Source organism: Neolamprologus brichardi, chromosome 16, assembly GCF_056152115.1.
Source record: "Neolamprologus brichardi isolate AB-2024 chromosome 16, ASM5615211v1, whole genome shotgun sequence".
NCBI classification, from domain to species: domain Eukaryota; kingdom Metazoa; phylum Chordata; class Actinopteri; order Cichliformes; family Cichlidae; genus Neolamprologus; species Neolamprologus brichardi.
The window spans coordinates 26,435,006-26,972,500 of NC_142119.1; the positions used below are offsets into that span (position 1 = coordinate 26,435,006).

Below are 537,495 nucleotides of genomic sequence, written 5' to 3' on the forward strand. Positions count from 1 at the left end.
AACATAAATACAAAGAGGAGTCATTAATCAACAAGAAACATGAGCAGAAGACCGATGAAAGTAATTAACACATGAGAACAATCTGGGAATTCAGCAGAAAATGGAGACAGGAAGTAACAATTACAGGACATGAAAGAAAAAAGAATCTTCAAAGTAAAAGCGAAAGTAACCAAAATACAAATGGCAAGGAAACAAGAAAACACAGTAAAAAGGGAACACGAGAGGGCAAAGAAACTAAAGCTAAAACAAGACAAAGAGGAGGTGTAAGACAATAAAATCAAAGCAGGTCTGGAAGATCTAAACTCCATCTATCCATCCATCCATTCGCTTCCGCTTCTCCTTTTCAGGGTCGCGGGGGGCGCTGGAGCCTATCCCAGCTGTCATAGGGCAAGAGGCAGGGTACACCCTGGACAGGTCGCCAGTCTGTCGCAGGGCCAACACACAGGGACAGACAACCATTCGCACTCACATTCATTCGCACATTCACACCTAGTGACAATTTGGATTATCCAATTAACCTATCCCCACAAGCTGCATGTCTTTGGATGGTGGGAGGAAGCCGGAGTACCCGGAGGGAACCCACACAAACACGGGGAGAACATGCAAACTCACACAGAAAGACCCCGGCCTGATGGTGGAATTGAACTCAGGACCTTCTTGCTGTGCGGCAACAGTGCTAACCACCGTGCCACCGTGCTGCCCAGATCTAAACTCAAAAGACTAAAACTCGTAACATTCAAGAATAACAAAGAAATCCAAACAGGAATAACCAAGAAATAAAAACTGTCCAAATACAAAGAATTTCATAATATCATGACAAATATGACATGTGTCTGTGTTATACATATATATATATATATATGTATATAAACACAATTTTTACATCAGAACATGAAAAGAAAAAAGTCCCACGATACCGATTAAGTGGAAGATTACTTCTATATATATGTGTATATATATACACACACACACACACACACACACACACACATATATATATATATATATATATATATATATATATATATATATATATATATATATATATATATATATATACACACACACACACACACATATATATATATACACACACACACACACATACATATATTCTTTCTCCTTGTTTAGAGTTAGATAAGCTTTACTGTGAGGGAGCATCACGACTGTGAAGGTTTTTTTTCTTTACAAAACAGCTTGACAACGATGAGTGAAAATCAAAAATAACAATATTCAAAAAATTCAATAATTAAAAAATCCATAGTTTCAGCCTTTCACACTGTCTTTCAAAGGTTTCTTAATTTTAAAACTTGCCACAGTCATACAAATATGTTATTCATCCAATAAGGACCTTAATTACATCAGTTTTCAAGAAATTCCACCTTAACTTTACACATTAGCCGCAACCAGACTGTTGTGATAATTGTGACCACATGGTGGCATTAGAGGAATATCTGATTGAATCTTCAGAACAAAACATTTCCATAGCATGTTTCTGAAATCTCTGCTTTTAGGCCAACTACTTTTTTAGTTAAGGACTATTTTAATTTCACTCACAGCATACATTACAAACTGACCAATAAGGGCAAATGTTTAAATAATTCAAAAAGGTACTGTACAGTAGTAATTTTTAAGAGAGAGAGAGAGAGAGAGAGAGAGAGAGAGAGAGAGAGAAACATAATTATAGTATTTTTTTCTGTGCATACTTTTATGGAATTGAAACAGCAGTTTGTTGTTACAGGAATCAAACCCAAAGTATTTTATTCTATATAATTAAATTAAACAATCAAATGAGCACATGATTACTTATAGGTTTCCTTAGACTAGAAACTAAGACTAGCAAGGGAACCAAGTGGACCAGGAACACATAACAACATGGGACAACAAGCAGAGGAAGAGACAAAGCACTAAATACACAGAGGTTAACAAGGGGATGGGAAACAGGAGGGAAACACAGCTGGAACTAATCAGACCAACAAGCCAGGGAACACAATGCACACAGGATAGGAGACTATGAAAATAAAGCAGGAAACAAGAGACACACAAGGACACGGACTGACTGAATACAGGGAAGAGAGGAACAGACATTGACTGATGAATAAACATGGAGACAGAACTTAGCATACTTGTTAGACATGACAGACTACACAGGGAGGCACAAAAGAGAACAGACTAAAATAAACAAGACTCTAAGAACTAGGAACTAAACTGAAATTAAATGAGAACATAAGGAACATATAACACTGGGTCATAGACTCAGTACCATGACAGTTTGCCTCGCATCTTGCTGGGATTATGCTTCAACTGAAATCCTAAAAAGGATAAGCTACAGGTAAATAGATGGATAGATGCAGTAAGAGAACTGGATATCTTCATGGCAGTAAGACTGTCAACAAGTAATCAGAAAAAACACGGGATGTTATCCAAACATTTTAAAGATAGTTGGAGAGTCGTTGTCAACATAACTAGAAGCTTTATTAATCATGCAACAGTATTTAAAGCCATGTGCTTTCCAACATGATATTTCACCACAAATGAGGTGATTTGAAAAAATGACAGGCAACACCACCAGCTCATCTACCTTGCCTGAGAGTGAAGTATTGTATCAGACACTAAAAAATAACCTGTGAGGGAGGAAGAGTAGTGTGTGTGACCACATAAATATAAGTCCAAAATAAAACCAAATATAAGAGAATGATGGCCTAGATGGTGACAGACAAGTACCTCATATTGGTTTAGAAAAATGATTAGGAGAAATTACAGGTTGGTCTGTGCTGGGTTGATGTTCTGAGTTGTCAGATTAATATTTTTCCTTAATGTCGAACAAAGTGGAAGGGTTCAGTACAGAAAGTTTTAAATAGTGTCAGTAACACTGCTAATCTGCACACATGAAATCAATATTTCTTAATGTTATCACTTTTGTCTCCTCTCTGTTGCATCTCCTAAAAATATGTCCCAGATTAAAGTTTGTCAATTTTAAAATGGTTGGGGGAAATGGGATTTGGTAGCAGCAGAAAAGCCGCTACACCCACATAATATCCAAATTCAGCTAATAACATAAAGAAAGGAAGGGAATGACAACAACTGAAGAAAGAACTTGCCAACCTTGTCACACTTACAGGAGAGTGCTGTCAAGTTATACTACTGTGCTACCTGTGTGGAATGATGGAGAGGCAAATGATTAACAGCGACATGATTTGAAGCCAACACACACTGCATTCAGTAGATTACACAAGACAGCTTCAACTTTGACGTGAAAGTGGAAATAGACAGGGAGATTCAAGGAGACTCTTCCGTAGGGCTTAAGGGAGCCTCCTGCTGAGGTCACCAGCTAAGGTCTTTGACTGAAAAACCCTCTAGCCCAAAAGACCTAAGATAGAGATCATAGATAAATACTACTGATTACAACAAGAAGCTTCAAAGAATAGTAGGTATCAATGTGTTTTAGTTTAAACTCTTAAATATTTTCCCCATTTTCTTTAAGTGCATTAGATGGCGCCATTGTCCTTTTATTGTGGTTATTTTCAACCCACAGTCATATTCACATATTGTTAATCACCAATAGTGATTAGAGCACTCTGCAAAATTGATAACATTAGGCTGAATAGGGTTTCTATTTTAATTTAAAGCATGTTTCATGACAAGCTTTTGACGTGTTACCACTCTTTTCTATAATCATTAATACTATATGTGAGCAGGAATTGATGTTGGCTTATATAACAACCTCACAGCTGAATAAATATTGTCAACAGATAAAAGAATCAGTAACTACATCACAAATAATGCACCAAAAATTAGCTTAAGGTTATTTAGAAGACTAACATGAATATAAGTATAACTGTATGACAGTACTTATGCTCAATTACACGGCCAAACCATGCAAGAGATAGCTGGATCCTTTTGTGGATGTAAATAATCTTCTCTTGTGACACTTCCTGACTCTGTAAAGGCTGATTTGTTTGTTTCATGTACCCGCACAAGTCCAATGTTGTCATCTTAAATGAAGATCCATGGCACTAACAGGCTTACATCCTGCAGCCGCTTTGCCTTAATGTGTTCTTGGTGCACTGAAGGATCACCGTGCATTCTCTATATGTGTATGTATATATGCTTTATAGCTTTTCCCACTTTTATGAAGGGTATCAGTGGCAAGCACACAGTGTCTTGATTTTGTGTAGGTAAACTATAAAGACTGCCACACTTAAAAAGTATATGGAGTATAAAGCAATAATATAAGTATAGACACAAGTGGAAACATCATCACAGAGAAATTCATTTTTCCCCTTTTGGCTCTGTTGATTTCTTTACTTTTTAACTATTAACCTGCACTGAAAAGAGAGATGGTGCTTAATGTAATAAGTAAAGTTTTTTATCCAAAGCCCTTTGATCCTGAGCACGCCTGTATATGATGTATTCAAAATGACACACGCATACATGTCGTTAATAGCGGCCGTATAAACTGCTGTTTGTGCTGATGTTGAAAGGCGGGATCTCAGACTGCGAGATTTATTTGCATCTGTAGTTCGAATTGTTTCGATATGAATTTAAAACCAGTCCCCAGTGTACAGTACGAGCAGCATGAGGTGTTATGGACGAAAGAGAGAAGCACTTTTTCACAACCCCTGCAGAGCAAGGTGGCCTGCGCTCCATATCAAAACGGAAAATCTTCTACACCTGACAGAGCTCGTCTGACAGGAGAGCAGTGTGTCATTATAGGTGACTCATTATCTGCTCTCCTTGCTGCTTGTGTGTGTATGTGTGTTCTTCCCTGCGCATTAGTTTGTGTGTGTATGCACACGTTTGATATGGCATGTTCCCTTTTTGAGTATACATAGCAATTATGGAGGCATCGTGTTTAATACAAACACTGTGTTACCAACAAAAGGGGAGGCAAGTTTCATAAAGGTAAAATACAGCAGTGAGCAATAAAGTCAGCATTTCACAAAACACAACAATTCTCTGACCTTCACCGCATGTTCAGTAATTATCCTCGTATGCTCTCTAAAAGTGTGACAGCGTCTCTCTTTCTCTTTGCTCTCCCTCTGTATGTTTGCAGGTGTTTAACTCACCTGTAATATGACTAAACCTTCATGTGACTCTGCCTTTACCTGTCCTAATCCCTCGTCTTATTATTTAAAAAGGTGGTGTGGCCTGAAAAACACAGCCTTCTTCACTGGAGTGGCTGTGAGGATGATTTTAATTAGCATAATTGCAATGACCATGTGGACTGAGATTATTGTGTGGCTGCTAGGCTGTCTGTTCTATTGTAGCTCCTCTTAGAGCCTGTGGATTGCTCATTGACTCACCCAGCAGTAGCGTTTCCTAGCAACGCCTCTTGAATGTACTGTACAGTACTTCCCCATCTCATGGGCGCCTTTAATAATCTGCTTTGCCATTTCCATGTAAGCTTTGTTAAAAGATTTACTGTACGAATTTGAAATTTGAAAGCGTGATTTTCTTGCCGCTGTCCACACAGAGTGTGTGCAGCAAATGGTGCTGATTCGTAGGATAAAATGCCGTTTGCAGCAGGGCTTTTCCATGCGTGCAAGCGAATTAACGTGATGCGGGAATCCAAGGACTTCAGCTCATACAGTGAGGGGGGGAAATGCTGATTGCTCATAATGAATTGCCATTAATGATAACGCTGTTCAGCTGAAGAACAGCTTTGACCTGGGCAATTTTATTAACTGTACCACATGCCTGATAGACAGTTTTAATAACTGAGGCCAATTTCACTGAAAGACCTCACAGTCAAGATGAAGCTCCCTGAATGTAAATGTTGTGGTGTTACACAACTTAACCATGCAATGGCCTCAGTTTATGCTGCACAATTTAACAAACAAGTAATTGCGATACTCCACAAAATCAGTGCACAAAGGAGTGCATCTGACAGCCAGGAGCCGAGGGCAGCAGCAAGGTTATCTGTGTGCAGGTGATGAATCCTGGTATCACATGTATTGTTGCTGCCTGAGTTCTCGCTGATGGGCAGCTTATATTCTCCGGGACAGGAGATCATGAGTCTTGCTGCCTTGTAAAATTGTGACTGGGTTGCTCTAAATCACCGCACAGAGAATGTGTCTGCATGTGGGTTGATACGTAGACCTCAAAGCTTTGGTTTTGGCATGGAATTAAAGTGCGTATGCCCTTTTGTTTTATATTTTTATTTTCCATCCCCCTCACTTCTATCTTCTTACCTTTATCCTGGGTGATGTGTTTGTATCTTACCACTGTTATGACGCATCCCTTCATGCACAGCCAGCTTATTCAGGGTTACACACACAATAATCAGCTGTTATTGTGTCTTATTAACTGGACACATAAATATTAGCATCCACAGCACCCGGAAGAACCCTTTGTTTTCCCTACTTCCTTTTCACTTCTCTGCTCGTCCACCCCTTCACATTGTTTTGTTTTATTCATGTCTTTCTCTGAACTTCCGCGATTTCCTGGCTGCCACATCCGACATCCTTGTGTCGCGCACACACAGTTCCTCTAATTCTGCTTCAGTTGCTTTTATATTCTTTCTTTCTCTCTTCACCTGTTTCTGTTCACTGCTTTTCCCTGCGGTGAAGATGTCTCCCATCTGGCTGACTTCACAGCAGACTGACAGTCTCTTGCAGCTCTCTTGTGACTCCTTGCTCCTAGTGCCCACTGCCAGAAGCTCTACAGAAATAACACAGGTAAATTTCTTCTAATATAAGAAAGGCCAGAATTGCAAAACTTGGGTTAAAATCTGCTGATTAAAGAACATAGCCTTAAGTATTCTAACACAGGTAAAACAAAGCACATTACTTTCTGGAGTTGTGTAAATAAGGCATTTTATATCTTTTGTATTATAAAGTTTTGGTCAGAAGGGTTCATACACTTATCATGGGCATGAATGTCATGGTAATTTTGGGCTTTTCTTTGCCCTGTTCATTTTCCAGAGTGGGATTAGTGTACAGCATACATTTTGAATGATTTTTCTAAAGAAAAAAACAAAATCTGCGTGCACAAGTTTAAATTGGTAGCCAAGCTTCTGGCTTAATTCTGGCTCAATATTTGAACAATCCTCTTGGCAGAATTGGTTTAATTGGTTGGTTTCCTGGCATAGACCCAGCTGTTTTAGTCCACAACATTAATAGAGGGTTGAAGTGGGTTATTTGAGAAAGACATGTCCATAAACTTAATGTTACCTTGCTATATCCATTCCAAAAGTAGAAGTTGAGGAATTTGTAAGAATTGCTCCTTCATTACTTTGTGCAATGTACCATTCCCACTGGCAGCAAAGCAGCACCTCAACATGATGCTAGAGGCACCATGCTTGACGGTGGGTACAGTGTTCTTAGGTTTGAAGGGCTCACCATTACTTCTCTAAACATAAGAAAACCCAAATAAATTTAAACTTGTGCTCCCAGCTCTTGTTTTTTTAAGTTATACAGTTCAAGTAAATCATTCAAAACCCAAAATTGACATGACATTTATGCCCACGATTATTGTATATAATCTTCAAACCACTACTATAAATATGTTAGCCACATAGAAAGTGCTTTATTCTATCTTATAATCATTCTTTATTTAGAATATTCAGACAGCTCTAAAAGTAAGATATATATTTTGATAGTAGGTTCGGGTTCTTTCATATAAACAATTTCAGGTCGAAATATTGCAGCACAATACCTGCAACCCCACACTATGTCTTAATTAAGCCATTAGGAAGAGTGTTTCCTAAACTTTCCTAGACATGTCTGGTGTTAATGAGCCACCTCAGCTGTCCACTGTGGTTACTTGCAAGGCTAGGTGGTTCTCTTTGGGCAAGGATAAAATGGAATGAGGAAGCATGAGCCAGCAGTGAGAATTTACAGTGAGGTGATTAAAGGTAGTAGTGAAAGCCCTGTCTGGGAGCAAAAGATTAAGATGATGCTACTCTCTCATCTTCCTCAAAGCCAAAGTCATTTGATGTGGCCCCCACAGGCTAGTTGCCTAGAGCCAACGTTCTTCGGCAGAAGATCACAAATGGAGATACACATATTCAAATATGTTTTGATGAGAGTGGCTGCCATTAGACGATAAATTGAAAGATTGGCTTGGCACATCACAGAGTGCATTTGAAATTCCTCCTGTGGAGGAATTGGCAACACAGAAGATTTTATGTGTCCAGAGCCAAATATTTGCAAATATACAAAGTACCGTAGCTCTCTAGATAGTGATGTATCAGACATTTATGTAACACTTTGAGCAGATCTTTCAAATAGAAGTGGAAGCAGAGGACATAAATTTGTAACAGAGTTAAAAACCTCAGTCTTTACTCAAAGTACTAAAAAAAATATTTTTACACAGGTAGATAGTTAGGTATGGCAAACAAAAGAAGAAGCCAGAGCAGCACATGGAAGTGTGACAAACACTGAGATGTAATCTCTGACATCCGGATGAAGATGAAAGGCATTTTTTAAAGCAGCTACTGCATGGGAAAAAAGAAACAGGTGTTACCAGTGACAATGATGAAGATTAGGTGTCTATTTAGGGGCAGTGCCTTGATTAATGTAATTAGTAACACCTGTGTTTACCTACTAATTTCTGTCAAAATGTCTGCTGTGAAAAAAAAGTGTATCTGGCAGAGGACAAAGGGAACACGTGAAACTTGGATAGCGTGGGAACGAGACGACAGTTGGACACAGGTGCAGCACATTAGGGTGGGGCAAGAGATCACACAGGAAGGGCAGCAGGTGAAGGATGTGCGAGCACATTTAAACCAGAATGTGACAGTGATAGTCCAAGGAAACAAAAACATAACTGAACAAATTAGCTGTATGCAAACAAACAAAGCGCAGGCACATAATGCCTGTGAGGATTTGCTGCTTTTTTGCCTTGTTTTGATTGTATTCACTCTAGCTGGAAGACTCAGAATGACCTTTTATATTTTTTTTTTCTTGTTTGTTTGTTCACAATACTTATAATGCAAAGAAAAAATGCCTGGTGTCATATTGTTGAAAACTTTTTTTTTTTTAAATGAAATGTTGTTTTTCCATACTGCCTCTAATATAAACAGAGTTAGTATTCATGGGTATTATTAGGCATACAGCATGAGTGGGACATGCTGGGTGTAACTAACAGTCTGCTGTGTGTTGCGCAGAGACGGAAATTACCATCAGAAAAACAGATCTTTAGTGGTGTGCTGCTTGACCTCTTGTATGTACAGAAACATTTGTATTCAGTTCAATTCAAGGCAAATTCAAATGCCACAAACTTTGTTGAAAATGCGTGTGTCTTTCCTGTTTCCTGGTTTATCATAGCGTATATACACATCCCTTAAGGATTTAATTTTCTAATCACTGAGTTGGTGAGTGGAATGTTAGTGTTTGGGAAACCTACACATGTCATTTAAGTTGCTTCTGTGTTTAATTCTTAACTGTGTATGTGTACATATATTTAAAGTGCAGCATGTGTGTGGGTGTATTTGTGTATGTGCATGTCTTATACAGTATATGTATAAGCAAATGTGCCTGGAAGGGCCATTAGATATTCCACTTCCATATGTCCCCCATATATTACTCAAGGGAATGATCTTATTAACGTCAGTCAAACTTAACCTTGCAGGCTAAAGATTTAAATAGATCTTAATACTGCTGTAGCGTGGTCATCTTACTGATATATTGCTCTGTGTATTTCATACTTTTCAAGGCAATGTATATTTTAGAATGTCGATTATGTATGGGCATTGTCCGTTTCACTGGCAATGAAGCTGTTTATTCAGATAAAAGGTCGTTTTGAAAGCATTCATGCAGCCAAGGTCTCCCTTTTGATTGCTTTCACTGATTTCCTGATGTAGAGCAGGCCATTGTGCTGTACATGGATGATGCTATTATCACAGATACATTAAACATGAGCCATGAGCCAGGCACTGGAATAAAATGGAACAGATGGTAAGCATATTTTGAGCTGAGCCAGAATGAATAATTCCCCCAACTGATGACACAGCAAAGCCTCAACAGCTTTGAAAACTTCAAAATTGTTGTGGGAAAAGTTTTAGTTTCTATATTGGAGTGATTTGTTGTTGTTGTTTTTGGTTACATGTCAAAAACCTTGGAATAACAGATTTTTTAAGAGATGCTTTGAACAGATTGAAAATGCAAAACTATGAAAGAACACTGTGTACAAATCGTAACAGCAAAAAGCTCATTCTCAAACCGATTCCCTCTAGATTTATTCCTCCTCTCGCTATGATGATCTTTGGTTTACCTTTGTAAACAAGCTGTTGCTGTGTGTGACATTCTCCTTTTACAGCAGCTTAGCTTTCCAGGTCCAGATGCCTGATGTTTGTCCTTGAGGGGACAGTTGCCCTCAGACCTACCTGTCAGTTTAAGTAAGAGGTGGCAGGGCACTTTGCAGTATATTTCCCCAAAGTTCAGAGGTTATAAACCATTTCAAAAAAGTAATAACAGACTTTTGTCTGCAGTAAGAGGTGTGTGTTTTCAAATTGTTATGCATTTATGACTTCTTTCACTAGAAGTCCTAATTTTTGTTGACCTTTTTGCTATCCACAGTTTGCTTTAGCTCACTGCTGTCCATAAATCACAGTTCAGACCTAATGGCCCAGTCATGTTTTCTCTGCACAGGTTACTTCTATCTTTTTTTCTTAGTGATCATTAGTTTAAATGACAAGGCAGTACCACCAAACCATGGTGGTCATTAGTTCTGTAGCATAGGGTTATTTTTCACAGCAAAGTTTTGTTATTGTTTTATTTTTATTATTTTTGACTCCATCGTTCATTACAGTCGGTGAATGATTTATTGTGTCTGAAAAGCAGCCCATAACTGAACGTAACTTGCAATCTTGTGAAAGCTATCAAATTCACCAACTTTCAGCTTCATTGCCTCCAGGTAGTGTCCTCCCCATTATACCCTAATTAAGACTGTTTCTCCATTCTATTACTTTCAGTATGACTTTAAAAATGAAATGCAGGGAAACCGAAAGAAAGGTCAAATGTACGTTTGAGTAAATCAGTTAGGATTTGTTTTTCTACAGCTATTACCCTCCGCAGGAGATTTAGTTTATAATTGACAGGCAAGTCAGTCAATCACTTGTCGGGATGTAAAGAGATGAAAACATCTTGTCCTCTTCTATATCTACTGTGAGCTTTCTATTCCTCTTACTCCATAAGTTATTAATTAATTTATCTGAAGTCAAGCTGAAAGGCATGTTTTCCTTTTCATGGCCCTCACGCATCACTTGAAAAGTGGCCTTACCTTCCTCAGCTCATGTTAATCTTTATTGTCCTTCCTCTTGTCACCTATTGATCTTACCGGTCCTTCAAAATAACAATTGGGCAAGAAAATTAAGCTCTTGTGTGCTTACATGACCCTGACAAAAAGGAAGACAGAGGGGGGGAGAGAAAATAGTTCTTCATTCTGCAACATTTAGTCCAATCAGCTTCCTGAGGCTGAAAGCCGACGGGTGGTTCAGCTCCTGTGGTGAAAGAAAGTGGAGGCTGTAAGCCTGCTCCATTTTTCTATAGCATCAAAAATGCATGGGAGTGAAGTGCATTATGAATTACATCCAGGGCTATGTCTAACAAATTCATATAGCCAATAAACACATGGCTATTCAACGTCTCATAACTGGCATTTTCAACATCTGGCATGGATTAATAATGTATTTTTAAAGGAGAGTCTGCTTTAAATTACCCTGAAGAGACACAAATCTAACATTTATTGTTATATAAGTGCTTAGTTTCTTTACAATGCAGGCTAGATTTCTTTAACAGTGATTTTATTCCTGCATGTTTATTTAAAATGAACACATTTTAGAGTGGAAAATAGGTGAACCAACTCAGTTCAGATGCATAAATCGTACGGTAATAGCATATTAGCAAACAGCCAAGCGTTTGTGTAAAGTGAACAGAGTTTTTTGGCAGCATGTAAACACCATGCTACCTGGGGAGGAGTCCAACACTGTTTACAACCAAAGTAACAAATGGAACATAGTGTAGTCTCCTGAAATATTCATCCCAGAGCCACAGCAGACGCTGCAATGGCAAAGAAAAGACAATGATGAAGTGAATGACCAACAGCAGGGCAGAGACTTTGCTCAGTCAAGTGAAACCACCCTTCAGTCTTCTCCTGGTTTTTACTCCTGCTGCTCAAAATGGAGAGAAATCATCATCAGTCTGCACGTCTTTCCTATAGAAATCACGCGGTGTGCAAAATGAATCTGGGTTTACATTAAAACATGTTAAGTTGTGGGAACATGCAGATGTAATGTATTCCGGTTGCAGTTGCTAGGTAACAAGTGTTTCACGGGGAAACCCTCATTATGAAGTGTTTAAAATGCGTCATTAATTGCCAATGTGCAGATAGAAGTATTTGAACGTTAACCTTCAAAACTAGTACCGTACAGAGCGATTGCTTGTGTGGATTGTGGTTCACGCGCCTTGCATACTTGTCTCAAATGATCCAAGCATTGCTCACAAATTGCTTTTGTGAGTTTAAGTCATATTCAGGACAAATGACCGGATTGTGTGCTGGATCAAAAGCCTTTACGTGCATGCAGTGGAACAGAGGCACACCGTTATGTACACTCTCTTTCTCATAGCCCTACACTTATCAAACAGTTGCCTCCACAGCCACAGAGCAGAGGATGCAGCCGAGAATCTGCCACCCTCGTCTGAACAGGATTATTTTTAGCAGGCATGGATTGTGAGAGAGCACTTGTTTTATTTCAGTCCTACTGGCTGTGCCTGAAGCACCACAATTATTTGGTGCCCTTCGAGTATGCAGTCATTTTCCTCAAGCATACATCCAACACAGGGATGGACAAAAGGTGGCAGGTTTTATGAATCCTGCTATCCTCTATAAGAGCTGTTCACTGCAGCTTTCAAAAGCATTCCTCGTGGCTAGTTTCTTGGATAGCGTCCTTTTTTTCTTTCCTTTTCTTTAACAAGTTAAATGCGAGGTAATGTGTTCGATACTGACTTAAGCGGTTCCCACATTAAAATCTATTTATTCTAGTTTTCTTGCTTAAAGGCCCAAAAAGAAAAAAACAAAACAAAACAAAAAGCATACTCCGAGCATTAGCATTTCAAATGATTCTTTAGTCCCAAATTTCAGCTGTGAATCACATTTGGCTTCTCATAAAAAATTCTTCACTGCCCATCCTCTAAAAGCAATAGTTTTGGCAAAGGAGGGCAACAGTCACTTACTGATCTTAAACCAAACATGAAATGGAAGGGAGCAGATAAAGCGAGCATCAGGCGAACAGGCTCAGTATTCTACAGAGAGAGTGGGCTTGGTGTGATGTGTCCTACTCAGCTCCTTTTCCCCTGTGCTGTTGGCGACTACAGCAAAGATGGATTTTGACTCAGGTGCAAACTGAGCTGTTTTGCAGACGCCCACACCAGCCCGTTATCGTACAAATACAATACACCAGAGACGAGGCATCTGTTGTGGCTTTTTGTGTGCATGTGTGCGTGTGTTTCAGAGTAAGTACGGAGAGATGTGTTTTCATGTCCGTGAGAATGAGCTTGTTTAAAATGATGGAAGACAGATGATACTGATTTTTTTTTAGCATCACTTGTTTTGTTTTGTGTTTGTTTTTTTTAAACAATGCACTTCAGAAAAAAAAGAAAAAGAAATGGTGGGTTATGGACCTTTTATAAATGCACCGCAGTATGCTGCCTCGACAGAACTTGCATTAGGCTGTGGCAGCTGTTTCCACACCGAATTATCAAACCTATTTGTATTGCCAGGAGAGGAGCTGAGGGATAAAGAGGCAAAGTGTAAATGTAAAACAAGTCATGACAGAATCTGACAAGAGACAGAAATATTCTCTATCCCCCTCTGGTGTTCTCTTTTACACTCTCTCAACCATTTTAATCTCCCCCTTAATACCATCCCTTCCAGACTCAACTTTGATCACTGTCATTTTGAAAACTTACAGGATTGGAAGGATTGAGACAAATGTATTATTCATCCCACACACCAATTCGGCTCTCCTCTGTTGTCTGTAATGCACTTCTCTCATCTTCCTGTCAGTTTTGTCTTTTGTTCACTTTGCTCTGTCGAAGCCTCATAGGAAGGTACTGATCTTTGGCGATCTGTAATGGACTACAAGGAGGAAAATGTCACAAAAGTCACAAAAATGTTTTTTCAAATATAAAGATATTGTAAAAAAGTCATAAAATCATAATTTGCAAGTATATACAGACTTAGGGTATTGATTCGCTAACTATGAAGAAAAAATATTTATATATTAGTAAAATATGGACTCAAAATTCACATCACTCCCAGAAGCAGTGGGGTTCTTCAGTAATCTGTCTTGGATTCATGGTCTTTGACCAACGGACAGAAATGCCAACCTCGTATTTGTTTCATGAAGCAGATATCATGATCACCTTCAGCTGGCATAAGCACTAAGCTCCCTAATCCAACCGACACCTCAGAAAATCACACCCAGAGCTCATGAGTCAGGAGCTACGGCAATAAAGATGAATTGGAAATCACTACGAAGGCCTTGAAAAGTTGATTTACTCTGGCCAGAAGGGTTTAAAAGTAATCTGACAATTTGGAGGAAGAGCAGTGCAAAAACGCTTGGCATTTCAAAGTCTGATTGTCAAGCCAACACGTTTACATTTACCCACCGCAGCTAGGCTCATAGTGACAACACTGAATCCTACGGTCATGCTGGATTTTTTTAATGTGTTTAAACACAAGAAACTTTTGCTTTAGGAAGCAGAGCTTTGTAAAAGGAAACACTCATCTACATTTGCTTGCATGTTAGATAAAGTGAGTAAAAATAAATAAATAACAGACATTTCATCAGCTCACTAAGCCTCTTTTTCCCTACTTCAGTATATACTGTGTGCAGTTACCTATGCATGAGAACAAGCAGGGTAGATTTACCACTTGGAGCTTTTCGATAGCAGACATTTTAACTTGCCAGAGCAAAAATAGCACAGGTGAGACTAATTTGGTTTGTGATGGCTCAGTTCCATCAAGTGTCCCATTATGCTATGACTGTGAGCCAGAAAGCACTAATTTTTGCTCCAATGGCTCTGTGGTTTCAGAGAGATAAAGACAGCCTTCAACCTTTGATTTTTGTCAGCAAAAATGGCAACCGTACATAACATGCAGATATTTTTAGCTGTAAGAAATCAAGACTTTAGGCTAAATTGTACTTCTCAAGCAGCAGATGTATTAAAACATGTAACTGCTAATACAATTTAAATATTCTCTTAGTGTAGACAGTCCATAAAAGACTGAGTCAAAGGGATACTATATTTCACTAGAGTGCTTTTTAAATAGTGAATGACTTCACCCTTTATGCATACAACTTTCCAGCATGGAAACCAGCAGCTACTTCCACCACCAATCTTCTGAAACTGACAGGCACTTCGTGCAGTGGCCCAGAGTGTGTAGGTGTGAAAGTGTTTTGAATTCACAACTCAGTTTTTACACATAAAACCAAAACAACAAGTGTGGCTTTTTTAGTTTTCACTGCTTAACAAATTTAACAAATCATCACCCACTGTAAGGTTTATGCTACAGCTGCCCTAAATCAACATTATAGGTGATTACCAAAATTATTTCTTTCATGTTTCTGTACTGGTTAATATCAGGGCAATCCCAAAAGTAAGGTCTCCTATTTTACAAATATAAACAACTGTTTATTTTCTATAATATTTACATCATTTATCATTGAAGAATCCTTTCTTTTTAATGCATTTTTGTTGACACTGTGGCAATTTTAGAATGCCGATGTTATACCAGCTTGCCGTCATGTCTTTCAGGAAGCATTGAACCTCATCTTTCACCTCTTCTTATGGCGGTAAACTCTCTGCACCACTTGGTGCTGAATTTCAACTGGTTTGATGCCTTTTGAGTTCAAAAATTGAATTACTGCGCGAACTTCATATTTGGCGGTAGCATTCAAAGGGAGCTCCATTTTCAAGGGCTGCCAAGCCAGCATTGAGCATCCCAACGAAACCGTGCATGTTCATTTGGGGGTGGAGAAAGCACCAATCGCAACAGTGTGGCCAACAGCCGTACGAACAGTTTCTCTACGTCGCCACAGCTTTGGATACCTTACTTTTGGGATTGCTCTCGTAAATAAAAGTATAATTTTTAGTTTCAAACAAGTTTCTGAAAGAACTCTAAAATATTTGCTCCTCGTTTCTGTTACAGGTGGTCTGATACATTTGTTAAGCACTGCGATACATAGATTGTTGCATGTCGCAGGCAAGAAGTCAACACCTGAGACACCTATTATTAATATGACAAGGAAAAAAGTAAGATAAGCCTGTTTAATTCAAATTAACCTAGGTTGGTTACCTTGGATTTAATCAATACAGAAAAAAGAAGTTCGTTTGACAAGTTTGACAAATTCAGAAAAACAAGTTTTTCTGAATTTACAAAAGAGCTTAAAATCCTGAAAGAGCATCTGTTGAGTTCAAAGCTTGATTTAATGAGCAGTAATGACCTCCCCTTCCAATTAGTTTAATACACCTTTCTTTTGGTTTAGCTTTGCAACATTAGGATATACAAGCGTCTTTGTGTCTTGAGTCACCACAGAGAAGCCAAATTGAATTTTAGGTGTTTCTTCTTGTATCCTGGAGCCATACAGGTTCAGTACCAGCTTTACGACTGAAAAAAACTGTATCCCCCAATCTTTTCAAGTATGTCCGCAGTGGGACCATTATTGCACGTGAAATCTTTCAAGTCCAAAAAGACTCTTTCGGGATTTTAAGTTATATTGTTAATTTAGAAAAACAGAGTACATTTTTGTGTTTCAAATTATCTCTGAATTTCTGAGATAATTAGGATAAATCTTTTTGTTTTCATTTGCTTCCATAGCTTTTTGGCGTCTGAAATGCATATGTCACAGGTTGATGGATTGAAATTTGCTGAAAAAAACAATGAGCTAGAATAGAACCAGCAAAGTAGAAAAAAATGTATATAATATAGTATAATTATATAGTATTAGATAGCAAAGATTATAACTTTTACTAAAATGATGTTTAATATGCTATGATTGAATTATTTTTGTTCGCTTAACAGAGTGATTTGGATGCTGAAACTCTTTTGGCCACACACTTGGCATTGGTGGGATACACTGTGAGGAGATTTGTGTTGCAATATTTTAAGCAGTGCAAAACCACCAACAGTCCAGTCTTATGTCGCACAACTCATCATGTGTGATGTGTCATACTGTATATCATCCCATCTTGATGCTGGCACAGAGTGAGTGTTCAAACAGCTAGTCAGCATACCATATTTAACTTTGAATGTTCAATGAACTTTCACTGTCACTGTATTTTTTTTTTACCAACAAAGTGTTAGATTTGCACATTTCTTGAAGTTTGAAGACATTCTCTTCTCGTGTGTCTTGTTTTTCTTTTCTTCATTTTGGAATAGTTAAGAAATTTTGCGGGCAAGCTGATATTGTTGAAAGTCTGAATGTACAGTTGTGTTTGTCTTGCATTTATGTAAGTAATGCCAGTTGTTTTCTTTGCCACAGGTTGAGTTTGTGACAGATTTTTATTGGTCAAGGATTCTGATGATAATTTAAAAAAAAATCTCTCCAAGACTTTATTTTTTTCTGGAATGCTAACAAGATTTTCAGAGAAACCCTTTTTCTGCTTCCTACTACAGTCCTCCTACATCTTCTGAATCTGCTCGTGTCAATTATTTTAGCATTTAATTACTATGTTGTGGAGAAACATTGGCAAAAGAAAACCCCACCACCATCATCACCACTCAAAAGAAAGGCAACATCTAGATCAAAGATCTCTTAATGGTGATTAAGGGCGATTGTGTGTTTCGGCTGTTTCGAGGTGGCCTAAAAAGATTTGAACCCTGTTTCCAAGATGTTTTGCAATGTTGATATACTGATTCATCCATGGGCTTAAAGACATTTTTGGGGGGAAAGGTTATCTTAGGATAAGGACAGCATTAACCCAACTTCCTGTGATGCCTAGAGTCACACCACTGACTTTATCTCCACAAGTCCTTTAAGGTACCTCTCAAAAACTACTTATTTCCCATAGCATATTTAACGGCAGCAAAGGCTGTACTGTGAAATTCGAACAGCAGCAATGATTACACAGGGTATGATCAAAACAATGAAAGATGTTGAAGAAAAGACTTCTCACAGTGTCACTGGCTCTGTCGATGTGGAATCCTTTATCTGACTCAATTTTTGGCCCGATTTAGAAATACGTTGCATCACTTTGCAGCCCTGATTGTGTCCTCGGCAAAAAAAAGTCAAATGTGCAAAAATACCACAATGCTTGATCTCCTGTTAGTATTGTATCTGTTTTTTAAAGGGCTGAAAAATGTGCCACTCACTGTAAAAAGATCCTCTCAGTTCTCAGTTAACTCCTATGGCGATTGTCATTATCAATCCTGCACAGAAATCTGAAGTGATCATTTAAGTATGTAATTTTTAACAGCGTTCTCTGAATCTGCTGATTAAAAACACACAATATACGTCCCTCTGAGACATTTACAAAGAAATTGCTGTAGAATTTACCTGGAATACAGAGACATCCTTGCTTTTCAGGAAAGATTTGCATGCATTTTGATATCGCAACCCTAAGCATAATACTACATTTTAAACCAGTATTTGAAAGTTTTTACACTTCACGTTAAATTACAAATGGAAATGTAGAGAGCATACAAGAAGTTATGTGTCAAAAATGTTTCTTGTCATGCTGTGGCAAGTGGACCTTTTTTCATCTTGGAGTGGAAAAAGAATGGGGGTCATATCAATAGTCTCATCTTACACTCGGAAAGTAACGTATTTTCCCAAATGTCAAAGCATTCCAAAATTTAAAAAGAAAAGGTTACATTACCAGCCAAACTGAACACTCCCCAGACACTTTATTAGGTACACTTTTCAATGCTCAGAAATGCTTTAATTCTTTTTGGCATGGATTTAGCATTCCTCATAGATTTTGTTCTATAATGGCAGGGTAGCATCACACAGTTACAGCACATCCATTGATGTGAATCTCCTGCTCCACCATATCTCAAAAGCCCTCTATTGGATTGAGACCTGATGACTGTGGATGCCATTTGGGTACAGTGAATTGACTTCAACTTTGTGACATGGCATGTTATCCAGCTGAGAGCAGCCATCAGAAGATGGGTAAATTATGATCATAAAAGGATGGACAGATTAGCAATGCTAAAGTTGTCTGTTTAAAATAATGCACAGTCAGTGCTAAGAAGCCTAAAGTGTGCAAGAACATATTCCCACATCATCACATCTGAACCAATGCTGAAAGGAAGGATAGATCCATGCTTTTATGTTGTTTACATCAAATTATGTCCCTACCATCTGAGTCTTGCTGCTGAATCTTAAAGAAGTCCAGTCGCTTTTCTTTCCTTAGATTACCATGACCTGGATGACTGAGAACCTTCACAGACAATCATCACATCAGTTTTCTATTGTCCAATTTTGGTGTGAATTATAACCTCAGTTTTCTGTTCTTAGCTGACAGGAGTGAGACTTGGTGTGGTCTTCTGCTGCTGTAACCCATCTGCTTCAAGGTTCGTTGGACTATGCATTCAGAAAATGCTCTTCTGCATACTTTGGTTTTAGTGAGTGGTTATTTGAGTTGCTGTTGCTTTCCTTTGAACTTTAACCAGTCTGGCCATTCTCCGTTGACCTCTCGCATCAACATGGTATTTTCACCTGGAAAACTGCCACTCAGTATTTTCTCTTTTATGGGACCATAACCCTAGAGATAGCTGAGTGGGAAAATCCAAGTACAAACATCATGCCACATTCAAAGTCTTGTCAAAGTTTCGTCAAAGTTCGAAGTCACTGCATTCTGATGCAAAGTTAAAATTTCAGCACATTGTTTTGATCATTTCAAAGAACATCTGGGTGCATTTTGCTGCCATGCGATTGGCAGATTAGACATTTGTAGTCGAATAGTTGTACCTAATGAAGTGGCCAGTGAGTGTACACAGCTTTGGGTAATTCACATGGCAGTAGATGCAGCCACACAGGTCAGCTATTAACAGTAACGAAACAATGTTGTTGGTCTTCCATCGTTTTGACCGCCCTTAACACTGTGACATTTTTTCACCACCTCAGTAAAGTATGCATTATATCAAGTCAAAGGAGCAAGATGCTCAACAGTTACTTTAGATCTTTATTCCTGAAGAGATTGGGTATCATACAATGTCTTTGATGCATTTAGAGAAAACCAGATTTCATGGCATGGATTCAGTCAACAGAATGAATATGGGGCTGTGGTAGACCCTGTGGCTATATAAAGATTATAGTCATTATAATATTATTGCTTTCATCACAGAGGAGGAATATTATGGGCCCCTAAAACAAAGGTTATGATTTTCTTATAGGCCCGGTAAATCTAAATAGTAACACCTAAGTTGAAATTCTAAAGGAATGTCTTGTATGACCACACAGGCCTACTATAGATTGCATTCTGTTATATAATGAAAAAAGTGATTGCACAGTACTAGACTACTGCCCTAAGCAGTCAATTTAAAACAGAATGCCCATAAATAGGTTTTAATATCACAGGGTATAATATAATGATTGTTTTGTGCTTATCAGGAACAAATATTCAATCTTTCAACTTAAGTGTTACTTTAATAAATGAAACTCGTATAGCATTGTGCCCAGTTCCGATAGGTCATATGAGGCTGATAATGCACTCCTACGTGAATGTAAAATGCATCATTTAGCAACATATTTTGTATTTGATCATCTAATAAATTCATAAAATCGCACATGGTAAAATAGTCTATATATGAAATGCCAAAAATACGGCTGTGAACAAACATGAAAATGGAAACAAGGTAATATAGTTAAGGCTAAACATCTTTGTCTATTACCTTTGTATAGCTAAGTCAATAAGAGAAGCATGCAGTTAACATAACATTGCCACGATTTTACATTAAACAACAAAAGCAATCAACTCAAAACAAATGTATGTGCCTGTCGTCACCACAAATTAGAACCATGTAATGTAGGTTTTCCATGTTGTAAATCATATGGCTTTGTGCAATTGTTCCACCGTCTGCAAATTCATTAATGAAATTCTTTTTGTAAAATAATATATCAATAAATGTCATGCCAGAAATTATTTAGATTCTGTTCTACATGCGCTGTTTCTTACATGCCAGATTGTGCTAATTGTACATCATCCTTATAAAACAACCCCCCAAAAAAAATCAAAGGTCTTTCATCAGAGCATGTACACTTACATCCAGAGACAAATGTGCTCAATTCCATCCCCACACTTTATATAAGGTTTTTGTGCACATATTCTACATTTCGTTTAATATAAGAATATTGTCCATTAATAAATTAGGAATAGTACAAGGACTTCAGTTAGGGAAATAAAAGTGGATGGCATAATTTAAAATATGTTGCCTGCTTTATGTAAAGCGATCTGAATTCATCTTTCTAAGTTTAGGCGGCAGGTGTCCGTCCATCCTGCCCGCCCCTCCTCCAGCCAGTCGCTGCAACTTTGGAGGTAGGTCCGCCACTGACTTACTGATGGGCTCCGTGCTGATCTTGGAGGCCTTCCCACCCTGCTTGTCGTCAGAAACGCCAGGAACAGAGCTGATTCGCTGCAACTTCATGGGCAGGTCGCCAAAGCTGTAAGTCATCTCTGAGGTGGTGGAGCTCATTCTTAGTAGCTTCTTAGGCAGGCCGTCCCGCCCTGTGATCTTCTGGAGCTTGGTAGGCAGCTTGGTGGTGCTGTCATTGTCCTCCAGGGTCTCCAAGCAGTCCAGAGAGCTGTTCTTCTCCCCGCTGTTGCAAAGGGATGGAGCCATGAGGGGCGAGGAGAGAAGCAGGGCCTCCTCCTGTTCCTTCACGCTGTAAGGAGGGGTGGGCACCTCGAATGTGGCATGAAACTGAGAGTAGTCCACTTTAAAGAAACCTTCTTCCAAAGATATGACCGGGAAAAAGCGATGTCCCCACAGAACCTCGTCCTCGGTGTACGATGTCCTCGCTTGGCAGGTCATTCCTGTGAAGGAAAGACACAAGACCCTTTAAGTTTCACAAATTATGTGTCATTGACTTATAACAGTACAGTTAACCCCAAAAATTTAAATATGAAATATTTCAAGACTCCACTATTATACAGCAGAGCCCTGATTTAATTATGTGCTTGGCACTCTTCCATAAGAGCCAATATGTTATTCACCGGAGCTATTTTTAGATGACAAAGCAAACAATATTGCAAACAAAACTGCCTCAATGATTAAGGATTTACTGTATTACAGAGCCAGCTGCCTAAATAAAAAGCTTAATTGATTTTCCCTTCCTAAATGTGATGTTTATGAGCAATTTCCAGGCTAACATGAACATTAATTAAAAGTATAGTTGAGTAATTGGCCGCACGTGTTTTATAAGAATGAAAAAAAGAATAATTACAAAAGTCCAATTTTAATTAAAAATTATGATTAGTAGGGAACTTCCACTGCACCTGTCATGTATTCAAAGAGTACAGTGTATATTAATATTACATTTACTCTTTGGTTTAGAATAGTCTTCACTTATGGCAGTCGAGTACAAAAATACAGAAAAAAAAAGACCTCAAATCCACTTTTATTCTACTTAACAGCTCTGTCCACACCTTAGCAACTACAACAGATTGAAGTAATATTTCTTTTTAAGACATTAAAGGGGAATCAGATGTTATGCAAAACACACATACACACACACACATACAGACGAAAAAAATGTTCATTATCCCTTTTCATGACATTGTTAAGCCAAAACCAGTGTGACAATTTGGGTAAAAGTGCTCTATTCTGTCCTTTGGAGATTACAAATTAAACCACAATAGCCTTATTAGCATGTGTCTGGCTTGTGTGTGTACTTGTAACCATGCCTTGCAAATTTGGCACATGATAGCAGACTATTATACATTTGGAATAAATGTTCCCTCACTGGGGAATTAAAATCCTGCTTTAAAACTCCCCTCGCATCCTCAGAAACAAATTAATGCAATTAGAAAAATCCCAAGGTTTGAATTAAACAGCATTAAACATTTGTTTTCATCCAAAGTTATTGGATGCTTGTAAGTGATTACTCATCGTCATTATTCAGCAGTAGCTATCAAAGCCGTGTGTGCATTATGTCACACTCCCCTGCTTACAGGAAAGCCTTTTCTATCTCAGCATAGTTAACATTCCGCTGAATAAACAATTTTAATTTCTAACTGAAAGTGAGTGCAGAAAAACTATAATTAGGTTTACATCTTGAACAAAATACTAAATTGGTTATATCGGTGCAAAAAAAACCCCCATTTCACACAGCTGAATGGCTGGGACATTCATGTTAAAACTTGTTGAAATCCATCAGGAAATCAGCAACTGCGGTTCATAATTATCACACATTTTAATTACCAAACTAATATTGTTCTAGCAGCGACATTTGGGTCCAAACTAAGAGAAGCGCTTATTCACAGTGAGACACTGCTGCTGATTGCGAGGATGTCATCATCGAAACTAGCAGCATCTGCGATTCCGCCTGATTCCCAAGGTCATAAAATAATTCACTGATAACAGCTCTGTACACAATCACAGATGTGAACATCAAGTGCGTTTAGGGTATTCAGTGTATTACTTCTGCACTATTGCTTCAAAGTCCCCGAGCCTTTTGGGCATATACAAATGTGCTGCAGTGAATAAAGTGGGCAAAGCTAATGAGAACTGTAGGGCCAGAGCGATAGCGTTAAGCCTGAATGGAAATCTTATTGAATAGTGAACCTGTTAAATTTCCACCAGCCAAAACACAGTCGCCATCAACAGGCGTGCAAACACCGATTGTGAGAAAATTCTGGTGGAAAATGCTTTCAGATTATAGCTTTTGACAGCTACTTAATCACCACCACAAATGAGCTGCACCTTCTTTATCAAACATTTCGCTCAGTGATAATTGGACATTGATACTATATCTAAAAGACTACAACACTCTTTAGAGGTTCATAATTATTATTTTTTAAATCAAAGGAGTGAAAGGGGTTGCTACAGGAAAAACAAAATCCAAATGGCTTCATCTCACATCTATTAATAACACTCTATTGGCCCTGTAGATCATGTAGGAGTTACTGTAAGACCTCTGTCTCTGGAAACCCATGAACCCTGCAGGCCTGGGGCCGAATCCCTGCTCAACCTGTTCCCCTTTCTCTCAACCCACTCAGCCCACTACGGGAGAAACCTCTCTGATGTCAATGATCTAATCCGCTGTATCATCCTTCGAAAACTAACAATAGCACCAGGCTTAATCATGATCATTAATATAGATTTAAATTCCATACATTATTCAAGAACGGATACTTGAGCCATTGCATAATTGTAGACACTGTTGCATCAGATATGTACAATTGTGTTGCTAAAGACCTGCTGTTCTGCAACGCCCACATTCATATGGCCACACCATAACAGACACAGCAGTGATAATGAACTGTGCACCTCGACTTTCAGTAAGGCCAAGACACTGCAAATTTGTATGGAAATTTAAACATTATGCCGTGTATATCGAAGTTTCGTATCAGTTAGAGAGGCACCCCTAGATCGAGTAACAGAGTGCAGTTACACAGCCTAAAATAGCAGCAGCAAGAAACCATAAAACCTCATTTAGATATTTTTTTACAGTTACTATGTATCATTGCTAAAAATAGAAATCTACTCAAATGAGAATGCCCATATCGGATTGTACAATGTATTACTGGTAAAGCCTTATGTAACTCTTAAACACACGCCTGCCCAGAACTCAGCGTTTCTATGGAAACAAAACTGTAGAAATGTGTGCATGTGACAGCCATAAAGCTTTTTCTCTGCTTAGTTTGGTCAAAAGTAACAGTGACACAACACAAAAGTCTCTCAACAGCTGAAAAAAAATGCACAACCCAACTGCTGAGAATGGATTTTCCATTGAGGATGGGCTCAGATCCTCAATATGGCTCCCGAGCCAGACCAAAATAGTTTTATTGTCACTTAAATGTGACCTTTTACAACACAAAACCACACAGCTCAAAAGTGTCTGCCTTTTGGTGAAGTGGGGAAAACATATATTCTGGTGACATCTCATCAGCGAAGCCCAAAACTCATAATACAAATGTCATTTTTAATAAAGCGCAGAGCAATTTTCTCATCCCCTTTCATCCATCACTCGGGCGGAATATTGCACTGTTTCCCTCGGATGATCTTTGCGGCACGCACGTTCTGTATCACACGAACGGGTCATAAACACACGCGAAGCAGGGGTAAAAAAAAAAAAAAAAAGAACACAACAAGCAAACGCACAAAAATAAACATATCTGTTGTGCTCTGTGCTGCTGGGAACAACAGCAGGACGTCACAGCAGAGAGGGGGAGAAAAAACACCTCTGATATGTGGTGTACAGTGTTGTCACTGAAACTTAGGTTTGTTGATGTTACCAACACCTCTATGTCAAAAAAGTGAAAGCTAAAATAATTTTGTAGTCACTGTTTTTATACTGTATGCTTGATATTGTATAGGCTTCCCAGTTATACAGAGTTGGTACCACTGGAACTACGGTACATGGATTTTTAACCACTTCTGGGAAATTCAGATTATTTTTATTCACCCCATTACTTCAAAAAGAACAAGTTGCAGTTAACATCCATGGCTGTCCTGATTAAAATATTATCTTTTCTTATTAAAATATGTACATTGTGAGAGAAATTTATAGGTGGATATCAAATATTATAGCCACCATTTCAGCATCTGCGAAAATGTAAAAATAAATTGTCACAATCTCCCCTTCTGTTTCTGAGTTATAGCATTTAATAATGGTGAAAAAAAGATCATCGCGCCACAATGAAGTTGATAAAATTCACTTATTCACTTCACTATTTCATCCTATCAAACATTTATGTGTTAATTATTTCAGTTTCACATTTACAGCCCAAAAGTGTTTCGTGAAATCGCAGTGAGAATGACATTTGACCTTCACTGCCAATCGGTTGTAATCAATTGTTGCTTAACTCGAAGTAAAAAAAAAAACTTCAGGGGACATTTAAGAATGATCACATATGGACAGATGGGGGATCTAAAACCATAATGCCTCCAGCCATAGCTGATGCTGTCGTTAGCATCGAGGCATAAAAACAACGTGCTGTAACAATAATTTAACCTACCTCTATGAGTCATGACAGAAAAAAAACAGAAAATCAACATAATGTTTGAAATTTATTAATCCAAAAATTACTAAAACAGCGCTTTCCAGCTTTTCCAGTATTTCGATTTTTCTTTCTTTTTTATGATTTTTATGATTTAAAAAAGTACTTTGAATATGTAGAATTTTTTTAACTGTCTTTTGAGGAGACACAATGATTGACAGATTTATTAATTACACTAATAATCATAATAACAATAAATCAACCTGTGGTCAGTTTCATTCATTCTTCAGTTCATGTAAACAGAAAACCGTCAGGTTTCACCAACTCTGTTAAAGAAAAGAGAAGCCAGAAGAAACTAAGTGGGGAAAAAAACATCACTGGAATCAGTAAAGAGGCAATTCCTCATTCAGCCCATTAGGAGAGAAATTTGTAACTGTGTGGATCCATTACACTTCTAATTTCAGTAAATCATTATCTGTTCCCCTCTGTGACTCTATATAAGGCAATACCAGTATATTTCAAATCCTCTGTGGAGTGGCTCTTCTCTAGAAAGTGCTCCACAATAAGAGATTCTGAACACCCCTCTTACAGATTCTCTGGAAGACAAATCAGGGTCTTTTGGCTGTTTTATCAACAATACACAAGTTTCACAGAGGAAGGCCTCTCTGTTATCAACTTACAACATCTTAAAAAATGTATCTCTCCTTTTGTCTGATTTTTTGTGTGTGTGTGTGTGTGTCGATAATGCTGTTGCAAATTACTGAACCACCTCAAAGGCACTTATGCTGGCAGGTAACATATGAGGGAAGAGGGTAGACTCGGATCAAATTATTATCTGCTTTCAGTCCCTCAATTAACCTAAGTGAGTGGTACAAGAAGTGCAAAGTCCTTCAGTAAAAGTAGCCGTTCGACTGAAGACAAATACAACAGTGGAAGCAAAAGTCCTACATTGAACACCGAGCATCAAAACGCAGACAAAGTTAACGTCTGACTGCTGAACATAGTAAACAGAGCTAAAGATGATTTAGATTTTCCATCTCCACAGCTGTGAACTGATATCATTGTTGGTAACATAATGAGTCCATCTGTTACATGCTTTAATTCTTACTTTATTATGTATCGCTGAAACAGGGGTAAAAACTGCGTCTCTCTTCGGTTTTGATTGACAGTCTTTCAGATAAGAATCATTTCCCGTTTTACCTCGACATGCCAGTATATTGGTTTTTGGAAAAAAAAAATCTGAAAGTTAAAGTAAAAGTCACAGATATGACTTAGCGCTGACTTTTATTGCACAGCTTTTTAAGAATTATTATACATTCCCGAATCATTGCAGCATTTAAACCAGTATTATTACCTGTGAACCTTTTAAAAAAACATTTTAAGGATCTCTCTATTCATAAAAGTATGCCTACATTGCACAGTCTGTGTGATATATGATATTTTGGGGCCTAAATTGATCTAAACGCTGCCAAAGTCAGAAGCCCCCCCCCCCCCCCTTCAGAACAGGACTCACATGATATGTAATATTCATGTAACAGCATGAATAACATTTGAATAATCCTCTGCTGAACTCAGGAATATTGCACAGATATAAAAATGCAGCTCATTAAAAGTAGATTTCAGAGAGGAGAGAACATGGAAAACAGAACGAGCATGCAGATCTTCTTTTGTCATCTCAGCAACAACCATGTTTGAAAATCAACTCACAGGTATTTTGCTAAACCCTGAGGAAATTAGTAGAGAGCAGTGAGATGTAGAGGCTGCCTGTGCCCTATCTGCACCATATTTAAAATATTTCACCGACTGGCTCCACAATGGAATGGAAAAAAAGAAGAACAGGAAATTGCGTCAAGAATAAGCTTTGAGATTTAGGTGCCCAGAAAGCCACCTCAGCTTGAGACTCTAAATAAATGCACTTTTGTGATAAGACAGAGCTAGCTTCTTCTCTGGGCTAACAAAGTGAAGCAGAGTGACAGCGAAGATAAAATTCTTTGGTGACTGGAACAGAAAAGCACTGTAAACTCAGAGGCAGCCTGCCAGTGTTTCTTGATAGTAGCTGAAAAAAACAAAACAAGTGGTATTCACAGACACGACGGTCTAAAAGAAGCTTATCCAGGCTGGAAAAGCTGCAGGATCATATCCGTTTGGTACTCGGCTCAGATTCACCGCTGCAAATCTGCACTTGACACACTGAGGACAGAGTAGAGTCAAGGGGCAGACGTGAGAGCAGAGGCCTATTAATTTCAGCTCTGTCAAATTATCTAGGCAGAGTCTCAATCTAGATTTTCAAATAAATAAATCAGAGCTATTGTATGATTAAACAACCCACAGCCACCCGGCAAACGACACTCAAAATTGACGGCTATGTGAAAATGAAGGTTTATTCAAATGACTTCTCATCTGAGTGCTAGTCAGAAGAAGAAAAAAAAAGGAAAGGTGGGTGTCAAAGAGTTCTTCGCAACCTCATATTTAGTGACAAAATCACAAATAACCTCCTTATCCCTCGCTCACTCTCTGTCTGGCTCTCCCTTTCGCTCAGTCACTCAAATGGTTCTACACACACACACACAAACACCAGCGCAGTGCTGTCAGCAAAGTCCCCTGACAGTCTATCACGGCTGTGGAAACAGCTCAAGTGTTATGTATGAGAAAAATGCTAGCAAAAACAAGCATGAGAATCTGGACATTGCACACACACGGTCACACAACATTATTTAAGATTCAGCCTTTTATCTGTGCGCCGTTCCTGTCAAACATTTGCTGCAGCCGAGGCTATCCGCATCATGTCTTTGTCTGCAACACGCGATTACGAGGTATAACAATTAATTCATAATAACTGCTCTGTTCTTCAATTAAATCAGGGAGGAGCATTCCCCTGTCTGTATTAGGTCATGAAAAACTGAAGAATATCAGAGGATGATGACGATGGATGCTATCTGCTTGCTGAAGAAAGAGAAGTGCAGTTCACAGGTCTGAATAACATGTTTTTAGAGTTTGTCACAGCTATTTTTTTTGGTAAAATTTGACTATAGTATTAAATTTTTCCTGCAACACAATAAAATTTCTCATTTGATAGTGATAGTGATAGTGCTATTGCGGCCACAAGTCCTGATCAGCTGTTTCTATGGTGACCACAATCAACTGGTAAACTGTAGAGAAATCCAGAAGCATTCAGTGACCTGTTTTTCACAGTTGGACTTTTCAAGGATGCAAATAAGTCCCCTCCCTTCATTAAATACTGTTTTAGTGCGTAATCCCTTTGTGAAGATGGCTTCAAGTTGCTTGCAGCTCTCAGATTCTATTCCAGCCCCACAGCGCGGGGCTCAGCAATGAGAACAAGAAGGAAGCTGATGGAGGGAAAAGGCAGGGGAAGTGCACTGCTATGGGGGAGGGGAGAGCCTGGATGCTGTGGCAATTGCTTGAGTGTGGAGGCTGTTGGAAAGGGAAGGAAGGAAAAGGAATAGGAGCGGGGCTGCCAAGCATCTCCACGCAAGGTGGGGTGTCGGGCAGGCTACAGGAACATATGGCTGAGGGCCATTAACACAGCCAGAAGAGCGCATATTACCAAATGAAGGCAAAGCTGATACCGTCATAAAGGGATGCAGTTGAGCAAAATGCCAATCAATGGATTTCCTTTAGGCCAAAAAACCTTTATTGTTCATACAGGAGAAATCACACTGAGTAGGTGTCCACACCAGCTGAGAATATGAAAGATTTTCTTCTCATTATAAAGTATATTGAGTTCAGAAACGATCAGAAAGCCAATTTCTTTCCTTAAAACAGACTGAATGAGTGAAAGAAGCTATAATCTCATATTGATCGCCACTATTAAATCTTCTTAAGTCATGAAAAGGAGTTACAGCTAAGAGGGGGGCAGACAAAAGAGGGATTTTCAAGCCTTAAGAGATCTCGCTTAGATGGTATTAAAAGGAGTAAAGAATCTCTATTGTTTTTTTCAAGTTTGTCACTTGAGCTTGAGAGCGCATTATTCCAGTAAACTAAACCACGTCTGAGTGGCAAAAATAGAAAGAGACATCCCAGAGGAGGGCCTTGCAAGAAGTCAGGCCTTCAGAACAACATGTTCATGGGGCTCTGTGTTTAGGCCTCGGGATTGATTCACCTGCACTTCAGGGACGGTCACAGCTCCGCAAATCAATGCTGAGAGTGCATCACAACCTTCTTTGGGGTGATAACCTCTTAAACAAGCAGAGCGCGACATAACAATGTAACACTTGCCCTGAGTGTCTGTCCTCTATTATGGCTGGAGTCATGTCAATGTTGAGGTCTCCAGTTTGTGTTATTAATAAAAAAAAAAAAGAAAGAAAGAAGTGTCCTCACAACAAAGTGGGACACGCATCTTCTCAGAGACAACAGCTACTCAAACCAAGTCAGTTATTTCTCGCACTCGGAGTAGAGGTAAAAATTGAGGTACTGCTATTTCATCGCGCAGGTTCATTCCAGGTCTGCCACCACACCTCTTCTACCAGTGATTTATTGCCATCCAACAGAGACTTGACAAATCCCTAAAGACACAATTACCGTGCTCACTCCTTGGGATGGCAGCATCTGAAAGGGATAATGAATCCGGTATGTCATAGCTAATTCATTGCAATGTCCAATATGAGGGGTTCAGCCCCAGAGCAATTATTGTATGTGCAATAGCCATAAGATGTTAATCTTACACATCTTCCTATAATATCCTTGTTTACCTAAAATTTGCAATGCTAATGTCGCGATACGACATGAAGGAAACGCATTTGTGCCGAGCAGCAGTTTCGCAGCAGTTGCTACAGGTGTTGGACAAGATACGTTGAACACATTTTAAATATAACATAAGCAAATCAGCTTTGAAATAAATCTGTCTGATGCCTATAAAGCTTAGGCTACGAGACGCTCTGACTTGTTTCTATGATGAATATGAAGCTTCAGTTTTTCTTGTTGTTGTAATGGAGTGAAATATATTGCAAATAAAACCCAATTACCCAATCCAGTGCAACTACAGCTTAATCTAGACTCAGACTTTAGCTGAACCAACACCTCTCTGACATTCTCATAAAATGAAACGGTTTGCTTCATAAAGTTAGTTCTTATTGTGGGACTAGTGCGACGCATTGCATTAAATTTATATAGAACTTTGTGATTCTGTGTCATTTCTTTTTTCTTGGGGATGAACTGGATGTATCACAGCTACAGATCTTTGAAGTTATTCATTTTAAGTGAGAAATACATGCAAAACCTGATTTTTTACTCAGGTACAATAAAGCAGTTTACAGTAAAGTGGCTTTTGAAATACAGTACATAAATGAAAACACAATTGAATTCATTAAATATTAATGCAAAGTGAAGCTATACTGTAGGTAAAGTTTATATAGGGAAGTCTCATTGAAAATATTTAAACATACAGCTGAAAGGCATCCAACACGTGGTTTATCTCCTCAGCTGCACAGGTGGATCTCTGCGGGGACAGACACCTCTCTCAGGAGCTCTCACCCCGAGCACGTTAGATTTAATTGGAAAGCCTTGCTCTCACCTGAGCTGCGACTCTCAACTTCTCCACCGAACCCACTTTAACCCTTTGACCCGCAGGCCCGAGACAGGGAGCATGACACTGAAATGAGAGGACATGCTCTCGCTTCGATGACTCAAAATGAATTATGGTCAGCTCCTCTGATCTTTCACAGCCTGCTCATAAACGGGGTTTGCGTCTGTAACTGACATCAGGTGACCCCAGACCTCCGGGGCAATGGCCTCTTGCTCATATGAATGAAACTGTGAGGCCTCTGGCGTAAAAGAAAGGTCTCAGTGTTCATTTCAATTACTGCTGCTGCTGATGATAAAGCACAGATCAAGCCATGACATTGGCTGCTCTGTTAATCAGTGGCAATGAATGTTCCCAATTAATTATGCTGGCTGGCTTTACCACTAGACAGAGTCTACATCAAAGTGATTATTACTCTTAATTTCATTTTCCAAGTATGTGTATTTGTTGCACAACAACTTAATTGATGGTATGACATTCGTATTATATAACTTAATAGTTTTTCCTCCACACAAATCAGTATTCATTGTTGTTTATTTACATAAAACAAGTGCCAAGCCTTTTTAATTCCTTTTTTATTACTGATTCCACAATCTGATGATAAATCTCGAGCATCTGTTTATGTAGACGAATCCAAATGCTAATATTTTCTGCATTGTGTTTGAAAACTTTAACGCATGCCCAAACACAAACTTCCTTTATAACAGACACACTGCTGTTCCAACAAACTGAAGGTAGAAGATTCATCATTCAGGGCTGATCTCTCCAGTCAGTATTTATACAGTATTTATGCATACAAAAGCACATGAATAAACATTAGTAGCCGCTCCAGTCTATAAGCAACCACCCCTGCCACCTACACTCATTTAACAAAAAATGAGCAGATAGCTGGGTTATTCTATTTTTTATTCCATAACAGTAATTCATGACAAATCTTTGTAGCAGCATGAAAAAGAGGGGGCCGAAAGAAACCTTTGCAAACAATCCAAATCAATGCACAACTTAATCGATGAAAAGAGAGTGCTTTTGATATTTTACCCATAATTTCCTTCATTATTGGCCTCAGAACCAAATCAAGAGATGAAGCGTGATTCAGCGTTTCATGTACGACACAGATGAAAATCATTTCGAAACACTGAGATCATTAGTTAGTGCAGTAAGCTGAATGCGTTTGTGCCCGCGGTACAAAAGTGATGCATCACCAGAAGAATGAAGCAAAATCTGAGTGAAAACTAAGAAGAAGAAAAAACATAATCCAACCAACTAAATGACGACTAAGAGCGCCGAGTTCATCATGAAGTATAAATCCTGAAAAACCTTGGCAACTGTGCTTAAAAACATTTCTAAATATGACTTATATGCAGCACTCTATGAATTTTGCAACAAGTATAATGATCACACTCCACACATTTGCATGAAAGTCACATCTCTCTGAAAAGATAAAGGGTTTATGCTGATGATACACTTTATGCTCATGAATCACTGCTTTTCATAGCCGATGAGTGAATTTAGAAACACTTTTCGGAGGTTTGCGAAGATTTCAACACTGTTTTGCCGCCATGTTAGACTGAAAACATAATACAAAATTTCGGGGACAGACTAATGTGCTGACTTTCACTTCTGTAATGAAAATGAGGCCCCACGAAATAAATCATTAGCTTGTTTATCGTTATTTATTACGTCTCTAATCTAAAAAGTGCATGGTCTTAAATTACATAGATGCACATTAGCTCCGTGGGAAAGAAAAAAACACAGCATTCGCACAGGAGTGCTGTGGAAATCGTGAAATACATTTATTCGCAACACACTAATGAGTTTCATGGCTACAGCAACCTAGACGTCTGTTACTGGCAGCTACAGTTTATTTTGAGCTCTCAAGATTCACCTCCACTAACGAACAGATTGCCTCTGGCTCGGTATTTAAGCCTTCGTAGTGCTGAGCCGCATTACTGGTGTTAATGGGACACTTATCTAAACTTCTGATGTATTTTAAGACTGCATGTAGTAGTTCTGATTCATCTGGCAAGTCAAACTCAGGTCACCATCCGCGCTGCAGCAGAACAGTGAAAATGACCTGCAGCGCTATTAATATGTCATTATATCACAATTTGTTTCTATTTTTCTGACATGCAAGATCAACTTTTTTATATATATTTAGAACAATACTTGTCATTTGCTGTGCTGCACAACAGCAGACGTGCGGCATGTCATACCAGGAAAAAAGTGTGACTGCATTGTATTTAGGTGGGCTGGGTTTGGGGCCCTGCTATTGTGTATGCTGGCTGCCTGGTATGAGATAAACTGTTGCCCATGAAGAGTATGATTTCAGTCAATATGGGTGATGCAAGGTATTATATGGTAAAAGATAACGGGAGTCATACTGGAAATCATGTCAAAAAGAAAAATAACAGGGTTAGCCATCAGATTTTTTTAAAAGCAGCTCTGTACATTCATATTCTGTCTGATGCCTATACTTGTTTAGCACAAATAGTAAATGAACTGGTTCTTTTATAGCACATTTCCACTTGCTCTACTTTCCTATCTAGCATTCACACAGACTTCAATGAAAGCACTGGAGAGCAACTTCAGTTCAGTATCTTGCCCAAGGATACTTCAGCGTGCAGACTGGAGCAGTCTGGGATTGAACACCAACCTTCTGAGTTGTAGTTGAGCTGCTCTACCTCCTGAGCTACCGCCATCCAAGTTCCAGCCTGTAGAAACTACATTTATGTAAAACTAATGTGAATTATTTTCTTGAAAAATATGTTCTTTCTGACCTGTGATTATATGTGACACTCATTTTAAAACACATAAACAGATTTTTCAAGAAAGGGCTGGTTCAGTTCTGCACCACATCTTGGAGGTAATTTAAGTGGATGGTTGAGTGGAAGGCTTCAAAGTGAAGGGCTTTGACACTAGAGTTTGCATCCTGCATATCTTGTTGTTCAAGCCACTTTAAAATTATTCTGCATGAAAGCAAAACCACAATCTTTCCTCACATTCAATTACTCTCCATCAGTGGTTGCACGTTCATCAAACTATACAGCCCGTACTGCACACCAGGAGCAGGTATTGCAATCAGATTTTATGCCTTGCAAGTTAACAATTTGCAGATGTTTTAACGAAAGTCTCCAAAATGCATTTATAGAAAACAATCAGAGTATCTTTGTTTATTTATTTTTAACTAATTTCATATTTGAGGTAAGTTCAGTAGAATATTTTCTGTCATTTCATTTCCCCCTTATGCAATTCCTTTTAATTGAGTTTTATGCATATATTGCCTCTTCACAATAACAGTCATGTCAAGGTGTTTAATATCATAAGGTAAGTCCCTGCCCAACTAGAGCTAAACTCTAAGGGATGAGCCTGTATGATCGAGCACTTGGCAACTGTGGGAAGGAAGAACTCCCCTTTAACACAAAAAAACCCTATAACAGAACCAGGCTCAGGGATGGGCACCCATCTACTTCAACTGCTTGGAGGTTGAGAAGAAACAAAAATGAGAGCACAGAGATACAGAGTCAAACATTAATGCCGGGAGAGAGAAGACAACATTAAACGCAAAAGTCCAAAGGTGGTGTAGAAACACATGAGGAGTGAAAAATGGTGACAGAAGAAGGAAGGTTCAGGGCATCATGGGACGTCCCCGACAGAGCCTATTGCAGTGTAATTAAGCCATGATTTAGGGTGACCTGATCCAGCCCTAACTATAATAGTCTAATCTTAAAAGTAGAGAGGCTGTCCATTTCCCAAATTCATACTGAGCCAGTTCTTCACAGAAAATGAGAGGAACTTTGTAGCTGAAGGCCTTACCTCCTATTCTACTTTGAGAATGTCTGAAAACTACAAGCCTGCAATCTGAGAGCAAAGTGCTCTATGGTGGGGTGTTATTGAGAATGATTTCAAATTCAGTTACACAGGTCATACAAAATGCCTGAGTCAGGCATAGGTAGATGATAAATGACAAAGAAAACATTTTTTATGTTTTTGTTTGTTTTTGATTGGATATATAAGAGTAAAACATTCAAATGAATTATAACTCCTTTTAGGTCTTTGTAAGCTAACATGAAAGATTGCTGCCACTCCTCCTCCTGGGCTTATGCTTCAAGACACTTAACAGTTAGTATAATGTGAGGGGTTTGATTCATTTAAACGAATGTTTTATTCCTGCCATTGCCAGGTTTCTCTAAAGCAACATAAATCACAACTGAACAATTATGAAATCATTTACTCATAAGCATTTAGAAGAGAGCAATCTAATGTTTTATAAACCCTATTTCATTGTTTTGCTCTTTGGTGCTGTTTCAAAAGTCATTTTTAATGTAATTTTTTGTGTTGATCTATTGTAGCTGATCTGGGAGCAGTCACGGTCTCTGTGAGGATGAGGTTTTGGAGGGATAACAGTAGAAGGGAAGCTGCAGAGAGGAGCGTAAGATTGCAAGTCTGCTTTACAGTCCAAATTCTGGAATGTCGGGTTTTGGGGAAGTTTAACGTATTCAGCCATTCTTCTAGAAATGGGAGCAGCACCATCCAAAGTGGGATGGAAGTCATCTCTCCTAATAAGACCAGGTTTTCCCCCAGAGAGTTTGTCAGAGTTTGTCTATAAAGCTCACATCATTTTCTGGACATGATCTAGACAGCCAGAGGTTGGGGAGGGGGCCAGAAAAAACCCTCTATCTGACATGACTCTGACATTGTTTTGGCAAAGTTATACAACATCTCTATATTAATTTCAGTGGCCATACTGGGCGTCATTACTGCCAATGTAAATTACCGAACTGTGAATTTTGTGTATCGTTGCACCTCTAATATATATATATATATGTATATATATGTATATACTCGATACTTTGGTGTCACGGTTCGATATTTTTTCGATACAAAAAAAAATTTTCATGCCTTTTTAATTTGTCATTTATTAAAATTATAAATATATATTTTAACTCAAAAGTACAGTTTTTAAATGTAATGTTGCTGAAACAACATAATAATTAAAAAAATAAATCTATCTGATCAAGAAATCACTCATCTTTGGAAAAGAGAGTTTATTACAGAGAAATGGCTCTTTCCAAAATAAAAGCTATACTATACGCTTCTTCTGGGCTATATTCTCAGCAGCATATTAAACATATCAGGTCCCCATAAGGAGAATCATGTGCTAACGGCTGTCTAAATGACTCGGGTAAAGTTTGTAGCATGTGCTTGTTGTTTTTGTCTGCTTCCACTTGTCTTTGCACTAGGATGATGTCGGCGTAAATGTGCAGTCATATTCATTGTGTTCCCACTAGTGCTGTCAGCGTTAATCTCATTAAAATGACATTAACGCCATAACGCCGCAAATCTCCGTTAACGAGTAACCGCGGATCGCCCTGTGCGTGGAGCTGGACAGCGTCAACACGTTAACGAGCTAACTGCGCTAACACACTAGCGTGCCACATCCGACATAATGTTTTACTTTTTTCCATGACACGCTTACCATCAGGGTCATACTTCACATGAAAACCAAAATAGTTCCAAACGCCAGATCTGAATGAGGGTGGGGGAGGTTCAATTTCGGCTAGCGTTGAGGAAGCTGCCATGTTGCAACGAGCTTAACTTCTGTCTCGCTAGCTTGCGCTGCGCTCAGTGGATCTGCACTCGACAGTGCAGCCTAGGCGGAGTAGTCGAACGCAGATCCACTGAGCTCTCAACACAGACAGCATCGTCAGAAGAAAAGTTGATCAAATAAATTAAAAAGTTTGTATTGTTCGATACATATGGGTACCGAACCGAAAGCACTGTATTGAACGGTTCACTACTGATACGAGTATCGTTGCACCCCTAATATATATTTATATATATTTATTTATTTATTTATTTATTTTTAGTATTATTATTATTTTTCTCAGCAGGTGTGTCACCAAGTGGGGAAAATCAATTGTGGTTACATGGGCTATTCTTGCTGCCCTGTTTTCTTCATCGCTTCTGTTTTCACACACTGTCATCCAAATTTTAAACTTACTACTTTTTTCCAATGATTTATCTGCCCACATTGTCCAAATCAATCCGTCCCTGTTCTTTTAATTCTTTGCGATCTGTCAATCTCCCTTTCGAGCTGTCCTGACACCCCTCTCGTCCCTGTTGCCACCTCTTTCAGGTTGTCCAGAGCACCTCATCCAAAGTCTCGTCACTCATCTGCTTACTCTGCCTTCATCTGAGACTCACTGAAAAGGACTTTAATTTTGAATATTCAAAATTTTTAGTGAAAAATCTTTCTTGTTGATTCCATTATAAATAGTATATTGCTAACTAAATCTAGTAGTAAATAAAGAGAAAAAAATAACGTGACCACTAATATCTTCGGTTATGAAAAAAGACAAAAAACGACAATCTGAAGCTTTATGTATATTTATATGTATTATCAGATAAATAAATTGAGACTGTAGGCAGGATGGGTTTGTTGCAGTCTTGCTGTATTAACAGTTTCTATGAGACAAACTCTGAATAATCACAAATGGACAGCAAATGTAAACAGCCACTAGACCACTTGCCAGGATTGTTCTGGGACTCATTAGACCTTACGTCCTCTGAAGGGTGTTCTCTGCTTTCTCTGTATTATTGCAGGGTCTTTACCTTTAAATATAACACACCTTGAGGAAACTGTTGTTGTGATTTGGTGCTATATAAATAAAATTGAATTGAAATGAATAGTGCAAATACTATTGTGTTCTGAGACAGCCTCAAAAAAGACAAAACAATACACGGGATGTATTAGTGCAGGACGTGGTAGCCCTTTTTCTCACTACCCTAAATAGCTGGAATAACCCGTGCATCTTGAGCGATTTAGGGGTTTTTTTTTTTGCTCAACCTTGCTAAATAAATTTTTTGCTTCACTGGCGACAGACAATAAATTTGACCTTCTAGCGGAAGTGATGTAGAAAAAAATCAGAGCGCGATTGGTCAGCGAGACACCTTGGAGACACATAACGACACATGACACAGGTCTGTGGTGACTGAGCCACGCTTTTCACACCTAATTACTCTTCAGTCTGACTGTTCGAAATGCATCTTCACATCCAGTTTAAACAGAGTCCAGCATGCACAGAAAATGCTTAAGCATATAATAATCAGTTTTTCCAGCAGACCCTACCTTATTGAAAGTGAGCAAATATTTCTGCCCTACAGTCTTAGTCTATCACAGACTGTGCATTTGATGTCAAATGTATAATCACATATGTACAAAATGTTATCATTACTCTAAAAGGACAAAATGCATTTGCATTTATTAAGCATTGGAGTTATACCAGAGTCGCAAACATCAGATATTAGCTGGTTTGTAGTCATTACTTGTTATCCACTCCTGCTGCAATAAATTCCTCCTCTTTGATCCAAGCACCTGTCAGGCCTGCAGTGCTCGAATAATGCTGAAATAACTAAGCCGGGTATTATTTTACAGAGATCCAGTAAGTAATAGATGGATGAAGCACACACAGACACAGAGCCTGACGCGTACTGCTCTGTAGCCCATCACACTGCTAAAATTTCTTGCTGGGAAGTAAATTGGTGTGTGTTGCTTCTATTGATTGTTTGACATTATTCCTGTTAGCGCCATTAACTCATCTAAAACTTGTTACTACAAGCCTATGCTGTTTTTTTCTAAAGCTAGTCTGCTCTTCTGGCAGCATGCACAGTACATTAACTGCAATTTATCCTCTGGAGCACAACTGGTATTACTGCGGAAAAGAAAAAAGATAGGATGCCACGAGACAACCTACACGTCTCATCTGGAAGCTGTATCACATTGAGGCAGTGATTAAAAACACCTTAGGCTCTTGTTTAAAAGAGAAGAGGGTAGGCTTGTGCCTTTTTGCACAATGTAGGGGTTTTCTGAGGTTACAGCAAAATGGAATAATTCTGAGTTCCTTCACGCTCTTCTTTTCTTCTTTTGTGCAGAAAAAGAACTGACAAAATATTTTCGTGTGATCTAGAGGAACGAAAGGTTAGTGTGTCAAAAAGGGTACAGTGTTGTGTCTGTTATTATCTAATGGGAACCCCAACAGCCCAGTGATGGCGAGGCTTTAATCTGGAGAGTATTTTAACTCATGTTCCAGACAGTGTTTTTCCACGCATAACAAGAGAGAGAAAGAAAAGAAAATAGTGGGGAGTTGGGCAGCTTCTTCACTAGTAAACACCAAGCCTCATAAATATTTCATCTTATTCTTTCTCTGCTGTATCACCTGTTCTGGAAAGCACTTTATGGAAGAGTAACGCCTCTGTGTGCTTTTCACATTTCAGAGGAGAGTCTCCTTGATGCCAGGTGGTGTCAACAACTGGAAATTAGATTCATGTTTAAAAAACATGTTTACCCAATTTATTACCAAAACGATTATATGATTCCTATACCATAAGAATATAAAAAATATCTAAGTTTAGGTGCAGTGCTGCAATCCTGAATACTTAAGGAGAGGTTGCCATGGAAACAGAGTTACACTGGGCAGAAATGAAAGCGTCTGAGGATTTAGACTTTCACTGTACATCAATTTTTAACTATAGATTGTTTCTACATCACCCTTCTCACCAACTTCACGTAACCGCAAGTCCTCCTCCATACAGACACTTCCGTGGAATGCAAACGTGAGCACAACAATCCCCCCAAAAAACACACGGGTGATGTGATGACACATGCTTCAGCGACAGCGTAACGCTATAAATATCTGCAAATATAACAATGATGATTTTTATCGCATTGCTACACTGCAGATTTGCTGCACTTGCTTAAAACAGCGAGTTTTAGTTGTCTAGCCAAATGTGTGACAGTCACAAAAGATGTACAGTCACAGCAAGATGAAAGATTAAGATTTAGATCATTTTACACCAAATGTTTAGTGATTATTTATTTAATTTATAATGAGACATCCTCAATTTGTCTTTCACAGAATTAAGTCTGTACAGATGCTGCGTACTGGAATATATTAAAACACAATACAAACTACAATATATTAACACAACTCAATAATGTGCAGCGCACTTTCATCTATGCAACATGCCAGTGAAATGACGAATCATAAATACTGCATGCCCTGAGCTGGAGGGTCACAGTGAGCTCAATCTTTGATACAACTGCAATAAATTGCTATCATGATTATCTATCAGGAATTGAATGTCTATGCTAATTACTGTCTGCAGTGTTGGCCTGCAAGCTTTCCTGTCACATCTCCATATGCTGTTTTCTCTGAACCAGCCTATTACAACTGCTCCTGTGTTCACTCTGTAACACTGAGGGAGCTCGCCCCACTCTTACTATAGCAACTGTGTCAAATAAATCGTCGAATTTAAAATGACCACGGTGGAGAATTTTACTCGGGGCATTGCTCATCTTGTGGAAATGGAATTCCCCTAATTCTAAAGGGACCTTAGAAAGCAAATTATCATGCCCTCTGAGAACAGCAGCCAAGAGGTAAGAGCTGTTCAGGCACAAAGACGGAGGAATGGAATTTACTGCAGATGACAAAAAGAAAAGGTGCAAAACCAAAACGGTGACCTGCTAGAGCTTCAAGTGTTCTGCACTTAAGTATGGCTTAAAATTCTGCCTAACATCTCAAAGCACACAAGGTGTTAAAATTCATTTAAAGCCTGCAGACAAAATTAATCATCGGTGATTTATAAATGCCAACCACTTTCATTATTAGCAGCTCTGTGTGTTTGCCAGAGAAAAAAAAAATCAATGAATTGCAATCAAGAGGTCAATACCAAGTCCGTTTGGATGTCAGCCATTAACACCTATGAAGAAGCTCAATATTATCCATTTCTGTTTCAGGAACACATCAAAGTACTTCAGCACCATTAAAAAGACAATCCAACATACTTCTATGCTGAAGATGTAGACTGCAGCTATGACTTGACGTAAAACAGGCTACAGGCTGTCATTTTCACCAGAGCAAGCCAACAAAAATGCATGTTTGCTGTTACTCACCTGTGGTCTCCACTATTCCTTCTAATATAACCACAATTTCAAACTGCTCTGTTTGCATGGACCTCTGGGAGAGGTCGTAGAAGGGGCTTTTGGTGTCAATCACATGGCAGATCGTGAGTGGTGAGACGAGAAAGAGCTGATCTGCTCCGGTGCTGAAACCCACGTCCAACTCCAGCTGATCCAGCGGAAGAAACTCGCCTTCGGGGGTCTGGCGAGACTAAAGAAGCATACAGAAAGTGACAGAGAACTCTTCAGTAGAGAGAAGGAAGGGGTAAGACAGCCATCCACAGCTTATCAAGAGCCTTTGTGTAAGCTTTTCACATTTTATATGCAATCAGATCCAACCAGTCTATCAGGAAAATTACTACAATTTTCTTAAATTAAGGCAAAAGAAGGACACATGCTCTGAGAATATCCATTTTAGCATAGATTGGAGGTGTCACTGACTCTTTACATGTGTAATTAAATAAACTGGATTCAGTTTGATCCACTTGATCAAAGTGGATTCACCTGCATTAAACTCACCTGCCGTGTCAGAATATGAAAACTAGACACAGGAAAAAGGCTTATTTGCCTCTATGGAAAAACAAACAAACAAACAAAGCAAAGCAAAAAAGCAACTGTCATCATTTACTAACATGGATGTTGTTGCAGTGTGGCATATACGTCTTTAATGTGATAGAAGCTGCAGGGGGTTTTTGCAATGTTTCTGTATTGTCAGCATACTCTTGTCTGTTGTTGTGGTAGTGGATGTACATTTATATTATGGAAAGTGTTTATGAAGCAAAGCAGTAAAAGGCATGGGAAGTGACAAATAAGAATATTCTTGTGTAGAGAAATGAACTCATGGACACACAGTGTTATTACTAAGGTGCAGGCCGCTTGGAAAAAGTTGCCAAATTATTTTTACTGTTATTGTTCTTTTTGTAATTGTATTATAATTCCTGGAAACCATATGCCTTTTGTGTTTTGATTTAGGGTAGGTAATGATCTTCCTGGAGTTATGTCACAAATGTGGTGTAACGTGCATCCACTGCAGTCTATGAAATTTGGAAATACAAATGAGGATTTGTCCAACAGATGCCTCGCGGCTCTATGAACAGTTAGGAGTAGGCTTAAATGTCAGTGTGTAGGCCTTTCTGTATCAGTTTTCTAAACAACTCATGAGGTGAACTATGAGAAACACTGGGGACAATCCCAAAAGCATCATCACTCACTTTTAGCAATTTGCAGCGGATCTGTGCAGAGACCATATGGCTGTTACGCAGGTTCCCGACCCTGAACATGAGAGTTAGTTTTCCATCTCGCATAGAAATCGCCGCATGTTCACTGAACATCAAAGTCTCGGCCCTTTTCTTTGGCTGAGACATCTTGATAAACATGCAGCCGATCAAAAATGCATCGACGATCGATCCGAGGATCGACTGGAAAAGGAAGAGAATGATCCCCTCGGGGCATTTGTCTGTAATGTATCTGTAACCATATCCTATCGTGGCCTCGGTCTCTATGAAGAAGAGAAAGGCTGAGGGAAAGTTATAGACATTGGCCACACATGGAGTGTACTTATCATTGTGGGCTTTGTTGAGGTCTCCTCTGATGTACGCGATGAGCCACCACATAGAGGCCATGAAGAGCCAAGCGACTGTGTAGGTGAGGATGAAAATAAATAGATTCCAGCGCCATTTCAAATCTACTAGTGTTGTGAATAAGTCTGAGAGATATCTGCTGGTTTCACCACCCAGGTTCCCATGCTGGACGTTACATCGCCCGTTCTTGTCCACGAACCGCTGCCTCTTCTTCTTTTTCTCTGGGGGAGGCTGATTGAATCCAGACCCGCTAGATGAGGTGGTCACTACCTGATAATCGTCCCCAAATTTCTTTCGAAGTGCAGACATACTACGATGACAGCAGCGAAAGAAATAACAAATGATTCAGTGTTTTTTTTTTCTTCTTTTTTTAAAGTCTGGCTTTTAGTTGCTGCAGTCGTTAGTGCCCGTGCGCAATGTCTCCTTTTTGGGAAATAAGGCGATAAAAGTGCGATGTCTTCTCCCGAGTTAGACTTGCATCGTCCTCTTTCGCCACACACTACTGTTGCTACTCTCTACAGCCATGAAATATCAATAATGGACGACCAGCTTACTAACCCCAAAGATAGAAGCCATATGAAAAAAATAAAATAAAATAAGCGACGCACAGGATAAGGTATCCAAACGCGCCAGTCGCAGTCCAGGTTTTAGAGGTTTATCAGTTGCAGCGTCGTGGATTACTCATCGCCAGTGAAGGTTGGGGGGCTATATCGACTTGTTCAAAACTGTACTCACGAAGTAAGTTTTCATAGGAAAGTTCAAAATCCTTAAGTGGTCTATAAAAGACAATTTTCTCTGCGTAATTAGTCTGTGGAAACGGTTTCCAAGATGAAAACGCTCTTTGCGCACTTGCGGCTGTGTTGGAGATAATTCGGTTTCCAGTCCTTCCTTTGCGATCTCTACACATAGAAGATAAATTGCGCCCAAGTATATGACTGTAAAAAATGACGAGCTGGAGGAAGAAAATCACTGTCCCACTGTCGTCATTTGCTGCTGCGCGCATCGACGCTGTTTGCCTGGTTCTTTTCGGGTACCTTTTCTCCTCTCTTAGAGAAATATCGACTGGATTCTCATAGTTCAGCGGCAGAGATCCACCAGATGCTCTTTTGGCTGCTTAAATCATTCTTTCCCTTCGATTTCCCTGTTCGGCTCCTGCGCACTTCCACGATTTCAGTGATGCACTCACTGTTGCCTAGTGGTACTACAAAGACAGACAATTTGGAGGAGGAGGGAAGAGGATTCGCCTGATTTGACAGGTTTTTTTTTTCCTTTTTTTCAAGTGATCAAATATGGGAAATTGCAGTCGAGATGTCTTGATGACTTTCAAATAATTGCACCGAAAGCAACATTTTAGACTCCAATAATGGAAGAATTAACCCCTGGCTTAGAGATAGATTGCCAATAACAGTTATTAAGGATATTATAAATGCCTTTTGCGTGTTTTAAAAAGCTACATTTTTCTCCTGCAGCTTGTTATCTCTATTTTGCCAAAAAAAAAAAAAAGTTGCCAAACTAATGCTCATTAGTCTTTTTAAGTACATAACCAGTTTAAGGAAAAATTGTCCCAATGCCAGTGAACATTTTGAAATGTTTAGCGGCTATTCTTCTGGGTCACCTGTACTGACAGCCACAGCTGACCCCCACATTCATCGATCTCATGGGTGACTGCACCCGATCTATGCTACACACTAGATCTCTTAACAGAGTAACACCTTCAGCGGGGTAGTTGCTGTCACTCCCAGCAAACTCTTTTAGATCTCAGGAGGACAAAAAAGCTGAAACCAGAATTCACCCATCATATTACCAAGATCAAGGCCACGGAGGAATACACCCACACCATAGTTACCCAGGCTTTCTCTCAAACACATGAAGCAGGGTGAGCAGCCTAAAACAAACAGCTTGTCTATTGTGTCTCCACCCTTTTTCCTCTCTATTATTTTCTATTTTATTTTTGTGATTATGTCTTTTTTTCTTGCTAAAATCACAATTACCCCTATCGAAGTCAATGATGTGTGCCTCTTAGATATTAAAGCATTAAAGCAGGATACACACTGCATCATCAGCGCAACAGCAATGTGGATTGATTCGGCTGTATTCATTTTCACCCCAGAAAGAGTAAATAGATCAAATGAATAAATCACCTTCTGAATCAGCCCTGACAGTCACCTACACATCTTGTTGCATCCGGTGTAGTATCACACACAGTCATCTGTGAATATCAATCATTTGTTTTGTATTTACTGCCATTTCATGCAGTATCTCTTGATTTTGTAGTGTAAATATCTATAATGGCCTGTTGCTCCCTTTTCTCTAACCCTTCCTCAATGCAAAGTCTCTGCTAAGTCAGTCTGGTTCCAGGCAAAATCTACCTCCCCTAATATCTTTTATGTCCCTGTACTTAACCACATGATATTCCTTGTCCAGTCAGAACCCAGCAAGCCCTACTGTACCAATGGTAGCTTCTAAAAACAGCACTAAGGCCTGACATAACTGTTTCCAAATGAATGATTGCATGGCAGCACAGAGCAAAGTTGAGATGCCTCTGAGCACTGTCTGCAAGGCACTGTGATTCAGTCCTCTTGAGGAGAACACACAGGAAAAGATTTCCCCATCAGTCACCAGGCCATCATAATTGCCAGGTGAACATTGGCTTCAGCTTCTGCACGATTCTGTGCTTTTATAATGAGTGCAGGGGGACACAGGTCACCCAATCCCTGCATTCTGGCCCTCATTAAGAGGAAAAGGCTATTCACATATTTGCAGAGCAAAAAATATGGCTATTAGTTTGGATTGGCCATCAGCGAGCCAGCCAGCACCACGAGCTAGAAATTTTTAATTGCTGTATTTCATACATATGCTCACTGAAACAAAAGTCTGTACACTACTTTTGTCAAAGTGTCTCTCCTGCATGTACTTCCAGAAAAAGAGCAATTAACTCCAGGATACAGTGGAGCTTTTTTAATGACAAAGTCCCTTTGGATTATCTTCAGTGTTCATGATTTAAAAATCCCCCGAGGCCTCCAAATCAAGAGAAAATTAAATGTTCCTGATTAAATAGGCGTTGCTTAAAGTAAGAAAAAAAACACTTTTTTTAAGAATTGACTTAATACTAACAGACAAATATAGAAACTGGCTTTAAAAGTTTGAAAATGTAAGTTAGTCCATTTCAAGCAGGGCTTCATTATCAAATTCAACTAGCTGCCTGACAAAAAGACAAGGTTTGAACACTTTGTGAACACATAAAAAAAGCATTCATCAATCAGAGAGTAAGAGTAGGGAGATTTGAATCCTCATCAACTGTTTGTCTGAAATGTGAAATGTGCTCGACACTCCTTTCATAAAATTGTTTGCATAGCTCAAACTGTAACTCAGATCAACCTGGGTTAAAAATCATGAATCTTCTTGCCTTTATTTTGCTTTGTTTTTTATTTGTGTGTGTGAGCATGTGAGTTTAGCCCATGATTTTCATTGAAATGCTGCTAAATTCTAGGAAGTAGAGAAGAGAAATGTTTCATCACTCATCCAAGTGACTTCCTCAGTCTCAGCTGACTGCGGGTTTCCCTAATCTTATAAACAGTACATTTGCATAATGACCAAACCAAGCACCACTGACTAACAGCATTGTGAGAAGGTGAAAGATGTACCTTTAGGCTCCCTCCTCAATTCAGAGATGGTATGCAGGAACCTTTGAAACTGCACAGTCCTGGTTACTGGAACCGTTTGTCATTGTGTACCTTTAATCTTATTCACAACAAAAGCTCCCATTTCCACATGGATTGATTTCAGGTTGACTTACAGCCACATAGACAATTACAAAAAAAATATCATGCAGTGTTAGTAAGTGTTTTTTATCCAAACATGCAGAACTTATCAACTGTAAGGGAGTCTATAGAAACCATTAATTGAAGCATCATTCAAGCATCCCCAACCCTGCAGACACGCTTCTTTAATTCTGCTCAGCACATACAGTAGGCCTTGTCAGTGACAGCTAAATACAAGAAAGAGGTTAAAGTCTGGGCTTGTTCTTGTCACACACCGGGAGGCAGCTGATGTGTAACACTGTGCACTAAATTGGAATATATGCAGATGAGTTCTCATCTAATAATGAGAGAATTTTAAAAAGTAGTGCATTTTGCTTCAACAAAGAAAAAGGGGTTTTCTCCACCAAAAGCACTTCTTCCATTTGCCATCTATAACCAGCGCTTTCCATGCAGATGTTAGTTATGCAACAGCTAGTGTCATGTGTTAGTCAGTGATCAGAAATACTTTGATGATCTTCTGTAACCCATTTCTTAAAAATAGCCTGGGCAAAACCTGATGGGCGGGTGAGGATGGGATTGATTTATTAATCTAATCAGACCAATGTAGGACACTAGATGCATTTGTCCCTCTCCCTAAATCAGCTAGGATAGCACTTGAGGTTATTCTCGGAAGATCAACCATCATGTCAGGCAATCTTCTCTTATTTTCTATCTTCCTTTATAATCTCTACAATCAAAGACAGTGCAGGGAAAACCGCCTCAGCTTTGATGCTGGCTTTGATGGATTTGTTCTTCTACGCCCTCCACAAATTTACGACTTCCTCACAAAAAATTCTCTGTAATCTTATTTAGCTGCTACAGTATTGATTTCTTGAATTTTGAACAAGCAATCCTCTTCTTATAAAAGATGCGTGCTATGTCTTTTCTCCCTGCAAAGATTAGGCTTTAACATGATCTGAAGCATGCTCATTGGATGCTGAAGCATTATCAGACTCTCCTCTATACTTGGCATGTAATGTAAAACCATGTGGTGGATAAGAAGAGCAGCATCTCTAAACAAAAGGGCACCCTGGGAGTGCATTCAATGAGCCCATGGGGCAATGGCCTATTTTGCAATTTAAAAGAAAATGATATATTGCAGACACACACCATACACATAAACTGAACGGCTTCTTCCTTTGCTACACCTCTGCACCAAGTTTCATGACATTCACCTCAGACCCACCTCAGCCCTTGCTTTGGTGGAGAAATGGGAGTAAAGCAAATGGGTCACAATGTGGTGCCTCCAAGGGACATATGAAATTGTCAGCATCTTGTGGTAATCAAATGACATTACAGCTTTTTGTCAGTAATTGAAAGGGATGGCAACATTTAACCGCAAAACAAACCATCATACCTCTTACAGCTACGCAATCGTAGGTTTAAAAAGAGATAAAAATTGTAGGTGCACTGAACAGCAAATGGGAATATTATTCTGCGTCTGTTGGTTTTTCTGTCCCTAGCTGATGCGAGACCTTATTAGTTGTTGCCTGGGTCAAAAATAGCATCTGAACAGGAGTGCTTTGTCGAACAGCTCCTGGAGATTGATGATTGATTACCACACAATTACTGCTGAAAGCAGCGGGGCCCCTTCCTCCTAATCACTGCTTTCGTCGTAAAAAGGAGATTATCACATAGGAGAAGCTTGTTAGAGCCAATTCCTCCCTGAAAATCAATAAAAATTACTCAAGAGATGGCAAGCATACATCAGAAATGTCTCCGTTGAATCCCTAGGCTGGCTCTGCACATCTACAGGCAGGTACTGTACATTATTCTCAGTATGTGTGGGTGTGTGGATGCCTCCTGTGGCAGTGGATGTTACCCCATCTGAGATATTAGCCTCAAACTATGTCTAATTAAAGCTGCTTTCCAACGTAGGCGCTCTGGAACTTTAGGTCCCCTCAACAATTAAGTGCAGGATTTCTCCTTTGGTCTCAAGCGAGGCAAAAAGACACATCCAGAGGTTTGATTATCCCCTCTCTCTCTCTCTTTTACTACCCATTATTGGATTCACTTAGTTGATGGAAACCTATATATAGTGCAGGGGAGAGCCAGGCAGACCGGTATACAATCAAGCAAACTGCAGATACTTGGAGGGATAGGACACAAAATGTACAGCCTTGGATTTGAAGTCAGGGCACGAAAGTGTTGAGTTTCTTGTCATGATGGTTTAATGGAAACGGGTTAGGGAGACTATCAGACTTAAGGAGACAAGAGGTTCAATTGCTCCTGTTGCGTCCTTGGAAATTCCACCAGGATGGGCTCAAGGAAAAAAAAAACAACAAACAAAAATGAGCTTTTCTATAAGCAACAGTAGTCATGATTTAAAGGGAAAAAAACTCAAGTTAATGCTTGGATTTACTTTTAAAAGGATGGCATTTACCAACCTTATTAATAACGCTATTTATAATTACCCACTAAAACACATTTATGCACTTCAACACAATTATTCTATTGTTTATACTGTTACTTTTGTATTAACTATAACTAACTGCAACACACAAGACACAATTTAGTGCACACAAATCACACACCATCTTCTTTTATTGCCACATGTAGCTGAATGCACTGCAGTAAGTCTCACACACCGGTGCTGCAACTTAAATATTTCCTTTGCACTGATTTAATTTTGCTGGTGACACAAATACTACTGTAAACCTAAGGTACTTTTATAGTACGCATCCTTGGGTTCTGAATGAATTCACGTTTTTGAATAAAACATTAAATAATTCCCTTGTGTTTTCTAAACAAACAGTCTCAGGAATAATAGGGACTTTGTTGTGTAAAATGGGGGAATTAGACATGGTGTAATATGGTCTTTGGTCTCTAGATAAAACCACCTATTTATACAGTATTTCCTGAGCATAAAAAAAGACCATGTTTTGAATAGCGGAGAACTGCAGTGTCTTCATCGTGAGGATGTTCTACCTTCAAGAGCGACAGAAAGCTGCAGACAGCCACGGATAAGGCTTCCATTAGGGCTATTATTTTAAAGCATCTCACCCCTTAATGGACCCTCCTGGTGTGCCCACAAACCCGCTATCTTATCCTCACAGGGCCCGTTAACCAGCCTGGGTTTCGCTTCCTACAGGTGTGAGACTGTCTGAAACCACAGTCAGTCCCCTCAGGGCAGCTGCTGGGAGCGCTGTGAGGCACTGATGTTTTGTCAGCCCCACAACAACAACTGTTAATACCTCTGCAGTGGGCACCTTAGAGAGCTTTGAGAAATACTGATCAAAAAGCTACCATAAGTGAGGACAATGAAAATGCACAGTATATCTGCAATGAGTGTTTATTATTTACCCACTATGTCTAATGAGACTTTAGGCACAAATAGTTTGTTTTCTTTTTAATTTTATGCTTAAATGGTTATTCTTTCTTTTATTTGGTGAAAAAATGAAGACTTAAGAGACTCTCATGACTGTACTTTAAATGCAAAGCTGAGCAGAAACAAGGAACATCAGCACACCCAACACAGTCAATATTCATTATTGGTCTATTTTTATATTGTTTGTACAAATAGTTACAAATATTTTTGCATGGACTTTGTTCTGCACTTCGAGCCAACACATCTCTATGAGGCTGTCAGGTTTTATTCAATGCCCCTCCTTGAGCCTGGTTCTGCCAGAGGTTTCTTTCTGTTAAAAGTGAGTTTTTCTTTCTCACTGTTGCCAAAGTGCTTGCTCATAGGGGGTCGCCTGATTGTTGTCTGTACTAGGTCTTTACCTTACAGTGTTAAGTGACTTGTATTGACCATTGTTGGGATTTGGCACTATATTATAATTTATTTAGTTTTTTTGCTGGATTAATGATGCTATACCCAACAAGTTAAAAAGTTAGCTTCAGAGATTCTTTGTTTCATGTAGATGTGAGAAAGGTGTTGAGACTCACATACTTGCTAACATCATATATAATCAGCCAATCACAGCCAGTGAATTTAGGTATGCATGATGACAGGATTATCGGCTGAAGTTCAAATCGAGCATCACCTAGGGGAAGAGATGTCATCTGAACATGGCGTTGTTGTTGGCTCCGGGTTGGCTAAAATTACGAATGCACTGGAATTTTCCCACACAACCATCTCTGGGGTTTAGCGAGAATGGATCGAAAAGGAGAAAACACCAAGTGAGCGCCAATTCTCTGGTCCAAAGTCAAACTGGAACATGACAGTTCATTGTACTTAAACTGCCGTCATAGGAACCTGGTTACAATCTAATATCTCATGTGGTGGAATGAGACAGTTGCATCATTGATGTGCAGAAAAAAAATCTGCAGAAAACAAATTCAATTAGTTCGCAAGGCAAAAGTGGGTACTAGTCAAGCCTAACTTACTGTATAAAGTGGTGAGTGTAAGGATGTTCGTCAGCATGTTCAAATTGTTTTCTAATTCCTACGTTCTGTGCTAACAAAGAGTGGCAGCAGATAATATTGTGCTGGATAAAAATGCAGAATTCAAACACATTTACAGTGAGGAAGGTGTTTTATGCCATTTTTAGTTGTTTTACTAGTTTTTAGTTGGGTGACTACACTGACACCAGCTGTTCTTGAAAGTATTAACATGATTTGCTATGAAGTCTATTATGAAGCCTGATTTGATAGCTATAATAGAAGAAGTTGGAAATGCTACCTTAGTGTTATATCATGGTGGCCACTGGACTGTGGGCAGCACTTTGGAAATCCTGGTTCTAATCAATAAGCCTGATATTTATTGAGTAAGTCATCAAGCCTTTTTTTTTTTTTTCCTGATTCCAGCTTCTGAAATGTGCAGACTTGCTGTTCACACAACTTTGCCTGTAAGAGGTTTGAGTATAGAAAACAAATATTAAAAATATATGCTATCCTTTTCAACAACTTAAGGCTTCAAGGCTAAGCCATTAATTAATCAACTTAACAAAAATCAGAAAAATGAATGAATATTTCAAATAATAATTAGTAAACTTGTATAATTCATGACGTCCAGTGTCTGCTGGGTATTCTGCTAGCTTTATTTTTTCAAAGCTTTGCTCAAAAAGAACAATTTTGTCTCTCAGACTTTTTCAGAGTCACCTGAAAGGTAGAGCCTTCTGTGATTAAAAGCACACAGAATAATGACAAACTTCTTTACACATAAAGCATAAAACCAACAACTAACATTCATTACAACGTAACTCTTATAGTATCCTGTTGTATTGGTGTTTTTTTCTAGCTCATAATAAAAGAGACGGTACAATTTGCTACATTAAAGGACAGAGTAACCATAGGTAATGAGATGTACGTGAGGCCTTAAAAGCTTCTTAATCAACCGTATATCTTGGTGCGACAAGCTGTCAGGTGCTCAACAGTGAAGCTAATCATTATTTTATGTTCAGAAGTTTTATTTTTTTCTACAAAAAAAAAAAAAAAAAAAGCAAAATGTACAAACAGATGACAAATGTGCAACCCACACACTGAAACATTACATTCCTGTTCTAACACCATGCACTTTAAGATAATGAAAAACAATAAATGTGTGTGCGTAATATCAAAGAGGTCACTGATTTTCAATCTGAATGCCAAGCAGGCACCTGGCATCAGTTCAGTATTCAAGCAGCATGGGCAGTATACCCCACCCCTCTTGTACTTAGTCCTTCAGATAGTCTCCGAATTGGTTTTTGTAGGACCAATGAGGATTTCCAAAACACAGCACAATTTTAAAACCCAGTGTCAGCACTGTTTTTATTACTTCCAAATCTATCCAGTGATTTTGTTTAATCATCATTCAGTATGTTTTGCAAGAATATTCCAGTTTTACAGCATCTTAGAAAAATAATTGGTTCTGTATATATAACAACAATGGTGCTAGATACATCTGAACAGCATTATGTACAATACAATTTGTTTGCCGAATGTGGTGAAAGATATCTGTAAAGGTAACGATGAGTACTGATATACTTCATATTCACTTAATGCAATGATCAAGACTTTGTATCATTTATTTATGAGATATGGTAATTATTTAATATCAATAAGCTGCAATATTTTATCTCAAACCATCCTTTTCAAACATAAAACGAATCCACCATCCAAAATCACTAAAAACCAAACATGTAACAACTTTTATAAAGAAAGATTTGCACCCGGATATGTCATGATATCTCCAATGGAAAGAATTTGAAATCATATGGAAACTGACTTAAAAATAATCTTTTTGATGTAATGATAGCTATAATATTACAGTGTGATTTTCTCAAAAGTACCTGTTAAAATCTACATTCATTCAAAATGTATCACTTGTATTTCAAGTCCAACAGCAACATCATATTTCTCATCACCTGTAATAGATTAACTTCCATGATGTAATTCCTGTTGGAGTAATACGAAACATTAACAGCTGCGTTAGTTAACAACAGATCTGGAATTTCAAAGATATGTTTCAGGTATAGTGCTGTGCAAAAGTCTCGAGTTGCCCCTCATTTCCTTTTGCTTTGCTTCCAATTTTTAAAGTGGTCTTGAGCAATAATTATCACTAGGATATCTTTAAAATTTTGTCTTTGGACATTGACTGCTTTTTGTTGTTGTTGTTTTTTTTATTAATTTCAGACAAGTTCTTGTACCTGACCATTTTCAGACTAATGTTTTGGGGGGGATTTTGCATTTTTGCATTTATATCCACTTAATAATAACCTATAACTCATTCAGGCATAAGAACCTAACCCAAGGGATAAACCAGTATTGTGACTAAACATAACAGACAACTTACCACAGAACCAATTTTAAATTGTATCTTTAGGCGCTTTGTTATTAGCATTCTGTTGCAAAAAACATTTTCCCCACAATTTCTTTAAACCATCATGACTATGAACAAAGGCATTCAGGAGAGAGGTTCAATAGTGAGTCTCTATAGCCATCTGTAAAACAAGGTGGCGGCTCTGTCATGGTTGTGACTGCAATTTAGCCACTATTACTGGGGGATCTTCAAAACTCATCAAAATTGATCAGATTTAGATCCACCATCCCCAAACACACCGCCAATGTAGTAAAATCATACCTGGATAGAAAAGCACACAATGAAACACTGTCAATCATGGACTGGCGTCCCCAGAGCCCGGATCTCAACATTAATAAAGCAGTGTGGGATCAACTTGACAGAATGGAAAGAAAGGCAGCCAACATCCAAAGACGACCTTTGAATGTCTTTTAAAAAGCCTGGAGAACTATTCCTGAAGACTTACTTATGGAAGTTACAAGAAAGCTGCCTAAGAGAGTTCAGGCTGTGTTGAAGAATACTAAAAACTGATTTTTTTAAAGCTCCCTAGAATTATACAAACTGTTTTGTCTTATACTGCATCTCCATGTATGTTTGCATGTTTCAATAAAGCACTGCAAATATCAAGAAGTTAAGGGTGGCTCAAGGCTTTCTGCACAGTACTAGAAAGCATAACTTTAAAGAGATTAGTACAACTCTTTAACCAAGTTTAAGGGATCTTCATAAAAATGGTACTCCTCTTAAGTTAAACTGTAACAACTGATATGGGTGTCAGGGCTTCAACTGAAATGTGATTGTTCAGTTTGTTAAGGTTGGGCTTCAGTTTTCTCTCAAGCAGATTTATTACCACACGGTCTCATGAAATGTGATAAAAAGACACGTCCTAAATAGCTAATGCTACAGTGGGCTTGATAAAGAAGAAGGAAAAGCATTTGTAGGTTATACAGGGCTACGACTTTATCCCTTCAGTATATCACCTCAAGAGGGTAACACCTATCAGTGCTGACCTCCATATGTCAGTCAACAGTTGCAGTTAAAATGACCACCATGCTGCTTGAAGCATAGACACAGTAGACACCAACATGAAAAGAGAATGAGCAGCAAACCAGCTGTTTTCTTTTACGACTGTACCTATAGTAGATACATCAATGCCTGTCTGGATACAGTGGTGGTTATAGAATCTCAACCATTGCAAAGATGTGTCTCAGAAAATGACAAATGGTCTCCTGTTTATGTTTTTCCAGAAGCTAATCAGCAGTCAGTGCAGCAGATTCACAGCAAGCAGGTGTCCATCACAGTGTGACTCCTTTGATGTGAGTGTTTTCCATGCACGACCCGATACGTCATTATCCTTGTTCAGATCTGTAAAAGTTCCCAAAGCTACAGCTCATCATATTTTTAGAAATGCAGGTGCCAGTGCAGTTTATCCTTAAACCTGTGTTGAACTGTAATATGATCAAATGGAAGAAAAGCCGCTGCTGCCCAGTTCTCTGCATTTCTTGGCGAGGATGTAAAAGCAAGAGGTGCATGATGTGTGGTAAGAGCCATCTGGTGAGGGTAAGGAAAGCCAGGACTGGTTAGGTGAAGAACGACAGAGGACTGAGGTGAAGAGTCAGACGCTAAGGGTCATGTTACGGAGCAGCCACTGCTGGGAACGGCTGCCATTGCAGTCTCTCAATGTGGGGACCATCTTGTCGTCCTCAGAGGGCATGTCCAAGCACTGGTTGCTATTCACATGCAGCAGAGTAAGTCGCTGGAGAGAAAAGATGAAAAAACAAAACAAAAACAGGCAGTTACAGCTGATGTAAATATATACGCATTACATTAAACAATTACAAGTTGAAGACCAACCTCCCCTGTGTTTTACAGTCATGTACCCTCAAAGATGCAGGTCATCACCGAGGGCATCAGTGCCAGCTGCCAGTGCTTGACTGCTTCAACTGTGGTCTGAAGAAAAGCTGAATCTATGCACATCACTCAAACCAACCCTCACAGATTCATTTTAACTACTAATTTCCCAAATTTCAGCTTTGTTGTACCATTGACCCAGTAAATAAACTTAAGTCTGAGCCTGCACCATTTATTAAAACAATAAAAACAGAATGACAAAATAAGGAACATCAAGAGAAAAAGACTTGAATAAAAAAGGGTTACCCCTCATACAATACACCTCTCACTGTGAAACGCTGTGGAAATCGAGGCTCCTGTCGGGGGAGGAACTTGTCATTGGCACTTTAACAAAAGGATGTTTCTGTGATTGACTGAGCTTCAAAAGCATCAACCTCTCTAGAGCCAACTTCCCCCCCACATTCAGTGGTAATGGGAAAATGAGTTGTTTTAATGTTAAAACCACTGCAACAAACTCGCTACAGTGTTTTCAGTTTTATCACTATGTTTAGGTTTGCAAATGTTCATTGAATAGCAGGTGAAGACACATCATGAACAAGTGGATCGCATACAAAGTAAATGTAGACCTCTGCATACATTTAACCTTAACAAGAAGGTCTACTGAGGCATTTTCTAGTCTCTAAAGCTGATTTTTTTGACCATTAAAAAAAGTGATTATATTCTGATTACAAATGTAAATAACACATTGTTTACACATCCAGAAATTACAAAGCAGCTTTAAAAATCAATGTAGGGTCTGTTTATACTCCGTTTATATCTCTGTTTTGGTCTGTGCCATCAACAAAGGAAAAGATCCGGTCCTGTAGCTCCTAATTTTCACCAACCATTCACTGCAGGCCAGAAAATCAAACCAAAGAGCTGAAATGATAGCGATGTGAGGTGATAATAATGTTTGTTCCTCTGAGTGACCCTTATCACATACATGTGGTGATCTGGTCCATTCTCAGGAACAATAACAAACAGTTGTAAATATTTATTTATTCCAATTATTAAAATAACCTAGGAAAAAGAGTTTATTGTTAACACTGCAGCTCATTATATTTACTTTTTGATCAAAGTGCTACAATAAAATAGGCACCATTAGTACCAGCAGTAATACTGCTGGTGCTTGTTAGCACTGACCACATCACGATTATTTATTCAACACCATGCTTGGGATAAACTGTGTTTTTATTGTTAATGCGACACATTATAGTAGCATCTTTTTTCAGAACAGATAACAAGTAACCAGGGATCACGAGGAGAGGAAAAAGGTTACAATGTGACATTAGTTGCAACAAATATCTCTACCCTAATGATTGTGTGTGCCTTAATCAGTACACCACAATGATCGCCTGATAACAATTTTCCATTTTTGTTACTATGGTTGCTGTAGCTCAGGAGGTAGAGCAGATCATCTACTAATCAGAAGGCTGGTGGTTCGATATCTGGTTCCTCCAGTCTGCATGCCAAATATCCTTGGACAAGATAGTAAATAAAGTTGCTTGTATGGATGGGTGAATTAGGCAAGTTGTATAAAGCACTTTAAGTGCTCAGTTAGAGTTGAAAAAACCTATATAAGAACCAGTCCATGTATTAGCAGTGTGTCACAAAAAACACACAATTTGTTGCCATTTTTCAGCTGATTCAAAGACAACACAGTTTGACAACATTAAATTTTTTTGCACCAAGAAGGTGATTTGTAAAGAGTTATTAGCAGAAAACCTGGCATATTTGAGCAGGGTGCGCAGTGTGTCCTTAAAAATTTTGAGGAAACTAGAGAAGTGAAGGACAAAAGAAGTGGCTACAGCAGATTCACTGTATTTGAAAGTCGTGTCCTTATAAAATAGGGGGGAAAATCCAGCAAAGACCTGACACAGAACCAGAGAGATGTATCTGGCCACTGAACTGATCCATCTCTTGTTCACTGACACCTCATAAGAAATTGTTTCTGTGGAAGGATGAGGCAGAGAAGAAAAAAAGGCCAAGACATGCCAAATTATATTTATAGAGTGATAAATCCAGTTTAGAAAATTTAGATTCAAATCATGATGAACAGAGGAGTTCAGGAGAAAGGTACAACAGGGAGTGTCCACAGTTATGTATTAAACATGGCGGAGGATCGGTCATGGTTGGGGGTTCAATTCAGCCAGTGGTTCTAGGGACTTTGTCAAAATAGATGGAATTATGGACACAGAAGTAAAGTCAGACTCTGACCCACCAACAACTATAAGGCATCTGATTGGCAGCAGCTTCAGTTTTCAGCGTGGTCTCAAACACACTGCAATGCAGTAAAAGCACGGAACAAAAGAAGAGCTTTGACTGTCCTTCAAGAGGCCTTGAGAATTATTCCTAAAGACTACTTTAACACAGGCTGAACTGTCTTAGGCAGCTTCCATGTAATTTTTTAAAGTATAAAGTCAGTAATACCAAATATTGACTTTCAAGCTCGCTGCAATTGCACAAACTCTGTTGTTGCCTTATAAACTGTATTTCTATGCATGTTTGCACATGTTTTGAGAATCACTGCACTTAGTTCCCTGTTTCCTAGCAAAATATAAAGAAATAAGAGGTTGCTCTAGACTTGCACAGCATTGTATACCAGTAAAAACACCTGTACAGAACTAATGAAGGTGTGTAATTGCAAAGCTTATCATTATAGAAGTATTTTAATAACCTTACATTTCTCACAGTGGCTTCATTACACATCACAGGCCAAATATGCCATCATCTACTAACTAAATTGACCGTGGGACAAGTTGGATTGGGCTCTGTCTAACTGGGCTCAGGTGACAATGACTGATTAACTGGCTTTCTTCATGAAAGACATTTTAGTAAAATAATGATGAGTGAAAACCATTTACACTCTCAGGGATCTGGTACTGTGCATACTGGCTCACTGTCACTGCCATAGCTCATCAAGACACTTAAATAGAACAGGGTCCCTGTTAATGTAATTACAGTATTCCTTCTCCTGCTCCACTCCATCGCTCCTGTCTGTCCTATGTGATGCTTTTTCGTGGAAACCAGAAAGGCTAGAAAACAGGACAAACTGGACCAGACTGGAAATAACACACCTGTTGTGATGAGTTCGAACTCAAGCACCACACAAGTGGTATGTACCACAGGAGAGAATCTGTGGCTATCTGCCACACGTCACCAGAGATAACACCCCCCACTAACAACTGTGAGAGAGCCCTCAATGCCATGTAATATATGAAAATGTATAAGCGTATAAATGAAAACCAAAACAGAGATAGCCTCAGGTTTAGCAGTTTTCAGCTTAACCCAATGTTATATTAGCATAAAAAATAAAACGCAGGTGAACAAGTAACCTAAAAATACATCATGGCATAAAAACTGGTCATTAAGCATGATTTTGTTTTTTTTAAATTCTGCAATCGAGGCATAATTCTTCATTAAAACAAGATTGTGTTTTGACTGTTAACAGAGGATATTCAGACTAATGAGCTCACGGAGATGCTCAGGCCATGTTTGATCTCAAGCTATAAAACACAAGGGCCCAACACTATCTGCCTGGATACAAAGAAGTGCATGCAAACACAGCCATATATGCGCACGCACGCACGCACACACACACACACACACACACACACACCCCTTTCCTGAAGTACACATTGCAGACTGCCCTACAGGGCACACTTGTTCAAACAGAGTGAGAACAAAGAGAGCAGGTGGAACACAACCTCACACACCTGTCCAAAAACAAAGGAAAAGAACAATAAGCTTGTGCTACACTATACTTTAATTAAAATAAAAGTAGTTCTTTAATAGTAGTTGTAACTTCATAGCAAAGTTCTCCTTAAACTATTGAGAAGAAGAATAAAAAAGAAGCAAAGATCAACAATTTTTTCCTAATCCAGACTGAATGAATACTACATTTTTGAGCCATGCGCAGGGCATAATCATTTACAAAGCCTTTCTAAACAGCCTTAAATCATAAAGATAATATTTTTCCTTTCATTCAAAATCTAAATTTACTCCAGGAGAACATGTAGCACAAGAAAAGTATGATTTGAAAAAAAAAAAAAAAAGTTCCATGTTCAATGAAATTACTCGAAATATGGAGGTCCTGTCCTTTGCTCATAATTATTTCATGCTTTCTTTGGGGCAGAGGAAACTCCCATCTTCCTCCCAGCAAACCAAGCACAGTCTCCAGAGCAAGAAACCGAGTGTGTGCACAGCTGAGACCAGCTAATTAAATGATGACCGTTTCTAACCATAACCCAGGTTGAGGAATAGCATCCTCTTTATCACCACACAGCACACTGGACTTGCTGAGAGGCAGAGAGGTTCTTGTTTTGACGTGATCTTCTGTGCTTGCTGCTGGGGATCTAGATAGAGGAGTGGCTTTTTTTGTGGGAGATACAAACACAGCAGATACTTTTGTATCTCAGGGCAGATTCAGCAACAGTGTCATTTAATGACTTTAATGGAGCCCTTCTCTTGTGTACGTGCTCCTCTCTGCTTGCTATGCTAGGAGGACGTCTGAGAGTGAACAGCAAATCAGGCCATCTAACAGCAGGTCACTATACTGCCACAACTCTGACACACACCAGCAGTCCCGGGAGCTCCTTACCCAATTTGCCCTGCTTGGACACAGAAACTGTGGCATGCTACAGAGAAATTGCTCTTTAGCGTTTTGAGAGATACAACAGTACAGGATTCTGAGGTGTTCACTCCAAATTACTCAACAGAACAGAATTGGCTACAGAGAGAATGACTGACAGACACAACGCCTGGAAAAGGCAGGAAAATAACAACTCCGAAATGGACAGAAATGCTGAGCTGAAGAACATTCCTCACAAAAGGTATGTAAATAAGAAGGCTTAGTGGTGAAAAAACACTGATAATGGGCGTTTTACAATGTACATGGAACACTGTGTACACAGCTGCTTTTGGCCAATAAGAGAGTGGCCTGAGCAACTACAGCCATGAAAGATAGGTTCACAATGAAGGATCACTTCAAAAGAACTTGTAAACAATGGCGAGCCCATTTGAATAAGCTCCGCATGCAGATAATCAGCTAAAAATAAGCACGTCCTCCATCTCGGCCATCATTCATCATGTGCAGGCAGTCCAGGGGACAGCCAGTGAATTTTCACATCAAAATATATTTATTTTGGAAAATAAATGTCAATTAAGATGTAATTTAGGAAAAAGATTAGCTAAAGGTCTTCCAGATAGCATCTTATACAGAGAAGCATCTTGACAGGACATCTGTCATTGCGTGATGAAGCTCTTCCCATGTCTCTGTGCACTCCCCTTGAAAGGTCACCAATAACAAAAAAGTGTTAATGCTTCCTAAAACACATGCACATTCAGGCATACACCTGGAAGAACCACAAGTCTACTCTCACTGACAAAAATCAGAAAGTCAAACATACTCTCAAAACAGCCAAAATTGCCTATTACAGCCCAAACAGGTCTAGTGAATTCTAACAGTGTGAAACTACGTTGCTACAGAGCAACTATGATGACCACCAACCTCTATTCTACACCTAACTTGTGCTAATCTGCTCACCTCACGCCCCCCGTAGCCCCCGAGAGCAGACTTGAGTTTAGAGAAAATAATCCGTGGGACTGAAGTAGAGGTGTCTAGCGACCTCCAGACGAGTGTAGTTGTGGAGGATCCACGACTGTATTGGACTGTTGTTACAGTACTCCACAGTGGGGCCATAGGTGCCGTCCTCCAGACGGCCGATGGTCAGACATGATTGGGTGATGATGTGGAGGAAGGTGTGCTTCTGCAGTGAGCCAGGAGGGAAAAGGGACAGATGGTTTTCAAGGTAAGTCACAGAGTCATAAAGTAATTCTTAAACTGATGCGCCTGTTCTTCGCAGTAAACTTTCCCAGACACTGACTAAATGTCTGACTTATTTGGTCCATTTCTTATTTTATTTAGTTATTAGATAGACCATATCTTCATAAGCGATATGGGTCATGTTTCAAATTATTCATGTGACTATTGGCTCAGTCACCCACGAAAAAAGGTAACAGGATGGCAACCTCCTTGCAAAAAAATCAGTAGCAACAATCACTTGTAGGCAGATCTCATTGATGCAGACAGATTGGCAACACATTAAAATCTGTCTGCATTTATGAATCTGAGTGTGTTTGCACCAATAAGCGCTTGCCCATTGAAAGTTTTCTGGTTAAATTCCTATATAAAAGCAAGCAGAGTGCCTATGTCATTCTTTAGTTAAACTGCCATCCTGCAGCAATTACATCACAGTTTAATGTTTAATATAAAGGTGCCATATTCTGCTGATTTATCACAGTTAATCCCTCTGTTGTCACAGATTGCATGTAACTGCCAACTTGACCCCATTCAATGGCAGACTGTTGACAGTCTGATAGGAGACCCACTTATTTTTAATAGACATCTTGGTGCACAAAGTGGCTTTGAGGTCAGCAACTGACTGCAAGTAGTTGCAGGCCTGGTTGCTGTCTCCAAAGCAACCACTTGAAAGTCAAGGAGGTTGGTTTCAAACCCCTGAGAAAATGACCACATCAACAATTTGAACATATCCTTACAATGAGGCAGACGGTATTTGCCAAAATTAGCACAATGCAAATAATTTTTGGGGGTAATTTATAAAACGAGATGGACAATTAAAAAAAAAAAAAAAAAGTTAGATATTTAGTACAAACATGTCATCTATGTTCTTATTTGTGGCAGGGCGTGGTCGGCGGTGCCGCGACAGGGAAAGCGGACCCAGCTGCGCGGCATCGCAATCACGCCTCGCCAACTTAAGATCGGTGTAGAGTCCTGTTGTGGTGTTGCTGTTGTTGTTGGTATGTGGCTGGCAGCTGGGAAGCTGAGCCGACTTGTGTGAGCTTCAAGCGTAATAAAGAGAATGTCCAACAGTGGTGAAACGCGGTCATGTCATGCCCCTTACCTGCAGGAATTTGAGTTTATCTATTTGGTTCTCCTATTTTGCTCGCTGATACAGCCTGTGGCTTAGTGTGCCTCACTTGTAAATAGCTATTCAATCAATATGCCAATCCATGCCTCAAACTCTTTATCTCCAATAAACTCATTACTTGCATTTTGCTGCAATAGTTCAAGTGTGAATTAAATAATGATTAGCTCAAATATTTTAAGTCTTACAAAAATAAAGAACATTTTGGGTTTCTTTAGCCAGAAAACTGGCTGAAAAAAAAAAAGTTTAAAAACTACAGTAATTAGACTCTACTAAAGCTAAAACACAACTTGACAAGCACAGCAAAGTTAAAAAGTACAGATAAATTGTAAAAAGTACAGAACTTATTACTGGCTGAAACAGCAGAGTAGGTGAACAGGAAAGTGGAAGTCGGTCACAACTGTAAATGAATACAGGAGGAATATGGAGAAGCCAGGTATTTCTGTGAAAGTGAAACTGATGACCAGATGAAATGTTAATGGTACTGTAGTCATCCAGGATTCAGTCCCTGTCAGTCACACCTGGGCTAAAAATAACACCGGCCACTGACAGCAATGAAACCCCAGAGCTGTTTACAACAGAGACCGGTCCTCTTTGCTATGAATTATTCATTTTATTCCTCTTTTTTTTCCCATTTTAAGAAAAGCACACTGAGAGCAAAGTGTAATGAAAGGATTTCTCCATGGATTTGTTCAATGCTGGATGGAAAGGCCTCTGAGCTTCCTCACTTTGTCATATCGCCATGTCAGTGATAGGACATCTCAATCACTCATAGACAACTCTGCATGCGATGCTGCCTCGTCTAACCATCTCCCAGAGGATTAAAAATGCATAAATTGTTCATATAAAAATGCTTTTTGAGTTGTGTAATCCATAATGTATTTTGATTTTGATGTATTCTGAGGAAACAAGGCTTGAGAAGAATATTTAGTTTTCCTATGAGATTTAAAATGTCTTTGTTTCCTGCCCACAACATCTGTTTCTTCATTTGACTGAATATCAAAAATGCAAGCTTATTACTGCTTGCATATCCAGGAATATTAGGTAAAGTGAAACCCTGGTGTTCAATATGCTTTGTCGATTTTTTATATTTTCTAATTCAGTGCTATAGCAAAAGGAAAAGACTTTGATACATACATATATACACATATAGCAATACCTGTAATGAGCAACACAGCTAAAAAATAGACATAAGGTTATTATTTTTTCACCTCACCATTTTGCACCTAATGCATGCAATCAGTTTTCTTTGATATTTGTAGGACATACTTGTGTTTTGGTTTGTTTGTTTTTTTGTTTGTTTTTTGAGGGGGCTTATAAGTTAGACTTCAGTTTCTCTCTGCGATGTAAATTATTTGGTGACTTGATTGTTCTGCTGCACATACAATATATTTGTCTACAAAATATAAAAGGATAAATTGCAATGCGTGATTCCCAGGTCGCCAATGTAGAAAAAAGCTTCAGTACACATCCAAAAAATATATTTATATAAACAATCTACCGTACTAAACACTAACACTTCAGAGTCCACACACTCATACTCACAATACTAAATCACAATGTGGCACTTCAGGAGGGACAAATTGAACAGCTTACCTCAAAATCATATTCCCACTTGCCAACATACTACATAATGAGACGAGAAAAGAGAAACAGCTGCTGGGTTGAAATAGCAACTCAACTTCCGTGGTGCTTTAAAAAACAACAACAACAACACACAGCACCATCTTGTGGCAGAAAACAGTCATTCTAGTTTCCCACGACCAAAAATCCTTTGTGTCCTATTGCTCATGAAATTACCTTTTGACAGGTAAAGGTACAAACGTTAAATTGAGGAACAGGGGAAAATAATGGCCACTTGCTTTAGAACCCTTATTTTGAATTATTTGGTTCCTACAAGGGCCACAGATCCTACCTCAGCATCGTACTCAAACATCTGATTGCCCTTCATGTGGTGACACTTGAGCATGACAACAGGCCCGTTGAGGCGGGAGACATCCAGGCAGAGGTCATCTGTTCTGATTTCTTTATCCGCAGTGTACGAGAACACCTACAGGAAGAGGTTTTATTTAGCTCTTGAAAAATATCAGTAACATCAACATCACAAAAAATAAAACAACAGTATTGTAAGGGGTTTTATGGATAGATGACTAAACTGTACATATTTATTAAACCTTAATTTTTTTTCTTTTTGTTTTCTTTTTTGTTTACAATCTAGAGCTTTTTAAAAATTGATTGTGTACTTTATTGGGCATTTCCAGGATGTTCTACAAATATTTTTTGTACAAGACTGGACAGATACTCTGTCTTGTGTGCTGCAGAAAAAAAACTATAATGAGACTTGAGTATAAAGAATATTGATTGGACCAAAGTGAATTCTGGGCTAGAAATCTTTGAGTCTAATCAACACTGGGCTTCAGAAATGAGAGACAGAAAGCATTGTATTGAAAATCTGCACATTGACTTAGAAGTTGGAGATTAACACTCCTCGCTTCCAACCTGAAGTCAAGTTTTTGGGCAAGATAATGTACTGCTAGAGGCTGCACTTTAAAATTAAGTACACCCCATGATTTAGTAGCTTGGAGAACCATCTTTAGCAGTAATAATTTGAAATGATGAGCAATAATTTGAAATCATCATTCTCTCGAATCACTGTGGAGAAACTGAAGCATTCGTTTCTGCGCAGCTCTCTTAAGGTCCTGCCATAACATTTCAGTCAAGCTGAGGTCTGATTTGACTGGACCATTGCAACACCGTGATTATTTTATTTTTCAGTCCTTCTGCTGCAGATTTGCTGGAGTCACTGACCTACTGCATGACCCAGGCTTTAGCTGTCAAACAGATGGCCTCACATTTGACTCTAGAATACTTTGATACGGAGAACGGCTCATGGTCGACTGAATGACTACAAGGCGCCCAGGTCCTGTGGCTGCAAAACGGGGTCAAATCATCTACTGTGCCTGACAGCTGGTATGAGGTATCTGTACTAATGTGTTGTGTTTAGGTTTTACTAAACATGGTGCTGTGCACCTCCAATCTGGTGCTATCAGTCCAAAGGAGGGAAGTCTTGTTCAAGAAGTCCCGTGGTTTGTTCAGATACAATTTTGCAAACTAAGCCATGCTGCCATACTCTTTTTAAAGAGAACAGGTTTTCCCAACAAGTCGTCCAATCAAGCTCGATTAGTTCACGCTAATTGTACCATCATGAACTTTAACATGCTAATTGAAGCCTGGATGGTCTGAGATCTAGTTCTTGGGATTGTGCTTTTAATATCTTTAAGTATTACATGTCCTGACCTTGGAGTAAATTTGTTGGCATGTCCTGGGAACATTGTGTTAACACCTAAATGGTCCAGATCAGCAAACTGCAAATTATAGAGGTGCTCACACCTGCTAATGATCAATTAATCAAGTACGTTTAGTTAGCAACACCTGGCTGCTACCCAAGTAGAACACTTAAGGCTGTGCTTAGTTTCATTCAGATTTAAAGTTACATTTGCAAATTCTATTATAATATAGACAATAGTATTTCTTTTCACAATTAAGTATAATGCTCTCAATACAGTATTTCCTGTTATCTCCTCACCTGGTTTCCACCCATGCCGTGGCAGTTGAAAAAGCCAACCTTCTCGTTCTCCTTTCTCCCCATGTTGTCCATACACTGGTTGGTTTCAACATTTCTGATCTATAGACAGGAAGTTCATATTTACAAATAAGAAGTACAAGTTTATTAACTTTGTAACACTAAAGTCTTAAAGTGTTACATCATAGCATTTTATTTATGTTTCTTTTGACAACAGCTAGGCTACAGGAACAGAAAAAAATAAATTACCAGAATAATGACGTCCCATTTAATACATCAATAAAAAATTCCCTTTTCCAAGTCCTTGTTTTTTTTGTCCTCCCTCATTGTTTGAATTCTTCATCCAAGGATCTCTTATGCAAATTGATTATCAATCACTACATCTTAAATATTGTCTTCCAAAGAAATTAATCTGTTAATATATAATTAGCAACAGCATTTTAGTTCACTCAGTAGTACTGAGTATCTTTAGAGTTTGATTCGTTTTTTAATTAACCTTTTAAACCCAAATGTATTATATTTGATCCATGAGTTTTGGAAACATATACCTCAGTGTTTATTTCCCTCCCAAAACAGGAAAATAAATGGCACAATATATTTTTAAGGGTTTTGTTTTTAATTTTTTGTCAGAAGGCTTAATAATCACTTGATTTCCAAAATCTTTAATTTTCTGGCAATTATTTCATGGTTCAGGCTTTAAAGGGTTAAAAAAATTAACCTATTTCTTGGCATTTGACAAAATAATCATATAAGTAAATAACAGAGAATAATGTTAGTTGCCACCCCAGGTTTGCAAATATTGCAGCATTACTAATGCTGAAACCACTTTAAATGCAAGTCACAGATTTAATGATGCTTTCTTTTTGGAAACTGGAAAAAGTTTGTCACCATCTTCCATAAATGTTTTAGCTAAAATCATGTATATACCATGTCATTGAGTTAATTTAGTCCAACCTCTGTTCATTATATCCACTTTTAAAGATGAAACTGAGCTAAGTTGACTGCACACTTCTCAATAAGCAATTATCACAGCTCCTACTGACTTCCAGTCAACTCAGCTATCTAATGAACTCCTACATTCACAGAGCTAAAGCGGAGCTGACTATGTATGTTGCCTAAGCCATTACCATGCCTATCATGCAGGAACGGAATGGCATTCATAATAATTAAGTGATATAAAACCTAATGGTTCCGGCTGTTAAAGAAAGGCTGACTGTGTGTTATGGGGGATGAGAATCAGCCAGAAGTAGTCTGGTTTAGAGGAAAATGGGGAAAAAGGTGCTGCAGTGGCTAAAGGGAGATAGAGAAAACCAGTTTTCACTGCAGTATAGGAGAGCAGTGCAAAGGAGAGAGAAAAGTCCCCTCATCCTCAGCTGTATGAGTGTTAGAGGATTACAACCTCATTTCACCCTCAGTTCTTAGACTGACATTACTTTTACATGACCTCCATCTATGTCCAGATAGCACGGTCCATGTTAGCACTGAGTTGACCCCCGCTTCAATGCTTCCCACACAAAGCTATGTTCATCAAGAAGCTGATTGTGGTCACTTTAAAAAAGCGGAAGGGAAATAACTAAAACATCTCTCGTAAAATAAGCTGCGTCAAAACTGTAAATGAGTAGTTATCAAACCATACTACATGCTTACAATTTCTACCTATTAACAACCCTATGAAAAATCAGATTTCTAAGGTAGATACTCGGAAACAGTCTTTTTTGTTCTTTAAAGAGCAGAATACTATCTAGAATGCATACACGAGCTTTATCTCACTGCCTCAACATGTGGGGGGGGATCAATACAGAGTCCTTGAACAGCCACACGTCTGTTTATTATACACGTTCAATACAAACTTGGTTGTTTGTTTTTCAGCTTTTTTTAAGCCTTTCCTGGATCCTGATATTTTCTGGCTATATCTCAGAGATATTGCCTTTCTGAAAGAAAATGAAAAAAATGAGGCCAGGCGCTAAAAGGATATATCTGACTGAACGCAGAGGGAGCCGGTGTATGCGATACATTATAGAAGATTAGAGTATAAGAGAGCTCATACTTCACCAAGAGAGTAGTATCTTCTTGGGATCTGGGAGTCTGGGTAGATGTTCTCTAGATACCAGGAAAACGGTTTGCACTTTAAGGCCTCACGGAGGGTTTTGCGAGAGGAGACGTCTCCGTACTCCACCCGCATCACGCCTGCAAATGAAATGTCAAGACAGGAAATGCAGCCATATGTATCAGTGAACATCATCCGTCACATTAAGAGCCACATTTTCTGCTCTGAAAAATAGGATGGTTCTGAGTCTGTGCACCACCGAGACCAGACACCAGAGGGAACCTTTATGAAGGGAAACAAAGCGCTTTACCTGAAAATATCCCAATCATAATGTTAGCCTGCAATCCCATTTACAAACAGTGTAATGTGGAAGATGCATCTCCTTCAATAGCGCACAAGTACAAAAGCTGTGCAATAACTGTGGGCCATGATGTAAGTCACTTTAGCCAAATGTGAACTGCCTGATGTATCAGCCTTGATGAAACTAAAGACTAAGAAAGGATTAGACAGCGACTGGGCACAGACACTTACAAACACATTAGACAGATGGTTTCTTCCTAAAGTGCCGCTTGAGGACTCGTAGCTTGAATGCAGATAGACTCAAGGTGGTAATTTAATATGAAAGAGCATGATTGCAATGAGGGAAAATAGAGGACAGCTTTCAAAAACCAGTCAACATGTAAGACGTACAGCACTGTACTGTATGAATCTATCTATCTATCTATCGATCTATCTATCACACAAGACTAAGATATTGCAAACAGCTTACCAATACCAATAGCATCTCAAGCTTTAATGTGGGAAACAGAAATATCAAGTTGGCAGATAAAAGCAGTGAGCTGAAGGCTACTTTTCTCTTCCTCTCTTTTTTTCCTATCTGCGGGGGCTAAGCATCACATGTTATAGATCATGATGAATAGCCTCTTAGATGCAGCGCAGAGGAAGGACAAGGAAAGGGGTACACTTTTAATAGGATCACTAGATGCCACTCCCAAATTCAGCCTGAGCAACATACTGTGCTCTTCTCCACCAATAAGGGAGGTCTGGCAGCAGCACAACCCAGATCATTCTCCCTAATGTCCTGGAGGAACAGACAGTCATCGCGGGGCCACAATATACAGAGAAACTCATCCATCACAGCCCTGGCTCTGTCTGCACACATGCCCGTGGAGAATCCTGCCTGACTGAGAGGAAGAGAAGGTCACATTTTGTGCTGTAAGATCAAAAGATTGTGGATGATCCCTTATAGGTTGGCTGGCATCTAAAACAGTTAACCCGAGATTTCCGGGATACCGCTTCCTGCAAAAGGGTAATCACATTACTAAGTCGACAGATGGAGGGGTACTCATCTCTCAATCTGCACAGTCGTATTGTTCTAGTTTGTCCATATGTGTTTGAGCTCTGTTTGAAAGATGGCCGTACGTGACTAATTTCTGAACCCAAGTTCAAGAGAGAAGGAATTCATTAATCCCACTTTGAAGATGGCAAAGCTGCATTAAATTCAAATATAAAAGTAAAAGAAAATGTACATTTGCATAAGAATAAAAAAAGAACCTTGCAAGAGAATGAAAATGGAAGAGACATGTCTTTCCTTTTACACCAATTTGCTAAATTAACCACACAGGGGTCCAGCAATGAGGTTTGTTCACGTCTTCCTTTGACCAGCAGTGCACACTGAAACTTTTTTATAACATGTAAAACCAGCAGAGCTGATGGTTTTCAGTTTCAGTTTTCTGCATCATTTTAGTGGCTGAGAGTAGTAGTGACATGGTGGCAGTTTCATTGCTCTGTACCTGGTGATATGATATAAAAGAAGTCTTTGAAATCATCCATCCAGACTTCGGCCAGGCGCCTGTTGTTCTTGTTGATGACTTGGCCCGTTCCTCCAGGGAAACTGTATGGGGTGGCCTTCCGGAAAACATGGCCCACATGTGAACATGTTACAATTTCCAAGGAGCCACCGCATTGCCAAATCTGCAAGCGTAGAGACAAGGCAGATTTATGTAGTATGTGACAGGAAAGCAGACAAATAGGCTGGATAAAAACTGATGAAACAGTCAGTGAATGCTTGTTCCCTTTGTTCTACCCCCTTGATGCTTAGGTGACCTACATAAATGATAACGTTTGTTAGCAGTAAAAAGATTTGCTCTTAAATTTTAACAGCGTACCATCGTACCACACACACACTTTCTGTAGATCTGTTTGTGACTAGATACTGCAGCTCACAGGCATGCCTTTAACAGCACTTCATGTTTTCTGATTACTAACGACAAGCTGTGACAGGAAGACAAAAACACCTTCTATAAACTGCCCTTGTCATAGTTTCTGGTACAGTAGGTGTCCCCAGAACTAAATTTTCCATGATAGCAAATTCAGAGAGACTCATGAGGTGAAGTACGAACCACACTATCACTAACTGGTAATAATAACATATACTTTTTACAATAAACTGTACAAACATAAAGCAAAGAGACTAAATATTTTTCCCTTATGTTGGTGCCAGGCACCAACATTTAATATGAGCACACACATCTAAGGCTTTCATGTGATGTCAGTTCCACATCTGCAAGGTTTCATGAGTACATCCTGTACAGTTGTGACATTACAACAATGACAAAATCTGTCCACAGATGTCTGCCAAAGTGCTCAAACCCATCAATGCACAATAGTACATTTGCCAGGATGATGCACAAAAAGAGACTCTCACAAAAAAATCAGCAGCAGCAACCACATGGTTGCAGCAGGAAACAAAAAATGTTTGCAACAGTGTATTTTTTTATATATATTTAGAAAGATCATCCAATTTTATAATATGTGTAAATATCTACAAAAAGGGAACATCACAAGGCAGAAACGTGTGCTGGTATACAGAGAAACCACTCACTCTAAAAGACATTTCCAGGTTTTCTCCTCCCCAGATATCCATCCCTGGATCGTAACTCCCAATTTCTTCAAAATACGTCTTGTCTATAGAGAATAATCCTCCTGCCATGGTGGGAGTCCTGCAAAAAACATAAATTAAGGCAACAACACAAAACCTCTTTGTAATATTTCATTTCCTCATACTGAATTCGTTAGCATCTTTTTGTAACTAAAGGGAACATTGAGGATATAATAACAGGCCAATTTGTTTGACAATTTGAAACAAAGCCTTAGAGGGGCAATTACTTTCATCTTTTAATTCATTCTATACTCAAGTCAGTCCTAAATAAAGGATATTGTTTGCTGCTTGGAGTGATTTGCATACAGATGAGTTTTGTGAAGCCAAAAAAGGCAGCTCTAAGCAGTTTCTATTTTCCTGTTTCAAAAAACATGGATACTTATACTACAAAGAGAAACATCACAACTCTGTGGATGCCATTTAGGCAGAAGCTGGCATCAGTGGGACACAGAGGGAAAGATGATCTATTTCTAGCTCTAGATAAAAATGGAGCTTTTTATAAAAGAATATTTTGTAGAGAAATTTAACTTTCAGCGTTTCCTCTGTAGCCTGCTGTAAAGAAAAAAAGCTGCATTTAATTAAGCTTACAAAATATTTCCAACACAGATGTACCTGACGGGGAGTGTTCTATCCCCTTTGCGTCGATCCATCTCCCGCTGGGGAACAGGATACCATCGAAAATTCAGCTTCCAGTTGAATCCACCGTAAGTCATATCAGAGCCTGCCATGTATTCAAATGTCTCGTCGCTGATGACATCTATGATAGGGCACACCACTGCAGTCCTGAAACACAGAAAGCGCCATAATGTTCACATGTATTATGAAACTGGCTTGACTGAAATGAAGCATGTGGTTCATTATCATATTCAACGCGCCTCAACATCCCACCATCATAAAATCGACCGCATACTGTGAAGAAATCAGGTTCTGGGTTGTAACTGCAAATTCGACGCACACCATGCCAGCAACTAGCTATTATTCACATTATTAAATGTTCTGAAGAAAATGATCATTAATCATAATGCGCTGCAATCAGCTGAACATTCACGTTTTGATTAATCAATTAACTGGTTAGTCTTTAAAAAGTTACAAGAAAATATGAAAATTAAATCAAATGTGTTGTTCTCCTTTTGTCCACTCAGCTGCTGTAATATAAACATTTCTGTAAAAACAGAGATGAATCCCTGTTTCAACTTATGAAATACAAAGTCAAAACAGAAGTCATTTAAACCCTAAACACAAAATACAGACAATATATTGAATATTAGATGGAATATATAGTAGCTTAATATGTTGAATTTATATCCAACAACATTTTTAAGGTGGAGCTGGGGGAACGAGGATTGTGTAACAGTTTGAAGGGCAGAATGACACTGTGTTTTAAAGGACAGGGATCTGAGAGGCTGATTGGCTTTGGAGAAGGAGTCAAGAAGATTATGGGATCAGAGGGGATGACGACAAAATTAAGAATGAGTGGAATTTAAAATAGTGGGAAAGCGGAAGTGACCAAAGAAAAGATCAACAGTGACAACAAAAACACCTAGAAAAGCAGGCAGATGGAATAACACAATAATTTCATTTCTGAAATTATGGAAGCAATATTCAGAGAATCCAGGGAGATCTCGGTACACAGGGGACACGGAGAAAACCAATATTGAATCTTGAATATTTTGAATTTGCCCTCAGGCAACACTGCAGTAGAAAAAAAAACCCAGCTACAATTCTGTAATGGAAATCACTTCACGGGCTCTGAAAATCATTGCAACTGAACGCAATTTTATCGCAGCTAAAAATTTACCATGCAAAGAAAAACACAAGTTCCAGAGCCCGAGCTCATTTAAGAGGGATTGAGAGGAAGTAGGTAAGGTGGTGTGATGGAAATCACAGATCCTGCATCCTGTGAGATAAAGAGGAAAAGGACCACCCAACTTATTACCAGCACAGAGTTGAAAGGCTAAAATCTTATGGGATAAATTTTTAAAAAGATATATTCTATGTTTTATATGCTGCCATCCAGACAATGTCTATGTTTATTTGATCAAGACAATTTTCTTGCATGCATTACAACAGCACAGTAAGACTGTAGCTACCCCACAATAAGAGGTTTTATTTAAACATTTTACATATTATAGATTGAACAAAATCGAACACAAGACCACCAAAATTCTTGGGCAGCTGACAAACAACGATAAACATTCTCAGTTCTGTGTGTTGGAAGACAATGTAAATACAGTTTCTTGGAATCACTGCATTGTTTTTATTGAAGGGTGGTGCAGATGTGTAGGAAGTAGGGTTGCACAGGTATTATTTTGTAAGATAAATGCATGTACTTCCTCTCAGGATAGTCACAGACAAAATTATTTCTTTATCAAAAAAAACAGGTCTGGAAATCTTTGAACATACAGTATCATTTCTGCACCATCTCAACAGTCTGCACTCAGACTTAAAGACATCAATACATGTGCAGCAGCATTCAGTAAAAGTGTAATGGCTCCATAATACAATATTCAGAGTCATATGATACCAATTTCCTCCTGAGGGTAAATTAATGTGTCTGACCTCAGATAAGGTAAGAATCACAAGAGGATCATCATCATTCATTACTGTCACACAGAAACAGTGGATGGCATAATGGTGTCTACAGAGCATGGGTAAATGCCTTAAGTAGTTAATATTAATATTTTGATAAACAGCATAAATTAAATGAATTCTTCATCACTTTAAATCAAAGCTATTTGTTTAATGGTTTTACAGACGCAGCAAACTCAAACCTTTGCCCACAGCATACAGCATAAGTCATATAGTGTTGACATGATGACGGTGTTACTGTAATTGTCATGGTCCCAGGATTCTTATTTGTTGGTGGTTTTGTTTATTATTACAGTTTCTTTTTTGATGCTGTGATTATTTCGCTTTAATGACTTTCTTATATAACTTTACTGAAATGTCCCAGTATTTGCCTTAGTGTAAAACTGCTGTGCGTAGGTGTGTGTCTAATCTCTGCATTTATTAGTTATTTCCCTTTTTTCCCAGTAATGATTCATCTCCGGTGTTTTGGATTTAGTCTTACTTCCCACCTGACTCGCTGTCTTTGATTATCTTCACCTGTGTCTCGTTACAGGGCTGTGTCCACTTTCCCTTAATTATAAATACTCTCATATAAATGTTGTCGTCTTCCCCTCTGTCCCTGTCTGTGATCATCACCCGGGTGGTTTTGTCTTCATGCTCTTACGGCTTAGGTTTTGTTTCTCTTCGTGTTTTGCTCTGTGGACGTCTGCCATCAACCTAATTAAACGGCTTACCTTTTGTTAAACCCTGCTGCCTCCTGTGTCTGTTTTTTGGGTTCTCAACCTTACACTCTACACAGTTTGCATAACCTGCAGATTGACAGAAGCTATCTTTTCCTCTGAGGTTGCAGCATAATTATTATCTCATATCAGCAGTGCCAGGCAGCGTATTAATAACTGAAAGTTTGCTTTCCCATCAGTATTCAGATAGTTTTGGCTCAAGTACCCAGTGATGCAACTAAGGCGAAATATGATAACAACTGCAGTAATAAAGCCTTTTTAGGGCTCAATAGTAACACTAAACTGTCAAAACAATAGGAGGTTTTGCAGCAGTGCACCACACTGCTGCAAAAACATCAAACATATGTGTGATTTCCTATCAGTGCCTTCAAAAAAACAGCATTAAATTCAAAATACTTAGTGATGTCAATTTTAGCTCCTACCTGTCCTCTTTGATGCGAGCCAGCAGGGGCTCTAGCCAGCCATCAGTACACTCGCAGTGAGCATCAAGAAAGGTGATGACCTGACCGGTGGTGGCGGCTGCCCCCCTCAACCTGGCTCTGATTAGACCTGAACGCTGCTCCATCCTCAGGATCCTCACCGGCACCTCCAGAGTACGCACATAGTTCTCCAGTTTCTTCTTTAGGAAATCTGAAAGAAATTATGCAAAAGAAAATTCATAACAAGTTAAATATGGACAATATGATGATGAGATTTCAATCAGGTCATTAAATTATCAATTCGAGCTAGTCAGCTTATGTCCAGCTGAGAACTTATGGATTCCAAAAGAAAATAATAAAATTTGGAAACAAGGTTTTTAGCTACTACTTATTAGGATTATATGTCATTTTTATGGGTTACAGAACTGCAAATTAAAAAAAATAAGGTAAAGATAGTAAGACCATAATTACTTGAGCACATAAATATTGTTTCTTGACTCATCAGAGGTGGATGTGCCACCTAAAATAATAGCATAACCAATAAAGGAAGACATTCTTTACTTAAATATGTCTTTCAATATTTCACGATTCCTTAAACTGTGATATGGCAGAATCAAAACCTGGAAACCCGACCATTATTTCTATAATGCTCAAAAATGTACTTATCAATGTGTTTTTACTTGAGTCTTCAACATCACACTCCTCATTAGTTTTTTCCAGGGTTTAGTGAGGAGTTCTCAGAGTAAAAAAAAAACCCCACAATTATGTAAATTTGAACCACAAACGTTCCATTTGGCTTTTTTATTAATCTAAAAGATCTTAAATGGTTATTTGAAGATTACAAGAACAAATGGGACTCACAGCCTTACATCGAAGGTTAATTGGTGTATTTATTAATCAGGTTCTAAAAATAAATACTAACACCATAATGTTGTAATTTAAAAAAAAAAAAGCTAGATTAGTTTTAATTTATCTTACTACACAGCCAGAAACTTGGGTCTCTTTTATCATAATCATCCTACAGTACTCCATCACATGCATCCTGTATGTATACTTTGTTAACGTACACAGATTACAAACCTCGCTCGCTGGCATCATCAACTAGGATAATTTCCACTAGCAAGTGTTTAGGAGAGCGGTTGATGACACTGTGAACAGTTCGCAGCAGCGTGCTCCATGCCTCGTTGTGAAACACGATGACAATGCTGGTGTTGGGCAGGTCATCTGAGTACACTTTGGTCTTACAGCTGACAGAGTAACACAGAGGGGGGAAAGGCAAATCAGTGACATAAGACTTTACAGAGGAAAGTTCCCTTAGATATGCAGAGTCAACAAACTAGGTGAAAAGTCACACTTATAGTTTTAGAGTTGTACTTTAGAGTTTCAGAGCTTTAATAAACCCTATTAATTTAAATCCATATCTGCTGGCAGTCAATTTAAAGTGTTTTTTGTCCTTTGTTGATAAAATAACATTAAATCTTTTTTTTTAATAGTTCAAATATTTCACAAATATTTTAACTATACTGGATGTTTTTCATACTGATAATTATTAATATGTAATCACCATTTTACAGTATATTAATCTTAGACTGTTTAGATTTTTACACTGACAATTGTTGGAGATTGCAGATTATTGTGTAACAATATGTATTACTGTATAACAAATTTTAAAAATATTATTTCATTTTTTGAAAGAAAAACAATTATACTTTTAGTCTCAAATAAATAATTTAGTCCTGTAAAATTACAAGCAAGTTTCTAAAAGGTTAATATATGGTAAAACTGTAATGTTACGATAGCTGATGATCTGATTATCATTTGTTATAATCTTTGATATTCTGTTTATTAAAGGATTCATACTTTGACAATTTATCCCAAAACTAAAATGGTCATTTACAATGACAAACATAATTTCTAATCTGTTGCTGTACTTCTACTGAGTTAGTTTCAAAATGCAGCCCATTATTTTGTATCAGAGAACATAAAGTTCCCAAGCGTTATCCAGTTTTGCCATCAGTGCAAAAACACTGTCACAATAGGTTTACTGAAAGATATTGAGAAAGAAAGTAGAAAAAGTTAAACCAGTGTTGACAGCTATGTCAGCATGTCCTTGGATTAATGTGATGTCTGTCAAAGCCAAAGGGTGTAAATGTGGGACGGTGCTGCAGTCAGTGCTGTTGAATAAAGAATTAGCTACATTACAGAAGAGGATGTGGACAGTGAAGGCAGCATGTATGGCTAGAGGAGGTGGTGATGTGGGGGGGGTTACCGGAGCAGGCAGCATTGCTAGTTCTGTCCTGTCTATTCAATGTGACAGCACTGACTGACATAACTAGGCCAGGAGGCTGCCTTGAAGACATAATGCTGGTGAAATTTTGCACAGCTCAGCTGTGCGCTGTAATAAAGACGCTTTATTATTTATATGGACCCATATTGGGCAGAAATACAGAGTTCACATCATCTGAATGTTCAACTTTTTCTCTCTAATATAGATCTTCTTTTGCACTGTATAAATTTTTATGTATTGTATTTTATACAGTTTTTCCACATCCCAGACAATCTGGAGTGGTCTTCTTCTTGAAACAGGCAAAAACAGGAGCTAAAACAAAAAGAATGTAGGAGTTTAGAAAGATAATTTTGTGGCTTATTTCTCATTTGACAGGTAGAGACTCTGATAACCACTTAATGAAAAGTGTCGTCCAACTCAACTGGAATAGTTAAACATGAATCAAACATGAATCACTTGGATATTGTCTCCGCACTGGGCAAATGTCTGTGCATATCAGCAGCCTTAAATGAATGTGCCCATGTTTCATACAAGATGCATTTTGAATTTTCATTAGGTGTTCAAGAGGCTCTTGAATGACAGTAAACAAACCCTACTCCCATTCAAATGTCAAGCCTAATGCAAAACGCGAGGGACCTAATAGATCCTGCATGGAAATGATAGTCATTATTAAAGATACCTTTCACAGTGGGTACAGTTGTTATTACTAATAACATGTAATGGACCCAACTGTTTAAATTCTATTTAAATTATCAGAAGACTTTTCTTAGTTTAGCATTTTTTCATTAGTTTCTGCAGTCCTTATGAGACTATATAAGCATATTTCAATCAATCTGATAGCATAATTTCTTGATTTTACTTTCAGATATCATTAAGCTCTCTCTGCAGTCTCCTTTGCACTCAAATAGTCTCCGTACAGCTTCGTTCAGCTCTTGCTCAAAACTGTAAGTGTGTCACATACTTGGCTCTGGTTTTTGTGTAGCAGCTTATCACTATAAAAATTCCTCCAAGAATAAAATGCCAGATATGGTGTTGACCATGGAAGTCACCTCTGTATTCTTACCAGGCTGTTTGCTTTGAGTAGGGTGAGTCAGTCTTGTTCTATTATTCTCTGTTGCTTTCTCAGTAACTCTAAGTTAATTATATGTTAGTAAAAATCTGACAAAAAAAAAAAAAAAAAAAACCTCTTAGCAATGACGGTAAAAACAATATGTGCCATGAAATGTGATGGATATCAAAGATCTGCTGTTAGTGAGGACACACGAGCCTACGCACCCATCCAGCCTCACATCTGGCAGACTCCTGTTGAGTGCAATCATATCACTGGCCATCAGATTGAACTGGTTAATCTTAAAGAGCTCCTTCATTTTCTCCTGGTCATCCTTAGGGATGTTTACCGCTTTGCCCATCTCACCTGGACCCTCGTGGCTCCGTGATATCACTGCTGTAACGTAACAAGGACACCACAGAAAAATATTTGATAAGAAAACATTTTTTTCTCACCAATGAGGCAAAAAATTAACATCAAACTGCATCATAAAACAAATCCTACTGCATAAAAAATGGACTCTGTGGAACAAGGAGAGTGCAGAAAAGCGTGCGTGTTCTATTTCTGTCCACTTTGTAAATTTTCTAAACTCATATAGCACCCAGAGCATGAAAACCTAATTTTCCAGATCAATGTGCATGTGCGTTTGATAACAGAAATAAATGTACTGGCAGCTGGTGTTCACACATGAACAGTACATCATGTTCACATTTATTACATTATTATAATACTGTATATACAAAAAAATGTGAAAGCCTCTAAAAGCCTGTGCTATTAAAAGCAAGGAAAAATGTGTTTCTTCAAACATCAGTGCATGCTCAGCAGAGAAAAACCTTTAACACAGCGACAGTGCATCCACTCCGCTTAAGCTCTCTCCTGGTGGTTCTGGCTTAGGCTGACAGGGTATTAAGCACTGTACACTTTGCCAGCTATATTTAATTTAAAAATTTAATCTATTAGGAGGTTTTGAATTCAGAGATTTAGGCCGATGTATTAATAGGTGAAAAGAAGCAGCTTGACAGCAAAACAATTGCTACAGTTTTTGCTATGAAAGGCCTGGAAAATATCAGAATTGCTACTGGTGCTGCACAGCGCAAGCTTCTTTCACCGAAGGTAAATAACCACCCATTGATTTATGGCTCTGCTCTCTCTCACTCTCTTTCTCTCTAATAATCTCTTAGAACAGAGGCTGTGATTTCCATGAAAGGGGAACACACAGTTCACATTAGCTGCATGGCCTCCAGCTAAGAGGATTTCCTAAGACCCCTTTGTGGAGACGGACTGGGATCGGTCGGATTGTAACCTCAACTGATCCTGGGTTTTCTTTATAATGCTGCTGACACTCTTCATTTGGACACCAGCTGACATCTGATGGACACAGCTCTCGAGCTGCATGACTGAGCATCAAAACATTCTCAGCCTGCTCCAGCCATACTCCAATCCATCATTCTTTGTGTGTGGATAAACGTCTTGCAGAAAGAGAGAGAGCACCAAGCAAACCATCGATAGTAGTTTGGGTTTCTAAAGAAATTGTAGTGAAATTGCCAGCTGCAAAGCTGAGACTGTGCAATATTGCTTGATAGATGGATGGTGGCCAAGCAGCAGTGCAATGACTAAAAGCTGGAAGCTGTACAGTACAGGTTCGTGTTATCTGAAAGCTAATTTGTACTGCCTAATTTATAGCTGCTGACAAAGTATTAGATATGCTAATTGTAAAATAGGGTTAAAAGGGCAAATGAAAGGCAGAGAAAGGTGCTAAAATGAGTTAAATGTGTAATTATGTGTAAATTCTCAAGACCCAACTTAAACTATACAGGTAAGAGTTGTCATGTTTTGATTGTTAGCTAAGAACCATGTGCACTAAACACATGTGTACATCTTGGTTGTGAGCTTTGTGCTAGGTATTGCAATTTTTTTTCCAAAGCCTTCAATGGTCATAAAGCTTGTCCTAGTGGAAAATGCAAGCTGGAAGGGACATCTTTTAATAGTTTTCCCCTACTCTGTAGGCACCAATTAGCTTCACTTCACAGCATCGGTCACTTTCTTAAAGGAGCCCATAACATTTGAAGGGCCTGATAATTTATCAGTCTCTGAATTATCATAAACTGACACTCCCTAATGACACTTCTTGACCTGGTTTCCAAGTCCTTATCAGTTGATTAGGGCCCAACTTCCTAATGACGTTCTGAGCCCGAGTCAGTGTACGCATGGATAAGTGTTGAAGCAGTCTGAACCCAGGATTTTAACAAAAGAGAGAACCTAGAGGCCTAAAGAAACACTTCAACAGACCAGTGCAATTAGCAATCTAATTAAATTGCTTGGTTTTCTAGAATATTTCCAATCTTCTGTAATGCTGTGGTAGCTAAATCAGAAAGAAAGGTTCTGGAAGAGCGAAAGATGTAAAAGTGAAATATCAGAACAGTAGCCAACATGCTATTTAGGCAATGCCAGGTAAGAGAAGAAGCCACAGCTGAGACCAACACACACAATTTTGTGCAGTCATCATCACGTGGCTCCTAAGGTTCCCCTGTTGTTTTCATTCTCGTTTACGTAGAAAAAGATCTGTGTAGTGTTACACAGTTGGAGTCTCCTCCTTAGGCTCAATCCATTCTTTTTCATCCAGAAATTACCTCCTCTTCTTCCCTCGCCTGCTCTGCTCTGCTTCCTGCCTGGCACAGCTGCCATTTCATTAAAGATCAGAGAAGCTCCTCTTGAACACATAACCACAGAAGACCATGAACACACATCACACAGAGTACTACTACACGTCTCTGATATGTACTTTAACTGTAACTCTCTCTGGTGTTGCATGACAGGTAAGGGGCTTTGTTCATAGAAAGATTCCAGCCAATTAGAATTAATGTACCATCTGTGAAATGTAAGTACACAGAACTGGCTTAATTATTCTTGGCATAGATGTAACAAGATGCTACAAACATTCCAGGAAGATTTTGGTCTATATTGATATGACACCATCACACAGTTGTTGCACATCCAAGAAGAGAATTTTCAGTTCCACCACATCCCAACGTTGCTCTATAGTAGTGAGATCTGGTGACAATGAAGACAATTCACAGCTTGAGATGATCTGAGCTTTGTAACAAGGTGCATTGCCCTGCTAGAAAATGCCATCTGAAGATGAGCACATAAAGGAATAGATATGATCAGCAACAATGCAGAATGGAGATCAATCAAGTGAGACCATGCGAATTATAGGAAAACAGGAAACTGAGGCTGACTTGACAAGAGTGGCACCCAGTGTGGTCTTCTGCTTCATGGTTTTACATGTAATAACGCACCCTGATTCTACCAGCCTAAACCAGTGTGGCCATTTTCCTCTGACATCAACAAGGTATTTTCACAAAGACAACTGCAGCTCATTGGAGATTTTCTCTTTTTTGGATCATTTTCTGTAAAGCCAAGTTTATGAAATCTCCCCACCTGCCACCAACAACACCAACAAATTCAAAGTCACATAGTTCACCTTTTTGCTCCCATTCTGATGATCCACTTCAGTGGGTTATCTTGACCATGTCTAAATGTCTAAATGCACTGAGTTGCTACCACTTGATTGGTGTGATTGATTACACATTTTGTTTATCAAGCTGTTGCACTGGTGTACCAAAGCAGCCATACTCCTGCTAACCTAAAACTGCCTTGTAGATATTTTTTAGAAAGGAGAAATTTGTTATGGAGACATATACAAAACGTATTTTTATATTAAACTGCAAGAGATATGAATTTTCTGTCTGAAGTTAAGCATTTTTAAATCATATTCTATAGGGAATACTTAATCAGCCTCAAGCAGTCATTCGTGGAACCCCAAGGGCTTCATTATTCAGCCTCAGAGGTTGTTTTGTCTACTTAACATACTAACACGTGTTTTATTGTGTTTGAGGCAGGTTTGCAGTACTGAGAAAGCAAATTTTTCATGTAAGACTTGTTTTTACTAATGTGAATCCAAGCAAAGAACTGTTTTAAACCCAAAATAAAGCAGTGAATTTGTGCTAGACTAAAAATTATATTTTCATTTGACAGCTGAAAAAACAAAATAAAACAGGGGTACACTAAACAAGATAAAACTTGAAACACCTGCAGAGACATTGCAAAATCCAGTGTTTGACAGCAATCCTAAGATATTGTTCATATACACAGAAAATCCTGCGATCTCAAATGCAAAATAACATCCAATGTAACTGCCGACTTTTGTATGGTAATGAGACAGAGTAACTTGGAGCTCAGCATCATTCTAACCTTAAAAGCAGATTACTAAGCTTCTTAGAAACCTGCTTACTTGAGGACATGTGAGGAAATTAACTCTATTAGAGGAAGTGTGTTAAAGTGATTTGAGCAGCACACCTTTATACAGAAAAGCACAGTTTTACAACAGCAAAAAAACTCAGTTTCATCAGTTTCATTTCATAGTCCGTTTAGCAAAAAAGACAATACATCAGAACTGTCAAATTCATATAAATTTATGAATTTTTTGTAGTTATAAAACCAGAATTCTTACCTTTTCTTACATTACCATCAACTATTAACTGTTTCATATGTCTTATGTGTTTTTCTGCTGTTTCAGGCAAAGCTTTCCCCTCAGTGAACACTGTTTTAATAGGATTTGTCACAGATGATAAATATTTTACACTCAAGTGAAATTTTAGAAGGTATTATTGTCTCCAGCTTACATTCTCATGCATGTTTGATACAAAATAACAGGGAAATTCTGCAACATCAACTTACCTCGAAGCGCAGGGAGCAGCGAGCGGTCCTTCCTATCATCACATTTGTTACACTCGCTGAAGTACAACAGCAAAAACACATCCACCAGCACCCACACTAAAGAGGTGGTCAACACCACCTTGCAGTAGACAAACCGTCGCATCACCTCTCTAGGATGACAGCCAGGCAAGTTGATAGCGAGCCCTTAGGAGCGCTCAGGCTGCCAGTGAAACATCTGAAGTCCAATGACAGGGTGAAGTAACAGGGACGAAACCAAGCAGGTTTGACCACGGGGCATCATCCTTCAGGAGATGGGAGAAAAAAGAGGACAATACTAAATTTAATGTGAAATGACATCATAATAGTTTAAGTATTCCTGCTATGAATCCAACTGATATCAACCCTTACAATAAAATGACATAAAATGCAAAGGAGGAACTACATTAAAGTAGATCAATATTAACCTCTTTTAACCTTTCTCAGGCTTCACTTTATCAGTTCCATTGCTCTGTTAGCATCCTCTGTCAGAGGTTTCCAGTAGCTACTTAAGAGACCTGCAAAAACATGAGTAGTATGAGTATGACCTGCTAAACTTAAGTAAAATTTCTATGATCTTTCTAGGGTATTGATTGATCAGCTATAATCTAGTAATGACTCTGCTTCGTCACTGTTTTAGGAGGAGGACCATTATAAAGCTCAAATATTTCCTTTTGTAATTTATTTTGTAATTGATCTACTTTTTGCTTTGAGTTATTGCCCTAGAAATGTTTAAAAATATCCAGGGGGTCTTATACAAGCTGCGATTTCTTTTTTTGCTAGCAGTGGTTCAGTTTGTGGCAAAACAACAATGAAGTTCATGCATACGTTTAAGTAGTAAGCTCTCTATTTACTCATCTGTGTGTTTGACCTGCTAGTCCATTCTTAAAACACTCGAGTCTGTCTTCATCACTTTTCATCATTCATTTTCCCACCTTCTACAAGCTAGTGACCCACTTTTTCATGTCCTTCTGATCTCAGTGCTCGTCTATCATTCTGCCTTTCAGAGTCTCATTCATGCGACCTGCCTCCTCCCTGCCTCCACCTAACTAAAACATCTTCATTTAACTTTTCATTACTTCTCCACTGTCAACAGCACCAGCATCTGGGTTCCAGGGGATCCTGTCCCACCATTGCTGGTGCTATATTCTGCTATATGGGGTCGCAGTAAAAAAACAAACAAAAAAAAAAACAACAACAGCTCTTTAAGTCCAATGGTTTTCATGTCAGGACATAATAAACATATGGTGAGATCTGCCAAAATCAGCTGTTAGTTCCTGTGGAGCAGTAAGGATGCACTTGCATGTGACACCGTGCAACAGCTGAGAAATGAAAAATGATCTTGCTTGACAGTAGCCTGTTTTGTATTCAACTGTATATCGCACTTAATTTTTCATTTTTTCTAAGCATGACCTCCCTGTACTGATTTTTGCAAATCATATTTTCTTCCGGTGAAGTATAACTGACAGCATATACAGACAAAAATATACTCTTCTTCAATGCAACAAATTCCTTTGTTGGATTATTTTTCTTGTTCAGCTACATGAGTGTGACTTCAGTGTCTGATCAAGTTTTTTGATAGGAACATTTTCGTAGTGGTCCCCTACGCTTTATTTTGGTAAACTTTGGGTCTTCGCTTACAGTGAAGAGCTTTCATGCTAACAGCATGTAAGTGTGTGGCTGTGATTGAACACTCCACGTTTTTTTATCACTATTTTTTACACTGTCCACATGTTATGCAGGAAACCCATGAGCTACATCTCAGACTCAGTTAAATGTTTAAGTTTAAGACAATGTGTTTAGAAAAAGACTAAACAAGAATGGCTTATGTGGAATGGCTTTTTCTCTCAAAAAAACAAAAACATGTCAGCACAGCCTAGCTTTGCAAAATCTGGAACAATTTCCTTTGGACAGATGAGACCAAAGTGGAGATGGTTGCACATAACCACGTTTGGTGAAAACTAAACAGAGCAAATCAGCACAAACATGTCATGCCAGCTGTCAAGTACGGTGATAAATTGGTGATGATTTGGGTTTGTTTTGCAGTCAGAGGATCTGGGCACCTTGCAGTCATCGAGTCAACCACAAACTCCTCTGTATGCCAAAATGTTCTAGAGTCAAATGTGAGGCCATCTGTCCGACAGCTAAAGCTCAGCCAAAATTTGGTCATGCAACGGGAAAATCATCACACGCACAGCAGCAAATCTACAGAATGACTGAAAAAGAAAACAGGCTGTACCTTAAGAAAACTGTGCATGAACAAATATCTGCAAATTGAAGCAACATTGAAAAAAACAGTGGGGCAGAAGTCCTCCACAGCGATGTGAGAAAGTGAACAAATAATACAGAGTTATTGTTGCTAAAAGTTGTTCTATAAGCCACTAAATCATGTGGGTATGTAGCTTTTCACACACCGATCTGCACTTCTGTTCATTTTCTGTTAAAGAAATAATAACACAGCGTACTGCAATTTGTCATGTTTTATAGGTCATCTGAGGTCGTATTTACTTAACTTTATGACCTGGTAACATGGTAACATTTACATGCTATGTAAATGAGTGTAAAACCTTAGGGCATACTTTCCTTTTACCATGACTCTAGGTTCAGCTGAGTCTAATTCACTTTAATTCATATAGCGCCAAATCACAACAACAGTTGCAGAAAGAAGCTTAATATTGTCAGGGAAAAGACCCTATAATAATAGAGAGAAAACAGAGAAAACCCAACAATCAGACAGCCTCCTGTGAGCAAGCACTTTTGCGACAGTGGAAAGGAAAAACTCCCTTTTAACAGGAAGAAACCTCTGACAGACAGACAGGGCAAAGACATGTGGTGGAAGAGAGCCTAGATTAATAATAACTAATGATTAAATGCAGAAACGTGTATAAACACTGAGTAAGAAAGGTGAGTAAAATAATAGCCAAATAGTTTATTACTCAAACTCTGTGCTTCTATAAATCACAGTCAATTCTCAAGCAATCTTTGCCTTCTCTGCAGGTGTTTAACTTTACTGCAAACATTTTCTAATTATAACTAATAATGATGAGCAACATATGAGACAAATAGCACTACACATAGTATATTTTCTTCCTACACGGTTCTTATTTTCTATTTCTCTTCTTTGTTGCTTTTACAAGAATAATAAATAAATAAAAATTAAAAACTGAGGAAGGAAGGTCAAATCCAGCCTCCCACATTGGACTGACCACAGTCCCTTCGCATTCTTCCATTTGAGAGGATGAGTGAATGCTCATTTCCCTTGTACAGTCTTCACCCACTTCATCAGTAGTGCTGCTAAGACCATCTGGGATGCTTAAATACCAGAGGCAATTTGCAGAGGTTAAATATCTCATTGGCATGGAAAGTGCGCCTCACAATATTTCTGATGAAAGACAACATAATTTTCTGTCTAAAAGGATCCTTGACTGAAATTATAGGTTTTTGTTAACTGAAAGACTTACGAAAGTACAATCTGGATGATATTACAGTCATGAATAACACTTTTATTCAAATACGCAAACCGAGCACAGAAATGGTCAGGAATTTTTTTGAACATCTGTAACAAAATACACCACAGTGCTTTTACATTACTCTGGGTAGTAAAACAGATCAAAAAGATTGGATGGTCTACCGATTGTTTCCAGCCTAGGATGATGTGGTACATCCCATGTATTAAAGCCACATGAGCCTCTTGATATTCTCAAAATGTAAAATACATTAAACATAGTTTCCATAAATAACTATGCATTTAATTGCCAATGCATTTAGATATAACTTACCTGAGTAGTTACTTTCATAACTAGCGGAAAAACGCCTGCAGAGTAGTAAGGACAGATTTCCTTATCTTTCACATGCAGCATGGTAATGACTTTGCACTACACACACACACACATGCATCTCTCAGTCCAACTCTGTGCCCCCTGTCTAAATGTCCATCACAGAGGCTGACACGGCTGCCTTAGGCTAACTGTTATCTCATTCAAAAACAAGGCAGCCTCTACCCAGCTGCATCAAGACTGACATCACAGTGCAGTTTTTCAGTCATTCAGACAGAAACTGCACACCACTCAATAAAGTAGATGGATGCAGTCTACACTTAATGACTGTAATGAACAAAATTGTGACATTAAAAGCGAAACAAGTCTGCATCTAGCATATCACCTCCACTCACACTGTAGACAGATCAATGATGATTCTGCCTTTGTGATGTCTGTTTGCATCTCTAACCATCTGCTTTGCTGCATGTGTGTTACAAACATATTTGGGTGACTATGACTGCACCAGCCACACCACCAAGAGTTTGCTGGTTTGAAGAAGTCTGACTCAATTAGTCTCACCATCTGGAGAGATGAATATTTCCTGTCTGCTGTGCACAGCTCTAAAAATACATGTCTACATTCTCGACGTGAAGCGATTTTTTTTTCTTTCAATCTTTTCAATAGGACTGGCCATTATTAACTGCTTCTCAAGTGACACTTAATTGTGTTGTTAGCAACACTCTTTGTTGTGAAATGTCTGGTGCAGTGCTACAAGTTAAATTATGTATTCCTCGCCCATTCAACAGGAGTGCTTCTACTGTATGCAAATGAAAGGCTGTATACTTAAGCTGCCAAACTGCGTTTCACAGTAATATAATTGGACACGGCTCACTTCAGCATCTGACAATGGAACTGTGACAGTAACAGGAGACTAAAAATTTAATAAATTAAAAAAAACATAACATTTTTGAATGAATCTTTTTCTCCTCCACATTTACAGTACAAACCCTGCTGACCATCAAAGCACCCACTGAGGTTTGGGTGCCTTCTTAGGAGTAAGAGAGACCAGGCCAGCTAACAACTGACTTTGATATTTTCCCATCAAGCACCTGCATCTAAAAGGTCACAAGCATCATGTAAAGCTGCAGTACTTTCTTAAGTGTTAAATGAAAACTGTATTTGTTATGTATGGTAAAAAACCTGGCATACAAACAATTAATAATTGGGTTAAACATATTGGTACAAACTGGAAGTCACACTGGCAGTGGCACTGAAAAATAACAATACATACACTGATCTTAGATTGCCCACTATTCATATGCAAGAGATTGTGGCAGCAGAAAATCATAGGCTTACTGGAAGAAAAGACTCCATCAATATATCTGACTGTGGTGGTCTTAAAAGTGTTGATTACCCTCAATCTGTCAATCTTTCATTCATGTTCAGGTACATTAGGCCTTGGCTTCAAAGACTGGTTTAATAATTGTTAGATGTCACATAAACAAGACGGCAAATATTGTAAGAGCAGCCAACAAAAACCTCATTTTATGGTAATACAGATTAAATCTAAACTATAACCAAGCTCTCGACCACATTAAGATCACCGTTTAATGGTGTGATGTGTAACCATAGGAGCCAAATTTTAGTCTTGCTATGCAAGATGTGCACGCAACAGAAAATGGGGACACTCTTTGCTTACCTAAATTATGGATGGAGTGAACCATTGACCTGTTCCTGACTCGCTCACGGGCAACGTGTTGAACGTGGACGACATACCCAAATCTACTGCTAATTACTGGTTTAAAAAAACGGGGCCAAATTTACCGCGCGAGCGCATAACATCTCGTAAAAAGACACCTAAGTTGCAGTCCATCTCAGCGCAGAGTAGTCCAAAATCCAGTCCGTCCAGTAAACCTTCTCATGGTACCTGTGTGGACTCCTTAATGTGATAAGTCTCCGGCTGAGCCGCACTAAACCGGTGGATATGAAGAGTCTCCATTATTTTTCCCCTTTTGCGTTTAAATGGATATGCGGTCACTGCAACAGACGCCTCTCTCCGCGCACCTGTTTTCCGAGTGAATATTGTAACGGTAAGAGGACAGGCTGAGATAATAGTCAGCACAATCTAACCTTAGCTCAGACCGACCTGCATATATACCGAGTCTCCTCTCTGATTGGCTCACAGCGACGTCGCTCACGAAATCCCTTTGAAGTAGGGCTTCACGGGCGTCTGGTAAATGTAGGCGCGTGCATACCACCAAATATAGTGTTTGTTTTTTTTTTAAATCATATATTAACATACATTTATCGAAATACGCTTAATTTGATTTTAGCTACTTGAATTTTTATTTTGTTTTAAATTCGTTTTCACGGAATCTTCTCAGACATATATTAGGAGGTCAACTTGATGACAGTTATTTTCCATATATACTTTTCATTTAGCATAGGTTACCTGCAGCAAGAAATACAGCTATAAAAGCAATCAAAAGAAACGCCCAAATGCCTATGCTCTTTGTGAAATGATCTTTTATTGACATTCTCGGTTTTAACTTTGTCTTGATATTCTGAACTAAGCCTGATTCGTCGTGTGGTTTTGTAGTTTCGTCTTTATAAAGCTTATAAGCAACTATTAGAGCGTTTTCCTGTTTATGTTTCCAGCAGGAACAAGGAGAAATGCACTCTAAGGCAGATTACACCCGGTCAGGGTCTAAAGGTCAATTCACTGAAAATTTCCAAAGGACACAGACACTTGTGTGTACATCACAGGTATTTTGAAGCAGACTTTTGGTGGATCGTGTTGAACAATGCTGCCATCTACTGTTATTGATAAGAAACTCGGTTTTGCCGCTGGGCAATTAGCCAGATAAAATCTAACCGAAGCATTTAATAAACATTCAGGGAATCATAATAACTCTGATGTACTGTCAACGAAGTGCAGCCACAGACTCCAAACTCTCCTTTATTGCTATTTCATTTACCTCAGCGACAATAAAGAAGCTGCAATAAATACTGCAATCTGTTTTCTGTGAAATAAATCTGCCTTCCGTTCATATCTGCAGTGTATGCAGATGAACACTGGCTTCAGATCAGACCCAAATTATCCACTAGATGTCACTACACGCCCTCCTTGAGTTAGAAAGTAATAAAAAAAAAAATTGAAAATAATACGTCTATTATCATTATTATTAGTAGTAGTAGTAGTTTTAAGACTTTGAATAACTAGATGGCTTTGGGGAGTATGTTTTTCTACAACAGCTGATGTATAGTATAAAGTTTTTCTCAAGTTTTAGAGTGAGCTCTATTGGCTGGGTAATTGTGGGGGAAATGTAAAGTAAAACTGGGTGGAAATGACCTGAGTTTTGAACTCAAAACTTTATTTCAAAAAAAAATCAGGAAGGATTCATTTTATTGTTTATGACAGACCAAAGCTGTGAGGTGTGAGGCATAAACCTCCTAAAGGTAAGATAGGAAAACACTGTGCTATAAGCAGACCTTTTTCATGTGGCAGTAGAGAAAACACTGATTCAAATTATTAAATTTGCCTCCAAGCCATTACAGGGTCCTTATATTGTGCATGTTGGTTCACTGTCATGAACAAAGCCATTGTTACAAACATCTGTAACACTTGTGTTCTTCTTATTATCACGGGGAGCTTAAATCAGCCAGCTAAGCATCCAGTCTGGGTGGCTTTGGATCATGTGTAGGAGGGAATATATTTTGGACTTTTAACTTATATTCATAGGTTTCAAGCTTTTCCAACGGATAATCATCGTTGCCATTCATAAAAAGGAATTAAGTAACAGATCAACAATAACAATTAAAACTACATAAATTTCTCTCTCTCTTTCGTTTTATGTTTGCTTTTCAATTCACAGACAAATTCATCAGGACTTTTTCTGTAATTTTACGCATGTATAAACTACAACTTACTACATTTACTACATCATTTACTTTATCATGTAGAAAAACTGAGACGTGCTGTTTCAGCTGCAACACGCATTTGTAAAGCTTATGAAGCTCACTTTGCATTCCTATATTGAACAGTGCTGGTCTTCAGTATGGCTGCAGGAACACGATGCAAGCTGCTCTGGCCTCTCTCTGACACGGGGTCAGGAAAGACCCGTCAAGGTTTTGAATGAACCACCAACTCATTAAACCATGCGTGCATACACACACCAACACACAGATGGCCGCAAACACCCAAACATACGTAACAGACAGTACGTAATGTCCTACATACATGCACATTCGTGGCACGCATGCGGTCCGGTCGTATGGTGGCGCTCTTGCTGTGCCTTCCTGCCACTGGAGAACAGCGACAGTCTGGCTATTTAACGGCGGGGCTGGTGGCTTCATTCCGCTCTGAAACTGGCAGCACACCACATGAAATCCCCAGTAATGCGATGCCAAAGCAGCTTGTTAAACTCAAGAAGAGCGTTGTCTGATCTGAGGGAACTTGTTCAACTCGCCGCCTCCTCATCTTCACTTTTCACTTGATGACAATTTCTGCCGGATCGTGCCCAGCGCGTCTTTCTCTCTCCGCCTTCCGCATCTGTCGCACTGAAAGTTTGGTTTTGCGAAAGTAGACATGAATAACACCGGCTTCAACCAAACAGAGAGCGGCCTATTCAACAAGACAGAGGAGTTTTTTTGCTGCAACTTTTCATCCGTGGTGACTGATAATGGCTTTGTGGCAGCCGCTCCGGATGAGAGGAGCCTCTTCATCATGAGGGTGGTCCAGATAGCCGTCATGTGCGTTTTATCCCTCACGGTGGTGTTCGGCATATTTTTCTTAGGCTGCAACCTCCTCATAAAGTCAGAGGGGATGATTAACTTTTTGGTAACGGACAGAAGACCGTCAAAAGAAGCGGAAGCAGTAATTGTTGGAGCCTACTGACTGATAAAGACATATACAGTGATCACACTCTGATCAGATGGCCACAGATCGGAGACAGTGTGATGATCAGCCGCCAAAACCGGGCCCGTTTTCATAATGGTACTAAGAAAAAGAAACAAGAACTTAGAGGAGCGGTCACCTTGCAAGAGGTAACTAAACTCTGCTGGTGACCGATACTCACGGGGTGGGTCTACCTTATTTCTGGTGGCCTTTAAAGCCAAGAAAGACTCATTCATCTTCAAGAGGTATAGTGCGTTTTAAGCCTATTGTTGTATTAAGTACTGTAGGCTATTTAATCACGCACTGTTGTCATTTCAGTATAGTTTCCCTGTTTGTAAAGCAGCATCCTTTGTCAAAATAGTCTTTGTATTTGCTGCTTAGAAATACCTCCTTGCATCGAAAATGCAAGGGCAAATTACATGAATGTTGTTTGCCTCTGCATGCAACGTGCAGCTCTCTATTTTCTGGTGACAGTTGTTTGCGTGTCTTTGTGGGCGGCGGTGAAAGTCTGTAATGCTGTGTATCATGTTCATTTGAATAAATTCATTCTGTAATTAAAGTTTTCTTCTTAAGATCTGCTTTTCTGTCATATCCTCCGCCACACCCTCTGCCAAAGTAACTGAGATCTCAGAAGCTAAAATTACAGCAGGAGAAAGAGCTCTTTGATTCATACTGTGATAATGACATGATGTTAAAATACAACAGAGGGTACTGATCCTGATGAATATATATATTTAAGCTTTATCTATATCTATGAAGAGTTGTACAGTTACAGGGAACCAAGAAATAGCTGCTTGCTTTTTCCTCTTTTGTTTTTTTAAATTAGAGTTAGATTTAACATCTAAATATGAATTATTTTTACCCAAAAGGATGCCTTAAAAATGCTCTAGAGTCCAAGAAGAAAAAAAAAAAGTCTCGCCTTCCCAAGAGAGCCCTGTCTGGGTCAGATTTTGATCCATGCAGCTTTTTACATCCTTCCTCCTTCTGCCAAAACATCTGTTATGCTCATCCCCTGATTCACCTGGATTCTACCTCCCCTGGAGCCTTAAAAATGACTTGCTTTCTCAGTTCAGAGAGGATGAAGCTATCGGACAATACGCTGCTGTCTGATTGCCCACCTATGCTCCGCTCGCAGTTAAATAGAATCAACTTACTTAATTTAAAATGCCCTTCACCCCAGTTACTCCCTCCATCTGTTTTACCCTTTCTGATCTATGCATCTCCTCTGACACGGCCTTACTCGTCTGATGAATGTTAGTCAAGGTGGAAACTGTCTCAGGCCACATTTGCTGTCCTCATGGTGGCTCTGAAGAACTCAAGCAAGCACTTATTTTACTAGTCATGCTGAGGAAAAATAAATAAGTCAGCAGTAATTAGATTTTATACTCTTATAGGTGGAAGACCTACACATGGGTTATATTAAATTAAAACAACTGCTATCAAATATGGCACAATCCAGTAGAGTGGCAATAAATGCTGCATTTGTGAAGCTTATGATGTTGACTTTACTGGGGCTATATTTTATAGTCTTGAACAGTGGGGGGCAAATATTGCCTAGATTCTTTGGAAGAGAGGAGTTTAATGAAAGACCACCAAAAACAACAGCTTGAGAAATTGCAACAACTGAATCAACACCTCTCGGAGTCAGCCTCCACAGAAACCCAGGGCTGGAAATCTTAAATATACAGCTGAGCTGGGTTTATAGGGTTCATATTCTGTTCTTGTCTTGCCTTCTTCAAATTTCTAATAAGAAATAACTGCAAAAGCACACAATCCTGGGAGGTTATTAATAGCAAGTTAATAGGCTTCTTTACATGTAAAATTCACACCCCATAAATTTACCTCTGAATAATTAAGCCACATTTAGTTTTTCAAACTGAGCAATAGATTTTTTCACATTTTCACCTCAGGTATGACTCTCTGTAGTTAGAGCAACACGTTAACAAAGCAAATGATGCAAAGAGAAACATGTCTTTCTCTGTTAATAACAGCATGAAGTGTTATTAATATAAGTAAACATAAAACATATAAACGCACAAAAAAAAATTTGGCTTAACTGAATATGGAATAGAATAACAGTAAAAATGCAGCAGGTATAATTGTATTTATATATGTGACTCCAAGCGTTTCTCTTTTCTGTGATTGCTTCTGTTAGGTAGTGCTGAGAATAGCTCTCAAATATTAAATATCCAGCAGAGAACAATCTTCTGTCTGCAGCTGAGCTGTAGTTAGTTTATCCCACAGTGCTTCATACACATTTATATAGGCTGAAATCTGGCTAGAGATCCTGAAAGAAGCAGATCTAAAGTTGGAAATTCAAGTTTAAATACTATAATTTTTCTTCTTATTTAGGATTTTACTTTGGATTTACCACTAGAGGCCATCTCAAAGAATACACACACCTGTCACATACCAATGCTGAGGGAGATTTAGGAGATACTAACAGCAAACAGTCATCTATATGTTACCTGGTTTTGTGTTAATCATCATTTATTCACAAAGTGTTTGGGATTTAAAAAAAACAAACAAACATGTTCTTATTTTTCTTAATACACTTGCAGTCTGGTTAGAGTAACTTATATCACAACCGCAGCACAGGTAAAAACAGCATTAACTCACTTTATCCCATGTGGACTGTATGCCAGCTTTGTTCAACTGTGACTGCATCTGCAGGGTGTTGATTGTGGGCTAAAAGAGGCTTCGGGTCCTGACTCGCTCTCATATGATTGGCTGGTAAGCAGAGATTCAGTCGATGAACTGAATAGTGACTAAAAGCTCCAAATAGCAGCAAGGCACCACAGCCACCTCCTCGGTTTACTCCTATTCTCCCACAGCTTTATTCCCATTCAGTTTATTTTATAGCTGTGATGTGGGAGAAATAAATCTGTTAATGTCGCCTTATGTTTATCTCATTGAATTGTGGTTTTATGAAGTTTTTCTCTGCTGTGTCTTTAAACAGTGAGATGTTTCTTCCCAAAACTACTCAGGCTCAATGTAATTCTTTATTACTTTCCCATTTTTAAAGAGTTGGTACACTGAAATAAGAGTAAAAATTAAAATGTGAAACACATTTTAAAAAGGGGGGGGGGGGGGGGGGGGGAGGAAATTTAGCAAATTCTCTAATGCTGAATGTGATTCATTTAATTGTATTTAAAACAAAATATTGTTTGTGCCCATTTCAAAAGAGTTAGGACAGGGGCTTGTTTATATCTACAATTCACTTCTTTGAAAAACCTTGCATAAGCATCACAGGCAAGAGATTTAACTCGTACTATATTTTTTATTACAGATACATGCTGCTGCAGCATGTGCAGAATCTGGTTTGACATTGTCGTTCAGAAATAAGCAAGCCTCATCTGTAGGGTACCATATGACACTCCTAAATCTGTATATAATGCAGTTTACACCCAGAATATGATATTATTTTAATGCAGTGTTATCCAAGGGCCTTAAGATTACAACCCTTCTGTATTGGTTTTCACCCATATCACTTGTATGTGGACAGATTTTTAAAGATTTTACATACCACAGCTGAAATCTACTGAAATCTAGACATTTAGACATTTTATTTTATTTTTTATTTTCCTAAAATCTCAAAGCATTTACCCAGCTTTTTTACAATGTTTGTCTTGCATCCAATTTCAACTGAAAAACATTTTTGCATTTTATCTTTGTTGTGCTATTAATTCAATGTAGGGATTTGCCAGTCATTTGGTTAGGTTTTTTTTTTTTTAGCATTTACCACAGCCTTCTTGCTTCTTTGGAAACATGGCTGGAAAAAAGCTGAATGCAGACTATAAAATGCAGATATTTTCATCAACAGTAAAATGTATTCGGTCTGAACCAGCTGGTGCAGATGTCATGAGATGCCAAAATCTAACGAAAGCAATAGTTGTGGAAGACAAGTTGTGATAAATCCACGAAGACTAGTTCTGAAGACTGATTGCATTACTTCACATCTCGAACAGCAGTTATAGGATGAATCATGGCTCTGTTGTACTGTTGATTGTTTCACACTGAAGCATCACTGGGATTTAACATCTGAGGAATCCTGCCACTAACACTTTAGTGTAATCCAGCGTGTGTGTGCATACATTACTGAATGAGTAGGAGCAAAAGTCTGTTCGCTCACAGTCACTCACTGAGGAGGACTGACCTCAAGTATACAGACAAGTAGCCCCTTTGAAGGTAATAACTTGTGGTTCACTTTTAGATTACTCTCAAGCTGAACAACTCGTTCGCTTTTTGTTTCTTGAAGTGCAGCTGATAATGAGTAATGCAAAATCCCAACTTGGCTGAACATCACAGCTCTGTGGAGCATCATTTTCAGTTTACGGAGTGACTTTAACTGCTTAATGCTGTTGTGTTCATTCACATCAGGTTCCCGTTTTTTGTGAAAAACCTCTGATCAAGTTACCGTTCAAGCAATTTTACCACTCAATGTAAGGTTTATGACACAGCTGCCTGAAATTAACACCATTGTTAATTATTGAAATAATTTTTTTATGTTTCTGTATGCCAAATTACAGCTATTTGCTTGCACTCCTGAACAGGAAGAAGTGGAGGAAATTTGATTAATTTCATAGAAATCCAGTGTGCCTGCTCAAATGTGGGTATAAAAACATGAATTCAGTTGTGTTTTTTTACTAATATATAACAATATGATTTACAGTTTTAAACAAGTTTTTGACAGATTTCTAAAACATTTGTTGCAGAAATTTAACAAATGATGGGTTGTTAAGAACGCTAACTTGGACAAAACAATAACTGACAAGACTTGTAAAGGATTACTATCTCATAGTATAAATGCTAGAATCTATTTATTAATCAACCAACAGGAATACCACATGAGAGGTACCCTGACACTCATGTTGGTGTGAAAAAACAAAGCAAGTCCAAACCCAAAAGCTCATACACTGCATATGCTAAACAAGAAAGAAAATCTCATTTAGTTTGGCCAGCAGACGCCTTGTTCGTAGAATGTGTCTTCCAGCTGTTACCATGGCTGCATCAAGGAGGAGATAATACAGGGATAGAGAAACTGCATCCATGCATGCTAGCCTACAATTTAATAAGTATTATCATCTCTCAGTCTACTTACATAAAACTTGATGTTGTGTACGCAGATTTGTTATCCATGCTGGACAGCGTGGCCTGCAATAAACTTATAAGACTTCTGAAATCTGACAGTCAGTTGGTGCCTTAAAAAGTAGGTTAATATGAGTTTAAGGACAGAGCTGGGATAAAGGTGTGTGTGTGCAGTTGTGTGAGTGTGTATTGAAGAAGTAATCGGGTATATTTACTATTTTCTAAATAGACACTTGTTAAGTTTTGTAACAGGATCTTACACCGGTTGTGATGCTATCGTGTTGGGAAAACTGTCAGCGTACTCAAAACCTCTTTTGTGACAACGGCCATAATAAAACATCAATAAGTGAAAGACATAATAAGATAATTTATCATGTAGATAAATCTTTAAACATTTGATAAAGTTACAAATACAGTCAAAATTTAAAAACAATGTGAAGTGTCCCTTTGTAAAATAAAATGTCCCCTTACTCAAAATTTATGGATGCTGTCAGTGCTCTCTGCCAGCTCATATTCGACCTGTAACGCAACAAATTTTTTTTGAAGACCTTTACTAAAATGGTGAAAGTGAAAACACATTTTTGTTGTTACATCACTGTTAAAAAACCTGCTTCTGAAGATTGACATGAACCCTTGTTTCAAAGAAAAAAAAAAGCAGAGTGCTTTTCACATACCTAAACTTGAAAACAAGTCAAATGTGACCCAAACACAATATAAGCGTTCCTCCCTTGTAGTTTTAGGCTGATCGACCACCTTAATCTTGATTATCCTCACTCCATGAGGCAACATCTTGCATGGACCTACAGGCTGAGGGCGATTGATGGTCATTTTATATTTCTTCCTTTTCCAGATAATCGCACTAACAGTTGTCAACTTCACACCAAGCTTCTCACTGATGGTTTTGCAGCCCATTCCAGCTTTGTGCAGGTCTGCAGTCTTGTCCCTGATGTCTTTTGACAGCTCTTTGGTCTTGCCGGTGGTTGTGGAGAGTTTGGAGTGGAAGAAACTGATTATGTGGACAGGTGTGTTTTATACACATAGCATTTTTTATTTATTTGTTTGTTTGTTTGTTTGTTTGTTTATTGTGATTGATTGATTGTAATCACACAAAAAATCAGCACACAGCTGATATGTGGGATTCTGGATTTGTAGGGGATCAAATTTCACTCAGTGAAATACAAATCAGTTCATAGCTTTTATTTAATGTGATGTTTTTTTCTGAAATTTTTGCTTAATATTCTGTCTCTCACCATTAAAATGAAACTGCTATAAAAACTAGAGACTTTTCATTACTTTGTAAGTCAGTAAACATACAAATTCAGGAGGGGATCAAATAATAATACCCCCCATTCGGAAGACAGACAAAAATGCACCTGCCAAAGTGCTCACAGCCACCTTTGTCATAGATACTGCTGTGGTAGGTGTACCCAACACAGCACAGTCACAAATAGACTCACAAGGTAAAAGCAATACCAGCTTTGCTATGGCAGCTTGTAATTAGAGGATACATCGGATTTTGCTAAACCAAACAATTTTCACACTAAAAACAAGATTCATGACAGACAACAGAGACTTTTAGCAGGAACTCATCATTCATTGCTGTCATGCAAGCACAGTGCAGCACAATATGTAATGAGTCTTTGTTGTTTTAAAATAATAGTGGTGTCGATGTGTTATTGAACCTGCAATCCATTACAGCTGTTGTGTGAGTGTGTTTCAGACTTTACTGACCTTCTAACCATGCCACTCTCTGCCAGCTACAATCTGAACAGTGTTGTCACCGAAAGGGAATTATTACTTGACTTTGGGGGGGAAGTTTCTCTATACACCATTACCACCAGGTAATAACCTTTTCAAGAGACCACTCTGACAGAGTATCAAGGGAGGGAGTTGTTTTTTGCTTTTTTCTTAAATTGCACTTTCAAACTGATTTTTGATGAATGAGAAGACTTTGCTATCTTTCATTCCTGATATACAAACTGTTTTAGTGTAGTAATATTTCTGGCTAATGATTTGAATCTGTAATCTGTTCGTGTGGATGTAGTGTTTTCAGCAGCGAGAAGTAATACTGTAACGTGACAAAATGTGGAAAAAGTGAAATGTCGTGATTATTTTCCACACATCGACAGTCAAGAAGTCGAGCTCACTAACTCAAATCACCAGAATAAGCTACAGCTCCTGTCAATCAAAGCCCTAACTTAATGTCTTATATATAAGACACACACAAGGGATATCAGTGGCTGCAAAAAGACCCTCAGTTCTGTATGAATCCATAAGAAAAACAGTCCACAGCCCTGACCTGAATGAGTAAATGACTTTAGATTATGGTTTCAAAACATCAAGATTGTGATTTCAAAAACACTCATTGTAAAGCTCACAAATCAGTGGATGATCTCACAGTAGGATCCATCTATTATAGACCTTTAACACAATGGACTGAGCAGGAGAGAAACTACAGTTTTTGCCATTTCTGCAATGTCTTCATTTTTACAACTGCTTGATTCTCCAAGAAAACCCATGAATTTTAAAACATTTGGTAATATATGAGGAGCTGGACAAGTTTTAGTCTGTATTTCTACTCTACCTGAAGCATTCATCCAAACTACTTCAAGCTTGGCTCTGCATTATCAGCAATATGCCTAAACCCACCAAGTGTAAAGTAGACTGGATGAATGGTACACAACAAAAGCTAAGACCAGCCCCACACAGACAGATTCTTTCTTTATTAATGAGATTGTTTCAACAGAACAACAAAAGACCTTCTGCGCTCTTCCTGCTTTTACAGTTTGCTGCATCACATTTTTCCTGACCTGTCACCATGACCAAAGTGTATTTTTAATCAAGCGGTCTTTATTTTGAGTCAATTGTGTGTAAAGCTGTTTGTGCACTTTCAGTGGCCAGGAAAACAGCCGAAGACCTCAGTTTGACATCTGGCTCACACTGACATCACACACCCGTCTGTGGGCTTTCATCATCACCACCACCACCTGCTCTCGTGAGACCTGAATGACATAGAGGAGTACTCATTCGACTGCTTTACCGTTTGAAAGGATAGAGAGAAACAGTGATGGGGCAGTACAATAAAAACAAGCAATTATAAGGTCACACAACCTCTAATTAATAGAGTTAATAACTATTCTGTTTTCAAAAGTACAAAGTCTTCTGCAGCGTTTATGTGAAGAGCTAATCTTTTGGCTGAGCAAAGATACACTGATGAGAAGTGTACTCTTCATTCCTGACCGTAGAAATGAGCCGTGACAGTTTTGGCCTCCCTGCCAAGCACCACTGTCCTGTCTGCCTATGCAGTGCACTCCCATGCCCCAGCTGTCAGCTGCACTCAGTCACTGTACCATTAATGAACTACTTTTGGCCAAGCCATACTTTACTATAACATCCAGTATTTCTTAACCTGATCATCTTCATCCAAACTGCCTCATTTCTACGCTTTAGCCACAACAGACTTTATATACAGCTATACAGTTTGCCCCATGCAGTGTACAGATATAGAGTCAAGTCATTTTATTTATATAGGAAATGTAAATACAACAGATGTTGACCGAAGTGCTGCACAATGAATAAAATCATCAAAACACAATGTAAATGATTTAAGGGCAATAAAATGAATAACAATAATAATTCAATATTTAAAAAACATGTAAAAATATAAAATGATCACAGTAAAAACAACAATTAAAATAATAAACGTAAACAAGAAAGCACTAGGGGAAATGACACAGCAAGTTCAAAAGTAGTACGAAGCTCAAAAAGCTATTGAAAAGAAATATGTCTTAAGTTGGGATTTGAAGACTTTTAGCGAGGTAGATGGTCTAATCTGAGGAGGGAGACTATTCCAGAGTGTTGATACTGTGACTGAATGCACAGTCACCTTTACAAGCCAACTGGGAATTCATAATAATAATAATAATAATAATAATAATATATTTTATTTATAGCACCTTTAAAGAGCCTTAAGGTCACCTTACATTAGTGCAGCAAAATAAAAACCTATACAATAAATAGAATCACAATTATAAACCTAATGAAGGTAACAATAGACTAAGACCAAGAGATACAGGATGATGATCCACAACTCTAAGTGAGCAATATGGGACATAGGAATGTAAAAAGAAATCCACTAGATAATCTGGGGCAAGCCCTTTTAAGCACTTGTATAGCACTTTTATATGAGCAAATATATTTTAAAATGGATCGAATATATTATTACAGGACAGATCTGAAAACAGAATTACTACATTTGTAACCTATTCTATGCATCCAGTATGAACAATAGGTCAAATGTGACTTGCCAGCTGGGCAAAGTGTCCTTTCTTTCCGATCTGATGCCGTACCTTGGGAATTCATGCCTAATGGTGCACCTTCTGATTCTGTCACAGCACATGAAAGTAAGCCTGAATGCTGCATGATAAAACCTCTACAGGGTCATGACTTATTGAGCTACCTCAAATTGCTTCTCACGGTGCTGCAAGCTCTTCCTCCCCCAGGCCTGGCTCCATTATCGCCTGACTCTGTCTGCAGGTTACGGTCACATCCCTGACTTCCTCTATTTAAGTTATACTGCAGCTTAACTCTACAGTGCATGCGATTGATTTGAATTTAGAAAACTTTTAAATTATCACAGGAAAAATAATAATGCCACATGGCTCAGTTTGTGTTAATAGGTGAACACATGAAAGTATACTACAGTAATCCTTATGAAAGACAATAATTACTCCCATGTATGACTTTTCTATTAAAAGCATCATATTTTATAAGAAAAAGACAGACTCTTTAAAGGGGAGACTTGGTGAGTAAAGATAAGAAGTTGCGTTGACAGAACAGATCTATCATATAGCAGAGGAGACGTGGCGATAGAGAGAGCGAGCAAGAAGAAAAAGTAAAGATAAGAAAAAGACGGAAGTTGAAGCAAATGAGTCAGAAAAGCAGATGAAGTGCTCTTTCTGTGCAAATGATTTTCATCTGAGCGCAGAAGAAGAGTGCCAATCACTCAGTGTCAAAATTATCCAGCCATTATCCTGACATTCAGAAATGTCACTACTATAACATATAACCGTGCTTCTCCCACATACAGTAAGTGTATGAGCAACAGCCACTGGGAAGCTGTTGTTGTTGTGTTGCCAAAATAGAAGTAAATAATCTGGCAAATTGATTTTGACTACAGCCGTCCTGATAACATCTTCCTTTCAGGTCTCTTTTCTTCAGCTTGAGCTGCAGTCGCTGCGGTGTTATCTCCACCACGTGGCGTGCGTCTTTATGTGTGTGACACCTTTCTCTCCTCTGCTCATACACTATAAGGGTCTGCATCGCAGGTGCTGCTGCGACCACAGAGTGTTGCAGCAGTGCGTGTGCGAAATGACTTCTCGGCCTAGCAGAGCCGCACCTTACCGCACAACAGCTGTCACAAAAGATCAGCACCCAGCCTGCCACACTCCAGGAGCTGCTTTCTGAAAGACCTCTGCTGTTCTGTTGTCCGAGCTGCTTATTCTTACAAATGAAAGGTCAGCTCCATCATATGACAAATAAGCGCCCACCTGTTTGACTGTGTCGGTTTGCATCAGCTCAGGTGTACGGTGCCACAAAGAAGTGTTTGTGGGCTATTAACGGTATAACTTCCAGGTAAAATTAATAAAGAAATGAAGTTTTTCTTCAAAATTATCAAAACATGCTTTGAAGTGTTTAAGAAGCTCTTGCTGGATATTAAATATAATGTGCAATAAACATCTTATCTAAAGCACCAGTCATCCAATCAGCCACCTCAGATGCTCAGATATTATTAGCCTATAAATGACTATGGTGAGTGACGTCGCTGCATTTTAATTGCCATAGAACCACCAATTTAAAAGACAAAGTCTGACTATAATATTGTGAATTAGCTACACATAAAAGGTTTGATCCCAGCTTTGCACCTGGCTAGTGTTAGAGACGCTTTGATCTATTTCTCTGCTTGTTTTCCATTTTTTTGTAACCATTAAACAGCTCTCTGGTTCCTTTGAGGGGAAATTGATTAGCGATTAAAAAAAGAAAAAAAAACAGGAAAGAGGAGGAGAGGCGTCTTTGTGTCTGAACAGACTCCCGGGTCTGTGGGTGGCTTTTACAGTGCAGAGTCACTGTTTGGAGAGGACAGCAAGAAGATGTCCGCAATATAACATCTATCTGAAGCTGCTAAAGCAATTGTTTTATGCATACGGAGGTAGTGAAACATTTCACTGTATGTACTCTTACTTCCTCTGTGTTAGAAAATTGAATAAAAAGAAACTGATGATGTGATCTCGGCTCATGCAGTAGACAGACTGTGACGCTGGCTGCAGATTCTGAAAGTACTCAGACCCCTGCGCATTTTGCACTAGATTTAATTCCAGATGGATGAAGCTTCCTTTTCAGTAGAAGGCTTTACACATTTGATTTTAATAGGAGCGTAGATGACTTTTACTTTAAGGATCCTGTCCAGCACCTTGAGTTTGGGTGGTGTCAGTTGTTACATAAAATCTAAAGGTCTGCGCACAGTTAGGGTTCAGTTTGCTAATATTTCCATACATTACCGATTATGTGGAGGTTTGAAGGAACACTTATAGAACAAAGCAGACAGAAACCAAAAAGAAGCTGTAAGAACTTGAATGAACTATTCAATAAAGTGCATTCCTTAAATCTGTATGAATTATCTGATCTCTGCATTGCACTACAAACAAATGTTTAAAGCTCACATTAAAGTCCGTTCAAACTGTATTAAAAGATTGCTTGAAAGTATGCAAAGTAGGGCTGGGCCATATCGTACCGTTCACGGTAATACCGGTATAATGTTGGGCAACCATATGAAAAATGAAATATCGCGATAGAATACGGGTAAAACGCGCATGCCTTTGTTTTCATACACACGGTGGAAAAAGCATGGGGGCGACGGAGAATGAAAAGGGCGAAAGCGGATCGTTAAATGAAACAGATGAACCAGAACTGGTTTGTAAAAATGCTGCACTATTTTTGGTAGAGCATGCTAGCGGCCGTCATTATTACCGTGTTTTGTGGAAAATACGGCACACTTAAAATCAATCCTTTGATTTTTCTGAAAATCGACAGTGCCCCTTATAATCCCGTGGGCCTTATGTATGAATTCTGGTTGTGTTTACTGACCTTGAAACGATTTTATGTGGTACACGGCGCTGGAAACTCTGTCATGTTTTAGTACGACTTTGCTAAGCTATGAACCCGCACCGCTTGATGGATTGTCGGAGCATTACGGCTATCGTAGGCAGGAGCCTCGGCGGAGTGATACGTACTGTGCTTCAACATAATATTACCGTATTGTGTGTGTATAACATCTTTTTAAGTTCTGTGGATATTATACATGGTTATGCTGAGGATATGTCGGTCAATTTCCACTGGAAATGCCTTTTGGTTAAACTTTCAGCAAGGAATGTGCATTTGCACTGTTACATTTTTATCTAACTTTAATGCACATAAAAAACAGCTGCTTGCTTAAGTGAAAATACATTAATGTTGTTGTTTTGGGGTTTTTTTGCACTAATAAAGTTGTGGAGTTGTAAAGTATTTTGTCCAGTGTCAATTATATCGTTATTGCAAATTTTCAAATGTATATCGTGATAAATATTTTTGGTTATATCGCCCTGCTCTAATGCAAAGTATGAACTTGGAGGAAAAGATGTGTTTAAAAAAGCATGAATCTGGACAATTATTTAAATTATTTTCTTTGGTCTTAGAAAAGCGTTGCCATTTGAAATATGCTGTATGCAAAAAAGGTTGTTGTAATGTAGAGTAAGTTTTTACACTTCCACTTTTACAGTAGTTTATTTTCACTGAAGTTATGTAGGAAACAGTTGGTTTAATAAATATGGTTAATTTGTCTTAATACATTATGACACTACATTACACTTTTCTTCAGTTATCCATCTGCTGCTCCAATCCTTCCTGGTTTAAATAAAAGAGGAGGCTCCTGGTTTTCTTCTTCTTCTGCTATGCTCCTTCTTCTTCTTCTTGTGCAGAAGGTCCCAGCATTGACAACCTCTTGCAACAAAATACCCTAAATTAAGTATATCTTTATTTCTCTATTTCACCTTGAGAACTTCTATAGCTCTTCTATATTCATTACACTTCAGTAACACTGCTACACTTTTCCTTTTCTTATCATTTTTCAGTGTCCTGTATAATGCTTTTCTAATAGCTGCATGGTTGAATTGAACCCCGTATGACCCAATCAAAACCTAGAGAATATGACGTCTTCCTTTCTATTCTTTTCAGTTGCTTTTCATTGCCCCACTTTTTCTTATATATTACATAAGTGTCTTCACTTTAACCTGTTGTCTCACCTGTGCTGCAGCTTCTTTTTCATTGTCAGTGCTGTCAATGCTTTTTGCTTCCATTTAACTAAGTGCCATCTCCACCGTTCCCTGTTTAAGTGCCTGTTTGGCCCCAGTACCTGCCATTTCATTTCCTCTAATACCAACGTGTGCAGGTACCCAAATTAACTTAATTACCTTCCTCTTCTTTACCAGGTGAGAACACTGCAGGAGTGCTTCATGCAGTAAATCTAACCCGCTACTTGAACTAAAGTTATGTAAGCTAGTCATGTCAACATCTGGAGGAGTTTAAGTACAATAGTTACACAGATAATATATAGATTGAGCTGTCTCCCATTTGGACAGGTCAATGTGTTCAGATATATTTTTTTAAGCATTATTTCTTAGTGGAGTTCACTTCAGGTGACTCACTTATTTCTTAAAATAGTTTTTTCATGATAATGTATTTATTTATATTATTTTGCCTTTTTTAAGTGTATAATAAAACCCTTATTTTGAAAATTATACCTGTCCCTGTACATCCTCAGTTGCTTATTCCCTGCCATGTAGAATTGTATCTTTCATCTTTAATTTTAGTTTAATTATTATGATCAAGTATTGATACTTTTGGCTTGTCTGGATGTCCTCACATAACTCATCTCTTTTGTGAATTGTCAGCCGAGCACCGTCTTCAGTTGTTTTTACAGACGTTCTTTGAGATTGAGGGCTGGGCTCGTATCAAGCTCAGAGCACGAGAAAAAAATTGTTTTCGTAAACTGAACTCAGGACGAAGTAATAACAATGAATGTTAAGAGACAAACACTACTTGTCATCAGACTGTTCGGCTCACGTGGCATAGCTCAGGGCCCTGCATTTTCTTACCTGTTTGTCTCTAAACATTCATTGGATTGATAAGTATGAGCAAGAGGAACATGTGTGTTGTGTTGAACAAAAAGTTTTCTTCTAAAATTATTTCCACAAAGTGTCAGTGAGACAATATTAGTATATTTTATCCATTTTCAAGAGCTTTGTTTTTCTGTGTCTAAAGTTAAATCAAAGACAGATGTGTCAAGTGTTTTTAAGAGGCTCTGCTTTGGGGCGAGAACAAAAAGAAAACTAAATGTGTACTAAATGTCTGTAAAAGGGAAGGGCTGTGCTTGGCGACATATTCATAAAGTGTGAAAAGAGGGATCATTAGAGTGCTATCAGCCTCCTACTCTCCTGCTGCTGTCTCCTGATGCAAAGGGGTCATTGCTGCCATTAATCTGTGCCCTGCAGTAATGTCAGAAACTGCAGCTGGTGTCCCTAAGCCAAACTCCGACCCCCTCTGCTCCCCCATTTGCAAAAGTGGTCACATCCCTTGAAAATGTCTCACTTTTACCTGTGAATGCAAATTGTTCTGGTACCTTTTGCAGAGAATATGTCCTGTCTTTGCTCTTTTTAATGTTTTTGTTAGCTTGTGGACACCTTAGGCTCTAATTCGGCATGAAATTCTAATTTCTGGGCACATTATTGCATAATGATTGCATTATTTAGCAATTTATTAAGCTAAAATTCCAGAATGAATGCTGCTTTCTGGATTACAATTTCAGTTCAGATATTCTGCCAAACAAAGCCACATCCCCTGCTGCTGCCACGCCTCCTGTTCATTCGTTCTCATTTACAAGACTGAATTCAAATCAACGTGTATGAATCCATGGGACTTTCCACTGCAGACAACGACAGCCAGCCTGTCACATGTGCTGCACACTTTCAGAGCATCCTGTGACAGTTTCATCAATATCCCAGTCTTCCTCTTACACTGGCAAAGACATATATGGATTACCTCAGTACGCTCACCAGGTTAGACCAGCTCAACACAAAATCCCCAAGCTGACAGCCAGTAAAGGTTGAGCAAGTCCTTGCTGAAGCTGCCCAAGGGCAGAGAGGAAAGTAGTGCTCTACTGCCCCCAGCTTTTATCACGCAACGCACATCAAAGCATCTCAAAACAGGCAGCCCGTGAGGGAGGACCTCTTTGTCATATGTCAGACACGGGCATTACTTTGTCTGGTTGTTTGAAAGATTATCGGAAAGGTAAATTACTTTTCAAAGGTTTGCTCTAAAAATATCTCAGTCCGGGTGGTGCCTTGTCATGTTAGGTTATTTTTACATAGCAGATGTGACACTGGCACAAAATGGATGGAAAAGCCTGGAGATGATCCGATAATATCACTAGCTCCTTTAATCTTTTTCTAACCTGATAAGATACCAGCACAAAACAGGGGCTGTGGAAAGCTAGAAGAAATGCACTGTTCTTCTTAGACTTCACACTGCATTTGTGTTTTTATGATTAATACCCTCTGACAAAGATGAAAGTGACAGCTGTCGTTCTCAAAGCCCTAAAGCACTCACTATATAAGGGTTAGTGAACTCTAAGAGCTTTCAATACCAGCCGCACACAGACACCTGAGAGTGCATGAGAAGCTGTCTCCATTACACAGACTATTTCAGCTGGTCAGCTGCTGATGGATGAAAGCCCTGAAAACTACAGGTGACATTTGGAAAGCTGTTCATTTCATGATGAAAAAGTAATAACAGAACATGGTCAGCTGCCAGATTTCTCAGGTAGACAGTGCTGAAATGGAGCTTCTTTTTTTTTTTTAGGCAACACTATGAAAACTTTGTCAGATATAAAATCACATGTGGCTCTCTCTCTTTCCGTGGATGTTTATCTGTGAATTTATCCCTCCTGTTTTAATGGTCTTCTCTCTACTCCCCCCCCCCCTCCCATCTCTGCTGTGTCACTCTTTCTGAAGTCCTCAGTGGGACCCTGTTTGCTTTCAGCTTGCATTTTGGTGACACTAGTGTCAAAACACATCAGCTGTTTCAGCATAGGTTTCAGTGCCACCAGGCTCCACAGCTCTGGCTCTGTAAATGCAAATCTCTCACAGGGGCTACAGACACCCACATCTCTCCCTGAAACCGCAACATTAAACCTGCTCCTTCATCCTGCAAAATAAATGCATTGTTTTTGCAATCAGAGCCTGCCAGACTGCTCCGAGCTGAAAGGTACATAAATTGAACTCTAATAATGCCTATAAATGGGAGAATGTTTTTTGCCGAAGAATGATAGGACTGTAGACAGCAATGTGCACATTCACAAGATCCAAGGTGTCAAAACAGGGTGCATACATATAAGACTGAAAGTGTTACACGAAACATGTACTGGGATTAACTCTGCCATTAAGAAGCGGCACATTTTTCTAGGCAACTGAGAAATTGTGACACTTATCATTGTTGGCTTTCGAAAAAAACAATCTTAGCTGCAAGGTTTCTGTCTCTAATCAATCATTCTCATTGTGGGTGAACTGAAATACTTACTTCTGGCATCTGGTCAAGAATGAGACAAGCACACGCTGCGAATGACTGTCTCGGTATTGACTAGCCTCATAATCCCCACTTGATTTTGTAGCATCCAATTTCAGAGGCTCTTCTGGAAATACTCCACTGTGGGCAATGCTCTGATGGAGATCTCTAAGAAGAGAGGGGGGACAACTGTGGTATTAAAAATGAAAATGACATCAAGAGGCTGCATCTAGAAACTGCCAGTTGTTGGTCTGCAAAAACATAGCTTGTATTATGGCCACAGTGCATTGGGGTACACACTGAAGCTAGCTGTTTGCATACTAACAAAGCAAAACCTTGAATTTACCCTCATTTGCACAAATCATTATTTTTGTAATAATAACAATTTTTAAATTTATGATTGATTGAATAAATGTGCATGTCAGGAATACAAAACGCTTCACTCTACCAGCAGACTCTGGACCACACCTCCAACACATAAAGGCTTAAGGCAGACCCGACACCATATTCGCACTTTTCAGCACACTTTATTACGGTTGTCGTTCTCTTACACTCAGCTGCAGCTTTTCAGCTGTCAGCCACACACACTACCCTGTTCATTCTTCTTAAGCAGGTGACGCATAATTGCTGATGCAGCTCCGGTGTGTCAGCGGCGCCACAGACCACGCCCCACCACAGCATGCTTTGAAGATTCAAATTATTTTTGTAAAATAATTCAAAATCATTTTGGGAGGGATGCATGTGAGCTAAAACTACAACAAACCCAAAGGCAGACTCTTTACAAATAAAATTTAAAATGTCTTTATTCTCATGGCGTGGTCACATTTATCCTAAAAAGCGCCAACGTGTTTCAGATTACAACCCTGCAGCGATGAGTTGATTTGATTACATGAAAACGCCAGTTGTGAATTTCCACAGTTCCAGGGTGGGAGTGTTATATTCAACCAGTGATGCTCCACTAATAAGAGAAATAAGGTGTCAACACAAAGCCCACAAAACGTAACAACTTTAAATCAAAATTATCCATCATCCACAGATAACATGAAAAAACTGTGAGATCCATGTCATTATTTAAACTGGGATATTTAAAGGTTTTTCATTAAAAATATAAAAAGCTTGCCTTTGGTTACAACTCCTTTGTCACCTTTTCATAAAGGGCTATGACTAAAACTTTTTTTTAAAGTCCTTGTAATATGTTAATATAAATATATGCCATTAAAAAATGTACAAAATAGATTTTCAGCACATGTAAATGTAAAATATCAGTCATTCTAAAAGCTGGTCACAAGACCATGGTCAGAAGCCTCTTTTTCCATGTCCATGCACAACGCTGAACAGATCCAATTTCTACAGCGATGCCACAGATATGTAGCTGTGAGCTGTAAGGCTGTGTCTTCTGGAAAGATGCGGTGGGTGACATGGTGCATTGATTTGACAACTGTCAAGTTGCATTAGCCTTTGAATGCAGGCACTGATTACTGGCAGGTTGAACAGGTTTGACAGAAGGCAACTGACACTTTGAGATTCAGTTTTGAGCAGCCAGGACACTGGAATGTAATCTGAGAGCTGGCTGTTAAACATGTGACTGTTGCCTGTGTGATTCTTAAACCATGTTTATGTCCCTCCACAGCATCACGTGCAGAACAGGGTGAGGATCGGTGGACTTCTTTCCTTTTAAGCCCTTCAAAACTGAATGTTGCCAGCTCCTGACCTTTACTTCCATGTTTAGGTCTAGAGATAATAGGCATCACATCCTTCAAAGATTCCTGTTATGGAAATGAGCGTGTGAGTGGGCCAGCAGAATTAATAAGTGACTCTAATAAGGGGCAGCTGCCACTCAAACAATAACAACACAATCTTCAGTAAATTTCACTCACTAGATTATTTCATGTGGAATTGAACTGCATTGTACACAATTGCCTTTTAGCTAGAGGAAGAGAAAAGTGTTGTATTTAAGATAGATAAGATAACTCTTTATTGTCATTGCACAGTCATACATAGTACAATAGTACAATGAAATTGGAAAACTGTCCTACGTCGGCACTACATATAACACAACACGACACGATATGACACATCACAACGCAACACAAACAACACAACACAGTATAATAACTTAGTAATAAAAAAAGAAGAATAAGTGTATTTTTATTGCACACTGTTATTATTGCACATTAATTATTATTGCACCTTGTTATAAATATAAATATTATTATTGTTATTGTTGTTTTAAACATTGTTACCTCCCCCCTAAAAAAGTCCAGGGAGGTAGCCAATCAGGTCAGCTATTTGCATTGATCAGGGCTATTGCCCTGTTGTAAAAGCTGTCCTTGAGTCTATTTGTCCGGGACCTCAGCAGCCTGAACCTCCTGCCGGACGGCAGCAGCTTAAACACCCGGTGTCCTGGGTGTGTACCGTCCCGTAGGATGCTGTGTGCCCTCTTGAGACAGCGAGTGCTGTACAGGTCCTTCAGGGAGGGAAGAGGATGTCCAATGATTTTTTGGGCCATATTGATGACCCTCTGGAGTGCCTTTCTGTGTGCTGTGGTGCAGCTGGAGAACCACACACCGATGCAATACGTCAGCACACTTTCAATGGAGCAGCGGTAGAAGACGGTCAGCAGCTCCTTCTTCAGGTCCATTTTTCTGAGGATTCTCAGAAAGTGGAGACGCTGTTGGGCCTTCTTTAAGACCGCAGAGGTGTTAGAGCTCCATTGGAGGTCTGAGTCTATGTGCACTCCCAGAAACTTGAAACTGGAGACCCTTTCCACGCACTCCCCGTTGATGCTGACAGGCTGCAGCTCGGACTTCCTCCTTCTGAAGTCAACTACCAGTTCTTTTGTCTTGGTGGTATTAAGGTCCAGGTTGTTATCTACACACCAATCTGACAGCCTCTGAACTTCAGCTCTGTACGCCGTCTCATCTCCCCCAGAGATGAGCCCCACCACGGTGGTATCATCTGCAAACTTGATGACTGTGTTGTCTGGGTGGGAACTAACACAGTCATGTGTGTACAGAGTGTACAGTAGGGGACTCAGTACACAGCCTTGTGGAGAGCCGGTGTTGAGGCTGAGGGCTGAGGAAAGATGAGGCCCCACTCTAACTCTCTGTACACGGTCTGAGAGGAAGTCTCTGATCCAGCGGCAGGTGGTAGAAGGAAGTCCAATTTCCAGCAGTTTAACTATTAGTTTGTCCGGGAGTATTGTGTTGAAAGCAGAGCTAAAGTCAACAAAGAGCAGCCTGGCGTAACGGCCCTGCACTTCCAGGTGAGAGATGGTGGTGTGGAGCGTTGTAGCAATGGCATCTTCAGTTGATCTGTTAGCTCTGTATGCAAACTGGAGCGGGTCGAGTGTGGGTGGCAGCCAGGACATGATGTGACGTCGGACCAGTTTCTCAAAGCACTTCATTATAACAGGTGTTAGAGCAACTGGTCGGTAGTCGTTGAGGCTGCTAATGTTAGTACGCTTTGGCAGTGGGACAATTGTGGCTGACTTTAGGCACGGCGGGATGCAGGACTGGGACAGTGAAGAGTTGAAGATCTTAGTGAAGACCCCAGCCAGCTGGTCTGCACACTCTTTTAGGACCCTTGCGGTTACCCCATCTGGTCCGGCGGCCTTCCTGGGGTTCACTGCCCTCAGTGTGCGCCTCACCTCATATTCCTGCACTATGAGGCTTGGGCTGCTGCTGCTGTCCGATGTTTTTGCTGCTGCTGCCTCTGGTCCCTTCACCTCAAAGCGTGCGAAGAAGTGGTTCAGCTCCTCCGCAAGCTCCGCGTTACCCTCAGTCAACGTGGTATTGCAAGGTTTGTAGTTGGTTAAGTGCTGAACTCCCTGCCATACCTGTCGTGTGTTGTTGGTGCTGAAGTGGTCTTCGATCCTTCTCTTGTACGCTGCCTTGGCCTCTCTGATGCCTCTTTTCAACTCAGATCTGGCTGCACTGTACTGCATACCATCACCGGATCTAAAAGCGGCGTCATGTTGCTTCAGCAGGACCTGGACCTCTTTAGTCATCCAGGGTTTCTGGTTGGAATACACCCGGAGACGTTTGTCCACAGTGACACTGTTGACACAGAAATTAATATATGAGAGCACTGATGTTGTGTGCTCTTCAAGGTCCTGATGTGATTTAGCCATAGAGCCAGTGCCATATGTAAATAAAGTGGCTTTTCTGCTTTTAAAGAAGAAGGACAGCATGATCAAACACCAATACCACAGCAGTACAGTACATTAACCTTTCATGAGGCTGTTAAAATTACTAATCAATCAAAAAAGAAGACAACAATCACATGTAGGAAGTCAGTGAACCAGTTAATTTTACGCATCACACAGCTGTTGCTCGTGTTGATTGATTTCTACAGTTTATCCCTACTTCCATACTTAGTGAAGGTATCTACTGCTTTGTGTGTGCACAGAGGTGGTTGATATGTGTTAGTTGGGTCTGTCTTGGTGTAACACTGAAGATTTATTTATTCTTTCTGAATCCTTCCAACATTGTCTAAAAATAATAAAATGCAATATTTAAAAACAGGCAGATCTTTTTAGGTTCTGTAGTTTCAAGGAAAAGATGCGTTAACTCGATTCGTTATTATTTGTTACTTTTGTAGTAGTGATGTCAAATCAAGGCAGATAGCATACACAATATTGGCAAACGTTTTCACCCACCCAACCAAATCACTGAAGTCAGGTGTTCCAATGACTTCCACAGCCACGGGTGCATAAAATCAAGCACCTGTGCATGCAGAGTGCTTCTACGAACATTTGTGAAAGAATGGATCCCTCTCAGGAGCTCAGCGAATTCCAGTGAGGAACCAGGATAGGATGCCACCTTTCCAGCTGAAATTTCCTTGCTAAATATTCCACAGTCAACTGATAGTGGTATTATAACAAACTGAAAGGGATGGAGAATGCTAGCAACTCGGCCACGAAGTAAAGCAATGTTGCCACTGGACACTATATAGAGTGTAGATTGGTTTATACACTCATCTACCATTTAATTGGGTACATTTTTTGTTGATATTGACATGACAGCATCACAGATGCTACAGGTTTCTCAGCTGCACATCCTTGATGTAAATCATCCTCTCCATCACATCCCAAATATGTAAATAATCCACAGAGTTGCTACCACGTGATCGGCTGGTTGGTTATTTAAATTAATTAGCAGTTGTTAGCAGAACAAGTATATCTAAAAGAAAGTGGCCATGGTAAATGGTTCTTATATAGCGCTTTTCTACTCATCTGAGCACTCAAAGCGCTTTACACAACTTGTGCATTCACCCATTCACACATCTCTCTAAGTGCTTTATAGCTAACATTCACACACATTCATACTCCGATGGATGCATCGGAGAGCAATTTGGGGTTAGTATCTTGCCCAAGGATATTTGGCATGCAGACTAGGCGAAGCCAGGAATCGAACCACCAACCTTCCGATCAGTAGATGACCTGCTCTACCACCTGAGCTACAGCCACGCCATGAGTGTACATACATCATGATGCTGAACAGGCTGAAAACCTTTCTCAGGTTTCAAGTCTATTTTAACTTCTGTTCAACATATACGTCAGCCATGCAATGACTTCAATCCAAGCAATTGAACACTGGGGAAAATGGTGTATCAGCAGGCATTTTATTGTTGTTCTTAATTGGCTGTTTGTGCAGTTCTAGAAATTAATCTGCATAAGTGTTTCTCCTGACACTCTCATTTAATCTACTACATTCACTTCAAGAATCACTTAAATGTGCTTTAAATCTCGTGGCCTTATATTCAATCTGTGATCACAAACAACTTCAGAGTGAGTCGAGGTCTTTTATCTGTGCTCAGTGATTGGAGAAGTGCAATTACGGCAACATCTAGGCATCTGTTATCTAAACAATTAAACATTTTCGTGCTGATAAGTATCACAACTTTGCATCAGAGTACAGACGATTGGGAGCACTGTTTAATAATGGTAATGCTCTCAATTTACATTTGAATGTGATAATCATAGATTCGGTCCAAAAACTGATCCGAATGGGCTGAAAGGTTTATCAATATTAATGAAACTGGAGCTGCATTTAAAAAGATGAAACACCAGACGTTTTTTTCCTTAAATACCACTTAACCAATTAAAGGGAAAGTGATGTGGCTCAATGCAAGACAGTGAAAAACAACTAAGAAGTGGTCTTTTAATTAAATGCCTGTCTCAAGTCTGACAGGACAGACCTGTGGTATCACAGCCTCTAAGAAACGGCACAAGAGGATTGCTCCATGTGTGAAGTCAACAGGACTGCAGCAGCCTAAATGAGAGGCAGTGGAGAGATGGCTTCAGCCCAACTGTTTCCTGGAGATAAGGGGGAACAGAGCACTTGGGATGGAGCAAATTAAATAAGTCAGGCAAACAGGGAATGACAGTTTAACATGATATCTAATTAACAATCGGGGATTGCCAGATGCTGACAGGTTCAAAAGCATCCAATTTGGCTGAAATGCGGCACTGAGGAATTGCGAATTTCCCCACATCGTTAGCAGGTTTGATTTATCACAGAAGAAGAAAGAATTTTTGTCCCTTAGAGAATGAAAGAAGTTTCAGCGAATATAAATGACAGCAGATCCCAACTCTAAGATTTAACAGGAACATGAGTCGAAGCTATAAATAAATTTTACCCTAATGGAACAACAACTAAACCCTGGGTACACGTAATTATACATCTATTACTTTTCATCTGTTTACGTTGAAAGAATCTTTTAGATACTATTCAAATTTTGCCATGTGTTTCCACCCTAATTCACATCAGTGATCACAATCAACCTGAGAGAGAGTTGAGAGCTTTTATCCATACTCTGTGATTGGAGGAGTGCCATTATAGCGTCATTTAAGCATCTCTTATCCAACAAATTAGATGTTTTCATGGTGATAAATAACAACATTTTATCATGGACTAAAAAAGATAGGAGACAGCAGTTAACAGCCTTGCAGTAACATGTACATCATCTAATGTTTAAGCATATTTAGTATACCTTTTTTTAGATACAAATTCAAATGTTGTTTTAAATATCTTATTTCCAGTCTCCTCTAATATTATAATATGGAAACGTATGATTGCCCCCATTATTTTTTTATTTTTTTATTTATTGCTCACAAAATAATAATAATGTTAAACCATGTTTTGAGAATTTGCTTTGTAGGTTGGAATAATCATGAAAACAAACCTCTGCAGAGAGCGTACCACAGAGAACTGCAGTTTCTCACATTACAGATTAAGGCAACGCCTAAATGAAATATCAAATATGTCACTGAGCTAAAGTGGTTAAGGGATTTTTAAATTGAGTCACCACACGAGCATCAGACATGCGGTCATTTTACCTGGGCTCACAGTTTCCATCAGGTTTTTAGTATTTGGTTGATGTGCAGCAAAGCCTGCACATATACACTGCACATTCAGCATGCTCAATATCATAATGCTGTGCCAGCCACAACATATGAGACAGCAGTGTCTGACTCTGCGAGGGTATCATGGGTCCCTGGGAAACTCAGAAATTGAGTTTTTAATATAGGGCAGAAACAGAACCCAAAAGGGAGGGTTGAAAACTGCAGATAAACAACATTTAAAAACTGCATTCATACATATACGTTGCATTAATATTACCATTGTTGACTATCAGTGTTAATGATCAGCTCAGTCGCCTATTTGTCAGCATAGCTTCTTGGGGAGTACTAACAAATTACAGTCATGTGAAAGAGAAAGTTTTCACAGGACTGGATACAGTGCACTGCTTAATTCCGTAGTCTATAGAACTACCTTCAGTAATAAGCATTTCTCAGTCTCTCGTGCAATTGTCGAGGAATTTTGGCCCTCTCTTCTATACAACATTGCTTCAACTCATTGAGTTTGGGGGCTATTTGTTTATACATAGCTCTCTTAAAGTTCTGCCACAGTTTTTCAGCCAGGTTGAGGTCTGAAATTCTTCTGACGCATTGCAACATTGCACCTCGATTCTTCTCTTTTTCAGCCTGTTCTGTTTTGCGTTGTGCTTTGAATTATTGTCCTGCTACCTGACCAAATTTGGGCAAAGCTTTTGCAGAGCACATTTAACTCTAGAATACTTTTGTACACAGAGAAGTTCAGGGTTGACTCAATGACTCAATGACTCCAAGGTTCTCAGGTCCTGTGTCTGCAAAACAAGCTCAAATCAACCACTCCACCTATGCATTGGCTGTTTATTTGAGATGTTTGTGCTATTATGCTGTGTTTAATATTGCCAAACATCATGCTACACTTTAGGCCACTTTTTGTCCCGTCTGACCAAATGACAAGGTTCTAGAAGTCTTGAGGTTTGCAAACCTAACCTTTGCAAATCTAAGTAAAGCCATGTTCTTTCTAGAGAGAAAAGACTTTCTCATGGCTTTGATCAGTGGTTGTTGATCAATGGTCATGAGAATCTGCATATCAATGATCAAGGAACAGACCACCTAGCCCATGCTAGTTTCAGTCATTATGCAAATGTACTGTTTATAAGATTGGGGAAACCTGCAGTCAGCTGAGACTGAAGAAGTCACTTGGATGAGTGACGAAATGTTTCTCCCACAGAAAACGCTACGTCCAGATGAACAGAATCAACTTTTGGGGATTTACTTACCTGGATGATTGAGCATGCATCAAGATGTCCTAATGGCTACCCTTTAAACAAGCCATACATTCCAACTGAGGCCTGTAGCTCTTGTTTTTCTTCCTTTTTTTGCAATTTCTGCACAGTCTGACCTTGGTGTGAATTTGCTAGAACATCCATTGCTGGGAAGAGCGTGCCATTTTCTTAACATACACCTCAAATTGTCAAAACCTCTGCTTTTATAGAGGTGCTCACACTTGCTGATGACCAATTAATCAAATGCTTTTGATTAACAGCATCTGCCTGCTAATTTTTCACAGGACTGTTTTTTTTTTTTACATGGCTGTATGCTTAGAATCTCATGTCAGCATGCTATTTCCTGATTAAATACAAAATACATTTAAGGCTGGCTGAAATATCACCAGTTTCTCAGAATCACTGATATTCTATTTTTAGATAGCTAAATATAAGAAGGTGTGAAATGTAAGGTGAGATGATTTGGTCACACATTCTACTCCTGAGGTCAGCAATGAGATTTTATGCCTAAAATGATTTTTCTGATATGATAAAGTCTTGGTCTTAGTTTAATTTTCTGCTTCTTCTAACACATTTTGCTGTAATAACTCACAAAAACAACATGTTGTAGCGCATGCTCAAAGTGCAATATTTTTTATATTAAAAATCTCTCTACATATATCAAAGTTTAATGCGCAAATGTATATTTAAAAACTAGATTAACATCTGACAACAAAACTACAAAACAAAATGTTCTGCTCTCTTGTGGCCCCAGTGGTCAGTCTTGCGTGTCTAATTGGTATTGCCAGATGTTTAGAAGCATTCCAGTGTGTTACAGAATTAGTGCTGTTGCATAACAGATGTCAAATGTTTCCTCTGAATGAGCATTTTAGGGAGGTATTTATCTCAAGTTTGTCAAGTGCTCTGGGATTTAACAAGGTGTGGTGAACCTGCCATGACGGCCCCATTTTACAGTAGACTACTCACAGCAGCCCCCTTTGGGATGTGTGTGTCTTTCCACACCTGATGTTAGTTACCCACCTGATCTCAGCACTTCTTTTTAAAGCAGCCATGCTTAGTTTCACAAACAGATGTCACGTCAGCTCTATAGATGGGAATCTTTTACTTCTGATTGTATAATTCAGAAAGTTTAGTGAGCATCATTATCTCCATGGAGATACCCTTCCTGTCAATCAGTATTAATAACACACAAATGAGTACTGTAATAGCTAATTGACCGCTCATTCGTGTCCTGAACACAATGTTCCGTGAAGAGAGGAGGGGCTATACTAGCAATTACATTGAGCAGTGTAAGTCAATGTGCTTATCGATTCTGTGTATTTTCCCCTTCCTTTGGAAAAGAAAGACCTGTGCTGTTCCTTGGAGATAGGACGGCTTTAAATGGGCTTTGGTGTTGAAAGAAGCTTAAAATTTGAAGTAATCTTGTGAGAGCAGTACGGAGACTTTGGTAAAAACCATATCTGATCCAGAGATTACACTGTAAACCATTCCCTCTTCATAGAGATAAGCTGAAGATCCTGTGGCAAATATTATCTATATCTATATTCATCTTGGGTTTGAGGATAAGTCCTATGTATGTGACAATGTATGTGATGCTGCACTCCATGGAGATCTCATGTGTTAATTAAAGCTGTGGAGTTTACAGATGTGTAATGTGTGGCTGTATAACTCATAAATTTAAGTAATATGCGTCATAAAAAATGGGAGGGTTGAAATTATTTAAACTGCTGCACAGACAGAATAAGAATCATTGTCATTTATATGACAAACAAGCAATTACAGTGGACACATCTCTATGCACTGTTCATTTCTACCATGTCTGTGATGACATTTTCTTAAGCAAAAAAATTATTTTTCATTAAATATTAATTTGTGATTAGATTTCACAGTGCGTTGAATTCCAAACAAAAGTTGATGAACACACTTTAATTCAATTTACTATAAAGAACTTTTTTCCTTTCTTAAACTTAACTCATAGCTTCATCAGAACGAGTGTTCATAGAAAATAATCTCAGGAAAGAAGCCGTTACAAAACAGACAACAGCAAACTACCGTATGTGCACACGTAGATTTACTGGTTTCATATAAGACAAGCGATTTTCCAGCAGCCCTTCATTCCTGATGAACCCCCCACCACCTCCAATGATGAGAACACATTTCAGCAGCAAAATATTCTGCATGAAATTTGAAATATGGGACATTTCAAAGACTTCTATTACACATAAATCCCCTGGCATCCTCTTTACGCCTCCAACGCTCCCCCCACCCCCCATTTTTTCCAGCAATTTCCCCTTATTATAGGCCACAGACACGGCGGCGAGTGAGTGCCACTGGCAACAGCTGGACATCAGTGCTCAAATGAAAACAACTCGCCACCTTTATTCCTTCCTCAGATGAATCAAATGAGAATATATATTTTATCCTCCCTGTCTTAATGGAAACAGGCAGAAAATACTGGATATAAGGATTGACTGAAGACAAAGTGAATGACATCTTCAGTATCTAAAGGTGAAATTCAAATAGTTTAATTTAAAAGTTTCATTGAGAATGCATATGTATATATATATATATATATATCCATGTGAGATCCATGTGAGATCCATGTGAGATCCATTATCCACAGATGGAGAAAACTGATGATATCCATGGGAGTGTTCCAATGTGAAAACCACTATGACCAAAAAGAACACAATGGCTCCTTTCACATTTGCCCCCCAAAAAACAACTTCTTGATAATCTCCTCTATGTTTTGGGGGAATAATCAAGAAAAAAGCTGATGATCTAGTGTAAAACTAACACAGCATTTCATTAAGAAAAGCATCATACCAACAGTCAAACATGCACACAAATATGCAAATATAGATAGACAGTGGACACATCTCTATGCACCCTTGGCCTGCTGGGAGTAGCCATCAGAAGATCAGCTGAGGAGTAATATTCAGCTGAAAATGAGATCCATTAGAGTAGGCAAGATTTTTTTATTTTTCTTTTGTCAAATTTTGGTGAGCCTATGCGATTTCTAAACTCTGTTTCCAGTTTTAGCAGACAGAAGTGGCACCTGATGTGGCCTTCTGCTGCTTTAGCCTATCTGCTTCAAGGTTCAACACATTCAGATATACATACATTTGTTATAGAACATGGTCATTTCACTAACTGATGCCTTCCTGGCATCTCAAAGCAATTTATGAACTCTCCCAATTCTCACAGAGAACTGCTGCTAGCTGAATACTTTCCCTTTTTTGGGACCATTCTCTTGAAACCCTGGAGATGGTCACCACGAATTGCTTTAGCAGCCCCCCAAAATATCAACACACCAAACTAACATTAGGTCTTCTGGTAGTAACTTAATACCTAAAGTATTCCCAATACTTAAAGTTAATTGATATGTATTAATTACTTAATTACAAGGGAATTGCGATTCAAGTCCAGAAAGTCTGACCATCTACTATAGATACCATTCTGGTGTAGTTTTAGCAAGACCTAACTTCATTCATATTTTTTATGATATCTATATCAGTGTTAGTAAACATATTAAATCACCCATGCAGGGGCTTGCAGATCAGACAGTGTGGATGTGTTGTATGCACACGTTTGCTTTCAAACTAAATTAGAGTCTCTGAATTCATCTGGTATACCAAAACATTCAGTGGAAACTTACAAGTGCTGAACATCTCTTACTTATCAGACAAGAAATAGGCATATTTCAGCAACTCAGAAAGTCAACCTTTTCAAGTTGTCTCTTTACTCTATAGACTAATCTTTCAGAGATTTTCTAAGTGAAGTCTAAAAAGTGTACAAATAACACCAAGTACAGTGTCTGACATTTACCGTGACATTCAATGAGATGCCTGCTTACTTTCCTCTGCTTTGCCCTGATGCCGTGGTCATAGGTTTTCTGTCATTTCTGTCTGAGAAAGCGACGAACGCATGCGTGTGGGTGGCATTGCAAAGGGAAAGAAACAGACCATTTGACCAAAATGATTGATATCTGTGAAATCAGCAACTCTTTCAGAAGCAGAGACTGTGACTAGCTGGTGCTCGGCAATCAACAGATTCGTGTTATGTGAGATAATTGCACCCCAGCCAAGAATCTTGCCAAAAATAGTTTTTCAACTCCTGCAATACATTTTCTCTGCAGAACACGGGGTGAGAAAAATTACATCCCTAATTTGCGATCTCTTGAATTCCTAGAAGCAGTACAATGTAAAGTCAAGTAGAAACCAGGCAGCATATAGCAAGGATGCCATATGTCATGTTTGACCTTTTTTTTTAAGAGCAGGGCTGAGAGGTCATGATTTCATTGATTATGTGGCTCAATAATCACCCACAGGTTAAAAAGGCTTTTAGAAGGAAAAGAAATATTTTCTCAAGAAACATAAAAACACAAGAGCTTTGGTTAAGCAGCGTGCCTTTGCTTGTCAAAGAAATAACTGGAGGCAATGTGAGCATAAAAAAAAAATCTTAACTAAAAAGAGCTAAAAATAAATCGTGAAAAAATCCATTAATATGCGTCTACAACCCAAAATTGTTTTTTCTTTGTAAAATCTGTGCAGCTGAAAGAAGAAAAAACGAATCTTAACAAAGCTTCTTCTGCTCCTTTATTTTATGAGAGGAAATGGAAAAGCAAGCTGGAATTGTAATACTGTGTTTTGTTGATAGTTAATGTGACTGTGGTTGACAGGAAGCCAATTGTCAGATGAGAGAAGAGTGCCTGTAAGGCAGGTCAGCAGCAGGCTGGGCTCAAAGCTCACTGGGTAAAATGGCCAGAAGCAAACATTGACCACATCAAATATTGTGAATCAATCACAAACAAACAGACACACACACACAAACACAAGAATGAGGTTCTGGCAAACAGTGAAACTATGGAACACCAATGCGCATAAATATACCATAAATATACAGCGTATAGGACTGAAGAGTGGAAACTAGTTTGGAAACATCATAGCATTCTCAAGGATTTTAAATATAATATGTCTTTATTCATAAAAAATAAATCAGTTTGTCAAAGCAGCTATATACAAGCGATGCTGACTCATGGCTGTTTTTTTGTTTGTTTGATGCACTGTGGTTGACTGACTCCCGTCATTAGACTGAAGCCTGATCTATCTCTGCCCCTCACTGTCACTTCCTTTTTTTTGTTTTTTAGCTTGTTAAGATAATCGATAGGGATTTCTCCTGCGCTTGTCAGGAAATGCATCAGAGTTTATTGCAGTCTGCCTCAAGTGAGGGCTCATCTGTTTTCCAACTCTTTGTTGCATGCTTCACACCTCAGTGGCACTCTAAATCCCAGGGACAACTCCGGTAAACAACTTCACTCACAGGCATAAAGATAAACCGGACATCGCGTATACCTGTATAATCGATTTTTCGTTTTGAAAAGATCTGAACACACACGCACGGATCTGATTGTTCAAAATCTTTAATATAGAGTCCAGGCCATCTGCAGAGCAAGAACAGCAATAAATGAAAACATGTTCATTAGGCCATCAAACTAATTTTCTACTCCTTAACCTTGATTTGTGTGGAAAATATATGACTGGAATGCAGAAGCAAGAAGGAAAGGAGAAAAAGTGAGTGCTGCAGCCATGTGAAAGGCACTTAAAGCTAAACTGTGTAGACTGACTGCTTTATAATTTCCGCTGTCATGGGGAGTCTTTGCAGCACCACAGAGGTCTAAGAGCTGTGTCACAGAAGCCAATAATTGGAAAATCACAGCCGGTCCTTCAAATGATCCCCAATACACTGAGGTAATTTTGCTGTGTCTGAACACCAGCTACCTCGGCTTCTGAAATAGGTACCTGTTATAACAGCAAAAAAAAAAAAAAAAAAGGGACTCACTCTGTGTTACGGTGTAAAGCGCAACCTGATCGGTATTCATTCACGAACACTAAAAAAGTTAAAAATAAGGATTTAACAGTTCATAAATTAGTGCCATAATGACAATTACCTCTTACCAGGTGTTCCTAATTATTTAAGGCAACAAATAAAAAATAAACTAATTGATTAGTAATATGCATTAAGCTGCTTATCAGATTTGATAAGCTGTTGAATACTATCGATCATGGATTGGCCTCCCCAGAGCCTCGACCTCAACATAATTGAAGCAATGTGGGATCATCCTGACAGATAACAGAACAAAAGGCAGCCAGCATTCAAAGAAGAACTTTGAATGTCCCTCAAGAAGCCTGAATAACTGTTCATGAAGACTACCTTCCTGAAGAAATTACAAGATAGCTTGCCTAAGAGATTTCAGGCTCTGTTGAGGAATAAAGATGGTTAAACAAAATATTGATTTTCAAGTTTGTTAGAATGATTCAGTCTCTGTTTTTGGCTTATATTTTTATTTCCATGTACGTTTATACAGATTTTAATAAATTTGTGCGCCTATTTCCCATTCTACCTTGCAAAATATAAAGAAATGAGGATTGGATCAAGACTGTTGCACAGTACCATATATCGTATTAATAAGACAACTCATAAGTATTTGTCTTTCTAGTATTTGGCTTTCTCTATATTTGCATATATTGTATGGCATAAATTAAATTTCATAATAGAAAATAGAATTTGTTTATTTATTTATTTATTCATTCATTCATTCATGCAGCTGCAGGGCTATTTTTACTTTAAGCTATTTAACATCAAGAAACATATAATTTTATGTTTAAGTTTGACTATAGCGTATTGACTTAAAGTGGACTTTTTTTTCCATCGCTGTTTCTTCCTTGGTTAACACGCCAGTTTCTTTTAGAGGAAACGGTGGTGTTGCGCATTGGTGCGCATTTCCAACGCAGAATGACGCTACAGAATTGTTACCTTTGACCTCTAAGCACTAGGCGGAAGCTCAACCAATCGTTTTGCTTGTTGTTGAGAAGTGCTCAAATTTCTCGGAGGTTCTTCTCTTCAACATGGTGAGTGCAAGCGTTCAAAAAATAGTTTATAGCGGTAACGAAAAAGACGAAAACTGTTAAGACTATGTGTATGAATTTTTAAGGCCTGGTTAACACCCATCTTCTTCTCTAAACTATACCGTAACGATGCCGTGTATCAAAGACCACGGGTTAGCATTTCTCGTTAGCAGTGGGCTAATAAAGCGGTATGTGCCTACCTTCGTGTTATAAGCGGTTTCCTTTAGCTGAAGCTTTTTTGGGTATAGCACGCCCTTTGCTTTGTTAATGTGTAAAAACAGCAAAACGTGTTACGGTATTCGTGAAGTAAAATTACGGTGGTGAAAGTGTATTTGGTTAGTTGAATAATTAAGCAGTTGAACTCTTGCGTTAGCGTTTTACGATTCATTTCCAGAGATTAGACGGAGCCTGCAGTCATTCATCACAAACAGCAGCAGTTATCTCAAGTTCTTACGTTCTTACACATAATTTACATTAGCACAGCCAACGTTACTGGTCAGATTAAGTCAGGAGGTAAATGAACTTTATCGGTTAAAAGTAGTAATTTCGTAGTAGTAAAATAGAATATCCTACTCATGCACCCAAATGAGTGGACTTAAATAGACCATATTTGACATATGATCACCGAAAACAATCAGTACTATGCTATTTCATGATAATATATTGTCTGGTTAAACTACAAGGCTTTCTTTAGGGTTCGTTATTCAGATACAAAAAATGTTAAAGCTTCACGCATGAATTTGTTGTTACCCAGGCTATGGGTACATGTGTTTGCCTGTGCCATATGTAATGTTGGTGTCCGCATTAGAGGACCCTTATTCGTTCTTAATAAACCGGAAGTCTTTTTGAATATTATTTATGTAAAAAGAAAAAGGAAGCTCTTGTTTAAAAGGTGTAGATTAAGGTAGGCACCGTTTCATCCTCAGTTAATGATGCAGATATTACGTTTTTTTAAATAAACCAAATACTTGATAATTTGTCGCAAAACGAGAATTGTATAGTTTTTCTAGTCTTTTGTCTTTAGACATTATAAGCTTTATATATGTCAAATTAAAACTGATTTCATATAATGTTTTGATTACTGACACCCCAATTAGTACTACCTCATTTAAACTAAAAACATAAAAACAAACCAAATATTCACACACTCGTTGTGGTTTCATGTAACTGCACTAATTGAAATGCACAATGTAGCCATTACTTTACTTTTTATGTGCATTTTTTATTTGGAAGCAGACAAATTTATATAGAGTGCTTTATTAGCTGTAAACTACTTAATTTCACAATTCCTTAAACACATATCTGGAAAAATGGTAGTTTTCCTGATTGAAGCACACTGCTAACTGCACAACTGGCTGTTGGGAGTTCACTAACTCTGTGTGGTGTTTCTTACTCCTCACAGTCTTCGTCGGAAGCTAATAATGGGCCGAGCCAAGCACCACCTTATCCAGGTGTACCGCCCGCGGCGATACCTCCCCCATTTGTAAGTCATCAAAATGCAGTTTTGTTTACAGATCCAAAAGAACATAATTTGAATTACTTTGATTTCTGCATTGATTACTTATAAATTTGCTGGGGGTTAAAGTTAGAATTATAGGCAGTTATATGAATAAATTTCTTAGGCAAGAATACCAGTAAACTCTTGCTTCCTATAGCAGCAGCAACATCTTACAAAAACTGTTTCCAGTAGCTGTTTAAATAATGATACAAACTCCCTTTTTTCCCCTCTTTTTTTTTGTTTTAAGGAAAAAAGAAAGGACCTTTCCAGACATTGATTTGCACACATTTCTGCAGGTTTTCAATATTGCATATTGGGCTGATTGGGCTCGTGTCTAGATACATCTAGAAACTGAGAGGATTTTTTCATGCTCAAACATTTTTTTCTGTGCAGGAGAAACCCTGACAGTCTTACTTGTATTTATGTATTTATAGGTGACCCAATCTCAACAAAACTGTACAAACGTCCTCTCTCACACAATAATCATTAACATCTGTATATTTAAAACCATAACTTTACTATAAATCACAATTCTTTTGATTTTCGTATGAATCATCCTCCTGCAAACTTGATCATATATTCTTCACTTGCGTTTGTTTCGTGTGTCATGTTCAACAAGTGTCGCCATATGTAAGTTAAAGGTTGCCAAAATTTGTATCTCTGGTGGAATTTTCACCGCTAAATGTGGGATGAAGACTTTGAAAAAACAATTGCTAGTTCCCCAAATTTTTAGTCAGTTTGTCTTTGATTCAAAGAACTTCCACATCTGTAGATTTGATTTAGTTTTTTGCTCTTTCCAGTTTAGTGCATGTGTAGGTGCTTCTCCTAAGGTCCTGTGAAAGTTAGTGTGACTGAAGCACAGTTCCTCCACCATGTTCATCACACACTGTGGCAGTCAGTGTTCACACACTCCCTATTTTATCTCCTCAGCTAGAACACCTAACTTAAATTAGCCTTTGAAGGAGCAGAGAGTTGCACTTGCTTTCTTTCATTTCCCCCTTTTAGGTCTTACTCATTATGTGTAATTAACTGTGATTCAGTATAATGTTAGATTGCATATTATATGGAACACTGCAGAGATCCAGGTAATTTCAGAGGGTTAAGAAACTATTTCTTCTAACTACAATATAATGTTTTTGTCTTCCTTCTCCTATAAAGATGGGACCACCTGGAATACCACCTCATTTCCCTCCCATTGGAATGCCCCCTATGGGACAGCGACCTCCCAGCATGACACCAATGCCTCCTGGTATAATTCCCCCGGGTATAATGCCACCAATGGGGGCACCGCCAATGGGACAGGTGAGCTTTGTAGTAACCTCATAGATTTGTTTGTGTTGGGTTTTTTTTTCCCTCTTTTCGTCCTTTGTGCCTTATGAAGTCTAGGGACTATGCAGCCTATTTATTTGTCCCTCCACTTTAATAATTTAGGGAGAAGCATAACCTTAAATGAGACACATCTCAAAATGTTTTAAAGTGAAAGAATTAACATTATTTTCTAGTTATTTGCTTGAGTTGTTCTGATCATTGTTTCATGTATCAAGTGGGTATACTTTAATGTTAGTCACACTTAGCCACATCCATCAACATTTACAGACCAGGTATATTTTCATATCTTCTAACGCTCGGAATGCTTGATAGGGGCGCTAATTAACTGAAGGAAAAATGTTGTTCCTCGTAGGGCTGGGCCATATCATACCGTTCACGGTAATAATAATGTTGGGCAACGATAGAAAAATGAAATATCGCGATAGAATATGGGTAAAACGCGCATGCGTAGTGCCTTTGTTTTCATACGCACACGGCAGAAAAAGCATGGCGGCGAAAGCAGATCGTTAAATGAAACAGATGAACCAGAATTGGTTTGTAAAAATGCTGCAACTTCAGTGGTGTGGAACTGGTTTAGCTTTCGTCCGTCAAAAACACAACAAAGCACTATTTTTGGTAGAGCATGCTAGCGGGCCGTCGTTGTTACTGTGTTTTTTGGAAAATACGGCACACTTAAAATCAATCCTTTGATTTTTCTGAAAATCGACAGTGCCCGTTATAATCCCGTGGGCCTTATGTATGAATTCTGGTTGTGTTTACTGACCTCGAAACAATTTTATGTGGTACACGGCGCTCGAAAATCTGTCAAATGTTTTAGTACAACTTTGCTAAGCTACGAACCGGACTGCTTGATGGATTGTCGGAGCATTACGGCTACCATAGTCAGGAGCCTCTCGGAGTGATACGTACTGTGCTTCAACATAATATTACCGTATTGTGTGTGTATAACTTCTTTTTAAGTTCTGTGGATATTATACATGGTTATGCTGAGGATATGTCGGCCTATTTCCACTGGAAATGCCTTTTGGTTAAACTGTCAGCAAGGAATTTGCATTTGCACTGTTAAATTTTTATCTAACTTTAATGCACATAAAACAGCTGCTTGTTTAAGTGAAAATACATTGATGTTGTTGTTTTGGTTTGGTTTTTTGCACTAATAAAGTTGTGGAGTTGTAAAGTATTTTGTCTGGTGTCAATTATATCGTCAGTTATATCGTTATTGCAAATTTTCAAATGTATATCGTGATAAATATTTTTGGACATATCCCTGCTCTAGTTCGTCAGTGTAAATCTCTTTCATTAGCTGACAGTTAATGAATAAATAGGCATGATGTAGCTGTAGTCTTTTTTTTCTTTTCTTTTTTTATCTAGTGATTAAAAAAAGTGGATCATGCATGTAATCCTGTCATGCATAAATAGGCGTGATCATGGGGAGGAGTGTTTGATCAGAGTGCCAGAAACGCAAGTCTGAAGAGGTGGTGAAACACTGTAGTTTGGCATATTGCTGCTTCACAGGTGTCAGGCTGTGGCATCACACTTTCAATAAGCGCAGCATAATCAGTCAAGCAGCCTTCTACACACCAGCAACCTGTTTCACACTGTGTCTAAATACCTCTGCCTGGATTAGGTAGCATGGAAATACCAGATGAATATTTCATGGTGCCTCTTTTATTAGATGCCAGGCATGATGCCACCTATGATGCCAGGAATGATGATGCCCCCTCGCATACCAGCTGCGGCTGTACAGCCAACGGGACCGGTAACTCTTTTCGCTATGTTTCTTGAGTGCTCTGCTTCACACTTCTTAAAATACACTGCAGTCTGTGAAATGCCTAATGAAACGTTTGCACAGCCATGGAACACTACTGTTGGCTATAAATTTATAACTTTCCATAAAAAAATATATTTTCATGTTGAAACAAAACAGCTAAAAAACCTAATTAAACACTAGCTAATGAAAATTTTACACTTGCATGCAATGTGTCTATTATTGTCACATTTTTTTGTGTTTTTGTTTTTTGGCTTTGGCTTTTCTGTGAATCGCTTATCCAAAAAAAGCCAAATACATTAACCCTTCACTGCTGAAGTTCAGTTGATTTTTCTTTTTAAGTAATAGTTAGCAAGTTATGCAAATAAGCAAAATGATTTACTGTATTTATCTCTAACAACATCCAGATGGGTTTAGTGATCATAAGACATATGTAACCAAACACTAGCTATACATCTTGAGGTTGTGGAGTAATGTACTGATTAGTAAAGCTGTGTCTCTTACTGTTTTGTTGTTAATAATGAATCTGTAGATGTGCATTTTAAGACTGGGGAAAAAAATAATCCATCAATAACATTGTTATTTTTTTTCCTGTCAACAGCCTGGTGTTGACTCCACAGGTAGGATTTTTTACTTAATGCAGTAAAATTAATGTTTAGGCGTATTTAGAAGTTTAAAGGCTGACTACTTTTTGTCTTGTTTATCTTCACAGCTGCTGCTCCTGGAACATCTGTAAGTATAACATTTTTTTGATATGTAGTAATTGGAAGTCTACAAGCTTTGACAATTTTGAGCTGCCATCATTAGCTCCAGTATTTTTCCTGCTGTCTCATAACATTTATTTCCGTTCCCCCTACAGAGTACCACAAATGGATCCCCGCAGGAAGAACAGCCAAAGAAGGTTTGTGCACATGAAACATTAAAAGACTAGACACCAATTAACAAGGAACTATTCAAAATGCAACCAAAATAATTATCTGATTTATCTGTCGTGTTTGTTTGCTTCAGAAATCCGTGTGGACTGAACATAAATCACTAGATGGAAAGACCTATTATTATAACACAGAGACTAAGCAATCCACATGGGAGAAACCGGATGAACTCAAATCTCCTGCAGAGGTACAGAGCTTTTAATTTGAACTATTTATATTACTTGCATATTCACATACATTTTATTAATTTGGCACTTAGCAATTGCAGTGCTCACGTATTAAAATTACAGTAATGGTAAATGTACCAGATTAAGCTTAATTGGATTTTGCCCCACTCATTTTGGGGGAATTATTTAAATCCTTTGTGTGCATATATTAAACAATTTTATTTTTAAAATATGTGCGTCATCTATACTTAAAAAAACTGATTTGTTATTGGACTATGGATATTGACTCACACTAATTAAGGCCTTGCTGTTCATTTAAACTATTAAAAAAACCTTTCCCATCATTCTTTGAATTCTTTAGCAAATGCTGTCAAAATGCCCCTGGAAGGAGTACAAGTCAGACACAGGGAAGCCTTATTATTACAACTCTCAGACAAAGGAATCAAGATGGACAAAACCCAAAGAGCTGGAGGACCTGGAAGGTAAAGAGCGGTATCTGATTATATCAAAGCTGTTGTATGAAAGGCAGGGATTTTTATATTGAAAAATGTTGCCTTCTACAGAAAAGCCTTTAATGGCACAATGACTGGAAGAATGCTGACGTTGTCAACAGATCACTCCATACATTAGGGGATGTGGTGTGATTGATGTGCAAACAAAGGACTTACAAAACACAGGACACTTGATGGCTCCTTTAGTACATTTATCCTTGAAAAGGTCTCTTGATCTGCTGCATGATTAAAAATGAAAGCAAGCGCCTTAACTGTTATCTCTTTTGTCAATTGCAGCTATGATCAAAGCAGAGGAGAATGGGTAAGAGCTTGCTGTTACTCTTGATGTCTTCATTTTGTATTATGATTAACAAATACAGCAGTCATCAACAATTATTAATCTTGTATGGCTTTATTGTCATAATCTTACATTAGGACTGCAGAGGCAGCGGCTCCTGGAACCACTGCAGCTCCTGCTGTGCAAGCAGACAATGTAGCTCCTGCAGCGACTGTAGTGGAGGCGGAAACTGCGGTAGTAGTCTCAGAGGAACAACCATCCCAGGCAGCAGTGACTCAAACACCTGAGGTGAAGACGGCTGATGCACCTGTGGCTTCCTCTGAGACTTCAGCAGCTACCGAGGCTGTAGCCAGGTAAACAATTATGAATCTAGGGTTTAACTGCGCAAGCGCAATGACACGTCTTCCTGTGTGGCTATCTCCAAGCATACCTGCTGTTGTGGTTGAAGTGGATTATGAATCAGAAGGTGTAGTGATTAATAAATGGACTCAAAGCCAGCCACATTGCTGCTCTCATTGATCTGGAACAGCTGTGCTGGTCAGAGTGATGCATGACAACAATAGCTCGGCAAATGAAAAGAGGCCTCTCCAGGAAATGACATTATTGTGAGAATGGTTCAGAGCAGTGGAGAGAGACCACATAGCTCCACAAATCTGCAGCAAGATACAGATGGTGGATTTTTTTTTAAAATTTAACTTGTACAATATTGATGTAAATAAATAATAAAAAATGATTAATTCTCACACTGATATAACCACAGCAGTCTGAGCTATTCTAGTTTTATTATTATTAAACAGTCACATCAGAAGATATGACTCAATGGCTGTATCATAATCCATTTCAGAAAATAAATAATGAATGGGCTTTGGCTTAAGAAGAATTTGGAAAGTAGGCTGTAATGCACAGTGATCTGCTGATGTAGCCAGAGATTTTCCTCAGTTTAGCTATTTTGTACCATCTTCTTCTCAATTAGTTAAACACAGTAGATACTATGTGTATGACAGTGTATTCCACCATAGTACTCATAAAATCCTAGGGTTCTGATTGATTGTTGTACACCCTGCTGCCTTTTGGTGGCTACAGGGAGTAAGGAATTGAAGGAAAAGGTCTTCATACAGTTTTATGCAGATGTTAACATGAAATACTCAAAGTATCAGTTACAGTATTTTACATTTTAAACTTGTTGCAATTGAATGGAAGCCTCTGAAGTAATTCATTTTTAAAGTTAGTTTAAGAATTGTTTGAAAATTTTGCTGTTTTTGTTTTCATAAAATCACTATAGTGGTGCCAGAAACCCATGTGATTGTGAGAAGTTAATATAATGCAAGCTTGTAACACATCTACCATCAAAATACCAACAGCTTAGATTGCGCTTCCTCATTTGAATGAACATGATGGTCAAAGCAAATTTTTAAACGGACCTGTTATGCTTTTCCTCATTTCCTGTCACATATTGTTAAACCGGTGCTCTTATTAAATGTGGGTAAAGTTTCAAACAATGACATCAGCAATGTTGGGAAGGTTACTTTTAAAATATATTCCACTACAGATTACAGAGTACATGCCCCAAAATGTATTCTGTAACGTATTCCGTTATGTTACTCAATGAGAGTAATGTATTCTGAATACTTAGGATTACTTAATATGTTATCAAGCTTTTTACAACTACATGACTGTACTATTGCTGTGTGATTTATTACTATTACTGTTACTCGCCACCAATACCAACTGGATTTTTAAATATTAATATAAAATGAGTAACATTAGGTAAGGCTGCACTTTTTGCAGCGATCTTGTAGAAAACTATTCCGTGCATATATATAAAAAAGGTCCGCTGCTCCAAACTGTAGTAAAGGGACCTCTGGCTAATACGTCGGGTTCCATGTCGGGCTTGTAACCAAAAACTAGCTTTAAAGGGTATCCCCATTATGGTCATCTCAGGCCACCACAGCTCTATTGGGTTAGTGTTCACAGAGCACTTTCTACTTATAATATTGGTGTAACAAAGCCGTTTTTTAATCCATCTTTGATTGCAGAGAACTACAAAAGTGCTCAGTGTCAATAATATTTTTCTTTGCTCTTAGTGTCGAGGTTGTAAAAGAAGAAAGGCCAGAACTTCAGAAGAAAACGTACAAATGGAATACAAAAGAAGAAGCCAAGCAGGCCTTCAAAGAGCTGCTGAAGGAGAAGGTGAGTCAGGCTGTTAACAAGCTGTAGGAGAGAAGGCATGCCTTTACTGCAGGGGAGTACTGAGTGGTCACAGACATGCTTGTTTTCAGATTCTAACTCTAAAATGTTTTCTATTTTTCAGTGTATAAAATCATATTAATTATGTGAGATGTTAGGCAGTCAACAAGTGTGCAGCAAAATTAGATTCATGACGTTGCATAAATTTGGTTCTTTAATCAAGCAGAGTGTGTTTTAAATCAGAACGCAAATATCTGATAATTTGATTACTTTTCGTGCCCAAAAAGTCATCCTACAGCTTTTAAACTGTCCCCATTGAGGGTTGTTTTTTTAAATGTGCGTGTTTAAGTATCCATTGACTGTTGCTCTGTTGTTGGCACTGAAATGCAAATCTTGATTTGTTTTTAAGACTACTTTTGCCACCTCAGTGTTCACTAGTGCCTGATGTGTTCATCGTCACATCATTTGCATTCAGATCTGGATCTAATCCCTGTCCCTGCTCTTGAGCCCCTGGGAGGCCTATTAAACCTCACCTCCTGTTGCTGTGGACGTGTTGTGTGTTCGGTTTGCACGGCGGCCCAGCACCACCCACCTTGAATGTTGCTATATTTAGGAGCTTTTTAATTTTGTGCACAAAGCTCTCCTCTGAGATTGCTTGCCATTTCCTGCAAGATCTTAATGGCTGTGTCTTTATGATTAGCTTTATTGGATCAAAGGCACGAGGACTGGCTGGGATTAAGACAGCGAGAGAAAGTGGCATGCCTGAGTGAGTTAGAATAACTGTGACAACTGACAAGACCGAGGCACATAGTGGAATCAGTCATAATGGATGAAGTAGTCACTCCTTGGGAGAGGCCAGTGGCAGAAAGGGCACTTACAAAGGTCCTTAGTCGCACTTCTTGATTTACTGCCACTCCACACCTTTTAACCCACCATCTATTAGTAATTAAGAAAATGTGTTCGGTTCTAGAAAGCAGCAAAGCCCCATTTTCTTATCCAGGTTTATGTACTTTTTTCTAACACAGGACAACAAGGCAATCCATTTGAATATTTTTGAAATATTTCTTGTGTGCAGATTTTATTTGAAACCATCATGAATATTTCTTATCCTTTGTATTTCAGGGCGTATCCTCCAACTCCTCCTGGGAACAGGCCATGAAATTGATTATCAATGATCCTCGCTACAGGTACAATGCTTTCCAGAGATCTGTTTATCCTTCATACAATAGTAAGTTTAAACTGTCACCATCTCTGACTTACAATTTGTTACTTTTCTTATCAACAAAGTGCACTTCCGAAGCTGAGCGAAAAGAAGCAGGCGTTCAATGCATACAAAGTCCAGACAGAGAAGGAAGAAAAGGAGGAGGCCAGAATTAAATACAAAGAGTCAAAAGAGACTTTTCAGAGATTCTTGGAGAACCATGAAAAGATGACATCTACCACTAGATACAAGTAAGTGTTACTGTGATATGGCAATAAAGTATTTTGTTTTTTCCACCCTGCATTGATTTGCAGTTCTCTGAACTGTCAATATGATTATGCAGACTGGTTGAGTGTGAGGACATCTGTGGCGCTTGCACACCATTGTGCAGTTACAGCACTGTTGACTTCCACTTAAGCTACTTTGACCTGTTAGTGCTAGTCACGTTGACATTGCTGAATTTGTTTACACAATAACAAATTGTTACAAGGTCAAAGTTTCGCATGTGTAATGAGTTCATTAGAAAGTTAATGATTGATGAATCTATTCAAAGTCAAGGTGCATGTGACGTAAAGGTTATATCTAATTCAAAATCTCTTAGCTTTTTTGTTGTTGTTGATTTTGTTTGCTAATGTCTACAACATTTTTCCAACAAACACACTTATTGGAAACTTACTCGATCTCAGTGAACAACACATAAAACACTTAAAATATCAAACTTCTTAATAAATTCTTGGAACGTCTTTTTCATCGGCACTCTTTAGTTTTCGGGTGAAAGTCGTGATGATGGACAGAGGAAAAGGGGTAATCAACTGGTGACCTTGACAACAAGCCAGCTTCAGTGTTCTGCTGGCACTTGGTTTGTAGTCTGGGGTGGCACACAACAGGCAGTTGGATGGTGAGAGCAAGGCTTTCTGATGCTGTGTGGGTGTATGCCTTTGCATTTAATACTTTATTTTAGCCCGTAACACCTAGTGACTCTTCTGAGCAACAGGGTTTCAACAGACGTCAAATATATTGAATATTTTGTTATGATAACTTTTTCAGCTTTCATTAACATCTGTGTTGTGCCTAGGATGGCTCGCAAAAAACCATAACAACTGGTGCCTTAAAGCTAAATTTGGCAAGTGAAATGGTGCCCTCACGTGGCTTTGTGGGAAAAATATTCTAAAGTGTGTGTGTGTGTCTGTGTGTCTGTGTGCGTACTCTTGCAATCCAGGAAAGCAGAACAGATGTTTGGTGAGCTTGAAGTGTGGAGCTGCGTGCCAGAGAGAGACAGGCTAGAGATCTATGAAGACGTGTTGTTCTACCTTGCCAAAAAAGAGAAGGTAAGGGCTCCAAAGTGCATTAAGAATCTTTGATTTTAATTTTAGTTAGCATGTTTGGCATAATTATTGGGTATAAGTCCTCTTTCAGTGTCGTATTTGGGAATAGGAGCTTTATGGTCTAGTGCAATTACCATCTGGTTGTATTCTCTACTTTAGGAGCAAGCCAAGCAGCTGAGAAAAAGGAACTGGGAAGCTCTGAAGAACATTTTGGACAACATGGCAAACGTCACATACCGCACCACCTGGTCTGAGGCCCAGCAGTATCTGCTAGATAACCCTACCTTTGCAGAGGATGAGGAGCTGCAAAGTATGAGATAATACAACGGTTTTAGTAGAATTAGAAGAAAAACATTTCTTATCAGGTCATTGTGCTTCTGCATTAATGTGTGTTTGTATATGTTCAGCCTACTGATAGTGCCGTTATCTGCTTACAGATATGGACAAAGAAGATGCCCTTATATGTTTTGAGGAGCATATTCGGGCTCTGGAGAAGGAGGAGGAGGAAGAGAAGCAAAAGACACTTCTCAGGGAAAGAAGACGGCAGCGCAAGAATAGAGAGGCCTTCCAGGTGAGAAGCAAAAACAAAGAATTGATGTCTCAAAAAGAAACAAAAAAAATGCCCTGCATGTAATTTTTCACATTTAATCAGGTTAATAACAATTTTAATGTAAGCCAAAAGAAGAGGCCACATGTACTTTCCCGATCCTCATCTCTTCTTGTTGTTTTCTCAGAAATTTCTGGACGAGCTTCATGATCACGGCCAACTTCACTCCATGTCTGCTTGGATGGAGATGTACCCGACACTGAGCTCAGACATCCGCTTTGCCAACATGTTGGGCCAGCCGGGTAGGACAGCGTGCCACACGCACACATGTCTGCATGAGCTGAATGTGACAGTCGGACTTGAATCATAGCATTAACACAGAAATAAAACATTCACAACTGACAACATAAACGATTTATGAATCACAGTTTAGCTTTTTGAGGTTATAGTTTCTTTTAATTTCCTTATTATTTCCATATTTTTTCCTTTTTATTTTTCATACTTATTCCGATAATACACTAGTCTCTAAATCTTTAATTATTTGGCTTCACTGTTTTGCACCCTTGTTGTGGTCCATCGATGCTGTTCAACCTTGTTTATTTGCTGCAAGGATCAATATTTACACATTTTTAAATTTAATGTTGTTTGTTGCGCAGGTTCCACTCCCCTGGACCTCTTCAAATTTTATGTGGAAGACTTGAAAGCACGCTATCATGATGAAAAGAGAATAATCAAAGACATTCTTAAGGTATTACTCTAACGTCATAAAATGTTATTTATATTTGGTATTTTTAAGGAACAGTCCGCACTCGTGCACCTTCCTTGCGTTGATCCAATTATACATCTAATAATTATCTGATGTGTTCTTTCCCAGGACAAAGGATTCCTGGTTGAAGTCAACACCAGCTTTGATGACTTTGGATCAGTCATCAGCTCGGATAAGAGAGCTACCACGCTGGATGCAGGAAATATAAAGCTAGCCTTCAACAGTGTAAGACTCCAGCTCTGCATCATATGCTTTGAGTTGGCAGCTGTTTGTAAACATTAATGGATACAAATATTGATATTAAAGTAGGGTGAACTGTTAAGTAGCTGACCCTACAGTAGCTGGGTTTAATCTATTAAATCAGCATAATAAATGTAAAACAGGTCACAGTTTAAATAACCAGCACCTCTCCTTCGCTTAGAGAGCTTTACGTTTTATCCTGTTGTTAGGTGTTAAAAGACATTCATCGTATCCATTTGAATTAATAATTATTTTAAAACTCATGTTAGATCTTTCCACAGTTATTTGCAAGTGCTCTCATCAGAGTTCTGTATCCACACGTAATCCACCTATCCCCATCACAAGATATGTCAATGCTGAGCCTACTTGTTTCTACGGCCCCCAAATAAACAAAAACGTGTTATTACAGATTATAAAATTATGGAAAAAGGGGAATAATACACCTTTCAGGATAAACAGGCCCAAATCAATGACATTTTAATGAGTATACATAAGCACAGGCCTTGACCCGCTTGTTTGAGGATGTATGCAGGTCTGAATTGGCTGTAAGTGTGGATGTGGTGACCTTTCCTGGGTGTACCCCACCTTTTGCTCTGTGCCCTGTCCAATCAGAAAGACTTCACTTGGGATGAAAGATGTGTGCGTTGAACCATGGCTGTTTGTTTTATTTCATTATAAGATTAACTCACTTAGAAACCCCTTTTCCTAATTAGTTGCTTGAGAAAGCTGAAGCCAGAGAGAGGGAGCGAGAGAAGGAGGAGGCCAGGAAGATGAAAAGGAAAGAAGCTGCTTTCAAGAACATGCTGAAGCAGGCCACACCGCCACTGGAGCCAGAGACTACGTGGGAGGGAGTATGTACTTTCAATGTGGATCAAATTCGTGTGGTTTTGCAACACCATTTATTTTGTATATTTATCCTCATCCCTTTTTTCCAGTCTTGATTGTATTTAATGTTTCCTGATGACTGACATTTTACCATTTCAGGTCAGAGAGAGGTTCCTAAAAGAGCCTGCCTTTGAAGACGTGACTCTGGAGTCAGAGAGGAAAAGAATATTCAAAGATTTCATGCATGTCTTGGAGGTGAGTCATGACGCTAGCAGGGGCGTGAAGTTTTTAAACTTGACGACGACTATAATGATGTTTAACCTGGTATTTACTTTTTATTTAATTTAACAGCATGAGTGCCAGCATCACCACTCGAGGACCAAGAAACACTCAAAGAAGTCCAAAAAGCACCACAGGAAGCGCTCCCGCTCTCGATCAGTTAGTACCACCACAAGAAAATGAACATTTTATACACTTTAGACCACAGATCAAATGGAAAAAAAAAATTGAACATGTGTTTTAAAAAATGTGTTTTTTAAATACGTTTTTAATCAGATACAGGGTTTAACTGAATACACATCATTCCATTCTGTATTTTATGTAAAGATTTACTGGAAAAATGATGTAGCAAAGCACACTTTACAAAAAGCATTGTTCATATCATGCACTGCTAATCTGTAATGTTTTCATAGGGCTCTGAGTCTGAGGATGAGGAATACCACAAGAAGAAAAAGAGGTCGCAGTCCAAATCCCCCTCAGAACGGTCATCTAGTGGAGAATCTGGTGAGTGTTTTTACAGCTCAGATCAGTTGATTTGTGTATTTAGGAAGGGAAAAAGTGCCACACTGTGTGTGTTCATTGACATGTTCTACCTGAAAACAGAGAGAAGCTATAAAAAATCCAAGAAGCACAAGAAGAAGGGCAAGAAGAGACGCCACAAGTCTGTAAGTGTGCAGGAAGAAACAAATGTGTGCGCTTGATGTCTTAAATACAAATGTACTGGCAACACTGGTGTGTGCACTAACTGTAATTATGACAAACAGGCGTCTCCAGATTCTGACAACGAGAAGAAAGGAAGAGACCGTGATGGGAAGCGAGAAAAGGAGGTAGAGAAGGAGAAAGAGAACGACAAGTCTCGGGGGAAATCTCGCTCAGAGTCCAAACAGAAATCTCCCAAAAGGAAAGCAGCCAAAGAGGAGGTGAATGTTATTATTATTATTATTATTATTATTATTATTATTATTATTATTATTGTTATAAAAAATCACCCCTGTATTGTGAGATTAGCTGGGGGCACGGTCAAAGTTAGTGTGTTTTAAAGAAGTCTCGAGCGTATATGTTAGCTTACAGTTTCTAGCATGAGATAAAGGTCTTGCGGTTAACTAGTTATTTAAAAAGATCTAATTTTCATTATGACTGAATCTTTGTATTTTTTTAATGGTGCGTTTAAGGGTGGCTGGGACACGTCGGGCAGTGAGCTGAGTGAAGGAGAGCTGGAGAAAAGGAGAAGAAACTTGCTGGAACAGCTGGACGCACCTTGATGATAATTCATGCTGCTCTCTCCTCTCCAAACATGCATTCCCCTTCAAGCTCATCTGACCGTGCTGGTCATACGCCCATAATGGACTGATTTGTGGTATTTATGGGAATGCCATATACTGAGCTTTTACATAGACTTTGACTAATTTGATATCAGGAAACTGATCAGCTGTTAAATACTGAGTTGTTTTTTTGTTAGCTTACCTTTCTTCAGTTGGCTGTAGTTATACATGTTTTCCATTGACAATTTTTTTTATATTCACTTAAAAGCATATCTTTATGACACACTGCAAATGTGTAGAACTACAAGAAACTTGTCCACATGTCCAGGAATACTGGGGGTTACTTCTGATTTGAAGTAATTTAACTGCAGCTGGTTTGAATGAATGAAAGGTTTTAATTGGAGGATTTGCTGAAATCGATACTTTAGTTAAATGTAATAAAACAGTTTCACTGGAAGTTGTCTGCAGGTGTTGCTTTGACTTACTTAGACGATAACTTGTTGCCAAACCTTCCAAGATAATAGGATTGTTGCCATGCTGTTACAGATTTACAAATAGCCAACAAAGAAGACTAATGGGTGATGCCATTGGTGGTTTATTAGGAACACCTATGCTGTCTAATGTCGTCTCAGTGATTTGTAGTGTTTTTTAATTCTGGGAAACAAGTGGTCCAATATTGATATTGGGCAAACATTAAGTGGGTGAATATTAACTCCTTGTGTTGCGGAAACACTGTTTCTGGTGAATGGATTAAGAAAATTACATCTATTGCTAGTTATTGGTAACACTTTACTAACACAAATGCAGTCATAACCACTTAATCTTTCTGCTTATTTTAAGGGACAGAGTTTGCATTGTGGTTCAGTTATGGCGTGCTTTACTACTGGTTAATATTCAGTCAATGTCCTAAATATGAATAAGTCAGACAAACACTGTGTATGGACTGTAACTACTTACAGTTTAAACACATAAAATAAGGTTGAAGTGACATTGCTTAAATAGAACAAATGGAGAAACACTGGTTAGCTTTTCAATGCGAGGTTCTGCTCTTAGCAAAAAAACTAAAGCTAAATGAATGCATCTTCACTCACGTCCTTATATTTTCATCGTTTTAACAAGAATCAGACAACAAATCACAGAGAGTAAAGAACTTTATATTTAATGTAAATAGTTTATTTGAACATATTGAAAATCTCATCACCTAATTTAAAAATTGTTATTTTGTTATAAGCACAAACTGCCTAAAATACATTTCTGGTGAATGTCCAAGATAAAAGCATGCTGGTAATATCCAGTTCGAGAAGTTACGCTGCCACAGACAGAGAAGTTCAAAGAAAAGGAGCCGATGGCGTCACATGCTTCAGTGGAGACAATGAACAGAACTACTTTTGATTGTTAGTGTAGCCATTAAGTTGGCGTGTATAAACATCTGCACATCAGAAACTTTTCCAGACTTTCTTTGTTTTTAAATGCACCTCTGACACCCTAACAGGTAAAGTGCGTGACCCCACTGCCTTCTGCATAACAGTAAAAGATGATCAAACACACTACTGTAGATTTCTGGCTGAATTTGGTTTTATTAAATATACAAAAATGGGGGGAAAAACTAAGTTAAAATAACATTCAAGTTGTATAGCACAAGGCAGGGAAAACTTCTGTTTTAACAATATGTACAATATTAACCATCTGGTGATGTGAATTAGGTAAAAAAAAAAAAAAAAAGGAAAAAAACAGTTTGTAGCAAAATATCTGTACATTTAGGAAACTTTTATTTTGTATACTTTTGCTTTGCCCAGTTTTAAAACACACATTAGATGACGACATAAGCTTAAATGAATCTTTTAAGTGGTTAAATACTATACATTAAAATTACAGTAAAGCGAGTAGACTCGGTGACCTGGAATGTTGTTAGCCTGTAAAACGCTCACAGAAGCACGACGCTTAGTTATATCCAGTTCTGACAATGAGATCATCCAGTAAAGTTTTGCATCTTGCGTGCAGTTTTTACCCTCGATAGAAAAGGTATTCGGTTTTCTTGCTCTGCACAATTCCTTCCACAAAACCAGCTGTGCAGCTACAGATATGCACAACTTGAAAATAAGTTGTTTTTTAATGGATTAGAAGCTACAAATTCAGCCCTCACTGATCACTCGTAATAAGACGTGACAGAAGAATCAGTATGGAGATACCTGCTATAAACAGAATTCACATTAAACTGGTCTTTATTTACCTTTATAGTTGCTTTAGTACAAATATAGAGTTCATACCACATTAACAGCCCTTTAATAATTTGAGAAACCCTCATGAGATGTAAAAACATTTTTTTTAAAAAGTGCAGGTTGAGCATGTTCATGTTGTTAGAGGAGCGGACTAAAGGGCCGTAACAATAATATTTGTAACAGCTAAAAAGAGAACCCGTCCTGTACATTCTACATCATCTTTCCCCACGTAACGCCATTTCACGTGGCTCTTAAGGCCACCGCATGTCCAGTTATACACATCTGAAAAATTAAAGCCAGGTCACGTTGTATTGCTCAGAGTGGGATTATTAAGAACAGTCATTAGGCAAACACAGCAACGTGACGTGAAACCACAAAAAAACAACAACAATAAAATTCAGGCACTTGGCTCGTCAAAGGTTTTTAAATCAACCTTTCAGACACTTTAAATTCAGTCCCATACGTGTCCCAGTCCTTCATAGTGAAATGCTGCTAATACTATAGCACAGATGTGGAATATTGAGTATTCTTATGTAATATATATACATAATCATCTCACATGTTGCTACAAACACCTGACTTTCACGCGTCATCCTTCACTCTACTTCGATCTCTTTGTCACTCCTTACTCTCTTTCTCTCTCTCTCTACCCCCCCAATACCTTTCTCCCTTCCCCCTAGCACATGCACTATTCCCTCATCACATGACTACGTCGCCATTGTTGACCGGCCGCAGGTTCTGATCATCAAAGCGTCTCCTGACACTCCTCCGTACAGCGTCCGCTCTCCTGTAAGGCTGATTCCTCAAATCTGAGAGAGAAAAGAAGGGTTGGGGATGGGCATGGAAAAAAAAGATGGTGTCAGGCATCTTCATCGGGGTGTTTTGATGAGCTCACATGTTCACAGTGCTGGCAGCCTGTCTTTCAAAGCAGTGTGATGTCTACACAAACAACAGCCAAACAACCTGTCTTTGGTTTTTAAACATGAGTCAGTCCACTGAATTGTTTTTAAAAACCTCTGCCAAAAATCTAAGAAATCTCTCATGCATATTGTGAATGCATGAAAATGTATATTTTCTCTACAATAAAGCCAAAGCGACAAGTGAGGAGAGTAAGGTTATGTGCTAATCACTACACACAGAAATTTCCTGCTACAAAGGAGCATTAATGACTACATCGATGAACAGAAGTAGGTCAATGATGAGTGGACTTGAAATGAAAGAAGTATGACAGAAACTGAGGTAATAAAGAGATGCTTGCCAGGTTTGGGGCACATCCACTACAGGGGTGCTACTGGAGGAGTTCCTTACCCTCGAGTAGACATTGGGAAATTTAGTAATATTATTCTTCTTTAGGGCTAGATGAAAAGAAGACAAAATGAAGGTTAAAAATGGAGAAGGAGGCTGACCGGTGCACGTCAGCCAAACAATTCACACTGGCTTTGCTAAAAGAGCGCTGCAAGAGCCAAGCGGTGTGGCAGTAGGCTGGATGTAGAAAAGCTAGAGCTGGGTAAGGACACGAGAGAGGACAGAGCTAGAGGTTGTTAACTGTTTCAACTGGCAGAGGAGGGAGGAGGGAGTGGAGAGAAGGATAAAAGCTTTTTCTTTCTCCTTGTTACTAGACCCAGACTGCTTTGCAAAGTGGCTACCAGCAAGATGGAAGAGAGCCCATTTCTACCTTTCTGTGCAGCACAACTGTAAACTGAAACCAATACAATTCATCACCACCAAAAAAACTTAAAAAAACAAAACACTGAAGCATGCATGCAGCCAGGGAAAAACACTGACAACCAGTGACTCAAACACCTCAAAACCTTCAGTGAAGCAACCTGGTTGCATGTTAGTAGCACACACAAACTCCTGAAATGCACCAGATGATCTATATGCACACACCATGCAGAATAGCAACGAGCCTGACCGAGTCACCGAGAAGTGACCCAGAGCGGGCGGCAGAGCGAGCGTGGCACATGGACTAACTGGGAGAGCAGGGGGTGCAGTATGAGCAAGCAGCAGGGATGAAGCAATCAGCATGCACACAACTATGAACATGTGATAAAGACATGTGATAGTGAACAAACATGAGTTTTGAATGAAAACACTCTTTGAAAACACACACAAAAAAAGCAAGGTATAATGCCACAGACACTTCTACATCATACCTGCCGTGAAGTTAATGACCTTAGCTTGTATATTGCAAGATGTAGTGCGACATGTTAATGTCATGGTGACCGAATTAGAGGCTAAGAAGAGAAAAACTTTTTAAGTATGTAATTCCTAGCTCAGTAATTGTTTTTGAGTCTTGGCCACTAGATGGCAGCAGCCAGCTTAACGGTGTTTCTTTACTTCTCAGCACTCTTAATGTCCAGATTGGAAACTGCTCTCTCTGTGACATTATGGTTTGCTGGATTTGATAAAACAATGATGATCAATGTGGGTGTCACACTCCATGCATTTGTGGAAAGAAAACTGTTACCCCAGCACCTTATGATGGTCAGTGAGGGAGAAAATATGAACACACGTGGGGAGAGGGAGAATTGTTTTGAAAAAGACAAAAAACAAAATAAGAAACACAACACCCGCACTCGGGCGTGTCTCCAGGGCTTGTCACAGTGCACATGCACAGGTCCGAGGTGTGAGAGGTGAGCATAACTGTTAAAGGAGAATCGTGGGGGGTGGGGGAAGGCATGCAGAGGAGGAAGGAGAGAAGGACACCAAGAAGAGAACTGTTTGTTTCCAGCAACCTTTGAGAAGATAGAGAGTTCTACAAGCTTAGTAATGGTACTCCTCATTGAGAGCGGACTCGCAGAAGAACCGAGAGCCACGCTTGGCTGTGCGGGCGGTAAAGGGCACGGTCTTCAGCACTGCATTGGAAACGACAGGGACAACAGCCAAGACAAAACAAGACAAATACAATGTAAGAAAAGCAGACTCCTACAGGGGTTTAGCACTGGTTAGCACTAAGCAAATACCCAACAACAGCATCTCGATGCAAAGGCGAAGTCTTTTTTAAAGAAGGTCACAGAGCGAATTCTACAGCCAAATTCTCCCAAAAACAGATGATATCAAGGTTATACTGTTAAGGAAACATCAGTAACATTTTACTGTTATAGCTCTTTGATAATGAGCCAACTGTCACCACTTCATCTTTAAACCCTGGGTTGTTACTGTTACAATCCATTAGATGTTTTGTATTTTTATAAAAGTAGCTACATTCTGTAGAAACTATCTAACATTTCTCTCTAAAATTCAATTAAACATAAACGATAAAACTAAATACTTAAAGTTAATCTTTTATTGTTTCTTCTCAGAACTTCTGTTTGCCAGGAGCAGCCAATCAGTAGAGAGATGGCTTAAAGGGAGGTTGGCGTTAAACTGAACTGAAGAGGTTCAATGAGGCCTCGTTTAAGCGATACAAAGACTATAATAAAAGCTACAGAGTGCCTAAAAAAATACACTGAAGCTTACTTAGGTACTGAACTGAGTTAATACACTCAGTTGCTCAAGTTTACTCAAGTTTTATCTCCCCTCAGTAAACAAAGGGTGAATTTCATCCCTAAGTTTTTAGTGCTGGAGATAGTCATATCCGAGCTTGCCTATGTACAGATGGTGTTACAAAGCAAAGACAAAGCAGATAAGCCACGGTGAGACACATTTGAGTTGAACAGATTGCCGTCAGTGCATGTTTGGACTAGTCAGGTATTACCTTTGGTTCTCAAGCACCTGACCAAAGTCATTGTGTTAGTTTTGAATCCTTCTGTTAATGACTGCTTTTATAGCAGAAAAGGACCTTCATGCAGGGCACCAAGTGTGTGTGTGTGGATGTGTGTAAATATGAGTTTAGCCACAGACTGTAGCCACGTGATCCGGGGGACGTTACCCGTAATGATGTCCTCGATCGCTCCGTCTTTGCCTTCGTAGACGTGGCGACTGTCTTTCACCTGTTTCCTTCTGAGCTCCTGGATCAACTCTTGCTGCTGCCTCTTGCTCTTATGGGATGGAGACTGAGGAAGACACAGGCACATAAAAGTGTTACGGCCAGTAAGTAAAATATCATCGACAAAGGATTCTCCCACTTGTAATTTGTTTCAGCTCAAAAAATGCCTCGGTTCATTCAGGCATGTGTGAGTTAATTGAACCGTTCAAGTCGTATAATCGCAGATTCTGAGTTGATGCGATGTGACTCAGCAGGGCGTAAGAGTTCAGAACTAGATACAAGCGCGCCCAGCAGGCAGTCGGCACTCAACTAATCCTGTGATCAAGAGTCTGGAGGAAATTAGGATGAAGCGGAAGGGGAGGAAGTGGAGCTGTCTTACCTTCTGGTCATTGTGATCCTCTGTAGACTCCTGTCCTAGAAAGTAGGGGGTTGGGGATAAGTAGAAAAGGGTAGTTGGAGAGCTGGGAAAGGAGGGTGGGAGGTGGGGTGCTTACCTTCTGGTCTTCCTCCATCATGGCTTCTTGCTCCATAAGTTTTTCCAGCATAATCTGCTCCTGTCTTTTCCTTTGCTCATTGTCCTCCTCCGCTTGCTGAGAAGATTTCGCATTCATGTTCAAATTCAATTCAATTAAATGAAGTGAAGACTACTATTTATCATGGAGAGAAGCGTGTGTTTTGTCTGTTTCTGTCCAATGTGTGAGGCTAATATCCAACTCACCCTGTAGGCCTTAACAAATCGCACAAACACAGGGAAGAAGACTGATGGCGGTGTGGTTTTGGCGTTCTCGCCGAAGAATTTCACCACCTCATCAAAAGCATCCTTAAAAAAAGCAAAAACAAGAGCAAAAGGCACAGATATCTGTCAAATTAAGTAACACAGACTCATTGCCTGCACTGTATGTGGACCAATCACGTTTGCATGCAAATACATGCTCCAGTGTCTGACAGCGAGCCACGAATCACCCTTTTACCTGTGCGATCTTGGCATCATCCTGCAGCTTCTTTAGCTTGCTCTCATTGTGTGCAATGAACTCTTTGAGCATGGTGTTGTGGCCATGCATGCTGTATTCTCTTTTGGTCAGCTCCATGCCTCTCTGAAGCTCCTTAACATCCAGCAGGACGTTCTCCAGCGACACTGTGAACACAGAGAAGTTTAGCTTACATGACACAAACCTGTACATGTAAAGTGTGTCGCATCTTCTGGATCAAAATCACATTGTTCTCCTGTGCGCTGTAGTGCAGTTTGAGCATCTAGATTGTTGTGGCATGAGTTGTCTAGCTTTCTACATTTCTATTCCCTTACTCTCACAGTCAGATACATGCATGGAGTAGATTAACTTCTTCTTCCAACTGCTCCCTTTAGCGGTCGCCACAGTGGATCATCTCACCCTAATCCTCCCATCCTCCACTGTCACACTAACCCTCTGCATGTCCCTCCTTCACTACATCCATGAATCTGCTCTGCGATCTTCCCCTTTCCCTCCTGCCTGGTAGCTCCATATTCAACATGGTTTGTACTTTATATCCATTCTCCCTCCTCTGCACATGTCCAAACCATCTCAGCCCTGTCCCGTACTCATTTTTAATCTCATCCATCCTGGTGGTCACTCCCACTGAAAATCTTAACATCTTGCGCTCTGCTTTTGTCAGTGCCACCATCTCTAAACCGTACATAACAGCGGGTCTCACTACCATCTTGTAAACTGCTCCTTTTACTCATCCTGCCATCCATCTGACACTCGTTTCCACCTGCTCCACCCTGCCTGCACCCTTCTTCACCTCTCGTGTGCACTGTCTGTTACTTTACATGGTGGACCCCAGATATTTAAACTCATGTACCTTCACTACCTTTACTCCTGTTACACTTGTCTCTATTCTAAATTGTCCATATGTGTGAATCACCCTATCATAGACAGCTGACCTATGCATGGTGCCTTTCACCCTAAAACAGACTACAACTCACATCTGCACAGGTTGGCAACTCACACTGCAATAATCTAGATGGATAAATTGCACCGCCGGCTAGAGAAAGAAATACACAATTAAACTCTGGAGTTTATTCCAAGAGAAACATGATAAAATTCTGTCTCTGTCTCTCACTGACAGACGCAGTCAGATTATGTGCTGTTCACTTCCGCCCAACTTAACTTCACTGTACGACTCACCTGCTGCAGCTTTCTCCACATAGTGCATCTCATTGTAGAAAAGGGAAACTTGTGTGTATTTCTCTTTAACCACATTGGCTATGTAGTGTAATAATGTTTGTTTCCGGTCTGTAGACTTGGTATCAAGTAGCTGCAAAGAAAGAAAAAACAGACATGTTGAAACATTTTCTAAAAGTCTTTAAAGTTTTGCTAAAAGGTAACAAAATCCAACTTACCAAGTCTAAACTCTGCAGCTTGAACCCATACACCGCTCCTCTTTTGCTGCTGTTCATGTAGTTTCCAAGAGCTAAGATAATCTGCAGGACAGGAGCAAACAAGAATGAAAAAGGAAATCACGCATGCATTTGACACGATGCGTCATAAGGGACGCAAATGTTCTGTTACCTCTAAAATCTTCTTCAGTTTCTGTGATGACTTGATGGACACAGATGCTGCAATGACTGCATGCAGTTGCTGTGGGTGAGAATGAGACATCAAATCCAGCACAGCGCTGTTGCTTTCTAAGCTTGCAGCATAAAAACATTAAGAATGACAACGTAGCGTCGTTATTCACCGGTGTAAGCATCTGCACGCTTTCGGCGAAGTTGCCGATGAAGGCCATGATGGTCATCTTCTGCATGAGCCTCTCGATCTTACTGAACTGCATCATGAAGCGGTCCTCATCCGTCAAGCTTTCGAGAGGCTTGCGCTCCTTCTCGAACTGTCGCAGGACTTTAATCTCGTTCTCCGTGGGCTGGAAGCGCATTAGACACTCCACGAAGTCCACCGGCAGAGTCCGTAAATCAAACCTGGACGATGAGGAGTCACAAGGACACGTGTTATGAACCATTAGTCTATTTTATAAGAAAAACAGGCATACAGCCATGTGAGTTGAGGAAAACAGACTGCATGCAGGAACACCAGTTGAAGGCTTACAGTTGAATGGCTTTGCAGATCTCCTCGGGTGTCTTGCCCACTTTCCTCAGCGTGATGGCCAGGTTCTTTGCCCTGTTGGAGTCCAGCAAAGCCACCTTGTTGGGTCCCTTCTGGATGACCTTCTGCTTGCTTGCAGTGAGGTCAATGGGCGGGCCCTGGGCTTTCGTCTTAAACATCTCCTCGAACTCATCAACATTCAGGTCCTAAAAAGCAACAGCAGTCAATTCATGATTCATTTTCCTGGGATATAGGCAGGAAACGGATGCGTAACCTCTGAATCAGCAGAGAGCGTTACCTCCAGTATCCTCTCATCATCAATCTCATTGAAAACAGTCCCGTTGATCTGGTTTGGTTTCAGGGCCACCCAGTTGAAGACGGGCATACGGAACTTGGTCTTTATGGGTTTCTTGATCTTAACAGCTTAAACAGAATACAGACAAGTTAGCACAGGGTGTCTATCTACAATCAACAGTTCACATAAGCATGCAGGTGAAAGGGTAGACAAGTACCTGGGACTGGTAACACACATGGATATGACTCTCTGGGTAGCTAGATGCCATATCTGTCTAATCTCTAAAAACAAAGTCCCACTTTGTGTTATTTACATTAACTAAATGCTTTCTGTAAGCCCTTCAAAATAAAACAGAAACTACGCTGCCTTGTATGTATTTTTTCCCCAAATAGAGCAAAGCTTCTTAGCTTTCTGTACCTGTTAAGTAAACAGTGTATGCAGTAAGCCTGATGACAAACTATTTATTGGACAGATTGTAGCTATTTGTAGCCACCACTGCTGCTTCATTGAAGCTGAACATTGACATGGTGCCCTGATTCCCCACACGGACAAGGTGTCAGCAGGGACAAATAAGATAAGGCTGTCATGGGAAAGGTAAACAGCATTCCAGTATGCACGGCGCCTATCGCTTTAATCATCTGCATGCCACAGCAGGTCACTGTGCCTCAGCATGCACTCAACTCTTTCTGATGTTGCCAGATTTCATTCAAATAAACACTTAAACAAACACTGGAGTAATACTACAGAAATGTAGAGATTGCTGTGTTTTTCAAGGGAAAACTAGTTTGGGGATGTGTTGCTTTATATAGCATGTTGGCAAGCACACGTTAATGAAAATGGTGAAAGAAGACAGAAAGTGTTTGAGAAATGTGGAAATACGGCATGAATACAGCAAACAGATTTGTGTTTTTAACTGGGGAAGTGAAATGTGGGACACTAGAGGGGAGGGGTGGGGACAAAACAGCAAACACGACAAGCATAACCTACAGAAGAGTTTGATGGGTCCCTCTGGTCGGCAAAAAAAGGAAACAATTATAAGACAAATAAAAAGGAGGGTTAGTGAGAATTAATGCACATCTCAAATCACACAGTACAATATAGAAACTGCTCTCCAAGGGGGAAATATTTACCCCCATCTAATTACAGTAAGAGCTGATTAGTGACGGAACTTAGTCATCAAGTCACAAAAGGGTCACTTATCAATACTAATCCACTGAGCAGAGCAATCCTAGTAAAATAAGTCTGAACGTGTATTGTGGTGTGGGAAAACAAATATATAATATATATGTTCCTGTCTTTCTATTTATCTGATTGCCATTTTTTAATATTCTGTTTGAGCCCACCAACTAAAGTGAGGCCAATCAGTGGCTATTGGCTAACTCGGTACATCACAAACTGGCAGCAGCTCTACAGTAAAAAGCCTCCCAGCAGTATCTGGTGGTCCTTTCAGCTGCTTGTTTATCTCCCAAGAGGTCACCACAGCAGACGATTTGGCGTGTTTAGTCTTACGCCAGATGCCCTTCCTGACATAACTCTTGACCACAATGTAAGAGTGACACTGCTGAAAGTAATACTTATTAAGAAAAGGGGTTTTACAGGAGAATCGGTACAAACCCCACAATTTAATGCAAAGGAGACACATCGGTAACAGGATTGTTAAGATCATACGGAGCTGAAGAATTCAGCCAGTCCTAGGAAACACTTGTAAGTGACTGGTAATAAAAAATGTTAAAAAAACTGGCACAAAGTAAGAGGCAAAAGTTCCTTTAGGGCTAAAATACATCTTTAAGCAACCAAAGTTTTCCCACTTGCTAAATTGTTCAAACTTGCTGTGGTTTTTCTTTGCATTTAAAGTAATCACCATACGACTCCATATGCAGTGATTTCTGTGCACTTTATGGATCGCAGGGGGAGGTTTTGATTAAAAAGTAGCTCAGAGCAGCTCATTAAACAAAAAAGAAAAAATGAACCAGCTGATTTTTAGCTAAATCTAAAGCTCAAAACTTTAATGTCACAACCTGAGTCAAGCCTAGTTTGACGAAACCTTGGTTTTATTTTTAAAAAATTCTTAATAATCTCAGCTACAAAGACTTATCTCCCAGAATGCACGAAGGCAAGAAGTGGTGCCGTCTCAAAAGCCAGCCTCAGGCTCGCCTTTACCCAAACTCCCTCACCCATTAATTAGCAATTAAGCCGCAGTGACACCCTGAGACTCCTGCGCCGCCACTGCAAGGCGAGTAGAGGTTGCAGAGGATTGCAAACCGTGAACTGTGAATTGAAGCTAGCTTGTTTGAGTCTGTATGAGAGTGAACACTGAACACAAGGTCTTTACTGTGAAGCAGCGGCATGTATCAGATAGCCTCAAGGTAAACTAGAAGCAGCTGAGTACATTAGCCGCTGTTATGTAATATTCCAGAAGTTTGTGTAGCAAACCTGTACTAAAGCAAATCAAAAGCAGTGCTAAAGCAGAGCCACATAAACATCACCTCTCGTATTATCCTATATGAACAAATTGTGCATAATCCCTATTCTACACGTTTTCACAGTGCATTAAAGAACATTGACTCCGTTGATTTGATGACCTTACCTGCTAACCCAGAGTTCATGATAACGGTGGGAGTCCCACAGCCGGGCAGTGGGGGGGCCACTGGAGGAGGCGGAGGAGGGAGAGGGGCTGACGTCTCTGTAGGCATTCCTGGGGGTGGTGGGGGAGGCGGAGGGGGTGGTGGCGGAGGCGGGGGAGCTGCTGCTGGAATTGTTGACGTTGGTCCGTTTGACACTGGGAGAGGGGTAAGAAAAACAGTTCAGGCTGACCCGCTGTTATCGCCTCGGTTTTCTCCAGCTAATAATTCTGAGCTAATATTAAACTTACGTGTGCCGTTCATCGGAAGCGGCGGGGGCGGAGGAGGCGGTGGAGGTGGAACAGGTGTGCCCGCCATAAGTGCAACATGGTTTGGACTGACAGCTACACCGTTTCCGCCGATCACGGCGCCCGGCGAGCCCTCCGTAGCAGAGGGCGGCGACGTTAGGATTGAGATGTCTCCGTCTCCTTTCTTGTGGATCTTGATGGTGCCCTGCTTCTCCAGCTCGTGGATCTTCTTCTCGAGTTTACTTTGTCGCTGGATGGCCTCGTCCTTCTCCTTCAACATCTGTCGCAGCGAGTGCACCTGCGAGCTGGCATCTTTATAGACTTCCTGTGTGGTACAGGGAAACAGAAAAAAGGAACAAATGAGAAGAACAGAAAAATACGTGTGGCAATATTTTACATTTTTTTCTGCCATTGGCTTAACTAGCTATCACCAAGTTGAAGAACTGATGTCAAGGTAGAGAAAGCGGGTCTGACCCTGATGGATTCCAGCTCCTTGTTCCTTTGCATCAGCTGCTTCTCCAGCTCTACAATTTTGGCCATGGCCTCATTCTCCATGTCCTGCAGCTTCTCTGTCATCTATGGGAACAGTATCAGGGAGAAAAGATTGCAGAGTGTTGTGAACTAACTGAAGAGACACCATTCGAATCAACATGGTAGCACAGAAATATACTGAGGCACTACGAGGGTTTCATATTTTCATGTATCTGGATTAAAAATGATCTGTCAGGGCCTAAAAGTTCTGCATCTTTCAAAAAGAAAACCCTTTGCACCATATCAAGTTGCTATTCCATCAACTTCCTATTGTTAATATTCAGACTGCTGCAAGAGAAATAAGATCAAAACGGCAACTTCGCCTCAAGTCAAAGAGTACAACCAACACTAGAGGGTTCTCACATGTGATATGTTCTCCTCCAGCTCCTCCACCCGCTCCAAGGCAGCATTTTTGGTCTCCGCATCCTCCAGCAGCGCTCCCACGTCAAACACATTATCCAAGTAAGCCTGGATCTGGACCTGCAGCTTATCACTCTCTGTGTGCTTTAGTTTCTGCAGAGCAGATACAACAAGTTAGGGAAGAGGAGCTGTAGTTTGATTGCAGCTCACAGCATTGGGATAACATCGATCTTTCTGCAGAAAGTCAGGAGACAAAGAACTACAAAGCTGACCACTGTTTCTGAAGTAATGGAAAAGCCATTATTGACTGTGGTTGCTGTCTCAGGGGCACTGTAATGACAGCCTATCCTCTGGACTGTGAGTGTTCAGAAGAATGTCTGTCTAGCCATTTTCCTGCAGCATTATGTCTCAACTCACATCTAAGTAGTCGTCCAAACACAGCTTGGTGAAGTCGTACTGTAGATGAACTCTGAAGTTCATGTCCTCCACTGAGTGCACGACGATGTTGATGAACTGCATGCACGCCACCTGGGGAATGGCAGGTAGGAACGGTTAGGGGAAGAGAGTTCACTGCATATACATTTTCTATATTACACTGTTTATAGGACTGTAAAACACGTTTATAGATCAGTGTGCAACAAGTTTGTTTTTATACACCAGTTTGCTACTTCCACAATTTGGTTTTTATGCTCATATATAATATATGTTGCCTTTTATTATGTCTCGGGTATATAAATCCTTATTATTTTGCTCGCTTAGCTGGCAGGGTAGCTTATCTGGCAGATTAAAAGGATCTGAAAAAACAGGTGAACAAAATCTGCCAGTTCAACACTACTGCCTGCTTTATGGGAGCTTGCATAAACAGATCAAGGGGGATCTACTCACGGTTTCTAATGCACACACGTGCGCTTCCCAACGCTAAAATGGGCTTCATGAACATCCTACAACAAGCTCAGCTGCCCCAGTGTGAGAAAGCAGTCTGTTCGCTTCAGAGCTGCTGTCAGGTGACGACTGCCTATCGGGAGGACTGCAAGGGAAACTTGTTCAAAGTGAAGCACTATTCAAGCACAGCCTCTGTTGGTTTTCACTCAGATTAATTAGAATGGATTCACAGAGGTGTGACGTATAAAATCAAGCATAAGGTGGCATGTCCATCGATGTTCTTAAGTCTTTTCTGTCAGATTAATTAACACTGCTGAGCCTTGGAAAAACAGAAGTCTTTGCTTAGGGATCCTCAGGTTTGATCCACTGCAACACACATCTGTAGCTTATGCAGTGACCTTGCACAGAAACTGATAGTACTGCATATCACAAAACTGGAGGAACAGTTTATTAATTTTTTACACTGAACTCCTGCTCTACCTCCTGGTAGAGGCAGGGCAGGTCATCTACCAATCGAAAGGTTGGTGGTTTAATTCCTGGCTGCCCCAGTCTGCATGTCAAAGTAATCTTGAGGAAGATACCAGACACTGATCTGCTCTCGATGTGTTCACTGAGTGCGAATGTGTGTGTGAATGCTAAAAAGAAAAGAATCGGACATAGAAAACAGTTGTATAAAGAGCTCATTTAGGTACAAGTATGTTTACCATTTAAGTTCGATTGGGGTTTAGACAGGTATATGAGGACCTGTTTCTAACCTCTTCTGCCCACACATTACAGTTCACATCATTTTCTCTGAACTTTTGACACTAAAAAAATTATTCGGCTTCACAGAAAGGGTTTTTGGGGATTGCAGCACAATTAACAGTCATCACAACTGTGCGTGGGCTGACCATGAAGTCAATGTTGTTGTCCTCATTCTTGAAGTACTCCATTAGCTTCTCGAATCGCTGCTCCTCCATACACACCTGCAAAGAAAACCACACATTGATTTACTTCATTTGTTTCAGACCAGCTGGAGAAACAAAGCCAGGGATTTAGCCAGGAATTGCACCTCATCATGTGTCAATATGTGGTAAAAACCTTTAAAAAACTACTGATGTAAGCTGCGAAATACTTTACAGCTTCCTATGATCTCAGAGAAAGCTGTTATCAAAGCGATAATTAATAAGATACGTTTTTATGAACTGCTGCAGGATCATTCTTTTATTTTATTTCAGCTACAGTTTGCACCGTGCATCTGTTTTCAATGTTACTCGCAGTATGTTAAAGCGTGTTTAGAGTGGAATTTGGGAGATAAAAAAGAGGGAGTAGAGAGATGCTGTGCAGTTCAGGGAGTTCATGTGGATGTCAATAAGGCAGACAGAGGATGTTAAAGAATTGAGAAGGAAGGGAAGAAGGAAAAAAAAGAGGGATGCAATGCAATGAGCTTTAGCCTGCAGCCCCCATCATTCAGCAACATATCTAAGTTACTCAGAAAAATAGATCTCACATTATGGTCGACAGTGTCACTTTTCATCTAAAAGGAAAAAAAAGAAAAGAACAACTAAACCCTGCCTCCACCAGAATAGAAAAACATGCCGCCGTGCTTCCTGCACTCACATTATCCAAATGCTTTCTCAAACTTCGTCTCATTAGACGGGCAATGTTCTCTCTATGCCTTAATCTCCCATTAATGCCAATGCCGCTGAGAGCAACGCTCAATATTTCATTCAGGGAGTGTAAATATTACATTAACTGCAGTCAGCCCATGTTTGCGGGCCGTATGCTACAAAATGGGGCTGCTGTTAGCGCTCTCTCCATCACAAACCTCCCACTTCTTTCTCCAGAAGCCAGAATTCCTCATCCAGACAGGCAGAGGTCAGGCAGGGCTATCTGTTACAACTAACTCACTGCTTTTCTGAGCTTTGAAGCCACTGCCAAATCCAGTTAACACGCATATAACTGTTATCACTTGCGGCTGTGTGGGTCGTCCTATGCGACGCAGCTAAACTGGTGTCTGTAATCTGTTGACTAACAGAATTAATTCCTAGACGCTATCCCTTTGAAGCAACGAGGAATATGCCGGCCTCACAACTGCCAGACGAGCATTCCTCCAGGGCTGAGTCACTGTTTGAAGCAAAATGGAATGACATATTCGTCTCCTCCGAACCATCTTTGCAGCTCATACCTCCTTAAAGTTGTCGAACGCAGAGAGAATAATTTCGTGGCCTCCTCTCACGAGGCAAACCGCCGCCAGGAGCTCCAAGACCAGAGCTTTGGTTCTGAAAAACAGGGAGAAAATGATGTCAGGAATAATTAATGAATGAACAGAAAAGCAGGAGATAATCGCAGAGGAAACAAAGCGGAAACCTGTGTAATTTCGGATCATCTCGCTACTGAAACGTCTGCATAGGACAGATCATAAACAGCAACCACTGTCACAGCAAAACAAATTTTCATTGTGTATTCATTGGTTTAACCTCTTAAGAGTCAAAAGCCCAGAGTTAAAGGGGGGTTAAAGGGCAGGTATAAAAAAATGAATACTTCTTGGCCTGATTCATGTGAGTTTATTAAAGTGCACAGACACTGAAAGTGCCAGCTCATCCCGTCTCCAGTTCATTCACGCGGGATTTCTATGTCTGGATGAGACGAAATGTGACAGGTGATGCGAAGTGGTTCCACATCCACTTTTGAGAAAATCCTTAAACCCTGGGGCATGAAGTGAAAACACGAACACACACACACACACACACACACGACCACACACACACACACACACACACAGAGTGCTCCTCGTAGCCGTCTCAGTGAGCAGCTGCCAGTGTGGTGGACTGTGCCAGCGGTGCCTTGACCCGTCTGTCAAGATGAATGTCCCCCTGAGCAACAAGGGCTCCCACTCTCAGACTGTGCAGGTGCACAAAATCTAGCGTTTGTGCTTTTATGGATGTGGGTCCAAGTTGGTAAAACATAAAACCCATCTTATTGAATCTTTTATCCAGCAGCTCTTTTTTTATTTGAAAAAAGAAACTTGAGATTTTGTTCTTTATTTACGTACCTTTTCATTTTTGGTTCCTTTTTTGTTTTTGTTTTTCAACCTTTGGTTGAACTTACCTCGGGTTTTTGTTGTTGAGGCTTAGTGCAATTTCATTCACAGCATGCGGGTGTGACATGACCATGTTGAAGCCATACTGGAAGATGAAAGACAGAGACAAAGCAGTTCATTAAAAGAGGGGATGAGACACAGAATAAGCAAGATGGGACTCGGAATAATAAAAACAAGTTAGAAAATTGAATTTAGCTTAACAAAATGTGGCTCAGCTCAGAGAGACGTGCAGTCTGTGTGGACTGGATGGTCCCTGTAGAGGCCTTGGGGGCTGACCTGGTAGTTCATGATAGCACGCAGGCACATGATGCAGACGTGGACATCATCTTTTTTGCAGACCAGTCTGGAGTTTTTCAGCGTTCTCCGGCTGGGCAATGTGTTGAAACTAATATATAAAGATCAGAAGTCAGTATTAAAGGGAATAAAGCTATGGAATAAAATGTTAACCCTATGTGACTGAACAAAAGAGTTCACAAGAACTGGATAAACAAGATAACAGATGCCATTTGTAAACAAGCCCTCATTGCACACCATCTTCTGCACATAATGAGGCTGTTAAACTGCCAGGGCACCTTATATTAACACACACAAAGGCCATAAAATCTACAACTGAGCACAGGGCCACCGGATGCCTTCTTTCAATTGTTTCAACAGACCTTCACGGAGATATCACTTACAGCTAACACCACAGCAGCCAGTCATTTGCATGCAGCACAGTGATTGTGCAGCTTTATCTAGACAAAAACAAGGCCTCTGCTCCTGGTGCAGCTCCCACACTAAAACAGAAATGCTGGAGCAGCAGTCTAACTGAATAATATGCAAAAAGAGTTGGAGAAAAGGAGTTCATTTTCAGACTTTTATCACGAGGTACAATTACCAAACCCAAGTTCTGGGGAAAAATGTGTCTTCGGGCTATTGACAGACATGCCAATTCGTGTCATCACCCGTGCCTGTAGGCGTGACTTCTCTGTGAGTCAAAACACAGTGCGTGAGTGTGCATGTGTGTTTGTCTGAAAAGGAACGAAGCTTTCAAGGGAGAGGCAGCGGTTTGAGGATGAAGACAGCTCTAAATTAGCAGTAAAATGAGCTAGAAAATGAATTTGAGGCATGATTTTTTTCCTGCTTACACAAGTATCCACATTTGCTATGTGAGTATTAAGTAAAGTGCAGCATTAAAATAAATAAATAAACAAATGAAGTAGATAAACAAGGCTTTTCCTGACAGAACAGAAGCACCTGCTTCAAACTGCAGAGATAATCCTCCATCCAGGGTTTTTTCCACTCCTGATTAGGCAACATCCAGGAAATGACTAATCAGTGCTTTCTAATCTCAAACCAGTGAATAGATACATTATTATGTAACACCAGCAACATGAAGGAGAAGTTTGAGAGAAAAAGCACAAAGAAGAAGGGAGACAAGGAAAGAAAAATAGGAAGGTAGGACAATAATGAAAAGAAGGTAGAAGAGATACAGAAGAAACAGAAGAAGACGGAGGAGGAGAAGAACAAGGAGGAAGAAGAAGAATACGAGTATGGTGATCAAGGAGGAAAACATGAAGGAACAAGAAAGAAGATGAAGAAGGAGGGGGAAAGGGAGAAGAAAGACGAGACAAAGAATGAGAAGAAGCAAAAAATAGAGGAGAAGAAGAACAAAGAAGTAGATGAAGCAGAGGTAGAAGAACAAGAAAAAGCAGAAGAATGGGAAGAAGGAAAAGGAGATAAAGAGTGAAGCAAATGTAACACCAAAAAAAACCTAAATGTAATTTAAATAACAGAACATCAATCACTACAACTCTATTTACAAGCTATCAATAACAGCTCTAACACGGCTACATGTGACTAGCTAACGCTTCAGACATACCGTCTTAATTGAGAACACTTTGGACAGCTCAGTGCACTCGGTGTCCTTCAAGTTGGCAGTTTCAAGAAGACATATAGATAAGACTTAATGTGGGATCTAACAGTTTCTCGGTATTTATATTCTACTTCAAAGCCAGTCTAAAAAGCATAAGGGAAAATAATCTGTATAATGGACAAAATCGATATTAGGAATTATAAAACCACTTAGGCCCAAACAAAAGATTCATAATTCATTTGACAGAAAAAAGCAACCAAAATACAGAAGCTTGTTAGAAGCTACTTATTCTACTCATACTGGTTGTAGCCTAGTGCTGAGCTTTTAATGGTTGTTGTAGAAACTAGGCTAACGTCTGCACAGAATGGCATTTAGGGAGCCACACAAGCAGCACACAGACACACAGGCAGGAACAATGAGTGCAGTAAAACCCATTTGCTCCAAGGAAAGGAGAATTTAGTCACAAGCGCAGGGGGGGGTGGGCAAGCAGTACAAATAATTCACATCCCCGACACAGGCAGCGGGACAAATAAACTGGGCAGCTCTAGCAGGGAGGTATAAAGTACAATGAGGCCGGGGGATTGTGCGTGGACGTCCATGTGTGTCTCTGCTCGCAGCATTATAAGTGCATTTGTTTCTCTAGAAGGGACGGGGATGCTGGGGTTACAGCCGAAGAAAGCTCACTCTGAGCCAGCAGAGCGAAACTGAGACCTGCCTGCTGTCGAAGACTGGCAGACAAAAGAGCAGATGACTATAGGAGAGTGGGGGGGGCATTAGGACAGAACAGAAAAGACAGTCAGCCTCACTGAAGATGCGTGCTCAAGAGTGATGTCACATCTGGGGCCAGCAGATGTGTAGGTGAGGTGACATGGCATGGGAGGGTGAAGTTATTTATGGGACAATATTGATATTTGAAAGTCATTTAAATATCAGTAAAGCATGGATGAAATATGTGCAAGTAACAATAAAACGAGACCTCATCATGTATTCTGTCTACAACTTCCACATTTAGCAAATTAGCATCTAAATTCCTGGTGAAAAATGTGCAAAAGCCAAAACACCAAGTCAGTTTGTCTGGTCTGCATTTCTTCCATTACATCTATTTACATATTTATCAAGAAAACACTGCTACTTTGTGACACCACACAACAGAAAAAACAACAAAAAGTGGCTGACTTGATTATCATTTAAGGATCTCGTATTAAAAAGGCATGTGCTTCCATGAATCAATAGTGCTCTTTGTGTGCAGTGTGTTCAAGTTAACCTCTTCAGGCTAAAGGATTAGAGGCCACAGAAGTCAGCAGGAGTGCTGTACCAAAACATTAATGGAATGACGGGCAAGATTAGAGAAATAATGCACAAATGAACAGGATTTATGCACCTATACTGGCATGGGTTTATAAATAAACTGCCCTGAAATCCTCTACACACTGGATTTTGAGTGAAAAGGTCTGTTTGGTGTTTATAAAAACCTAAACAATAAAACCTGACGAAAACCTAGTTCCATAAGAAGATCTGTCACAGAAATTACTGTTACTCATGTAATCACAGGTTATCACAGTCAAAAACTCCAGGCAAATGGTACTTCCCCCCTGCACATATCTTAAGCCATTTAAAGACTTAGAGACCTCATGACTACACAAAGGACGTGGCTGAGGCATCATATGAAATGTGTGAGTTCTCAAAATAATCACGATTCCCTTGGCTAGTCATTTCGTCAGCCAGAGAGGGCAGTTCGTGTGTGTGCTGTACCGTAACGTGGAATGTCGCCCGACTCGGGTGATACCGTTCCCAGTGATTGGAGATGGTAGGGTGCTTCCTCCATGGAGGTCTTCTATAGAGCGGCTCCAGGGCTTAGACTTATCCATCGCAGCCTCTGGGTTGTTCTCCAGGCACTCGCCATCGAAACTGTTGTAACAAGGAACATCTGCATTTACTCGGATTGCTTTACATCTGATGCTGTTTACAGGCTGTGAACAACAGGTCGTCTAATTTATAAGACTGCAATGCCAATGCAATGCAATCAATCTGAATCAGTCTGTGCCGATAAGTGCCACTTCTCTGCAAAGCATCTGTTAGCAATAATGACTCAACTTAACTGGCTGCCAACTAGTTGTATTCTGGTTGTTCCTGTGTCATTTTGTAGTTAAACACCATCCTGTAGCAGCTAAGTCATTTGGGGAGGAATTTTTGCTTCGAAATTACAAGGTTATGGCTGGACTCTGAATGTAAATTTTAATGTGAATTTTTCTGCATGTAGACAGCAACTGATTTGTGACTGAGTTTCAGCAATTACAGCTAATTGCTGCATTATCACAAACATTATGTAATTGTTAGCTTGAACCCATCCAGTCACAAACGGGATGGGTTCAAGTGACTATCAGTCATTTGAAAACTGCGATTTTTTCCTTGATGTGACTGTAGCATGAAGTAGTTATTTCCTACTACTACAACCAAATCAATACATGGTTACATGGTTAAACAAAAGTGCCACAAAAGTGGCACATTAAAATTATGCTCTGTAAAGTGTATGAATTAGCATATTGTTATCATGTTATGAGCAATGTACATGTAGTCATGAGCATATTTCCTAAAACAATTTTTTTTCTAGATATGGGTGTAAATTCACTGAGGACTACAGCAAGGAAAACATGCAGTAAATTTTGAAGCAGTGGCATTAATAGGAAGTGAAAAATGCTAATAATTAGCCAGACTCTTGCTAAGCTAATCGAATGATGCTAGGCTAGCCAGCAGATTTTTTAAAAAGCCACACTGATCACCCGATAACAGATGAGGAATCCATTAGTAAACCACAAACCCTGCTTCTGCCTATATCCAAACATAACATATGCAACCTTATTATCTTATATATTAGGGTTAATTATAATTATATATGAGGCTAATTCTTTTAAAAGTAAAAAAAAGTGTTCAACTCCATGTTTAAAAAAAGTAACAAATGTTTTAAAGGGTTTTGTGTTAGACATGATCCTGTATATTAGAAAAAAGCTCATGTTTTGTTGTAGTTGGCACAAACTATGGAAACTGCTAGTTAAATCCTACCTTTTATGATCTATTTCAGTTTTTAGACTTAGACTTTGACTTTAATTTGCTGCTGCAGTGGTACAGTGTAAACACAATTTTACGGCTAACCATTCATAATTTCGACATACTATAATAACATATGGTGAAGTGGTGAATTAAAAATTTAACTGTGTGGCACTCTGGCCCTGAACAGCGACTCTGTGAGTGACTAATAACCACACTGTCAATCCATGAATAGAAGCATATGGTTAGCATAACACACAGTGCCTATGTGTCAGCACTGGGCGTCGAGTGACTCAGTGTTTCTGACAACCGGGCAGCAGCGACGGTGGTGCTGGCGCTGTGTGGAGATGCATCAGCGGTTGTGCAGAATAGCATCGTTGTGTTGATTATGAGTTCTGCATATAAACCATTGTGGTGCAAAGAGAAAGAGCTGCTAGAGACTTACGTGACAGCATACTGTGCGAAAGAAAGATAGTCCACCAGCACATCCAGGCCTTTGTTCTCTTCATTTAGGAATTCTCGTACCCACCTGAAGAGAAGAGTAAACTATTAAACCAAAAACACTTCAAATGTGTTAAATTAATTGACAATTACAAATTAGGCAAGTTAAAGCAGGACTTTTCAGAAACATGACAGTTGTGAGCCTAAACTCTAAAATAAAAAGATGGAAAGGGAGAGTAATACATTGCTTTTAAGAGTACACAGTATTTTAAGCCGGTTTAGCACAAAAACACAATTTTTGTAGTTGTCCCTCTGCACACAGTGGATTGTAAATCAAAGAATCAGTACGTGATTGAAGTGCAGACTTTGGGCTTTAATTCAAGGGGTTTTACAAATATTACACCCATTTTCATTCACCCAATTTTCAAAGGTTTAAAATTAATGGGAAAGACTAATATAAATGTGAAGACTTTTTAACCATTTAAAGCCTGAACCATTAAATAATTGCCAGAAAATTCAAATATTTTATTGAACCTTATGACAATATTAATTTGCATATATGAGTTTTATTTGTATAATTTTACTACATCTGGCATTTTTTTCCATTTATTGCTTAAAAAATAAAATTTTTGTGCAATTCTTTCAGGTTTCAGTATGAGAAAAAATATATCACACTGATTATGTAATAGTTTAAAAAAATGCAAAAAAAACCCCAAAACCAACCCGGGTACCAAATAAATACTTAAAAAAAAACTTGCCCGAAGTCTAGAACTCACGGACACCATCAAATTCTGCATTTCCTCCCTTGAGATCCTTAATTGAAGTCACCTTCAGTTGATGCTTGTCTGTGGGTCTCTCTGCATTCAGTACTTAGTAATGGAAAAGCATGCTCTGTTCGGTTGAGATCAGCCAACTGACCATTGAAAAATAATCTGTCTGGTACAAAAAAGTCTGAGCTGTTTTGCAGCATTTGGCTGAATCTGAGCAGAGTTTAGTTCTGTGCACTTCAGAGTTCATCCTGCTTCTTCTAGCAGCAGTCATATCATCACGAAGCACTAGTGGCCTGGTTCCACTGGCAGCCATACATGCCCATAATTGCATAACACTGCCTCCACCATATTAGATGTGATATCTGTTCTCTCCTCCTCCACACTTTTCTCTTCCTGTCATTCTGATACAAACTTGTTGGTTAACCTTGTTCTTTCTGTCCAAACAATTATTTTTCTGAACTCTGAAGGCTTTTTTAGATGTTTCTTTGCAAAGTCTAATCTGACCTTCCTCCTCTGGAGTATAATCAGTGGTTTACAACACAAACTATATACTATATTTCCATTCATGAATGGGTCTCTTGATTGCAGGCCTTGACAATGATACGCCTACGTCCCCAAGAGTGTCCTTGACTTGGTTAGATGTTGTAAAGGTTCTTTTTTTAACCATGGAAATAATTCTGTGATCATGCATTTTAGCTGTGATCTTTTAAGTGTTTTGGTGTTGCTCCCTGATAGATTTATTTGGGTTTTTCTGCCTAATTTTGGCTTTACTCATTTGCAACAACATCTCTTTGTGCCTCATATTAGAAATCAAATCTTTGTCCCGAACATTATGTATAACACATTATGTGCAATTAGTTTTTTCTAAACATTCTTCCTGGGCTGTAACCTGGCCTCGGTAGATGTTTTCAGATTATTCACCCTGTCTCCCTTCCTTTGCAGAGAAGAATTGCATTGACCATTTCAAAGCTTCCTGGCTCAGAGAAACAAACGTGTTCACAAACACGCAAATAGAAACTCATTATTAATCTTTTATGTATTTATTTCTCTATCGCTCACACACACTGATAAAGACAAAGCTGAAGAATGATCAAAAGCCCTTTATCGCTTTCCTTACAGGCACTACAGTGGGCCACCCATCCAGCGCTTTGCCTGCTTTCTAGTTTTTCATTCTGCACAGAAAAGCTGAGCTTTTCACAGGAAAGCTCCCACCAACTTTGGTATGTGCTGCTCTCCTTTCGTATTTATAAGCACTGTTAGCTGAATCACAGAGGATCTTTATTTAATCGCGTCTTGTGGAGGTGCCGTTTCGTTTTATTGGTCCCACAACTGCTTCGATGGGGCTGATTGCTCAGCGATTAAATAAATTTGTAGGGCATAAACATAATGACACAGGCAGGCTTCAGAGCTGATGAAATCTAAACTGCTTTAAAAATCCACTAGCTGCTTCTTTATTAGCTCCCCTGTGGTGTAACTACATGGGACTGAAAAAGACTAACAAGATTGTCCAGTGAACTAGTGCCTAGTGGGGTCGGTGGTGGTTTAAGTAGGCTCGGGGGTGTGGTCTCATAGTAATTATTACCAAAGGACCCTAACTAACAATCCTCCATTCACTGCATGTTGGTGACCAAGTCAGAAGCAGGCTCACATCAGCAGTGCTTATAAAAGGACAATCTGTCTATTATACACCTGCATAATTAATATCTGTTAACCTCTGACACTGTGTTCCAACATCATCAGTCGCTTCTACCCTCCCAATCTCCCTTTCCCTGTCCTTTTGCTATTATGGTACCGCCTCATTGTTTAATCTAGATTAGTGAGACTATTTGTGTAATCTAGTTACAACAATAAGGTTTCTAAAATAACTTTATCCTTGTAAACACAGCTTCAGCTCTGAAGGCGGACATCGTCTCTGGCTGCGGTTGGAACGTATTTTTGGTTTGAAGAGCAGAATTTGACTATTGTGTAAACAGCGTGTAGGAGTGTGAGAGACAGCGTTGTCAGACACATGAGATAACTTACGTGAGTGTCGCTGACATGGACACACTGAACTAAAACAATATGTGTGTGGGAGGCAGGAAAAGAGAAAACCAGAGAGACTGAGAGATGTAGTTTAGGATATAGAGTATTGTTGCTGTTACAACAGCCGGTGGGCAGCGGATGTTCTCAGGGTTGCTTCATCCAATCCTCGACAGGGTGTCCATGTTATCCGTGACCATCCAACCCACCATTCTGCTGTGAGCTGCTAACTTTCATTACTCGTACAGTAAATCCAGGTGCCTCATTCATAAGCAGCACAGGTTTTCCACAAGGTTATACTAAAAATATTCACATGTCTTAAGCACAGCCGTGAATCATTCTCCATTGAAGCCCACAATACTAGTTTTGGTCTATATCGCATATTTTACTATGTAATAACATGTAAATGGTGGTGTATTTATAGTGTAACCCATTTAAATTTTATTAAGGCTTAAAGTAGTGCATTATTAGAGACTTAGATACCACTTTTGGGTGACGAGCGGGTGCTGCAAGGCCTCACCTCAACAAACTGGAGTCAAGGAAATGTACTTTTCTTTTTTTTTTCTTTATTATCTTAAAGATTTGTAGTCATTTTTGACTATTAGATAGAAGACAGTACAGTTCGGAGAAGGGAGGGAACACATAGCAAATGACCGAGGCACATATTCAAACCCCGGGTCGCTGCACTGCAGCACGTGGTCGCCTACTCTTTTAAAATGGACTTTTCAAACATGTTTATTGTTCTGATGCTTTTTACTATGTAATTATCTGACAGATAACACGGCTTGCTGTGCAGGTAATGGTACTAACAAACCATCCAAAAAGTCTGCTCTCCAGTGTTTGTGAGTGAAATTCTTGTATTTTCTCTGCAGTCTAATTCAATCAGACACAAAAAACAATCCACAGGTGAACTTCTGTTTTTAATAGGAAACCAAAGCGACTGGGAATCTGTGTCTTTAAAAGAAAAACTTTGAGCTCCATTCAAATTCAGGTCTGTGTGTTCTATTGTGCAGAAGAGTGGGTCCGCTCTAGCTCTGCATATTTTTTACACATTTTTTCCTCTTCAAAAAATTAGGCCATCAGCAATAACCAACTATCATTTACACTCGCTTTATGCTAATATTTTCAAAGAGGAAGCAGTGCTCTTGTACCGCTCCCTTTAAAGTATGAACATTTCAAAGGACAGCTGCTTTCGGCTGCTTCCTTGCCACAAGGGGTCGCCACACCAGGTAGCGCTGCATGTTTGAGTTGACAAGATTTACACCAGATGCCTTTCCTGATGCAACCCCAAAGGGGATTTGTATGATTATACCTAATTACAAGTGTCTCTAACCCTTGTTTTGGTTGCTATTTGTTTCTCTAGTACTGCAGTAATAACCTCTTAATTATTTTAACCAAGCAAAGAATATTTTCTGCTTAGCTGACAAGCAAAGGGAAATTAAACTGTAATTTTTTTATGTCTCTTTCTAAATGTTTGCACCATCTTCATTTATTTAAGTAGTAGTAGAAGTCTCCTGAATCCAACATGTCCCAGAATCCAGTGGGACTCATTAATGTCGAGCAAGCCATCGTTATCCTTATACAGGGTCTCTAGTTAGTGACTCGAGCCCTGTGATCTTCAGCAAGACAAAACACTGAGACCTTGTATGACTCTCACCGAGATATTGATCTTTCCTCAAGGCTAAACATACAGCACTGAATCAATAACAGCTGCAGCCAGTCGAGGCTTGTTACCCTGGAATACCAGAAAATGCAGATGAATGCATCCTTGTTTTATCTGTTACAACATCAGTATCTCTTTAGCAACTGTATCAATACGTCTTCAGAATCGCAGGCTGGCGAGCAACTATTGCAAGAGAAATGTGTTTCCCCTCCAGACGCTGTTCATGTGTCAGCTGCCCGAAACAATCAATTGATTCATCTTTTCGTCGTCGCCACATGGCTTTCGATGTAATATTAGGTCAGAGCACAGATAGGAATGGGGGATGGTGGTGGTTAGTGTCAGTGTCTGCGTCTCCGGGTGTCTGGAATGCCAGACTTTTCCCCTTAAATCTAATATAGGCAGGTCGCGGACATGCAACGCTACACAAGCCTCGCGCACTTTCTGCGGTGACTCACCCTATATGATTGGTCCGTAACGAAATTTCCAGTTCTCTCAGGACTTGGGTGGACTCCTGTACTCGTCGTCTGAATTTCTGAAGGAGGAAAGAAAGTGGGGGAGGTAAAGTTTCATCATACTCCTGTAAATCAACATGTGGTAGCACAGAGATATTTTGGCTGGAGAAAGCTTTGTTTCTGACAGAAAGGTCAGACAAACAGACAGAAGGAACCACATTGACATTTAGATATAAAAGCAGGCCGCCTGTGCACTGATTACAAAATAAAAGAATGAAAGAGGACATGGAGCTGTTCCCATAGGTTTCTAAATGATGCTTTTATTTGCCAGTAACCAATAAAGAGGCTAAACAAGAAGGCCGGCTTAGTCACTGGAAACTGAATGTGCATGAGTTGGATTTTTTTTTTTTTTTTTTTTTATCCACTTATGTTGTTTCTGTTTGCTCATGTTGGTTCTGTAAATAGCAATAATCCCTCCTGGAAGCAGCATGATAAAATCAAGTCACCTAATTGGCTACCTCTCAAGCCTGGCCAGGAGCAGCAGCAGCTACATAAACACAATTGTACACATACAACACACACATTCTCAACCCTGTTACTGTGGCTACAGACAGAAGACAGCACGCATGAAGCTGTGAACTAACTAGTGAGGGAAAGAGAAACGAGAGAACAGAGAAGATGAGCGGGTTCCTCTTTTCTTTCATCCTCTAACGGGAGGTGTTCTGCAAAACCAAAAACAAAAAGGCCCTTCAGGCTGTTATACAATCACAGGAACAAAACAAGAGAAGTGAGTGACCGGTGATGATCAAACAGCCTCACAGTGCAACAGGAGGGCGGGGGGGGATCCCTGATCAGAGAGAGGGAGAGAGAGGGGGAGAGTAAAAGTGTTACATCAGAAGAGCGAGGAGGAGAGGAGGGGAGAAAATTGATTGTATAATAGAGCACTGGCACTGGAGTTTGAAACACAGTGTGTCAAAAGGTGAAAACACCATCTCATATCCCGTTGCCGTCTTGTTAATAAAAACTTCAGAAGAGCGTAATCGGAGCGGTGCTTGAAATCAGGCAATTTCAAGTGTTGCAAAGAGCTCGCGAAATATCACCAAACACAAACGTGTGTCTGCAAGTTAAAGTTTTAGAGGGAGGAATAAATGTTAGCATTTGCTCTAAGAGATGGAGAAAGATATTTAAAAAATAAAGGACAGGAGAGGAAGATAAGAAAATAAGGACTGCACAGCAAGCAATTCAAGTTTGGGTAGATTATAAATGTTGCTTTAAATATCTTTTTTAATCAGTTATTGGATCGATACATTTTGTGACGAACTTACTTAAGTTGTATGACTTAAAAAAACAATTTAAAGTATATAACTTTTGTATTATTTAAACATTGCATGAACATGAGCTGCAGTTTAGTGCAGGTTAAACTAGTTCGTTTCCAGTATTGTGATGAATTTTGCACTAATGCAGCGTATTGGACTGTTATAGGGCAAAATGGGGTGTTTATGGCCGATGTTTGGTTACATCGTTGAATTCAGTCAAATCCACAAAGAGCACACAGCAGCTGCGAAGGGCAGCTGATCACATCCTGTATGCAGAAAAAACAAACCCAGTGCAGCTCACCAGCCAGTTTTTTATATGTCTTATTTCTAAGTGATCGTATTTTCCACTCTGCAATGCTATACTGGATATTACGGTACCCCCACCAGCCAAATCCCACTTTAACCCCTGGTCTTATAACACTCGGGTATATTCATGCTAATAGTTAGCCTTGTAATCGTTTAGGTATTTTTCCTGACAAAGCAGGATACTGTAAATTCTACTGTAGACTTTTCATGCTGTTTTATATTCAAGTTAAATAGAAGATAGATCTGCATTAGTGCTGTCCTGTTTTTCCTGCTGTATATATACAATATACTAAACATTGCCAGTGTTTCAAAGAACGAGGTCAGCGGAAGTGCAGGCAATCCTCATGAGACTAAAGCAAATACAGTTTTTTCTGCTGTTCTCCATATGATGTCACTGAGAGTGGATATCCCTAATATGGTCATCTTGGGCCGATAGCTGTGGTTGAAAAGAGAGGAGAGGAGAGGAGAGGAGAGGAGAGGAGAGGAGAGGAGAGAAGAGAAGAGAAGAGAAGAGAAGAGAAGAGAAGAGAAGAGAAGAGAAGAGAAGAGAAGAGAAGAGAAGAGAAGAGAAGAGAAGAGTCCATCGAGGGTTGGAGGGCCTAGTCACTTTCCATGATGCGTTTGTATCAGGGGGGAAACGAAGCTCAGTCCCACGTTAACCTATTATTAACATTCACAAGAGCTGTTCCCATAGCTAAGGCCTGTGTCTTTGGGCTTAGGCGGCGTGTGTCTGGAACATGAGGAGATGAGAAACAGAGTGTTTTTATTAGGGAGGAGTCGTTTGTGCGCTTGTGTGGAAAGCCGAGCAAATTTCGGGAGAACTGCGCAGGCTCTCGGAGCCCCCACCAAACACCCCGCACTCCACACTTTAAGTGCTACCAGCTGCAACACGGAGAGAGCAGGAAGAGAGAGGAGCAGACAGTGGGGAGGGAGGGTGAAGACGACATGAGGGGAAATGAGAAAAAGGAGGAGACGCGGAGGGAGAAGTGAAAGGGGAAAGCAAACGCATGGAAAGCACTGAAACCATAGAGAAGGGAGAGTAAAAAAAAGGGAGTTTTTAGGGAAGTGTGAGCTCAGGAGGGGTCATCCTGGAAACAAATCAATAGCTGATACATTCTTGGGGACTAGTTGGACTGCAGCTCTTCCTCCTTGGCTGCCTATTGGTTGAGAGCTGCCTCGAGGAATGCACCGGAGCCTGCCTATGGAAAAGCAGAGGCAATGACCTCCAGCTCTCTCACAGTGGCACAAAGTGGCAATTGTTTGAGCTTGAAGAAAAGGGGGATGGAGCAGGAATGTAGAAAGAAGCCCATAACTCTTTCTTTTCCTCCACACTCTCTCGTGCTTCTTTTTTTTGTCTCTCACTCTCTCATTCACTGTCCATCTCTTTCAAATCCCCCCACCTACCCCCTTAACCCGCTCTATTATTCACTATTTCTTGTTCCCTCCCTCGCCATTACCCGACTCACTTTCATTTGATTCCCCTGTGCCTGACCACTTGAGGTTTCCGATCAGGGCAAAGACTTTCCAAAATCCCACATGGCCCACTCAGCCTATGAGACTAATTGGTAAAAATATGATGGTAAATAAATAAGGAGAGCTTTGTTTTATTTAAAGGGGTTTAATATAGATCAGTTAGTCATGTAGACACAGATGACTTTAAGATAAAGAGAAAAGAAGGAGGATGCAACTTGAACCAACAACGAGTGTGCTGAGTGTTTAAACTGCAGGAGCTTTAAACACCAACTCCTTCAAGTATGGCACTGTGGAAAATTTGCTTAGTCAAATTTTACGGGGGATTTGGAGGAGAAAGTTGAGACACCAAATTTAAAGCTGCAACCAGGAGGTGGACAGCTCAGCCTTGCTTACAATTACACCTACTAGCACCACTGAAGCTCAATCAACAACATTGTTTTTGACACCTCAGCTTTAGGCGAATTAAAAAAAAGTTAATTTGAGAGCTTAAAAAGTGCTGGTAGGTGGATTTTGTTACCTTCGGCCAGAACCAGGCTTATGCATTTCCCAGCAACTACAGCTAAACAGATTTATTACACACCTGAAAATATTCTTCCGGTTCTCTTATAAGATAAGAAATGTGAAAATTAAACACAGTGATAGCCAGTAACTACCTCATACTAGGCATTCATGTGTGAAAACTTCAGCAGCATGTGTGAAGGAAGGGAAGAGGAGTACTTCTCCATCTATAGTTTCACAGTCGGTGTCAGTTACCGAGGCAGATTTATACTAACTGTCAACAAACCTGCACCTCTACCACTGACACAGCCTTTCAGTGTTTTGTCTATCATGTCTCCTTTGACATCCGTCACTTTCTTCGTGCTTCCTGCCTTTATCAGATCTTCTATAAGTGCAATCTCTCAGGCATTACAGTAGCCATTAAAGTCAGAGAGGTGTAGCAGTCCCAGTGGCGGTCGATACTCCAGACGACCTATCAGATCAGCCTAATTAGCCTTTATCGTCACCATCTAACATGCTGCAAATGCAGTTCTTTGTGCCAAAAAGCAAACAAAGTCCCAGCCTGGCAAGGCCGAGAACTAGGAGTCAAACTGCTGAACTTATCATTGAAAAGCATATATTTTGCCACCATCACCAGTCAGTCTTAACCTCAGTGGTTGTAAATTAAAGTAGCATTCAAAATGCTCTTAAAATTGGCAATCTGTGAGAGCCTTGATTGCCTCGTATTATTGAACTGTCAGTATTTCAACAATTTAGGTGTACTAGGAGACGCAGTATGTGCAGAGAAAACTTTTATCGCATTCATTTTCTGTTCTTTCTCTTTAAAGATCATTGAAGCTACTCTTTCATTCCTGACTAAGCTGCATAATTTACCATTAGGAATCACTCCTCACTGTACCCATTAATAACGCTGATTTTGGCTACACACAGAGAATGTGCTGTCTGGGGTATTTTCTTGCACCAATAAAACATTGCTGCTCCTCTTTTTACCTTAGTCATCACAGCTTTTGTTTGTGCTGCTCTAGCTAACCAGTTGTGCTTTAACATCTTAACTCCAGTCAATCCAAATTGAATTATTCAGCGATTTGTTGTTATTCTGGCAGAGTCTTCGGGTTAATTTGTTTATCACAGACGCTGGTCTCCCAACCTTCCCCCCACAGCTTGCTCAGCCAGGCCAAAAAGAGTTCATTTTGGCAAACCCCTAAGAGCTGGCTGATACTTGTCTTCGCGAAGCTCCTCCTTTTACTCCCTTCTCCCTTCCAAGCTGCCAGGAAAACAGCCAGAACTGGCTGCTCAGATGACATAAGGCCATCTTTATCATGTTGCTGGGACTCTCAGTTAGTCCCTGCTATGCTACAAGGTGATGTGAGTGCAGCGCTTCATGTGACTGCGTCGCTCTGCATTCAAGTAGCTTGTTTCAAACTTTTATTTCTCCATTGCTCTTTCTGGCAGTGCATGGTGAGTGCAGAGCATGCCCTCAGCCACAGAACAGCACCGCTAAGCATTGGCCAGTGGTTTTCTCAAACCCGGGCGGTTCCAGATAAACAACTGTCTCCTTTCTATCTAAGTCAGTCTGATGCCCGTTTTGCAACTAGTTCCCAGGTTGTCTCCTCCAGAACTCATGTGCACAATTTTTCCTCAGTTGTAGGGATATCCTGGACAAGAGATAGAGGGGTCAGAGGGGAAGGAAAAGCCACAGCACTGGAACGGCCAGTGGAACAGGGAAGCATGTTTTAGCAAGGCCACTCACCTTTCTTGTGACCGCTGGATCTAGATAACTCCTCAGCTTTTGGAGGTACGTGTGAGGCGGGTTTTTCACTTGGAATCGCTCCTGTAAAAAGGAACAAAAAACAAAAATACTGAAATGAGCAGGGGTGGGAGGAAACAAGACGAGAGGAAGAAGGGCAGAAGCTAAACATCTGGACAGTTCTCGTGTAACAATAGTGGAAGTTATATTCACAGTTTCACAGTTTTGTTTGACAGAGCCACTTTGTTCATTCAGATGACTGCACACACACAGACACACACACCACAGCCTCACAAGTCACAACTCATGGCTAGTAAACGGCAACCAGCCTTTATATGCAAAACAAATTTCACTGATGATCTTTTCATTAATTTCAGCGCGCTATAAAGAGCTGCCTGCCTCAGAACTGTGGCCACACCTGGCTACATGAATGAAGTCTCCCAAGTTCAACCAGCAAGACTTTTGAGGCCAGACCGTTGTGCTCTAAATATATACGATACAGCAGATTAGTGCTGGATTTGGATCACTATGTTGAGCAGGAAAGAGCACCAGTCATCAGTTTGAGACTGCAGGCCATATCACAGAAAGGAAAATGTGTTCTTCATGCAGTGTGGTCACATTTCTCCAGTATTCTTCCTAATTTTGAATGCTCTGATCTTGTATAGATTTATAGATCGGGAGGTGATATAGATCGGCGGCTCGTTTCACTTACTAGCAAGAATATTTAACCAGAAAGAAAGAAAGTTACTGTCCAGCGTCAGATTCCCCAAAAAGAGGAGCGAGAATTTAGCAGGCAGTGACAAGAACTTGATCTCCCAGTGGCTTTCCTCTAACGGACAGCCATATCTCTTCAAACAAATGTAACAGGATACAGTGATTCTGATCTCGTTAAAGGTCAGCGACAGTTACAGGTTGGCCGTACACGTGTGCGAATTACTGGAACACATATACTTACAAACCTCCCTCACTGGTAACCAAAAGCCATCCATATCACATGCTTTTATGCAAACAACTTCAAACTGTCAGCTTCATCAGCGCAGTATTTGCTGTGCCGCCTTTGTCATGAATCACATCCTGGAAAGGTGTCCACCCTCCGTACACAGATACAGAGAACGGATCGACAACATCATATTTGTCACTGCCACAGGGTCCGTCGCATAAAAACAGGAAAGACGAGAGAGACGTCAGGAAAAAGAGCCGGCTCTCAGCGGACAGCAACACGCAGGCGGACAGCTCTAAAGCTTGGAAGCTCGAGCTGGAGAGTCTGCAAAATAACGAGCGAACGGTGCGGTGCAAATCATGACGAGTGCAAAGACCTGTAAGGTGTGTAAATACCTCACAAATATAAAAGTGTGAATTTAGAAAGACCGGTGAAATCACAGTGAGCAAATATGTTTGGTATGTAGAGGAATATAAGCAGGTTTCAACAAGCTATGTGGCAATGAAGAGTCCAGAATAGCAGGTTTAAGTTAAGTTTGAGCAGTGATCTTTACTTCCTGCTCTATATCTGAGAAACCTTTTAAAATTAGAGTTGCCAACCAGTTGTTGTACTCTCACAGCGACTCATCTATATGAACTACGCCTCTGTACAACGCTCCGATGGCTAGAAATAGATCACAACCACAGGATTCGATTGGGAAGAGTTGATCGTGCCGATCTCCCTCTTTGTACTCGGGATGTTTTAACCTTGCGTTCACCTCAAGAACAACCTCAACAATTTATCAATATTTCATAAATCCTCATAATTGCTGGAAAGAAAATGTTTAATATTTCATCCGCAAGGGCTGTTTTCCAGAGGGGGTGTGTACCCGTCGTCTCTGCTTCTCTCTGTTGCCATGGTTACATTAAGGGCTTCACTGTAGCTATGACACATAAAGTAACTTAGTCCCACAGCTGCCTGCGGTGTCATGGGTATAGGTTTATTTTGAAAACAAAAAATGAATAAAGAACTGGAAGAACTGGGTTAGCAATATTCTTTGATGTCAACAGTAAAACTGAGGAAGATGCATTATTTCATTCTACAACTTCAACCTAATACCAAACAAAGTGTAGGAAAGAGATGGAGCATACTTTCAAATGACTGATGTCCACCTTTATTGTCTGAGCAGGTTAAGCTTCTAAATTTGGTTTTCCAAAATGTAAAGAGAGAATTATATGACTAGATGTTATCACAGGATTGAAGCATTACCATAGTAAATCTATATTTGGATAAATTTACAGTGGTTTTTTCCTTGCTAATTTCAGTACCACACAAATTCATTGCTGTAACTTCCCTGCGCTGAAAATTAGTTTCCTTTCAGAACCGATTTTCTGGCTGGAAAAATTTCCAGCATAGTTTTCCAGCCCAAAGCGGTCTGTCTCAAGGTTCCCATCCTCACAGAAAGGATAAGAAACTTTAAATTCACAATATAAAACGTTTATTATGAACATGAACTGTGGCGAGCGTGTTCCCTTCTTCTGTGCGTGACCATCGAGAAGCCAAGACTGTCAGTAAAAATCACCGGGCAATGTTTAGCTTCAATGAAAGCGACTATTTTCACTTCAACTGTGACAGTTTGCAGTCAGCCCCATGAAGATCTCTGACTGCTGGTCAGCAGTCTGGTGGTTTCTCTCTGTTACAGTTCCTCTCAGGGTCAGTAACTATCAATACAGTTTTTGGTGGGTGGTGGTCTTGATCTTGTCTCTGCTTTTCTCCTCTGTTCAAGGAGGCAGAAAAACCTTCTGGCACAGAGGTTGCGGACTGAGTGGAGCGCTCAGACCACAGCTCATTGCACAACGTGCACCCTCTGTTATTTCCTACACGCAGCACTGACGCCAATAAGAGGCTAAGTTTTTTCAACTAGCTAAGTGATGTGCGCTCCCTGCTGTGCCACTTAACCCACTTGACCAAGGAAGCCAGGGTGGTGTGTAAAGATGGCAAAAGGCTTACTGGATAAAGGCAGGGCAATGGAGCATGAGTGTTGCGGTCACGACACACAGTAGGGTGGGACCTTCTCCTAGATTACACGCTCAGCTGACAGTCCAGACAGCACATATAACATCATTCTGTGTGAACCTTACCCAGATGTTTTCAGCATTTAAAATGATTTAGTAATTAAGCAGCTACAATCAAGTAAATGTGACTTATGCAGCAGCTACATCGGATCACATCATTTAGATGAGTGGCTGATGCTCACCTGATCACAGATCAGTTCCCACTTCTTCTCATTGTCATACTGCCGCAAGAGCCGCGCTTTGTCTGGAGGAAGATTCATTGAGTTCTGAAAGAGAGAGAAAGGTCCCAGTTAATCAAAACGATGATCAATGTAATGAATAAATAGCATCATTACTCCCAAACATAAAATCAAACTAAGAAACCTATCATCATTGGTAAGATGCAAGCATCTATACACTATACTCTGCATCAACAACATCAGGGTGTCCGTGGCTCCCAAAGAGAGTAATTAAGAAATTGCAAGCTTAATGGACCTCTGACCTTACAGCTGGTTACGCGCTCTCTCGTTGCTAAACATAGCAATGAGCAGGCAACAGAAGAGTTACATTAGCCAAAGTGTGAGTGAGGATCATTGGGGAAAGGTCGGCAAAAGTGTTTACATGTGCTCTTCCCTCCTGTTCATTTGGGATAATCCAGCTGTAAATGAAACTGACCCCTCCCTAAGGCGTCTTAGAGGTTTTATAAAAATGGACCACAATATATAAACAGAAAACAAAAGGAAAGTTTAGAGGGAAACACAAAAAGTTCCACTTTGTTAAGAAGAAAATATTCTGTTCTGTAAACATGATTGGACAAACAGTGCATAGAAAAAGATTTTCTATGATTAAGGAAATCTGACCATGAATTTGTTTACAACTACTTCAGCACTGAGGGACAGTGTGGCCTTCACACTGTATATATATATGTGTGTGTGTGTTAGTTTGAGCCTGTTGCTAAGTAGAATTTTTTTTACATTCCTTACAAGATTTTTGCCATCAGTCTACAAATAAAATAGCAAGTCTTCCACTAACCAAACAGCTGATGGTTTATCTGTCTTGCCGGATACAGAAATCTGCTGAGGCAGGACAGGTAAACATCTAACCCTGCTTTCTAAGTTACTGCTATGACTTTTCAGCCAGTTATCCCAGGGCAAGAAACGAAGGTGTGAGCACAGAAGTGAGTCTGAACTAAAGATGGATGCTCTGAACATCTTTCAGTATTTTGCTTTGAAACTTTTTTTTTAAAGCTGTTCCTCTTTGATGAGGTTAAGCAAGTGATTTCCTGTGAAGAGCCTGTTGTTCAGTCACACCTAATGTGACCCATGTGTTGGCGAACACATTAAGACTGAAAATAAGCTTCGATCGTGCAAAAAAAACACAACTCTTGCACAACTCTTTTTCTTTATCCGGTTTTACTTTGTCGACATCTGCTTCGTGTACGAACACCTCTGCAGCTGTCCAAAATGTTGCACTTTCCAGCATTATTCACCACACCCTCGTGTGGATTTAGAAAGGCTTCAAACAATTATCCAGCGCTCCCAGTATGCTGCGCAAAGAACATGGAAACACAAGTGCGACCCAGCTGGATACTGGTTAACCAGCTATTCTTATAGAAATAAAACAGAAACACATTAAAAGCACAAAAATAGCATAGAGGTGTATAGCTTAACTGAGTGTTTCTGCAGCTTTCAGTCATAGAGAATACACAATAATACAGATGCACAATACAGCTGTGTGAGAGAGAGAGCCATTCAGCAAAGAGCAGGGGAAAAAATTAGAAAACATAACCATTAGAGTTGAGGTTGTTTTTCCCATCCACACTGGTTGGGCTGCATCATCTATCAGAGCGGGTACCGCACTCAGCTTCTACTTTTCCTTCGCTGGAGTTTCCAAAGAGCACGAGGGGGGTTTGAGAGGAAGATGGATAAGAAATATCTCGAAATCAGACCCATTTCCATGAGTGAGTAACACGATAATCGAGTCAGACCTGCTCTTAGAGCTATTGTTTTGTTGTTTTAGAATTTGCTTGAGATTTTTTTGCATAATAACGTGTGGCAAGCCTATTCGTCTTTATCACCATTTTAATTATGAAATAGTCCATTTATAAAAAGAACAATCAATGCGATACCGGGATCGGGCTTAGGCACATCTTTGGATTTTACTAACAGCTATTGAGAGGAAGGCTAATATACATAAAATAAAGCTCATCCTAATAAAAACATAATATCTAAGCCAGTTTTCATGTTTTCCCCCCACATATTTTTGTGCTTCAGAATAGTTAGTGATGAACTGAACTGATCCCAGTAGACCTGTGAAACTAATAGAAATCCAACTGACAGCTCAGTACTGTGGAAGAATCTTGCACCTAGGGCTGTGTGATATGACCAAAATCTCATATCCCGATATCCCGATAACGATATAAATCACAAAAATGTAACATTTTCTGTAAATTCTGTGAATCCTGACTTGCGGGAAGTGTTTCCAGCTGCGCGTCATGTAGCTGGAGTCCAGTGTTTCAACCGATGTATGAAACTATACATTTTTAGACATAAGTTGTAACAGCCGCCGTTTTCTTTCTGAGTATTTATTACACGGCGTGCTGCGGGGAACAGCCTGTTCTAACGTTTGAGTCTAGGGTCTATTTTTTAGCGCCTGGCGGCTCTTTTTTACTTCTCATCCGTAAATAATCTGCTCTTTTACGTGATTCAGTTTATTTTGAAAAATCTCAACAGGATCTTGAGCTTTATTGTGAAAGGTTTATGTGGAACATAAACAAGCGGAAACGCGATGGGTTTTACCGTCGTTGTTGCTAACCACAACGCATAAAAACAGGCGCTTGTCCGTCTGTAGTGTGGTTATATAAAATATAAGAGAAAGTGAGAACTTTAAGAAATTAATATAGCCACTACAGTGACCATCAAAACGATGAAGAAATATTGCCGTAAACAGTTTATTTTGCGACACCACGAAACAAACGATAGCGTAAAAAGAAATGATAGACGTTTTTGTCTGTGAAGGTTCTCAGTCATCCAGGTCATCGTAGTCAAAGGAGCTTGATAAGTTCCCCTTAGAACTGAAGAAGCTTCTCGGATGAGAGGTGAAACGTCTTCAAGCAACTTAAAGAAGTCCAGACGCTTTTCTTTGCAAGCTCCTTTGATAGACGTTTTTATATCGTCATCCGATATATATTGTTATATCGAACAGCCCTACTTGCACCACCTATTTTTTTTTTTTTTTTTTGCCTCCTAGAAGACAGACTTCAGCCAGCATTGTTGAGGATCTTCTGAAAACTGATGGAAATATGAACATAGAAAAGTATCCTCAGAGTCTGATCCACCAAGTATCATCATCTGGAAAGCTTTTGATTTTTCAGCCTAACATTGATCCCAAACAGTGTCAGTGCAGTGAAACCCCACATGGATAGAACAAACACGCAGTCAAACACTATCAGCCATGGATTGGCCTCCCCAAACCATGGACCTCAACATTACTGAAACAACGTGTAATCATCTTGGCTCTGAATGTCTTTTAAGAAGCCTGGAGAACTATTCCTGAAGATGACTTAAATAAATTACAAGAAAGCTTGTGTAAGAGAGTTCAGGCAGTGTTGAAGAATAAATGTGGTCATACTAGATATTGACTTTCAAACTTGCTAGAATTGCACAAACTATTTTCTCTTATATACTGTTATACACTCTTATATAAATTGTTCACCCCTTTCTCATTTTCCTGGCAAAATAGTAAAAAAAATTAGGGGTGGCTAATGGATATGGTAAAAACTCAGGTTGTAGCCTGTAGATATTTAACTAAAGGAAATTGAATTAGTATTCTGCCGAAGCTTTGAGTCGAATGATCGCTGCTGTGCTGACTGCAGGGAATTGGGAGTCATAAGGGTTCTATTGATTCATTCTGGCTGCTGACCAGATGACTAAGCTTTGTATCCATTCGTCTTCCCTAAACACATTAAAATACAATCTGACGCCTGAGCGGACGGTCACATTAAGTGACAGAAAACCACCAGCGGGTTTACTATGTTACACACAGAAGTGGTTTTACATTTTGGAGAGAGAAACCTGAAGGAGGGTAGACTTTTACTTCTAAACGTCTACCTTGTTTTGTTTGGAATTAAGAGTACCTTTGGCCTGGGTGCTTGTGTGGCTTGGGTGGTTTGCTGAGTCGCTGTGGGTGCACTGAACTGCTTGGTGAGGCTCCAACTAAAGCAAAAGACCACTTCTACCAGCCTTCATTTCATCCCACTGCTAATGAGCTGTGACAAGCACTCAGCTCACTGGGTTACCCCATGTCTACAACCACACTGGTATCTGTGCAACTGTGTTATTAATGGGGTGCAGTTGAGGAGGGCTGGGCAGCTTTTAACCAACACCTGATGGCAGACCACCCTGACGAATACGCACCTAAATTTAACTGGTTAGTAAAACAGTAAAGCATAACAGAAATTTGAGACACAGGCGAGCACGCTAAAAGGATGCACTCATTCATGCTGAAAATGAATAATAATTTGATATAAAATGGTGGCAAAGCCATTTTAAGTATTGGTAAAGCAGATGCGTGCAACCAGTGCAGCTGCAAGGACGTTTAAATCCTAAAAAAGCACAATGAAAGGGATTTAGTCAACAAGACAATCCTGTTGGGAGACCCTGACAAAGCATAAGAGACTCCCTCCAGACGGCAACAAAACGCAAACGACAAGAGGGAGAAAAAAAAATAGTGGAATTCACTGTGCTGGACGACCATCCCCTCAGTGAAATGTGGGGTTTCAATGCTCTCCAGCCTCCCTTCATGCTGCCAAAGTCACATTTCATCTCCAAAGCAGCTGTCCCACATCTGTACAGTTACTGAGTGAGTTCCTTTAGAAACAAAAATGACCTGAAAGCCGTAGCCTGAACATGAATCCAGGTCATTAATAACTGTCAGTACTGTGGAGACAACGAGCCAGTATGTCGTGCTAAACTATGCCATATTTACTCAGATACAGGGGGCCAATTTTAGTGTAGCTCAACTTTAACAGTTGCAACTAATAACTTTATGTCAATGTTTAACTCACATCAGGTCTTAAGGTTCTTAAGGTTCATAAATATAGAACTTATTAGAGCCCACGTATCCTATCATTATCCAGCTTAAGTCATAAAAGAAGTAAAAATAGACTGCTGGCTCAAAGCCCACCAACCACCACTACCTACCAGGAGGTCTGCTCAGGCACAGCCTTCACAGCACAGCTGGCTAGAAAAGCAAACACACAGCCCACATGAAGGACCTGCTTCAGTCAGTAATGCTGCTACAAGATCTAAACTATATTGACACAACTGGCTAACTAACTACTTGCTTTGGAACGTGTCTAAAATGTAGTGTTTTGCACCTTTAGGTGTGCAAACACACACGCACACACACACACAAACTAAACACATCTAACCAGGTCAATCATTTTTATTTCCATTTTCTTAAAACACCCTGCAGGTCTTCAAATGTGTCGCAGAACAAACTAGGAGTAAAACATATACTGTAAAGTATACATAAAAAATAGTTATAAACTTCATAACGTCTTTGGTGGTAACTGCAGTTGAAACATAGATCTGGGATTTAGGAGAAGCACTTGAATTTTCTGTGACAGCCAACAAAAAAAAACGATAAAGCACCAATTTTACATCAGATAGAATCCACAACCACATGTTCACATCATCACTCCACATGCTGCCTGCTGTGATCTCACATACCAAGCAATTTTGGCTTGAGCGAATGCAAACAAAAGAGCTCGATCCAACTAGGAAAGTCAAGAAACCCTGGTAGACCGCCTATTAAAGAAAACATCCACTTTCAGAACATGCTCCGCTGCGTTTACTTGTGTTTACTCTTCAACAACATGAGACAACCTGACAAAAGTGTGCAGTACATCACCTCACTGTCACCAGCTCTCCTCTCAGATATCTTTCAGCGCAGTCATTGGTTTCTCCTTGAGGATTTGGGTTGCCATGAGTTGGTAGCACACCCACGCTCCCCTCTTTCTTCCTCTGCGTCTACCTTCTCCCTACTAACGCACCACAATTCAGAAGAACTTAATCTCTGTGTTCAAACCACCAGATGCAGCATAACTGTTTTGTCAGCATTAATTAAACTAATGACCTTAATAGAAAACTTGTCTTTCTGCTGTAAACAACCAATTTGCATCATTCAAAGCCACGTTCCGACCTCTAATCAATTTATTTTTGCTAAAACGTCTCACTTGTCTTTTTAAATGAGCCCCGCTGCGTGCCACAACAAGAAAACCTCACATTGCATCAGTTATTAAAAACTAGTCAGAGCAATAATCCTCAAATTGCTCAACGCTATGGAAATGACTGGATGCTGTACTGGTCTCTCCCAATGCTTGCTTCATCGAATGCTGGGGTGTTTTGTTTCTGAGGCATTTACACATTTATATTGAGGTTAATGCTGCGCTTCAGGCTAGTGTGAGTTGTAAAACACCATCCCTATGAGTATTAATATGTGACGGCAAAACTGCATAATAAATGATTCACTTCACTTCTTGCTTTTCACGTTAACCTTCAGGGGAGCGGAGGAGCCCCGCAGCTCAGGCAGAATCGAAATCTGTCATATTCATAATGGAGTGTCAGAGATAAGAGCCTACTTAAAGGAGAAAGGAGCTGCACAACCCCGAGGCGTGTGCTGTCCAAACCGAGCTGTCCTCCACTCATTAGCACAGCGTGGATCTGTAATCCCTGGCGTTCTTTGGGGGCACAGGTGTCCCCTGTCTGTCCTCAGATTAGCTTTGTAATCCCCAGGCCCCCCCTGACCCGACAGTAGCGTTTGTGTTTGTGAAGCTGTTCACTAGAATGCCTCTTGACCACTCGGTGAGTCAAATGTTTTTGCCTCTCGTTTTACACATTCCAACGACATTTCATCCATTTACCTCACCGCGCTCACCGATAACATGACATACTGGACTTAGCAGACCATCTGTCAGCTTCACACTCTCTAACAAGAGTGGGTACTCGCTATTCTCAATTTATCCACGCTGCTCACAGTGCCATCAAAGTGCCTTCAGCAAGCCTCACCACAAATGCAGCGAAACACAGAAGAAGAAGTCAAATGATCGATGTTGAAATCTGAGCCCAACAGCTTTGTTCAATTTTAAAGCATGACACAGAAAAAAAAAATCTTTAACACTTTGTGGGCAAAATACACAAAATATTGCAAAAATATGTTTAAGTTGTGGATTAAAAAGAAAGGAAAAAAGCTGTGGTTTGAGTGCTGGATGCTATCCAAATTCCGGAAACATCATGGAGGTGGTGTGGAGCAGCAGGAAGCTGTCCAAATAAAACAAGTGATACATGAACACAGAGGCGCTCTGGCCAGACCAGATGTTGTGAGGTTGCGAAAGTGTCTGGACTGAGGTGGAGTCCACGTTCCAGAGCGAATATGAACCCAAAATGTTGTTTGTTCAAAACAGTTAATAAAATAAAATGGCACAGTTGAGTTAAAAATGATGAGAAAAATTAGTTTACATGGGTTATAATATTTAAAAGAACCTTTTAAATCTTCCTCCTGTGGCAGGAAATCTTCAATGAAATGAAAAAGAAGCCAGATGATTTAATACCACTGCTCAATAATAGCATTTAATTTGTCCTTTATTAACACAAGCCTGACAAATACAACCAGCTTAGTGCCTAACTGTAAGCTGTGACAATGATGGCCACATTTGTGTCACTGTGTCGCATTTAGATCTGTAATAAAGTAAAAGTATTCAGCATCCTGTTTTATGTGTGCTTTCCCTACCCCCTCCCAGGGTGGGGGTTGTTTTTTATCCTGTTATACACACTTATTCATTAGTCACAAGAGTGGAATTCAAAGGTTAAATGCAATAACGAAACTGATTACATACAAACTTCACAAGAAAAAGTGATAAAATAAAAAGCCTTTGAAATGGCTTCCATGATGTCACCCACACACACTGATGGCAGGCATGACGTAACCTGAGAGCTGAGTGCTTTCGCTTTATTTTCACTGGAAAACCAGGAAGCTTTACCGTTGCTTCCAGAGAAATACTGTCCCCTAGTTTGCAGTTTCAACGCCTTAGGTGGCACCGCAGCTAAAACATTGGTTTCCTGCTCTGTGACACTTCTGGAAGGCGTGCAAACATTTCTGACAGAATCATGATTACCTCCCCCACAAAAAAACCCCCCCAAAACACACCTGTAAATTTTGACCCTCCAATCCCACCCCATCTGAATCGGCATCCCTCAAACGCTGAAGAGCCGTACACTCACTTTTTCTAACGAGACGATAGAGGCACTCTGAACAGCAGGTGCCCGCCACAAAAGTACACTTTTGCATCATCCAGTGAAGAAAGGCTAAATGGGAGCTTGAAACCACATGATTACTGAGCACACAGCTGCTTTTATGGTATAAAAAAAGGGCTGCAAGTGCCTACAGACTTAACAGTGTGGATCAAACTGTTCAAAGCTGAGACATTTGAACATCAGCGTCAGTGATCAAAGGTATTATGTGTTATTAATAAACCTGTTCAACTGTCCCATGGTGAGCATCTTAATACAAGATTTTCATAGGAGAGGAAAATTGCCTGCTCACCTGAATTTGAAGGATTCAATCTATTATTATATATTATAGATTTATTTTATAGGTGTATAAAATAAAAATTATTTACCATTTGTTGGTAATGTGTTTTGTTTTGTTTTTTACCAAACAGCAATCTGAAGCCTCTACTGTAGGAAAGAAACAAAACTGATGTTTTGCCAATTTCCTATCTCTGTTTTTGAGATTTACTGGAAACGCTTGAGTTGGTACTGAATCCAAATCTTAACCCCGGATAGGCTGGTGCTCCTCTGTGGCTACTTGTAAAGAGTCTAGAGTAAAAGGCAAATCTTCTGTCCAATAAAACCTGAAACAGCAGACTGCCACATTGTCTTCAGGTCTAATGGAGTCCATTCAAATTCAACAGCACCTCCCATTCTGCTCCGCAGATGTTAATTCTGGCAAGTTGCTACCCGACAGAACCTGCCTTTTTGAATGTGGCCATTTCAAAAGCAGCTTATCTCTCACACAGAATAAAATAATAAAAACATACTAAAATAAAAGCCTGAAAAAGAATGTTGAAGTTAACTTTTGAGACAAAGTGTTACATCACATCACAGCTGAGGACAAAAATTAAGCTCAAGGCCCATGAAACAGTGTCAATCCCAGAGGATAAAGTGTATCCTTGTCATAATGACTCTAATAACTGATGAATATGCTGGAAGTTTTAGATAAAACTCAACATCTTTAACATTAACTAATTCTTAAGAGGTCACAACAAAACGCCCACTCTTGTGCAGAACTTTGACAGACCAAGCAGAATGTCTTTCTAGTGCAGCTGCCACCTTGGAGCCTGGACAGATCCTGACCATAATGCACTTCTCAAAAGAGCTGCAACTCTGTTGCTCTTTTGTGTGAATTTTGGACTGATCCTGGCAATGGACTGTTACCCACATGAAAGGATCAGACTGGTCTTTTTAAGACTCCATCATGATACACCTGCAGGAAGAATTACAGCAAATATAACTATGGATGGCCAAGTCTAAACAATGACTCCAGGCTGATGTCAAAACTCCCAGGGACATTTTCCTTTTCCTCTTAACACAGTTGCTAGCTGGCGTTCAACATTTCATTGATGCCAAACAAAGTGTTCGGCTGCTTTATTAGTCCACAACCACGCAACTGAAACTTCATTCAGTGGGTAAACAAAAGCAAAGAACAACTGTACAATCAAAACAAAGTCCAGCTGACAGGTTTAAAGGTTATTCTAGAGTCAACGATTTCCTTTGGGTTCATGTGCCACCCACATGGTGGAGAAGAAAACCAAACCCCCGAATGTGCACATGTCAAAACTGAAGTTAGAGCAACAATACTGATTGGACCCTCAGTAGTTTCAACTGGGTGGTGACTGCACACAGCTGAGAGACTTTTTCTCACATAATCAGCTGAGCCTCTGCCAGCCAGGCAAGATGCCTCCAGGCTATGCTTTGGGATCTTGAGCAGCACATTATCGCTTCACACCGCAGTACCTCACATCCCCTCTGAGATTTCACGGGCCAGAGCGTTGGTTGCAGGATTTCATTGCTCTCTGAGCATAACATCCTCAGTGCTGTTCTGGCTAATTGGTGGGTGAGTATCCTGGGGATCCAGCACAGCAGAAACCGATACAAACACACACACACATAGAAACGGGTATGTGTGGAGGCCTCTCGTGCCCTGCCGGCTCTGGGTCCAGTGCCAGGCTCCGTCTTGGGCTTCACACAGAATAAAGAGCAGCTCTGTCTGGTGGTCCTGACGCACGGGATTCAGCCACTGTTCATCCTCTGCACCACAGACAAAACCCACTGTTCTATTTTATTAATGAAGAAGAGTCAACGTGGAAAAACCTAAGAGGTTTAGCTTAGTCACTTCCTGGGTTTCATGTAGCACTGTGAGAGATGCAGGGCTCAGTGTCTTCGCACATTTGAATGACATTCTAACAAAAAGCCACAATTTGCATATTACCACCAATGCACTTTGGATACACCTTACCCTGGGAAGTACAAGAAAGCATTTTCCAGGTAAAAACCCACTCTGGACCTGCCGATGTGACAGATTAGACTTCATTTAAACATGAGGGCTACTCTTGTGATTAATCTGCTGGAGTAGATTTCAGATGCGGTACCTCACAGCAGAAATAACAGCAGATTGTGGTGCGTCGCAGCCTTTAAACAAAGCAGCTTAGACGTAATCTGGGCAGACTACTGAGAAGAGCAACAACAGCATCCAAGCTACAGTCCCCCCCATATGGCATTTAAACAAGTAATGACTCTGAACTTCTCTGTCTCCATGACAGCAGGCACGATACTCAGAGATTCAACTCGACGGTCTCCTGGATGTGGGTGCAATCTAATTTGCTTGTCAACTCTGTGGTTAGCTGAGGCAGAAGAGCAGACATGAGGCCTTGGCTGCATTCCTGTTACACAGAGTCATTTTCCTTTGGTTCAGTGTGAAGCATATAGACTGACTAATACTGTACATGTGACTCCCAAAGACTGACTGTAATCATTTCACGTGCTTTCAGCTATTGTGCACTTATAAGCCAAGAAATGTGTTAAAAATGCCGTTCAGAAATTTTGTCTGGATCTGGCAAGTGTATGGTTAACTGATCAGCAGCACACTGACATGACAGAACTGTGCCGTGTAGATTAGACATCAAGAGGGCTCACTCATAATCATGTGGAACTTATCTGTGGTTGACTTATGTTACCAATACTACGACAACAAGTGAGCAAAGATGCTTTAAAAGAACCAGCAACAATGAGGAGTCGTAGAAAGCAGAGAGCCTTGGCATACAAACAAATTCCTATTTATGTCTCTATGACAATCTGCGCCGTCTAAACAAAGATTATTTGGGTTTAATCTCCTCCTGACTGAAGGCCAAGGCTGCATGTGAATCAGGCAGTCCTATCACAGCAGAGGCCTCAGATTACTATTAGCTCAAGTCTGTTTCAGAGATCAGTTCTTGGCCTAATGAGCCACTTCACTGGGAGCTTTTCATTTGGTAGAAACTGCAGACTCCACCAGAAGTAAGCCACTTGTATGACAATCACACACAGTGAGAGCAAACAACCATATCTAAGGAAGGTGGGTTGAAATTTAACTTACTACAGCTTTGAAGGAGCTGAGGCCAGTTAAAACTACACCATTATAAGTTAGGGTTAGCTCACTGAGCACAGGCAAAGGTTATAGTTTCTATTATTTCTTTGGGTCTTAAATACAAACTTTGAACTATTTTAATGAGATAAATGCGATAAGTACAAAAAAACAACAACAAGATATTACAACGGCCAAGAAGTGGGGACTTCTAAGTATAATTTAGATTGGCACATATACACAAATCATTAACTACAGACATAATATGGTGATAAACTTTAACAACACTGAATTTTGCATTGATCTTAACAGTTTATTCTTGACCTTGGAAACATTTTTGCTAAAACAATCTCCAGTGAAGGACCATTTAATGACATTGACACATTAACTCATCTTGTGGACTGTGCCAAGATCCTGGACTTCCTGGATCTTCTAGCATTCAGTGGGTAGTTTAACAGAACACCGTGACACCAGTTCCTGTACAACACAAGTCAACATTACTTGTGCAGCTACACAAAATCTTTACTGCAGAAACTAGGTTTATTTTACATGTGTGGTTACGCACAGATGCAGTCTGCTCAGATGATTTGAGTCACGAGTTCATATATGAAAAGCTTTTCACATCACACACCGTGCAAATCTTAATAGAGTGTAGTTCTGTGCAAAACTCTTGTCACCCTTCATTTCTCTTTATATTTTGCTTCCAAGGAGCTAGACTTTCATGTAATTTTTAAGTGCTCTTGAGCAACAGTTCTCCAGGCTTTTCTCTGGACATTAACTGCTATTTCACTCGGTCTGTTGCAAAAGCATATGTCCTCATTTCTTTAATTGAATTCATGAAAAATGCCAAAGATAACACAGTTTGGAGGGTGGATGAAAGGGTGGTTTTCACGCAGATACTCAAAAGGAAGAAAAAACAGAGGAAAGGCTGAGTTATGAAAAATTACACTAGAACTGGACTAAGAATCGGTGGCAAGAGGTCTTATTTAGTGGTGAATCAAAATTTGTAATCTTTGGATCAAAGTGTCATCATGTGTATGGAGGCGCTCAGAACAATGAATAGAAAAAATAAATGATGGAGCAGTATCAGTCATGGATTGACCTCTTCAGAGCCAACACCTCAGCATTATTGAAGCAGTGACAGAGACAATGAGGAAAGGCAACCAGCATCCAAAGAAGAGCTTTGAATGTCCTTCAAGAAGCCTGGAGAACTAATCCTGAAGACTAATACATAAAGAAATTACAACAAGTGATGGTCAACCTCATTAGAATAGTACAAACTCTGTTTTTGCCTTATATGTTTTGTTTTTAATCTTTCATGTTTGCACGTTTTAATAAATCACTGTGTCTATTTCCCATTTTCCTAACAAAATATCAAGAAATGAGGGGCAACTCAAGACTATTGCAAAGAACTATATGTCCTTGATTAAAAAGAAAAAAAACAAATACAAAGCTGTGGACCACTTGAATGTGGTTACATACTGTGCAAGCCTTTAATCCAAATGGTTCCCTGCTGTGATCCAAAGCTTGCCTGTTGATCAAATCTATTAAAAGTGGCAAGTAAACAGTCCTGCAGCTATTATTTGACCAATCTGGTGTCAATATGCAACAAGAAGACTACTATATATATTATCATGTCCAAAAGCAGTCATTTAGTTATAGTTTACATAACTGATAAGGGGAAACCAGCCAATCAGATTGATAAAACTTTATGGGTGACTAACAAGGGGCTAAATGGCCCACTTAAATCTTGATCAGCTCTGAAGGCCTCTGTTATGTCAGGACACAAAGCAGAGCAAGGGGAATCATCCTAATCGTTTGCCACTCAAACTGAAGTGAGGTGATCAGAGTCACGTAGTGCCACTTGATAGTGCCAACTGCCATGAGCCACAGCTGAGACACATTAGGGTTTAAACGGCAGTAACTAACACTAAATGCTGTGATTATAGCACTAAGTTCTTTTAATGCTGGAGGGCTTCCATCCCACCGAGAGCTGAGGCATCATGCTGGCAGCAAGGAAGAGGAGGGGAGTCAGCGGGGGAGTTCCTGACATGGTATGAGGACGGGCGTTTCAGATAGCCATCCTAAGAAAGTTTAGACTTAAACAGTTTGATTAGGGCGGGGTTTGTATCCTGGAAAGCGTAATGATGATGAGTTTTATAATCAACAAACTAAATTTTCTAGATCCCAACTGTTTTGCTATTTCTCATTTGAGAGGGGAATTCCTAATGCTTGTAAAATGTAGGAAGTAGGTGGTTCTAGTAGCAGATGTGATTAAGAAAAGGGCCTAAATCCCTCAGCAGTGTGACGTCAAACCTCTCTCTCCGTGCTGCCTCCAGGATAGAAAGGGATTCACCAGTGTCTGACAAGCAGCAATCACACCCCAACACAGCACAGCAAATTGACTTCCACCTAAACTGCTTTTTTGTGATGTGCTTACAGGCTAAACGATCTGCCCCGTCACCACTGCATAACAAAAATGCTCTGTAGCGAGTTGAAAAAAATAAAAGACAAGCTCGAAATGAAAAACCTTCTCCTCGTCTCCGTGACGAGTGCACGAAGATGCAGTGATAAGAACCGGCTTGCTCAAGTCAAATTCTTTCTCCTAAAGCAGTTAATGTGTATGAGGGCGCGAGGCCAGGCGACAATCACGTTTGACCCACATTTTGCCGGCTCTCAAATTTCACCTCACTGTTCCTCTGTGCAGGTTTTGATTCACTGACTGGGCCACAAAGCTGGAGAGCAGAAAGTCATGTGTTACTCTGTGATGGCTTAAATAAATAAAATTGTCCAGTTTTTCCACACATCTGGCCAATCAAAACCTATTATATACAAACCTTTTTTGAATCCCTGCAACATGGTCAGTATCTTGATCAACTGTTTAGAACTGTTTATGCATGGAGGACTCTTTATGTTGGTGCCCAGGCAAGGTAACTGTTGACAGATCCACTGCCTGCCTATGATGTAACAGATGTTTCAAAGGACCTGACATGCCGGGCACTTAAAGCTTTAATGGGGGGCTTGTGTCTGGACTCATAAAGTTGGGGGAAAATGGCAATAAACTCAATAACTTACCACTGTAGGTGTCTCATGCATATACTTGTGGAAGTGCTACAATATTAACATTTTATCTTTTTTTTAATTTATTTATTTATTTATAGGGCCAAAACGTCTGATCTATTTCAGGACTATGTGGTAAAAAGTGTAAAAGCTGACTCGGATACTTGTTGAATCAAAAAGAAAGAAGGTATCAATAAATTCCCAGTCCTGCTACAACTTCATCGCTACTTTGATTACGGTTAAAGAAAAACACACAACGAAGTTTAAAAGTTTTGCCAAGCTCAAAAAACGTCATATCAGAGGATCAGATGCAGATCTTGTGCAAATAAACAAACTTTTCTGTTTGGAATTACTTTTTTAACTGAGCAACAAAGAGAGGATCGGGGCGTGCAGGACGAGAAACAGAGGGTCCAACCTACACACACAGCTGTCCCGTCCCGGGGCACCGGAGCATGGAGGGAACAAAGAGAAGACAGATGCAAACGACTTTTTTCTTACCAAAACGATTGCAAATCTCTCCTCCAGTTCACCTGCGTCTGGCATGGGGAGTTTCAGGGGCATGTTGTGTCCCCTGAGATCAGTGTGGTGGTCCATGCTCCCTGCGTTCCCCATGATTCCTCTTTTGACCAGAAACCCCAACTTTTTCCCCTCTTAGTCCACTTGAGAAAAAAACTAAACAAAACAAAAAAACTTTGCACGGCGATAAAAAAGGGGCAATATCCGCACGCTCTTCGCTTTGCTCAGTCGCCCTGGCAGGATCCTCGCAGGTTTATCCAGATCACTTCTTCTTCTTCAACATAAAGCACATGTGAGGGAAGTAACATAATGCGACGGGTCCGAACGCCAGCGGCGGCGACGGCAGAGGAGTCCCTGATGAAACATTTTCACGGCAAAGGGAAGAAACCTGGAAACGTGACTCCTCTTACTCACTCGGACCTTTTCTATGCAGTTATCCGTATCTTGCACAATTTCGGCTCCACTCCCAGCCGGTAGTAATGACGACGAGCATGATTCACGATTACTGCAACCCTATCTGTTACTTAGTAGTGACTGAGTGAGTGAATGAGTGAGTGAGCGGGTCTGGCTTTCCTAATCCCTCCACTGCTGACCAGCTAGTTAAGGAGGAGGGGGGTGTCCACACGCTCACACACACTTGGACACACTCGCAGCCTGCGCGCACACTCTCATCCCTCTTTTACAATGAGTCCTTTCAGGGGGGCGAGCCTCCCACTTCTTCTTGGGGCGTAGCTCCCAAAGCCGTAGCTAAGGAGATGCTCGGTGTTGCATTGTGGTACTTTGAGTCCAGAGTCAGGGGCCAGTAATCAAGGGACGCCCTCGTGCAAACGAAGAGCGAGTGCAGGGGTTCTGTGAAGTGAATCCATCCTTCCCACGGTGTGTTTTTCACTTTTTGTGTAGATAAACTTGTTAATTTGTTACAGAATAATATCCTGCCAAACTCTGTCACAATGACTTAGTCAAGCGTTTTCTACACATGTGTGATTATCAGTTTTGAGCTTAACCAGTCATCATATTGAACAATGTTTTCCAAAAACAGCACATGAGTGTAATAAATCAGTAACTCCAGGCAAGTAATCACAATGAGATAAGGCTATTTTAATTTACACCTATTTCTAAATTTTGACCATGACTGTATTTGAGGGAAAAAAAATTGCACACAATGACCTTTTCCCTCAGAACAGTCATCTTATTAGACAATATTTATTGGCTGAAAATGTGCGAACCAATCACTGTGGTCAAAGCAACAAACACAGACAGGTGTTTTTAATTGTGCGTACTTTTCTATAGCAACAGCAAACTTATAACTTATAACTTTTAACAGGAAGTGATCTCCAGCAGAATCAGGCTCCGGGTGGGGCAGATATGTGGTGACTGATTGGTGGAAAAGAGAGACCTCTAAAAAACGGGACAAATGACAGCTAAACAAAGATGCGAGTAAAGTTAATAATGGATGGATGGAGAAGTGCCCAGTGCTTCAGGCAAAGTCCCTCAATGTGACTAAGGGGTGGTTCAGGATCATAACATCCAACCCAAACTATAAGCTTGATCAAAATGGTTTATCAGCTATTTCAAACATTTTCCCCCCAATGAACTTACATTTTAAAAAACTAACTCTTGAACCTCTTGAACATTGGATTCAGTGTAAAATGTGATGATCAACATTCAGTGACAGTAGTAGCAGTCTGCTCAGTTGTGACACCTTAACATTTGTGTAATAAACATATATCTGTATTATACTAAGTACATATTCAGTGGTGAAGGGCAGTCAACATCCACTGGAAAGTTCCTATCAGATCCAGTCTGTTTAAAAAAAAAAACCATATTAGGATCTTCAACATGGCTTAAAATGAAATCTGATGTGGTCAGGGTGTAGACCACATGACGCACAACTGGGTGACATCAGCATGCAACCTTTTGGAGAAAATCCAGAGGTTCTCCAGATGCACAGTGCTTTCATTCAGCCTGCTTGACTGACCGAGTAGGGGAGGGTGTCATATATGAGGTTACTTGGCTGCAAACACCAAGGATGCAAAACACAGCTGACTGACCTCATTCGCTCATTACGTGTTTAAAGTTGAGTATTGTTATTTTGCTCTGTAAGAGCAAAATTTGCTCTGTTATTCAAAAGCCATTTATGCTCGTTTTGATGTCTGAAAATACTAATTTACCAACAAATTTATTTCATACACCAATTCAACTGCTCAATAACACAAATAGCTTGTCATATGGCAGCTCAGTGCATTTAGATATGTTGACACGGTCAAGGTGATCTGCTGAAGTTTAAACTGAGCATCAGAATTAGTGCCAGGCGGCCTAGTGAGCGGCAGTTCTTTAGGTGAAAATGCCTTGTTGATGTTGAGGTCAGAGGAGAACGATTTGACTGCTTTGAGCTAATATTACAACCAAGGTACGCAGAAGAGCATCTCTGTACACACAATACGTAGAACCAGTAGCAGAAGACCACACCGGGTGCTACTCTTGTAAGCTAAGAGGAAAATGATGCTGTATTTTGCATAGACTTACCAAAACTGGACAACAGAAGATTGGAAAAACGTTGCCTGGTCTGATAGGTCTTGATTTCTGCTGCAACTTTTAATGGTTGGATGGTAGAACCAGAATCTGGTGTAAACCTGTGAAAACATGGAGCCATCCTGCCTTGTATCAACGGTTCAAACTGGTGGTGTAATTTTGTTTGAGATATTTTCTTTGTATGCTTTTACAGACTTTTGGGGCTCCATGGTTTTTTTTTTATGGCAATATAAATAACAACGATAATAATGTCAACATAATTTAACTTTGAATCTTGCATTTGTTCTCTGAAAATTGTTTCTTTTTCTCTACATAAATCTAAACGTGCAGCTCACTCGATAATCCACCTATTATCTCAGACAATGAACAGCCCTTACTTTACAATGATCAGCACATGACACGAGCTCAACAATGACTTAACATTAAAACAATGACAACAACACTGTGTGTCGATTAAGTGCAGTGTCAAACAAATGAGGTTGTGTGCTGAAATAACAAGCGTTCCTGACACAGCGGACGGTGACACAGCAGCAATAAAAACAAACAGTGAGGAAGACTGTTTCATTCTTACCCCTTCAAGTAAATAATGGTTTCATTTTTAGTAGATATAGAATGTGCAGAAAGGTGATTAACATAAGCTTAATTAAAATAAACAACTGATCATTTTTCTTTTACTCATTTAATCAACACAAAACAGCACCTCAGTTTTCTACCTAACACAAATTGCTGAATATTCTTCCAAAGACTGTGCATTAGATGCCAGCAGGATGTTGCATGTAAGGGTGGAGGCGGCACCTTGCAGCTGCATTTCTGAAAAGTCTTGGGGGGTGGTATGATGGCCTCAGATATGTCCATGAGGAAATATAAAATGCAAAAGAGGTGCCAAAAATAAAAGCAGCACAATCACGCCAGTGTGTGAGGAATCTCACAGGGAGTTCACTTGGCTGCTCATTTTAGTAACATCTGTGAAATCAAGCTCTCTTAAAAGGAGACTCATGAAGTTCTAGCCTTCATAAGGCTCAAGCAGATAAACAAATGTGTCTTTGTACTTTAACTTACGGCGCTGGAGGGTGCAGTGATTGAATCAAGTACCAACAGATCGTAAGGATAATGGTGCCATCTAGTGTATATTGCTTCCTACTGTGGAGCAGATTAAGACAAAGCTAAATGTCCACAACCCTTTAAAGGAAGACTAAATCAACTACGATGACCTAACGTAACATTTACTTCCCCTGAGTTCCCATCATAACCAGTGTCCAGGATACTTATTTTCACATGTAGTTTGATGAGGAAGAACATAAAAAAACAAAAACAAAAAACAAAACAAAACAAAAAAACATTGTATTTAGAAAATCAGGCACGTTTCTTTGCCCGCTTTTTTAAATGAGTTCCCATTTATGCCAAAGATGTAAATATTTTACACCCGCTCTGCACTGGCAACTAAAGGCTTTACAGTACTCTGACACAAATAAAAGCCAACGGGGTTCAGACAGCTGAGTATCAAACTATATTTATTGTATACAGTATAAGGACAAAAAAAAAATTTAAGAAAAAACATTTGCCAACATCACCATGCAAATCTAAAATGTTTAAATTTGAAACGCAGGTGAAAATGAACAAAAACAAAAAAAGGTTCCATCAACACACAAGCATAAAACAACGTTAATGTTTGGATAGACTTTTTACAAACGTATTCAAATTGGCAACATGTCATGTATGTATGTATACAATGAGTGAAATACTTATTCTTGGATGAGATAAAATGTCTCTGATAAAAGGTGAGGAGTTTTTCCCCTTTTAAAGTCCTGGACAGGCATAAAATCAACTTTACACATGAAAACAACCGGTTTTCTGCTGTGCAATACCACCAACCACTGAGTTACAATAACTTTTACATCTACATTTTTATATTAGTCAAATCCTTTTATAAAAAGAAACCTTTTCATTTAGCATTTTTGGTCCAAGAACCTTACTACTGTACTACCAGTCAGATAAATCCACTTTGAAGGTAACAGTATTGAGGTAAACCATCCATAATGACGCTTTCCAAACACAAGTATTTCTCCTGTTGAAGATAAACTGTGCATGGACAGATTATTTCTAAATGTTCTTTTAAAAACTCGACTAAAATCTACATGAGAATAATGTCACAAAATTTCCCATCTATGAACAGATCACTACTGACTATCCCAGCAGCATTCCTCATAAGTACATGAATATTTAAATAGTCAAGTCCATCCTGAATATGAATTCTTACCATTATCTGGAAAAAAATTAAACAAATATCAAGAAACAGAAAAGAAAACATGTCATTTAGCTTACTCAAACAGCTGAACATCACAAAAACCCCACAATGGTCCCGTCATTACAAGCCATAATATGAGATGTACTCTGTCCTTATGAATTTCAAATCTGTTTTGGTGAATAAAACATTAAGTTACCTAATCTCAAAGTTGGTATTTGGCCCCAAATGATCATTATTATCATTTTTATTTTTTGATGTGTGAAGTCTTTCATTTAGGGAAGCACAGTCGAAAAACCTAATAGAAAAAGAAAACTGAATTGAAAAGGAGAAAAACAAAACAAAAGATTGTTGACTCTTTCCACTTAACAGACTCCTCCCGTCTGTTGCTGAAATACATCAATAGTGTCTTCATCCTCCATCTCCAGCTGCAACAAAGACACGTGCACATTAGTCTCTCAGACCATGTCTGGACAGGAAGTTTTCAGTAATGCTAATAATATCATGTAGGCAGGTTTCCCTGCCTTAATTACCACTTTTAAATTACCATGTTAGGACTGTTTTGTTTGTCTGTCTTTTCCCTGAGGTGTGATATATATTATTAGAGTTAAAATGAACACTGACAATTTGGTGCACAAAAAGAGCTTTCTGAAATAAACAAAATTTACACATATTTTGTACCCTGTATGTGTAAAGCACAACTAATATTGGACAATGTTTCCCCGAAAAAAGGTCACTGCAGACACTGGACTTTTACCATAATTCCACTTTTTTTTTGATAGGTTTGAGGTCGTTGCACTTTGAAATGATTTCTACTGAACAATCCTGAGGTAGATACAACATCCAGGTCTGTTCAATGTACCAGCTCCACTGGTAGCTAAACAGTTCCAGATCAACATGCTACAACCTACATGTGGAACAGCTAGTAACAGTTCCTTTGTTTATGTCTGAAGGATGTCTCCTCCAGACATACTTCAGGTAGTTCTGCTCAGAAACACAGTTTTGTCTAATCTGATTAACATTCGCCTGAAAAACATTTGTGCATGTGGTCAGCAAAAAGCTTTTGTTTAGCTTTGCATGTCCTTTTTGGATGGCGGCCTCAGTCTACAGCAATACAAACTCATGAGTGTCTCCAATGGTCCAGCAGCTTCCAGTTCATGATGGGTCTATGCCTTGATGGATTCACACCATCCAAACCAGCTTCCATTCAGCCAACCTCTTTGGTCTTTTCAGACTTTGGCTAACTTGTTGACCATTTGAACCGATGGTCTTGTAATGTGCAGCTGTTCAGGAATTTGTCACATACACAAATATAGGTTTCCCTTTCTCAAATCTGCACTGAGCGTTTTGGACTTTCATTCTGCTTTTTGTCAGTCCAGTGGCAAAAAGCAAATGGTTTGTGAGAAAGTATGAGCTTTAGTCAACCACAATTATTAACAGAAGGCTGGAAGTTTTTCAGGAAAGAGAATTTAGAACTTACAGCATCGCCAATTTAAAACAAAAATTTTAAAATCTGTTAAAAACGCTCGCTCTGGGTTAGGGAAGACAAGCTGCCTCAAGCAGTTTTGCAAAGTAGCTTGATGCGAACCTCCTGACAAATGTAACTACATGTATGGTTGATGCACCTCGAAGCAGCTGAATGGCTTGGAAGGTTACAGCATACGTCATAAGTAACGATGTAGATTTTCCACAGAAGTCTAAATCACGCTTTAAAGATAAGGCAAGGAACACAGAAATCTGAAAGGATCTCTGGAGTAGAACCCGTCCTCCTCCAAAAGGAGCCAGTCGAGGTGGTTAAGTCCTCTCTTTGCAAGGCATGCCCAACTTGGAAGAGAACCCAGAGTAGAGCCTTCCTTTTCTCTTTCTTTTAAATGTCAAAAAAGTTGCTTAAAAGTAAAAATTATATTTTTATTTATCAGTCAAATAAACTAAATCCACATTTTAGTGGATTTACTATTTCCTAATTTTTTTGCATTCTAAATATTACTGATTAAAAGGGTTTTACATCTTTATCTTTACTTATTTGGCCACGTTTGAGCAACAAACAAAGAATTTATACTTTGTATTCAATACTCAACGATGAATATCTTTTCATTACGCATAAAAATACAAGAGGACAAGTAGATCCTCTGATTTGACTGTTACATGCCATTTTGCATCACTTTAATGACGACATTACGAATATCCAACCAAATACAGCTATAAATCATAAAGTTAATGTAAGTCTTCACTTTGAGGTTGTGATTGAGCATTTTCTGGAGAAGCTGAGATGTACAACTTGGCCTGAGGACTGTACTTGTTGTGCTGGCATAAAAGACTTTCTAGTTAAAGAAAACAAGGGCAATGCTATTTTGTATCTTCAAACCTCCATAATGAACTGGGCCTTTAGTATTTTACCAACCTGTGCAGGTGTGTCTGTTTCATTAATTGGTTGTCCATCAAACCGAAACCTTATCTGCCGAATTGACAATCCCTGGAAAAGACAGAAATGAATTTTCTCTTAGATTCTGCATCTAGTTAATCATTTACAAAGTAATACGCAATAATATGAGCAAAAAAGCTCAAAGGGCCCCATACCTGTCTTTCGCAGTATGCCTTCATTAGCTTGCTTAATGGAGTGTGCCTTTTAATTTTGAACTGTACAACCGAGCCATCCTGACCAGCTACCTTGAGGTTAATGTGGTCGTTCTCCGTCTTCACTCCTTCCTGCAACAAAAGCAAAAAGGTCACCAACAGAAGAATCCGGGAGTAAGCCCCGATTAGTTCAAAGTAGCAGCCAACCTAAGTTAGCCAACTACGTTTACAAGAAAGCGTGAAAGCGGAGGGAGGTAGGTTTCAAATCCAAAACCCGCACACATACACACTTCCTTTCGCCTTCTCCCAGCGTTAGCATAGCAGGCTAGTCCGTGTTCAAACTGGCGCAGAAACCCACAATGGCGCAAACAGTAAGGGGGAAAAAAACAAGCCATTCATTTCACTAGCACTCTCTGTTACCGACATTAGCAAACATAGTTTAACTGAAAGGTATGCCGATAGATAGGAGGCTGGATATGAAAGATACAGAACAGGGTAGGCACAAACTGAGCTTAAAGCCAAAATATCCGCAAACTGAGCAACCTTTGTTTCTCCCGTCTACCCGCTCAAACTAGGAAACTGCAGGCTTTAAGCAGCACTAGCTTAGCAGAACATGCTAACGGCTGCTTACAGCGGGCATAGTGAGCACCTAAAGGTGAACATGGCCCAGATGTGTCTCTGTAGGAGCGCGGCACCGACCTTTGGCTTTTCTTCAGACATTCTGCTATTTCCTCCGGTATTTAAGAGTAACGTGGACTCCGGCTGATAATGGTGAAGCGGTTTATCAGCTCCTCCGGCTCTTTCGTTTGGCGAGGGAGCGCGCAGTGATATTTAAAATGTAATTCGACCAAAAACGTCACGTGATCCATTTTTCGTCGGGGCCGCGGATGCGTGAGCATCCGCTAATTTGCGCACTCCCGTGACATGGGGGACACAAAAGGGCCCTGATCAAAGAAAACGCGGGAGCTCAGGGCAGAAGCTTTCAAATGGCAGCTAATTTACCATAGAAGCTGGCCACACTCATCTCATTGCCATAGTAATTACATAGACTCGTTATTATTTATCCCTTGAATCCAAAAGTTGTAATTTTTATTTTATTAATCTTTAGAGATCTGCCATATACACTTAGGTCTTTGGATAGTCACACCTTTTCTTGTTATTATGTCGTGGATGAGCAGTGATTTTGCAAAGTGTTGCATAAACTGTTTTGTCAGCTTTGAGATTCAAGATTACAAATAAACATATCAGAGAGTTATCAGAGAGTTTGCAAGCCACTGGTTACACTCAAGAACAAGAAATCCAGAGTAGACTTTGCCAGAAAGATTCTAAAACAGCCTACACAGTTCTGGAAAAAAAATATTTGGGCAGATGAAACCAAGATTAATTTGTACAGAAATTTGGGACTGTATAGAAAAATGTCTGTAATCAAAATCCACGACAGTAGCGGTTTTAGATACGGGCGACACGGGCGGTTGCCCGGGGCGGCATCGTGGTGGGGGGCGGCATCACGGGCATCGGCAAAAAAAAAAAAAAGAAGCTTGTACTCATGCTGCCCCGACGTCAGCCAGGGAATGGCATAGGCACCGATCGGTTTTCTATCGCCCATTTGAGGGCGCCCTCCGTTTGCGAGGTGCGCCTGCTGCTTGCGGCACAGGGAGGAGAGGGCGGGGCGGCGGGGGATTCTCTGGCTGGCTGGAGCAGCATCTAATAACCAACTCGCAAAATAAAACAAAATAAAAATAAACCAACAAACACGAAAACACCAGACATTATGATACAGACTTATAATTTGCACAGATGTTTTTTCGAAATTCTGTACACGAAAAGTGAGCGCGAGAGCTCTCGGTGCGCCTGCTCGCTGCTGAAGTCAAAGTAAACTTTATTGTCATCTCCGCTACATACAGTCCAGTATATAGAGAGACGACGAGACTCCAGTTACAGCAGTGCAAGTAAACAAACAATAAATATAAGAAGAGTAAGAAAATAAATATACACTTTAGGACTCGGGGTAAAGGGATCAATAACAATTTAAAATTTACAGTTTGATGATTTAAAGTCTCACACACAACTCGTCGAAAGGAGAGAGAGACCGGCTGCTTCCAAATAGAGCACATTTCATTTATAATGATGTAAATCTAAGCCCATTATGTATTTATGATTTTAACCTTGGGTTGTGTGAAATCCCAGAAATAAACCCTAAACAAAGTGAATCTGTGAACTAAGGTGTAGGTCTATTAGGTTATGTTGTGGTGATCCTCGGGTTGAGGGATGGGTGTTCATACTGGAGTGCAAAATTAAAACCAATGGAAGATGGACAAGAAAAGTTCAAAGCCATCAGGTCCTCAGTTTAGAATAAAGAGAAAAGAAGAGGAAGAGAAACGAGCAAAAGATACAGGTAAGCAGATGTGTCATTGGATAATGGCAGGTCATCCTGAAACAATCAGAATCAGAATAGTTTATTAACCTCTAAGGAAATTATGTGGGTTACAGTTGCTCCAAGAAGAAATGGTAAAAATAGCAACAGTAACAGACTAAACTCCAAACAATACATTATGTTACAGATTTTAATATTAATTAGTCATTGTCAATTGTTGATTTGTCCTGTTCTCATTGTATGACAAATTATGATGGCTGTTTGGTAGCCGTTTGCATACTATGCATACTCTCTCTCTTCACATGTGTGTGTGTGTGTACAACAGTTTTATGTTAATGTACAATCCCTAATATGTTTTGTGTGTGTGGGGGGGCGCCAAACAGGCTAGGACCGCCAGTGTCCACGGAGGTGGTGTATAAGAGGCAAAATTACAAAAATGAGTGATGAATCACCCCAAAACGTATTATCCGTTTTGTTATTGTCATGGTGGGGCTGGACCAGAAGACCAAACAAGTGAGCAGAATATTATTCTCAGGAGTTGAAACATTCTTGGATTGCTTAATTTCCACTGTCAATTGGGATATTTTGGAAAATTAACTTATTAAAAATATTTTGAAATTTGATTTGTTCCTAGGCCAAAACATAAAAGAGCATGTGTGAGACAGACAGAGGGAAAAAATAAAACTAAAAAAATTTATGATTTTTATGATTTTTAATTTTTTTTTATTGGCAGATGATTCAGATGCAGTTCAAAAACACGTATTTTCTTTTGTTCAATAAAAACGAAAATAATTCTGGAATGCAATAAAAATGGAGAAAAGGACAAATATGTTACATGAACTATTTAAAGAAAAAGAAATGTTGAGCTGCAGACATGGATGAGTCAAATTGAGAATACTGTAAATGTAGTATGAAAGTGAAACTGCTTGTTACAGAAGAAGCACCACAGCACTCGTCAGCTTTGGACTTTTACAAACTAAACTGGGGATGCTTGCTTTTTCAAATTAAATTGAAATTAATGCATAAGAAATATTAATCAAGCAAAACAGTGCAGCATCAGGCTAAGAGTATTCTGAAAACACTGTCGCGCTGAAATCAATCAGACAGTCACAGTTTATCATGAGCTCCTTGGAGGCTGTATCTCCGTGTTACTGGCTTCAATAGGATCAACTTAACGAACGGCTGCTTCTCCTTAATGATCATCCATACGGGCATATGGGTTATCCTTCGACAAACCTGAGAAGAATAATTGAAAAGAAGGATGTGTAATCAATAAAACTGAGTCCAGTTGTTTATAAGAATATAAATTATTCAGGGAAGTTTGGTTTACATTTCATTAATGCGATTTAAAATCTAAGTCTAGTTTATCAAATATGTGCAGTACAGTATTTCTCCAGTAGATGGCACTCAATGATAGTTTTTTCCGCCCTCTTTGTGTAAATGGATTTTTTAATTTTCACATTTTGTTTTCTTCTGCTCAGATTCCATTATCTTTATCTGTTCCTTAATCTATCTCATCATAGTGTTGTGGTTTATTTATTTTTTTTCTATTTTGCTGCTGTTTGATCACTGCGCATACAAACTGAGCACTTTCAAAACAAACCTCACTGATAATCAAAATTTACATTTCATAACCCGTTCAAGCCACACAGAAAAAGGAATTAGTCTCACCGTATTTGTTCCTGATTTCATCGTGCCTCATCTGCATTTCTGACCTCCTGAGAGGGAAACAAAGACAAATTGTTAGGCAACAGAGGACGCTGACACTGTCACATGACACTTATTTTAGTTTATGAAGTAGAAAGCAAAATTTTCACAGAAAAAAAAAAACCCTTTCCTGCATGTCAATCTTTTTTGCTCTTTTTTGGCACTGTCCAATTAGTCTAATTCAATTATAACAGTTGTGATGAAACGCAAAGCCAAACAGTAGTGCTGGATTCCCAGAATATACTTTTCCAGCATGGTGTCCAGGAGCAAAATGAACCAGCACCCCGGGAATAAGATCAGCCTGCTGTTTATCTAATGAAGTTAAATTCATTTTCAATCTCAACAATAAACAAGTGACATTATGTTTCTTATTTTTGATGTAACATCAATGATTTGCATGCATGTCTGCTTCTGTGCGAAGCAGACATGCAGAGCTACAAAAGCTTTCGTGGACTAGTGCCTCTCAATCTGATGGCCATAAAAAATGAGCAACATCAACCTGCAGCAACAGATAGAGCGATGGACCGTGGAAGAAGAGAGCCTGAGAAGAAGGTAGAGATGTCCTGGGCATGCCCAACATCACAAGACAGTTGCTGGCCTGGAGCCCATGAAGAAAAAGAAACAGGGGAAGGCTGTGAAGCACCTGGCATGGGTTTTTGATGGGCTTTGCTCCAAAAAAGAGCAAAGAGCCTAACTGGATTTATTTCATTATCATTATCAGGGTGTGGCGTCAGAGGAGGCTGAGCCACACAGTTGATCTCTATTACTTAATCATGCCTCCCCTATATGAGCAGGATGCCAGGAATTGATGAGAGAGCTGTGTGCTGCACTGGAGTGAGGCAGGTGGAAAGCTGCACAAGCAGGAAAATTCAATAACATTGTAAATAAAACCTTTGCGTGCCTTGGGTCCTTTATACTACAGTATATGGATCAACTTACTCAAGAGCTTACACAGAACTTTATTTTTTGCCCATCTGAGTCAGGCACAGTAGTAAGGTTTCAGTTAATCAAACACTCTGAAATTGTGCTATATGCATGAAGATTTAAGTTAAAACACATACTCCACAGACATTCACCTCGCTTTCTGGCGGTCCTTCCTCAGCCGAGTTTGTCGCTCCATCTGCATGTCTTCTCTCTTTCTCCTATTAAAAAGACATTTTTGTTTACATCAATTCACCACCTTTATGTATCTGCACATAGACATTTATATTATATATCAAAGATGAGCATTTGCTTTTAGCTTTATACATTTACAGAGCAACAAAATTGAAGGCAGTTATAAAATCAGAAAGACCAAAGTTACTGCAGCCACAAATTCTGGCAGCCTTCTGGAGATAGCCGTATCAGCCTAGCCTCACAGAATAACAACCCATTGTGTTCCCATCCTCCTCGTCCTCTTCCTCCTGCTTCTGCTTACATTTTGATCCAGATTTAACAGCGAGCACTTCATGTGACTTAGTGCTTACCCAATTTTTTCACACTTGCAGCAGCAGCAGCAGCAAACAAGAATAGCGATGATGATGATACCAGCCAGCACCGACACGGTGATGATCAATATCTGGAAGTTGACTGTAAATCAAACGTGGACACAAGGACAGCGTAAAAAAAAACACCAGCTTGCATGAGCAAATCTTATCATTAAGTAAACATAGCAATGAACTACTAAGTGGAAAAGATGCTAATGTATTTTACTCAGAAGATGATTTTGATTTATGAAAAAGACCTGCACCACAAAAGAGGGGGGAAAAGCACACTTATAAGTTTTTCTTTCTTGGCTGACATGATACATTACAAATTATTTTTCTTACTGGTTAATCTTGCAATCTGGGCTTTTTTTCACTTATTTGTTCAAAGTCTAAAATGTCATAAATGTATTTTACAGACAACTTACAGCTGCAGTAACATCTTCAAACTGGACTCAAAGTCCAAACTCGTATATTCATTTTACAGTCCAGCAAGAAAATGAGAAAGTCATCACAACTGAGAAGCTTTCCTGGACAATGTAAAAAAATATATTTCCTCCATGCAAACATCACGCATTAAATAATAATAGTAACAAGTGTGTTTGCCAGTCTTACGCCAGCATAGCCCCCAACGTGCATCATTCAGTGGACAAACGCTGTTGGAGGGCAGGATGCTCTTCACCGGGTATTCGATGCATTTTTTGGTCGTTATGCACCACAGGCACTGCAACAAACACAGTCATAAAGAGTTACATTTTATCTTATAACTTCCCCTTTTTTATGGCAAACATGTACAGGATATGTTTTTGGCTGAACTGCAGGAAACTTACTGTCACATTCTGCAAGCATTCATCACAAGTGGTGTTGGATTTCAAGGCACAGGGAGCTGAAACAGAGATAAGCTATGACACACACCTACAAGAAGTAAACTAATATAACCCTGAGAGAATTTAACTTTCTGTGACATATTAAGGATCACTGCAACAAAAGAAGTAACATTAGCCTAACTGAGGCAGGCAAAAGAAACTTTTTCTTTTGTGTTTGTGTGTATGTGTGTGAATGCTACAAGAATATGTATAAAGCCACTGAGGATTATCTTTACATTTGCGTCTACGATTGTGTAGATGTCATGTGACTGCCTCCTGACCCGTCTCTGGCACTCCAAGAAAAAAAGCGCTGCACTAACACATACAAGAAGAACAAACTTACTTTCCCCCGGAGCAGGAGTCGGTGTTTGCGCTGTAACTGTAATAATACCGCAGGAAATTAGGACAAAAACAAAGGCGGACGGGCTGTACATGGTGACACGAGCGCTGGACTGCATGGAAAAAACAGAAAGGCTCGAGAGGAGTGAAGCTGAACCCCTGGTTTACTAGCGGTGACGTCACGAACTCCTGACGCTGGTGTCATCAAGCAGCTGCAGGGTGACACATCTCATTGAAAAACATGTTTTATTATTGTGAGGGAGAGCGGAGAGTAAGGACGCACTGTGCTCATTAGCTCACACTCAGCACATATCAGAAAAAAAACACATATTATTTATACTTCGTATTTGACAGACATGGAAAATCTTTACCACCTCACACCACAATGATTGCATTCATTCTAGATTCAAGCTTCTTATCGTATAATATTGACGTTTTAGTGAGATTTATTGGAGTTTTGTTGTGTTTTCTATCTTCTTTAGATGAATTTCGTGCCTTTCCAAGCTATTCTGCTTTGGTAGATGGTATTTTTTTATTGAGCTTAGTTGGTTTTCATCTTTTAGCTATTGTAACACCGTGATTTCGCTGTCATTGGGATAAATAAAGTATTTCCTGTCTTCCCTTATCTTTTAAAACTTTGAAGATTTGAGTTTATAAAACAAAAATACAAGCAGCAAATAATTTATGGTATATAATTACGGATTTTAATACGACTTTACTGACCCCAGCACTACCAACCAGCAGTAGTCCCATCTATCTAAGGATTAGCTGATCACCAGCAAGTGTGAGCACCTCTATAAAAGCATTACTTTTGGCAGTTTGCTGCTCTCAGGTGTGTGGAAGCAGGAAATAAATCAGTATTAATCTTAGAGTAGCAATCTGGGAAAGGTTATTAGACCATTTCCAAGCAATTCATGTTCATCATTCTACAAAATGTTATTCTCAAGTGGAAAATGTTCAAGACAATTGCCAATCGTCCGGTGCCACTAAAGTCACTCCAAGATCAGACTGTGTAATCCTCAAAGAAACTGCAAAAATCCTAAGAGCTACATCTCTCTCTCACATACATATGTGTGCTACAGAGCAGGACAATGTTCCCAAGCACAGCAACAAATCCACAAGAGAACAGCTGAAAGAGAAAAGGATCAGAGTGTTGCAATGGCCCAGAAAAGTCCAGAGCTCAACCTGATTAAAATGCTGTAGCGGGACCTTAAGTGAGATGTGATAGCAATAGTTTTGCAATATTTTCATGTCATAAAGTCTCGTCTTTTCTTTGGTTTGTGTTTTGTTTCATTTCTATGTGCTGTTTTATTCCCCCCCCCACTGGCCATGGCAGTTTGCTGCCCTCCCCAAGCCTGGTTCTGCTGAAGGTTTCCTCCTGTTCATAGGGAGTTTTCCCTCCCACCATCAGGAAAGAGTTTACTCATAGAGAGTGGGTCTTTACCTTACAGTATAAATGTTGTCATGTCAATATGTTGTCAGGTAGATATGATAAAAGACAAGATGGATTCAAACAGCTTTTGAAATACAATAATTTATTAAAGCATCTTTAAATTCTGATATAAAACATTTTCTGATTCTTCTTCAAAACAATCAGAAATCTCAGAAATACAGTCATCATCGATGGCAAGATCAATCTCTGGTTTGGCCGCCGGCAGCTGACCAGAGCGCCTAAGTGAGTATGATTGGAGAGCTATGGAAGACAGTGATGTAATGTGAGGTAAATACTAAGTTTAATATGTTGCGATCACATCATCCTATCATGAACTATACTGTAGGTTGGCATAAGCTTGATTCACTTGTGTTCTTTAACAATTGCATAAGCGCAGCAAACGTCTTCTGGTTAGTGAGACAGTAACAGAAACTCAGCGAGTTGGGTGCTGAGGGCAACACACACAGCAATTACTTAAGCAGTGGCGAAAGCTGAGAAACATGACACAGAGTGGCTAAAAATCAACAGTAAGTTATGAACAGCTCGTCCGCTTCTGAAACACATCAGTTTTTCTGCATCGCTCCATCCACAAATAACAGACACAGAAACTTACAACAAAACTGCGTCACTGCATTTCAAGCACACTATTTGTTTCTCTCAAACAATTTTTACACTTCAATAAATAAATAACCCATCCTCACATGGCTGCTGACATCGCTTAAAAATCCCCAAACAAACAAACAAACAAACAACAACAACAAAAAAATCAGAGAAGGCGTTTTCATGTATGCTTTGTCAAACACGTCCGTGAACATCAGCTTTGGCTTTTACGTACACAGCTCAAACATGACATCAGCTCGACTCCGAGTGCCTGTTTGAGGACAGAAGCACAAATATTACGACCGATTTATTCATCATCGCCTTATGAGACAATACAGTGTTTATAGACACTGTGGTGCAGTTGATATTCACATTTAATTTCTCTTTCTTGTCTTACACGAGGCAAACTGCTGTTAGAACTACAACTCACCATTTTATATTATGATCCTGCAAGGCCACATCTACTCTTAAAACTATTACAATAGCCACAAGGCAAAGTGAAGAGGCTAAACTTTCTGCTTCCTGGGAAAATGACAGTTATTTTACGCAATAACCTGAGGGAAACTCCATTTTAGGGGAACATTCATCACAACGGATCGCAGTATTCAACAGAATAACTGCTTTTAAAGGTGCCAGTTCAGTCAGTGTTGGTTTTCCATTGCAACACATTTACAACCTCTAAATCGGGAAGAAAAGCGCTATAGTGGCAATCAGAGAGTTGAACTGTCGATTTTGCGATAAAATTTGGGAGGAAAGAGCACGCGAGCTCCTGCGAATTAGCCTGTACATTAAAATAAATCCGTGAAAGGATACCTGAATAGCTTTTCAAGTAACGTGAGAAAGGGCCAGTGTAAAGAGAAATGCGATCAGCTGACATTTTTGGAGACTGCACGGAGGGCGGCGGCACACCATCGCTTGAATGGTTCCCACATGTGCTTCAAGCAGTAAAGAATCAACATTGTGTCATGGCAGAAAGAAATCTTTCTGAGTGGAGATTGTCCGTGTTGCTACGTTGCTCAAGTCAAAATCTCTGTTGCCTTTCCTTTGCCAGGTGTCGGTGGCTGAGTGCGTGCTGTGGTCCTGCCCAGCGGAATCACCTGATCCAGCTGGTTCCATAACTGGATACAGACTTCACACTGCAGCGCTTCTTCACGATCATGTTTATGTAAGCTTTCATGATCTTGGTGATCTCTCCAACCTGCCAATATACAGATGAAAGTTATTTTTTTTTAAAAGCTGCACTAAAAAAGTAATGTTTAAATTAAGGGGAACCGACTCCTCTTTGTCTGGAACCGTGGCCCTTTTGTTCTCGCCGCAATGCTTTATCACTCTGGGAAAAGAAGCTCCCGCTAATGAAAACAAAGAGGACAAACATGTGTACCTGCGGGGTTTCAAAGAACATTTCTCTCTCATCCACAGTGATCTTGTAGGTGCAGGGCTGTGGAGCACCAAAGAAGATGATGTGTTCATAAGGAAAGGTCTCCAGAGGCTTTGGCTCCCCTCGTTTGTAGACGGACACATTCTCAGCACTCACACTTAACCACAGATCATGTGGAAATCCTCCTTCTTTGCACTGCCAAGACACGAAAATACAGTATTATCAATTGTCAGTTTAATATTGCAGGCTGATAATTAACTAGGCAGACTGGGTATAGGCCAGATATAATGATAACCCACGTATATACAGTTTCTTTGCTATTATCGTTATAAAGTTTTGGCGTTTCAGCCCTGAGTTACTTTCAAATCACACCAGCTAACCAAAGGCATCAGTATCATCTTTGGAGCTAAGAAATCACACTACTATGATGTTATGGCTTTGAAACTTAAGAAAAAAAACAGCTAAGCACAGCTCCTCCTGTAATGGAAGACAAATCAAACGGAAAAGTCCACTTCAGATGAGGTTGGGGTTGAATGAAAGGTTCAAATGAAGGAATTTCACCCAGAGGTTGAAGGTTTTGCGTCACATGAGTCCAAATATGTGAAATTTGCAATTCTAAATTTACAGGACTTTCACTTCTATTTCTAAATGTACATTCAGGTTTTAGTTGCAGATGTTAAGGCTTTTACGAGCTGAAACAATGTAACAGGTCAATGTCAGTGTTCCTGCTGGAGAAACATTAATTATGATGATGTAGGAAAAGCAGTAGCAGGGCAATTAATCACACTTCAGTTTTCAACTTCAAAGAAATCATTTCACATAGTGAACTGAACAAATTTTAGATTTTAAGAGAAAGAAAGCGCTCGATCAATACTTAGCATCTACAGGGTCCCATTGTTAATGTATCCGAAGTAATAATGCAGGGAATAAAAACTCGGACTGGTCCATTACTGACAGCAATGTGGTTTAAGATTTAAGCTTACCTCAACATCAAACAGTGTGGATCCATATCCAGGCCACTCTTTAATGATAGTCATATATTTGAGCATAGCCTGGTGCTGGTCCAAACCGTTGAGGCGGGACCATTTCTCCATGATGCTCGCCCTGGTTGCAGACATCTCCTCCTTTATCCACATCTCCAGCATCTGCTCTTCCTCCATGCGCTGCTTCTTCATGGAGCCCGTCTTCAGCCCGCGACGCAGCGTCCCATCGAGAAAACTGGTCCTCCGACGCTCCAGAGTTTGGCCCGACCCCGAGGCTCCACCCACCTTGGTAAACTGTAAGATGCGATTGCGCAGGCGACCCACGGGGTAGACGTTTTCCAGGTTCCACGTGACTCTTGTTTTGTCTCCATACAGAAACTGTAGGCGGAGAGCGGCAAGGTGCTGCAGGGTCTCTTCACGGGCAGGGAAGTGACCCCTGGTTAAACTCTCATGGGCCTGAAGGAAGACGAAAAAACAAAATGATGCAAACTATGCATTTGATTTTCTCTTAAATAAACTAGAATATGAATGGTTAAGCATACCTGCTCAAACATGAATGCAAACTCTACTCCTTCCTTTGGCATGCTTTCCACATCCAAGAAACAGTAGAGTTTGAAATATAGTTTCCATTGGCCTTCATCCTGGGCTTCCTCACTGCCAGCCAGTCTGAGGAAGAACGTATAAATCTATCACTTTCACATCTGTTTTTATCTATCACTGCAATATCTTCTTTTCTTCTCATCATGTCCTGGACATAAATGTTTATGTACCTCTTAAAGTGTTTGCATGATAAAACACATTATCTGTTAAAAATGTATCCATGTGGTGTAAAACATACCTTTCAAATTTAGCTAAAACATCAGCGACAAGGACCCTGCTTTCCACTGCTTTGTCAACACTGTTGTTGTGCTCAAAGAGGGCAAACATGTTCCTGCTGTCCTCCATAGCCAGACCTCTGATTAGCTTCTCCACCACCTGAACAATAAAAGGCAAGATTAAAACCACGCCTTTAGGGCACATTAGTATGGCTCTTTCCCCTGCTGTGCATGCTAAGGTAAAAAAAAAATAAAAAATCCCAGCGCCGGCTTGCAGAGAAACCTTTAAAAATTTCTATGTTGCAACTGCAGATCGCTCACCTCTCCAGCAGTGGTGTGGGAGTTAATAGAAATCTTGCAGGAGCCTCCCCCATGGCAGTAGACTGTGGTGGTCATTTCCTGTCTGTTAAGCAGTGCAATAATTTCCTCTTGGGAAGGAACAAATTCTCTGGTCTTAGTCTTCTTCAGAGACTCACCGATGAAATGGGCAAACATTTCAATTTCTGTGCCTGGGAACAGCTCCTTAATCCTGAGGAAACAGAAAAAGAAAGCGAACAATAAGTTTCAGCCAAAGTACATCTTCCCATTGAGGTTAACTGAGCCACATCCATGATGGAAAACTTTACATGTTTAGAAACCACAAAGAGATACTTAATATAGGGAGTATAAAGTCTGCAGGACAGGCAGTCAGCTCCGAAGGCCCTATAACTTTTACGTTTTTTTCTTAAGTCCAACTATGGGCCTAACTGGACCCTTATTTTGATCTCAACTACAGACATATCTCTCCTTACTGTGACACTCATCTCCTTCACAAAATCAGAAGACACATGAACTCAAAACAACCTTCTTGGTGGTTTTTCCCAAGAAAATATGTGTTTCCAGCACCACATTTTAACATGAACACACACACACACATAAGCACTCATAAAATAAAAACAATATCAGTCATGCTGTCACGGCTGGATGGTTTGCAACCAGGTGTTAATTTTTTCCTCCCTGGAACATGCCCGTACCGTTTCAGGTGAAACTTGAGGTAGCGTAGGATGCCTCGGCTGGGCAAGAAGGTGCAGCTCATACAGGTCAAGAGATGCCAGTGGGCGCGATTGGCAGGACTGTTTGGGTGCGGGACATGATTGGTTTGCTTGATCAGCTGACAGTAAACCTCATCCCTTAATGGCCTCAAGTCTTGACAGGTCTGCAGGATTCCCTGGATGATTGGCACAGGGTCAGACACAGCCTCCATCTCCTGCAGCGAGTTGAAAATCTTCAGGGCCTCATCCTGCAGGCTGGTGTAACCCTTTTCTTTTTGCACTGAGGGAGACAGAAATGGGTAAAGTTAACCTTCAGCCTTGATACTGAACTTGCTCAGTTGCCTTAAGTAACCAGTTATTTTACAATTGAGCACATTAGAATAGTATTCAATAATAATAGTAATAATTGCAAGAATTTTTTTATGGTTCTGTGTCTCTAAAAACAGCTTTATATCCTAAAATAGATATTGTGGCAGATTCTGCTACTTACTGAAGAAATATACAACAATTTAAATTTTAAAAATCCATGAATAAAGGTACATTTTTCAACCAAAAACTGCTCAGCACTGAATATTTTAAATTTCCTGATTCTCGACAAGCAAATTCATTGACTGCAATAGTTTGTATGCAGCAGCTACAGGACAGTGCACTTACAGTGGATGCTGACGTCTCCATAAGGCAGAGGTAGAAGAGGGGAGTGCAAAGGATGCTGGGTATATCTCAGGATAGGGTTCCTCCAGTATGTCTGCTCCACTGCCTCCACGTTCAAACTGCTCTCCTGGTAAGACAGAGGAGCAGATTAGTAATCTTACCTCTCAAATTATCGATTTTTCTTACATAAAAGAAAGTTTACGCTTGATAAGAAAAAAACAGAGCAGCAATAACGGTGATGATGCAGACTAAATCGAGTACATGGCCAAGTGTATGTATGAAAAAGAGACTCAAACAAGTACTGAAGCAGGAAAAACTTAGGCCAAGAGAAGATCACAGCACACAGATAGTGAGTACAAGTACCTCACTTTATTACAGTGTGTGTCCTTGCCAGAGGTTTGCATGACTGAAAAAAGTTTGATTTACAAAAATGTCAATGAAATGTGATGTAGTCTGTAGTCAAAAATGGGGAAAACAGTGAATACCTTGATGTCTCTGATGAGTTGCTGTGTTGGAGTTTCAATGGGAACTTTGCTGTCTATGGCAGCCTGTATGGCATTCGCCCACCTCATGGCTTCATTCAGCATTTTGGTGTAAAGCCGATAAGAGTGTTTACGCCCATGGACAATTATATTCCAGTAACCTGGGTGAGAAGGAAAGATAATCATGCACAAGACAACAACATTTCAGGAAATAGACCATAAAGGCTAAATTGTGCACATTGGGGTTTATATATTTTCTTAAATGTTAAAGCTTAGGACCCAAGGATAACTTATGTCTCTATAAGCATTCATTTATTAAGATGACACTGAAGTAAGTTTAACTAACCAGTGTCCTTGAAGACTTTCTCATCTGGCTGCACCACGGAGCAGAGGCTGTTGAGGACCAGTGTTCCCAGTTTGGAAGCACTACGCTCCGACGACTTGTAATAGTCCAGAGAGTTAGTGGTGAGAACAAACCAGCGCTTCTTCAGCTTCAGAGAAGTGCTTTTGGCTCCAGACTTCATCTCTTTATGGAGCCAGCCTGTGGGGGTAAAATAAGAAATGACGGCCGAGTTGTAATACCTTCAATATTCTGTCCACCAGGCAATCACGTAGTGCACAGCTGTTAAACCAGCACTTATAAGAGGACTGTCAGGACTGATCTTCCATCAGTGAAGCACAACACATCATCAGAGCCTGCCATCGTCCAGGTCAGTGGGCAGCTTGATCATACACACAACACACTTCCATAGTCAAACTGATGGCAAATAACAAAGGAGGACCACCTAAAAAAATGTGACCTTTTTACTGGGCCATGTGACTTTAGCTTTGACTCTAAGCTCTGCACATGTGGATGTGTACAAACGGCAAATAAAGAGCTTATCTTGTCTTATGTAGATAGATTAAATCCAATATCAAAATCCTCTTACCTCTGACTATAAATTCCTGTCCATCAACCCTAGAGTCTCCCTTAGATTTTTGCAGCAGGCCTATCCAGTGGTGCATCTCCTCGGGCGTGTCTGTGTTGCAGTGGATCACTCTGTTAGCCGTGATGATCACAAATGAGTTTGGTCTGGGAAAGAAAACATAGCAAAATTGGGTTTTTTTTGTCCTAGTTTTTGTTACTCATGTATCTGCTGTGGGATCACAGGCCAGGGTTTTAATACATATATGCAATCAGGCAGGAGTTGGGGAAAATTGCTCATTTTTTACCTGTCTGGGTTGTCTGACGCACAAACAGAATCAATCAAGCCAACATCTAATGTGCCCTGGACAGGGAAAAATGGTGTTAATGGCAATAATTGTCAAAAAATTATCATTACTATACTATTTAGTATAATTATCTTTATATAAAAGATTATATCATCTTTATATAAAAATATATGTTTTTAAATATAGCAATCTTTTAGGACCAAAGAAATGGATGGTAGTATGTGCACTTTTCTTCTTCAGTTTAGATTACTATATGACCCAGAACTGGACTGCTATGCGATTCAAATTCATGCTTCTTCACTGCTGCAGAAATACAGAGTTGAGGCTGGGGCCCAGGCAGGAGAGAGGTAAAACAGCACTAACCACTGCATTCTTTGGGTTGGCCTGTTCGTGGTGCATCTCCATGAGCTGCTCCGGACTGGCGCTGTGGACCCGACTCAGCACATTAAACCAACCGCTAAATGGGTCAGAGGGAGTTCAAAAAGCAAAAGTCAGCAAAAGTGTAATTGAAAATGACACCGCGAACTTCCACTGGCAACCACAAGGGGGAACTTTATTTCTACACATCAATTTTAGGGTGAAAGGAAAACACTATTTACAAAATAGCTGCAGTTTGTTCTGAGAAATCTGTGGATGTGATGTACCTGGCATCTTCAGGAGACTCTGCGTAGATGTGGTACGTCCTCTCCTCAGTTACGATATTCAGTGCATTTTCCTTCTCGTGATTGTCCACTATTTCCCTGCACAAACAAAAAGAATAAACCATTACTGCATGTGGCTATGTTTGTTTCAAGCTGATAACAATGAGTTCAATCAAAGCTAAAAATAAACAAATCAAAAAACAGAGAACTGAGTCTTACTTGGCTACACGGATGTCGATAGTGCCTTTCAGCTTCTCTTCGCTGTCATTCTCGAAATACATGAGCTTCGACTCGCGCAGAACGAACCAGCGCATCTTCCAGTTGCGCCGAGACAAAGTCGACATTCCTCCTCCTTTCTTGTAAAGCCAGCCAGATTTGAGGGAGTCCTGCTTTGCGCGGAACCACATGAAAGTTTCGTCTTTCAGGACGCACCAGCGACGGCGCCATGGGATCATCAAACCACCTGAGAGGTGAGAAAAGGATGATAATTTATTTGTTTACTGTGAAATCTCTCTACGACAGATGGAGATCGCACAACTTTGTGCACACAGAAAGCTGTATCTCAAAAACACAATGCATAAAAAGCTCCCTCAGTGAGTTAAACTTCACAGCCCTGACATAAACCCGAAAACATCAGTAGAAAACAAATGCGTAAAATACAAAAAGAGCCTTCAAGAAAACTCACAAAATGGACATTAAAGCTGCACAAAGACAATGTGCGTGCCTGCTGGTCAGTGTCTTGTTTTTATTAGCTCTACTCACTCTTCATGTAGAGGTAGCCATGGAAATATGGAGGCCCGGTGCCGTTCAGCAGATTCACTCTGCCATTACAAACTTCTTCATCTGTGTCAACATATCCATCATTGTCCTCATCGCTGTCAATGAACTGCAAAAAAAAGACAGCAGCATTTGAATAGATTAGACAGACTTTTAAACAGAAATTTTAAAGTAATAATTACTTCAAAAAAATCCACAAAAGCAGAAATTTATAGCAACAATTTAAGTTAATTTCGTTTTTTAATTTTGCTGATGGTGAAGTCGAGCTGTTATTTTGCACTTTAAGGGCCTAAAATCTGTCTGACTTTGTAGCCACGGTGCTGCCAATTTCCTTTAAACTTGGCTCACACACATCCACCCACACAAACACACACGTGCCATTACATGCACCCATCCTTCTTCCCCTTTGACATTTTGCTGATCTCACAGTGTTGGGTGGCTGAGTGCAGATTCACCTGCTTGTCAGCAGAGCCAAAACAAACATTTTCAGCATTGCTGCTCAGCGATTCTTAAACAAGCCTTTTGATAAGACGCAGCCTTGCAGAAATGCATTTTCTAACCGACTTTAAGACAATCTCTCTTGAGGCAACACGAGGAAGTATAATAAGCGCTGAGGAAATCTAGGTGGGTTTCGGTGTACCGGAGAACAATGGCTTAAGTTAGACCGAATATGGAAACAGAAAATTCAGTGACCCCATGTTTTTGTGAACTCTGTGAGCAAAAATTTCAAAGATTTTAACAAAACAATCTAATTTCTCCAAAGGGGATTTCCCGTCTTGGGTAGATTTACTGATTTACTTTCTTCTTCCACTGGACCTCAGAGTTCGTGCCAAATGTCTAGCTATTTAAAAGTGAAACTCTGCACATTTTCCAGTTAAAACAACTCCACAGAATTTAACAGCCATGACTTTTTGTTGTTATTTCTCACCGAGTCCGAGCTGCCTCTGAAGGAGTCCAGGCTGTTCTGAGTGCATGAGGATTTTCGCAGCACCTCCTCATCTGTGATATGGCCATCGTTAGTGCTAGCACCTGAACTCCCATGGGCCTCCTCAAACTCTTCCTGGTCATAGTCTGACTCTACGTCTGGCAGGTTCGTGTGAGTTGGCTCTTCATTTACAGGCTCAAAGTCTGAGGCCCTCTGGCGTGGCCGCTTTTCTCCATTAGTAACCAGTGGAGGAGGTGGAGGGATTTGGGAGTCTGTGAGGACAGGGGCATGACTCAGTCCATTGGGGGTATCTTGGCTTAGCTTTCCTGCTGCAGGGGAGGCTGATGAGGAGGAGACCACTAATCCTCCTGCAAAGGCAGGCGGAGGAGGGGGAATACTTTGGAATACTTCCTTATCAAGAGGAACTGCAGCTGGAGGTGGGAAGTCAGGCAAAGCGATGCGCTCATCCTCCGCGTGGAAACCCTCATCTACCTCCTCTTCAGCTAGAGGTGCGGTAGATTCAGCTGGGTCGTGGAGGTTCTCCTCGCTCGAGAGGGATGGCTCCAAACCACCAAAGTCCAGCAGTTCCAAGAATTCAGTAGCCACACGAGAAGCCTCCTTTTCCAGTCTGTAGATCTCGGCATCCCTTATCTGACGCAGCTCCTCACGTGAGACGTCCCCAAGAAGCGACACGCTGTCTTCCTGCTGCTTGTGCAGACGCTCGATCTCCCTCTCGAGCCGCAGGATCTCCTCCATCTGACGGCTCTCCTCCTCAGACGTGTGGCTGTTGGTCTGGGACAGCTCCTTCTATCGACCACACAAGTAAAGAAAGTGCAGAATTGTGTTATTTATGTGAGTGCATTCATGGGCATTCTTTATTTTCGACATTGGAAGAGAAACTGAAATTACCTTTTGACAAGCGCCGTTCATGAGTGAGTTCCTAAAAATAAAATATTAATACGTTAGTCATGAAATGAAGAAAGAAAATGACTTGACAGATGACTTGGCTACCCCTGGAAATTCCTGACAAATCACAAAATTTAGCAGTTTTGTATTCCAGTAACAGTTAAAGCTGTTATTTCAGGCGCTGTTTTGTGTGTTAATGCATACATAGATCTGCACATCTGTTTCTGAGCCACATTATTCTTGTGAGTCTCATGAGTACTACATCGCTTAACATCAGAATCTCTGCGTAGCTCGTGACTATATGTTGCCTCTCAATTCTCCCTGTTTAGCGTGGTGTAGGCGGCATGAGATGTTGACAGGTTAACCTGCACTTGACCCCGCGATGACAGCTTTTTCACAACCACTGGGAAAAAGCCGGAGCTTAAAAAAGCGTCAGTCCAGAGCCAATCGCAATGGTCGCTCTACGCGTGAACCAACCAAACCCATGTGAACTCTCGACCTTAATTGTGATGGCACATCTGTAAAGTTTCGGCAGAGACATAAATGCCTGCTAAAGAGCTCAAAACTGCCTTTGTGGCCGATTCTCCAAAAGATGGTGTCACCTGCACCACCAGCACCAGCTGCCATCACAACATCCACACCCATACACAGACTGTGGCAAACACATAGTACCTGGTCTTTTCCCCGTTTTCTGCTAATTTCTGCTTTTCCTCTTTCTCCTTTATCAGTCTTTGCTCCTCCTTCTTCATCAACTCCTCCTCCTCTGCCCTCCTCTTCAGCTCCTCTTCGGCTAGCTTCCGTTTCTCCTCCTCCTCCTCCTTCTTCCTCCTCTCCTTCTCTTCCTCCTGCTTCCTCCTCTCCTCCATCCTCTTCTTCTCCTCCTCTACTCGCCTCCGCTCCTCTTCCTCTTCTCTCCTCCTCCTCTCCTCCTCCTCTCGCTTCTGCTTCTCCTCCTTGAGCTGTCGATACAGGGCTCGGGCCAGCTGGCCTCTGTGATGTTTCTGCAGGACAATGGCAGCCAAGCGCAGGCGCAGAAAGACGCGTCTCCAAAAGTGAGCGCGGTAGTTCTTCTGGATGGTGACGATGCTGGACAGAGCCCTCTTATACTGTTTCCTGAGGACGAAATCAAAAATTGACATTCATAATCGGCATAAAAATCATATTTAATCCAGCTTCACTGAGGAACTTTGTGCCTCGCCACAAACATATTTGTAAAGCTGGACAGCCCTACATGGCCTCCTCCTAACGCCCGCTGCTATTCTCTGTTCAAACAAACACACTGGTAAAAAAGCCAGTTGTGAACTGTGCAATGTTTAGAGTCTGACGAGCTTGTGCTCTTCCATTGTGGTGGTGTGGGCTGCTCTGTTTAGCCCTCTGACTAAGCCCCATCACCCACACACAATACATGCATTGAAAACACACACATATAAACACGCACAAATACACGTGACTTTCTCAGGACCACACACACTGCTCCGACTCTCTGACCCTTAGTCCGACCTAGCCTCCACGGTAATCACTTCATGGCCTTTATCAGGTCTCAGGATGGACCCTGACTGGAGATAAAGTTACACGTAATAATACAAAGGCTTTACTTGTGTATTTGGGGAACTTTTCAAGGCCCTTCTTTAGTATGAATGTCTCTAAGGGGAAGCAAACCCAGAACCTGAATGCTGTCATCAGTCCCATTATAGTCTCCCAGTGGAGCCTTTCAGAGGACTGCATGTAACGTTATACTATATATGGCAGCACGCAGGTGGAGTACGGTTAGATGCCCCTGGGTGTCTGCGAATGCAGCTTCTTAAACCACCACGGTGATGGATGTTCTGCCAGTCAGGCGGAGTGGACAGGCGAAGAACTTGTTGCTTAGGCTGAAGACAGATTTACATAGATTTGCTTAAGAAGAAGTGCACTTCTGATAGTGTAGGAATAAATGACATCTCTGTTATGCTCAGAAAACTGTCTTTTTCAGAGCAGTCTAATTATCATGAACATCATTAGAGATGTAGTAATTCAGGGATAGCCATTTATAACTTGAAAGATGACAGTTTTGCCTTTTTTTCCTTGAAAGGGTGTTGAAATCATGCAATTCCTCATCTTTGAAGCTACAGGACAGCGGCACAAGTGGGTTAATACTTCATTAGATTGCAGAAAATCATCGGGATGTTGTGTAATTTTAATGAAAGCCAGCGCACTCTTAACCATGTGTCCTCCCTTTGATAGGAATCTTTTCTTTCATTAGACTTTTAAAATAAATGTTCATCTTAAAGAAATAAACGTAAAAAGATCTAAAGATAATACTAAAGTGACCAGAAAAATTCACACTGTTTGGGCTATTCTGCAGTCTCAGTTCATCAGTTTATGAGTTTACCTTCCAATCTACAAGGCTTTCTAAGGTAGAAACTTTAAAACAGTGCACGTACACGGTTCTGCATGCCCGAAAACGGCCTCTTATCTACAATTTCAACACTGTGGTAATCGCTGGCCATCGCCTAGTCAGCAAGGTTTAAGCCCACTTAACACACATCCACACACAGGCGCACATACAGAGGTAAACAAATGTGCAAATGATTCCACAAATGCACTTAATCCCCCCTGCCCTGCGCTCCTATACATGCAGGTTGTACTACAAAACAAACACTGACAACTGTCTCTGCCACTCAATCATCCATCTGCCGCCCCCCCCCCACACCACACACACTCCACCACTCACCTTGCCACATAGCTCAGGATGTGGGCGCGGATCACCATGCCAGCCCTGCGCCGCACCTCTTCCCTCTCCTTCTCCAGCCTTTGCTCCAGGGCCTCCTTCAAGAACACCTGCGGGAAGAGCAGCGCCACGGCCGACAAGGAGTGACACAGACACAGAGAGACACAGAGAAGGAGGTTGAGGGAGAGAGGGGGAAAAAATGGGATGGGTTAGTTCCTCTTCCTCTTGGTAAGGCTGTAAAAGAGGGCCCACAGAGATGTAAAGGGCCCCTGTTGTCTGCTGGCAGAACCCCGTGCCCACTGCAGAGGAAGCTGTGGTGCAGCTGAGGCTAGCAGGCTAGCTGCCCTCCCTGTCTGCAGAACAGAGCAGAAGGGAAAACTGGCACTGAGACTGCAGTGTTGCTGCTACTGCTACTGCTGCTGCAGAGCCTCATTGTGTTCAAGCGTCCTTCCTGAGCATTTCCCTTCTGCTGCTACCGCTGCGTTGGTAGTTCGACTGACGTGCACAGGCAGAAAGGCACAGAGAGGGAGGGGAGAGGTAGGGAGAGAGGAGTGATGAAAGGATGAGGGGGAGGGATGGTGGCTGGTGTCCAGATAGAAAGCCACACCCCTCTTTGCTCATATGAAGGAAAGAGAAAGAGTTTAGTTAACCCTTCCCGCACTACTGGAGTTTTCTCGCAACCTTATCTTTGTATGACTTTTGACAGCTCGAAAGTCACACTCGACTTAAATGAACATGCCTGCATGAAACATAATCAGATTTTCACTGTACGAATATGCTGTGAGGCTGGGAACAGCAGCCAGCTTAGACACGGCAGTATCTGTCGCTCAACTGGGTAGTCAAGGGAAGACCCTTGCTCGCATGCGTATTTGTGTCCCAGATGTTGCGCTAATCAAAGGATCCCACAGCTGCAGCCCTGCCTGCCTGTCTCGATAAAGTCTGTGAGAGGAGGAAACTTCCCCTTCATCCACATCCTTCCCTCGTCTGTAAAACAAATGGCTCACAAACACACATACACAATCCATGCAACATCACCAAAGCCCCTAATTCTGGGTACACGCTTCCTCTGCACACAATCAGCACATACATAATTACACGCAGATTGTTTCTCCAAAGGAAATGTAGCCCCCTTCTCCGTTTCAGTCTCTTTCCCACAGCCCACACTACATTAACCTAAACCCCAAAATATTGCCCTGCCATGCACAAAATGAAACATACTCAGCCGCACTATGTCTTTTTGGGTTTTGCTTTGAGAAACTAGCCTTTTTTTCCTTCGCCCTCGATGTGTAGATAAGCTTTGCAGAGCAAAGAAGTGAGCAGCGGCAGCCAGAGGTCAAAGGGCTGATCACAGAAGGGAAGCTTTACCCGCACGGTGACTTCGGGGATGTATACTGTGTGCATGTGCGAGAAATTTAATATAGATTGGCATGTGCACATTAGTGGTTATGGACCAATTCAAAAGGAACCAAATGTGGCTCGCATCAATTATTTTCTGTCTTGATGTACAGCATGCCATGTGTGCAGCTGACACTATTCATAGTCTGCCAGCCAAATTGGGTATTACAACAAAAGTGTCCTAAAAAGAAACCAACAAATCCGAAATGTCTCAGTGATTTTTACAGCCACGCAGGAACCACAACTTAAAGCAGGAAGTCGAATGTGGATTTAGCCGATTTTGAAAGAGCTCCACAAAAACTGCTTTATTTGTATCCTTTCTTGTCGCAGTACTGACGCGTTCATGCTGAGTATTAACACAGGTTTTACTGTCCAGTTCAAAAAAGTCATTAAAGGTTAATCATTCAGTGATAGCATGGAAAAAAGGGGCAGTCTGTTGGCGGTGGCGGTGGGGGGATTGATGATTGTTGGAAAATGAGAGCAGAAAAGGAAGGACAGCCATTGATAAGCTATGCTGCCAACAATCATATCTGTTATAAGTTTTCTAAGATGAAGCATGATGTGTAACTTTCTACAAAGCTCTGCTTGGCTGCAACATTTCACCAGCACCGTCCGGTGCCTCGAAACCACACGCTTGCAGTTTAGTTTATTAAATCAGCAACTCAGTCAGTGTCGAGGCTAACGCTCTGCTAGCTACAATAAGTTTGCCTCAGGATTACTGTAAGCCCCTCGGTTACAGTTACAGTAACAGTGTCAGGGTTTTTAGGAGCGGCCGAGTAACTCTGCGGTTGTCAACAAGAGAGCCGTAGATTGACCACAACCGGTCAGAAAAATCTTTGTGACATGAGTCACAGCAACTGTGGTACACATTAACAGCTCGGGAAAGACAGCAGCTCGACTTCTTGGGGAAACATTCGCTCCCAGATAATTACTGAGTGAAGCCTTTCAGTGCACTGTTTCATCTTAAGGGAACTGCGTGTTGTTGTTTTTTTTTAAGTATCAAATGGCGATTTATTGTTTTTTGAGCATGCTATCAGAGCATGTAGCTGACAGAGGGGTGTACTGGAGAGTCATTCGTAAAAGAAAAACAGAGTGGCAGTTTATATAATCCGTCAGGCTGCCCAGTTGTGTCTGTGTGCATGCATTTGTACTGTATTTAATACACTGTGGGGCCTGAGGTCGGTTCACACAGATAAGGTGTGGGGGTTCACCTCCTACTTTGGTAACAAAAAGCTCATCTTCACAAGGTAAAACATTAAAATTCTTTCTGCATAATATTAGGTATATCAATTAAAATTTAGATTACTGGCAGGGGCAGGGTTGGCTTAGTGATTCTGGTTACTGAAAGATCTCAGGACATAAGTTAAAGTCAGTGCCATGTACTGCTAAGTGACATAAACGAGTCTGGGCATGTGTATAAGTGAGTCCATGTGTGAACGAATGCTGCACCTTTGTCTTCCCCAGCTGCCACTCTTTCTTGTCTTTGTTGTGAAGTGTGAGAAGCTCTAAGCAACTCTCCTTCTCGTCCTCTGAGCGGATTTTGTTTGTCAGGATCATCTTATACCTGCAGAAAAAAAAAGCATACAGCACAGATCTTCTTTCCTGATTTTTTAAAAATAGTTTTTCGACTACAATATTGAGCCAATTATCTCAGTTTTATTGTGTGCACATAGTTTTCTAACCTGCTGTAGAAGTCCTTAAAGGTTCTCCGGACAGGGAATCCAGCCCTGCGAATCTTTACAGTTTCCAGCATCCCGGAGTACCTCAGCTGGTTCAGGACAACCTCAGGATCAAACTGGTTGGCCTTCTGTATTTGGTAAACAACAAAACATGTTTTTCATGTCAAATAATAACAGTAAGACATCAGTGTTTAGAATACTGATGCCGTTTTTTTCTGTTGTGTGTTCTATATATAACCTTCCTTATTGTAGGTAGTGCAAAATGTGTTGCAGCTAAAACCTGCAGGCACGCCTAGTCAAACAGTTTTACTGCTGAGTCGAGTTAAACTTGAACTAAAAAGTAAATTACCATGGCGAGGACTATCATTTTACATTAACAATCGGGTTACTAAAAGGAAAACGCACACCACCGGCGAGAGAAACCCGAACAGTGTTGAGCAAGACATAACCAGACGGAGTTGCCTTTTCTTTGAGGATAATCAGCCGCATTGTTCACAGTTCTGTGTTACCAGTAATCCTCCGGCCTACTTATCAAAAAGGATCTGTGATGTCTGCCGCCCTTCTACACAAGCTGCCTGATCACTGCTCTCCACACGAAGGCCATTTATCACCCAGAGGGCACAGACTGCTGGATAAGCCCCACACGACCACAGCATTCCTCGATGTGTCAATCTAATTACAGGCTAATGCTACTACGCATGGAAACAGGCATACTTACAAAGGCACAGACACGCTTTGCATGTGCTTGTGCTCATAATCAAACACACACGTGAAAGGGCAGCCCTCCGCGCTTTGAACTCTGCTCTTTAACGGAGGATTTAGGCGGCTTGAAAAAGGTACGAAATGTTGACTTGCTTGAGTGAAAAACAAGCTGACCCTTGTCTGGGTGACATTTATCCTAAGAAAAGCAGGAGCATGGAAATCGCATAAATACATTCTAGGTGTGTGCGTGTCTGGATGCATTTGCATGCATGTAATCATGTCAGAGGATTGTGCATGCCATGCCATCATATTGTAGGATTAGCAGAGGCCCGGCGTGTTCCATCTTGACCAACCAAAGCTAGGTAAAGGAATACAAGACAGCCAATGAGAGCAGGGGACACATGAGACAGAAAGGCAGAAAAAAAAGGAGATGGGTGAGGAAAAACAGACAACAGAGCAGTTTCCATCCAAGCAAGCAAGCAAGAAGCTGTGGAATGACGTATATGGTGTGGGAGGTAAAGAGTAGTGAAGGAAGGACAACCACCGCTCTGTGTACAATAATAACAGTAAGAAGGAGAATGTCCCTGGATTACACCACAGTCATTCACAAGGAAAACAAAGAAGCATGATATAACTGACACTCCAACTATCTAATAATAAACGATAACACAGATTAAGAAGCAGCTTGCAGTTTTGTTGTAAAGAGCAGTAGGGGAGCACAGGAGTAGTAAATAAATACCCCGCTAGCTGGACCGCAAATACAGTTATGTGATCTTATCTTGGCATTCCACTGGTGCAGCCAGATCAGCGGAGCATTAGCCAAGCTGCTGCAGCTGGAGTGGCCAGTACTGACCTCTGACCTCTGGCAAAGAGGCTAAAGTGGTAGGAATGTGCTGGTACACAGCCCTTTTATTTGAGGAAGTACAATGAGAGCCTTTGCACCAACGTTTGTTACTTATGAACGCTTGTACTTGGAAAAAAAGAGAAATAACTTTTCAATACGGATCATTTAAATGACTTTGAGGCAAAGTGCGAACGCTATGTGGGAGGCATAAGAACATAAACACAACAAGACTAAATATTAACCCCAAGCAGTGAATAACACCGAGGAGGTTTGCCTCCACGGGCGTTGACCTTGAGAGGAACTTTTTTTCTTTTCTTTTTTATGCGATGAATAAAAAAGACATGACTTACCTTGTCCATGTTAGGTTTGATGCAGCGTACAAAAAAGGGGTTGGAGGCACTTAGTGTGGCCATCAGGGAATGGAGAGAGTCCTGAAAAGCATCAAGCACAAGAGCATATTACTGCTTGTTTGTTTTTTTTTAAGTCTGCCAAAAAATATAAACACTTGTCTCACTGTTCTGTACTTTGTCTGCTAAGTATAAGTGGGTTGTTATTAAGGTATTGGTGTACGCAGTGTTGGTATAAAAATAAGTAAAAGTACTGAGTAAATGTTCTTTGGTACTTCTCAACTCTTGCAAGATTACTTAGCCCACATTTATCACAAGAGACACAAATGTATATATACAAAGCCACACTCCGAGGACCCCTGAACCTCACAGACTCCTGTAGGTTCATTTTCCTTCCTGCCTCAGACAGACTGTCTCCAGTAAGGCCCGGCCTGGCAGAGCTGAGTGTGATTGGCACCTGGTTGGCCCCTCTCTGCCCAGCCATCAACCCTAATCCTCTGGCTTTGGGAACTGTAGGCCAGGGCAGCCTGCCAAATCCTTCTCCGCTCCTTCCCTCCACACTACAGTTAGAGCATGCTAAGCTGTCCTCCACTCCACCCCCTCCTCCACCCGCAGCCCAGCTCACAACAACATATTTCACACAGCCCATCACCCATCATCCACTGCAGATCAAGTACACATACGGCATTCTCCTCCCCATCTGTGTCTCCAGGATTTCAACCCTCCGTTCTGCATTTACGCCGCTGCACTTGCACTCACCATGCCAATATAAAAAGTGTAGTGTTAAGGGTTAAGTGATCACCACACGCAGCAGTATTTGGGAGACAACTGGCTCATTGTTAGTGTAATGACGCAATCACGGTGTCATGTGCGTAGAACTGAGAGAGATATTTAGGTCTGAGGAGCTTCAGTCTCACCCTGAACTGCGAGCTGACGGTGGGCTTGCGTCGGGCCGTGCCCATTTTTAGGGTCTCATCTCCATTTCTGCTGCCAACACGCTCAAAGAGGTCGTAGATGAAGTCAAGCCTGCGCAGACGAGTGCACGTGAATGTAGACGCATGAGCTCAATCACATAGGTGTGCATTCAGAATAAAAAAAGGAAAAGAGCGTGCCCTACTCACCTGCTGTCTTTGAGAATGAACAAGATGTCATCTCTGAAGGTGTCTCGGTTCTTCTCCAGGATTCCACGCACATCGTAAAGCACCTGAGGAAATGAAAACCAAAAAGACTGACCGTGTTTAGATTGAGGAACAACATAGGAGACATAGGAGTTAGGATACAAAGAAATAAGATGAATACAGCTGTTTAAATGCACTGTGGATGGGAACAAGTTATGAATTTTGCCCCCTAACTTTAAAAATCAAAGTACACTTTTGCACTGCATGTCCTACGCTCACGAATGCGACACAAGTGATTTACAGCGACTATGAATATGCGTTTGAGGCTTGATGTAAATAAAGATAAGGGAGCAGGTGGCGGTGGGGGTGACTCGTCGAGCTCAGTCGAGGGCGTCACCTGTTGTGTCCCGTTCAGCTCAGCAGCATTCCTAAGCTCACCCTGATCCACAGGGATACACTCAGAGTTTATGTTTGTTGCAGACACACTAATTACACTCCAGTGCAGCTTTAATGGAATAATCTCATATAGGACGCTCTCTGCGTCACTCAATTTCAGGTTCATTAACTCAGACAGTAAACCAGGGGTGGTCTCATGATTCTAAAGCAAATTAGATTTGTCTGGAGGAATTACAGTTTAATGCAATATGTTTGCACACAGTAACAAACTGAATACATTTGGACTATCAATAAACACTTAAAGCTTAAATATCAGACAGTAAGTTTTCTTGGACAACTTCTCGTCTGTTTTTCAAATTATCTGTCTTTCTCTGGCACAAAGCAGATTATCTAATCTGTGGGAAGATGCTACGATTTCCTCCAGAAAACTCAGCAACATTTCAAATAACAAACAGGGCTTTCAGAGAGGCGAGTATACTGTCTAGAGAGAGAACAACTGGCTGCCCTGGCAGCGCCTGTCTTCTCTGGACCAGGTCATTACCATAGCCATCCTTGCCAGGCTTGTGACTGAGCCACCCCACTTGCACTAAGGAGACCTTGTCCGAGGCAGGCTTCATAAAGCCATTCTTTATATGAAAGCGAATCTTTCTACTCTTGCTCCACATTACATCCACTGTCCCACTCAATCACTGCAATTGTTCCCCTGCCCTGGTGTCTTTTTGGCCTTTCCTACACTCACATCAGGAGTGACCTCCCTTATCTTGCAAAGCAAAGGGAAGAGAAGACGATCATAAAGCAGTTTCTCCTGACTCAGGGAAAACGACGGCGGAGGAGGCATCAGGTATCAACATCCCGCAGCAGATTTTGGCCAGGAAGATTCCACTGTCCGTCCAACAGCTACCTCACTTCCCCGAAACTAACAATTGAGGGAGCCAAAAAAAAAAAGAAAAAAAAAAGCTGGTGTGATGTGTGTATGTATGTGTAAATGTTGTTAAATACCTCTCCAGCGTAGTGCTTGATGCCAAACTGGTGATCAGTTACTCTTGGTTTGACATAGTACGGGTTTGTCTGGGGAGAAAGGACAAAGATACAGAAATTATCATGACATCCACTCATGTAGTTATAAAGAGATGAAGTAGAAGACACTGTGCGCTGGATTCACAGAGACAATAAAATGCCATTGTAATGTGACAAGTTAAACATCAAACATAACATCAAAGCACATGAAACAAAATAAAACACATAAAATTAATACAAGTTCCAGTTATGAATAGCAGTTAAACAGTTACAGTTTAATCCTTTAAGGCAGGGTTCTCAAAAGCACCTAATTTTCATTAATGTGATTAATGTGACTGTTGAACAGTTAGGGTAATGTGGAGTGCACATGGTACAGCTGAGTTTTATCAGTGCTCAGACTACAGTACTTTGTGAATGCTTTGTGTTACTATGATACACCAAATATCCCCATAAAAGCATTCTCTTCTTCTATAAACCACTGAATTATGTCTCTAGCACAAATGGTAACAGAGTTATAGTCCTTTAAAAGCCATTGTAAAATTGCCCTGCTACCAGAACAGTGGTTAAAAAAAAGATAAAATTACCACCTTCCATTGAAACCATTACCGATGAGTCTTCAGCGAATAGTCGGTGGATAAACGGAAACACCAGATGAATCTCTCAGGTCTTTTTTTTTTTTTTTTTTTTGCTATTTCTTAATTATTTTTCTTAATGATACTGTTCATCTGCTGTTGGTAGTGATTTTTTTCTAGGTCCTCCACCATTAGCACAAGATATGCTAGTAGCTAACAATTAGGGCAACAATGAGCTATTAGCCAAGCGGCTAACAGCTCATCGTTGATCCCAAAATTCTATTTTGGGGCACGAGCCTGTCAAACTGTAGTATTTGTTGTCAATTTTTTGTACCTTCGAATTAAGAATTGGAAACACATGTGCTTTTTATGACAGTTGTGGTACAGTTTTTTAAATTGCTTCCTTGCTAGTTGTCTGTTACGGAGCCCCGCAGGGGACAGGGGAGAAAAAAAATTAAGACGGACTTTTGCGAGATCCGTAGTCTGTTATGTGTAGACAGAACACTTTTTCTTCCCTGAGTTAGGTAGTTTGAGGGGGGGGGGGGGGGGGGGGTTTCTTAAATGATTCATAGGTCAGTTTGGACTGAAAATGAGTAAAAAGCAGCTAGTGTCCAAAGAAAACTTCGAATGACCTTCAGAAAGCCTGGAGAACTATTGCTCAAGACCACTTAAAAAAAACTACACGAAAGTCTGGGTGCGTCGAAGCAAAATACAAAGAAATGAAGGGTAGGTCACGAGACTTTTCACAGTACTGTATATAATAAGTTTCTATCTATTGTGCTGAAGATACTAGAACCCGAGTTTACAAACTAATTAATGAACAAATTTATCAAAAAAAAATACAACGTACACGTTTACATGTGTTGATTCATTTACGCTGTTTGCAACTTCCTTACATGATGTGGTACAAACATCTTCTGCTCTGATCGCGACCTTAAAACGTAACACACGGATCCGCACCCGAGCAAACACCTCAGGGCGAGGTCATGCGGTTCTTAAGTCTCGCTCTGTATCGTTCTTGTTTTTTCCGTCAGCCATAGAAAACTCTTTTCTCCTGCACACAATGCTGGTCAGACCCAGAGAATGGCTGATCACATTTCAGTATTATTGTGTTCATGTGCCGGAGCGCCCGGGGGTGTGTACGAGTGCTGCACAGACATTCAATGCACCAGGCGATTCATCAGCCAGGACAGAGGTTTAACTCTTTGAGGCTGTCTGAGCTGGTGGGCGGTGAAGGCATTTCCCCAGCTGGGGTTAAGAAGCTTTGGTGCACGGATATGGGTCATTTTTATGGCTTTGCTGTCTGTCGGGGAGGGATAGAGTGTGCTGCTGCATGTGTAAAGGAGCCATGTAGGTTTTTACGTGTGCGTGTGGACTCACTGCGTGTCGACTGTGTAGTTTCTCCAGAAGGGTGTAGTCGGTGCCTTTGGGGAAGCGACTCTCCTCATTGATAAGAGCCAACATGCCCAGTTTCTAAAGGGGAGACAGACAGAAAGAGAGAGAGCAAAGAGTTTGAAACACACCAAAGTCATGATGGAACTAGTTCTAATCCCATTGGGGCACATCTGGCAGCTATAACAATACCTACAGGAAACAGCAATGTTATTCATTCAATAAGCTTTTTTTAATTGAGAAAGAGAGAGGAGGCACTGCGCTCAGCAGAGCAGTTTCATGTCCTATAATGAACTAAAATCAGACAGATATGTAGGGATAAAGTGGTTGTAGTGTAGTGTTTCCTCCAAACTTGCCAAGTTTGTGATTTTAAACCAGAAATCTTTCAAACACTTATGTAGAGGCTCAGTTTTAACGTCATTATAAGTATGGTGGTAAAATAACACAAATTCATGCCTTACTCTAACCATACCTTGAACCGCTGACTAGTGTACATTACTGTGCAAACAACATGCAAAATGAGACTATATAATGATAGACTGCGAGATGGGAGTCAGTGTAAGCACAGTGTGGCGTCTGGGTCTGCCCCGCTCTGGCTGGTGGTTAGCGGTCTGTCCTGGTGATGACTTTGTTCTGTCAGGGTCTGACTGTCTGTTACCTTTTCTATGAGATCCAGACACTCAGCGTTATCCATCCAGTCTATGGCTTCCCACTGGATCCCCTCCCTGTGAAGACAAACACCCACACAGACAGACACACCATGTATACATAAACATCAACAACCAGGAAGACACAATGGCAGCATTATCCAGTGTGAGCATGTGATGAAATGAGCCATGTCCAGGCTGCTGGCCTATTGTACCAGAAAACAACTGGCTGCGGGAGAAAGTGAGGCATTTCCAAACGTCTGGCAGTTTGCCGGTATGATCATGAAGAGGCTCAACCCCCATCCCCATCTGTGTCTGCGCTGTCTGTTCTTTCCACTGTATGCATCCATGTATGATGTTAAACTATGTAAAGGTTTCTGACCTGTTGTACTCCAGCTGCTCCAGGGAGAAGATGTGCTTATTGAAGTACTCTTGGAGTTTCTCGTTTGCGTAGTTGATATTGAATTGTTCAAACCGGTTCACCTGCACAATGGAAGAACATGTTTTCAGTATACTCTCCGAGATTTAAAACAAATAAAAGCACACACTCACCAGCCACCTTATTTAGTTAATTTGTTCAACTGCTTATTAGCGCATGTTTCTAATGAGCCAATCACATGACAGTTACTCAGTGCATTTAAGCATGTAGACATGGTCAGGATGACCCCCTGAAGGTCAAACAATTCACTTGAAGGTGATTTAAGTGACTTCAAAAGTGGTATGGTTTTATAGTGTCAGACGGGCTTGTCTAAGTATTTCAGAAACTGCTGATCTACTGGGATTTTCCCACACAACCATCTCTAGGGTTTACAGAGAATGGTCAGAAAAAGAGAAAATATTCAGTGAGTGGTAGTACTCTCAGAAGAGAACGGTCAAACTGCTTCAAGCTGATAGTAAAGCAACTAAAGCAGGGTTAGAGTATCTCTGAACGCAAAACAAGTCAAACAGCAGCAGAAGACTTCACTCTGAGTCACTCCTGTTAGTTAAGAACAGGAAACTGAGGCTACAGTTTGTGTGTGCTCAACAAATTTGGACACAAGATTAGAAAAATGTTGCCTGGTCTGATGAGGCTTGATTTCTACCATGACATTCAGATGGTAAGATCAAAATTTGGCATAAACAAGGTGAAAGCATAGCTCCATCCTGCCTTGTATCAGCTTGCTTCAGGCTGGTGGTGGTGGTGTAATGGTGTGGGGGATATTTCCTTGGCATATTGTTGTTCTAGGAAATTGTTAAAACTCTAATGTTGCAGGTCTCGTTATCAGTATTAAAAAAGGTGTAATACTCTCAGTGTGTGTGTGCAAGTGTGTGCTACTACTGCAGATATGACTCTTGTTTGTCAAATGCACGTGACTAAAAAGAGCACAGATAAGGAAGAAATACAAAATGTAGCAAAATGCTTTGGTAGAACAGTCATTGTGTTGGTATTCTCACAATGCACCAGAGAAGATAAGTTATCTGGAGATTTAAACCAGGATTTGATTCTTTTGGGGCTTTCACCTCAAAGTTCTCAAAGCCAAAGATGTCCAAGATGCCAATGGACTTGAAGTTGTCTTTCCCTTTGATCTTCTGATTGATCCTCATTATGATCCAGGAGAAACACTGGGAATAAAGCGCCATGGCCACTGAGTCCCGTGAGTCCACTGCCTACAGATCAGGGAAAAAGAGATGGAGGGCGTACCAGAAACCACGTCAGGCATAAATAAAAAGGAGGGGGAAAAAAGGAAACTTTGCGAACTGTACCCTGAACACAGCATTTATGACCACACAGTAAACATTTCATCGGTTCTATCAGGTGGCGCCTAAAGAAGTTAAAAGCAAAAGATATGTTTGGACTGCTTGAATGATAGCGTGTGTGAGGCCTCAGTTCCATAAAACAAATAGTGGCTTGAAGACAAAGGTGTGTTATGTCAGCGTCTGTCTGCAGTTGAGAAGACGTCTGTTTTCACAACAGTCAGTGTTTTTTTATCGCCTAAATATCTTCAGAGTGACGCACTGCACTGTAACATTAGAAAAATCCAGTGAAAACAATGGCAAAATGGAATAAAGCGTAAAAGGTTTTTTTTTAAGTATTTTTCTTTTAAAGGAAATGACACCTACAGAAAAATCCCAAAGCCCACCTGGCAGAAAGAGGCTCATGGTGGCAGGCGTCCAAGTTCACTTGGAGATTTATTTCAGCTGCTTAGTAGTTTATATTTCCATTCCACTAAATTTCAGAAAGAGCTGATGTTTTGTTTTCGGTACAACACTTATCTGACATCTATTGTTTAATTTAATTTATGTAAGATTTTACATAGAAAGAATGAACATGTGCCCCTTTTTCTGACTTCAGGTCCATTTCTCTCACATTAGATCTTCACAGCGATCCCTCAGGAGGTAAAGTGGGTCATTTGTTAACTGGAAGCTCCCACAGCCCACATGTTGCAGCATCCTTGGGCAAGATACTGAACTCTAAGGTGCCCCTGATGCATCCACTGGAGCATGAGCGTTACATAAAAAGTGCTTGTGTGTGTGAATAGCTGAATGAGGTTTGTAGTTGAAAGTGCTTTGAGTGCTCAGAGCAGAAAACCGATCTATAATTACTGATACAGTTTAAATGTATTTAGCTTTTTTCTGAATTGTTGGCACTTTTACTTCAGTAAGAGGCTTGATGGAGGCCATGTGCTAAACTCTTGGTGTCAAGCTTTGTGCATTCATGGGCCACATACAGCACATACAGGCCGGACTTGTTGGCCAGACCCCTGAAAATGACAAAGACGTACATTCTAAAAACCAAGTTAAATGAACCATCCATTTACAAAACAGATGACGAACAGTCTCAGATGTCCTAAGAAAAATAAGAATGTCTCAGTGTTTCCACATTAAGCCAGCGTGCTGTCATTTCGAGGAAACTGTCCCAGTTCACAAGAACACATCCACAGGACTCATTGGCCTTTGCATCCTACTTCGGTGTAATGTCTTTGTCATTAGTAAGGCTGTGAAACCGATGAGTCAGCCCTCAGGCTTAGGATGAAATTAGCAGGTCGGACAAAGCCTCTCATGAAGGATTCATTCCTAACGTAAACACAATGCTTCCTTCTAAAATATAGTGAAAAGTTTCAAAATTACACCCTGCTCCTCTGCAATTTTTACACTCTGGATCCAGTCTGCTGGATCCTTCAGCAGCCTGGTTCTGGCCTACAGGCCTTGAGCTTGGCATAAATTCACAAGTAAAAACTAAAAATGAAACTGTCCAAACCATTACTCAAACTAAAACTGATGAGAAGTCCTGTGAGCTACACGCAGTTTCACAGAAGAACATGAAAAGAACATAATTAATAACTTGACACGTTACTTCTCTGTGGTTCGCAGGACAGATGCTACAATGTGAACAGCAACGAAAATCTACTTCCCATCCACATTTGAGTCCAGGGTAATTTTCTCCAGCTGCCATTGAGGGAGCTTTACAGCCTGTGTATGAATATACAAAGCCTGAGCTTGCCAGCTACACTTCCTCAACAGGTATTGTGCTTGATTTAAAAACAAAACAAGAGTGCGGCCGTGTGTACTTTATTCAGAGCCACAATGCTCCTGGGCTTTTCAGTAATCCATCACGCCCGGTCACCTTGTACGACTACTGGGAGCGAACAGAGCGCTGCTGGCTCCAGGATCTCCGTCACGGGGGTGAGAAGAATGGCTGCTTGTCCAGGACAAGGGGTGGGGTGGGGGGATCTACTGCTGGAAGTTGTGAGGGGGAGTGACCCCTGGCTGTTGTGAGAAGAGGTCTTTCTTGCCGACTCTAGGTCTGGAATAATGAACTCTATTAAGAGGCAAGTTGCTTCAAAGGCCAGGCAGAACAAGCAGCAGCAGGGTGACAGCACAAGACTCTTTGTCTGCTGATGAAAAGCGTTCTTGTAGCTTTCGTGTCCCGGTGATGATAATAAAGGTCCTCCCTGCATATTCGCTGACATTTATGAGCGCGAGTGGGCCGACGGGTTGAGCCCAGCCGAGAAGGGATTGTGGCATGTGTGTTCTTGTGGCATATGGTGAAAAGCACAACACATGCAGATGAAAACTTGTGCAATGTTTACAGTATTACAGATGTCAGCGCAGACATTTGAAGCTGAGGGAGACACAAGTGGATTTTTGTGCCAGCGTCTCAGTGCCTGGCTGCACTGCCTCCAGAGGAGAAGACTCTTACTTCACCACCAGTCATTGGTTCTATTGTGCTTTTGACTCAGATCACTATCACGATGGCTTTATTGTGCCTGAAATCTGGCAGACAAAAAGCAGGAAATGGCTGGGAGTCACGCAAGGGGATCTGGAAAGGCATGTGGTGGAGCGCGTCAGAGAAAATTGTGTGTGTGAGTGTGTCACCAGGACAGGAGAAGGAGAGGGGCGAGGACAAATATGGATCCACTGCATGATTAAGATTCTTGACAGAGCAGGGTGCCTGAACATAAAATTATACACTGAATTCTGGGGAGTGAGGTCCAAGTGCTTCTTTTTTGTTTCGGTGTTAACTGTGTGATTCATGTAATGAGCAACAGAGGGGAAAATTAGGCTGGATGTGTTGTTACCTGCTCCACAGTGAGGGGGGAGCAGATTTCCTCTCCTCTGAGGATCATGGAGCGCTGGGTCAACACCTCTGACAACTGGAAGGAGTCGAGGCCGAGCAGCTCGCTGACGTTACTCACCACTGAAACAAACACAAGCACACACAGATGTACACAGGGTATCTATCACTTACGCAAACAGTTCAGGTGACTCCTATTCATGTTAAACAACAGATGTGGCATATACACAGCAATCCTATACCATCTGCAGGAAACTCTACTCTGCAGGCTAGTCTGTAGTGTTGGCAGTCACCGTAGTTCACAGGTTCTTTGGAAAAGAGGTCGGACACAGCAAACAAAGGAGCCTGAAGCTCATGTTACAGCCTGCTTGGCGCTCTGTCTGCTGGTACAATGTCAGTCAAACTCAGGGCCGTAAGGAATACTGCAGAGCGGTCCAAAATCGCTGATAACCCAGTTCTCTACTTCGGAAATTTCACCAGAAACAATTGGACTGAGTTTATTTTGGGGTTTTTTCTAACTGCTTGATAAAGCCTGCATAGCTTGCGTATTTGCTTTCAGTACTAAAACCACTGCTTGGATCTTTTTTTTTTTTTCATACAAAAATTTCCCTTTCACTAAAGTCTAATAAAGGAATCAGCAAAAGAAAAGAAGCAGCACATAAATAAACAAATACAAGTGTAACACGCAGTTACACAGTTTAGCTTATTTAGCTGAGGCACAGTGGTGGGGTGCTTATCACAGTGGCTCCTCCTGCATACCCTGACTCTGAATTAGATAAGCAGAAGAAAGTGGATGGCCTGTTTGGCTGTCCTTTTTTTTTAACTTTGAAAGTTATATAAAAAAGTTTGTTTCAAACCCTTTTTTTTTCTACCATAGAGTTAGAGCATTTCCAGGTTTTTATACTGCTTTTAATCTGTGTAATTCCAAGCTTCGGTAATATGGTTCACATTGAGAATGTGTCATCAAGAGCACACACCCAGGAAGTGACTCTGTGGTGCCCAGAGACTGTCGACTGAAACTCGACACCTTGGATACCAATGACACACAAAGTAACCACTGGCATTACTAAGTGCACCGAGCTCAACTTTGAGGCAAGTAAATGAAGCAACAACAGACCAAATATTCAGTAGTGCGTTCTACACAAATTGATACATGTACATAAAGTTTAACACACCAGATCTTTTAAGATTTTGGTATTAATTTCTTTTTCTACCTCCTTTGGAAGTTATCTGAGCTCCACCGGCAGTCATGAACTCAATGTTGCCCATCTGGAGGACTGCTGAAAGCAGCTTGAACACGTCCCTGATCTCCTCCTCATTGAATTCCATCACTTTCAAAGCTTCCTGCAACACAAAGTTACCCAGACGTGCCACAATAAGGAATCCTAGAAAAAATTAAATTCATTAATTAACATGCAACCACCTACAAACCAGACCCAATGTAAGATTGTCAAATAATAAGTTCACCCAAGGATCATGTTCTATGGAAGCGAGGTCTCTGACTCATGAAAAAGAGTTACAGCGCCCCCTGGAGGGGAAACAAATGATGTACAAGAATCCTTTTCATCCTCACCATCACACTGTTGAAGAGCTGCTTGTCGTCCAGACTGCTGTCCTTCACGCAGCCCGACTGGCTCAGGTAGTGATACGACTCAGGACCTTCAGACAAGAGGTACATATCTGTGACACAGAAACAGACAAAGTAGATGTAATAAAACACTTCAAACAGACAACACAGATGTTATTTCAGAGGTAGCTGTAGAGATGCCCCAAAGTACATATTTTCAAGATAGCAGTCACATAGCAGTCATATGTCTTCACTAAAGAAGTGTTTATATGGGTATCATAGTCAGTCACAGACTAAAAACCAACCTCTGTGGTCCTTGTCTGCCCCTGCTAACAGTGCGTAGAAGATGTGGTAGTTTCTCTCACCGGGATTCTGTCGGACCACGCGGTTCTTGGAAAGACAGCGTGATTAGAAAAACTGCTACAAGTACTTTACAACTGAATGAGTTATTCCGATTACTTATTTAAACACTGGTGTCATCGAAGAAGACTTGCTGAAGATACTGACTGTATCACAAGCACAATATAAGCTTACCTTTTCCAGCAAGTCTGACAGCTCAAAGTTAAGGAAAAAGTTACAGAGACTCGATCATCTGTGCAAAATACAATCTTTATAGTATGTGAGAGTTGATTTACTGTATGAAGGATACAATCAATGATGCAACCTCCCTGGATGTTTCCGTTTTGGGAAAAGTGGAGCTGTATGAACTTCCCGAAGCGACTGGAGTTATTGTTGTACACTGTTTTAGCATTCCCAAAGGCTTCCATGATGGGACTACAGAAAGAATAAAGACAATCAACCAAATCTGTTACTATAAAGAAGCCTTTAAAATGTATCCGGTGAGCACACACTGCAGTGACGGTGATGTAGATCCAGATTATTTAATAATGTCTGAAGCTGAATTAGGTTAACATCACTGCCACTGCCACAAGCTGTTTGGAGAGGTTGAACTGGTATTTGAAGGTAAGCTCATAACAAATTTTTTATCTTACCATGCAAATAATTTTAAAAATCAAATAACCTAAATATTAAAATAATGACTTGCACCTGAGGATATGCATTTACACAGTACCTGCTCTGGACGAGGGCCTGCTCCACCCTGGTTGTCCTCTCTGAAGGAGGAGTACCTGCTGAGTTTTGACTCATCACTGAAAGAAACTTTAGCAGCAGCTTGGTGCTCTCTGTCTTCCCAGCACCGCTTTCCCCACTGAGCATGCAAAAAACAGAGAAGATACATAAACGGATCTGCTTGAATCTCTCCATGCATCCATTTTCTTAACTGCGTATCCAGTTCGGGGATGCGGGAGCTGATCTCAGCTATCACAGGGTGAGAATCAGGACGGGGCTAACCCAGAGAGACAGGTAACCATTCACACTCGCATGTACGTAAACTTTAGAGCCACTGCTTAACCTAACATGACTGCAGGAACCCACGCAGGTTTGGAGAATATGCAAACTCCACCAAAAGATTTGAACCGAGGATATTCTTGCTGTCATTCAACGATGCTGCATTCAGTTGGTCAACTGTATTCTTTACTATGTCTATTTATACAGTATTTTTGGGAAATGCAAGAGAACATTTTTCAGATAGGAGTACCTATTTTGCAAAGGTCAAAGGAAGACTACGATATTCCTTATTTCATATTCTATTCTCAAGATTTATAGTGCAGCCAATAAATTTGCAGGACTCACCTGATGAGAACACACTGGCTGTCGTGTCTCTTCCACAGGCAGCAGTAGCACTCGTTGGCCACAGCGAAGATATGAGGAGGCAGCTCCCCCATGTGATGTTTGCTGTACAAGTCGACAGCAGCGCCATCGTACAGGCCTGCTATCTGCTTATAGGGATTTACTGCTGCCAGAATTGAACCTATGTTGGTCTGAGAGCAGATAGATGAAGGAAGACAAAAGAAGTCAAAGGATAACACAGGTGGTATGAAAGAACACACTAAAATGTATAATTCACTAATCGCTTTGCTATTCATTGAGCTCTGCAGTACAGTTAGTGAATACTCCTATTTCGGTGGATCCACTGAGTACCTGCATTCAGCAATAGTATTAAACTACTGCATATGGCCTAGTTTGCTGTAAGGATGATAATATTTTAGGATCCATTGCTTCTGCTCGGGTAATGCGCTTTGGGAAAAAAGTCCCCCACACACAAAAGTGTGTTTGTGGGTCATCCTTCCACACAGTGATACTATTCTCCAATGCCACGAAGCCAGGCTTGGCGAATGCTCCGAGATGAGCTCAGGAGATAGGATTTCCAAAGGCATAGTTAATGTGTGTCTGTGGGGAGTGATTATTTTAATAATACCTGGATAATATTTCTGTGGAAGCCCAGAGCTTTACGTTGAAAGCAATCCTGGGGGTGAGAGTAGGCGAAACAAGGATAATAGAAATCCTGTTCTGAATACGCGCACATTATTCCAGAGTTTATATGTATTGTAAGTATTATTTAATATTATTAAACATCACCCTGCCCCCAGTCCTCTTGTTTGTCCCTGTATAACTGTCTGACCATTTTCCAGTATATAAATATATCCTCCCCTGTTCGAGACGTGTTCTACTTTTCACCGTTCCTCACATTATTTATTCCCAGAAACCTCAAGTCAGGACTCTACTGGTACACCAATGAACACTTACATAGATGTTATCTTTCTGATAGCGCAGAAACAGATTGTGCATGATTGCCGCTTCGTGCAGCTCTGCCAGTGTGGACATGTCTTCTACTCCATGGATGCTGCTGGGGTGCATCGGGTACACCATCTCCCTGTTCAGCTCCTCTTTTTGTAGGCAGATCACCTGTAACAGCAAAAGGCACACGTACATAGACATATATGTTAATATAAGGTATTGTCAAGGTTTATATGAGCCCATAAGTGGAACTGCACAAGTTGTTGTACATTGAAGCTGCACCATTTTGCCTCTGCACAAGAAAAGGAGCGTAAACCACATCGATACCTTCTGCATTTCACTAAAATTCAACTGGGATCCTTTTTAATTTTTTAGTAACTGATAATTTAATGGAATGAACTTTGTTATTTTATTTCTGAAGTAGAGAGTACCAATAAAGTTTAAAACCACTGTAAAACTTTAGCAACACAATAAATTACCCCATGTTTACTCATGGCATCTCTAATCATGGCTAACAAAGACAGCAAGCAGCCAGTTACATCAGGGTTTGAACAAAACAAGTTATGTCCGGGTCACCTTTAAGATGTTAATCAAACTCCTGACAGAACATCAGTCTTCCGCTGCATGCTTTGGTGACAGGTAGATCAGAAATATCACAAATATATCACTCAGGAATAACTGAAGTAAAATAAGATAGACTGCCCAGATATGTGCCTGTCTGTGCCTGCTGCCAGAGAGCCCCTGTCTTACTCATGCCCAGACGGCTCTTTCACAACCTCTCTCTGGGTGAAAAATTAAGGGATGGATAAGATCTAACGGCATTTATATAATGGAAGTGAAAGAGTGAGAGCGAATAAGGTTCTTGCAGCCTTCTTTGGCTATCAGAACTCTAATGCACGAGATAAGAGAGCAGAGAGACCACAACTATGTCACCTGATGGGAAGCAGTGTCCAGATCAATACTGATGGATAAGAGGCTGTGGCATCCCAATGCACTACTGCTGCTCTCCTGGCATGTTCATGTGTGTCCCAGTTGGGAGGAGACACTGTGTCTCAGAGAAACACTGAGTCAGCAAAGGCTGGCTGATGAGGCTGCTAATAGACTGTAGTCAAACATTTGAGGCTCTGTTGAGTCTTTGAAAGTAGATCTAATGAACATGAAGTAGGACTATATCAAATCTTTCCTTTAATAGAGCATGTATATAGTAGCCTAAGTTTTTGTTCTTGTAGATGGCATCTGGAGTAGCCCCTCTGTTTTAAGGTTTGTGCACTCATAGATGGTCTTGTTCATACATTGATTGTAAAAGTGGTTATTTGAGTTCCTGTTGCCTTCCTGTCAGCTCAAAGCAGACCGAGAACATTCGGTCTGCTAGAGATCGTTGTGTATGAAAATCCCAGCAGCTGTCCTTAATAGATTGGCCAGTGAGTGCACGTTATACCTTTATAAAAATCAGCTGCATGAAGATAAAGTGACCTGCATTTTCAAAGGTGTCTTATTTTGTAAAACCCTTTCCGGGATGGCATACGTTAGGCTCTGAATATCTTAAATAATCTCATGTGCAGTTAGTAAATCTTTAAAGAAAAATGTCGACGAGGCCGTTTATAGTAAGTAACACAACTCTCACCGAGTAGCCTCGTACTTTTCAAAATAATAGAATGGGTGTATGCTGAGAAAAAGTCACAACAACAATGTAGTCATTAATGTTTCTGTGGTATTAACGTTTATAAATGAGTAAAGACCTTTGAGAAAAAGCAGTTTGTGCAATGATGTCATTCAGCGAGCAGAAGTTTGCAGATTTGCAGCCAGATGTCCTTCAACATTTGGCTTTAACCCCACCCTCTCCTTTGGCAAATTGGTGCAGATTCACTATGGGGCCTGAGTGACTAATAAATCAGAAAGGCTTTTCACTTTGAATACATCCACAGTCAGCATTAGCATTTACACCAGTCACTTAAAGGGAATGATGCCATTTTTAAACACCCAGGCTCTGATGGATTTTCTTTGGTTTCTTTTTCTTTTTAAGATAATTACTGAGACCGCCAAACAAAAACATGGTTTAAAAAGCGTTTCTGTTGACACTGATGACAAACAGCAGATATCTACAATAACACTGACTGCTGATGTTAGCATTCACCAAATGCAAGTTCAAAGCAGCTTTAAGGTGGCTGGGAGCAGAGTGTAACACGGGGAGATAATTTACCTGTTTGCATTTTTGTGTATGTCGGGACATAGAGTGGGTGTTTGTCTCCGTGTCACATTATCACCTTGTTTCTGATCTTCTTTAAATAACTTGGAGCTCAGATTTCACAGAGCGAGCCGCAGGGACTTTTTCCTCCCTGAAACATCAGAGATGCCCAGGGGCAAACTGAGCTGAAGTTTTTGGCATCAAAAGGTTTCACATTCCTCTGTTTTGCCCCACTGTGATCTTGGTTTCATTGTTGGTTGCTTTCCTGTGAGAGAAGTTTGAACTTTCTCCTAATAGCCACAGCTCATCAATATTTATCGTTATTAATTTGTTTTCAAATGATTTATCGACTGCACGAGTTCCTCTTGGGGAAGAGATAAAAGACACCTGAGACGCATGGATTTCTATTTTTCCTCCTTTCAACGAAACCAAATGAAATCACAGCTTGAATTTATTGTTAAATTTGTCCATTTAACATTTTTAAGTCATAACCTTTCAGATGAGACATCCCTGAGACAATTATCACAACGCCTGTTCCACAGAGGGGGCAGCGTCACCGCTGTTAATGATTGGAGTGGTGTAATGATGGAAACTATTTCATGCCACTTACAACGACATGATTGATTAGCAAAGCTGTCTGCGGTGCAAATTGATCTTCTACAAATGGAGGCTGTATGCACAAGAGAGCTATGATGCTGGACACACACGCAGCACACAAAGCAGAAAATGCAAAAAGCCCCAGTGTTCATTTATACTATATGCAGGATACACCCTGGTTGGATCGTCAGGCTATCACAGGGCTAACACACAGAGAGATAGAACAGCTATTCACACTCATATCCAGACCTACTTCCAATTTAGAATCACCTATTAACCTAACATGCATGTCTTTGGGATGCAGGAAGAGGCCGAAGTCCTCGGGGAAGGCCCGCAAGGACAAAGGGGAGGCACGCAGGCTTCATGTAGGGCGGGGACTTGAATCCAGGACCTTCTTGCTATGAGACAACAGTGCTAACCACCCCGTGTTTCGCTTAGTTTCTCTCTTAATTTAACCTAATGTCCTATACAACTCAGTGAACAGACATATTTTACATAATTTTCGAAAATTTAACAGATTAGGATTCAGCGCGGACACATAACTCTACAGGTCATGTGTGTTCTGCATATGCAGGTGTTTTGGGTTTCCTTGAACTTAAAGTTGTAACTCTGTTTTATGCAAACTGGAGTAATATCTCCAGTTTGCATAAATCATCATTACTCAGGAGAATTTACTGCAGATATGGGATGGGTATCTCCCCTAATGCATGTGCCAAAAAGATGCAGGGGCCTGGGTTTGAGTCCATCTCTCCCTACTTTCCTGTCTTTGTGACACTGTGCCCACACTAATGAGTAAAAAAAAATCTTTATTTTGTTTGAAAAAAAAGTGTCATTCACTTCCTTGAGCAGGTTACTTTGTGACAAATCGATCTGATACCCCACATATAAGGTTAAACAACCTGTTAATATGTCAAGATAGCGATAAAGACATCAACATACATTATGATTTTATTGCATTACACAGAACAGCTACACTGTTGAGCCTTACATGCATTCAGAAACACTGCCATATGCCTCAGAGAGACAATCAGGCTCATTTTGTTTTGTTTCCCATCATTTGAAGACATGATATTACATAATTGTTGGTAAAATGTCCTCCATTTCTGTTGACTCATAAAAAGTGAGTTGCACTTTTGCAAGAAAACCTTTTTATGGCTGATTTTATTTGGTAGGCTGAGCAGAGAAAGAAGATTATTTTGTTGAAGGCCAAGCTGTAAAATAACAAACATGAAAGAAATTTAATGAAAAGTTTGACCACTGCGGCTGTACTCTTTGTGTCTTGTAAGCCCACAAAAAAATGTTATAATGTGAAATACAAATAAAAGAATATAAATAAAATTAAACTCATTGGGTTGAACAGATGACCCGTGTCCTGAAACGTCTCTCCAAGGGCCCGGACTGAAGTTGGCCCCAGGCCATTTCCTCCATGTCATTCCTCCTGCACTCTATCCCTGCATTCATGATAAAACAATACATTAATCTAAAATAAAAATGATTATATAAAAGGAAAATCAATGGATAGTCATGGTGTCCAGGTGTACCCTGGCTTTCTCTCTGGGGTGGCTGGGATAGGCTACAGCAGATGACTTAATGAAATAAATAACTGGCAGATTGTTTGGAGTTTTTTCATCCTTAGAAAGAAATTTATATAACATAAATTAAAATGATACAAAAATTACACAGACTAAAAGGAAGCAACAGCAAATAACTGAGTTTTAAAGTTGTTTTGCAGCTGTATTGCTCTTCCCTTTTGTTTCCTCTTCCTTGAAACCACACCCTGCTGCTGCGCTTTGTCCAAGCAACTCTACTTAATATTCACATATAGGTGGAGTCAGGCTCTGTGGCTCACAGCACTTATGCTTTAATGTCAGCTGTATTCAGGCCTTTACTGGGGCACATGGACAGACACAAAATCACAAGCTTCTGGATACAAACACAGTCTTGTTTGTTGCTGTTTTGCCTCTCTCTGTTTCCCTTTCTCCTTTTTTTTTAAAAACTCTGAGTCCCTCTGTCTTACAGTGAATCCATCTGCTGCAGGGGGATCCCGCCCAGACCCAAGAGAAGAGAGGCGGTGAAGGGGGTGGGGGTGAGGCTTGGTGAAAATATGAAAAAAAATAACAGAGAGAAATTTTTTACAGCTCAAAAATCAGGCAAAGTATCCATGTAAATCCAAATCCTCAAAAACGATTTTGTTTATCACACAAACAGATGCTAACAATAATGTTTGTGTTATTTCTTCCAGCTTACTTGTGAATGTGCATCACTCACATAAAGGCTCACATAATAGCTCCATTGACTAATTATCCAGAAAAGGCTGAAGGGCCATCAATGACCCATTTAAAACTGCAGACAGCATGTTTACAGGCTCTGGACAACTTCAGGATTCACACTGGATAAGAATAGGTTTTTCGCTCGAGTTAAATTCTTAATGTCATGAAAAAGGCTTTTAGTGTACAATCAACTCGGGACAGAGGCTAGTTTACAGTCACTATTAACTGAGGCCATCAAAAAGCAACTGTTTTCACTTCTTATTAATAAAAATGCCATTGATTTTCTCAGTTAGTCAAGCCACAAGCATTTTGTACTGTATGTGTAAAACGATTCATTGGTGGTCGTAAACTAACGCTGGTCAAGTGGGACAACAATGACAGCCCAGCAGCAGGTATTCGGCTCAGGTGGCCGATCCTCTTTCTGCTTTTCTTTACATGTAGACTCCTCTGGGGATAACTCACACACCGTTAATCCAGCTTGTGCCATCTGGCCACAAACACACACACGGACACACAGATGGATCCATGCACTCAAACACACAAAGACATTCACTCTGCTGTATTTTACCCCTCCGGTCAGGACTATGGCAGTGATGAATGCTGATATGATGGCTAATATGACAGGAGCCAGGCCCAGGCCGTGTGGGTAAAGAAACTCCGGTGGTGCTCTATGGAGATAAGCTGGGCATTCAGGCAGGGAGCAATGGATAATAGTATATCCCAACCCCCGAGTTGAAAATGCTGCCACAATACATTTAACAAACACCCTCTGATATGGTAGGAAACAGACACAGGCAGGCTGGCAGACAACACATATACACAGACACAATACCCTGGGCTTGATAGAGAAGCTTAATTAAATAAGAGACAGAGACTAGATCAGTAAGTGCCCATAAACCTCAGAAGATACTGTACGTCATCCAGGAACTGGGGATGACATCAGGTCAGCTAGGAATCCTGATGGTGGAGACGGTCTGTTTCCCAATCTCACATTCCTGGCATTTCTGTTACAGCTTTGGAAACAGAGGAGAGACACATGTGCCTGGCTCGATAAGCAGCATCCACTGCTCACATGTCGAGATCATATGAGACCAGCTTCAGGCCACCATCAATGCAGTGGTACTACTACCAGTCAAAAAAAAATGGAGCACCACATAAGCCTAGTGCTATTTTTTAACTCCCACTGAGGGTGGTGGAATATTTTGGGAGTAGCACTCCACTTAATTCTCCAGTCATATTCCATTACCCAGAGTTATCCCTGCCCTTTGGACAGCGCAGGGTTGACTGCATCCCTTCCACAGACCACAGAAACACCGCAGAAGATGCTACGATGGCCCGAGGATGACAGGAAATAAACAGGGAAATTTATGTATATATATATATATATATATATATATATATACACAGATTATTGAGTGTGCATTTATGGTTCACTGTCTGAGGTCAACGAACACCAGCACTGAAGAAACTAAAGTGTTTAGTTGCCTCTATTGCTTCCTGAATGGCAGAATGGAAAAAAGTCAGTGGTTGTGGCAGAGTTGTTGGCAATGAACGTTCACTAGGATCTAAGGCGCCAGCACTCTGTGGAAACCACACTGTGTGACATAGGTCTAATAAACCTGAGCAGGATATCAAGTTCAATGCATGTAGATTAAACTAGAACCAACACGCACAGCTGCTAGTCCTCCACTGTTCTTTACTCTTTCTCAACTATATCTTCGATACAGTCATGATGATAACAGACAATAATCCTTCTACAAGTTTCTGCTGTTTCTTGTTTCTTTACAATTTTTTTTTTGTCAACTTCATCACATTACTTCATGGGACATTTCTATTGGTTGGTTAGCAGATGCAGGTGTTAGCAGCAGTCAACTAAAGTCACCTGATTTGTTTGTTCCAGGCTCTCTCTGAGAGTCAATTAAAAGTCCTGAACTCACAGATACAATTTATGGACAAGTACAAGGCCACCTACACACTACACCCATAGGAGCTGCTCAGCCATCGAAACCAATGCCATGAAGCTCCCTGCGCACGTTTTTCATACTGAGGATGTGGTCTCGATCTCTGCAGTTGACTCAGCAGAGCACCTCAGCACTCAGCTCTATAATTTTATGTGGTAACCACCTTGTAGCTGAGGCACTATGGTTCCCAAGCACTTGCTAACAACAACACTTACAGTTGATCGTGGAATATGTATGAAGGAAGAAATTTCACAAACTGACTTGTTGCCACAGTTGAATTCTGCAACAATATCATATTCGAATTCAGAGTCCTGTCGCAATTAGACTACAAACACCAAAAACTGGCCCAGTACTTAATCCCACAATCTTTACTTGAAAGCAATCTGTTCCACCTCCAGACCATTTATATGGATGGGAATGCATTCACAGCTTCTAGCAATAAGCTTCTGTTTTCTTAGATCCACTATTAGCTCATTGCTCTAATTTGTGTTCAAGGTCAGACTGATGTTACTGCACCAAGGTGCCATGCTTTGTCCCTGTGAACTGAGTCATTTTGCACCTGTCTGGGCCAAACACCATTATGTCACCTGCAGACTTGATGATGGTGTTAGAAAGTGAACAGGTAACCTACCAGACTGGGATGAACTGGCCTGAAACTCCCGTCTCCATGTGAAAAGGGAGATGGGGATGCATAAGTCCCAAAGCTATGAATGCAGCTTGGAAGGTAGGATAGAGGATCATGAGAGAGAACTGATGAACAGTGAACTTACATATGTTGTTGCTGTGCTGTGTTGACAGCACCCTTTGTGTAGCTGCTGTTGTGTTATAGACTAGTGTGGCTCTAATGTTGAATGTAATGTAAAATGACCCAGAGCCAGCAGCTCGAAATGTTTTGCAATGATGGTGGATGACATCGAATAAGATGGCTAACTGTCATAAACCCTAAGCAACCAGTACAGGACTGCCAATACTGGTTTTGTGTGGCCACAATATTAATAACAGTGTGAAGGTTAACAACATCAATGTACAAAAGGGCACTCTTTTAGATAAAAACAGTGCATCCAGTGGAAATGGGCGCCTGACAAAAACTACAGAGCTTCACAAAGTTTCAGTGACAATAAAGCAAGTAATGCATGAGCATGAAAGAAAATGCAGCTTCCTTACAATTTAGCAACCTACACTCTACTTTATAAGTCAGTTTTTAGAAGGACTCCACTGAAGGCAAAGTGCATATAAGTACAGATATATAACACAAGATAAAACAGCTTTCTTTTGATCTACAGTTTTTGACTCACAAAGACTTGAATGAGAAATTATTTTTGACCTTCCACCTCTGTGTGTGTGTGTGTGTGTGTGTGTGTGTGTGTGTGTGTGTGTGTCTCTGCTTCCCTGTGTCTGTTTCTCTCTCTGCCTCTGTAACAGGATTTCCTCCAGACACAAAGACCACCAAGCACTGCCAAACAGATAAGCTGAGGCCAGTGAATTGCTGGACTCCATTCCTGTCATTCTTACTTTATTACAAAAGGTGTTGATGCCGCTGCAGAACCCTCAGATGAAACACATATGTGCAAACAATTAGGTCTCCCACATATACACAATGGGAAACAAACCTCCCCCTTTTACTTTATACGACCCTGGACACGTTAAGAGAAACCAAGGTGAGATTTTAAATGGACACAATCAGTTATGGACACTTAAATACTCTCTGAGCGCCTCGGCGCCTTTGCTTTGTTAATTTTTAAAGGGAATAATGTTGGTTTAAGCGCAAACACAGAGTCTGAATCCTTAAACCAACGATAAAAGCTTCATGTTCCAGATATACTGCCAAGGTGACGAATCAGGGACTAGTGAAAAAGAACGTCTTCTTACCTTCCCATAGTCGGTGGTGAGGATGAGGGTTGAATCATCACAAGAGCTGACAGTAGAGGGGCGGAGCTGCTCTTTGTGTCTCAGCCACACACGGGCCCCCTGCAACACAATAGCCAGCACAACAACCTTAACATCTGGACACTGGGCTTGCATTGGAGTCATGCGCTTTACACAAAGGTCTTAAACATTTGCATTACAGATACTAAGTATTCCATTGATGTTCTTATTGTTCATATTACCAGAAACAAAGGAAGACAAAGATCGACCCCCACTCCCCCCACGCGCAGGCTTTTTAGCTATATTATAAAAGAGCTGGGTGAGCAAGAGCAGAGAATTTCTCTAAAAGTAAAAATTATCCTCTCTGCCTTTTTCCATTTTTTCCCCTCAAAATTGCTTACCATTATGTGCCACATACTGTAGCCACTGTTTCACCAAGATTGGATGGGCACAGTTAGTCTCTTATTAAACTATGATTAGAAGCGAAGAAGTTGTTCACCAGGTCTGCATGATGAGGCTGTGCCAGAGAGTCAAAACACCACCAAAAATGCTTTCAGTGTGCCTGGTCTCCTCTATAAAGGAAAAGACTATGACCCCAAATGAGCATTTACCACTTTAGCATATCAATCGATTCAAATGTCCATCATCCTTCCTTTGTTTTCTATATTTCAGTCGGGCAAATAGCAGCACACTTCTAGCCATTATCAGATGCCGCTTCCAGACAGACACTAATATCTGATCCCAGCGGCCCAGTTTCCAGTGTTTGCGTATCCATACGGAGTCCCCCACCTTCCCAGACATGTTTGTTAGCATGTGAGTAACTAGGAGCAATAACAGGAATCTGAGTCTGATTGCTCAGGCAAACTGTCATTTCCTTACAGCATTTGCCGCTTTAGCACCGGCGGATACATTTATAGATTTGGCTTTGTTTGAAAGACTGTACTAAATGAAAACAAACAGTCGCCTGTCTGACCCTGTGGAATAAAAAGTAAAAATCTTTTTGCATGACTAAATACACATTTGTCTGATAGTAAATGGGAGTATGTAGTTTTGCAGAAAGACAGATGGTACCACCTTCATGTCTGATTGCTTACAATAATCCAGCAACTTTCTGTGTAATTAAAATCTTAATTGTTTCATTAGAGCCAAAATCTCAAATTGAATCTTGCAGTTTTGCAAAGGAGAGATGAAAGCAGTACGAAAAACATCCTCGATCTCAAAGAAAATTCCTCATTTGGCATTTTAGTTGATGGAGACGACTAGGATGTGGATTTTAACAAAATTTGACCCAAAAAGTTACAGCCTCTTGTAATAAGCTTGGCTTTAACAGCTGAACACGGTTAATAATCACAAGTGCCACCGGTGGGGGGGCCAGAGAAGCAACGAACATCAGCAAATAAAGTGTGTGACCAACAAAGGATCAAAGTGAAGAGATCAATATGCATGGATTCCACTAAGAAACCTTAGACAAGGTCACCACTTCCAGACATCAATCCTCATTAACTATTAACAACAGGCTGCCACGTGTGTGCACACTTTCATCCACGAAGCACAGATGTGTTTGCCACAAGACCAACATGCTTTTGTTTTATCCACTCTCCATTTACAAGCTGAGACACAGAGATGCTAAAAAAAAATCTAATAAATGAAGTCCCTCAGCAGCTTGTGTGATGACTGATTGCTGATGTTTTCTTTATTTTTTGATTCAGGCCTCTTTCTTAGACAAAGCAAGTCAGTCTAAAATAAAAGAAACACTTCCATCATCGCAGATTTTTTTCTTTCAGTCAGTTAATGGAGCACATCTAAATGTGGCTCTTATACCACGGGGGACAGGAGTGAGTGGGACAAAAGAGGGTCGGGTAATTAAGGAGGAGGAGGCAGAGGGGAAGAGAGAAGGGAAAGAGGAAGGGTGCGAGCAGCTCTTAATGCCCTGCCTCCTATTGTGTTGAATAAAGAGGCAGACAAACAGAAACATCAGGACAGAAATATAGCAGAGGTATCCTGCAACACGTGGCCACCCATTAACAAGAGACGACAAGTGACTTTCACACCAGTTTCTGCCCGGTACCAGCCTGGCATGCCTGGCCTGTTCAAGGAAAAGCTGATTCACGTGAGTTTGCTCAAGTGCAGGGATTACAAGTGTTTGCTCTATAGATTTCAAGAAGATCAGCCTCAGCAGAATATTGCTAGTTTTCGTCATCTTATGGGGATTTTTCCTTTTCTCGTGTCACGACTTGACATCAACAGTAAGGCCGACAAAAGAGCCAAAAGTATTTTGTAACAAACAGATTGCATGAGATGTACAGCAGAATAAGACAGGGGGCAAGCCGTGACAAGGAGAGGACTGTGATGGCTCATAAGATGGCAAATTTCCACACTCATTCCAGTATTGCCTCAAGAAAGAAATTTCAACACTGCAAAAAGTGAAGGTAAGTTTTGAGTGGCTCAGCAGCTGAGTCAGTCTCAGAGGTTTTTCCACTCACATGAACAAAGACCCACTGCATACCGGCTGCATGCCCACCACACGTAGTTTTTTAGATTAAAGTAATTAGGAATTCAAATAAAAAAAATGTGACTGTATATGGTAAACCAAGCATCAGTGACAAAGCGGCCCATAAAGATGCTAATAACAGCTCAGCCTGCTGCACCAGCATCTGTAAAGAGTGACTCGCACTCTGGATAAATCTCTCCCAGACGCTATAATCAAAGGTGGGCAAAAAAACCCCAACGAGATACTGTGCTGTGCTACCGTATAGCTGTTTTGTTTATATACTATAGACAAAAAATAAAACTAATCATAAAGGAAGTTGACTTCATAATAAAGCTAACACCTGCACCATTTATAATAGTTCCAACTTGCAAACTTAACTCTTTCCCCTATAAAGATGACATCTGATGACCAGCTTTGACATCTCGGTTTATATCAGTAAACATGTGGTTTGAAAATCATTTAAATAAGTTCTGGGTTCTTCCAAGGGTAACCCTGGTAAGCTGTATAGGCAGAAATCCCTCTTGCTAACTTCTAATGCACAACCAGAAACAGCTCAGTTCAGAAAGGAGAGACTGGGGTTACCCCTAGTAGACATTAGCTTGTTTTAACTACTTTAGCTTCCAAAAATGTCTTATTATGTGATGTGAGGAGCCAAATATAAGCCACCAGCTGCAGAAAACTGTAGAATTATATTAAATATATGCAAACTTAAATAAATAGGGCTGCTTGTGATATACATTGGCACTATTGGACACTCTTCTGCATTTTGGTATGTGAGTCTCAGGCCGTAGGATACGAAGTCAAGATGAATTGTCTAAGAAGCAGCAACAGATGGTCTAAACAAAACTCCTCCCCCTCGTCCTCTCCATCTTTAGGAGCTCTGTCACTAAGTCAGGACAAAGACAATCACCTCTGACTGAGGCCTCAGCAGTTAGCCAGGCGGAAATATCCCAAACAAAGACCAGCTGGGACACAAAGGAGCACGGGTAGCGGCTCGTGTTAAATCCCACAGACCTGGGTTACCTCCTGCAGCACAGCTTCCCATTCCAAACTAGACAAACAGAGTCATATCTTTATTTGTAATCATGGGAAAGTACAGTGTGCATTTGATGATGAAGCCCAGTTGCAAGTGGGATTAATTGTGAAGAGTTGGTTAGCGGCGCTCCTCTGCTTCTGGTAACCAGATGTTTTATTAGCGCCATTAAAAAGCAAAGCAGAAACACTGCCATGACATCTCCGGCTCAAACTAATTTCAAATTCTTAATGTTGCATGTCACTCAGCATGTGTAGCACTGCTGAGGCAGAACCAGCTGACAATAGTAATCTGACTCCACCAAAACAGGCTGCACGCCAACCTCCCATCATGCCTTTTGACACAGAGACCACTCAGGCTGAATGATGTGATTCTGGAGCTGGAGGCTTAAGTTTCAGCAGCTTGTATAAAGACATCCAGCTCAAGGATTTGCTAATGAATGTCCCTTAAATATTTAAGGTCATACACAGTACAAGGTGCCACGGCTCTTTCTCTGCCGTCTGGCATGTATCAGGTGATCCTATCAGAGAGAACAAGAGAAAGCTAATTAACTCAGCCCGACTTGGACTCGGCTGAACAATTAGTTATGATAAGGTACTTTCTTGGATCATAAAGTGGTTTTGGGGAGTGGTGAACGAACGGCTGCCCTGCAGGTAGGACCGATGCCTGAGAACCTCCAGCTGGAATCCTGACAAGCATATCAGTTGCTGTTGTGCTCACATGTGGAGGAGGATAAAGTTAGCAGTGGAACATGTGCAGCAGCAACATATTCGACTGAAAGGAATATGTTTCCGTTCTCCCTTTTCTACTTCACCTTTCAAAGAATTAATGTGGCGATTAATGCTAATAACAAGCTGGTTTGCAATCATGCTTGTTTAAAATCAACACAAAACTCGAGCTTTCGATTAATCTCATTTAGATTTCTCTCCATCATTTTTATGGATAGAAGTGTAATCCAGTGCTGCATTTACACCTCAGAGATTAAGACTGCATTGGCATAACAAACAGAGTCACAAGGTTGCATCGCTACCACTGTGCAGACAGATGTGCAGTCCAGAGCATTGACGGGATCTGTAGCATTTAATAAGGTCAAGCACCAAATTGGTACTTGCACGCTAACGCTGTGCACTTTCACAGAAACCAGTGCAATAAGTGTTCAACAGAAAATATGTTATTAGCTAAAATATCATCATTATTTCTGTTGGAAGCATTGAAACTAACTATTGTTTTTCCTTTCAGAACTAAAAGTAAATATATTTGGACGAGTGGGTGGTTTGCTAGGATATCAGCTGAAACATAGATGTTTATAACCATTAAAATATATATATTTTTAAAAAACCACCACATCACTTTGTAGCAAAGCACAGCCAAGTTGCAATGTTATCTCCTGAACATCGGGTGAGTGGGATAAGTGGGAGTCTTCCAAGTGGATGGTGAGATTAATAAGTGGGACTAAGGCAGCTGGAGGGGGAAACTGGGCAAAGCTCCTTCTCGGTTTTTGAGCAGAAGACTTTCCAGTAGGTTAAACCGCTGTCTCCTGTATATCCTACAAACAGCAAGGCCCATGCTTAACTGCAGTTTCTTTACCCTCATAAACACGAGACGCTACTTATTACCTTATTACAGTATACCTGAGAATTATTTTAATTCATACAACATGTTTAGTGTGTAAATGTGTGTGAAAATAAATGTATCTACTTGTGAACAGCTTCGCTCAAAGGGAGGTAATTTAATTCAAGGGTTTTTCAGTTGTTGCAGCGCAAAGGAAAAATCCTCCGTTGCACAGATTTTCCAAGGATTCATGTCTCGGCACATGCCTTTTATGTCTTCGTCTTTCTTTGTTACCTCGTTGCAACTACACCGTCTGCCTGACGCACACGTTACAGCCTACGACCCCCAGCCAGCATGTGGTGAGGGCAGGTTGTGTGACCGAGGGGAGAAATCAGAAGATTAAAAGCAACCTCTAGCATCTGTGCTAGAAGACGTATGAATTAATGATGGAGACAGCAGCTGATCAGAAATTAGCTAATGGAGGAGGAGGAGTCCCCTGGGGAACAGGGCTTTCCCTGTTTGTGATGATGTGGGGTGGGGGGCGTTGGGTCGCTGATTGTTCTTGAATCTGAAGAACAGCCTGAACCCTGAACAGAAGAAGCTTTACACCGAGGAAAATGTTTTTGTTAACTGAGAAGGACTGTTTGAGAAGTATCCGTAGCTAATTGGAAATCAAACAGTTTTCTGTTATCACTGTCGTGCAAGCCATTATCATTATCACACTTAATGGACCTGAAGGAGATGAGTTACAATATTAATCTAACAAAATATGCACAAGTCCGTGTGCACAAGCAGGATTAAGTGAGTGTGTCTTTTTTGTGTCCAAGTGTGTTTGGTAGTCCATTTATCTGTCAGTCAGCAGATACACACTATCTGCAAAGGCGGGGTTCGAGGGCACCACCCCGTCATCCATTGACGCTGTTAATCTGTTGTGTTGCTAATGAGTGTATTGAGGAGAATTTGAATAACAAATTGTGTCTTTGGGAGCGAAAGAGAAAGAAGAGAAACACTTGAATCTCTGCCACATACTCCAGGCACAGTGTCGCGTTTTACCTCCTTATCCTGTGCAAACATATTTTCACTCCACTGCTGATCAAAGCGTGCACCCTGATCCTGGGCGCACACAATGGAATAGGTTACAGGACGGGGCAAATAGGCAACAAATGATGTGATTACTGCAGGTTTGATTGGATTTCCAGCAAAGCTTGATGACTTGGAATATCTACCAAGTCACATGCCAGCACCTCTCCCGTCTGGCATCTGCATACCTCTGTTATTCGTCTGATAGTTATGGGGTCACACAGCAGGAAACCCAGAGGTACTCGAGGAATGCTGCTCAGTCAGTGTTGTGTTTGAGAGTGTGAGACGTGTGGGGCACGGTAAGCTAAGTGGTAGCTTACAAAGCAGCCCCGCTACTGTTATGCTGCCATTGACCTTGTAGCTCATGCTGTCCACACTGATTACTAGAAACTCTCCTATCTTCAGCATTTTGTTATTTTGAGTGTTTCATACTGAAGCTATTTATAGTTTGATCAAATCCATCCAATCTGGCAATGATAAGCTGCACATTAGTGATACTGTGGATGTTAAAGTCACTGTTAGGACTCTGTAAGCAAATAAAAAAAATTAAGTTTTAACCTCTGTCACAAGCGAATTTATTTACATGTACTGAGTCTAAAAACCTGCAAGGATATTGTTTCACTTTTAAAAATGGTGCTGATTTAGCGCCTGCAGAAACAGTACCACCTCCGTCATCAGTGTAATGAATTGTGAAAACACTTCATGAAACACTTCCGCAGCATTATCCTTAAAACAAATGTTACCCATCCAGCAGGAGCTGATGATATGATAGCAACAAACATAAAAGACTCAGAATAAAATAATAAGCTGCCTTTAATCTGAGTTTACAACTTGTAACTGCAATTCACCTCCAAATTGTCACTAGTGACGTGCAACCATTCTCTGTACTTTTCTTCTTGGAATATGCCCTTAAACTTTTATTTGAACTGCATCACATGCTTACAATGCACATTTTACTTTTACCAGTACACGCCCATGCTATGGTATTGTCTGGTCTGTGATTTTCGTCAGCTGCTAGATGATTGCTAGGCAGCATGATGACATCACAGCACATAATTCAAGTTTTGTGGCTATAAATTAGATGCTACTGTCATGACATTGAAATGATACGATGCTATTAGGAGGTGCATAAACGCTACAAATGGGTCATTTTAACCTGTTGGTAAGTGGTTGCTAAGCAACATGATGGCATCATAATGTAGATAAGAACCTTCAGGGAGCTGAGATGTACTTGCGTGCCTGTCTTGGTTGCTCAGCTCCTGATGGTGTAGGAGGAATTTGCCGGCAAACAAGCAGACAGGGATTTTGTGTGTTATAGTGAGATGTATCATTTATAACAGGAAAGAGGGAGGACTGGAGGTCAGGATGAAGAAACTTTGGCCAAAACTATTAGATCCACTGGTCGCGCAGCATTTCAACAGCACACAGACTGATTCCAATCAGAAATCCCAGAACAAATATGAGTGAAACTGCTCAAACCTCTCCTTGGATTGTGGCGAGTGTTTCTTATACAAAGCAGGGGGATGAAGTATGTTTAGCAGTGCATTCAAGTGGCAGAGATAAACACACAGAGAGTCCTAAAAACACGGGACATTCCTCCTCATGTTAGTCTCAGCTTCTCAGCGTATCATCCTACAAACAGCCCCGGGCCTCTAACCACACACACACTTATAATAAAACACACTTAGAGTAGATGGGAAAGCTAACATGTCATGACTGTGGATTGTGCCATGCTGTGCTGTTTTCTCCAGGCTCTTCACACCACGGCAAGCTAGTCTCATGCAGAGTGGGATGTGTACTCGAACTGTACAGTGTGCTCACCCCTGTAATTAGTTCTGGAATTACAGCTATAGCATTAATCTCTTCACGAGAATCAACAAATTTTACTGTTTTTAAACATTTTTTTCACCTCAGGCTATATTCACATATGGTAGTTGCAATGTGTTTAACCTAAACTCACAGGATGGTGTAGCTTAGAAACACGCATACTCCATCCCATAATAGGCTGACTCTGTGCAGCGTAATCATAGGGGACTAAAAAAGGAAAGTCAACATCTGGACTGGGAGCAGTAATCACAGGTTGGCTGTTATTAAGCTGCCAGACGAAACCTTGGAACCCAGGGGATTTAAGCGACACTCATTACCATCTCACTATGTCCATCAGGTTGGCCAGTCAAGGTGAAAGACAACAAACACTTTTTTTTTTGCAATCAGGTAAGTGACAATAATATTTCATTTTGTCTGTGTAAAAATCTCAAATCCTGCACACAAATCTGATTTGTCTTTGGATTTGAGTCGTCCACCTTTACCTCACGGAGATGTACTGAAAATCATTTTGAGATATGAATGACAGAAGGGACTGCATGCCTGACACTTTAAACTAAATGCAGATACCACACCAGTAACATGAGCAGCCCAGGCACAGACATCCAGTCAGCCTACAATATCAACAACCCATCATTCAGAAACATCGCTGGTGACAAAAAGACGCCACCGAGATGTGAAAATAACAGTCTGGGACATTTTGTGAAATACATTTACATATATGACATCTTTCTGAAAGCTACACAAGAAAATCAGTGCAACTAATAAACAGTAAGAACCAGGACCTTCTTTTTACCCATGCAAGACACAACTGATAGAGCTATATTTGTGGTCAGTGGAGGTGTTTGTGTGTCCAAGTGATCCCAGGACCGACCCGTGGTAGGGTCTCCCCTTGACAAAATGATCCTGGGTAAGAAGCCAGACAGGGCCTGTCCTGTGTAGGTTAACTGGTCCAACTTGTAGTACAACTTGGTCCCTGCTAAGTGAAAAAAAAAGAATGGATGGATGAGTGTCAGATTTTTTGGGCGGCATTTTTTTGCATTTATTCGACAGGATTATTAGTAAGCAGGCAGGAAAGAAGGGAGAGACCAAGAGGCTCTGACATGCAAGAAAGGGGTCCAGGTCCAAAGTTAAACCCTGCAGCCTTTCAGCCAGTACACTTACTTCCATCAGAGAATGTTTTATCATTGAATAAAGAAAGTACATAGATCAGTATGACTGTATCTTTTCAGCAGATTTGGCATAAAATAGTTTGAGAGTGTTCTCTGTCATCACCGACTTACTTGCCCAAGTGCCCTGATGTGATTAATATTTCAGAGAACAGCACACCCAGAACGGCCCTGATGCGCACACACACAGGGAGGGCGGCAGGAAGGATGGGCGTTGGAGAGAAGATTACAAGTGATTTTTCATGTGCAGTGCCTCAACTGAGTGAGAGGTCTCTAATCATGGAGGATGGATTTGAGTCAAGTGGGTTGAAGGTCAGCTGTTAAAGGAATAGCTTGAAGCTTTGTTTGTTTTTAATTTGGGGGATTTGCTAATTTGCAAAGAGTTAGATGATAAGATTGTCACCAATCACATCTATAGAAGTAGGACTACCCACTGGGGATGTCCTGGGAACCCAACCTTGGGAGGGTTTTTCCATTTGCATCACCAGTACCTAATAATGCACCCTCACCTCCTGTTGCTGTTCTTTACTTTTTTGTAATTCGACTTCATTTTTTTCCCTCCTGTGTGGTGAATGTGCAGCAGTGAGTGGAAGGGAAGTTCTTGCCAAGATTTTTATATTTGTGTCCAGTGGATCAAAATCACTGTGTAGGCAGCATAGTCTCAGTAAAGCCTGAACAGTGTTAAGCGCTGCTGTTTATATGCATGGATGTTTTATCAGTGCTGCATTCAAATGGTGGCTGTATCAACATACACACTGGTTTGGACCAATCGCCTACATCACTAAGAAAATATCTACTCTATAGGACAAAAAAGATCCTCCAAACCAAGTTCTGATGAACCATGATGGAACCTCCAATAGTTACTAAAGCTATGTGGAAGTTCCTGTGGTATTAAAGCAGCTTAAGTTCAGAAACACGAATGCACAGAACATCACATAGAAGAAGCTTCATATAGATTGTAAAGATGTGAGAGTGGTAACTATTTCTTTCAGGTTTACAGGCAACCAAGACCATGACAGACTCCACACAGCAACAGTTAGTCCATCATCAGGAGCTAATAGACAGGAAGAGACGATTCTGTGTCACTGGTAAAGAAACTGTGGAAAGATGGAGATATGTTTCCCTTTTATTTCCACAAATACGGACGGCTTTGTCTGAAGAGCTTGGTGACATAGCGGATAAAACTAAAGTCAACAGCATGGCGTCAGCAGGAGGTTATCACAGCGCTGAGTTCCCTGTGTGACGGTCAGCGCACTGATAGACGGGGGTCGGGTTACTGCTAGACTCACAAGAAATGCAAACACAAGCTAAAGAGTTAGGAAGGGATTGAGTCAGAATATTGCAGAGCACTGACTCCAATTTATGTCACGTTAAAACGGAAAATTCAGGAAATCGTTGAATAAGCTGTGGTCTCGAAATCCTGACGCTGCAAATCTGTAACATGATAAGAACGGATTATCCATGTTTTCTGGTGCATGGTCAGACAATGGCTGCTGGTAATTAGCTTCTGTGCTCTTGTGGTGGATTAAACCACCTCCAGATTGTTCCAAAGCTGCAGGAGTTCTGCTGTCGCACACTCAAACCGCTGCCTTAATAATACCTTCCTCTTTGTGATCATAAACAACCGGCCCCGTTAATTCACCACAGCTCCGAAACTCTAAAGAGCCTTGTTTGAAAATCCCCTAATTTGATGTGATAATGCAGACAATAAGCACTTCAATTTTAATTACAAATGAAAACAACCGCTTAGAAGCAAAAAAAAGGAATGCTGGTCCAATTACATTTCCTTCCTTCCTTCTTCACATCCTAACTGTACTTCCTGGCTCTTTCCTTACTCCATCAGCCAGCTGCATGGGAGCAATGATTCTCGGCTCTTTAAAGTGGCAGCTGGAGGAAGTGACAACTGGGCAGAAAAGTGTCTGTTGCCAAAGGGGGGAAAATAGTCCACCTACTACTACGGCAGGTTGGCCTTTCTCACGTTACCCATTTCACCACAGAATGCAGCCTCGGATACCGATCCACGACCCCAACTTCAGAGATCCAGACATAAGCAACACGTAGAGCTACGAGGGACGTTTTTAGGATGGGAAGAATGTGTCCGAGGGTGAAGGGGTCAGCGGTGACAGTGTGAAACCTAAAGCCTTGCAACCGCAGCTCTACAGGATGGATGACATGCAGCCGTGACCAGGAATTTGGGAGGTCAAGGCTGGGTATTTGGGATTCCCTCTGTCAGAGTATCTTTAAGAGGAAGGAATTTGGTGTGTAATGCAATGAAGGGGTTAATGGGTGTGGAAAGGTCCTCCTTGCTTGGGTTTACAGTGTGTAGCAGCTGCTGCTATAAAGAAACTGATTACCAAGTTTAGAAAATAGCTGGGATTCAGGATGTTCGACAAAGGTATCAAGTATCTAAAGTGTGTGTGAGAGCTCACACATACAAAGGGAGGTCACACAAAGGTATAGATAATGCTCATATTACCTGGCAAATTAATAGCCAGGAAGGAAGAGCCCCAAAGGCACAACAATGTTTCTCATATTCGCTATATGAAATGGATTCTTGCATAAAACTTTTCACTGGAAAAACAGTTATAATTAGCAGATATTGTGGATAAAGCTAAATAAACTAAATTAATTTCATAATGGAAGCTCTGATTCATCCAAATTTGGGTGTGACGCGGGCAGGGAGTTTCTCGTATGTCTGAAAAAACAAAATGTGAATATAAAGTCTGCCAAATCCAGCAGCCTTGCAGTATAAAAAAAACACCCTTCGATACTTGTGTGTTTTTGTTGGGTCACTTCCATTAGAATAACGTATTGGGTGTGGGGTAAAGGACAGTGCTGAAGGTTTTATGGTGGACAGGATGAGGATGAGCACACCCATGTACTGACCACTCCTCTCGGTCCACCATGATTTCTAACCCTTGTCAACGTCTCCACCTTAACAAACAGTGGCCTATGAGGAAAAGCCGATTCTAGATTAGTAACTGGCAAATTGGTAAACGTGCAGATTTCTTTAATGCATGATCTGCAACAGAGTTTTGTGATGCAAAAGGTTAAAAAAGATGTGCTCCTATCTACATAGTTCCAGCTTTATACAACCGCGACATTCACAGCAAAGACACATCCATATGATTTATCCTGGTGCACTTGTTTTTAGAGTTGAGTTTAATCCTTATCTTAATTCACTTCCAGAATTCCTGCTTAATTAAATCCAAGCTGTGGCACTACGGAGTTCAAGACCCTGGCATCTTTCCATGACACCGAAATTCACTTGAAAACCAGGACAGGTCAGTCATTCCCTCTAACACAGCTCAGACTGGAGATGTGAAACAGCAGGTAGAGATAAATATATATTTTTATGCTGTTGCTGTCCATTAGTGGTCTGTTACAGAGACTCAGTTTAATTTTAACAGTAAAAAAGCAGCAGAAAGTACAACAAAGTCAAACCAATATGTATTTTAGCTTAAAAATTTAAAACACTGCAAATGAATGTGGTCAAGTCCAAAGACAACCAAAGAAATCAAGTAGAATGAAATATAAACCACCCCAAAAAACTTACACCTATTTGGAGCAAATACTACAGGATGTCTTGCTCTGTTGGTAAAGGTCAACAGACACAAACCAGATTAAAACTGAGCTGAAATAATAACCTTCCTCTTCGCAGCATATCACTGTAATAAAAGCAGATTATGAGTCAAAATCCATCTCTCCTCCATCTGCTCGCTACACAGTCGGTGTGTGCAGCAAATTATTGAAAACTACGCTCGAGGCTGCTGAATTTATTATTGCATGACTGAAGTCACTGAAAAATAGAAATGCATCCATAATTGTCCAATCAGTTTGCATTAAACCTGCCTTTGCAAAGAAAAGTGTATGGAGCACCTCCTGCATGCTGAAACTTCTGTGAGTCACAGCATCACTGAGGGGCACGGCTGATAGGGAGGTACAGAAGTAGAGGATGGGAGGAGATTCACCTCCCTGTACTCCATCTGTCTTCTCTGTGAGTGCGTGTGCCCTCCTCTGAGTCAGAGGGGCATGACAAATCAGACCTAAAGCCAGCCTGGCTTTCACCTACATCAGAGTGTGAGTGTGCTGCTCTCTGGACTGATTGGCAGATGACACATCCAGCTCAGCAGTCACTGCATTGAGAGTTGCATTGTCTAGACTCTAATTAAAGCTACACACAGGTTTCCCTGAGAAGCTGTAGTAGTTTTATTCAGGGCAGACATTTGTATGACTAAGAGGCTTGTGTGGACAGTGAGGTTGCCACTCTGGAGCCAGAGGATCACAAAGACCGCAGAATACATCATAATAAGGGCTGCTTTTACAGGGGTGTGAAAATCCTGAAGTGGTCTGAACCCATCCCGCATTTATAAAAAGCTCAAAACACAGCGTGGGGAAACAAAACAAAGGATCGCGAAGGTCTCAAAAAACCATGTATGGGTTCCAAATTAAAGCAAAGAGCTACTAAAAAGTATTCATACCACTATGGAGAAAGCAGGCAAACTCACCTCTAAAAAGGAAGTATTCATCTTAACCAGTGCGCGACCTCACGGCTCTTTGTAGTCTGACTTCAGGGTACCACAGCTGAGGAGGAGAGCGGGCTGTATTCCCAAATTATTCCCATCCGCTTCGGTAAGATAATAAAATCTTTTCTCTTTTTTTCCGGATACTTGCTCAGAACTCTTTGCCAGTCATGAAACGAGTCATTCTGCTCTCTGATTTTCGGACACTTTCGGACTTGTTTTCTGAAGTGTCCCGACGAGCCGCTGTGGAGCTGCCTGCGCCGTTTCTGCTGTCTACTCATTTCAATGGACCCGGCATATTATGCAGGGAGGAGGAGCCTGCTGAGCCACAGCCCTCCCCTCAGCATACGCCCTCTTTGTTCATGTTTCTACAGATTTTAAAAGGATGTGCACATGTATGCCCATGGTGTTCAACATACCAGGTTTTTGCTTAAAAAGGTTTATTATAGCGCAGCAGGCCTAATATGAATCTACTTCTATGTATATCTAGGGTGAGACTGAGTCTGAGTCATTATTTTGCTTCCTGGAAAAAATATACAGAGAAGAAAGAAGCAGATCAGAAGGAGTAAGTCAGTTTTATTTTTGCAGATGTCGTAAAAAAAAATCTTTCCGATAAAATGAGCATTTTATGATTATTTGATTTGAGGACCTTCTTATTTGACTCAAATGTTTCCATCAGATGATGTGTCTGCACCAAGTAAAAACTGCAAAGCATATTGAGCACTGCATGCACAACTGGGCTGTCAGTCTTCTATTCTTCAATGCCTTTTTCTTTCTTTCTTTTTCTTTACCTAAGAGTCACTGACAGATGAAGAAGCTATGAGGTCCCCGGGTACAAATGCGTAAAGGCCCCACATTCATCCTATGAAGAACCAAAGCATGCATTCCCTTTCATTTTGGCACATTTTGGTTGTATTTTAGTAATTTTGCATGCCTTTGCAGCCGTTCTTTGTCTCTTGTGAAGTCGGTTTGTGTGGTTTTTGCTGTTTTGCATCTGGTATTGTTGCTGTCTGTCTGATTTGGGTTGTTTTACATTTTGCTGTAGTCGGTTTGTTTCTAATTTAAGCTCTTTTGCATCTCTGTTTCCGTGTGGGGCTTTTCTTTTAATGGTCATCTTATGGTCTCATTTTCTAAACACTAATCAGCTCCCTAATGTGGTGTTTGTTTGTATTTGTTTATTTTTAAGGGTATGCATTTGTTGTAGTTTTTTTTACTGGCACTGAATTTGAAAAATATTCAAATACCTCATCACGCCGGATGATTCGTCATCTCCTTACTCTCACTTTATTTTTTTTTAAGGATTTATATTCAAGCTGTCATGCTATTAAGATAAATAAAAATATATTTATATGTGTCATGGTGCCAAATTTAAAAATGGGTAGCCAGTGTGTCTTTAAGCTCATTCTTTTGGTTCACAAATCAATAATAATAAATAATGAATAGATACATTTTATAAATAAATAATGATATGAAATGATGTATCGGTGATTGACGGGGTCCTCAGCAGCCATTTATAAAATCACAGACAGCTGCTTTACAGTCTCAACACAAAAATCCTTTTCTTCTTTGTATTATTTGTTGAAATCAAACAATGGATGTGCATTTTGCAGCTCATGTACTGCCTGTGCTAACAGGTGTGATAACACCAGATAGACGAATATCTTATTCTATACTGAGCAGTCATGCAACAGACCCAGACTGCAAGCTGTATGCAGTCTGTTATATAATAGATGCTTGCTGTGTGACATGGCAGAATGTTTTGGTCAGTCTCCTGATTTGACAGTGTTGTTCTCACAGCTTAAAATTATTTTATAATTTTACTTTGAAGTACATTCTCTTTTTTTTAAAAAAAACATTTATGATTTTGAGACACCATGTTTTCAGAGATGGAGCTATATTACCACTGGTTAGTGAGTTTACTACACAGTATTTTAAAGTTACATATATGGGATGTTCAAACATTTCTCTTAGCATTTTTGCAATACCCTTCTAAGAAAACCATATCCTTTATTTGTACCCTTAATTCACCTCAATACTAGTGACAAAATCTACTAAATAGAGCAAAGTGCAATCCCCAAATCTTGCAAATCCTTCTCAATTTTGTCTTTCAGTTACTAACTCAACTTTTGAGTCAAATTGGTGAATTCAATCTAAGTACATTATATGTACTGATCAGCCTTTCTGGCTCCTAATATGTCAAAATGCCTATTCAGCATTTCTGTCGCATTAGATTATACAAGCCTGTTGTTGGTAGTCAGTTAGTTAGTTGGTACTTATTAATCAAAAGGTTAAGAGCAGCTTTTATAAGAACAGTGCAGTCACTGTTTTGCGTTCCTGTAAGGATTTTCAGGGAGTAATACTTGAACAATCCCATTGTTGTGCCAAAGCTAGTTTACCGCTCACAGACACTTTGACTGGAGGTGATTATACCCTCTCAGAATCACCTGACTCACACATGGGGGCCACCGGGTGCCCTGACTCTCTGCTGTACAGCCCAGGTGAATCATTATGCACACCAAACAGATTCTCTCTCTGTGACTCAGAGCAATTTTACCTGTTTCTGGATAATTATTACTAACCTTCATCCTTTCCTGATAAAAATGATAAAGCAGTAAATATCACAGCTACAGCACGAGTGTTTGCTAAGACGTAAAGCCTTTATTAGATGTGTTAAACACACATCTAATGTGGGTCAGTACATGTCCCAAAGAGAAAAAAGCAGTTCTGAACTTAACAAAGGGGGCTTGCTGAGGATATGCAGCACTAAACCACAATTAAACTCACTGCTTTTTAAACTACATAACAACAGTGGAAGAACTACTCTTTGAGACAGCCGACTATGCTTACTGTCTGCATGAACAAAGAGAACAAAACATCCATTTGGTTATCAAGATCCCCAAACGGACTGGGGGGAAGGGACAGGTAAGACCTGCTGTTCTTGACCCCATCTATGGACTCAGCCAGCTGATTTGGTCCTTTGGTGTTGGTGCAGATGAGGTCTGAGATTTTGCATTAAAAAATTGACTGTGGTTAGGTAAAAGAGAGTCAAAACACTCCCTTTTAGCTCTTTAAGTTACAAGTTAACAGTAAAAAAAAAAAAAAAAAAGGATTCGTTCTAAAAATCACACTTTTGAAATGGGGATTTGTTTTCTTTAAATCTTCAGGCTTTCAATGTCAGTTTCAGGAAGGCATTTGGATACATTATTTCATCACAGTTTATATCTGCATTTAAAAAAGTTTTATCCTAGAAAAATCCTACATACCAAGTGGAATACCAGGCATACCAGGAAGGGGCCGATGATCAGCTGAGCTATGAAATGTATACTAAACGTTTGCTTTAATGGTGAAATTATGTTTATCTATAGAAGCATGTTTACTCCTCTCTCTGTTTTTTTTTTTTATCATGTAAAATTTATAAAAGGCAGGAAGAATACCCAGTGTTTAAGCATCTGTTTAGTGCTTTATTTTACAAGCTTTAGAGCTCTTCTTTACAAGCTATGCCCCCACATCCTGCTCTTGCAGTGCGTGGTCCACGGAAGTAAAGATCAGTGGACACAAATGACCACATGCAGTAGCACCATCAGAGAGGGCCAGAGCAATATATACTTCATGCATGAAAGCCATGGGCTGCACTTAAAAGGTACCAAGTCATGTGACCATTTCAGATCTGTCGATTGGCCCTGTTATATAAACGTCTGGTTAGTTGTGAAAATAAAGCGTCACACGTGAGGAACTGTGTTTTTGAAAGGTTAATTGGAGATAGAGTCTATGATGAGGCCCCCAACCCCCACTGGTGGGAAAGACCTCAGGCAAAGTCATTCAGGTCAGGTGAAGGATCCTTTTGTAGCCTCGTGTCAAATAATGGACAAGTCGGGATTGAACGCATGTGATGGAGGTCCCAGTGATGGGGGATGACTGATGATCCTCTCTATAGCCACAGGCTGTTAGTCACAACCAGACCATGCTAATCACTTAACTGGAGCTGCTTTGATTATGTAAAAAACCTCCACCCATAAATTGATGAGTAAACAGTGCAGCTAAACAACAAGCGCGATGAACCCTGGGTTATCGTCAGCTGGAAATATCACTGGTGTCTGACCTACAAATACTATGTTGTGTTAACTAAGAGCAGGTTTGAAATCTGTGAAATTAGCACAGTTTATATGATAGTGAAAACTGAATATATTACTAATGATAATACCAAGTCATTCGCTTACCTGGTATGCAAAAGTAATACTATAAAATTAGGCCTAAAGACAAATCAAAAACCAAAATTGACCAAACTTAAGTGAACAAAGACATGAAAGTCCTAAAAGTAAGCTTTTATGATGTTTTCTCTTTTTTCTGTGTGAATGGTCACGGTCATCCAGGGAACAAAGCAACAGGAAGATGGGAGTTAGGTAAAATTAATTGAATCAGAGATAGTTTAGCCAAGATGGATGGCCAAATGAAAGCAAAGACATTGAAGTAAAAATGGATCATCTAACAATATCAAACAAAGGTGATTCGATCTTTATTGTATCACACTCGCAGGCAGCATCACCTAAATGTGTAAATATGGTCGATGACAAATCCTGTTGTAGCTTTTATCGAATTATGGTACTGATCCTTGAACTTCACAGAGTCGGCCGGTCTCCAACACAACGCATTACTCACAGCAATGTCAGCAACTCCTGCTGTTTTATAAAAGAGATGAAGGGACAAAAATATCCTTTAAGCGAAAACGATTTAGTTGATGTTATTATAATTGATTTTGTTACAATAAAATGTCATCACTTTATTCTGGATTTTTTCATAGCAAGCTTTACATAAACAGAAGGTTATTCAAATTTTTAGGAGATCAGCAATTTTCTGTTTCATCAAAAAAAAAAAATGCTATAAAGTTACAGTACTGTTGAAAAAGGTTTAAGTTACCTCTCATTACTTTTTCCAAGGAGCCAGACTGTCTTGACTAAGTAGTCTTGAGCAGGAGTTCTCTGGGCTTTCTGAAAGTTATCCAAAGTTTGTCTTTTGCCATTGGCTGCTTTTTTTTGCACCTGACCATTTTCAGAAGTGTTTTTTTTTTTTTATTTGTTAAGTCATTAAACACTCGCCTATCAAGCATAAAACCAGCACCCAACTCAAGGGAGGAACCAGTGTTGTGTCTACACAGAACTCACAACTTAACGTAAAACAAAGCTTGCCAGGCATAAAATAGTAGTTTTACACCAACAAGGTAATTTCCAAACAGCTGTTAGCTGGAAATTTGGCACATTTCAATATGGTGTCCTTAAAAAAACTCTGAGGAAACTTGACAGGTGAATCGTTTCTGTAAGTCATGTCCTTAAGAAAAAGAAAAGGCAAAAATAAAGAAAGCAGGGAGTAAAGGCTGAGGTATGCTAATTACACAAGACCTGGACTGAAAATCGGTGGCAACAGGTCTGATGGAGAAATGAATCTACATTTGAAAATTTTGGTTCAAAATGTCATCAATATGTGCAAAGGAGCTCAGGTAAGAGAGTTAGAGACAGAAGTTAAATAGTGAGTGTCTCAAACTATTTGTAAAACACGGTGGGGGCTCAGTCGTGGTTTAGGACTGCACTTCAGCCTGCAATGTTGGAGATCTTGTCAAAATTGATGGAATTATGAACACATAAAAATACTTTTTAGCATGACAATGATCCCAAAAACACTGCCAATGCAGTAAAAGCATATCTGGATAGGGAACACTATTGGGACACTTTCCATCATGGATTGACCTCCCCAGTACTCTCACCTCAACATGATTGACCATTTTGGAATCATATTTACAAAGAACAGCATACAAGGCTGAATGTTCTTCAACAGGCTTGGAGAACTATTCCTGAAACTACTTAAACAAGAAAGTTTACCTACAAAGTTCAGACTGTGTTGAAGAATAAAGGCTGCCATACCAAATATTGACTTTCAAATTTGTTTGACTTGTGGAACCACTGTTTTTGCCTTATATACTGTATTTCCATGTATGTTTGCACATCTTTCAATAGATCAGTAAACCTATTACTAATTTTTCTAGCAAAATACAAAGAAATGATAGTGACTCAAAACATTTGCACAATACTGTATAATTGAAATTCATCTGCTCCTGATCTAAACAGTAAAATCAATTATAGAAAAAAAATGCAGGATGTAACATTCATTCCAAGCAAGCAAATGCCTAATGGGGTTATCATTATCTTAGCTTGTGAGCATGTTAATGTTAGCTAATTAGGAAAAAAAAACAGACTTCCCCTGCTCAAGATGAAAGCAATGCCATTCATTTTGCAGATACTCATTTATAAAATCAATCTGATAGCCTGATTTTATCAGGCAAAAACAAATAATCTAATGGACTCAATGGCTGATAGTGGCGCTGGGATAGATCCCTGCTGCTTGTGTAGCTAAAGATAAAGATACAAATGAGTGTTAAAGTTTAAAGCCTGACAGCCAGTAGGCTTTTAGTTAAGGGGGGGGGGGGGGGGGGGGAGAATTTCAGAAAGACATTCCTCGCTGTGATTAATTTGACATAATAAGCCTCACTAACAGCTATTATTGGAGCTAAAGTCCAAGCATCAGGATGTCCCAATATCACCACAAGCATTCCTCAGAGAATACTTGCACCCCAAATGCATACCATACCTTCCCTGAGTTTGAGGAATGAGAGCCAACTCACTCTTCCCATGCTCCCCCCCACACTGTCCATTTCCTGTTTGTTTATAGAGCCTTGTGTTTCAGTACTCCCACAATATGTGACTTAATTGCTTTAAGAATCCTAGAATTTTTTTTCATTGATCCAAAAAGAGAAAAACTACAGGGTTACATCAGTAATGAAATACAAACATAGCAAAGGTATTTTGTCATGGTATTTTTTTTATTGTTCGTTGTTTGTTTCTCAGGACCAGATTCTCTCAGATGCCAGAGTATTATGGTTTGTGCGCCTAACGCTGACTCACTGGTCATTCAGAGCCTGAGAAAACAGGCAAGGTACATTCCTCTGCATAGCCTGACCTCCAGACTGATGCAGAGACTTCTTGGGAATTCATTTTGTTCAGCTGTGCATGAATCACAGGCAGCTCAGCACTTAGATTGCCCCCTCGAAGGGTTGCATCACTAATCAGTGAGAATTACCATATATGTTCAGAACTGGTCATATTAGCAGTTGGTGTGTAACAAGTAAGCAAAATAACCAAACTTTATAACCATAAGCTTGAAGCTGCATTTAATAAAGTATTTAAATCAGCAGTTAAAGATTGAAGAGACTAAGCATGTAAAAGATCAACTAATAAAAGTGAGATCTTCAGGTTAGCTGATAAACTATTGCAGTTAATTCAATCTCAGGGCTGTGATCTCAAAAGACCCGACCCTTACTCATACTCTTCTGTGTATGAGGACCTCAGGTAAAGAAAAGTTCAAAAGTTCAGTTTATCATGGATTACCTCTTTATCTTTAAGAAGAGACAATAAAAACACACTGCGGTTAAACTGTAACAAAACAGAGGAGCTAAACAACCATAGTTTGAAGTTTTGGTCTGCACCCAGAAGTAGTAGATGAAAAGTAGTGGGTCTAAAATTGACCCCTGTTGGACTCCATAGTTAAGAATAAGCTGGTATTTCCTTAAACATCACAAAAGATTAATTTAAACAAAGAGGTCCAACCCAATCTGAGACTATTCAAGAGATTAACATGCCATACTATGTCTAACACTGTTCTCTGGTATTTCAATTCAGTTTTATTTATTTATTTTATCACAACAGTTGCCTCAAGACGCTTTATATTGTAAGGAACAGGTAACCACTAACCTCGACTTCTGGTCAGTGGTTCTTTCTACAATTTTATGTTAAATGTATTTATATTTATTATTAATTTTCTATCATTAAATGTTCAATTTATCTTGTAATTTTATACATTTATATATATGTATGCTGAGGTGTTTCCTCTTGCCTATATGGCACTGTGTTGGAATGTGAGGGGTCCAGGGGATGGGAGGATGTTGATGATCTTAATGTACACAGCTGTATTTTGGTCTTGAGTTGATACAATATATAGGGGGAAAGGATATGAGGAAACACCTGGAAGGCAGGATAAACTTAAACATAAACTACACTACAATCTTGAAACTGAAAACTAAGAATATTCTACTTAGTTGTTTAAACTATTCAGTTTTTATACCAGGTCTCTTTAAGATATGAAATATCACATGTTTAAATCATTGGGAAAGGTGTTTCTGTTTAAGATGTGTACGATATAAAGTTGAGCAGATGATGACTTTAACTGAGAAATGGTTTTTAGTAAATCAGACAGTGGGCACAAGGTCCCACAGAGGAGCTGTGGCAAAGGATTTGACACCTGATGTTGTCAGTCTTACTTCAAATAATAATAGTACTAATTCTTAAGATAAGGCCACGGATGGGCAAACTGTGCATTGATATAACTGACATTTTTGTTTTTGTTGCATTTTGTATGAAAATGATTGATTGATACAAAATACTAATGGCGTTTTATTTTGAAACTTCTCCGCTTCCCATAAATGCAACTCACTGACATGTTTTATGGCCCCATCACATTCATTAATTCCAAGCAAAAGCCAAGATAACCCCAGTTCATGTAAAGCTGATGGAGTTCCTAACATCAACTATTCCAAATAGACTGAAGTGGATTTTTTGGAGGTGTCATTTCAGGGGCGGTGGGGATCTGAAGACACCTGCTTCCACCAGAAACAACAAAGAGGGTTTATTCTGGGGGTAGTGGGTAGTGACAGAGGGGATGGTTCAATCTAATTACAGACTCTGGGGAGATGACTTCATTGAGATGACGCCCAGCCCTAGAGGGAGTGGGGTTTTTTTTCTGTATCTCCCATCACACCAGGGACAGGCCTGCCTAATAATTGTAGGATAGTCTGGACTGCACCTTTAACTTGCACAATAATTAAAAAGTGGACTCCAGTTCACTGCAAGATGATCTTGTGAGTTAAGCAGTTTCTCTAGTGTTTGTGCTATTCTAAATCCCATCTTTTAGGCTTACAATTGTGCTTCAGCACCTCAGTAATTGGTATGGCCCAGAGTGCATTAGTTTGCTGGGAATTTTTTTTATGGTTTGAACATCAATTTTCCACAAGGGAGGGGGGGAGGGTGCAAAGATGGGATGCTGACAGGCTTTCCTCAGGCACTACCATGCTCATAACCAAATTATAAGCCCATGCACGTCATTCTTCCGCTCATTCCCAGGGCAATCGACAGCATCTGACAGTGGGCTAATGAGCCACAGAGTCCTATCTGTAGCTGAGATCAGCTGCCATTAGCAATTGTGATGGCCCCCTTTTCAATTTTCTTAGAATTGACACTAATGAAAGAAGAGGCAGGAAATGACATCCGTGTTTAGGCCGTCATTACTGTAAAGTAGATAGAACTGACAAAAAGAGTAAAAGCATGTGGAGAAGTGAATCTATATAACCATACAAGTGCAGTGATGGGCCTGCAGGCAGATGTAGGATCTATTAACTGAAATTGCCAGGATTAGTGTATACATGTCACATGGAGATAAACTGCTGTTCCCATCACACATCAGTCCATCAGCCACTTAAGAGCTCTTTCTAACCATAATGGAGTGCACACAGACAGAAAAAGTAGCCTGGAAGAAACTTTGACTTTTCTATGAGTGTAACGAAACACTAGGAGGGACACAACAGCCTCATAGGAAAAAATAGTGTATAAAATTTAATTAAATGCATGCAAAACACACCAGAATGGCTACTAATGTGTTACAGTGTATGTAAATGGTACAGGAACGGGGCTTCATGTGTTTTACTACAGTAGTTTGAGTACACAAGGATCAGTACTAATTCTTTTAGTCTGAAGGTAAACTGTAATCATCTGTAATCTACCTTAATATCATTAGTGTTCAGTAATGTCCCTGTGAAACTATGTTAAATAGATAAGACGTCAGTCGCAGCTCTTCATATATTGCAGCGCCATCTAGTGTCCTTAAAGGAACATAAAGTTATAACAGGGGTATATTTCCTATCAGATAGCTCCTGATAAGTTATTATTGTACCACAACATCGTGATTTTAGCTTGCCTGAGAAGTTTTCCAGAGGAAATTATTAAGTTTTTTTTTTTTTCTTTTAAAGAAGAAAAAAAAGATAATTCCACTGATGTAGATGTTAGTACTGGTTGACATGCAGTTATCATTCATACCATGCAGTGAAAAGATACAAGGACTCAGAGCTTATAGCTTTAGGAGCGGGGTCCTAAAGCTATAATAAAGCTACCTGTTCCTGAACTGGCTGCTTTGTTATTTTGCCATGCAAAACACAAAGGGAATTGTTCTCAGCCTACATAATGCATAGTATGACAGCATGTTGTTAAAAGCAAGGCGTCATAGGGTGGCTTTGGTGGCAGGATTCCCACTTAGCCTGCACAGTTACAGACTTACATACTTCTATTTTGTCGTTTTTGTGTTTTTTGTATGTTCACATGTGTAAATAACCCCAGCAATGGACAGATATAAACACAGGAATGCAGTAAAGTTATGTTACTTAGCTACTGACATTTCTTTTTATTTAAAATCCTCTGTTTTCTTATTAACTTCCAAGTGTGCTTGACATATTTGGATCAAGATTTAATCTTGTTTATTTTTATTTCATTTATAATTTAAGCATTGAGATATTTATAGTATATTAAATGTCTCAATTTATGAGAAAAATAATAACTACTAGTGAAATTGAGGTCTCACTGATAACGGTGATGACAAAAAGGGGCCTGCCAGAACAGGTTTTGAGGTGAATCGACAGACTTTAGGACCCAGCTGATGACTAAATAAAAATCACGTGGTAGTGCTACTGAAGCGGGGAGGACGTTGACTCAATGCTTCCCCCTGTTAATAATAGACTTGGACTGAGGTGAAAGAAGACTGTATATGTTTGCATCTATAGCTGTTATAGATGTTTTAGGTTTAACCGTCACAGGTAGGCAGCGGACATGGCTGCTGCTGCTGCCTTACTCCTCGCTGCACTGACTCTTGCCTGTTCAGATGTGAGTGGAAATTTGGTAAGAATGAAACTAAAGTTTTTTTTTTTACAGTAGTTCAGTCAGCTGATCTTTCATCCCCCCTCTCTCTACTTCCTTGAAAGATTCGTGCAAACAAAAAAAAAAACTGTAACCTTTTATATGTGCATACATACATAGTTTACCTAAAGATGTTCTCGCAGCATCATTAATATCTGTCCAAGCTGCTACCCAAGTTCAGTCCTTAGAAATATGCAGTGGAAGTTATAGACAGATTATCAGCACTTTGACTCTAATAGCAGTTACCGTGACTATATTGCAGGCCTCTGGAGAGAGATCTTTCTCTATAGACTACAAAAGAAACTGTTTCCTGAAAGATGGGAAGCCTTTTCAGTACATCTCAGGGAGTATCCACTACTCCAGAATCCCACGGTACTACTGGAAGGACCGACTCGCGAAGATGTACATGACTGGACTGAATGCCATCCAAGTGTAAGCCGAACGCATCGCAAACATTTAAATATAAATGTTTTTCAACTGGATTGTTTGTTGGCCTTTATAAACATTGTACATTTACCATGTCTGTATACACAGATATGTGCCCTGGAACTTCCATGAAACAGTACAGGGAGTTCAAAACTTCACAGGAGACAGAGATCTGGAGCATTTTTTGGATCTGGCCAACCAGACAGGTCTGCTGGTCATCCTGCGTCCTGGACCGTACATCTGTGCTGAATGGGAAATGGTGAGAACAGAGGTCATAACATCCACATCCCAAAGGTGCTTTGTTGGATTGAGATATTGAAGTCTGGTGATTGTGGAGAACATTTGAGTACAGTGAACTCAACGCCACCTTATTAAACCACCAGCAGCATTCTGACCTGTTGATACAAGGCAGCATGGATACAAGCATTTATTGTACTTAAACCAAGTTTAGAGCCTACCACCCAGTGTTGCAGCAGAAATCGGTACTCATTAGACCAGGCGGCATTTATCCAATGTTCTGTTTTCCAGTTTTGAACAATCTGCTTATTGTAGCCTCAGTTTCCTGTTCTTAGCTGACAGGCGTGGCACCCGTGTGGTCTTTACATGCCCAACTGCTTAATCTGTGAATCTGTTTTACATGTTCACAGATGTTCTTTGCATACCTTGGTTGTAACATGTGGTTATTTGAGTTACTATTGTCTTCCTATAAGCTTGAAGCAGTCTGGTCATTCTGATGGGCCAGAGAACTGCGGCTTACAGGTAAACTGTAATCATGATTATGGTGTAAAATCAGAGTACATCAGCCTATCTGGCACCAACAACTACGCCACGTTCAAAATCACTTAAATCACCTTTCTTTCCCATTCTGATGACCAGTCTGATTTTCAGTAAGACATTTTCTACGTGTCTACGGGGCTAAATGCATTGTGTTGCTGCTGTGTGATTGGCTGATTAGATATTTGTGTTAATGAGCAGTTGAGCAGGTTCACCTAATGAAGTGGCTGGTGGTATATATTTCTATAACTGTAGTAGGATGCACACACTTTTGTATATTAAAAATACAAAGTTAAAATGTGTGGAGGTATTTTTTTACACTGCTCTCTAAATCCATGTGGTGAGATGAAAGAGGCTGGCTAACCGCATGATTGCCCACGTTTCTGCCTTCATTCCCTTCTAATTTTCTCTTGCAGGGTGGACTGCCTGCCTGGTTACTTCAAAAGCCAAACATCATACTGCGCTCTGCAGACACAGGTAAAACATGCACCTATGACCCTTTTTAAAATGTATTGCTTTATGCCCATTTTCTGTTTTCTCCCAGATTACCTGCAGGCAGTCAGCAACTGGCTTGCTGTTCTCCTCCCCAAAGTGAAACCTTGGCTCTATGTTAACGGGGGAAACATCATTACTGTCCAGGTAGAGTTCTGAGTGGGCTATAAAGCTTTTTAAGAGTTAGTGTATTATTGTATTTGAAAATATACAATCTTAACTGCAGGTTGAGAATGAATATGGGAGTTACTACAGCTGTGACTACAACTACATGCGTCACCTGCGCACTCTCTTCCGCTTCTTTCTGGGCGAGGACGTCATCCTGTTCACCACTGATGGAAACACAAACAAGGAAATGATATGTGGGACTCTGGAAGGATTATATGCCACAATAGACTTTGGGACAGGTTGGTATTGTGTGTCGGTGTCCAAAGATAAAACATAATCTTTTTGTTCTTTTAGAGATCGTTGTTATTTCTACGTGTTCTTTTCTCAGACACCAACATCACTGAAGCCTTCGCCCGGCAACGACGATTTGAACCTCGAGGACCCCTGGTTTGTTACATATCTATTCACTAAACATAATCCTAACAAGCAGGGGCTGAATATACACAATACACACTCACTGGCCATTTTATTATGTACACCTGTGTATTCTAATGACATTCAATACGATTAAAAAAGCTGCGGAAAAAAATTCTGATGTTCACAGTGGGTGGTGGTGCATTACTAATCAGTTATTTTTTTAAAACGGAAAAGCTGAGCTCTATACCTTTCTTCCTGGATACACTTAGAGTAGCTTTGCATGATTCACAGTTCAAAATAATCCTTATGAATCTTTCAGGGTGTTTCTCCATCACCTTCTAAAACAAATCTTTTTTAGGTGCATCTCGTTCTGGACGACTTCCCCTTTAACAACTTTCTTTTTGGTTTTCTTTGTCTTAAAGGTCGCCTTTCATACAAAGACAAACCTCATAATAGGCTCAGCTAGAACAGCTATCTTACATGACCAGCAGGGGTGGAGTCAAAGCAGTTAGAGAAAAGAAAGGCACAGTGAGGTGGACACAATATTTGAATGCAATGCAATCATGTGCACCACTTCCACCACCTGCTATTATGTCAATAATGTACTATAGTTAAAACCTCTTTCACCAATAAAAATGAATTTGTGGCAGACCGTATGATTTCACAGGTATATGTGATAAAACTGTTTTAAATTACGTTGCAGGTGAACTCAGAGTTTTACACTGGCTGGTTGGATCACTGGGGAGATCAGCATGCTGTGGTTAATGCTCAGAAGGTCAGCAGAGTGCTAGGAGAAATGCTAACCATGGGGGCCAACGTCAACATGTATGTCTCTGTAGAAACACATTCAAATAATAAAACTGTGTTAGTATACCAATGTAAAAGCCTGATCCAACAACCACATCAACTGGTTTATTTTCCCAGCTTATGAGCTTACCTGCAGTAAGTCAGTGGCATTTAACAAAGAGTCATGTTTGAAGATGAGGATTTTCATACATCTCTTTTAAATTACAGCGTAAGGCCACTGTCCATTTACAGCTACTCATTTCCTACTTCATACCTTTGTCCTTATACCATACTAGAGAACCTTTGCATGATCCAGAGTTCAAAATATTCCTTATTTACTTGAATTTACTGAAACAGGAGGTAGGTAGGAAATCTGTGATCACAGCCAGAGCTGTGCCTGATGGAGGGATTCCCACTCATATTATACAAATCCAAGACTAGCCTTTGGCTCAAAAGTGTTACACTGATCACACATTAGAATCTTTAACACGGTGTGGCATGACAGGCCTCCTTTTTTGAAATGTTCGAACTGAATCAAGCTGACAGACAGACATATGAAGAGGTAGATACTTTTACTGCCACCAGTTTTATTCTAAAATGGGCATTGGTGTACCCTTCTTCTTTCCAATGTCAGCTGGAATGGGCTACAACCTGACTGTGACCCTGTGGGGATAAGCAGTTAAGAAAATGGACGGATTATGTTTTCTTATAGTTTTTGGATAAGCTAGGTAAATTTGGCTAAAAGGACATCACAGTGCCACTCTAATCAATGTAATGATCGTTGGGATCCTTTAATTGGATTAAATAAAAGCCAGCAACCTCATCCTTTAAGACACCTCTAATTTCCTCTGATATTACACTCTACCTCTTTCTTCTCAGGTACATGTTTGAAGGAGGAACAAACTTTGGCTACTGGAATGGTAACTTATTGACATAATCTCAGTATTCATTCATTCATTGTCTCAGTGCCAGATTATATCACAGTTTTCATGTTTTAGAGGCAGATAAAAGCGCAGTTTGCAGTTTAGTGGTCTCTAGTAACGCTCTATTGTTCTCACTAAGGTGCTGATCATGACACCAGGTTTCGCTCAGTTGTCACAAGTTATGATTACGACGCCCCGCTGACTGAGGCAGGAGACCCCACAGAGAAGCTCTTGGCTATTAGAGATGTCATAAAGCAGGTAGAACTGATTGAACAGCCACCTGCTAAGGCTGATGTCCTGATTAATGCATCATTAATTCATCACCATTTCTCATCAGTTTAGAGAGATTCCCTCTGGCCCCATGCCACCAGCAACTCCCAAGTTTGTCTATGGCTTTGTGACCCTGCAAAAGGTAGGATCATTTCATTAATCCCAATGTTAAGAAATATTTTTAAAAATGTTCAAAACTCAAAAAAGTGTCACTTTAACAGGTTGGGGACATTAGTGGCCTGTTGAACACCCTTTCACCTCTGGGACCAATCAAATCTCAGTATCCTATTACGTTTGAAGAGGTGAAACAGGTATGGGGTGTCTGAGGGAAACAGTGGGGAGAGCATTATTGTAGAAACAGTGTAACTCTTGAACCATGGAGAACTTCTAGACTGTTGTGTCTGCAACTTGTGTTGTCTATTGTGTTCAGTACTATGGATACGTGCTATATCGGACCACGCTGCCGCAAAACCTCTCAGAGCCCACACCACTTATCTCTCCACTGAATGGGGTTCATGACCGTGCATATGTGTCCGTCAATGGGGTAAGGCCTGACTGTGAACTTTTGTTGAGGTCCTCGTCAGGGGAAAAACATTGTAGGTTAAATCTGAGCTTGTTTGTCTGCGTCAAATTATAAAGTTTCAAATATAAAGGATGTTGTATCCGTTCATGCTTTTGGAAACATACAACTGTTTGAACAGGTTTTCCAGGGCCTGTTAGAGAGAGACACTGTGCTGGTGATGAATGTCACGGGACAGCAGGGGGACACACTGGACATCCTCGTAGAGAACATGGGCAGGGTTAACTTTGGCAGCAAGATCAATGACTACAAGGCAAGGCAATTAATAGAGCAAGCAAGCAGAGGACAAGCATTTAAAAACAAACATTTCCCTGCAGCTGTTTGGAAGTTGCAGCAAGTAAAACCATGGACTACGGGTTTTAACTGGTAAATATTGTGTGAATTTCAGGGCCTGTTGAGCAACTTGATCCTGGGTAAAGATGTTCTGACTGACTGGAAGATTTACCCTTTGGACATTGACGGAGCCGTTACTGGTGGATGGCCTCACGCCAACAGCAGAAAGTCTGACCCTGCTCCTCGGAGAGAACCTACACGCGGACCAACCTTCTACATGGGGACTTTGCAGCCCAACGGCTTAGCATGGGACACTTTCCTCAAGCTCAATGAATGGACTAAGGTAATGCTGACTATATTTTGGGACATTCTGGATCTGGCAGACTTTATTCTTTTGTTCATTTACCCCACGTTTCTAGCAAGGAATAAAATTGTCACGGTTCTGGGTCCGTTGGACCCAGTATTTTGAGTTTATTATGTTTTGGTTTAATTTTGCATCATGGATTGTTTTCTTGTTCTCTTGTTGTGATTGTGATTATTATTATTATTAGAGTTTTATGTTTCTGTTATCCATGTTTTAGGAATTGTGGTTTCATGTATAGTTCAGTTCCATTTGTCATTTTCTGTCTCTGTGTTGAGTCAGTGTCTCTGAGTTGTGATTCATGTTTCCTGTTTTATTGTGAAAGTCTTTGTCTTATGTTAGTGTGTGCAGCTTTGTTCCCCCTGTCTCATTAGCCCTGGTCTCTCCCAGCTGTGTCTCCCTCCTGTTGCCGATTCCCTCGTTACTACCTTGTGTATATAAACCCTGTGTTTTCCCGTGCTCGGTGTTGCGTCGTACCCTCAGAATTATGCCTGTGTGTTCAGTTCAGTTCATGTTTTCGTTTATCACCAGCAATAAAGCTAAGGTTCTCAGTTTCAATTCAGTCTCAGAGTCTCGCATTTGGATCCTCCTCTCCATCCGCCTGCACACAGAGCCCTGACAAAAATAACTGTATTCTTTTGGATGTTTGTTTTTCCTTCATCAGGGTCAGGTTTGGATTAATGGTGTGAACCTGGGACGATACTGGCCAGCCAGAGGGCCTCAGCAGACTGTCTATGTCCCTGGACCCCTGCTTAGCACCACCCTGCCCAACAACATCACAGTGCTGGAGCTGGAAGGAGCTCCAGGACACTCGAGGGTTCTTTTTATGGACCGACCTCAGCTCAACATCACGCCTAAAAAGCTTTGACGGAGCCCACTGAGTTTCGAAGTATAACATTTTCTTCACATTGCAGCTCTAAAAATAATTATCAGTCTGACTGAAGCACAATAGTACTCAGAACAAATGATCTCACCTGAAGGAGCTGCTACACAACAGTATTTCTATGGCATATGAGACACAATCTGATGTCAGCAGTTTTAATTTTTGACACAGAAACACTAAACATTTAATTACTTGCTGTTACAATAATCACCAGGCCTGTGCAAAAGAAATATATGCTGACTGTTGTTTTTAATTATTGCTTTTCTTTTTGCCCGATTACAGATGCTGTAAATAAATTGTACATTGATTTTATTACATACAGTATATGTATCCGAGTGTCTAAAATCACCTGCAACAATAAAATTAAGGCAAGTCAAAGTCTTAAAGAGCCAAATTAACCAGTACTTTTAATGAGGTAGACTCCTCTCCAAGTAAAATAGTTCCTAGATGGACACTAGGTCTTTCCTGGAGGAGCGTTTGCTTTCCGATGCGCTTGAACACAGCGGGGAGTGCAAAATGAATAATCCAGGTACTGAAAAGGGATCTTCCCAAGCAGAGACTCTCCACACAACCAGCACCTCCTGTTGACAAAGACAAACCCACAGCAGAGTCACGCTGTATTTCAGTGCAGCTTTTAAATAACTTGCTATTACATTATGCATTAGCTCAGCGAGAGGATGGCTCTTGAGAGACGTACTTGATATTAGAGATGCTGGCCCCTGTTGCAGCAACTTGCGCTGCAAATCTCTTCTCTGCTGCCAGAGCTCTCTATAATCAATAAGCCAAAGATGAACATTTCCAAAAAACAGCCTTTTACAAGGAATCAGCTGCAGAGCTTTAGCAGTAACCTACCTTTTCACGATCAGTCAGAGATACAAAGTGCTTCTTTTCCTCTGCCTCCAGCTCTTGTTTCTTCTTTTCCTCTTTCTGCTCTTTTTCTCGCTGTTTTTTCTGGGCCTTCTGAGCCTTTTTCTTTTCCATCTTTTTCAGTTCAATCTCTGCCGTCAGCGGCCCGGGGATCTTTAATTGCACAGGAGTAAGACACTTAGTCAAATTACCAGCATGCGTTTAATGCAATACATGTTCAAAGGTGCACAAGTTTAACCTTACCTGGGCCTTGCTGTAGTCGTATTTGTCGGGATTATCCCCCATATATTTCCGAAAGACGTTTCTTGTGTCTTTGTCAGGGGCGACGATGTACGGTGTTTGCCCTTTATTATCCCTATAAAGGAATAATGTAGAGATGGTAATTAAACCTGGGCAAGGTTTCACTGTGTTCACTTCAGCTGCTACACAATCGCACTTTTACAACGCTTGACAATAATATTCTTTATACCTGCAAGAGGGGTCTGCTCCTTCATCTAGGAGGAGGCCGATCACTGCCTTTTGTGCAGCAGCAGTGGCAACATGCAGTAATGTGAACCCTGAAGCATCAATGGGTTTATTGAGGAGAGTATGAGGACTTGAGCCATCAGAAAGTTTGCTCTCCAAATGCTCTTGACCCTCTGACTTTTCCACAGGGAGCTGGAGGAGTGTGCGCAGAGCTTCCACATCCCCAACCTTGCAGGCAGTAAAGAGTGCATCCCTGAGGCTATACTCACACGACTCTTCAACAACATCTACAAAGAAAGAAAGCTTAATGTTGAGTTTTCACACTTGAAAACAATGCATTACACAGCTTTTGCAAGACTGAGAAACAAGTGGAAAAACAGATTTAAACCCCTACTCACCATCCACTTGTTTCTTGCTCTGTAACTTCCTTTTCCTCTTGCTCTTTGACTGCACTTCTTGAGGGAGATCTTCTACTGGTGTAGCCTCTGGCAGTTCCTCTTCTTTACCTTCTGCTTCTATGCTCTTTGGATCTGTCCCAAATGAATCTAGTATTTCATAAATTTTGCAGAACAATTGAGTAATAAACTAGCACGCCTTGGATTCCACCTGTGATGAGATAGTTGATCGGATCTACCTTCAATTGGAATTTTAGCTTCCTCCTTCTTTCGTCTCCTCCTCCTTTTGTGCCTGGAGGGATGGATTTCACACTCCCTGAGGTCCAGTGTTCCTAATGTCATTTCCACCATCTCCAGCTGGATCTCCCCACACTCTTCTTCATCAGTGCTTTCGCGGTTTTCTTCAGCTGATGCAAGCAATAAATTTGCAGTCAAGTTTACTAAGCTTAACATTATTATTTGATGCTATAGTTTATCCACCGAGGTCAACAGAAAGCTTACAGACCATGTTTAAACATCTTAAACCTACCTTTCTCTTGATCTGCGTTTAGTTCTGCTGTGGGTTTAACAGCTTTTTTCCACACCTTTTTAGTTGGACTGAAGACTGCAGAAATGTCTGTGTCTTTCACTGAAAAAAAAGATATTACTGATTGTGCGATAAATACACCTTAGCTGCATAAACATGTGCAGAAGACGTGTTATTATTTCAAGCACTTCATGCTTCTTACCATACACATGAACAGTAGAAAGGACCTCATGTACCCTCTGTACCTCTCGAAATGTTGCCCTGCGTGTTGCAAAGGGGATTGTGCAGATCCTGGGATCTTTTTTATCAAGGGGACCTCCTCGACCACCAAAAAAGATAGTTTTGTTGTAGCTGGGAGCTCGTATGAATATTTTAGAGGCCCCTTTCAAGTGTTCAGCCCAGGTTACAAGAAGGTCCTGAATGTCCTGCAAAAAGTAAAAAAAATAATAATAATAATTTAAATAAAAATCCAGGTTAACAAAATAAATAAATAAAACAGAATACTACGTCATCCTATGAGTGAGGCAGAGAATTTAACCACATAGCCAAAACTAAACTTGGCTCCATGGCTACACTACCACAGACTTAAAAAAGTGCACAATCTATTCTTGGAGGAGAAAAACTAGTGAATCAGCCAAAGGAATCTTGAGCTTTTATAGCCACTGTTTGAAAAACATCAACCAAACTTTATAAAGAAGAACAGATAAGACATGGCTTTCACTCAAAAGGCGATCTGATGGAGCGCAGTATGACCTTGACTAGCGCCGCCTCATTGTGTCGTCGCAGTGCAGCTCCTGCAGATTTTGGTGCGTGACTGCGGTTCTGAGAATCTCGGAGTCCCTGGGCAGTGCCTCGTTTTGCTCGCACTGTGTATCGGTGGAAGGTCTTGTGCAGAAGGACTTGTTGTCTGGAACATAAAATACATTGTGCTGGACGTTTCACATCTCTGTGAATCGGCTGTGTTGTTGTGCTTTAAATTTCAGCCATGATGTGTAATATGAAAGCATACAAAGCAGGGAAATAAAAAATTACCCTTCAAATACAGCACCAGCAAAATGACCTCCACCAGTCATGAGAATGACCCACGCAGTCTTCTTTGTTATAGCTTTCAGAGAGGATCCTGCATCGTGTTCGTCATCCAACTGAAACTTTTCAGGAAAAATGACAAAATATTAAATTATATAAATGTAAAGTGTTTTTTTTTTAAAACAGATTATAGATTTCATTGGACTGATCCTCACCTTTCCCTCAAGTATGCAGCGGTAGACTAACAGATAATCTCCCACTGAGTTCTGGAAAACCAACTTGCTGGAGAGCCGACCAGCTGTTAAAGGAGTTTCACCTGAGCTCTCCATGTCTTTGTCAGAGACCGTTCTGCTTTTAACTCCAGCATTGCTGTCCGAGTCTTCGTCCTCTGAATCGGACTCTGAGCCCGAGATACTTGATAAGTCTCCTGTAAAGTGACAACAATAGGTCAGCTGTTCCAACTGCTTCAGACCTTTTTTTCCTAGTTAAACTCCATCTTAGATGTGTATTACTCCAGTTTCCTCACCTGCACCCGTCTTCCTCTCAAACTCCTCCGCTGTGAGGGGCGGCAACATGGCCATCTTTTGTCTCAAGTTGAACCGATGCCAGTCAAGCTTGTAGTGCTCCCTCTGCAACACAAAGTGTGTGTTCAGGCACCGGTTCTCAATGCATGAACAGATTGTAGAGTACTGCGTGGTTACCTGCTCCTCGCGGTTAATAAAGGGACATCTGCAGGCTGAACAGACCATCTTCTCAGACACCTCTCTAACCAGGCTGGACTCGCCTTCTTGCCTGTCATCTTCTGCACTTCTATTTTCCACACCTGTGTGAAGAAAAGACATTCAACGACTGAATAAACTGGGCATCTTTTTTTCCTACAACAACATATGTGTTCCATACATACAATCTGAGGCGAGGTCAATAATTACACCCTCCTTCAGGACGGGGTTCACCTCTCTCAATCCAAAAGCCTCATCATTCAAGCACAAATCAAAGATGGAGCGACAATCTTTGCGGGTAGTCATCGTTTGCTGGTTGGTTTATCTCATCTGTCATGGAAAGAAAGAGAAACCTGCTATAAGCTGTAGCTGGCGATCCCCTAAAATAGTGTTTGGCTGGGGCAGATCCACGACAGTTAACTGAACCAGATCATTAACACTTACTCTCCTACACGAATCATAAGAGCAGCTGGAAACAACCTCAAGCCGATATTTATAGTGACAGTTTTGATCTACAAGGCTAACCCAATTTTGCTAATGTAAACATAAGTGTGTGCTCTTTGAACGACACGTTAAGCCACAATCTGTTTAAAACACCGACTCTGTCCACTTCCTTAAACGGGACTTTAAGGACATTACAACTACTAAAAGTTACAATGAACTACTGTGAAAATAGTAAACGACTTACCATAAAAGGAACTGACAAAAAGCCGAGCCAACCTTAGTGTAACATATAATTACGCTGACATTTCTACGGAAGCCCAAGAGCGTCATGAATGCTTCAGCGAGTGGCGTTCAAAGACCAAAGGTTGTAAATTAGCCGATCTTTCCTTTCAAACTGCTTTCACCGCGTTTTAGCAACATGCATATATCACTGCTGACATTTCCACGACAGATTACACTATTTATTCAGTTTATACACAAGTTTTCTTTATAATTACTAATAGTTTACAAACGTAGCCCACCAGTACTTAAACAAAAGTACTGATGGAACTTAAAACGCTAGTTTGTGTTTTAAGAATAAACAAACAAAGTTGACTCTAAATTACATAAAACAGTTAGTCGAGTTAATCTGCCCGATTAATGGTAAAATGCGCTTACAGACACTTTATTAAGTACACATTTTGAACCGATCATTGACTAGGTATAATCATAATTAATCGGCCAATCACATGAGACCAACTACATCTAGATACGTTTCAAAAACCATCCAGTGAGCGTCAGTCTTCTGTAAGAAAATGCCTTGCTGATACCTGATGTTAAAGGAGAAACGCCAAATTGATTCAAGCTAATAGCAAAGCAATGATAACTCAAATAATGACTGGTTACAACCAAGGTGTGCTAAGAACAGTAAACTAAAAATAGTTTGTACAGGATAATCAAAATTCTGCTGCAGCATCTGGATATTAGGGACAACCAGAACTTGCTGTAAACAACACAAAGAGCTGTTTGTTAGCCCAAAGTGTCAGCCCTTGTTTCTGAACCAAAAACAAAAATCCTGCTCAGTACAAAAAAAAAGGAAAAGAATTCCTTTCACTGTCTGTTTTTTTTATAGACAGCATTTCCTGAAGAACATATAGTGTGACTGTTGAATGATTTTGCAGCTTGCTCTCAGCTGTGGCAGCCTGGTTGCAGCTGCTGAAGCTGTCATCAGCATGTGCATTTAACCAGCTAAGGAACTTAGGATTGAACATGTGTTTGCTATAAGTGAGAGCATGTGGAGAGTGTGAAAGTTTTTCCAGCATTACAGTTTTGTAACTGCATGGAAGCTGGCTTCTGCCACTGAAAAAGAAATTGGATCCATAAGTCAAAATTTCGGGTTACCAAAGTGAACGTCTGAGAAAATAACTTTAATTTTAAAGTTATTCTCAAATTTTTGATATAATAACTTCAATTTATTACCTATGGATGCAAAAACTTTTTTTTCCAGTCATGGAAACGAGCCTCCAAGATTGCCTTGTTGATTATCTGTGCAACAACATACAGTAATGTATTATATATTAAGAAAAACAGAAAGATATTGTATCTACTATGTAAGTTGCCCGCTGGATTTATGTAAACTACAAAATTCGGGGTTGCAAAACCTTAGTTATGAAGTAGGAAATCCGAGGTTTTTTTTAGATTTTGTTTGCAGTCACAGGTCAGAAAGTTGAGCTGTCAATGCATCCAGGATTACAGCAGTTCAAACTGACCCAACCACACCCTCATCAGTTTGCTAGATGATGGAAGAAAGAAACATGCCATCCAGACATGATATCTTTGGGTTTTAATGAAGACTAGATGAAATGGGAAAAATAGGGAATAAAGGTTTTGTTTTTGCAAAATATTGCAAATGGCTGACAGTGTGTCAATTCTGTCATCACTGAAATCTCATGAGAAATTTTAATCTCCTCCATACTGTAACTGAGATAAGCATAAACATTTTGCAATATTTGTCATCTTATTTAATCACTGCATAGAGAAGGTCGACCATTTGTGACTATGTGAAGCACCCGAGTAATGAGAAGCTTTGGAGATATTCACTGCAGAATCATCCCCTTTACTGTTATTTAAGAAACAATAAAATACATTTAAAAGATAAAAATGATTATTTTATTAGCTGTCAAAAATACTTATATACACTTTATTGTACTTATTAAAATAACAGTGTTTGTAAGTCACTACGTCGTGTGATTTCTCTCCAACTTGTAGGTTGACCCAGGGAGCAAAGCTTGACCTGTTGACAGAGAGAGAGCACGTTTATCTCCATGTCTGTATACAGTAAATTCTGTAGGTATTCTGTGAGTGATCCCCATACCCGCCGAATAACGATCCTCAACCTCTTCTAGCTGCTGTTTCACCTCCAGGATTTCAGCAAGAAGCTGGCTTGCCTTAATGCTGGCACTGTCACTCTGGTCCTGCAAACTGAGCCTTTCACTCCTGAAATATATAAAATATATATTGTAGGTTTGCACATGTCGCGTCTGCTTCGGTTTTGCCCACAGCACTTCGGAATACCTGTCTGGAGAGCTTTGGCTATTTAGTTGTTCAAAGAGATCCATCTCACTTTGGAGCAGATGACCCAGTTGTTGCAGTGCATTAACAATTTCGCTTTTTTCCATCATTAAATCCACTCTCCGTTCAGTTTCTCTCGTACTGCGAAAGACAGCAGAATACATTATGTAAGGGCTACACATTTAGAAACAAAGGCAAACATCACGCCTGGTTATGCATAATTAACTGTTTGACTAAATCTAAATGAACAGTAGGTAATTATATCTTTTTTACGTTAACTTATTATTTTTAAATAATTATTGATTGTTCAGTGTAAGGGCTTTGGGATGAAGACACTGTTAGCAATTAGATGGTCACTGTCTGAACTCTCCCAGAAAGGCTCGATTGCGCAACCAAAACAGAATGAGCATACAGTTGTCCACTGCTTTTGACAACCAGAGCATCTGTGGAAATATTACCCAACCCTAACTAACTGTACCCTAACTAACTGTACCCTAACTAAAGGGCAAAATACTATATCTTTCAGAAGGTGATCAGTTAAGTTAAGAATAGAAATATCCTTTACTGTCCCTCACTGGAAAAACTTATATTCGAATTCAAGTTCAAGGTGTGTTTGTATTTCAAATTAATACAAGAAATTAATCTTTATTCAAGACAAACTAATTAAACTTTTTTTTTTTTCTTTTTTTTTTTTTAAAAACGCCAGCTGGCTCATGAATGCCGTTCACTAATAGACCTACATGAGGGAAATCTTTGTATGTGTCTTCTATGTTCATCAACAATATTCCTGGAGGAAGAAAAGATGTTAAATAGTTTGGATAAGCACTCCAAGTTAAGACTGGGGAAAGCTAAACGTCACTGATTACTATAAAAAAAAAAGTAAACAAACAAAAAAGGAAAAAAAAAACACCCCAAGCAAGTCTGGATAGTATCTACCTGAAAACGTTTTTTTTTTACTGATCGAAGGAAGAATGGATCCATGCTTTTATGTTGTTTACAGCAGCAGAAATGGCGACCCATCAGACCAGGCGACACTTTTCCAATTTTCTGTTGTTCAATTTTGATGAGCCCACATGAACTGTGTTCTCAGTTTCCTGTTCTTAGCTGACAGGAGTGGGATCTAGTGTGGTCTTCTGCTGCTGTAGCCCATTCTACTTCCAGTTCAACATACTGTGCATTCAGAGATGTATTACTGCATACTTTGGCTGTAATCAGTGGTCATTTTAATTACTGCTGTCAGCTTAAAACAGTCTGGCCATTTTCCTTGACAAGACATGTTCACCCAGAAAACTCAGTGGATTTTCTCTTTTCTTAACCATTATCTGCAAACCCTAGAAATGGCTGAGGTACTCACCAACAGCTGTGCCATTTTCAAAATCACCTCTCTTCCCCATTCTGTGGCTCAGCTTGACCTTGTAACTTGAATACATGCTCAAATGCACGGAGTTTGCCGATTAGATTAGATTGCATGAGGGAGCAGTTCAAGACATGAGGTGTACCTAGACTGGTCGATTAATCTACAGTAACAGCCTGTTGTGCACCTCAGTGCACCCACCGACGATAACTGGTATCACATCACAGGAAGCATTATACGGGTTGAGACAATATCAGGTTTTTTGTACACTTTAAGCGTGACAGGCACCCAATTTAATTGGAAACTAAAGTAAATGGGTGGTGTACATTGAGATACCGTTTAACTATCTCTTCTTCAGTATGCAGTCTTCTCTGTTGGACCTTCTCCAGTTCACGATTGGTTTCTTCGATAGCACGCCGCAGCTCATTAACCTGCTCCTGCGTCTCCTGCAAATTGCAAAGTTTGCATGTCGTAATTCACAGCTAGCCTGCTGGCAAAGATTCAAAGCCTGCTCTGTTAACGAACTGGCATCTTAGTTTGTTAATACTTCTGTTGTTTACTTGATAATTAGTAACTTTAGCATCAGTGTACGTAGCTGCCAGGTAGCTAGTCATGTGCAGGAAGGCTAGCTTACAAAACAGCGTCGACTTACCGCAGAAACTTCGTCCTGTTTTAGAAATGTATGGCCAGAAAATGCGGTCATGCTGGTATTTTCACGTGGAAGAATTCCTACTGGGATGGAAACTCGACTTTTCCTCTTTATAAATACTGCTTCCGGCTGACTTAGCAGAGCCCGGATAGCTCAGTCGGTAGAGCATCAGACTTTTAATCTGAGGGTCCAGGGTTCAAGTCCCTGTTCGGGCGTCAGAATTTTTATTTCTTCTACGTTATCAACAAAAATTTTGCACAACTTAGTAATGATTTAAAATTAGCTGCGTTCATGCATTGCACGTGAACTGATGGTAAGCTTAGTTTCAGTAGAAAGAAAACAGCACTCTTGGTTCATGTACACACCTAAAGCCTAAAATTATACCAAATTTCTGCCAGACATTAAAACCATTTCATTTAAAGCTAGTCATTGATTTTAAGCTGTTATTATACACAGTGAGACCTCACATTATGCCACTGTTGCAGATGTTGTTTATGAAAGAATCAAACTAATTTGGAGATTAGGCTCACTCACAAACAGCTAACACCAGCCCTGTTATTTACTTGAGGTAATTATGGGTATTATCTAAGGACAGCAGTGGGAACACATATAAAGCTAGGTGTTAGTGCATGTCAAATGGTAACACTGAAGACATACCTGACTGGTAAAGATGGAGCAGATTATACTCCTCTGCATGGTTTCTATTTGTCTCTCAGCTGTGCAAGCTCAGGTAAATGTGCTTGGGAACGCTGAATTTAATGAATTCATGAATAGAGCTGTAAATAAATTTGTCTGTGCTTTCTGCAGAAATTTTTGTTCAACCAAAAGTGGGGTCCCGCTGGCTACAAAGGTGCACTCAGTTTCGATTTAATTTAAATTATTACTGTGACTGACGTAAAACTGCACACTCCCTCACTAACTTTTTTTTCTTTTTTAAGAATGGAGAGGGGTCAATGAAGAAACGGCAATGGATAAAATCATTAAAACCAACGAGCTCAAAGGTAAGTTGCACACACTTTACTTGAGGGGTTTTCTTTTGCACATTCCCCAACTTGCTGTTAAAAAACTTTAATTTGATTTCTGCATCAGCTACGCAAATCATCGATGGCGCCGCCACCCTCAGAGAGGGAGATATTGCTGTTTCCTCTGGAAGAGCCCCCAAAATCTGCTTTGCACGGAGCTGCCTGTGGTCCAAATCAGTGGATGGACATGTCTACATTGCATATAACCTCTCACCTGAATACAGTATGTTGTTTTAGCGTTTGAGGCATAAGTACATGCAATGGATTACAGTCTTCTTTTTAATGATGTATGAATTACTCGCCCCTGTTAAACAACTGAACAGATGAAATGGATACAATGCTGATAAAGACAGGAATGGCCAACATAGAGCAAGGTACCTGTGTGCGTTTTGTTCCTCGGACTCACCAGAGAGACTACATCGACATCCAGCCAAAGTCAGGGTGAGAGCTGAAGCGTGGAAAGTTTGATTACATAAAATTCCTTTTGTAAAATGTATTCAGGTTTTGTTTCCTCTCCAGCTGTGAATTCACCACTTGAAGTTACTATTCTGTCCTCTTATGTGTTAATCCAGTTGCTGGTCCTACCTTGGTGCGCGTGGTGGAAGGCAGACTGTGTCTCTCCAGATCCCTAACTGCGTCCAGGTTGGAGTGGTTTCCCATGAATTCATGCACACCTTGGGCTTTGTGCACGAGCAGTCCCGCTTAGATCGGGACAACTATGTCACCATCATGTGGCCAAATATTTCAAGAGGTAATTTTAAAGTGTGCAGGGGTTGGCATTGTGGAAAAAGAATGAAAGCTTTAACTGTATTTCTGCACCGATTTTCAAAACAGAAAATTCATTTTTCCAACAGATCGGTTGAGAAACTTTGAGAAGTTCAGGACTGACACTCTGGGTCTGCCCTATGACTATGGCTCAATTCTGCACTTTGGAAAGTAAGTAAAAAAGGATCTGTTAATCACTCAAAATATTATAATTTACCCCCTTTATTTTAAAATATACTTATAAGCTGATACTTATTTATGTATATGTTTAGATATGCCTACTCCCAGCGTGGGGAAGCAACCATCCTTCCAAAGGACAACAACAACATCCAGCTGGGCCAGGCTTTGTCTCTCAGCCACATTGACAGGCTAAAAATCAACAGACTTTATAATTGTGGTTAGTACCAAATGTCCTGAATGAACTCCTAAACACACTGCACATCACTGTCACAAATGTAATTTCTTTCTGTCTTTCTGTTCAGATGACATGGATGATTAGAGACCCGACTGAATGAAAGTGAACCAGGAGTAAAGGCCAATTTAACAAAACTGCAGTTGAATTATATGAACAGTTTCAATAAAGATTGATTCAAACCTTCTATCAGCAAATCCTTGGTGTACATGAAATTTTGTGCGTTTTAAATTGGATATTTCTCTTTATGTAAAAATATGTCTCACAATAGATAGCCTGGTTTGAAATAGACACGTGGTAATGCACTCAACAGTAATATTACGGATCAATAAGAGATAAAGAGTAATAAAGCAGAGGCAGGGTAATAAGGTATGTGAAGAATCTTAGAACAGGTGACTTGATCACATTAAACAGGAGATCTGAATCTGTTTTAATGAGGAAGGTTAAAGAACAAAGTCTCTGGTAATAAATAGACATGTTCTCTATATTTAAAAATGTGCTACCTTAACTCAAGATGCAGTAGTTTCTTCTGTTTGTCCAATCACCACAAGGGAAGTTTTCATAAAGTGCTGACACATGAGAATCTTCGCTTCGTCACTGCCCTTCAAAATTAGCCCCTTGATAAGAATAGAAGCGATATTTGGAAAAGGATAAAGTTTTGTTTTTATATATTTAACTGTGTGACAAAAAATGACCGTTGCCAAGACAGTTATCATCTGATAGCATATCACAAAATCACTAGTTGCCAGCTCAGTCAGACACAAATTGCTGGTCTGTTGGGCTGAACTCGGACAGCAAAAACACCTTTAAGTGCCTTGTTTCTGAAAGTGCTGAATCTTGCACGCAATAAGTACAGGGCATAAGTGAAGGTCAGCATCAGGCCCACCTGTTATGGATCAGCAGTGGATTTAGAGTAAATTACACACACCGCATGATGAGGGATCTTAATCATGCTTCATCATCTGAATTGAGGCCCAATCAGTACAGAGCAGCGGAGGAGAAGTGGGTATATAGATTCAGCAGAGGTGAGGAGTTCATTTAGCTCCTGCATCAGGAGAGCGCTGGATTGAAACTGGTGAACCAGCCTGAAACACAACAATGCATTCTTCCATTATACTTCTGGTTATCTTGTTTGGCTTGTTGACCCAGGCGAACACAATACCTGTTAAAGTAAGTATATAATTAAGAGGAGTATATAGACTCCTTTTTTCTCGTCTTGTCATGCTTTGCAGCTGAAATATGTCAACATTTTTTGTGCGACAGAATTCGACTGGTGTGCACGAGGGGAAAGTGAGGTTGAAAAGGAAATTCTCTGGTGGGTCCCGATTCCTTGCACCTCAACTTGCATTTTCACAGTGATTTTCTGTTTATTCCATATTTATTTTTGTGTTCAGAGGAAAATATAGAGCATGATGAAATGACCACAATGGATCAAATCCTGGAGGTCAATCGCAGTAAGTGAACTGTAAATTACATAGAATTGTACTGATGTCAGTTTTTTCCCTGCATATTGAAAAGAATGCATTTTCTCATCAGAGATACGAGCCCCAAGAGGAATGTCAATAAGGGACGGCGATATTGCTGTTTCTCATGTAAGGAGTGCCATAACCTGCGCCGACAACACCTGTCTGTGGCCTAAATCTGTGGATGGATTTGTCTATGTACCCTACATCATCTCTCCACTGTATGGTATGAAGCTTTAAGACTTAAGGAGATGCTTCCGGTTTCTTATATCCCTTTATTATTTCATATTTTGCCTTTTTTGTGCATTCTTTCAACCTAACTTTAGACGACATGGACAGAATCACCATAGAAACTGGAATGCAAGACATTTCCGCTGGAACATGCGTTAAATTTGTTCCCCGCACTCACGAAGGCAACTTCCTTGACGTTCAGCCTAGATATGGGTGAGCGTGACTCCTGCTTATGGCTTCTTACAGTGTGCTGTGATGATTGTACATACCGTAGAATTTGTGCTCTGCATCCCTCCCTAGCTGCTGGTCATTTCTGGGGCAGACTGGGGGAAGCCAGACCCTGTCACTGCAGACTCCTGGGTGCATGTGGTCGGGAATCGCTGCTCATGAATTCATGCATGCTCTCGGCTTCGTACACGAGCAATCCCGATCAGACCGTGACAACTATGTCACAATTATATGGAAAAACATCATGCCAGGTTCGCACGTTTTATCACTACGTCATTCTAATTGCAGTGGCTAGATTTTTCACAAAATGAGTGTGAATGTGTTTTGGTTTTTTTGGGTTTTTTTGGCAGAGCACATACATAACTTCAGGAAACAGGTGACAAACAATCTCAACAGCCCATATGACTACAGCTCTGTCATGCATTATGGACGGTGAGTTGCTCTCTGATTCAACATAATTATCTGTTATTTAGACTCGGGCATCCCTGTATCATATATGTTTTGCATCTTTGATACAGATATGCCTTCTCTGAAGATGGCGGACCAACAATAATCCCCAAACCAGATCCCTATATCCCCATCGGCCAGCGAGATGGTCCTAGCGTAATGGATCTTCATAAAATAAATATCCTCTATAACTGCGGTTGGTAGATTTATACAGTAAACTGACAGTTGTTAGAAAAAAAGTTGAAAAGGACTGACTGGATTTCCTCTCTGTTTCTCACTATAGCTACCGATGACTAACTGGATCCAGAAACCTCTGCTGTAATGTCCTGCCAGATGTCACAAATAGTTTATTACAACTTCTCAGCTTGAGATGATAATCTGGGCAGTGGTTTAACCTGAGTCTATAGCAATGTATATTTTATTTTCACTGTCTAGTCTGCACTTTGAGCTTTTATTGATTCAAGACCTTCTGCCGTGGGGTGTTATAAATTACCAGATAACAACTAAAGGCTGCATTTCTCTAGTATAAATAAAGTGCCAAAAACAAAACTCACCAGTTTTAAGTGCCCGCTGATGCCAGTAACATCATTGTATCCGATCTCTGATCTATTTTATGGCTCTTGTCTATCTTCTGCTTACTTTAAATTAAAAATGAAAAATAAAAAATAAAAAATGGCTAATGGTTTATTTTTGTTTTCCAGAGACAGACTACAAGTTTTAAAAAATAGACACTGCTTTCAGGTGTAAAAGTAGAATAAATGATTTCGCACTTACATACATGAAAGTATAAACTATGTATAAACTTCACATATGTGAAAAATAAACAGTGGATGTTATTAGGCAGATTTTTTTTTTTTTGTCAAGAGCTGGTAAACAAGATGTTCAACATATTACCATTTTGAAGTAAGCAAAGTCACTGACATTTAATTTCACAGTAAGCTGATATCTCTGATCTCTCAGGGCTGCTGTAGTTTTGGACTTGAGCAAGTCCATTGATGTCCCAGGTGGAAATGGAAAAGACACTGGACATTTGATTTTCACTGAGAGAAGATCTGTGTCTGGATTTGTTGAACTTCATCCCTGAGAAAGAGAACCAATGTCTTCTGAGCATGTGTCCTTATGTGTTAAAATGATCTCCTCTTTGAGATAATAAAAACCAGCAGTGATGCTGACCTGAAGTGCTCAAAACAGAATAAAAAGTGTAACAAACTGTGTGATTCACTGCTCTTGCCCTGGTGAAGTTAACTATGCAAACTGCAATATCAACAGTATGGTTAATTTTTAGCACATCACCTGCCACAGTATAAATCGATGGAAAAATATGAATTTCACTTCTGGGTTAATTTTACTCACTTTCACAATTTCACTGCTGTAAATATCTGACGTGTTTCCCTCTTCTTGATGGATAAATATATTATGATTTTATATATTCCACGGGGACTTCAATAACAATGGTGCCACCCCCTGTAGAAACTAACACATGTCACTCTCTTTTTGTAGCTTTTAAGGGTGCCGATATTACACTGCTGCAGCATTAAACTGTGCATTCTGCCAGGCTACATAATGTCTGGGAGTTTATGCACCACTCACTGTAGAATTAAGCAAAACTTGCCACTTATCTTATTGTAGTGTTAAGCTAACACTTACTTATGTACACTTCTTGGCCACTTCATTATTTACACCTTCCTAGTGATTGAGCCTTCTTTTCCCTTTAAAGCTGTATAAATCTTTTATGCCATACGCTGAACAAGGAGCTGATCTTGTTTTGGTGAGCCCCTGCATTTTAGTTGTAATGAGTGTTTTTTGAGTTACCAGGTGTTTTTACCCAGAAAACTGCCATTCACTTTTTTTAAATTCTCTATAAACCATAGAAATGTGCAAAAATAACAGTAAATTAGTAGTTTCTGAAATACTAAAATCAGCTCATCTGGCACCAACAACCACGTTGCATTCAAAGTCACTTAAATTTGAGGAATTTGAGGAAGTTGTCTTTGCCATGTCTACTTGCCTACATGTTTTGAGTTGCTGTTGTGCCATTTATTGATTACATATTCATTAGAGAGCAGTTGACCAGGTATACCGAATAAAGTGGCCAGGGAATGTGTATACTTGTATTTCCTTAATAAGGATTAGTGCAGAGTTTGCATGTTTCGGTTTCTTTCACTTCCCCAGTTGTTTTGTCACATTACTGTCTCCCTCAATCACTTCCATTGTGAGCTTTTGTTTTAATTTTTATTTTGCTATTTCAGTTGTATGTGTGTTTGTTTTGTTTTTTTATTCACCTTCTGTCACAGAGTTTTTCTATTTGCTGGCATTGTACAAAACAGACTACATTTCTTTCACAGAAGAAATGCAAAAAATAAAAGAACTGAAAAAGTGCTGATGAAGTAACTAAACTACAAGCAAAATAGCAACAGGACATGCTATAAAGTTAAAAGTTTACTGTTGAAAAAAAACGTTGGCATATTTGCTGTGCCTATTTTACATTTCCATTGCCTAACTGTTACATCTACTCCTACCCGTACCAGTTTTAAAAGAAATTTAAAAAAAAATTAACATCGTGCAGAATTGATTTCAGCTTGTTTCACAAAAATTCGAGTTTCTCACGTGGCCCCTTGGGGGAAATTCTACACGTAACCAAATCTCGGGTTTGGCACGTAAAAACGCGATAGCCAGCCCCGAGACTGCTGGATCTTTCTAGACGCAGACCCGGGGGTGGAGCTAGAGTCTCACACTGTGTAGTGTAGATTGTAGAGTATCTGTCAACAATATATTAAATTTCAAAAATGAGCGATAACGACAAAAGCCGGGTACGTATACATTTTATTACCGTTTGTAATGCATTAAACATTTTAAATCCTTGGGTTTGACAGGGTAACTGAAATTGTAACGGTAACAACCTTGTTCATATTTTGTTGGCTAGTAGTACCCAGCTTACCTTGTTGGCACAACTCTTTGGTCGAAAGCTGGGTTTTAGAAAGAAAATAAATTGCACAAATTTAAACAATAAAAGGCGATTTTATGCCCAACGGATACGAGTTTTTAGTTCATCTTTAGCTACCTGGCTAAGACTAGCTTATAGATGAAAGCTAGGCCTGGTGCTTTTTTGTTTACGAGCCGGGGTTTGCACTGAAAACACTGCAATGTCGGCAAACATGTTTATAACGTTTTTAAATTGTTAAAACTCAGTAATTTTCATGTAAATTTTAGCTTCTTCGTCTGATTCGTCCTATGATTGTGCGTAGAAACCAAGTAAAATATTTCATGTCGTTGCGGATTCAGTGGAAGACATTTGCCTAACGAACTGTTATATTTTCGCTGTTTTGTTGTTGTTTTTTGCTCGTTTGTTTGTTTTTGTTTTTGTTTTGTCCCCCCCTTCCCCGGATTGAATTATATCATGTTACGTCTGCTGGTTATTAATCTTTGAATGTCATTGTGGGTTTCCTTAGTTCTTAGGCATTACAGCAATTTAAAACAAAACTAACGACCTCAAGATTTGACCTTTTTTTTTAAAAATTCATTTTTATTAACTCATGCAGCTCTCCCACACCATCTTAAAACGGTTAAAGCTGATACGCCACAAGCACCAGCATTATGGATAAGTTTGATTAATACTTGCTGGGCTGACTGACCTGTGTGCAGTAATATCCTTCCTGTAGTGAACTGTTTAATATCCCCTCACCTTGCACAGCTCCTGAATGCTTCTGTCTGTTTAATGGGTGTGTGATATGCCCTGTGTTCCCATGTTATTAAATATATGTGGGAGGGCAAATGGCAGATTAAGAAAAAAGAAATGAAGAATTTATTTTCTGCATGTAAACCCATATTTTGAACTGGTTTGTATTAGTTCCTGCAAGGTGCTGGGTGCTTGTTGCTTAACTAACAAGTTTTTTTTTGCCTCTTATTGGATTTCTTTTTTTGGTTAATATTTAATCTTTATGGTTTTCAATATATTATGTAATCGTAACAGATAGCAACAGTTTTCTGTCTTTGCATTTCCAGAACAGGTTTTAAGTGCTGCTCAGTACAAATGAGTGGCTGCTACATCTTGAGGTCGTTGGAGCAAATTTAAGACTTTATTTTGGAGTTATCCACAAAAAAATGGAGACAGTGTTGGTAGTTTTAATCTTAATTATAAAATATTCACAGTCAGTGGTTTGATGAACACTATGGTGACTTAAAGGCCATTTGTCAGAAATTATGTAAGAAGGAAATTTGGGAAAATATATTGTTAAAGGAAGGCAAAGGGAATCACAAGAAGTTACCTTCACATCCTTATCCTTCAGTTTTAGTTGTAATTTTTAAAAAATGATCACACCCGGTTTTACCTCTCAATTATTCCAAATTGTTTTTGAGGAAGTTCTTAGGAAAAGTGGCCAGAAAAACACAAAAGTGAAAGCAAAACCACTGAGCGTGAATATTAATAAAAACACTGACAGTATGTATAATGTGGTCTTTAACATTCCCATTAATGTCATTAGCTCGTACTACTACTACTACTACTACTACTAATAATAATAATAATAATACAACATTAAACGTTGAATGAGCGTGCAGTTTTAATTGCAGTCATATATTCTTCATCCTTTTCTTTTTCATAAAGGTTAAGGTTGGACGAAGAAAATACGGAAGAAGTCCACTTTATTTTCAATAATATGAAGCTCAGATGTGTGAAGCTGAATTGTTGAATGCATGCTAAAACATGAGGAGGGAAGAAGTATGGGCAGTGTGTGAGAGATGGGGAAGTAAGAAGAAGTAAGACAATTGAAGAAAGAAGAATAATGTCAAGTAATGAAGTTACAGAAATGAAGTTAAGGAAGTAATCTGGATAAGGTCACTGCGCTAAGTAAATTTCTGGTCTGTTTGTCAAATGCGTGCATGTTCTTCTTATTCAATACACACACATTAGTTTAAATCATTGCAATTTTATCTCACAACTGACAATTTTCTTTTTTTTCCCCACTATTTAACAACATATTAATGTAAACATATTGATGTCATATTATCCATGGCTACACAGCACTCCTATTTCACAATCCTAAATTCAGTTTTCTTCCTGTACTTTTCACAGGATAGTCTTAATTCTTAAATACACAGTAATATTTTTGGCAAATGTATGTGTTGATCACTTTATTGGTGCTGATTTTAAAAAATGTGTGTGGTTCGTTCAGGAGTCTCGCTCTGCATCCAGGAGCGTGACCCCACGGGGCTCTGGGAAGTTGGGGAGCCAGTCCCCAGCTCAATCTCCTGCCCACTCAAAAGGAGGCTCCCACTCCAAATCTCGCTCTCGGTCAAGGTCAAAATCTTGGTGAGTAATACACGCATAAAATTCTCTACTATCAATAAACAGACTCAATATGGCCACTTTCATGTTATACCCACCCTGTTCAGGGCTTCACGGCAAGAGAATCCTGGGTTCAAACCCAGACAGGGGACTTCTCTGTGGAGCTGACTTCTTCCGTTTCTCTGGCCATTGACAAATCTTGCAAAAGTTCAAGAGTTTCACTTCCAAGTTGTTGAAAAAACCCCAAACAAACAAAAAAAAGACATTTACATCTGCATTGCCTGCCAATGTCTGCTTCATGTGTGAGTGAGTGTCCTGGTCACTGTGCTACAAACGCAGTGGCAATGTCAGTAGATCAGACCATGCAAGTAAAATTTACACTTTCAGTGCAAATTTTCAGTGGGGAATTAAATGTTGCAGCTCTTGATGGTTGACAACACAAACACTATTCAGTTAAACTATATGTTCATATTTCATTGAGGCAAAACGCAGCTTAACGGTTCAGTCTCAGATGTTACGTAGTTGTCTCCAGCCCCGGCAGGTGAGAGCCTGTCTCTATCTCTCACTCTCAACCTCTGTGACGGGAAGTTGTTACCAAGCGAAAGAGGCACGAGCCGGCGGGTTTTGCAGTACTTTGATCTTAAAAAACAGAAGGTTTGTGTGTTGGCTACGTCACAGGAAACTGGCATTTAACTAGCATCGCTAAGTTTAGCTACACGCTGCAAATTAATCTGACATTGTGCTTGTTTTACATGATGCAAAGTGGCACACATTTCATCAACATTTAAATATGATGTGGTTATAGAAGACTGTGAGTAATGGTTTTAAATAGCTCTTAAATACACACACAGTATTTCTGTGTGCAGTGTTTCATCCATTAGACTGTGTGCACTTCTACCTGTTTTCTGACTGTTTTATTACTTTTAGGCTATTAAAAAAATATTTCTATCCTTTAAATGACTAGGAAATTAGTTGCCAGGAACATCCCTACTGGATGGTGTCAAATTATTGGATAAGCATGCAAAAAATTGCACCTGTTCATCTCTTTAATATTATTACTCCTAGTGGTGGTCCCAAGCCTGGATAAGTAGGAGGGCTGTGTTAAAGCAAACATGCAGATCAATCCACACTGTGGCAGCCCCTAGGGAAATAAGGGAGCAGCTTAAAGTACCTCCAATAAGACATTTGACTTGTGCATTCTGTTTCCCCATTCACAGGAGAGAGACTTTTTACTCTGTTTGTAAGGTGTAAGGGCAGCGCTGTCATTCAGCAATACAGCACCAGGTGTATTTTTGATAGAAACACTTTAAGTTGCACAGAAATCCAAAGTAAATTGTCGGTTTTCAAAAGTTTGCGACAATGTGAACAAAGCCTTGTCGGAAATTTGACGTCACAGAGGGTTTAGTGTTAGAGATTGTGACAGTGGTAAGTGGGGTTACTTTTCACTAGAGTCTGGGATGTTTTGGCAGTTATTTTAAGTATTTCATGCTCTTTTTTTTTTTTTTTTTTGGTCCATGCTATAATTTTCATAAAGACAAATGTAAATTTGTGGAATTACTTGAAAATTGCCAGAGAACGTATAAATATGGGTTGTTTGTTTCTCTCGCTCTCTATAGGTCACATTCCCACCGCTCACGGAGACACTACAGCCGCTCCCGCTCCCGATCCTATCATCACCGATCTCACAGTAGGTCCTACAGCGGAGAGCGTCGGCGCAGAAGCCACAGCCATTCACCCATGTCCAATCGTCGGAGGCACATTGGCAACCGTGTATGTGCTTAGCAATGTGTGATATCTAAAAACAGAGGATGTATTGGTTTAATGAATCATTTTAATGAGAAAATGATCACATCCAAATCTTGAAACCTTTCAAATTTGCAGGCTAATCCAGATCCGAATTGCTGCCTGGGAGTCTTTGGCCTGAGCTTGTACACCACAGAGAGGGATCTGAGGGACGTCTTCTCCAAATACGGCCCCCTGGACGATGTCTCCATTGTGTATGACCAGCAGTCGAGGCGATCCAGGGGCTTTGCTTTTGTGTATTTCGAGAACACAGATGATGCCAAAGAGGTACAAGAACAATAATAAATAACCCCGCCTGCCACACCTATACTTAAAATATCCTCTAGGACGGCAAGTGTAATTTATGTTCGCTTCCAGGCGAAGGAGCGAGCCAATGGCATGGAGCTGGACGGGCGTACAATCAGGGTGGACTTCTCCATTACAAAAAGACCTCACACCCCAACACCTGGAATTTACATGGGCCGGCCCACATAGTAAGCAATCTCTTTGTGTGGAATAATTAAATAAGTTTTTAAACAAAGACACAGTTAAAATGCTTGTAATATAAGACAGCGCTAACTTATGGACACATCAAAGCATCTGAAATAAAATTCTTAGTGTTACTAAACATGAAAAGTAGTGTTTTTATTCAACATTTATTCAGTCGACAGTAAAGGAAAAAAGAAAATAGAAACAGGCTCTTACAAAATTTGTCCCTGTGTCATAAGTTGTATCCAGTTGAACCTAAAATGAACACAGAGATTTTAATGGTAAAAATGACACAACTAACCTCTTCAAAGGCCTGAGCCACACGGGCTTAGAGACTGGTCAGCAAATCCCTGGCCATCAATGATCACTTGGGAAAATATGCTTTCTCCAACCTCTTGGCGAGTGGTTGCTAAGGTCTCAGTCACACAGCCCTAGAGTCTAGTCAGTGACCCCCTGATAACCACAGGTAACTAGGGAACAGTGTAAGCAAGTAGGTTCTGGCAGTTGCTAGGTGAAATTTGTGAAAAAGAGGTATATATTGCTGCACCAAAAACCTTCTTTTAAATCTTTTTCATTGGAGGTGAGAATGTAACAGTAAAATAAGGCAAAAGTACGCTTTGTGTAGCGTGAAAAATCTTATGTTATTGTTTTTGTGTAGCGGAGGAGGCGGTCCAAGCGGTCCCCGACGCTATTCACGTGACTACGACCGTGGTTACGACCGTGGATATGACCGAGGTGGATACGACCGCTATGATGACAGGGACTACTACAGATCATACAGGTGACTGTTAAAGGATATCAGCGGTTCCTTTGTTCTCATCGTGTCGTATTTGGGTTTGCTGTTCTTTATTTTATCCCCCTCTGACACTGACAAAAATGATAAACGGTCTTTGTTCCTCTAGAAGGCGATCTCCTTCACCGTACTACAGAGGCGCTTACAGGTCTCGATCGAGGTCACGGTCTTATTCTCCCCGTAAGTCATTTCAATAAAGTATCAGATGTTTTTATTGAAGAATCCAGCATGTTGTATTGTGTCATTTAATTACCCTGTTTTGTTCCACAGGTCGATATTGAAGGCTTCTGTCCCCTTATCTTCCCAAATGTGCAGAATTTCTTTTCTTTTTTTTTGGGGGGGGGGTTGTTACGTTTTGTAAAGACAGATATGATTGACTTCAGAGTACATCTTTCTTACTCTAATCATCAAACACCTTTTTGCTTAAAATACATTAAGTATAGTAAATTTATGAAGCGGTCCTTTCATGTTTTGAACGCCTGTTGTAAATGTTATACTCATGTCAGATTTATGTTGTGTAGTGGAGCAGATTAAAAAGGAGATCTGTTTTTCCCACCTTGACTCGTGTCCTTCCTCGCAGTATTTTATGCCTTTTACAACAGACTATTGCATTCGCAAGATATTTGTAATGCTGACATGAATATATTAAAGCCTTGACTTTATCATATTTATGCAGATTCTTTCTACAGAATTTTAAAATATCTAGTGCAAGGCGTTTCTATTGATTTGAGTTAAGTTAAATTTTCTGGAGGGCTTTGTATAGTGTCAAGTGGGTGAGGATAACATCAGGAATAAAACTGCTTTGATGAAATAGTAAAACACAAAAGTATTTTAATCTTCCTGTTAAAAGCTCAATCACTCAGGCCTCGTCCTTTCCTTACTGCAGCTGTTCATGCCGACCACGTTTAGCTGGATGGATTTGTTTGTTTTTTTAACCCCGCTGGAACTTTTTAATTAATTTATTTTCCCCCTAACTTTTCAGACCAGAGTAAACAGATCTGACCAGTTAGACAACTTGTTTGGCAACAAGCATAGCTCAAAACTTGCCTCTGTGCTGAATATACAAATGGTAAAAGGGTTATACTATTTTATATTTATTTTTTTTAAACCTCAAACACAGCTAGATGCTTCTCTAGGTCAGTTGGCTCTCTAAAGTCAAAGTAATGAATCCAGAATTTCAGTTTCTCCCTTTTCTGGTTTAGAAACATCAGGATCGGCTCATCGTTGCTTGGTGTCAACAGTGTGTTTTTTGAGGACAAATGTTCTGCAGAAACGCAACGTGTTTGATGTTTATACGTTACAAGTTCTGACCTCCTCCACCTGGGGTAGTAACTCATCCCTCACCCATAGCTGGCACTATACCGTTTTCTATCTGAGATCTATGGTCTTGGACTTGGATGTGCTAATTCCCGTGCAGGTGGAGGAGGTCAAGTGTCTTGGGGTCTTGTTCAAGAGTAAGGGAAGAGTGGGACATGAGATTGACAGGTGGATTGGGATGATGTCCACAGTGATGCAGATGCTGAACAGATCTGTTGTGGTGAAGAGAGAGCTGAGTATAGAAGCTAAGCTATCGATTAACCAGTCCCCCTACCCTCACCTATGGTCACAAGCTCTGGGAATGTAGTCGCGGATACAAGTGGGAGAGATGAGTTTCCTTTGAAGAGTGGCGGGGCTCGGTCATTCAAGAGGGACTCGGAATAGAGTTGCTCCTTCACGTTGAAAGGAGCCAGTTAAAGTGATTCAGGCATCTGACTAGGATACCTCCTGGATTGACAACAAATGGTGAATGTTTGCAGATAATTCAGCTTCTACCATACAAACTGCAGATAACCACAGCAATCACAAGTAGCCAGGCATGCACCCTGACCCTCCCGGATGAGCTGGAGGAGGTGTCTGGGATGAGGGAAGTCTGGGCTTCTCTGCTCAGACTGCTGCACCCACAAACTGAACCCAGTTAAACGGTAGAGGATGGATGGATGGATTGACCAATTCAGAACTGAAAAATCTGGGCTTTCGTGTCACTTTTTTGCAACATGCTTGCCGTGTAATGGCCTAAAGTTGGACCTTTTGACATCTGTTGGTTGCAGCAGTAATGTACAACTTCTTCTCTGAAAGTGAATAGTCTCTGTTTCTGGTTTCCATTACACAATTTCCAAGTTTCACTACAACTTAGACAGCAAGTGGGGACTGTTTGCAGATAAATCCGCTTCTTCAATGCAAACTTTAGGTTTTAAGTCAACCAGGGGAATGATCTAAAATGAATATGACTTCTTAGGAGAAAAATACACAAAGAGGAGTTTGTTGATGCAATCATGCTGACCCTTATTAACATTAAATTACATATGGATCCTTTTTTTTAATTGTTAATGATTGATAATAAATAAGGGTTTGAGGCATGAACTTTCCGTCAGTTTCCCAATGCCATAAAAAGCTGAAGTACTATCAGGCTAATTGGTGCTTCTAAACTGGCTGTAGACACAGGATTAAAGTGCTGCATGAATAGCCTGAAAACTATGAATGTGGTGGGCAGCGTAAAGTGCTTCAGGTTGTCAGTAAGACTAGAATATCAATATCATTTTCCAGCCTGCTTTGTTGAGCGTCAAAGGTTACCAAATTGTAGTACAGCAGGTTTGTCCACAATAGATTTGCCTTGTATAGCCATAGAAAACGTTTATTTAATGTCAGAAGAAGGTGAGTCGTTGGACTGCTTTATGATTATTTTTTTAACATGGTTTTGAGGAAAACTGATCCGTGACTAAATGCAGCTAAACAGCCACTGTGAAATCAAGTCAGTTACACCAAGCACACTGTTTAAAACTTCACCACAAGGTGAAGCAAGAGCCTCGGAGTAGCACCTAGCTGCAGGAAAGCAAAGTCCAACATCTACCCCTGCTGGTCACAAATCGTCCAAATCTGTATCCATGACATAGAGTACATTACATGGAAAAATTACTTGTTGGATTCTTTGCTTATTGTAGTTTTTCCCTTTTTGCCAGAGAGGAGAGGGGGAGGCGGAGAGGCACAGCTTGTGTCTTGTAAAAACAGGCAGTTTCTTTACTCAAAGGGTCGGTTCACCCAAATTATTAAAAAAAACACAACCCCCCCCCCCTCTTATCTCAAGTGAGATCAAGCCATGCAGATAATTTTTGTTTTATTTGTCCAGGCTTTGCAATATCCGTTCTGAGATTCCTCGCTTCACGCCAAGACCATTGAGGTGAAAGGACTTAATTTGTGGTGCATACAAGCACCTCAAATTATTTTTGGTTTTGTCCAGAATTTGGGTGATTAACTGTTAAAATTAATTAGATTCCCACAGTGGAGATATTGACAATTTTAAAAAATTCTAAATCTTAAAATTAACCATATCTGATGTATTTGATGCCCTCCAGCTGTTTGAGTTTCACTGAGTATAATGGAGCACTGTAACAAAAAAATAATTTCCCCCAGGGATCAATAAAGTATTCTGATTCTGATAAATGGATGCTTTACACTTTGGTTTACTGCACAACCAAGCAAGAAATAGACACACAGAAGATACAACAATACTCTAGATTCACTAAATATATATCAATATCACTAAATTCAACTCTGATTTGAATGGTTATTTACCCCAAACCCTATTCAACAGTTTATTTTGTGGCTTTAGTGTTGAAATTAATAAAACTAAATACTTTGCAAGGGAGCATTGTAACTTCCATAATTTATAAATTAGTACTTTAAACCTTGAATTAAAGTAAAAGATGTTAGAAATGATAAATAAAACAGTGTTGGGCAAGGATACCGTAAAAATTAATGCAAGTTAGAAGCAAGAAAAATTCACAAAGATGTTTTTTTTTCACTACCAAAAAAAGGGGAAGACCAGCAGAAAGACACCAGCAACCAGTGACCACACCTTGGAAAGTGCATAAGCCTATTTATTTCCATATTCTACCACAAGTCTACATGTGCAGTGTGTAGTGAGTTTTGTTCAGCAGTTTTCAGCACGTTCCCAAATGTCACATCCCTTCCACTCTCAGCTCAATTTTCCCCTCAGAGTGGAAATAATTTTTGGGTGGCTGGCGTGATTTGTCAGCACACTGACCTAATTGGGCATAACACATAAAAAGAACACATGTAAACAAACCCTGCTTTTCACGGGGAAATGCAAATGCGGCGCATGGATGTGATTTTATGACTTCTATACTGATGATGGGGAGTGGTAACATTAATCAAGTAGCTATTAATGCGTTTAAAGCGACTTAATGACTTGTTTGAATGGTGATTCTGATCTCTAAGCGTAAAGACCCAAGACAACTGTGTTAGCAGGTCACCAAGGAAAGTAACTAAATAGCTTGTTTTGTAAATAGGCCACAGTTTGGACATTCCTCTGTTCGCATACTGACGTAAACAGGGCAGGGATGGTCAGTACTGCTGCTGTTGGCACTGTCTCCACTACAGTGGGGTGGCAGTAATGTTCCAAGGCACAGGCCAGTCACATGTAGAAACACTCAGCTGCTGTAAGCACGAGGCTCCTCCCCCTTCTTCGGTAGTGTAGGTAGAAGGACTACACATCCATGCACGAGCCCTGCAGCCACAACCTTTCACTGACATTTCAGCCTTTGTTTGAAATTCGCCATACATACTTAGCCGTGCTTCCCTCCCAAACACACCCATCCGTGCGCACACACAAAAGAGACGGGATGCTACATCATGCGTAGGGTAAAATATATATATATATATATATATATATATATATATATATATATATATATATATATATATATATATATATATATATATATATGGCCTGAGTGGCACCGCATGGAGGCGCATGCAGCACAAGGCCTGGGATCCCCTCGCTCCTTCTTATCAGCAGCTTAAAATAAATATTTGCTCCTTTTTTACAATTTGCGCACTGGGGCTGTTGGTACTATTCAAGGCTTAAAAATGGAAACTGTCGCCACCTTTAATTAAAAAGTGTAAAAGCCAATAAGAGATATTGGTGCCAAAACAGATGCCTCTGGTAAGGCTGTATAAGTCATGAATATAAGTAGTAATAAGTAGCTAATTCACCATTATTCCTGCAAGGACCTCGTGTACAGGCAAGCCAAGCTTTCACTTTCTGTATTACTTAAGACAGTTACGTTCATATTCTCTCTTTTTTGTTGTTGGTGTTTGCTTTTTTCATTTTTACAGTTTTATAATTATATTCAGATTTTACAAAATCACAAATATTACCTGAGGTGGTCTTATTGGAGTGTAATATATGCGTAATAACAGGTGTTCATGGTCGAGGATTGGGCCCACATCTTACACGCCGCCATAAATCCATATTTTTATGTGGCTCATAAATAAATAAAAGGCAAACTGTGGGGATCAGTGACACTCTTTGAGTCGACAAGTGCAGTGACAACGACTTGATTTTCCACACAGTAGCTCTTTTTTCCCCCTTTCTTCACTCCCCCAGCCTGGAGGGACCCGTGGCACGGCCCTTATTATGATTTGTTAATATAACCCCTCTGCCTCCTTTAAGCCCATCCCTTTGCTGAATGTACCCACTGCTCATCATGCCACTTTCATACCCTACTGCACTTTCTGTGCTGGGAGAGCAGCAGTGAACCCACATGCACCTCCAAACAATTTTTTTCTTGTGATTTTAAGGGAGATTTTATTTAGAGGCGGTGCTTGTTGGCTCCAGAGTAGCGTCGTAGCGACGACACTTTTCCCTCAGTCCCTGTTAAAAGAGTTTGGCCAGGGCCAGTTGGTGCCGGGGGGTCGCCTATAGCTTAGTACTATCCTGGGGGGTGATTGCTGCGTCTTTTTTTAATCCCAACAGATTTTTTCTATTTTATTTTTTATTTTTTAATTTTTTTTCTACTTCTCTGAATATCGCCATTCTCTCACTCTAAGATCTGATACCCCTTCGAGATTTTTCCTTTCAGATCATGAACAAACTATATGTTGGGAATTTAAGTCCTTCGGTCACTGTCGAGGACTTGAAGCAGCTCTTTGGGGAGAGGAAGCTGCCAGTGGCCGACCAGGTCCTACTGAAATCCGGCTATGCTTTTGTGGACTTCCCCGATCAGAACTCGGCCATAAAGGCTATAGAGACTCTTTCTGGTAAGTGTGGATTTGATAAGTGATGCTGCTGGTGACAGGGAAATTTCACAGCGAGTTTAACTGCAAGACGAGGTTTAAAAAGCACAGTAGGTCAGAGTGTCCGAAATGTGAAATAGGCTGTTAAGCAGCTCTTGTGTTATTTCTTTTACATATATATATATATGTATATGTGTGTGTGTGTGAGAGTGTGTGTGTCTGTGTATGTTGTTCGGGACAGTGTTTGCGATCACATCCGTGTGTGCCATCAGAGTTTAGATGAACGCTCAGTCATGCACGCTCCAGCAAAAATTGGATAAATTATCGATCACAGGACACACTTGGGGCTTCAGTGCCCATTTGCTTAAAGAAAGCACGAGTCGTCGTAACGCAATTAACGCGCACAATACCCTATATTTTGGGGATTCCGATAGTGCGGGGCGCTACTTTGCAATCACCCACTGGAATGTATGGGATGGTCTGATGGTTCGGGTAGGCATAATTATTTTTCACTTATTTTTTATCTTGATTTTATTCAAGAGAGCACGGCGAAGCGAGCGCGGAAAACTTGTCAGATTCGTGTTCCTCTGATGTCTGGCTATGTTTTTACGAGGTGTCTTGGAGGTGGGTCACGGGGGTCCAGAGGAAAGAGCTAATAAACAGGTAGCTGAGGGGGGACGAGGTGAGACGCTAATTCCGTGCTGCGCCAGGCCACTCAATAGTAACGAAAAGCCGTGTTTGAAAGCCTCGCCGAAGAGCGCTTCAAATTCACCCTCCGAGCCGGGTCAGCACGGAGAATTAGGAAAAACACCTACCTAGAATAGAAAGAGTACAAGTCAATTCTTCTTTGCAAACCATCTCCTCTTTTGATGTTGCATTCTTTACTGGGAGCTGAAAAATATCCCTCATTGCACTGTGAGGGTTGTGGGAGTGGAAAGCATGGCTGCCCATTTTCCCCATAGTATATAAGCTTATCATGCTTCATTTTGGCGCCGATACCCCCCCAATTGTCACCCACAGGACCTCACCCCGAGTTGGGATTAATGTAAACGTATACAGTTTGTTCGCCGCCGCGCACACAACGCGCCCGTGTACACTACTTTTTTCAGGGGTTGGCTATTTTGAATGGGGACGCACCTACTTGGTGAAGTGATTCAAAGTGTTGGTGTGTAGGCCTACCCAGCTTGCATTGTTACTTTTATGAACACAACAGCTAACGCTACGCTATCAATTGTTTTTCGTCCCTACAGGTAAAGTTGAATTACACGGAAAGGTGATAGAGGTAGACTACTCTGTTCCCAAAAAACTAAGGTAGGCCTACAATCTGTGACACACACGTTCTCCACAAACACACACGCATTGTATCATACGCCTATACTGTGCCCCATGGCAGACTTGTGTGACCTGTAGGCTTCCGCTGTGAAATATAGCGAGCAGATTTTCCCTCTTTTCTCGGCTGCCGTGTGTGATTTCTGCCACGATGTTGCTGCTTTGTTTCCTGGCGATTAAATTGCGATTGTGTGGTGATTAGACAAAGGGAGTTGAAGGGGTGGGTGGGTGTTGGGGGGAGAGAAAAGGGCGATAAAGAAACAGTTTAGTCCCAACATCCGCACAACACACGGTGGCTGCTGCCATATCGCGTGATCTTGCAGCAAGGCCTATCCCAGTTTAAAACATGGACTCACGCGCACACGCTTGACGTGTAATAATTAATATATCCTAATTAAATCTCACCTAAAGGCTGAAATTAAACTTGGTTCAAGTTTAGGCTGAAATTAACGTGGTCCAAATGCGTTTATGTATTAACCTCCTCTCCTTACGCAAGGTTATTTTTCCATATATGTAGGCGATAAAAGTTGGGTTTCTTTATTGACTGTTGCACTGCAATGCACGACGTGATGCATACCAATCAGCTGCCTCTTTCTCCCCTATATGCATGCGTGTGGATGTATGTGGGAGTCACGCTGTGTGTGTAAGAGAGAGAAGAAGTAGCAGCTAGGGTTGACTGTTTTAGTGCGTAAATCTATAGGTCAGCCCCTCAGCTTCACAACCACGACACCACTGCTGTGTACTTGTGTTTGTGTCAGCTTGCCCACAAACGTAAGAAATCCACGAGCTTTTTAAATTTTTTTAAATGACTGGGTATATTAAAGAAAGAAACTATTTTTTTACCCCTACGCGTAACGCCTGAAAAAGTCACTCGTATGTGGCAGTTTGCACAGCCTAAACACTTCCCCGACATCTATAGATCCATCCATTTTCACAACAATGCCATTGGCTATAGGGAAAAACTACATTGCGTGACAAAAAGGTAAATATTCAAGCCCCTTGTGGAGGAACACGTGACCCATACTTTATGTGCTTCCAGCATAGTCCTCCCCCTCTAGTGCAGGCTTTCTACTTTCCTGCCTAAGCAGCCCCTTCGTGTTTTTTCCTTTCTTTTTTTTGCTTAACAACACTGTAGCAAAAAAATCTGAATGCTTTAAATATACAATGATCGAGCTGCTGTGTCGTTTTCCTTGCTTTATGGCTCGATCTAAAGACGTTTTGTAAGCTGCAAGGCGCAACATGGTGTAAAAGCCTGCGCCACTCCCCACAGTTAATGTGCACGTAGGCCATGGCAATGTTGGAGAGCCTCATAATGGCTGCCATGATGGCCCTGCACACTGCACGGCTATAGGCTGAATCAGATGGAGCAAATGTCCATACATGTGCCCGATGTGTCCAATCGGCAGTGTGTACAGCTGCTGCATGTGCTTGCATGTGCTGAAAAAGGCCTTAAAGCGGAATCCTCGCCATATCAGCGAGATCAATACTAGTGCTGTTTGAATACGTATAGGTGTTCATTTTGTAACGCAGAGCCTGCCTCAACGTGACACGTGGAGGTGCAACTTAATAGTTTGCTGTTGTTGTTGTTGTTGTTGTTCGCTTGGTTTAAATACAGAATGCCTTAAAAAGTAGTGAATTTAAATTTGAAACCCTCCTCCCAGAAGTTCGCCACGATTTGTTTGGAGATTTTGCGACAGAAACGTTCGCCCAGATTTAAATTTTAAAAAGATTAAAATGCGTATTTTTTGTGTTCACTATAAGATTTAATTATCATAATTTACAGGCCTCCAGTTAATGCAAATGTCCCATCTTTTTCGTGTATAATTTTTATTTTTTATTTTTTACATGTATTCAAGCTCTACGAGACATCATTGAAAATGCAATTTAGATGTAATAATATAGGACGATTCTACGCTGTTCGCTTTATTTATGGTATTTTCTAAATCATGCATTTAAATAATTATGTTAACAACTGCCGGAATTCTCGTGGATTTAATTGCAGCTGAGCTCAATGCATATAGTTACACAGGGCTCATCAGTTTTTGTCTTGTTATTTAGGAAGCTGTGTGAGCTTTATGTCTCATCTTCAGGCCTGCTGACACTTCTTGGGTTTTGTGAGGCTGCTGTAGTTTCAGCTGCTGCTTGTTTATATATTTTTAGTTATGTTTTGTTGTGTAACAAGGTCCCTGTGCTGACAGCCATATATGGATTCACAGTTAAATTGTACCCGTTTTAAAGGGTAAAATTAAGATTGATTATGGTGACTTTTTAACTTTCTGTTTGCTAATGAGTGAAAGCCTGGGCCTTTTTAAACCTGTTTTAAATCACCTGAAAAAAACAAAGGTGTGAGTTTATGTGGTTTTGATGTCCTGTTTGCCATTTAAATATTATTTCACCTCTGTGCAGTTTATGTGTTCACATTGCAAATAGCTTTGGAGCTATGAGCTAATTTATAAGAATAAAAGTAGCTTTTGTTTTTATTTGGGGAAGTTTGGAAGCTTCTTGTCAGGGAAATGTTGAATAATTAGTTACAAATTTATAGTCATGCTTTAAAGAGAGTTTTTACAATTATGAGGCTTGTATCTGCTGAAACTGTTTGTTTGTAGCACTTTATTAGTGTTTTAAAATATGGATGAGTTAATATAGATTTCAGTGTTAAGACAATTGTTACTCCAAATTTATATATTTATGTTAATGGACTCATACTTTAAATAATTTCTGTGTTTTACATATATATTTAATTGCCTTGACATGAGCTTGATATATAATTGTAGGTTTTAAAAATAATTGTTTATTGCAGCAATAATCAGTGGAACTCATGAAACAGAAATTCAGTATGCTTAAGAATAATTATTATTAGCCATATTTCTTTTATTATAGTTGCTTAATTTATATGTTCCTAATAAGAGTGCAATTGCAAAGGAAATTAGTTTGATATTATAATTAAGCAAAATATCTTTGTTGCATTTTGCTCATGTGTTTTGTTTTTTAATGGTGGCCTGTTTTTACACAAGAAATCATTAAAAAAAAAAAGGTTTGTCCTCCATATTAAGTTTCTTGCAGTCGTTGCTCGTGCTGCACACGAGGCAGGAGAGTGGGACTTGGTGCTAATTGATATTGGAGCTTCATAAACCGTTTGCAGTGTTGCTTGTCTATCAAACTCGAGCTGGAGTTGCACGCAAAATGACCAATGTGAGCGCTTGCTGTGAGCCTGATCAATAGTCAGTCAGTGATAGTAAGCACATGAAGGTGGTGCTTGCGGAGTAAACACAATTAAAGCTGCCCTCCTGTAATATTATGCAGGTTTGTTTACTTGCTTGTTCAGTGACAAAAACAGACTTTTCCTCCTTCCAATTATCTCCCGGCACCTTCGACATGCCTAAATGAAAATGTGATACATTTGTGACCGAGTGCTAACTCTTGTGCTACACTCCACTGTCTTTCTAATGAGCTGTTTTGTGCTCTTCATCTACGTATTAAGCTAGCTAACAGTTGTTTAATAAAGCCAGGCCGATTACAAGACGTGCATTCTTTTTTTTTTTTTTTAATAATGGGATACTACGGCGTGGTGTAAACATCTGCATTGCACCACATTGGTGCCCGTGCAGATGTGTGTGTTGGGTTGTCTGTGCACACTGAGTCAAAACACAGAAATACGATAGCCATCAGTTGATCCACTCAGAATCCATTAATACTCCCCAGTTGATCCTGGGCGAAGGGGAAGCTCTCCAATTCAGGCTCTGGTTTTGTCTGGAGTGATATCAGGAGGTACTGTATTGCTCTCCTCCAAAGCCACATCCGCTGCACCCTCCTCCTCCTCCTGTCTCCTCTCACCTGTCCATAAGGAGTGATCCCTCAGAGTGATCTGTTTTATTTAGGAGGAGATGCCACACATGTTTAATCTTCCATACAAATGTATCCCCTATTGAGATCTTGTGTTATAAAAGTTATGGCTTATGAAATTGCTCTTCATTAGCAATTACAGGAGAAAAAAATGACAATTTTCTTCTTAGAAATTAGCCTTGGGCTTTTATTTTTTCTATGTTCAGGCTACTGCATTTCAAATTTCAGCGCCTCTACAACTCTGCTAAATTTGTATAGCAATTATTAACTTTTTCATGAAAGTGAAAGAGTATATTTTCTCTCCTGAAGTGATAACAGGCTTGCTAGTGCAACAGAGTACATAGCTTAAGGGAGCAGCGAGATTAGATGTGAGAGAATTGTGAGTTCATTGTGTGTCTATTGTAGCTGTGGGATCGCTGTTTAAGCTCCCTGAGAGTTTGAAACACCTTTTTAAAAAAGATTTACTTCTTTTTTTTTTTATTATAACAGAAGCTTGCGTGTGTATCACAGCAGTGTCCGTAGAAACTCACTTCTCAATGAGCTACCACTCACATTTCACTGCAACCTGTTGCATGACTAACAGTTCCTGTAGCATTACACCCATTACAACCAGGATTTAAATAATCGGCTAGATGACTCTCCAGAGCCATAGTGAGGAGGTGTGGAAGGCGTGGCTGGAATGAGGAGGATTGCTCTGACTTGATGACTTATTCTCTGACTAAGCCGTCCAAATATGCTAGAAATAAGGGAAGTAAAACAGGACTGGTCACTATTTGGAGATGGTTTCACCTGAAGGAGAGTGTGACAGCAGGAGAAAGAACTAGAGAGGTGCTATGTAAGCATCTTCTAAATGGGAGATGAAGGGGACAGCTCTGTGTTTTTGTTTGTGACCTCACAATCGTGGATTGCTGCTGCAATTTTTATCACGATGAAATAAAAAGTGTAATGAAAAAGAAGTCTGTTGTGAAAGGGAAATGAAACCCTCACGATTAAAGACGAGAGGCTTAAAGTTGCCTTGAACTGAGACACCTGAAGACATTTTATTTCAATCTGTAAGTTTGTCCCTGAAGATATGCTGTCATTGGCTTTCTGTAGAAGATGATAGAAAAAGTTGAAGTTCTGAACTTAAAGTTGCATTTTTAATCAACTAGGTGCTCGGTGGCACACCTGTCTATCAGGTATGCCAGATATGTCACCTAGTTTACCGCTTGCTTGGAGATAAGTGTGAGCGCTGCCATGTCAGGCTGTTTGGAGCGGTTGTTTGGGGACGCCGTTATGCTAAACAGGGTTTGATGAAATACTGGAATCTAAAACGTGCTGAACATGAATGCTTAATGGCTTTATAAGTCATGATTATGAGTGCCACAGTTTGTACCCAAGTTCTTTTTTAAGGAAGTCATTTGAAAGTTGTAACAGCTGCTAGGTCTCTCTTTCCTTTTCTACATCATCCCTCTGTTGCTCAGGCTGGTTTCCCTCGTGTGTGTGTGTGTGTGTGTGCGCGCGCCATGTGAATATAATGGTTGAACATGACACAGGATGACACAGGAGAGACAGAGAAGCTGTGGGGAATCCCAGCGAAAAGCAACATGCCGGATGTAAAGTTTAGTGTTTCTGCCCTTCAGTGTGCCAGCACACAAGGGTGTGGTGTCCATGGAGGGGAGGGCAGCTGAGGCGGACAGCAGGTGGCATTTCTCACACAGGCAGATCCTGTCCTTGTCCCATATCATCACCATATAAAACTGCTACCCTGATACTACTTTAGAGCTCTGATGGGTTTTGAACAGGTGAAAACTTCCAAGGAGCCAATCAGAGTCTGACATGGAGCGAGCCCAGAGCCAAAAATGCTTACATGCAGAGGAGGCACTGTGTCACTGGCTTAAAACTGTGAGCTGGGAATACGGTCTGCCTAAAGATTTACCCTGGTCAAATGAGCTTCATAATCCTGTCAGGCTTTCACCCTTTTCTCATTCTCTTACCTTGGTTTTAAAGTAGAGATGTAGCAGTGGAATTAATTTCTCTCATACATGATTGCCTGTTGGTTGACTGGTAGTTGACCTGTCAGTATCAGAGATGATTATTGTACCTACCTGGTTTAATCCAGCCCTGGTACCAGGATGCCTGTAATTGACATTACTTACAGCAATTTTAAAATAAATGAATAAAATGTTGAATGCTCCAAAGAGAGGAAAAACAACCAAATGGGTAGAAAAAAGAAAGAGCAGACAGGCAAAAAATTACCAGGTAGACTCAAATTGATGGCAAAAACATGAACATTTTCCACAAGGAGATGGTGACTGATTGCGGAGACAAAAACAACCACAAACATCCATAAAACAAGATGCTTTGTTGATTTGAAGATGATTTTTTTGTTTGTTTGTTTGTTCATTTTCTTTAATGCAGGCTGTACATATGTGGAGGAAAATAAAAATACACAATTATAGTTGAACGTTGAATGGAAATGGTATTTAAAGACATAGCCACAGCCCAGCAGGCAACTACGGGGAAAATTTCTTTATCGGCTTGTTTTGTAAGGCTACTGTTAACATTGGGTAACATGGCAAGAGATTGCACATGCTGTTGTTCCGATATAAATGCTCTGTAGCTGCAAAACAATGTGGAGACACTGAAGGCAAGGAAGACAGCTTAAATAGAAAGAACCTTAAAAGACACGCGGATTTCACTGGCCGAGGTACAATAACGAGATGCACTGAGTAAATTGTGCAGAATGTGGCGGTGCGAGTATGGTTAATGCATTGTTCGAAACGATCTATCTAACTGCACAATGGCACCATATGACACAAGCTATGCAGGGATTCGTGGCGCCTCTTCTCACAAGCATTTACCAACAGGGTCGCCTGGCAAATAAGACCAAAAAACGCAATAAAAACAAACAAAACAACATAACTTGCATGATCGTATCATGTGAAGATGACTTTTAATATCTTTAAATGAAAACTGTTGTTTTAAAAAAGAAAAGGTTTTGCCCATTTGGTATGTTTTCATGCGCGAGCTTGGAGTTTTGCAGTAAACGACTGTCCGCCGCCCTTATTTGATCTTAAATATACTGGAAAGGAGTCTGAAACGTTTCTGAGCCGATACATATTATTATTCACGTTAGAGCACAAAACAGATGCAATAGCACCAAAATCTGGTGGTGGTGCTACCATTTGTGAGACTTTGGTGGCATTTGGTGAGACGAGAGGGAAAGTTCTCCGGAAGCCTTGCTTTTAGGAGCTAAATAGCAGCTATATGTGTTTATTCAGAAGGCATTTATTGCCCTGAAAAACAATATTATTGCCAACATTAGGGAGTTTTTCTTGCAGAAATCCAACTCATTTGAGTCTGAACACAAAGTGCGCTTTAGGCTGGTCGCCCCACTCAGAAGTTTCTAAACCCAGTTTCATTTCCAGGAACTTCCAGATTTCCAGACAGCTTTTTTTTCCCCCCCCCCCCCATGTAGCGGCAGTAACATCGTTTGATATTTATCTGCGAAGAGAAATGCCACAAGATACAGTCCTCTGACATTTACAGCATCTTGATGTGGGAGCAAAACTGTGTCATTGTGCTGTTGAATGCGCGTGTGTGTCCATGTGTGTTTACAGGTCGCGCTGTATTCAGGTCCAACTGTTCCGCGTTGCCACGGAAACCAGTTTTGAGTGTTTTGCTTTAGTTAAAGAAGCAGAGCTCGAACTTTCAGAAATTAGACCCAAAGCGCTCCGGTGAATAGAAGGACCTCGCAAGCTGCAAAACAATAAGTTTCCTGCTTTTTATTTATTTATTTATTTATTTATTTTATAGATTCACCCTACAGCCGATCACTTTAATAACTCTTGATATCAAAATTGCAAGATTACAGATTGTGTTTGTCACAAACTGCTGTCAGTTTGGGCATCTTGTAATTTCCATCCATTCCCAGGAGAGTGGAGAGTGCAGTCCAGGCGTGTATCCGTGGCTTGGGATATGGGCAGCGCAGTGGTCAGAGTGCTGATTTTATATGACAGTGAATTCACAGCCGAGTAAGGTGCCTCAATAAAAATGCCTGTGCAAAGCTGGCACTTCACTGAAACCTTCAAGTGCTCATTTTCTTTCCACAAGTGCAGCAGGGAAAACTGCTGAATGGGCTGTCCATCTATGTCACAGCCGCAGCCCTTTTGTGACCTTTCTTATTTATGAACCCTCTCGCGGCCATCATTTCCACCCTTTTCCATATGTATGCAGCAGAATCACTACCACTGCCACCGCCATCAGAACAAGTCATCTACAGTAGGGTCATCGAAGAGCTGAGCCTCCGACACAACCTAGAGCACAGTCCGGCTATTGTGCTTTCCCTGTTTCGCACTGTGTCTGATGGAAGAGGAAGCCACAGAGAGGACTTCCGAGTCAAAGATGAGCATGTCCCACATGCATACTTATAGGGAGAAATGAGCACTGCTGATAGAGGGCAGCATTTCTTTCCCCGTCACTGAGGCTCATGGGGAGGCTGTGTGAGGCCGTTTGTGTCCTTTCTCAGCAGGGTGTGTGTGGTCTGCTCGCAATCATTAGGATTTCCAGCTGTTGCAAATCACATTAAACGTTAAAGCACATTGAAATCATGTATATTCTCACATTAACTATGTATGCCCACTTCTTGAAAAAGAAATCAAATTATATGTATCTGAAATCTTAAGATACTTGATCTTCTTCCCCATGCTCGATGCGAGACACCTCCTTCACTTGTATCCAGCCATAACATTAAAATAAAACTTAGCAAAAACATCCCAACCCACACAGAGCTGGACGAATCCCTAAAATCACATTTTAGTTTTAAAGCCGAGTGAGTGAATATCAGACTGCTTTAAATGTTTAGTATGCTGTTTTCAGATACTCTACACAAACGGCTACTTTTACTTTGCATGTTAAACAGGAAGCAGTCACATTAAACTGTCTTCTTTTGAAGACTAAAATGCAATACTGGTTTGGGAAGTAAAAATGAGAGAAACATTTGCAGGGAAGATGCATTGATGGAATCCAAATGTGCAGGAATGGCTCAGCATGAGGAGAAACACAATCATCCAGTGTTTTTGTAGTTATGTATTTAGCATATATGACTTAGTGTCAGCATGAAAACTAATAAGCCGTAGACAAAATGTCAGTCAGTTCTTTGACTGATTTATTCATTTTTATTGAAAAAAAACATGGTCATTCTGTCTTTGTGATTCGGTTTTTGCCACTTTTAAAAATTGTGGTTCTTAGTTACAGTGTCCTTGGGCTATGTCAGTGTTAGCAGTGCTGCTTTGCATTTGTGAATTGTGATATACAGTGAAGCCTGTTGTGTTACACTGGTATGCCTGAGCCTGACTTTGACTTGGTGAGCCCAGTGATGAGTTGGGTGATAAGCAACAGGCAGGAGCTGGAGAGTAGGACAAATCCGTCTGCAGCCCTGCCAAGTGGCCAAGTTCACGCCAATACCCAGTCAGTTGCTTTTGGATGAGAAAAACATGTATGAGAAAACTGGATATGGCGATAAGCAAATGGAATGACAGGAATCTCGCATTTGCATGGAAACACAAGGGACCTTAAGGGAGTCCTTTTGATCGTGTCAGACCAAACGGCAGTTTGCAGGCAGAGCTGGAGAGTATTTTCATATAGACGCAGCAGAGCTGCTCAAAAAGAGCCGTGAGCAGAATGTGAAAGAAACAGTATCAGCTTGTAAATAGTTGTCGTCTTGCTGACCCTTAGCTAATATATTTCAGGAGGAGTTAAGCAATTTATTGTGAAGTGTTCAGTCTGTGTGCATCTAACTAAAAAGTCTATTCTAAGGGATTCCTGTGGGTGCAGGAGCTGCTGCGTAGCATAGCGTACACGAGGAATACAACTGTATGTCCTTCCTGTGAGTTTTAAATTGTTACATTCACATATTTGTAATTATGTTGTGGTGAAACAGCATGCAGGAAACTGCCAAACAGCAATGTGATTTAGCAGCTGACTGATTCATTTGTGTGTGCGTTTATCGTGGTCTCCTTGCATGTATGCTGCCGTTGTTGCCCATCCAGCAACGCAGAGCCTCTGTCTCACACATGCAAACAACATTATGACACTGATTGATGAATGAGCTCTCCCTGTCAGGTTAAATGAAGCACACGCTCACACAAATCCAATTAAACTTGAAGCAAGCGTGCATTGAGGAGCACAATCCGAGAACCTGAAGGCAAGAACGAGGGCATCTTCAGCCCACCAGGTTAATAAATATTTGATACTGAGGCAGCCATGCGTGTCTTCTTGTTCAGAGTGTTGGGAAAGTTAAAGAGGGTCTTTGCCTTTAAGCACGGTGCGACCAGAGCCGCTTCTGTTAACACGCTTCTGCTCAGGTGATTTTTATTTTTAATAATTATAAATTCCAAAAGATCCAGCTGCAGCTCACCTCCTCTCTCCAGGGACTGTCACACACTTCTCGCACTGCAGTATTTGGTGCCTGTCTTCCCTGCATCCTCCTCCTTCCTCTCCTCCTTCTCACATGTGCATGCTTTGCCACCTAGATTGCGTGAACTGTCTCCCAACTGCCTCCCGCTGGCTGTGACGCCACTGCTCCCCTGGCACGGAGTGGTAATGCAGAATGAAGCCTGCTATGTCTTAGCATGAGTTGGTGTAAATAGCTTAGAACTGTATGTTATGTATAGTAAGCTGAATGTGAGCCGCCATATCAGATAGTGCAGCGGAGACAAGCGACTTATTCTTAGTACAGTTGTGGTTGCCGCCATTCAGATCCTTCAACAACAGTAGACGTATGTGTGGCCGTGTCATTGCGTGTGTGTATTATGCCTCTGTGTTCCTGCCAACCTCCCTTCTCCCCCCACCACCGCCCCTCCGGTGGGAAGCAAGAGTTCATTTCAGTGATGGCAACTGAGATGGTTTTGTTTCAAGTGGTGTGAGGAGTGACTCCAGGCTGGGAGGTTTCCGGTCGCTTAACGTTGCGGGACGATAAATTACAGGGAAATAGAGTGACGAGCTTCAGAGGGTAGATTGTTGATGAAGAGACAGTGGTGGTGCAGATGTGGAGCCACTGAAGATGACACAAGTGTAATTAGAAGGGACTCGTGTTTGTTCTTCCTTTTGTCAAGCGCAATTGTCGTACCCTTTGATAGAAGCACACAGACACACACCCCGGGCATTGGTGAAGCATTTACGGTATCACAGTTACAGTTTCCTCCTTTATTATGGTACATTATTAAAGATGGCGTATGCCTATGTAGGATTCATAAGCCAGGTTCTCTCTCTCTCACACAGTCACACACACAGATGGACCTTGATTTGATCAAATCACAGAAATGCCACTGAGGAGGAAAAAATGCAGTTTTATTTGCTTTTGCCGTCTTTTCGCTCGTTGTTGTAAAATACAATCCACCGCTGCAGATGTGAGGTCTGATCATGACGAATGATCCCATTAGCATTATGTGGCTGTCACATGCTCGGATTCGCCAGGGCCTTCACACCGAGATGGTGCTTTTCAGGGCAGTTGTTGTGGTTGTCTTGAAGAACTGGCAACCCGTTTTTCAGAACAGCCTTCACTCCTAATAACCCCTTCAACTTAGACAGGGTGTTTGTTAAAGAGGGGAACCAGGCTCGTTTGTTTTCTGCCAGGAATGATGAAAGCAGCCGGCCTGTAAATACTTGCAGATTTGTTTTGGTGTTTCTGTGGAGGAGTGGCGTAAACTCGAGTGCGACTAGAAACAGTTGTTAAATGAGTGGACTTTGACATCCTGCTTGCCTGTCATTGTTATTAATATTTTGGTTGCAACTCAGGTGGATCTAAGAAATGCAGATCTTTAAAGGGGGTTATTTTCAGCCTGTGATTGTCTTTAAGTAAAACTGCACATTAGATTTGGCAGAAGTCTGACCCTTGTATACAATATATCCTGTTTTTGTGTTGCTGTGTTTGCAAGTTGTAGCAGTTTGTTACATAATCAAACCTGGAAAGCAAACAGTAAAGAAACATAAACTGTTACTCGGGCCGCAACTTCATGCGCGTTGAAGAGTTGCTGCAGCTTGGCAGACGTTTAGACTCCACTGAGCTCCTTCTAGTCCCATATATAAGAGACTAGAACAACAAACCTTTCCCTCAGGCTTTTTCACAATCGCCAATAACTCTCTCTCGCCTTCTCTGTCTCACTTTAAATGCTATCCACGCAAATAGGCATTTCCACCCGCTACCCGCTGTTGTGCAGATCGGCTTCCTAACCCGAGGTATCGATGTCATCCTAGGATATTTACTCAAGTATTTATTGGTTATCGATCAGGGCCGGTATCCCTGTCAGCAGCTTCCATAATTGAATTAGTCTATATACTACATTCCCACACAGTGTGCAGGCATCTGCCAAACTCCTCCTTCCTCACCCAAATCAACTGCTTCTCGCGCTGAAGCACACGTAGCTCTGAATCCTTTCTATTTCCTGTACGCTTCCTGTCGAGCCCCCCACCTCATTTCACAGAGCAGATCAGGATTTGGAGCCATTTTAGCCGCAGGATTAAAGTCTGACAGGGATAATGCCACTTCAGCCACTTGTGAGTCACGTGACACAAGATGATCTAAGGTTTTGGGAGGAGCACTATAATGTAATTAATGTATCGGAGGCTCTAATCCATTTGACTCCACCCCCTCGTGGAGCCGGATGGCCATAAACCTTAAAAGCTGCTCTTTTTTCCCTGTAGAGGACAGTGAGGAAAACAGAGGGGTTGATGAGCGCCTCTGTCTCCTTCACGCTGCTGCCCCTCCACACACTCCTTCTTCTAAATAGAGCGGCCTGTTCACGTTATTTTAACCTTAAACCGGCACGCACTAGCGTCCCCCGGCCTGCACGAGTGCGTCCTATGTACTGTACATAATCCCACCTCCTTCTTAATCTCCTGATGGTTTATCACCGTTACTGCATTTTACCCAGTTATGTAAAATTGCTGCAAGTCAGCAGCTCATTTAATATCCTACTGTTCCTACCTGTCACTGGATCTTTTTCTTATTCTTCACTAGCATTGTTATTTTTAAAAAGGTGTCACATTCGTGGAAAGTTTACTTTAAGTTTGCTCTTGTCAAATGCAAGCAAAGGAATTTACTTTTAATGTGTGCTTGTTATTTTATTATTATTTTTGTTTTTCTTGCATTCCTAACACTGCTGGGACTTTGCATTTATTAAAAGCGCTGAGGTGTTAAAATAAATGTTTCAACAATCAGCTAAATATTTATTGATTAATTAATGTTTAACTGCTTTTATTTCTGTCCAACTCTTAAATGAATTATTATTTCCGATATTTGCGGCTTTTTAAATAAACACTTAAATACTGCAGGATTAAAGGTCAGGTGTTTCTTCTTTAATTTGTCTAAACTGGAATAAAGGTGAGAAGGAAGACTGCAAAAGAATAGGTGTAAACCTGTATAAATATACAAAGTAAGCTTAAAATAAAGTTAACCCACCAAATTTTAAAATAAACATGGCGACCGAGGCATCGTTAACAAATATTTCCCCAAATTTGGCTGTGATTTCCTAACCCCGGTGTTTGAGAACACGCTCTTTCCAAAAGCTGCGTTGTGCCGATGTTTGGAGATTAAGGACTCCACAGTGACGGCAGCTGCGACTGGCAGGGGTGTTTTGAAAGATGTTGCTCATTGACCAGACGTGCAGGGTTTCTGTTTCCCAGAGGATGAATCTTCACTCACCTCCTGCTAGTTACCGTGCGTATTTTCGCTCTCTGTTAGGAACTTCCCTGCAGATGGAGGTGGGGGAGGTGGGGGCAGTGCATTCAAGTGTGTGTGAACAAGTAAAGCTTGCTCTCCAGAGGGAGCTGGAGGGAGAAGTAAGCCGGAGACGTTGAGAGACAGACAGTAGAGAGAGCAGCAGACAGAAAGCAGGAACAGTTTGAGGGCTTGCGTAATGTTGAGTGGTGTGCATGTGTTATTGATCCTGGGACCTACACCTATGGCAGACGCGCTGAGCCTTCCAGCTACGGTATAATACCTTATGGTTGGCAGATTAAAGGATGAGACCTCAGGAACAAGCTGCACAACTCAACATAAAGCAACAGAAGCAGCCATGAGGAGCAGCTAGCAGCGGACCCACACACTGCACCGCCGCAGTATGAGCTGGTATCCACCTGTCAGTAGCTGTAGGCACTGAGGTGTGTGAGAGGCAGACACAGGAAATGCATCAGTGTGTGCATGTAGAGAGGAGTAGACAAACTAGTCCGCTACACTGTACATTAATGTGTTTTGGATGTGCGTGTGTGTCCCCGTGGTCTGGCTGTATGTCTGTCACTGACTGTGCTGACTTTGTGCTTTGTGACGGGGACTCAGAAGGGTCCTCGGTTTCTGGAGGAGCCGGCAGGCATTTGATGTGCACAGGACAGGACAGCACATGAGGAGCACTCTTGAATTATCTTTCTGTTTATTATTCTTCCTCCCCCCCCCCCCCCCCCCCCCCTCCCTTTTTGTTCTGTTGCTTGTGGCTCAGTGGTGAGGGAAGTGGTTTGAGCCCCAACGCATTAAAATGTAAATGCTGTAATTGCAGCTGATTGAATGTTTTCTGCATTTTGCGTGATTACCAGAAATGACTTTTTGAACAGGATTACACATAATGCTCCACGTCCCTCGTGAATTAGCCTATACGCTTAGTTATGAGTGTAACACTCATTCCCGTGAGCGTGATCTGTGAAATCACAGCAAGTTTGGCAGCCATGCAATTTACACAATTAACTTTTTTTTTTAATTAGCACAGAGAAATTACTTTTCAGTGCAGCAGAAGTCTGTGTCCAGTATTTAACTTTAGAAATAAATATAATTCTAGATTCTAGAAGTTTTTGAGGAAAAAAAATGTACATCTTTTTTTACTGATTATCTTATGTTATAATAATTTGGATTTGTAAAATACAGGTAAATAGGTGGCTCCTCGTTTGAGCCATAAACCTTTGTAAGCTCGTAATGCTAATATATAAACACAAAATAGAAGAGATTTTAAGACCTTATTTTACTTCTTTTTTTTTTTTTAATTTCACATGGGAATCCTGCAGTCCCTACCATCACATTCAAGTATAACAACAGTTTGAAAATTAGATTTATATGTATTAATTTGGGAGGACTAATAGAATACTATTCCCTTAAGAGCAGCTGTTTATGTTATGTTTTCTGGATGTTTTCTCCTTTATTACTCATTACAGTAGGAATTTGATACGAAAGTGGGAATAGAGAGTGTGTGTGAAACCGGAAATGATGTGGGACGGACTCAAACATTCCTCATTGGCCAGCGCTTGGTAGCGACCTCGCAGTCGTGTCTAGAAGCTCTTTAGACCCCCAACGTTTGTTGTTGCTAGGTTTCTACGTGGAAAATTGTGAGCACAAACAAGAAATAACAGCTTCTCTCAGCATGAGGAAAAAAAGGTAGCGTAACGCACATTAGCAAGAAAAGAGCGCTAGTCTATATTGTGTTTACCTCGTTAACTATGAATGGTTTAGCTTACAGTAATTAGTGAATGTAAGTCAGCAGATATCGGCTGAACGTTTTATGTAAAGCCTGGTCAGTTAAAACAGGTCTTTTAACTTTTTTGTTTAAATAATTTAAACTTCTTTATTCACCCAGAGACATTACAGAAGAGATACGTGGCACTAATTCCCAGACAAAGGGTGGTCGAGCTTCCGGTTTTTTTAAAAAAAAACAAATAAGCTTTTTAAAACGGTATTTTGAGGCGACGTGGATAAAGAGTTTTAGGCTTTCTTTATCATATTTTTCCTAGTGTTACTAAACATACAGTTTCCATTTCCTGGTGACCATTGAAATGAAAGTTATCTGAGATAAGTATTTAAGGAAAATCAATGGAAGCTAAGATGGCGGCTGCGCGGGAAGTCTTTGTGTTCAAAGCATGGTTCAGAGGCCTTGAGTTCATTTAAATCTGGTAGGCTGTTTTTACATGTGTTTTTTTTTTTTTTCTTTTTAAATGTTAGCACAACATTTGTTTGTGTTATCTTAAAAACAAAAAGGGTTGTATTATTAGTGCACTTAAGGTCAGTGGTTAAAAAAAGTCAGATTAAAGGCACATTTTTTTCTCCAAATGTATATTCATTCAGGGTAAGTTTACCATTTATTTAAAAAAGTTGATACATACGTATTACATTTATTAAATTCAGTAATAACGTCTCCTGGAGTATCACCAGAATGTAGGGGTCCTCCATTGTGCTTGCACATTGCATTGAAGGAAATAAGAATGGAGGCTTTTCCTTAAATTTAGTTACTGCACTTTCTAATAGACATCTACTGTAAATAATTTTTTCCTCCAATTCTGTCTAGTCCCATTATTGTACATTGAAATTTAATAGTTTAAATTTAAAAAAAGGCTTGGAAGCACATTTACACATTGTATGGCAGTACCATCGGCAGGATATCACAAATGTGTAAAATGCTTTTGGTGAGGGGAAAAAACCCCACTGTATGTGAGTGAATTTATACCTGAATGTGTTTGTTTTTAGTGTTGTGCTTTGTAAACAGTCCCTTACACCAGTGCTGTTAATCTTTGTAGTTTGTCTGCTGGCCTCAGTCAGGCAGGCCTGGCAACCTGTGGCCGCTAGGGACGAATGCGTATTCGCAGATTGGTGTGCGAGTGGTTGCTGGCAGCCACTCATCGACTATGCGCTGAGTGGTAGTGAAAGTGTGAAAAGTGTCTCACACACAGGAAATCAGGTATCTACTCTTTCAAAATTTTGCACCCTTTGAAATGTATTACAGAAGGTGACCATTCTCTGTTTCCGGTGTGCAGCGTACGTTTTCAAGTGCTCAGGGAATAAACATTTTTCCTTAGTGATCTGTGGTTGCCAGGATGTTGTTGACTGTTTTCCTGGTGTGTTTCTATGTTGCCGAGGCTCTACAGCAGTATTTTAGGTGGATCTAAGGGGTTAGGGCCCCACCTTTAACAACAAGCAACTGAGAATTTTTTTTCATCAGCTTTTATTTGAAGTAGTTAAAATAAATATGAATTTGTTTTCCTTTCTGAAAGCATAAACGGCCTATGTCACGCTGACAGATACCTATTTGTTTGGAGCATGCATGTCACGATTAAGAGCAGTTGTTGTTCAAGAGACGAAGAAACTTTCTTTGTGTTTTTTTTTTTGTTTTTTTTTTTAAATTTTTTTTTATAAATGCATTGTGTACTGATGTGGATCCCATACCTCCTGACTTGAACTTGATGTTCTAGGGCTTCAGGGGTTTTTAGGTACACTGAGCCTGGATGGTTTTCTCATACTGTTTGAGATTTTTTTTACACCAGAAGCCTCAGTGGAAAAACACAACAAAACATTTTATTTCGAGAGTTGTTAAGAAGTAGGTCACCTGTAATTAATGGATGTGGTTTTTCTTGTATTTATATTTAGACTTTCACGTTATTATTATTTTTAAACAGTAGGGATATTACGTCAGGTTCTGCCTCTGCAGGAAAAAAACATGTAATGGGCTAGAGTGAGGATGAAGTCACTTAGTGCAGCAGATAGCTACCTTTTCTATTGAAAGTAGAAAAACCTCGAACAATAGAAAAGACGGGAGTTAGCTGAAAATTTGTGCCTGTTGTATTTTCTCCTTAAAAGCTTAGGCGGTTTCTCTTGAGAGAAGTTAATGAATTTACAGCGCAGTGCGCTGCTGTCTCTCTCGCTCTCTGTTGATACCAGTTAGTGTAGCTCACCCGACAGCCTCTTTCTTTCTCCCACTCTTCCTCTTTCTTCTATATGACAATAATCATTTGAATAAGAAGGTATTTAATTACACTTTGAATTTCTGTGTTTAAGTGAATGGATGACCTATATTGGTCTTCACCACACACAAAATCACACAGTAACAGTGATAGATTAGTTATGTTTCCATCATTTTAACACAAACATTTGTCTGCGTGTTATCAATAGAAGCTTTAATTATGAAAACTTCTGTAATTACAAGGCCTGGTTCAAGTTACTCTAGCCAATACGTAATCAGAGTCTTGGCAACATGCCTGCTGAAGCCTTAACTTCCTAAGACCCGACCTCTTTCATGGCATGCATTTTTAATTTTTCGTTGCTATTTGGGTTGATTGGGGCCTAAAGAATGTAAAAACAAAGAGTTACCAGATCTTTTTTTTTTTTTTTTTTTTTACTTACGTTTTGTTTTTGTGAAAAATGAGATCCACGTATGAGGACATTTGTTTCAAATTTTGATAGAACAGTGGCAGTATAATGTCCTCGTAAGTGGATATCAGGCTCTTGTAGAGAAAAATTAAGTATTTTGGTCTAGACGTCTCAAAATGTGATGTCCACATATGTGGACACCAGGTTCTAGGAGGTTAATGGTAAGATTAGTTATTACATGTTATTTTATTGACATCATATTTCTCTTTATTGTTATTGAAAGGGTATTCTCCTTGATGGGAAAAATAGACATTTTTTTCCCCTTTTTTTCCTCCTAAATTTGCTACATTAGTCTAAAAAACTTGTAATCTCTTCTTGGATCTTTCCTCTTCCTTGTTGTGCATGCCTGCTTTTTTCACGTTTTTTTTTTCACTTAAAGTGTCCAAAATAGACTCTTTCTTTCCCTTTCAAAATAAATGTGTGACACACATTTATTGGCTCTACACTGCAGGGACATACATACATCTCTACCTGTATTAGAATAAATAAAGATAATTAATCCTGATAATTCACAGTAGAACCTTAAAATAAGTGTAATATATCAGCAATATGACTTAAATTTGAAAAAGTGCTTGTAGGCTAATATAATGAATTTAGTTAAAGTTGTAGCTTATGTGCTAAAGAAATGTCGTAAATATGTCTATTTCCCTAATGCGGAGGGACATTTTAAGTCGAGCCTGTGTGCTGGCCCACACCCTGCACAGTAAATAGTGAAACTCACAGATCAAAGTTTTGTCTGACCAACAGTCACTTTGCTGTGGTTTTTTTTTCCAATTGTGAAATTTAAAAATTTGATTACACTGTTCAATATTTGTACACCAAACTAGTAGTTATGCCTTGTTTAGAATGCATCATTTTTATATTATTTTTTATTTATTAAGCTCTTAAGAGAATAGATTTTAAGGCCTAAAACAACTCTGACATGTTATTGCCATTTGTCAGTTTCCTACCTGCTCAAAAATAAATTTAGCAAAACAAGTGTTTATATAGTAATAATAATAAAAATAAAATAAAAAAAAATGTGTTTGATTTAAGGTGCAAACGGTTGTCATTGTCATAGAAATGGATTATGCTACAGTTATGAGCAAATGAAACATTTTTTTAAAAATACTCATTTCATTGGCTTAGCAGGCATGACGGGAGAAAATGCGTTTTGTGTCAGCTGGGCACCCTGTGGCATTGTAGCTCTGACTAAAAAAAAATAAAATTAATTTGTGATGATTACACCTGAGAGCTGAAAATGATTTTTATATCTGCAACACTGTGCAAATAACTTTTGGCATAACAAGAGGTGAACCGGTGGTATTGTAAACATTCATTTATTTTTTTTCTTTTTTCTTTTATTGTAGTCAAACTGCAGTCTGCTTATCTTCAAGCTTACCTGTATTGTACAGGCAGAAAAGTTATTAATGACTTTAGACTGCCAGCTTTCACTACAATAGGGCCTCAGACATGAACGCTGTGTTTGACCTGAATCACTGAAATCTGTTGAATCATTTGTAATTATCTCATTATATAACCCAGAGTCACTGCTTGGTTCAGCAGTTAATCTTGAAATGTCCCTACGTACATGTAAATGACGAGGAACAACACGCAGTGTTGCCTTATTTACATCTTTCTATTAACCAGCCGAGTGAGCGTCGACAGCAAAGAACAGACAAATGTCAACAGGAAGGCTGTGGCTTCCATCTGAGCCGCATGCGCCTACCTGCATGCCTCTCGGCCTGTGCCTCCCCGCCTCTGTGCCATGGTGAAAACTAATGCGTGAAGAGAAACGGGCAGGCAGGTAAGCCTGCTGCATTCTGATGAGTTCTCGCCCCACGAGGTCTGGGAGGGGAACTGAAGCAGGCACCTGAGTGCTACATACCGAGATGAGGTGGTTAGCACTACCGTGGAGCAGCAGCTTTGTTCACTCTGCAGCATCAGTGTGAAAAATATGTAGTTAGGGAACAATGGAAAAGGGGAGACTAACTGCCTGTTTTCTACCTGATGATCATGGGATATACTGGAGGGATAAACACCATTAAGTGAAGCTGCATGTGCAGAAGACGTTGACTGTAACACCCTTCAATATATTTGATATGTCACTATACGTTAAAAAAAAAAAAAAAAAAATTCACACACTGGCAATGGCAAGCTACGTTGTAGCCACAGCTGCCCTGGGGCGCACTGACAGTTTAGTCAAAAAAACAGCAAGCATTTTATTTCTTTACAATATGACTGTGTTTTTACCCTGTGAAACCTGTCCATGTAGGTGTGGGACATGTGTGTTGTCAAAGAAGTGTCTTGTAGTCATAAACTGATCGAAATCTAACTTGACCCTGCAATTTTCCTCAGGCGTATAGAGCATTTCAGTGCCTTTCAGCTCACTGGTTTGGTCTTCTCATTGCTTACAATGACGTTTTTATCTAGCCAAGCAGTTTTCACTGAACAAGCTCTGACAGTACATTATCTGCCCACCACTGAACAGTCCTCAGTTTTTGCCATAACTGGAAATGATGGATGCTTATATTTAATACGGCCAAAGTTTCAAGCCTGCGTACAAGTAATCCCCATTAGGTTGCAGACTGCTGTAAACGCTTAGTTTTCAAATTTTTTTTCTTCTACTTCTTCTTTTCCTGTTCCCTGTTTTTGGGCTAGGTTGACATCAGCTGCTTATATGGTCGTGTCAGGCACCACTAGATCTGTGACTCTGTGAACAAAATGGCTCACCCAGAAAATGTTTCTTCCGTTATGCTTGAAAATGCTGTGCAGCCTTTTAGGGGTTTATTAGGATGTCTTAAAATGAGCTTTTTCCCATTGTGAAGTTCAGTTGAATTTGCTTGCTTTTTCTAAATTAGAATGCACAAGTACAGCCTTGGTATGTGGTAAATGTATATCTTTTACAGGGTTTTTTGCTGTATTCTCTTCATAGATGGTATCAAAAGTATATGTAGCTACTGTGATATTGCCCATACGTTTTTGAAATTTTAAAAAGAGGATTTCTGCCATTGCCATCTCAGTTGGATTTGACGAGATGGGGCAGGTCTAACTGTTGGTAATGATCTGTGATCGACAGGTTGTTAGGCTCTATATAAGGTCAAAAAAGGATTTATTTTTCAAACTGTAAATAATTTAGAACTACTTTAGTGGAGTCCTGGGATTAAAACATAGAGGTAAAAATGAGCATAATCAGTCCATTTTAAGAGTAAATTACAGTGGCAAGTTATGCCTCATTTTCAGGGCTGCATGTCTCCAAAAACACTTAGATATAAAATGCATCTTTGAACCTATTTTTAACTGTATGAGACTGTAGGGTACTGATTATCTATAACTAATATGGAAAGCAAAAGATAGAGGGCTTTTTGCCCTCCTTTGATTTTTGCAGGCAGTGGTTTAGCTGATTGTCTATTGGTCATGGTTATATTGTGCTTCAGTCCTGACATCTGATAATGGTTTGTAAATTGCAAACTAAAGTCATTGCAGTATCGTTCTTTTCATGGTTAGCTTCAATTCTATGAACAGACTTAAGTGAAATGACACTGAACAAGCAGCAAGCGCCTCCTCTACTAAGAAAGAAGAAAATGAACCACCGCTGCACCAGTGCCCAACCATAAACCATTTCAACTCAGATATTATTAAATAGTCATTAATTCAGAATCATTTCCTAAGAAATTAGGAAATGATTCTGAAATGATTCCAGGAAATTTCTTCCCAAGAAATTTGCTGGATAGAGTTAATAATTACTTGATATGTATCAAAAACATGAATGTCCTTATAGGAGTTTAAAACCCAAGAATAGATATATTCACCATACATTTGTTTGTGCAGTTGTTTTTTGTAGATGTTGATAAATCCCATATTTTGCACTGTCACTGCTTATTCCTTACCTCTCCAATGACTGCAAAATTGCACATTCTTCTCAGAATTTCTGGAAAATAATTGGAAGATTGCTGAGTCAGAAAACTCAATGCCACATTTCTTTTTCAAATTGCCTTGTACAGCCATGATCTCCAATGTATTATATTTGTTCCGTGCTCTTAGATGTGTCCTGACAGAGCTCACACAACCCAATATACAAACTCAAACCAGCGTGCAGAAATGGAAAAATTTTGTCGAACAGCGTCATAGGTTTGTGTGATGTCCTGTTTATGTTTTGCTTTAGAGTCTGTTTGTCCTTGTGGGTGGAAAAGCAGGAACAAATCTTTGTGGCTAGAGGACGGTAACAACGTATAGACACCACTCTCATACAAATCCTGTTATCTCTGCTCCACAACAATTGGATGGGACTTAGAGAAGCGCTTAGGAGCACTAAACAGAAATGGTCTGAGCAGCGTCTTAATCCAGCAGCAGAGAGTGGGCCACTGTGGGAGTGCCAACAGAGTTTGAAAGGAGAAGCGGGGGGACGTCTTCCACTCTGAAGGGTGTCCCAAATATTGTTGACTTGTTGTGCCTTCTCTGAGATTTCAGGGCGTTTAGGAGCTTAAGGGTCAAAACCAGAAAGTGGGTTAATTCAGATTAGATGAATCCGCTGCAGTTGGTGTCTAAGGACCACTGGGCTTTTTGACCAACCCACCCAAACTGAGCCATATACTGTTTCACCACTAGACTCGGCGTAAATGAAAACTGTCAGTGCAGGCTTGCATTTACCGTAAAATCAGTCCAGACTGAAGATGTAAGAGCAACATCCACTCACATACATGCGCTGGCAGCTGTAAATGCAGCTGATTGTTCGCTGATCACATTATGCTGCACTCAGCACTGCACTACCATACATAAAAGAAACTGAGACATTAGTGTTGCCTGCACAGTATATATATCACTGCATTAGTAACATGAGCATGTAATAGGTGCGTAATCACATGCCTCCAGTGTGATTTACGACCGCAGAGTTTTTCATTTCCTATTTTATCTGCATAGTACAGCTGATGTGATGGAGACCAGATCATCTTTCATTTTGTGAAGCCATCACTCGTGTGAAAATATGAAGTCTTCCGTCAAGCTGTTTCTAGATGCTGTGAACTTCCTGTGTGCGTGTGCGTTATATCCTCAAGCATGGCCGTCAGTTGCTAATAGAGCCTTTTGTTAGCAACTGAACTGTTTTGTTAGACAGTTGTTTTCTGTTTTCTGACAGAAAATAGGTTCGGCAATATTGTTTATCTTATCTCAGAGAAGAGATTATCTCCTTAAGCACTAAGCAGTAAATATGTTCCTAAGCTGTTGTGAAACAGTGGTGAGGACTTTGTAATATGACATGTTTGCACTGACAATCAGCCGGTGTTGACAGCTAAATGGATGCTGGAAAGAGGGGAATGACAGTTAAATGGAGAAAAAAACTCCCAACACATTTATCATTCAGGTGAATGTTGCAAACAATTATGTGAGGACTGCAGTAGCAGTGATTGAGTGAGTGTGCAGAGGTGTTTGTGTGCGTTTTGTGAGGCAGCGTGCTCTGGACTAAAAGACTATTTAAGATGCCTTTTTATTTGTCCAGAGCGAGCCACCCTGCTGGGCGCAGGACAGCATGCCTTGTGAGGCGTCTCTGACAGCCTGGGCCTCCACACAGAACAGGGTGAGAAAGGTAAACAAGGCTCATTAGAAAGAATCCTTTAGCAGAGAAGGAAATGTTTAATTATTCACTCGTGAGTTTCTGTGTAGAGGGGAAAAAAGGAAGGAAAAAAGGTTTCCCCCTCAGACGAAATTCCAAAAGACACTTTGGGGGAAAAAAAGCAAAACTTATTGTGTTGTAGTGTGTTTCTAATGACATAAGTGAGTTTGATTTTTGGGGGTTAGGAACAAAGTACACTGAGATTATGATAAATGGAAATCTGCACTGTGCATGCTGAGTGAGCGTGGAGGACATTTTGAAAAGCACATGTGTTAGGAACATAAAGAAAATTTGTTTCATATGAAATATTTCTTCTGACATACAGTTAGGTCCGTACCTGTCATGTCAGTTTACACAATATAAAAGTGTCATATCACAGTATCAATGATATAGGAATACCATGCATTTAGATTCAGTGACTCAAACAACGAGGGAAGCCCAAGCATGTCTGAGGGCAAGAGCCTCCAGTGGTGATTTAGTATTTAAAAAGTGAACTACTCAGCAACTTAGAATCAGCACTGTACTTTGCAAAACATGCAAGAAAACTATTTCTGCTAAATGTGGAAACACTGCATGTTTTTCACCACTTGATACATGTGTGACTCAAAAGTAAACTAATACGTTGACAAAGTGTGGCTGGAGCGGTCACTTGTTGCAGTCCATAGGACAGGAAGAGCAAATGCTAGATGGAAATGACTGATGTAGTTACACAGTAGAAAAGAAATGCTATAAGCAGTTGGTTACAGGGCTGTAATACATGGAAAAACAAAACATGCAAGGTGCTGGGGTTGTTGCAGCACGTCACATCATGGTTCCCCTTGGACAAATTGTTTAGTGTTAAAGTTTGCAAAGTGAACTTTAACTTAAAACTCTGTAGGATGCTTTCATAAATAAGTAGAAGAAATCAATAATAATTTTTTTCTCTTCTCTAAATAATGCCACGCGTCATGGTCAAATGAGGTTGCATACTAGTAACCAATGGCTACAATGCTGCATTTTTTAATGCCATAATTTTTTCCTAAATTAGCTTTTGGTCAATACCTATCACTAGGTTCTAAAAACCTGGATTTGTCTCTGTTGGCTCCATCCAAGTGATCATTCTCTAGTTTGTGATTATAAACATGGTTGTGAATCACCATGATGCAAAACAGGCTCACACACCTGTCCCTAAGATGTCTTCACAGGCTATCTTGAAAAATTTGGACATCGGTGCCCGACATGAGGAAATTTACTTCCTAAATCTCTGAGCGCTGATGATACAACGATAACGTTCTGGTCCATTATGAGCTGCTGCTGAGCACTTTAACATTATCATTAAGCAGTAATTTCACACTACTTCCTTTGCTGCAAAAGGGCATTTCACTCTGTTGTAAGCTGTGCAGGTTTTGCTTTTGGGCCCAGTAAAATATGATGTTGGTAAAATATTACCTTGACTGCTGTGTCTTAAGAGACCTCATAGTAGCAAGATTGGCATGCTTTTTTTATGATTTCATAATGAATTTGCCCACCCATATGGGTGCCTGACATGTGTGCCCTGTGTATTCTTGTGTGCAACTACAGGGTCTGGTAGTTGCAAGACTGGCATATTTTTATTTTATTTTTTTAAGAGGTATGTTAGAATAGGGCTGTGCGATATGACCAAAATCTCATATCCCGATATAAGACATCTATCGTCCCGATAATGATATAAATCACAAATATTTTCTGAAAGTTCAGTGAATCTCGGGCAGCTCGACTTGCTTGAAGTGTTTCCAGCTCTGTGTCGTGTACCTGGTGTTGAGTGTTTTACCCGATGCATGAAACTATACATTTTTAGACATAAGTTGTAACGGCCGCCGTTTTCTTTCTGAGTATTTATTACACGGTGTGCTGCGGGGAAAAGCTTGTTCTAACGTTTGAGTCTAAGGTTTATATTTTAGCACCTGATGGCTATTTTTTGCTTCTCATCCGTAAACACTCTGCATAGTATTTTACGTGAATCGGTTTATTTTGAAAGGTCCTCAACAGGATCTTGAGCTTTATTCTGAAAGGTTTATGTGGAAAATAAACAAGCGGACACGCGATGGTTTTACCGTCGTTGTTGCTAACGACGACGCATAAAAACAGGCACTTGTCCGTCCTTAGTGTGGTTATATTAAACATAAGAGATAGAGAGAACTTTAAGAAATTAATATAGCCACTACAGTGTCCATCAAAACGGTGAAAAAATATTGCCGTAAACAGTTTATTTTGCAACACCACGAAACAAACGATCGTGTAAAATGAAACGATAGATGTTTTTACATTGACAGCGTCTCAAAAACCCCATTTTTGGAATCCAGCAAAGAGGGAAATTTCTACACAAAAACAACACTGTGGTCCCAGATTCTGAAAAAAAACCCCACACACACACCGAGCAGCAGGTATACCACCAACCAAAACCCAGTAGAGTTGACCTGAGTAGCTACTAATGGAAAAAGGATATATAATGCTGATTTACTTTTGCAGTAAATTCACACTTCAGATTAACGAGTGTGTCATCAGTGACAGAAACTTACTGGAAAAGAAGGACTGAAAATGCCCTTCATTTACTTACATTTATGAATGCTGCTGCCTGCAAGCAAATTCCAAACACACAATTTGTTATTTATTCATTTATTTTTTTCCTATAATGTCGGAAATATCATGGCAAGTTTTCTTGAACTATCATGATATAATTTAGAATCTTTGTCATCCACCTCACTTGCAGTTTATATTTATAAAGTCACACACGGTATCAGATATGGTTACTTCTAGATTATGTTGCATTAAACTGCCTTTTTTTAACAGCATGGGGCCGTTTTGCATGTTAACTGTTTTTTAATACTTGCACATGTGAATTTCTAAGCTCTTATAGAATCTACTTTTATCAAAGTAAAAACGCTGCATAGATCAGCCCCTGCTGTAGCTATGTCTAGCTTGTTTTAGTTGTGTGTCTAAATTTTATAGACAATATCTCCCAGAAGCACCTGAATTATTTGATAAATGTAGCCTGTGTTTCGGGTTGTGTTTTTTGTTAATCTCGTGTCATTCCTGTTGAAACTTTTCCCAGACTGATGTTGACACCTTGTCTAACTTCCCTTTTTTTGCCTCCATTAAAATGAGTTCAATTTCAGAGTCTTTGCCCATTTGCATTGACAGAAGCTGTAGTCTCATGTAGCCCTGTTTCTTATGTAAGGTGGAGTTAATCACCTTAACTTAACTTGAGGGGGAAAAAAACATCAATGTCTCACTTTTGACATTTTTGGGTACAAATTAATCAGTTAGTGCAATGTTAGCAATAGATTAATTTGGATGGATGATTAATTTTATATTAGTTGACAAATAGATTAAACAGTCAATTGGTGCAGCTCTGCTGCTTCTATTTTAATCTTACTTGCAACCAAATGATATGTGCCGATAGCAAGCTGAGTCTTTGCTCCAGACACAAAGGTTTTAAAATCTGAAGGTAGAACTGAAAGCACAGATCAGAACAGAGGAGAACAGAGAACCTGTGAAAGGATTCCTCTAGAATGGTTGATGATCATAGGGTCATCTTTAGGAGCAATGCAAACTTTTGGCACGGGTTGAATACCCTCTTTCTCACCCCTCTGTCTGCCTGCTCTCTCAGAGGTTAAAATTCCTTCGACTGCACCGCTTGCGTGTGCGTATTAGTATGCACGCCTGTGTGCAGACACGGTTCCTTAGCTCGTACAGGTGGGTGCAGTAAATATTAGCTTTTCAAATGAACATGGCCACCCTCGGATATTTAAAGGCTGAAATTGAGAGGCTTTCTTTTTTCTCGTGGCAGACAGCTCCAAACCAGCAGCAGACAGCTTGGTTACATTCAACAAACATTAAGTAACCATTGACTTCAGTCTGCATCTTCTACTGCAGTTCATTTTGGACTTGGGAAAGGAGGAGCTGAGAAAGGGCACTGGGTTCAAGCTTGAATGCAAGCAAACAGGAGATATTAGCAGATGACTGCCTCTGGTTTATTCATGGATAATAAGGTAACACAAATAAGTTGAGGATACCTGAAGACTGTAGACTGTAGTCTTCTTGTGCTTATCCAGTGTATGCTGACTGAGACCTCAAATGTGTCACTGCTTATTCAAGATGTCCCTTTGGATGCTTTCAGTCTGACAGGAAAACAGGTGGCTCTAAATAATGACTTTGCCACAGAGATGCTGAAAGAAATGGTGCATTTCTTACAGCGATGTTTTCCTGTTGAAGAATGAGTTTGCAAAGTTTACCCCAAACCCAGCGTCCTGCTTGGGTTAGCCTCTCCCATCATCAGATTCACTAAAGTATCCATTCTAATATAAAGTAAGTGTTCAGCATTGGGCATCAAGATTAGTTGGAATAATTAATTAGCACAAATGCTACAGAGAAGTGGTACTTCTGAATTCACGGACTATTTAGGCAGACTACGCCGAATGAAAGGACCTTTCAGTTTCCATATTCTGTTGGTTGGGGATGCCAGCATTCGGAGCTGTTTTGAGGTTTTGACTTGGTCTTAAATCCTTTTCAGCTACTGGCTGCTTTTTGGATGTCACGGGTTTGTTTACGACGTTAGAAAAAGTGATGTGTTTTAGCGGTAGAGTCAGATTTTAATTGGTTTACCCTTGTTTGGATATTGACTGCCAAAAGAGATCTTTCATCAAGCCACTTGCTTTAAACTGCCATCAGTGACAGAAAGCTTGCAGGCCACTGTGCTGTACAACACAGCAGGAATTGTCTGTTAGTTTTTTATCCTTGTGCATTCTGTTTTATTTCGGAATGAAGGCAGTATCTGAAGTGTCTATCGCTTTAGAGACTTTAAAGTTATAGTTGGAAGATTTATTGCTAAATATACATATAAAAAGGTGTTCTACTCTTAAATTAAGTTTGCTTTTTTGCTGCCGTTTCCCCTTTGCTTACCTTAAATTGGTATTGTCAGTTTGTTAATTTATTTCTTGGTATTTTAAGAAAAAGGGGAGAAGAGGAAGAGGGCTGTCTTTAATCCACGTGACACTGTGTTTCTCCGGACAATCAGAAAAGAGTCATTCATTCGTGTCCAGCTGCCCGCGCAGTGCTCTCGACCTCTCCTCAGCCACTGACGGGAAACTCTGACCTGCAGTCTTTTACGCCCAGCCTGGTTCAGGAGAAAAATGCAGAATAGAAATGTTTGCCAGTGCGTGAACACAGGCATTCGAGGCGCAGCAAAGCTGATACGACGTGCGTGTTTGTTTGTGGGTCCCATGGCAATCCTGCCTAAACTGAAATCTACCGCTCATTATCACATCCCATTACATTTCCTCCTCCGCTTCATATCTGCATCTCAGCCCTTCAGTCTCACTCGTTGTAGTTTCTCCTGTTTTCCCACCAAAATGCTTCTCAGCAGCATGGCTTTCTCTCCACCGGCTCTTCATCAGCTGCCTTCATCGCAGAGCTCGGCTCTCTCACGTTAATGTAGTTGTTAACAGCCTGTGGTCACAGGCGGTTTGTGTGGCTTTGCTGTTGGAGCTGAAACGCTCACAGGAGGCAGAGGAGGTGCTTTGTAGGACCTCTGATCCCAAATGGACCGGCCAGTGATGGACTGTGCTTGGTTGACTGATATAGTTTGACAAGAAACTAAAAAGACCAGGGGTTCAGTGTTAAATTACAGAAATTGAAGATACAAATGAAAGGGATATGAACTGAAAACCAGAGAGAGAAACTGTAAAAGAACACATGAATAAATTTTCAGGGAATACATGAATATCTTGTTTATTGCTGAATGTGGGTGCTTTTTGTTTCCTTTGTTCTCCAAACCAAAAACACACCCTCTGTTGCTCTAGTTACGTCACTCAGGACGAAGGAAACCCATCATTGTGGTCTGAGCGCCTCTTTTGTGTTTTGTTTTTTTCCTTGTCATGTGATACTTTCACTTCTCCAGTTGAGAGTAAGCACAGTGCTTGTAAGATGGTGTTACCAGGAGTCACATGCTGCTGTCTAATAAACACCCTCACCTTACATACCTACGGTACCTTCAGCACATCTGTGATAGCCCTTTGATTGGTGATAATGAGCCGTGGGTGTTTTACAGTGACTGTCAAATTACATACAGTAAATACAGTACAGGTCTGATTCTACATTATATCTTTGCTTTTGACTTACTGATACAACAGAGGTGTGTGTGTGTATAAATATACACTATATATATATATATATATATATATATATATATATATATGTATAGCACAGTTTGCTGCCTTTGCTCTGAACACAACAGATGAGTGTAAGTTTATGTGAGTTTGTGGTTCGGGTCTGTTAAATTCTCTCCGTCTGTGTCTTTCATCTCTGCAGGAGTCGGAAGATCCAGATCCGGAACATTCCCCCTCATCTACAGTGGGAGGTCAGTGTGTGTGTGTGTGTGTTGGTGTGACAGTAATGCCCTGGTGATCAGCACCAGGTAGCACATAAACCAGTTTCCTGACGATGAGTCACCAGCCTTTATCCTGTGTTTGTGTGTTGGTGTCTGTACTTGTGTGCGTGCTTATGTCTGCGTCGGTGTGCAGATGACAGTGCGTCTGTGTGTCAACATCTGTAACCTTGCTGGGGTCCAAGTTGGTTTTCTCTGTGTGAGAGTCTATGTCTTCAAGCCTTTACTCATTTTTCTTATTTTAATATCTGCAGCCTGTCTGCGCTCACAGCTCTGGGCATGTGGTTTAAATGGGTTTTATTGTTTTTAATATTATAAACATTAGTGGATAAAAACGCTTTGTGTTTACTGAACAGATTAGGACAATTTGCCTTATTCTCTCTCCCCCCCCAAATCTTTTAGTGCTGCATACACTTTTATTGTACAAAAGAATTTATTCACATTTAATAACACAATATTTTTGTATTAGTATATAGATAAAGAATTGAATATCTGATAGAAAACATGTGATCCAAGTGTCATCTAATTGTTTCTGAAATTTAGTAGAGACGCTCAGAGGCAGCTCATTTTATTGTATGTGGCTCATTCAGAGTTATTTCATTTCTGTTGGACCAGATGAGTAAAATAATTAGTTTCCGTAATAACTTAAATTAAAAAATAAATGTGTGTGTGTGTGTGTGTGTGTATGTATGTATGTATGTATGTATGTATGTGTGTGTGTGTGTATATATATATATATATATATATATATATATATATATATGTGTGTATATATATATGTGTGTATATATATATATATGTGTGTATATATATATATATGTGTGTATATATATATATATGTGTGTATATATATATATATATATATATATATATATATATATATATATATATATATATATATATATATATATATATATATATATATATATATATATATGTGTGTATATATATATGTGTGTATATATATATATGTGTGTATATATATATATATATATATATATGTGTGTATATATATATATATATATATATATATATATATAAACAAAAGTACAGTTTTTGAAGACTTAAAAGAAACCCATCTATTTAAAAGCAGATAGTGGACAGCATGAAATGTCTTTAAAAAACAAACAAAAGATCAAAGGTATGCTTTTCTGCATTCAGTCAGTCTGCGGCGACTTTTAGCAGCACTTTTGCCTCAAATCTGCATGGTCCTGGGCTCAAACCCACGAGGGCCTTTCTGTGTGACGTTTGCATGTCCTCCTGAGGCTTTCACAGGTTTTCTGCAGGAGCTCAAGTTCTGCCTGCCATTGAAAAACATGTAATGGTAACCCTGTCTGTCTTGCCCCAGGCATTTTTGCAAGAGATTCTTAATCTCAAGAGTTTTCTGGTAAATAAAATAAAATATCAAAGATGCGCTGCTGTAGTGAATAAAAGAATGTGCTGCAATGGCTCCTTGGCTTAACCATTCTAATGATGTGATTTATTCTTAATGCGTGAAACACAATTCCTTGCCACAAAATACAGTGAAAAGTTCAAAATTGTGGCCCTTCTTCTCTACTGATGTCACTCTTTGCACACTGTTGGTCCAGGAAAGATCCTTTGGTGGTTTTCTTTTTACATTCCCTGTTTTATTTTTTGTTTTTTCCTACATGAATCTGACTTCTTTCTGATTGAACAGTGACCTTTTATTATTTAACATATTATGATGGCACGCTGCAACACATTCTTATATCATCTTAGGTGTTAGTATGTCTTTTATGTCTGCCTTATTTCCCCTTTGCACCATAATGTTTGCACAGCAAGATTAGGCTCTTCAGCCACAAGTATAACAACTGAGATACAAGTTCTTGGAATAATACTTTGATTGATCACACTTATGAATGTTAAAGTATTTCTGTTTTTACCAATATTGCGTGACTGCAGGGAGTGCTATCTCTGACACACACACACACACACACACACACACACACACACACACACACACACACACACACACACGTGTGTCTTTGCCACCTCTCCAGGTTTCTCTGCAAGTATTAGCTGTGATCTCCGATGCCATTCAGCTCCCATTTTCTTTATTTACAGACAAGTCTGCACTAGCTGCAGCTACTCATCTGACATTAGGAAAAGTTTTTGTTTGGAGCTAGGTACATCAACGTACAGTGCTTTTTATTATCCATGCATTGTAGAGGAATAAGCTGATATGAAGTGACGTAATTAAAATAATGTAAGGTTAAAGGTCTGGCCTTCCAGTAATAAGCTTTAATCTAAAGATCAATCAGATCTTAAAGCTTTGATCTCACTCTAATGTGTATCTGTGTCAGTGCTGTTTTGTGTGTCTGAGTTTTCTCTTTTCTCTTTTCCCCATCAGGTTTTGGATGGCCTTCTAGCTCAGTATGGTACTGTAGAAAACGTGGAACAAGGTACAGAATTCTTCTCCTCCCTGTTTGCTGTGCATGTCATCTTCATTTGGTTCCAACTGTTCAATGCACATGAGACTGTTTAGCATCACACACACACAAACATGCACGCACGCAGACCTCCCAGTGAGTCAAGTCTCCCTTTGTGACTTCACTTCCTCGTTACCATCATCCCACACAACCATTATCTAAACATAACCCATCTCTGCATATGAATCAGCCTTTATCATCTTGTCTGTCTGCGTGTGTGCGTGCGTCTTATAAGTTTGACCCGAAGAGTCGAGCGTTTGAATTGCATGCAGCCTCTATAATAAGCACTGTGTACTACCACAGTTCCCGTTGGCCCCAGCGTATAGATTGAAGTGGGCAGACATGGCAGTAATCCAGTAGTAATGTGTCCACGTGTGTGTTTATGCCTGCTTGTGTTTGCGAGATGGATCTCTTTTGGGGCGGTGCATCGTGGTAACTGGGGAGGACACTGCAGGCGCCTGTGGTGAGGCTTTTGCACTGTTTGATTTTGTGTCTGTGTGTGTGGTGTTTTTTTTTTTGGGGGGGGGGGGGGGGGGGGGGGGTAGGCAGCATTAGAGCAATCCCTGCAAACCTTTTGCTGTCTAAGCATGCATGCATGAGTAATAGAGGTATGCACCGCGAGGTATAAGCACCAACAAAGATGCACATGTACAAATCTTTACACACACGCAAACACATACAGGCACAGTGTCTCCTTGTATATCAAAACAGCCACAACCAACTACTACCCACTGTTGTCATGACAGGTGCTAAAAGAGAATCCGACAGAGGAGATACTCCACTCAGAGTTTACCACACGCTGCTGTTAAACAGTCTACTTCATGCTGTACCACACACCGGCACAGCATTTTCCCGTCACCTCCTCTTTCAGTTCCTCAGCCCGGCTCTCCAAACATCGCTAGTTGCAGTGAATTATCAATGGAGCCAGCTTGCTCGTGTGTCCGTCCCTGCTTGTGGTCTCTGTCACTTTTCTCTGCCTGGGTCTGTGCGCTGTTGTTACAGGGGTGAGGTTTTAGAGAAGTCCCGTGTTCTTGTGTGGCATGGTCAGAGCTGCTGGTGGCGGGGTGGGGCAGAAATGGCTGTGAGTGCCGGTGCCGGGCACCACGCCAGGCTTAGCCCACTCACCCTCTGTAAGCCAGCTGGGCGCTCTCCCTGGATTTAACCCTTTAAAATCTGCTATCTGCTGCTCGCTAACAGGTTCGGAAGTTTCTTTTTTAGACATTGATGTCTCTTATGACTGTTCACAGGAAAAGCAAGCTGAAACATAATTTTACTACTTCTGTGGTACACCTGGCATCTCAGACTTATTTATAATTGACATGTTTTGTTCTTGGCTTGCATGGGCGTTTATGTGCCTGTTTTATCTAAAACCTCAGAAGTATCTTTACAGAGCTTTGAAGACCTGCTCTATTTGCCATTTATTTGATTTCACAAGCGTAGTTGAAAAAACGTAGATACTGTTGTCTCTTGTGGCAGAAAGCATTTCATCAATAACACAAGCTGCCTTTCTCAGACCTTGTTCTTTTGCCATTAGTATCACTGTTGTTCTCTCAAGTTACAGGTATCATGCAGTTAAATAAAACATGCTGAAGTACAATGTGCTAAGACCGGTTAAGGAAACATGTATACCAGGGTGACAAATTAAAGGGAAATTCCAATTTTGACCCCCATAGTGAGGAGAGCTAGTGGCTCTTATCTGTTTTCACACATGCACTAGCACAGCAGCCCTAAAGCTTTCTAGACTTTATCCAGTGCAGGTACATGTGAGCAGTATTTAACCTTCCCATGTCAAAAGATTGTGTGCTGGTCGCTTACACCTGTCAAATATAATATGAAGAAATATCTTTTAAAATAAATTTTCCTGTGTAATGCAGAGACTGAAGCTGTTTTGGCAGCTTGTGGTAGTTCTGCATCTTGCAAATAAACTCTCTTATAATGTTTTTTTTCTTTAATTTGTCACATTTTTTTGTATTTATGCATTGCATGAGTTAATAACAGCAAAAACAAAACAAAACATTCTGAAAACATTTAATATTAGAGCAAACAAAACCTTTTTTGTGATCTCTTAGAGAACAAGAGAGGAGAAGAAAAATGTTTTGCAGTCGAGTCTCAGTATTCATAGCCCAGCTCTTGGCTTCAGCTAGACTGCATCTGTTGATTATTTCATTAAGTGATGAATATTGATGGCGTTTCTCTTTATATTCTTTTTCTTTGTCTTACAATAAAGTTTGTGCTTGCTTATTGTTTTTCCTTATAAATTACTAGAGTGATCAACTCAGCATCTGAGCTGTTTGATCAATGGACAATTTCATCAATCGATCGATTGTGAGCTTCCTTTGTAATTGCGTGTACTTTACAAGGCTCGCTTGAATTGAATTCCACTTACAGTTCAACCTTTGAAGAATGCGTGACCTCAGCAGGAATCAAACCCTTCAGTGTGGCGGTATCCGTGTTGTTCTTTCCTCACCGGACCACAAGTCTCGGCGAGGTGCTTCTTAGCTGTGCATTGCCTTGCATTTTATCATAGATTACTTGCTTTGTTAAGGCTGTCATGTCAAACTTAAATAGTTATTGTGCAAGTGGCAGAGAGGCTATTGTGTTAAGCTGCTCCTGTCTGTAGAGGAAGCAGCAGGGTCTGGAGGGGAGCCAGTGTGGTGATGGTTGTAATGGATTCACACAGGCAAGTGGTTCTCTGGGTCACCACGGGAACCTGAATGCGTCTCTGACTCACCTACGGCAACAACAAAGAACTGCTATGTGCATGTGACCGAATCTCTGTTTACTGTGTGTCATCTTTTCGGTGTTTTTTTTGTTTGTTTGTTTGTTTGTTTTTTTTCATGTCCTTCTCTTTCTGTCTTGTTTTGCAGTGAACACTGATACAGAAACAGCAGTGGTGAATGTTACATACGCAACCAAGGAGGAAGCTAAAGTGTAAGCGGCACATAATAGTGACACTGATGCATGAAAGTAGAGCAAGACTCATGATATACTTGCACAGACAAGAAGCTGCAATACAAGGAGTACTGGTCCTGCTGTTTGTATATTTTTCTTTGTACCAGGCGGTTTCAAATGTGTATCCATAAAGGTTAGAGCAGGGTTGGTTCATCTGTGGCCCACACAGTAACAAACTCCTTGTGAACTGATTTTTTTTTTTTACACAATCACATGTAAGCTTGGAGGAGGTTACTATACTGTAGAAAAAGACAGGATTAAAAGGTAGAAGGCAAACATGTTTGTTCTCTCCATTAGCTGTCCATCGAACACCTAGGTGACATTTTCCCAACTTTTTTAGCCTTGTGAAAACAGAGTAGATGTGTTTCAAACCATTGTGTTGGTGTGTTTATGAGGGGAAATTTTTTTTTTTTTTTTTTTGAAGGGAAAATAATGTGATGTAAGCTCACCAGGTCACTGCCGGTGGGTGTGTGGTGAGCTAGAGTTGAGAAGCTTGCTGTGTGATCTTGCATTTTAATTGTTTTGCGTTTCCCACGAAAAAGCGCAGTGAATGATGCATGAAATCAAATTATATTTAATGTTTGTCCACCAATAATCAGATGTCAGATGTAATTTGCCGCTTTGGTGACTGTTGCTCAGCTGAGGTAGTCATCATGTGTAACAAACATGTGTTTACAAGCAAATATATCAGAGGCTTATAAAGTTAATCAGTCAAACTGTCAGAGAATATTCTGATATTCTTGTGTTAGTGCATCTGTTCATTTATTTCCCCTCTCTCTTCCTGATACTTCTGCTTCTACATTCCTACTACCACCCAGAGCCATCGAGAAGTTGACAGGACACCAGTTCGACGACTACTCCTTCAAGGTGTCATATATCATGGACACGGATGCTGCTCCACCTGTCCAGGCTCCCCGCACGCGTCGTGGGGGTCGGACTTCCCGGGACCAGGGCTCCTCTCAGCCCGGGCCATCAGGAGGCTACGGATCTCCACGCCCCAGACAACACGACTTCCCACTGCGCATGCTCGTGCCTACTCAGTTTGTGGGAGCCATCATCGGCAAGGAAGGCAACACCATCAAGGATGTCACCAAACAGACGCAGTCAAAGTGAGCAACAGCACCTCACCCTGCTGGAGTTTAACCTTTCTTTTATTTTTTGGGTCAGGACACATTTTGGCAATGTACCGCTGCTGCTGCTGCTGCTGCTGCTTCTTCTTCTTCTTCTTCATCTTCATAATGTAGGGCTGGGCCATATCATACCGTTCGTAGTAATACCGGTATAATGTTAGGCAATGATAAGAAAATGAAATATCACGATAGAATATGGGTAAAACGCGCATGCGCAGTGCCTTTGTTTTCATACGCACATGGTGGAAAAAGCATCGCGGCGATGGAGAATAAGAAGGGTGAAAGCATTGAATGACAGATTAACCAGATTTGGTTTGTAAAAATGGTGCAACTTCAGTGGTGTGGAATTGGTTTGGTTTTTGTCGGTCAGATACACACCAAAGCACAATTTTTAATAGAGCAGGCAAGCGGGCCGTCGTTATTACCGTGTTTTTCGGAAAATAAGTCGCTGTTAAAATCTTTTTGATTTTCTGAAAAATCGACAGTTATAATCCGGTGCGTCTTATGTATGAATTCTGGTTATGCTTACTCACCTCGAACTGATTTTATGTGGCACACGGCGCTCGAAAATCTGTCAGACTTTGATAAGCTACGAAGCCGCGCCGCTTGATGGATTGTAGTCAAGAGCCTCACGGAGTGATACGTACTGTGCTTCAACATAATATTACCATATTGTGTGTGTGTGTGTAACCTCTTTTTAAGTTTTGTGGATATTATACATGGTTATGCTCAGGATATGTCAGTCCATTTCCACTGGAAATGCCTTTTGGTTAAACTGTCAGCAAGGAATTTGCATAAAAAAACCAGCTGCTTGTTTAAGTGATAAAACATTGATGGCCTTTTTTTTTTTTTTTTTTTTTTTTTTTTTTTTTTTTTGCACTAATGAAGTTGTGGAGTTGTAAAGTATTTTTTCATGCGTCAGTTATATCGTTTTCGCAAATTTTCAAATATATATCGTGATAAATATTTTTGGCCATATTGCCCTGCCCTACCTACTACAATGCCAATATATGTCTGTCTCTCTTTCTATCAGGGTAGACATTCATCGGAAGGAAAATGCAGGTGCAGCTGAAAAACCCATCACCATCCACTCAACACCCGAGGGCTGCTCCGCCGCCTGTCGCATGATCCTGGATATCATGCAGAAGGAGGCCAATGAGACCAAGACGTGAGTCTGCCCAACTATTCTTTTATATAAACATGCTCACATGTGCTCCTGTGGAGCATGTTTACAACCTCACAGGGCGATTAGCCATAATGTCTGCAGGGCTATAATCTTATCCTTTTACCTGCCTGTGCACCTTTTAATCTCACTGTGCATTCTCTCGGTTGGACCACTGACACAGTAAACACAATGACACTCTCACATAGGCTAACACGTGATCACAGCTTAACATTTAAGAAACAAGGTCAACATGCCTAATTGGGGCTGACAACTTTAATGAGAAGCTGCACCTTTTGAACTTTCGGAGCTTCTGCTCTGTTTGAGCGTCAACCTTTAACACATAATACTCATGTTTGTCTGCATTTATTTGCAAGTGTGCTGTTTTTCAGGGGTGGCTGCTCTCTGGTGTAACAGTATTTGAATGTATTTTGTAAAAAACAAATCAATTTCCCTGAGATGATACATAGTAAAAACTGCGCTTAAATGTGTTTGTGTGACTGTTTTGTTTTTTTGATTATGTCCTTGGCTGTTTGAGCAATGCTTAAAGATCTGTGTGAACAGCTTTGAAAACTAGTTCAGAATATATATTTTAGCCATTCTCTATATTTTGATGTGTTTAATGCAGTTACAAAAATACTTTGATATTGGAAGGAAGTGAAAGTGAAAGTCGAAATAAAGCTGCCCACCAGCACCTGTAAAACTCAAAACTTATAGGAGTTATAAAAAGTGTTACCACCCCCAAAAAATTCAAATGATTTTAACTTTTATGCTGCAGTATTTTCATATTTCAGCACAATCACAAGGTTTTTATTACAGTTACAAGTTATCCATCCATCCATTTTCTTCATCCATTTGTTTGGGGCTGGACTCTATTGTTGTTATCCCAGGAAAAGGGGCAGGGCACATTGGGCGTGCCACATACCTAAGAACCTATTTATATTCATCATTCTCACCCAAGCAAAGAGTGCCGGATTACAAATGATGACATCATAGCCACCGGTGCAACCTGTGTGGTTGGTGTCATTTCAGCCTTCCAACTTTTGAAACCTTGCACGTTTTCCGTTGCTGGCACAGGTGTCCTCAAAATGGCCGAACTCAAGGCGCCTGTGCAGACATTTAAATGACACATCTGTGCTGGAGCGCAGGGATTCCCAGATGGCACAGAACTCCTAGAGGGAGAGTTCTATAACAGTGCTGAAGAAGTTTGCAAATAGACAAAAGTGCAGTAATGGCGAGTATAGATGGATACAGCTCTGTGATTGTGTCACATTGGTGGGGAAAGCAACCTATGGGTCAAGCATAAATGGGCCATAATGCAGAGACATACAACAACTCATACAGTCATACCTACAACCAGTTTAAGATTACCAGTTAGCTTAACATGCATGCCTTAGGACTGTGAAAGAAAGCCAGAGTACTTGCAGAGACCACCGTGCTCATTTTTTTTACAAGTTATAAAAATGAAATTTTGCTTGCACACAGATAGACTTAGATTTATAGAAAATAATCTCTGTATAATGTTTTGCATTCTAGATAGTAAGATTTTTTTTTTCCCTTGACAGTGTCAGTGGAACGTTTTCCCTCTGTTTTCTGTTTTCACGCGACATGGTTGCTAGCTGTAGTTTCACACTTACTGTACTCATGTACTGAAAGTGATAAACGTTAAAGTAAATGTGTACACTGTGAATTCCATATACATCAGCATACCTTTAAATAGTATGTATTTTTTCTGTCCCTATTAAATATAAATGTTGTCTCTTTAACTGAAAGTGCCTGTCAAAGTATTATGCAACCAGTAAAGTCAGAAATCCTGCTGTCACACGTAACAATAACCTCCACGCCTCTGTCCCCTCTTTCTGTGAAGTAACACCACCCAGTGCCACACCTCAATTACACCGTACCCTGTAGTTTCACTTAGTGAAACCCAAACCACTAAACTTGGCCTCTTAACCTACACCAATGCCCTCTCCCTTTACTTGACCTACAGCTCACCCCATACTAATCTCACCCTTTCAAAATTGAACAGTATGCACACACACACACCCCACCACTATCATGAAGTCTTTCATCTAGCACAAAAGAAACCTCCAGCATCTGGCTGCTAAACACCACACCCCAGGAGGTTTCTTAGGTTAGTGTGCTTGTTGCTTGTGCACGTTTGCAGGAGTGTTTCCTCTAAGTTTAAATAGTTGGGGCCTAATGGGGTTTCCTACAACATCCCTATTTTATGTCCTTATTTCTTTTTATTATTTCTTTTTCTTTTTTACCCAAAGCAGGAGAGTTGTCCATTTCTAAATGTAGCACAATAGCATTAATAATATTCATAACTATTAATCATTTCAGACAGGACAGTCATTTGCAATCTGTACCTTTCTGCATCTCAGACAGGTGACCTGTTCCACACACAGAGGTTTAATTAAATGATTTGTTACACATTGGTTGTGAGTTATGAACTCTACCACAGTTCATGGAAATGTTTCTGTTAGTGTAAAATAGTCTCTCTCCTCCTACCTTATAGGGGTTGAGCAACCAAACCTGGCAAAGAGGTACATCTTAGGCTCATGAAGGTTCTTATCTAATACCTATCTAATAATATCTAATGTATCAGCTATTATGATGGCAATATGTTGCCTAGCAACCAGGCAGCAAATGGCTACAATGACTTGCTTTTAGTATTTATGCAGCTATAACACTTGATAAAAGCATTGTATCATTTCTGTTTGACTAAAATGTAATATAATTTATATCTACACAGTTTAATTTCTTCATAATATATCATGACACCACCAGGCCGACTGGCAATCCACCATAACAGGCTAGAAGGACCTGTTTTTGCTGTTGTTATGCACCTAGGATATCTTGTGAAAACATCTAGTTTTAATTTTACAACCAATAGCACAAACGGGCGAAACAATACTGCAACATGGTGTACTTTTGTATTATTATTTGTATTTATGATAGTGTCATTATATAACAAGGCTTGTTTAATCATTAAAGTGACTACTAATGTATGGTAGCAGGTAGCCCAGTAGCAATGGAAAAATATTTGCTGTTATTATTACGTTACATAGGCAGAGGCGGGTGGTGGTCGTGTGGGGAATCAAATCCCAATTTCACCCAGCGCACCAAAATGGCTATAGCGGGTCGTGGGCACACAATGGAGAGGAATATGAATCATACAGTAATGATAGTCCTTCTGTTTCAATAAGTAATAACTGCACCATGTACAGTTTAGGTACACTGAAAGCAGATACTATCATACATGAATCATCAGTAGTTAATTTATTGAGCCTCTTCCTTCTCTAGTTAGGGACTTGAATGTCAAAATCATACAAGCAATCTTTTTTATACCTGTCTGTACTTCAGAATATTTTAAAGTCATGGAAAATTAATTTTGTTAAATCATCCTAATTTGTGGTGTGTTAAAGAAACTGGGACTCACTTTCCATTTCACTCTAATTACAAAGCTTACACAATCTGTTTTCCTGAATATTTTTTTTAAATTGACTAAACTCAGCAGCCGGAGAACAAAATCACTGCTTTGGCTTCTAGATAAATGTGATAAATGTGCTATGATATATTATTCAGGGCCAAACAGTGTACTTATAAGCATTAATTTCTCAACTTTGATAGGAAGGATAATTATTTGAAATGGTATTCTTTATTCTAACTTGATTCTTTATATTTATTAGTCATTATGTTGGTTTGGTAATAAATCAGACTCAATTAGTGGAAAGTAAGTGGCTTAAACAGCCTTTTACATTGTTTACCTATAATCACTGCCAATTTGCTTGATTCATACCAGAGAAAAAAATCTTGGAAAGTGGTAGGTTATCATGTGGAATTGGCAATAAACAGTTTGTCACATTCAAATTTGGCGAAACGCAAAGGTCCAGGAGAGAATATTCAGTTTCAAGGAAATAGTCTGCACTGATTTTGCACCATTTAACAATATCTAGGTTTTACCAAGCCCTTTATAGTGACTTTTCATTCTTTCTCACACACTCTCGCACACTCTCTCTCACACACACACACACACACACACACACACTCTCTCGCACACACACACACACACACACACACACACAAATTGCGAGGTGCTGCTAGCTCGAGGGGATGGAGCCACCTGTACCACCTGAGACATATTCCCCCTCACAACAAAGAGACTCATAAGCACATAATCAACAGATCATTTTCGCTTACACCGTGTTTTCACCTTCACCTTCTGTCACCAAAAATACAGAACATTTTTCTGGAGTTTGGTTGTTGCCACGTATGTATTGTAAACTAGATTTGTCTGTGAAATGGAGTTTTTGAATAGTAAAATTAACATCAGCACAGGTTTGTTTTTCATAGAACAATACGCTTTGTAACAGAGGCATGTCAGCATTAACCTTTCTGCATTCTTCATGACACCATATCATAGCTCATAGGTGATACTCTGTAGCACCTACCTTTTACTATATCACCTTACACGTGTGTGTGCCTCTGTGTAGGACGGAGGACATCCCTCTGAAAATCCTTGCCCACAACAGCCTTGTGGGTCGGCTGATTGGCAAAGAGGGCCGCAACCTGAAGAAGATCGAGGAGGAGACAGGGACCAAGATAACCATCTCCTCGTAAGTCCAGCTTTTAACTTGCTTATGGTGCTCTTACACATGTGTAACCTCTCATATTTGCAATTCTCCTCAGTGGATTTATGTTTTGAGTGAGATCAAAGATTTTTACTGTCGCTGATTTAACCAAATCACAAATAACAGACAGTGATTTCAAGCCCTTTTCACTGTAACCTCCTTCCTCTGTGCTCATTAACCCGTCGGCATGTGGTTACACTTAACCGAGTTGTTAGAGAAGTAACGTGACGATTCGATTACAGCTTTTTCTTTTCAGAACATGATATTAGAGAGGTAGTGATTGCACCCCATTTAACAGACTGTGCTCCCCAACCTTCCTTCATTTAGTGCTAATGAATTGCTCTGTGTCTGCGAGCTCTGAGAATGTAATGAGCCTTGAGAAAGAGACGTCGAGGTGGAGGAAGAGCGGGCTAGAGCCCTTTTGAGAAGCTCAAATAGTAGATTCAGAATTGATGGTTCTGTTAAGTCTTTTTGCAGTGTCAACTGTGTTCACCAACAGAGTGCAGAGAGTTTGAGCTTCAAAGGCCCCGAGGTGTTAACATTTGTGTAATGTCCAGGATAACTGGTCTATGGGGCTTTGCGTCTTTGATTGATGTAACAGACTTTTTAGAGTAGTATTATCTCAGTGGTGCCGGTTCAGCTGAGTATCAGACACCTTGAATTTCAAAAATTTGCCAGCAGCTTTCAAGATAACAGGTAACCATAGACATAAGCATTTTTTTCCTTTTATATTCCTCAGGTTGACATTGAAATGTACAGATTAAGTCATTATCTGGCTGTTGCACAAATAGAAGAAAAACATCAATCACACTGTTGCTTCCTTTGGCTTCCATTTGTATATGTATGTCCCTCTGCTGCTAATCCACATGACTTGCTGAGCTTAATTTATAGCATTGTGTTGGATCCCTGCGGAGCCTGTGCTGTAGTGGGCGACATAGTTGTTTGCATTTATGCTCATATGCTGATGTGTCTGCAGTGCTCCGCCATCGCGAGTGAAACTTGAGCTGATCATGTCAGGTGTTAAGCTAATATATCTTAAACAACAGTCGATTACTGAAAGGGAGGAAAATGAAAAGACTTCAGAACAGACAGTGTGTGCACTTCTGTCAAAGCTGTGGAACAAGAAAAAATGGCATGTGAGCATACTGGCAGGTCACTAACATTTGCTTTACCTGTTTTGTTTTGTTTTGTTTCGCTGACATATTATCTTTGTGTTGCAACCAAACAGACCTGTCACACTAGTTGAGGTCTGAGTTGCTGCTACATGGCGCTAGGTTTCAGGGAATGTGTGGCCAGAATACAGAGAATTAAAGGAGTAACACGAATTAAGCAGTAGTAGTTTAAAGGGACATAGACTTTTTCAATAGCCTGAAATGTGAACAGTATGTCACATTACATCACTGTTCACGTAATGTAAAATGCAGGATTTGATTTAAATCAGGTGCTAGCATAGCATTATCCATGCATGTTGTCCAGTGGTATAAGCTGTTGTCTTCTGTGAAAGGGTCATGTGACTGGTAGGTGCGGGATGAGTCTGTCCACCTTGTGACCAGCAAGACCCAATTAGGAAACAAAGTGTGATGTCTCTTATGGTTTAAAAACGGTCCGTCCAGTCTGAAATGCAGACCTCTTTTGTTTTTGTTGACAGCATTTCCAAAAATCTCTCTTTTAGAATCTGGTGAAGTGAAAATGTATCAGATGCTATGTTTTAAACCCAGAGCATAGTTGGAACATGACTACAAATCATCGTATCTGTATTTTTTTTGACGTGTGAATCATAGTCTAAGCCAAAACTGCACTTTTAAAGCTCCCATATGCTTGACTGAGTTATATTGGTAATAAACAAGAATCTAAAAACGAACAAAACATGTCAGCCAATATATGTCGTTTAGCGTTAAACCTAAATTTAATTGATATTCTGTTTTACTGTCAGTGCAGTTTAACTCTCACTCAGCCAAGTTATTATTAACAACGCTGGAAGCTTCTCTTCACTGCCATCCATCCTGTATGTCATGAATGCAGCATGTTGAAAGACACAGCTGAGTTGCATTATGGGAAATGTAGTATCCAGCCTGTGGAAACTTAGTCAGAACCTAAATATATCATTATTCTTTAGAATCTGTTTTGGGAATCCTCTGCACGTCTATACAGTAATCATTTCTGTGTCTGTATGTGCGTGATTTTCCTTTCAGGTTACAAGACTTAACTATTTACAACCCTGAGAGGACCATCACGGTGAAGGGCAGCGTAGATGCGTGTTGTAAAGCTGAGATGGAAATCATGAAGAAGCTGAGGGAAGCCTACGAGAATGATATTGCTGCTATAAATGTAAGTCTTGAGGGTACCATCTCCAGGCCTCCTGATTGTTTGTGTTAGTATGTGCTAGTATGTTGACTCACGCAGACTGACAGGTGAACAACGGAGAGAAGCGATGATATACGGCGGGATAATATTGCCTTCCCATTCAGCGCATGTTAGCGCCAGCATTAGTAATACCAGCTTGGTAAATGGATAACAGTAAACGATCGCTGGACAGCTCATCAGTGAGTCGAGTGTTTGAGCGCTCCGTGTGTGTGTGTGTGTGTGTGTGTGTGTGTGTGTGTGTGTGTCTGCCTCTTTCATGGAGCTTCTGACTCACACTTAGTTCCCCGCTGTGTATGTGTCTGTGTTACTGCTGTAACACACTGCTTTTCCCAGCATCCACCTGATATGTGCAGGCCGCCCTCTCGCCCAGCTCCTCTTTCACACTGCCCCAATGACATCACCAGCGGTGCAGCCTGAGAGGTCATCCTCTGAGGAAGAGCGATAGCCATGATGGCACACTCTGCATGTTCTCTGTTGTACTGCAAAGAGATGAATGCTGATAAAGTGACTGTATTAACGATGACGATGCTCCTCAGGATGTGACTCGTGTAGTAACATGGAATTAGTTGGTTTCTTTCCCTTTAGCGCATTAGTTGATTAGTTTTTCCTTCACAGTGACAGTCTCAATATTTGTTCAGAAATAATCATAACGCAGCGTGTTGTCATGTTGTTCTGGATGGTACGAGCAGTTCTGGCACCTGTCAGGTTGAGTGTCAGCTCTACAGTAAGCATTTAGGGCCATCTAGCGTGACAGTCTGGATATTACAGAGAGCGTTCTGGGATAAAGGAAGCGAAAGGAGGCAGACTTGTCTTTTCATGGCCATGAAACCAGAATAGCTGACTTGACTTTGGGGGAAGATTTTTCTTTTTGTTTTTGTTTGTTTTTTGGGGGGTGGGGGGGGGGTGGGGGGGGTTGTGGTTGTTGTTTTTTTTGTTATGCTTTTACAACATCTCTCCTGTAAAAGCCATGTACCACAGGAGCATGATCTTTTTAAGGAGTTAAGAAAACAGACCAATTTTAAGCTTGCAACAAGCATTTTTTTGAGTTTAGTGGGTTTTTATTTTAATGTAGCTCATGCAGTAGAAGATTTTTCTAAACCCCTAGAGGAAGATTTATTCCTTCGCTTTTTCTTTAAAACCCTGTGGGCAGTTGACACAACGAGACATGCAGCTAAACAGTATTTTAATTATCAATAAATGAAGAGGATTTTGCAGAGTATGTCATTATGATGGTAATAATTAATAACGTGTAGGACATATTTTTCATTGATAAATTATTCAGACATTTCCTCAGTCATCATAACTATTGTTGAATACTTCCTCCAGCTCTGCATCCTTATTTGTCAGCACAAATGTGGTGTTCTTTGAAGTGATGTGAGAACAGAAAATACTTTTTGTGCTTGTGACCAACTTTAATGTATCAGATTAAATAAAAGGGTCAGAGTTGTTATTATTATTATTATTATATTAAAAAATACTTGCAAAATTGTCGTTTATTGCTTGTATTATTAACTTTAAGAAAAAAAAAGTTTAAAATGTGCTTAAGTCATTTGTGTTTGGTATGTTTTCTTCATCTTTCTTCAACTTGTGTTTTTTCCAAGATTACTGCAGTGTTCTTTTTTGTTTTTGTTTTGCATGCTTTGGATATTAAATGAAAGTTAAAATCCGATCAGCTTCTTTAAAAAAAATTCGCATTAATTAAACACCAAGCAATTGTCTTCTGTTGTGATAACTTTTTAAAACTCTGCCACTGCCTTTTCTTTTTTTGTCCGCTCAGCAACAGGCCAACTTGATCCCGGGCTTGAACCTGAACGCTCTGGGCATCTTCTCCTCTGGTCTGCCGGTGCTGCCCCCTGCTGCTGGACCACGTAGCGCTGTGCCTGCTGTGGCGCCAGCAGGGTACAACCCATTCTTAGTGAGTATCCTCTGGTTTTTGTTTTTTGTTTTTTGGTTTTTTTTGGGGGGGGGAGTGTTGGTCCCCCCTCCCCTTTTCCCACAGACTACCTGAGCACATGGCCATAAAAGGGAAGAAAAAGTTATTTTTGAAAATGCTTCTTTGAGCATGACTTTGCCTTTGCTGGTTTACCCACATCAAGTGCATGATAAAGATTGACTTGATAAAGCAATTTATCTCCAACACTTGGTAAACCAGGCTCCCCTGAAGTGCATTTTTAAAATACACTACAGTGTTGACTCAGGTCTTCCTGCATGATTTTGTACACAGTTTGAAGCAACCAGAATTCCCCCATCTGCTCCGGAGATGAGTCAGTCTGTCAGTAAAACAAAGTTTCCACTCATTGCCTGATGAGCGCGAGCCAAAGCGGCGTGAGACAGTGTGTGAGAATGCATGTGCGTGCTTCGTAGTCAAGACACTCAGTGTGTGATTCACTGCGAGTTTCTACCCTGAAATTCCCCCCGAAGAAAGAGCTTGACTTGTGTTCGTGCCTGTGCCTTTTAACATGTGTGTTAACATGCCATCTGATAGGCATGCTTGTCACTTCACTTTCAGAGTCACTCTTCACATCTCAGTGGCCTGTATGGGGTTCCTCCAGCAAGTGCCATCCCCCACCAGCACTCAGTATGTTCCCTCAAATCTGCACTACAGTCAGTGTTTCCTCTCTGAATCCTTTGTTTTGTTTTTTGTTTGTCCTACCTAGATGATTGCTTTAATAATCAAAAACAGGTGAAATCCCCTTTAGAATTTACATTTCTTCTGGTTGTGTGCATTCTGCAAATAGCTTCTATGCATGGGAGTTAAAACCATCAACCCTGCTGTAAAACAGATAAAGGCAGATCTAAATGAGGTGGATTTGTAAATAGCAGACCGTTAGAACGCCTCAGTCAGCGTCTGTGTAGGACAGAGAGTCTGGATTCCTGTTTACCATCACCCAGTCACCAGAACACCACAAATATTCCTGGAAGGGGACTTTTTAGCCCAGAGTTATCCCGTGGCTCGTAAAAATTCACTTTATAAACCTCAACTACATGAGTGTTACCATGCTAAGAAAAACAAAAACACAGGGCAGGCATCACCCCTAATAGGAAATATTCCATTCAGACGCGGCCAGAGGGCGATGTTTACCCAAAGAGGGCTTAATTTAGCCTCCCTTGCATGTGGTGTCAGCTTTTTCGGCTGTTCTTCAAGTATCTGTCAAGTATATTCAAAACCGTTTTTGCGACAATTTGAATTTGAATCATTTTCTTTTCTTTCACAGTCAAATAAATAGTAAAGTTTAATAAAAGTACTTTAAATGTTTTCTTTTCTGTGTGGTCCTTTTTCAGCAACAGGCTCCAGAACAGGAGGTTGTCTACCTCTTTATTCCAACTCAGGCAGTCGGGGCCCTGATCGGCAAGAAGGGTCAGCACATCAAACAACTTGCCCACTTTGCCGGAGCTTCCATCAAGGTGCGTTTGTTCCCTGTCAACAGTGTGCTCACTAAGAAAGGGGAAAGAGGAGGATGGAGTGTCGCTAATCTAATGAGCGAGTGTCTTTTTTTGTTTTTATAAATAAACCTCACCTCATCATTCACCCAGCAGCATTTCATGGATCTGGGGTGGAGCAATTTCCATATTTCAAAATGTTGGAAAAGAAGAGAAACATTTCAGATTATGCAATCAGAGACAATTCATTTTATTGGATTCTTCAGTTGCATTCAATATATTTGTGGGATTTTCTTTTCATGATTTTATTGGCCGCAAGCTTTACATGATTTCATACCGCATGAATTTGTTCAGAAGCTAGAAATCTGATTTGCGTCTTTCTGTGCGTGTCAGATCGCTCCGGCTGAGAGTCCAGATGTTACTGAGAGGATGGTCATCATTACTGGAACACCAGAAGCTCAGTTTAAGGTACAAACTGCATATGTGCATGAATCTTTGTGTTAAATAATTTTTTGAGGGGGGGTTAACTTCATAAATAGTTTTCATAACAGCAGTGGATCATTGTTTGTCCCCATTTTCCCCAGTCTCTCCTTGCCTCATTCCCTCCTCTGTATTCCAGGCCCAAGGTCGGATATTTGGAAAGCTGAAAGAGGAAAACTTCTTCTCTGCGAAGGAGGAGGTCAAACTGGAGACACACATAAAGGTTCCTTCAAGTGCAGCTGGCAGGGTCATCGGTAAAGGTGGTAAGACGGTAAGCATGTGCTTGAATTGTCCTTTAAACTGCAGCAACAACAATGACTTGCTCCAACTTTTTATTTAAATGAGCTAGTTATGTTTACATGATAAAACTTTTATCTGTGAGAGTCTCACATACTGGTGTTTACTGCAATTACTTATTGGCTTCAAGGGGTGTTTCAGTTAAACACAATTTAGAGGTTGGAGGTAAAATTCAAAGTGAGGCTGTGATAACGGGAGTCTGTGTCGGTGTTTCAGGTAAACGAGTTGCAGAACCTTACAAGCGCGGAGGTCATCGTACCGCGGGACCAAACTCCTGATGAGAACGACGAGGTCTTTGTGAAAATCAGTGGGCATTTCTTTGCCAGCCAGGTACCCAAAATTAAACCAGCGATACTCATTATTTGGCTAATTAGTTCTGCTGCTGCACAGGTATCAAAAGAATAGCTGCAGCCACAGCGTACAAAAGGCATTGTTAAATCGCATAAAACAATAAGACGCGGTGTAATGTCCACATTTTTATATGATCATAAAACCTGGTGTATTCTGTCTAATGGCTCTTTGTTCAGCCGCAGCATGCTTCCCCTATGTTTGTGTATTCTCTTCTGGCCTGCAGTGCTAAAACCATCTAGATTATTTTAGTGTGAGCAGACACCCCCCCCCCCCCCCCTTTTTTTTTTTTTTTTTTTTTTTGAGATTCATAAATGTCTGCCTGCTTTTGAATACAATTGAACTAAATGGCAGCTATATTGTGTTGCTCAAAGTGCCTGTAATGGATTAAAAACCTTAAAACCTTTTTCGTGACCCAGTTATTATAAACTTGTGCAGACCTCTGTTATGTAAAAAGGATTTCCTTTCTGCCGAGCCGCCTGCCGTTACTATTGCTGTGTAGAAGGCAACATCCATCTGCCTGTAACGAGAGGCTCATGGTTGTGACAGCAGGAGAGGATGTTAACATTAATATTGCCCCCCTTGGCTGAGCTCTTAGCTGCGCATATCTTTTGCTTGGCAGATGTAGACAGCTGGTAGTACAATTTGTTTTCATTGTAACCAGCTGGACACGAAAGTTTTCTGATGGTGGAGAAATCTAATCAGCCCAAAGCTGGGTGTGCTGAATGTAACTGTTATGTAACTGTCTATATGAGTAACTAGTAATAATAAAGTGAAAACAAATGGGTAGCTGTTCACTGGCTTTCACACGTATCACATTTCGTTGGCTCAGTCAGCTGCAGTCAGATTAATGCATCCAAGTGCTTTAAAAATGGTATAAAATTGTATTTTTCTTTTCTTTTTGAGCACAGTTTCGGCTCATGCATTTTCTGCAATATTAAAATTGACAAACAAGCGGGGACACACACACACACACAGTTTTGGATGTTGCTCTGCTCATATCTGTAACGCTTTCTTTCAGATAAAGCTTGCATACTGCATTTACCTAAATGTATCTGTCTACACTTGTATTTTTATTGATGATTGTCCTTTACTTTGTTCATTATTCTTACTTGAACCTGTTATGTTCTGCTGCTGTGTTAATTCTTGATCTCTCCTACAGACTGCACAGAGGAAGATCCGGGAGATCATTCAGCAGGTCAAACAGCAGGAACAGAAGCACCAGCAGGGCGCCGCTGTGTCACCGCACCACTCCAAGTGACCAGCCGGGTGGCTCCAGTGGGCACCAGCCAATGAATGTAGCCCTCCCAAATGAACAGAGACCTATCCAGACTAAGGCCAAGGCCAAGGGGGACATGCAGGGCAGACCAGCAGCACCGGGATCAAAACCAAAGAACTTCGCTAGGGGGGACACAAGTGAGAGCCAAAGGCTGAGGGCATTGTGTGCACTGCCAGCCCTGTGAGAGCAGATAGATTGGGAGAAATTGTACTGAAGCTAAAAAAAAAAATTAATAAAGAAACAAAAAGACCAAAAAAAAAAAAAAAAACCTACAAGAAAGGCGGAAATGGCAGAAAATTTGGGAACTGTTGTCTTCACGGTTTAAAAAAAACTAGTTTGTCGCCCTGCATAACGTTATCTCTTTAGTTGGACTAACATAGGCCTAAAAAAAAGAAAAAGAGAAAATGCAACTCTATTTTAACACGAGTGTGTACGAGGCATTGTGATTGATATTTTGGGTTAGAGCGAGAGCCAGCGACAGCGGACTCCTTCTCTCACGCGTGTTTGAGATATTTAGATTGTGAGATCAAATATCCTTAGCAGTATTAATGCAGTAGAAACGTGTATGGATACACACTGAGAGCATGCTCTGTTATTTTATTCATCAAAATGACAGTAGAGCTTGGTGTTAGTATTTTGCTTGTACCTGAGATTGATTGACTGAGTAATCGATTGATTGACAGCCTCCCCTTGTTTGTTCCCATTTTTAGGCCACTGAAATTTGAAAAGAAAACCCCTATAAGTAAATAAGGTGAATGGTTCTGAGTCTTTGTAACAAGCCTGTGTGTGTGCCAACGCAAAAGATAACGTCCCTTTCAAATATATCTCACCATTCATATCTGATACTAAGCTTTTTTTTTCTTTCTCTCTTTTCTTCTAATTTCTGCTTCACTTCTCATCACTCTCTCTCATTGGACACAATGTATTTTTTGTTTTTGTTTGGGTCTTTTCTTTAAAAAAAAAAAAAAAAAAAAAAAGGGATAAAAAAACTTTCCATAGCTTTTTGATAACCTTGAACTGACTGCCACTTTTGCTCAAGAGAGGTTAAATGCAACTGAGGGATTTTTCTTTTTTCTTTCTTTTTTTTGTAATCAGTAAAATTCTGTCATGCTGTGCAGTAGACGTCGTCTGTGTTCACGCTCGTCGTCTCCTCTTCAATCAGAGCAAAAACCGACGTCTTAACGAGCGGTGCGCGTTCGCCTGTTAACCGGTCTTCTTCGGACGCGCGCCGCTACACGCTTGGCCTTATGAGGACGTTGCAAGGGCCAGCACAGAATGTGAGCTGAGGGCCCGTTAAAGGAGGGGGACAGGGTTCGGGGCAGGGTTGGGAGGGTTAGGGGGAGGCAGGGTGCAGACCTCTGGTGTGTGGGGTGGCAGCGAGGTTGGATTTTAAGGGAGGCGCTGTATGACCTGTGGTACACGACCAGCCGCAGCCGCGTTTGGCTTTAACCCTCTCTTGTCAGGGAGCTTTCTAAAAATGGCATGACAGCTGTGAATGTACAAAATGCAGCCTTTTTAGAAAAAAAATACAGATATCACCCTTGCCGTGTCCAGCAGGCCAGGCCAGTGGCACACGACACACAGATTGTCATCCTCTTGCTCTCTGTTGTTTTTGCTTTTTTTTTTTTTTTTAAATTAAAAAAAATTTATTTTGGCGAGCTGGCCGCCTGCTCTGCGGGCATGCTGGACACGCAGGTCCTGGTGTCCCTTTGTGCTTTACTTTGAAGAACATAGAAGCTTGTTGCCTTATTTTGTCACCTTTCATACATCACCCATCAGCTTCATCTTCCAGACGCAAGGTTATTGCCAATACGCACAGCTTCCTCCGTGTGTGTGTGTGTGTGTGCGTGTGTATATATATATAAAAAGAGAGAGTAATATTTATGAATCTATTTTTTCCTATTTTGTCATGAGAGCTATTGATAAGAAACAAAAAGAAGACAAAGTCCTTTTCTTTTTTTCCTCAGTGGGACACTGCCATATTATTTTGAAGGGAAGTGTTTATTTTCTTGAAAAAACTAAAACAAAAACTAGACTATGAATAATAATATAATGAATAAAAACCTGAAAAAATAGGAAAGCAGTAAAAGTGAACCACCGCGTTAACTTGTGGTCGGGATGTGAACAGTGCGCATGTCAGTATTGTGATCTACCTCAGGCTTCAGGGTACCTCAGTCCAATCTTTCATTTCCCCTTTTTTCCACATTTTTGTATGCCTTGTTAACTAATCATTTTGAGCGTTTTTAATTTTCTTTTTTAATGAAATGAAAAAAGATAAAAGATCTACAGTAATCTCTACTCTCTTCAGGTCCAGCCGACTAGTAAAACTTTGTAAAAGAAAAAATCAACTAAAAATAACCGTAGTCAACTTTGTTGGACTGTTTGCCTGGACGCCATACAACCTCTTAATGATACAAAAGAATTTCCAAGTCAGTTTTTTTTTTTTGTTTTGTTTGCTAGAAAGGAATGAAGAGCAGGATCTAAGGGGTACATACCTGCCCGATGTGGTTCTGAATGTGGATGTTGTGTACTGATTTCACCTTAAAAAAAATTAAAGAGAATGAAAAAAAAGAAAAATCAGTTGATAGAAACAGAAACTAACCGACTGTACCTCCTGTTTTTGTTTTTTTTTTGTTTGTCTTTCCCAACCGTACCTCCAGGTTTTTTGAGACTTTTAACAACAAACCACGACGTTTATTCATTTGTGGAAAAAAATAACATAAAAAAATAAAATTACTTTTGTTTTGTTTTTTTATAACAACCCAATTTTACCAGCTCTATTTGATAACAGCATCCTCTGGGGTTGATTTGATGAAAACACAAAGCTGCAAAAATACACTGACAGGACTCTTGAACGTGGTGTGAAGCCCTAGTCTTCTGTGTAGAATGTAGAACAACTCTAGTCGTTGAAATGTCACTGTGTACGACAGGATAACTGTATATCTGTAAACATGTACAATAGTCGCACATTAATGCATCGTTTTCTGTCTCTCTATAACACCTACAAGTCTGCGCCTGCATTGTGAGAAATGGTGGGAGAAGTTTAGAGCGTCACAGGTTCCCTCAAGCTGACCTCTAAATGGTTTTCTCATCGATCTACCGGTTATTACATTTTTTTTTTTTTTTTTTTGTGCTGTACATTTCAGAATTACCTCTGAATCCAAGGCTGACTTAGTTACAGTTACTAAAACCAGTGTAGGGCAAAGGAATATAATAAATAAATGATGTAGTAAAAGTTAGTTTGTTTTTGGCACTATTTTAGGGATTTTTTTTTTTTTTTTGGTCCCAGTGAACACAGATTAGCAAAATAAAACATAAAGGTCTATCAAACTCACACAATGCCTGGGGCTGCTTCAGCACGCCTCCACCACAGCCGGTACAGTACCTCATACTGATGATGTTAGCTCACCAGACCTGATTCAATTACCCTGACCTTACCCACACGAATGCAGTACAGTGCTTCTGTTGGAGCGCATGACTCCTGCGGTGGGCTGCTTCACTTTAGTAGGGCATGTCTGTTCGCAGTAGCACTGGAAAATTGAATTTTGTCACTTACGGTTTGTCTGACTGGCAGGAGTAGGGTTTTTTTTTCCTCTTTTTTTCTTTTCTTTTTCCTAGAGCAGATTTGAAGTTCTTTTCTCACATTGCAGAGGACTCCTCAGGCCTCCGCCTCTCTTGTGTTTTTGGCTCTTTACTAGAAGAGCAGGTTTCCCCTCAGCCACAGTCTGAGGCAAAACCTGCAAACATCATAGTAACTTTCTTTTTTACTTCCAAGGATTTTGGTGTTTCTAGGTTCAGTAGGGTGTTGCTAGGCATTAATTTCAGTATCAGGAAAAAACACACTCGCATCACTGAGGACGCACAGTGCTGTTAGTCATATCGCACAGCGGTTGAATAACTTAGGCTTTATTTTGTTTTCTGTTGATCTGGTTTTCTTGTCAGTTACACTGATTATATAATGTAGTCTGGAGCAGTAGCTGGGATTCTTTAATATCCAGTCATGTTAGATCACTACTTGCTGTTAAATTGTGTCCTAGCTAGGATTTTAAACAGATTTGAAGATTGGGATGGGGATGTGGGGGGATAAGAAAAAGAAAATGCAAAGTAGACATGTGTGGGCAGAATAACCAGGTCTGAAAATAAAAGTGCTGGTAAAAGTTGTTCTGCTTATGGGACTGAATATTCAACACCATCCAAATTAACAAAAACAAGTATGGATCAGGTGATGAAGGATCAAGTCTGGTCAGATGTGCAGAACCACAGCAGTGTTTTTTTTGTTTTGTTTTTTTGTCGTCCTAACTTGTGAACTGAGAAAAATGCAAAGACTTGCATGAGACTATTGCAGGCGATCCAGTATGTACTACACGTCATATAGCACTATACTTCAATTTGTGGTTTTACATCGATCCGACTCTTAACTGCTCTTCACCATTTGGGAGATTCCTTTTGTTTCCTCAGTAGGTCACAAACCCTCACGTCCTACATTTCCCACAGGCCAAAAGGTCCCAAAAACACCTCAAGGTAATTGGTGACTGTGCACTGGACAGACATACGATCCATTGTTACTACATCACGTGGATCCGTGCCTTTCTGGTAACAGCCATGCTGTTGTTTTGAGTTGTGAGTGAACTGTATTGCTGAGCAACCTGGATCTGAGCAATAAAGAATATTTGAAAGAAAACTGTTTTCACGTTTTATTATTTCAAAGGTTTTGTACCTCTCTAATAAAAGGTGCTTTCAACACTTACAATCTGACACACCAAAGGTCAGTCACACTGAAAAAAAGCCAGAAGTAAAACCATTAAAAAAATCAAATCCCTTCATCCACCGAGTGCACTGGAGCTTCTGCTCAGTGATTCTGCTTCATCTTGCACCGTGCATAAGATCACCAAGTATTAAATTTGAAACCCATACATTAAAACAAAATATACAAATCAGAAGAAAGACATTTTACTGCTAAACCAATAAAAAGACTGCAAAGAAGGATTTTTTTCTAGCAGGATTAAAGCTTCCAGTCACCCAAATTAACTGCACATCGGTTTTCAGACAATACCGGAGAACACGTTAAACACGTCCCATATAACGAGCCATTAAAACCGGTCACGCTGCTTTTCCAGAGGTCAAATTCTGGCCTCTAAATGACCCCCCCCTCAAAATGATTAACACTGAAACTGCAAGAAGTGATTGTCAAAACAATAAAAAAATAACCTACTCATATAGTGTGTGCTGCACACAAAACCAAAAAGAAAAATCATAAAAGCCCCACAAAACCAACAACAAACATTTACACCATCTCTTTCTGGTGCTCATGGAGGTAGAAGTGTGAGTTCAAAACTCCACGACAGGCACTTTGAACACTTGCTTTCTGAACATGAGTGCAAGAGCAAAGTTTCCTTAAAATGCCCCCCTCCCTCCCTCCCCTTTGTGTCACCACTGTACATTCCTACATCTATAAACATTTACTGCTGTGCCAACATGTGGCACGGAAATATCTGGTAGGACATAATTCTCAAATACTCCCACTGTGAATTGTCCAGGTGGCTGTGCAACAGTAAAGCACTTTACACGTGTGTGTGTGTTTCATTCGCTCTCGAGGGCAGAAGGCATCAGTATGTTAACAAACAAACTTAGTCCCAGGATGGATCACTGGACCTTCTTATCGAGTCCATTCTGTGACTGGGTGCCAAGTTTGAGTCGCTTCTGACTGAAGCGGCGGATGAGGGCACCAGGCAGCAGAGCCATGCAGGCGATGGCCAGCAGCTGCAGGAGCCGCTCCCAGGAGAACAAGTCATCCAGCGATGACACCTCTGATAGCATGACGCCTGTCTGGACGCAGATGAAGTTGTATGGCAGGAGGCCTGAAGAAGCAGACAATAGAGCAAGAACAAATTGTGCTGAGACACGATGGGTAACTTAATTTGCAATGACAGATGCAGCATTGTGTTGTTGTTGCTTAACCCTGTAAGGTCCAAGAACCCATAATCCTAACCCTATGCTATTACATGAAAACTGTGTTTTTTTCCCCCCTTTAAAAACAGTTACTTGTTTTTAATCTATTACAACTCATGTGGTTAAACCGGAGTGTTGGCATATGCCACCATATAAATTCTTAGTGTGCATATCTATGTAGAAACCAGGCTTAAGTCTGTGCTGTGAAGAGGAGTTTAATTAGGTTTAATGCCAGCTGTAGGAGGCCTGGCACGAGCTGGTAAGTAACAACATCACAATCAATCCGACATTTATTTCGAACATATAAGTAATAATTTTGTTAATACCCTTAAAAACAAACAAATGCAGTTATCAAAATTAGTAAGGAAAAAACAACAACGTTTTCATGTGTGTGATGGGCGCTGGATACTAAGAGCCTACAAGTGGCCGACACTGTTGCCAACATTTATACCTGTTCTGTTCCTTTTCTATTAACGGTACGATTTAACTTTCAACCTGAAAGTCAGAGTCAAAGAGGTTGTTGCTCTCTGTGCAAGTTAAATGATCATGACCAGAGCAAAGATGCCTGCAACTGTATCGTTTAAAGACGAGGAAATCAGTCAGTTTAAGTCAGATATGGTTATGATTTTTTATAGGCACAATTATCTAAATCAAGAGGTGTATTAATAGATATAGCAGAGTTTTCCAGGGAGCGATAATTCAAAAAGTTAAAGCTAATAAGCTTGGTTTTAGCCTGTCAATAGTGACTGACTATTTTAAAAGCTGAAGCCCATCGTCATCCAGTATTTTGTTTTCAATGTGGAGTGCTAGACGTACCTCACTTAGTGTCAACAAGCAGAAAATCTGTGTGTGCTTACCAATAAAGACTGAGCAGAAAAAGAAGGTGATGGGGATGTTTACAATTGGGGCAGACATATTCAGAAACCAGTTGGGAGTCATGGGAAAGAACCTCAGGAAGAGCAGGAAGAAGAACAAACAGTCCTGGTTTTCCTCCACCTGGAAGATATGGAGAACAGATCAGACGGGCTGGAGATATTTACAGAGGCAGGAGGTAGGTGTGTGTCATCGTTCTCGTCCCCTGTTCACATCAACTAGTCACGTGCAAGTTAACTCATCAGCAAAACTATACCAAGAGTCATCTTTTCAAAGCGTTACAGTCAAGTAGTCCTTTTGGTGAATAATAATGCAAATCCAAATCTGGCATAACTCTCAGTATACTCGGATATTTGCCAAACACCCACCAGCTACGAAGAAGCTCATCTTGTCAGTACATATACGTCCGTTACAGGCCCAGCAGGCCTACCTTATTTTGCCTGTGCGCGTGGGTTATCCCTCTCTCCTGTCCTTGGCACCGCCCTCTGCAGCTGACTCCACTCAGCATTCAGCACAGGGAGTACTTTAGGTCAGGGAGAGCCACTGCTGTGTCAGCACGTGAGCCGTGCATAGGAGCGTGTTTGATCAGTTCTCTTCAACTTATTCTTTTTGTGACCCACACAGCAAAGCCATGTCTCAGGTTTTGCTGCATTTGATCTCTTTCGGTTTAATTATTAAAACTTAAAAAGAAAAAATATTGACTCCTTTTTCACTATTGCTTCTCTCACGTCCCCTGAGCACTGTACTACCAAGCAAAATTAATAGCTTAGTGACATAATGCCAAATGTATTCGATCGTTTGGCTTCACACACATGTGAACTTTAGTGACATCCCATTCTTAACCCATAGCGCTTAATATGATGTCGGCCCACCCTTCGCACCTTAGCTTGCAGCCATACATCCCTGAGCACACCCGACCCGATCTCGTCTGAAAAGGATATAACAGTTAATGAGTCTGTTTATGGGAATTTTTGACCATTGTTCCAAAAGCACATTTGTAAGGTCAGACACTGTGTTGGACAGGAAGGCCTGTCTCCGCTCTCATTCATCCCAGGGGAGTTCTATTGGATTGAATTCAATCATCTGGATGGATGAGTGAATACTTTTGGCAATATAGTGTATGTTGAGCTGAAAATCAGAGTTATTTGCACTCTTACACAGAATCCTTTTATGCCTGGAACTGCCAAGTCTGTTTCACACTGTTTACGCCACAGGTTAAACATAGACCAGCTGATCTTTTAACCTATTTTTAGGATTTATTTGTAGGATATTTATCAGCCAAAATATTTAATAACTAATTAATTACATTTTCATTTGGCAACAAACTAAAGTGATTTCCACGTCTCAGTCATCAGACGGTGAGATGGGAGACAGAGCTGTTTAAGTGGATCGAGTTTAAGGTTTCAGGGTCTAATGTGCAGCTGTCAGAAAGAAACAACAACAACAACACATAAACTCATGAATTCACAAGATTAATGACTTCCTGCCAGCATTGTCCTGTTGTCTTTTTTTTTTTCTTTGAGCCAGCAGTATTGCCTTCAGTGGTTACATATTTCATATTCTTTACAGACCTCTATCACCTGCTCTATCACCAGGTGTCTCTGACTGGAGTAGGTGGGACTCAATCTATTTTATGAGCAAGAAGAGTGATGTAGCAAACACCCCCTTTCACATAAGCACACATACAGCCTGAAGCAGAAAGGCCTACCTAACAAAGAAAGCTGACATTCTGGTAGCTGTTATCTCTGAAATTTTAGGTTATGGCTGGCTCTGTGTCAAACTTTCTCCTGGGCTTCGTGAGGGGACACAACAATGTCGCTTCTACACATTTGACAGCAGAGTCTGAAATTACACCTGTCAACCATTTCTTCCTTTTCAAGGACAAGAAGTCACTGATTTATCAGATTCTATGTGCAGAAGTGAGTATACTGGATTTCTAAAGTGATAATATGATATGGCCAATGTCTTCTTGTTGGAAGTGTTATTGTTAATAATAGCTTGACAGCTAAAACATTTGATTTTTGTAAATAAGATAAAGCGTAGCCCTCTTTACTGTTTATTTACAGCACACACAGCCAAATTAACAGTTGTTCTCTGAGAAAACAACTGTTAATTTTAGTCCACCGGTATTTCAAAAACTATCTTTGTTTCCTTCAGTGGGTTTTGTTTGTGTGACAGCCCGGTCATACCTTTCTCTGCAACGTGGAGACTTTATCTGGGAAGAGGTTCACAATGTAGTGTTTTCCAAAGAATTGGGAGAGGAGGAAGCACATTGTAGAGCCCACGGTTGTGAGCACACAGGCAAGCAGCAGTCCTTGATAGGGTCCAAATATAGCTCCCGCAAGAATGTTCTACACAATGACAAATGGAGACCAAAAGCCCGCGTTAATAGGCATCATCTGACACACAGCTCTGTGGCATCTCTACATGCGAAAGGAGAGAAATACTTTGTGATCTAACACTGGTGTGAAGCCAGTATTTTGGCAGTTCTGCCCACTCAGATTGTCATTTGCATTATCTGAATATTCTTTTATCCTCCACATTTATTTAAACAAGAGACACAAGCTGCATACCGCATGCTGCCCAAGTGCCTTCTAAATTTTCCTTCATCTTGCATGCAAATGTAATCTTTTCACACCTACAAGATGTGACACTTTTGGCATATTTTAGCCCATGTGTTCTCGTAATGTATTTAAACATACAAAATGCTTCATTAAAAGGATTTTACATGTGTTTTTAAGACAACCAGCACAAGAAATCTACCAGTTTTGTGCTCATCACAATGCTTGCCTTATCATCCTGGATCTATCTGTACACAGGACATTATTACCTTACCAGGAATGAGGATCCAGGAATAGCAAAGGACTGCTTGTAGAGATAAGCACTGCAGAAGAGGAGCAGGACATATCCAGTGTGCTCTGTCTTGTAGAACTGCAAGAGTTCAGCGAGTTCCCGCAGCTCCTCCAAGTCTGAAGGGAACTTTAACCTGTGAGAACATTCACATTTAAGTTAGTCATTTCTGTCAGGCCAGCTTCATGTTCACAGAAAGACCAAAAATGTTTTAACTTAATGTTACTTTTAGATTTAAATAGCCAAAAGAGTAACCCATGTGATTTCTGAGGGGACTACAAACATGGTTCTATACCTATACTTATCTGCTAAAACTGATACCAAAACAGTCTTTTTACATCACTCAAAAAACCAAGCTATTTTTTAAAGAAACTGAAATTTTTTCTAACTACCATCTGTTTTACTATTGACAAATCTCACTTCAATCCAAGATAAGTACAAAGAATGAAGTGAGTTTCTTTGAAAAGTTCATTCTTTGTGAGACAGTCAAACAGTTAGCATCACACTGTTGCTGCAGATTTTGTCAGCTGCACATCCATGGATGCAAACATCCCATCCCACCACATCCCAGAGGTGCTCTATTAGATTGAGATCTGGTGACTGTGGAGGCCATTTGAGTGCAATGACCTAATTTTTATGTTGAAGAAACCAGATTTAGTTTATCTGACACAGTGCATTATTCTGCTGGAAGAAGACAATGGACACACTGCTGCTATAAAGGAAAGAACATGGTCAACAATGACACTCAGGTAGGCTGTGGTGTTTAAACAATGGTCAGCTGGTACAAAAGTACCCAAAGGGTGCTGAAAAATCTCCTTTGAATTCCAGCATCAGTTTCCTTTTCCTATGTAATCCTCTGCCCATCTGCTTCAGGGTTTGATGTGCTGTGAGAACAAGCCATGTTCACCCAGAGAACTGCCACTCACACCGTGTGATTGGTTGATTATATATTTGTGTTAACAAGCAGTCAAAAAGGGTACCCAATGAGCACAAGTATTATTTTAGGCTAATGAATGATATGAGGATCCCATTACACCTCTTTCTATGAATTATCTGAATGACACAAACACCGGAAGGAGGTTTCATCACTCAAAAGTCGGACCTCGCTTGAAAACTTGAATGCTCTGCATGTAATTTAGGCGAAGAGGGTCCTGGCTTGGTGCAACTTTTATATGGGGAAAAATCGTGACTTGGTTTGGGATGACACAGCTTTGAACGTGTTCTTTTTCATTCATTACCAAAACTACACTTCAGTGGGAAAAAAAAGGTTGAGCCCAGATAAACGCAAAATAATGCAGGAAGAGCTGGACATTGTTGATCTACTGTATTAAAACCAAATTACATTTCTACAGTAAACAACAACACAGCACTTGTCAATTATGACCTGATGACAATCCTCACAAGTTAAAACAGAAGCAAAAACTGGACTTGCTATTTTAACTTTAGCTTTTCCAAAAGTGGCTTCAGTTAGAGTTAGTTTTTAGAGTCACTGCTTTTTGAAGGGGGGTTAAAAGCCTGCACATACGCTGCCTGTCTTTTTATGAGCTGCATGCTAACATTAGCTTACTAGTGACCCAGCAGGGTCCAATTTAAATAAAGCTAAATTATGCACAGCATATAACAAAGCCCCAAACTATGGGTTACCAGCTAAATATACCAGTCACCTGCTGGGCTCTTCTTCGTCTAAGGAGTCGCCGGGCTGCTGCTGTTGCTCCTCGGACACATGTCCAGCCTCGGCGCTCCGGACAGAACGCTTTCTTGGTCCCGCGGGGAGGTACAAGGACAGGGAATATAGATACAAGCTGGCTGCGGCGACAACCGTAATTAGTCCTACGAGGGAGCGCATGTTATCCTGAGTTTGATAGCCAGAAAAAAGCTTCACGTCCCGGTTGCCGTCAGCGTAAATAGCAACGGCAAGAAGCGGCAACCAACCGCCGCAGTGACGTCACATCCCCATGTCAATAGAACAGTTAAAATATTCAAAGTACTAACCCACTAGCACCCACAAGTATATCTTATAATTTATTAATCAGATTAAAGTACATATCAATAATATAAAAGGCGGGGGAAAAAAATAATTACTCATAAACTCTGCTTCCGGTAGGGGGCGATAAGCGCGAGTGTTTGCCGTAGAAGAAGAGCGTTTGTTTACATGGAGGGGGAGGAAGTGTGACAAAGGTGATGAAGGATTGCTAACTGGATTAAAGTCAAGTTTCAAAGTTCAGTCTGCACAGCAAAAAAGAGAGTGCGACATCTCCAAGTATTCCTTCGACACCATGGCTCAGTACACTCGCGTTTCGGGCTCCGTGGGCTTGATTACTCTCCAAAGTCCTCCCGTTAATGCACTCAGGTGAGCTGATTTAATGAACTTGGTCTGCACAACTTCTTATACTGCAATTTTCTTTTCTTTTTTTTTAGCGTGTCTCGTAATGCGAATTCACATGTGCCTGGTTGATTTTATATACAGTAGAGCTTTAGCTGCAACAGCAATTTGCAGCTTACACAAGAACAAATAGTATTATCACGAAAGAGAGCTTTGTGCACCAGAAGATAGTAACTCAGGTGTTTTACCAGAGGGTGGCGTCAGAGAGAGTGATCCTCTGATTGCTGTTGTAAATGGCTTGAACCATAATCTGTCAAACATGAGTGATATCAAGTCTTTCTGTGCCAGGTGAAAGTTGAAGTGACTTTTATATGTCCTTTATTTATCAATTACGTTTGCTTGACTCTGTGGATTCTTTTAAAAAACAGTTAAAAACTCTTCTGTTCAAACAAGCCTTTTGTTGATCTACATATTTTATATTTTTTTACATTATTTACATTTGATCTTTTACATTGTATATAATGTCTATTGATTTTATTGTTTATTTTAATATTTGTGTACAGCGCTTTGTGATTGTCTGTCTGTGAAAAGCGCTTAATAAATACAGTTTACTTACTTACCTACTTACTTACTTATCCAGTAAAAAGACTTATCATACTTAATGTTTAAAAAACAATCTGGCCAAGAGGGAAGTAGAAAATTAAAACAAATACCATATTAGTTGTATAAAGATATTTTAATTGCTTATAATGTAGAGCGCAGAGTCGCTACTTGCAAAACAGGTCCTTTGTTTATTTTATATACACCCCTTCATAAACCCTGGTGTCTACAGCCTGTTTACAAATAGACACAAAAGTTTTGTAGTTGGTACTTTTTATAGACGGTCTCATCATGCAGATTATTCCTAAACTGGCAGCTGCCATTCTTCTGCATATAGAGTTAGTAGGTTTTCATACCTTTTAAGTACATTTTAGTGATCAGTTAATCTCATTCACGGCATTTACTTCAGGGTGATTTATTACCACCGCTGCTTTAGGAACAGCTTGAGGCTTAATACATTACAACAGAGAACTGTGATTAATTAACAGCTCACTAAAAACACACCCAACCACAGTGTAATCTACTGGACCCTGGAACCTTTACTGGACCTCACAAGTTTACTTTAAGTCACTTAAGCTGTAGCAATAATTGAATTTATTTACTCTATTCTATATTACTATATTCTATTCTGATGTGTACCTTAAAATTATCAAAAAATAAAGTACATCGATGTTAATTATCAAAGGTTATGCTGCTGTGCCTGTCTTTGTTACATGCTTTTATTTTAAATTTGTGAAGAAGGGCTACAGCAACAGTTTACTGTTAAGTTTAAAATTTCACAAAGGGTGGAAAAAAAGGCCAAATAAAGTTGTGACTTTTTCCTCATGCAGTGCAGCGGTGAGGCAAGGCATTGTCGACTTGATGCAGAGAGCACTCAGTGAGCCAGAAGTGAAGTCTGTGGTCATCTGTGGCCAGAATGGGATATTCTGTGGGGGTATGGACATGTTTGTTTGTTTTTTTATCATATTATTTATAATGTCAGTGTCTCTGTCTGCCCATCTTCTTTCACTTATCCTATTGAAATTAATTTTTAAAGTATATTTTAAAAACATGCTCCATGACAGATTGGATCAAGTTGATCCCACTTTGTTCTTCTGGGGTTTTCCCTTCAGTTTGAGTTCCCTTCAGAGTGGGCACCTCGATTCCCTAAAGAGGGAACAAAGTGTCAGTGAAGTTCACAAGCAACCAAACATATTAGTGATACTCTAACAAAATAAACACATTTTCAGTAGTTTTTTTTATTGCCCTTTTTTTTTTTTTTAAATTAATTTAATGTTAATATTCCATCATTAAAAGGTGATTTGTTGCATACACATAATGCAGTAAACAACACAGATCCTGTCATGGCATTTGCAGGTGTAAACACAAAAGCAAAACCAGAAGTAAATAATTTCACAAAGAAATAATCCTAAACTTTACATTTTTCAACTATTTGTGTCATTATGTCCACCATCATTTGACTTGGAGCTTATTTGCTTAACCGTTGTGTTTCATTCTGTAAAATATGAAAAATGGAGAAACATGTTTTTTCTCAACTAAAACCCAAATATATCTGTCAGACAAGATTGAGAAAAGTAGAAAAGAGCCACACAAAATAATGAATTGCTGATCTGCATATCCATCTCTCATGACCTTTCTTTCTCCAAGTTTCTGATCATTTTGTCAATTTGAATTTGTGCAACAGGAGCAGACATCAAGGAGTTTGGGGGACAGATGTCTGGGCCTCCCCTGATACCGATGATCCACGCCATCGAGGCTGCTTCCAAGCCCGTGGTGGCAGCTATAGAGGGGATCGCTTTAGGTGGAGGCCTTGAGTTGGCACTTGGCTGTCATTATCGGATCGCACACTCTAAAGTTAGTTCATGCTTCAGATCTCTGTCCCTGTCGGACAGTGTCTCTTTAATGTCAGCGACGTAACGCATTGATGTCTGTCAGTATCTTGCATGTTATGAAGCTTTTGCATAATAATGGTTTTTTTTTTTTAAATAAATTTGCAAATGACTAGAAAAAGAGTGAGCTTGTCTGTGTCAGACTTGAAAAGGTTTAAAAAAATCTTATCTGTCCAGAATACATTTGATATTTATGTCACTCACAGAAGCCAGGCAGAATAACACATATCATATTCAAAGAATATTTCCAGAAACATTTTTCACTAATGTCTAAACCTCCACAGTTCAGTACGTCCCGTTTATCAAATTTTGTGCCTTTATGCCTTTTCAGGCCAAAGTGGGACTTCCAGAGGTGACTCTGGGGCTGCTGCCTGGTGCAGGGGGAAGCCAACGTTTGCCGAGGCTCATCGGTGTCCCGGCTGCCTTGGACCTCATCACCACAGGTAGCAGAAAGAAGTTAACACTGTCTGACTTTGATTAATAAAGTTTCCTAAACTTGGCGACTCCCAGCAACTTTTGGTTTCTGAAGAAGAGCACGTCCTAAAACCTTTGATAATAAAGCACCCAGACATGTCACTGTATGCAGTCCTGCTAAAAACTAATGAGAAACTATTCAGTAGCTTGTAGAACGGCCTATAGAGGCAATAGTTAGACTTTATCAGCCTCTCACATCATGTGTTTACAACATTGCTTCAGTTCATTGAGGTTTGCTGGCATTTGATTATGCAGAGCTCTCTTAAGGTCTCAACACAGCATATTAGTCACTGGGCCTACAGCAAGTGTTGTAGATTTGTTGTTGTGGTTGGGCGAGCTTTAGCTCACGGACAGAGAGCCTCACATTTGACTCTAGAATACTTGGGTATCCAGAGTCTGAATGATCAGCCCTTTACCACAGTGGTTAACTGTTGTTGTGAGGTGTTTGTGCTGATTTGCTGTGTTTTGTTTTCTGTGCATTATGACCAATGTTCCAGAAGTCTTATGTTTTGTTCAGATGCAATTCTGCAAACAGAGCCGTGCTGCCTCTGGAGAGAAGAGGCCTTCTCCTGGAAACCAAACAAGTCATATTTGTTCAGTGTGTCTCTGATTGTACATCCATGACTTTAATATTTAACAAACAAACTAAGGCCTAAGATGTTGCTCTTAAGTTGGTTTATTCCTTTATTTATTTTTGCAGTTTCTCTGATTGTTGCACGCTATGACCTTGAGGTGAATTTGTTTGGATGTTGGCAGTCTGCCAAAGCTCCTGCTTTCATAGAAACGCTCACACTTGCTAATGATCATTTATTTAACTGTATTTGATTAGCAGCACCTGTCTGCTACTTACCCCTGTAATTCCTATGGAAACAGTAAGGGTTTTTTTTTTTTTTCACGTGTGACTGAAAATAAAATGAAAATAAACCAGGAGACAGTTTACATGGATGACCAGCAGAGGTCAGCATGAATTAACGTTTTACTATGTGACGCTGCAGGGGCGATTCACTGCCCTGTTCAGAATGTCTGAAATGTTCTTCACAAACTATAATTCTTCATCTTTTGATTTATTTAAAGTCTATTTTACTCTATTATGCCATTTAGTTTTGTGAGACGTTGCCTTTATTTAACTAAAACAGGACATGATGTGGTTTTAAGCTAAGCGTCTAAATGCCAAGGTCACCTGAAACGGTCCTCATTAATTTATATTATGCTCATCGTATCATTCAGCCTTGATGGAGCCTTGACGACACTCATGTCTCCCACAGGTCGCCACGTGACTGCCGCAGAGGCACTGAAATTCGGATTAGTGGACCAGATTACTGATCACAACACTGTGAATGTAGCTGTGAAGTTTGCCCAGCGAGTCACAGGTGAGATGTGGAGGGAGGGGAAAAAAGAAGCAAATGGTACTCACTGGCTTATTATACTCTCTCTCTTCACTGGTTTAAAAATTGATTCTGTGGAAGCAGGGAAGAAATTCCACCTAGAGCAGTTATTTTAGGCGAGTCTGACATCAAGAAGCGCTGATATGTAGGTTGTGGAAGTAAAAGGAAGGAGAAAATGCAGCAGCCAGATCCTTCACCACAGAAGCCATAAATGTTTCATGGATCTGTCAGATGTGCTCTGATGTCTTCACTGCTTTTGCTGTATTATTCAGAAGGGCGAAAAGGGACAAACTTTCCTAGAATATTCATAACGGGCCCTCACCAGTCGTTTTGGAGGATGAGGATTTCCCCCACACGTGCTTACCAGCTTCATTTACTCGCTGAATGGGCTGCGAAGTGTGCCACATCCCCGTAGTTTAGGATGATTTATCAGTCAGTGGAAAGAGCGGCCCATTCATATTTGCTAGATGGTGATAAATAGTGACAGAAAGCATTGGTAGACTCAGCCTGAATGAAAAAATATGACAAAATTTTTCAGTCATCTAATTTACTTTTTGGAAAAAACCTCAATTTTTACCGGTCTTTGTGCTAAGCTAAGCAACCTCATATTAGGCATACAGACACAAGTACTACGAAACCTTTCATCCAACACTCAGCAAGAAATCAGAGAGGCATATCAGAATGTCCTATTCCCTTTATTCATTTGAGCATTTATGAGTGCTATATTCCCTCTAGTACTGCAGAATAATGCACACACCACCCACTCTGCTGTGTGGTTCGGTGAGGGGAAGGTACATTTTGTTTAGTCCTGCCTCGGCATAGCCCTGCGAGAGCTTATGTTTCTTCTCCACGAAAGGAACGTGAGATGATGTTTTCATGACTACCCTGTAGGGTGCGTGCTAGATTTTTATTTATTTATTTTTATTCCAGAGATGTTATCTTCATCTCTGGTGAGATTTCTTGGCAGTGACAGCTCATTTCAAAGGCATTTATGTTGGCAGCAATCTCACTACATCTGCACAAAACGTAAACAGTTAAGTCTTTAGGTTTGATTTACAATCAAAAGATGATTGCAGTCTTGTGCTTTTTTTTTTTAAAAAACATTTTTTTTTACACAAATGTTTTTTTTTTCTCCGCACTCTACTGCCAAGTTGACTTTGAGTGGGTGAGGAAGTGAGTGTTGTTGGTAAAGCCGAGGCTTAGAGTGAGTCAGACGGAGACGCCAACGGCGTACAAGATGGGAGATTTGAGGAGATCGGGCCGAATCTGTGGAGATTTTTAACAGATACTCCAGCCTTTTAGGTTGATTAGCAGGGGTGTTAAGTAGGGACGAGAAATGTGCAATTAAATTTACAAACCGAGCGTGACTGTTTGTGACATCGAGACGCGCAGCTGACGACACCCGCGGAGTACAATCAGTCTGTGCACACAGTGTGTGGGCCCATATTTATCCAAAGAGCAGTTGCACTTAAACTGATGCACGTGTGGCCTCGCAGATGTACACACACACACCATATACACGCAAGCTCGCAAGTCGAGGCTGGTGACGAGATTAACTTTTTTACCCCAGCGGTTGCAACATCTGTCCCGCTACATCTGTGAGGACGGCCAGGATTCCCAACCGCTGCGCAACAAATCCACAGCTCGACCATTTACAGATTAAGCGCTTCAATAATACTCTCCTAAATTACACAGGAATCGCATTGCACTGACACACAATACTTCACAGACATTTATTGTAGACAGAATGTGCATTAAACTGGTTTAAAATGACCCTCATAAGTCATTCCACGCTTACAGTATGCTGTTTTAGGCAAAATACCTCCTTATTGGACTAAGTGGATACTCATAATCAAATGTGGCCACTGTCCCTTTAAGCTTTGCCATGGTGACCCAGTTTCTGGCCCAGACCCATGGCTGAGTGTAATTCAGTGGAGCTGTGAAGGATTCTGACTACTGTCCCATGTAATCACGTCAGAGGAGACAGGAACGGGAATTAAGATTTTTAACAAGGTTTTAGCCGAGTGGTCATCTTCGTCACAGTCATTGTTCCTCAGGCTTGAATTACATCAGACTAGAAATCTTACGTTCGAAAGTTTTAGTATCTTTATATTAAATCTTTTCATGTAATTTGGCTTGGGGGGGGGGGGATGATGTTGCTTAAAGGATTGCAAATTCAGTCGATACTGTGTAGTATCGTGATATTTTGTTTGCTAATAATGTATCGATACAGGGACAGCAGAAATCGATATTTTGTTACAAAAAAGGTTTTTGTGCTCTGACTTCAGAGCATGTTGATCCTTTTTCTGAGCAAGAATCCTGACATTCCTTCACTGTCCAAATGTGTTTAACTTTTTTTTTGGCAGCAATAAACATGACAGTTTACTTATTTTAATTTAAGACATGTTTTATTTTAAATAAGAAAGTTTTAAACTTAATTAATGTAAAATTATATTTTGTTTTAATTTACTTTCAAATTCTTCAGTTGCTGAATGGGCTGCATAGTTTTCATAAATTGCATAGTTCAGAATAGCTATAATTGTACCAGATGGTTGCGTTCAGTTAAGTTGGACTAGACTGTAATACAAACCGTTCAGTTTGTCAACAATAAAACTGAAATGAGAGAAAGACTGAGTGTGAGACTTTGATATTAGATAAAATGAATATTGATAAAGTTTACCTTTATGCACAGAATCTGAATATTGCAAAATATTTTAAAAATTGCAATAATATCGTATCGTGCGTTAAGTATTGTGATAATATCGTATCGTGGGATGTATGGGGATTCCCACCTCTACTATTTTGTCTATTTTGCTTTTCATTCTGTTTCAGATCTGCGTTATTCAAGGTGAATGGTAACAGTAAACTGGCAAGGTCCCTCCCATTATCTGGAAATGGTCTGTCAAATCCCTCTGCACGTAGAAGCTACCGGGCTATCTAGTGATTGAGTGGATGAGTGTGCCTGAAAAACCAATTACACCTGGACTGTGTGTGCTGAGTGCTGGTTGACAAATTTGAGAAAGTGGAAAAGAGTGGTACTTCTGGAAGATGGGAGGCACTTTTCGGTTTGAAAAGTCGAATTGTGCAGAGGCATCTGCACAGAAATCAGAAATGTAATTGCAGACTACAGGTTTAGCTGTCAGAAGTGTGACGAAGCTGAAAGCAGGCGATCATTCGGCTGGGATCACATCGTCCTTTTTTTCTTTCTTTCTCCTTTTTTTTTCCCCCCCTGCAGATCAGCCGCTGGATGCACGTCGTATAAGCACATATCCGTGTCTGTGCCCTCCTGATGTGGATGTTCTGTTTGAGGAAGTGATGCAGAGTGTGCGCCGGACTGCCCGTGGAGCCATAGCACCAATTGCGTGTGTCCAGGCGGTGCGCGCAGCGGCCACCCTGCCCTATAATCAGGGAATGGAGCGGGAGAGAGAGCTGTTGGCTACTCTCTTCACCTCTGGCCAGGCCCACGCTCTGCAGTACTTTTTCTTTGCTCAGAGAGCCGTCGGCAGGTGGAGCATGCCCAGTGGAGCCCGCTGGGATACGAGCAAGCCCAGGCCTGTACATAAAGCAGCTGTGATTGGTAAGGGCTTTTGTCGCTTTTAATTTCTACTTGTCCCGACCTTTTCATTTATCACAAGCACGTTGACTCATCTCACTATCCGAGTGGCATCTCCACATCCAAGTTGCCTATGGAAACTAAGCCCTTGTTTACACTTCAGCTGAGTTTTAATGGATGTCTCTTCCCTGCCGCGAGGCTTGGATGTATGACAATCTGGATATGTGAAGCTCAGCAGCTTGTGTATTAAAATTGCAGGCTTTGGAAAAACGCTATGCTGCCAACGTAAAACTATTTACAGTCTAGCATTGCACAAAATGTTCCGTGCATATATTTATATCCTGTAATTTAACAGAAATGTCTTTGGCATTTGCATGGCTTTGGTTCCGATATTTTTTCCCCCCCTATAGTCAGCGTGATTTTTGGTTTTGTTTTGTTTTTTTGTCATTTCAGGTCTTGGCACCATGGGAAGAGGCATAACTGTTGCCCTTGCACAGGCAGGGTTCTCTGTGGTAGCTGTGGAGACTCAAGAGAAGCAGCTGATGGAGGCAAAGCAGGCAATATCAGGCATGTTGGAGCGAGGGGCTAAGAGACGTGGGGTCGCTCCTGCTCTAGACAAGATCAATTATGGCCGTAACATCCAGTCAGTAGCAGATGTCGACCTTGTCATCGAAGCTGTGTTTGAGGACATGGCTCTGAAAAAGAAGGTCTTTCAGCAGCTGTCCGCTGTTTGTAAACCTAGCACATTCCTGTGCTCAAACACCTCTGGATTAGATATCGACCAGCTGGCCTGTCAAACCCGCAACCCAGAGCTTGTGGTTGGGATGCACTTTTTTGCTCCAGCCCACGTCATGAAGCTGCTGGAGGTGGTTTATGGGCCAAAATCCTCTCCTCTTGCTGTGGCAACTGCCATGCAACTGGGAAAGAAAATTGGGAAAGTCAGTGTGGCAGTTGGAAATTGTCGGGGTTTTGTGGGGAACCGCATGCTGAAGCCGTATTTGGAACAAGCCCTCTTCTTGTTGGAAGAGGGAGCCACACCTGAGTTTGTGGATCAAGTGCTGGAGGAGTTTGGGTTTGCCATGGGTGTGTTCAGAATGTCTGACCTCTCTGGGCTTGATGTGGGCTGGAAAGTGAGGATGGCTGATGGCTTGGCAATGCCCGACTCGACAACGGGACAGCCAACGAGGCTCCGACAAGGTCGTAGGTACAGCCCCCTGGGAGACCTGCTCTGCGAGCAGAGACGGTTTGGTCAGAAAACAGGCAGAGGGTGGTATCAGTATGATAAACCTGGCAGTCAGGTGGCTAAGCCTGACCCTTGGTTGCACAGGTTCCTGGATGAGTACCGAGCCCGGCACGCCTTGGTGGCACACCGCATAGACCACCAGGAGGTGCTGGAGCGCTGCCTCTATTCCATGATCAACGAGGGCTTCCGCATCCTGGAGGACGGAATAGCCGCAGGGCCTGAAGACATCGACGTCATTTACGTGTTTGGCTACAGCTGGCCTAGACACCGCGGAGGCCCCATGTTTTACGCTGCCACAGTTGGCCTAAACAAGGTCCTTGAGAGGCTCGAGCACTACTACCAGGCTCACCCTGATGTGCCCAGCCTGCAGCCCTGCCCCTTGCTCAGGAAGCTGGTGGCCAGCGGCAGCCCACCAATCCAAAAGTGGAGGGAAGTGATTAAGAAAGTCCGCAGCCAGCTGTAAACAACATTTCAACTTTAATGTGTTAATGCACTTCTGAGTTTATAAGCTGATTAAATGTTGACTTGCATAATCAAATAATAAGAAGCACCTGTAAAACTAAATGCATTTACCTTAAACCAAAAAAAGACCTCCTGTCTTTGCCAACCGCATTTGTTTTTTATCGTGACAGGAAAATTGCTCACCTCATAGATCAATATGTTCAACATGAAATACTGATAAAAACAGTGTCTATTGTGTATTAGTAGCAGTAATAAAGATTGATGCAATAGATTGAGCCAAAAAAGTAATAGTGCAAATCTTCAGGAGTAAAATAACACACGCTTTAAGGAAAATTAACCGTAATTTGGAAAAATAAACTGAAAGAAAAGTGTGATGGGAGTAGATTAACAGCACAGTACTGGGGATATGTGCAGGAAGCAAGTCATCTTAGTGTATGTGAAATGTCAGCTGATAAGAATAACAGAAGGAAGAAATTATACATCTTCAGCAGAGATGGATGACTGCAGGGCGGAGGGACCTCCTGTGGCGTTCAGCAAAGCACTTAGTCATTCTGTCTCTGGCGGACCAGACCACTGTGGAGAGGCTGGGCAGTGTTGTCTGTAGATAGACAGACAGATACTTTATTGTCCCCATGGGGGAAGTAGGACTTGGACACTGCAAAGCCAGATCCCTCAACAAATATGAGCACTCGGCACCAACAGATACACATTTAAAAGCCCAAAGGATAACAACATCACTCAGACTGGATTTGAACTGCAGCCTCGTTTTATTTTGATCTTACTGACAGTTTGTACAATTTGACTGTATTATCATTTCTTATATTTTGTCTACTTTATTCACACACGGAGGTGGACACAATACTAGGAGTGGCCACAGTGAAAAACAGACCTGACCAGGTTTTGAAGCCAGCGAATGTATTGCAGCAGATGAAGCTCTACAGAGGAAATAAAACTCTAATAATTGTGAATAAAATGTCTTTACTTAAGTTTGTGCTTTTAAAATTGTTTACCAAAAACATATATGGCACATAAAATGCTAATGTTTGAATGTAAATTAACTCTTTGCTTTTCCTGGTTGTCACTAATGATACTGCACAGTATAATCTGACTCTTCCAATAAAGACATTCTACAATCAGGTGTTGATCTGCGATGGTCCTCAGATTGTTCCTCAGCAAAATGATGCAATATCTAAAATCTAAAGTTTATTTAGTCAAATAATGAATCATTAAGGAAAGTGTGATCGGTATAAACTGAATATATATATATTTCAAGTAAATTTATTATTTTACATATATAACATGTAATCAGATTACTTAAAGTAGGCATTTTGGGGCGTGAATATGTTTAAGTGTAGTTTTATTTGGCTTCTTCACGGGGTTTCACGTCACTTGTCCACAGGGTCTCCTTGGGTCTGTGTTTTCTGCTGACTCAGCCGAAGCGGTGACACAGGAGAGCCGGGGGAGACACGCAACTCTAAATTGCGTTTATAGAAATCAATGGCTCACTCTCAAGTAAATCCCATCCCACGTCCAGCAATGAACAGATGTTCGGGTTGCCACCATTGACTGCCACCTAGCGGTAAAAACACTCCACGCTGAGCAGCTGGCTTGTGTTGATGTATTGGTCCATTTTCTTTCTTTCTTTCTTTCTTTACTTATTTATTTATTTGTCCCCGATCCGCAGAGTTTCTGAAACCGTTAATGCACTTAAATAACGCACGCCCACGCGTAGGTGTTAAGAATAAATAGCACGAGATCTAGCAGCAGACTTTCATGAATCAAAACCACCAATCAAAATGCTACTCTTGGGTGAAATGCGGAATATATTAATGTCATAGTCAGACGTTGATCTTTTGAAGTTTTTTTTTTTTTTTGAGGGTCTGATGAAAGCCTGTGTGTGTGTGTTTGAAGTGTGCAGAGCAGCTGGCTTTGTGTTTGTGGACTCCTCCCGTTGTGTGATGAAGTTCAGATGCGCGCCGTTGTTCCGTACGCGCGTCACCAGGGGCACAGAGGAGCTTCCCGACGCGAGGGTGGATGGAGAAATGTGTGGATCACGATCACGGGAGGCTTTGCACATGACATACCCACCCCTTGCCTCCTCGTTTGACTGACGCCCTTCGACTTTTACAGGATATGCCGCCACCCTTTGTGTAAACCGAGCTGCTTTGGATTCACACATCCAGCCACCTTGTTTCGTTTCGCGTTTGTCTTCCAGCAGAGAAGCTCTACGGGGCGGCTCGGACCGTAAACATCGCCTCGGTCACTGGCGTTTATGTTGTAGGTTACTCAGAGGAGCCAGAGTGCGTGTTTTATTTCCCCCCCTTTGATACAGGAAATGTTGGCATGGCTGCCTCGGGAGCACATAAGTGTCCGAAGAGCGAGAAGTTGGACGAGGCGCAGGCTTTGGCCAAGAGCTGCGCTGGGAGACCAGATTTCCTGCCTTGTGATGGACTCTCCATTTGCGCCACGCACAGTCACGGGAAGTGCTTCAAGCTGCACTGGTGCTGTCACTTGGGCTGGTGTCACTGTAAGTTTGTAGTTTATCAGCTGCATTTATTTCAAAGAATCGATTCTCACTATCACCGAAGGCATTGCTGGCAAACGTGCGTGGTATTTGGTAGTTATGTGTCCGTGTTTAGTTAAAACCACACAAGCACTGTTGCCTTCCTCCACAGAAAGGCTCAGAATGAGGCAGATATGAACTTTAGTTGTTAAACAAGTTATAACGCTTCACAGATTATGTAAAGGTTGTCCGTCAGTTTGATTTCTTACATGCGCCTACAGGCAGCATCGGCTTCCCCTCGGGAGAAGCTGATGTCGTTTCCTGTTATTTGATTGTTTGTTTGGTGTAACTTCTTCATTTTATTGCTGTACTCGCTCCTGTAATACTTCATCATCAGTTTATATGTGATCGAAGTTAATTCTTCCTACCCTTCCTCTTGCTGTATGAATAGTTTATGTCGTCTAGACAATGGAGGCTGAAAAATTCATAAATTTACTAGTAGATTTACTACTGTACGGCTCTGCTATTTTTTAAGCTTGTTTTTCAGGCTTTGTGAAACTGGTCGACACAGTCTGATGACACAAACCCGAGTCACCACTTTCATTTCTCTTTCAAGGATGATTCCGTGTTTTATTTTTGAGCAAAAGTCCTGTAAAAGCAGACAATGACCAGACACAGTTATTCCCCCAATGACCTACAGTCTGATAATTCACTTCTCTATGCCACTGCTGTTAAAAAAAAAAAGCAGATCACTCTTTTATTAGATTGGCAGTGGGTGTCGTTAACACTCACTAGGGCAGTAGAATATGTATTAATCCACTGCTGAAAATAGTCCCAGACTAAATCCACTATTTACTCCCGTTTTTTAGTATTATGCCTTAACTGTGAAAATTCCTGAGCCACAGCTGTCTTTGTGACCCATTTTTTTTAAGACAACAGGGAGGACTGTTGGAAGGGCTGAACCCTTATTATTATTTTTTACCTACTGAAAAATGCAATTTGTTGACAACAACAAAAAATGGAATATTTCACCATCCTTTAATATGTTGTGGCCACAGCCCTCATCACATGCTCACACAAGTATCATGCACTCAACTGCTATTCTTGAGCCACAACACTGAACTCTGCAGCCTTGTAGTAATTTCATTTGTATCGACTATTGCATTTACTGTAATGGGGATGAAGTGCAGGGGTGCAGCTCCACTCGCACATGCACACTTTCCTTTCCAGTTTGTGCGTGCACCACGCTCTCCATCTCCATTTGAACCTCGCCCGACCTGACACCCTGAGACCACCGCAGATTCCCAGTAGCCGGGCCTGCACCTGACAGGATGTCCCTCTCTCTGTGCTGCCCTAATTTATCCCCATCTCTGGCTGCCCAGAAAATCCTCAGATCAGTGTAAAACACAATCACCATCTACCCTGCACCACTCACTCTGAGCTTATAGTGTGCAACTGCACAAGTCACATTGTAATCTTTGCTGTGTAATCGTTGGATTTAGACGCCCGCCTCCGTCCGGAATGAGCCAGGCGGTTTTTGAAATATCAGATGTGGCAGAAAAATGATGAATTCCTTCCAGTGTTTATTACAAGCCACATACAGCATTTATGACTCCACGCAAAGCCCATTCTGTGTTTCATCATTTGTCAACATTTAGACTTGCTCCTCCTTTCTGTTTTTGAAATGTTCATCACTCTGGCTGAAAGTGTGCCACAAAATGGAAACAGAGCTTGTTATGATATAGGAGAAAGAACCAGGCACATCCTAATGGAGCTTCTCACCTTCTCATCTCCTTCCACTGCAATTCAAAGGTTCCTCTCGCACCACGGTGAAAATAAACCAGCTAAGACTGCTGAATCAGGCAGAACCAGGGCACCCAGTGAGAGAAGTACACTAGCGCGCCTTCCTGCTCGGCTCACGCCCTTCTCCTCTAGAAATCCATAATAACACTGGACGCAAAAGCAGGAAATGTTGTAACAGCCTTATCTTGTCACGTTTTCATTTTGAATGTGCCTGCGACGGCTGCCTGGAGTATAAACTTATTCTGAAGCTGATAATTGTGCATTCACCACAGGGAGTCTTGCCGGGCTGCCTTTTTAATTACATTTTTAATAGGTTCCCAGCAAAACAAATACAAAAGGTCACTGCGTATGAAGACTCGGCTCAGCAATTTAAATTCACAAACTAAAATTCTTTCCATTATCTCACCTGTAGAGCAGCGCGAGATGATTAGGTGTGACTTAACGCCTGGCTTTTTCTATTTTTATGTGCCCGCTGCAAGCTGAACGCATCCACAATGCATTTATTCCAGTTTTCAATACTCAAAGGACTCAAATCATGTCTGCAGGCTCGCACAGGAAAAATATGTTGGATGATCTTCCAGTGTTTTCCATTTAGTTGTGGAAACTTTTGACAAAAAACAAAACAAAAAATGACCACGGAAAAAAGATGGTGGAAACTAGAATTAGATGTAGGTGGAAGCAATGTTCCCAGCTGGTGACAACATCAGTCCAAGCCTCTCATTAGCAGTAATTAGCTGTGTTTAGTGTCACCGCCAATATGTCATGTCTGATGAGAGCTTTTGCTCAAAGCGGCGCTGAAACCACCTGGTCTGAACACTTTTTCCCCCCTTCTCTCACTTCTAACACTTTATTCTTTAAGAATTGATTACAATTACCAAGCAGAGCAATGAATTACTCATTACGAAAGCCTAACAGAGTCTGTAATGAGTCCTGAACAGTCTTGTCAGTCTGCTTGTACTCTGCCAGGACTAATTTCAAACTTGTACATACAAGAAAATGGGATCTTTCTGTCAGGCTCCCAGGGCAGTCTCATCCGTTACACCACGCAGCAGAAGCTCGCAACTATTTCTAAAGGGAAATACAGAGATTTGTTGAATATAGCCCTGCACTGTATTGACCGGTTTGGTGACGGGTTCAAAATTTATAGCACTGCCGAATCATAAAAAGCTTCACCGGTTATAAAGGGATCAATATATTGTCAGCACAGGCCTGAGGGGATGTTTTTGATTGATTGCTCATGTTTAGGATCTGCAGCCCTTCAGTCGCTTTAAATGCTGGTGTATCAGTGATGGATGCAGAGCAGCACAAAAGTTCAGCAAGTTCTCGCTTTTGTTTTAATGGACAGGTTTGTGTTACTGCCATCTGACAAGAATACCTGACCAAGTCGGTTCTGAGAAGACTCCAACTTTGTCGTGTCCTTACTTAATTAATAAGGAGCACATGTCCACAGGATTCATAATTTCCACGCTCAGTTGTTGCCCATGCAGAGGGCTTCAAATTGCCTTCTTCTTCTTTGCATAGAATCGAGGTTTCGGCTACTTTATTCAAATCGGTGTTTTGATCAAAATGAAGAAGGTTCATAGCATTCCTTCAAATAGTGCTAGAAGCACAGTTTGCTGAACTATTTGTTATATACAGGAAAGTCTGCACAGCAGCCACTGTGATGGTTTTGATTTTAAATTCGTGGGCAGACAGCACAGGAGCTGTTTGTCCAATCAGATGCAGCTCGGGGTTTGTTGGAGGCTCTAGGAGAGAGAGAGCTTTTAGTTCTGTCTAGTGGTTTTTCCATTAAGTGTGCGTTGCTGGAAAGTAACATGAGCCCTTCCTTTAGACTGCTGAAACTTGGAGCTGAACTTTAGAATAGATCGTTACAGAGGAAAACGCCACAGCTGGCATGCAGTTTCTTTTAACAGGTCCAAAATTTAGGTGGCAAATTTGTTGTGATGTGATTTAAAAGGGCAAGAAAAAGCCTTAACTGTTTCTTTTTGTGTGTGTCATGCATGATGTGATATCCAGAATGCTTCCACGCATTCTTTTTTTAGTCGTGTTTATTCATTTTTGTTCCGTTCCTGGATTTTGCATTAACCGAGGGAAAAGCAATCGACTGTTTCACGAACAAGACACTTTGACAAGTCGCAGAAAGCACACGTGTAAATAATAAAATCAACAATGGCTGAAATTTGTTTAGCTGCTTCGGGCGCATTGATCATGCTGGCTCATTGTCTCTGTAATGGCTTACGGGACACTGATGCTTAATGGCGCCTTGTTATTAGTTCCTATGGATTCTCCTGTAAAGCAGAGTCAAGAAATGGCCAGCAGTTGGGGACTTCTTTGGTTAGACTATGAAAAAGCCTACAGGGAAAAAAAAACACTCAAATGGCCTCAGTAGACACCTTCCTGATGATTTCATGGTCTCAACGTCCAGTTTCACATCCTACTGAAAACAACATTATGTTTATTTTGTAAATTACAGTCCCCATTAGAGTTGAAAACAGTTATAAAACAGGGCGGTGATCTATCACGGCTGCATGAGCACCCAGTGTCCCCTGATTTCTCAGAGACATCCCCCGTTCTTTGTGTCTGGTTTTAGAACGAGATGGCACAAACAAAGGGGTGACATCACGGTGGCCACCTACAGCCATTTTTTATATACAGCCTGTGGTTTCTCTTTCTGTGACGGGCCAAAATCTCTGCTATAACAAAGGCTTGCTTTGCTGATTGGTCACTAGAGCATCAATAGATCACTTTTGGCGTGCACAGAATGATTTCATAAGATAATTACAGATTGTTTAAGAGATCAATTCTTGGCCATTGTCGCCAGGAGTGATCAGTATCTCTTTTTAATGGACAAAAAAAGTCTTAAAGGGGAATTCTGTCAATTTGACACATCCGTGTGTGGTTACATATTGGGAGGAGCACTCATGTAAAGGTAAAAAAAAAATCCCTTTGAATTCCCTTCAGTGCCTCTTGAGTCAGTGTAGGCTGGAGGTGTGCAGTTGAAAAGAAGTGAGCTTGACAGACATCTGTAACCTGCTCCTTATCTCTGCATGTGGCTACATTATCTGCTACCTGCACAACACACTTGAATCTCTAACCAAACTGTCACGTTTGAATTGCACTGACCAGAAAAAAGTATTCTCTGAATAGAATAAATAAAAGAACTGTGTTAAAACAGTGCAGTGCTAAATCAGTGGAGGGCTTTTCAGTGGTGTACTGTTTTGTGTGCACAGGGACACAGTCAGGAGGTTTTCATTATGGTTACAGATTAAACAGTGGACTTCCAAGTGGCTGCCTCCGGAGGCATGAAACAGGAAGCACGATGCGGACCGTCCTCTTCCATGAAACCTGAAACTTGTGTTGTTTCCCCCTTTTTGTTGGCCAGATTTAAACACAAAGAGCAGCGGATGTTGGAGCCTGTAGTATCCGCTGGCCGACTGGGCGCAGCAGCTGTTATGAGGAATGATAACAATCTGCTAAAATAATTGTTTTTGTTCGATAGGTTTTGCCAACATGCTGCTTTGAACTGGTATGTGGCACATTCAGTGGGCTACATGAAGCCGGTTGGCTTCAGCTCAAACATGCAAAATATCAAACTGAGGGGGATGTTAATGACTCATTCACTGCTGAGGCTTCGACGTGAGCCAATATCGAAATGACATAATGTGTGTGTGATGCTGACTACATGTTGGGCTTGTCAACAATAATCCAGCTGCAGCTGGTAGGGCAGTAGAAGAGTTGATATATTTTACAGTGTGATTTTGAAGGGGAGCAGGGGACTGATGGGCTGCAGGCAACATTTTCCAGAGAATCTACCTCCTGTATTAAAACAGTCTTTGCAGCCCTCGGCCAGCTACAGGCCCAGGAGAGAGGAGGCGTGCAAGATGGAGACGTGCGGTAGCAGAGGAGTACTCGACTCTCTCCTCTGAGCAATCTGCATCTCCCAGGGATAAGCTGCTTGTTCTTCCACTTCCTTATTAACCTCTTCAACTCTTGAGTTTTACTATAAATAACTTTGCATCTTTACGCAACATTCTTTGTGTACCGGTTCCAACACTTTATTTAGCTAAATAAACACTAAAATAATCCAGATGATGTTTTTTTTTATGTATATATTGAGGATACTTTTCATTCCCTGCTTTCAAATTGAAAAAGCTGCTTTCGTAATTAGAATTTTGTAATGAAAATCTGTTAATTCTTCATTGGCTTATTTACATCTCCTTTAGTTAATGACCTCATTTATATCCCAAATGCTTTTAATCGGTCCCTGGTGAACTTGTTGGGTTTAGCTGGGTTTTAATTGTAACGTGATGAAAAGCTTTTCAGTCGAGAAAGAGTCATTCCTCCCCTTCACGAAGTGCAAAGCGTGTCCCGCGCCCGGTCGACCGAGGCTGCCGTCAGCAGAAAAACACAGCGCCCGTGTTTGTGTTGAGAACCTCCCATTGTTTGACACCGAAGGACTGAAACCATCTGACATTCACTATTGATGTTGCAGCTGTCTGATGGGGTTTTTTATGCTGCCAATCTTCATTTGTAGCAGGACAAATTTCTCGTGGCATCATTTTGTCTGTTTGTCTGCGTATCTCTGACAAAAAGGACAAAAATATGTTTTTCCTTCTCCACCATTCTCAGGCAGATTTAAACCCTCACTATTCAAGGACAACACTGTCACATTTGTCTTATTGTCTTCAAAATCCAAAACAAACAGCGAGGGACTGATTATATTAGCAAGTTTCGCCTGTGTAGATAAAGCTTGTTTTGTTATTACTCCACTTTTCATTCTGTTGCCCTCAAAAAACTGCTAAACAGTGAGTCACAGCATCGCCTGCACGCACACTCCTTTATAATAGTTAATTTAGCTCTTTTCATTTCACAAATGCAAAACGAAAAGAAACACGTTGAACGTTTTTGCTTTGTCCATGAATGAAAAACATCTGCTGGGAGTTTGTACAGCATGTGGTGAATGTTGCTGACTGTCCTTTCTTTGTCGGGACATGTGGTCTTTGTTAGTGCGGAAATACAAACATGCACAGAGCGGGGGCAGCACACGCAGAGGTCACCCAACAACTGACGTCTGACGTTGTCATGCGAGGGCTGCAGCACTGGGCAGCACATTGTTAGAGTACAATGTGGTGCTCAGCAGCTCAATATCAATCAAGCTTCTCAGACAGAGCTGGTGTCGGTTTCAGTCGTCACTGAGCAGTGTACGTACATACAACCCTATAAAAGCTATTGCTGAGTGCAATATTTATTTTAGTCAGAAAGGAAATACAGGTTTTATCAATCTTACATAATTTTAATCGCTTGGAAAGCCCAGACATATTCTGTGGGTAGTTTTCAGTTCCGGTGGATTGGTTTTATACAGGGGCGGGATTGGTAATTGGTTTACCAACACAAATGAACTCATTTGTACATCTCAAATTTACTGCAGTTTCAAGCCAGTGGTCTCAGAAGACAAAAAATAATAATAATTGTGTGCACAGCATTGTCATCAGTGCCACCAGGCTGGGCTTTTAGTATGCTGGGTGCTGGTATTCGTGTCCAAGCATAGTGTAGCTGATATTCACATGTTGGTTTTGTTCTTGCATCGTAATAGTTATATTCTTGTTGTGATGTCATAGCTTTCAAGTGTGGGGAAAAAGGTCCTTGATTGTATAAAAACCCCCCATCAACATTTCACGTGTTTTCTTTATTAATTTATACAGTATAATAAACATACTGTCAAGTCAGGTTTGTTGTTAGCCAAGTTTATGCTACTTATGTTGGTTTGCTACAGCCTTTAATAGCACTAGCTAACCCCTTGAATGCTTAGACAATGTCATTGGTCAGTTGCGATGTTGATCCTGGACTGACATTATTGTTTGATGATGCAGGATCAACACCAACATGGGGATATCAGATCGTGCGTCCAAGCACCACCACTGATCTGATTGTTCTGTTGGAAATCTGAGTGGATGAACGTACAGAGATGAGGTGCTCCAACCTGCACTTATGATGTTCTTACTGTAGCACTGTGGCTATTTCAGGAGGACAGTGCCCGCCCCCTCTCTGCCAGCAGTAGAAAAGGCCTTTCTGAATCAGGAGGATAAACATTTAGTCCACATATCTCTGCTATTATGTCTGGAACATGCTGGGTTGATAACCTATGACCACTGCAAAGCTGCAGGCTGCGCAGATGGAAAGCAATTCCTTGTCATTGGAGCCAATGTGGAAGTGCTTTCAAGTTGTATTCTTTCTAACAGCCAACAGTAGGCGACTCCTCGGGTTATAGAAAAAAGTTTGGCTACACTGAAGTCTATGCGAAAACTATCCTTCGGCTCTCTTGATCTGTGGTCTCAGAAAACAGTTTTCCTAATGTGTTTATGGTTTAAACTGATGGCGTTAAGTCTTACTGAAAACAACATTATATTTATTTTTATGTTATGGTCCCCATTAAAAGCAGAGTATGCTTTAGGGTTGGCCAACCTTGTGGTTGCTACTATATGAGCATGAAGTGTACCTCAGTTTTTCACTCAGATTAACCCGTCACTCATCATGTCTGGTATTAAAAACACTAAGCTGACTCGAGCCTTGGCTACAGGACTTTAATAAACAATTCAATAATCGTTTAATTGATGTAGAAACCAAGGTCGCTCAATGAAACAAAACCCCAGCTGGTGTAGTTTCTTTTAAACCTTATTTGAGTTTCTCTTTCTGTGTTGTTGACATGACTGACTTCATTTCTAAGCAAATGTCATCCTTGAACTCTTCCTTTCATACAGAGGCCTTTGGGGGGGTTTCACAAAAATCTTCATTTATTTCAAGCACGCAACCTGTTATAAGGAACCGAGAACGTCAGATGACGTCGTATTTTTCACTTGCAGATTCTCCACACGTTGGCAATTAAAGAACGATTAATATGAGAAAATTTAAAAGATTCTGTTTGTGCATTATGATTGTTTTCCGGCTTGCAGTCTTTTTTATGCTTATTGGATGCGGCACATAGACCCGGTATTAAAAAACAGAAGCTTGTTTTTTCCCCCCAACATATAAAGATTCTCTCTTCTCATTTCTTTTGTCAGATTATTGTAAGTGAGATTTATCACACATACCGTACTGTCCTCGGGGCTCACAGAAACAGTGATATTTCTAAGAAAGTGCAGACACCTTGTAAATTTACAGACGAGCTGCGCTCCTTCTGCAGGGCTGCTGAGGACAAGCAGTGTCGGTGTAGCGTTAGCTCCATATGCCTGTCTGTTTTGTTGTCTGACTGTGCATCTGTCTGTCTCCTAGTATTGCTCATGTTATTTGAAACTCCAGATGGATGAATGCAATTAGATGTAATATGCTAAAAAAAAAAAGGCAACTAAATGTCAACACATCTCCCTCTACAGCTTTAGCTCTCATTTGTTGCCGCTTTCAAGCCTGCCTGAATGGGCTCATCTCAGTCTGAACATGGACCATTGAGTTTCTCTCATTAAACAGAACAGCTACTCTGCCTCCCTTTTTGTCTGCATCAATATTAGCTCTTGTGTTTGATATTAAAAATATTTACAAAGTCTGAAGATCCAGCCACATCCTCTTTGCATGCTGCGTGGCTAATGCAGTCTTGTATAATTTAATAGTGAGGTGGTCGCGTGACTTATTCCACAACACTGCAGCTCATCTGTAAGGCTTGTGCTTGCTTTAAAAATGTTAAATGTTCTTCAGCATTGAAAACTCACTTTGTTCATTCATCAAAAAAAAGATGGCCTCCTCCCTAATTTGAAGCAGTTTGATATTGTCAGTGTAGCCCAGGAGAAGAGTTTGATTGAATGGAACAAGGCAGCCACTAAAACAAAGGACAAGGACACACCACGAGAGGAAGAGAAGTGATGCGTAGGCTTGTCGTCTTCTGTATTTTCTCTCTCTCTCCTGGGAGCCAGTTAAACACACATCTGAACTGCAATATTCAGGCAGCACAGAGTTGGAGGTGGTGGGCTGCAAACAATGAGTAACATCTGGGAGCTGTTATTTTGAACTATCACCAGCAGAACTTAATGTGGCACGGCTTAGAGTCTTACAACAACAACAAAAAAAAAAACTATAGAAACACAGTAACTGTGCAGAAAAAATGCTATTTATTGGATTGAGAATGCAGGCTGCCTCATATATTAGAGCTTTGTATTTATATTATGTCAGTAATTCTAGTGTTAATTATGAAAACATCAGCTGTAAATATTGTACACACAAACCCTGTTATTTATTTTTTTATATTTGAAGAATGAGTCTTGCATCAGTATTGGAGGGTCAGAAATGATTGTTGCTCCGCTCCAGCTGGCCTAAAGTTTACACTGTTTCAGTCTGGCTGCTGTTTCATTACAGATGTTGGAAAGAAGAAAGGCGTCTTTAATTTGGCAGCAGAAAATGCTTTGTTATCTCAAAATTACTCATAAGATTAAATAGGTGATCATCTGATTTTAGATAGATGCAATACCATCTGGAAAGCATCTGATTGGCAGTGGTTACATTTTAATCCCAAACACACCGCCAAAACAGTAAAAGCATGGCTGGATAAAAAAAAAAAACAACAAAAAAAACCCAAACCACAAGTCACAAAATATAAACAAAGGGCATTGCAAGACTTTGCATGACTTTACTGTGACATCGACAGGGATTTGTTAAGCTAGCATCTTTCTTAGATTTGGGCATGTACTGGAATGTGTGGGAGTGGTTGACGTTCACGTGCTCATGCTGTATTGCTGTTGTGACTGAGATTGCTTGCTGTTGATATAAGGTGTGTAGGTTTTCAGTCATCCAGGTCGCTGTAGTCTAAGAAGCTTGGGAAGAAAGCGACTGGACTCCGAAATTTCTTCAAGAAATTTAAAGAAGTCCAGTCGCTTTCCTTCCAAGCTCCTTAGACTACAATGACACGGATGACTGAGAACCTACTCAAAAACCCAAATTTGATTTTTCCAGGGAAATTCTTGTCATATCATTGATGCTTGTTGATGCACATTGTGTCACCCAAACAGAATGCTAATCCTCCTCTTCTCTTAGTGTTCTTTTTAACTATATACTGACATTTTCTTGCCTTTTTGGGAGATATGGTGAACATGCAAGAACAGTGGTATGTTACACAGGGCAACATTAGCTCTGAGTGAAAGCTGTGTTTCTCACTTTCAGATGAACATAATAAATCCTTGCTATTTTCCCTCCTTTTAAACATTTCCAGGGGAAAGCACTTGAGCCATTAGCTGGTAAACCCTCCACAACATTTAGCTGCAGAATTTTCCTTTGTGTTGTTTGGTGTTTGGCAGGAAGTTTAGTGGGTTTGAAGAGTTTTTCCTTTCTTTTTTTTTTCTGAAAGCTGCTGTATAATGATGAGATATGCAGGTGACAGAGATGGGAGTAAATGGTGAAGGTGTGGGTCTGGAGACCAAAACGATTAGCTGAAAAATGCTACAAGTGGTTTAGGGGATAATTTTGTGTGGGTTTGTCACTATGCGCAACAGCTCTGCCATATAAGTAGGCAGTGGTGTCATCTTTAAAATACAAATGAATGTAACTGCATGTTTTGTTTTATTTTGTTGTTCTTTAGGCAAGTACGTGTACCAGCCCATGACCAATGTGTGCCAGCTGCCCAGCACGACCGTGCCGCCTGTTGGCTCAGAGTACAGCAGCACCATCGACCTGTCCGTCTCTCTGGCCGAGCGCTTCCTGAAACTCGCCCCTTGCTTCAAGTCTCCGCCTCACCTGGAGTCCCCGAAGTACTGCGTGATCGCGGACCTGTTTGTGGACGACTACATCGTCAAACGTATCAATGGGAAGATGTGCTACGTGCAGCGTCCCCCGCCTCCTTTGCCAGAGCCGCCTCGTCCTCCTACCCCCCCACCACCTGCTCCAGCTACACCTACGGTTCCTGAAAATCCCAGCCAGGCTCAGCAACCGCCCAAACCGATACCGTCAACCCAAAACGCACCTGCACCTGTGCAGCCAGTGCAGCAGGTATACGGTGAACACAAACACCCCTCCCCACTGGATAAGGTAAAAGGTCCCAAAATGGACCACTGTTCTTCTCCGTCAAGCTCCGAGGACTCCGGCATCAACGCCCTCGGTCTCCACTATTTGGAGTCCTGTGAGGAGGAGAGCGAGGAGGAGGAGGAGGAGGATGACGAGTTGAGCACAGATGGAAACTCCAGCCCTGGGAGCCTCTGGGATCAGGATGACTGTTCTCTGCTCTCTCCCTCCAAGTCTATGATAGAAATCATCGAAAAGATTGAAACAACTGTGTAACTGACATGGCATCAAGGTGGAATTGATCTATAAGGAACATCTACGGAGCAAAAGCTTATTATTGAGAATAACTCTCAAGGATTTATGACATATGGACCAGTAGGAAACAAACCCCTCTCTAACGCTTCAGCAGGGCTTCGCCCGGTTGTTTTGGGATGAATTTGTTTTCCTGCAGGTGGCCGAGGACAGCGCACTTACAATCTGAAACAGCCTCTCCTCTGCCCGCATCCTCTGCACGGATTGAATTTGCTGAACTTATTACAATAAAGACGGAAGCACAAGAATATCAAGAACATGCACAGTCTACCAAAAAGACCTCCTTTACGTGGTCGAGTGGAGAAAAATCAAAAATACAAAAAAGAATCTAGAGTAGGTGCACATCAGAGGAAATAGGAAAACAAGAAAAGGGGGACACTTTTTTTTTGTGACACTTCTCTTTAGGTATATATTACTGGAGCTAAATTATGTATGAACCAAGGTGGTATGAGTATGTTTCATGATGATAATGAGCAGTTAGGTAATTATTGTGTTCTCCAGTCAGTCAGTCTGTCAGACTTCGCTCCAATTCAGCATTCGAGTGGCAGATAAGAATGCCGTCCCTTGTTCTCCGGTCAGTGACTCCACCCACACATATTAGTAATCCTGACTCTTCAGCGTAATAACCACAAGGCCAGCTACCTCTCGTGGGCCTAAAGCACACCGGCCTTTTAACCCCTTAATTACTCAGCTCTGAGCTGCTCAGAGCAGGCGCACCTGCTTTTATCGCATTATTAAAAAGATTTGTGGCCCACAGTTTGTCTGCACTTTACTGACACCATCACGGGCAGTAGGGTAGGTAGGTCAGTGTTTGACAATCAAGAATTACAGAGAAGCACATTCCTATACTGAACCTGCCAGTGAGGACCAAGGATACTCTTATACCTTCTAAAAAATGTCTCAGACTTTACAGAAAATTCTTCTGACCACCTTTTCTGGTCAAGCTTAACTGAACGACAGTCCCGTTAAGCAAAACATGACTTGCACTGACCTCTATTAGCAGCCAAGAAATTGAATAGCACGGACGCGTCTCCAGTACAGCTGCAGTGACAGGGAGGGAAGTTGTCACAGTAGACACAAGTGAGACAAATATCGCTGAGGGAACATATCTAATTTATAATCTTATATTATAATAATAATAACAATAATAATAATAAACCTACATTGTTAACTAGTTTGGGGACTTTTGAGAATGAAATGCCTTTTTCGTGATGAGCAAAAGGGGGGTCTGGGGAGGTCATTCATTTTAGACTAGTAGGTTACATCTTAAAAGAGATTAGAGTGTGAGATAGGATGCCTGAATACCTGTTGTGATGTTGTGATTGGCATAAGAAACGAGTAGCTTATTAGTCAGATAGTAAAATGAAGCTGGGCGGCGTCTTTTATTTTAATGTTTAAAAACATTATTTTCCAGAGAGCTATCAGCAAAAATCACCACAGTTATCACAAATATTTATGGCTGCAATGTTATAAGCACTAAATGTTTAAAAAAAAAGATGAAGAAGAAGAAGAAAAAATTCATTTTGCATGACTGCATTCACTTGCAGGAATCCCCTAATGTCAAACTCCAATTAAAAACATGCTATCAAAGAACAAAGAAACCCTGTATTAGTTATTAAAACAAGGTGTTTTTATTCAGGGACAGCCCTGGACATTACACTGAGCACAGTCCCATATAATGCAGTCGAAGAAAAATGCATTTTGTTCTTATTCTTGTTATATTATTATTTTCATATGAATAAATCTTAATGAAACTCACCTTTTTTCCCTCTCTCCTGGTTCATCTATTGTGGACAGCGTGAACACCCTCTGTAAAAAGAAAATGCACTCAAACGTCCTCCACACGACACACTGATGATGACTAATGCTCTCCAGAGCTGGAGTGGGTAACAAGAAAAAAACAAAGTAAAGTAAAGTGAGAGATGCACTCGAACTGAGTCACTATTTCAGCTGTGGATGTCCGATCCAAACTGTGTCGAGGTATGTATCTTACATTCCTGCCTTTGAAAGCTTTAATTACTTTGTGCTGCACATTTTAAACATTTTAAAGGGGCAGGAAAAACATCGGGAGTAGGTTGATTTAAGATTGGACACATTCTTTGCTTCAGCTTTATGTAAGACAGAAAACACTGAGCTTGTTCGATGGAGACAGAGACCCCCTCCCGGTTTCCTCTGGGCTTCTGTCACAGACAGTCTTCTCCACACTTCGTCTAGCAGCAGATTTTATGAGAGACCATGCAAGCTTCTTTCTCACCTTGACTGCAAACTGAGATTGATTTCTCCACGCTTCTTTTTCCCCTTGCATTGTGTCTATCGATCCTTTGTGCAGAGAGAGAAAACCAAGGCTTGGATGAAATGCTAATCAGTTTATATAAATGTACATCCACTATTCTGCCCAAAGATGAAGAGGAGAGGAGTGGAATTGAATGCTGGAGAGCAGATGACACAGAGTGGGAGAAGAAGAGGAAAACCTGAGAGAGAATTTGTGGAGGGAGTACAGCAACAGGCAAGAGATGTGGAAGCTCAATTAGCGGGATGATGATGATGCAAGCACATGTAAAGTCGTAGGATGGACTTCATGTGTGCATACGAGTGTGTGTGTGCTCCGGTCTGTGCAGGCGCAGACACATTTTTACGGTGTTATGAAATAGTTCCCGTTTTTTTCAAATGGTACAGAGAGATTGCATGAAGAGATCACTGTTACTGTTAATCCCTCACAGCAAAGTCATTCGATTGGCAGGAACCATTGAGCAGTGACAGCATGCTAACACACACACACACACACACACACACACAAAGTCACACACCAAATGAAAAATATGCCCTTGTTCAAGGACTGCTTCACAGGCCAGGTTGGCACAGCTTGAGTCACACAAGCTGTAGAGGGATGTCAGTTTCACTCTTTCCATTCTGATGTTTGCACAACCACATTACCTTCCTAAGGAGACATCCTTTTAATTTCATACAACTCCATTTTCTCTACAGGGGGCAAAACAAAACAAGCAGATCCCCAATACTTAAAAGAGGTTTCAAGTTACAAAATGAAAACATGAAGTACCAGCAGGGACTCACCTGAGTAGTAGGAGAAGGATTTTAGAAATACATCAAATACATCTGCTCTCATGGGGAATCCTCAGAAACTTATTGTTGAAACTATGTTTCTTTAAAATAGATGCTAACCTTTTTGTGTGTGTAACTGCAAGCAAATTAGAAGCATCACTCCCAGATACCTTTGTTTATAATCTCCTATATTACATTATATTTACTTAAATGAGAACTCCATGTCTCTAAATCACATATTTGTATTTCAAATAAACACAAAATCCAAAGAACTGCCAAAAGGGATAAAACGTCTGGTATTTTCTTTGAACTATTCTTTTTCCAGGGTTGAATGATTGAACATCACGCATGTTTAATGACTTTAAAAAGCAAGAATTGAGTGCATAAGTTTGATTTTTCTTTTTTTTTTTTTTTTTGGGGGGGGGGGGGGGGGGGGGGGGGGGTCTCTAATCCACTGGGTCAAAAGTATGTGCACAGGCTTAATTGTATACACACATCCCCACTTATAGTCAGCTGAAAGTCCCATAGCAAGTTGGACCTCAAGTGGACATCAACATGGTACTGGAAAAATTCTGGCTGGATATTATTGTTGGCAGAATTAGTAGAGTTCATTTAAATTGTTTGGTTTCCTGGCATGGACCAGGATTTTAAGGATATTTCACAAAGTTTCACTTGTGTTGCGGTCGTATCTTTGGGACGGCCGGTCCAGAAACTTGTTGTTAGCACACTTTATCCGTCCAAAAAGCCCGTTTTGATCTGTGTTTAGATAACTGTTATGTTGGAACACCCCAAAATTTCAAGAATTTGGAAGTAGTCCTCCTCCTTCATTATTCCACTTATTTTGTGCAATGTACCAGTAGCACTGGCAGCAAAACAGCCCCAGAGCATGATGCTATTACCACTATGCTTGACAGCTGGTACAATGTCAATTTTGGAGCAGGGTCTTGTTTCTTGGTGGGACCATCTCTGTCAATGGTGATATAAAAGTTTGCCTCTCTGTGGACAGTGACACTGTTCTTCCAGCAGTTTTCACTTCTTGGCAGGCTTGGTGATCCCTGTGTTTGTCCTGAATAGTTTTATCAATTTCCTTGCATCTGAGGACTGTGGGAAAGTGGTGACACATCTAAATAACTTGCATCTCCTGTATGTGCACTAGTTTATCGTGATGATCCTGCAGTTGTTTAGGAAGAGCCAATTAAGCTTCTGGAATAGATTTCCCAAAGCACCGACCTCAAACCTACTTCTGCCAACAAGCAAAGGAATTTAAATGAACTCTACAAATTCTGCCAATAAGAGAGTTAAAAAATCCAGCCAGAGTTGTTCCAGAAGTTTGTTGATGGCTTTCAAGAGCATATGGTCGAGTTGCATTTTGCCAGGAGATATTTAAACAAATATTAGTTGGGGTGTGTATAGTTTTGAGCTTGTATGTAATCATTTGACTTGTGTGGAAATCCCAAAATAATTTAAAACATGCTTACCCAGTTTTTGGTTTTTAAAAGTCATTTAAATTGATTGTTGATTGATTGTTGATCATTCCACCTTGGCAACAGTTCAAAGAAATCATTAACAGCTCAAATTTACCACAACATTCGTGGACTCCATGAGAGCAAAGAACGTAAACCTTTGACCACAAATGCAGTTCAAAGTGATAATAAAAAGGTTGCTAATTTTGGCTCCTTAAAGCAAAATGCAATTAACAGGAAAACTGAACAGCTAAATCCTTGGAGCACAGCATGCCGAATGAGACAAATCAGCACCCACCCATCACTCGAAGTAGCAATGCCCTCAGTTTAGTCATAGGGATGCAGGTTGTGCTGCATAGCGTACAGCTGAAGTAAATTTAAAACTTCAGAGTTTTATATTCATGTGCATTAATCATGGGCAGGCAGACAGGTTAAAAAAGCTAACATCATCCACCTGTCAGACAGAGTACAGTGAGATACTTTTCAAAACCTAAAACTGCTTATGGGAAGGTTTATGAAGTTAAAGTGTTACCATTATTTACAATTTGACAGCGCACATCCTAGAAATCCATATCAGTTCCTCACAGACAACCAGCACCATATTTGAGGTATACCTTCTCCCCCTATAGCTACATATTTAGAGCTAAACTTCAACAGCGGCACTCAAAGGGACCATTTATGCTTCAGCATACTGTCCCTATCACTGACCTGATGCAATTGGCATGCACGTAATGGGAAAACCCACCAGCACCCTGCTAATAATCAGTCGGACACATGGCTTTGCCCGGGCCGTGCTCTGTGGGTGATGGGTGTCTGATAAGCTCTATAAACACGAGTGTCACCTGGAGTGCAGCTCTGCATTCCCTGCCTTTGAAATATTCATTACATTTTTCGTCAGCATCTGCCCTTGTCTTTGAAATGGATTTCAGGCACTTTTTAGACACAGAGCACGACTTTTCCTTCTGCTAACCGCAGACAGCAGCTTTAAGTTTTGGTGTCGATAGACAGGGCTGTTTTTGAAAGTGTTCTCTTTTGTGTTGCTTAAAGCTGGTGATTCACCGTCCAATATTCCTTTTGAAAAACTCGTGGGGTTTCTTTGTCATAGCAGAATGACTCACGCTGACATGTTTTAATGTGATTAGTTGTCTTTGTTGTAGTAAAATAGTCTGCATTGATGGATTAGTCTGGGGCTGCACAGCAATGGATGATTTATTGTTTTGCACATAAAATTCGAAAACACTTCTTCTTGTTTAAATTATAAGACTCTACCTTCCCTTCCCAGAGAGAGGATACTTCACTGATAAAATAAATAAATACATAAAACCAGTCATTATGATGAATGAAATAAACTATTTTACATTCACTCTATAAAACCACTGCTGATGGTTTTAAGGCCCTGGATGGTGCCCATTAACAGAGCCAGTGTGGGTTTTTGTGCGCTGAAGAAATGTTTGAATCCGTCTTAATCACATCAAAGAGACAGAGGATGTTGGAGAAGCCTGTGCTGGCTTTCAAACCTGAAAGCCAGACAAGTCAATTCGGGCACCTTAAATATTTTTCTGCCTTGTAATTTATTTCATTCGTGGGTGATTGAAGCATTAACTACAGTTATTAGGAGCAGGCAGATTTATTTAGTTTTGGGGTTTGCGTGAGAGCAAGGTTAACGTTTTAGTTCTCTGTTGTAGTGTAATTTGGGTTTCAAGTCAAAGAGACATGTTTTTTGTGTAATTACTTTATGTACTGAACATTTTATTATAATATTAAATGGGAAAAGAGAGTCATTTTGTTATTTTCAAGCCCAAATGGTGCTGAAAACAAAGCAAACGGCTTGAGAATTTCATCAACAGCAGGCACCCTGAGTGTACGGGGGAGGGTTTGCAATCATGTAAACCCTAATGACAGCGCACGGCGATGTTTCCAATCATGTAAGGTACACATCCTCATGATGGAGTTACAGCTGCAACATTCAGAGAATTGAACATCCCCAAACTGCAGCACCTCTCTTTGTGAACTAGTCGAGAGATGATTCTTATCAGTCGATTGATGCTGCTTCACAACACTTTGGACAGATGTGGCCCCCATCTGTGAAAGCATTTCATAATGCCGCTACTCAAACATTGTATTGTTCTCCTCTGTTTAATATTTTCTAAAGGGTTGCCTGAAATAGTGATTGAACTAGGCCAGCGCCGGACCCAGACTGCTTCCAGCAGATAGGACTGAAAAAATATAGGACGTAAGCTTTCTAAATCTAAACGCCCGCAGCCTGTCAACCATAAAAAACATTGGTTTCAGGGGAATGATTGCATTATGAGATTTTGGCCGTTATGGCACCCGAGGACGAGCTTTGTGGCTCCATTAACGTGAGTAGAGATCTTGAAGGAAAATGTTATCCTCAAAAGCACATCATCCTTGAACTGAAGTACAAAAAGCAACATTAAAACTTTCAAACTTCTTCTGTGTTTTAAAAAAAAAGTTCCTTGGTGAGAGGCTCTGAAATGTCACAGAGTTTATGGTTCTTCCTACCGCACCATAATTGGTGGTTTCACAGGTGATTGGTGTCATTACTGGTATGCTTCAATCAAGGCTCTGTGGCTCTCTCTTTCTTATTTTTCTACTGGATAGCTAAGTTACAGTACACCCACACCAACCTTTGAATTGCATCTAAATAGAGGACATTACACCTACACCACAAAGTTAGAGTGAGGAAGAGAAATAAAGGCTGCTTTTATTGTAGCCTTGAATCCTGCATGCTACTTAAGGCCGAGGTGTTTTGTGAGTTCACATTAAAACGCATATATTCTTCGAATATTTCAGCTTAAAACACAGCGGCAGCTGAACCTTGTACAGCATAAACAGACAAGCAGCATCATCAGATAAAATATTTGATGTCGACCAAAACCAGGTGCATGATACCAGCAGCTCAGCAGGAGGAAATAAGACCGGCTAATTTGGGTTTGAAAAGAAACCTTGGTGAGTGTGTGTGTGTGTGTGCTAGAGGAGAGGAGGAGCATCAAACAGACACATCTGATTAAGCAGTGTGTAAATGGACCTGCTGACTGGACCAGATGAGGACCAGCAGATGGTTTTCCGCATCACAGGGTTGGATCTGCTGCACCGTGTCCACCACAGCCCTCCAAAAAGCTCTTCAACCGGCGACACCGGCACAACCACCCCCCCGCCGCGGCCTTTTTCCCATCATGCCCACCAACGCTATTAGCATGCAAATACTGGCTGAACACCCCCTACACCTCAGCTGTCATAGGCTGGACCAGACCTCCAGCTTCTCGGTGCATTAGTGTGATTTTCTTTATTGTTGTGGGATTAGGCGGTGGGAGGGTGGATGGGGAGAAGTGGAGCTAGTTTTTCTATTGGTACTAATGTCAAAGGTGGTATGTTGTTGAGACTGACACCAGTTCTAATGGATATAAAGGCAGAAGTGAAGGAGAGAAAGTTAGCTTTGGGGCATTTAGAGGTTTGGAGACACACAGTTAACGCCTGAAGTTCCTTCTCTGCTTTTTTATTTGACCACAAGGTCAAGTAGCAGCTTATAATATTTCTTCATTCTTCAGATGCTTGAATCAAACTTAAAAAGCAAAAACAGAAAAATTATTTGTAATAATTATTGAAACATCCATTAATATTCTGTCCAGCACAAAATCAGACAAGCAAGAATGTGGACTGAATTTCAAAACTGGAATTACACAGACACAGTCCAGGAAAGGGAAGTTACTAAGGTACTTTAAGGTTGAAAGAAAATATAAAGGGTGTATTAGCTTATAACTTAACACCACCCTATACTATAACACTATACCCTCTCATCTAAATATGCATAGCTCATGCCAAAAAAAAAAAAAAAAAAGAAAATAAAAATGTTCTTGAAGATAGGTTTACAAATGTGACTCATGTAAGTTTTAGCAAGAGTACGATAGGGGCAGGTAGCTTCTCTGTCCGAAGTCTTTCTCAGCACCTCTAAGGCTGTCTAATTAACATGTTTGATTTCTTAACCTCTTAAGCCCCAACGCCCCCTGATACGGGGGCAAAAAGCAGGAGATCAGGTAGGCTTGGGGCTTAAGAGGTTAATTCATTTTTTAAAAATTCAAATCTCATTTTACTGTCTTACTTCCAACAAGACTCTTTTCTCATTGCTTCTGTTCCCAGTCCTCATGCTAAGCTAGCTAGATGCTGCCTGTAGCTCCACATTTACCAGCAATGAAAGTGATCCCGTCTTTACAGCCATCTCTTACCAAGAAGGCAAATAACGGTAATTCTTAAAATGTCAAACAGTCCATTAAGCTGCAATCTGAATGGCAAATAAATCAACATGCAACTCCAGAGTCCATTTGGCTTTGTGATACAATCAATGCAGGCACCCCAGGTTGTAATAAATTGTCACATTTCTTGTTTTCCACAAACACTGTACATACTTCAGCAAGGTTAATGAGTAGGTTTTTATTGTAAACATAATTCATATTACTCCGCAGCCGTATACATCCTGCAACAGCAGCCGATTGTTAATTCCCCTGCTCTCAGTGCTGCTAGTTTGTCTTTGTTTCCTGCTCCGTTTCCTGGCTCTGTTTCTGTGTTCGCTCTTCGCTTTTGTGCATCAAGCCTTGTGATTGCGAATTACCACAAATTAGATTAATTGCGAACTGTTAGGCTGGTATTTTTAGCCAAAGGCTGAAATGCTCTCTTAACCAAATTAAAAGGCACGGCATATCCAAACGTACATAAAAGACACTCCATAAACACTCACAAACATGCTTAGAACTGTAGAATATCTCAACTACTGCAGAACCTTAGCTCAATCTTCTTTTTAAGCCCAAAGTATTTTTTTTCATCTTCCAACTTGATTCTGTTTCCTTTGATCATCCTCCTCCTTTTACGCTCTCATCCTGACTACAGAGAGTCCGATAGATGCACCCCGACTGCAGCTCACCTTCACTCACATTTCTTGCATGTACATTTGCAGTGCTTAATCATCAGATGGCATAAGTCAAATAAGGAAGAGACCTTGATTTGCTGCAATTTATTCCGAGCAAAATGTTTCTGTGCTAAACCCAAAATAAGTAAACTGAAATCTCATTTATTATCCTCCTGATTAGAGTGTTTTTGCCCTCTCAGTGCTCTGCTCTACATAAAGATATGAAGTTATTTGAGTAACCAAAGTATATTTCACCTGAGAGCTGCTGGCCCTTTATGTAATACCTGCAATTTACAGTGTCGCTTATTTATCCTTGGACACACACACCTTACACTTCCAATAATCACACAGAGCTGCAGGGAAAGACAGAAGGTGAGTAGGTTCACATAGCTGGCAGATACAGTACCTTCAGTTTTGCTCGCTAAGTGCCTCTGTCCTTCACTGCTCTGAGCTTTCTGTGGCTGCACTAAATTATTTAGGGAAAAGCAGTCATCTCCGAGGAAGCCCAACAGACTCTCCTATGGATCCCATGAGTCTAAGACGAGTCAGACGGGTAGCTGGGGCACCGCTGCTGGAAATAACACGGCAGAGAAATTTGTCTGTATAGTGGCTTTAATATCTCTAGTTCAGAGTCAGCCACAAAGGAAGCCTGTGACAGTGTCAAGGTTTTCAAGCACACATGCCAAGCAGGAACAAAGCCCTTTTCTTTCTTCCTAAAGAGCATTTCACTGGTGGATGCAGTCAAGTCAGAACAAAAGAGACACAGTCCTGTTTTAACCTTTGGTGCTTTTTCACTTCCAGGCAGTGGCCCCTCTTACCCACACTGAGATGCCTCTCCTCCGTGAAAAGTGACAGTCCATCTTTCCTTCTGAGTGGCGTGACCGGTCAACCCTGAGAAGTCTGATGGAAGACCACAGACTCCTCTCACTCCTGCTTCCAGCACCTGACCAGTTCAAAGCTTTTTAAAAATTCTTTATACACTTATCAGCCTGCACATTGATGTGTGCAGAGCCATACAGTCTTCTTTGTGTGTGTGTGTGTGTGTGTGTGTGTGTGTGTGTGTGTCTTTTTACCTACCCAAGGAAACACTGGACATATATTTGTGGTTCAGACTGGTAAACTCTCACCCACACACATGCAGACAAAAGCGTAGTTATGCTGCTGCACAGTGATCAATAGATTCAGTGAATTCTGCTGCCACCTTTCCATTAACAGCCAGCCGAATATGGGGGACCAAATAGCTGGAAATAGTAACAAAGCATTATAACTCATTGTGCAATACAAACATGCATTAATACACTAGTTGTTTTCAAATAAAAGAATTGCTCTACGGGCTATAATGTTTTCCACTTACACACTAAAAACAATTTTCTATTTGTTAAGAGGCAACAAAGGCTCTGAACAGTTCACTGCAGTGAATGGCTACATTCTAGTTTGTGTTTTATGGACTCCACATGAGAAGAAATGATTTTTGTGCTTTGACTTCTGTAATTGAGTTAAAGCACTGCAAATATGAAGTCTTTGATCACAATCTTTACAGAAGCACTGTAAGAATGCTTATGACATTCACACTCACGTGCATGTATCCAACCACATCGGACACTCAAGTATTGCAAATTAGAAATACACTCAACAGCCACTTCATTAGTTACACCTTGCTAGTGCTGTCTAGGACCTCCTCTTGCCTTCAGTACGGCCTTAATTCTTCAAGAAGGTGCTGGAAATATTCTTCAGGTGTTTTAATCCATGATACAAATCTCCTTTTTTTGCCACATCCCAAAGGTGCTCAGTTGGATTAAGATGTGGTGACCTTTGAGGCCATTTGAGTACAGTAACATGCTGGAAGGAGCCAATAGAAAATGGGCACACTGTGGTCGTAAAGGCATGAACACAGTCAGCAACTGAAGGGGCCCAAAGTGTGCCAAAGATAATCTCTAAGACATCCTCACACTGCCACCACCAGTCTGAAGTACTGATACATAGCACGGTGGATTTTGACCCTACCATCTGAATAGCTTGAGACTCATCAAACCAGACAACATTTTCCAGTCTTCTATCAGTGCTGCTGTAATCCATCTGCTTTGAAGTGCTGTGTATCCAGACATTCACGATCGCCTGGATATCTCGTAGTTATTTGAGTTACTGCTGCCTCGAACTGCCAGCTCAAAACAGTCTGGCCGTTCTCCAAGTTAATGAACAGGTGTGCCTAATGAAATGACCAGTGAGTGCTTCTACCTATACAACACAAAACAACTCGAGTGCCCCTCTCACTACAGCTTCTCTTAAATCTTCATGGACTTTACATGGACAAAAGATTCAAGCGAAGAAGCCCGGAAAGAGATTTAATGAGCCAAACTTTATTCAGCGTTGTTTTCAGAACTTCATTTCATTTTAAGATGCTGAATTTCAGTTTAAAAAAGTGGGTGTCACAACTTTAATAACTTTCTGTAACTTAACCTCAAACAAATTCAAATGAAACTTAATTAAAAGCTAATAGAGCTGGATGTTTGTTTTTCTCTCTCTCTTTTTTAATTAAATATGTACAAATCTGAGTTCTTGTTCCTTGTTGAGCATCTCTCCGGAGAGTTCTGTTTTTAGAATACACCAGTTTCTATATCTAGTGTTAAGATAGGATTGGATGTTTTTAGGCAGAAAAGTACACGCACACTTTTAACTTTCAGGTTTTTGTGCCAGTACAGTTTTGTCATGCCTTTTTTGGCCCAAACCAATACTGACTGGCAGCAGTGAAAAAGCAGCATAAAAGCTGTACAAACACTGAGAAATGCCCTCTGCTCTGCCATCAAGGAGATGAAGACTGTTATAAGGAGGCCAGCAAATTTCTACAGGTGCACACGAGCCTCCTGGAAGATAGACAGAGACAGGAGGTGAGTCAGCTCCAAGTAGATCCACAGGAAAACAGAAGGTTAGTATTAAAACTCGTGGAGTTCTTGGACCTCCTTCCTCAAAAGGACAACGAGCTGAAGAGGAGAGAAGGCTACTTGCTCTATCTCTCAATGCTCTCGAGACGAGACTCAAAGAGGAGAGAGAAACTGTGGAAAAAGACAGTGTGCATCGAGCCTTGCGTGGAGAAAGTCGAAAAGGAAAAGTAGGTGAGGAAGAAAAAAGGCAAGTGGAGCAGATGTGATAATCAGCTTCCTCATCTCCGCATACTGCCAGCTTTAGGTGCGGTGCCTCAGCTGATTGTTTTTGTGATATATTTCACAATAATGGCTCGTTAGATCCTAACAGCTCATTCCAGACTGCTTCATGGTTTAGTATAATATAAAATGCATTCTTTGCCTTTCCATGAGCTTGCAAGCCAAAGGAGTTGGGGGGAGAGGACATTTAAAAAGAAACGAGAGAAAGAAAAAGCAAGAGGAAGAGGAGAGGGAGAAAGGGAAAATAAATGTAAAATAAAAAGAAAGGATAAAGTGAAGGAGACTCTGAGAAAAAAGAAAATTTGCATAAAGCATTATTGCTCATGAAACCCCCTCCCCAGCCTCCCTCTGACCTCCCCCTCTCTCTTTTCCTTCTACCCACCCTTTACAGCATACATCCACACATTTACCCCTCCCTTCCCCAACAACATTTGCACATACAGGCATACATGTGTCTGTATGTGGCTCTAAATCACCGCACAACAGCTCTAGTTTTAAAGGAACATAGTAAACCGTATAACAACGCTATCTTGTAGGTGTGTTGAGTTGTCTTGTGTTATACTTTTGGACTTTAATTTGACAAAACATAAATGTGAATCTTGCAGGAAAGACAGTTACCATTTCCTCAGGCATTTTCTCTTTCAGGTGTTTTATGGCTCATTTTCTTTTTTGATGAGTCTCAGCTCAATGGTTTGAGTCAGCACTCAGGAGAGGCACCTGCTCTGCAAGAAATTCTCAAAAACCGACCTGAGGAGAGTGTAACTACATCTCTGATGGGCTATCTCCTGGCATGTCATGTGAGAGGGAATGCTATCACAGGATTGGCCGGTGGGGATTAAACTAAACTCTCGGCAGCATCCCAGTTGACTGTCTAGGTAATACCATCAGCAGTCTCTAAACGCCAGCTGTTTCATAATTACTTGAAGTAGCCTCTTCAGAGCATGTTCACAAACTGGAACATTACTGCTGGGGCAGTCAGCCAAAGAAATGAAATGAAATAAAATTATATTTAAAAAAAATGAAGGAAAGATTTAAACACATTGGAGCTTGATGAATGAAGCATTTAGATTGAAACTCTTTGCTGAGATACTCTGAGATAATGTAACAGCACTGAGAGAAAACCCTTTGTGGGCTGGATTTAAAATCACACCAAAAGAGTTAAAAACTGAGTGCTTGTAAGTGTCTATGGCCCCCACATCCCAGGACTGGATCAGAGCGTCACCTAGCTCAATTGCACTGATTCATAACGTCTCTGAGGGTCTAAGTTGAATTCAGGTGACAAATGCCTTTGTCATCCACGGACTGCCTAGGTGCTCTAACCACATTGCCCTGCACCAGGAGGAACCCAGGGCCCACTGCACCAGCATAAGTTCTGATCCTGGTACCTAACAGTGCCTAACAGTCAGGTTTCTGTTGACGAGTAAGTAGAGGTCTGTGCATCCCTCCAAGGATTCTCTCACCTAGAACAAATTCTCCAAGGATTGGAGGCAAATGCCTGCTGTTGCAGGCAGCATAACAATTACCAGACATCTCTGGGCTCTTTCATGTGTGTCACATGTGCTCAGGTCTGAAACTGCTCTCATCCATTAAGAGAGCAGGATGCCAGTGGTGGACCTGGCAGCTGTGGTTTTGTTGGGTGAATGCCAATCAAGCTGCATGCTCATGAAGTCACACACATGCACTTCAATAGCCCGACAGAGGTAATTTTGCAGGCCTCTGGCAGTTCTCCTCCTTATTCAAAGGAGCAGACACCAGTCCTTACTGGTTCTTGCCACAGCACGTATGGATGTGCCATCCTGGAGTAGCTGCACTACGTTTGCAACCTTAATGGAGTGCAGGTGCCATCTCATGATGCCAGGAGTGAGGAGAACAGTGGCAAAAAGCAAAACTAGAGACAAATCAGTCAGTAGGGATAAGAAAAGAGGAATGGCATTTGGCTAACTCCTCCTAAACCATATATTTAAGTGTTACTATAAAGTAGGTGCATCAACACTTTTACACATTTGAGTTATTTTAGTTTCATATACACTGGAGACACAAATATATAAAGGACAGTTAGCTTTGAGAAATTAGAGAAATCTTTGGTTCATTTCTTTCTCTTGTCCAACCACTGCTGGGAGCTCCATGTGAGTTCTGCTGGCATCATGAAAGAAAAAAAATAGATTTTTAATGTAATTGGGGAATTAAGTAATTTATTTTATGTTATTTTAAATATTTTTATTGTATCTTCCCTCACTTTATTGACCTTCACTGTTAACACCCAAGGTCAAAACTGACCTTCAAAAAATTTCAAGAAACCATATTGAATAATATAATAATAAAACTCTTTTTATTTTTTCAGTATGATACCCCACAATATCACAGCAACAGCATAACAGCCTAATGGCATCACATTCTAATAAAAACACGGTAAAACATCAAAGTTTTAGTGTAAAACTTGCCCTTCATGCAGATTTGTGCGCCCCGAGTGCGTCAGACTGATTTATTCAGGTGGTATTTAAGCCTCCATTGTCTCTTGTGTGCTTATTAGTATTTTGTTGTGTTAACCTGCAGTCATTTGGTCTATTTTAAGAGCCTTCCATTATTATTTGACTTTTGTGTAATATATTTTTGCATTCTGGGGAGTAAATAAAACCCACTTTTTCCAAAATTACTCCTATGTCCTTATGTCTAATCAGCTTGGTCCCTCACCATTCCTTTTTTTTTTTTTTTTTTTTGGGGGGGGGGGGGGGGGGGGGGGTGTTTTATGTGTTACCTCTCCACTGCACCTGTTGTCACTTTCATCTGCCACAAAGGAAGCGAAGTGGATTGGCAGTGGTTTATGTTTCCTAGCTGAGTAGATTAACATCCATGAAGTTTAACTGACTTGGCTTTATGCTGTGATGGGATCAAGTGTCGCCTTAATTTGTTTATAAATTTAGGGTTTAATTAATATTTTAACAAATTGATTTGCATGCTACATTTACTTATTAATAGCTATTTAACAATGAAAGGAATGCTTCATTACTGCTTCCAGGACCTTTTGGTCCTCCATAGCCAAACCCTCCCAGGTTGATACGCCTGTTTCTGTTTCACGGTTTGTTAAAGCAACAAAAGGTTCCATCTTGGGAGGTTTGTCTGTACTTGCATGCTCAACTCTTGTAAAACCACACACGAACGAAAACCACTTGAATTAAAATTGCGCAATTAGATGCAAATGTGAAATAACAGCTCTTTTCCATGCCACCGCATTTCCACATGCATGCACAGTGACACAAAAAATGATGACAGCGTGTCCTTTCAAGCTGACAAAGTCAAGAGAAGTCTGGTGACCGTCGGTGTCTGCTGTCATCCTCCTCACCTTGCAAAAAATCATTACCCATCATCTCTCTCCCTCAGTCTGAATGCACCCTGTCATCCGTCTGTATTTCAGTCCCCATTCAAAAGCTCGGCACCTCAGGCTGCATGCATGCATGCTGCAAAAGGTTGCTGAGAAACAATATTGTTGAGCAGCAGATATTTACTCAGAATTGCCTCCGGCTGAAAGAAGACTTAATGAAGACTAAACTGTCACCGTCTGTGTCTTTAGGATGTCTCCAGAATGCAGAGAGTATTTTCTCATCCCTCTCTGCTTCCTCACATGGCCTACAACACAGCTGCACTGGGAAGGAAACCTGCCAGAGAGTGACAGAGAGAGAGGGAAAAAAAACCCTTCCTTTTTCTATCTACATGTTTTAATTAGTCTCCTTTTATTCATCAAGATTTGCTTCCAGTGATATGTTTTAACCCTTACGTAACCCATCATATTAACCAGGGACAGCAGCGAGGCTGTTTTTTTGTACAAAGATGTCTGTTTCATTTTGTTTTCTAGATGACATCATGCATCGCCTCCGCTCATTGTGGAGAATAGAAAATGGGACTATTGTTAGCGGCTGTCTCATTTTGTCAGTGAAGTCATTAAAAGCAGGATGGAGCTGCAAGCAAGTAAAAAAAAAAAAGAAACACACATGCAAAACAATCTCAACTGGAAGTACGTGGAAGAGTCAAGTGTGTAGAGTCTGAAACACCTCTGACACCTATAGAAACAGACTAGACGTACCTCGTTTCTACCTGATGAATAAAAATAAGAAGAGCCTTATGTGACAAACATTCAGTTTATGTAGGGAAAAGACAAATGCACCAAATGTTTTACAACTTTTATTAAAAACTGAGTAATCACACTCCATCCTTTATATCCAGTGCTGTTCTTTTTTAATCTAGAGAAAAGGCAGGAGGCTCAGAGGCAAACATTTCAGGCTCACAGCAGGATTTCCCTCCACTGCTGTTGTCAATAGTTCTGTCTGCACGGTGAAATCCAATGCATTTTTTCACAGTTTATTCTCACACTCCATTACCCAGCTTAATTTGTAATTGTCTGTAATGTGATGTGTCTTCTGATTTATGCTCCATTCTGCAGCATCATAGATCATTATAGGTGTTCTAATAAGCCCCCCTGCACTTTTTGGCTTGCATATGCTCTGTTTCACTTGTATCTTGTTAAAATAGGCTTATTTTTTATGTTCTGCTGCTGGCATTTCTGGCAAAAACAGGCACATTACTTAAAAAAAAACAACAACAACAAACTATTAGACTCCAGCTGTTTTATTCCTTCTTTTCTCTGCCACCCGGAAATGTTTTGAATCCATCCTAATGAAAGGAAAAGTCCAATAGTTAATAAATGGGAAAGATTCAGTCTCGGTAAGCCTGGCAGCTGCGTATGTGTGGGCGTCTTTGAATACTATAACTCATTACGATTAGGCTTTTTGGTCTGCTCCAGTCTATACTATATTTTAACCACAGTGAAAAACATCTGGCTCCAAGCCAGCCTTTTTTGGCACCAATGTTCAACTGCCTTATGTTTAACAGACGTGGAAGTATTTCCTTCCTTCCCTCCATCCTTCCAATTGAGGGTTGGAGTTGGACTCTATCCCAGCTGTCACAGGGCAAGAGGCGGGGTACACCCTGTTGGGCCTGTCTAGCACAAATCTAACACACCCTACATCGGTCGCCAGTCCATCACAGAGCCAACAGAGAGAGACAGACAACCATTCACACTCAAAGTCACCAACTAGCATGCATGTCTTTGAGTATTCTGGGGGAAAGAAACCTCAGGCACAGGGACAACATGCAAATGCCACATGGAAAGGCTCCAGCCAGGTGGGAGATTAAAACCCAGGACCCTCTTGCTGTAAGGTGACAGTTTCCATGCTGTCCGGCATATTTAACTGCTAAACTCACCAAAATGACTTGTTCTGGAAGAATCTTCCTCTACGTCAAACTATTTCCAACTTATACCATAATGGCAGTCTGTCCCTTTTGAGCTGTAGCTGTAGGAATAGCACCTTTTGTCTCTGGCCATTGGTAAACACTCCTTCACTATATATTCAAGCTGCTTTTATGACATAACTCACTTTCCAAAAAGGGATAAATTCCCTTTTCATGCATGTTTTCATTTTAAAAGTCACAATTTCTGTGATTTCTTGTAGAGCATCTACTTTGCTAAGCTAAAGGTCTTATGTGACAAGAAATGTCTTAAAAAAAGAGTCTTTAAATAAGCCAGATTATCAGATTATCTGAGCCGCTGTATTTAGGGAGTAAAGTCGTAGAGTGAGCCGACCCTTAATGGAGGTAATAATCCCACACTGTGAGAGGAAAACTATGCCAGTGCATATCTGTGGTGACTACAGGAGGTCAGTTATAAACCACGCAGGAGGTCAATGGTGTGATGGCTGTTTATTGGCGTTTTAGTTGTCAGAGTGTCTACAGATAAAAGCTCCCAAATCCAGCAGGCAAAAATAAAAAGTGAACCTTTTATTTAGTTCATTGCATGTATTCCAACAACAAAATCAGAAAAGGGAACAAACAGAAAAATCCAAATCATCCCAGGGCGCCAAGAAAAACCGATGACAGCAGAGGAGAAACACAGATGATACGGACAGGGCCATATATACTGACTGGGGAGGAGACACAAGAGTGAAAGGAGTTCAACCGATCAATCAGACAAAGAGGAAGGCAAAACCAAAGCATGACAGCAGAGAAAACCATGAAAGAAAAAGCAGACTGTAAAAAATCAAGAAAGTCAGGTAGCTATACAGATGCTTTGACATAGACAAGGAAAGGCAGGACAATAACACAATATAATAAGAAAAGGGTTGGGAATGAGACATATAAAATCAGACAGACAGGAAATAAAAGCCAAAATAAGACACAACAGACACTAAGATTCACACTAGAGACAATACCGAGGAGCACAGACGGTATAAGAGCATATTATTGTCACTAAATTGGTCCTGGAGGATGTTTTTATGCTATTTTTTATTCATGGCAGAGATTTGTGGGAGAATTATGAGAGGCCATTCCCATGGATAAGTAGAAACCCCACACGTAGTCTTGGGATGCTTCACTGTTGACATGGCACAGATCTCCTTTGGACCCTTGATTATGCTCCATCAGAGAAAATAACTTTGAACAAATCATCTGCTGTCTGTCCCTGCCTCTCCCTTGGAGAGAAGTGGCTTCTTTGTTGCCTTCTCGATAGTAAGCGCTTCTCCAGAAATTCAGTGCCTCAGAGTGTGTGGAGATGGACTCACACCTGCTGACTCCAGGAGGAGACGATCCCAGCACTTGCTGGACACTCTAGGACAGCATGAGGCCTTCTTAACTGCAGTTGGACCACTCTCCTTGAAGTTTTTGATCATCTGGTAAACAGTTATTTCAGGTGCAATTTCCTTGGCAGCAATTTCCTTGCGAGTGAACCCTGTTTGATGCAATGACAGCTGCTGAACTTTCTCTGGAGGCAACCACTGCTAATACAGGAAAATGATAGTGTCGGGAAGTTTATGGAAATTGTTGGAGTTTTCTCTGTATCGTAGGGTCCTCACCTTACAACATAAAGACAAATGCCTGCTGGTGTGATTTGGCCCTATAACACTAAGAATAAAATACGTAAAATTTATTGAATTCAATTTAAAATCCTGTGTTAATGCGATTATAGAGAACTGCTCTAAGCTGATCATTTAATTTCATGGAAAAAATACAGTTTATTTTTATTTTCGTGATAAAGTTAATGTTTATAACACTGAAGCTCTTTCCAGTTCATAGATATTCTCCAGTCTACACAACCATAAAAATAAAATAAAGAAATAAAATAAAATGCATTAGCGTTTACAAAGCACAATGCTGGTGCCTTTCCTTAAACCACAGGCCAGGACTGTGGAGAATAGGGTTGTATCTAAATTTCTTTAGTCTTGTGGGTTTCTGTACATCTGCATGATTGTATGATCACACAGGCATTAAGGTAACAAGACTAAGGTGACAATTCACCATTATTTTTGCAAATAATATGCTACTATTCCTTAAAGGTTTATCGAGGTGTTTTATAAAGATACAACTATAAAAACCTTTCTGCCACAAATCTAGTCCCCCAAAATTATAAGCTGAAGTGCTATTAATGCCTGAATTCAACCCTCTTGGAACCTGTAAGTAGCCTCTAAGTTAAAAGAAAATTGGAAATATTAGGGAATGATTCAATCAGTCTTGTGTTTGAAGCAATTATGTCAATATGTTAGCTTATAATAGGTGTAGAAGTTAATGGGAAGCTACTTCTAGACTCTAGTTTTGGCACATTTAACGTTTGATCAGCCCATATTCCTCTCTAAAGATGACAGCTCGTAAGCTTCACCCTTTCTAATTTCTCTCATGGGGAGTTGTAAATTGGCATGTCATCACGACTTAGGTGTCAGGGAAAGAGTTCCTCTTTTTTGCTGTGGGGATTCAGATGTAAAAGGCTACATATAAAGGCAAACTGAGTTTTCCTTGGGCAGAGGGATGACACACTTACTGCGCGCTGACACTTTTAAAGTTGCAGGTAAGTAATCTTCGCTTGTCAAACAGACAGGTTGTCTTTTTTTAAAGTGACACTTTGAAGGTCTCAGCTCTTTCCCCTGACTTTTTGCTGCAGCGTTCAGATGCTGCTGATTCATCCTGTCCCCCGTAGAGAAAATAACTACAGTATGATACTTGTACTTGCAAAGTAGGGGCCCGCCTCAAGGAACAAAGCCTCTGAGTCATGGCTTAGTACAAGCCTTTGAAGGATATCATTAGCTGCAGCACCAAATGCCATGCCAATGGCAATGAAAATTGACATTATAAAAAAAGACGAGGGTGGTAGCTGCACCACTGTTGTGTAGTGTGAAGCTTTGTAAATAGTAATTACAGTACTGAGCTTCATATCACTGCAAAATAATTAAAGTTTTGACTGTGACTGGTGTGCTTTTGGTGGTTTTAGTATTGGGTTTTTATTAAAAATTTCCTTGAGGTTTGTTAGTAAGTGGTTAGCTCCCAGTCTGATTCCACTCTTATCCTTGTTTTTCCTGCAGGCTCATTAGTGAACCACTGGTCTGCTACAGAGGCACATGAACATTTCAGTAGTATCCAGCCTGCCCCAAACCATTTCTACACTGCTAGTGACTAACCAGACTACAGTTGCCCAGTTGGCTCGCTGACCTGCCTGATCCAGTTATGCAGACACCGTCATACTCCTGCCGACATTGTGGCTCTCAAATCATTTTCATGCGGGGCAAACCGCTGTGGAGGCTCACATCAAAAGTAGGAAGCAGAACTGAATTCAGCTCACAGTTTCTCATGTGGCCCCTTGCTCACCCCTCCTCTAGCCCCCGGGCTCGGCCAATGGGTTGATGCCAGTCCTGTTCTTGTGTCTGCAATGAACAGGACCGATACGAGTCCTGGCCTCTTTAGGCTCCCGCTAAACACAAAGAGGCTGAAAAATAGGCAAAGTGTGAGTGCCAAAAACTGCAGTTTGTCAAATAGACACTTGAAGCTGGCTCCATAAGTGAGGCAGTCTCTATAGACTCTCATACTAACATGTCCAACTTTCACAGTGATTTTAAAATGTTTACAGCAGCTTGGTATAAAAATGGTTTGTATTTCTGTAGCAAATTCCTCACCTTTATAACAACAAATGCATGTGTTTGAGGTGGGGCCACTGACAGGTGTGTCGACGGTGGCAGCTGTCAGCTGAGTTTGCACTGTTGGTGACTTTAAGAACATTTTACTGAAATTATCTGAGAAATAATAAATGGCCTGCTGTGAAATGCAGGCTGTTGCGTTTGTGGAATCATGCTGACCCTGACTTGCATGGTCCCTTCAGCACCTTTTGATCATCTCTGGTCATTTTTATTAAAGTTCTTTTTTACTATCTTATGCCAGTGTGCATCTGAGTACTACATCTGAACTACACTCAGCAGGTGGCTCATTTAAAATTCTGTTCCTCCTCGTGTCCCTTTTCAACGCACATAACTCATGCACTTAGATTTACCCTACTAACCTCTTCCCCCTTACACCTTTCTTTCATTATATCACCAACACAACGCTGACTCTTTGGGGTGAAAGAGGAAGAAGTGCAGAGGAAGAACACAAGAGTGAAGATGAATTGGCAACAGAACTAACGGCACTGAGGAACAGCAGGTCCCACATGCCCCAGCCCCCTCAGCTGGCTTTGTTCCTGCATCTTCTTTGCAACAATTCAAAAGCAGCTTGCACAAATTAGACCCATGGGGAGAGAGAACAGACCAATGTACAGCAAACTACTGTCACTCAGAACGGTTTCTGCTGAGGAGAGAGGGGACACTGGATACGCTGGGTGCCCAAGCAGACGAATTAGCCACAAGGGACCAGATGTTCCTCTTCTGTGTTGCTTCCTCTCACTAATAAAAGCACTTGCTACTGCAGTGCAGCATAGCAGCTAACTTTTCTTGCTTGAGTCTTCATTCATTTCAAGGCATGGTAGTCTTATTTAATACTGAGCAAACTATTCATTTGCAGGAGTCATATTGACTCATTCTTTTTAGATTCGTGCAGCCCCGAAAGGCAAATGTTACAGCTCCTCTCTGTGTCACGCTGTGCACACGCACCTGGTATAGATGGTGACGAGAGGTGACAGAAATTAGAAAAGAAGAAAGAAAACCAGACAGATAGAGAAACACCTCTCACCATGGGAGGAACTTGGCAGCTTTCTCAACTTTGTAGATCGCAGGTGTTGTGCTCACAATCATGATCGAGTTAGGGATGCCACACATCAGTACAGGCTGGCAGGGTGAGCTGGCAGGTGTTGTCTGTGGGGAGATGCACTGGCAGAATCAAGGTGTCACATGTGGAGACGATTGAAGAAACAGAAGAAACCCTTAGTGTATCATCATCCAGCTTGTGATATTCATCATTGTTAGATCTACTCAAATCACACACCCGAAAATCTACAGAAAAAAGTGCAGCCTGCTAGATGAGGATTATGTGTGTGTGTGTGTGTGTGTGTGCATACTTTTGTATGTATCTATGCAATGTGGTGATTCAGCATGCCACTGCTTAAACTGGATTCTCCACAGTTATTAGTTACACATTACAGTTTATCCAATAAAGGGAATTAAACATATTTAATACTTGAGCAGCAAACTAAACATTATGCAGCAACTGTGAAGTACATAAATAAACATAAATAAACACCGCCCCCCTCCCCAACAACAATTCAGTAACCATGCTATTGACTGATCAATTAATTGCAAATGAAAATCACAATGTGGGCTTTAGATGACTGGAAAACTTTCCAGGGAAAACCTGGCCTATTCAATAGAGATGACATCCATCCCACTTTGGTGCAGCTTTCAATTCTAAAAATTGTCTTTCTGGCCCTTAATCAGACATTTTATGTGATTTCTCAGACAGCTTCCACACCACATTTAATTCACAATTAGATTTGATTGGCTACTGTCAAAATGTAAATGAACCAACACATCACTTTATTCCACCTTGTTCTGACATATGGCACGCAGACTCAATATTTAACACTATTTTGTTTCATAACATTTAAGTTGGCTATAATGGACTACACAGCACTAGAAAATAAATATCATCACAGTAGATGTCTTTCTGAAATTGTGATATGTGCCAACACAAGGCAGAGCAGTGTTGCGTGTTCTTTTTATCTGAGGTAAAAGAGGGTGTCAGTCCCAATCCAGGTTTTCACTAATTTATTGCCTCAAGCAGTTCAAAAATAATTCATGTACATGGATCTCTTTCCGGTTAGAAAACCACAGTCTGCAGCAGTTTGCTGTGGCCAACTTCCGGAAGAGAGACGACTCTAACTAGCAGTACACAAGTTTATAAAAGAGAATGTCCTTCTATCTGATTGGCCTGTTACCCAGTTTAGAATCTATCTGTGAGAGCTATTGTTTCTTAACCTTGCTCTGGTTCACTCCTGCATTTCTGCACACAGTCTTCCACTAAGTCTGCACAATCAACTCTCACATCATGTGAATCTACAACTTCTATTCTGAGTTCTCAGTAGTGCATTTAACATTTAAAGTGATCTAAAATTGATGAATGTCCCCATACCATTTGCCAGCACAGATTTTGTAAACCAAAATTTTCTAGTCTTCACAGCAGCTACCTAAACTCTACTCCCACAGAGGCTGATTATCTTATTAACAGTGCTACATCATCATTGTGGATGTCCCTGAATACTGTGGCTACTCAGTTTTGACTCCCTACTATATCTCCCCCATAAAGACACCTTACTATTCATCCCTTATTGTAGAAAATAAGAACAACCTCAGGTTTCTTTTCATACTGTTGCCAGGCTAACAAAGAGTCAGAGCTCTGTTGAACCGAGTATTCATTTAAACTTAACTAGACTTCATGAATTTCTTTGCAAATAAACTCTTAAGCATTAGAGAAAAAATATTCACAGCCATCCCATGAACATATCATTAGTCACAGGAACGTTGACAGCTGCTGTTATTTTTTTAGACACTCTTTTATCAGTCTTTTTGAGTTAGCTTCAATAATTACTTCTTCTAAATCTCAATATGTCTATTAGACCCCGTTCCCACAAGGCTATTCAACGAAGTCCGACCATTTATTAAGGCTATGATCTTACATATGATGAATCTATCTTTAGTAGCAGGCTACGTACCACTTTGAAAGAGGCTGTAATTAAGTCATTACTTAAAAAGCCTTTCCCTCACCCAGCTGTTTTAGCTAATTATTAACCAATCTCCAATATTCGTCTTATTTCTAAGATTCATGAAAGAGCTGGGTGATCATCTGCTGATAAACAAGTTATTTGAAAAGTCAAGATTTAGACTGCCTTACAGCACAGAAACAGCACTAGTGAAGGATATGAATGATGATCTTATGGCCTTTTACAGTGGACTTATCTCTGTGTTTGCCCTGCTAGACCTCGGTGAAGTTTTCAATTCTGATGAGCATAAACTTATTACTACAGAGATTAGAACATGCTGTTGGTAATAAAGAAACTACACTGCAGTGGCTGAATCATATCCATCTGATAGACTATATAATAAATAGATCATGTAAATTTTGAGTCTTCTGCACACACAAAAGTTAGTCCTGAAGTTCCACAGGTCTCTGTGTCAGGACCAATACGTTTTTACATTATACACGTTTCTCTTAAATAATATTATTAGAAAACGCAGCATAAATTGTCATTTCTATGCAGATGTTATCAAAGTTTATTTATCTGTGAAGTACGATAAAAATAAATTAGTTCTCTTTTTCTAAATTCAGACAAAAGGTTCTAGCCAGATGCTTACTCTGAATGCAATCCCTGGTCTGAACAACACTGTGAGAAACACTTTTTGACCAGGTTGTGCATATTAAATGTATATAAATGTCATATTAGTGTGCATATTAAGTTAATATATGGGGCCTCATTACTTAAGATTATGCCTAAAAGTTTCCAATTTGATAAAGCTTATAGTTAGGGCTACAATCATGCTGCAGTAATGTTAGGCTGCTGGTGGCGTCTTCACTCATCTCTCTTGACTCTTTTCGATTTGAAACCACTCTGTATTTAATCATTAGTTATTATTAATCTCTGGCTCTGTTTCCTCTGCTCTCTGCTCTTGTCTCTCACCCCCAACTGATCATGGCAGATGGCTGCCCCTCCCTGCCGGATTCCCCTCTGGTTCTGCCGGAGGTTTCGTCCGGTTAAAAAGGAGTTTTTCCTCCCTACTGTCATCTGATTGTTGGGGGGTTTCTCTCGAATATTGTAGGATCTTTACCCCACAATACAAAGTGCTTTGAGGCAACTATTGTTGTTAATTGTGATATATAAGTAAATAAATAAAAAATAAATAAATTAAAAAGCAATTAGAGAGAGCAGCATACTGAGAGCAAAATGACTGCATTAAAAATAAAAAAGAACTTGTTATTTTACTTTATGGCAGACACTGGTTTTAAAAGATGGTGGGGACATGCTTCTTTTCACTGCCATTGTCAAAGATGGTGTACAGTTTGTAATGGCAAACAATTACAGGGGCCTTTCATCCAGAAGGCAGCATCAAACGGTTCAACTGTCAGCCTTTGTTGCTGTGGGCAGGCAGGCAGCCTAGGGAGAGACTGATGCACACAGCAGAACTTTCTTCTCTTCTGAATGTCCATCACTACATGATAAAACACTCTAAAGCTCGGGAAAAATCAGGACCTCTTACAGGTGAATGAGCTGAAAACACTAAACTAGACCGAAGACTGTTTTCTTTTGTTGCAAACCTGGACAGTGATCAGAAAGTAAATCCACGCGTGTTTCCTTGAAAACCCAACCTGTTTGCTAAGCTGCTCTATCACCCTGTTGCCACCTGGGGGACGTTTCCAAGCTGCCTTCCTCCTGGGATATGACAGATGTAACAGATGTAGCTTTACCCTGCTCTCACTCACATGCACACACACACATATATACACAATGCATGCATACACAGAGGCAGCACACACATGTAAAAGCATCAAGGGACAAACGGATCGTGCCTGGGAGGGGGTATATTTAGACTCTTGCGTAATGTGCTTTTAACACAACACAGAGTGGATGAATTTTTAATGCCAGACCAGAGAGAGAGAGGCAGGAAGAGGAAAAAAATGAATAAAGTTAAGTATTTAATCTGTGCTGTTGCTTAGGGGTGAGACAGAAATCTGAAAGCAGCCTATGAGCATCAGGCACAGCACACAGGCTAGCCACTGGTGTAGCAGCCATGGATGAATGGTTCTGCAAGAGAGGGGAATGGGAAGCAAGTGAGGAAGGCAGAGAGGGAAATATTGTGAGATATGTAAGGTTAGAGAGAGGGAGCGGAGACGAGTGTTTGCATGAATGAGCGAGCAGGAATAACTACGAGCCATGCCAACGCTGTGCAGGGTAACCCGGGGGAAACTAAGAAGTGCACACTACCGCAGCTTCTCTGGCAAAGCCCTTACACATAAAAATGTGTATAGTGCAAAAACATATACAGAAATATCTGTAATATTGTCTGGCTACATTTCCACCATTTACCTCATTAGAGAAGTAATTTCATTGCAGGAAGAAAGCTATGAAGAATGAGTCCATCAGGCATTTGACAGAAATGTACTAGAAAAGCCGAAAGATAGTGGCAGTAATAGTTTTATCCGTTTTACAAAAATGCAACAAAATAGAATTAGAAAGCTCGCTCCTCCCCTCGGAAAAGATTTCAGACTTATTGCTTTGAGGATTTCATGTTCGGGATCAGTTGTTTTTAGCACTGTTTTATACAAAGCATAATTCAAAAGGCACAAACTCAGGGTACCCATTCATTTGATTAACCATCAAACCTTTACAGAGTGTGTCACATTCTCAATGATATTCTGGTGAAACATAGCCCAATTTGTGTGAAGCCTAGACTGCTTTGATCATGTATCTAAAGATAGCAGTGTCAAAAGTGTATTAATGTCTTTCCGTGTTTTTTTATTAAAATATGTAGGCAGTTCCAAGTAAAAATACATCACAAGTTTTTTTTTAAATAATATATGACCAAAAACAGAAACTAGTACTTCTGTTATGAAATATTTTCAGGTGCAGATGAAAGCACATTTATTGTTGTACTAAATTTTACAGCCACACCAGTCACACAGGTCACACCGCGCTGCCGTCACACCAGTCGCACCTTGCTGCTGTCTGCGAAGGTTGTATGACGTCACATCAGTCACACGGATTAGAAATGCGCTGCCGTCACACCCATCACACCGTGCTGCCTGTGCGGTTTAACTGGTAGCGCGATTTAACGGGTAGCATGTTTTCACAGGTAGCACGGTTTCACAGGTAGAGCGGTTTCACAAGCAGCAAGATTTCACGGGTACCGCAGTTTCACGGCTAGCGTGGTTTGTCACTCCCGTCACACTGCGCTGTCTTTGAAGGGTATGGAAGTATGTTGTTTGTGTGAACTGACCATTTGAGAACCTCCGCCAGATGTACGGCTAGGAAATGGAAGCGATTCACTCTTTCCACAGCAGCGCCGTTGATGGTAATCGGGGTATGTGCTTTACTACACCTCCAGAAGTCCACCGTCATCTCTTCTGTTTTTCTGACATTGAGGGTGAGATGGTTCGCATTAAAGTTTAAAGGCACTGAGATCCTTCTTGTAACATCACGCTCACTATTGTGTCATCCGCAAACATCAAAATGAAATTGGAGATACTAGTGGCCGTGAAGTCAAAGGTGTAGAGTGAGTACATGAGAGTTCAGTATACACCCCTGACGTAACACCACGCTGCCGTCTGTGAAGGCTGCATGATGTTACACCGCGCCACACCGGCCACACCGTGCTGCCGTCACATCCGGGTTTCACCTTTGGTGATAAGACCCACCACTGTTGTATTGTCCGCCAACTTCACATTGAAATTGGAGATACTAGTGGCCGTGCAGTCGTAGGTGTAGTGTGAGTACATGAAAGTATACACCTCTGACGTAACACCACACTTCCGTCTACAAAGGCTGCGTAACGTCACACCAGTGACATCGGATACACAGGTCACATCTTGCTGCCGTCACACCGGTCACACCGGGGTATTAAACCCACCACTGTTGTATCATCCGCAAACTTCACAATGAAATTGGAGATACTAGTTGCCGTGCATTCGTAGGTGTAGAGTTCAATATACACCCCTGACGTAACACCACGCTGCCGTCTACGAAGGCTGCTTGACGTTACACCACGCCACACTGGTTACACCGGTCACACAGGTCACACCGCGCTGCTGCCTGTGAAGGTTGTATGACGTCACATCAGTCACACAGATTAGAAACGCGCTGCCGTCACACTGCCCGTCACACTCATCAGACCGTGCTGCCTGCGCGGTTTAACTGGCATTTTCACAGGCAGCACAGTTTCACAGGTAGCGCAGTTTAAAAGGTAGCGCAGTTTAACGGCTAGCGCGGTTTGTCACTCTCGTCACACTGCGCCGTCTATGAAGGGGTATGTTGTTCGTGTGAACTGACCATTTGAGATCCTCTGCCAGATGTACAGCTAGGAAACGGAAGCTGTTCACTCTTTCCACAGCAGCGCTGTTGATGGTGATCGGGGTATGTGCTTTACTACACCTCCAGAAGTCCACTATTGTCCCTTCTGTTTTTGTCACAGGGTGAGATGGATGCGAAGGCTGCATGATGTAACAACGCAGTGCCGTTGTCAAAGGCTGCGTAACGTCACATTGGATACACAGGTCACAGGTCACACCGCGCTGCCATCACATTGGTCACACCCGGGTTTCACCTTTGGTGATAAGACCCACCACTGTTGTATCGTACACAAACTTCACAATGAAATTGGAGACACTAGTGGCCGTGCAGTCGTAAGTGTAGAGTGAGAAAATGAGAGTTCAGGATACACCCCTTACGTAACACCACGCTGCCGTCTACGAATGCTGCATGGTGTTACACTGCGCCACACCGCACTGCCATCAAACTGGTCACACCCATCACACTGCACTGCAGGACGTATACAAGTTCACTATAGACGCCTGACGTAACACCACGCTGCCGTCTGCGAAGGCTGCATGACGTTATACCAGATGGTGTGTGTAGTCGTTTGAGTCAGAACTAAAGTACTGTGGGTCATTTAACTGCTTTAAATATTTTTTTAGACAATAATCTGTTATATCAGGCTACACAATACTTTCTAGAAAAATCATTGTTGGTTTTGGTGCTTTGTTAGTATCTTGATAACTGTGTAAAAGCCTGAATACAGAAAGGTAAGCAACAACACTGTGATAAAGGTGGTGGTGGTGGTGGGGGGCAGGACTATTTATACACAAAGGGTAATCATGGAAGTGGAGACAGACAATTGAGACAATCATAGGCCCTCTTTTTTGACCATTGGGCCATTAATGACAGCTTATTCCTGATTTCCATAATTACTGTGGCCACCCAAAACTGTCAGTGTTTTGCACAACAGTTCATCTTAACTTGAATATGAGATTTGAGATTATGTCAACAGATTTTTGCAAAAAACCCCGTGAAATAACAAAATGTGAAATAACAAAAACCATGGGGAACAAGCAGAAAGTGAAACTTCATATCAAGTCTCTGTTCCAGTGACCTTAGTGGCTTATGCTAAAGTCAACCATAAACAGCCTGCTGTAATTTTCATAACACAGCTCAGCATTATTCCCTTTAGCTGATCCTCACCTGCAATTATAGGCTTTCAAAAACTTGCCAGACTACTGGTGTGATAAGCTCCAGGGATGGAGTGTGCAATCTCTTAATGGTGTTAGAGCAAAAGCATAAGCAATAACACCTGCATTTAAGCTACACTGTCGACATATGGACTTGCTTACACTATGTTATACTGATGCCAAGACCAGGATAGACAAAAATATCAGCATTTCCCTGCTGTTGGATTAAAAACAACAACAAAACAAAAGGAAATAAAGGATCCATAGGTCATGAGATATTTTATGCCTTTAAAGGTAGCAGGCTGAGCAGAGCACACTTAGAGTATCATTATGACAGTCAGAGTCAGAGAAATTACTGTAAAAAATGCTTCTATATTCACTACGAGTTCAGATTGCTCGGCGCTGACGGCAGCCGGAAATGACAGATGGGCGTTCAGGAACTGGCTATCTATCATCTCGCTTGGCTTTTACTGTACGACGTAATCTTTAGAGGCAGAGGCTTGAAAAACGATCAGGATGGCCGATCAGCAGAAATATAGGCTCTTTGCTGTTAATCCTTCCCATATGCTGGGATAACCCAGAAGAGGCACAACAGTGAATGACTGTTGCAATGAGCCAGTTGTGGGTGAGGAGGAACAAAACCCTCAGAGCAGGCAGCAGTAAGGGCACGAAAGAGGTCAAACAAATTTCCACATATTCAGTAGCACAGGCAACTCTGAAAACATTACAGTTACCCTCTTTTCACCTTCTTATTTCACATTCTCTCAGTAAGGCAAAGGGATGCAATTCATGTTCTCGGCACTCTACAAGTCTACATCAAAATAAATAAATAAAAAATGATCCTTTGAACTGTTTTCTAGCATTGGAAAACAGATTTTTATCTTTTGGTCACAACTTACAAAATCACAGAGGCGGTTTTTGGCCTCAAATTGACTAACTTGTCCTGTCCTCAGCTGACAGAAATCTCTCCTTCTGGATGTGTTCTGAAGTTGCAATGCCATCGTTTATCATGAGTAAAAATTTCAGCCTTGTGGTAAAATTGTTGCCTGGATGGCTATTTCCACCTTTGAGCCTCAAATTTTAAGTCAAATGAAAGAGAATAACTTTGTAAGCAATTTGCTGATAACGCTCAGCAGCAGGGGTGTCAGGCTCACTGGATGGCTTTTTGTTGCATTTGGCACCAAGAAGATGTCTCATTATGAATGGACAGCATGAGTTGTTTTTTTGTTTGTTTGTTTGTTTGTTTTTTGAGTTGCATGAGTTGTTTTTGCCTGAACTGATTTATGCCAGAGATATGTTGCCCTTTTCTAAATCCTGCGTCACCACCATAAAGAAAAATAGTTAAGTCAAGGCAGTAAACTGCCGAAATGTGGAAAAACTGAGATGTAATATTTACATTTTTTACCCTTAAGACATCTCAGACTGCTCTTCTGTTTTATAAACAAATTGCTAAATGTGAGTTCTCTCAGAGTGCATGTCTCTAGGAAAAAACAAAACTTGGAGGTCATTTTTAGGTTATTATGCAATAGCTTCACTGGTCCGGCACACTTGAGATCAAATTGAGCTGTATGTGGGCCACGGATGAAAATGACTTTGAGTTCACCTGTGGTCCACAGCTACCGAGAAAGTCTTTATTTTCTCCTTTTTGAAACAATGTTACAAACTCACCTGGCTGCACTGTAAAGTATGATTTGAAGTGAAACGAACAGTAAAAATAGAGGCTTGTGCATGTTTCAGCATTTTCCATCATTTGTGCCGCATCATCTGACTAATAAACATTTAAAATACTACAGAATGTTGCTAAATGGGAGGCCTTATACATATTGTGTAATTGTAATAATTTTTCCATCCATCCATCCATCCATTCGCTTCCGCTTATCCTTTTCAGGGTCGCGGGGGGCGCTGGAGCCTATCCCAGCTGTCATAGGGCGAGAGGCGGGGTACACCCTGGACAGGTCGCCAATCTGTCGCAGGGCCAAAACACAGGGACAGACAACCATTCGCACTCACATTCATTCGCACATTCACACCTAGTGACAATTTGGATTATCCAATTAACCTATCCCCACAAGCTGCATGTCTTTGGACGGTGGGAGGAAGCCGGAGTACCCGGAGGGAACCCACGCAAACACGGGGAGAACATGCAAACTCCACACAGAAAGACCCCGGCCTGATGTTGGAATTGAACTCAGGACCTTCTTGCTGTGGGGCAACAGTGCTAACCACCGTGCCACCGTGCTGCCCTTAAGTAATGTAATGTAATAATTTTTGTTCATCTTAAGTTAAGGCTGCAAATGATTTCTGTTATCAGTGAGTCATAATTTTTTATGGTTAAATCGTTGAAAGAAGTGAAAATAATAATTTCTCCATTATTGAGCCCAAGGTGACAGCTTGAAATGTCTTATTTTGTCCAAAAAAAATAATTCGTAACTCAGAGCTATTTAGTTTGAGATGACACAAAGTAAAAAAAATCTTCATATCTGAAAAGACTGAAGGAGTGAATGTTTGGCATTTACCCTCGATAATTGAAAAGCTAATTTACTTTGAACAGCGCTAAAGACTGAATGACACTCATTCCTGGTGAATAGACGGGCAGGTCTGTGTATATTTGTGCACTCTGCTTTCCTCCAGTTCTGTTTATTTTTGAAAAAGACTTCTGCTATATCCTTCTTTTCTTGCTTTTCCTCTTTAGCTGAAGAGTGGCAGCATTATCCTGGAGCATCAAACATGTCTGTATACACACTCGGGGGGCACCTCTTCATGCTGACTTTGCTGATAGCAGAAATAAATTCAGAGGCCCATCAGTCAAAGAGGTAGGAGTGAACTTTCTTCCTCCACAGTTTCACACTGAGGCTATAAACTGAGCTCTGTCACAGGAACAGAACAAAGCAGCCTTAACCAGACAGTACACATGCAGCTGCAGCATACAGGCGCAGGATTATTGCCACAGTGGAGTTTTCTATTTCGATATTGTACTTTCTGTACTTCATGCTGAAACACCAGCTGTGCTGGTGTGATTTCTTGTTTGACTTCTTTTGATGCTTCAGCGGAAGGCAAAAAAGAGAATAAAGGTGGTTGTCATATTTGTGTAAAAAAGGATTTCATATGTGAGAAAGAAATGCAGCAGCTGTTTTGTGTCATACAGCGTACTGGGTACTATATATAAAATGACCTATCACGTCGGTTAGAGGAAAAATCAAGGTCATTCTCTCCAGCACCCCCTTAACTTTCTGCTTTTCTCTCTCTTATCGGTTGTGACTGATGGAGCTCAGAGATCTGTGAGCTGCCATCCAGGGCTCATCTGGCCCATGACGGCCCTGAGGCGGCAACTGTCACCAGCAGAGCAGACCTCCTGCTCCTGGCTGCGGTTTCTGTTGGGCTGAGGTCGGCTAATGAGGACATTATCAGATCAGTGTCTTCAGCCTGACACAAACCGAGCCGCCAGCACACTTATTCAACCTTTTCGCACCTGCTCTCAAGATGAACGACCAACAGCTTCACGCAATATAGTCACAGGAGATGGGAGGTCATATTGTGTATTATTTCAAGGAAGTGAATAACTTCACGGATGATGAATGAAGCCAATATGATTTGTGACTTATTGCTGAATTTTGTTTGGTCAGAATACAGTATGAGAGCAATTATTTAGGAATGACGTCTGCCTTCGTTAATGCATTCTTTGAATATTACATGTAGATTTGACATTTTTCACGCCATCTCACAGCATCTCTGTCTCGCTAACTCAGTGATGAGTTGAAAAATTGAGAAAAATTCATATGAATGAGTGCAAATGCCATCTGCTGATGAAGGTCATGTAATAAGTTAACCTCTCAACAGCTTCTTAATGGAGCTTCAAGGGAGATTAGTTTGTTCGCAGCTGTTTCCAAGGTTAAGAATGAACTTTGAAACTCAAATTTAAGATGACAGCACAGCTGTGCTTGGAGCTTTTTTTAAATGTGTGGTTTCAACAGAAATTTTGAAGCAGTTTATAAATGTGGCTTTTAAAAAGTAATACACAAATTAAATTGTTTTAATTATCATTAATTACACATTAATTACAATTAGGACTGAAGGAAAAGTCAGAGATTACAATTCATCCTGTGGTTGACATGGATACATTTAAATAATTTCAACAGCCATTTTTATAAGGTACATGTTGTTGTTTAGGGTTGGCCTCCTTTTTACCTTTAGCCCTAATTCTTCATAGCTCACATTCTACAAGGTGGTGGAAACTTTTCACACAGATTTTGTTCCACGTTAAGATGATAGCATCACACAACTGCTGCAGATTTGTCGAATCCAAATCCACAATGTGAATCTCCCGTTGCACCAAAAAGCGTGGTCACGAAGGAAGCAACAATACTCAGGTAGGCTGTGACATTAAAACAATGGAGCCATGCTTTCATGTTATTTACAGCCAAATGTTGCAGCAGAAATCAAGACTCATCGGAGCAGGAAACATTTTGCCATTTTCTATCATCCACTTTTGATTCGCCTGGACAAATATTCTTAGTTTCCTTTCTTTTGCTGCGATCTTCTGCTGCAGCTGTAGACCATCTCCTTCAAGGTTCAGAGATGCTCTCCTGCATACTTTCATTGAAAGAGCGGTTATTTCAGTTGCTGTTGCCTTTCTATCAGCCTGAAGCAGTCTGGCTATTCTCTGATCTCTGGTATCAACAAGGCATTTTCACCCAGAGAATTGCCGATCACTGGATATTTTCTCATGTTCCGACCATTCTCCCAATCTGGAAAATCCCAGCAGATCAGCAGCTTCTAAAATACTCAAACCAACACAACAGGCAACAACACAAACATGCCACATTCAGAGCCACTTGCATCATCTTTCTTCCCCATTCTGCTGCTCAGTTTAAACTTCAGCAGGTTGTTTTGATCATGTCTAAAAGTCTAATTGTATTGAGTTGCTACCACGTGATTGGCTGGTCTGCTTTAACAATTAGTTGAACAGGTGTACCCTATGAAGTCGCCAGTGAGACTGTGCATTAAAAATAAAAGATGCCAGCTTGCTGGTGTCACAACAGAAAAAGTCAGTTCATGGCCCTGATACTTTAGCTTCTGTAGAAAAGTTTAAGGTAATTCATCACTAATTAATTTGATATATAAATTGATGGACCAACAGATCAACCACTACTAAAACATGCTGATCAGTGGCTAAAATTGTTTATCTACGATTCATTTGATTGATTTAAAAGTGTTAATATGACACGGAGTGTGAAGTGATTAAACAAACGCTGCTGCTTTTTAAAAAAATGAACTCATTCACTGGCAGAGACACTTTGGCAAACATGCAGCAGCTGCAGAGAAAATGGCAACAGCGATCACACTGTCATACACTCATCTTCACAGAAGGCTTTAAGATGTCAGCGCCACCTTTAGAAGTCTCTGAACTTCAGTGGGGTTCAAACCAAGTGTGAAAACTACCTGTGATTGCTACGTACGCACTACTGAACATTTGGTTGACAGGCCAAAGTTACAACATGACGGCCGAGCAACAGCAGAGAGCCATCTGTTTTACCTCCAGTCCTGAGACAACAGTAAGCATCTCAGTGCCACAGTGCTCACTGAAATTCAGATTATGAGGGATGAAACGTCCCCTTTTTCAGCTGCTGCAGAGCCAGAACCTTTACAGTAAACATAAACATCCCTTGCCAAAAAGCATCATTCTCCAGCATCAGAGAGACCTGAAAGCAAATTGGCTGTTTACCATTTTGAACAAATGCATCAACATAATTATCAGCACTGATGGGAGAGAGATCTCTATAAGCTGAAACTAATTTTAACTTTCAATATTCATCTCCAAAACAGAGCTGTTCTATCATTTTGTGAGCCTCACGTGGGCCATTAGTATGCACAATGAGGTGTACTTCATCACTGCATGCAGGGAGTAAATGAACTTCAAGCAATGCCACTGTGATGGTGTTTTGTAATATGGACTGGAAGGGTAGGGTTTTTTTTTTTTCCACACTGTTGGTTCCATGCTCAGCTAGGGGCAGCTGGACCATAAACTGCGAACACATATCTTATATGCGTATTTATCTCTCCGTGCAGTCAGTTGTTTGAGTAGAACCTCACTAACCTTGCTGCATCCATTTCCAAAAAGGCATCTTGGGCAGTGACACTCGCAGAGCATATATATATTTATATGCAGCAAACACATTTGAGAGAGGGACCTCAGAAGATGACAGCTTAATGTCCTTGGTGACAGCTAATTTGGCTGTGTGGGAGTGAGAGTGAGCTGCCAGAGTGTTTATTTCCCCCAGAAAAAAAAATGAAAAAAAAAATCAACATATCTGATCTCGGGTGGGAGGGAGAGTCATTTTACAGAGTGAATTTTCTTCCCCAGTGAGAGTAACGGCTGTTAGAGGCAGTGCAAGATCACTGCCTCTCCTATTCACATGATGCCTTTCAAAATTAAGATTAGTCACAGGGGTTGGGCTGTTACTATGTGCATGCATTTGGCAGCTTTTTGCAGAAACCTTCATGAATGCAACAATCATGCAATAAATATGGTAAAAGCACAGAAGAAGGTAACGGAGTAGATCCAGTGACAGCAACGGCTGTGGGCTCGACAGTGCGACAACATCTGCCCTTTAATTTTGTGCTAGTAATTGCTACTTCTATTCACATGTCAGCCACAGAAGACACAAATTATTCAGTCTGAATAAATTACAGTAAGGTTTATTTCATTTGTTGGAGCAAATGTGAGTGCTTCATGCTGCAATAAAAGTAGAACTTGCATAAGTGGATCCTTCTCTGGAAGAATGTAATGAGTGTTCCACTCGTTAATGGATGATTTCACAGCTGTGGATAGCTCACCTATGCTAAAAAGAAAGAAGTTACATTTTAACTGCCTTTGGCGACAAGTGCAGCATCAGCACAAAGAGGCAAAATGTTATAAATAAGAAGCATATGTGCCACACATTAAAGGCTGTCATACTACTAAAATATATAGCACGATGCTTCACATAACATTAAAGGACAGCTTACAGCTTCCTGCAAATTATGTTTAGGAATAGATTTGATCAACCATCTCCTGTGCGTCTGACAAGCAGAAATGTTATAGTAATATTAATCCAGTGTCATCAATGTAATATCATTGCAGCAGCCTTCCACACGAGCTCGTCCCTGCGCCCTGAAGTAATAAAAAGGTGAACAGCCACATTATTGTACTTGCTTGAATCACGCTGCTTCCCTCGACAGTTTGAGCGCCTGTCTCATTTATCAACATCTCACACAAAGCCCAGTGTCGCCTCTACCTCAGGTGGGACTAACTGGCTGCATGAAAGCAGAGGGAAAGCAGAGGGAAAGCTTCAGGGACGATAAAAAAAAAATAAAAAATAAAAAAAATAAAAAAACAAAACAAACGCAGGCTGCCAACAGAGCTGAGATAAAATGTCTTTAGATATAGAAACAAGATTTAAGTTGCACTGAAATGTGTCAGTAAAGCTGATGGGATTAAATGCTTCTGGTGACACATGTGGGATGAATTTGATGTTCAGTGTATTAAAAGCTATTAAAACAATTGAGCTTTATTTTGATAATTGTTTGGATTTTATGAGCAGCTTGGCTAAAACCGTTAAAAGGAGAATTTGGTGCAGACCAAAATTTGTTATTTTCATGTATTGAGTATTATACAGAGCTCAAACATGGCAGGGCTAAAGAGCACTTGCGGGCTCCATCACTAGCAGCCACTAATTGAGCAACAGGCAGCCTTTTATAAGCTGCTGCTGCTGAGCCACTTTGCTCATATCACACCATGGGCTTTTCCATATTTCATAAAAAGGCAATTAAGTCATGTGACCATCTCCCAGATTATAAACTATAATTAAAAAAAACTGCCATCAACACAACATATAACTAATGAATCTACAATACATTAAGATAATATAATGCTAAAAACCCACACAATTTCAGATTTGGTCTCTCCCAGAATAAATCCACTTCTCACGACAGTTAGCACGTCCATGTAGTGGTCAACATGTGAAAGATGCCCGGAAGGAGCCACAAACCCAGCCTCAGGGGTTAATGGGCTAGTGTTAACCTGGTGCCGGTGCAAAGCCTGGACAAATGGGAGCATTGAGATTAGGAAGGGCATCCCAGCATAAAATGTGCCCAGATGGATATCCCACAATTTTGTTGTACATGTGCAATGAGAATAAATGGCTGTTCTATTTTATTCAAATTCCAAAAAAAAAAATAGGCTGCTGTGTAAAATGTGAACAAAAAAAGGATGCAATAATTTGCAAATCTCATTGCAACTAATTGCAAATTTTCTGATACAACTTTCCCATATTTTGTCCACAGTAGAACATAGAAAATTATAAAAAAAAACAAAAAACAAAACTGTAATGCACCATTTTAAGAAAAAAGTTAAGCTCATTTTGAATTTAATGGCAGCAACACACCTCAAAAAGTTTTGGAAAAGTTGGGACAGGTGTAGCTGAGATATAATATACTGAGTGTGAACATTCTCAAAACTGTATTGTATATAGTTTATTTTTTTTATTATTATTGTGTAAATTAAATTTTTGTAAAACTAAGTTCTCTTTCAAACATTCGTTTCGGTGTCTCACTATGGGGAACGCTCTCTCAGCGTTGTCCTCAGAAGCCTCTATATCATTACTCCAGCCAGTATTGGCTGGCAGTCGTGACGCTTGCGTCAGGGAGGGGCCACCCTCCTCCCTATAAAAGGGTGTGACGCAGCGTCACCCGTCATTCAATTTCCTCTTCTCGCTTCTTAGAATCCTCATCTCTCCTGACTGTGAACGTGAGTGCTAGCTTAACTGTCCACACGAGCAAGCTAACACCTTGGTCACCGGGCGCTAGCACGGCTCGCGTTTCGTGTCACCTGCTCTTCACCACAGAGCCAGGTCGGAGAGTGTGTTAGCGGCCACCACGCATCTAGCTCAACAGTTAGCTGACCAAGCTATCTGTCTTTGCTACACACGGCCACCAAGCCAAGTAGCGCAAGCGCTAGCCACCACACTAGCTAGGTCATACTAGCTCACCATAGCTACCCGACCGAGAGAAGAAAAGAAAAAAGTTCAGCGTTAGCCGTCCAGCCGTTCCAAGCTAGCTACACCAAGCTTCCTTAATATGGCAGACCGCAAACCGCTGCCCAGAATTTGCTCCTGCGGTTGCAAAATCTCAGGTTCAGATACACATGACGCGTGTGTGATGTGCCTCGGGCTGCAACACGCCCAAGCAGCTATTTCCACACCGGGTATATGCGAACACTGCGCTCGCTTCACCCACAAAAGCCTTCGCCGAAGGCTAGCCCGCCAGGCTAGCTTGTCGAAGGAGGACCCAATGCTGTCTCCAGTCGGCCCACCGATGGAGCACACTGAGTCCGCCACACCAGGCACCAGCTGGGGCGACGAGATGGATATCGTCCTCCCGCTGGTGGATGATGCCGAGGTCAGCTGCGAAGCTATGTTTGATTCTCTCGAGGCTAATGACGAGCTACTCAGCGAATCCTCTGAGGGAGCGTCGGAACATCTCGTCTCGGACGAGGATGACGACGTTTTCTTTGCCCCCTCTGGTCGAAATTCTGCGACATAAGGGGCCGATTGTGATAACCCTGGCACACAGTCCCGCGGCATGGAGCTATTTGACGTTGCAAAACGGGCAGCTGAAAAGCTGGCAATCCCATGGCCCGCGGTGACAACGGAGACCTCCACCTCACGATACGAGGGTAAAAGGCTCCCCGTAGCAAAGCGCACTACTAAGCAGGTACTGCCGCTTTTCCCCGAATGCGTGGACGAGGTCACACGCTGCTGGGCAAAGCCATTTTCGTCACCCAACCCCGTGCAGGGAGCGGCGGCGTTTGACTGCGCTGGAATGAAAGAGAAGGGCATCTACCAAATTCCCACAGTGGAGAATCTGGTGGCTTCTCATCTCCACCCAAACCAGAAACTTTCCATGTCATCAGGTCCGTCCCTGCCCTCCAAGGCCGAACGCCTGCAGTCCTCCCTGGCTGACAAGGCGTATAAATCGGTTGCCACCACCGCGAGGGCATTGAACGCCTCATCGCTCCTGCTAGCCTACTCGGCGGAGCTCCAGGACCAGGCTGCTGCGAACCCGGATGCTAGCGAGCTGTGGGAAGAGCTGGGCGTAGTTATGGACCAGTGTCTCCACCTCACTAGAGCAGCAGTACAAGCGGCGGGCAGAGCCCTCAGCATCATCGTCCTACAGGAGAGGGCAAGATGGCTGAACTTGTCGGGGCTTTCGGACAGAGAAAAACGTGACATTCTGGATGAAAGCATCGACCCCGCTGGGCTTTTCGGGACCGCCGTTGCCACCATGCAAAGACGGTGCGAGGAGAAAAAGAAAAAGGGAGAGGCCCTGCAGCTGTGTCTCCCTAGGAAGACCCAGGCTGCGCCTCCACCCAGTCGCCGCACGTTCGCTCAGGTCACCAGCCGTCCAGCCGGCGTGCCGACGTTTAAAATCCCTCGCCACCCAGCCCCGCAGGTCGCGGCCCAGGGTCCCCTAGGATCGCAGAACCCTAAGACCCACTGGCCCAGGAAACACGTCCCGCCTGCTGCCGCTCAGGGTGCCCCACCACCAGCCAAGCAGTCGGACCGCAAGAAGAAGCGGACTGCCTAACATCCCCCACGGGGAGATCGGAGCCGGACCAGCCCGGGCTCCAAGTTCACTCCAGGGCTCAGTTCCGGAGCCCGTTCGGAGAAGTGTGTTCTGCCTCCACCTTTCAGCGCCTGGGACTCGAGTTGGATCCCACAGAGCGCATTTCAACAAAGAGACGGCGAGACACTGTTCAGCTGAATCAAGCATGTCTGTCTCACAAAACACACTGTTTATTAAAAACTCACCCGTTGCATCCAGGCATGTCGCCAAGGGCACGGGAAAAATGTGTGAAAAACACAGAAAGCATGTTGAAAAACATAATGCCCCCACGCACCCAGACACCACCGGGGTTAATTCCCTCAGTGGTGTCCGGCCCCATAAGCGCTGGTCAAGCGCGGGCCACCCGCGCATGCGCAGTCGGGTCTGGCCCGAAGGACCAGTTTCCGCCACAAGAGGGAGCCAGAGCTCCGTCTACTGTGGAGTGCCTGTCTTTGGGGCCGCTGTCAGCAAGAATAGAGAGATGGCGAGCTCTCGCTGCGCCAGAATGGGTTGTGAGGACATTAGAGCGAGGCTATCGTTTGCAATTCGCAACCACCCCTCCCAGATTTCACAAAGTGATTTTCTCTCTTGCAAAAGGCGAATCAGCCAGGATCCTGCAAGAAGAAATAACTACCTTGCTATCAAAGGGAGCAGTACGAGAAATACCCCAGGAGCAGAGCCAATGCGGCTTCTACTCAAAGTATTTTCTCGTGCCCAAGAAGGGAGGGGGACTGCGTCCGATACTGGACCTACGGGCTCTGAATCAGCATCTGAGGTCATACAAATTCAGGATGTTGACGACCACCACTCTGCTGCATGTAGTGCGCCCAGGCGATTGGTTTACATCAATAGACCTGAAGGACGCATACTTTCGCATCCCTATTTACCCACCTCACAGAAAATTCCTGCGCTTTGCGTTTCAGGGCAGAATGTACGAGTACCAGGTCCTGCCGTTTGGTCTCTCACTGAGCCCTCGGGTATTTGTGAAATGCACAGAGGCAGCCATAGCCCCACTGAAGAGGCGGGGCATCCGCATAGCAACATACATAGACGATTGGCTGCTGCTATCAGAGTCCGAAATAATGGGAAGAGAGCACACCAGGTTGACAGTGATCATCTGATGGCTCTGGGTTTCACCATAAACTACCAAAAGAGTGTCCTGCAGCCAGCTCAGGCCATCTCTTTCATAGGAATAGCTCTAAACTCCGCCTCGTACAGAGCATGTCTCTCTGTGGACAGAGTAAAAAAAATGCTATCACATGCCGGCATTTTTCAGTTGGGAAGATATCTCCCATTCAGAAAATGCCTGCAGATGCTGGGATTAATGGCGTCTTCACTGGCAGTCATTCCACTAGGCAGACTGCATATGAGGGAATTTCAGCGATGGGTTGCATCACTGAGACTGAATCGAAAGCGCCATACCTACCGCTATATCAGAGTGACAGCAGACTGCGCTGCAGCACTCCACTGTTGGAGAAATCCCACATTTCTCACTCAGGGGGTGTCACTGGGGGCTGTCACAGCCAGAAAGGTGGTGACCACGGACGCGAGTCTCACGGGCTGGGGGCAGAGCAGTGAGCGGCAGCTGGGGCTCACAACAGAGGGGTGCTCACATAAATTGGCTAGAATTGCTAGCAGCATTTCTAGCACTGAGACACTTCCTTCCCCTGTTGAGAAACCACCATGTTCTGATCAGAACAGACAACACCACTGTTGTGGCATACATCAACAGACAGGGCGGGTTACGTTCCCGTCCCTTGCACATGCTGGCTCGCAGACTGATCATGTGGAGCAGCATCAATCTGTTGTCACTGAGAGCTACTCACATTCCAGGAGCTCTGAACTTGGGAGCAGACTTAATGTCCAGGGGAAACCCGCAGTACGGGGACTGGACCCTGCACCCACATGTGGTGACCCAAATCTGGACCCGCTTTGGCCAGCCACAGGTCGATCTGTTTGCCTCGAGGGAGAACGCTCAGTGTCCACTGTATTTCTCCCTGAGGGACCAGGAGGCTCCGCTAGGGGTAGACGCATTAGCTCACAACTGGCCACATGCTCTGCTTTATGCGTTCCCTCCGCTGGCCTTAAATTCTCCCACTCTAACCAGAGTGAGAGAGAGAGGGCTAACAATGATATTGATCGCCCCAAGGTGGATGAGGTCCCACTGGTTAGCGGAGATTGTGCCCCTCTTGTGGAGCGAACCTTGGCCTCTCCCTCTCCGACGAGACCTAGTCTCCCAAGCCAGGGGGGAGATTTTTCACCCTCACCCCGAGCGCCTTGCCCTGTGGGCTTGGCCCGTGAGAGGTTGAATCTGAGTACGGCAGGACTCCCCCAGGGTGTTATAGCCACTATTCAGAGTGCTAGAGCCCCCTCCACAAGATCATTGTATGAGAACAAGTGGAGGGTATTTGAGGAATGGTGTGGAAAGTCTCACACTCTCTCCTTTCAATGCTCTGTGACAACAATTCTCTCCTTTCTCCAAGAACTGTTAGATAAAGGAAAGGCCTTTTCCACAATTAAAGTATATCTAGCAGCCATTTCAGCCTGCCATGTGGGCTTCGTGGATGGCCCGGTGAGCCATCACCCGCTAGTCTGCCGTTTCATGAAAGGGGCACGACGGCTCCACCCGGTGTCTAAACCTCTCGTTCCCACGTGGGATTTATCCCTGGTGCTGGGGGCAGTTTCACAGCCACCATTTGAACCACTAAACCAGGTGGAAATAAAAATCCTGTCTTTGAAGACTGCATTGCTCCTGGCTCTCGCATCTGCGAAGCGTGTCAGTGATATTCATGCGCTGTCAATACACAAAGAGTGCACCCGATTCACGCGGGATAACTCTAGAGTCACACTCAGGCCAAATCTGGCCTTTGTGCCCAAAAATCCTTATCTCCAATGCACCCCATTGGAGCTGGAAGCTTTTTGCCCTCCTCCTTTCTCCTCCCCTGAACAGGAGCGCCTACATGCTCTCTGTCCAGTTAGGGCTTTATGTACCTATATGGAGAGAACGAAGGCTTTCAGGAGGTCGGATCAGCTGTTTGTTTCCTGGGCTAAACCACATCTTGGCAAGCCCGTTAGCAAACAACGCATTTCCCACTGGATTGTTGAGGCGATCCAATTGGCTTATTCCAGCACGGGTCTGCCCCCCCCGGAGGGACTTCGTGCTCATTCTACCAGAGGGATGGCAACCTCTTGGGCCCTTTTTAGGGGTGTCTCTATAGAAGAGATATGTGCAGCTGCGAGCTGGGCTTCACCTTTGACCTTTGCAAGGTTTTACAGGTTGGATGTCACTGCACCGTCTCTAGCCCACACTGTGTTAAGTGTGGGTCCCCACGAGACCTCCTAAATTGGCAGTCAGTCGTTCAGATGGGCTTATTTGGCAATACGGGAGTCTGCATATCCCCATAGTGAGACACCGAAACGAATGTTTGAAAGAGAACTTGAGGTTACTCTATTCCGTAACCCCCGTTCTCTGATAACATGAGTGAGGTGTCTCACCAGATCACCCTCCTTGCACGAAGCGAGGAAGAGGTGAGCTTATCTTGAATGACGGGTGACGCTGCGTCACACCCTTTTATAGGGAGGAGGGTGGCCCCTCCCTGACGCAAGCGTCACGACTGCCAGCCAATACTGGCTGGAGTAATGATATAGAGGCTTCTGAGGACAACGCTGAGAGAGCGTTCCCCATAGTGAGACACCTCACTCATGTTATCAGAGAACGGGGGTTACGGAATAGAGTAACCTCAAGGTTCCACGTGTCACTGTTGAAGTGGGGCATTAATCAGTGTGACGCCACTAGTAAACATGTTGCATGTGTGGGGTTTCCCAGCCAGAGCGGCATGGATTCCACACTGGTGAGGCACACTTTCTGCAGCTCCTCTCCCTGTACTAAATTATACGTTTAAATTTGGTGTATTTGTCTTTGCTAAGTATTAGTTCTTTTGGCTAAAAGCTCCCAAAGTGTTTTTGATTGCTTTGAACGAGGAAAATAGTAATTGGAACTGCATTTTATCTGTTACACCATCCGTTTATGTGTTGCTTACTTGTGCTACACAGGAATGAGGAGAGGCCTGCTATTGCTGTGTGACACTGATTTTGCTGCTGCACTTTGTCTTTTAGGTATGTGTAAATGTATAGGTTTTGTTTTATGTGTATAATGAGTTCATGACCTGAGGCTGCACACTGAATAGTATTTTCAGCCATGTTGGGAAAAGTTAAAGTTGTTTGAATATGTATTGTGTGATTGATCCATCTTAGTGGGGATTTAAATATTACAAGTTATTATTAGTGGCTTCATATTTGTCTCTGTTTTACCCCACTGTAACATTTGATTTTAAAGTGGCTGTTGTTTTGATAGATTGTATTTTCTTTTATATATTGTAAGCAGAGCGGCATGGATTCCACACTGGAATGAGGAGAGGCCTGCTATTGCTGTGTGACACTGATTTTGCTGCTGCACTTTGTCTTTTAGAAATAAATCCAGTTTCCAGCCAGTCTGTGTCTGTCGTCACAACGCAGTCGACCATTTGAAATCTGCTACATAAAAGTGGTGCCGTGACCCGGATTCATCTGATCAGCCGCTGCCGATTGCCGAGGTTGAGGTGGACACTTCTGACACCTGCGATATCAGCCAAATTATCTTGTGGATCCTTTTGAAAAAAAAAAACCCTCAGTGTTTTGTTAGTAGGCATTTCTCCAAGATACACGTGTTAGAGTTTAACTGGGCTACATTTACATGTGTTGTATTTTTCTGGGTGATAAGCACTTTCGTATTTTTCTTGTTTCCAATTCTTTTTGTAGTTATTGTTAATTTCCTGTAAGTAACATGACTGGTAGGGGCCAAGGCTCCTTTAACCTTTTCACGCCAGTTGCTGGGAGAGGTTGGAGACTGTCTGGGGCAGATGAAGTTATTCAATTCAATTCAATTTTATTTATATAGCGCCAAATCACAACAAATGTCGCCTCAAGGCGCTTCATAGATACAGAGAAAAGCCCAACAATCATATGACCCCCTATGAGCAAGCACTTTGGCGACAGTGGGAAGGAAAAACTCCCTTTTAACAGGAAGAAACCTCCGGCAGAACCAGGCTCAGGGAGGGGCGGCCATCTGCTGCGACCGGTTGGGGTGAGAGAAGGAAGACAGGATAAAAGACATGCTGTGGAAGAGAGACAGAGATTAATAACAGATATGATTCAATACAGAGAGGTCTGTTAATACATAGTGAGTGAGAAAGGTGACTGGAAAGGAAAAACTCAATGCATCATGGGAATCCCCCGGCAGCCTACATCTATTGCAGCATAACTAAGGGAGGATTCAGGGTCAGCTGGTCCAGCCCTAACTATATGCTTTAGCAAAAAGGAAAGTTTTAAGCCTAATCTTAAAAGTAGAGATAGTGTCTGTCTCCCGAATCCAAACTGGAAGCTGGTTCCACAGAAGAGGGGCCTGAAAACTGAAGGCTCTCCCTCCCATTCTACTTTTAAATACTCTAGGAACAACAAGTAGGCCTGCAGAGCGAGAGCGAAGTGCTCTAATAGGGTAATATGGTACTACAAGGTCATTAAGATAAGATGGGGCCTGATTATTTAAGACCTTGTATGTGAGGAGCAGGATTTTGAATTCAATTCTGGATTTAACAGGAAGCCAATGAAGGGAAGACAAAACAGGAGAAATATGCTCTCTCTTTCTAGTCCCTGTCAGTACTCTTGCTGCAGCATTTTGGATTAACTGAAGGCTTTTCAGTGAGTTTTTCGGACATCCTGATAATAATGCGGGACAGATCTGTCTGTGAAGGTTCTCAGTCATCCAGGTCATCGTAGTCAAAGGAGCTTGCAAAGAAAGTCCAGACGCTTTTCTTTGCAAGCTCCTTTGACTTAGGGACAGATCCATAATGTCTCATGATGAGCCATCAGAATCAGATGACATTATCCAAAATAATGCTCATGGGCGCCAGTTTTCAACCCCTGCTTTGAGTGATGACAGCACACACAAGGAGCTACGAGAGCTTATTGGTGAGCTGGGGACTCAGATAGGTGAATCAATCGCTAGTCGGTTATTATCCAGTCAAGTCCCGCTTGGTCCAAACCAGACAGCTCCAACTGAGTCCCCCAAAGTTAAGAGCCCTGATACCACTCTCGACCTCTCCAAAATGAACCTAGTGGTCAGACAAGATATCAAAGACCCACCTATGTACCGAGGTGATGATGCAGATAAGTACTCTGTTCATGAGTGGATAGATATGATGGAAGTGTATTTGGAGAAGAGAGGGTTGTCTGGAGCCATGCAAGTGGATGAAATCTTGAACCATCTCCTCGGCAGAGCTAAAAACATTGTTAGGGTGGGTTTGAAAAGTAACTCATCTTCTGGTGCAGTGACCAACCCTGAGACCATCTATGCCATACTCAGGCGTTATTTTAGTGATAGCCCTGGTTCTTGTCAACCACTGGCTGACTTCTATGCCACCCAAGCAGTTGCAAAAGAAACACCAGTAGACTATTGGGTGAGACTTAATATCGCTGCTGAGACAGCTGACAGGCACTTACAGCGCCAGGGAGGCAAAATGGAGAACATGGAGGCAGAAACAGCCATGATGTTTATCAGAAACTGTCCTGATCCCAGCCTCGCCTGTGTCTTCAAATGTAAGCCCATCAGTAAATGGACAGTAATGGAAGTTCAGGAAGCCATTGATGAACATCAAAGAGAGTGCCATGTAAAAAAGAAGAGTCTGAGCTCTGCCAGACCACATCCCCTCCTCGTGGCCACTGCAACAACCACAAGTGAATCACCTGAACTTGAACTGAACCATGCCCAAGTAGGTACAGTAAAGTGTTCCCTAGATAACCCGGTTAAGACCACTGGAGTTGTCGCTTCCAATTCAAGTGCTCTAGACCGCGTGCTCAGTATGCTAGAGAGGGTGCTAGAGCGCACTAACCAGCCTGCCCATCCCGTAATCAAACCACAGCCTCCAGTCTCAGCCAGGTTCCCTTCATGCCAGGTTTGTGGTAATAGCTCACATTCTACACGCACTCACTGCATGAGAGAAAGGAGATGTCTAGGTTGTCTGGAGGTTGGGCATCAGAGAAAAGACTGCCCCAGAGCAACTGAGCCCATTACCCAACAAAGCAGTCCCCAGGGAAACTAGGATGCTTGCACTTGAGAGGGGACAGTGTGAGCGAGGAGTGTGAGACCCTCAATCCCAGTGATGACATACAGACTGTATACAAAGAAAGCTTGAAGTGTGCCTCACCTGGTACTGTTGTACTTTCCCAGAACATAGTAAGACTTGATGAAGCAGACAGCCTATTTTACACGAATGCATTGGTGAATGATAAAGTCTCTTTGCAGGCTCTTCTTGATACAGGTTCCATGGCGTGTACTTTGAGCGAAGAGGCGGAGCAAGAGTTAAAGAGCGCTGGGGTTGCACTGGAATTAAGCGACATTCGCACTGACATTATGCTTAGTGGGCTGTGGTGGAGTTCAGGTTAAACCCAAATGTATATGTGAGCTGAAGATGGAGGTGTATGATTGTACGTTCAGAGTGCCTGCTCTAGTGGTCCCTGGTCAGAAAGATCAGTTAATTTTGGGGACAAATGTCATCAAACACCTTCTCAGACACTTCAGGCTGTCTCCCCATTTTTGGCAAGTCCTGAGTAAACCCGAATCAGCAGAAGCGCCCGAGATAGTACAGTTTCTCAATATGCTGTCTGGCATCAATAGGTGGAGGGGTGACAAAATGCCAGATGTCATTGGCACTGTCAAACTAGCTCAGGCAGTTACTCTACTCCCCAAGCAAGAACACCTTGTATGGGGCAGACTACCAGCATCATCACCCCTCTCTGAGGGCAGTGCCATTCTGATTGAACCACCAAAATCTCAGACTCATAAAAAAGGTGTCATTGTCTGCAGAACTGTGGTTTCTATGAGTGGCGATAGGTGGGTCCCTGTTCGAATCCTGAACACCTGCGATAAACCTATCACACTGAGACGAAACACTAAGGTGGCAGATGCCTCCACTTGTGTAGCTGTTGAAGATCTTGAAGTGGCTTCTGATCAAAATCCAGGTGAGACACTTAAAGTCCAGAACCAGACAGTGTGTAGCGACACACAGAGTAGCTCTCCCTCCTCCAATAGCTTTCGTGACAGCCTGCAGAAGGTGGGGTTGGAAGATTTAGATCTCGACTCTTGTGAAGTCTCAGACCACTGGAAGGCTCAGGTACTACAGCTGATCCACAGATATGAGGATGTTTTTTCCAAGAGTAAACTAGACTGTGGGCTGGCAAAGGATTTTGTCCATCGCATCCACCTGTCTGATGACCGGCCATTCAGACTTCCCTATCGACGCGTCCCCCCAGGGCAGTATCACAAGTTGCGACAGGTGCTCACAGAGATGGAGGAGCGTGAACTGATCCGCAAATCCAACAGTGAGTGGGCGTCTCCACTGGTACTGGTATGGAAAAAGAATGGAGATCTCAGAATATGCGTTGACTACCACTGGTTGAATGCACGCACAATCAAGGATGCCCATCCTTTGCCCCACCAGTCAGACTGTTTGGCAGCCCTGGGAGGTAATGCAATTTTCAGTGCCATGGATCTCACCTCTGGTTTTCACAATATTGAGATGGCAGAGGAGGATAAAAAACTAACGGCATTTACAACACCAATGGGGCTCTACGAGTTTAACAGACTCCCCCAAGGCCTGTGCAACAGTCCGGCAAGCTTCATGCGTCTCATGATGGGCATATTTGGTGACCTGAATTTCTTAACCCTGCTGTGCTACTTGGACGATTTGCTTGTTTATGCACCCAGTGAAGCAGAGGCTCTCAGGAGGTTAGAGATTGTGTTTAGCAGACTACATGCTCACGGACTGAAGCTAGCTCCTAAAAAATGTCATCTGCTTAGGAGGAGTGTGAGATTTTTGGGTCATGTTGTGACTGAAGGTGGGGTTTCGACTGATCCTGACAAGGTTAAGGCGATCACTGCTATTTCAGAGGCTGACCTCATGATGGAGGATGGGGTTACGCCATCTCAGAAGAAGATAAAGTCATTTTTGGGCATGGTAATTGTTACGGATTCAAATATTGGGAATGGATACAGGAGGAAAACCAAAATAACCACACTGGTCCGGCCGGGTCAAGTCAAACGATGATTTAATGAACACACGTGTGGGAGATGGACACCATACAACAGACAGCATCAGATCTCAAAATGGTGGAGCCTTGATCAAACTCTTATAGCCTCTAGTGGCCCCCACCTAATCATCAGAGCCTAAACATTCTTTCTCACACAGCGCCTAAGCTACGACCTTGGCTCCCTGTTTATCTGCTCCTGATGAAATGGGGCAGTATGCTCTGTTCTCTTCTAATCAGACAAATGAGACGATGACTTTCTGTGAACAGTATTTCTTATAACTCAGCAGTATAATGCATCATAAAACAATATCATTCATTCACAATAAATCAACAGTCTAATGTAATGCAAATCAGTTTACCAAATGTAATAATTATCACCTTCTTCTAGTTCAGGAGCATATTGCAAACTGAAACTACACAATGATTCACAATCTTTAATTAGGGGTCTAACATGGCATAAAATAATATCATAATCCCACAATTCCCCCTGATGAGCTCTTTAGACTTAAAGAGCTCACTTACACCCTGCAATCCAGTGTTGCCGGGTTCATTTCTCCTTGCCCCTGAGGCCTTTTGTCCCCCTGTTGGGTGAACCATATGTGAGATGACCTCTGTGTTACGCAGTTCAGATGCAAGAAAAACTTTTATTACAACAACAATAGTAGGTACAGATGATACTCCCATCACTCCCCAGTTCTCCCACAGCTTTATTTCGGTGCTACCTTATACCCTCCAAACGTACTCGGACTAGAACCTCTGTCCGAGGAGCTTTTAACCTTTATTTTATTGCTGTAGGCACCAGTGTCTTCCAGTCGGGTGATCCTCTGCTCTTGTTTCCTTCAACCTCAGGGGTTAGACAACCCTTCAGTCGTTGCACAGATCAGGGGATTATTCTGCCCCGATTTCAAACAATGATCTGTGTATTCTGGGATCACAGCTGTGTTCCCCAGGAAAAGGAACAGAAAGGTGTTCTCCTCATGACCAACAGCCTCTCGAACGTCGTTGGTGTGGTGTTCCTGGATTTCCGTCAACCCCTTCGTGGTTATCGCTGTGTTTATTTGATCCATCCTTTTTAGGTGACTAACTGGAGCCCAAAATGCCATGACACTTGAACCCAGTTCATGTTTCCGCAGTCACCGTAACTGTCTCTGCTGCCAAGGATCCTCGTATATCTGTGACCTCGTCTGGTGTCTGTTCCTTTCTCTGTAAGAGACAGAAAACCAAAACACCTCTCTTCCTAGCTCTAACAATCTAATGTTGCTGTCTACTGATCTTTTGGTGATTCAGAATTGGTTTAGAACATTCAGAATGTCCCAAGGACTTATCCTAGTTTAGTGTATGTGTGTGTAAGCGTGTTTGCATTTAGCCCGCTGCACTCAAGGCATTTCTTACACTTTATCAGTCCGGACTATCGCCGACCGAAGCTTATGACCTTCAAAAGACCGAGTGCCAACTCATTATAAGCACATTTGCAAGATATATATAAAAATGATTAAAACCACTCATTCTAATAAAAGACATAAAAAACAAATTAGCCATTTCTAATTCTAACATGTGTCCATTCAATGAAGCTAGAAAATTAAAAGAAAAGGTTAGTGACCTCATATCTTAGAAAGTATCAGACTTTCTCCTGTCCAGTGTCGTTGCTCCAGTCTTGTTATTCTGTGTTAGGGAATGAAATCAATTTAATTGTCATGTTAGATCTGTTCAACACCTGGCTCCGCCCAGAGCCTGCGTCTTCACAATTGTCTACAAACAAAGCCTGTATTATTATGAACTTCACTTCAACATGAACTTGTTGACTACTTTTGACACCTGTAGATAGAAGATTAACATGGGGTTATAACAATCACTGTAATACAAATGTTAATATGTCAATAGCTTCAATAAATGTTCAATGCAATGCTTGTTATATGATTCTGATGTAACAATAATGCTGATGCTAAAATAACAGTAAAACACACCCTTTTTATCCCTCACTGACCACAGCAGGGGCCTCTATGTTTTGATTCAGCCATGAAGCTCACCTGATTCATCACTGAGCCCCACCGGCACTGGCATTTGACAGGGTGGCGCTGCATATTCTTCCTTTAATGTCACTATTTTCAATCTGTTAATTAGAGTGCTTAAACATGAAGTAGACTACGTCCACTACAAGTCAATACAACTGTGAATGTGGCCAATTATCAATCTATTACCAATCAATAACAAAAAATAGCTTTTATTTTATGCATGCTTTTAGTCAACCACTCACCCACAGGATCTCCAATCCCAGAAAATTTCTTCTCCTCATTTAATGAGTCTGTCCTCCTTCCATGCCCTGGTAACTGGTCCATCCAGAGCTGTATCATTATGAAATATACATACAACAAGCCAAACCACACCTTGGTCACACCAACCCTTTTCCGCCCTGAAGATGTCCAACGCCATCTTAGTCTGGACTGTCAAAGGTGATTTTAACGCTGATTGTTCCGACAATCCATTTATAACATTTCCTGGTCAGATTAGCCAATCCCTGCACACTGGAATAAACATAATCAACATGATCAACATTTTTCCTGCGTGGTTTTTCACCATCTTATTAATTCCAACGCTCCATCCTTATGTGATTTGTTGCATTATGTTTATCTAGAACTCCACTCTGTCTCTAAATGTTTGAAGAATTTTTCATGTTTGTGGTCAAGTTTTAAGAATTTGACCATACGTGAAATTAATGGTGTTATTGTAACATGGTAGACTAGTGTGCCTGTGTTAATTCAGCTCCATATTATTGTGTGAAGTTGCACTGGGTTGGGAGTGGTTTTTTGTGCGTGTGTCACATTTTTGGTTAGCCAATGGCTGGAATGGGGTTGGACTAATTAGAGGCAGGTGTACTTGATTGCACTGATACACTGGTCTACTTATAGCCCACACTACAAACACTGCTGTGTCATTTTGTCTCTCTGTGCAGGCCAGGGCCTATTATATGCCACAGCCTAAAGGCAGCATAGTTGCACAGGTTGGAGTGATCACTGGCTATATGCTTGCAGGGTAGTGGGTCTCCAAGGACAACTTCTACCCCTGTTAAAGGCAACATGTGGAGTGCAACTGGCCGTGTGGCATAGCTGGCTCTGGCCTTGGGACTGTGTGTTTTTATTTGATTCATGAATGGGACACTGGACTGTTTTATCTTTTATCTCTTGATATTTTTTGTCACTAAATTATCTTTTAGAATTTTATTGACTGTCATCGTTTTGCCCACGACTGAGACGGTTGGTCAGACCTAAAATCTTTCTTTGGGTGTGTTACATTATCACCCCCATCGGGGCTTACCTTTCCCACTTCTGATGATATTCCTCCCTATTCTTTGCAAGTACCCGCTTTTGGTGGCGAGAAACTGTTGGTGTGGTCAAGTGGGCGCTGTAAAAACAAAAGCTCAGGACAGAACAGTTATCAGTCATGTACTTCATACAAAATTAGCATATATTGAATTTCATATTGATCCTCTGAGTGTAATGGTACATTTTAATTTTAATTTATCAAAGCTAAACACAATAATTTTTCTTTATTTTGCTCTTGTTCTTGTGCAGCACCACATGCCCCTGTCGGTTCTATCTTACTTTTCTAAATTATTGACTATTTCAATGGAGAACCTAAATGACATGGACCAAGGTTTGTCATTACATATCTCTATTTTGAATGTGACAAGTCTATCATTCCCCTGTTATTCATAGACATCAGTAGAGCTTTTGACTTTTTCTATCTAAATTAATTGGCTTTTTTACAGTGGCCTGCTATGGTTAATAATAACATGTTCAGTCTTGAGTGAAATCAAAGCTTCTCTTCACTTTAGCATTTAACATTCCCAACAATATAATGTGCTGCATTAATCGAAACACAGCTAATAAAACCCAATTTTCTTAATGGAAACATCAGTAGCTCAAAATTAGCAACCAAAGGGTTAAGTCTGCAGTTCACACTCATGTGAAGCTACAGCCTCCCCCCCCTAGTCTCTGTCCTCCTACTCCTGCAAAAACAAAACAAAGCGAGACAAAACATCCACCCTTCTTTTATAAGCTGGGTGAATTGTTTGTAGACATGTACTAATCCTAAAGTCGGTATCGTTTTTGTCTCAGTGTCAAGTCAGTTTAAACATTTAGTCGTCAGTCCATCACAGTCCAGTCACATGCATACATTCACACACATTCATACCAGATATTGCTGATAATGGAGTCCCACACGCAACCTATTCGAGGCTCCATCACCAGCAAGATGACGTCATCATTTTAAAGGAAAACAGTTCCTTGTTTTTTTGGACTGGATTGACTCGCTGCAATCCTTTTAGGCTCAGGACTTCTCATGTGATCAATGTCCCATATAAGTGAATTTCTCCAGAGCCCATTATAATTATGGAGAAAAATACTTTGCGACTGTTTCTAGTAATCATGTTTTATAGCGCTTTAAAGTTCAATCTCTCAGGCCTGGATTAAAGAGCTGATTTGTTAAATCAGGAACTCACAAAATACCAAAATATCACCACCGGTGGATCACTCCTCTCAGATGTTCTTATTTCAGTGCACTGTAACAAAAGCAAAGACAAACGTAACCAATAAAATACTCATATAATAACAAATACTGGGGCCCGTTGGAAACATGTCCAAGCATAAAACCATCTTTCTCTCTCTTAGAGAAAGAAAACAATCCAAACCTCACTGATAAAATCAACCCAGTGTTAAGCAAAACCCAAAATCAACCAAAACTTCACCAGAAAGTTTTTCTCCGTCCCGGGACAATATTGTGTAAGCATACAGGTACCGTAACTTCTTTTTTGCACTGACAAAAACATGTTGGACTTATTTCAGTCAATAGTGGACACTAGTTGCACACAAATGTTTTGCTTTGGTAGAAACTTAAACAACTGAGTTAAATCAACACAACCTTTTCATATTCAGTAAACCTGTGCATTTTGAGTTCATATTACACGATTAAGACATGTTCAGATGGAGTAAGTTAAGCTCCTGGAATATTTTAATCCTTCACAATTCTGTCATTTTTTCAACACTATTCAATAACTTTTATCCAAATTCTACTTGGTCCCTTAAATACTACATGTTGTCTTCATATTGCCTACGGTTCAACAAAGTCTAAATTCTGATTACCATAAAATTGAATGGGTCTACAACAACTACCATCCTCCTATCTTTATCCTAATTGCACGAGGGCTGGGAAATAACTGTAAAGTGATAGGTTACGAGGCAGGGTGCACCCCGAACCGGTCACCAGTCTATCACCTAGAAACAAACAACCATTTACACTTACATTCACGGATAATTTAGAATCATCAATTAACCTAGCTCTAACAGCTGCATGACTTTTCACTGTGGCAGGAAACCAGAATACCCAGAGAGAAACCACTGCAAACTAACCAGACTGTGGACTTGCACCCAGGACCTTCTTACTGTGGAGCAACAGCACTCACCAGCATGCCAACAATGTAGGAAATACAGGGAAGCTATGATTTCCTGTTGAATTTTGTACAGATCTTTAAAGCCTGAGGCAATTGTGTTAAATACATGTGGGATGCTTACATAAATCCAAGGGCTGGCCTCCTTTTCTTCTTTTATTTTTTTATTATTATTTTTTTTTTAGTGTGTTCCTCCTTCAATTAAATCTCAATCACAAAAATGTGGTGCTCCGAAATAAGGCTCACACTGTTAATTCATCATTTTCACTCTGTACCACTGCTCCTTATCAGGCTGTGCGAAGCACAGTAAACAATTCAGTCGAGGCCTTGAGCCATAAACAGACATCACTCACAGACATTGTTTTCATAACCAAACTGCTCTAGACCCTGTCCCCTAAATCTACACAAATGCCCTCTGGGTGACATGAAATGCATTTAACCAATAAACAATCAATTACTTCTTGTTGTTGTAACAAATTCTGTATTTGGACGTTTGTGTGCAGCATTTTGCGTATCAGCATAGCATTTGTTAGTAAAGCATTCTTCATTGCATCAGCGTGTGTGTATCACTCTTCATTGCACAAACATGTATATGTATGTGTGTATGTGTGTGTGTGTGGATCACTTCTCAGTGAATTGAATCAGCATTTCGATTTGTGTGCGTGTGTGTGTGTCATTTCTCAGTCAATCAACGAGTGCATATGTGTTCATATGTGTGTTTCTCTTGCTTCTGAGTCAGTGTATGTAGATGTGTGTGTTTGTGTGTGTGTTTGTGTTCATCACTTTCCTGTTCTTGTGTTCTGGGTAAACCAGGGCCTGAAGCGTGCTCTGGGGTCCTGCTCTCCTCCTTTTCAGTCCGTTTGTGTCCATTGGTGCTGCTGCCCAAAGTTCTCTCCATACTGGTTCTGGCCCCAATTGAGGCAGTCCTTTTCTCCAGTGTCCTGCATCTTCTCCTTGTCCAGCTTCTCCTTAACTTGACCCTTTTTGCTTCTGTAGCTCCTTCAGGGTTTACTACTGCTGTTGGAGCTTCTCGTCAGGTTTGGCAACCTCCTGCTCCAGCAAGCTCCGGGCTGATTTCAAGTCCTGTATCTGGGACTCTAAGCCTGACTGATGGGTTCGATTAGCAGCCAGCTCCTCCTGAGCCATGCTCAGTTTGTGCTCTGATGTCTTGAGCTCTCACTGAAGGCAGAAACCTCAGAGTCTTTTCCGTACACGTCAGATTGAAGTTTATTGATGTTTTCCTTGCTTTGCTCCACGGCCTTCTGCAGCTCTGCTGTTCGGCTCTTCTCAGAGGTCAGCTCCTGACCGAGCCCCGACACCTGTGCCTTCAGCTTATGTTCTTCTGCTGCTTTTGTCCAATCTGAGGTTGGACAAAATCCAAATCCAAACCTCCTGACCTCAGTTACTCCTCGTGTCTCTGGCACGCCCTTTTTGCTGCCCGATCCTCCGTGTTGGTCCATCACTGTCCTGCACAGTTTTTTAATGCAGAGTTCTTAAGGTCAGCATTTTTTTGCTCGGCCTCACTTTTCATCCGGGCTTAATAGGCGTCTCGTCACAGCTCTGTCAGCTGAAGCTGTCTGGAAATCTCCCCCGTGTAGTGAAACGGGCCTTGGATTTAACGTTCTCCGTCTCCGCTGCATGAGATCTCTTTCCTGCAGCACTGTTGACATTCTCAGGCTGTTGTTGTGAGTCCAGCTGCTGTAGCATTTGGTCAGGGTCACATCAAAGATGGTAGAAGGGAGAGCAAAGATGGTAGAGGGGAGAGCAGGAGTCCATGTCAGCCTCCGGGTTTCCGGGCCGACAAAGCAGCCTGTAATTAAGCATAAAGAGAAAAAACAAAAACAAAACAAAAACAGACGAACAGGAAAATGATGTTGTTTGAAAATAATGTTGTTTTGGCTATGTTATTCAGAGAGGGGCCAGGCCCTGTGTCAGCCTTCTCCCCCCCTTTTTTTTGTTTTTTCTCACTATATAATCAACTCATAACCCACCAAGTTGACAGGACAACACAGGTACACGTTAAAATTCTTAAGATCATGTTTAATAATTCAAAAAAGGAATTTTATTTCATTCAGTAATCTCTTATATTAATCAATCAGAAAAAAAAAAAACATGTCACAATTCGACTCTTTTAACCACTAAATTTATTATTTCATCACTGGTTTGTGATTTACCAGTGTCTGTCATTTTGAAGTCAAGTTGTTGTCCTGCAACCCAGAGAGTTTAATTGTTAGTAGTGGATAGACTTTATCATTTAACAACAGGTGTATGTTAAGTTTTGCTGCTTTAACCTTGCTGGAAAATCTTCACGTGTTCATGAGTGTAAGCTGTTTCTTCATTGCGTGTATGTGCGTTTGTGGGTGGGTTATTTTAACTTTTTTCTCAAACAAGGCATTTCTCTAATTGTGTATGTTTTTAATTTTGTTTCCCAAATTTTGATTTCCCACCTTAAATAACAGCATTCCATGTTTTCAGCCAGGAATTAGAGCTTGCTTGTGAGATTCAGGGACACATGGTGCCAAAAACAATTCAGTGAAAAACTTGCCTGAAAATTTCCAGTGATGGTAACCGATAACTGGAGGAGAAGATGTCCTTTAAGCTTCTTTTTCGGGTGGGGACAAAGTGAGAGGTCAACCTGTAAAATTTTGAGCCAGAGCTTGGCATGTGTGTCGTCCCAATTTTATTAATCTATCCTTTTGCTGCTGTACTCAGGTCTCCTGGTTGAGAGAAATCCACCTGTATTAAGAGACTAAAACATTCATTTACTATTTTTCTTACAACATCCATTTAATTCATCCACCTAGATTTTACTCTCTCTCTTGGTGCATAGTTCACACAGTCAGGCAGTTGCCTTTTATGGGCATGCAAGTTTCCGGTCACTTACCCCCAGCAGCTGCGAAGCCGTCTCTCCCATATCAAAACTCAGCCAAACATTAAACATTCACCGTAGTCATTCAAAACTTTATTTGTAATATTATAATCAGCAAAATCAGCGTTTTAATTACAGCCATGTATCATTGTTTGCAAATCATACTTATATAAAACTCAATAACACGCTAAACAGGAAGTCCTCTGTGGGCTTCACAGCAGCCACCTTATTTGCATGTTCACACACTATCTAAAAATAGCTCGCAGCGCACTGTCGTCACACACAGCCTCGTTTCACACTCAACTCTCTATTATATTACAAAGACGTCTTATATTTACAATCACTCCCAGGCCTGAAAGTTTTAGCGCCTACACAATTTTGACAAATTTAAGTTAACGGGTCCAACCGAAGAAAGTCCAACTTTTTTGTAATCAATTAACCAGTATCAGACTCTAACTGTATCTGGCCTCATCTCTAAAATCCCTAAGTCAATTTACAGTGCCCAAAAAAGCGCAGATAAGGAGACTCTAACTCCTAGCTTGTTCCAGGATGCCCTGTACCCCACAGTCAAGCCAACTGAACTAACCCTGTTCGCCGACAGGTCAAGGTCGCGCGTCCGCGGCCAGGAGGGAGCGTAACCTCCGGGCTATGCGCCTCTTAGTGGACTCCAACCACCGTTCTAACAAAATTTATAATACTTTTAAACAACAGACAACACCCAAAAACAAGAGTATGACTGATGCAGATGCAACGTTATCGACATTTGAGACTCTCACTCGCAAAATGACCAACAGAAATGCAATCTTTAGACTAATTGAGACTCTAACTCACAAAATGACCAATTCCCTATCCATCTACCTGAGACTCTAACTCAGTATTATTTTCCTTTACCTTGGGACTCTAACCCAATATTATTACCTTTACCTGAGACTCTAACTCAGTATTATTACTTGTAACCTTACTTCAAATTTCAACACTCATGAGATTTTTTCCTCAAAATCAAAACAGACACTCACCGGCAACTTTTACTGAATAGACATTTAATTTCATCGTCCAATTCAGCACACTTCGGATAAAATCAACAGGCCTGTGCCTACCTCTTTTATAAAGGCGCCTGTCCACTCAGTTCGATTGCCGGATAATGTCTGCCCGTCTGACCACCTCGGACCGTCCAAGCCTCCAAAACTTCCATCCCAATACCACAGGACGAGCCCCCAAAACTGTTACGGATTCAAATATTGGGAATGGATACAGGAGGAAAACCAAAATAACCACACTGGTCCGGCCGGGTCAAGTCAAACGATGATTTAATGAACACACGCGTGGGAGATGGACACCATACAACAGACAGCATCAGATCTCAAAATGGTGGAGCCTTGATCAAACTCTTATAGCCTCTAGTGGCCCCCACCTAATCATCAGAGCCTAAACATTCTTTCTCACACAGCGCCTAAGCTACGACCTTGGCTCCCTGTTTATCTGCTCCTGATGAAATGGGGCAGTATGCTCTGTTCTCTTCTAATCAGACAAATGAGACGATGACTTTCTGTGAACAGTATTTCTTATAACTCAGCAGTATAATGCATCATAAAACAATATCATTCATTCACAATAAATCAACAGTCTAATGTAATGCAAATCAGTTTACCAAATGTAATAATTATCACCTTCTTCTAGTTCAGGAGCATATTGCAAACTGAAACTACACAATGATTCACAATCTTTAATTAGGGGTCTAACATGGCATAAAATAATATCATAATCCCACATAATGTATTACCAGCATTTCATACAAGACTGTTCTAAGATTGCCAGGCCCCTTTTCACCCTGACTGCTGCTCCGAAAGGAAAAAAAGTAAACGCCCGAGGTGCTGCTTCTTTCCGGAGGCTCAGCCCAAGTGACTGGAGAAAGGAACATGTTGACTCGTTTGAACACCTGAAGGCTGCACTCCTTGGCTCTGTTGTGCTTGCTCACCCTGATTTCAACAAACCATTTATCTTGTCAACAGACGCTTCACAGGACGGTTTGGGTGCTGTATTGTCACAGGTCCAAGAGGGCGAGAGTAAAGCACGTCCCGTTGCATTTGCCAGCAAGGCCCTTGCCCGTGCACAGAGAAACTATCCCGCCCATTGTCTTGAGTTTCTGGCACTAAAGTGGTCTGTCTGTGACAAATTTAGCCACTGGCTAAAGGGGCATAGCTTTACAGTCTGGACAGACAATAACCCTCTAACATATATTCTCACAAAGCCTAAGCTTGATGCATGTGAACAAAGATGGGTGTCAAAGTTGTCCCCCTACAATTTCAGCATCAAGTATATTCCTGGCAGTAAAAATGTCGTTGCAGATGCACTGAGCAGGCAGCCGTTCATTCATAACCGTGTTAGTCAGAGACTCATGAGTGAACCCTATGCAACTCTGTTAGAGGAGTCACAACAAGTCAAAGAAATCTCAGTTCAGGATGCATTCAGGCTCAGTGCCAACCACCAAAGTGTTGAGTGTTTAGCCCCTGCAGAGAGTCTAGGATGTTGTTCCCTGACTAATGATGAAGTTTCCGCAGTTTTCACAGGTCACACTGAGTGGGACCAAGGTCCAAAACAGAGAGCAATCTCCTGGTTGTCTCAAGAGCTAGATCGGCTTCCCTCACTAAGCCAGAACACCTTGTCTGCCTTCTCACTTCAGGAGCTACAGGAGGAGCAGAGAGCAGATGTGACACTGTCCCAAGTCATTCCGTTTGTCATACGTGGTCGACGCCCATCACGTAGAGAAAGAGCTCACCTGTCACATAAAGTGCAAAAGACAATGAAACAGTGGGAGAAATTGAAAATGCTGGATGGTATCCTGTACAGAGTGAGTAAAGATCCGCTCACTGGCAAAAAGCGCCATCAGTATGTGACTCCATCCACATTAATCAGTCAAGTCCTGTCAGGTGTCCATGATGATGCTGGCCATCAGGGTCAAAGCAGAACTCTGTATCTAGCTAGGCAGAGATTTTTCTGGATCAACATGGAGCATGACATCCGTGAGCATGTCAAGTGCTGTAAACGTTGTGTTATCAGTAAGACACTTGAGCCTGAAGGAAGGGCCCCTCTTGAAAGTATTAAAACTACCAGTCCTCTTGAGCTTGTCTGCATAGACTTCTGGTCCGCGGAAGATCACAAAGGCAAGAGTGTGGATGTTTTAGTAGTGACTGATCATTTCACCAAGATGGCCCATGCTTTCCAGTGTTCAGATCAGACGGCAAAACAAGTTGCGCGTCAGTTGTGGGACAGATATTTTTGTGTCTATGGCTTCCCTCAAAGGATCCATTCAGATCAGGGTGCCAGTTTTGAGAGTGAGTTGATTCAAGAGTTGCTGCAGGTAGCTGGAGTGCAAAAGTCAAGAACAACACCTTATCACCCTATGGGTAATGGTCACACTGAAAGGTTTAACAGAACCTTGGGAAATATGATCAGAGCCTTACCTCCAAGGGAAAAACACAAATGGCCTCAAATGCTGCAGACACTGACTTTTATCTACAACTGTACTGCTCATGAGTCTACTGGCTATGCACCGTTCTTCCTAATGTACGGGCGTGTCCCCAGGTTACCAGTGGATGTCATGTTCCACAATGTTGCAAGGGACAATGATGTAGCAGATTATGACAGTTATGTAAAAAGGATGAGAGATGACCTCAGAGAAGCACTCACACTGGCTCAAACTAACACCGGAATCAGTCAGCAGCGTCAAACAGACCTGTATAACAAAAAGCAGAAAGGTGCTGACATTGAGGAAGGGGATCGTGTTCTTTTGGCAAACAAGGGCGAGCGGGGCCGTAGGAAGTTAGCTGATAGATGGGAGTCGACCATCTATACTGTGGTCTCCAAGAACCCCACATGCCATACGTATCGCATCAGGAATACCAAGAGTGGACAGGAGAAAGTTGTCCATAGGAACTTGCTTTTGCAAGCTAATTTCCTGCCCATTGAATCTGAGGGTGAACCAGAGATGTCTTTTGCCAGTGAATCAGAACTCGGCCAGGGGCAGAGTCAATCTGATGGAGAATCTCCTGTTGCTGATTCTGAGGTTGACTGTACTGAACGCACAGCTCACTGGGTAGCTAAGATGGCAGATGATTGTGTCCCAGCTCTTAGAGGACCCCAAGAGAGTGACAGTGTTGGGGACAGTATCTGTGCGCAGTTTGATGATGAGGAGCATCAGGACAGTCACAGTGTTGACAATGAAGTAGCTGCTAACCCTGAAGTAGATGATGACAATGGCAGCAGGGTTTGCGCTACCCCAGTTGAGGAAAGAGCACCACCAAGTACCAGTTATCCTGAAAGTCAGCCAGCCAGTGAGGTTGGGAGCCTCAAGAAACCTGGCAGTGTGCCCCCAAGTAATGCAGTAGGTCAGATCAGGACAAGAGTGGGCCGAATGGTGAAGCCTGTGAATAGGCTGATCCAAAACATGACACAAAGGAACCTACAAACAGGCAATGTGGTCAGCAGCTTTGCCAAGAATCTGTTTCTGTGAGGACTACTTGTTCTATATATTAGGTGATCTTCATGTTGGACGTCAACATTTATTTTGAGATTGTTTCAAGCTCAGGGTAATATTCATTACATAGTAGCTGTCATTGTATTGTTTGTTCAGGATAGTGTATAAGGCACTTTCTCTTGCGAGTAAACATTAGGGGGTCTGGCCAGCTTTCTTTTGTCTACTCTCCCAATGGGTTGGGAAACATATTTGTTGCATGTATCACCAGTAAATTTGCAGATCACTGACAGTTATGAATTGTTATTTGCGATGCTCAGTTGCTCACCCTTACCTAACGAATTTTGAGAAGTTCAGGGGGGAGTATGTAGCTGAGATATAATATACTGAGTGTGAACATTCTCAAAACTGTATTGTATATAGTTTATTTATTTTTTATTATTGTGTAAATTTAATTTTTGTAAAACTAAGGTTCCACGTGTCACTGTTGAAGTGGGGCATTAATCAGTGTGACGCCACTAGTAAACATGTTGCATGTGTGGGGTTTCCCAGCCAGAGCGGCATGGATTCCACACTGGTGAGGCACACTTTCTGCAGCTCCTCTCCCTGTACTAAATTATACGTTTAAATTTGGTGTATTTGTCTTTGCTAAGTATTAGTTCTTTTGGCTAAAAGCTCCCAAAGTGTTTTTGATTGCTTTGAACGAGGAAAATAGTAATTGGAACTGCGTTTTATCTGTTACACCATCCGTTTATGTGTTGCTTACTTGTGCTACACAGGAATGAGGAGAGGCCTGCTATTGCTGCTGCACTTTGTCTTTTAGGTATGTGTAAATGTATAGGTTTTGTTTTATGTGTATAATGAGTTCATGACCTGAGGCTGCACACTGAATAGTATTTTCAGCCATGTTGGGAAAAGTTAAAGTTGTTTGAATATGTATTGTGTGATTGATCCATCTTAGTGGGGATTTAAATATTACAAGTTATTATTAGTGGCTTCATATTTGTCTCTGTTTTACCCCACTGTAACATTTGATTTTAAAGTGGCTGTTGTTTTGATAGATTGTATTTTCTTTTATATATTGTAAGCAGAGCGGCATGGATTCCACACTGGAATGAGGAGAGGCCTGCTATTGCTGTGTGACACTGATTTTGCTGCTGCACTTTGTCTTTTAGAAATAAATCCAGTTTCCAGCCAGTCTGTCGTCACAACGCAGTCGACCATTTGAAATCTGCTACACAGGCACAACAGAAGCCTGGAAAAGGAAGTGGTGTTAAAACAAAATAATTGGAGGAATATTTTGCAATTCAGCTTCATAGGGGGAAAAAAGAGAATCTCAGAGATGCAGTTTCACAGATGAAACGATCCCCCCCCCCAAAAAAAAAACTGTTTCTCAACATAAAATTGCCAAGACTTTGAATATCTTATCATCTACAGTACATAACATCATCAAAAGATTCCAAGAATCTGGACAAATCTTTTTGCACAGGGGACAAGGCAAAAAAAATTAGTACTGGATGCCCGTGATCTTCAGGACCTTGGGTGGAACTACATTAAAACACTTTCAGAAATCGCTGTCTGTGAACACAGTTCAGAAAAATCCCAATTGGTTTTCTTTTAGGACAACATTGATACTGGGTCCTCAAGACTAAAGAGAAGAAGGACCATCCAGCTTTTATCAGCATTCGGTAAAAAACGGTATATATTGGTTTAGAGCAACATCTGCTTCCATCCTGATGATGCCTTTTTTTGCCTTTTCATACTTCAGGATGACAATGCTACACTGCATACTGCAGTACAAGAGCCCAGGTGCTGAACTGTTGTTTCTTAAAATTGTCACTTTAACCCTTTAAAGCCGGTCTGAGCTGGCACGCTCTGTTTTGCATAACTATTTTTAAATCCCTGTAGCACTGCAACCACGTAAGCTAGCGCAATAATTTTTTTTGCATATGAAACCAGAGGAGTTGTACTTACATCTTATGCCATCAGCTTGTCCTCGGTCACAGTTTCCTTCCACATATAGCTTTGCAAAAACTGCATAAAGAGCACTTGCAGCAACAAAAACATAATATTCCAGAAACACGCTTTGCCGATCAAACCAGCTGTTCATAACACTTCCTACGTCCACCAGCACGAACTATCGCATGTCCGCCGTGACCTGCCCGAAACCGGAAGTGATGTCATTTTCGTGGAAATGTAGTTTTTTACCATCAGGGCCTCATGAGCCTATACTGGTGTTTTTAAAAGTTATGTTTGACTTTATGACTTTCTGTGTCGTTTCTGGGATGCTTAGGACTCATATTGCACTGCTGGAAATAGTTTATTTTGATGCATATGCTGCTTTTTTGCAAATTTGCATTATAATATTTATTTTCGTTTTTCCTGCAGTGTATAAAAATTGGTGTAGTTCAAAAATAAAACTATGAAGACACTCAAAATAAATTTCCTGTGGTGGGAAACTATTTTGTGCAACTTTTTTGTATTTACAGTTTTGAGGGATAAGCCTCTTAAATTTCTCTAACTAGAAATATATGTTAAAAAAACAAAAACGATTTTCAATTTTTTTGTAGTTTATTGCACTGTTTATGTAATTACTATGCACTTAATGCAGACATATTATTAAAATTTAGGCTGTAATGGTTGTATTGATGTATAGCAACTTGAAATGCTCCCAAAAATGGCTCCACAGCATGTAAAAATATAATATAAGCTATGGCGGACTTGGTTCTATGGTAGGTCTTAAAGGGTTAAACATTTCATGTTTTCTATAAAATATGAGTTTATGAAATTTGTAAATCACTGCAGTGTTTTTATTTACATCTTACAGTATTTTTTGGAATTTGGGTTGTTCTTTACATTACGTTATCCGCAATAAATTGTACTAATATAATTACCCATACTTTAATCTCATGGTAATCAGTAATATTACTGTGGCTCATACCATGTCTTTATTTTGCAGATTCTCTCTATCATTCACTTAGCAGAAGCTGAAGCACCTTGAAAAAAGAATAACACACAAGTCACAAAAATGTTCAATAAATAACTAATAAATATTGAAAAGTTTGCAAGGTTATGCTTCCAGTTTTTTCTAAAATTGCAAATGTGCCGAAAAATCCCCCCTAATATAACCCCAAAACAGAATACATTATATTCTGGACCAGCAACAAGATACATCTTTGTGAGATAGTTACAGGAAAAAAGATCCAAATGCACGACACCTGAGGCAGACTTAAGTCCAAGATATAAATGTTTAATGCTCTGTTAAACACACGAAGACAGTCAAAACTTGAAAACAGACAAAACTTGTCCGAGGCAAGGTTTACAAAGAAAAAGAGGGAGGGAGAGAAAAGGTAGGGAAAAAAGTAAGAACATAAGCAAACCCAGAGTTTGGAGCAACAAGAATGAGGTGGCGAATTGACAGAAACCCCAAAATGTGACAGCTCTGTTTGCAATAACAACATTTTAGGGTGATAATTGCCTTTACAGCTTGTTGCCCAGAGCCACAGTGCACCCTTGTCTCTCCCAACACTTTCAGTTTCACAATAACTGACCAGAATAGATGAAAGTCAAAGATAATCACCTCTGTCGCAGCATTGATTGCCACAGTTGCCAGGCCGCAAGTTCAAACCTCTTCACCTCCAGGGTAGAAAAGGACAAGGACATCGTGAAGGTGATGTAGGCTTCTGATGATTTACCATGCAGACTTTCCTGTCCACAAGCAGATGGTGAGTTGGATCGGTGCCTTAAGATTTACTTCTCATGTGTGGCCTATCTGCCAATCAAAAGCTGGCTCTTAGGTAGTAAATGTACTGATTACAGGTGCTGCGGATCAAGCTGAGGCATGTGGGGCTCAGTGCTGGACAGCGGCAAGAAAAACAGGACCAATGGCAGAGTTGGAGAATAATATCCAGACTTGTGACATATTTTAAACTATTCTTACAAAGCAAAGAGTAATTTAAAGACACTGACATTTTCAGATTCTGCCTGCGGGTTTCTTTCAACCAAGGCTAAAAACGGAGCGCTAATTGCAAAGAAACCAGTTTATATTATTAATTAATATTTGACACGTTCATCCCCACACTCCCATGCAAATACACACAGTTTAGTCACACTGATCTATCTGATGAATAAACATACTGGAACCCACTGTGGCTCTCTACAGGAGTAGCTAAATCCATGGGTGATCTGTTTCCAGCTGTCCTGAGATGTGAAGGAGACTTTTTACTTTACTCTCATTAAAATCCAGATTTCACTGGGCGGCTTCATTACTTGGTGGCTCACAGTGTCTGCTGGTATTTACTTTATCTTTCACATTCCAGTGGGTAATTAACTGTTTTCAGGTCCCAAGGCTTCTTTTTTTAAGCTGAAGTCAAGAAAATGCATGTGATTAATAAGAAAGACAATGGAAAAAGCTTCAAAAACACTGCCACTACTATATATTAAGATTCTTACTTTACGTGATGTGGGCTAAAGGACTGGAATAGTTTCATTTGAAGGCTTAGCATTAGCATTATTTTATATTAACTTTAACTTTTTATGTTATGTTTGATTCAGCTGTCAAATGTTTTCCCCGATTTTGAGATCTTTATGTCAAGGTGATGGGGAAATGTTTGAGATGTAACATTTCCACTCTCCCAATATCTGCTGGTATTCCAGAGTCCAAGCTGGAGCACAGACACTGTGACAACACTTTTTGGTTTTGAACAATGACTGTAAAAACATGGAGGACCTGGCTCCGCTTCCTCCTATTCTACAAAAATGAAGCCAAAATTTCTCGTTTCTTGGAGCTGCCATGTTGTACTTTTGGAGCCAGAGTCCACCCACTGCTCCAGTTTTCTCCTTAAATGAAGGTAACTACAACCACGGGGCTATATATTCAAAAAGACGCACAGCTTCTATAGTTCTACAGCATCCTCTCAGTTTACTCAAATATGAATGACTCTGAATATCTTATGGTAAATAAAACACTCTGTGATAGAAGTCGGGATTAATTTTTTTAGTTCAATGTTAATTTTAAACCTTTGACCTTACATCGGGTTTTATTGATAGAAAATATAATGGACTCTACATTCAGTGTTAAAAGCAGAAGCTGTGCAGGTCTGAGATCAGGAGCTTTATTAAACCCCAAGGTTCTCTTTATGCTCCTATATAGTGACACCAGTTATGTGGATGATTAAACCCTTTAACTTTTCATCTTTAACTTTATCAATAAAACAGCTGCAGCATCCACTGACAGTACATCATATAGTTTAATTTTGGAGTTACTACTACTACTAAAAAAAAGGGTCTGATATACTAACAGATTATCCAGTAGAATGTTTATCTTTGAGTCACTGTTACATTTTTAATGGCACTCTGCAAAGATGAGATGATAGGGCAGGTTTCCAGTCCTGGTTCAGTTGTGCTACTGCACAGTGGTCATCTGCAGGAAAACAGAAGCGTATGGAGGTTTAAACTGCTGCCTCAGTACTGGACACCATATATGTATGCTTCATAGTATTTCTCTCAAAGGATGTAAGCTGTACGGAGTAATGCACATGTAAAATCCATCAGGAGGATCTGAACATCTTTCAGTTCAGTCGAAGCAGCAGAGCTAATGTCTGAACTATAGGACTGATTTTAATCAACAGCTTAGAATGATTTATTTTTTCAAATTTGGGGTAAATTCATTTATGTGTACAGATTAGCTAACAAACACGGCTTTCCCCAACAGCTCATCTAAACTAGCTCGCTAAAAACATTGGTTACTGATTAGCTTACAAACACTGTTATGCCTCCTTGAGGGCAGGAGGGGGTAACACAACAATGGTTTATGTTAACTTTTTATTTCTCTTCTTCTTTCTTCTGTTTATAAACAGAAACAAGTTTAATGGCACAAAAACAATAACCCAAATTCATACAACAAATGTGGGGGAGAAAGGGACAGTTAGGTTGTGCCAAAAAAAAAAAAAAAAAGGGGGGGGGGGGGGGGGGTACCCTAATCCTCAACTCAAAACAAGCTCAAAATTACATGGGTGGCACCAACCTACTTACCTATCATTCTATGTGAGTAAGTGTATGGGTTCCCCAGACTTACCTAGTCCTCTTTTGTTAAGAGATATATTCTAAAACACTTCTTCAGCAGAGGATCAGAGAGGAGAAACACGCAGATTTTCTTGCTAGCAAGGGCAGCCTCCAGAACTCACACTCCAAGAGTGAGGCTCAGAGACTAAGCACTGAGGACTGCCCTGGTTCTTTATTTATACACTTCAGTGAGCGTTTGTTCCATACATTGAAATGTGGTTTCTGACCTGCTGGTCTGGAAGTCCAGCAGTTCATCTAAACAAAAGGCACTTAGCCTAAAACAGATATAACTATGTTAATCCTACCGTAAAACAATAAGACAAGGTACAACCTCTCCCATGCTCCTAGGATGTGGGGGTGAACGCCAGAACACCCTGGAATGTTACAGACCTCCTAGGATGAGACATTCTTTCAATATGCCACCAACTATATACTTCTAAACACAAATGATTACATGCAGTATTCTACCATATGCAAACTTATATTAAAAGATTATACTGACTACTAAGTACAGTTTTCCACTGACATCTTTACTCTCACCACAACCCTCAAACAAAAGAAATACACCAGAGGCACTCTACACATGTGCCAAAAAATTCTACGCAAGGAAGAGAGAGCCACCCCAACCACAGGTGAGTCTCCTTATCAAGGTGTACACTCTTAGTTTGTCCAATCAAAGCCCCCTTCCTCTAATTAGTTGGAGATCCACAAATTGACACCAGCCTGCAGTCTATGTACATGAGGAAATGGCAAACAAAAGGAGAGGGAAAGAAATCATGCTGCCTGCAGACACGTAACAAACACACATTTCACTTACCGAAAAAGTGTGCCGGTGAGTCAGTTTACTGCGGAACACCTCACGCTGTCAGTCTGAAACAGTCGATCATGGTTTTGGAAAGTTAATGCAGTGTCCCTGTCCTATTTGCCATTCCCGAACAGAGCTATGCAAGCTTCTCTGTGACTGCAGCAGCCAGTCAAAGCTTTCATGACAGCTTGTTCTTGTGACAAAGTGGCTAGGAGAGAAGTCATTTGCCATTTGTCACCTGTGTATGTTGTTATTCTGTGTTCTGTTATCCTATAGTCTTTCATAATGCTTTAATGTAAACACAGCACATGTAGCCTTGGCTCTACATACTATCCCGGGTCTGTTTGTGGTAGCATTGGTTATATTCATTTCATCTGTGCAAATGTACTTAAAGCTAAATGTCACTTCATCATTAATTGATTTGAATCTTTCATTTTTTTATGTAGTTTGGTTATACTTACCATTGTGTGTTCCTCTGGACAGGTCCTATGTGTAAAACAGGTATGTGGGAATGGCCGCCCCAGTACTTCCTGATTTTATAGGATATGATGTCACCGATCATGTCAATTGGGTGTAACCAAATGAAGGGGTGTTTCTTTTGTGTAAAATAGTTTATTTTATTTAAAATAACCCCATGAGTCAGAGTAAGTGAAGAGATTGACTTTTCAAACTGTTTAGTTGGGTGAATGAGTTTGTTAAGTGGAAAAATGATTTTATTCCTGTTTCTTTGGACTAGACTGTGTTATTTAGACTACCCTTTTTTCCCCAATGGTGGAGGTTAATGAGATCCAGGTGTGAGTAGAATTCTATATAAAGCAGGTGAAATTTTGACTGAGAGGTTCTTATGTTTTTGTGAAATAATTGTTGAAAGGCGACGCCAGAAAATAAAGAATACTTAAAAGAAACTTGAACAGTCTGCAGATGCTGTCTTCCTATCACCTTCCATGCTGCTTATGTCACACTACTTCACAGTTCTGATTAAATAAAACAAGATATAAAGCATTAGAACATTTTCAAAACACAACAGCCTTAATAAAATAAACGCGTAGAGTAGTTTGGCCCCATAAGCAGGGTTCATACATCATCACTTGAAGACTGGATAGGTTAAAAACAGTTTTTGTACCAGGCTGTAAACATGTTTTGTAATGCTGGAAAGTTGGAAATTTTAGCATAGGCGTTTATGAGGGCTGAATCGCTTTTGAGGCATGCTTCAAGGGGCACCATGAAGCTAGAACCTTCACCTGCTTCAAAATGAACTGCAGTTTTTATTGTATTGTGTTCTCTATGAGTGGCTGTATCATTATTTCATTGAAAGTCAAGTGACTTCAAGTAACTTGGGCGGGGGAAAAAATGCTAGCAGTGCAAATTGTTCTCAACTTCTAAGCCAGTGATTGAAGCAAGTACCAATGAGACTGCATGATACTGCTGATTGACTTGTGACATGGTAGTAAACACATTTTAGAGTTACCTAGGCAACTGGAGCCTGGAGTCCACTGACCAAATGTCAGCTTCAAAGAGGTGCTTGACAAGCTAATTGCTCCCAGTCTGGACGCAGTTTTAGAGCACTAAAACTGCATTGAAACCAGCAGAACTGACTTGTCAGGAAACTGCAGACTTAACAAAAAACTAGACTTCACTGTTTAGTTAACCTTCTTGCGTTTCCCACCACAATGTGAAATGTGAGCTGAGAATGTTTCTCTTGTCTGTTATTGTGGTCATATATTAATAATAAAAGCCAGACTGGAGTACATGCTCTCAGCGCTGCTTTCACCCCCAGACAACACAGTCAACATGTTGTGTATGGTAATTATGTGGTGTGCATCATGTGTGGTTCAGTGAGTGGAAGTCAGCATGAAAAACATGCTGCTCCCTGGAGCTAGGGAGAACAAAGCCGCTATTCAGGATGCACAGCAAAGCTCTTCTTAATAAGAATGACTTTTAGATTTCAAAATGTCACAGAGTACAAGGTAAAATATATTCAGACCCCTCCTTTGCAATAGGCTTTCTCACCGAGATCCATTGAGGAGTGCTTAAGAACATCTGAAGATATTTCTCAAAGGCTGGAATAATAAGGTTAGAGCCTAGTGGAGCACTTTTTAATTACTTAGTTACGGCCAGAGTCCTGCGAGAAGTGTTTTACCTTGCTCTCAAACTTCCCTGCAAAGGCAGAAAGGTCAAACACTTAAAGAAATTACCAGACTTAAAACACTGAAATCTAATTGTCCTTACAGGTACTTCTCTTAATTAGTAAAGTTTTGGGTTATGTGTGGCACGCTGAAACAGTTTGGTAGGATCCAGGAGGAGCAGGAAAGCATGTGAATATCTAAATAAGAATGACCCTTTGTAATAGCATGTTATAGGATCCTCTTGAGTCTGATGTTGCACCAAATGTCATGGTAACAACCTTGCCGAACAGAGTGCAGTCTCCCTCCGTCACAGCCCCCCATCCTGACTTTCATCATTAAACTGCACACATGGGCAAGAGCCTTTGAAAATCCTGCCACTATTGAGCACTCTTGAAAGGAAGGCTCTTTTCATTTAGTGGTCTACTGAAGATGATTTGCTTTCAGGGGTTTTAATTGTTGCTGTGTGATGTTCAACAGGCTAAGCTGCTCCAGAGAGCTTGCTCTCCTCATTTGCATTAGTGATTGATGGCGGCTGATTTTCCCTTGAACTTTCAGGGATGTAGAGTTCAGAGCGCTGGAGGCGGATGTGATGGTGGGAGCGGAGGAGGGGAGAGGAGGAAGGGCAGGCAGGAAGCATGCTGGGCTCAAGAGGGACAAGCTCTTTAGACAGACCATATTCAGCAATATTCAGACAATCAGCTAGAGATGTTTTTTGAAAAGGCTTGATTGTCATTCTGTGCGATAATAAATAGTCAGTCAGTAATCTTCCAAACAGGGCTTGTAGCCTCAGAGAGCACAAATACACATTAACATTAAATCCTCATTGAATTGGTGCTTTCAGAGCGTTTTGAATAAACACGGGGTGTTTTGTTGAAGCAGGATGTGAAATGAGACAACTTTAACACAAGTTGGATGTCTACTACTGTGTCTATTTAATCATTAAAATAATAATTATGAGGCACAAAAATGCTTACATTTGCATCAAATGTGGGGAGGTTGTTCAGGAAGAGCATCGAACCCAACCCACAGCCACTGCAATACTTATTCTTAGTTTCATGCTACACTGCTGATGGACAGGCTGTTAAACACTGATGTGATGTGGTTATTTTACTTTTACCCACTAATAGAAACTAATGAACAATATAGAACTGCTTTCATTTACTCCCTTATTTGCAAGAGGTTCACCACAGCAGGTTTGATTTGTTGGATTTTTAGACCCTTCATGACACAACCCCCAAGGTAATGGTACCACCTGCTATGGAGCCACTAAACTAATGAACAATCTAACTTTTTCACTCAGAGAAAGTCTGTGGTTTTGCTTTCTCACTGCGACAGAGACACAGGAGAGGCCATGTCTACTTAAGAGCGACTATAATCAGCCTTGTTAAAGTGTGAACAGGGTTGTTTGTACAGAGAATTATTACCTGGCAAAGCCTGATAAAGAGTTTCAGCTTAATTGGATGTCACAACTTTACTGTTTGGTTCACTACTTGGCTGCAGCAGGAAGCTGTTTGCAGACAAAAAGCTCTGAAACCCACAATGCACAACACCACTACAGGAGCAAAAGCCAGGCAGACAGTTAACAACAAGAAGAGATCAAGACAGAATATTAAAACTTTTAAATGATTCAATACAATAAATGGTGGATGTAGTTATCCAGACACCTCCCCCTAGTTTGTGATACCATGAGAACATTTTCGCCATCAGCATCTGGGTGTATGGAGACTTGATGTGACGATGGGGACAGATATAACTGTGAACCACCTCCTTTCTGACACTTAGAGTGACCAAAATGTACAAAAACGCTCCTCGTGTTTTATACATTGTGGCTGAAAATGAATGTGTAAGACTGTAAACTCAGCAGGAATTTTTTTTACACAGATCCCAACTCAGCAGAGGACTCCCCCCCCCCACCCCCCACTTCTGTAAGACCGGAGGTTTTTTTGCAACCACAGGTATCACCATGTGTTGCCCCTTTAAAAAGAATCCAAGTTTAAAGCACTTACACACTGGATTTAGTTTTCAGACCCAGAAGCTACGTCCATCTTTTACGCTGTCCACAGTTACGACATAGGGTTTCAGAAGGGTTTGCAGCTACAATACAGCATAGATTTAACACTGAGGCATTAATCTCACGAGTCCCAGAGTGTTCAAACAAGCAGGTCAAATGATCAATTTGAAAAAGGTGTTGAGGGCGTAAATGTAATAGTAATAACTACAGGAAATTTAAATGTCACACTTGCTACACATCATTACCAGAGAAAATAATAGTTATTACACATGTAAAATCTAAAGCAAAGAAGTATTCTCAGTTTGTGTTGGTGAGTTCATAAAGCTTAAGTGATTTTACTTAACTAGACTGGATTGCCCTTAAAAGTTTTCCTAATATTTTGTATTCTCATTTGTAGGTTACAATCGATAAGATTAATTCATTATTGATTAAGATTATATTTGTTATTAATAAATTAAATAAATCTACTCTAATAACCTGTTGAAACTCATGGATTAGGATTTTGCAGAATTTTGTCAGATTTCTTTATTATTTTATGTTATTTGTGAGACAGAAACAGAGGCACAAGCATATACAAAAGCAAAATGTTGGTACACTGAGAAACAACAAGGTTCAAAAATCTGTTACATCATAAAGCTACGCAGCATTTTTAGTTCAGCATCTGCTGCAGCGATACCTGACTAAACCTTTAATACTATGTTTCATTGCCATGATAAAAGCTCTTTGCTCTGTGAGATAGACCGTTAAACAAGAACTATTTCAGAACAAATGAGCTCTATATTAACCTGTGGTGCCCTAAAACTGTCTGTTAGACATTATACTGCCTGATAAAAGTCCATATTCTTTATAAATGTGCAACCTTGATGTAGGGTTACGCAGTGTTTAGTGGAGTCATTGTTCTGGCAACACCTTATATAATCTAACACAGCCTTAAAGCTGCTCTGATAGATATTCTATATTAACAGTGGGTGAAATTTTGCATTGTATGTAATGTGAAGGATTTCACTGGAAGTGACGATTCCACTGAGAATTATCATCCGACTCTGCAGTTCCCTGCAGCTCTCTCAGAGTTTTACAGCCTGCAACTTTGCTGTTGTGGCTCATTGTCACAGCACCACCTCGCTTCCCAAAGCAGACAGCTGTGTCACAGGGAAAAAAAGCTCAATTAAACCTGATGTGCACTACCTGCCCAGCAGTAAATGGCAGACAGATGGAATTACAAAAAAGCTAGTGAAGACATTCAGCATTTGAGGGGCTCAACTGTCCTCCTCTTTTTATCTACCTGTGGTTTTGGCATTTCAGTCCCCTGACTGCCAATAGTAACCCCTTTGGTCCTAATAATCACATAGCAAATACCAGCTGGTATGCATTAAAGTGATATGCAGATGCTAGAAAAGTGAAATCTTCCTAAATATAAAACCCTACATTGTTAATATATTGTTAATATACTGGATGTCTGGCTATTCACTGCTCCTCTTTATCTGCATGGGTTGTTTCATTTCTCCACCAGCAGATACATGAAATAACACAGAGAGGGAAGCTGGGTTGTGCTTGATGCATTTTATGCTCTGGATTAGCATCACCTGCCAGAAAGCTTCTTTAGCATCTTGAATCAATTCAGACTGAAACTGAATCTATTAGGAGCAGAAAGCTGAAATCACAAGGCCCCGTGGGCTCTTAAACGGATTCAGCCATATCCCTTCATCTTCGGATGTCACTATTGAAACCGGTCTTATTGTGATTGTGGCACTATGGAGTGGAGGGTAGCTTTCAGCACTGAAGCAAAGAAGATTAGCTCAGCCTACAGATGCTTGGTTTGCTGCGAGCACTGTTTGGTGATAAAAGCATGCCCGGCAGAATCAAAGTGAATGTGACAATCAATTCCAATTCACTTTACAGACAAGGCTAATTCAATAACCTTCCTTTTCACATATACACCCTAAATGGTAGTTGACACCTACTGCTGATGTTTTGAATAGATGCTCTCTGCTCTGAGGTTAACAGAAACTGGCTGCATCACTATCCCAGCACAAGCCTAGTGTTTGTTTTTTAAGGATACCATTTCAACAAAAGCTTTCTTTTTGCTGATTGAGCACTGTTGAGGAAACGGCTGACTATGAGAACTCGTTGTGGCAGTCCATCCGCCAACTATGAGACGGACACATCACTTTTTTTTTCTTTTACTGCATTCAGTCTTTGAATAATGCATGCTTGCTAGCTGCATGCATCAGCAGCCTCCATGGCATTTCTTGTCCTTACAGCCGAATTGCAAGCAGCCCATCTGCACCCATCAACGCTGAGCTAGAAATGCTCAAAACTGAGCCAGCAGCAGGAGTGTTACAGTGCTCAGCAGCCTGCTTGCTTAAAGTGGGCACTACCATCCAAACAGTCCTGTTTTTTGTCAGACTGTGTCGACAGCAGATGATTGTCGGGGTATATCATTTTCTTTGGTCACTATACACTTAGTTCCTGTAACAGCACTCAGAGGTTTGCAGATACGAGACATGAAAGACGGAGCATAGCTGGAGTTTGAACACCTCAGCTCTCTCTCCATTTGAATGCCAAAGATCCAAGCTTGATGCTCCGTTTTCACAGCTCATTTTGTGCCATTTGCAGAATCGTAGGACTCGATGGAGAACCTTCACTATTAGGTTGCACAACTTCTGAGAAATCCCTGTAAGTGTGTCCAACCACATCCAATCATTCTTTACAAAAAAGACGTTTCTGTGGTTTGACAAAGAGTTGTGCAGGTACTCTTTATCTTCAGCCTCCGCAGAGGCTTTTTTCAGTCCTAGCTCGCAATTGTTGCTGCCCTATGTGAGATTTTAGGATTATGTGATTTGAGTTTAGACAGAGGCATTTTTCATCTTTTATTCTCCTGCCCTGGTCATTGCCAAATAGGTCTGGCAGTCGTAAATCAGTTGCTGCCATGTTAGACCTGTATGCCAAAAATCTGAAGCCTTGGCAACCACATTATAGTGTTTGAAGTCTGCACTGTCTGTATGAACGAACACATTTGTTTTTCAGATGCTGTGGTTGCATCAAGACACTACCCTCTAGCTTGTACAGAAATCCCACAAAATAAGATTGCAGACACTCTGGTGTTTTGCTTCATGACTCACAGTAGCGTCAGACATATTGCTTTTGCCAAGTACAGTACTGTAAGCACACTGCTACTGTAAGAGCGCAATAAAAACCCAGAAGTGCATGATACTACAAATAAAATCTTAACTTCGGAATAAAACACGTTATTACCACAAAATTAAATTATATACTCACGAGACTTGGAGCGAAAGGAGAATGAAATCAGCAGAAAACAGGAAGGGGGATTGGATCTCAGAGCACCACAAGCTTCAGTAGAAGCAGCCTATTATCTATAATCATTTGGGAGGCTATCTGAAACAAGACCTTTAAAACCACAGCCCAACCCAATCAGACTGTCAGCCCACTAATAAACTGGCTTTTCAATTAGTACCTATCTGACATTACAACGATAACACAAAACCAATTACACGCCGTGCTGCAGATAACTCGTAATCCACTTAATTGGCCTGATTTGACGACTTCTTTTTTCTTATTCTCTTCCTCTGCTGCCGCCGTAGGGCTTTTTGTCCTCCAACCAGGAGAAGGTATCACATTGAATTATCAGTATTGAAGGCACATGTGAGATATAATGTTGGCCAGACTCCTGGAGGTCCTGATAGTCTTTTGTGTGTCTGTGTATTGGGATGTTGATGGCACCTTTGGAGGTGAGATGAACAAAGATTAATCTGTAGCTTCAGGATGTAACACTTGGATTTAAATTTCACAACTCTGTGCTTCTTGTGTTTTTCCTTGATGATGCTGTGCATAGCTTTAAGCTTGACCTCAGATTTGCAAGAAAAATATTCAGACACTTGTGTGTTTTCTTCATATACATGGAGACAGTAAACCTACAGGAGCTTTTATGACATCCCATTCTAAATCTACAGGCAAGATTTTATAGTGCGCCTGTGGGAATATCTCCAGTTATTGAGCTAGCAGAAAGTCTGTAACTTTTACGTGCCTCAGCACTTGACGAGTGGCACTTGGTGACCGAGTTGCTGCAGTCCCTAAACACGCCCACTTTGTAATAATACCACCTATAGTTGATTGTGGAAGATCTAGGAGAGTAGAGATTTCATAAAATGACTAGCTGAATCTCTGACTTGAATAAAACAAGCTCTATATAGCTACCCATTCTTTTGCAAATGTTTGTGAAGGCAGACTGCATGGCTAGACACTTGATTTCATATTTCATACTCCTGTGGCAATGGGACTGAAAACACTCAAATTCAAAGACAGAGGTGTGGCTCAGTTGTTTCGTCCATATATTTTATCGTGCAAACATATGATTTTTAATGCTTCTTTATTCTCCTATTTACCAAATAATTTTCTTTAATGATGTTATCAAATGCAATGTTTTTCTGACCAGCGGTCAAAAGGCATTCAATTTACTATAATTCAATATACATACTATCAGCTGCTGATAATCAACTAGTCATTTCAGCCCTATTATTGCTGTGCAATGTTTTGTCACAGTGCAATAACTATTAACATATATTTCACAGTATCAGAGATTATAAGGTACAGAGGGATTATTATTTTTGTCCTTATTTTGGTAAAAATTATATAACTGAAAGTAAAAAAGACTATTAGAAACCCCTGATTCATGTAAAGGATTCTCATTACTGTTTTCAGTGCTGGAAAAAGACAGAAAGTAGGAAAGTGAGCTGCAGATCGAGGAAATGAGGCTTTCTGGAAGCAGCAGAGATGAATAAGTAGACTGAGCGAGTGCAGCTATTAACCCGAAGCTGTTTCAGCTTTGACTGATAACCCAGACCTGATGCTAATGATGCCACAGAGTCGCAAGAACAATCAAGCACCTTAATCGTGAGGAGAACGAGAAAAAAAACAAAACCCAAATAGCTGCATTCAAGTTACGACGTTAAGCACTCAGAGGAAAAAATTTGCTGTTCGTGCAAACTGACACAGAGGATAAATAATTAAATAAGGGAAAGTAATAATTGTCTCATTTAGCATCCATGCAAAAAGTGATCATCAATTTCCAATTTTTAATCACGATAGGTCTCAGTAGCCTTGAGTGAGTGACTTTCATTGCACACCTGATATGAGGCAACTCATCTCATGCGTCATACAACGTACAAATCGATCATAATTTGCAGCAAAATGATATTTCAGGCGACTCTTTTTTCACGGGGTCTCCTCCCTGTTTAGGAAAGCAAACAAAAGTCATTTTTGCTTCTGGCTGATTGGTACGAATGGGTGGCACAAAAAGAGACGGTAGATGCATTCATCAAATATGGCAATTTGCTTAATGGACTCTGACAAAGCCATTGGCGGTCTTTATTTAGATGCAGATGACTTCCTGCATACTGGCTTCCTCTGACTGTTGCAGACGCCTGCCATGAAAAAAGAGAGAGAAGGCTGCTCCCTCCTGTTTCTTTGTTTGTTTGTTTTTTTAAATAGACTGACAGTTAATCACCGATGCTGTCTGTCTACGTACGAGACTGACTGACTGTTGACACGCTCCCTAAAACTCTCTTCTGGCTTACATTATTTTCAATTTATTCTGTTAAATCTTTATTGAGAGACAACTATCTCTCAGCTAGACTGCTGCACATACAGCATACAGTATGAAGACAGATAGTTATGACTGTCATAAAGCAGAAAGGAAAAGAAATGGGAGAAGGTTGATTGAAACTGTGTCACTCAAAAGCAGAGCCGCCACCCATAAACACAGTCTGCCGAAAGAGTGAGATAAATTGTTTTTCTAATTCTTGCTCATAACAGCACTTGATATTATAGGCCATAACAAATATGCCAGCAAAAATTGTCCTATTCTGTATTCAATTGCTGTATTGCTTACGGGAAAGTTTTAGGCCTGGGAGAGCTGATAAGCATTCAACCAGCATACTGAAGACATAGAGCTTTCCTACTATTGAAAAAACTCAGAGCACCACTCTGCTGTTGGGTGTTGGATATTAATGTGTTTTATACTCACAAGCTTCAGTTTGTGTGTGAAAATATCCACATTATCAAATGTTTCTCGATACAGCGTCTTAAGAAATATTTACTATGGCGTCAGAATGTCCGATTTATCACTGCAAATACATAGGATATCTGAACAGTTGACATTTATTTCTTCAGAAGAGCGGTTTTTCTTTTTTGTTCAAAATTAATCGTTTTAAATCATTTTTCAAGCATTTCGTGGAACAAATGGCGTCTCTCTTGATGAAAAAAATACAAATAAAAACCCCAGACATTTTAAGATGTTGCCTTCAGCTCTGGCGATTGATCAAACAATTATTTGTAGATCTATCAATAATTAGCTGCAGCCATGCATTAAGCAACCAAAAAGAAGGGGTGAAAAAAAAGAGAGAAAAGCAAAGTAAATAAAGATATTTGTCATTTTTGAAAAAATGTCTTAAAGGCACAAAGATAAAGATAAACTGGGATTTCATACATTTGTTGCTCAATAATTAGACCAAAGTGATTTGGGCCTCAGCTTTGAGGTTGGTAAGCCTTTGGTGAAAAAAAGAAACGAAATAAATAAACAAAATAAATGGAATTCTTCTTTAATGAGGCTTAAATATGACTTCTACGCTTAAGATGTCCTAATGGAGATTAATCTTCAGCATGCAGTGGCTTCAAATCCACTGCGTCTCTCATGGAAGAGGAGAGATTAACAGAAATCTGCCAGGGAGGATGATAAGTGGTTTTTTTTTTCCTTTTTCCAGCTCACACAGGGACTGATGGTCTACTGAGACGCTGAAATGACCTGTATTGTACCAGAGAAGCCCTTAGCATTAGTATGGTAACCAGCTTCAAGCAAGGACCTTCAAAGTCTGTCAAAGAAATTGTTCGTGGCAGAGACTCTTATGCCCTGCAGGAAGAAGTTCTCAGAATTCAGTCAAGGGTCAGTGAAGTTTTCAGGCCGAGATATAAAAAGCCTTTACTTTAAGATGAAATTTAAGTGGACAAATACTCAGGAGTTTCTCAGGGACTGCTTGAGAAACCTAAATGAGTCAGACAATTTTCTTCCAAGTTAGGTTAATGCAAACAGATTTGTAGGAATACTTGCAACATAAGGGGGAAAATCCCAGGGTGCTACATATCTAGATATAAACAGTCCATCCTACACAAACAACCATGTGGCATATTGATTTAGGGATCAGTACATCGTTACTGTGTTGAGTGAGTATAGGGCAGACGCATATCTGTTCATCATTCAGCCAACAGCAGACCTTACTGATGGCATTTGATGGTACAAAGGTCAAAATTTCATTTGGACCCATGAGACTAAACCATCAAATCAATGTTTCTCATCGACTTGATAGAACATAAGCAATCACCCTCCTTCATGATGAAACGCAGCACAGAAACACAGGACTGCATGCTACCCACTGTGTGAATCTTATTTCTGTGGACGTGTCAGGACCTTGTCACAGCTGTGGGGATGGAAGGGGGTGATTGTTGTTCCCATCTGGCCACGCAATGAGCTCAGAGCGAGACACAGGGTTACTAATAGAAATCTGTCATACGCCACATACAGCACAGTGGGAGCAAAACAACAAATTGTACAGCTGTTGTCATTAAAATAAAAGGAATTTCATTTTGAGCGTCTCATTTTATAATTCTCTTTCTCACTTACTGTCACAGTGTGATGCGATTCGTCCTTTTACAAAATTACTCCAATTGCAAGGCTTGTTTTTCCTGGGCTCACTTAGTTTGTGAGGGAGGAGGCTGTGGAGCTGAACCGCTTAAGTGCAGCAGTTCATTGAAATTCATGTGGGAAGAGCATGCAAAAGTGGTCTGATCTCTTTAGAGGACCTATTTCACTTTCAAATAAAATGTTACAGTTGAAGGGCAGCCGCTTAAAGGCGTCAGGAGAGTGCAAAGTAAGAAAGTATGGAGAGCTCCAACACCAATGCCCCTTTGGTCTTTACCTCAAAAGTGCATAAGAAGCAGTTTCAGCCTAAATCAAAACTGAACACAAACCCGAGTGCCAGTCTGAGTTTAAAGAGTTAAAAGTGGGATGGTGGGAAATTTTGTAGTACACAAGGAGCGTGAATGAAATACCAAAAATGAGGGCCAGTGGATAATGTTTCAGCAACTAATAATTTTAATTTCATTTGTGTAATGGGCCTGGAGGGAAACAAGAATAGATCAGTCTGCTTAAAAATGGCACCTAAGTTCATCAGTATTCCTCTTTCATAAAGTGAGAATTGATGCAACAATAAAGAGGGTTTTAGTGTCTATTGCTGCAAATACACTGCAAAACTACAAGTCATAAAGTCCAAGTTGATGTCTTTAGATGCCTCATCCTGTCCAACCAATACTCAAATACCAAGTGAATGTGCTACTGAAGAAACAACAAAATCATTGCTGGAAGTGCTGAATGTAATAAAAAGTTGGTGGTTTGGGTTCAGTCCAAACACATTCTGTAAGCTGTCATCTGGAGTCTACAATACTACTGGACTACAGTGTATGTGATATGATATGGCATAGAGGATTTGGCTTAGTAAACCAACCGGTAAGTAACCAAAGACCTAAAAAAAACAAAAAAAACAAAGCCCATAAAGTAAACAGGAATTCAAAACACAGATGAGATAGAGAGTAAATCCAAAGAGCATCACAAGAACAACGTTAATTCAAGTCATCTTGAATGTGGCGTTGCTGTTGCCAAGACGTTGAGTATATTATTTTCTCACACAACAATCTCAAGTGAGAAGGGTCGAAAAGAGAGAAAATATCCAGTGAGTGGCATTTTCCTTGGTGAAAACGCTATCTTAAAGTCAGAGAAGAATGGTCTGATTGCTTTAAACTGATAAGTAAACAGTAATTCAAATAACTCCAAGTTACACCAAGGTGTGCAGAAGAGCATTGCTGACCACACAGCAAACTGAATAAGCAGAAGACCACACCAGTTTTCACTCCTGTCGGCTAATAGGTCAGAATTTGGCATAAACAAGATGAATGCATGGATCCATCCTGCCTGGCATCAAAGGTTCAGGCTAATGATGGCGGTGTAATGTTGTCAGGTATGTTTTCTCTGCACTCTTTGGACCCCTTAATTAAGTGAGTATCATTTACACATAGCCTACATGAATATTATTGCCAACCAAGCCCAGCACATGACCACAGTATTATGACCACAGTATACCTACCCAACTTCTGATGGCTATGTGATGTTATCATGTCAATATGGACTAAAATCTCTGAGGAATGTTTCCAGTACCTTGTTGAATCTATGCCTTGAAGAATTGAGGGAGTTCTGAAGGCAAAAAAGGCCCAACCAGGTACTTGCGTGTATCTAATGATTTGATTACAGATTAGACACAGAAGAGGGTGAGATGCGAACATGCAATCAATGACAGGTGAAAATGATCAAGAAACGGACCATGCAGGAAAACTAACCTTCAAAGTAAAACATGAAAAGACCCAAAGAAACAAACACAGTCAACAACAACAATGAACAAAGGAAAACAGTGGGACTAAGGAACAAAAATCTAAGTGAGACAAAGGGCAGAGAAAATGAATACTAGGGAAACTATTCATTATTCCAACAACAATAATGATAATAATGACTTTGTTATATAAGACTCACATTCTACTAGAATGCCCAGCACATAAAACACGACAAAAACAGGTATAATGACAACAGGCAGCCAGCAGACCGTGTCCCTTTTTACACTCAAGGAACAAACACACCTTACACAGAGTGGGATGAACTGAGGTTACAGACTTATTCCAACTCATGATCATGACTCACAACAGATGTTTATAGGCTGTGTTTGCCGAGTCAAGGTCATGTTAATCCACATCACTGCAGAGCACAGTTTCAGTTATTTTGGTTATATTTCATGAGAAAGTCGTGTAAAGCAAAGGATTTAGTTAAAATAAAACAAAACAAAAAAACACAACACAACAACACAAAACAAAACACGTAATTCCACAAAATTCAATGCAAAAGGCAATTAAACACCATTTCAATTCAATTTTATTTATTTAACACCAAATCGCAACAGCAGTTGGCTCAAGACCCTTTATATTGTAAAGTCGAGACCTTAAAATAATACAGTGAAAATCCTTTAAGCAAGCACTTGGCAACAGTGGGAAGAAAAAACTCCTTTTTCAGAGGATGAAACCCTGCCAGAACCAGGATCGTGGCCACCTGCCATGAAAGGCTGGGGGAATACTATTAAATGTTCATTTAAATATTCATTAAAAAATTAAATAAAGAATCCAAGTATTGTTTTTGTTTGTTCTGCCCAACTCAATCACTGGTAATGGCTGGTAAATGTCCACAAAGGTATTTTTTATTACATTTCTTTTGTTTAATTTTATTTGCAGCATAGCAATTAACAAAACAATTCACAGGGCCTGTGTATACCTGGGCTTCATATGCAGTCCCAGAGAAGCGACATCTGTTCCACACCCACATACCATACAGTGGGAAGATCATTTATTTACATGACAAATGTAGCGCAAAATCATCTATTACACGTCAACAGACTAAACCGATACAAAGGACTTTTCTGTGCATTTTCTGGTATTAAACTAGTAAATAATTTCTGGTTTTGCCATCTGCTTATGTTTCTCTACCATTATCAATCTACTGCGATCAAACGCAACCCACACAGGTTGTCAATGTTAAACTCTTGATATATGCTTACAGCTCCCTACAATATCAGCAAGCACAACTTTGGTTTGACTAATGGTTTGTTTGCGTGGCAGATAAGGATTACCCAGAACCACAAAAAAAACCCAAAATTAAAGCTTGACAAAATGTTATTTTCTGGTAATTACAGATGGTGAAAACACAATCTAACTCTGTACATAAGAATCGATTAAATCCATTAAACATATTCATTAAAATGTAGCTACAGTCACTTTGCTTGTGTACCTTAATCTGCTAACTACATGTTTATCCAGGAATACAAAGGACCAGATGTACAGTTTGCAATTAACTTTTCCTAATGCAGACAGAAATACACTGGTGATTTGCTAACTTACTTACTGAGCCTGCTTTCTTACACCACATAAATTAAATTCACCTTAGAAAACTAATTGCTATTTTGAAAACAGACTGCAGAGTCTCTATATACCATACCGTGCAGCCTTCACAGCCAAATAATTAGAGAATATACTGTATAATTTTTCTTATCTTATTGGTTTAAAGGTCTTTAGTATCAACATACAGATATTTTAACCTCCTAAGACCCGAACTCTTTAATGGCATGCATTTTTAATTTTTCTTTGCTATTTGGGTTGATTGGGACCTGATGAATGTAAAAACAACGAATTACCTTTTCTTTTTTTTCTTTTTTGTACCTAATTTTGGTTTCTGAGAAAAATGAGATCAACATATGAGGACATTCATTTTAAATTTTGATAGAATAGTAGCAGTATAATGATATCAGGCCCTTGTAGAGAAAAATTAAGTATTTTGGTCTAGACATCCCAAAATGTGATGTCCACATATGTGGACGCCAGGTCCTAGGAGGTCAAAGTACAGTATTGTGCAAAACTCATTAACCACCCTTATTTCTTAATATTTTCTTTCTCCATAAAGACTATTGGTGATTTTAACCAAAAATTTCCCAATTTCGATGTTTGATTTTAGACCTTTTGCCACCAATTTTCAGTCCAGTTGTTGTGTAATTTGGCCTAAATATCCCAGCCTTTTCTCCCTGTTTCAGTTCCTTAAAAACACAATAGATGGATCAACTTAAGGTTCAGATGGATCTCTCATGTCCTGTGTCAGGTATTTGCTGGACCTTTTCCCAGTTTTAAAGGACACGAGTATACTGTTCATCTGCTGTAGATAGTGTTTTATGTCTGGCATTTCTTCTTTGTTCCTCTACTTACCCACTTTCCTTTAAAGACACACCGTACAAACCATGCTGAGATATGTCAAGTTTCTGGCTTAGGTAATCACCTTCGGTGCAAAAATACTATTTTATGCCTGTAAAACTGTTTTATCTTTGCCAGTATTTATAGATTAGACTAAAGAAATTGTAACAAATGTGTTTTTTTAACAACAAGATGTCGGTAAAAGAAATGCCTAAAGATATCATTTAAAATTGGTTCTTAGTTCTCTGTTATGTGTAGACACAAGACTGGTTTATCCCCTGAGCTAGGTTTCCTTTTTAAGCTTGAATGATTCATAGGTCAGTGTTAAGTGGCTTGACAAATTAAAAAAACAAAACAAAAAACGGCACAAAGAACTGAAGACTGTATAAAATAGTCATTGATTTAGACAGTGTTTGTGCAGCTCACAGTGTTTTTCACTTTGATTTAGCTTTTCTGCTATTTTTTTATACTCAGTGTAATAACATTGAACCCCTGAATTCCCCTTAGAGGACGTTTTATATCTTGTATGAACCTTTGTAAACAAATCAACAAGAAAACAGATTATTAATTATTGATATAGAATATAATACACATGAATAAATAAAAGCTATGTGCTTACGTGTAACACAGCGGTAGCTAAGCTCCTGTGCTTTTATTTTTTTTCCTAATGAGCCCGCAGGGTCCGCTGATAGAGAGGTTTTTCTGCAGTTCTCCATGTAAAAACTGGATCCAAAAGTTAAACAGGTTTGTGTGCTTCCGATCAGAGATGCCTTCTTTTTACTGCCGTAATACATTAACCTGGCAGGAGGAAAATGCGGCCTGCCTTAGCATTAATTATTGAAGATAGTACAACAGTCTGAGCCTCGGATGACTCCAGGAAGCGGAAGGCGGCGTTGCTTAGCAACCAAGGGGCCAAACAAGCGCTAGCACCATTTCGGCGTGTTAGCATTTTAGCTAATTAAACTTTATCCTTTTCTTTTTAGCATATTACTCTGCGCTCAGTAGTTTTATATTTTTAGTTTAAATATATCGTTTAAGTTGACCTACGAGTCAAATGGCAGGAAAGAAAAAGGAGGCAACGCTGCAGGTTGTGTTTTTGTGATTTTGTGTTTTTTTTTAAGCTACTTTTATCATCCCTGGGGATAACAGTTTGTCTTTTCATATCCAGGCTTCCGTCACAAACCAAGAGCAGTGGGAAGAGATGCTTGCAACCAAAGGTTTAACAGGTAAGACTTTCATCAGTAAAAGAGCTGTTGTCCTAATAAAAATGAACGCTCCACGAGAACTGTTGTAAAGATGTTACAGCGTGATGTGAAGGACTGCTGGCATCGTCGTTACTTATTTGCTGTGTTCTGCTGCCCCCCTGTGCTCAGTGTGATAATTGTACCAACCTACCACACCTTTCTGTCCTCCTGTCTTGTACACACACACGCACACAATCAGTTGCTGACTCTCTCATTGCAGTCGTAGATGTGTATCAGCAATGGTGTGGTCCCTGTCGTGCTGTGGTTAGTCTCCTGCGAAAAATAAAGAATGAACTGGGTGATGACTTGCTTCATTTTGCCACAGTAAGAAGATTCAATAAAAAATATGAAGAATTTAAAATTTTCAGAGAAGGACCTTTGAAATTGTGTGTGTGTGTGTGTGTGTGTGTGTTTTGGTGCAGGCTGAAGCAGACAGCATTGATGTTTTGGAGAGGTATCGAGGGAAATGTGAACCCACCTTCCTCTTCTATGGGGTGAGTGTGTGTCTGTGTGTGTGTGTGTGTGTGTGTGTCGCTGGCCACTCTATTAGGTATACTTATTCAACTGCTCAGTAACACAACTATGTAATCAGCCAACCCAATGTGCTCAACACAGGAGCAACTTAGGCAAGTAGGCGTGGTCAGAATGACATGCTGAAGTTCAAATAGAGCTTCAAAATGGGGGAGAAATCTAATTTAAGTGACTTTGAATGTGGCATCGCTCACAATGGAAAACTGGAAAAATGGTGATGGTGATGTGAGGGTAGGGTCAGAATTAGGCATAAACAACATGAAAACATGCATCCATTCATTCTTTGTACCAACTGTTTATTCTGCTGGTGGTATAATGGTGTGGGAGATATTATTTTGGCACACTTTGCGCCAACTACTAACTGTTTAAATGCCACAGCATACTAGAGTATTGTTGCTGACGATGTCAATCCTTTTATGACCACAGTGTATCCATCTTCTGATGGTTGATTCCAGAAGGATAACACATCATGTTGCAAAGCTCAGTCATCTCAAATTGGTTTCCTGAATATGACAATGAGTTTTCTGTACTCAAATGGCCTCCAGTCACCAGATCTGAATCCAATAGAGCACCTTTGGAATGTGGTGGAATGAATGATTTGCAGTGCAGTCAAATCGAAATCTGCAGCAACTGTGTGATGCTATCATGTAAATATGGCCAAAAAAACTCTAAGGAATGTTTCCAGCAAGTTACTGAATGTATGCCATGAAGAATAAAGGCAGATCTTAGGGCAAAAAGGGGTCAAACCAAGTACTAGTAAGGTCGTATATGCCTAATAATGTGGCTAGTTGGCTATATGCTATATAGTTGACTGTATAGTTCAACGACAAAATGTGTGTTTTATTACTAAGATAAGATTCAGTATACTTTTCTTATCCCAAAGGTTGCGAAATTTCTTTATTAAATTAAGTATAATCTCAAATGTATTAGCTTAAATGTTTAGAATTGTATATAGTTAAATAGTATCCAATATAATATGACAAAACACCTTTCAATAAAGATAAAAAAAAAACTAACTTTAAAATAAAAATAAAAAAAGCAATAAAACAAAGAGAAGTAAACCTATAAATCAAATATTAAATGATTGTTAATAATTATATGAATTATTTAATTAAATAAAAGCTGATTAACAAAGTGATATATATGTGTGTGTCTCAATTTCAGTTTGAACATAAACAATATAAAACAAATAAAAATGCCTTATTAAAAGTATACAAATCAAATATCAGATGTCATCACAGTGGCTGAATATAGGATTTTAATGTCGCAAAATTGGCTTAGTAAACACAGAGTGTTAGCATACTATTATTCTGTGCTAGACAGGTTTGTGTGTTTTTCTGTTTTTTTTTATACACAACTTCTGTCTCTAGTTATTTCAGTCTATTTCAGTTTATGATACCTGTAGCCTGTAATGGTTAGCCAAGTGATCACAGAACACAAAAAAACCCTTTGTATGTACAATATTGTCATGTGTCCCACCATGCTGCAACTGACTGACTGACCAAGGCCAGTCTATTGGCATGCTGGATGCTGGCATGTGTTGCTGCAGTCTTGTTCATGAGAGCACCATGTCTGATCCAACTGTTCTTGGTGGAAATCTGACTAGATGGCAGTATCGAGATGAGGTGCTCCAGCTTTTACTTGTCCCATTCTTGCAGCAGTACACCAGCAGCATCTCTTTCAGCAGGAAAATGCCCAAACCCACACTGCCAGAGCCATGCAGGCCTTTCCATATTAGGAGCATATGCAGGCATTCCCTTGCCAACATTCAGTCTTGTTATGGGTGATCGTTTGCATCACATAACCATCTTCAGGTACATTCTCACTACTGGCAATGTGCTTGGTTTAATTGAGGGTGGTGCCTAGTCAGCGCAGCCAGGAAACATGACACCACTCACTTGATGTATATTAAGTGAATAATTAATGTACCTAGACTGTTCTCACATGGGACCAGCATATAGACTTTGTACTTGCAATCTGGCTGGTTAAAGTTGAATATCTCAGATGCAGCTGAAATTTCAGGCCTGTAGTTTGTGTGTGAAAATGGCTTTAGAGCCATGCCCCCCTTGCGGTGAAAAAATATTCTGTAAATTAAATATATTCTGTTGAAATATTTATTTGTCTGATCGAAATTACACTTGTCTCTAAGCTTGTTGCTTAGACTCTCTTTTTAAAATTTTTAAATATTTTTGTGGATCGCTTACATAGGCCTCTAAAGCCTTTTTGTATCTCACCATTTTATAAATGCTAAATTAAATGTAAAAAAAAAATGTTAACTTATTACTAGGCTTGTGTTGAATGAACAGGGTGGGGAGCTGGTGGCTGTACTGCGTGGGGCAAATGCTCCCATGCTTCAGAGGATGATTGTGGAGGAGCTAGCCAAAGAGAAGCTGGTCCTGGAGCAAGGTGTTGAACGGAAAGTGGTGAGGAGCTCATTATACACATGCATTCACACATATTTCTGCCAGGACAATAGAGTGTTTCTCTGCAGACATGCTGCCTTGTCACGGTTTGTTAAAGCATTAATATTAATAAATTTTTCTGTTCTAAGTAAAGTAGTCCATAACAACGTGACAGTAAGCCAGCGTGTATGTTACCAGTGCTGAAAGCAATGTGACTAAAATCAAATCAGTCTGTGTTTATTTTATTATTTACCCGTTTCGTTTTCCTACAGTAGTATTTCAAAATTGCTTCTGTGGATGATGGCTTTTAGCCACTTAAGTCAAGCAGCAGAAAATATATCAGAAACTTTTTTTTTAGGTGTTTCTTATTTACTTTTGGGCATTTAGAGTAAAAATACAGCCTAATAACCACCAAGTTCATGTCAGAATCCTGTCAGCCTGACACTGATAGTTGTGTATGAATTAGTCTTTTGCTGCATCTCAGTGGAAAACAGACAGCCTGCACTCTTTGCACTGTCACATAACAATTTCCAATAAGTATGGTTTAAAAGGCTACCAGTTGAATGTATTACATTTATTTGTTTGTAGGTTATTTTTATTAGAATTTATTAGTTGCTTGGCGAGTTAAAATAACCTGTACAGGGCCCTGGGAGAAATTGGCATTTACTAATAATTTGCAGTCTGTTTGCTTTCTGGACTGCAGAGAGCAGTTGGTTTTCCTGAAAACAGTGTAATGAAGTTGAATATATATTAAATTGTATCCTGCTAAGTAAAGATTATATTTAAATGACATTTGGAGCAAAAATAACAAACATTTCCCAGTTAGAACCTAATGCTTTACTGTTTTTTTTCTATATCTTATGTGACTCTTGGGTGGAAAATAAAGCTTATAAAGCCATGTTAAATAATACTAAAGCCACCATTAGCCATAGCTGTAGTTTATACATACACATATGTAAAGACAGACATGTTTAGGGATTCATTATTTTTATTTCCTTTGTTGTGTCTTTGTTAGGTGAAAGACAATGGTTTGACAGATGAGGAGAACAAAGAAGAGGAGGAGTTGCCACAGCATTTAGAAAATGAAGAAAGTGTAATTGGTACTGTGGAAAAATATAATTGGCAGTATTTTCAGCGCTGATGTTACTTATCATTGGTGTTTCCTGTTGATTCTGTGGAATATTTTGCATTCTGTCAGAATTACAGATCATCACTCAAGCTCTTCTCTTCTCTTGCAGTCCCTGCCAGTAAATCCTACACAGTTGCCATCATTAAACCAGACGCCGTTGCTCACGGCAAGGCAAATGAGATTATTATGAAGGTACATAAAGAAGATCACTGCTCACATTGGGAGAAGAAAAGATTGTCTCAAGCTTTCCTGCTGATATTAATTCATTATGTTGATGCTGATATTCTCCTGGATAGATTCAGGATGCTGGCTTTGAGATCCTGGCGCATGAGGAACGCACGCTAACGGAGGCTGAAGCTCGAGATTTTTACCAACACAAAGCAGCAGAGGTGCGGTATAGCGAAATAGAGGGGAATGGTATAGAATAACAAAAAGACAATTCTTCTCACAGACAGAGGCTTATTGCATAGATTGACATTCAAGTCAAAGTGAGGAAAACTGATGATGATGCAGTGAATGTTTGTGATGTTAGCCAGGGCCATTAATATTCTGAGTCAACATACCGGTAGCAGAGCAGTCACGACCAGTGCAAAAATCATTCAGTTACTTTGCTACACATGACACATCCATCTGCATTTTAGCACGGGGCTCAAAATAGAATTGCTGTGTAAGCAGCTTTTTTTTCTATTTTGCTTATGGTGCTGTTTTTGATGAGACCAAATTGTTATAGATACAGAAATTTAAAATATGTGAGAAAAGCCTGGGGAATACTACTGCTGAGAAAATAATAAATGGGCATGAGTTGTATATGTATTTGTTTTTGCAGGTTTTGTATTCAGTGCATTAACATATGTGTCTGTGTCTCGGCTGCTCTTTGTATGTGTTGGTGGTTTGTAGGCGTGCTTTGAGGATTTGGTGCAGTTTATGTCCAGTGGTCCCTTCCATATTCTAGTACTCTCTCAGGTAGAGGGATCTGCAGCAGTTGTACCGGCATGGCGTGAGTTTATTGGCCCAGCAGACATAGAAGAAGCCAAGAGAGAAAATCCAGAAAGGTTAGTTACTGGAAATTATGCATATGATGCAGTGTCATTAAGTAAATTATCATTTCTGGGAAGTACAACATTTGTTTGCAGCATCGACATTTATCTCTGCACTGCTGATTGCAACAGTGCGAAACAATCTGGAGTCTGGAAAAAGGAACAAAAAGCACATTGTCGCCTGCTCCATCAGACACACCCAAACATTATGCTTCTCTCTGGTTGAGCACCAGCCGAGCAACCATCTGGTCTCCTCTCCTTTCTCCCCCCTGGCTTCCTGCAGCTTGCGGGCACAATACGGCACAGAGACACTGTTCAACGCAGTGCACGGTAGTGAGGACAGCGACCAGGCCAGCAGGGAGCTCGCCTTCTTCTTCCCCAACTTTCGGACGGCCTCAGTAATGGAGCAGGATGGGGAGGAAGAGCATGTGGAGAGGACACTGGCTCTCATCCGCCCCGACGTTGCCAGGGAGAACAGAGGTGGGGCTCATGCCAAATGCACAAGTACACACGTGGGCAAGCACAGATACACCTTCAATAACAGCTCATATTAACAGCGAGACTGCTCCTTGACTCCTTCACCAAAGGTGTTGAATGACACTGTACAATGCAGTGAAAATGCACATGCTTATTTTAGGTAGACTGCTATGTTTTCTTTTTTATTTCATATCCCTGATTTTGCAGAAGAGATTTTAGATCACATCCACAAGTTTGGCTTTATAATAGCACTTCAAAAAGAGGTGATGCTGTCAGAGGAGCAGGTCAGACAGTTTTACGGTCAACGTGTTGAGGAGGACTACTTCCCTGCACTGCTCCAAACCATGACCAGGTAACTTTCAACAAACTGTATAATTAATCCAGAGATTTTCTTGTTTTGTTTTGTTTTTATACTCCAGATGATTATACAACATGTGTATTTTTACAGTGGGCCGGTGCTGGCTTTGGCTCTTGCCAGAAAAGGGGCTGTAAGTCATTGGAAAACCATCCTCGGTCCTTCTGACATCAATAAAGCCAAAGAGGAGAGTCCAGACTGGTGAGTAATGTGCACCACAGTGAGGAAAACTACCAGTAGAAAAGCAGTGAAGTTTAAAAAGCTAATCTACTGTCTGTCACAGATTCTAACAGCTTGTTAGAGAGAACTCGGCACTCTTTTCACCTCTCTTTTTATCCTTGTCAAGAAAAATTTCAGAAAGAGCCAAACAACACAAAATCAGCTAGATAAGTGGTTCTTAAAGTTGGGTGCAGGGACTCCCTGGGTGTCTTTGAGTCTGATTCTGTCTGATTCCATTGTAGTCATTGAAAATGGAAAGGGACGGGCATTTATAAAGCACTTTCTAGTCCTGCTGTCCACTTAAAGCCCTCCAGACTGCAAGCCAAATCTAACCACACATTTACAGAGATCTAAACACATTTTCTCTCATACACTTTCATCCACCTCACAACCATGACCAGTTATTAAATGTAAGTATGTTTTTGGACCCTGATCACACTCACACTCTTGGGTGAGGTGTTTCAGGCATTTCCCACCGGGTGCAGGCCCCGAGGCAGACTCAGGACACACTGAAGAGATTATATCTCTCGGCTGGCCTGGGAAAGCCTTGGTGTTTTGATCTTCTCTGCCTAGGCTGCTGCTCCTGTGACTTGGCCCTGGATAAGCAGAAGAAAACAGATAGATGGATGGAATAGAATTTTAGCTCTGCAAATATGTAGTCAGTCATTTTACACTCCACTGATTATAAATAAACAATTTTTCTGAAAAGTTGATGGTAGAGGGGCATACTGGGAAATATATCACTCGTACTTTCTGACTTTGCTTTAATTTGTGCAAAATGTGTATACAACTTGATGACATCCACTATGACTAACTAACTAAAAACAACTTTTTTTCTTTATATTTTTATAGAGTAGATAATTGGAAAAGCAACATTTTAAATTATGTTTTAAAAGTCAAAGAAAAGAAGTGACTCTAAAGAGGGAAGAGAGCAGGATGAGTATACTTTGGATCTGAGTAGTGTTTTCTGTTTTTTTGCTGAGTAGTTTGTGTTTGAATGAGGAATTATATAAATGAGTAAATTGACTGGTTCTTACATAGTGCTTTTCTACTCTACTGGAGCACTCAAAGCGCTTTATACAACATGCCTCATTCAAGCATCCATACAAACACTTATTTATGCCTAAGTGCTTCCTATCTAACATTCATATACATCTGTACTTTGATGGATGCACTACCGACATTTCAACTGCATGTTTGGTACGGTGAACCCGTCCAGTCTGTGAAGACCTGTGGCTTATGCGCTTCTCTCTTTGGCTCCATACAGACATTACAGTGTCTTTATGCTACTTTAGCAAAGCTAAATCTGTTTTGGGATTGTGGTAGCCTCAGTGACAAAGATCTTGAGTTTATATAAGCTTAGATAAATTGTCCATTCCCTGACCCATATATATCTGCTCCAAGACATTGTTAAAGGATGAACATTTTCTTTTGCAGACGCATGAACTATCTGTATTTATTTTCAAACAGTAGTGCTTTGACACAATTAAATATTGTCTGTTGTCTTTCTCTGTCTGCAATGCACCATATGTTTCTGTGGTTTCTAACTGGAGTGGAATCAAACAAGGCAGTCTGAACAGAAGTGAAGAAAATTACAGTTAAATTACACAAAAATTACTCATTAAATTACATCCTTTCCTTTGAAAATAATTTCTGGAAACCATCAATACTTTCTTTTAGACGTGGATGGTGCCAGACAGTACAATCACACTTGTAATTTTCTTCTTTGTTTCCCTCGTACTCAGTCTAAGGGCCCAGTTTGCAGTGGAAAATAAGCCTATCAACCAGCTCCACGGCAGTGGAAGCCACGAAGAGGCAGAGCAAGAGATCAGCTTCTTCTTCCCTAAACAACAGACTCTGGCAGTGATCAAGCCAGATGCAATGGAGGAACACAGAGGTCTTTTTATGTTCATTTGTAATGACACAGAAATGCTTGACATTACTTTTGTTTTGACATATTTTTCATATATTTTTGTTCCTCATTCTGACAGAGGCTATTTTGGAGGAGATTCGTGGCCGAGGTTTCTCTGTAACAAGGCTAAAGGAGACCGTGCTGTCAAGGGAGATGGCTGAGGAGTTTTACAAAGAGCACAGAGAGAAGCCTTTCTTTAACCAGCTGGTGGAGTTTATGTGTTGGTTAGTCTGCTCTCGAATACAGCCACCAGAGCAGTGCAAAGTGACTACAGCATACCCGCCCTAATTCCTGCTGCCACTCCAATTTCTAATGGCACTTTTAACAGTAATCTTAGCAGCTAAGAATCAAGGCAGCCTCAGGCGAGTGGCTGCGAAGTGCATCTCAGTTTCATTCTTTGTCCCACATCGCACATCGAGATTTTAGAACTATCTTCCGCTCCGATTAGCTCCTTCACTTGGCTGTTACACAACTTTTTGGACAAAATGAGAGAGTTGAGTGCAGCTGGTCACAGCAGCCTGAAAAAATGTCTTCAGTGCCTCAATATTAGCTCAATTTTAGCCTTAATTATGGATTAATCGTATTAATATATGCCATAAGGATGGCTATCACATGAATCTAGAGCTCCTCATTGAATAGCTTTTATAGAGCTCCAGAGCGTCAGTAACAGCTATTAACTGATACACATTTTTACGATATAATCTTGCCGGCCACATTTCAGTGTAAAGTAGTCCTAGCTACATTTTAAAATATAGTTATTTAAAGCCTAAAGAAGTAGCATCATTTAACCTAGATACCTGTTCTGGCCCAGTTTTAACAGAGACACCTGCACATCGTTTTTTACCTGCAGTGCACCATATTCATCCTTACAGTCAAATGGTGCTTGTTGTAACAATAGGAAGTCTCCCATTGCTGCCCTAGACAATTTAACTGCATTATTTTGTGTGTAATTTCAGTATTAAAATAGTATTTTGTCATGTTTGTTATTATATTTAAAGGTTATATCAAAGGCAGCATACGAGGACAGACTGAAAAGCTGGCCTCGTATATTTGGTTATCCAAACTTTCCAAAAACCAGATGCATTCCTCTGTCTTTGCAAGTTTGGAATCATATTGCCAAACAAGATAGCTTTACAGTAAGACAATCCTTTCACTCACTGTGGCATTTTCATTACAGCGTGTAAATATCCCACAAATGTTTGTTTCAGGGGGCCCTGTATGATGCTTGTCCTCACTAAGGAAAATGCGGTGGAGGAGTGGAGGGCCATGATGGGTCCCACAGACCCGAACAAGGCAAAGGAAGCGTCCCCAGAGTCTCTGAGGGCTCGCTTTGCTGCTGACATCCTCCATAACTCAGTTCATGGTTCTTCCAACGAGCAGCACGCGGAGGAAAAGATCCGTTTTATCTTCGGTGACATCAGCACAGATGCGGAGCTCACCAGTGACGATCCCATTTCAGGTGACCATATAATGAGTGTGAAAGTCTTTACCATCTGTCACACCATCTGGTTTCCTCTAAATAACAATTTTCAGCTGATTTTTTACATCGATTTTTTTGGTGTTAACTAAATTTTTCTTATCATAATGAAATAAATGTTTTTTTTGTTCATCTTTAGCTAAAGAGGAAGTAAAGGCTGCAGAGAAAAACACAGAAATTATACAATCTTCAACTGAAGAAATCTCCAGTAGCAGAGTATGCACATAAAAAGAAGGGTATCCCAATTCAGGGACTTGACCCTTTAGAGTCTGCACTTTTGCCGAATTTAAGCTGCTTTCGCATTGATGAGAAAGCCATAGAGTATTTTCATCACTTTACAAAGACAGGGATGAGGTATTGGTATCTGTATGTCTACTGACTTTATTAATGGACATTTTTCTGTCTGTTAGGCAACACTGTAGCTATAGAGAGACTGAAATTGGGACACCACAATTACTGTTTACTTCGAACACTGAGTAGATACATCTCTTTACAATGACAATCAAGATTAGTTGCACAAGAAGAGGTGTCTCTCCTGACTGAGAGAAAACTAATGCCACTCATCTCCATAATGTCACAAACAGCTGCTGGAATTGCGATGCAAACTGGCGCTACAGCCTCTCTGTGTGTAGGGAATGAAGTAAATCATGATTGAGTCATACCATCTCATACCTGCGGAGGAAAATTGCACCTCCAGTGTGCTGTATCTTTTTTCTGTTGCCATGTTTTTTTGAATGCATAATTAGGATCAGGGGACAGAATCTTGAATCTGTGTGCAGCCCATGTTTGATAAATTATGAACATTGCAACAGTGTTGTTCAGCAAAGCTGTTATTACTTAGCAGTGATATTTAGAAGAGTTATCTTCAGCATCCCTCTTTATTTTGCAGATGACCTACAAACAGGAGGAAGCATCGATCCAGAGCTCTCAAACTGAATCATCACACCTTGTGTTTTCTCTTCTATTATAAGCTTAATGTGTAAAATCGTGGGAACAACAGAGCGCCTGTCATTCTATGAATCATGAAATAAACACGACAAATATATATCAGACTTTTTACACCTTTTGTAGGTGGCGTATCAAGACGGCACATTCAAGAAACACTGTAGACGTGGAGTCGTGTTCGCTTAATACCGCCGTCGACAGTTTGATGGCTCTCTCAGCTCACATCAGCAGCCGCGGGCTACGTGACTAAAACCAGGATAGTACAATCACCAAAAAGCGACTGACAATTTCAGTGTTCACAGAATCCTTTAGTGAGTACACTGTGCCACTATCAGTACCTTAGGTTGTCTCCTGTAATTTACTACCACAGTGCTGTGATAATATTAACAATATGAAGGTAGTATAAAGAGTGTTACTCCTGTTTATGCAAGGGGTGAGTACAGGGGACCATAACAGAGCAATTAGGCTCAAGTTTTTTCCTTTTACCGTAATTATTGCGGGATATTGCTTTAGCAATGGGACATAAATTACACACTGAAGCTACCTTAATGAGGTGCATGAATAAAGAAAATATCTAACAGCTCTAAAAAGCTACATAATTGTTAGTATTAGGTATTCCTTTCAGATCATTTGAAAAAGGATTTCAGAATTCAACCACCTGGCAACCTCCAGGACTGAAAAATGAAGGCAACATGGAAAAGGAAAAAAAACTGCAGTTCCTTTTGAGGCTTGTCCTCCCTCTTAAGAGTGGCTCCAAAAGTAAATCAATCCCCATAGCCTCTCATGTTAAAATTGCTGATTTCAGCCAATTAAATAACATGCTTTCATCCTGGTATGAAAAATTGGTGTCTGGTGGCCTGTCCTGGGTGTACACCTCCACTCACCATATGACAACCTGGATAGGCTTCAGCCCACCCACAACCCTGAGTGGGATGATCTGTTAAGAAAATGAATAAAGAACTAATGTCCCTGTTCATAGTAAATGCACAAGGGCAGTGAGAAACTAAGGTTAAACTCACCCATTTAGGGACTGTTAAAGCTTAAAATTAGGGGCATGGCTACTTTTACTAACAGACAGGCCAACATATGCTGCTTCCAGTTTATAGTGAAGGTGCCTAATGGAGCGTCTCTAGTGGAAATATGTGACTCATAAGACGGCTTAGTATGTGGTAAAATTAAAAGATCCACAAAGGCTTTGCTCAGTTTTGGTGAGTGAAACAAATATTTTTATCAGTCTCCTACTTAGCTCTAAATAGTTTATAGATGCTGCTCTAATCTAATCTGAGTCAATGAACTGGACTTCTTGCCCATCTTAGTTTTGAGTTTTAAAGTTAAACTTTGGTTGTGTTATTGTATTTGGAATTGTCTGTACTGTGTATTAGTTTATGGCTTATCTTGCTAAAAAAAAAAAAAAGATCATCATTTGCTGATAATTTAGCACGCCACATTCATGTAAATTTGGTCATTTCTGGCTTCAAATCAAAAATTCATAAACTAACAGTTACATCACAGGTGGTAACATCCTTCTTTTACATACAGTCTATAAATTTAAAAGCTATAAATGACTATATTTTAATCCAAGTTAATCTGAAGTATCTTGAAGGAGTTTAAACATGTAATCTGGCCGCCATGCAACTTAAAGGATGTCAAAAGGATGGTAGAAAAAAAATCTTCACATTTTCCTGTATTAGCAAAACAAAAAGATTTATTGTAGTTTTCACCCATTAAAATAACTTTCAACTCAATGCAGGCATGATGTAGCTGAGATGTAGGACTAGGCTTTGCTCCATGGGCAAACCCAAAAAATTATGGCAATAAAATTGGTCAATCATCGGTCTTTGTAGCTCCACTGCTTGTCCGTACTGGTGCCGTGGTGCTGAGCAGACGTGGTTTCAGGCGGAGTGTCCTCCCAGTCATTTGCGGCCTCCAATAAGATGGCCTCATCCATGTCGTCATCCGCAGAGAATGATCTCTGGAACATCTCCATGATGCTCCTCTGGGCAGGATCCTAGACAAACAGAAATAATCAGCGTGTTTTAAAACATAAATCTATATATAAAAACTCTTAACAGCACTATACATTATTAATTTATGTACAAATATACAGTTTACCTTGGCGTGGAAGCTGGTGTTTTCTGCAGTTTCCGAGAGGTTTGCCTCGGAAAGACCCACTTGCTCCAGGACATTCATTTTTTCCTGGATCATGGGCCTGGAATGATACATAAAGAAATATCAGTCCAGCCCTTCACTCACTGTTTGTCACAATATGCACACCAGTCTGCCCACATTAACCCCTCCTTCTCCCCCTGCTGTTACAGACCAAGACTAATGAATGTTGCAGGAAACAGTTTGAATAGCCACATAAATGCCTGTAGTTGGGTCATACAGTACTTCCTCCTGATTGACACATACCATAGGTGATCATCAGCAGTTCCCTTGGCAACCAGGTAGTGAATGTTCACACTGCTGGTTTGTCCAATACGATGAACTCTATCCTCTGCCTGAATGAGAACCTGCAGTGGAGGAAAAAAAGCTTTTTCCTTTATAGCAAAAAAGAGCAAAGGAGTTTCACAGCTTTAGAAAATGATTCTGGCTTTTCATTTAGCTGCAGTGACCCCAAAAGGCCAAAGACTCCTCGAGAAGAAAAATCAATGAAAAATCATTATTTAAGCTTTTAATTTATCTGCCGACAGCTGAAATTAAAGCACTAGTTTCCACCTGGAACTGAAACTGTGGCTGAATATGTGCTTATAATGAGTCACATTTTTTCTGCATTTGACTCCTTATTTAAAAAAAAAAAAAAATCCAACCTGCATAAGATGTGTGTTTCTGGGAAATGTCTCCTTTCAGGTTTTGGGGGAATTTATCACATTGTGGGTATAAGAAACAGAGCGACATAATGTTTCGAAGGCTACCAGGGAAAAATAACCTAAACACATGGATGATTACTAAAACACACACTATGGCTGGGTTATAACATATAATCTAATGTCATAATGTAACTTTGTGTTCTCTGTTACCAGAAAAACTGTGGTGTTCATGAAAGCGCAGTTCCTCTAAAGGCCACTTGAGCTAGCTTAAAACGTGAGTCAATCCCCACAGACTCCCATATTAAAATTACTCCGCTTTAGAGATTAAATTAACACATTTACTGTCTTGTAAAGAGCAGATTATTATTTATTTTTTCTTCTCGGTAACTAATTTATCTATTCATAACAAAAGTGCTTTCATATCTTATATTTTCAATTTCCTTTCCCTATTTAAAAGTTAAATGCTGACAACCAGTATTAATACAGTAGCCCTCTAATTTTCGGATTCAGCTCGGTAGCACTAGAACACTTCTTGTTCTATATTTGATGTGTGAGCTGAGAAGCAAACCGGAGCTTTTTAAACAGCGGGATTCCAAAATATTAAAGAATGGTGTTACTGACAGTGTCATTTCAGTGACAGCGGAGTGTTTTGCAGGGACAGCTTTCCATGTCTCACCCCGGGGTTCCAGAAAAGCTCAGCGAAGATCACCAGGTCTGCAGAGTGCAGGGTTAGGCCCATATTAGCTGCAGTGATGGACAGTACCGCCACACAGGTCTTGGCTGAGTACTGAAACCTATCGCACAGTTGCTGTCGCTCCGCTGACGGAGTGCTCCCATCAATACGGATAAAACCGACATTCTGAGGAGGAAGTAAACCTTTGTTATTTTCTGAAAACAATCGCTTAAAAATAATGACTTATTGCAGCAGACCAAGATAAATCACCAAATTAATTAAATAATCCCATCCTTATTAAACTTGAAAGAACAATAAGTCATAGTAGTAGTGCTAAAGCTCAAATGTGCTCAGAGCCGCCCACACTTGTTCTCCACAGCTACTGAAGGACTTGACCTGTTTGACGTTTACTCCCACAAAAGATCTCATCTGAGTAACCGGTTTAAAACAAACAAACAAAAAAGTTAAACTTCATTCTTCTACGTCACAGCTGCATCACTTTCCACTACTAGCCCTTTGTGTGGGGTATCATCAGTATGTGTCTTCCTTACTTTTTTCCCCAGCTCGGTCGTGATATGATCCAGGATTAATTTATGATGGGCAAACACCAGAAACTTCTCCCTCCCACACTCCAGCATGTCTATGATGTACTCCCTGAGAGGGACAGAACAACATACTGCAGAGCTGAACCATTTCAAAGAAACATTGAAATATTCAGTCTTTATCTGAAGTCTTGGTTATCTCCAGTGCGGTGCAATCATAATGCTCTGACAAAAGATTCTCTTTCATTTTACATTTTAATCTCAGCGCTCATCAAATATAAGCTGATTCGACTCACTGATCCCCACCATTAGAGGGTCTGTACTTACATAATGGCTTGTAGCTTGGCTTCGGCTGTGTGGTTATAAAAGACGAGGAGGGCTTCCTTCTCTTCCATTTTCTGAAAAAGAGATAAGGAACATCACAAGATAAGAACTGACAGGAGATTCTGTTTGATGATTTGATAAGACTGCCATTACTCGGAGGAGTACTGTGATTATGCACAATCAAGCTCAGCGACTCACTCCCATCGGGGAGTATAAACACTCCAATGAGGTTGGACCGGAGAATTCTGGGTCGTTTAAAAGCATTTGTGTGCGCTTGAGGCTCGAGGACTGAGCCAACACATCTGATTACCTTGGGCTAACAAAAAGCTTCCTCAGCCTCTTCTTAACAGATTTGTCTTTTTAGTCACAGTCTTTGTTATGAATTTTGTATTTTGGGAGCGTACAAGCGATACAAGTAAAGACATAAAACAAATCCTACTTTTGCAGATATTGTGATATTTTATAACTACTGAAATATACACTCAGGCACTTTGATTTGGACCTGCTTTTGTCTTCACTCTTTGTGGCACATTCAACAAAGAGCTGGAAACATTCCTCAGAGGTTTTTGGTCCATATTGATGCGGATTTTTTGGCTGTACAACCATAAATTACATGGTCAGCAACAATACTCAGCTGGTTTTTAAAGGACGCTCAGTTGGTACTAAGGAACCAAAAGGGTTCCAAGAAAATATCCCTGACACTATTGCACCACCAGCAGCCTGAACCAATGATTCAAAGTAGGATGGATCCACGTTTTCATGCTGTTTACACCAAATTATGACCCTTCTGTTGTCCTATTTTGCTGCACCTGTGAACTTTAGCCCAGTGCTGCTGTAGCCTATCTGCTTCAACGTGTTGTATGTTCAGAGATGCTCTTCTGCACACCTTGGTTAAACATGTTGTTACTAGTTATAATAAGGAGTGGTTATATGAGTGACTTCCTACCCAGTCTGGTCATTCCCCACTGACCTCTGACATCAACAAGGCATTTTCAGAAAACTGCCACTCACTTAATAATAAATAATCACTTTCTCATTCTCAGACCATCCTTCGAAAACTGTAGAGATGGATGTGCGGGAAAATCAGGAGTTTTGGGAATACTAAGACCAGGCCAGCTCATCTTGACCATGACTACAAATGTATTGAGCTGCTGCCATGTGATTGGCTAATTAGATGAGAAGTTGAAAAGGTACACTCAATAAAGTGTCCATTGAAAGTATATCCATCAGTTCTACGATTTCCTGATTATGTAGAAATGATTAGAAAACACAGTATTCAAATTCTATTACCTTCCTGGGTTTCAAAGGTTTCAACACCTGTGACTTACATTGCGATGTCCTTTGGCCAACTGCTTGGCTGCAGCTGACAGAGCAGCTTTCGTGCGGGTGTTGATCCCATCGATGGTCACCGTGACCACCTTGCGCTGTTTAGCGGGAAGCTGGGAAAGGACCTCAGACTTGAGACGGCGCAGCATCAGACACTCCTCTAACAACAGCTTCAGCTCTCCAAGATTAGAAGAGCCCGTGTAGTCCCAGCCCCAAGTCATCTGTAGGTGCAGTGAAGGGCAAAAAAATAAAAGAACAGGTGATAGTGGGAATGACTGGTGGAAAATAAAATGTGGCATGTAAAAGTTCAAATGTTATACTTAGAAAGAGTTGAATGTAAACGTTAAGATTTTTTTCTTTCTTTTACAAAATTTTGCTTTAATAAAAGTCAAACATGTGTTTAAACACCAATACACCAGTCATAAGCTTACACTGGTTTTACAGCATGCACTAACTGTAACCTCATAAACCTGTTGTGTACTTGTCAGCAGTCCTATGAATTATTTAACCCATTTTGCAAATGCTAGATATCTCCGATCAAGAACTGGACACTTTACAAAGTAGGCGAGGCACAGATATATCTGCTGGCTAGTCTTCTAATAGTCTCATGTGTCCTGGAGTCACAGCCACATACGAGTAAACAGCACTAAACATCAATTAGTGTAGCAGAAATTCTTTATAGTTAACAGACTACCTGTCTGGCATCACAATAGCGGATCCCAAACTCATGGAAGCGTGGAAAGAGTGTCGGTCTGACGGCCAAAATCTGAGTGTACAGCTCAGCCGGTCTGGACATGGCGGGGGTCCCCGACAGGAGAATCACTCTCTTCGCTACCTGAGGATGGAAAGACGGACAACTCTGATCACAAAGAACTGTTTACTCAGTCTAGTCCATGGGAGCAAATTATATATTTTGATTTGATTACATGTTTTTAATCTTGGTGGAAAAATAACCATGATATTAATAGTCGCATGGACTGTGGAGTTCGCTTAAATTGTAAATTGCAGAGAAACAGATATTTGTCTGATGGCAGAATCCCAGATCTGTTTGCCTTCAAAATTAAATCAATTGTTCAGCCAGCCTATGGGCTATCTGACACACAGATTTACTGAAATCTGGGCCTTACCTGAATTTTAATGAATTATGAGGGAAATCGTTCAAATATAATCTAATAACAAATCTAATTTGTGACCCATGCAAAGGAAGGAGGAAAAAACAAACAATCCTTATGGTGTATCTAACAAAATTATTAATCCCAGTAAAACATTAAATAAAAGTGAGAGAGAGAGAAAAAAAAAAAGTACCTTCAGCAGAGGCAATGCTGCTTTACAACGAGCAGTCTTCATGTTTTTCAGAAAGTGAGACTCATCCTACACAGAACAACACGTCAGCGAGGAACCTTAACCTGAACATGAATGTGAACTGAAAACAGCCATGTTTAAATAATAAGCTCACCATGATGAGAACATTGAAGGGATTTCCGGGCTGCTGTTTGTCCATCCTGCTCAGCAGGTCATAGCTGATGATGTTGATCAAACCAGACCGCAGACCGTCTTTGGCCTTCACCACTACGTTGATGCTGTCAGGAGTCAAGGAGGGAAGCCAGCGTCTGAAGGCCTGCAGGCAAAGATAAAGGTTCGTGTGAGAGAGACAGACTGAAAAAACACTCTCAAAGCATCAGGATTGGTCTAACTAGCACTGGGATCCCACCAGTTTCTTAAATTTATAGCCAACATTACTTTGTGAATAACAGCTAATTTATGTTTTTCCACCAGTAATAATTCATGGTAACCACTGCAAGAGTGCTCCCATTGAAAAACAATCAATCATGCAGTTTAGAAAAACTGCCCACTGACAATTCGCTTACTCTCTTGCCATTCGCTTGTCAGCCCGGTTTAAACTCATTAAATTATAGCTCCGGTGCTGTGCTGTACATTTGGCCCAAAGCACAAGACTAACAGTGCAGATAAGACCCAGGGCAGACAGAGGAAGTGTCCTTTAATGGGATGACATCCGGTGACTGTGATTTCAACTTCTGATAAGAGGACTGCGTTTTGTCCTATTTTGGGGTGGGGGGTGGCTGTGAAAGTGAGTGAAATTGGTTTTGAAAATGCACTGCTGCTGCAAGTTAAACAAAAAAATAGATGCTACAGAACATAAGACACGGATGGTCACTGACACTAGAAAGTACTGAAACTGTAAAAGAAACAAAGGGACAAAGAGATGTTAATATTTCAAAGTCAACCTTTTGGATTTTTTGGCTAGCAGACCAGTTGCCACTGGTTTTCAGTGTTCCCTTTTTGGCCTGCTTCCCTTCATTAATATGGATCATGCTCACGTTCTGCGTCAGTTGCTGTTCATCTGCTATAGATAGTTTTTTAGGCCTGAGATTTCTTTTTTCTCCAGTTTCTTCTATTATTTTGAGGCTAATAGCTCTTTGAACCACCTTGTTGGTCCAACAGTACTATTTTTTCCCCTTTGTCAAATTGTATTAACATTGCAATTCTTGCAGACTGAACTAAAGAAATTGGAATAAATTATGATTTTTTTGTGAATATGGTAACAAAGTGTCTAAAAATACAAATTACAGTCTTTGTAGAGACAACAATGTTTCACCCCAGTGTTGTGTAGCGTCACAAAAAAGAAATCCTCTGGTCAGGTACAAGGACTGGGTTGAAAATGAAGCAGTTGATACCCAAAGAAAAACTTGGCAAGACCTTCAGAAAGCCTGAAGAACTACTGACCATTTTAAAAATTACATCAAAGACTGTCAATGAGGGGTGACTCAAGACTTTTGCACAGCACTGTACCTAAGATTACAATTTGCCAGTCTACTTTTCTTTGTCCTACATAACAGAAAAATCAGTTTTATTTTTAAGTAGATAAAAAGCAAGCCATGTGAATATGTTTCCTGTGGATCTGGTAACAAATAACTGATGTTTTTCTCCATTTTGAAAAGTTCAAGATGAAACAAGTAATCATTTAACTTGAAAAGAACTAATTAACAGTGCATTTAAATATTAGATTTCAGGATAAAACAGTCAAAGGAAAGGAGTCAAATAAATACACCATGTATTAACACCTCCACCATAAATCAGTGCTTCACAGTTCTAATTATCAAACGCACCCATGAGACAAAGAAATGGAAGCATTAAATTCAAGGCTGCCATCTTCGCTGCTAAGATAAAGCACCTAACAAAGACCAAGAAGTCCACAGGGAACCACATTAACATTCTTCAAATGCAGAGAGAGTTAAGTAGAAACCAGGATTATAATGTGGCGAACAGAGTTTGAGTCAAAGGACAGTAGAAGGATATCCTTAAGACGGCGCGTGACGCTGTTAAATGGAAACAAAGCGATGAACTCTAGCACCTCTTAAGTAATGAGCTTATTTTTCTTTAGGCACAGTTTTTACCTCAGCCCAGGTGAATCGTACAGAGGACGGAGTCACCACCAACAAAGGCCACTCCTTTTTGTAATAAGCTGCTATACAGATGGCCTGAATAGTCTTTCCCAGGCCCATGTCATCAGCCAGGAGGAGGCGGCCCTGTTTAGACACTGCAAAGCTGCAGAGACAGAAGGAAATATTTAAGATAAAAGGTCATTACTGGAATGTCTCACAAACAGTGGCTTTTAATGTGCACACATAGAAGAAATTACAAATAAATAACTATTTATTGTTATTATTGGCTACACTGCTTAAAAAGAGCACTAATGACTACCCAAAGAGACCTACTTGACTCCCTCACTCTGGAAGGGCATGAGGCTTCGGGTGAGAGAGGGGTCGATGCTAGAGAGGTCTGCCTCAGGGACGTTTAAAATCCTGGCTTCAGTCCCATCAAACCTGGCAGAGAAAGCCTGGATTATTGCCCTGGGAAGAGGCTCCACCTCCACTGCTGCTATCCCACTGAGGAGATCCACTGGGTATGGAACACAGCGCGGTAAGACAAGATGGCAAATGTAACAGGGACATTGGTAGACCTGCTAAATAAAGCCAGTGTCGTTACTCACTGAGTCTCTTATAGTCCTCGAGTGAAAAATTCCACTTTCTTGTTTTCATGTCTGCCACAGACAAAAAAAATCTGAGATCAGAAACCATAAAAGCAAAGAGACAGTCAAAAAAAACAAACATAATCAAATAAAGCCACCGTTACCGTAGTTCTTTGTTGGCATTTGCTTGAACGCTGCAATGACATCAACATGGTAGCCAATGTCCACCTCAAACTTTGTCTGGGACACCAGAATGCACTGGCCCTGCAAAGTGGCTCCGGGCTTCTGCCAGCCATTACATAACTTGAGCAGCGCTGCCAGGGCCGTGCTGTCCCGAGCTCGGCTGGTGGCCTCCGCCACGTCCACCGCTTCCATTCCCTCCAAAGGTCTCAAAGACACCGAAGGAATGGCAGCTGCTTCCTCCACTGCAATACGGGGTCAAGAAAAAAAGTAATGATTTGAGACAGAGTTTGTTTAAAAACAGCAGCATGCATGAGTTGAGCTCCTGAATATGGAAGATCCTGTGAATACTTCCGTACTTAGCTGTCGGTAGTCTTCCAGACTAAAGTTCCACATCTTGGTGGCAGGATCTAAGGCAGAAATTGCATTTTTAATTTCAAAGGCCAGCAAAATCAGTATATAATACAAAATATTTTTTAAAATTGCTTTGCACAATTCACTGAGTAACATATCAGCTGCAAAACAGCACAGTAGGCATCTCAAACACTTACCATAGTTTTTTGAGGGGATGGACTTGAAAACAGCAATAAGCCCTGCATGGTAGCTCACTTCTACCCTGAAACGGTCTTCTGTGTGAGGTACACATCTTCCCCTTACAGAGATGGCAGGCTTTTTTGCAGGTATGACATTTGTAGAGGTGGGGTTAGAGGAAAGCTGTGCCACTTGACTCTGAGCAGGTTTACTGGACTGCTTGTAAAATGAGCCAACTGCACCTCCGGAGCTGCTGGATGAGAGTTGATGTTTGCCCTGAACTGGCCCCACGGGGATGCTTCCTTCAGGAGACAAGACGGAGCTCCTCAAATGTTGACTTACCAGAGGAATTGAGTTAGTAAGAGTCTGCAGAGAAATATAATACGAAGCATTATAAAACGATCCCCACCGACAGTAAATGACTGCACATTTAAGCATAAACCTCGCCTGGTTTGAAGATGCAGAATTACACACAGTGCTTTGGTTGAAGTGGCTGCCAGTGCCAGGCAGCTGCTGCTGACTTTGGCTCTGTGGTTCCCTTTTTAAGGGAGGGGGGAAGCATTTTGGTCCCGAGACTGAGGTTTCTCTGTGCTGAACTGAGGCAACAGGATCCGGACTCTGTTTGGGGAGCTGTGTTTGCACTGAAGTACTTTTGGAGCCTACTGAGGGCTTAACATTGGTGCTGTTAGCCTGTCCAAGTCTTTGGGCTCGTCTTTCTAAAGCCTTCCGCCTGTTCTCCTCAATCATTCGCTGTTGCTCTGCAGTCAGCTGATTAGACATGTTGACAGCTAGAGCTATCTAGCAGACATCGGCTACAATCTAAGACACCCTGCGTCTGCAAAAAGGTGATCTGTGTAGATCCATGTTGCCTTTTAGAGCTACTAACTTCGTTTTGTTTAACGTTATCTGCACTGCTGCTTCTGTTGCTAATGGTAGCAGCTAGCGACCCTAATCTGGCTGCTAACAGTCAAACTTAGCAACATAATATTATCGGAACAACCACAGTAGCATTACAGATACTTGAACTTTAAGCCGTCTGAAGCCGATGACCCCAAAATGCAATCTAAAAACAGCGAAGTCTGCAAGAATATCGTTAGCAGAAACTTTTAACGCTAGTTTACGACTTCTTGGTTCAGGATCTGGCGCGCAGGAAGTGACGTAGGAAAACAAGCCGGCACGTGCAGGTAGTGAAGGCAAAAATAATCTACCCTTGACGTTATTAGAGAAACTACAACGACTACAGGGACGTTTTTATTGCCATTTACCACGGCTTTAAAAAAAATCATTTTGTACTGATAAAAACCGCGAATATGTTAGCTTAAAAAAACAGGAAAATATTTATTTATTTATTTTGCAATTTGTGATTCTCCACTATGAAGGTGACACTATTGCTACCGAAGTTTACGTAAAACATTTACATTTGTCTCTAATTATCAGTTGATGTCAGTATTTTTCTGCTCTAGGAAGCACATTTTGTTAATACTTCTTACGTAAGACATCTAGTTAAAGAGAAAATGGAGAGGTTTGGAGGGGGGGGGGGGGGGGGCGTTATGCTGTTATGCTGACTTTAGATCAGTATTTCTATAGTTTGACTTTATCATTTTCTGCTGGACCATCTCTAATTTGCCTAAACATTTTATGGTCGAAAGTTTAGACGTATAAAATGATTTCTTCTCCAGCCAGTGAAGGAGCAGTCATTCACAATCTTACCTTCATATATCAACTACATTTCTACATATTTATTTTAAAAATGCCCATCCACTCACTTTCTGGCTTCTTTTTTTTGTTTCTCCACACATTGTGTTATAACCAAGGACATTAGAAGGACTTAAATGCAGTATGGTGGATAAATAAGTTAAACAGGTTTAATGTCAATGGTGAGGTCACATCTATTCAGACTTTGATTATTTTCCAAGGTGTTCCAGGGTCAAGTAAGCCCACATATTTCTTTTCCACAGAATATTCTCCACAAACATCTCCAAATTTTTAAAACTATGGATTCTCGACAGAAGAGGGATTATTGAGTTCAAGAACAGCAGAACATGTGAACAAAGCATCAGGAGATGAACCACACTAGAACATTTCATGTAACAATCGGGAATCGACCGGAGCATTTCTTCAGCTTTAAATAACAGATGATGATGAACAGGCGAGGAAGAAGGTGCATGAGCCCAGAGGGCAAAGACCCCAGGAGGAATCCTACCCCTGAAACACAAAGTCAGGGTTAACTCATTCACACACACTGACAGAGGAGAGACAGGGAGAGTTAAGAATGAGGAAAAAAGAAAATGTTTCATTTTTGAGACTTACTCTACTTAGATTTCAAGACAGGTCAATTTAAAATATACCAAGGGGCATTAAAACACAACAATGTAGCATTTTCATGGACATCAAAATAATTGCAGCATTCGTTGTGGCAGTCAGGTTCAATGGTTTAGGGTCTGGTGTTGGACTACCAATCACGCCAAGTAGACAAGGAAACCTTGCCTTGCAAGACTACTCACATGAAGTGAACTCCTAAATCCTTTTTCCCATTACTCTTAATTGTTTTGCCATATTTATGTACAAAATTGCATTGGTACTTGTACTTGAATTATTAGAGTCTTTTGGCAATGTCTGTGCACACAAAATGGTTTTATTTAATCAGCCAGTATTCAGACATTTTTTGATGTGTGTGTGTCGTGTCCCAAATTACAGATCCTGATTCGATTTTATGCAGAGAATGACCAGTCAAATTTTCAGGCTTTGATCTTTAATCGCTTTTGGTGTAGGGGAGACCGGGGATAGTTGTAACGTGGGTCAGTTGTAACACTTCCAATTTCTCCAATCAGGGCTGAGTTTCAAATGATGTGACTCATCCTGTGCATGCCCAACTCAGTTCTGCTATCACATGTGAAAAATCAGCACATTTTGTCAAACACAGACAATTTAACACGAAAAAAAGTAATTTGTATGCCAAAAAGTAAGTTTTTCTATTTTATTTCAATTTCTAATAGCATTATCTGCTTTGCACTCACTTTAAACTCATCAAACTTAAATTATGTTATTTGTATGTCTATGGGGATATATTCTGTGTAGGTCTTTAGTGCTAATGTTTTAGCCATTGGCTGTAATGTTAGCTAGTTCATGGCTATAGGAGTCTGGGTCAGTTGTAACAGCAACAGTCTGGGTTAGTTGTAACAATAATGCAGCTGTTACAACTTACCACACTATTACTTTAACTCATATTAAACAAGTTGGGGCAAAGACATCAGCAGAGTGAGGTTCACTGGTCGCTTTTGTATATGCGGTTAATGCCATTGGCAACACAATTCCTCCACTGTTTGTGTTCCCACACATACATTATGCAGACCACTGTGTAAGAGATGGACCAGTAGGAAGTACTGGTAGTGGAAATAAATCAGGATGGGTGCAAGAAACAGATTTCCTCATCTTTCTGAAGCACTTTGCAAACCACACCAAGGTAAGCCATGAAAAAAAGTAATGGAATTGCGATGCTGGTGAACAACTACATTTTTTCAGCTTCATTGTTATGTTCAAAATTGGTGCAAGAGTTGTAGGTTATAATGCCCACTGAGCCAATGAGGCCAAACTCAAGGAAGACCAACCAAAATTAATGAAATATTCAGTTGCAGAAAATTCCATAATTTGTCTTTTTTGGGGGGTTGGCATATGTTCAAAAGCTAGATTTCTGCATTCTGTCACACACACACATAGCTACATAAATGGCTCTAAGTGCATTCATGTGTTGAATAAACAAAGATTACATGTTAATGTTTTGTTAGTACCCTTATTTCATTGTGTTACATTTCACCCCAGGATATGTTACAACTAACCCAGACTATGGGGTTAATTGTAACATTTCACTCTTTGTGTTTGAGACCATACCATGCAATGGGTAATTGTGCTGCAGAGAAAATAGCTGCACTATTTAATAGCCGAGACATGTAAATACTTTGCATTACATTTTCAATCCACTACCTTAAAAGAGCTCCAATTTACAGACAGAAATGTCAAAAATGTTACAACTATCCCCGGTCTCCCCTATTCATGTTCAGAAAATACCTCAATATGAAAGAACATGCTGGAAGTGCCTGATGGAGTATTTTGATATATTAGCAATCATTGTATATGTTATAACATTTTTAGGCAAATCAAGTAGAAGCACAACAGTAATTTGACATAGAATTACCCATTTGTTTTATTCCAAGCGTGGTTCAGCATGCACCAGCGTCCATCAGTTCATCATCTTCCTTTAAGGCATTTTTTCTTCTGATTGGTTACATCTAACAAACCAAAAAGGGTTTCATTTAGTAACGTTGCCTATATTTTATATATGGCACTGCACAGAATCTGCGTGACAAAATATTGTAAAGAGCATAATAAGTCCACTTTAAAGATTTAAAGAAGCTTTGTCTGAGTCTCAAGTGCTGGGTCACAGGTATACAGATACATGTGTACAAATGTGAGTTTTTTCCCAGAAAAACCATCAGAAAAAAAATTCTGAGTTCTCCCAACAAAATTCAGCACCAGAATTTTGTAGCTATAACATTTCCTGGTAAAAGGTAGAATGGATCCCAGTAAATAGCAGCAAATTCAGCAAGCCAACACATCATACTGTCTGTTCAAAAAAAACAAAAAACAGCTGAAGATGAAAAGAGGATAACTCCTGCAACAGGATAATAACCCCAAACACATCTAAAATTCTACAATGGAGTGCTTCAAAAGGGCCATCACAGTCCTCCAGCTGAAACACCATCAAAAAATTCACCTCAGAGGTGTAGTTCATGCAAGACAGCCCTAAAATCTACAGAGCTCGAAGAATTTTGAGGGAAGAATGGGTGGAAAAAAACCCACACATGAACTAAAAGCCTCTTAGCTGACTACGAGCTGCATTTACAAGCATATGGTACTTGTCAGAGGGGGTGTCACAAAGCACTGGCCATGCACGCTCCACAAAGTTTTGTTTCTGGCTCTTTTTCTTCATGGTTATGTTTGAAACTGTTAAAAAAAAAAAAGAGAGAAAAAAAAGTTTTATTTCAAGTGCTGGAGAAATTTCTTATTTAACTTCATGTCTTTTGAAGATAATGTCAGCCTCTTCTTCCTTAGCTATGTTTGATCAGCGCTTTAAAGTTTGTCTCAAAAGTTTAACCATTAACTAAGGGATATCTCCTCCATCAGTGAAAGTCAGCTCTTAGCTATCTGTAAGACAAAAACTGACTCCCAAACCAGATGTGATGCCACAAATCCTGCCTGGAGGTGTCGAGCTCAGGGGAAGCCTTTCAAGAGGTGTGAAACTGAATTGTTCCCAGAGAGGATCAAACATACAAACATTTTTTTTCCAAGTAAAGTGGGACTTTTAAGAAAAGGCCTAAATACTTACTCCACCTCTGCTGTTATATAATCTTAGTTTGTGTCTGCTGTTTTTCTCAAAAAGTCCAAAATGACGGTTGGCTTATTTTCAACAGCACTTTAATCAGGCACTACTTTGCACCTGAGATGCGATGTAAGAGCAATCACTGGTTATTATCTGCCAGAATAGAAAAGCAGCAGGAGTGAGAGGTGCCAGTTTAATGTGTCAGTTTACTGTCGGCAATCCATTAAATGCTCACCCCATGGCCACCAGCCTGACCACAGTCATACAAATTCTGACAACCCCCCTTAAAAAACACATTTCAGTTGGCTGACAGAGTCCAGTCACAGGTGCGTTCATTTCAATTGTTCAATCAAGCTGCACAGCTGCCCTGACAAGCCGGATAATTGCTCACCCTTTGTCTTTTCTACCCAGCTTCCCTGGAGTTGTTCTCTTTCGTCAAAAAAAATTAACCAAGGCAATTTTCTGAAGTAGCAACTTTGAAATACTTTGAGTATTTCTGATGCTATTTCTACTCCACCGCATTACAGCTGAACGTATTATACTTTTTATTCTGCTGCATCTGTTGGTAGTTAGTGACTGCTTTTTCTTAGATTTAAATTACTACCCAGTAGAATAAAATACTTTTTATTCTTCTGGGTATGTGACGGTGGTGCAGGACATCTAACAGTGAGATAGTGGTGAGGTGTGTGGTAGGAGTGAGGAAAAGGAGAGCCTGGAGAGGTGGAGGTATGCACTGAAGTGATGAGGAAGGAGAAGCAAGACTGATGAATGGCTTAGATGTGGTGCCAGTGCCAAAAAGACGTGTCGGAGCTGAAGATGTTAAATTTTCATTGGGAGTGATCAAGATAGACAGAATTAGAAGTGAGTTTATCAGAGGGACAGGTCAGGTCGAGCGGTTTGAAGGCAAAGTTAGAGGGAGAAAATGTTGAGATGGCTTGGACATGTGCAGGGTAGGGAAAGTTGATATATTAGAAAAAGATGCCAGACAGGAGGAGAAGAGGAAGAGCACAGCAGAGAATCATGGATGTAGTGTAGGAGGACACGCAGAGGGTTTGTGTGACAGAGGAAGATGGGATAGGCCCTATCTCCCACCGCTTACATCTCACCCTATTGATAGGGTGAGATGTAAGCAGACGATCAGCTGATCTCCCTAAAGGGAGCAGCTTAAAGAAGAAGAAAAAGAAACGACCCAGTAGTATAGTGTAGTTAGAATGTGTCATCTTTAATGTGGAACTACCAGAAAAGTCTTTTGCTCACTCTGAATAACGTCTGTATATTATTTTGTTTAATTATTACAAATATTAATAAATCATCGTGTGCTCTGGGATTTGTGATGGAAGTGGTTGATGGATTGTTTTTTTCTTTCTTCCACTTGGGAACCAAATGAATAATTGATTTTTTTTTTTTTAAAGAAAACAGATTAAGACAGTTGTGCTACTATTTCTTAAGATTCTCAGTATAATTTGTCTTTCACAACTTGGTTTGAATATTTGTTTTATGCATCTTTTTATTACTATACTGCTTAAAATCAGACGCATTTTTAAATTTGTCATCTAACCCTGCACCTCCCCCTTTTCCTTGTTCATACTTGATGATTTGCAATATTTTATCCTCTTTCACCCTATTTATTATCCATGCCACACAACTACACCATTTACCTGAGATATTACTAATAATTTCTGCTAAATTATTTGTGCTGTGTGATATTTCTGCTAAATTTGTGCTGTGTGATAACTGGATTCTTTAATAATTAAAGGGAATCCACAACTTTAGTTTCGCCTCTTTTCACCTACCCCCTTAAAATAAGATAAAACAAACACCGGTGTCACCTTTAACTTAACGTCTCCTTGTATCCCTGAAACAAATAATGAAGCATATTTGTCTCCGTCCACAGTTGTAGTAATGAGTTGGCTGCTTGCATCACTGTGCGGTGGTGACGTGTGGCGTCTGGGAGCTGTCCCAGGAATCATGGTGCTGAAGCTGCAGCACCAGTTCAGCAGCCAATGATCACAGGAGAATCCGGGTCTACGGATGCTTTCACCCGGAGCAGGACAGTCCGACCATCGCGTTGGATTTAAACGGACGGATTTAAACCCTCCCGCTTGCTTGGAAATTCGATAATTAGGGATGTAAACCTCACCGAGACTTGCCAGCGACCTGCAGTCTGGCTGAAAATCTATGGGGGGAAAAAATCCCGAAACTGTGAGTCGTGTAGAAATCGGTGTAGCTCGCCAGGTAAGACAGATTTTTTCGCTTCCCTAACATGGCACGCCATCGATCGACTTAACGTGGTGTGAAAAGCTTACAGGACGTCGACAGCTCCACCGGTTTTAAAGCGTGGCTTTCGTTGTTGTGGCTGGATTTTATTCTTAATTTTTAATTTTAAGATTGAGCGCTGACATTTTGTTCTGTATCTCAGTTCTTTGAACCAAAGGCAGATTTAAATCTTGGTCTCTGCACACGTCGCGAATCCGGAGGGAGAAGCCCGTCGAGATAGTTTATGTTGTAGAGAGCAGGCAGACTATTAAGGCCATGAAATGACAGTGGACACTGAGTGAGCGGGCTTATTACTTGAATGCATATTCCTATCAGTCTCATATTTGACTTTCCTCTAATAGCCGTTTCATTCATTGAACTTAGGCTAATGGCTTCAGACACTTGTTTGCATAGGAGGGATTTTTTTGCATTTTATATCCACACCCTCGTGGGAAGACAATAAAAAGCACCCAACCTAAATAAAGTGGATTTAAAAAGAAGAGAAAAAATCTAAAAAGGCTGCTTTGAAACCAAACAAGCGCTGGAAGACGCACCTCAGCCCCCACTATCCCATCCCACCACATATGAAGAAGTGTTTGCTTATGACGGGGACGCATAGAGTACATACTGTTTTCTTCCAGCACCTTTGGATGGTGCTGTGAGTTTCTGGCCGGAGACAGCCTGATGCTGCGCAGACAGGGCATGCTGAAGAGCCGCTGTTGCGTCCTGCTTGGTGACCTGAGGGTGCTCCTGCTCGGGCCACCGGCGCCGCCGACACCGCTTCCTCCGCTGACCCCCATGAGCGGCCAGGCTTCGGAAAGCCATGAAACAAGCGTCACCGTCCCCGAGAACAACAACACGTTAACGCGGAGCCACCAGCACCCCGGGGACCGAACTGCCCAGCCTTCTGCGGGAGCCACCGAGCCACCGGGTGCAGAGCGGCCGGTGGCGGGCTGGGTCGATGCTGCAGAGCTGTCGGCGGCCCTGCGCGGCTGCAGCAGCTCCTCCGATGACTGCTCAAAGGGCAAACTGGAGGAGAGGTTCTCTCTCACAAGCTACACGGAAAGTGGCTTCAGGACGCCTGTGTGCAGGATCTGCTTCCAGGGACCAGAGCATGTAAGTGAAGAAAAAATGTCCACCTGCATATTTAAATTAGATTAATGCCATGCAATGTCAGCCTCATCCATCAATTTATAATAATAACCCACCCACACCTGCTCTCCTGGGGTTTGTAACACAATGCAATCTGGTGCTGCTGCTCTCCGAGGAGCATAGGTTAACTGTAGCAACAAGTCCTTTCACCGAGTGGCCAGATAAGGTGTTGGAAATGTTGCACATTTTGCAGACTTTTCATTAGATGAGGGTGCACCGCTCAGGTTTTATTTATACAGTGAAGAAGAAAAACACTAGTAGTGTCTTGTTAGGGCAGCCAGCAGTGTTGGTGGTCTACAACTCAGCATGAGTCGCATTACAGTAACTCATCAGTTGCAGTTTGGCTGGTGCAGCACAATTGAGCCTTGTTCTAGCTACAAGGTTTTCCTGAAAAGTGTTCTTGGGCTGTTTTTATTGCCAACTTTGTGGTAAAGAGTATAAAAGAGACCTCGCATGATTGTGCCAATATTTAAGGTTTAATGCTATTAATTATAATTACATGACACTTAGGTGCTTTTTTGTGTGGAAAATCGAGAATAGTGTAATCTTACTTTCAAAATTATTTAAGAAACGACCCCAATACTGGCAGCTGCAGGGCTAGAGAGCTCTCTGAGCATAGGGCTCCACTGCATCTTGCACTCATCCCATTGCATGGCTTGAAAAGACAGCTAAAGCTAGCAGTGGGAGGATAATGAAAGACCTTGTCCCAGTGGCTGACAAGTGTGGAGGATATGCAGGGATGCCGTAACAACTCATTATAGCCAAACACTGAATTCACATCGAGGCATTATATGCATGGAAAATAAAAAATAAATAAAAAATACCTCTCAGTCTGCCTCTCACGGACACCACCTGGAAACGGCAACATAATAATAACGTGCACAAAGCAGATGGAAGAGAGCCTTCAAGTTAATCACACCGCTTGCCTCCGCCTTTGGGGCCATATTGATGATAATGTCACAGTACATCAATCTGAAGAGGAAAATGTGAAAAGATGGCCACAAAGAAATAACATTAAATTATATCAGAGAGGCAGACACTTAGCAATTTGCAGGCACATTAGTTACACTGTTTGACAGAGCTTTTGAGGGCACGTTGACAAATATGTCACACCTCGCCTGTTGGTAGTGGAGGTAGAGAGGTTATAAAAAAAAAATAATCAAGAAGCAAGATAACCAAGGTGTAGAACATTATTTTTTTATCCGACAGTCTGCACTCACAGTTGCTTTTCCTTTAAGCGGAAGATTTACTGCATCATTTCATGGTCATTGCACAGTGTATAGCCTATGATCTTTCTGTATTTCATCAACTAATTACTCCAAGAGCAATTTTGTGCATCATTCCACCTCTGAGCTCAGACTTTGTAATTATTACTGACATGGGGTCTAGTTATGAGATTGGAAGACAAGGCTTCATCCTTGTTTTGTTTTTTTTTTCTTTTTTCTCCCCAAACTCCATGGATAGTCAGCACATGCTGCACTGCATACAAAGCACTGCCTTGAAAATTTGCAGTATTTCCCATGGCCTCCTCCAACACATCTCATTAATGCTTCCTTGAGACATTGCAGCAAGTCAATAGCACTTGATTTCATGCTGTCTTATCATTATTTTTATCTTTTGCCAGCTTTCCTTTTCTTGTTGTCTGAGTTGTTGGCTTGGGTAAAGTCCAGATATGGATCTACTGAGGTGTAAATGGGTACAAGGAGAATGAGGCTCCATTTAAAAAAAGAGGGCTGAGTGGACTTTCTGTGTATCGCTCTGTGATACAGGCAGTGGGGACATTAGTTATCCTCTATTCTTCCTTAGCCTCCAGGATGTCACATAGACCAAAGCAGCCAGTATCTGATCTGACAACCCACCTCCAAAACACTTCCATCCCCAAGGCTGAGATAGGCGAGACAGAGTAAAGAAGGGAGTGAAAGACATCGCTTTCCTCAAGCATCCCACTAGAAAAGGGTCTTGAGTGGCTAGGAGAGGCAGCCATTGAAAAATGATTGCACTGTGATTTAATATGACACCAAACAATGTAATAAGTCCATGTAATCGGATACCTGTCAGAGTTATAAGTGCCGTTTTCCTTGAGGTGAGATTCACAACCAGAAGTGCTTCTGGTTTTAAGGATTTCACATTTTCCTTTTAAATTCAGGGAGTTCTATAGGGATTTTCCAAAAATGTGGATTTCAATGACAATGCTTTTTAAGAAAAATCTCTCTGATATTACCTCCTCTCTGCAGAAACAAGAAACACTGAACACATAGTCTTGATAGCACAATTTACAGACTGTGGACTGTTTTGTAGAGTTGTTTTTCCTCTCTTGAATTTTATGGCCAGTTTGGTAAGGAAGAACCAATAACTCTTTCAGCTGACATATAAATTTATATATCAGCCTATGATTTATTTTATCAGAATTGACTGGAAAATAAAATCCACTCTGTAAGACACATACTGCGAACAATATAATGAAAAACGAAGCCAATATCAGATGAAACTGCATGAATTCATGTCTTTCACCTCTGCACCTCGGGTTATTCATCTTTTTCTTCTTCTTTTTTTCTAAACAGCTAACTTGAGACATACATACTGTATTTCAGCCCACTATTGGTTCCTTTTAGCTAAAGGTCACTGAGAAGCTTTACAGAGCGCTCTCGGTAGCTTGCTTTATTCAGGCTCCTGCTTTCAGACTTAATCTCGACCTCGTCACTCAAAGAATGTGCAGTTTTCGGGTCATAGATTTTCCCAGGACACATTCATGTTATGCACATACTTCAAAAAAGAAGTTTATTGTTTTTTTTAAGTAATGCAAAGGAAAAATTGTGGAATATTTTCCACGTACGAGGGTTAGCGAAGTGCCCTTTGAGGCAATCCTCCTACTGTTGTCTTTGTGTCAGTTGGATGTTGAAACTGTGCGGGTGCCTGTTGCTTGGGTAGAAATGTGTGTTTCCTTTTTCTCCTGAGCACAGATAATGCACTTGCAGAGTGTGTTTGTCTGAGGCACAACAAGAAGCCTCCAGGGGTCACGTTAGCATTATTCTTTCTGTATGACCCCACAGTGCTGAAGTTTGCTCTGTTCCATCATATGTTGCTTGTCTGTTCGTTGGAAATGGGATATAAACAAGCTGCCAAAATGTTAGATTTTATTTATTCATTTATTTTTTTGGCATTGCTAAAGTCTGTTTTCAGAGGCTGTAAATTCATGAACATAAATTAGAAACCCTAGTTTCTCTTTTTATTCAATTACCTTTTAAAGAGTCATTAACTGCCACTGTAGGTCCGATGGTTCCCATAAAATCAGCACTCAGTGGAACATCCCTCTGCATATATTTTACGATCAGTCATCATAACTAAATAAACTTAAATATTATTGGCCTTCTGCCTCATTTTTCACTTATTGCTCTTATTTTCCTTGTAATTGGTTTAATATGGTTACGTTTATAGATGAAAAATTTTCCCGGCAGTTTTGCAGGTTCTTAAAGAAGAAACGCCTGCAGACTGATTGTTATTGGGCATCATTGTACAAATCCCCCTTTATTCTGCTTCTGTGCGAGCCAGATTATCATAGCGCAGCTTTTCCTTGCTTAGAGTTAATGGAGTTCACTTGCATTGATTCGAGACCCTTAAGAAAATGTGAATAGCCACCTCTAATTTATTTTTATGCCATTATATACATTGCGAGGGAATCCAATTTTCTAAGGAGAAAATTACTTGTTGGGAGATGTTTTGGGAAAATGCAGCACAGAGATGTGAAATAACACAGCCATATCTTTTTAATATGTTGCTCCATTGTGTTGGGCTTTTTTTCACTGATTATTGCTGTTTGATCAACAAAAGGACATTTAGTTATCACTTTCTCCATGCGTGGGCTTTGGTGCCACGTTTGTTATTGGTCTCTCTTGCGCTCCCTCCAGCCTCGGTTGTATTGGAGTGATCTAGGTTTCGGCTCTTGGCTGCCATCAGGCCAGTCACAGTGAGTGGCCCGAGTCCCTCTGGACACGACAGAAGTGTTCTGGTCCTCCTGCCAATACACTCCCACCCTGGCCATCTGTAGATGGGCCTTTTCTCCCCTAACTCCCTGCTTTTTCCTCTCTTTTCTTCAACCAGGGTGCTGCTCCGTCTGTCAGAGGTGTCAGCTAAATAACAACGTGGAGAAATAATTTGGAAACTTGCTGCATTTTTTACTCTGTTCACTGCTTCGTACAATTTTTGCACTCAGGGTAGACATGGAGAGAAAATACTGAATTAAAAATACCTTAGGAATGCAGTGGCTCAGTTCAGAGAGGAAGGAAGGGGAGGGGTGTTGGGGATTTCTTTCAGCAGACGGCCAGCTAATTTCTTTTTGTTCATTCACTACAGGTTCTTTGTTCATTCTCATTAAGATTAAAATATCTGTACAAGAAGGTCTTGCTATGGATTTTATGGAGCCAAGTTTCTTAAGTGCAGGTCAGAACCTTAAAAAGGTGGCATGCCTACATCTTATGGGTCATCATCAATATCCAATATGACAAGATTAGTAATATATTTTAATGAGCTCAGAGCCTGGGGTGAGAGATTAGAAAACTCATCTGTTCCTCAGGCTAAATACGGCTTAAGAGGAATGTCTGGTGAAGAATATAGCTGAGAACATCTTGGTACAAATTTAAAAAAAAAAAACCCTGAGAGGTGTCAAATTTAGTGAACTTCATGGTTTCGCTGCATTTTAAGTATTTACGAGCCTTCTATACGACAGAGAGAGGGGAAGAAAGGAAAAGCTAAATGCTTTGGTTTTCTGAAATCTTGTCACATCCAGCTGGATTGAAAACATGATGGAAAAGGCTAAAAATAAGGCAGCTTGATCTCTGCTCCCTCACCTGACACCAGTGGTGTTTTCATGTGATTCACACGTCTGACCACCGAGCAGCCGTTCAGGGAGCGAAGGCAGACCTTTACTTCAGCTGCTTTAAGGTGCTAAAGTGAAGGTCATTTTTAAAAAAGGACATATGAGCCACCTCTTTAAGATATAGTTCAGTGCCACCTAGACTTTAATAAACCCGCAACACAAACATTTATTCGGCTGTCCGGTCACATTAATCATACAGTATGTGGCTGTCATCGTGCTGACAGAAGGGATTTGAAATGCCCTTTAACAACCTCAGTGACTAACAGTGCCTTCAAAAATGTCACTTTATGATGGACAGGATGTCAAGAAACCATCCTCTGATAACTAGACCAGATACTGGATCTAGCTCTAAACTGTTGTGTGAATTGTAGAGAAATGTAGGTCAACCAGAACGAGTATTTTGAGCTTCTTTTGCATTTCTGTAAGTATGAAATAGTTAATGTCTATAGCAGCTCTACTGATGTCAAGAGCTGTGGTTTGTCTGCTCCCTTTGTGCTGTATGCTGCAGCTTTTTCAGGGTTTGCTCTTTCACAGGTGCTTCGGTGACTAATCCTCCACTTTCAGCGGTACTAGTAATCAAGCATTTTGCCTGTCAACTAGGTGTAAGGCAAAGCTTTCATTTCACACCTGATCTGTTGTTCTGGTGTAACAGGCATGCAAAGTGCTCTGCGTGTGTGTTTGTGTGTGCCTAGCAGTGCACAAAGAGCGCTCAGAAAATCAATAAGCCAACACAAAGAAGTGCAAGAAAAATAAACACAGTGTAACGCACCTTATATTGTATGTAAAGGGGTTACGTCAAGAGATAAATAAGATGGAGAGAAAGGGTCCGTCAGCTGGCCAGTGACTCCTGTAGCAAGGTATTTTTTCTGAATCATAAATCACTTCTTAGAGTGTACTCAACGAAGGTAGTATAAGGCCATAAAATGGTCATCTAAACAATGTTAACCAGCCAATTAAATCGAGTTATATTCAAACCAGAGCAGAACATTTATGCATTTACTTTGGCTGAATTATGAGAAGCTCTTGTCCTGGTTAGCAGGGACTAACTTATTCTGCCTGTTTCCTGCAGGGGGAGCTCCTGAGCCCATGCCGGTGCTGTGGGTCAGTGCGCTGCACTCACCAGCCCTGCCTCATCAAATGGATCAGTGAGAGAGGCTCCTGGGCCTGTGAACTCTGCTACTACAAATATCAGGTCATTGCCATCAGCACCAAGAACCCCCTACAGGTGAGCTGTGGGTGTTAAGTTCACCAATTCAGAAATATCACTGTGTATTTACAGCTCAGAAATTATGACCAAGTTGTTTGTTTTTTGGTGATAATGGCAGTCTAACTGAACAATGCAAAATCTCAAATCATAGAACCTTTGTTATGTAATTAGGAGAATGACACCACTTATATGGAGTTACTTGTTGTTATATTGGGGGAGGGGGGGTTGTTTTGTTTTGTTTTATTAAGAAAACACGCATTAACCGCAGCTCCAGCTTGTCTCTGATGACCAGCCAGTATATTTCTAGTACCAGTCCCAAGGCCAGATAAAGGGTTGGGGAGGGTTGCATCAAAAAGGGCATCTTTGCCAAATCAGACATGAAGATCATCAAAAAGATTGGTCGAGATCCAGGTTAACGACCGCCACCGGTGCTGTTGAACAGCAGGGTGCCGGTGGAAACTGTGTCATTGTTGCAGGAAGGTTGGGGAGGGAGAAATGAGGAAGGAAGGCAGTCATGTTCAGAGGATGTTTTGGGTGGACAAAGGATGTCAAATATGGAGCTGCCAAGCAGGAGGAAAAGAGGGAGGACATGCAGGGGGGACTGGTGTGACAGAAGAAGATGCTAGGGATAGGGTGTGATGGAGACAGATGATCCGCTGTGGCTACCTCTAAAGAGAGCAACCCAAAGAAGGAGAATCTAAACTGAGAAATTCAGGGTGGAAAAAAATGAAAGCATCTGAATTAAACAGGCCTTTACCCTCTGATGTTTAGAACAGAAGGATTGCAGAAGCAGTTTCTTTTTCTGTGATTTGATGGGGTTATGAGAGGCCACAGATTTCTGTTTTTGAGGGTGAGAGCGATGTGTGACTTCATCTTTTTGTTGAGTTCAGCCTGATTAACTTATAATCTGAATGTTTACATTAATTGGTTTATGATTAGCTTCTCAATTTTCTTCTAAGCTCTACTGCTAATCCTTCTACTTCTGCTTCTTGCAGTGGCAGGCTATCTCTCTGACAGTGATAGAGAAGGTGCAGATAGCAGCAGCTATCTTGGGCTCCCTCTTCCTGATGGCCAGCATCTCTTGGCTGGTGTGGTCGTCTTTTAGCCCGTCAGCCCGCTGGCAGCGTCAAGATCTGCTTTTCCAGATCTGCTACGGCATGTACGGCTTCATGGATGTCGTCTGCATCGGTGAGGCGCTAAGCAGTTGCGATTTATCACTTTTCAAACTGAATGTAATATTTCTACGTCTTCTTTGAATGGGGTTTGAGCATTTTACTACTGAAAATTATATTGAGTGTTTTTCACTCTGGTCACATTAATTCATGAGCATTCAACAGGCAAAAGTAAATGTCAAAAGTGCTCAGGAGAGTGGGTAATTATACCTAACAGCTGCCTACAAATAACTGTAAATGCCATGGGCAGTTTCAGTGCAATTAATCCATACCACAAAGTCAGCTGCTTCATATCAATATTTGATTGCATTGTTTGGTCAATCTCTACGATTATTTGTTGTTGTCTTTATCTCTGTTTCTATATTCACAAGGCTGAGATGCTGCACCAAAGCTCATATCATAAATTAAACATGAACGCTGACTGTTCAAAATTCAGCTAAAGTGGCTTTCACTGCATACATTAAAATAGATTTCAGACTATAATAAAAAGCTACAGAGCCAAATTCAGCCAAACGTTAAAGACCATTATGTGCTGTCATAACACAAGAGGGATTTTGTTCTTCTTTTATATATATATATATATATATTTTAAAAAAAAGATAGGTGCACCAAAGGATTTCTAACAGTTCCCTGCATTTGTGCGTGCGCGTCCAGATTGAAATGTATAGCATTTAAGCCTGCTGTCCTCCTGTGGCGCTCAGAGGCCCACATGTTTAGGACAACTGTGTGATGGCATCTCGCATTAAGGAGACTCTAAGTGCCACTGCAGTAGACAGCAGGGTGTAAGGAAGAGGTGATTGATTGTCTCCGGTTTGGTGCTGTGGAGGATTGACTGTGGAGTCATTAACGGTGCACTTTACAGAGATTAACTTGTCACCTGGTGGATGTTAAAAAGCAAACACCTGACTTTCACTTATCCACAAAGTTAGAGAGGGAGAGGAGCAGAGTCAAGGAAAGCTGGCAGGATTTTATAAGTAAACTCCAGCTGCTGCAACTGTAGTCGTTGGCTTGTTAAACAGCAATATTACATTACTGCTGTAATAAAGTAGTTGGCGAGCAACTAGCAGGCTCCTTGAAGATCAATATGTAGTGGTAACACTTAATAATCTCCTACTTTCTCCTTTTTATAAGCGGCACTTAAGCAAGTAATGCCATTAAAATGCATTTAATGCCGTTACAAGAAGATTTAAAAGCATTCAAGTGAGTTTGAGTGCACAGTGTTTTTAATTATTACAATACCTCCTATTTAGATATATTTTATTTAAAATATGTATTATTTTGTTACTAGAATTATTTATATAAAATTATCATGTTTAAGTTGTTAACAAATACCTTGAACACTAAAAAAGGACTTTGCATGTAATGTTCCATGATGCAAACTATATTGTAGTGTTAAAAAAACATGGTTATAAGTGCTAAATGTGGACTGATCCATACATGCTGAATTTCCCTTTACATGCCTTTAAAATGGAAAACATGCAGTAAAATATTAGGGTCCAAACAACTTTGCTACAGATGGATTTCAATTTTCCAGATGCTGAGTTCAGTGAACATGAATCAATAAGCAATTTTGAACTGAGATAAGCTGCTATCGAACAAGGCTGCAGAACGGATGCATTATTTATTTTTTTTAACCTAAATCCAAATGCAGTCCCTGCTTTTTCTAAGAAATAAAGATGTCTGGTTTGTGGCGCAGTACTTTAAAGATGAGTTGTTTTGTTCTGTTACTGCCAAAGCTAATACGCTTTACCACAGTGTGTCTACCAGTGTTCTGGGATGTAGTGTATCTCAAGACTGCAGCCCGACTGTGACATTGTCTAACTGGTGCTCTGATCTCCACAGCACTAATTGTCCACGAGGGACCTTCTGTGTTTCGCATCTTCCACCGCTGGCAGGCCGTGAACCAGCAGTGGAAGGTTCTGAACTATGATAAATCGATGGACAGCGATGACCTGAAGGACACCACTGTAGACAGGACTCTATCTCAGCCCACCCAGGGCTACCAGACTGGGATAGGAGTATCCACCTCCACCTCCTCGCTGATGGTGGTGGCCTCCACTGCTGCGGGCTCCACCTCCACGACCGTGGTGACGGCCGCCGGAGGAGTGGGAACACACGTGGACCCCAACAGCGGCAGCGCAGTGCCAGACCAACACTGTCCATATAACATCCTCCACCTGCTCAGCCACCTGAGGCAGCCAGAGGCCCGCAGCCAACCCAGCAATAGCACAAGAGAGCTGGTCATGAGGGTTACTACAGTCTGAAGAGTCAGTTGAGGCCTTATCTCACACGAAGGGGAGAGATTTTTGAACCAGCTGACAGCTGAAGAAAAGATCCTGTCTTAACTGCACTGGATTAATATCAACACAATCTTGTTTGTTTGAAAATGCATCTCTGATGTCCTTACATTGATTGAATAAAAGTCAAAGTTGTTTGATTTGCAGAATCGGTTGGAAAATGGTTATTTTGACAGATACGTTCAAAAATATGTGCTTGAATTTTTAATCTGTAGGGAAACCACGTACTGTGGTTTTTATACTTTTTTCTTAACAGCAGCTATAATTTTTTATTGGCAACCTGTCAAGCATCTCCAAAACAGCAGCAACCAAAAGAAAAAGAAGGTGTATTCACAGTGGGTGGGTTTTTTGAGTATGCTGTACACTCTACAATCATCTTCCACATGTAGGTCTGTATTGCTCATAAGTCAAAATAGGACACCAACCTACCTTGTGATGAGGTGGTTGCCCAGTGAATGCCATTCACATTCAGTACCCTATTGCAACCACTTGTGGAGACCAGAGGTTAAGCGTGCAACACCCTCAAACTCTGTGCACAGTTGTCCACCAGGCTAAATGTGGGTGATTGCACAGGTTTCCTGTTGGACACTTGTGGAAACCTGTCTCCAAACAATTGCAGTTCAGCTCGGACCAACTGCAGTCACTCTCAGACAGACTGGTGAAGGTTTGCAAATAAATGTTGTCTAATTTATGACCGCAGACAGATTGCCAACATGTTGCAATTAATCTGCAACGAGGACTCGACTCTGCTGGTATTATTTTGGTTATATTTCTATATAAAAACAAGGCTGCAGAGCATCGGTGTGATTTTGCAGTTAAATTTCCGTCTTGCAGCAAATATCTGACTATTTAGAGGAATTTCTTAGTTTCAGATCTGTGAGGTTCTAGCAGGGCTCTGAATATAAGTAGTTAATGTGATTTTCTTTGTAGACAACAACAGATTTGTAATTTTACGTTGTGAGTATGATTTTTTCCTTTATTAGATAGTACAGTGAAGCAAGGAGTGAGAATAGAGGAAGACGTGCAGCGAAGGACCTCAGGATAGCCTTGCAGGACATGGTCACTTGCTCGATCTGTAAATTAAACCAACACCACATTTTATGATTTTCACTGATTCGTCACAGTTAGTTGCTGTATTATCACAAAGAGTATGCATGTAATTACCAACTTTTGCATACTGACTCTGTCTTCTTGCCATTTCATCACTTTTTTTTTCACTCTCTGGTTGCTCCAAAGATGCAACTGTCTGTGAGCAGCCACAGTCCTGGTCCTCATCTTTGAAGCAAGCTTTTCAAAGGCTCCTACACTGGTTTCCCTACTGTGACTGCAGATTTAATTTAGATTTTATTTAACCAAAGAAAATATTTTGAATGTTTAGATCTGCATCCAAATCTTAAAGTACTCCAATTCAGATATGGAGTAGTTCAAAAGGAATCGGTACATCACTCCATGGTGTCCTTTTCTTCCATACATCACACTAAGATCACATTTAACCAGTGAAGAAAAGCAAATGTTTTGATCTATACTCTGCTTAGGAACAACACATAGACTGAGACTTCATAACATGCCGCACAGCAGCTTAGTCGATGTTTTAAGAATATCATATGTATTCTGCGTGATCTGCAACAGTCATAAAAGTGAGGGAATCACATTTCTAAATCTCATATGCAGGTCTAACCTACTTATGTCAGAAGCCGTCATGATTATAACACTACAGAGAGATGCTAGTGTTGAATTTAGACTTCTTTGTCCATGTTGTGTGATCAGAGAGAATATTACAGTAATATTACAGTAGGTGTGATGTGCACATCGCTGTGTGGCCTGATGTAAATCACAGGCAAGATGTAGTGCAGTAAACAAGTTGCCTAAAACCATTTGTAAACATTTTTTCAGGGTTTTTCCCCCACTACATCAAAGAAGGCTTGATGGATTTTGGGGCTTTTTTTAAGAAAACAAAAACAGCTTTTTTCTTAGTAATGTCTTTGATGGGCATTTTGTCTGTGACTTTCAATGTGATTTTTGTTGATTGCAGGAAGGGTATTTTTTGCAGCATAGTTTGCCAGGATGCATAAAATGGGGGCATGTGGCTGAACAATAGAAGAAATCTCTTTTAAAGGAAGTCACCAGCTAGTTTGTTTAGTTGCTTCAGCCAGTGTCTGTATTCACAGAAACGCGTTTCTGCTACAAAGCAGTGGTGTCACTTACAGTCCATTAGGCCCACATTCAGGCTCACATTCGGCTCACAAAGCCGGTAATTTCCTCCGTCTCCCGGCTCTCGGATTCTGGTGTGCTCTTTCATATTTCTTTCCAGGTCTTGTTTCATGTCCATGAAAGATCAGTTTTTATCTCAGGGGGCAATGCTAAATCATGTTGTAGGAGGGGAGAAACACTGTTAAAAACATCTTCATAGCAGGGGGTGATGGAGGTTGGGAAGGGAACATTTTTTCCCCCCCACAAGGAAAGACACAAGACCACGAGATACTACTCAGTGAAGACGCTGTGCTTTATTGCACAATTTCTGATTTGGATGAAAACAACATTTTTTTAAAAATGGATGCTAATTTTATCCATTAGAAGCAAAACCCGAAAGCAGATCATAGTGTGAAGCATTTCTCAGGAGCTCTGCCTCTGGTGCCTTTGAGCATTTTCCAACATGATTTACATTAAATCACGCCATTAGCTTTAAAGAGCATCAGATAGAAAAGATATTTAAATGATGCTGGTGCTTAATGTCAAGCTGTTTTCTGTTCTTGCAAGTCTTTGCAGGCAATCAGTGCCATAATTTAAACCTGCCATATCAATATATATCCCTGTTTGCTTTGATATTTGCATCTTCACAAACTCCACTTTCTGCTTCCTCTTTAGCCTTTCGTATTTTATCAAATAACCTCCACTGTGCTGGATCTGCTGTTTCACCATCCCCTCCTCGTAATTAAATACAGGAGTACAGTATCTGCAGAAAATCAGGTAGCGTCGTGATTTTCTGCTGAATTATTTAAGCCGTGAAGCGTTGATATCAATGGGTGGGAGCGGCTGTATAGAAACCACTTGCAAGGAGCTGGGAGGTTGCAGAGAGTTCACCGTGATTCTGCTCGTCTCCGTTCTCTTCACACCTTGTCTCTTTGAATTCACAGATGCGCAGACCTAGCTTTGATATGACACAAGGGGGAAAAAACCAACCAGATGCATAGGATTTTTAAAAAATATTCTTTAGATATAAAATGGTGCTGCATATTTAAATTCATTTCATATATTTGCTTCTGGGACATCTCACTTACTTTTAATGGATTGTTTTCAGTATAAATATCTCTGCTCTTAAGTGCATCTCCTTAAACATGCAAAACACTTGCGAGGTTGCTTCAAGCCCCTTTTCCATTATGGTTCTCGGGTTTCAATAGTCCCTGTATACCCTGCACACTGCTTTCCCAGTACACATAATTGCATTTTGCTATTTGTATGCTACAAATGAGTCCAAACTGAAACTAAGGCTGAACTACTGAAATCATGAAAAACTCAATTATGCTGCATCTATCAGATTTTCAATCCAATTTGAAAGCCCCCAGTACTTGTGCTATTTGAGGAGACTTGAAGGTGCGAAATATCAGCAGGGCTGCCATTCTTCTGGTTGGTGATTATGTTCATTTCCAGAACACTGACCCAGAACTATTTTTGCAGACTGTAGGTGTTTAAAAACATATTCTGGTGCACTTGCAAAGGTTCGGTGTTCTATGAACCTTTTGAAACTGAATAAATTGCATACAGCTAATGTGCTATTCATGCGAGTTGTCTGAAGTCTGAATCACTCGGGAAGAAAGCCCTGCATTCATTGCAACTTCTTCTGATCCTGAAAATGAAAAGAAGCATTTTGAATAGCTGGGTTTTTCTTTTTGTCAGGTGAGATGAAATGATGGGTATTATTGGGAAGCCCTAGAAGCAGCAGCGGTCAGCAACAAATTGCAGGAGAGCAGCTTTCACACTTCTAGTTACATTCTTCTTGTTTTTCAATGCAATGATACGCTTTACATCTGTCCTTCGTCGGCTTATTCGTGTTCAGATTTAGAAGCTGGTGGAGGCTGATAAGGCATTCGCTGAGAGATTTTCAGAAAAAAATCTCAGACATATAGTCAATTTATAGTTATAGTTCAGAGCACACTTGCACACAGACAAAGGAAGAAACTCCAAACAGGAAACCAAGAGCTGAGAGTCACACCGAGGACAGTTACTGGGAAATGTCAGAAATACTACTCCAGGGCCATGCACTTTAACTATGTTAAAAACACACACACACATAAAAAGATTATTGCTTTATCTTCAATCTTCCATTATGTTTAAATAGACTTTTACAAGAGTGGAACCAATTGAAAAGATGAAAGCCATTCTGTACTTTACTTGTCAGAAATCATCATCTTGCAATAGGAAAGATTAGCAGTGACATGCGTTTCCCTCTCGGTGGCTAATGGGCAGACTGCTTCTGACGACTTCCAGAGCCTTTTAGAGAACACCCAGTGTGATGTTTTTACCAAAGTGGCAAAATATGATTTATGGGCAGAGATGTGAACCTTCAGCATTGACGTGTGTGACGCAATCAGCGCTGTCGGCTGTAACACGTGTTGTGATCACGCTACACAGTTTCTGAACTCACTAGTGCTGATGACTCAGGATGTAATCCCTTCCACAGAACAACTGCTTTCTCCTTATATGTAATCTCACTAGACTTTAAGAGTTAAATGACATATCCATAGCTTTAATATAGTAGACTTTGCAGTCTCTGAATGGCATTGCTGGGATTTTTAAAATATTAAAGGCATAATTTATTCAAGCTCAACACTTAACCACGAGAAGTTTGATAACTTGAAGCTTAAATGAAGTTAAAAAGCACATATACAGCACACATAATATCCACACCAAAAACCACTGTTGTCTTTTAAGTTAAAAGAAAAATCATTTTAATCATGTCCTTCAATTAAAGTGTTTCCAAGGTTTTAACTTTCTGAAAATGATTTGATGGTCAAGGAGGACATTTAAAAGAAGTCTTTGGAAATGCAGCTAACAGGGAGAGGTACACAGGTAAGATGGAAATTTACACTCACCAGACATTATGTGCACCTTGCTGGTACTGGGATGAAGCCCTTTTGTTTTCATAATTGTCTTAATTCTTTGTGGCATACACGCCAAATGGCCTATATTGACAGATTTGTCTGGTGTTCTTGGTCAGCAACAATACTCTGGTAGGCTGTAGCACCTGTGCTAAGGGGTCCAGAGTGTGCCAAGAAAACATCTCCTACACCATTACACCACCTGTCTGAACAGCTGATACAAGGCAGGATGGATTCATGCTTTTATGTTGTTTTATTACAAATTCTGACCATACCAACAAAATGTTGCAGCAGAAATCAAAACTCATCGGACCAGGTAACGTTTTTAAAGTCTTCTATGCTTTGGTTCTAAAAAGTTTGATTTACCGTTTCCTTCCTATCAGCTTAAAACAATCTGGCCATTCTCCTCGACCTCTGGCATTAACACGGCATTTTCACTCAGAGAACTGCTGCTCACTGGATATTTTCTCTTTTTTTGAACCATTCCCTGTAAACCCTGGAGATGGTTGTGTGGAAATATTCCAATAGATCAGCAGTTTCTGAAATACTCAGAGCAGCCAACACCAGCCAGCACCGATAACCATGTCATTAAATCACCTTTGTTTGAACTTTGTTTGAACAGGCCGTCTTGCCTATGTCTACATATCTACATGTATTTTAACTGTAGCATATATACTCTGTCCATGCTGATAAATCCCACAAATGGTGTCATTGTGTTTAGCTTCAAGGATGATCGTGCTCAGAAAACCATGAAACCATGAAAATATGTGAATACATCTGCATGCCATAGCATTGGTCACATTGCTGATGTTAGCAGGGTGGTGATGGGAAGGCTACAACCACACCCTCCTAATCTGTGAGTCAACAAGCAAGACCAGGTCTCCAAGGTCACGACCAATCAGATTGTGATCACCATCTAACAGGATATAATATGTGTAGCAGAGCAATATTTCACATTATTACTTTCTTTAGTATTTCAAAATACCACACCAGTGGATGGATCACTGAAGCGCCTTGAGGTGACTTTTGTTGTGATTTGGCGCTATATAAATAAAATTGAATTGAATTGAATTGAATCACAAAGCCTGATTATGTCATGAACTGAAAATGCAAAATATCTTTTTTTTCTGAAATAGCACAATAAAGCCATACTGACTGGTATTTATTGATATGAATTAAGTAAACATAAAATTTAGTGGAAAAACAGTGCAGTGTTCATAGGTACACAATTTTAATTTGGCTGTAATGCTTAATTTCTTAGTCTGTGTTTAGTCTCTAATGCCTGTTTCCCTTCTCATAATGCTCAGCTGTTCTTCTATAAACATTCATCTAGTTCCAGCACGGTTTAAAAAAAATGTTGCCCAGGAGAAAGACTCTCAGATTGCCTGCCTCTCTCTTAATCGCTCACTTGCTCACTCAGCATCCCTTTGGAAATGCACCCCCACCCTCACACAAACACATACAGCTGCTTTAAAAACAGCAGCAGCACTTCTGCACGGTGGGTCAATGCTAGTATCCCTGCACTTCTCTAATTGAGTCCCTGTTGAGAGATTTCCTGAGCTTGCTGTCTTTGAACGTCGATAGCCGTCCACTGAAGCATCCCCGCTTGTAGTCACAGTGTCAGACTACAGTGTGCGACCTGATTAAAAGACATTTCCAAAACTAGGACGCATCGTGCCTCTAAATGTCTGGTCTCAAAGTGCAGTATTCCCAGTTTTCCCATTTGTAACAGTGCTGCTTGGTGACGGATGAACTGGGAAAGATGAGAGCCTTCTCAGAAAAATTCAGTGAGCCTTTTTCATGCCATGTCAAGATCTTCTTTTAGTTTTGTTCTTACACAAAGGAGTTAGCCTTTTTAGCCACAACAGATATCCAAGACCTTCCAATTTGAGTAGCATCACCCAAGGTCATGTATATGATGAAGGAACCAATTTGGATCGTATAACAATGTGTATAATATCTTATAAAGTGTTCTTATATAAAATATTCTTACATAAAGACATGCATTTAGTAGGGTTAAGTTAACTGGTAATTCTAAACTGCACATAGGTGTGAACGTGAGTGCGAATGGTGTCCTGTCTCTATGTGTTAGCCCTGTGACAGGCTGGTGATCTGTTCAAGGTGTAGCTATGGTAGCTGGGCTCCAGTCCGATGGATAATGTCAGTAACAAGCTCTTTTTCCATATCAGCTCCAGCCTCCCAGTATGGAGTTGTAACTGATTAATCTTAATGGTGGGAGTCCTTTGTCAAGCACAGTGCGGTTATACACTCCAGGGTCTGTAAGTGTCTCTCATAACATTTTTGCCATAGCACATCTACACTTGCATTTACATACTTAAGTTAAATGAAGCATAGAGTTTCAATCATCAGGACCCACTGAGTGACCTCCTTACAGCAACTACAGAGAAGACATGTTCCTGCCCTTCATTCATTATATTATGAATAAAATCAGGGAAGCATGAAAAGGCAGGCAGGTCATCTGTAATAATCTACCCACAGTGTACGACAGGAGAAATGTCCTTCAAGAGATAATGAAAGATTTATGTCTCATAACAATGAGACCTAAACTCAGCAGAAGTTCCAGTGCCAGATTCAAGACTTACAGTTTGAGCCTTCAGTGAGCATTTTAACAAATATTCAATTTTAGTGGGAGTGAAACAAATACTCTTTAATATATCAAAGAAATCTCTGTACGTGTCTGTGTGTGTTACACCCATCTTTAGAATGGGTCTATTGCTGCAGTGTCAGCTGTTAAGCTCATTGTTATCAGAAGTGGTCTTACGTCTTGGTTTGGGGGTTTAATGCATGTTGTAAAGCAAGCCATGGCTGTCTGAAAAGATACAGTCATCCTAAAATAGTACATCCAAAGTTGGGTACACCCAAAATCTTAGCATTGAGCTAATAAATAGCCCAGTGCAGTTTTGTAGAATACAAATGCAGGACACTATACCACAAGGTCACTGGACAGTAACCAGTGCAGGTAAGATTTAAGTGTTTTGAACTGAGTTACTACTAAAACAGCAACATAAAACAGAGGAACTTGAATATCTAAACCATTTATGCACCGAGGGGTCGGATCGGTGTCACGTACCAATTCATTTAACTTTGTGGTCTTCAGCGTCTGATTATTCACTGAGCATTCATCCCTGTATGCTGACTCATCTCCTCCTGTGATGAATGCAACAACAGTCAACAAATTTAATTATGGTGTTGGATGGGTGGACTAGTATGCAGCTGTAAGCATAGACGGAGTAGAGGACTGGAATCAGCACACAGTCTTGAGGTGTACCAGCGTTTAGTGTAATGGAGGAAGAGAGGTGAGGGGCCTATTTTAACTCTCTGTGGGAGGTCAGTGAGGAAGTCTTTGATCCAGGTGCAGATGAAGATGAGGAGGCCAAAGTCTCGTAGCAAGCTAATTAGGATATCAGGCAAGGTATTGAATACAGAGCTAAGATCTCATAGCTACCTATAGTAGTAGTAAAGTTTGTGAGAGTGCACGCATGTGGTTGAATGTGTGCGTGTGACCCCAGCACATGTGTGCCAAGTTGTAGCGTAGGTTTTTTCAAGCTTCTATTAATTTTTTTATTTACTGAGGATTTAAAAATTTAGAGATGCTAATTTGGTCACAGCAGCAGCTCAGGTGCCGAGCTGTGCCTCTGTGTGAATTTAATTGTTTGATTCTGGCAGTATTTAAAATTTATTTATTTTAATTCTGTAATTTTTGATCACACGGAGTGGCCAAAAGCATTGTGCCACTTAGAAGATGAGGTCTGTGCCTGGAGGATATTTACTTGTTGTGAGTTTAAACTTTAAAGACTGGAGTTTAAATTGCCGTTAAGGAGCGTTAATGTGGACTATTTGTGGAATTGTATTGTTTGGATCAGACGTTTATTGTCAGCTTTGGTTTGGTCTTTTTTTCTGGAATGTTTTTCTTGGGCTATGAAGACAGGTTTTTCATTAATGGTGTGCTAAGAGTGCAGCGCTGGGATCAGCACTTTCCAAAGACCTGAAGGCTCAACCTGATGGCTGGATAGCTGCCTTAGCAAATAATTTGCTGTCCAGTGGGAAAGGTTTCCCACATCTTACTGCTGATGGCGTCGAGGTCTAATGCCTGGTAGACCCTGCTACATGAACCCACTTGAGGGGTGAGGGGGATGGGGATGGAGACGCAACCCACCAAACCAGCACAAAGAGTGCCGCTACTGCTAGGCAACCCCATTACCATCCCCAGTTTATTGCATTTCTGTAACCCTCCAGCTGAGGTCACAGCTGTTTAAGGGACTTGTTATTATATAAAAGACAGCTGAAATCAGTGAGTCTGTTGCTTCTGTGTTTTAGACACACACTATTAGACACACAAATGCACTTTGCTCACTGTAAAAGGTTTGCTGTCTGTACCTAAAATCTGTATGATTCCTGCAATGAGCAACTATTGTTCCCTGTATGTGCTGAAGAGAGAAAGAGAGGATTTTTGCATTCAGGAGACAACTTTGTGGCTGTGTTGTGTCAAACAGCGTATCGCAGCCACAAAGTGTTTGCATACACTGTCTTGCTACAAAAAGTTAATGAACAGTAAGTTCATTGTGCATTGTGCTGTGTTTAAACTGAGCACAAAGTGAAACCGAAAGAAAAGATAATGGAATTTCCCCAGAATCTTGCCAGACCCTTTGTCCTCTCAGAAGACGTCAGCATTTCTTCATCTACACTAAATGTTTTCATCTCTTAAAGAGTCCAAAAACTTGTACGGGAAAGGCGCCAGTTTGGATTCAAAGCTCTGTGTTCCGTGTTTACTCTGTTGCCCTAAAGAGCTCTAAAGAGACTTTAGTCAGGTTTTAAGTCGTCCACTCCGAATCATAACTCAAAACACTCACATAACTCAACAGCCACTTGTGGCCTAAGTAACACAGATAATCTAAAACAGAGAGAAAGCTCACAGAGAAACCGTGCTGTGGTAGGCAGTACCTTCACTTCCACAGTTCACACGGACTTCCCCTTCATGCTCTGTAACATTTTTTTCTTTACCTTCACTTTCACAGAGAAGCTGCTTTTCGTTTTAATCGTTTAATTTTCACGAACTGCAAAGATTTACTGCGATGGAAACCTAAAGACTTCATCTTATACCGCTGAGGGTAAGAGTCTTGAATCAGTTCTGCACGGTTTGTTTATAGGATCTGATACAGAAGGTGTTCACAGCATTGATGCAGTTATTAAATTGTTGCTAATGCAGCTGCAGACATTAGTGAAGAAAGGAGCTTTGTAGAGAAGTAAATGAAGCAGCGGTTTGTAACAAGAAACAATACTTACTTGTATCTAAATCCAGCCGGTTACTCAAAAACTTTGAAGTTACAATCGTTACAGTTATTAGGTTTGATAATCGTTGTTGATGAGGAAAGTTAGACAAAAGCTGAAGCAGCTTCAAAGAAGGCAAGGCCCAAAACTGCCCTCACGTTTGATCATTTGTCTCCACAAACTCAATATTATTTAACAATCCAGATAAAATCAGAATAATATATGACAGTTTTTACTGTTTTAATGATCTTTATTGATAATTCAGTGAAAAAATTGTCACACATTTTTCCTTGGAGTGGTACCGTGTGAAATTCTTTGGTGTTTGGGACTTAGGCTGATATGTAGCATAATTCGAAGGCACGGCAGCCATCTATAATTTCTATATGAACTCTGCATATATACAAGACAAACACCAGGGCCATGTTCCAGAGGGCACGTTTAACAAACTCTTAACTTTAAATTCTGAACTGATTATGAATTAACTACATTTTGACTTCCTCAAGAAAAAGTTCATTTTAAATGTTGTTATATCTTTACAATAGCATGAAGCTTGTGAGGGAAATACATATTTTCTAGCTTTGATCTTCATTTAAAAAAATGTTAACATTTTATTTTATTTCCTCGTGTGCTTTATGCTATAACGTTTGTGCCACATCTGCCCTAAATTAACACTAATGATAATTATTTTAATTTTCTCTTATGGTTACTACATCAGTATGTACAAGCTCTTTAAGCAAAAGTCACTTGTTAATGCTGAAATCCACATATTGTTGTTTTCCAAGAATTTTCAAGTATACTGTTTTACCAAAAAAAAAAAGTAGTATTTTTTTTTTTAGGTTAGAATCAAAATTATAGTTGTTTACTTACAGAATAGCTGGTTTTAGTGGTTGAATAATATTTATGAATAATATCAGTGAAGTCAAGCGTGTCAGCTCAAATGTGGGGGTAAAATCACGAATTTAGTTTGTTATTTGTTTGATAATAAAGAATATAAGTTTTAGTTTTACACAGTTTTTTTTGACAGACCTCTAAAATATCTCTGTTCTAATATATTTGTTAAGCACTGTAACGCAAACCACCAGGTTATTCCTTTAAATACTTTTTTCTTTCATTATAAAAAAAACAATTAAAAAAAACAATCAAACAAAGAACAAAAAGCAAATCAATTTTTTACCCTGAATCATAAACATTTAACTTTTTATCCACAGGAACCAGGTTTTCTGCTGCTCACTTACATTTTTTTTTCAGATGTTCTCCTGCTGTTTTAGATCATACAGCTCATCTCCTTGCAAATCTCAGTGAGACGGTCTTCAGTTCAGGAAAGTCTTCATTCTGCTGTATAAAATGATTCCAGGAGGAAATTCTTTGACAGCTGCAGTGTTGCTGGTAAAATATTTATCATACAAACTTACAAGAAGCTTTTAAAAAAAATAAAACAATTTTTTTTTCCTTCTATGTAACTATTTTGTAACCCCCTCAACATCTTCTGACTCACATCTGCATCACTGTGTGAATTACATGCTATAATTTCCTCCTGTACTGTCAATTTTTCATTTAAATTGATGCTGTCATCACTATCTTCCTTCTTCAATCCTCAGCTCTCATTTTCAGGTTGTTGCACATTTCATTTCATTTCTTTCTTCTTTTCCACCTCCTGCTGCTCTCTGTTAGTCGAGTCATTCTCAGTTTGAAGTGTGGTTCTACTTTTAAATGCATTCCTTTTTCTTTGTTTTCAGTTAATCATGATGAAAGTCTTCAGTGTCCTCACTCACTCATGTCCTTCAGAAATGTATAAAGTACAAGGCCTGTGCTGTTCAAAGTGTCCTGCAGGTAAGATCCAGCTGAATGTTAGAGGCTGATTTTACTTTGGTTATTAAACATGGAGTCCTGCTCTTTACTGTCTCTCTATATGTGAAAGTTCAACTTCACATCTTTATAACTCTAAATGTTTCACAGTTTAGATGAGTAACAGCGACATGCATTGAAAATAGTCTGCTTTTTTTCTATTATAACAGGAAATCGAGTCAAGACAGATTGCACAAGGACTGCAAACACTTCCTGTGTGCCCTGCGAGGATGGAACCCACATTGATAAGCCCAGCGGACTCAAACAATGCACTCACTGCACAATCTGTGACCCAAGTAGGTTTTTAGTCATATTTCTTATTTAGGAAACTAGTGAAGCTGTTACTGCTGTATAAGAATTAAAAGTGTTAGATAGACAGACAGAGAGTCAGACAGAACATTTTATTTTATTTCCTCGTGCTCTTTAGTTTCCTCCGGGAAATTCAGTAAAGATTGGTATAAGGGTCCTATTGCTTTGATTTGACATACTTACCCTCTACGATATGATGTTGCCTACAGATAATATACCGTACTTTAGATTTTCATCAAAGTAAAAGGAAGCATCAATTTCATTGATGTTTTCTACAAATATTTTTTTCTGAATTAAAATGTTCAATTGTTCAATCTGACAATTATTACAAACTTTTAATATATCAGTAATTTTAAAATAATTGATTAAATGTTGATTACTGTTATAGTGTCTAATTTTAAGGAGGAAAAACACCATAAGTCACTTTTGATGAATCACATCATAATATCACTACAGCAGTGACCTCTCTGCCTCGTTCTTTCCCAATCCCTAGCATCCTGTCTAACATGCGTCCTCTCTACGTGCTCACAGGTTCAGATGTGAAGAAAAAGAGGGCATGCACAACAACATCAGATACAATTTGTGAACCACGGGATGGATTCTACTGTGCAGGTGTTCACTGTGTGGAAGTACAAAAACACAAACGCTGTAACCCAGGAGAATACATCAGCCAAGCAGGTTGTATTCTTGTGCTTACGTGTAAATAAACTGGATGGAATAATATTTCTGTTGTATACTTGCTGTGGTTTCTCAATATGGTGTTATTACTTTGTAGTAAAGCTGCTCTCCATCACTCCACCACATGAATGAACTCAGAAAGATTACATTTAGAAACTGAAACAAGGAAATGCTTTTAGATGTATTTTAAACTGGTTGTCATTAGACACATATAATTATTCTGATGTCACAGTCACTCACTGATCCATCATGATGTACATGCTGAAAATGGTGCATATTCGTGTTGATGCAGGAACAGCCTTCAGAGACACTGAGTGCTCTGTGTGCAGCTTTGGGACATTTTCAGATGGAACTTTAAAGTTTTGCCGGCCACACAGACCGTAAGTGAAGCTTCAAAGCAGACACAGACACGTCTGATTTCCTCCAGCACCAGTGATTGTGGCACATCTGTACATTTTTCTGTAAAGTGTCTCTCTGTCCTTCCAGATGTGAGTCACTAAACCTTAAGCTGATAAGACCAGGAAATGCTACAACTGATGCTCAGTGTGAAGAACAAGATGAGAATGTGGTTCTTTCTTGGATCATCACTGGCTGCCTGTTATTGATTTTATTAATCGTGATACTTATAGCTTTGTGTCTCTGTAGAAAGAAGATTGGATGTCTAAAACGAGGTGAGAACAACAGAACAATAAAATTGTTATCACAATTTAGATAGAAAATAATATTTTTACACTAATTTTTAAATTGTTTTTCTTTTTGCAAAGACAAAAAAATAATTGTACACCTAATCAACTTGAGGAAGGTATGTTTGAATATCACAGGAGTGTGGACTGTAACGGATGGCAACACCTGATTTATCAAAGTAATTATGTCTTCTTCTTTTTGTTTTTTTTGTTTTTCACTAAGAATGAAGAAAAAGAAACAGAAATAGAACTGAAAACACTGAATGAGAAACCAGGTAAGACGGCCATGAGTTATCCACTCAAACCGGCACTGCCTGATGTCTCTGCAAACGTACAAGAGGTTTGCTATTTAACTGAATATCTTTCTCTCCTCAGTGTGAAACTATATGAAGATTAACAGAAGAGACCCCACCTGCATGATGCACCTAGTCGCAGTTTTTTCCTCCAGTAGTCAACCACCAGCTCTTTTTGTCTTGCTGACATTAAGAAGGAGGTGATTTTTACCCGACCACTCCACAAAATTCCCCGACAGCTCCCTATACTCCGACTGCTGCTCACCCTTAACCCGCCCATTCACTATAGTGACATCAGAGAACTTCTGCAGGTGGCATGATTCACTGTTGCACTGAAAATCTGAGGTGTACAAAGTGAACATGAATGGAGACTGGACCGTCCCCTGTGGTGCCCAAGTATTACTAACCACCACATCACACATGGTGCCTAACATCTATAGAAACTGAGGCCTCTCTGATAATGGATGGCGCAATGTAGAGGAATAAAAGTATTGTATAAAGCAGCAGTAAATGGAAAAGGCTGCATTTATACATGTCAGAAAGCTTCTAGTCCTCCTCAGTCTGTTCAGTGGTGTGAAAGCAGAAAGTAAAAACATACTCAAGTATCATACCAAAAACATACCAAAGAAAGGCAAATAAATGATATTTTATTAGGTCAAAGTATATTTCAGTGTGGATGATAGAAAATGGATAGGTTTTTTCAGAAAACAGCTAAAATCAGATGAAGGTGATATAGTGCATTAGCAACAGAAGCTTCATCCCATACATTTGAATTCATGTGCACTGTTTCGGTGTGATGCTGCTGTGACTGAGCTTTTTGAGTGACAGCAAAAGATCATACCACAATCTAAAGAAGCTGAAGAAAATACTTTTTAAATATTTTATTTATGTAATTATGCGCAATAAAGATTAATTTTTATATTATACTGTTTATTTCCTCTTATTTTGGAGCACAAAGCTGTTTCATTTCATTAACCATACAGCTAAAGTCACATCAGTTGAAAGAACTTGTTATTACATTAAAAAAAGCAACTGACATCAGTGTGTGTAATGTTTCTGTACCTCATGGCACACAAGCTTTCCATTATGGGCTGATCACTGTTCAGAAATGAACAGTAAGGTTTTTAAAGGGCTGAAATGAGCATCAGCAATACACTGTGTGTGTGTGTGTGTGTGTGTGTGTGTGTATTCTGCCATTAGAGATATGTTTACACTAAGCAAAACAAAGTGAAACTGAAAGACAAGAGTTCAGAATTACGCAACCCGAGAGACTTCTGTTTTTCTTCATCTATACTAAATGTTTTCATTTCTAAGAGTACCAATATATATATATATATGAGAAAAGCATCTGTTTGCTCTGTGAAGAGATTTTAAAGAGTTAAAGCTCATTTAAATTTCATTAAGATTCTCAGAATTAGTCTGCTCCAACTCATCATAGTGTATGACAGCCACTTTTACCTCACAGAGGTCATATAAAAATGAAAGTACAGTAGGAAAATATGGAGGTCTACGAGTCCCATAATGAATTAAATAAACATATCCTTAAACATTCAATCAAATGTGGCGTTAATCAATTAAAATTGGACCCAAAATTTTCAATTGCCCATAGATGTGAATGTGAGTGTGAATAGTTGTTTGGGTCATAAAACAAGCAGCTTGTCCAAGGTGTACCTTGCCTCTGGCACTATTACCCAGCCACCGCTCCCGACTCGACACTCCTCCATAAGAAACCGGCCACATGACGTCATGACGGACTGCGCGCTTGTTCTGTTCTGTATGTTCTGCGCACTTTCGCTTTCTCCCTGAAGCTTAGCCGTTGCTTTTGAACGCTTAATTTTCAAGAAACGGCAGGTGTTTACTTTCCAGTGCGTCGTGAACTATTCAGCCTACGGTGCGCTGTGACGGAGACTCTGCAAACGTCGTCTTATACCGCTGACGGTAAGTTCCTTAGATCACTTCTACAGAATGTTTGGTTACAGGCTGTTAAACGAAGCAGCTATTCAGTTGTTTCTAATGCGGCTGCGGACCTTAGTGGAGAAAGCAGGTCCGTAGGAAGTGAACGGTGAGTAAAACAGTAACCAAAGCCCTGTTCCAGCAATGCTTTGTAACAAGAAACAATACAAACTTTTATCTAAACCAAACTGATCTCTGCAAAAACTTTGTCGGATACATTTTATATAATTATTAAATTTAATAGTCTGGTATTGATGACCAAAGGAAAGTTTATTTATTCTAAATCGTGGATCTAGAGAAAGTATATGATGGGTACCAAGAGAAGAGAAGTATGTGTACTGAGAGTAGAGAGAAGGTGGAAGCGAGCCTGGAGAGGTGGGGGTATTCTCTGGAGACAGAATATGTGCGAGAATGACAGGTGAGGAAGGTGGGAAAGTGAGCATTGAGATGGTGAAGGTAGATGAGTTTAATTACCTGGAGTCAAATATCCAAAGCAATGTACAGTGCACAAGAAAAGTGATGAAGTCGGTGCAGGCAGGGTGGAGATGAGTGTTAGGGGGGATTTGTGACAGAAAGATAATAGCAAAAGATTCAGATTCACCTAACTTCATTCGTCCCAAGGGTGCTGTTGAGAGTGAGAGTGATAAGGAAGGTATATAAAATGGTAGTGAGACCTGCTATAATGTATGGTTTGGAGATGGTGGTACTGACAAAACGACAGGAGACTGAGCTGGAGAGTTGAAGATGTTACTATTGTTATTAGGAGGGAGGAAAGAGTACATCAGAGGGTCCGCTTTGAAAGACAAAGTTAGAGAGGCAGAACTGAGGATATGTGCAAAGGAGAGAAACTAGATGTACTGAACAAAGGATGCTGAATAGAAAGCTGCCAGGGAGGAGGAGAAGAGGCAGACCTCAGAGAAGATTCATGGATGTAGCAGGAGGACATGCGGAGGGTTGGTGTGTCAGAGGAGGATGCAAGGGACTGGAAAGGGCGCAGCTGAAAGAAGGTGGTGACTTGCTGTAATAAAGTCAAGGTCATTCCTTTGAACAATTTTCCATAAAACTGTAGTTCTTCAGTGGTCTCTGCATATTATATGAGTCAAACAACAGGGCCCCGTTCTGAAATGATAAAATCTGAGATGACTAACTCTGAGTTTTGACTTCCTTAAGAGTTGATTAAAATTAGTTCAATTACGTGAGCTGATTCAAGCACATCTGTATGTAATGAGTGAAAGCATTCCATCATCAGGCAAATAAAGAGCTGAGCCCTCACTTTAATCTCATGGACCAAGAAAGTTGAATGCTTATGGAAAATGCTTTCATGCAGAGGAACTTGCTGACAACCTGACAGCTGCCTATCAGTGTTGGAAAGATGTATCCTATAGATTATGTAGTGAATCCACAATATACGGTCGTCACTGTCTGTGTTCTTACAGGCTGTACACCTTAAACAAGCTGCAGATGCAACAGGAAGTGAAGACTTTGTCAAAGAACATCTGCAGGTAGGTTCCTGCCGTAAACCCGCTTCCTGTAATACGGACCAGGGAACCAGAAACAACAATTTTATTTTATGTCCTCTTGTTCTTTATGCTACAACTTTACTTAATGCTCACTCACCCCAATATGTTGTTCCTTTAAAAAAAAAATTCTTTAACCTCCTAGGACCTGGCATCCACATATGTGGACATCACATTTTGGGTTGTCTAGACCACAATACTAAATGTTGCTCTACAAGGGCCCGATATCCACTGATATCCACTGACATTCGTTTTTAAAATTAAAAACGAATGTCCTCATATGTGCATATGAGGCCCTTGTAGGGCAAAACCAGGTAAAAAGATAATTCTTTATTTTTACATCCATCGGGTCCCATTCAACCCAAATAGCAAAGAGAAATTAAAAATGCATGCCATGAAAGAG

The 537,495-nt window shown here is 40.5% G+C and overlaps 25 protein-coding genes, 1 non-coding gene and 1 pseudogene across 48 annotated transcripts in view; 16 read left to right on the forward strand and 11 right to left on the reverse strand.

The window, feature by feature from the left end:
• Positions 1–20,055: 20,055 nt before the first annotated feature.
• kcnj3a (potassium inwardly rectifying channel subfamily J member 3a) lies at positions 20,056–44,386 on the reverse strand. The gene is made up of 3 exons (XM_006788552.2): positions 42,826–44,386; positions 41,609–41,825; positions 20,056–21,989 (listed from the first exon to the last, which is right to left on the reverse strand). The coding sequence occupies exons 1-3, from the start codon at positions 43,501–43,503 to the stop codon at positions 21,394–21,396; spliced, it is 1,491 nt and encodes a 496-aa protein (XP_006788615.1). The 5' UTR covers positions 43,504–44,386; the 3' UTR covers positions 20,056–21,393.
• Positions 44,387–52,661: 8,275 nt separating this feature from the next.
• On the reverse strand, positions 52,662–88,854 carry galnt13 (polypeptide N-acetylgalactosaminyltransferase 13). Of its 3 annotated transcripts, XM_035906694.2 has the most exons (14): positions 88,398–88,854; positions 82,926–83,206; positions 78,413–78,581; positions 75,931–76,097; positions 74,854–75,061; positions 71,736–71,906; positions 71,067–71,184; positions 69,976–70,156; positions 68,183–68,322; positions 66,139–66,237; positions 64,468–64,602; positions 64,149–64,178; positions 61,151–61,373; positions 55,342–55,471 (listed from the first exon to the last, which is right to left on the reverse strand). In XM_035906694.2, exons 2-13 carry the CDS (start codon positions 83,065–83,067, stop codon positions 61,188–61,190), a joined length of 1,746 nt encoding a protein of 581 aa, XP_035762587.1. In that variant the 5' UTR covers positions 83,068–83,206; positions 88,398–88,854; the 3' UTR covers positions 55,342–55,471; positions 61,151–61,187. The 3 variants fall into 3 exon arrangements, with proteins under 3 accessions (XP_087709248.1, XP_035762587.1, XP_087709247.1); XM_087853121.1 differs by lacking the exon at positions 64,149–64,178; XM_087853122.1 differs by lacking the exons at positions 61,151–61,373; positions 64,149–64,178 and having other exon boundaries at positions 52,662–55,471.
• Positions 88,855–91,067: 2,213 nt separating this feature from the next.
• Positions 91,068–92,154, forward strand: rprma (reprimo, TP53 dependent G2 arrest mediator candidate a). The gene has a single exon (XM_035906821.2). The coding sequence runs from the start codon at positions 91,287–91,289 to the stop codon at positions 91,593–91,595; it is 309 nt and encodes a 102-aa protein (XP_035762714.1). The 5' UTR covers positions 91,068–91,286; the 3' UTR covers positions 91,596–92,154.
• Positions 92,155–123,783: 31,629 nt separating this feature from the next.
• Positions 123,784–139,453, forward strand: prpf40a (PRP40 pre-mRNA processing factor 40 homolog A). Of its 2 annotated transcripts, XM_006788556.2 has the most exons (27): positions 123,800–123,868; positions 125,268–125,348; positions 126,522–126,665; positions 128,368–128,451; positions 129,062–129,080; positions 129,173–129,192; positions 129,320–129,361; positions 129,469–129,579; positions 129,921–130,041; positions 130,348–130,372; positions 130,486–130,701; positions 132,433–132,538; positions 133,658–133,722; positions 133,823–133,987; positions 134,956–135,064; positions 135,221–135,371; positions 135,499–135,632; positions 135,796–135,910; positions 136,265–136,356; positions 136,483–136,599; positions 137,328–137,465; positions 137,599–137,694; positions 137,791–137,877; positions 138,132–138,222; positions 138,322–138,383; positions 138,483–138,638; positions 138,891–139,453. In XM_006788556.2, the coding sequence occupies exons 1-27, from the start codon at positions 123,866–123,868 to the stop codon at positions 138,978–138,980; spliced, it is 2,640 nt and encodes an 879-aa protein (XP_006788619.1). In that variant the 5' UTR covers positions 123,800–123,865; the 3' UTR covers positions 138,981–139,453. The 2 variants fall into 2 exon arrangements, with proteins under 2 accessions (XP_006788620.1, XP_006788619.1); XM_006788557.2 differs by lacking the exon at positions 125,268–125,348 and having other exon boundaries at positions 123,784–123,868.
• Positions 139,454–140,131: 678 nt separating this feature from the next.
• Positions 140,132–190,709, reverse strand: fmnl2a (formin-like 2a). Of its 8 annotated transcripts, XM_087830226.1 has the most exons (30): positions 190,025–190,709; positions 174,988–175,071; positions 171,815–171,895; positions 166,475–166,551; positions 161,572–161,655; positions 159,834–159,989; positions 158,797–158,832; positions 158,088–158,132; positions 156,503–156,611; positions 156,235–156,311; positions 155,312–155,405; positions 154,035–154,109; positions 152,680–152,790; positions 152,266–152,415; positions 151,846–151,947; positions 151,375–151,696; positions 151,090–151,281; positions 149,490–149,510; positions 148,506–148,630; positions 148,211–148,413; positions 147,849–148,083; positions 147,680–147,748; positions 147,511–147,591; positions 147,296–147,425; positions 146,102–146,265; positions 145,849–145,950; positions 145,625–145,720; positions 145,074–145,197; positions 143,938–144,057; positions 140,132–142,008 (listed from the first exon to the last, which is right to left on the reverse strand). In XM_087830226.1, the coding sequence occupies exons 1-29, from the start codon at positions 190,136–190,138 to the stop codon at positions 143,966–143,968; spliced, it is 3,351 nt and encodes a 1,116-aa protein (XP_087686352.1). In that variant the 5' UTR covers positions 190,139–190,709; the 3' UTR covers positions 140,132–142,008; positions 143,938–143,965. The 8 variants fall into 8 exon arrangements, with proteins under 8 accessions (XP_087686352.1, XP_035762746.1, XP_006788621.1 ...); XM_087830225.1 differs by lacking the exons at positions 140,132–142,008; positions 143,938–144,057 and adding an exon at positions 142,022–142,554; XM_035906853.2 differs by lacking the exons at positions 143,938–144,057; positions 158,088–158,132; positions 158,797–158,832 and adding an exon at positions 142,458–142,554.
• A 3,354-nt stretch (positions 190,710–194,063) lies between these two features.
• Positions 194,064–198,226, reverse strand: sumo3b (small ubiquitin like modifier 3b). Its single transcript, XM_006788561.3, has 4 exons — positions 198,090–198,226; positions 197,394–197,522; positions 197,218–197,289; positions 194,064–195,244 (listed from the first exon to the last, which is right to left on the reverse strand). Exons 1-4 carry the CDS (start codon positions 198,108–198,110, stop codon positions 195,182–195,184), a joined length of 285 nt encoding a protein of 94 aa, XP_006788624.1. The 5' UTR covers positions 198,111–198,226; the 3' UTR covers positions 194,064–195,181.
• Positions 198,227–199,830: 1,604 nt separating this feature from the next.
• Positions 199,831–204,315, reverse strand: pttg1ipb (PTTG1 interacting protein b). Of its 3 annotated transcripts, XR_004843552.2 has the most exons (8): positions 204,144–204,315; positions 203,765–203,820; positions 203,550–203,658; positions 202,938–203,040; positions 202,548–202,613; positions 201,971–202,069; positions 201,436–201,482; positions 199,831–201,000 (listed from the first exon to the last, which is right to left on the reverse strand). XR_004843552.2 is itself a non-coding variant. In XM_006788562.2 (7 exons), exons 1-7 carry the CDS (start codon positions 204,256–204,258, stop codon positions 200,957–200,959), a joined length of 540 nt encoding a protein of 179 aa, XP_006788625.2. In that variant the 5' UTR covers positions 204,259–204,315; the 3' UTR covers positions 199,831–200,956. The 3 variants fall into 3 exon arrangements, 1 of the variants encoding a protein (XP_006788625.2); XR_004843553.2 differs by lacking the exon at positions 201,971–202,069 and having other exon boundaries at positions 202,533–202,613; XM_006788562.2 differs by lacking the exon at positions 201,971–202,069.
• Positions 204,316–205,657: 1,342 nt separating this feature from the next.
• On the reverse strand, positions 205,658–235,315 carry myo10l3 (myosin X, like 3). Its single transcript, XM_006788563.3, has 34 exons — positions 235,219–235,315; positions 234,920–235,026; positions 234,561–234,690; positions 233,351–233,469; positions 230,292–230,438; positions 229,174–229,274; positions 228,803–228,869; positions 228,133–228,225; positions 226,163–226,231; positions 224,771–224,853; positions 224,567–224,675; positions 223,653–223,733; positions 221,760–221,884; positions 221,527–221,641; positions 218,686–218,792; positions 216,645–217,085; positions 215,976–216,006; positions 215,070–215,873; positions 214,127–214,250; positions 213,584–213,827; positions 213,368–213,463; positions 213,087–213,180; positions 212,724–212,779; positions 212,441–212,583; positions 211,858–212,052; positions 211,515–211,672; positions 211,033–211,156; positions 210,361–210,658; positions 209,669–209,876; positions 209,371–209,507; positions 209,075–209,198; positions 208,533–208,988; positions 207,553–207,744; positions 205,658–207,369 (listed from the first exon to the last, which is right to left on the reverse strand). The coding sequence occupies exons 2-34, from the start codon at positions 235,022–235,024 to the stop codon at positions 207,265–207,267; spliced, it is 5,481 nt and encodes a 1,826-aa protein (XP_006788626.2). The 5' UTR covers positions 235,025–235,026; positions 235,219–235,315; the 3' UTR covers positions 205,658–207,264.
• Positions 235,316–235,372: 57 nt separating this feature from the next.
• Positions 235,373–260,360, reverse strand: LOC148098278 (unconventional myosin-X-like). The gene is made up of 7 exons (XM_087852926.1): positions 260,086–260,360; positions 246,433–246,531; positions 237,560–237,718; positions 236,606–236,793; positions 235,986–236,120; positions 235,563–235,687; positions 235,373–235,461 (listed from the first exon to the last, which is right to left on the reverse strand). Exons 1-7 carry the CDS (start codon positions 260,104–260,106, stop codon positions 235,373–235,375), a joined length of 816 nt encoding a protein of 271 aa, XP_087709052.1. The 5' UTR covers positions 260,107–260,360.
• A 10,596-nt stretch (positions 260,361–270,956) lies between these two features.
• Positions 270,957–277,839, forward strand: glb1l (galactosidase, beta 1-like). The gene is made up of 16 exons (XM_006788571.3): positions 270,957–271,142; positions 271,423–271,592; positions 271,695–271,845; positions 272,777–272,837; positions 272,905–272,999; positions 273,079–273,259; positions 273,349–273,407; positions 274,081–274,202; positions 275,043–275,083; positions 275,226–275,344; positions 275,424–275,498; positions 275,578–275,667; positions 275,787–275,900; positions 276,058–276,189; positions 276,325–276,552; positions 277,235–277,839. The coding sequence occupies exons 1-16, from the start codon at positions 271,074–271,076 to the stop codon at positions 277,436–277,438; spliced, it is 1,911 nt and encodes a 636-aa protein (XP_006788634.1). The 5' UTR covers positions 270,957–271,073; the 3' UTR covers positions 277,439–277,839.
• Positions 277,595–282,461, reverse strand: ankzf1 (ankyrin repeat and zinc finger peptidyl tRNA hydrolase 1). Of its 2 annotated transcripts, none has more exons than XM_006788570.3 (16): positions 282,140–282,461; positions 281,637–281,781; positions 281,434–281,555; positions 281,259–281,361; positions 280,948–281,159; positions 280,739–280,854; positions 280,460–280,613; positions 279,909–280,131; positions 279,710–279,808; positions 279,420–279,587; positions 279,184–279,315; positions 278,790–279,072; positions 278,564–278,675; positions 278,306–278,473; positions 278,151–278,221; positions 277,595–278,034 (listed from the first exon to the last, which is right to left on the reverse strand). In XM_006788570.3, exons 2-16 carry the CDS (start codon positions 281,755–281,757, stop codon positions 277,908–277,910), a joined length of 2,211 nt encoding a protein of 736 aa, XP_006788633.2. In that variant the 5' UTR covers positions 281,758–281,781; positions 282,140–282,461; the 3' UTR covers positions 277,595–277,907. The 2 variants fall into 2 exon arrangements, with proteins under 2 accessions (XP_006788633.2, XP_006788632.2); XM_006788569.3 differs by having other exon boundaries at positions 279,184–279,330.
• On the forward strand, positions 282,220–288,637 carry hce2l2 (high choriolytic enzyme 2-like 2). Its single transcript, XM_006788568.3, has 8 exons — positions 282,220–282,259; positions 287,256–287,298; positions 287,387–287,449; positions 287,538–287,693; positions 287,794–287,911; positions 288,043–288,221; positions 288,325–288,406; positions 288,508–288,637. The coding sequence occupies exons 1-8, from the start codon at positions 282,224–282,226 to the stop codon at positions 288,635–288,637; spliced, it is 807 nt and encodes a 268-aa protein (XP_006788631.2). The 5' UTR covers positions 282,220–282,223.
• Positions 284,089–286,564, reverse strand: LOC148098279 (uncharacterized). Its single transcript, XM_087829859.1, has 5 exons — positions 286,452–286,564; positions 286,136–286,245; positions 284,449–284,586; positions 284,249–284,370; positions 284,089–284,167 (listed from the first exon to the last, which is right to left on the reverse strand). Exons 1-5 carry the CDS (start codon positions 286,500–286,502, stop codon positions 284,112–284,114), a joined length of 477 nt encoding a protein of 158 aa, XP_087685985.1. The 5' UTR covers positions 286,503–286,564; the 3' UTR covers positions 284,089–284,111.
• Positions 286,591–286,663, forward strand: trnak-uuu (transfer RNA lysine (anticodon UUU)). Its single transcript has one exon. It is a non-coding gene; the product is annotated as a tRNA-Lys (tRNA).
• Positions 288,638–289,745: 1,108 nt separating the features above from the next.
• LOC102799967 (hatching enzyme 1.2-like) lies at positions 289,746–291,220 on the forward strand. Its single transcript, XM_006788566.2, has 8 exons — positions 289,746–289,817; positions 289,911–289,962; positions 290,042–290,101; positions 290,184–290,336; positions 290,437–290,554; positions 290,642–290,820; positions 290,920–291,001; positions 291,088–291,220. The coding sequence occupies exons 1-8, from the start codon at positions 289,746–289,748 to the stop codon at positions 291,218–291,220; spliced, it is 849 nt and encodes a 282-aa protein (XP_006788629.2).
• A 2,459-nt stretch (positions 291,221–293,679) lies between these two features.
• tra2b (transformer 2 beta homolog) lies at positions 293,680–299,925 on the forward strand. 2 transcript variants are annotated; one of them, XM_006788564.3, is made up of 8 exons: positions 293,680–293,826; positions 296,188–296,324; positions 297,917–298,070; positions 298,182–298,370; positions 298,461–298,576; positions 299,230–299,352; positions 299,474–299,544; positions 299,635–299,925. In XM_006788564.3, the coding sequence occupies exons 1-8, from the start codon at positions 293,803–293,805 to the stop codon at positions 299,643–299,645; spliced, it is 825 nt and encodes a 274-aa protein (XP_006788627.1). In that variant the 5' UTR covers positions 293,680–293,802; the 3' UTR covers positions 299,646–299,925. The 2 variants fall into 2 exon arrangements, with proteins under 2 accessions (XP_006788627.1, XP_006788628.1); XM_006788565.3 differs by having other exon boundaries at positions 299,477–299,544.
• A 5,121-nt stretch (positions 299,926–305,046) lies between these two features.
• On the forward strand, positions 305,047–361,910 carry igf2bp2a (insulin-like growth factor 2 mRNA binding protein 2a). Of its 5 annotated transcripts, none has more exons than XM_035906688.2 (16): positions 305,047–305,463; positions 306,690–306,750; positions 336,684–336,732; positions 339,131–339,182; positions 342,077–342,140; positions 342,980–343,270; positions 344,325–344,459; positions 348,953–349,075; positions 351,283–351,418; positions 353,232–353,369; positions 353,940–354,032; positions 354,737–354,859; positions 355,229–355,303; positions 355,455–355,586; positions 355,829–355,942; positions 357,123–361,910. In XM_035906688.2, the coding sequence occupies exons 1-16, from the start codon at positions 305,289–305,291 to the stop codon at positions 357,219–357,221; spliced, it is 1,860 nt and encodes a 619-aa protein (XP_035762581.1). In that variant the 5' UTR covers positions 305,047–305,288; the 3' UTR covers positions 357,222–361,910. The 5 variants fall into 5 exon arrangements, with proteins under 5 accessions (XP_035762581.1, XP_006788636.1, XP_006788635.1 ...); XM_006788572.3 differs by having other exon boundaries at positions 305,056–305,463; positions 353,964–354,032; XM_035906689.2 differs by lacking the exon at positions 305,047–305,463 and adding an exon at positions 305,792–305,931.
• A 393-nt stretch (positions 361,911–362,303) lies between these two features.
• tmem41aa (transmembrane protein 41aa) lies at positions 362,304–368,937 on the reverse strand. The gene is made up of 5 exons (XM_006788576.3): positions 368,576–368,937; positions 366,897–367,047; positions 366,251–366,412; positions 364,046–364,184; positions 362,304–363,097 (listed from the first exon to the last, which is right to left on the reverse strand). Exons 1-5 carry the CDS (start codon positions 368,755–368,757, stop codon positions 362,883–362,885), a joined length of 849 nt encoding a protein of 282 aa, XP_006788639.1. The 5' UTR covers positions 368,758–368,937; the 3' UTR covers positions 362,304–362,882.
• Positions 368,938–369,036: 99 nt separating this feature from the next.
• ehhadh (enoyl-CoA, hydratase/3-hydroxyacyl CoA dehydrogenase) lies at positions 369,037–379,976 on the forward strand. The gene is made up of 7 exons (XM_006788577.3): positions 369,037–369,261; positions 370,665–370,768; positions 371,519–371,688; positions 372,055–372,166; positions 373,463–373,567; positions 376,818–377,159; positions 377,589–379,976. The coding sequence occupies exons 1-7, from the start codon at positions 369,188–369,190 to the stop codon at positions 378,839–378,841; spliced, it is 2,160 nt and encodes a 719-aa protein (XP_006788640.1). The 5' UTR covers positions 369,037–369,187; the 3' UTR covers positions 378,842–379,976.
• An 847-nt stretch (positions 379,977–380,823) lies between these two features.
• On the forward strand, positions 380,824–395,191 carry zgc:162707 (UPF0524 protein C3orf70 homolog B). The gene is made up of 2 exons (XM_006788578.3): positions 380,824–381,367; positions 392,703–395,191. Exons 1-2 carry the CDS (start codon positions 381,184–381,186, stop codon positions 393,395–393,397), a joined length of 879 nt encoding a protein of 292 aa, XP_006788641.1. The 5' UTR covers positions 380,824–381,183; the 3' UTR covers positions 393,398–395,191.
• Positions 395,192–433,158: 37,967 nt separating this feature from the next.
• Positions 433,159–434,163, forward strand: LOC148098280 (uncharacterized). Its single transcript, XM_087852927.1, has one exon. The coding sequence runs from the start codon at positions 433,159–433,161 to the stop codon at positions 434,161–434,163; it is 1,005 nt and encodes a 334-aa protein (XP_087709053.1).
• Positions 434,164–434,447: 284 nt separating this feature from the next.
• On the forward strand, positions 434,448–436,561 carry LOC148098281 (uncharacterized; annotated as a pseudogene).
• A 43,343-nt stretch (positions 436,562–479,904) lies between these two features.
• On the forward strand, positions 479,905–496,287 carry nme9 (NME/NM23 family member 9). 4 transcript variants are annotated; one of them, XM_006788581.2, is made up of 17 exons: positions 479,905–480,077; positions 480,159–480,216; positions 480,455–480,558; positions 480,657–480,728; positions 483,072–483,188; positions 484,183–484,267; positions 484,406–484,488; positions 484,593–484,685; positions 485,194–485,348; positions 485,617–485,813; positions 486,018–486,162; positions 486,259–486,366; positions 488,130–488,281; positions 488,376–488,520; positions 489,505–489,755; positions 489,913–489,989; positions 490,663–491,808. In XM_006788581.2, exons 1-17 carry the CDS (start codon positions 480,045–480,047, stop codon positions 490,741–490,743), a joined length of 1,956 nt encoding a protein of 651 aa, XP_006788644.2. In that variant the 5' UTR covers positions 479,905–480,044; the 3' UTR covers positions 490,744–491,808. The 4 variants fall into 4 exon arrangements, with proteins under 4 accessions (XP_006788644.2, XP_006788645.2, XP_006788646.2 ...); XM_006788582.2 differs by lacking the exons at positions 489,913–489,989; positions 490,663–491,808 and adding an exon at positions 496,111–496,287; XM_006788583.3 differs by lacking the exon at positions 489,913–489,989.
• Positions 492,406–502,237, reverse strand: smarcal1 (SWI/SNF related, matrix associated, actin dependent regulator of chromatin, subfamily a-like 1). Of its 2 annotated transcripts, none has more exons than XM_006788580.2 (17): positions 501,570–502,237; positions 501,116–501,461; positions 500,924–500,974; positions 500,549–500,809; positions 500,406–500,456; positions 500,131–500,314; positions 499,810–499,960; positions 497,850–498,011; positions 497,699–497,764; positions 497,088–497,228; positions 496,396–496,614; positions 495,071–495,141; positions 494,753–494,855; positions 494,205–494,387; positions 493,131–493,231; positions 492,831–492,927; positions 492,406–492,726 (listed from the first exon to the last, which is right to left on the reverse strand). In XM_006788580.2, the coding sequence occupies exons 1-17, from the start codon at positions 501,873–501,875 to the stop codon at positions 492,547–492,549; spliced, it is 2,673 nt and encodes an 890-aa protein (XP_006788643.2). In that variant the 5' UTR covers positions 501,876–502,237; the 3' UTR covers positions 492,406–492,546. The 2 variants fall into 2 exon arrangements, with proteins under 2 accessions (XP_006788643.2, XP_006788642.2); XM_006788579.2 differs by having other exon boundaries at positions 501,543–502,237.
• A 6,214-nt stretch (positions 502,238–508,451) lies between these two features.
• On the forward strand, positions 508,452–519,578 carry marchf4b (membrane associated ring-CH-type finger 4b). Its single transcript, XM_006788584.2, has 4 exons — positions 508,452–509,844; positions 515,823–515,978; positions 516,956–517,148; positions 518,975–519,578. Exons 1-4 carry the CDS (start codon positions 509,413–509,415, stop codon positions 519,394–519,396), a joined length of 1,203 nt encoding a protein of 400 aa, XP_006788647.1. The 5' UTR covers positions 508,452–509,412; the 3' UTR covers positions 519,397–519,578.
• Positions 519,579–531,091: 11,513 nt separating this feature from the next.
• LOC102780012 (tumor necrosis factor receptor superfamily member 5-like) lies at positions 531,092–534,658 on the forward strand. Its single transcript, XM_035906728.2, has 9 exons — positions 531,092–531,200; positions 531,551–531,644; positions 531,830–531,955; positions 532,500–532,646; positions 532,939–533,026; positions 533,133–533,317; positions 533,411–533,448; positions 533,553–533,604; positions 533,705–534,658. The coding sequence occupies exons 1-9, from the start codon at positions 531,159–531,161 to the stop codon at positions 533,707–533,709; spliced, it is 777 nt and encodes a 258-aa protein (XP_035762621.2). The 5' UTR covers positions 531,092–531,158; the 3' UTR covers positions 533,710–534,658.
• A 771-nt stretch (positions 534,659–535,429) lies between these two features.
• LOC102799975 (tumor necrosis factor receptor superfamily member 14-like) overlaps positions 535,430–537,495 on the forward strand; it is a 5,109-nt gene continuing 3,043 nt past the window's right edge. The window contains exons 1-2 of the mRNA XM_087852928.1: positions 535,430–535,560; positions 537,012–537,077. The gene's annotated coding sequence lies outside the window, so the exon portion shown is untranslated. The remainder of the gene's footprint in view (positions 535,561–537,011; positions 537,078–537,495) is intronic.

Excerpts from the sequence above, each read along its gene's own strand:
- ankzf1 (XM_006788569.3), bottom strand. The coding sequence starts at position 281,757 with ATGACTACCCGCAAAGATTGTCGCTCCATCTTTGATTTGTGCTTGAAT. Across the intron at positions 278,676-278,789 it reads GGAGCAGACCCCTCTTGCAG|GGATAATAAAGGGCAAACAC; the intron begins GTATAAAGAATA and ends ATTCCTTTATAG. Across the intron at positions 278,222-278,305 it reads CTCTGACTGATCGTGAAAAG|AGAGCTCTGGCAGCAGAGAA; the intron begins GTAGGTTACTGC and ends TATTGATTATAG.
- LOC102780012 (XM_035906728.2), top strand. The coding sequence starts at position 531,159 with ATGATTCCAGGAGGAAATTCTTTGACAGCTGCAGTGTTGCTG. Across the intron at positions 531,201-531,550 it reads TGACAGCTGCAGTGTTGCTG|TTAATCATGATGAAAGTCTT; the intron begins GTAAAATATTTA and ends CTTTGTTTTCAG. Across the intron at positions 531,956-532,499 it reads CTGCACAATCTGTGACCCAA|GTTCAGATGTGAAGAAAAAG; the intron begins GTAGGTTTTTAG and ends ACGTGCTCACAG.
- LOC148098280 (XM_087852927.1), top strand. The coding sequence starts at position 433,159 with ATGGAGCTATTTGACGTTGCAAAACGGGCAGCTGAAAAGCTGGCAATC.
- pttg1ipb (XM_006788562.2), bottom strand. The coding sequence starts at position 204,258 with ATGCAGTCCAGCGCTCGTGTCACCATGTACAGCCCGTCCGCCTTTGTT. Across the intron at positions 203,041-203,549 it reads ACGTTGGGGGCTATGCTGGC|TCAACTTCCAGATATTGATC; the intron begins GTAAGACTGGCA and ends TTTGATTTACAG. Across the intron at positions 202,614-202,937 it reads TGCAAGTGTGAAAAAATTGG|GAGAAAGAGAGAAGACATGC; the intron begins GTAAGCACTAAG and ends TCTTTTTAATAG.
- rprma (XM_035906821.2), top strand. The coding sequence starts at position 91,287 with ATGAATAACACCGGCTTCAACCAAACAGAGAGCGGCCTATTCAACAAG.
- smarcal1 (XM_006788579.2), bottom strand. The coding sequence starts at position 501,875 with ATGTCTAATCAGCTGACTGCAGAGCAACAGCGAATGATTGAGGAGAAC. Across the intron at positions 500,315-500,405 it reads CGAGGACTATAAGAGACTCA|TGGATCTCCTCAGTGGGATA; the intron begins GTGAGTAACGAC and ends TTCCATACCCAG. Across the intron at positions 493,232-494,204 it reads AGCTTTTCTGGAACCCCGGG|GTTCTCATTCAGGCAGAGGA; the intron begins GTGAGACATGGA and ends CCTCCACTGCAG.
- igf2bp2a (XM_035906688.2), top strand. The coding sequence starts at position 305,289 with ATGAACAAACTATATGTTGGGAATTTAAGTCCTTCGGTCACTGTCGAG. Across the intron at positions 305,464-306,689 it reads GGCTATAGAGACTCTTTCTG|GTAAAGTTGAATTACACGGA; the intron begins GTAAGTGTGGAT and ends TCGTCCCTACAG. Across the intron at positions 342,141-342,979 it reads ACCAAGGAGGAAGCTAAAGT|AGCCATCGAGAAGTTGACAG; the intron begins GTAAGCGGCACA and ends ACTACCACCCAG.
- myo10l3 (XM_006788563.3), bottom strand. The coding sequence starts at position 235,024 with ATGTACCTCTTGTCTGAAGGTCCTGAGTCGTATCACTACCTGAGCCAG. Across the intron at positions 212,584-212,723 it reads GCGTCAGACAACCCAGACAG|ACCAAACTCATTTGTGATCA; the intron begins GTAAAAAATGAG and ends TTTCTTTCCCAG. Across the intron at positions 207,370-207,552 it reads TGTTCTTTGAAACCCCGCAG|GTTGGAGAGATCACCAAGAT; the intron begins GTACACATGTTT and ends GTATATTGGCAG.
- zgc:162707 (XM_006788578.3), top strand. The coding sequence starts at position 381,184 with ATGGCTGCCTCGGGAGCACATAAGTGTCCGAAGAGCGAGAAGTTGGAC. Across the intron at positions 381,368-392,702 it reads TCACTTGGGCTGGTGTCACT|GCAAGTACGTGTACCAGCCC; the intron begins GTAAGTTTGTAG and ends GTTGTTCTTTAG.
- prpf40a (XM_006788556.2), top strand. Across the intron at positions 133,988-134,955 it reads ACATCTACCACTAGATACAA|GAAAGCAGAACAGATGTTTG; the intron begins GTAAGTGTTACT and ends CTTGCAATCCAG. Across the intron at positions 135,372-135,498 it reads AGAGGATGAGGAGCTGCAAA|ATATGGACAAAGAAGATGCC; the intron begins GTATGAGATAAT and ends ATCTGCTTACAG.
- tra2b (XM_006788564.3), top strand. The coding sequence starts at position 293,803 with ATGAGCGATAACGACAAAAGCCGG. Across the intron at positions 298,071-298,181 it reads GGAGGCACATTGGCAACCGT|GCTAATCCAGATCCGAATTG; the intron begins GTATGTGCTTAG and ends TCAAATTTGCAG. Across the intron at positions 298,371-298,460 it reads ACACAGATGATGCCAAAGAG|GCGAAGGAGCGAGCCAATGG; the intron begins GTACAAGAACAA and ends GTTCGCTTCCAG.
- galnt13 (XM_035906694.2), bottom strand. The coding sequence starts at position 83,067 with ATGCGACGGTTTGTCTACTGCAAGGTGGTGTTGACCACCTCTTTAGTG. Across the intron at positions 71,907-74,853 it reads GCTCGCATCAAAGAGGACAG|GACTGCAGTGGTGTGCCCTA; the intron begins GTAGGAGCTAAA and ends TCTGTGTTTCAG. Across the intron at positions 68,323-69,975 it reads CTTTTATATCATATCACCAG|GCGTGATGCGGGTGGAGTAC; the intron begins GTACAGAGCAAT and ends TTTCATTTGCAG.
- nme9 (XM_006788581.2), top strand. The coding sequence starts at position 480,045 with ATGGCAGGAAAGAAAAAGGAGGCAACGCTGCAG. Across the intron at positions 485,814-486,017 it reads CGTTGCCAGGGAGAACAGAG|AAGAGATTTTAGATCACATC; the intron begins GTGGGGCTCATG and ends CTGATTTTGCAG. Across the intron at positions 486,163-486,258 it reads CTGCTCCAAACCATGACCAG|TGGGCCGGTGCTGGCTTTGG; the intron begins GTAACTTTCAAC and ends GTATTTTTACAG.
- ehhadh (XM_006788577.3), top strand. The coding sequence starts at position 369,188 with ATGGCTCAGTACACTCGCGTTTCGGGCTCCGTGGGCTTGATTACTCTC. Across the intron at positions 369,262-370,664 it reads CCTCCCGTTAATGCACTCAG|TGCAGCGGTGAGGCAAGGCA; the intron begins GTGAGCTGATTT and ends TTCCTCATGCAG. Across the intron at positions 377,160-377,588 it reads ACATAAAGCAGCTGTGATTG|GTCTTGGCACCATGGGAAGA; the intron begins GTAAGGGCTTTT and ends TTGTCATTTCAG.
- marchf4b (XM_006788584.2), top strand. The coding sequence starts at position 509,413 with ATGCTGCGCAGACAGGGCATGCTGAAGAGCCGCTGTTGCGTCCTGCTT. Across the intron at positions 509,845-515,822 it reads GCTTCCAGGGACCAGAGCAT|GGGGAGCTCCTGAGCCCATG; the intron begins GTAAGTGAAGAA and ends TGTTTCCTGCAG. Across the intron at positions 515,979-516,955 it reads GCACCAAGAACCCCCTACAG|TGGCAGGCTATCTCTCTGAC; the intron begins GTGAGCTGTGGG and ends TGCTTCTTGCAG.
- fmnl2a (XM_087830225.1), bottom strand. The coding sequence starts at position 190,138 with ATGGGGAACGCAGGGAGCATGGACCACCACACTGATCTCAGGGGACAC. Across the intron at positions 161,656-166,474 it reads TTACGGACCAATCATATAGG|GTGGGTACGAGAATTCCTAA; the intron begins GTGAGTCACCGC and ends TCTTCTCTTCAG. Across the intron at positions 159,990-161,571 it reads TTCGCACAGTATGCTGTCAC|TTTCGATGGCGAGTGCCTGG; the intron begins GTAAGTCTCTAG and ends TTGTTACAACAG.
- glb1l (XM_006788571.3), top strand. The coding sequence starts at position 271,074 with ATGGCTGCTGCTGCTGCCTTACTCCTCGCTGCACTGACTCTTGCCTGT. Across the intron at positions 271,846-272,776 it reads TCTGTGCTGAATGGGAAATG|GGTGGACTGCCTGCCTGGTT; the intron begins GTGAGAACAGAG and ends TTTCTCTTGCAG. Across the intron at positions 272,838-272,904 it reads ACTGCGCTCTGCAGACACAG|ATTACCTGCAGGCAGTCAGC; the intron begins GTAAAACATGCA and ends GTTTTCTCCCAG.
- LOC148098278 (XM_087852926.1), bottom strand. The coding sequence starts at position 260,106 with ATGAATACTTCCTTTTTAGAG. Across the intron at positions 246,532-260,085 it reads TGAATACTTCCTTTTTAGAG|GGGGCCCGTGTGTGGCTGAG; the intron begins GTGAGTTTGCCT and ends ATTGTGTTGCAG. Across the intron at positions 235,688-235,985 it reads CAGGCCCTCGTCCAGAGCAG|TCCCATCATGGAAGCCTTTG; the intron begins GTACTGTGTAAA and ends TTCTTTCTGTAG.
- kcnj3a (XM_006788552.2), bottom strand. The coding sequence starts at position 43,503 with ATGTCTGCACTTCGAAAGAAATTTGGGGACGATTATCAGGTAGTGACC. Across the intron at positions 41,826-42,825 it reads TCCGCTGCAAATTGCTAAAA|TCTCGCCAGACCCCCGAAGG; the intron begins GTGAGTGATGAT and ends ATGCTTCTTTAG. Across the intron at positions 21,990-41,608 it reads AGGAATAGTGGAGACCACAG|GAATGACCTGCCAAGCGAGG; the intron begins GTGAGTAACAGC and ends TTTCCTTCACAG.
- tmem41aa (XM_006788576.3), bottom strand. The coding sequence starts at position 368,757 with ATGCGCTCCCTCGTAGGACTAATTACGGTTGTCGCCGCAGCCAGCTTG. Across the intron at positions 367,048-368,575 it reads GACGAAGAAGAGCCCAGCAG|GTTAAAGTTCCCTTCAGACT; the intron begins GTGACTGGTATA and ends ATGTTCTCACAG. Across the intron at positions 363,098-364,045 it reads TTTCTGCTCAGTCTTTATTG|GCCTCCTGCCATACAACTTC; the intron begins GTAAGCACACAC and ends CTGCTTCTTCAG.
- sumo3b (XM_006788561.3), bottom strand. The coding sequence starts at position 198,110 with ATGTCTGAAGAAAAGCCAAAG. Across the intron at positions 197,523-198,089 it reads TGTCTGAAGAAAAGCCAAAG|GAAGGAGTGAAGACGGAGAA; the intron begins GTCGGTGCCGCG and ends CTTTTGTTGCAG. Across the intron at positions 197,290-197,393 it reads AGGCATACTGCGAAAGACAG|GGATTGTCAATTCGGCAGAT; the intron begins GTATGGGGCCCT and ends TGTCTTTTCCAG.
- hce2l2 (XM_006788568.3), top strand. The coding sequence starts at position 282,224 with ATGAATGCTTCAGCGAGTGGCGTTCAAAGACCAAAG. Across the intron at positions 287,694-287,793 it reads TAACCTCTCACCTGAATACA|ATGAAATGGATACAATGCTG; the intron begins GTATGTTGTTTT and ends ACAACTGAACAG. Across the intron at positions 287,912-288,042 it reads GACATCCAGCCAAAGTCAGG|TTGCTGGTCCTACCTTGGTG; the intron begins GTGAGAGCTGAA and ends GTGTTAATCCAG.
- LOC148098279 (XM_087829859.1), bottom strand. The coding sequence starts at position 286,502 with ATGACCGCATTTTCTGGCCATACATTTCTAAAACAGGACGAAGTTTCT. Across the intron at positions 284,587-286,135 it reads GAAGAAGAGATAGTTAAACG|TACGAGAGAAACTGAACGGA; the intron begins GTATCTCAATGT and ends TGTCTTTCGCAG. Across the intron at positions 284,168-284,248 it reads TGAGGATCGTTATTCGGCGG|GTCAAGCTTTGCTCCCTGGG; the intron begins GTATGGGGATCA and ends CTCTGTCAACAG.
- LOC102799967 (XM_006788566.2), top strand. The coding sequence starts at position 289,746 with ATGCATTCTTCCATTATACTTCTGGTTATCTTGTTTGGCTTGTTGACC. Across the intron at positions 289,818-289,910 it reads CGAACACAATACCTGTTAAA|AATTCGACTGGTGTGCACGA; the intron begins GTAAGTATATAA and ends TTTGTGCGACAG. Across the intron at positions 291,002-291,087 it reads TCTGTCATGCATTATGGACG|ATATGCCTTCTCTGAAGATG; the intron begins GTGAGTTGCTCT and ends TCTTTGATACAG.